Source organism: Alligator mississippiensis, chromosome 5 (assembly GCF_030867095.1).
Source record: "Alligator mississippiensis isolate rAllMis1 chromosome 5, rAllMis1, whole genome shotgun sequence".
Classification (NCBI taxonomy): Eukaryota; Metazoa; Chordata; order Crocodylia; family Alligatoridae; genus Alligator; species Alligator mississippiensis.
The window spans coordinates 182,314,938-182,891,653 of NC_081828.1; the positions used below are offsets into that span (position 1 = coordinate 182,314,938).

General features: G+C 43.0%; 3 protein-coding genes across 10 annotated transcripts; 2 read left to right on the plus strand and 1 right to left on the minus strand.

Moving 5' to 3' along the window:
• The first annotated feature begins 20,138 nt into the window (after positions 1–20,138).
• On the plus strand, positions 20,139–467,031 carry CACNB2 (calcium voltage-gated channel auxiliary subunit beta 2). 7 transcript variants are annotated; one of them, XM_059729059.1, is made up of 14 exons: positions 20,139–20,243; positions 41,766–41,858; positions 335,328–335,447; positions 401,220–401,342; positions 409,808–409,944; positions 413,194–413,270; positions 419,381–419,514; positions 423,048–423,128; positions 423,485–423,543; positions 427,403–427,512; positions 455,117–455,268; positions 456,294–456,389; positions 457,594–457,779; positions 465,183–467,031. In XM_059729059.1, the coding sequence occupies exons 1-14, from the start codon at positions 20,229–20,231 to the stop codon at positions 465,675–465,677; spliced, it is 1,878 nt and encodes a 625-aa protein (XP_059585042.1). In that variant the 5' UTR covers positions 20,139–20,228; the 3' UTR covers positions 465,678–467,031. The 7 variants fall into 7 exon arrangements, with proteins under 7 accessions (XP_059585042.1, XP_006271496.2, XP_006271495.2 ...); XM_006271434.4 differs by lacking the exons at positions 20,139–20,243; positions 419,381–419,514 and adding exons at positions 23,720–24,147; positions 419,660–419,679; XM_006271433.4 differs by lacking the exon at positions 20,139–20,243 and adding an exon at positions 23,721–24,147.
• Positions 467,032–472,412: 5,381 nt separating this feature from the next.
• NSUN6 (NOP2/Sun RNA methyltransferase 6) lies at positions 472,413–515,791 on the minus strand. Its single transcript, XM_006271435.4, has 12 exons — positions 515,464–515,791; positions 510,717–510,827; positions 508,421–508,576; positions 506,241–506,320; positions 505,171–505,280; positions 498,899–499,052; positions 493,559–493,640; positions 488,638–488,757; positions 483,298–483,442; positions 480,461–480,606; positions 478,312–478,437; positions 472,413–474,876 (listed from the first exon to the last, which is right to left on the minus strand). Exons 2-12 carry the CDS (start codon positions 510,789–510,791, stop codon positions 474,664–474,666), a joined length of 1,407 nt encoding a protein of 468 aa, XP_006271497.1. The 5' UTR covers positions 510,792–510,827; positions 515,464–515,791; the 3' UTR covers positions 472,413–474,663.
• A 49-nt stretch (positions 515,792–515,840) lies between these two features.
• On the plus strand, positions 515,841–533,178 carry ARL5B (ADP ribosylation factor like GTPase 5B). Of its 2 annotated transcripts, XM_019497563.2 has the most exons (7): positions 515,841–515,985; positions 519,556–519,636; positions 522,366–522,426; positions 525,186–525,333; positions 528,235–528,318; positions 529,883–530,034; positions 531,503–533,178. In XM_019497563.2, exons 1-7 carry the CDS (start codon positions 515,940–515,942, stop codon positions 531,549–531,551), a joined length of 621 nt encoding a protein of 206 aa, XP_019353108.1. In that variant the 5' UTR covers positions 515,841–515,939; the 3' UTR covers positions 531,552–533,178. The 2 variants fall into 2 exon arrangements, with proteins under 2 accessions (XP_019353108.1, XP_006271498.1); XM_006271436.4 differs by lacking the exon at positions 519,556–519,636 and having other exon boundaries at positions 515,845–515,985.
• The last annotated feature ends 43,538 nt before the right edge of the window (positions 533,179–576,716 follow it).

Here is a 576,716-nt window from a genome sequence, read left to right on the forward strand (position 1 = left end):
AGTTTGTGTGCTACAGCTGCGGTTCATTTACCCTTGACATCACTAATCTTCATGAATTGGCAACAATTTCTCTAAACTGCTCTAGAAAAAATACCTTAGACTTCCAACTTGCAGCAATTATCTCTCAATAACAGTAACTAATGGTCAACAAGCCACTGATTGAAAAGCACTTGGTAATTTACAATTTTTTTTTTTTTTGTATAAAGGAATGTGAATTGGGTACAGATGTGTATGCATGCATTATCCTAATCATGTCTATATGCTAAGAAAGTTTATGCAAATGTGGTGAACTGAGCGCTCATGAAATATACCTTACATACCAGCTTGAAAACTGAAGACAGATTTTTATACTGCTTGAGAATAGTTCTTAAAAACATGCTCTCCAAAGCGTGGTATTCGCATTAATAATATTAAGCTGCCAATTAAATTTAACAACTTGTTAGGTCAGATTCTTATGGACATTTTGAAAAGCTCAGAGATCAATTCATTTGTTCTCACTGTGTTTCCAATGAAATATCATGGAAATATATTTCTTCTGTTGGCCTCTCCTTCCCAGATGTTTTTGATAAACATGTGACTTGGGTTGAAAATACCTTATACCCCATGAAAAGCTCGTTTAATCGAATAACTTAATATTTGTAGCGATAAATGCAACACTTCTGGTCAAGAACTACCAATTCTCCAAAATAAAAATTTTCTAAATAAATTGATTGCTTTCTGCAAACAATATAATTTGATTGCAAGGTCAGTTTTCCCAACATACACCAGTTTCAACAGAAAAAAAACATTGCCAGGCTGTTAAGATCTAAAACTGAAAATGGGCAGAAAATGTAGATATCAGAATGAATTGTTTTATTTGTCAGAGAATGCAGTTTGTTAAAAAAAATATCAGCCTGGGGTCCCTCTTCACACAGAGTCATCACTGATGTCCTTAAATCCATTTGATACTATTGACCATAATAGTATTTTGATATAATTGTTTTCTATACTAGTGTTATTTGGAAAGATGTCAGGGTAGTTTTACTTCACATCTGTCTCCTGTATCTGTAATGACATTTATGATATTATTATTTTTGTTTTGCTTGTCAGTTTAGATTCATTTGTTCTGTTGGAAGGTAAATCACAGAATTTAATTTTTATAACCTTGCTTTTCTATGGGAATATATTACCATTTAGTTGTAAAAAGACACCTAGACATTTCTATTGAGAAGGTGTGCCCGCATCACTGCTGCTTTTCCTCATCTTCTGCTTGCTATTGCAGCATGGGAACAACTTCCAGCTGGTGGGTGGGGAACTGAGCTGGTGCTAGGCAGCTTCCACCCGCGCTCTTGCGACAGTGGGGTGTGGAGGAACAGGGAGTGTAGAGAAGGGGTGCTGGGAGAAGCAGCAGCAGTGTGGGTGCAGCTTCTAGCACAGCCCTGGCCAGATCCCTTCCAGCTAGAAGCTGTGCTTGCATCCCAGCCAGGGAGTCAGGGGTTGGGAAAAGCAGTATTGGCACAGCTCCCAGCTGCCTGGGCCCAGCACAGACTCAGGCAGCTCCCCCTTCCCTCCTCCACCTTCCTGCTGACAGGTTGCCAAAGCCATCTGGCTCATGCAAGACTGAAACCAGGTTGTTTAGGCCCATGTTTTAAAAATATTAAATTATAATAAAAGATATTAAGGTTAGATATTAGATATTTCTAACTATGAGGGCAGGTGAATACTAGAGTGGATGGTCTAAAGAGGCTGGATCGGTGGACATTTTAACAATGGATAGTCTTAGAGCAGGACAGGCAAACATTTGTCCAGATGGCTTGGGTAGGGATGATATTGCTCTGAGCAGATCTTGGACTAGATGGGCACTTCCTTCTCCAGCCTCATTTTTCTTTTCTTTTTTTTTTTTATATATATAAACTGGTCTTATACACACTTGTTGAATATGGCTCACCTTCTAAATCTTTTGTGCTTCTTATTAGGGATGTTTCTTGATCATTGTACATGAATTGCTAGACTGCTTCATTTACTCAATAAGATGGAGATGTTCAATAGTGCTTTCACCCTTGTATCAGTGTGTTGAAATGCATTATTTTTCATATCTTTTTGTCCAGAGATATTAAGAAATTTCAGGTGGGAACAATGGTGCTGCCAGTTTTTAATTGGATCCATGCTTTTGTTCCTATTGTAATTAATGAAACGTCTCCATTAGTTACCAGTCAAACTACATATACAGTTAAGTACTTCTTGCTTACTTATAATGGCAACATTCTTTGGCCATTCTACCTTTTGATTAGCTTTTCTTTGTGTCTACTTTTTTGCGATCTTCTTTTAATCTGAAGTCAATGGGGAAACTGCATGAAACGCCCCTCCCTCTGCCTGCAACCTCCACCCCCCCCCCCCCCCAACAACAACCAAAAATGTTACACATCTAAAACGGGGTCTAAGAGAACTTGGGTTCTGGAATTCAGAATTGTTTTTCTAAAAAAATCTTGCTGAAAACTCTTGCTTAACTGCCACCTACACCTAAAGGGAGTACATTACAAAGGGGCCTTATTTCTCACTGGTTTCCTATGTACCTACAAGTGTACTTCTGTATATACCCAAAAATGCTCCAGTGTTGGCAGGTGAGGCAGTCAGGTTCTAGAAGTTTTGCTCTACTTGCATTTCTTGAAAACACCTAATGCATGGTGACAGGATCAGATGCCCTGAAAAGTGTTTTGGCAGATTGTATTGCTTCCTTTTAAAATGAATGTTGTCCTATTTGTCATAGCCTACTGGTTGGAGAACTTGTCCAGGATGTGTCAGATCCAGATTTTATTTCCCCCCTCATCCAAACAGAGCTCAAACCTATACTCTAACTTCCCTGAAGACTGTCTTACTTCTAGGCTACTGGCTGTTATGGATAGTAGTACTCTATACCTCCAATTCCAGCTTTGCCACTGTGCAGGAAAACATCAAGATTCAAGGGAGTAAAGTGGCATGGCTCTTTCCCCTATTGATTAAGGCATTTGCATGAGGCAAGGGAATCCAGTGGTTTGGGTCTGGATCCCAGGACTGTTTCTGTATTTTAATTTGATAAAATTTAATTCAACCTAAGAAATAGCTAACTGTTTGGCATTTGCAATCTACAGATTTATATACAACTATTAATTAAACAAGCTGGTATAATACTTATTAAACTAAAGTTTCAACAGCAATTTGAGATCTTTGGAAGAAGGTGCTCTAGCAAGTGGAAAACATAGAAAAATGATCTTGACAACTTCAAAAAAAGAGAGAAACTGAAGCCTAATATACTGTCTGTCTAACTTGTGAATTCTTGCAAGCTATATATCAAATCAAATAACCCTGTGGTCAGTGAATGCCAGTGACTGGAAAGTGTAAGTCTAATGTTGAGACCAATAAAAATGTTTAGAAATGCTTTGTATATGGAAAAAACTACATGCTTATCTTTGAGTTTGCCTCCCTGTCACATCTAGTAATAATCTCAAATGCAGTTCAATGTAGCCAAATAAGCAAATCTAAATACTTTCATACAGCACAGCAGAAGATGGGCATAATGATCAAAATAGACTGTAAATAAACAGTATACCGGGCTGTGAAAAACACCTTCTTATAGTTTGCAGAAATACATGCACAATAAACATTTTACTTCACAATTCAAGGAAATTCAGGGTTGAGAGTCAGTCTACACACTTAGTCTTCTGCATACGTATAACAGCATGCCTTTTGATACCACTGGAAAACTGACTGCGTAACTTGAAAAACTCTTGTTTCTTACCACTGAAAGTAGTAGGGAGGAGGATAACAGTAGATTCATTTCTCCCTACTCTCCAGGTTCTCACTGACAGCTAACACGTTAGCAACTGGATGTAGTTGATATACCTCTGGAACAACAAAAGCAAATAAGACCATATACAATGACTTTGGGTTTGTCTAGAATCCTGCATCTGTGCATGGGCCTGGATTCCATTTATCCTTGATTTAGAGTCATAGAAAGTTAGGGTCGGAAGGGACTTCAGGAGATCATCTAGTCCAGTGGTCACCAACTGGTTGATCTTGATCAACCAGTCAATCTCAAAGCCTCTTGGAGTTGATCTGAGGCTTGCGGTGGGGGGGGCTTAGCAAATCTCTTCAAGAGAAATATAGAGGACATAAAGGCATCAGGTTTTATATCAATACAGAACAGAAGACAACCAGACTGTCCTTTATGATGGCCACCTTACTTCTGTGTCCCCTGCTCCACCCTGGCTCAATATGCTGCCATCCTAGGCACACGTGCAGATGCACATCCAGCAGGAATAAAATCTGGAGTGATGAGATCCAGAACTTATGGCTGCACATTAATAGGCATGTCTCCCCTCCCCATACTTTTAAGCATTGTTATGCTGGAGAAGTTTTTAATTGTAGGCTAGACCTTAAACTGTTATTGTTCAGGTCAATATTTTTAACTGTTTCATTATGAACAATTACATTCTGGTTTATTGAGGACAAATGGGTTTTGAATTTGGGGTAGGCAAAGACAGGACCTGTATCAATATTAAGCTAAAGAAAAAGACTTTTCAGAGGTAAAAATGGGAGTTAGGTGCCCTTCTTGCTATGGAGACTGGGTACCTCACTGCTGGGAGTCACTGGGCTTGCCAGGTCCCAGGCATGTCACTGTTTGGCTTAATTCCTGGTGTGCTGCGTGCATTACCATTAAGCTTCAGGAAACAACACAGTGCCTGTAGCTAGAGAGCCTTTAATCACTGTCAGCTGGCTGATCAGACCAGCTGATAGAGAGGAAATGCACAAGGGTTTACATATCTGAAGTGTATTAGAACAGGTGCATTTTATACCTTTGTTATATATTGAAAGATTGTGGAAACCAGTCGGATTCTAATGGTGGCATAAGAAAACTAAACATGATTTATCACAGACTCATGCAGGGTATCTGTTGCAGGGCACTAAGATGTGCCTGTTCCTTTAAGGGCAGAAACAGCCTAGCCAGGGAGTCCAGCAGGCTAAGCAGAGCTCCACAGCTGCACATTGCCTCAGCAACAAGCTAATGACATAATTAGCTGGCACCTGCAGGCAGTCAGATTACTGTAAGGAGGCAGGGCTCAGAGCTGGGGCTGGCAGAAGGGACTGTCTCTGGGGGCTGTTAGGGGGAAGGAGCCTCTGCCCAAGAGTTACTTAGAGGTGTTTGGTTGCCTGCGTTGCTGCCTACAAGAGCAGTAAGGCTCTAGGAGCTTGCAAGGTGCCCAGGGCTAGGAGACTGTCCTAGGGATAGAAGTTTGCCTTCTTAAAGTGACAAAGCACACAGTCTTCATTGTTGTTGTTAGGTTATAGCCCAGGAGCTTATGTTTGTGTTGTTTGTACTGGAGGGTTGGGATGGGGCTGTGAGGGGAGGTACGGAGGCCCCACATGATTCACTTGAGCCCTGTTAGGGGCAGGATTAGGGCTCGGGCAGTTAGAGCATGTAGTGAACAGAGAGGGAGCAAAGCACCGAGCCAGAGAGGGGCCAGGGGTCTGGCACCAGAGGGGCACAGCTGCTTGAGGGGCTGGGGGTGCGGCTAGACAGGGATCAGAGGGGCACAGTCAGACAGGAGCCCAGACAGTGGCTGGGGTCCAGTGACTCAGAGAGACTGATTGGAGCTAGTGCCTGAAAGCCAGGTCCGACACAGTGGGCCCAAGCTAGAAGGCCCAGCTAGATGAAAGAGGTGGGGGCTGAGGAGACCAAGGCCCCAGCAGGGGGAACAACATTCTCGTAACACCTGTGCGGCATGGCATGTGGTATAGGGGAGGTTTTGGAGCCAAGCAATTCGCCCATAAGGCTGAAGGTGCTTGGTGTGGCACAGTATTGAAATGAGGTCTGGCAGAGGGAAAAGGACCAGTGAGTTGTGGTAGGGTTCAGTGGACTGGGGCCATGCAAAAGCCCGTGGACAGTCTCCCAATTTTTATTTCACCAAGATGTGGCAGATAAGACGAGATGGTGCCCTAGGGGTGTAGCTGGTTCACTCAGCTGCCAGGGGCATCACGGTCATCCCTGGGGACCCTGACCCATGACAGTGCCCTATCTTACTATTTTAACATATGCACTAACTCATTATCCTTTCATTGTTAAACCTCCTTCTATTCTTGGAAAATGTCATTTGACTTCCAGGTATAATCTTCAAGGGCCTTAACTCCCTGCTCATTATATTTTTGGAAACAGAGTCTTGTCATCTTACAGGAAGGGAGATGGAAGGAGGCATCTTGTTTGAAAGCTCAGACCTAGTTAAACTGTGGAGAAGCAAAGCGGAGGAAGGGAGAGGGAGGCCTGCTAGAAGTTGAGGTTTGTTGAGCCAAAAGTTAAGGCATTAGCAAGATAATGTCAGGAGCACAGGTCCTCTACTTGCATTTTTTGCATTAGAAAAATCTCCCATTTTCTAGCAGTCATAAGACTATTTTGCTTACGAAGTAGGGCCTGCCTCCTAAAATAGACGCTTTATTGGGAAGGAGCTCTTGAAATTGATCCTTCTTTAAAAAAACAAAATCATTGTTTCATCACAAACTACTAGAAATTTTCTCGGCTTACCTGCTATTTTGGAGTGTACTGAGAACCTTACTCAGAGTTGTGAGTTTGAGCTGTAAGTGCATAACTAATGTATTTTCACCAGCTGAGCCCAATGGGCCACCAAGGTCAACTGGACCTTTGATATTTATGACTGCTTGGATATATGACATAAAAAAAAAAAGTGCTTTACTTTAAGATTGGCACACCTCCATACTAAGAGTATCCCGTGCCCAGAAGAGGCATCATGTTGACTTGACCTGACTCACCTAATATCTGTATAGATTGGGTGCTTCGGTGGGACATTTTGTCACTTATCTAACAGCTGATGCCTCTTCCAATCAAGTGCTTGGGTTATTATTTTTTTTCCACATATGTCAGCAGCTTATATATACCATATTTCCTGGAATCCAAGGTGACTTCCAATTTAAGAAGACCCTCTCCCCAGTACTTCAATTATATTGGAGAGTTGTCTTAAACTAATTGTGGGGGGATGGGCAGCTGACCCCCATACTCCTTGCCCCCCTAACACCAGTCCCCCCAGCCACTTGCCTCCCCCTGGTGCCCATGTCTCCAGCCACTTACCCACTCCTCTGCCCCACCCCACAGTCTCCTTGGTCTCACCCAGTCTCTCCACACTCCCTGCCATACAGTCTTCCCCACATCTCTGTTTGGTTCCCTTTGGGCCAGAACCACAGCAGCCACCTGCCCTAGGCTATTGCTAGAAACCAAAACAAGGGTATTTTTCCCCCAGATTGAAAGGGGGAAAAATCTCATCTTGGACTTGAGTAAGCATGGTATATATGTTCTAGTTTGCCATAGCAATCCTTGGAATGATTTATATTGTTCTACTATTTCACTGAAAAATGTAACAGTGTAGGTGTGTTTGTGTGGGGCAGGGGTGGAATTGTGTGATAGATGTCTTCAAAATGAAAATGAAGTTGATAGGGAGCAAAATGGGAACCTCTTATTCACATTAGTACTGTAATCAGTTGTGTGGTCCCTGTAAAAGCAACAGCACTACTTATATTAAATAGCTGCTCATAACTCTAAGAAGTTCACAATTTGGCATTAAATAATAAAGCAGCTCTTAAAGCCCCTCTGCCCTCAATTTGGCTATTAGACAAAATCTTTGTGTATAATTCACTGTTACTGTTTTCAATATTTTGAGGAAGCTCATATTAAAGAGATCTTTTTTTATTATATGGGTCCTTCATCATGTGTTAATTTGAATTGTATGAAGTGGTCCTTCAGGGATACATTAATTTAAATTTGCATTCAGAAGATCTCTTATTTGTTAATAAATGTTTGTAAAGTGCTTTGAGATCCTTGGATAAAAGTGCTATGAAAGTGAAAAATGCATTGTTGCAGGAAAGGAAATGGGTTTGGAATGTAAACTCTGAGCTACTGAGCTGAGGGATCATGATAGGAAGTTACCAGCTAAACCAAGTTCTGCTTACAAGTCCTACACTACACAGTTTGCCATTGTGCCAATGTTCTTACAGCAGCTCCCTTTTCCTGTTGGTAAATCTAGCAGAATCTACAAGAGTAAAGAGATGTCTAGGAACTGTAGGAATATACTTTCATACTTATTGCCCATATATCCAAATTGGACAGAGTCCAATGGAGGGCAATGAAAATAGTTAGGGGGCTGGGGCACATGACTTATGATGAGCAGGAAATGGGCCTATTTAGTCTGCAGAAAAGAAGACTGAGGGGGGATTTGATAGCAGACTTAAGCTACCTGAAGGGTGTTATAAAGAGCTAGACTGTTCTCAGTAGTGGCTAATGACAGAACAAGGAGCAATGGTCTCAAGTTGCAGCAAGGAAAGTTTTTAGGTTGGATATCAGGAAAAACTTTCTCACTAGGAGGGTGATGAAGCACTGAAATGGATTACTTAGATTGGTGGTGCAATCTCCATCCTTGGAGGCTTTTAAGGCCCAGCTTGACAAAGCTCTGGCTGGAATGATCTAGTTGGTGACGGTCTTGCTTTGAGGAAGGGGTTGGACTAGATGAACTCCTGAGGTCCCTTCCAACCCTAATTTTCTATAATTCTATGATTCAAATTAAAACAAAATAAAACAAAACAAAAAAAACCCCCACAACAGTAACAACAGAGTATTTGATAGTAATAAAAGTATTTGATAATTACTAGACAATAGGAATATTCTTAGTACTGATTTAGTTTGGACTTCATGCACTAATGCAGGAATAACAACATTGGGAAACAGCTTGTTGTATGCTCAATTAATAGAGAATGTCTGACAAAGTGTTTAATCCTGACTCCTTTGCACAAATCATGCAATGAACACCTCTTACTCAGACAGTATCATTGAAATAAGGAGAACTATTCAACAGTCATATCTTGGACTCCAGAATTAATCCTCTTCTTAGATAATCTAGTTTGTTCTTTACTTGTTTCCCTTCTCAATCTATGCATTTTAGAGGAAGGTAATCAGATGAAAAGAGGAGTTCACTGAGATGTCTTATTAGCTTTTCAGTGGAGTTTAAAGATTTTGCTTGAATTCACACATCATCAGGAATTTTTTAAATATGCCACTGAAGCTATTTTACTATTAACTTACATAATTATGTTGACATAATTTCAAGGTAATACTCAAGGACCTTAGGAATAAAGCAAGAGATTCCTTAAAATTGCCTTTGGTTAGTTAGAATAACCTCTGAATCCCTTGTTGAATACATCACTCTGAGGTCAGTTACATAATAATCATAGTTTGTGGAGGTGTCAAGTCTGATGACTGATCACTGCAGAGCCACTGGTGGGAATATTTGAACGCTCGTGGCGCACGGGCCAAGTCCCGGAGGACTGGAAAAGGGCCAATGTGGTCCCCATTTTCAAGAAGGGGAGGAAGGAGAACCCAGGCAACTATAGGCCAGTCAGTCTTGCCTCCATCCTTGGCAAAGTCTCTGAAAAAATTAAAAAGGCTCACATTTGCGAGAGCTCGGCAGAACAGATTATGCTGAGGGGAAACCAGCATGGGTTTGTAGCAGACAGATCATGCCTGACTAATCTGGTCTCTTTTTATGACCAGGTTACAAAACGCCTGGACACAGGAGTAGGGGTGGATGTCATTTACTTAGACTTCAGGAAGGTCTTCGATACAGTATCCCACCCCATACTGGTGAACAAGTTAAGAGGCTGTGACTTGGATGACTACACAGTCCAGTGGGTGGCAAATTGGCTAGAGGGTCGCACCCAGAGAGTCGTGGTGGATGGGTTGGTATCGACCTGGAAGGGTGTGGGCAGTGGGGTCCTGCAGGGCTCGGTCCTTGGACTGATACTCTTTAATGTCTTCATCAGCAACTTGGACGAGGGAGTGAAGTGTACTCTGTCCAAGTTTGCGGATGACACAAAACTGTGGGGAGAAGTGGACATGCTGGAGGGCAGGGAACAGCTGCAAGCAGACCTGGATAGGTTGAACATATGGGCAGAAAACAACAGAATGCAATTCAACAAGGAGAAATGCAAAGTGCTGCACCTAGGGAGGAAAAATGTCCGGCACACCTACTGCCTAGGAAATGACCTGCTTGGTGGAACGGAAGTGGAAAGGGATCTTGGAGTCCTAGTGGACTCCAAGATGAACATGAGTCAGCAGTGTGACGAAGCCATCAGAAAAGCCAATGGCACTTTATCATGCATCAGCAGATGCATGATGAATAGATCCAAAGAGGTGATACTTCCCCTCTACTGGGCGCTGGTCAGACCGCAGTTGGAGTACTGCGTGCAATTCTGGGCACCGCACTTCAAGAGGGATGTGGATAACCTGGAGAGGGTCCAGAGAAGGGCCACTCATATGGTTAAGGGCTTGCAGACCAAGCTCTGCGAGGAGAGACTAGAGAACCTGGACCTTTTCAGCCTCCGCAAGAGAAGGTTGAGAGGCGACCTTGTGGCTGCCTATAAGTTCATCATGGGGGCACAGAAGGGAATTGGTGAGGTTTTATTCACCAAGGCGCCCCTGGGGGTTACAAGAAATAATGGCCACAATCTATCAGAGAGCACATTTAGACTGGACATTAGGAAGAACTTCTTCACAGTTCGAGTAGCCAAGGTCTGGAACGGGCTCCCAAGGGAGGTGGTGCTCTCCCCTACCCTGGCAGTCTTCAAGAGGAGGTTGGATATGCATCTAGCTGGGGTCATCTGAACCCAGCACTCTTTCCTGCCTATGCAGGGGGTCGGACTCGATGATCTATTTAGGTCCCTTCCGACTCTAACATCTATGAATCTATGACTGTGTCATTTGGAAAGAGCAGATTAGTGACCACTGTTGGCAAGACTTTGATAACTGGGGATTGCAACTGATGATCCCTGAGGGTCCTTTAATCCTTATACTTCTATGACTGGAAAAAAAACACTTTTTCATCATAGCAAGTTTTATGTAGTGAAGGTCTCACAGTAAAAATTGTTAAAGTTTAGGCACAGTATAAAAAAGTCCATATTGCTGTTGATTGGTATTTAGATAACAAGTGTCCCTCTCATCCATTTTTAGTGAAAACTAAAAGAACAGTATGTGCTGGTTTAATAATAAATAACTTTTGAATAGGCTCCTTAGTGGTAATGCCTACCTTTTAGGACTTACAGGACCTATTAAATTGTGCAGTGATGATTCGATATGTACTGAAGGCCCTTATAATTCCTACTGAAATCAATGGGAGTCCAGCATGAATAGAGAATACAAGATGTGGCCCTGTATTTGTAAAAAGCACTCAATAGAAGTCATGCAATGTACAGAACAAGCACTAGAAGTTAATTTTGCTACTGTTCAGATTTTTTCTCCTCTGCGGGGGGGGGTGCGGGAAATGTATCTTGTCTGTTAATGCACGTTAATGGTTTGGTTTGTTTTCCCATTTTGTGCTGTAATGTCATAATAACGCTCTCTATCTACTCCAGAGAATTAAAGCTCTAAGAGTCTGTTGATTGGGTCATGTTGCTATGGAACTCTTGCTCTCTATTAGCCTCATACACCGCCCAGGGATAACTTTGCATCTCATACTGAAGTTTATCCAATTTGTCAGTATGCATGCACTTAAGTGATGCCATACACATGCATGCACATAATGGGAAAGAGTAGAGAGGAGTGGAAAGAATCCAGTAGAGAGTGTAAAAACTGACTAGAGGCCTGAGAAGCTGAAAGAACTAGGGTTAATTAATCTTGAGAGCAGATGACTGAAGGGGGATTTGATAACAGTCTTCTTCAAATATTGGAAGGACTATTATAGAGGATAGAGGTAGACTTTTCTCTGTGGCTGTGGGAGACAGGACTAGGAACAATGGCCTCAAGCTGGAGCAAAGGAAATGTTTTGGTTGGAGATTAGGAAGAACTTTCTGACTCTGAGGGTGGTTAAGAATTGGAACAGCCTACCTAGAAAAGTTGTGAAATCTCCATCCGTGGAAATCTTCAACAGCAGGTTAGACAGATGCTTGTTAGGGGTGTGCGAAACAGGCTGTATTTGATTCACTGTCCCAATATGGATATGGCCAACTTTGAATCTGAAGATTCAATGCTGATTTGGAAAATCGGTAATTTAGCCATAGACACAGCCTTAAATGTTTTTTCTACACATCATGTGGTACCAGGCACGCCTCATGAACGCTGTGATGCTGGGGCAAATGGAACATACTGTGGGGGGGAGAGGGGTCGGTGTTCTCGGCGGTGAACCCAGAAATAGACCAGATGTACTTCTGATCCACTTCCAGGTCTGCCATAGAGTGTGCAGGTCGTTTCCCCCCCCCCCCCCCCCAGCTCAACGATGGGCCATGGGGGGACCCTGAGTGCACCCCCCCCCCCCCAGACCCAGAAGGCACCAGTTACTGAGCTGGGAGACCCCTACGCACTCCCTGGTAGACCCAGAGGTGGACCAAAAGTGTTTCTGGTCCACTTTCAGGTCTGCTGCTGAGTGTCCTGGAGACCCCCATGCTTCTGTTGCACGGTCCATCTGCCCCAGCATCTTGGCACTTATGAGCTGCCTGGTACCTTGAGGTATGTAGAAAAAACATTTAAAACTATGTCTATGTCCGACTCATCGAATCTCTCCAAATTGATTTGGAGGGTTCCAATTCAATTTGGAGGGAGTAAAGGGTCTCCTGATTTGATTTGAATTTGGCCACAGAATTAGGCCAAATTTCTGCCGAATCGGATCAGTGACCGAAACTTTGCGTAGCCCTAGCGCTTGGGTGGGGTGGTTTAATCAGGGATGATTCTGTCATGGACTAGATGACCCTGTGATGTCCCTTCCAGGCTTACTTCTCTATGGATTATATGATATCAGACACAAATGTAAATAAAAACAAACCAAGTCCCTATCAAGAATTCCTATTAGTAATATACATCTTAATTTACGATATTATGTTTTTAGGTTGTTTTCCATTTCAATTGACCTGGGGAAAACTGCAATCTCAAGGCATTCTTCCATACTGAGAGTTAATGTATATCCTCCCCCTACCCCTTATTTTTATTTATTTAAATGTACCAGGGTTTATGATGAACTGTATCATGGTTTACAACACTGGCAGCAATTCCTGTGCTCCCCAGTAGGGGTAGCACTCTTATTTGTTTGACTACAGCTGGCATAGGAAGGCAGTATCTGCTTTAAAAAACAAAACAAGTATACATTTAAAAGAAAAACTGGCAATCCACAACACTGGTACACAAATAAGTTAATAAACCAGTGCTATATTTCAAGCTTTGTTAGGCAGGAAGGAAGAACATAATCTACAAAATGGAAAGGGGCATATTTGAAAGGCAAATACCTTTTGGAAACTTGAAGAAAAAAAATAAGTCTAATCCACTGAGAATTTAGAAACATTAGAAATTTATTTGCCAGGGCAATTATATATATCTTCTGTGTGCGTATTTATTGAAATAATAGTAATATCTTACTCTTGATGAAAACAATAATAATTGAAGGTTGTCTCATTTCACATGCCTATGTACATTCTGTACATCACTAACTGGTATGGGAATTCTCCATAGGGGATCGTATTTTAATGGAGGTAAGAGCTGAGTTCTCTCTTCAAGCCATTATTATGTCCTTTTTGGAAGGCAGAGTAATTGAGAACTACAAGTACCCCAACCAAACAAGTGTTTGTTTGTTTTTTCATGTAACATGTCAAGTATCACTTTCACTAAGATTAGTGGCATTTTACCATTGAGCTCAACAGGAAATGGAGAAGTCCTGTTGTTAGATCTATTGTGGGATCAACAGGCCACTGTCAAACCTTAACATTTCTAGTTTACTGTGGTAAAACCTCAGTCAGGCTTTATCATTAAAAAGGAGTAGGATTTTAGAATGATCAAGGGGAAACAATGAAATAGATCAGTGGCACTCAACCTGGTGTGCATGGGCTGGATTCAGCCCCCCAAAATGACTGGATTCAGACTGCAGCATGGCAGATCAGTGGAATCAGGAGTTTGGCCCAGTGCATTTCCTTCCGTGTGCTGCCAGCGTTCCCTACTTTCTCCTTCTCCACTACCCACAGCAGACGCTGCTTACCCTCTCCATCCCTTTCTTCCTTCCTATCTTTCCTAGGCAGGAGGTATTCTACTGGAGGTAGGCTTTCTCCCCTTTCCTCTTCCCTATGGCAGGCACTGTTTAAAAAGGAAAGCTCTCTTCTTCTTTCTCTCCCCTCCCTTTAATGGCGGTCAACTCCTTCCCCAACTGGATCCCATGGTGTAGCCTTATTACGAATACCCAACCTGCTGCTTTAAAAGTTGATCGCCACTGAAGTAGATCATGACTGAAGAGAGGGAGAAAAAAAGAATTATGTAAACTCTAAGGCAACGTTTCATGTATTCAGAAAGCCAAACTTGCCACTTTTTTCCTAGACTACTTTTTTTTTTTTCTTTCATTTTTTAAAGATGAGGAGTGGGGAGAGAGGTCTTTTGATAACATGTAAGTAAATTACTATTCTACATTTCGATTCTGAACTTGGTGCATGGTAGGAGAAGATATTGGCAATTCTCTTAGGTGCGGATAGTTGGGTGTCAATTTATTTTCTCTTTTTCTTTCTAGCCAATTTTATCTAGTATGTTTTTGAAGAAAATATCAAAACTATGGACAAAGTAGAGTAAGATGAAATCTGTCATCAAAATATCTCCTTCCAAGAAAATGGTTTTCTGACTGTAACAACCTGGAGGTTGGAATAAGTGTTCGGGGGGGGGGGGGGGGGGGTGATATGGAAAGCAATGTTACACATCTCTGATTTTATGACATGTCACAAGGAAATATGGGAAGATAGTGATATGTAGGGTTCCTGGTTATCTCTGATTTAAAAGAAATCCCCAATTTTTGGATTTAAAAAGTAACCTGAAATACATTTTTTTCTGTGATTTTTTTTTTTTCCAAATGAAACACCAATGATATATAGATATACATATAGTCATATTTCACTTTGGTCACAAAAAATGAGGATTTGGGATTTTTTTATATCCAAAAATTGGGGATTTTTTTTTTATTGGAGAAAACCAGGAACCCTGGTGATATGAGAGGTTTGCATAAAAGCAAAGAATTAATCGAGCTACTTTTACACTGAATCTAGCATACTTTAAAATAAAGCCCCAAGTTGTAGTAGTCAATATTCATGGACAGAGGTCTATGCAATAAATACTGACCAAATCTTGGCTTAAAAACCAACAACAAAAAAGGTTTTCTGGTCTTTGGCAAAGAATAGATGACCAAACCTGAAAAAAGTTCAGTTAATTTTTGGTTTTACAAAACTGGAAATGCTTAAAAAAAACAAATTTGGAAATATAAAAAACTTTGAAAACTGAACTCTTCACAGTACATTTTTTAAAACTGATTTTTTTTTTTTCAAAAGCTTCCACAGAGGGCAGGAAGGTAACCAGTGCAGATGTTTATGGATGTTCCTACACTGCAGTCTTCAGTGCTATATAGCTTGTATATCCCATTATATAGAAAACTTGCCATTCTTGTTGCACTCCAGTCTTTCCTGCACAAAATCAATCATGAGATTATCAAGCAAGGCTGGAATTCTTACTGTCTCACCAATGTTCTAAAGATTATCGTGGATACAGATATAGTAAACAACAGTTTAAAGTACAGATCATTTCATTAAAAGCAGGCTGTGCTGTTTTCAGTTTACAGTGTGATAACAGATTTATAAGAGAAGCTGCCTGTCTGTTTACAGGGAGTTTTTGTTCAGTCTTATAATAGGAAAGATAAAGTAAAAAGCTACAAAAATAAGGGAAGTCTCTTTATTTCTCACTTCCGTCAGTAAGTGACGGAATAGTCACCACACAATAGTCATCAAAAAAGAAAATGTACTATCTGAATTCTGAGACATGAAACCCAGGTGACTATCAGTGAATTCTTATTTTCCAATTTATTGCATTTAGTTGATACAAAATATTTCGGGAGGTAGGTGGCACATAGGATTAACAATTAACTCTTCTGCAGAGTGCCCCGAGGCACTGATCCAGAAAGGTTATTAACCACATTAGTAATTCTGTGTCACTTATATGACAATCAGTGTTTGTTGACTTGCATAAATAGTTACGTGCGTGTTTAATAATTATGAACTCGGACCCAAGTACTTGAATTCTTGACTTTATTCACACAGGAAAATGAGCTGGGTATTTACCTCCTAGTGTCCTTTTCTGCCTACTGAAAAGCAGTCTCATAAGGCTATGTCAGTCCTGCAATGACTGGAAACACTGGTGGGAGTTGTGTACACAAAGGATTAGAATACCAGGGTGGACAAAACAACATCCATTGGTAGCTTTTGTTGCATTCACTGGTATGATGCTGTTCACAAACTCCCAGCTGGGATAACATAGTGCCCCATGTCAGCCTGCTACTGAGGTAACCAATTAATGGTCAGGCTTTACCTACAACCATAGTAGTTGACATTTTTGTACCGTCCTTGTGTGCCACTGGTCTCTGCTCTCTAGCGGTAAACCTACTTAATTTGTACCCCAGGGCACCAGAGTAGAGACGGGCAGGCTAGAGTTACCAGCTCTAAGAATCGAGCAGGGGCAGACAACTGCTGCAAGAGGAGGTGTCACCATCAAGAGCCAGCTTAACCCTTTCCTAGCTCCACAACTAACAGTTTTATAGGGCAGGTGAGGATTCAAAGCTCTGAATAGTAGTAGTAGCTGCAAGGCCAGGGAGGAGTTAACCTGGCTTTTGGTGGTGACTTCTGACACCACCTCTTACATCAGAATCCTACCCCTACTTGATGCTGTGCTCCCTGCCTCCATTCTAGCACTTCCCTTTAATGAACATCTGGGCTAGGGACAGACATTACATACAAACTGGTTTAAGTGATCAGAAACCGGTTTAAACCTGTAACAGAACAGATGTTCAGTGCACATAAACCAGTTTGAAAATGGCTGAAACTGGTTGGAGATAAACCTGGTTGAATGTAGTATCAGACTTAACTGATTTGGGTCAAACTGGTTTATGCAATGTCTGTTCCAGACCCCTTCCTGGTTTAACTTAAACCAGACTCCCCCAGCATCCCGGCATGCTCTTTGGGCTGGGTTCTCTGCTTCACAGTGGAGCTGGCCCCTTCCCTCTGCTCCCTGGCTGAAGTTCCAACAGAGACTGCAAGTGTCTTCCTGGCTTACCCCTACTCCCCTCTCCACTCCCTGCTAAGCAGGGATTCCCCTCTTCTCCCTGTCTCTCACAGACACCTCTCAGCTAGTAGACCACATGCTGGCTACAGTCCAGCCTTTGCTGTGGGAGACTAAACAAAGGCAGACATGGCAGTGTCTGCTTAGGGCTGTTTGGAGCTAATCATGGTAGCTGATAACGTCCCTTGGTTCCTTCTTTGGAAAAAAGTTGTTTAAGAGTTTGAAGTAATGGAGAGAAGCTTTTGTTTTCTTAATTGGCTGATAATCACTGAGCTAAGGTTGATAAACTGTTACCAACTGCCTGCTGGGCTGGTCAGGAAAGGAGAACCCCTCCCTAATTTAAGCATCCTGCCAGGGCCTGGCCATGCCCCCCTCAGCTCAGCATTGTAGAAGGGAATGGAGGGCTGTTCTATCTCTTCCTGACTTCTAGCCTGAGCCACTGCAGGCATATGCCAGCACTTCTGGGATATCTGTGTGGTTACAAACCAGTTTAGCCTAGCCAGATTAGACTAACCTGCAAAGATTGAATCAATTCAGGCTCAGGCTTTTTGAATGGTCTGTCCCTAGCCCTGGGATTTGCATGCCACATAGCTTTCTGTGCTACTTGTAGCACATGTGCTATGGGTTGGCTACTCCTGGCCTACAGAATGGTAAAAAGGAAGATCTGGGCAGTCAGAAAGGAGTTCTGTGACTGAAAAGAGCTCCAGATTGAAAACCATGAAAGAGAAAAAGCTAGAAATTAATGTACATTGCAGTCAAGAATGCAGAGGTTGAAAGGTGAGCCCAAGTGAAACACTAATAGCAAGTCCAAGAGACAGGGAAGTCAGGAGTAAACTAGAGCCTGTTGGATTGAAAGGTGTTTGGAGTGGTAAAGCCTGGACAGGGAAAATATTATTGTCAGACAGCAGTTCTATTGCACTTGTCTGCCTATCAGTAACTGGAACAAGCACAGGATTTGCATCTAGGAATCTCCCTAACTCTGGCTTTCAGGCTGTAAGTTTTCAACCTCTCTGGATGACTGGTGCCACCTTAATCAGGAGGGTCACATGCCCTCTGGCCCCCCCCCCCCAACAACCAGTCAGAAACTGGAGAGGAGGGTCCTGCTGCAGCTAATCGTGCTGACTGGGAAGCGGCCGCGGTGCTTCTGGAAGTGGCTGCGGCACTTCATCCGGTGCTCCCACTCCCTGGCCAGCGCTTGCGGGGAGGGGGGGGGGGGCACCAGCGCTCCTGCTTCCCCCCCCACCCCCCGCCCATTGCCTAAGCGGGGAGTGTGGCCTATCGGGGAGTGTACTGGCGTTCTCAGGGCGTGCACGTGCACCCCTTTGCATCGCCACTGACCTCTCTCTCATACTATTAAGCATATAGTATAATTCAGTGCTTAGGTGCTAGTACTACAAATTCCTTACTTCTGTGAGCATCCAAATTTCTGATAATTTTATTTTTAAATGAGTAAAAGTAGCTTTGGTACTTGATTGAAAGAAACCAAGCCTCTCATGTCCCTGTCTTCCCACAGTTCCCTGTGACACAAAATTAGATGCGTCTATATACACTCGTATGCAGGTCGTAAATAGAGTAAAGAATGAAGCAGGAGTGCCTCTCTGCCAAACAGTGGCAGGAATATAATCCTAGAAAAAACTGTTCCAAACAGGAGATTTTACCACATCTCCAACTGTCCTATGAAATATGAACTTTCATTTCTACCTAAGAGAACTTTTACAATCTTTTTTCTTATGCCTGAAGAAGGATGCTTGTGCCCAAAAGCTTGCAAATAAAGATTTTTGCAGAAATCTAGTTGGTCTAATAAAAGATATCACCTCTACCATGAGTTCTGATTCCAGGATTCCCAAGAGGAAGTACTAGTGATGCAGGCTGGTACTTCCAGCCAGCTGTCTTTATCCTGGAATGGAGATGGTCACAAACAGCATTTGAGCAATCCCTTCATTCAGAAATCCTAGCCCTATGTACCTCATTGCATGGAAGCAGCAAGGCAGAAAAAAACAACCCTTGGGCTCATATTGCATGCTTTGCATAGAAAGTTGCATGCCTGAAACTACCAGAGTGTCTTCCAGAGGCTAACTGAACAAATGGTTACCCTAGGATGGACTCAACTAGGGGAGCAGGCAAACTAGCACACTAGTGAGGAGTTACTACGTCTTTCTGAGAAGCATCTTTCTCAAACACTGTCAGCAGAATGCTATGCATCATGTGTCCAGGCCACTTTTACTACAGAGTGGAGTCCTATTTACTCCAGAGCATGTCCATATTCTATCTTAATTGTAAATGGAATATTTTTGGATTCAAGTGATTTCTAAATTGTAAGAGTTGCTTAGTTGGTCTGACCATATACATAAAACACACACAGGAACAAAACCTACTTTCTAATACCTAGAGCTGGTAGCAAAAGAAGATACTGTATTGTGAGACTGACTAGAGGATTGATGCTAATAAATGCTTTCTGTCATCAGCTGTGTATTAGTGAGTTTGATAGATCCGGTTCCTATCGTCACTTCAATTAAGATGGCATCTTTGGTCAAGATTCCTTTCAAATTAATGAAATGGGGAGAGATGCAAGGCATGGAAAGGTGCCCGCTCAATTCTTCCTACTCTGAGGCTTGTGATTTTTATAGAATGTGCATGTTTTGAAGTATGGTTGCATAGGGTAGAAAATTTGCCAACTGCTTTTGGCGTAAGTCTAAACAGAGAAAGTAAGGCAGGATAGCACCTTACCTATTTGAAGATGCATGAGCTTTTGTAGGCTCACAGCCTACTTTGTCATTTGAAATAGTCTGCATGAAATAGTCTCTGAATAAACTGGTTGTCGCAGACCACTTAGGTGCCCTGCTCCTAAAGAGAGGAAACTGCTAGGGAAAGAGCCCTAGCAGGGAATAAGGAGCCCTGCTGTTGGTTGCCAGGGCAATGGGAGCTAACAAGCAATCACACCTGCCAGCGGTCAGCTGATTTAAGGGAGCCAGGCCCTGTCCCTTTCTAAACCTTAGGAGATGGAGCTGGAGGGAGTTCACTGCCAGCAGCCAAGGAGGAAGGAGCTCTCTGCCTTGGAAGAGAGGGAAAGCCTGACTGAAGGTGCAGCATCTGACATGGCTGAGGGATGGAGTATTCCCTGGTAGGCTGGACTATTGTTATGGCCAGGTGGCTTCCATTTATGTTATAGCCAAGTGGCTTACGTTTGTGTTGCTATTTGTAACCAGTGGTTTGGGTGAGGCTATTAGGGGTTGGAGGAGGCCTCATAGGGGACTCACACTGGAGTGGGGACCCCAGTGCCAGTGAGGGTGCAGCCTTCGGGATGCACAGACCCCAGCCCCAGAGAGGGGCAGTTGAGAAGCCCCAGAGAAGGGGGCATTGCTGGGAAGCCCCAGTGCGGGCGCAGTGAGCCCCGGAGAGGGGGCATTGCTGAGAAGCCCCAGTGGGGGCACGGTGAGCCCTGGAGAGAGGGCGGCATTACTGAGAAGACCCTGAGAGAAGGGCGGCATTACTGAGAAGCCCCAGTGCAGGCGTGGTAAGCCCAGAGAAGGGCAGTTGAGGAGCCCCAGAGAGGTGGCATTGCTGAGAAGCCCCAGTGCGGGTGCGGTGAGCCCGAGAAAAGGGGGCAGCATTACTGAGGAGGCCCCAGAGAAGAGGGCACATAATGAGATAGGGGCGGGGAGAGCCCTAGTGCTGGAGAGGGCACCTATAAAAGGAAGAAAGGCCCAGAGAGGACAAAAAGGGGCTAGATTGTAATAAGGCTAAGACATAATGTCTATTCCATTGGCGAGGCGTGGGCTGCGGTGTAGGGGAGGAAACAGAGCTGCAGATAGCGCCCCTGGCAGCGGGGTGGTACAAGGGCAGCCTCCCGCTAATTAACATCAATTAGTCAGTTAACAGCAAGGCATAGCAGACAAGAAGGTGGGCGGTTGCCCCAGGAACAGGTGTGCAGGCCACATTTGGATCAGCCCAGAGCAGATACCTGTTACACTGGTATAACATGCCACCCTGTCTTGCCTTCAGCCTAACTTCAGACTAACATGGTTAACTACCTCTGCCTGAAGAGATGGGCTGATCAAGAGATGACTGCCTGGGGGTGGGGGAAGGAAAATATGAGTCACTGACAGCAGTCAAGGTTATGCAGCCTGACAGTCTTGATGGAGCTGGCTTTTGCTGTTTGTGTGCTCACATGCACATGCACATGTATGCACCTACCTAAATATATAAAATGTGTATGTATGATGCTACCTTTCTCTCTTTTTGATGAATAGAACATAATGAGATTAGCAAAATTATTTCTAAAACTGATTTTTTTTTTTTCTTCTCCCAAACATGTAAAAGGTATTGGGAATTAAGGACTTAATCTGCATACTGCAGGCTTGCATCAACATTGGGAGATCAAGGTTTGAGTATTTGCTGGGTCAGCATTTTTGATTTTTAAACAAACTCCCGAACCCAGAACAAAACACCCCTCCAAACATGTTAGTGTTATCCAAGATACTCAAGAATTCTGACAATATCTTAAATAATAAAAACATCCATTTAAGCATGATTAGATGTTACAAAAGTGGCTTAGTTGTGATGGCTTGGAAAGGGGGCTTTAATCACTTCATGTACTGGTGCTTTGTTTTTTTCTCTTCTTCCAGGGGAAGAAAAGTCTTGGCCAAATTTCACATACATAAACCACAGGAATTTTTTTTATGGGAAATCTGATTCTGTTTCATTCGTCTGTTCAAACTACAAGTAATGTGTGTCCATTCATAATACAAAATATTCACATACATAAATGAGGAACATTCAAATGTTCACTTACCCTCTCCCCAAATGTGTGATGAGGGAAAGATGGCCTTGCAGTATGCCTAGACTAAGATGGGATATCACATGTCGAAGCCGAGTGCCCCTTGTGTATAACTGTCCTTCTAGGAACTCCAATTCATAGCAATAAGTATAACAGCCAACTATTTTTGTTAATCTCTTCCACAGAAAAATGGCTTAAGGATAGACGCAGTGTCTTAGCTATCCAGATTCCAGCAAACCTCTTGAAGGCTTTATATACTGAAGGCGGCTGGTTGTTTTCAGCCAAATACGTATGAGATACTCCACTTAAAAATAGCATGTGCCATTCTAGATACACTGCTCAAATGAGACCAGTTCTAGGCATCACTGCTGAAGTGAAATCTGGAAGTGACAAAGGAGTAAATAATTGGGATAAAGTCTGAAAGTCCATGATAAAGTAGATTTAGTGAGGACTTACCAGATATCCATCATTCAGAACAATCCTACACTGCAGAAACAATGATCCTGGCAAAGATATTTATCTACACTTTTTTTCCATAGGAAAAGCAATACAAGTGTAAATCTGAATGTCTTCAGGCAGGCAGTCCCAGCAAGATACTACAACGCTAGCACTGAACTACTGTAAAATCTATGAGCACCAAACTGAAAGAGTGTTCAGGGACCATTATGAAAAAGAGGACAAACTGATTCTTTGCTAGGCTGTATGGGGAGAGGTTGAAGGTATTCTTGGAAGATGGAGCTTTTTCACTTGTTTTCTGGTTTCTTGTATAGAATTGCTTCTTATGTTCTTGTGATCCCAAATTTAACCAAGGGTTAGGATGTTTGGAGTTCTTGTTTTCATCTCCAGTGCTGAGCCCTATCCCAGACAAAGTAGCTGACTGGAAGAGCAGCTTTATGCATTGTACCTTCTCTAAGGCTGTTGCCACTGCTATACTTCTCCCTTTACTAGGTGAGATAAGTAAATCTCCTTCTCAAAGGTGGTTGGTGCATTCCAGGGCCATTCCCATCACTGCTAACCAGCACTCCTAACCCTGAACCAGGGGTGCGCAGCATTGATTGCATTGGCCAGTGTGGCCAGTGGGGGCTAGTCTATAAGAGTTGTCATTTCCACAGGCAGGGAGAGCCTCCAGAGCGTGCCAGCTCTGGTGCTGCCTGAGCTATTTTAGTGAGAGACTTGATGGATTTCAAGTGTTGAAGGGCTAAATCTCTGCCTCTAGCCCAGAGGTAGGCAACCCCTGACACGGGTACCAGAGCGTGGCACACGAAGGCGTTTTGCTTGGCACTTGCACCTCAGGGCGGACGGTGGGGAAGGCGCCGGGGTTGTGCTGCCGCAACAAGGGTTGGCCCTTTACCATCTGCCCCTGCCGCGCTGAGTTTTCGGGTGTTTTGGCACTCGGTCCAAACACGTCGCCGACCCCTGCTCTAACCCGTGCAGGACCCTTTAGGATGCAAACAGGACCTCTTTCTCCTCTTCCTTTGCTCTCTGGGCACTGGGAGACGTGGCTGGAGCAGCCCCAGAAGCCCAGCAGGAAGGCAGTGCTGCGCTGCCCCCGCGCCCCACGAGCCACGGAGCGGGCTGGGGCGGGGGGAGACGGCGCCTGCCGCGGGACGGGAGCTGGCCCTGCTTTAAAAGTTTGCACGGGGTCGGGGTAGCCTCTGCCTTGGGGCGCGGGGAGCTTCGCCCTCGCCCAGCTGCCCCGGCGGCGCGGAGGCCCAGGGCACAGGCGCGCCCCGCCCGCGGCGGCAACAATAGTGATGCCCATAAAAGGAGCCCGCGGCAGCCGTGAGGTGCCGGCTCTGCCCGGGGCTTGGGGTGCTGCCCCGCGGGGAGCCGGGGCCGGTGGGGCGGGTCCCGTCCCGTCGGAGGAGACCCCAGCCCCGCGCGGCAGCAGGGCGATGGTCGCTGCCACTTTCTCCCGGCCCGACGCGCCTCCCCCTTGCCTCCGCCCCCGCCCCCGCCCGGCGACGCCGGTGCCCGCTCCCTTCGCTCCAGTCGCCGGCGCCGGAGCTGGACGCAGAAGCCCCGCGCGCGCCCGGATCGCCCCGCGCGCTGCCGGCCGCATGGCCCGGCGCTGAGGAGCCCGCGCCCGCGCCGCTGTGCCCGGCTTCTGGCAGCGGCTCCCCGGGACTCTTCTCCAATGGTCCAAAGCGACATGTCCAAATCGCCTCCCACCCCGGCAGCGGCGGCGGCGCAGGAGCTGCAGATGGAGCTGCTGGACAATCCCCTGCCCGCAGCGGCGGCCGCGCAGGTAGGCGCGGGGGAGGGGAAGGGGGTCCCCCACGGGCCGCGTGGTGTCCTCAGCCCGCGGGCGGCTCCCCGCGCCTCGCCCGGGGCAGGGCGCGGCTCTAACCCGCTCCCCGGCTCGCGCGGGTGCAGCCCCTCCGGCCAGGGGAGAGCCGGGCTCCCAAACTCGGCGCCCTTCCCCGTAGGCGTCTGCCGGCCGGGGCTCCCGCGCCCGCGCCCCGGGGCGCCCCAGGCTCGCCCGGCCGGGCAAGGGCGCGGGCCAGGCTCCCTCCCCTGGCCGCTTCCAGCCTCCCGGAGAAAAGGAGGAGCTCCCCGCGCAGGTTGCTCCAGCAGGGAAGTTGCTGAAGGGGGCTGGATATTGTGTGTGTGATGGAGGCTAACGCACCTCCTCAAGACCCCGTGTTTTGCCAGACGGGCTCGTGCGCGGTTGCGCTACATCTCTGCCAGCTTGACGCTGCTTTGCTGTTTAGCCTGAGGCTGCTATTTTTAAGCCCAGGCTGTGCGTGGTAAAAATCTGCCTGCGTGTTTCAGGAATGCTCTGGCTCTCGTTAAAAGATGGAGCGCCGGGTTCCCGCCCCCGTTTTGGGCTGTTGATGGCTTTTGGTCGCTTTCGCACCTATCTCTGATCCTTCATTTTAGTTGAAAAGGAAGCCCAGCTTGGCCACAGTGGGGTAGATTAGAAATGTTGCCACGTGGAAAGCGGGGGCAGACTGGCAGATAACCCTAGACTTCACCTTTTTTTTATCAGAGATGATTTAAATAGGTTGTTTCCTTTTCTTTTCTTATTTGGACATTAGCTTGTGATTTTAAAAGAGACCACGAGGGTGTTTGCTTTGCTTTGCTTCTGGAGCTACAGTCAGGAGCAACGCTGTAGGGCGCCAGGCTCTGCAAGCTTCTCCACAAGGCAGTGCCAAGGCACCTAATTTCTCATCTCTGCTCTTCTCATGTCTGTCCTGTCCTGAGCAGACAGACACTTCCAACAGATAATTACCAAATTTCATGGTGGTTTTGTGATATGAGCCCGTGTCCACTGCTGATCTTAACTACAACCCATCTACAAAAGTGAAAACTAACGGCCTTTATTTGTCTGTGAGGTCCCATGCTTGTATTCTCATTCATATTGTTGTTTTCTGAATGCATGAATCTCCATTTTTCATAATGGTGAATGATTCATAGATGTTAGAGGCTGGAAGGGACCTCACGACATCATTGGGTCCAGCTCCCATGCACTTGGGCAGGAAAGACTGCTGGGCTCAGATGACCCCAGCCAGGTGTGCATCAAATTGTTTTTTTTAAAGATCTCCAGGGTAGGTGATTGTACCACCTCTGAGGGGTGTGGTGGATAATACATCTTTTCATAAATACAGTCAAATTCCACTTCACTGGACCAAGGTCCATCAGGTGACAGAGTGGTCTTTTCTTCCTTAGCCTCCTTGCATGTCCTTAATCTTATGCAAACTTGTTTCATCAAGAGTTTCCAGGTTATTGGAAAAAATATTTGAATAATAAAGTTAAAGTAATTCTTTAGCATCTCACAATACTTGAAAGACCATTCTTTTGACTTCAAAATATTATCACTGGAAAAAAATGCCTAAAATGCATGCAATAAAAACTTGATATTACTAAAAATAGGGAGGCTGAATGCAGGATTTGTGATCTATTAACTGCAATATTTTAAAGGTATTCCAGAAATGCTCACCTTACCTTCATGTGTATAAGGTATGCATAGGGTTATCATGTCGTATGATCATTGTAAATATTTAAAAAAAATACTTCCTAAGAAATGTTCTCAGCAAAGATATTAGAGGGGGGGAAAGTTTATGGTATAACATCACTTCTTAATTAATCTTTCAGAAGTGCTGCTGCCAGGAATGATATCATTCCTGCTAGACAGGGATAGAACCAACTATATACTGTATTCTCTTGCATATATCACGCACCCCCAAACAAGACACGTAACTTGTTTTTGGGATGGCAAAATGAAGAACAAAAAAGATTTTTTCCAGTGATATGTCTGCATACAACAAGGACAGAGTCTGATCCTCAGCTCACCCTCACTCCCTTTGCTGCTCTTACAATTGCTCTGCAAGCAACTGAAGAACTTGCTGCAGAACTTACAGTTTTAACCCTGAAGTGTTGGCTGCTCTGCCGAAAGCTGAAACTGTAGCTGCTGCTGAAGCCTGGGGTCCGTGGGAGAACTAGGATTTCAAAAAAATCTAAAAATGGTTTTCAGGACTAAAGAGAAGAGTGACCAGGAGTGCAAATTCTGCAGTAAAATTTCATAAGAAAGGATCACTTGATTATTGGAACATGAAAGGGGAATGGGTGGTTAACACCTGTTGCATAGATAGCAATTACCAGATGCCAAGGCAGCTTCTGATGAGCCATGAAGTCTATTTGCTTTCTCAGCACTGCATGAATAGAAATGCCATTGCTGCTATTCTGGGCAGGAAATCAACTTCTCCATTTAAGGCAAGTTTTCCACAAACCCCAGTTTTGGAAAGCCAATTCTGAAGAGGAGAGTTTCATGTGGTATGTGAGGAAATATGGTATTAAGATGCATGCCAGCTAGCCAAGCTAAGTCATAGCTCTGTTGAGGAGCTAGTGTGATTGCTGATAGTTTGTGCTTTTCTGTTGCTATTGTTTCCAGTAGTATGGAAGATGATTTGTTGCATAGTGGTCTAATACTGTTTTCTAATATTTTGCAAGAAAATTAAATCCCTTTGAGGCACTGATCATGGAAGTCTAGCTGAAACTCTGCTAAAAAGCTTGTTGGAACAAAGACCATCTCTCTGTATAGTAAATAGTCATGTCTATTAGTGGCTAAAGAGGGATGCATGAAAGGAAGGATCCTGAAGCCCTGTAATAATCAACTATAGAATAACCTGCTAGGGGACAGAGGTGGAGGAGTATAATATCTAAAAAGAATGTTTACCCCTTTTCCTGTGGCTTCATTTTGCTTTTTTTCTTATTTCCTTATACAACTTCAACAATTTGGTTTCTAAAACTTAACTAATTGCAAATGAAAGCACATACCTGCTCATTTGGGATATTCCTTTTACTTCCAGTTATAACTTCTGAAAGCCTAGCCATATTCTGATGACTTTTTTTTGATAATAGGTTCTTGCTTCTTTCATGTCAAGGGGCTTCAGTGTTCCAGGGGAGCTTTCTTTCACTTCTCATGTGAATGTGCAGGCTCTGATCCAGTAAATAAATAATCAGGTATTTGGCTTTATATATGGTTGTCCTCAGGTTGAATGAGGTTGATTTCAGATCCACGCTCCGGTTCATTTCTGGTGGAGAGAAATTGAAGTCGTGAGGCATGGTACAATGTTTGTTTTGCTGTCTGTACATGTTGTTGACAATCTTCCTAAAGGGCTCAATACCCTTGTCTGGTTATAGAGATAGCTACATTAATTGCTGTTCTCCCAGGTCTCTCACTATCTTCCTAATTGCCACAGATCTTTTTCCCCCTTCTCACTGACTTATTTTCCTATAATGAGGAGCCTGAAGAGCAGCACCAGATTTATTACGTTGCCCTCTAGTACCCTGCTATAATGGAACTGATTTATGTTAACCAGATAAGTGCATAACTCACCTAACTGCATAACACAACACCAGTTTCAGTTTTGTTACTTCTTGCTTACATAGTGACAAGCATTAATAATCCATATACAGGTTACATTTATAGACTACTTGAGTGTATAAGCATCTGTCAGCACACTAATTCATAACCTCATTGTACTCCTGGTAGGGACTGAAAGGCTAGGGACAGAAGTTGCACACAAACCAGTTTAAGTGATCAGAAACTGGCTTAAACCTGTAACGGAACAGAAGATCAGTGCATATAAACCAGTTTCAAAATGGCCAAAACTAGTTTGAGATAAACCTGGTTGATTGTTGTATCAGACTTATCTTATTGAGGACAGATTGGTTTACGGCACTTCTGTCCCAGACCCCTTCTTGGTTTAAGGTAAATCGGAGTCCCCCCAGCATGCTTTGCAGCGCTGGGCTAGGCTGGGTTGGGCTGTCTATTCCAGCCAAGCAGGGTTAGCCTCACCCCTCTCTTCCCTAGCCAGAGCTCTGTCACTGCTCTGCGTGACTGCAAAAGAGGTGGGGGTGGGAACCCTGCTCTGGATTGCTGCCGGATCTGCCTGGCAAGGGGGCAGTAGCCCTTGCCAGGTATCCTCAGCCCCAAACCCCCCTCACTGTTCCAGTGGCAGGAGTGGGGGCACAACCAGACCCCAGCAGTCTGAGAGAAAGCAGGGGTTTAATCCCCGCATTGCAGGGGGAAGGGGGGCACAGGCACTGAAAGGCTATGCTTGTGCACCTGGGGCCACAGTAGCCAGACACCAGTAGCCTGAGGGTAAGTGGGGGGGTGTAATCCCCCCATTACAGGCAGCAGCAGTGCAGGCACCAACACAGCACTGGTTCCATCCCATGCTGAAGATCTCCTCCCGCAGGGCCTGCACTACAGTGACTGGGCTGAGTCCCTCAAAGGAGTGGCCAGCTGGCGGCAGGGAGGAGTGTGGAGATGTGACCTGGCTGCGGGGGGTGGGGAGCCAGGGCTAGTTATGGAGCCTGACTCTCTGCTGCCTTCCACTGCAGCAGCATGGCCCAGTTTGGAGTGGCTCTAGGGGGCAGGGGGCAACACCCGCTACCTCCTGTCTCTAGCCCTACACAGGGGCTGCAGTTTGCTCCCTGACCCCTCTTTCTCTCTCCCAGAGGCAGCAGCGGCAGAACAAACTATAGCGGTGGGCAGAGATGAAGCACCTATCATGTGCTGCTTGCTTGTGTAGTCGCTGGGTGCTTGGGGTGGGCCAGGGGCAGGGCAGTAGTGGGGAGACGCAATAGACTGCCACAGGAGTGCAGCCCAGTCCATTCCAGCCTGGCCCTGTGGCCCAGGGACGAAGGCAGTGCCTGGCCTGCAGCAGTTCCCCCTTCCACTCAGGCTACTGGCGTCTGGCCTCTGCAGCCCTGGGCATAGGGCCCTGGGTACATGAGCAGAGCCTATTGGTGCTTGCGCTGCCCCCGGTGCAATGCAGGGATTAAACATCCACTTCCCCCTCAGGCCACTGGCATCTGGTCCTGCCTCCACTCCTGCCACCAGCCAGCTCTTCCCTCAGCTTAGTTTCCCCCCAGCTGAGGGCTTGCTCTAGGGCCCTCCAGCTTCTGGCCTGATCCACTGCAGGCATGTGCCTGCATTTCCAGAGTCAAAAGTGAATGCCTTTACCCTTTAAAATTGGTTCAATCTACTCAGGTTAGCCTAACCTGCAAACATTGAATCAATTCATGCTCCAGCTTTTTGAATGTCTGTCCCTAGCCAAACTGTCTACTTTGTGTCTAATTGTACTTTTTTTTTTTTTTTTTAAGTGCCCTATAGTCCAGGAAAGGGAAGCAGATGTCAAAGGGCTTCTATGAAAAGCATGGAGAATGATGGGAGCCTAGGATCACTAATACTAGGCACCTACAGCTGTGAACAATGCAGCTTAAATGCAGGAATCTGTTTGTTCTGTGGTGTTGGCAACCCAGAAACTGATTAGCTCCTCTCATTTTCCAGGCTTTTAATAACTGCCTCTAAACCACCTATTAGACAGTGCAGTGTACTTAAAAAGCATTGTTTACATTGAGTTTAAGTGTATACTCTAGACAAGTGTTTAGCCTTTCTGCAGCCCTGAGGTTAGGTCCTGTACTCCATTTTGCCTGTTAAATGAAGATTTTGTAACAAAATATTTAAGTATCTGTACTAACTCAGAAGCTGACATTACAGTTCATAGACAGAGAACATGTTTCCCCCCCATTTAACTGATTACCAACAATGTTTTAACTGTATATTGAGTGTTTTATGCTAAGCTATCAGTCTCTAGATTACCAACTGCAAGATGGCAATGTTTTAAATAGGGCAGATTAACACAGAGAAGAGAGAACACCAGATTCCCCTTTTTCAATATGATTGCCTGTGGGATGTGGTGTTTTTTCTTAACCAAAACAGTGTTCCAGTCTTGCACTCCTATGTTGGGGAAAAAAAATCACAATAGCTTTTGAATATAAACCAGTGCTGTTTGCTTAACTTTATTTCTCTTGTTTTTTCTCCAACTTCTTGACAGGTCCAGTCTCCATAATCTTGGTTTTTATGTATATTAGGTTGGATCTATGTAATCAGTTTCTTCCAGAGGCATTTGTTTCTCACTTAGGTATTGCATGTTGTCAACTGTAGCCACACACAGTCTGCCTCCTCTGCCCCAGAGTGGGACAGGCCAGGCTCCTGGCAGCAGATGCTGCCATGATTCCACATCCCGCTCCCCAAAATCTCCTTCTGCAGGCCAACTGCTCTGTTACGCTGCTACACAGCCCAAGTTGTTGGCTCAATCTGAAGCAATCTGGTTTTACTTCCTTTTTTTTCCTTGAATCAGAAATTTGAACAGGATTTCACAGAGCTTCAGTGATTTTTGCCCTTTTTCCCCCCCCTCTCGGCAGAAAAGAAGACATTATGCTCCAGACTCTACCATTCCAGTTCCTCTACTCGGTGCTTTTCTGTGTCAACATAAGACCCAAGATTCCAAGTAACACATTCAATCAAAAGAAGTCTCACTGTCCCTGCAGGACTTCTCCTAGACCTTGTTTCCAGGGTTTTCCAGCCTCCTTGGCTAAGGGAGGCTTTTCTTGAGGTCTCTTTGTATCCAGTCTTCTGCCTCACTGAGGACAGTCCCCTTCTACATCTTTCTTTCTGCTCAAGTTTTCTATGTGACTTCTTCCAGGACATGAAAAAGAGTAGGTGTGTAGTCTACAGTATAAATGGAACACTGGAATAGGCTCATAGGCCTAAAAACCCAGGGATGCTTCTTTCACTGATACTGAATTCAGAGGTCCTGATGAATGGTGTGATTAATCTGTTTAGCCTTACACTGACTACTTATCTCTAGGGTAGCGTAGGATGGAAGGGCTAGGAGGGTTTCATGGCAGTTAGGAGGAGAGGTGGTCTGTGGGAGGAGGGCATACCATGTCCTACCTTCTCCTGGTCAATAGAGAATGGATGTTAGAAATGGAGAGTGTCTATATGGTGAGTCCTGACCCTCTGGAAACCTTACAGCCCAGATGCTTCTAATGGCAACAGCATATCATAGGCTGACACAGAAGGAGAAAAGATCTGTCCTGTACTGGATTGTGATTAGAGAGTTAGGATGGGTCTGCCAGGCACAGCAGAACAGGGGTGGGCAATTATTTGGGCCTGCAGGCCACATAGGAAGTTTTTGATAAGCTGTCACAGGTTAGGTCAGCACTGCTCCTGCCATGCAACAACTCGCCAAAACTCCCTGTGTGGGATGGGGCCATGGGGAGGTGGCAGGAGCAGTATTTGGAACCAGGATGGGTGGGCAAGACTGGTGACAGCATGGAGCTGGGGCCCGGGGCAGAGCTATGACGGGTGCACAGAACCTGTGATAGGCACAGGTTCTGCAGGCAGGGGCATGCAGGGAGTGGATTATGGCTCTGCCTCTGTGGGAGGGTCTACAGGGGGCATTTGTGTGTGGGGGGGGTGCGCGCGCACGGGGGGGGTAGGAGGCGGGAGTAGTTGCCTGGGCATTAGGTCCTGGGAGCCAGTTGGGGGTGAGGGGAGGGGGGGGACAGGGTGTGCATGCAATAGAGCTTGCCCAGGCAGTGCAGTCCACAGCTGCTACTGTGGTGCTCTGTGGGGCTGAGTCTTGCCTGCTCCTACCTTGGGCAACTCACACTTCGCTTCTGCCTGCACCCACTGACCTGGCCCCAGCTAGCATGCATGGCTTACTGATGGGGCTGCTCCTAATGCAGCTGCAGCTTCCCAGGTCCTGTTTGGCTCCCCACCACCTCCAGCAGCAGCTTCTCCTATTCCCGCCCCTGTTATGCTGCTCTGGGTGGGGGGGAGCTTCAGCTGGGTGACTCCTGCCCCACCATGTGGGGCTCTGGCTTCAGCTCCTGGCTGCTTTTTATCCCCTCTACCCACCTGCCTGCAGGTGGCTGCTCATCATGCTGGATGGGTGGAGTGGGTGGAAGGCATCCAGGAGCTGGAGCCCACACAGTGGGGCAGGAGCTACCCAGCTGAAGCTACTTCCCTACCTAGAGTGGCATTGCAGGGGAAGGAGGAGGAGCCACCACTGGAGGTGTGAGGAGCCAAGCAGCACTTGGGTAGCAGCCACACCAGTAGCAGCCTTGCCAGAAGCTGTGAACTCTGGCTGGGACCGGGGCCGGGGCCAGCGGACGCAGGCAGGAATGCAGCACTGGCTGCTCCAGGTGGAGCTTGGCCCTATGTGGAGCACTGCAGGGGCAGCTTTGGGCTGGATCCAATCGACTGGTAGGCACCTGCTATGGGTACTATGTCCTGGGAACTGGACTCATGGGCTGGATCCAATCAGTTGGTGGGCGGAATCCGGCCCATGGGCCATATTTTGCCCACCCCTGCAATAAAATGTCTGTAATGGAGACTGTGGGCTTCGGCTAGCAGCTTATGTAGCAAATGAATAGCTGTATATAGGGGCTGCCAGTGAAATGAGAGTGTCTTCTATGGCAAAAGGAGAAATTAGGATACTCATGACATTTTTCTATCTGTAAGCCTAATAAACAATTTTGAACACTTACTGTATATCATTAGGGGCAAGAATCTATGGAGTCTCATGGCTGAAGTGCTTGAAACACTTGCTTTTGAGATAAGATATGTCTGGCATTGGACCAAGTATAAAGATTTTAATGTACCTCGCCCTCACTAGATGAGGTTACTGACAGTGGAAATGCATTGTTCTGGAACTGAGTGGTCTGGTTAGATCTGCATGTCCTGCATTTCCCTAAAGCTCTGTTCTTTGTTATCCACTGTATGTATACTCATAAATTTCTTGGTGTTAAATCCTGCTGCAGAGGGAGGAAAAAAACAGCATTTTCTGTCTGTTCTACAGGAACATTCCCTACCTACTCTAGCAATTCTCTATTAAAATATTCCACAAATCTTTTAGGATAACACTTCTCCATTGTTGTAGAAACTATTTTGTTCTTGGTTAGTCCTTCATTCCAGACTCTAACATAATTTAATCTTCATTTCAGCTCTTTATTTTTGTTTTCTCTGTGCTTAATTCATCCCAGCTCCTTCCCTGCATCATCACTTTTGTCCACTTCAGTGACTCTGCTCTCTAAATACTCTACATCCATCTTCGGGTCTTTGAAGGAGGCCAACATGCCTGCTTTTATCATGTTAGCTCTGCCACTAACTTTTATATCAGTTTTAGTGCCTGGCACTGTTTTATCCATTATGTAGCAGTTTGGATTGGGAATCGGCTGCTACTGAATATACTAAATATGCTGACTTTTTCTGTTTTGATATAAGAACTAACACAAATTGCAGTGGTTATTCATTTAAAATCATTATCAACTGGTTTACTGATTGTAGAGTGCAAGTTATTTGAGGCCTTTTAGACTTGGTCTTCCAAATGTTACTTAGCATTGCATTTTGCCTATGGTGATCAGCCGGGATCCAGGTTTTCCATTTGCCGTGGAAAAACATGGAAAAACGTTTTTCTCCTTTATCTTCTAAAGGAGAAAAATGCAGATTTTTCTCTTAAACGAGAAAAACCCAAGAAACAGTAGGATCCCCTTGCAGGCTGACAGAGTTCCAGCCTGAAAGAGCCTGCTTGGGGCTGAGGAGGTGGGGAGCAGGGGGTGCCACATGCACATACATGCATGTGGCAGCTAGGCAATGTGGTGGAGAGCCACTCCTGCAGCTCACTCCAGGGAAGTCTTTGGGGCATAGGCAACTTGTGGAGGGGGGGGGGGTCACAGGCAATGCATTTTGGGGGGGGGGGGGAAGGGAGAGGCGTGTGGCCTGCCTACGATTTTTGTACCCATGGCAGGGCATGGGGCTGCAGCCAGGATGGACCAGCTCCGGGACCCAGTGCAGAAGGAAGCATTGTACTACCACTGCTGTACTTTACCTTGGTGTGGACATGGTGGCATGGTACTCCCTCTCGCACTGGGTCTCATCCACTGCACCACAGAGGCAGCTTTTGCCTAAAGGTGGATCAGCCTGGCTGCAGTCCTGTTCCCCACTGTGGGTGCAGAAATCGGGGGGGGGGTGGGGCGGGGCAGGCACGGCACATACACTGAGGGGGCTGGGGATGGGGGACAGCAGTTTGGGAGGGGGGGCACCAGCAGGACTGGGGGGACAGGGGGCTGTGGGTTGGGAGTGGGAGGCACTGGCAGGGGTAGGGGGGAAGTTGGTCAGGAGTGAGGGGCACTGGCAGGGTCAGGGGGATGTGGGTCAGGAGTGAGAGGCACTGCTAGGGCTGGGGGGTAGGGGACTGTGGGTTGGGAGTGAGGGGCAGGGACAGGGCACTGGCATATCAGAGCTACTCAAATGCCACAAAGCAGCAGAGGGAAGGGGTAGCCACAGCTGGGCCCCACGTCCTGGTGAGCAAAGGAGGCAGGGGGAGCTCTGATTTTCTGTGATAAAAAACCAAAACAAAACAAAATCAAATGCCAAAATACGTAAGTATTTAGAATTTATTTTATTATAATGATTGAGGCACTGGTAGGCTTCCAAACTGCTTTAAAATTGTAAGTATATCAATAAAACATTGAGTTCAATTGATAGCTAGACAGATAGTGGTGTTTCATTTAATTTGTGGAAAAACACAGATTTTTGGGTTCTTTAATCAGAGAATTTTGGATTTTTAAACATAGAAAACCAAGATCCCTGTGATCAGCCTGTATTCTGTTTATTTTGTATGTTGGAGAACGAAGCACTGATGAATGAATTAAGAATTGGTGATGCATGCTTTCTGTGTGTTAGGGCAGAATCTTGTTAAAATGGGTTTTTAATTGGGTAAAAGGAAAACTCATCTGTTTCTAATAACTTATAAATAATTAACTGGATATGAAACTATTAATATTCAGGGAACCCAGTATACATGTTTAACATAATAATATTATTTTCATTGCTTATTTGATTAGATGGATTCAATTAAAGAGTGACATTAACTTAAAAATAAGAAAAATCACATCTTTAATATTGTGTTGGGTGAACATTTTTTACAAAAGTTTTTTGCTAGATTTTTTTTAATGTTCTTATGTTGCCTGCCTGGTATTTTAGGAAGCAGCAGAATTTAAACGTGTGTGTTATGTTTTTTGTCTATGGCAACACAGCCCATTTTAAAAGAACTTCACACATCTGACTAATAAACCAAGCTGCAGTCTTGCTCTGGTAAACACTAAAGCACATGTATAGCTTTCCTTGCATAAGTAGTGTTGTAATGAAGTCAATGGAAGTGCTCTTGTGAGTGAAGTTATACCCATGCTTGAGTATTTGTTGGACTGGAATCTTTTTATTATGAACACAAGTAAAAATTATTTTACACCAGATTGTGGTTGTTCATGTGTAGACTTTCACCCAAAGAACAGATGAACGTTGTCTTTTCTTAACTAATGTAGGAGCCTATGCATTCTTTTGCCTACCTACCATGGAGTGGCCTGGTTTGTGATCAGCAGGTTGGAAAATTCTAGAGTGCAGGAATACATACAGTCCCAAAGTGCATTGGGTTCAAGAAAGACTGCCTAGCATAGCTATTTATTCAGTCCAATGACTACATGCCCACAATTCACCCCTTATTTCTAATTATTTAATTGTAGCAAACTGCTCTTTTTTTCTTGCAATAGCAGATAAAATACCTACTTTTAATATCATATTTCTTGCATACAGTGCACCCAATTAGCCCCCTCCCCACATCGGGATAAGCGTATTAAGCAAGGCTGATTTTCTGCCCCAAATAAAATCATCCTAATTTGATTTCTTATTCACAGTGCACTTCTTATCCACAGCTGCCTCAGTATTGTTCAGGCAGCTGAGTGAGTCAGTTGACTTAGGCTAGGGACAGACATTAAAAAAAGCCTGAGCCTGAATTGATTCAATCTTTGCAGGTTAAACTAAAAGCTTGAACTGATTTGGAGGTGGATAGACATTCCCTTTTCATTCCAGAAATGCAGGCAAATGCCTACAGTGACTCAGGCTAGAAGATGGGGGGCACTAGAGCAGCCCTCCGTTCCCTTCTACAGTACTGAGCTTGGGGGGTGGAGGTGGGGCATGGCCAGGCCCCAGCAGGATATTGATAATAATGTTTATCACCCCTAACTCAGTGTTTATCACTCCATTAAGAAAACACAGAGGGACATTACCAGCTACCTGTTGATTCTGCCTTTGTCAAAGCATGGACTGGAGCTAGCATGGGGTCTGGTCTGCTTGCTTATGTACAGATACCTCTCAGCAAGGTAGAGGTGTGGGGGAGGGAATCCCTGCTTAGCAGGGAGGGGGAGGAGGAAGGAGCCTGCAAGTCTCTGCCTGAACTGCATCCAGGGATTGGAGGGGAAGGGTCAGCTCTGCTGTGAAGCAGACAGCCCTGCCCAGCCCAGAGAGCGTGCGGGGATGCTGGGGGAGTCTGATTTATCTTAAACCAGCAAGTGGTCTGGTTACAGACATTGCATAAACTGGTTTGACCCAAATCTGTTAAGTCAGATACTACATTCAACCAGGTTCATCTCAAACTGGTTTCAACCATTTTCATACTGGTTTATGTGCACTGAATTTCTGTTCTGTTACAGGTTTAAACTAGTTTCTGGTCACTTAAACCAGTTTGTGTAACCTCTGTCCCTACCCTTAATGGCCAATTGTTCTTCACTGCACAAGTGTTAAGTCACCCCTCCTTTTCAATGGTCTTGATGTTCCACTAATCTTTCTTAAGGCAGTTTCACTGTGCTATCTGTTAGCCTAAGCAGGAAAAGGAGGGCGAGTCATCTGCTGAAGATTAGACTCTGTCCCTGTCTTATAAAGCCATAAACCTGGAATTTTTTTATCTTTAGTCTACCTTTCATAAACAAGGTACATATATTCTGGGGGCTGTTGTATGCAAGAAAATACAGTATACAAGATTGCGGTATAGGAGTAAGTTCATTTCAATATGTCTGTTCACTGTTTTTCTTTAAATTGTAAGTTCCTGTTCATAAGTTTGTGTGTACAAAGAGAGCTTTGTGTGAAAGATATGCTTAAAGAGTGGAATAATCATGCAAGAGCAAAATCATTAACCTTAACTTCTATAGTTTTATTGAGAGTTTGTATTTTCCTTTAAATCTATATATCTTGGAGCTAAGTGAGAATCTCAGCTATCCTTGAAAATTCAGCATATTCCTTATCTGCATCATTGTTAGAGAACAAGTAGATTACATGAAAGGGCTCAAACCAGAGGATGAGTAAGATTGATTTTTTTTTTTTTTTAAATTTTGCTACTTTAAAATAAGAATTTGAAAAGATTTTAATACTTTTGAATTTTTGGAGCTGGCAATATACAGGGAGTACTTGATGCAGTATGGAATCATCAAGAAGTGCCATCGTGCAGCTACCAGCTTGCCCCTGATTAGCAGAAGGAGCGAAGTTTAAGACTGCTTATTAGTATAATGAGAATAACCATTATCCTGTATCATGGGATTTTTTTTTTCTTTTAGTTATGCAGTCATCTGACCTGGAGAACACAAATAAGTTTGAGTATATAACATACAATTATATAGTGTGTGTATATACTATCATGCTGAACATCTCTAATGCATACATTTGCTGGTGCTCATATATAATTGTCAGTTTGCACTTGTAAAAAATGCAAACCCTACTGTGTAACAAAAATGAAGTGAAAGATTGAGTTTCATTTCAGTTAGATATTGATTTGGATTCTGATCACTCCTGGAGACAAGTCATGTTAATTTTGGTTGTAGAAATTAGATTACTATCCCTGCTTTTTTTTCTCCTAAAACAAAATGTTTGAACTGAGATCCCAACCAATAAAATGCAGTGGCAGATGTAGGCAGTCGCATTGCAAAATGTTCAACAAATAGTTCTTGTCATCTGGCATACTTTTAGGTCTCAATATAATGTTCAATGTATCGACTCTTTGCAGGTTGAGGAATTGGTCTTGTTAGTTAAACGCTACTTTAACCATATTTCTAACATCCTACTTTTTTAGCAGACATATAGCTGTTAATCCAATGAGTCCACCATAAACAGTGGGAACATCTGATTTTTATATACTTTGCTATATTCTTGTAATGGAAAAGCAGCCAAAAGTGATATAAAGAATAGAGAGGTAATATCAGGTATTACAAAACTGAACACCGTAACATTTTATAGATACATTTGGTAGATAGTAGGTACAAAATATGAAAAATATCATATCAGAGGAGAATTGAATGTATAAATTATTACGTAGATGTATCCCTATAAATTACTGGATCTGTTTTACTGATGGTATCAAATATTTGTCACTTACCTTAGCTAAAATTTTCTATCTTCTCTGGCTTCTGCCACAGGAATTTTACAGGCATAAAATATGCCATCTTAATTTTTTAATTTGCTTTCTATATGCTAAATTTTGGTACCTGTTAATGATAACTTGAGAAAAGGAATCACTCAGTAAACTGACAGATATTTGAGTCACTTTCCCTCTAATACAGTAGTTACTTTTCATTCTCACAACAAAATGCATACATTTGGTAAATCATTCTTACTATGTATTGATAAATGTGTTTGTTTATCTGCTATTTGAATATCAAATTAAACTGTTTTTTAATTTGACCTTGTATATTTTTTCCAAAGGTACTCTCTTCTCACTCCCCAGTTCCTCAGCAGTAACTGTGCAGTGACCTGTGGCAGTTTAAAATTCATGAAGTCACATTATTCTCTAAGAAGAGAAAATAGCTATTAAGCCAATTGAATAATTTGTTTAGCATTGTCTTAATGTAAATTAAGAGAAAAACCATAAAGTATTACGTTGGGTTTGCTGGTTGTTATATGTAAACTGACAGGACGCTTTTGGAGTTATACATTTGAAAGACAAGAGGGACGGACCACTGTGTTCACCTAATCTAACCTCCTATGTAGCATTTTCTGTAGGATTTTCCTGAATCAAACCCTGTAGCTGTTTGAAGCAGTACATTCTTTTTTGATTTTTTTTTTTTTTAAATAGTCTTGATTTAAAATTTTCCAGTAATGGAGAACCTGCAACAGCATTGATAAATTGTTCCCATGATTAATTTGCTCACTGTTTAAAAGTGAGCTTTAAAATGTGCACTTTTATTTTCAGTCTAAATTTGTCTAGCTTCAACTTCCAGCCACTGGCTCTTGTTATGTATTTGCCTGCTAAGTTGAATAATGTACTCTACACTGTATCCATTAAAAAGGATATACAAAATTGAATATGGTGAAGAAAGAGTCATAACAATTTCTGTTAAAACCCCCTAAAAATTCAAGGCCTGGGGAAAAATGCCTTTTATATGAGAGTTGTAAATTGGTCTGCAAGCCAAATCTGACCTGTGATGCCACTGGATTTAGCTTGTGGAACTGGTGTTCTGGCAGTGGAGGGTTTCACCCTTGCTGGGGTTGACTGGTGAGCAGCTGCACCTGTGCCAAGCTGGGAAAGGGGAAAAGTGGTAGGGAAAAACCATGGTGGCAGGGGCAGTGGCAGCTACTTTGGAATACCAGCTTGTGTCATACATTAACTTGGTTGTTCCAGCCTCTGGTTTAGTTGCTGGGTGCATCTACACATGGGTGACTGGTGCCTCCTGAGTCGGGGAGACACTCTCCCCACCCCCATGGCCAGTCCGCAGCCAGAGGGGAGGGGGTGCCCCAATCTTGCTGACTGGGGGTGGGGGGGAGGTCCCCCTTCCGGTCATATGTGCCAACCCAAAAGTGCCAGCGGCATGCCCAGAAGTGCCAACTTTCTTCTCCTGGTGCCCCCACTCCCCAGCTGGTGCTCTCAGGGGGGCACCAGTGCTCCTGCCTGTCACCTAAGCAGGGAATGCTGGTTGTCAGGGGGTGCATGTGTATTCCTGTGCACCCCTTACGCATCACCACGGCATCTACACATGCCCCTGATTGCACAGTTGGTATTTGTAAGCATTGAGCTGAAGCAAGTACCAAATGACTGCTCAGTACCCACCAGTACTGCACAGTTCTGGCAGTGCACGGGTTGTTTTTGACCCTAATGTGCAGTAACAATGAGATACTGTGCAGTTGTGGTGCCATCATGGTTAGTGCCTGCTGATGCTATGTCACCATAGTGACAAGCTACATCGCCATAGTTGGTCACTACAATGATGTAGCATCTTGTGTAGACAGGCCCAATGTGTACAATGAATACTAAAACACTCATCAACCTACCAGATAAAGGTATAGTGAGGACCAGTGGCTGCAAGCTGAAATAAGAGGAATTTTTCTGAAGACCCAGCACCATTCTTAAAAAGTGAGGTGATAACTATTTGTATATCTATCAGGAAAAGTGAGGGAATTTCTGTCTTTTGGTACTGACCCTGAATGCATGTCTGGAGGAAATACTATGGTCAAAGAAAAGTTATTGAGATTGGTGGCTGGGGAAATTGAGAGGTAGTTAACTACGCTAGTCTGAGTCAGAAGACAGGTACATGTACCTTTATAGACTAAGAAAATATAGAGTACAAGCTTTTGGGAATCCAAGATCACTGTGTCAGATGGGAAAAGTGGCCAGAATAGATGATCTTATTGCTGTTCTGGCTATGCTGAAGTTCTGCAATTCTGAGTCATCTCCAGTGTTCCAGAATTTGTTGGAAGTTAACTTCCAGAGATCTTCTTGTTCTGCTCTATTAAATTAGGAGATCCCAGGTAACGTAAATACAAATTTAAAAAAGGCTAACTAGCGAATAGTCTGAGTTGTAGATAATGGAAACATTACAGGCAAGAGCGATAGGCAGAGGGATGGTGTCAAGACAGGAAGGAAAAACATGTATTGCACAATTTTTTTTCTTCATTTCCCTTGATAAATCTGGCATATTGCTCTAGTAATGGAGCAGTACCTTTATCAGAATTTCTTTTGTTCTGGATATGCTTTTATATTGTTTAACTCATTTGACTCTGGGTACATATAACTGTGTCCTTTTGCTTTCCTTGTTGTTTGCAACAACTCACAGGTTCTAACTGAATTCAAGGGTATTTACTCCTTGCTTATTTCTATCTTTGAGGTTTTTCCTTTTTTGTTTTTACATTTGCTTTTTTCCCCACTAAGGTCAGATGTTTTTCTTTAAAAAAAGAAAAAGGTTTTTTGGGATCTGGTAAAAATATTCTTAATCCATTCCTAGTTAACACTTATTTTCAGATTTAATATTTTCTCCCAGCTGATTTTTCTCAGAACTGTGATGTAAAGGACACTTTTCTGGTATTTATGTTGCTAGCAAGCATTATTCAAGCAGCTATAAAAAACCAACCAACCAAAAAAAAAACCCCATACCAAAAAACATACTGTCTAATCCTTCTGATTTGTGAGAGTAGTATATAGCATTATTCTATAAAACCTCTGCTATAGACCTCATTGAAGAAAAATAAACCTGCAAGCCTTCCTCATGCATGGGACCTTATTCATACTTAGTTATACAAGTAGTCTCATCAATTACTTATGCGAGTGTTCATTAACTTGAGGAAGACTGCCCATTTGAGCTTCTAATAATCTAAGAAATCATTGTATATCAGCATTGTTTGTACTAGAAGTGTCTATGATAAAATAATTAATACTCTGCCTGGTTTTTTTGCTTTTGCTTTTGCAGTCATATGGAAAAGGGGCTCGAAGAAAAAATCGATTTAAAGGATCAGATGGGAGCACATCTTCGGATACTACCTCTAACAGTTTTGTACGCCAGGTCTGTTATACTTTTTTTAGTCTGTCCTTCAAACTCCAAAGAATTTTACAAATGTCTTGGTTTTCAGGGAGCCAGATGGTCCTTATTATATCAAGGCAAAGCATAGTGCTGCCAGACAGAAAATAGTGGACTTTTGTGGTATCATGGAGATTTTTGATTAATCATGTTTTTCCTGAGAGCAATATTCACTTTATAAATGAGTTATAAAACTATTGTCCTGCTTTTTTATTACTGAAATTTTTTGATGCGACTAAGAATGAAGTAGGTGGTAGCATAGCATGGCAGGAGGACCTGAAATGACAGCTTCCATCAAGGCATTAGGATTTTCTGCTTTAAACAGTGCTGCACGAAGGCAACATTAGCTTAGATCCTTTGCCTCCTTCATCCCAGTGTTACTTCAGGATCCCAGCTGGAGGAGAAATGCTTGGCAGCGTAGTCCCCTGTCAGACATTTCTGTAGATGGCAGAGAGGGCTGCAAAGCACACAGAGCTTATGCAGAGTTACTGAGTCTTTGTGAATTCTCTGAAGAGGTGTATTCTTTAGAATACAAATACTAATTTTTATGGAAAAATTCCAAGGAAGTTCTGAGAACATCTTTTTAGAGATTCCAAATTTGCATGTATTGCTGGATGGGAGTTGATTTGGCTAGCAGACATGGTGAGAAACTGCAATGATAAAGTATATGCAGAACTAAGTGTGTTCTGTGTAGAGTCATGCTGTAAAAACTCAGCTTTACATAAACAGCTACAAACAATTCGCTTTTAAAGAAAGTCCTGACCTTGACCATAAGTGTATGTAAAGTAGTTCAGTGAGAGCTGCTTATGTCTGAGACATCTGAGATGCATCGGAAACAAAATTGTCGCATGTACATTTCCACAGCAGTTTCAAGTGCAATTTTGCAAATTATTTGATACTTTCCCAAGAAACTTTGGAATTTATTTTCACTTGCTGTAGAACTGATCATTTTGTTCAGGCATGTAGTTTTCATTCTCTTTCCTTGTCAGGTTTCCTTACTTGTGTGTGTGTGTTTTTTTTTTTTTTTTTTTTTTGTTTTCCTTAAATTTAAAATCTTAATATGAAGAATTTAAAAGTAACTTCAGATACTTTTATATCAGTTTTATTAACACATCAGCATAGAGTATTGTACGTTCTATGCTTTGAGGAAGTTATTCTGCTTTAATACTTCCTGGTACTGATTGCAAGTTTGATGAATATGGATATTGTTTTTTTTAGTATTTGGTATAGATATAAGTGAAATCCAAAAGGGGGAGAGGGAGTATGTAATTGACAGTATGTTACACAGTATGAAGATAGAGCCTGTGGCATGCTTCAGTAAATACTTTGGTTATAAACATTTATTCTGTTTAAAAAATAACTAAACACATAAAACACTGTAACTTACCACATAGAAGAAAAAATACGTTGTTTGCAACAATGGGCTATAACCATCAGAAATTAGGGATGAAGACTGGGAGACCATCTGGAACAATTTTTCTTGACATCCATTTGCTTGACAATAAAAGGAAATTATTTTAAAATTCTATATTGATGGTATCTCACTGTATTTAAAATTAAATGCATCTATGGTACAGGCATGTGCAAGTGTTGGCAGGTAGTTTGAGAGGATTCTACCACATACAGTGGGCATGTCTCCACCCTTGTTCCAAAACAATTTGATTCCGGGACATGCTCAGGTAAATAACAGGATGCCTGCCATCAGATAATCCCTATGTGTTCTTATTGAATTTTCCTGAGAACTTTGCAGCATATTAGAGCCATAAGAGGTTGATAACTTGTCTTCTAGTGGATGCGAGGATTATAGTTGCAAAAACCTGGAACAGGGGAGAGGCCCAGAAAAGCACTAGGTGGTTCCAAAATGCTTCAGATGATGGAACAATTGTCTTGTCAAGTAATTGTCTATAGAGGCAAAGGAAAAAAAAAATCTTTCTTAAAAATCTTGGAATTTGCTGAAAAAGAATCTCCTGCCTTCAGAACATTTCAAAACATTTTTTTGAATATTGAAGGAGAGTAAAAGTTCTATGAGCTAACAGTTGAGAACAAATTTGGAATAAATTCAAAATCTAAAATCAGTGATGAGTAAAAGATAGTGAGCCTTGTAGTAAGTAGAACTCTGAGGAAAAAGAGGATGGGGGTGAATTAAGAAACAGAAGTTTGACATCAACTATTAAATGTCATAGAACTGTTAGAGGAAAAGAATGCAAGACTCTCTTCTGTAGACACTGACTTGAATTAATGGAGCACTGTTGATGGAATAAATGTGTCTTACATCCAACCCCCTGAGATTTATATAGCTGAAAATGTTCAACCTATTATTTGATAAGTTGTATTCATTAATAAATAACATTTAAAAAGATTAATCAGAGATAAGCACGTGAGGAGCAACGCTTCATGTTTAGCAATGAAATATAATCTTTCAGTTGAGCGGAAATATTTTATGATGGGATCTTTTTCAATAGTCACTTTCCAAATTGCTTGGTAGCTGCTCAGGGACTTTTGAGAACTGGGTACAGCAGGCGTGGATAGATCCAGGATATTGTGAAAGGGGACTGCAGGAGCAACTGTACTCCTACTCCCAGCTTCTCCCCTGTGGGATGGACATCAACCAGAGAGTTTTTGTAAATCCCTGAATCAGGTAAGAATCCTAACCTGGATCCTGCTCTCAGCACTCCCTTCTCTTCCCTCCATGCTCATCAGGTTGCCCCATCTCCTGCTCACCACAGCTGCTATCCTAGACTCCCCCAGGGTAGGGGGAAGTCAGAGCCACTCCTGTCCTGATCTAGTCAGAATGCATGGGGGGCTAAGGGCAGTGGCAGTGGTGGTAGCAGGTGAGGTCTCCCTGGCTAGAGACAAACATTCAAAAAGCCTGAGCCTGAATTGATTAAATCTTTGCAGGTTAGTCTAATCTGGCTAGGATGAAATGGTTTGTAATTGCACAGACATCCCAGGCTTGCAGGCACATGCTTGCAGTGGCTCAGGCTAGAAGTGTTGGGGGGGGGGGGGGCGCTAGAGCAGCCCTCCCTTCCTTCCACAGGGCTGAGCTGAAGGGGGTGTGGTCAGACCCTGGCAGGACACTCTGGTTAGCCCAGCAGGAAATTGATAACAGTGTTAATCACCCCCTAACTCAGTGTTTATCACCCCATTAAGAAAACAACAGAGGGACCTTACCAGCTACCTGTTGATTCTACCTGTTGATTGAGCATGGAACCTGGCCAGCATGTGGTCTGCTAGCTGATACCCAGACACCTCCTCAGTAAGACAGAGGGGAGGGGAGAATTCCTGCTTAGCAGGGAGTGGTGAGGGGAAGTGGGGGAGCAGCCCACAGTCTGTGCTGGAACTGCAGCCATGCAGCAGAAGGGCTGTGGATCAGAAGCCCCACCCAGCCCAGAGAGCATGCCAGGATACTGGGGGTTTCTGGTTTGTCTTAAACCAGCAAGGGATCTGCGACAGACATTAGATGAACCAGTTTGAGCCAAATCAGTTAAGTCTGATACTACATTCTACCAGGTCTGTCTCCAACCAGTTTCAGCCATTTTCAAACTGGTTTATGTGCACTGAATATCTGTTCTGTTACAGGTTTAAACCAGTTTCTGATCACTTAAGCCAATTAATGTGTAATGTTTGTCCCAAGCCTCTCTCTGTGCCTGCTACTGAGCTGGCTGGAAATACTTAGGGGGTTCAGGCAGGGAAGAAGGAACTGACTCATTGCTGAGCTAAGCATGGCTTCCCAGGTAGTCCAGCTGGAGCTGGACATGTGACTCTGGAGCTTTCCCCATTTCCAGAATACCTGGAGACAGCAGTGGACAGGGGTGCAGGGTGGGAATGGGAAGGGAGAGGAGGTGTTGCTGAGGATGGAGGGGAAGGGGGTGGGGGTGGTAATGGAAATTTCTTACCTGATTCAGGGACTCAAGTCCTTGCCTGATGTTCCCACAGTGTACCCGATTGCTGCCACCTGTCCTCCCCTTGCCTGTTCCCTCTACCCTCCTTCCCCTTACCTTCTGCTGAAGTTCTGCTCCAGCTCTGGAGTAATCTGCAGTGGCCCTGGCCCTACCAGCCAGACAGAAGCTGAAGCTGCAGCTTTGGGACCAGCTGGTTTGGGGCTGGAGTGGAGCAGGAGGTAAGCCAGGTGTGGGGGCTGATGGTATAGTCCCTGTTGTGCTTCACGTGAGGATCTCCTTTCCACGCACCCTGTGGTCTCACTGCAGAATCTCCTGCACACTCTTCCAGCTGCAAGCTTCCTCCTTTACCATGAGTCACCACAGCCCGGGACAGCTGGTGGCTCAACTCAGGCTTTAGTTCCAAGTCCGGGGCCAAAATTGGAACTGAGCTGCTACCTGCCCCAGGCCAGTACTCAAATCTGTGACAAGGCTTTCCCTTGCCATGTTGTTTGGGGGGGTGGGAGGGGGCGAGATGGATGACATGCCTCATCTTTGATTTGATTAGATACCCAATTCATTGCTCTCCCTCTAAAGTATCTGTCCCTTCCACTATCGAACAGGATAGTGGGATAGAAGGATCGTTGGTCTGACCCTGTATAGCACTTCTTATGTTCTCTTTTTCCATAGGGATAATAGAAGTCTATGTAAACATTAGCATATTTTTCTAAAAAAAAAAGTAGCCTTATTGTAACATGTGCGGGCCGGGAGCGATCTGGCCCCTTTTTCGCGCCGCGCGGGCTGTGGCCAGCAGCCCGGGCACGCTGGGTCGGAGAAAACAGGCGACATGCTAGAATTAGGCACGTATGCTTAGTGGTTCATTCAAGATTGTTTACTTACACCGAAGATGGTCGCGGTGTAGGCTGGACAGTTTCCCAGGCATAGCTCCGCTTAAATCCTCGTTTGAGGACTCAGACAATATTCGGCACTCCCACGGAGTTGTCGAGGCTCCGTGGATCCTTTTGCGTGCAGGGAGAGGGATACGTTGAGGATTGCAAATGGCGACGGGGAGAGGCTAGAGGCTGATCAGACCTCTGTTGCTTGCTTGAAATGCGCTGGGTCTGATAGGCTCCGCAGCGCTTGGAGATCTTCGCACAGCGTGAAGTCTCCTCCTCCTGGTGTGCGTGGAGTCCTCCAACTTGGGCGGAAACCACTCAAGCTTTTTATACGGCTAGCAAGCCAATCACTAGCCGCCACGTATGAATAATTTCACGCAAGCCAATAATGGGGCTCGAATTATAATACAAATGGCGGGAACTCTTTGCACCGTGCATCTCTGTGCTGCAAAGAAGAAATGCACAGTGCAAAGAAAGCTACAAATTGGTGGGAAAATAATTCAGTGGTGCCAAAGCGCACACAAAACAGAAATCACACCCTTGGGTTGTGACATAACACACAAGAGGAATTGTTTCAGTTGGATGACAGAAGTGTGTTTCTTTTTCTCAGTTTATCCACTATTAGGGTTATTATAGACTATAGCACTGCATCATGAGTAATCAATCCTGCTCTGACCCTTGTCTGGCTGGGACAGCTTGATACCCTCATCATAATTGGGAATCTCTATTGGCCTTGGTAGGGTAACATGCTAGATGCTCAGTAGATACTGGACATAAGTCACTGATAGTATTTATGAAGGAAGTGTAGCTGCTCTTCACTCATTAGTGTAGCCTTCGTAGAATAACACAAACGAATATTGTACAGGATCATTTTTTGTATTTGTATCTCTTTTGGATAACTTCCACTTTGCAGTAACCTGTTGTTTTCTCTTTTGCAATACTCATTTTTGGGCATCAGGGAGATTAATTATTCCCATTTTTTTCATGCAAAGTCCAATAATTTGTTCAAATGTACAAGATGAACAAAGGCCAAGAAGCCCAGGATTTGAAGGCAACAATTTTCTTAGCATCCATGATTCATGGTATGGAGCAATGACTTTTTAGGTAAAAGGGGTTGGGAGTTTACTGCATACTGCTTTTTTTTTTTTTTTGTGCCCATGTGTACACCATCTTGTTTAAGAGACTAAAGTACATTAAATCCCAATCTTCTTTTGTCACACAGTAACTAGTTTATCAATCCATGCTCTGAAGCTAATTTCAAGGTAACCTATCCATAAAATAAATTAACCTAAGTAAGGTTTAAAATCCTGTGTGAAAGTCCAGTGGCAAATAAAATATGCTGTAATGGCTAAATACATATGTGCTTGGAAAGAAATGACACTCATCCCTAACACTGAAAGAAAGCACATGTGTAAATAAAATACTAGCAGTATTGTGCAAGAACAGCTTAATTTTCTCTGAATTCCACAATATAAAAGCATCCTAATCTTCAGAAAGTTATGTGAACCCATAGATGCATGATCATGCAAATTCATACTTGAGCAGGTGAAAATGTTGATGTCTATTGTTTGCTTTTTATGACAAATTTACTGTGTCTTCATTTTACTGTTTCCTTAAGGGACATATGCGCCCTGGCTCTGATATGTATCTGGCAAGATTCCCAAGATGCATACCAAATGTTTTAGTAGTGAGGGGAATGCCAGCTTAGTTTATCTGAATGAAATAGCAGCACAGCAACATTTCATTCAAAGTATATGATAATCCCCTGGGTATATATGGAGATAAATTTTAGTCAGGTGAAATGTCTTCACAAAATGGTATGTGTTACCAAAACCTTTAATTTAGAGTACAGAAATAGAACAGTCTGTCTTGATGAACCTTCCAAGTCATTGTTTCACAGGATATTGCCCTTAATAGGTACAAAAGACCATGAAATTGAAGCAACAGTTTAAAAAAAAAAGTTTTAAAAGTCCCAGGTACACAGTAGGTCAGATCAACCAGATCAACTCGCCAAAAATATTGTGAATATCTATTGCTATTACTCAAGAAAAACTATTACCTTTTCCTCTTTTTTTTTTTTCTAATCTGTGAGCACAGGTGGAGTATTTTATTAATTTTTTCCTGGAATCTTTATTATTGGTAATCTCAGCTCAGAGATCCCAACTTGACTTTCTGATTGCACTATGGGCATGCAGAGCTAGCATCTGTGGAGTGCAGGATATCATATAAAGTGAACAAATATGATATGAAGTTTTATCTGCAATAAAGTTGGACCCCTGTAGTCCCAATTATTGTCATGTTTACAGTATCATATTTTTCTCTTTGCTACTGATCAACTGTCATGATTTTTCAGGAGCTAAGGAATGTGGTGACATAGTGTTCACCATTTTTTGATCTTTGTAGTGATAAGCAGCTCACTACAAAAGCTAACTATGAAGAACTTGGAAGGGAATCTAGTTTGTAATGAGCCACAGTTTGATGGATGTATAATAATAATTTTACTCTCAGTTTTTCAAAATGTGGATTAGGCAATTATATGAGCTAAATATTTAACAGAAAATGGTATGGCACTTTCCATTAATAATATTGTAAACAAACTCCATGTTCTTTTAGCACCATATATTTTGTGGTTGCACTTCTAGATCAGTCTTTGTTCAAATATTATTTTGAATCCTAATAATTAACCACAGAGACGGTCTAATTTAAAATATATATTGTAAAGACAGATTAAATTGTGAAATAGACTGGAGACTCCAGGCCTCCCTACTGATATATTCAAGCTTTTATTAATCTATGCTTTCAGCCTTTAAGTTCTGGCTTGATGCCTGTTACACTGTGTTCAGTTACAAACATAACCATAAATAATGATGTAGCAAATTTATTATCCTTCTGCTTTCCTGTAAATGCAAAAGGGACTCCTTATTGTGTAATTACCAACTAAATTTTATGAATGGTAAAGTGTTCTAAAACTTGAACACTTACAAAGTTATTTGTCCCCTGTAAGGATTTACTTGTTTTTCCTTATAAGCACAAGCCTCTTACCTTTAGGTACAGTAGAAAGTGTCAGAAATATTACTGTTCTTCAAATAAATGTTTGTATAGCCAATATATGTCTTTCCTTTCTGTGCATTCAGGGGAAAAAAGAAGAAAACTGCAGTACTCAGCTTTTACACTTTTATTCTTTCAAAGCCCACGAGGCTAATGGTGTCTGTTCATGTGGTGAGACTTACAGAGCCATTCTAGAGCAGTGTATAAATCGGAATGTCTAAATATGGACCCAACATTTACAGTTGCCCACTCAGACTGTTCATGCTACTTGAACAGGGTTGATAAACATTGTTGATCTTTTTCCTCAAAGGATTTTTATTTAAATATGTTTTTTACAATTTTAATCTCATATTTCACTTTGTCGATTTAAATTATATTTTCCTTTTAAAATTAAACTGAATTTAATACAAAATATATAAAGACCCAAACTATAAACTCTTACAAAATTTACATTAAACTAATTTCTCAATCTATGAGCCTTTTTATAAAAAAGAAACACAACCAAAAAATATTTTGCTTTTTTGTGCATATATGTTTGAGTTAGCTAATGCAGCTACTTGACACACATCATGACCAAAGGCTTAGCTAGTAAATAAGCAATATACCACTTTATAAAATAACAAAAATGTAAAATATAATAAGACTGAAAATGTTAAGCTATATAACTGCTTAAAAAAATATAAATCTTGCTATAGGTAGCATCCTGGGTAGCAAAATCTGGATGTGCCAAATCTGGCTTATTCTCATTGTTACCAATCATGTTTTAAGGGTTAAATCAACCACTTTAGAAAGCAATTTGAGAACAAATGAGAAAGCGGATTGATGCTGTCCACTTGATGATTTGAATAGCTCATCTAAACCATCTTGATTTCAGTCAGTTCACTTTGTCTCTGGAAAAATATATGTGGATGTGACAAAGATCACAATAGCTAGAAAACAGATGTAAAATAATGCTCATTTGCCAAAATAATGCCTTTTTTTGTTCACTTCAATCTTTGTTTCAGTGGATGTTTCACCAAAATATTGACCCATGCTAGTTGTCAACTGTTTCATACTTTTATTTTGTTACAGTTGTATAGAAAAAATTTCAGCATATAACCATCATGGGTAGGGCTTGTGGTATCACCAAATATTAAGGCTACTTAGCACTTCCTATTATCAGGTCCTGTGTTTGGCTGTTCATAAATTTTCTAAAACAAAAGTTTGTGGCTGAAATATTTCCCATGATAGATGTGTGCATCTGAGTGATTTCCCACTCCCCCTTGGAAAATTACTGTTGAAGTAGTTCAATAATTTTCAGAAGTGAAGCTATGGAAAATATGTTGCTTTTCAGTGTAAAAAACTAACAGAACAAACACTGCAAAAAAATCCTTGAAAGCCTTTTCTTTGAGATCTTTGAGAATTTTTTAACATGTGGGTAATTTCAAAGCAGGGGGATTGACACTTTGGTGAGCAAGCATACTGGGGTAGCATTTGTAAGTGATGTGCCTTGTGCTGTTCTGCTAGAATTGGACCAAATTACAAGCTTCCAAGGAACTTCTGCTGACCACATGGGAACAGAGAGTTCTGGAATGGCAGCTGCTAAAGTGTAAGAGGACTCCATCATCAGTGAGCATCTCTTTGTTCAAATCCTACTGCTGACTGGATAGCATGTGCACAATCCCCACAGGGCAGTTGAACATGGTCCTTCCTGCCTAGGACTAATTACAGACTCCCTCTCTATTTGCTGCTTTCAGAGTACAGTATCATAATTAAGAACTTGAAGCCTCTTTCTACTGTACTTCCCCCTCACCTCATTTCCTCTTAGGGCAAGGGGGGACTGGGTTTCTGAGCTAGAGAGAGGAATAGAAAATGAACTAGCAATCTGGCAATCAGCAAGATGAGAACACTGACCTGGTTGCACATCTGGGCTGTAGGGCTAGGGACAGACATTAAACATACTCTGGTTTAAGTGATCAGAAACTGGTTTAAACGTATAACAGAACAGACAGTCAGTGCACATAAACCAGTTTAAAAATGGCCAAGACTGGTTTGAGATAAACCTGGTTGAATGTATTATCAGACTTTAATTGTTTTGGGTCAAACCAGTTTATGCAGTGTTTGTCCCAGATGTCTTCTTGGTTTAACTTAAGCCAGAGTCCTCCAGCATTTCAGCATGCTCTCTGGGCTGGGCTCTCTGCTCCAGTCCAGCAGGGCTGACTCTGCCCCTCTGCTCTCTAGCCCCAGGGGCCAGGAGAGTGGGGAGGAGGAGTGGGAAGAGGAAGACAGGGAAGAATTTCCCCCCCCCCCAGCACTGAACAGAGCTCCCCTCCCCACCCTGTGTGGGGAGAAGTGAGGGGAGGAGCAGGGGAAGAGTCCCACTCTGGTGCTGAGCAGCCTTGCAGAGCCTCCCACCCCATAGTGGCAGGAGGGGTGGAGGAGGAGGAAGAGCCCCCCCCCCCCAGTGCTGACCAGAGCCCCTTTCCCCACCCTGCATTGGGGGGGGGGGGAAGGAGGAGGGGGAAGAGTTCCTTTCTTTGGCTGGGCAGTACTGTGTGCCGGGATTGCTCCTGGCTGTCAGGGAACTGCTGAGGCAGACAGCTCTTCCCTCTACCTCCTCCCCTGCCACAGTGGTCTGGCCAGGCTCCCTCTTCCCCTACCCTCAACACCCTGCAGGCCAAGGTTGGGGTTTACTTAGGCCTCCCCAGGCCTGGTTATGCCTACCTCCTCAGCTCAGCTTCCCTGTGGAAGGGAAGGGCTGCTCTAGCACCCCCAGGCTTCTCGACTGAGCCACTGCAGGCACGTATCGCAATTTCTGGAATGAAAAGAAAACATCTATCCACTTGCAAATGGGTTTACTCTCTATGGGTTAGACTAACTTGCAAAGATTGAATCAATTCGGGCTCAGGCTTTTTGAGTGTCTGTCCCTAGCTGGGGGAAGAGCTGTGGATGGCTGGCTAAAGAAACTGCTCAGTAAGGGTGAAGTGTGGGGATGACAGATAAACTTAGGGAGGGAAACTGAAACTATACAATGCATATAGAGGGAAGAGATGGATCAGATGAGCACAAAGGAGAGTGGGAATGGGAAGTAGAGCAAATCTGGGATCAGGTACAAGGGGTGGTGAGGAGGACTGAGCAAAGGACAAGTTGGAGAGGATAGTTCAGAGTATAGTCCAGATGTGTAATCCAAGATTTGTGGATCTCCTCATTCCTCTGCTGTCAGGAAATATTTGTAGACATCAGCAAATTGCATCTCATCCTCTTCTTGTGGTGGTTCACATTAGTTTACCAGACATGTACTTCTATTGGCCATTCAATTAGCTTAGGTGTCACAGGTCAATACAGTAGATATTAAGGTTCCAACATGTAGGGTGAACAGCCATCCCGAATTGGGTACGTGGGTATCTCAAGTCCCAGTCCCAGGCTGCATGACTCTGGGACAGCATTTGTCCTGGATTTGCAACCTCATGCAGGATCCAGGGGGAATGTCGGGTTTCCTCTTGCAGGCTGGCAGTGTTCCAGCCTGCACGGGGTTACCAGGAGTGGGACACAGGGGGCATCATGTGCATGCCTGCACAAATGCATGTGGCCAGGAACACAGCCAGGCAGTGTGGAGAGAGCAGCTCTCTGCAGGTAAGTCTGTGGGGGGAGGGGTGGCAGGTTGAGGCCCCCATGGTGAGGTGGGTAGGAACAATGTAGGGCACCCCAGTTTGTGTGTGGGGTAGGGGAGATGAGGGCTTCCCACTGCAGGTTTAGGGCTCCCCAACCTGCCATCCTGCCCCTGGGGCTCTGTACTAGCAGCACTGCTGTGGCAAGGGGCTCCCTTGCCTGCCCAGCAGCAGCGATGGCAGTAGCATTGTGGAGTTGCACCCTCTGCTGCTGCCAGGCGGGCATGGGGGTGCACAGCCAGCACAGGGCAACCAAGGAAAAGGCAGCATGGTGGGGAGTCTGCCCAGTGTTCCACACTCCGCTCCTCTTGGCTCTGGTCCAGCAGTGAGAGGGGAAGGTGGTTAGGTGTCCCACCTTCCCCTTTTGAAAAGGTAGTCACCCTACCAACATGTGGATGTCAATACGATGTCACATGATGCTTTTTTTTTTTCTTTTTTTTAAACAGGCCATTATATACAAAACGCTGTTAAAAATATTTATAAAGTCAAGCTCCTGGAAGTGAGAAAATGCCAAAATTCAGGTAGTGTGTACAACCTTAATTCAGATCTATATGTGCAAGTCTTATGAACACTCCCTGCCACCCTCCTCTTAAATGACCCATACTTCATTCCTCTTGGATGACCCCCTACCTCAGATGAATCAGCTGTAAAAATGAATCATTATTGTGTAGTTTTGGAGAATGGCATATATAGGTTTTTCGACTCTTTTGCTGCAGAATTTTGAAGGCATTTTATAAATGAGGCAGGAGACTGTGTGAAGACAAAGGATGGCTTCATGTTTAAGTCACTTTGTTCATCTCTCAGCACCCTCTGGTCCTATTCCTCTTATACTAGACATGTGAAATAGTAAAAAAACAAAAACAAAAAACCAACCCTGTCTTTAAATTTTCTGTGCATGCTTCATCTGACAGTAACACTGGGGAGACAGATATTAATGACTGAAGTCCTGAGAATATATAGCAATAAGCATCATAGGAAAAATGAGTAAATTATTAATTTCTGTATTTGGAAAGCAATGTGAATAGTGAGAAGTAAATGAGCCATGAGAGAAGATCCATTAACTCATGAGAAGAAATTAAATGTAGATTAGCTGCTCATTATGTGAGCCAGTGCACTGAATGATACAGGAGTCCAGAGGAAAATAGGTACAGGATCGTGCAATTGAAAACTGCTGAAGGTGGAAAAGGCAACGCCAGGCATTTCCTAATTTACAGCTGGCTAGCTTTACAAATACTGCTTCTAACAAAAGTGTGTGTGTGTATGCATATTGTTTGAGAAATTCAGAAGTCACTTTTTAGATTGATAGGATTTATTATTGAAAGTTGCTTCCTAACAGAAAACTGAGGGAGTTGGGAATTGAGTGTCCCTCCTACAGCAGGCAGTTGGTTAGCTACAGCCAGATAAAGGGTCTGCAGAGATTGCCTACTGCTCCAAAATGAAGATTATTGTTGTTAATTCTTCTCATTCATTGTGTGTGTGTGTGCTTACTGAAGTTGGTGATCACTAAAAGGTTGGACATAAAAAGACTCTTTTTTGTTGTTCTTGTTATTCCTTACAATTTTGGGGATGCTAGTGTCTAGGGGCTCAGATTGTAGAATAGGTCCACACTGTTAAGTCCTAACAAGCACTTAACAAAGATGTTGAAATTGTAAAAGCTAAAGGCATTTTTCCACCCTTAAGAACCTCATTCTTCACCTGTCAGAATGATGCCTGACTGTTTTTCAGAGACTGTTTGCACTCACTGATAACAACAAGGTAGTATATCACTTACTGCTTAGCTTGATTGTCTTCTGTTTTTGGTGTGCAGTCAAGCTACCACTGCTGCCCTGTAGTACTAGTCCAAATTAATTGCTTGGGCATGCAGGGCTGAAGTCAGGAAGGCCAAAGCACAATTGGAGTTGCAGCTAGCAAGGGATGTGAAGGATGAAGAGAAGGGTTTCTACAAGTATTGGTAGCAAGAAGAGGATCAGGGGAAGTGTGGGTCCCTTAATGAAAGGTGGAGGCAAGCTTGTGATAGAGGATGCAGAAAAGGCCTTCAATGTCTTCTTCATCTAAGTCTTCACAGGCAAGGTCAGCTCCCAGACTACTGCACTGGGTAGCAGTCTGGGAAGGTGGTAAACAGCCTTCAGTGGTGAAAGAACAGGTTAGGTACTACAGAAAAAAGCTGTACGTGTACAAATCCATGGGGCTGAATGTGATGCATTTGAGGGTGCTGAGGGAGATTGTAGATCCACTGGGCATAATCTTTGAAAACTCATGGCTATCAGAAGTCCTGGATGATTGGAGAAGGGCAAATATGGTGCCCATATATAAGAAAAAGGAGGATCCAGGGAACTACAGACCAATCAGCTTCACCTGAGTCCCTGGAAAATCATGGAGCAGATCCTCAAGGAATCCACTTCTAAGCACTTGGAGGAGGAGACGGTGATTAGGAACAGTCGGCATGGATTCACCGAGGGCAAGTCATGCCTGATTGCCTTCTATGATGAGGTGACTGCTCTGTGGATACAGAGCGACCAGGGGATGTGGTGTACCTTGATTTTTAGCAATCCTTTTGATACGGTCTCCCACACCATTCTTACAGGCAAGCTAAGGAAGTATGGTCCAGATGAATGGACTATAAAGGGATAGAAAACTGACTGTAGCATCAGGTTCAGAATGTAGTAATGGCTGGATGTCTAGTTGGCAGCCAGTATCAAGTGGAGTGTCCCAGGAATCAGTACCTGGGGCTGTTTTTGTTCAGTGTCTTCATCAGTGACCTGGAAGATGGCATAGAGTGTGCCTGTAGCAAGTTTTCAGATGACACCAAGGTGAGGGAGTAGTAGATATGCTGGAGGGAGGGCTGGGATTCAGAGTGACCTAGAAACGTTGGAAGGTTGGACTAAAAGAATTCACAAGGACATATGCAAAGTTCTGCATTTAGGATGGATGCATTTAGTATGGAGCAATCCCATGCACCAGTACAGGCTGGGAGCTGACTGGCTGGGCAGCAGCTCTGCAGAAAAGGACCTAGGGATTACAGTGGACAGTAAGCTAAATGAGCCAACAGTGTACTGTTGCAAAGAAGTGTAACAGCATATTGGGTTGCATTGGTAGGAGTGTTGCCAGCAGGTCAGGGGAAATTATTATTCCTTTCTATTCAGCACTGGTGAGGCCACATCTGGAGTACTGTGTTCAGTTTTGGGCCCCCCCACTACTGAAAGGATGTGGACAAATTGGAGGGAATCCAGCAGAGGGTGATGAAAATTGTGAGGGGTTTGTGGGGCATGACTTATGAGGAGAGATTGAGGGACCTGGGCTTGGGGTTTTAATAGTAGCCTTCAGCTATCTGAAGCGGGGTTCCAAAGAGGATGGAGCTAAACTGTTCTCATTGGTGGCAGATGACAGAACAAGGACCAATGGTTTGAAGTCGCAACAAGGGAAGTTTAGGTTGGATGTTGGGAAGAGTTTTCTCACTAGGAGGGTAGTAAAACACTGGAACAGGTTACTATGGAATCTCCATCCTTGGAGATTTTCAAGACCAGGCCAGACAAAGCTTTGCCTGGGATGACCTAGTTGGGGTTGGTCCTGCTTTGAGCCCAAGGTTGGACTAGATGACCTCCAGAGGTCCCTTCTAACCCTAATTTCCTATGATTCTATAATCTCTGGAGTGACTCTTTTCAGTGGAGTCACACCAGTGATGAATTTGGCCTATATGGCATATCAAATGGTACCTCCAAGTCTTATGTCTTTAATCAGATTTTCTAATATATCTTACCATATTTACCCGAGTGCAAGATGACTTCAAATTTAAGACAACTCACTAATTGGATTCTATACGTGAAAAATTATAAATGTTTCCAGTTTCCCATGTATAGAATCCAGTTAGTGGAAGGTCATTTTGAAATTTGTCGTCCCCCCCTACTGCTATAGCAGGAAACAGTGTTGGGGGAGGGGCAGATCCCTACTCTTTGCTCCCCTGCCCTCTGTCCCCCTGTGTCTGTGCCTTCCCCCATGCTATTTACCCTGCTGCCTTGTGTCCCCATGCTCCCTGCCCTTCTATGGCTCCCTTGCCCTCCATGTCTGTGCCTGCCCCAGCACTCCTTGCCTACCCACCCTGCTTTACCTTCTGTGTGTGTGCTCCTCTGGGGCAAGCAGCAGCAGCCTGGCCTCAGCCTAGCCCGATTGAGAAAAGTGGCAGCAGCTCCTGGCTGGTCTGGGTGGGGGCTGGAGCAGAAGTTAAAGGGGCAGGGAGAAACTGTGGGGAAGGGAACAGCAGGTGAGGGGGAAGATGCAGGTAAGAAGTGGTGGGGCAGGCTGTAGGTTTTCTCCCCTTACATACACATACCGTGAAGCCTTCCTCCCACCCTCTACCCCACAGTTACCTTATAGCCTCCCCTGCACTGTCCCTAGCTGCGGGCTGTCTCCCCAACCAGATGAGACATTCCAGCTCAGGGCATGCCATGGCTCAGCTCTGGTTTCAGTCCCAAGCCTGGGGCCAAAGCTGAAGTTGAGCTGCTACCTGCCCTGGGCCTCTACTTAAATCTAAGATGAGGCTTTCTTTTTTCCTATGCTGATGTAGGGGAACCTCATTCTGAATTTGAGTGAATACAGTATTTTAAGCCGATTACATCCTTTTTTTTTGTCTTTACTTTTGTATCTTCAAATCTCAGACTTTCTACCATTAGCAGTTTATTTGTCATGAAAATGTATTGCCTTAAAAAAACAAAAACAAAAAAAAGCTTAAATCAGGGTCCGTATACAGGCAATGATTCATGAATATGTAAATTCTAGTCTCATCATTTGGAGTGGCTAAACTTGTGGACTGATGGCAATGCATAGCCTTAAACCAGCTATGGAAGCAATGGAAGGTCTTGAATTCACACATTCCTTGTATCAAACATTTATTAAAGAGCTTTGGACTAATTTTAGTGGAGCTTTATGGGTGCATCCTGGTACTAGAAAATGTACCAAGGAGTACCACAATAAATTATGCAGACATTTTTAGTGTAGCAATAGAGTGGTGTGGTGGATGAATGTAAGAACTTCCTGAGTGTACCTCTCAGTTGAGCTGATGGCTTAATTTGTTAGATCACTTAATAAGTTAGATCACTTTGAACTTACTGGGTCTATAGAATGTCTGGCCAGTATGAAGGTTTTGTAATATTCCCTTTTGTCTGGAAGAAGTTTGTGGCACTGCCCATTCTGACCTTGTGAAGTATGAGTTGATTAGAGGGAAGAAGAGTGCTAAGGAAACCCGATGGAAAGGAAATCCAACTGGGAGTATCATTAATTCTTCTTTGATGTCTTTCCTGCATCAGAGGAGTTTTTAAAGATTTCTCAAATGCTTTCTTATGTTGCATATCAAAATTCCCTTCTCCAGCCTGTCATTCTGCTCTTATTTGCTTTCAACAGAGTATTAAAAAAAAATTGCAGCAATAAACTGATGAGAAGAAGCTACTGAATGCCTCAAAGTTTTGTGGGAGAGGCACTCTCCTTATGCCTCTTTATCCCCTAGGCTGGGGACAGACATTTAAAAAAACCTGAGACTGAATTGATTCAATATTTGCAGGTTAGTCTAACCTGGCTAGGCTAAACTGGTTTCTAACCACACAGACATCCCCTCTGGACTGAAAAAAATTGGGCACATGCCTGCAGTCGCTCAGGCTATAAGGTACTAGAGCAGCCCTCCCATCTTTTCCACAGTGCTGAGCTGGGGGTATGTGGCCAGGCCTCGGCATGATGCTCTGATTAGGGAGTGGTCCCCCCTCCCCCCCAGCAGGCCAGCAGGGAATGTTTATCACCCCTAACTCGGTGTTTATCAATCCATTAAGAAAACAAAGCCTCTCTCAATTAGTTCAAGCTCTTCTTAAACAGCTTTTCCAAGGAAGGACATTACCAACTACCTGTTGATTAGCTCTAAACAGCCTGTCTGCCTCTGTCCTCTTCCATAGCATGGACTGTAGCCAGTCTGTGGTCTGCTAACGCTAAGAGACGCTTAGCTAATGCTAAGAGGTGTCTTTTTAAAGCAGAGGGTTGGGGGGAATAATCCTGGTTTAGCAGAGAGAAGCCAGGGAGATGCCTGCAGTCTCTGCTGGAGCTCCAGTGAGGGAACAGAGGGGAGGGGCCAGAGAGTCCCGGCCAGCCCACAGAGCATGCTGGGATGCTGGGGAGTCTGGTTCATCTTAAACCAGCAAGGGATCTGGGACAGACATTTACATAAACTGGTTTGAGACAAATCAATTAAGTCTGATACTGCATTCAACCAGGTTTATCTCAAACCGGTTTCAGCCATTTTCAAACTGGATTATGTGCACTAAACATCTGTTGTGTTAAAAGTTTAAACCAGTTTCTGATCATTTAAATCGGTTTATGTGTAGTGTCTATCCCTAGCCCTGGAGTCTAGAACTACCTTTATAGCATCCAAGTTGCATGGCTCTGTGTAACACATTTAATGAGATAATTTTCATATTTGGAAATACATTGCATTCAGCTATACACTTAAGCTAAGGTTGGTATGGCCTGTTCCAAGTCATGGTGGGAGCAAGTGGGAATTGAACAAAATTCCATAGCTCTGGTTTGGTCAGTGCATGCTGGAGAGTTTCTGAAATTGCTTAGTAGATAGGTGGATGCTAGAGGATGTCTGTGAGGGCTTTGGGTTGTTTGGGAAGGAAATAAGCTGGAAGGTAGAAATGAGCTAGGGGGAAGGCAGGGAACTGGATCTCCTCACCCATCACTTGCTTCTGCTTATTGTTTCTGTCCATATTGCTACTTTATGGTGCTTATGTGCTCCTTCCTTTGGATCCAGCAGGAATAGATAAGATAAAAGCAACTGCTTGGTTTCCCTACTCAGCAGATACCATAGCAAACCCAAGATATGGTAGCATCATCAGGTCTTTATGCAACCAACATGGCTCAGTTGTAAGAATATGTAACAGGATACATTCATGTTTAGGGCCCTGAGAAAATGGTGATTTTTGCGGACTGTGTGGATACTGTGAAAGTAGCCCTACACTGCGATTTTTAAGGGTCGTGAGCCTGTGCCAGAAAAATGCATGAAAGTGCAGGTTTCCCTTTGCAGGCTAGCAGTGTTCCGGCCTGCAAGGAGAAATCCAGGCTTTCTCAGTTTTCCAGTCTGCAAGTGGCTGCTGGGGGTGTGGCCAGGATGCAGATAGGCAGCCAGATAAGTGTATAGGGAGCAGTGGGGGAAGGGAGTTTGGAGGGCTAGGGCTTGTGAACTGTTGGGGTGGGGAGTTAGTGTGTGTGTGTGTACCTGCCATAGGTAGTGGAAGGCCAGGGCTAACGGGCCTTAGCCCCACAAAAGTTTTTGCAGCAGCTGGTGACAGCAGCAGCACCATGATGCTGCAATCCCGCATCTCCCCAGTGGCACTCGGCATGCAGGCATTCAGTCACCACCGCTTGCAGTCAGAGCGTGCACCAGCCCTGCAATAGCTCTGAATGAGCAAGGGGTAGGGGCCAGGCAGGGCTTAGCCCCCCCCCCTCCTCCCCCCCCTTCCAATAATATTTTCCCCCCATCACTTATGGTGCCTGCTGCACATGTGGCACGTGTGCAGGTAAAGTATCATTTTTTTCACAGAATATTCACAGAACTATCGGGGACCCATTTGCCAAGATCAGTGGTAGTTCCGTGAATACTCCATGAAAAATGATACTTTACCTGTGCACATGCCATTGAGTTTCTACAAGAAATCCGCTATTTTCCAGGAGGCCCTTTTCATCCGTCATTTGAAATGTGTGGCCTTGGTGGTAGTTGCTGTTGAGCTCTGAATTTTGAGATAAGTTACAATGGGCAGAGGTTCTTTAAAACAATTACCCTAATTAATGGAAATGATGCATTTTGTTTGTTCTTTTGAGTATACAACAGGATCTTTAATCATCTCTTATGGTGCAGAGTGGGACCAATAGAGCTTTATTTACAGTGCTGGATACTGAGGTAGGGGAATGTCTGGACTTTGCAGTTCAGATCCTGTAGTTATTTTCAGAGCAGTTTTCTTAGCCTGGTTGACTTGCATCATGGGGCATTTTTACACATACACGGCCTGCTGAGGAGGAAGGAGAATAATCATAGTGTCTTGCTGGAGTCTGGCTACGCCCACCTCTGCTCAGCCCTGTGGAAAGCAAGGGAGGGTTGCTTTAGTGCCCCCCGACTTCTAGCCTGAGCTAGTGCAGGCATGTGCCTGCATTTCTGGGATGTCTGTCTGGTTACAAAACTGATTTAGCCTTGCCAGGTTAGACTAACCTGCAAAGATGAAATCAATTCAGGCTCAGGCTTTTTGAATGTCTGTCCCTAGACACTTCCAGACACTATTAGTACATTTAGAATTCTGATTTCAGACAGTTTGCAAATTTGAAGAAAGCTAAGCTACATAGATTTAATTAAAGCTAGTGCCAAAATTTTGCAGAAATAGATTTCTGAGTAATGTACTCTGGTAATGTTTTTCCCCCCTCAAATAGCTATTAAGCAGCAGTGTTTTTATACTGTTATATAAGGGTAGCCTAATAACAAAATCAACAAAAAAGAATATTAAAATGTGTTATTTGAAAAGTAAACAAAAAAGTTATATTTAAGTTCTTCAAGTTTTAACTAAATAAAATATAAACATACTTTCTATGTTCACATACAAATACACATTAAATATAACTAGTAACTTAGTTCCTTCTACAAAGATGTGAATCTGGAACTTTTTTCCCTTTTAGAGTTGGAGAAGTTTTATGAAAATGTTTATGATTTTCTAGGACATGCATCTATGTAAGTTTACTTTTGTTGCACTTTTTATACATGAAATATGTGGGTTTTTTTTTTAAAAAAAAAATCAGAATGACTCATTTCTGGAGTACAAGATCACAAACTACAGAAAAATGTGTCAGGTTGCTGATCTGAACAGCTTCACCCATGCATGGAGTCTAGCCCTTTTTGGTCATAGATACTATACTAGGAAAAATGAAAGTGCATTGCAATTGGCCAGATGAGTCTGACTCACTTCTGAACATCCCAGACAAATACACTCCAGTTCAAGTGACAAAGTGGGTGCTTTTAAACATCACATGTTCAAAATATGTGAAAATGTCATTTCTGCAAAATTAGTCGTGCCATTGCCAATTTAAACTTGCATCAGAGGCAGCTTTCTGATTTATTTTTCATCTGTTCTTTCTAACATCAGTGATTACATTTATGAAGACCCAACTGGTGGTTTTCTTCTAATGCCAGTAGATCTTTTTAACAATTTTTCATATTCTTTGAAAGCATTCTGGGTCTTGGTATTTCTAAAATAAATTACAAAGATTGTGACTACCAATACAGATCCTTACCCAATATTACTAAGCAAAGTAACATCACCACTAGGAATTAATATCTCCTAAAGTTTTAGAGAGAGATATAATGTGGAGGCTGTTAATTGTATATCAATGGCCCATTCTTTAGAGAGCTTTCTAGTGCCTGTGGAGCATATGCGTATATACACGTGTTGTTGTATGATTTTATGCCATACATTGCTTTATTTCTTAAACTGATGCTTGTGCTTTATCTAAAACTTTAAGTAGTCCATATAAGCAATTTAGGTTTACTTTCAACTACATTTGGGAGAGGAAATTGTGAACTAGTTATCAATAATGAATTTGGGATTTCTCTGTTGCAATTTGTACTGCATAGTGTTATGTAGTCTTATATTATCCAACTTTTTGTATTTAATTTAAAACTGCATGTGGTAGGCATAAAGCATTTTTGGACCTAGGAAAAAAATTAGAATGAGGAAACGTTTATAAAAAGAGGTGCATTTGTTAACTCTTCTGTCATATTTACTAAGAATTTCTTGTTCTGAATATATAGAGAGATGCTGCTATAAGCAGCATAAGGCCAGAATACAAAGCCACTAATGTACCTTTGAATAACAGAGTTAGAATAAATGGGATATAATCAAGGAGTATGTCATAAAGGCCACTTCACGTGCCATAAAGCATTCACATTGTAGTCCCTGTCAGATTAAAGTGAACCTCCTAAATTCTGCTAAACACCTTGAGGAGAAGAAGAATCAAGGACTATAAAAATTGCAAAAAAAAAAGATTTTATTATAAAAGTATTTAGGGTCAAATTGTGAGATTACATAAATTGTTTGTCCCACTGCCATCAAAATTATAGCTATTCATGAGAGTATAGTGAGCAATTAGCTAATAAATAATAATGGTTTGGTAGTTCGAATGAAGGGCAGTCTCTCTTGCCACCTTCTGTATATATGGTGGAATTTACTATTTGGTCCAGTGGAGCCAAAAGAACAGAGCTGTTTTGCTGTACCAGCAGCATGGGGTGGAATTGTGCCACAAAGACCAGTCAGTTGTGATCATTTTGTTTTTGTGCTCCATATACATATGTAGCTTTTGCTAGAACCACTCTGTTCAGAGAAATGTTAGACTTGCAGCTGGGTTTCTGTATTGATACATAGAAACAGACTGTCTTTCATTTTAAGTGTCATTGCTGATTTGTTATTTATGTATTTATTTGCCATGTGCCAAGTTGTGGTCACCTGATTTCATTGGTCTTGTCACATGAGGTGTGCACTACTATACTACTGTATATTTTGATTTTTGCATATCATTTCAGTTTTCATACCTCTAAACACCTTCTCACAAGGCACAATGCCTTCACCCCCAGGAAAGTAGTGTGTCCTTAGGACGATGTGGTAGCTCATGCTGGCCTGGTATGAGGTTGGGGGAGGGCCATGGCCGGGCATACTCTCCTGTTTTCACTCGTATGTCCTTGGAGAACAGCCCCTCTGGGTCCCTAATTACAGGAACTGCAGTTGTCTCAAGGCCTTGCCCCGAGGGAGGGGAAAATGGGCGAGTATCCTGTGAGCTGCTGCCTAGTTCTCAGAAACTAAGAGTCTGTCACAAGCTGGCTCTTCTTTCACAAATAAGAAAATCTTTTTATGTACTGTGGCACCTTAATTGGTTCCTGCTTAATGTGGAAGAGTTCATCTGGAATTGGATGTAATTATAATTAGGCTATAATTTATTAATCTGGTAGACCCCAGTTACTCCTCTGACATCTATTACTTTAATACATCTGTGTCTTGCAGCATATAATTTTCTCCTTTACTAGGTGTGGTTCTGCCAAGTTAAATAGGATCATCTATTAACATTGCTTTGAGGAAGTGTCTGAACAAACAACACTGTCTGCTTTCTCTCTGATCAGCTATAGAAGTCTTTTCCTAATTTGTATTGTGTGCATGTCACCATATTTCCAGATAGAAGTCTATCAAGAGGCTGCATATAGTGTGTCTAAAAGAACAAACAATTGTTCAAGTTGATGGTCTCCATAATTTTAATGTGATAACTAGCTAAATGTTTACTTAACTAATGATGCTTTAACTTTCTACTGTAACCCAGGTGGTACTCAGTTATGTACCCCTTCTCCAAATAAAATGATGTCAGTAGGTGCCAGGTGCGTTATGGGAGGTGTAGCTGCTTGGCTGTACACCACTCACCTCCTCTCCCTACAGAGCAGAGCCAGGTCATGTGATGGACCTTAACTATGTACAATTTTAATAAGATACAAAAGTCACAATATTAACATATATACATAAACTATATGAACTATGTGCAATTTCTATATATTTGCATGTAGACAGATAGGTACAGAGATATGCAAATACACTCTATTAGCCCCTCACCCACTCTAAGGGCTCCACCTCCCCACTCAGTGCCCTCCTGGCTCAGGAGGATAACATTGGGATTGGTTTAGGCAATGAATAGTAATAGGGCTAGCAGTGGCAAGTTGGTGATTAAATGCTCATAATAGGGTTCCTCAAACATATATATAAATACATAATATGGAGCAAGTTTTACAAATGTATAAGCGGGGGGTTTACAAATAAAGTGCAGGGTTTTATAAATAGTAAGGCGCAGGATCTTGGAGAAAAGCAAGGAAAAGCAGGCTGCATGGACGTAACAGCTGTGCCCCAGAAAGTAAAGATCAGTGGGGGAACAAAAAGAGAAGGAATACTCCGATACTTTAAGGGGCACCCTTTAACTGTGCTTAAATAGCCTGGTTGGCTGAGCTTCAACCTGGGAACTCTCTTCCCTCCAGATGCTTGCCACTGAACAGAGGGCCCTCCTCAGCTGTGGGAATCCCCTTCCCTAGCAACTTGTGACTCCTCTGGGGCCTGATGAGACTGCACTCGTCTCCTGGGGTGAGGCATCTCTTCCCTCTGCAGGGGGCCCTCCCTGCCTTTGGCGTGCTCTCAGCCCTATGCACTGTCCCATGCACTGATGGCCCCTCTCAGCACTGTCCCATGCACTGTAGTCCCTGCCTTGTGCAGAGGGTTGAGGATCTGCACTGCCCAGTATGGCACCTGAGGTACTGGTTCACTCCATGCACTGACCTGTGTACCACCTGCCCCACTTCATACAGGGGTTGGAGACCTGAGCTGCCTTATGCAGTGCTGGGGTGTTGGCCTGCTCCCAGACCTTCCATGCACTTATCTGTGCACTGCTTGCCCTGCCTTATGTAGGGGTTGGAGGTCCAAGCTGCCACGTGCAGTGCTGGGGTCCACTCCCAGACCCTTTGTGCACTGTTGCTGCGATCCCTTCATGGCAGGGCTGGGGATGCAGCTGTTTGCCGCTCCCTGTCTGGCAAGGCGTGTTCTGGGTGCTTCTGGGGTACTCACTCCACCAGGGTGGTCAGCTCAGCCAGCTCTTCTCTGCCCTTTTTGCTGTCCCTTGTCAAAGCCGCCCATGTACCGGGCACACTGTATTTTTATCCTCTTCGGAGGCTCTGTCCCCAGCTTGGAAATGGACCAATCAGAGAGAGAGAGAGAGGGTTAGTCCCCTCTCTGGTCCATCTTTTCACCTCGCCCATGGGTAGGGGCAAAACAAGCCTCTCTCCTTGACTTTCCTGATTGGTGGGGAATGCCCCACCAATCACTCTGAGTCCTTTTGAAGTCGGTGAGGCGGGCTGCTGCTGGCAAGCCTGCCACACTACCTTGAAGAATATTTTAAGGTTCTGTAAACCATATATTGACTTCAGAATATTTTCAGTTTATATTGAGAGAGAGAGAGAGGAAGTAGTAGAAACCGAGGTGAGATTCAGCTGATAAATAGCAATGTTGAAATGTGGTGTGTGCAGGGCTTTATAATTCTTTTGTTTTGTGAACACATGGCTCTGTAATACATGGTGTATATTTGAATATAATACTTACCTGTAAGTGAAGGGTGCATGGTATTCTGCCAGATATTATATTTTTCTTACATTGTCTCTTTCCACTAAATAGTATGTATTCATTTCTTTGAATTGTTAGTGGAATAACAATAGGTGCCTCATAGTTGATAGAAGCTTCTGTACCGAGCATTTTATTTACATGGTTATTGACAATATAGTTTTTGCATAAAAATTACATATTAAGTCTTTCTTTAACTGAATACATGCTTTAAAACAATGTGTAGTTTTTTGTAAAAAATATAGGATCCCAATTGTATGTGATGAGTGTTTGTGTAAACAAAAATATCAGTTGTAGTAGCACAAGAACACTTCAGAAAAACTGTCTGAAAATAACTTAATATACATGGCTGAAATGGGAGGTAGTAAAGATGCAGCATAATGAAACAGTTACGTTAAGCATTCTACTAAGTGAGTAGAATTATAACATATTGCTTCTTGTGCTCTGTTTATTAAACCACATCTCTTCATCTATAGCAGAAAACTCATGCATCTACTTTATTTACTTCACTTTCAATTGGTTCATCCAATCTATAAACATGGATGGCTACCTTGTGCTTTAGGCACTCCTTGACATTCTTTTAAAATGCAATTATATAATGGGACCACATCAGGAAACCCTGTTATCGTGTAACAGACTTAAATAATTTTTAACCAACTGCTTTGACCCGGTATGAACCATGTAGATTTCTTTATTAACTGATTGTGTAGGAAAATTTTAGCTGTTATTCACCACCCATGCAAGTAGATGCCTCAGTTGGAGTAATAGTAGAAGGTGCAGACAAGGGACATACATTTTTCTAGCTGTGTCATTTGACATGATGATTAGAAAATATTGATTTAAAACTGTTCACCTCTAAGTTACAGTTCCCACTGTTACTATCACCAGTGGATCTTTGCTACTGGTTAATTTGATTATGAAGTTTTCTACGTTAAATGATGCTACAGTAAAGTGTAGACAGTAGAGAAGTACAAGTGTAAAGTGTAAAATACGTGTACAATTTTCTAATACAGAGTACTTTAACAGCGAACCACTTTTCCATTATTTTGCTAGCTCTTTCCATGAACATAGCTGAACTTGGGCTAGCATTCTATTCTTTTGAAGTTTTACCATATTGTACTGGTAGAGCAGTATTGAACACAACGTGGCAAAATTAATCTTTTGGCCTTCAGTTTTTTGAACTTAGATGGGACTTACCTAGTATTTTGAAGGAAAATCCAAATTATCTTGTATAGACCTGGTTATACTTAGTTCAGTCTGGTACTTCCAAGTTTAAGCCATTTTCTGTCCAGAGCTGAGTTGTACTGAAAGTGTGGATTTCTTTCCTACAAATAAATAATTTTTAATCCTGCATTTATAATTACATTACTACCAATTGCTATATGTGAAGGACAAATATAACACAATTCTTAGGAAATGGATTCAAGAAAGCTATTTTTGCTCCCCATTTTGAATGATCACAAACAATGCTGTTTGGGAATTTTCCAGTGACTGACTGTTACATTAGCAGTGATCCAGGATTTCCATTTCCCATGGAAAAACTGAGTAAAACATGGATTTCTCATTTTATAAGAGAAACCTGTGGATTTTGCTGTTTTGCAATGAGCCCCCTGCAGGCTGGCAGAGTTCCAGCCTTCAGGCGGCTGGGATAAAGCAGGAGGAGGGTGCTCAGGCAGGGAGCACCAGACAGCCTGGAGGGCAGCTCTCACAGGTAACCTGGGGGAGGGGATTGAGGTCGCCATAGTTAAGGAGCATGGGAGTTGGGCAGGGCTGGGGCTATTGCCCTGCCAGGCGGTGTGTGGGGCTTGGGACGCGGAGCCACAATGTGCGTCCGCAGGGAACAAGCGGGGTGGGATGGGGGGGATACGTGGCTTGTTTGGGGGGTGGGGTTGAGGCTGGCTCCCTGCTTCCCCATGCACTCCTGGGGGGCAGGGGAGACCTGCACCCCCCAGATCTGTGCGTGGGGCAGGGAAGGCTGCCCACTGCGGGCTCAGGCTTCCACCCTGCTGCCTTCCCCTGGGGTCTCCATAGCATGGTGTGTGTGACCTGGAGTGGCAAGGAACAGTGGTGAAGCACAGGGATCTCCTTGTTGCTGTGAGCTTCATGCTGCCCTGACCACGCATCCTACTTGCATGGGGGCAGTGGGGGAATTGGCATGGGGCTGTGCCGCTCATGGCAGTCCCGTGCACAGATAATGCATTGCCAGGGCAGTGTGGAGCTTGCAGCAGCAAACGGCTTTCCTGCACAGCTCTGCTGTTCTCTGCAGCACCGAGTCGTATCCACCAGGCTGTAGAGGCCCTGGGGGAGGGCAGCAGGGCAGGAGCCTGAGCTCACAGCAGGTGGTACACAGCTGCCCCACCCCCACCCCATGCACAGATCTGGGAGGCATGGGTCTCCCCTGCCCTGGTGATGCCCTGGCAATGCATCCTCTATACTTGGGGCTTCAGTGAGTGGCACAACCCCATGCCACTACCCCAGCTGTCCCCACCTGTGGAGGTTGCATGGTCAGGGCAGCACAGAGCTTGCAGTGACAAGGAGATCCCTGCATGGCTCTGCTGTTCTCTGCTGCTCCAGGTTGTACATATTGGGCTGTGGAGGTCCTGAGGGAGGGCAGCAGGGTGGGAGCCTGAGTCCAGAGCAGGCAGCCTGCCCCCACCCCACACACGGATCTGGGGGGTGCGGGTCCCCTCTGCCCCATGGAAAGGTGCACAGCAGCAGGGAGTCAGCCATGTCTGAGCCCACAGTGAGCAGGCTGCAGTGGGGGGAGCAGGGCTTTGCTCCACTGCAGCAGCCAGCCTCCTGCCAGGGGCAGGGGGCTGTGGACCTGGAAGTTGGGGCCCCTTCTGGTAGGGCTGTGGTGGACAGGGGGCTGTTGGAGGGGAGTGAGGGGAACCAGCAGGGCCAGGGAACTGTGGGGCGTGGGGGGGGGTGGTGAGGGGCACCAGCAGGACCAGAAGACTGCGGGGGGAGTGAGGGACACTAGCAGGGCTGGGGGAGCTGGCGGGGTGTGGCTGCGGGGCAGAATTAGGGGCACTAGCACGGTTGTGGGGGCTGTGGGGGACTTCTTATTTTAATCACAGATTTGGGGGGCTTTATCATAGAATTTGTTTTTTTTTAATTTTTTTTAAACCGGGGAAAACCAGGATCCCTGCTCATTAGAAAATGTCAGACCCAGAATGTTCTAGAATGTTCTACCCAGTATTTCATTTGGGATTCAATTGACTTTCTTTTAATACATACTGCAGAAGAGTTCTGTTATACTGACTACTCCTCAGTTGGGGATCAGACGGTTCCAGGACAGACTCTAGGCAGATTGTTTCTGGGTTACAGACCTCCAGAATTCCAGGTTCTGAAGATTTTAAGGCAGCACACCAGTGCTTTTAGTTTTTCTGCTGTGGAGCTGGGGTCTAACCATGGCTCTGCTCTCAGCTCCATAGCTGGAAACATGAAAGACCCTAAAACTCTGATCAAGCCAAGGCTTTCTATGTTTCTAGGCTCCCTGCTATAGAACCGGAATCCAGAGCTTGAAAGTCCAAGGATGGGCTTTCAGGATCTGTGGCGCTTAGTTTTATAGTTGGTAGGTTCAGAAGGGACCTGAGCAATTCATCAAGTCCGACACCCTCCCATGGGCAGGAAGAATGCCGGGGTCAAGTGACCCTGGTTAGGTGATTATCTAGCCTCCTTTTGAAGACCCCCAGGGTAGGAGTGAGTACCACGTCCCTTGGAAGTTGGTTCCAGATGCTAGCTGCCCTAACTGTGAAGTAGTGCTTCCAGATGTCTAGCCTGAACCTACTCTCAGTCAACTTGTTGCCATTATTCCTAGTTACTCCTGATAGTGCTTGGGGGAACAGAGATTCTCCTGTTGCCCGGTAGTCTCCCGTGGTAAGTTTATAGATGGCCACCAGATCCCCTCTCAGCCTTCTCTTGTGGAGGTTGAACAGGTTCAGCTCCCGTAGCCTTTCCCTGTAGGGCCTGCCCTGCTGCCCCCTGACCATGTGAGTGGCCCTCCTTTGGACCCTCTCAATGCTGCCCACATCCCTCCTGAAGTGCGGCGCCCAGAACTGGACTTAGTATTCCAACTGCAGCCTGACCAGTGTTGCACAGAGGGGGGAGGATCACCTCCTTGGACCTGCTTGTGATGCATCTGTGGATGCGTGACAAGGTGCGGTTAGCCGTACTGACTGTGTCTATACATTGGCAGCCCATGTTCATCTTGGAATCAATAATGACTCCAAGACCCTTTTCTGCCTCTGTCCTGATGGGAAGGGAGTTCCCAAGGCTATAGGTATGCTGCTGGTTCTTCCTCCCTAGATGCAGTACCTTGCACTTGTCCGTATTGAAATCCATCCTATTCTCATTCTCCCACCTCTGTAACCTGTCCAGATGTAGTTGTAGCCTGTTCCTCTCCTCTAGCGTGCCCACTTCTCCCCACATCTTAGTGTTATCCGTGAATTTGAACAAGTTGCTTTTCACCCCGTCGTCCAAGTCGCTGATGAAGATGTTGAACAGCGTGGGCCTGAGGATCGAGCCCTGGGGAACCCTACTGCCCACGTCCCTCCAGGCTGAAAATGACTTGTCCACCACCACTCTCTGGGTGCGGCCCTCTAGCCAATTTGCAACCCATCTGACTGTGTAGGCATCAACAGCACAGTCACCTAATTTTTTAATGAGAATGGGATGAGAGACGGTGTCAAAGGCCTTTCTAAAGTCCAGAAACGCTACGTCAGCTACAACACCTGCATCTAAGGATTTTGTGACCTGGTGGTAGAAGGCCACCAGGTTGGTCTGACAGGACCTGCCTCAAATGAACCCATGCTGGTTGCCCCTAAGCATAATCTCTCCTGCTGGTCACTCGCAGATGTGCTCCTGGATAATTTTCTCAAAGAGCTGCCCCAGGTCCGAGGTAAGACTAACGAGCCTATAGTTTCCCGGGTTCTCCTTGCTCCCCTTTTTGAAAATGGGGACCACATTGTCCCTTTTCCAGTCCTCTGGCACCTGGCCAGAGCACCATGAGTGCTCATAAAGCTATGCCGGGGTCCCACAATGACCTTTGTCAATTCCCTCAGCATTCTGGGGTGGAGATTGTCAGGACCTGCTGATTTGAACACATCCAGCCCCACCAGAAGTTCTCTAACTAGGTCCTCATGCCACGTAGAGTCCTGCATCCCTGAGGTCCTGGAAGCTGGTTAGTGAAACTGACATTTTTTGCTGGGTTCATGGTGGCTTATCTAATGGCATTTATAAAGCTGATGAAAATCGCTATTTTACTGAGCCAGCTCCAGGGTCTGGAGAGAATTATTTTGTGTTGTGGTGGTTTCACAAAGCAGCATTATAAAAATTTAGTCTGTGGAAATTTCAAAAGTTCTGGTTTTAATACAGTTTGGAATAAAACAAGAAACTGGAATTTCCTTGGAACTGGAAGTCCTGTACTTCAGGCAAGTCTGTTTGCTATAGCAAGTCATATAACTGAACACTACTATACCCCTTGGGAATTATCAGTGTTGAAGAGAGAGAGCATGTTAATTTGTAAATAATTTTTTTTCTATAGAAATTTTACTACCAAAATATTTTGACCTAAACCCAAAATAAATTTATTGGAATTGCTGCACTGGTGTCTCAGTGGAAGTGTAGAATTGATGCAGTACGTGGCCAATTTTTTCTCTAGGCTAAATTCACTAATCTGATCATACTGAATCTCAGAAAAATTGGAAGTAAGCTTGGGAAATCATAGTCTTACCTTCCACTTGAAGCAAGAAAATCTCTGGTTTAAGCATCACAAATTAAAAGTTGGTTTAACCTGAACTTAAATTAGCAATGATGGATCTTCCACAACCTTTCTAGTAATGTACTCCAGTACTGAACCTACCACCCACTTTGAGGAGCTTTTTCTGAATATCTAATCCAAATCTATCTTCTTGCAATTTAAGGCCATTATTAATGTCCTGCCTTCTTTGGACACATGAGAAATTGATCTCCAACTCTTTATAAAAACTTTTTGGCATTTGAAGACTGTTTATCACTCTCCCTGCTCCTCCAGGTTTATTTTCTCCAGGCTACCAAATCCAAGTTCTTTCAAATGTCCTTGTGTATCGTGTTCTAGACATTGAATCATAATGCTGTCTTCTGGATTTATTCTAGTTTTTCCACATCTCTTGAAGTATGGTGCTCAAAAACTGGAAGCCTTCAAGGAAAGGCTTCCCCAGTGCTGAAGAACGGCAATAATTGTTTTCTGGGACTGGGATACACAAATCCTGTCAATACCTCTCAGTATTCTATTGGGTGGTTTTTATTTATTTATTTTTTAACAATATTATAGTGTTGGTCCATAGTTAGTTTGCAACCCACCTTTTCTGTAGTATTGCAATTCAGGTAATTGTTCCCTATTTTCCTGTGCATTTAATGCTTCTTCCTACGTGTAATACCATGCACTTCTTCCTGTTCAATTTCATTCTATTTCTTTCAGACTATATTTCTAATCTGTCAGGTGCATTTGAGTCCTAAAGTTGTCCTTTGCTATCCACCCAGATGGTTGGGTACCATCTGCAAATTTATTAATTTTAAATTCAGTTCCATCTTATAAGTTACTACTGAAGCTATTGAATAGCATTAGACCCAGAACAGACCAGTTGATATCTCTTCTGTGTTTGACAATGAACAATTGATAACTACTCTTTTGAAAGGCTATATTGTTTAGAGGTAACATATGTGGAGAAAAGTGGTTGCCATGGTAACACATGCTCATATTGAGAGTTAATAGCAATGAAAAATCCAGAGACCATTATATTTAATTCAGAATGAATGTATACACTGTTGTTTTTGAATCATAATCTTAATTCCTTTGCTGCAACTGTATTGTATATTTTCAAGTACTTAGGGTCTTGTATTCTATGGAAGCTTTTTTTTTTGGCTCTGATCAGCTTTATAGCAATGCACTGTGTAAAAGGGCCAACAGAAGTTATGAATCTGAAGTATATGAAAAATTGAAAAATGACTTTTCTTTTGAAAAGTCTTAGAGTCTAATATAGCTAAAAATTGAGAGTCAAGAATTTGTGAATTTTAATGGTCGCTGCATCACTTGCAGTTGTTATTAATGTTTAAGAAATGATTCAGCCTCCCTCTGGGGTCAGCACTATCATGTTTTAAACTTAGATCATTTAACTCTCCAAGGCTTGAGTATTTTCTTCCTTATTTTCCTCAAAACATTTTGAACACCTTTCAGATCCTATTGCCTTCATCTGTGTTTGCAGCTGTTCATCTTTTCTGGAAGTTAGGCCTACACTGACTTCCCAAGATCAGGAAGCCTGTGATGAGCTTTAGGTACTGCTTTTCTACAGCTTTCTCTCTCTGTGCAATACAAGAGATATTGCATGTCTTCAACTGTAATGCAACCATCTACAAGGTATAGAACAGAGCAGCATATTATGTGTTTTTGTTTTATTTTTATAATCTTTCTCAAATTATGAATGTGTGGGTAATTTGCTATTCTGGAGATTGATTTACTAACAATGTTGCCATATCTCATTAATTTAATATTATACATTCTGAAAAACATTCAGTGAAAGGGCCTGCTAATAGCATATTACTTAACTAATGAAGCTGCTGACCACATTGTAATAATTTTGGATATGACTTTCACATAGTAGAACACAAGATACAGGCACTTCATTACAGAATCAGATAAGTAGTCTCTGAGGTCTTAGACCTCAGGAAGACTTTAGGAGTTTTAAAAGGTTGCAACTTAATTTTTTTTAATTATGCCATAGTGCAGCTTGAGACTATTCTCAGTAATAACATATTCCTTAACTTTTTCAATATAAACCTTGGAAATTGGGCACAACCTGCTAATTGAGCAACAGATCATTTGGTCTGTGGATATTTTTTAAAGCTCTTATTTATGCAGTGCAATTCTGTTGCAAGATGAGGTGTAACATGAGAAAGAGCAAACTCATAATGAATTATTGAGTCCAGCTCTTACAATTCACTAATTCTCATTTAAGCAAAAAGTTTTAATTTTGCTGGACATCCAGTCCATAATTTTTTTAATTCAAAGGACTGGAGTAAATTATCTTTATGCTTCACTGTCCGTTTCTTTTCCATTTCTGATAGGAATTGGAACAAAACAGTGTCCATATAGTCTGCCTTGAAGTTAGAAAAATATCGTACTAATGTCTTCAAAGGGCGTGTCTACACATGCAAGCATGTGTCTTTACAGCAGCTCAACTAGAAGCAGTGCAAATTTGAGCCAGGGCTTTTTGCCTTGGTGTACACGCTCGGACATGCACTTTGTTGTGGAGCAAATCGTGTCACTTGGGGCAAAATAACACTGCCTGGCTCCTCCTGGATCTGCAGCCAGGGGGAGCTAGAGTCTGGGGCCAGCACCTGTGCTGTCCTCCCCAGCAGTATAAAAAGTTGCCCTGTCCTGGCCCCATTAGTACAAAAACCTGACCTGGCAAGCAGCTCAGGGCTGCTTGCTCTCAGGAGCCCCTGGGGCCTGGCCAGTTGGTATCTGGGGACACTACCCCTTGTGGCAGCTGGACTGCTCCAGTAGCATCCCAAATCCATTTTTAAAAATACCCCCAAATCCATGTTCTTCCATAACTAAAACAACACACGCACACACACACACACACACACACACCAGGGCCGGCAGGACCCAGCTGGACTCGGTGCGCGGTCCCTGCTGCCATGGGACCAGCCTGGCTGGGCAGCACGCACAGCCCCAGGGCCAGCAGGACCTGGGTGGGCCTGGTGTCCTGCCTCCAGTGGCAGCGCTGCCTGCCCTGCTGTGCCTGTGGGGAGGTGGCGTGCAGCTCACTAGTCCAGCTTTGCACCAGAGCAGGTCACATGGCTCTGGGAGGTGCGGTTCCTGTGCACGCCTCCCGGAGCCGTGTGACCCACTCCAGTGCAAAGCCGGACTAACGAGCCACACCAGACTGGACTGGGTCCTGCCACGTGGCTCCAGCTTCACCGTGGCTGCTCCGGCCACTCGCCCCACACAGCTCCGGGGACATGCCCCCCGCCACTCCCCACACCCCCTTGACATCCCTCTCCACTCCCCATAGCCCCCAACAGCCCCATTCACTCCTTACACCTCCCCAACATCTCTTACCACTCCCCATAGCTCCTGACACCCCTCACACCCATAAACCCCACCACCCTATGTCCCTAACTTACTTTTGACAGCACCCGGGCTGCAGGAGCTCCACAGAGACGCTCTGGCCAGAAACTAGAGCATATCTCCTGGAGGACTGACTCCCATGCTGGCTCCAAGTGATGGTTATTGATTAAAAAACAATATATGAAAAGTGAAAAACAAAATCTTTCCATCATGTTTTGGAAATATTACATGAGAGGTCTGAAGTAAGAATACTCTCTGGTTAATCATACGCACTTCCTCTCTAGGATAATAATATTAGAGCAGTCTTAGAAACTCACTGAATTTTCTTGATCCTGTGCAGCCTATGTCTAAGTGGGGAAAAAAAAGAAGGTGCTTTCTGGGTATCTCTTTCCATACTCTTCATATAATTTTGGAATTTGTCCCACACAGATGTAGAAATTGCAGTGTCTGAGTCGTAGATTAGTGTAGTAGCATACCACAGAAAAAGCTTTATCTTATAGGTAAATGTTGTGGATAGATTTCAGTTTAAGCCATGTAACTGTGATGCTATTTCCTAATAAATAGTGATGAACTCTTGAATTTTAACTTCAACTTTTCTGCAGATTCTGTTCTAGAATAATTTTGGTTATTACACTGTCATTTAATTTTTCTCTTTAATTATAGATTTTCCAACAATAAGAGTACCACAGTGAGGTGTATGTATAATGAAACAAATATACTTTTTAAGGTCATCTAAATATAAATTCTTTTCTGTAGATGTACAAACTGCTGCCTACAAAATTTCTGTTGCTTTACAAATTCTGTGCAGACTCAAGCTTGACACATGAACTCTTGAAGTAGAAAGATACAAACTACAACTGTTTGAATCCACATTGATTTTCATAGATTTCATAGACCTTAGGGGTGGAAGGGACCTCATAAGATCTTTGGGTCCAGCCCCCTGCCCAAGGGGCAGGAAGTCAGCTAGGGTCAAATGATCCCAGCAAGATAAGCATCCATATGTTTCTTAAAAGTGTCCAGAGTAGGTGCCTGCACCACCTCTGGGGGGAGTTTGTTCCAGGCCTTGGGTACTTGGACAGTAAAGAAATTTTTCCTTGTGTCCAGCCTAAAACAGTTTTGTAGGAGTTTGTGACCATTGGACTTTGTCATCCCCCAGGGTGCTTTGGTAAACAGGTGTTCCCCCAGATCCTGATGCATACCCCATATATACTTATAGGCTGCCATCAGGTCACCCCTGAGCCTGCGCTTCTCCAGGCTGAAGAGTCCCATAGCTCATAGCCTCTCTTCACAAGGCCTGTTCTGTTGCCCTCTGATCATGCATGTGGCTCTCCTCTGGACTCTCTCAAGTTTCTCCATGTCTTTCCTAAATTATGGAGCCCAGAATTGGATGCAGTAATCTAGCTACAGCCTCACCAAGGCTGAGTACAGTGGGAGAATGTCATCCTGGGTCTTGCTCAAGATGCATCGGTAGATGGAAGCCAGAGTTTTGTTCGCTTTGCCAAAGCACGTAGAATTGTACAGATTCTACGTATACCTAGCATATTGCAAATGTAAGATCAAGTACAGAAATTAGATCTTCAGTTATCTTTCAGAACTTCAAATTTAAACCAACTCTCTGCTCCCCCAACTACTTTTTTTGGTTTGAGGTTCAACAGTAGGTGCCACCTCTCTTCATGATCTGCATGACTTTTATGTAGGCTGGTTTTTAAGTTTCTCTCCTTCCAATTCATTGTCTGATACAAGTTACAATCAGTAGCTTTATTAATATTTCTAAGACTTACTGCATGTATACTCTTCACTAGTTCTGTGAATTAAAATAATAGCTCATTTGCCATATTATTTTTACCAAAAATAATTTTTCCTTTCAGATCTTTTTGCTTAATATAGTTCAATGCTTAGGTCTTAGTGGGCATGTCTACGTGAGATGCTTAATTCACAGTAGACTAATTCTAGTGCACAATAGAATTAGTCAACTGCACATTAAACATGTCAAAAAGACTGTGCGCCACTGCTACTGCACATTAGTGCCAGCTACTGCACATTTATGTAGTACCTCATATTAGAGATATTAAATGCACAGTAACAACAGTGCATTAATGCATGTGTATACATGCCCAGTGGGTGCATCTACATGTGAAATGAATGCATGCAGTAAACTCCAGAGCAGTTCAAGCCAGAGTCAGCTCCTCCTGGGGCACATCATCTACACGTGTTCCCAGGACCTCAGCAATATGAGCCATAGCAGAGGAGCCCCAAGCTGGCAGGAAACATGCGGAGGTCAGCCCTGGGCTTCAGGGGGTGGCATCAGGTCGCAGAGGGCCTGGTAGGAGCTGGGAGTGTGGCACCCAGCTGCCTGAGCTGACTAAGTTCAATTTTGCATCCAGCTGTCACAGTCTACATGTACTTTTAATTGCACTTAATGACTCTGCTGTAAGATAGTCCTGTCCCCAACACTACTATTTTATGATGGAGTTAATTATTTTACTGCACCCTAATACTAGTACATGTATAGATTATGATGCTTTACTGTTGAGCTAATTAGCCTACTCTGCAGTAAAGTGCACTTGTAGATGCAGCCGGTATTTACTGTAAATATGAAGGTATACAGGTGTGATTAACTGGGGATTTCATAGTGTAGCTGACAATTTGTTAATATGAATCTAAAGATATTAATTAATATCTGGTTTAGATTTCTGTAGCACCAAACTATCCTGAATATTTTCAGAAATCGCACATATTAATATGCAAATAATATATAAATTGCTACAACCCCATCACTTGACTGTGAAGTAAATGTACTCGGCTGTGAAGCAGTGTGTGACATTTGTCTCCATATCTGCACATCTGCATGTTTTAGAACAGGATATGAAAAAAACAACTGGATCTAGTGGACAATAAGGCAGACAGGATGCAATTCTGAATTATGCTGTCAGTTCCCTGGTCCAAATATCTGAGGATCAGAATTGATCTTGGATATATACAAGTGTTAAAAAGATGGAAAGAAGTTTCAGGAAACAGACTACTCATTTCTAAAAAGGAAGCAATGAGTGAAGAAAGTTTCTGGGAGCACAAGCAGATTGTGTTTAGGGAGAAGGAGGGGCAAAAATATTTCAACTCCTCATTCCTCATTGTCCCAGGACCTTTCCTTCCATGACTTGGAAAGAGGGAAGATCTGCAAATCTAGCAGTTCTTGCTCTTGCTCAGAGTGAAGCTTAGAAGTAGGAGAACAAAGATTATTCCAGTTTATCCTGCCAGTAAAACTGGCTTCTTAACCAATTAGTTTGGGGAAGTCTTACATAAGCATGAGTCCAAGATGGGTGGATAACAAGACATGACTAATTTGTGGGGTAAGAGGAGTGGAGGGGAGGTGGTAAGGGAGAGAAATGAGTATAAACAGGGGGTTACTTTGTATAACTAGTAAGTATTGGGAACATACTATACGTTCGAAGTAATTTTTGAATGTCGTACAGCATTCTGTGGGACCAGCTCAGTAAAGAACAGATGGTGAGTGGGAGTACGTGCAGTTAAAATGCATTATATTTTAATTTTTAATGTTAAAAATAAAATGCAATATTTGTATGTATCCTTAGTTGGTATTTGTATATCCTTTCATGGTGTGTTATTGGGCACTTATTTTTCTGAGTTATCAGACTGAGCTAACCTCTGTGGCCTATGTCAATAGGAGAACTCCTAACTATATTCAACTCAAATGGCTGCCTCATATTTGGCAAAAACTATGTGCTTCTTTGGAGGAGGAGAACATTTTTAAAATTTGTATCCCTTTTTCCACTACTAAGGAAGAGGGAGAAAAAAAGGAATAGAGGAATGTATAAGAGTTTCCAAGAAAGTTCCGTCTGTTCAGGAACCTGAGGATTTGGAAATGTAGTTTGGCACACATAGCTGTCTCCCATCATGAAATCCTCTGGAATGCATATCTGAGGAAAAGGAAAACGGTTGTGAGGGGACTCTTGAGGATGTATCTTTGATGTGTATATTCTATATTTTGTCACATACTTGTAGCAGAAGCTAAATTTTGTGAAAATAATTTCTAAAAAACAAAACAAAACTTCTCTAAGCTGTCTGCTTTCCTCAAACCTACCTTTTTGTTGCACAGAGGCTGGTATTCTATATTTTCCAATGGAGTGGAAATCTAATTTGAGCCATCTATAAACAAGTTTTTATAAAATTAAGAAAAAGTTGAAGATCAGCTTGAATAAGTCTAAGGAGCAGTGATGAAGGATTGACAGTGCTTGTCACAAGTTGATGTGATGAGTTATTTCTAGAAATACAAGAAACATTTTGTGCTTGAAATCACCAAAACAAGTTTTGATTATTTAATTTTGATGGATGAAGTTACTATCCCTTTCTGAAATATGCTTATCTGGGAACATGGATTGAGATTTTGTTTTTCTGTATTTTTCTGTGGGGCAGGAAGTAAATCAACAAGAACCTAGCATGAAATCTTGAATCGGTAAGCAAGGATTTATTAAGATTTGTGTTGGATACCTGGCTGTAGCAATATAAATGCTCCTTGCTTTGACCAGTTATTTTTAAGAGTATTCCTGAAGACAATTCCTGATACTGTACCTTTTTGATTGTATGTTTTCTTTGTCAAAGCAAACTGCTTTTGATATGACAACAGGTTCAGGTTTTCAATTAAGTGTTTCCGATCAGTTCAAGAATTGGACATCTTTTTTCCTTCAGGAAAGTCTTACTTAGTTGTACCTAGTCTTGTTTCTTTGGTAGTACCTCTACCAGAAACACTGGTTGCTGGTCTATTTAGTTTAAAATGCATACATTTGGTAGGTAGGCTCCTGTCATGCTGCTGTTAGGTGCTGAGTATTATGTATTATGGAATGCACTTTTGCCAGAAGGTAGCACTATGCTGTGCTGTTTGTCTCCTGTTGCTGCCAGCTGCTTTGCTTGAAAACATTCAGTTAAGCCCTTTTTGTTTGGTCTGATCTCATTGGGACAAATAAACCCTTCAGAGCACAAAAGCTATAAAAATGGAACTCTAAACGGAACAAAGTTTGGATAACCCTGATTTATATCATGGCGGTCCAACATTTGTCCCATTTGAGATTCTACTATAATTTCATCAAATTGAGGGGAGAGTTTGACTGAGATTTTTGTTCTCCTGCCAACCTCTTCATGTTGTTTCTTCTGCTGTTCTCAATTCTATCTTAGTTTTTCTCTGCACTTTGTCCCCTTTGGGGACTTCATAGCTAATCACCAACGACTAAGCCTTTTTTTGGTTTTATACAATCAAAACGGCTGCCCTGTTGCACTCCAATCTCACTAGGACAAACAAAAATCTGTATTATACTAATCAGATGGCAAGGATAGGATCCCAGTTACCAGGATATTTCCAGTGCTGCATCCTGAAATGTGAGTACCAAGTGCTGCAAAGAAGGGAGTCCTACATTGCCTGAAGAGCCCAGACCAGAGACTTTCCCACAGGATGATTAGTGTGGCTGCCCTCCATGGTGGGAACCTTGGGCCGCATTGAGGAATTAGATGTGGTCAGGCTGTCATCTTGGGACTTCTAGTTCGAGTGGTTAATTTTCTGTGTGAAAGTCAATCAGTTCATTGAGGCCAACCAGAAACGTACAGTCCTACTGATTCTCATTGGTTCACAGACTTCTGATATTGTTTGCTCATGTTACTCATGTCCCTGGCCAACTCCCATGACAAGTTTTAAAATACACTACTGAAAAATCACTTTGTGCTGACTCCATCTAGAATAGTGAGATGGTTCCAGTTCCAGTACAATCAGCATCCAGGTATAGGGACTGTAGCATACATAGCTGAGTTGTCTTCTGTCCAAGAATTGTAATTGTGGTACCAGCTTTGGGACCTTACTGAGCGATCAACTCATGGAGTTTGAGATGAAGTCTTACAACCCAGACTCCTTAAGCACAACTTAACATTCATCATGGGTCAAGAAAATGCACGTAGTCACAAGGCTGCATCTCTCTATTCACAGGAGATGCAAACATTGTCTGTGAAAATGATGTCAGCTGAAACTCACCAAGTATAATTCAAAGGGAATTCTCCAAGGAAATCACCAATGGTGCACAAGAGAAGTACATTTTTCATCCTAGGGAAGCTTCTCTAGCTGCAGTGGGAACCACAAACGCGTGCCATTTCTGTGATGCCAAATGCCATCACTGCAAGCACAAGACAGTTTGAACATGTACTTCATCAGAAATTCAAGCCAGCTGGAAAGAAAGTAATAAATGAGGGTATGCTTCTGGGTGCCATAAATACTGTTGGTACTCCAAGTAGAATTTCAGCACATGGATTGCTCAGAGGTGCCTGTGCTACTGGGCTTATCTACAGTGCTCCTACAAAAGATCTACACTAAAACTATACCTCCAGATATTCCATGTATCATGGAGGTAAACATAAGATCTAAGTTTGCCTTAATTTCAGAAGAGACATATGAATTGCTATGGCCTCAGAATCATCTTCCTCTTGTTCCACGCACTGCAAAATTTGTAGACCGTAACAAGCAGATGGTTGACTTGGAGAGACTGTTACACCAGTGATTACTAGAGCAGCAGCATTTTTCAACCTGTGGGTCATGGCCAAAAAGTGGGTCGCAAGAATATATGAAAGGGTCATGAACAAACTTAAAAAATGGATCAACAAGCTTTAAAAATGAATTCTCCTTTAAAGGAGAAAAATGTGGGGAAACTGTGGCGTTTCCCTTGCAGGCTGGAAGAGTTGCAGCCTGCAAGAGGCTGCTTGGGGGACCTCCCCCCACCAACATCCACCCCCCTGCTCCTCACAGTTGAGGGGCTGGGGGCGGCGGGCAGCAGGTTGGAAGTGAGAGGAACAAGCAGGGCCACAGGGCTGTTTTCTACTTAAACTATTCACTGGGTTGGGACTGGCCATTAATGTTTACAGATGGGTCCTGGTACAAAAAAGTTTGAGAATCACTATACTAGAGGAAAGATTGAGGGGTCTTCCATCTCATTTGCTGAAGAGCTGAACTTGCTGGTGGAGAAAGGCTCAAGCCACTGGCATCAAGTTGATAGGAATATACCATGTTGTGATAGACTCTGTTCTAAATATCCTAAAAGAAATCAGCAAAGTTCTTGAAGAAAGGCTACATATATACAAAGGACTATGAGTTTCATTTGTTGCAGCCAAGTGTGGCATTGATTATTTTGAATGAGGACTTGTCATATTCCATTTGCCTTCATCCAAAGATTGATACAGAGATTGGTTGCCTTTTAGAACAAGGAGTCCTTGAAGCTACAAGACTGCTGTCGTACCACACAAAGACTATAGAAGGCAAGACACTTTGCAGACATGTCAACCATGTGTGATATGTAAGTTTCAGATGATATACTGTCTCCAGATTCATAAAACATCACATTGCTAACAGGGCCAGTTCTTATGTCCCAATAGTTTAGATAGGTCTGGAACATTCTCCATCTGCCAAAGCAACTCCCAAAGAGCCAAAAGAGCCCACTGTGATTTTGTATGGAACAACTCCAACCCCTAACTTTGGTCATCCAAGGCAAATCACCATCCTGCTGAGTATTTAAAGGACTGTGTTACTGAAGGGCAAGGATGTCATACACTGAGTGTTTGTATGAGTTATCCACTTTTGCCAGGAGGTGGCATTATTCAGTATTGTATTTATCTCCTATTGCTGCTTGCTGTTTTGCATTAAAAACACGGTGCTGAGCCCTTTTTAATTTGGTATAAAAAGAGATGGTTGCCCTGTTGTTTCCAGTCTAACACTACAGGGACAAATATACCCTGCATTGCACAAAAGCTATAAGTTTTTAATGCAAGTCTAACCTGAACATAGCTTGGATGACCCTAATTAATAGTATAGTGGGACAATGTGCATGTCACTGAAATTATCATATTAGTACTGGTTTGTCTACAGCTCTTGCTAAAATGGTATAATAAGATGAATAATAAAAATATAATAACATCTATGTAATATACAGTTTTTGCTAAAAAGCACACAATAGGATAATCCATTCTACCAGTTAACAAAAAAAAAAATTAAAACAGAACATAGTATATGATAATACAAAAAAGCAGCAGAGAGAAGCCAAATTGTTTTCATTCATTAGCCCAGTATCTAAAATTTTCCATTAATGAAGAGATCCATTTGCCTCTTTCTTCAAATGACAAATAAGACCCCAAATCGTAATTTAAATCATACATCCCATTTTTTCCACAAGAACGTATTCTCAATGAATATGGGGTCTGAAACCACCTGCCCATGACAGCGGCAGATCTCATTAGAGTGAATCTCAGTCCAGTAATGGCCTCTCGTTGTTTGTAGTTTTCAGATAAATAGGTTGTTAGCCAAAGCAGTGCTTTATTTATCTGAAAAAGGGGAAGTTTGAGAGAGACTCACTGCCAGCATCTGAATCTGTTTGTGTGCTGGCATCTTTAACTATTAAATTTGTGTCTTAAATATGGGGGAAATATTGGGCGAGTGAGTGGGGAGTACATTTCCCAGGCTATTTGTCTGGAGGAGAATGCTTGTAGCAGAAGTTCTGCAATACAGTCATAATATAGAGAATAATTTAATTGAGGCAGTGCCTCCTAGATGGTGGAAAATCCAAGTATGGGGCAAAAGGGGTGTGTATCTTGAGTTTACTGCCTGGTCAGAGTGGGCTTGAGGTCTGATGGAGCAGTGAGCTCTGAGCTTACCACCTGATTGGGATAGGTGCTGGCCCCAGCTCCTGCTCTGGCATAGCTCTATAGCCTGTGGAGTAAAGATGCTGCTATTCACCCTTCCCCTCCCTGCTGAATTTGGTAGCAGGGGAAAGGAGGGGACAAGGGGCAGCAGCAGAGCTCACCCTCTGGGCTCCAGAGCTGTACAAAAGCAGAGACTCCAGGCAGATCCCGTATTGAGAACTCGCATGAGAACAGCCGAAGGAGCTGATGTTATTTAGCCATTCAAACAAGGATTTAATTGGAAAAGGAGTGCCTTTTCTGTGGCATAACTAGGGCAGGAAGAATGGAGAAACCACCCGTGGTGTGACTTTGGAGAAGGGGGATTAAAAAAAAAAAAGGCTGCTCTGGCAGCCATGCAATTGCCACTGCCCCTGTGCCCAGGGTACCCAGCTGCATCCCTATGCTACCAGGCTTCTGAATGCTGGAAGAACCATTTTTTCTGCCCATTTTATTGTAAGAGGAAAAAACACACATGGCTTATTTTCCTCTAGTGCTTTCATTTCAATGTGCTAATTCCAGCTTAGTTTTTTTGTGAAAATGGATTCCAAGGTATCTAAAAAAATGCAACCTCTAATTTCTTTTCCTGTTTAAAAAAAAAAAAGGAAAGAATGAAAAACCTCATTTCTTCTTTTCATTTCCAAAAACAAATACCTTGGATTTAACTGTGCTAACTTCCAAGCTATCAAAGGTACAGCACTTCTGAAAAGCAACTAATAACCTTTGGAGGCCTACTTGGGATTGTAACATTAATAATGAGTCATCTGCATAAAACAAGACAGGGACAGGCTTAATCAATATCGTGGGTGTGTGGAATTGATCCCCTATGAGCACCTGTTTTACCATTCAAGAATAACAAGGAAGCAGAGCAAGTAATTATCCTTGTCATATCCCTGTCTTAGCTGGCATAACTATTGAACAAGTTGCTACCAATCCTATGATGCATCCTTAATGCACCCTTGATGCTGTATTTCAGTAGTAAGTACTAATAAATAATATGAGAGCTTTATTTATTGATCCTGTTGTCAGTTCATTTCATAATTTTAATCTGTCTATGGAGTAAAAAGCTCCCTTTAGATCTATGAAGACTACACACAAATTATTGCTGCGGGGGCTTTTTTATTATTTAGATGCCGAATAGTGCAACAGTAAGTAATGTTCCATGGAAGAAAAGCCTTTTCTGAAACAGCCTACTCATCTCCCAAAATAGTATTTTCAGAATTCCATGTCTAAAGATAAAGTAAATGTGTGCCAAATATTTTGTCTGGAATAATCTCATTAAACTGAGGGTGAAATTTGGCCTATTCTCTTATCAACCTGTCTTTGTTTCTTTTTTTCCCCATATGTTAACCATTTTTTCTCTGCACTTTGTCTCTTTTATGGACTTCAAGGCTAGTCACCAAAGGTTAAAAAGGTTTAAGCACAGACATCAGAGCAAAGACATATTAGTATTCAGCCCATTTTTTCACCTGGTCATTTTAATTTTTAGTGCTTTCTTCTCATCGTACCTGCTGTACTGTTTCTGTCTTACTTGAAGTACAGTGGCCTTTAAATAGATCTGATTTAATTGTCAGAGAACCTAACCATTAATAAAATGTACTTCATGAGTAAAATGACAGGCTGCCTGTCAAAATTATATTTTAAAACATGTTACTTCTTTTTTTTTTGGTTTATTTACCTGTCAGGACCTGGGTTCAGGTTTCTATTTTTCCTGCAAGAGTTGATGCTATCAATAAAACCTAAAGTCTTGTAAGGAACACATCCCCTTGTGTAAGCGATGGAATCAACTCCTGCTGAAGAAACAGAAAAGCAGAATCCTAAACCTGAAAATGGGCAGGAATCGACTCCTGGAGAAACACCGGGTACTAAACCTGAGACTGGGCAAGAAATAACTCCTGCTGAAAGAACACAGGAATCTAAACCTAAGAGGGGGAAGGTAAAATAGCCAGGTGTTTCTCTTCACTTCTAAAGTTTGTTGGATTTTTTTTTAATTAAAATATAGCATTAATATTTTATTAGTAATACTAAAGCTTTAGAATAGTTCTTTTTTTAGGATGTACTTTTAGAGAACCATTTAGGTTTACTCTGTCCTACATTTGTAAAATTTATTTTCACAGGGTGACTATTTCCATAATGATTGTTTGAGGGTCCTACAGTAGATGCCATACAAACCCACATAGCCTTAAGGGGGAAAATTAGGCAGTGAGTATTTCTATATTCACCTATGATTAGCAGGAGAGAGGGGTGGGGAGCACAGAGGAGGGAGGTGTTGGATGGAATAAATGGAACTATTTTACACCAAAAGAGAAAAATGGCTTATTTGGTCTGGGCATTGCTCTATCACTGACATTTTCTCACAGGAGTGCATATTGATTTCTCTACAATAGTGTACATTTTCTATAGAGAGAAATGCCCTCCAGAGCACTAATGTGGCTCAGGAAGAAGGGAGGGAGAATATGTATGTCATAGCCCTCAAGTAGATCTGGATGTGAAACAGTTCTCCTATCCCATTAATTGTTTTGACATTTGAAAAAATGTCTGTGCTGCAGTGGGATGAACATCTAAGACCTTTTCAGGTTTCTCTTTCCTCCCCCATAACTCCTTCCTTCTGGAGATGCTCTACTTATTCATGCAAAAGGTACTTGAATCCACCGCTACTTGGTAGGAAAGTGTCCTAGCCACTGACCTAAGGTGTCTGTATATCTTTGTTCTGTATTAGGCAGAACACAGACTTGAAAAACAGGTCCCCTAAACTTGGCTAATTTGGATGGATACTTCTCTCTGATTTCATCCAGAAAAATTATCCTGGACCTGAGAAACCTTTCCTAAAGAAAATGTTGAACCTAGTCTTGTAAAAAAAAAAAAATGAAACCTGCCTTGTGTGTTGATGAGTTGACATTTTTTAGGGAAAAAAAGTCCTCTATCAAAAATTCCCTCAAGTGGTTGGTTGTAAAAGTGAGGCAGAGCTCCTTGTCCATAGAATAAAAGGATAACTAGGAGTCACTAGTGAAGGGAACATTTAAATAATACAACAAGAAACTTTAACAAGGAAATAAAAATTTCTGAAAGTAATAATGCAAAAGCTTTAGAGTTTTGTTCAGCAAATACTTTTAACCAGAAACCAGTAATATTTATGATGTACTTCTTTTTTCTTGTTAAGCTTTTGTCTTCACTATGGAGAGAGAAACAAAAGATGTGGTAGCAACTGTAAACACCAAGGACATTTGCAACTATCTTTAATTTGTAATTGAAAAACTAAGCAGCATTATATTAATGTCAAATTGTGAAGGGAAAGCTTTGTTTTAAATGAGGCTTTCATTTTCCAAAAATTCAAAAAATCACCTTGCAAATGCAAAGATGTTGATGTAAATCTTTTTTTTTTTTTTTTTGCTGTGTTTCCTGCTTGATAAATTGTAAATATTTTGATCAGATACTTGATGGTCACTATAATTTTAATCCTACATTTGAACTGTGAGGAAATACTATAATTTTTGTTTTAGCAATATATCTTTTCCTCGAGCTAATATTTCTTATGTTTTAAGATTTGACACGTACAGTACTTAATTATTATTATTTAGTCATTACTGTAACATTTTTGTCAACCAGTTTTCTTTATTTTAGTGTGCATAGCATTTAAAGCTTCCTCCAGCTCTGTAATGTGGACAGTTTCCACCCTAACTTCTCCTGCAGTAACCTCACAAATGCTTGTGCCAGTGTTAGCTCCTGGCTACAGTAGTTCATATGTACACCATGAAGCAGGATGCTATATATATAGTAGTGCTGAATCCAGTAGTATGCTTGATGAATGAGCAGCTGTGATCATGTTATGTGTATCCTATATTCTTTACGCTAGTTATTAAGTGGCAGTTGACATTGTGTTGGCCCTCTTGGACATTTAGGTTAAGTACAGACATTCAAACGATCCTGGCACTCCTAGAAATTGTGCTTTGCTCAAAGCACTGTAAGTTAGAGTGGGACCCAACTGAACAGATGTTGCTGTTGTGGGAGGGGAAGACTCGGAGTCTGGCCACACTGACTACTGGGGGGGACATCCTGCATGCCTTCTGGGAGGCTGCCAGAGCAGCCTCTCCCCAACCCAGCTTCCTGCCAGTTGGCAACTGTCAGTAGTGCCAGGGAGGAGGATGAAGGGGGGAATGGAGCCCCTTTGCTGCAGGGACCCCTCCATATCTTGCTGGCTGTGGTCTGGGAGGAAGCAGGCTTGGGTGGGAGAGGGGGGTTCCCTCCCCCTGCCAGCCTCTTGACAGATGCAGCACCAAGGAGCTGTCCGGACAGAAGTCCCATCCAGGCAACCCAGGGGCTAGTACACATCCAGGGTTAATGTAAAGCAGGTGCCACCATTTTCAAAGTGCTTTATGTGCCATGGGCACAGGTTATAGCTGTGTTGGTTTAAGGCCATAGGCAGAACAAGGTTCTTTGGGTAAATCTGATATTTTTTATTAGACCAACTCAAATAGTTGGAAAAATTCTTCTTTGGAAGCTTTTGGGTATAAACAGTAGGTTTTGGTAGCTGATTCGATTCAGAGGACATTCGGCCCAATTTGGGGACCGAATCTCTGAATCCAAATTGAATCAGGAAACCAATTAAAAGCTCCAAATCTATTCAAAGCATCAAATAGATTTGGAAAAGCTTCGGAAAAGATTTAGCCACTTCATAGATTCTGCCATAAACAGGCAGCTGACACAGCTGCCTTCAGCTGGTAAGTCTGTTGGGGTAGGGGGAGGGAAGGAGCATGGGATTGAGGCTGGGGCTGGGACAGACTGCTGGGGTGGGGAGAACATTACTTGGGGGTGGGGGAGGCAGGATGCAGGTGTGGCAGCACTGGGAGTGGGGGCTCTGCCACAAGTGCCCAGAAGCCCCAATCACTGCTGCTGCAGCTGCATCTAGTGAGTGTGGGGCTTTTTTTTTTTTTTTTTTTTTTAAGTGCCAGGACTAGGTTGGGGCTGGGTGGGGGCTGGGGCCAGTGGGCAGGGGAGCCATGGTGGCTACTCCTGCAGCTCCTCCTACCCAGGGAGAGGCAGGCACAGCCAGAGGAGCCACCAGAGACCCTGCAGCCTTCCAGCTATGCCTGCCTCTCTGTGGCCAGTCTGAATCGGCACCGACAGACAGGGGGGACAAGTCTGAACTCCTCAATGAGTTCTTTGCCTCAGTGTTCCTAAGCAAGGGGCAAGACAAGTCTCTCACTGGGATTGTAGAGAGGCAGCAGCAGGGAACCAGACTACCAAGTGTAGACCCTGAGATGGTGCAGAGGCACTTGGAGGAACTGGATACATTTAAGTCGGCAGGCCCGGATGAGCTCCATCCGAGGGTACTGAAGGCACTGGCTGACGTCATTGCACAGCCACTGGCAGGAATATTTGCACACTCATGGCAAATGGGCCAGGTCCTGGAGGACTGGAAAAGGGCCAATGTGGTCCCCATTTTCAAGAAGGGGAGGAACGAGGACCCAGGCAACTATACGCCAATCAGTCTCACCTCTATCCTTGGCAAAGTCTCTGAAAAAATTATCAAGGCTCACATTTGCGACAGCCCAGCAGGACAAATTATACTGAGGGGAAACCAGCACGGGTTCATAGCAGGCAGATCATGCCTGACTAATCTAGTCTCTTTTTATGACCAGGTTACAAAACACCTGGATGCAGGAGTAGGGGTTAACGTTGTTTACTTCGACTTCAGGAAGGCCTTCGACACTTTATCCCACCCCATACTAGTGAACAAGTTAAGAGGCTGTGACTTGGATGACTGCACAGTCCGGTGGGTGGCAAATTGGCTAGAGGGTTGTACCCAGAGAGTTGTAGTGGATGGGTCGGTATCGACCTGGAAGGGTGTGGGCAGTGGGGTCCTGCAGGGCTCGGTCCTTGGACCGATACTCTTCAATGTCTTCATCAGCGACTGGGATGAGGGAGTGAAGTATACTCTGTCCAAGTTTGTGAATGACACAAAACTGTGGGGAGAAGTGGACACACCGGAGGGCAGGGAATAACTACAAGCAGACCTTGACAGGTTGGACATATGGGCAGAAAACAACAGAATGCAATTCAACAACGCGCCCTTGTTGAAAACAAACCATGCGCCATGAGTGATCACCTAATAATAAAATTCTTCATAAAACGTCGAGTGGGTAAGGTAACTAATAGGGTGAAAGTGCTAGACTTTAGGAAAGCTGATTTAAATGAACTCAGGGGACTAGTCAAGGACACACTGCAGAGTAGCAGTTTTGAAGTGATGGGAGCCCAAGAAGGGTGGCTGTGCCTTAAGGAAATGATCCTTCGGGCACAAAGTGAGACAATCCCGATGCGAGGAAAAAGAGGGAAAGGGGCCAGGAGGCTTTCTTGGCTGACTAGAGAAATCCAGGGCAGCCTAAGGGTCAAAAGGGGAGCACATAAAAAGTGGAAACAGGGAGAGATCACCAAAGACGAATATACCTCCTCTGCTCGCGCTTGTAGGAAGGCAGTTAGACGGGCCAAAGCTACCATGGAGCTGAGGATGGCATCCCAAGTAAAGGACAACAAGAAATTGTTTTTTAGATATATAGGGAGCAAAAGGAAGGCCCAGGGAGGAATAGGACCCCTGCTAAATGGGCAGAAGCAATTGGTGACGGACAGGGGGACAAGGCTGAATTCCTCAATGAGTTCTTTGCCTCAGTTTTCCTAAGAGAGGGGCAGGACAAGTCTCTCACTGGGGTTGTAGAGAGGCAGCAGCAAGGCGCCAGACTACCATGCGTAGACTCTGAGATGGTGCAGGGTCACTTGGAAGAACTGGATGCCTTTAAGTCGGCAGGCCCAGATGAGCTCCATCCAAGGGTGCTGAAGGCACTGGATGACATCATTGCGCAGCCACTGGCGGGAATATTTGAACGCTCGTGGTGCATGGGCCAAGTCCTGGAGGACTGGAAAAGGGCCAATGTGGTCCCCATTTTCAAGAAGGGGAGGAAGGAGGACCCGGGCAACTATAGACCAGTCAGTCTCATCTCCATCCTTGGCAAAATCTTTGAAAAAATTAGCAAGGCTCACATTTGTGAGAGCCCGGCAGGACAAATTATGCTGAGGGGAAACCAGCACGGGTTCGTAGCAGGCAGATTGTGCCTGACTAATCTAGTCTCCTTTTATGACCAGGTTACGAAACGCCTGGTCACAGGAGTAGGGGTGGATGTCATATACTTAGACTTCAGGAAGGCCTTTGATACGGTATCCCACCCCATACTGGTGAACAAGTTAAGAGGCTGTGACTTGGATGACTACACAGTCCGGTGGGTGGCGAATTGGCTGGAGGGTCGCACCCAAAGAGTCGTGGTGGATGGGTCGGTATCGACCTGGAAGAGTGTGGGCAGTGGGGTCCCGCAGGGCTCGGTCCTTGGACTGATACTCTTCAGTATCTTCATCAGCGACTTGGACAAGGGAGTGAAACGTACTCTGTCCAAGTTTGCGGATGGCACAAAGCTATGGGGAGAAGTGGACACGCTGGAGGGCAGGGAACAGCTGCAGGCAGACCTGGACAGGTTGGACAAGTGGGCAGAAAACAACAGAATGCAGTTCAACAAGGAGAAATGCAAAGTGCTGCACCTAGGGAGTTAAAATGTCCAGCACACCTACAGCCGAGGGAGTGACCTGCTGGGTGGCACGGAAGTAGAAAGGGATCTTGGAGTCCTAATGGCCTCCAAGATGAACATGAGTCGGCAGTGTGACGAAGCCATCAGAAAAGCCAATGGCACTTTATTGTGCATCAGCAGATGCATTACGAATAGATCCAAGGAGGTGATACTTCCCCTCTATCAGGTGCTGGTCAGACCGCAGTTGGAGTACTGCGTGCAATTCTGGGCGCTGCAGTTCAAGAGGGATGCGGATAACCTGGAGAGAGTTCAGAGAAGGGCCACTTGTATGGTTAAGGGCTTGCAGACCACGCCCTACGAGGAGAGACTAGAGAACCTGGACCTTTTCAGCCTCCACAAGAGAAGGTTGAGAGGCGACCTTGTGGCTGCCTATAAGTTCATCATGGGGGCACAGAAGAGAATTGGTGAGGTTTTATTCACCAAGGCGTCCCCGGGTGTTACAAGAAATAATGGCCACAAGCTAGCAGAGAGCAGATTTAGACTGGACATTAGGTAGAACTTCTTCACAGTTCGAGTGGCCAAGGTCTGGAACAGGCTCCCAAGGGAGCTGGTGCTCTCCCCTACCCTGGGGGTCTTGAGGAGGAGGTTAGATAAGCATCTAGCTGGGGTCATCTAGACCCAGCACTCTTTCCTGCCTATGCAGGGGGTCAGACTCGATGATCTATTGAGGTCCCTTCCGACCCTAACATCTATGAATCTATAAGGATAAATGTAAAATGCTGCACCTAGGGAGGAAAAATGTGCAGCATACCTACAGCCTAGGAAATGACCTGCTTGGTGGCACAGAAGCGGAAAGGGATCTTGGAGTCCTAATGGACTCCAAGATGAACATGAGTCGTCAGTGTGACGAAGTCATCAGAAAAGCTAATGGCACTTTATCGTGCATCAGCAGATGCATGACGAACAGATCCAAGGAGATGATAATTCCCCTCTATCTGGCGCTGGTCAGACCGGAGTTGGAATACTGCATTCAGTTTTGGGCGCCGCACTTCAAGATGGATGTGGTTAACCTGGAGAGGGTCCAGAGAAGGGCCACTCATATGGTTATGGGCTTTCAGGCCAAGCCCTATGAGGAGAGACTAGGGCACCTGGACCCTTTCAGCCTCCGCAAGAGAAAGTTGAGAGGCGACCTTGTGGCTGCCTATCAGTTCATCATGGGAGCACAGAAGGGAATTGGTGAGGCTTTACTCACCAAGGTGCCCCTGGGGGTTACAAGAAATAATGGCCACAAGCTAGCAGAGAGCAGATTTGGACTGGACAGTAGGAGGAAGTTCTTCCAGTTCGAGTGGCCAGAGTCTGGAATGGGCTTCCAAGGGAGGTGGTGCTCTCCTCTACCCTGGAGGTCTTCAAGAGGAGGTTAGATAGGCATCTAGCTGGGGTCATCTAGGCCCAGCACTCTTTCCTGCCTATGCAGGGGGTCGGACTCAATGATCTATTGAGGTCTCTTCCAACCCTAACATCTATGAATCTTCTGAAGCTGATTTGGTCAGATTGGTTCAGGACAGTTATCTGAATCGAATCGCTCTCCTCTGAATCAGCTGATTTAGAGGACTGTACTCACTGCTGCACCCACATCCTGTGCCCTCCCCTTCAGTTGCCAAGTGGTGGCAGGGCAGAGCTCCTGTTTCCAGTGCTGATGTGGGTGCAGCAATGCTGGGAGTAGGAGTTATGCCCTGCTGCCACCTGGAGTGAGCAATGCCTTCATTGTGCTCCCTCTCCCTGCACTGGCTGGGCAAGTGGCAGCAGGGCATAGCCCCTGCGGCTCCCCCCACTAGGGCATAGGCAGGCAGAGCTGGAGGAGCTGCGGGAGAGCCACCATGGCTACCTTGCCTTGCCCCATCCCCTGTCCAGCTCCAGCCTCCTGGTATTTAAAAAAAACAAACAAAAAAAACAAAAAAAACTCCCACACTCACCAGGTCTGGCAGCAGTCATCAGGGACTCTGGGAGCTCATGGCAGATTCCCCTCTATGTAGAGGCGGCCTAGCCCTTCCTATTATCAGGCTATTGTAGCATAGCCCTTCGTGTTGTCAGGCTTAGGAGGCATCTGCAGTGTGCACATATAAAGATGTGTCATGAGCATCTGTTTTATTATGGCTGTAAAGCACTTTCTGCATGCTTAGACATTACACTTAATGTGATCTGTACCAACCCTCAATCTTTAACAGATCGGGACTTGGACTCTAAGACCTCCTGTATGAGTCTTGACATAGCTGCCTGCTTTGCTCTGACACTCCCCATTGCTATGCAAAAGTGACAGAACACTTACTTTGATGATCAGTGAGATACGCACATACTGCCTTAGAGTACTGACCTCTATATAGCACTTTTAACATCTAAATACTAGGTAACATTCTCTTTTTCTGATGTAAATTTTAGAATGTCCTTCTGTTATCACTGCATCTGTAACACCTCATTTACCCCACATGCTTATGTGTGTCATGGTTTTAAATAAAATTATGAATCAATGAAAAAATATTACTAACATGCCACAGCCTATATAAGAATTTCATTTTCTGCTCCTTGACTTTCTAAATCAGAATTATTTTGAATATTTAACTACCTTCAAAGCTATTTTTTGTTCTGACTGTTTCAAATTCATCCAAAGGGGAAATAAACAATTATTAATCCTATTTGAATTTTACTTAAAGTATAATTCTAAGAAGCTATTATAAAGATTGGGTATTTATTATTTAAATGTTTAATGTAAACATTCAAATTATTTGATGTAACAGTTAAATAAAAATATCTAAATCTTTGATACTTGTAACATTCTCAGAAAGCTTGTGTGATTCAATGGTACACCACGTGAATTCAGACCAAATAACAGATCTTAATGATCAATCAGAAGTATGAAAGTGGGAGATACTTAATTAGCCTGCTTTGTTTAAAAGGATTTTTTAAAAGTTTCCTTAATTTCTTTTCTTTCTCTTTTCTTTTTTTACTATCATTACATGCTGAACATCCCTAATGAAGAGGGACTATTAATAAAGTTTTGGGTACCAGCTGCTAAAAAATATAACTTGGAAAATTGCAGATGGTTACCGACATTAAAATTAGTTTCAAAACCATAGTAATGTTATTCGTCCTTGCCACTTACCTGTTAGCATGTTAGCAAGTTACTTTTGTTTCCATGGCAAAGTAGAGTTTTTGGTATTTCTTATATGCCAAAAATCTGGAATATTACAGAGACTTGGCCTGACCAATTACCACTTAGTATGAACAAAGAATAAAGAAAAATTAACTGAAAGTTATGTCCAGTACTCTGTCTCTTGGCATAAAGCAAATCAGGCAGTTGCAGTCTCAGTCTACAATTCAAAGAAATGTAGAGGCATTTTTATTAAAATGTTTAACCTAATTTAGTAGTTGATTAAATTGCTTGAACAAATCCTGAATATGTGTACAGATAGGGGAGAGGCAAGCATCTTTGTGGGTGATATCTCTTATTCAGCCAACAGCAAAGCTGTGATAAAGTTTAGACAAGCTTTTGAATGAAGACATTCTGCATCAGCATTGTAGATTCTTGTGCAACCCACTATTTTAAGGAAATTCAGGAATTGAACCCCTAAATCTAGATGATAGTTTAAGAAGTTAGGCATACATTGTAATGTCAAAACGTGTAATATACTATTCTTAAAAAGGAAAAAATCCTTCTTAAGAATTGGAAGGAGAATATAAAATAATTCTGTTACAGAGAAATAAGTGTTCCCAGCAGTTTCATTTTCCAGTAAAATTCATTTACTAATGACTGTATTTTCTGAAACAAGATGTTAGCTGTATTACTTTTCCAGGCTTGCTTAAATAAAGGGCAAGGTCTTCTGTTAGTGCTTGGTGTGACGTAAAAAAAAATTAGAGAGCCATTTATAAAGACTAAAGAATGCAATTAGTGTTAACAATGCCAAATGCTCATCCTATGCTTTTTAAGAATATTTCTGCCTTTTTAGGAATGTTAAGAGGCAAACATCCATTGTATTCTGGAAACTAAGCACTTGCAATGTATAATGATGTGTGTGTAGTTCTTGAACTTTTAAAATAATGTTTGGTTTATGAGCTTTTCAGCTTGAGGCAGAGCAGATTGTGCTTTATAATAGAAAAGTAAACAAGAGTTACAACCTGTGATTGCATTAGGCGTCTGCACTAACTACAAGTTTTTTCTGTCACATCAGTATGAATGACATTCATTTTTCAACATTAATATTCAAAGACATGCAATAGATTTATGGACAACAGTGTGTCTGTGTTTGGTGTCATTTTTGTAATGATTTAACTACCCCACTGCTTCATTTAAAAAAAATTTTAATCTGAATGTAACGCTTCTGAAAAATGTGAGATTAATTGCCTGAGAAACTGAAGTTTCATATCTATAGGACAGACCTAGTAAAGGCAGTGGCAATCCAAGGATTATGCAGATGATAGTGATTTGGATCACTAGGCTCCTGGTTTGTATTTGTACTCGGAGCCAAGAAAAGAGAGTGGCCAAAGATAAACAGCAGCCTCTACAGTAGGTACAGACAGTCAAGAAACCTGAGGCTGAATCGATTCAGTCTTTGCGGCTTAGTCTAAACTGCACGGATTAAATTGAAACAGGCGTGAGCAGACATTTAACTTTGATTCAGGAAATGCAGTCACATGCCTGCAGTGACTCAGACCAGAAGCCAGGGGGTGCTAGAGTGCTGTTCTCTGGTTGTGTGTTCACTTCCTCTTCCTCCTGTCCCCAAGGTCTCTAGGCTTTGCAGTCCAGAATTATAGCAGCAGGACTCTGCAGGGCTGTTTATTGTTCCCTCTTCCTGCTTCCAGGTGCCTCTGGGATTTGTAGTCTACAGTTGTAGCCAGCAGTAAGTTTGAGCAGGGAAAGGAGTGTTTCACTTCCCTCCCTGGCTCCAGACCAGGTTTGCCTGGGGGAGGCAGTCCCCCCTCTCCCATAGAGTGAGCTGCATCCCCAATTGGGCTTGTCCCCTGGTGCCTTCCCCCCCCAGTTCTCTTGCTAGCCAGCCCCCACTGCTCCAGCTAGGGAGCAGAGGGGCCAGGCCAGGCCTGCTCTTTGGAGCAGACAGCACAGCCCAGTCCAGGGCTAGAAAGCATGCTGGGATGCTGGGGGACTGTGATTTAACTTGAGCCAGCAAGGGGTCTGGGACAGAAGTTACCTAAACTGGTTTGACCCAAATCAATTAAGTCTGATACTACATTCAACCAGGCTTATCTTAAACCAGTTTTAGCCATTTTGAAACTTGTTTATGTGCCTTGAATTTATGTTCTATTACAGGTTTAAATCAGTTTCTGATCACTTAAACTGGTTTATGTGTAGTCTCTGTCCCTAGCCCTAGGGAAAGCACAAGGAATCGCTTTTCTCGTGGGCGTTCAAACTGGAAAAAAAAAAAAGATTTGGGCCATGATGGAAGGCCAATTCCTTCCTGTGATTGCCAGATCTAAAATGATATCTGAGGAAGGCCCCAGAAGAGACCTTTGTCCCCTGGCATATTGGCTGGTCTAGGCTTTTAGAGGACCTGCACATGCCACATTAAGGGTTAATGACATTTGTTTTCAGACTGAGAGCAAATGCATGTGCTGTATTTAGGGACAGTTACTCCCAAGGCAGTCCAGGGCAGTCCTCTGTCACCTTTCCCTCTCCCCACCCTCTCAGAGCAAATCCATGTGCTGTATTTAAGGACAATTGCTACTTCTGTTTCAGCCCCAAACAATCCAACATGACCTTTTGCCTATTTTTGTTGTGCGGCTGGTCCTATTTGTTACGTCTTAGGTGCTGGAAATCATCTGTGTCTGTTTAGTCCAGGAATGGAGCTATCTTACTACTATATGCTATTGAATGCAACTGGCCCTTTCTAGGCCCAGAGGTTTGACTTTGGCACTAGCTGGCTGTATTTCCCTAGATTCATAGATGTTAGGGTTGGAAGGGATCTCAATAGATTATCGAGTCTGATCCCCTGCATAGGCAGGAAAGAGTGCTGGGTCTAGATGACCCCAGCTAGATGCATATCCAACCTCCTCTTGAAGACCCCCAGGGTAGGGGAGAGCACCAGCTCCCTTGGGAGCCCGTTCCAGACCTTGGCCATTTGAACTGTGAAGAAGTTCTTCCTAATGTCCAATCTAAATCTGCTCTCTGTGAACTTGTGGCTATTGTTTCTTGTAACCCCTGGGGGTGCCTTGGTGAATAAAACCTCATCAATTCCCTTCTGTGCCCCCATGATGAACTTATAGGGAGCCACAAGGTCGCCTCTCAACCTTCTCTTGTGGAGGCTGAAAAGGTCCAAGTTCTCTAGTCTCTCTTCATAGGGCTTGGTCTGCAAGCCCTTAACCATACGAGTGGCCCTTCTCTGGACTCTCTCCAGGTTATCCGCATCCCTGTTAAAGTGCGGTGCCCAGAATTGCACGCAGTACTCCAGCTGCGGTTTGACCAGCGCCCGATAGAGGGGAACTATTACCTCTTTGGATCTATTCGTCATGCATCTGCTGATGCACGATAAAGTGCCGATGGCTTTTCTGATGGCTTCGTCACACTGCCGGCTCATGTTCATCTTGGAGTCCACTAGGACTCCAAGATCCCTTTCCACTTCCGTGCCACCCAGCAGGTCACTTCCTAGGCAGTAAGCGTGCTGGACATTTTTCCTCCCTAGGTGCAGCACTTTGCATTCCTCCTTGTTGAACTGCATTCTGTTGTTTTCTGCCCACTTGTCCAACCTGTCCAGGTCTGCTTGCAGCTGTTCCCTGCCCTCCGGCGTGTCCACTTCCCCCCATAGCTTTGTGTCATCTGCAAACTTGGACGGAGTACGTTTCACTCCCTTGTCCAAGTCGCTGATGAAGACATTAAAGAGTATCGGTCCAAGGACTGAGCCCTGTGGGACCCCACTGCCCACACCCTTCCAGGTTGAAACCGACCCATCCACCACGACTCTCTGGGTGCGACCCTCCAGCCAATTCGCCACCCACCGGACTGCGTAGTCATCCAAGTCACACTCTTAACTTGTTCACCAGTATGGGGTGGGATACCGTATCGAAGGCCTTCCTGAAGTCTTAGTATACGACATCCACCCCTCCTCCTGTGTCCAGGTGTTTTGTAACCTGGTCATAAAAAGAGACTAGATTGGTCAGGCACGATTTGCCTGCTACGAACCCGTGCTGGTTTCCCCTCAGCATAATTTGTCCTGTCGGGCTCTCGCAAATGTGAGCCTTGATAATTTTTTCAAAGACTTTGCCAAGGATGGAGGTGAGACTGACTGGTCTATAGTTACTCGGGTCCTCCTTCCTCCCCTTCTTGAAAATGGGGACCTCATTGGCCATTTTCCAGTCCTCCGGGACTTGGCCTGTGCACCACGAGCGTTCAAATATTACCGCCAGTGGCTGTGCAATGATGTTGGCCAGTGCCTTCAGCACCCTCGGATGGAGCTCATCCGGGCCTGCTGACTTAAAGGCATACTTTTCTTCCAAGTGACTCTGCACCATCTCAGGGTCTACGCATGGAAGTCTGGTGCTTTGCTGCTGCCTCTCTACAACCCCAGTGAGAGACTTGTTGTGCCCCTCTTTTAGGAAAACTGAGGCAAAGAACTCGTTGAGGAGTTCAGCCTTGTCCCCCCTGTCCGTCACCAATTGTTTCTGCCCATTTAGCAGGGGTCGTATTCCTCCCTGGGCTTTCCTTTTATTCCCTATATATCTAAAACACAATGTCCTTTACTTTGGTTGCCATCCTCAGCTCCATGGTAACTTTGGCCCATCTAACTGCCTTCCTACAAGCGCGAGCAGAGGAGGTATATTTGTCTTTGGTGATCTCTCCCTGTTTCCACTTTTTATGTGCTCCCCTTTTGACCCTTAGGCTGCCCTGGATTTCTCTGGTCAGCCAAGGAAGCCTCCTGGCCCCTTTCCCTCTTTTTCCTCGCATTGGGATCATTTCCTTAAGGCACAGCCACCCTTCTTTGGCTCCCATCACTTCAAAACTCCTACTCTGCAGTGCGTCCTTGACTAATCGCCTGAGTTTACTGAAATCAGCTTTCCTAAAGTCTAGCACTTTCACCCTACTAGTTACCTTACCCACTTGACATCTTATGAAGAAGACTGTCTGTTTTTCTTGGGCTTTATCTTTCTGCACCTCAGAAGGGCCTCGATAACCACTCTTTTACTAATCAACGTGAACAGATATTTTGCACTGAAGTAATTTGCTCCTCTTTGTGGCTGTACCTTATCCTGCAAAGTCCCCCCACCCCAGCAGCTGCCTGGATCCTGCCTTGCTTGCCCCCTCTGTTGTCTCAGGGTCTCATCCTGTTGTCTTGCCCATCATTCTTGGCATTATAATTGGACAGGGAGGATGCCCCTAGAGTGCAGCAGGGCTTCACTCAGGTCTTTGGTCCTTGTCTGGGCTGAGGACCCCTGGTTTTGGTTTGCTTAACTGTGGCTGGGCTCCTCTGCCTGAGGTCTACTGTTCCAGGATCCTAGGCTCCCAAGCCCTTTGGCCCCAGTCTTGCCTCTTGCGGATTCTGGGCTTGTGCCCTCAGTCTTTTCTGTCGCATACCACAGTCCTTCGGCTGACAGCAAAGCTTCCCCTTTTTTGAAGGATTTAGGATCTGAGGTGCCCCTGGAACCCTTCTCAGTGGTCTCTTTCTCTCCTCTAGCCACAACCTGGTCCTCCAGTCAACTTCAACTCAGATGAAAAATATGAGCATCTGCTCCCAAACTAATTTTTTCTCCAACATGGATTGACCTCACACTGTGGCAACAAGCTACAGCACAAGACCAAAATACTTGGTTCCTTCCAGCTTGTTCCTTCCAGCTCCCCATACTATGGTCTATTTGATGTGCCGAAAGATCATGGGCTTCGGCCCATAACAGATTGCTATAAGCCCTCCTTAATAAGGGAGGATGCTGGGGATTCATCAACTGACTCAGGGGGACAAATAAAGAGAAAAACAGGAAGGGAAGTGAGGTCATAGGTTAACAACACGGGATGCGGAAGGAGACAATGAGAAGAACATGTCAGCCAGCACCCATTGCCCTTTGAATGAGTTGAGGGAGCTTGAGGGCTGACCAGTGAAACTCTGCCTAGGGACGGGAGTGGAGGAGTGACAAGAAGATATTCCCACATTTGTCTTGGTTCCTCCTGGCCAGAGACTCCTTCCTGGCCTTGTAGACTCCTCACGGTCTGGAGTCCTTCCTCCTTTGCATGTCAGGCCCTTTTCTTGCCCAACCTCAGCCACAGTCTTAGTTTTATAAGGCCGCTAACCACACTGTCTGGGTCAACTGACCCACTACTTCTGCCCCAGGCCTCCTGAAAATAGGAGATCTCTTACTACTTTGTCTGTTCTAATTGAGTTTTACCCCAGTAATCCTATTTTCAGTTTCTTGTAAGTAAGCATTTGTGTTACTTAAGCCTCAGGTTGGCTGCTGGTATTGAGATCTAGACCATGCTAGTCAGTTTGTTGGCAGGGTCCTCCTGTTAGCTGTGTGTAAAGAGACTGCTGCTTGAATGGCAGGGTACCTGACCAATCATTTGTTGCTTCCTTCAGACTAGATTTTACCTTGTGTATGATGACACTTCAGCTCTCACTGAAAATGATCATGGGCAGCAGGGCCCTCAGCTGAAAAGATAATAATTAAAAAATCTTTTATTATATCTAGAATGTTGTGTTTTAAGCTCTGTGGGAGGGCCTGAGTAAGCAGCTAAGGAATTGTGAATCATCACTAATAATGAAAAGTCATAATTTAGGCATATTATGACTCAACAAACCCTTGCACAGTGAGTATGTAGGGAAAAGCAAACCAGTTTTTGAGAGACAGAAAGCAGAATGCCACAACAAGTTTCAACAAATTAAGAGACATGAGGTGGGATTATATAGCAGGAGATCCAAAAAGCAAACAACTAACCCCCCCGCCTCAACCCAGCATACTTTCATATTCTGATTGAAAATTTAGGTAGATTACATTTCTGTAAAGATCAAGCTTTTGGGACAAATGTTTGCGCAGTATACCATACTCAGACTTGTGGCAGTTGTTCTTGGAGTGGCTGACAGATGCAGGGCTGGAGAGCAGAAGTTTTGATGCCTCAGCTCTGTGACAGCCTGCGGGTGGGGTTAGCCTGGCACTTGACTAGAGCAGAAGAGCATGGGCCAAGGCTACCCCACCTGCCCTGTGTGGTGGGGAGCTGCAAAGCAGCCTGGGATGCCAGGGGCTGTGACCTAACTTGAGTAGGGAGGTGATCTGGAACAGAAATCTGATAGACTGGTCAAACTTAAACTGATCTGACCTAACCTGTATCTGACACTATATCTGTTCAGGTCTATTTTTAGACTAGGTTCTGCCATTTTTAAATTGGTCTGTGTAACAGAACTAAAGTTCCATGCACAGATTTAGACCAGTTTCCAGTCACTTATACCAGTTTATGTGTAATGTTTGTACCTAGCCTTATTAAGATAAGCTCATTTGAACAACATACATTTTAACAAAGCTAAGAGCAAGGAGTCATTATGGCATAATGCAGGCTGGAAAATTTGGCTTTGTTAAAATGTATGTTGTTCAACAGAGACAGTCTTAATAGTAGTGATCTAGATCAGGGGTTCCCAAAGTTTTTATAATGTGGCCCAGCAAACCGCGGCCCAGAAGTGGCTGCAGCCCAGCAAACCGTGGCCCAGCAGTCGCAGCCAACTGTGGCCAGAATTTCTGGCTGGCAGACGGGTAAGGATACCCCTACCCCGCCTGCGCTGCTGCTGGCCCTGTGAAAAACCATGGTCTCTCTGCCCAGGTCTGGGGAGGGAGAGGGGGTTGTGGTTTGCTGGTGCGCAGCCACTTCTGGTCTGGCAGCCAACCCAGAACCCCTGATCTAGATGATTCTGTGTAACTGACTTGCTTACTACTCTCATGTTGGTTATTCATTACCAGTTCACAGACTTTTGTGATTTTTTTTTTTTTTTTTTTTTTTGGTACATAGTTAAAGGTAAAGTTTAAAAAAAAAACCAAACAACTAATTCCATAGTATGCCCCTTGGTAATGAGGATTTAAAACACAAACAGTAGTCATGACTAGGAACATCAAGATACATTCAGCTATTTTGCTGGGGACAGGCATAGCACTCTGCCACTTCATATTGTATGGCAGCACTAGGAATTTCAGCAGGACGTGTGACTTCAGGATGACTTTGGAACTTGAGATGCTGCCCACATACTGCAAAGTTTATCAGGTAGATCTTGCATGCTTAGACAACTACTGAAACATTTATATCATTCTACGGTGAGGTGTAGATTTCTACTGATAGGCAGTTATTGCTGCCCAGCATAGTAATAACCAGTGGTACTGGGTTTTTCCTTTACTTCGTTGCTATGGGAAAATAAGAAGAGTTATGCACTTTGCAATTATGGACAATTTTGGAGCTAGACTTGCACAAGGTCCCAATGTTATAAAATGCACAGTGCAAAGGACAGTAACGGTCCCTTTTTATCTCTAGTCTTGCAACTATAGCAATTTTAGGTGGTGATAACTCTTAGCAATTGTATAATTTTAAAAAGTGCTTTGCATTTATTTTGACCCTTTCAAATACTCCAAGCAAATACATGGGTAAAAATATCTATGGAAGGAAAAGAGAGCAAAATAGTAAAGGATCTTTGGTCTTCCTTTGGTAGAGATTGTAAAGATGTTTCTGGTCAGATTATTTCTAGTTAATATTTAGAATGTTTTTATGGACATTGTATGGTTGAATAATAGTTTCATAACTTACATCATCATGCAGTATTTTCTGGACGTTAAGTCATGCTACAGCTGCATTCTAAAGATATTTCCCTTTAACCGCTGAATCTGCTCACCCAAAGCAGTCCAGTTATAAATATTTTTCTGGTGTCTGAGCACTATTCAAATAAACCTTCTAATAATGTTTGTAGAATTTGATGTAACAAAAGATTTGTTATTACAACATAAAGATGGGATTTGACAAGATTAAGATACTTAGGTCATATTCAATTTGAATCCCAAGAACAGAGTGAAATATTTAGATTTGTTTCTGTGTGTAGATAACTATTTGTCACTACATAAAGGATTACATTTTGTAGTAGATGATTTTTTGTAGTAGATGATACTTATTATTGAAATGCAAATAATTGTTAGTGAAAGTCTGTTTGTAATGCATTATTATATTGGACACTATGTAGCCCGTTTAGGGCTATGGAACATACTATTGGGTTGATTATAATATTTTGTTTTTTCCCCCATGACCCATTAGTTTACAATCACTTTCAATTTCTAATCTAGTGTATTTTTAATTTTCTTCAGAAAACAGTTACAGTTATGTTCACTATTGGCACACTAGGAAGGCCCTTAATTATAAGCCCTTTCTGAACCAGGGTTGTTCTGTTTATGATTGTTCAGTACACAGCTCAGTGTGTTGCTTATGACTAATAACAATGGCCAGTTGGGAGTCTGAGCTCATACTTTGCTAATTTACTTCAGTAACAAGTTTAGTTTCTTAGTTGTTTCCTTAGCCCTCAAATATATCTGTAAAAATACTGCTTGATTTTTCAGGGGCTTGTAAGAGAACTAATGCTTTTGTTAGTTCAGAACTGGAGATAAATGATCTTGAACTTCTGAAGGGAGGTATCCACTTCTTCCCATCGTGATTGCACTGGGTAAACTGAGTTTTCCTGTTTCTAAGAATTATAACTGTACTTCATTTCTAGAGCTTGGGTTAGGGGTGCTGATCACTAATAATCCAGTAGATAGTTCTGTATCTACTGGAAAATATGTCCCATGGCTGATTTACAGAATAGCTTGAAATTTCTTCTGTATCTCCAATACTGAGGATCTAAATTAGGGATAATTGCAGATGTTTGCAGGGGTTAGGAGGAGGTTAGATCACCTAAAAAATGGCCACCCAATATAACTTAGTTTGCCCAGAAGCAGACCTACACTCAGACCTGGTCTCAGTGATCAGTCCAAACCTATACCAGTACAGAAGCTCCATGCACATAGACCAGTCTAAAAATGGCAGAACCCAGTTTATGACAGACCTAGATTGATATACACTTAAACTTAAAACTAGGTTAGATCAGTGAATTGAACTTTTGTACAGTTACCAGCAGAGTCCCAGGGCTGGGAAAGCCCAGCCATTGGCTCTAGTTCTAGGGCTGCACTTTTCCGTCCCGCTTCCCTAGCATGGGACTATTTTTAGTCCCTTGGTCCCTCGCTCCCCTCCTCCCCGCCCCCCCCGCCTGAGCCCTCCCATCCTGCAAGTCGCTCCCAGTGCTGGTTTTATCAGCATTCACCAATGTTGGAAGTTGAGGAAGTAAGTATCAGTGGAGGGGAGGAATGGGGATATAGGTTTGTCAGGGCCAGGGTCAAGGAGCTAAAATAGCTTCCTGTCCCTCCCACCCTCCAAGTCTCACTACAGACCCCATATACCCCCCGAACCCTACTGCAGATCCCACCTTCCCCCCAGCCCCATGCAGATGCTGTCTACCTCCCCATCCCCTGATCACTCCTCTGGATCCTGACCACACAATGCCTCCCCCATCCTGATTTATCTTAGATTGGGTGGCCATTTTTAACATGATATAACCTCCCCCTTACACCCTGAACATCTGTACCTAGCCTAGGAATCTGAAGGTCAAGGTATTCAAAACTGGCTGTTGCATGTGATTTTGCAGAGGGAAAAGATCACTTAAATAGTTTATAGAATCATAGAAAAGTAGATCAGGAAAGGGCTTCCAGAGGTCACCTAGTCCAGCACCCTGTTCAAGGTAGGATTATCCCTTTTCAAATGATTCCATGCAAGTCCCAGTTTAACCTACAGATTTCCCTTAATTTATGTGGGTTCAATTTATGTGAATTTGCTCTTATGCGATGACCCTTTTCTACCCGAAATTATAGTTTCATAGTTCTGGGTTGGAAGGGACCTGAGCAGATCATCAAGTCCGACCCCTTGCCATGGGCAGGAAAGAATGCTGGGGTCAAACGACCCTGGCTAGGTGATTATCTAGCTTCCTTTTGAAGACCCCCAGGGAAGGAGCGAGCATCACTTCCCTTGGAAGTTGGTTCTAGATCCTAGCTGCCCTGACTGTGAAGTAGTGCCTCCTGATATCTAGCCTGAATCTACTGTTAGTTAACTTACGGCCGTTATTCCTCATTACTCCCAGTAGTGCTTGGGGGAACAGGGACTCTCCCATAGCGTGCTGGTCCCCCTTGGCCAGTTTGTAGACGGCCTCCAGATCCCCTCTCAGCCTTCTCTTGTGGAGGCTGAACAGGTTCAGGTCCCATAGCCTCCGCTCGTAGGGCCTGCCTTGCTGCCCCCTGATCATAGGAATGGCCCTCCTCTGGACCCTCTTGATGCTGGCCACATCCCTCCTGAAGTGTGGCCCCCAGAACTGGACACAGTACTCCAACTGCGGCCTGAGCAGTGTCGCATAGAGGGGGAGGATCACCTCCTTGGACCTGCTTGTGATGCATCTGTGGATGCATGACAAGGTGCGGTTAGCCTTCCTGACCGCGTCCCCACATTGGCGGCCCATGTTTATTTTGGAATCAATAATGAGACAAAGATCCTTTTCTTCCTCTGTGCTGACTAGAAGAGAGTTCCCCAGACTGTAGGTATGCTACTGGTTCTTCCTCCTTAGGTGTAGTACCTTGCACATGTCAGTATTGAATCCCATCCTGTTCTCATCCTCCCACCCCTGTAACCTGTCTAGATGAAGTTGCAGCCTGTCCCTCTTCTCCAGCGTGCCCACTTCTCGCCACATCTTAGTGTCATCTGCGCATTTGAACAAGGTGCTTTTCACCCCCTCGTCCAAGTCGCTGATGAAGACGTTGAACAGCGCAGGCCCGAGGACTGAGCCCTGTGGGACCCCACTGCCCACATCCCTCCAGGTCGAAAAAGACCTGTCCACCAACACTCTCTGGGAGCGGCCCTCCAGCCAATTGGCGACCCATCTGACTGTGTAGGCATCGACACCACAATCGCCTAATTTCTTAATGAGAATGGGGTGAGAGACAGTGTCGAAGGTATTCTTAAAGTCCAGAAAGACTACGTCCACTGCGACACCTGCGTCTAAGGATTTTGTGACCTGGTCGTAGAAGGCCACCAGATTGGTTTGACAGGACCTGCCTCGAATGAACCCATGTTGGTTGCCCCTAAGCATAATCACTCCTGCTGGTCACTCGCAGATGTGCTCCTGGATAATTTTCTCAAAGAGCTGCCCCAGGACCAAGGTAAGACTAACGGGCCTATAGTTTCCCAGGTTCTCCTTGCTGCCCTTTTTGAAAATGGGGGCCACATTGTCCCTTTTCCAGTCTTTCGGCACCTGGCCAGAGCACCATGAGTGCTCATAAAGCTGTGCCAGGGGTCCTGCAATGACCTCTTCTAATTCTCTCAGCACTCTGGGGTGGAGATTGTCAGGACCTGCTGATTTGAACATGTCTAGTCCCACCAAAAGTTCCCTGACTAGGCTCTTACTGACCCTGGGCCTGGCAGTGCCCCCCCCCCGGGTCCATCAGGGATCCCAGTGTGGGGGATGCCGCAGTCCCTGCTCAAAAAGATGGAGGCAAAGAAATTGTTGAAGAGGTTACCTTTGTTGTCTGGTGTGACCACTAGATTTCTTAGTGTATCCTGCAGAGTCCCTATGTTACCCAGTACCTTCTTTTTACTGCCTATGTATTTAAAAAAAGGACTTCTTGTTATCCTCGATCTGGGTTACTAGTCCCAGTTCCATCTCCACCTTATCATTCCTAACAGCCCCCCTACAGCCTTGAGCAATGAAGGTATAATCCTCCTTGGTGATGGCCCTCCCTTCTATTGGGTGTACACCTCCTTTTTCTGGCTTTGAGACATTCCTAGATGCTTTTTGTGAGCCATGGGGGCTTTTGAGCACTCTTGTCCCCTTTGATCCATGTTGGGATTGCCACCCTTTGGGCTTGAAGGACCGTCACCTTAAGGAACGACCACTCTTCCTGGACTTCCAACTCCCCTCCCCTCAGGGACCTCAGTGCCTCCCCAACTAGTCTCCTTACGTCATAGAAATCTGCCCTCCTGAAGTCTAGGGCTGTTGCCTTGCTGCAGGCCTTTGACACCCTGTGCTGGACAGTGAATTCCAGTAGGTGATGATCGCTCTCGCCCAGGTGGTCGAGAACCCACAGTCCCTTCACCAGATAGTTGCCCGTGGCCAGGACCAAGTCCAACAAGGCATTTCCCCAGAGAAGAGCCACGCGCATGATCAGAGGTGAGGAAAACAGACCTTACGATGACAGGCTGAGATCTATGAGGCTCTTTAGCCTGGAAAAGCGCAGGCTCATGGGTGATCTGATGGACACCTACAAGTTTATCGGGGTGACCATCAGTATCTGGTGGAATGTCTGTTCACCAGAGTGCCCCAACGGATGACTAGGTTGAATGGTCATAAACTACTGCAAGACCATTTCAGGCTGGACACAAGGAAGAATTTCTTTACTGTCTGAGCCCCCAAGGTCTGGAATAGCCTGCCATTGAAGGTGGTTCAAGCACCTACATTGAACACCTTCAGGAGTAAATTGGATGCTTATGTTGCTGGGATCCTATGACCCCAGCTGACTTCCTGCCCTTCAGGCGGGGGGCTGGACTCAGTGAACTTCCGAAGTCCCTTCCAGCCCAAATGTCTATGAAATCTATGACTGTGCACCTCCTGGGTTAGATGGAGGTCCTATAACTCAGCTAGGAACCTACATGAGTGGTCAGACCTGGCTGACTGCTCTTACCAGCAGATGTCTGAGTAGTTTAGGTCACCCATGATGACCACGTCCCTTGACTTAACTGCCTCCATGAGCTGACCTGAGAATTTCCGGTTCAGCTCTTCCCCCTGGTTGGGAGGCCTGTAGTAAACCCCTAACATTAAGTCCCTTTCCCCCCAACCCACTTGTATACGGACCCAGAGCACTTCTGTCTGCCCCTCCCCTAACCCAGTGCTGTTTGTTGAGGATGTGTATTGCTCTTTGACGTAGAGTACCACACCCCCACCTTTCTACCCTGTTCTATCCCTCCTGTACAGCTTATAGCCCTTGATATTTACCACCCAGTCATGCGTTGGATCCCTTCCAAGTTTCAGTGAGCCCCACTATGTCCGGGTTAGTGTTAGCTAGCAGGAGGGCAAGCTCCTCCTGCTTGTTCCCCATGCTACAAGCATTAGTGTAGAGGCATTTAAGGCCTTCTGGAAGTGTATGCACGACCCCCCCCTAATCCTAGGACTATATGGGCCCCTGTCTCTTACCTGGATATTTCTTGTGCTCGTTGCCTGTCTTAGCTGGGCTATTCTTGTTAGGTGGCTCTTGGTTCGGTGTTCCGTGGCTCCCTCCATCCTCATCTTCCCCCTCCCCCAACAAGCCTAGTTTAAAGCCCACCAGTGGAGATCAGCGAACCTGAAAGAGAACACACGCTTACCTTTGGGGGAGAGGTGAAGCCCATCCCACCCAAGCATGTCTCTTGTCCTGAAGTATGGGTTGTGGTTCAAAAAGCTGAAGCCTGCCTTGAGACACCATTTCCGAATCCGCAGGTTTACTTCCCTGATGCAGGTCTCTATTATATGCAAAGTAAATTTGCATATTCACACATATGTGATCGGCATAGGCCTGGAGAATGCCGTATAAATCGAATTTGCATAAACTGAACATACTTTATAATGTAAGAAAGAGGGATAGGTTCCCCTGTTGGCTGGTCCTGGGAATGGCTGGGATGAGTACAGACAAGTGGAGCCCCAGACAGTGTGGGGCGTGGCACTCATCCCAGCCCTGACTGCACTGGCCATTGGGCTGCACCATGCCCTGAACTTCCCAGTGCTCTGCTTGTCTCCACTCACCCCAGCTCCTGCTGCAGCTATCCCAGGAGTGGCCGATGCCAGCTCATTGTAGCCGCTGGGCTGCACCATGGCCTAGTGCAGGCAGCTGGCACCGACAGCTCCCGGGGCCACTGCAGCTGGGGCTGGGGTGGAGACAGGCAGAGCACCAGGAAGAGCCTGGAGCCCCTAAGTTTGCAGCAGATGCCAACCCCAGCCTGATCTTGTGTGTCTGCAGGCAGCTGCCTGCCACTGCTACAGCCCTGGGAGTGGTGGACACTGCCTGCTTGCAGCTGCTGGGCTCCGCTGTGCCAGGGGGTTTGGGGCATGGTGCCCTGGGGCAGGGTTGGCCATGGCGTAGCTCAGTGGCTGCAAGCAGGCAGTGTCCACTGCTCCCAGGGCTGCAGCAGGAGCAGGCAGCTGCCTGCAGCTGGACAAGAACAGGCTGGGGCCAGCGGCCACTGCAGACTTGGGCCACTGCAGACTTGGCCTGGCAGCTGCTGCAGACTTGGGCCAGTCCCAGCCTGCTCTTGTCCAGCTGCATGTGGGTGCCCGCCCCTGCTGCAGCCCTGGGACCAGTGGATGCTGCCTGCTTGCAGCCACTGGGCTATGCCATGCCCCAAACCCCCTGGGGCCCAGCCCAGAGAGCAGCAGCAGCAATGGCAATGGCACAAGCTGGGCAGGGGGTTTCCCCTTCCCTGCTTGTTCCCTCAGGACAGCACCAGGAGACTTCTGGGAATCACTGCCTCTATTACAGTTTATTGTAAGCCAGGGGGAGAACAGGAACGGGTGAGTGGGGATCTGGGATGCTGGGTCCATTTCAGGGGGGCAGGGGGCAACAGGTCAGTCAGGGTTGGTGGGGGTCAGGGGCAGTGACCTGATGGGAGTGGTGGGGGCAGTGGGCCTGACCCGGGCCAGCAGGGGAGTGGAGGCAGGTAGGTTGTTCACATTTAACATGTAGCTTAGCATAGCTACGTACTGGTGTAACATGAGCTGGGTAACACAGATCAGAGACAAACTGAGGCTGGAGTGGCATAACTTTAAGTCCTCTGAAGCAGGGGCAGGCAAAATACAGCCTGTGGGCTGCATCCAGCTCCCCAGGCAACTTCATCCAGCTTGCGGGCACTCACCAATTAATTGTACCCCACTGAGCCATGTGCCCTGCTCCCAACTTTGTGTGGAAGAGCCTGGCCCAGCCAGCATGCAGCTTTTGGGTGAGGCTGCTTCTGCTCGGCTTCTCTAGCCTCCAGCGGCTGTTCCTCATCAACCTGCTGCAGCGCTCGCGCTGGATAGCAGGTAGGAAAGTGGTGGGGGAGCTGCAACTGGGCAGGGAGCATGCGGTTGGGGCTTGTATGAGCATAGAGCCTGTGCCCAAGGGGGTGACAGGAGTGCAGTGCTCAGATGGGCAGACTCTAGGTGTGAGGGAGGATGTGGGGGTGTGGGGACCACCCTCGCACACACTGTCCCTCATGGGACACAGCCCCTGCCACTGGCTGCAGCAGCAGGCAATGGGCCCTCTGGGTCCGCACAGGTGCGGCCACCCAGTGGTGCATGGCTCCAGCCAGAACTGCACATGTCAGAAAGGAGCACAGCCAGGCTGGCTCAACTCTATCATGTGGTGCTCCCTGTAGCACATGCGCAGCTCCTGGCACTTGCAAGGCCCCATGGGGAAGTCCTGCAAGATGGAGCCAGCTGCCTTCCCTGCTCCCTGACACCATGTGCAGGTCCTGGGATTCTTACAGAAGTGGTAGGGAGCTCTGCCCCCTCCTTCTGTGTTGGGAGGGAATGGGAAGGGCAGCTGGCTTCATCACATGAGGCTTTCTCTTGGTGGCATGTGAGTGCTAGGATCTGCATGTGAGTCATGTGCAATAGAGGCAGACCAGCCTGGCTCTGCTTCTTTCTGCCATGTCCAGCTGTGGCTGGAGCTGTGCAGGAGTGCCTGTGCAGGCCACAAATACCTTGAGGGCCCATAGCATGATGCTGCTGATGGTGGGGGCTGTGTGCCATGGAGGAGTGGTGTAGGGGGTGTCCCTACACCCTCCTACCCTCTCACACCCCAAAAACCCCACACACTTGCACCATGCCCCCTCAACCCTCCACATACACACACCCCTGCAACATACCCTATGCTCCCCCACCCACACAGTCACACCCTCTCACAAACCCCCCACACCCCTGCCAAAACCCACCATGCACACACACATACCCCTCACAACCACACCCCAAACACTCTTCCACACACAATATACAAGAGTAAGATTTTATTTTTGAACTATTATGCAATCACTTCTGTAGAAAAGTGTATCCGGCAAACTACAGGCCCATCAGCCTGACCTCTATCCTGGGGAAGGTTTTAGAAAAGATTATAAAAGGGACCATTCTTAACATACTGGCTGATGGCAACATCCTGAAGGATAGCCAGGATGGGTTTGTTGTGGGGAGGTCTTGCTTGACCAATCTTATTTCCTTTAATGACTGGGTGACCTATCACCTTGACAAGGGAGAAGAGATTGATATCATACATCTTGACTTTAAAAAAGCCTTCCATCTGGTATCCCATGATCAGCTCTTAGCAAAACTGGCGAACTGTGGCCTCAGCTTCACCACAATCTGCTGGCTGGGGAATTGGCTCCATGGTAGGACCCAGAGGGTGGGAGTTGATGGAAGTCAATCGTCAAGGTGCACTATGACCAGTGGGGTCCCTGAAGGCTCTGTCCTAGGGCCTATCCTATTTACCATTTTCATTAATGATATAGACATTCATGTCAGAAGTGGACTGGCCATGTTTGCTGATGACCCCAAACTCTGGGGTAAAGCGTCCACACCTGAGGGCAGGAGGGTGATCCAGACAGACCTTGACAGGCTTAGGAAATGGGCGGATGAGAATCTGATGGTGTTTAATACTGGAAAGTGCAAGGTTCTCCACCTTGGGACGAAAAACCCACAGCATGCTTATGGGTTCAGCAGTGCTATGCTGGCTAGCACTATGATGAAGGGACTTAGGGGTCATGATTGACCACAAGATGAGCATGAGCCATCAATGTGATGCTGCAGCTAGTAAAGTGAGCAAAAAGCTGGTTTGCATCCATAGATGCTTCTTAAGCAAATCCCAGGACGTCATTCTCCTGTTGTACTCGGCCTTGGTGAGAGCGCAGCTGGAGTACTGCATCCAGTTTTGGGCTCTGCAATTCAAAAAGGATGTGGAGAAGCTTGAGAGAGTTCAGAGGAGAGCCACACCCATGATTAGAGGTCAGGAAAACAGACCTTTTGATGAGAGGCTGAGAGCTATGGGACTCTTCAGCCTGGAAAAACGCAGGCTCAGGGGTGATCTGGTGGCTGCCTATAAGTTTATCAGGGGGTGCTCACCAGGATCTGGGGGAACGTCTGTTCGCCAGAGTGCTCTAAGCGATGACAGGGTTGAATGGTTACAAACTCCTCCATGACCGTTTCAGGCTGGACATAAGAAAGAACTTCTTTACTGAACTAGCTCCCAAGGTCTGGAATAGACTGCTGCCAGAGGTGGTTCAAGCACCTACTTTGAAAGCCTTCAAGAGAAATGTGGATGTTTATCTTGCTGGGATCCTATGACCCCAGCTTATTTCCTGCCCCAGGGGTAGGGGGGCTGGACTTGAAGATCTTCCGAGGTCCCTTCCAGCCCTAATGTCTATGAAACAGTATAAACTATGAAATATACCACTACATACACAAACCATGAGAGAAACATTTTTTGTAATAAAATTATAACATGTTATAGTAGGTGTTTGACTTGTAGTATGTGGTTGGGTTTTTTTTCCCCTGTTTCCAAGACGTAAACACCCCGGAGTACTTTCAGGGGCAAGGGGAGGAACTTCCAGTGGCAAAGGTCATGGGTTAGGGATGGGACTTCTGATCCCAAGATGGCGACCAAGGGGTGGGACATGTGTCAAGGGGTGGGGCTACCCTTGTGGCCCTTGACAGCTCACCAAAACTCGTTGTGGCCCTGCAGCCAAAGTGTACTTTAAACTATTTTAATTATGTTAATGTGTGGACAATCCAGAGGTTAATTGCTTTAGGAGCTGCCCAAAATTAATGTGTAACAAGGCTTTTACGCTGCTGTGGACCTGAGAATCTGATTGTCTTGTCGTTCAGTGTGCATCAATGATAGGCTCTCTCATTTGAATACTTCATTTGTAGAAAGGTGGAAATGAACTTGGAATTTGGTATTGCCAACCTGGAGATAATAGATGTTATTTGCATATAGTCATAGAAAAATGGAGCAAATATTTTTAGAATTGCACATGCGGAGTTCTCTTTGCCTTGTTGTCAACACAAGTATTGGGTTTCTTTTCTTTTTGGGATTCAAGTCCTGTGCTTTCTGAGGGCAGGAGTCTGTTTTATTGCCCATTACTGCACTTGGTTAGCATTGGAGTGCACATGTTAAATATTTCTGAAGGCACAGCATTGTAGCAATGCTTATGTTCTTCCATCACATCACTGGCTTCAGTCCTCAGAACTTATTTATGTAACAGCTGCTACTTTGCTTCTTTTCATGTTTGCTATGAGGTTGAGTCAATATCTTGATGCAGCTAATGATGATAACATTATTGATTCAGGTTCTGTTAGTAATTAAATATTTTAGCTGGTGTCATTTCTTTCTTTGTTGCAACCAAAATCATGTATTATAGGGATATCTGAAAAGCAGCATGGAAGTTAAAATTACATGGTAGTTGGCTTATTACAGGAGAACTTCTAATACATGATAGAGTTTTCTGAATTGTAAACCAAGATGTTGTGAATGCGAACGCTTTGTAAATGTAAATTCAGTAGGTTACTACAATAGTTAGAACTTTGTGGATGACTTGTGGGTGTTACGCTTTAATCATTTTATAATTAAGGAGTTTGTCTATAGTAATCTGTCATGCATTCTCTTAGTTTCCTGGATTAATGTGCCATTTAAATCATATACACAATGTAATGGCAGTGAAATGGTTAATATTTCCAGAATTGTGTGGGGTTCTAAAAAAATGAAATCCTTGTTCTTTTTTTTTTTAAATGTCTGCTTTTTTTCCCGTGCTCCTTGAATTTTATATTTAGTCTGAAATATATGACGTGGATCCTAAGTTTACCTAAAACAAGCATTAATCTTGCCAGCCTTGACAGGGTTAGGAGCATTGTTCTGACCTTTTGTAATGCCATTTGAAATGACTCTGTTTTCATTGTGCAGTTTTCCAGATGTTAGAGAAGATGAAGAAAAAAATCTTGTCAGAATGCATTTTAGTTCTTCTGTAAGTTTCCCCATCCCAGGTTGTTTAAAAAAAAAAAAAAATAAGGGTTTTGTATTAATTCTGATAGATCAGACTCCAAACAAGCCTATCTGAACATTAAGTTTTTGGAATCGTCATGGATTATGATTTGTTTATGGATGGTGACATCTCTGCACAAACTAGTAGTATGTGCCTACAGTATAACTTCTGTTGAATCTTGTACCAGACTATTGGTTCTATTGGATACAGTAAACTGTGTAATAGAGGTAGTAATTCTCAAATAATAAGCAGTATCATATTTACTTTATTTTCTTCAGTTCCCTTTGATATGGGGAAGTAGATCTGTTTATTAATAATCTTTGAGGTTGTAGGAAACACTTAAATTTGTTTTAAAAAATCAGAAAAATATGTATTTAAAGTTTGATAACAAGTCTTTTATATAGACCAAAAACTGGTCTATTGCAACATGTCTTTACCAGAATTATGTGGACAGAAGTTAGTTCAAAAGTATTGTTTGGTTCTGATCCCCTGAGTGCCAAAAGATATACTGCCTACAGAGACCACAGCCTTCAGGGGTGGGCAAGCAGAAAGCCTCTGTGCCAGTTTCACTTCCCTGTTAGGGATTTTGGGCAGGGGTCCCAGGCTCATATGGTGGGTCTGGGAGAGGAAAAGAGTGTGTAGACAGGTGCTAGGGGGGTTCTATGGCCACCTGCTTGTGGTTCCCAAGGGGCTGGATGCTCTGGCCATTTCTATCCCAGCCTCCTGAACTCTGCTTTTTTGCCTACGCTGAAAAGCATTTTTGTAAATTTCACCTCCCTCCTATGGGTCCCAGGCTCATTTGGGGCATGGGTGGCAGTGGAGGGGCTTCCAGAGGCTGGGGGGATGGAGCCTGTGTGCCACCCCTCCTTGTGCTTGTGCCTGTCACAATAAACACATCAGTTTGCTGAGTGTTGGGTGGGGGGAAGGTGGAAACACAGGCATTACTCAATGGCTCTGGTAATAGAACAGAATGACTGTCAATTTCATGCTCTGTGTGAAGTGAATGAGTTCATTAATTGTTCATTGTTCCTCACCCTCTGTGCTGCCCTCTTGCAGCAAGCCCTGTCCTTCAGATTCTGAGCCTCTATGCAAGCAATGCAGGATACTTGAGAAGCTCTCTAGGTAAAGTCCTTTTTAAAGCTGCAGAATGAGGTGGAGACTATGGGAAGTCCCAGCACAACCAGCCACCAGAATGAAGTAGCAGGGGCCATCACCCCACCCTCCCCCATATGCATACATACACCTGGTCACCCCCAGTCTGGGTACTAGAGGTGCGCAAAGTGGGCCCTATTTGATTCAGATATGCATTTGGCCTGAATCAGGGACAGTGATTCGATTTGTTGATTTGGATCATTGTCCCTGATTCAGTTCAGCTGAATCTGAATCTGAAGATTCGATGCTGATTTGGAGAATCAGTGATTCGGACATAGACACAGCTTTAAAAGTTTTTTCTACTTATCTCTAGGTAGCAGGGGCTCATGATTGCTGCGATGCTGGGGCTCATGGAGCGTCTCATAGGAGTATGGGAGAGGGGGCCCTCCATGTGCTCGGCAGTGAACCTGGAAGTGGGCCGGAAGTACTTCCGGGTCTGCCAGGGGGTGTGCTGTGGGCCCACCCCACTCCTGTGATTGGCCGCAGGGGACCCCAGATGCGCCCCCAGACCCAGGAGGCACCAATCACCGAGCTTGTGGGGGGGGCATAAGGGGGCTCCCCAGCACGTTCCGTGGTGGACCCAGAAGTGGACCGGAAGTGCTTCTGGTCCACTTCCAGGTCTGCTGCCGACTGTACTGGGGAGCCCCCTGAACTTCTGTGGGATGCTCCATGCACCCCAGCATTGCAGTGTTTATGAGCCCCTGCTGCCTTGAGGTACATAGAAAAAACATTTAAATCTGTGTCTATCTTTCCGATTCAATTTGGAGAGATTAAAGGGTCCTCTGATTCAATTTGGATTTGAAGATTCGGCTGCTGAATTGGGCCGAATCTCCACTGAATCAGATCGGGGACCAAAGCTTTGCACATCCCTACTGGGTACCACCACAGAGTTCAGTAGCATGCAAGCAAGTACAGGCATGGGCTCTGCAGGTCAGGCAGTCAGGGAAACTAAGTCGTGGGTTGGGTGGAGAGCAACAGTGGCAGGCCAGAAGCCGGGAGCAAGAAAACCCCTCCCAGCACCAGCTTTCACCCCACTTCTGCTTCCCATTGAGCCCAGGGCCCTACTACCCAGGGTCTTTATATCAGGAGGTGAGATCGGTAAGGTGGTTTTCCAGGGCAGGGGGTGGAAAAGCTGGCGAGTTCTTGTCCCATCCCCACCCAGGTACTAAGAGCCCCTGTGAACTATAAGAAGGAGGCCAAATAGCCATTGCAAGCCCCTGGCAATGTTTCCACCCTCAACCATGCTGTTGTCTCAAATAAGTCTTGGATCCTACTGAGTAGAGTCCATTTCCTGTGATAGGGTCCAGGCTCCCCCCCCCCCCCCCCCCCCCCCAACACATTTGTGGGCCTCCCAAAACACCTATGTTTTGGTAAAGTGTAACAGTGTTCTTTATTAAACTCAGCCAGTCTTTTTTAACTCAGTGATTTTTTCAGAAAGGGGAGAGGCAAAAAAATGTAATGCAGTTATTGACATCTTTCTTTTTCTTGGTGTCCAAGCAATGTGGGGATTTCTCCCTTTCCTCTAGAGAAATCCTGAGGAAACTACAGGCGCTAGCAACTGGAAGGCATGATGTTTTGGGTAGTGTACCGCTCCCTGGTGACATTTCGGCAGCAGTGCAATCCGTAAAAGGTCAGTCTACGTGTACCCGGTAAGAGTTTGACTTAGAACTCTTACTGGGTACACGTAGACACTTCTGTCTAGGGGCATTTGTGAACTGGCTCCCAATCGGTGACATTCTTGGGATGGTTTGAGTAGTATGTCCTCTGCGCCCTTAGTATGAAGTTTGAATGCAGTGTCTGTGTGGGAAACTTTCTGTAACTGATTGTGATGCCCTTAGCCTTTTGCTGCCTCCTTATCCACCAGCCACACCAGTGCAGGGCTTCAAACAAGTTAATCAGCTCCAGCTGCTCATGACTACATGCAGGTTCTGGTTTAGGAGACAGTTCACTAGGAGAAGTATAATCTGGTGTGTGGCTGAGGGTTCTGTTGTGAATGCAGCAAATTTATCACATGGTGGGCACATCTACCCAGGCATTAATACACTGTAATTATGTCTCATTAAAGTTAGTACCTGTAATAACAGGTACTAACTTAATGTGCTGTAATTGGCGCTACTGTGCAGTAGCGCTGGTGCACGTCTTTTATGTGATGCTAATGTGCAGTAGACTAATTCCACTCTGTATTAGTGCATTAGCATGGCTTTTGCTGTGACACACTAATGTGCAATAGAATTAGTCTACTGTGCTTTTAATGTCTCATGTGGATGTGCCCAGGCTGTCCTAATTTTTTTTGATAACTGGAGCACACTTTTTTTTTTTCTGGTTTAAAATTGGTGGTGCATTCACACTTACACTCTTATTTTGAATATATACATACATACATACATACATACATATATGAATAATACACAAAACACAGTGGTTGACTATCAATATAATGTGTTTCTTTATTAATTTTGATTATTTAATTAATGATTCATGGCACCACAGTTGAAATTGCTGAAATGGACCTAAATTCAGAAAAGATATGGAGAGAGGCCTTGGGGCTAAAAAACTGAGAATCACTGATCTAGCTGCTGCCACTTAAGGGCTGACATTGATCTTCCAGGGTCTCATGTGCCAATGACCCTCCCCATGGCCCCCCCATCAGCACTGAGAGTGTGGGAGGAGTAGAAGGAACTAGCCAGGCTACAGAGTACAGTACCATGTATGAATCTGCTCACCTGTAGTAGAGCATGTTTCTGGGAGCATGGGGGGTGGGGCAGCACATGGGCTACCTGGAGTCATGGAATGACAGGGGAAGGTGGCAGCAGCAGTGGCAACAGTGCCCAGAGAAGCAGCTGTAGTTGTTGCTGGAGTAGATGGGACAACCACAGGGTGCCAGTCAGGGGAGGAGATCATTTACCTGCTCATTCAGGGGCTATGAGGCATGTCACCTCTAACAAGATCTTTTGGCACACTTCTGTTGCTCTTGCAGCACACCAGTGTTTCGCAGCACACACTCGGGGAATCACTGACTTGACTTTGCCCTAAAATATGAAAACCCAGACTCCATCACAAACAATGAATTGTCCTGATTTTGTTTTGACAAGTAAAAGTTTGGGTCATTTTATTGCAGACCTGCAGATGCTCAGGCTCACTGGAAAGTTTCAGAATTCTTTTACTGAGCTTTCCTTTAGATCTGAGTTTTGAATAGTGTTAATCTGCAGGTGCCTTCTGTAATGATGAGCACTGTTCTCTTAAAGTGACACCTTCTATGTTGAGTCGCGCTCTCTCCTATGGAGATTTTAGAAGCGTGTTGCCTATTGTTCTCAGGCTCACAAAAGCTTACACATGTCTGATTCAGTTAGTTTATAAGGCACATCTCTGCCCTGCCTTCTGCTTATTGTTCTAGCATTCCTTTTATTCCTGCTAGGTTTTTGCATTGGTTAGAGTTACAGTTTTTACTTCTGGCTGGCATCCAGCATCTCTCTGATCTCCACTTGGCCTTCCAGTTCTCTTGTGTTTTGTTTTTTCTTAAAAAGCTAAAAAGCTATTTTTGTATTTCTGGCATTGTTAGCAGATGTCTTTTGTTCAACAAGTGATCATCAGCACCTGACACATTTTCTCTAAATCTTAATGTGTGTACTCAAGCCAAGAGGGGAAAAATGTCAGTTTCATTAACTTTGGTTATGGTGTGGGCTTTGCTATGTCCTAAAAGCTTTCCAGTGGACAGTAAATAAAAATCCCCTCTCGTTATGCTTTCCTTTTATCTACCCATTGAGATCTGGATGTTGGTTTGTCTAGTTTCAAAGAAAGCTACAATGTGGATTTGGTCATAAGCTGTTTTCCTAAATTAAATTTAGCTCTCAGAATGTCTCTTCTAAAACAACCTGTGCCTTGATAACAAAAAGGGTTATATACCTTTTAGAATATCTGGTATAAATCTTTTTTTTGTTCTCTTTGCTACTATTGTATAAATTTGACATCCTTAATTCCTTTTATAGCTACCCAAAATGAGATTTGCATGTATATAGAGGTGCATTGATATATCAGTTCATGTTGTATCGGCATTGATGAAAGGAAAATTGACATTATTGGCAGTCAGCTTTTTTTGGCTGGTGTAGCCAATAATGTCACTGATAAATGCTGGTTGCATGTGTGCAGCTGTAGCATGAATGCAGCCTGTGACAGCTTGAGAGCAGCCTGTAAGTCTGTGGTGGGGAGGGGCATAGGGGGGAGATTGAGGCCCCCATGATGAGGGAAGGAATGGGGCTGGTGCAGGGGCAGAGCCAGGTGCTGCTCAGCTGGGGTGTCTGGGGCACAGATTGGAGCTATGGGCAACTCATCCAGGGGAGTAGGAAGGGGAGCAGCTCCCCATGACTGTATGAGCCCCCAGGGAGGCATGGAGGGCATATGCTCCCTAGATTTATATGTGGGGTGAGGGTAGGCTGCCCCAGCCTCTTCCCGGTGGGGAGTGGCAGCACTGGGAGGAGGATCTATGGGGTGGCTATAGCAAATTTTGGGTTGGCTGTACTCTACCCCGGCCGAGTCCCGCTGCCAGGAAGAGGCTGGCTAACCCTTTGGCCCTGAACCCACAGTGGGCAGCCCACCTTTGCCCTGAACACAGATTCATGGGGCACATGCTCCATGTGCCTTTCTGGGGGTGCATGCAGGAGAGCTGCCCTTCTCTCCACCCATTGGTGACATGTAGGGGGTGCATGTGGGTGCACATGTACCCCCTGTAGAAATGTGCTACCGACACTGCTGGCAGGGCCTGTGGGCGGTCACCGTTTGTTGCCTCCCCCCACCCCTCCCACAACTCTGGCATCATCTGCGGGTGGTCTGTGATCACCAGTGGCATCTGCGGGTGGCTGCCAACAGCTGGTTGATGCTCGCCACCCCCCTCCCCCGCCGCCGATAGCGCCACGGCTGCCTGTGGAAGCTCCCTGCTTGCTGCCACCATGCTCCCACTACTAACAGTGCTGCTGGTGCCTGCAGGAGCTGGCGTTCATGTCTCCACCCTCCACACCCTGAAAACGAGCCGCTTGCAGCTCCATCCCAGGCCCCGCACCGGCTGGGCAGTGCTTGCCCCTGCTCGAACATCACTCCCTCTCTCACTGTGGGAGCCTAAATCTGCCCCTCCTAGCCCTCTCCCCCCACCACAGACTTGCCAGCCGGACACTGCTCTCCAAGCTGCAGGCCTGTATATTGGCAATTGGATTGGTATCAGCTGATATGGCTGGTTAACAACTGGCCATTGATATTGGCCAAAAAAAATCTTTATTGGTTCACCCCTAAATTTTATATTTGTATACATATTCATTTTCATTATTTATTATTGAGACAAAAGGCAGGGTATGGATGCAACTTGAAGACTAACTGAATCAGGGATGAATAAGATTCCATGAGCAAGAGCTCACTTCATCAGATGCTAATTAAGAATTAAGTTTATGATGTGTTGGATAGTGCTCAAGATATGCATGATAGTTGTTCCTTCCTGAGAGTCGTCTTGTCCAAAGTGGGGATTTGCTTTTTGTGTAATTTTAATATGTGAAAAATAGTAATAAAAAATGCACAGAACTTATGTCTACTAATGGCCTTAATAGTTATTGTTTGGTAAGGGTTGTTATGTGCTTATGAAAGGTACAATGATTGTGATGGATTTTACATTGCAAATTTCAATCTCTTAAAAGACTGAGATGGATTCTTTGAAAATTAGCTACCAAAAATGGAGTTTTGTGCCCAAAGCCTAATTTGAACTTTTCAGTACCTAAGACAATAGAATGCCTACTCTCTGCTTCTGTTCAAATAACAAAATCTCTTCAGATGCTAATATCTTCCTTTTGATTACCCTACTATAATTCACGCTGTTCAGCATCCCACCAGCTGCCCACTTGTTCTTGTAAGTTTTTGGTAAACCTTATAACAGATGTCATTATTAATTTTAAGGTTTTTAGCTGTAAAGTTAAAAAAATTATATATATTTGTACTGTAGTCATCAGAATGGGGACTTCACTTTTACTGCCTGGTATTAGAAGCTACAGCTGGGGATGTTAGCATGAAAAACATTGTGGGTATAAGTGGATACCACCAAATGAAGTGGATCAGCTGTCCTGGCTGGAACGCATTCTGTCACAGCTGATCCTCTTCATAGGAATCAGAGAAGTAGGGTTGGAAGGGGCCTCTAGAGGTCATTTAGTCCAACCTGCTGCCTAAACCAGGATTAACCCTTTCCTAAACAAATTCTTAATCTAACTTCTTAGTAAAACTGCTGTCAACCCTGACATAACACACCACCCTAACCTGCCATAGGTAAACCTGGGGTACCACAGCAGCCAACATCCTACTTTGGGAAAAGGTTATTGATCTACACTGAATAGATTCCAGGAAGAGAGCCACACCCCTTACTACAGTGAAAGGCAACCCCCTCTCTCCCCACAGTCCAGACCAATCTGACCATGAGATAAAATTCCTTTATGACTCCAAATATGGTGATCAGTAGGAGGGGCAAGACCTTCTAGCCAGGAACCTCTGGCTTGAAGTCCCAGCAAGAGCACTGGCATACCCCAATCAAAGTCTCCAGCCTTGGCTATAGCCAACATCTAGTGCTTCTGAAGAAGGCATTAAAAAATGTAACATATGTAGTAGCAGGGGAGGAATTCCTTTCCAGCCCCATGCAGCAACCAGGAAAGCCCAGAGCATGGGAAATACCCTAAATGAACATAGGCATAGCTATGCCTAGATCATAGCTGACCAGAGGCTGTCCAACCTCTCCTTGAATACCTCGAGTGATGGAAAGTCCACAAGTTTCCTAGGTGGTCTATTCCACTGCCTTGCTGTTCTAACAATGAAGAAGATTTTTCTTGATATCTAATCTAAACCTACTTTTCTGTAACTTCAAGCCATTGGTTTGCATCCTACTCTCTGCAGCAAGATAGAAAAGGTGTTTTCCCTCTTCTTTATAGCAGCCCAAATGATCTTCAGTCATTTGAAGACTACGATCATGTTCCCTCTTAAGCCCCTTTCTTGGAAGCTGAATCTGCCTAGCTCCTTCAGCCTCTTTTTGTGTAACTTGCGTTCCAAACCCTTCATCATCTTTGTTACCTGCCTCTGAACCCTCTCTAACTTCTCCACATTCTTTTTAAAATATGGGGCCCAGAACTGCACACAGGACTAGGGCTGTGTGAAACAGTACTGTATTGTTTTGACTTCCATTTAAAAGGGACAGTTTTTTGTTTCATCATTTTGTTTCATTTCAAAGCATTGTTCTGTTTCGTTTCATCAAAGCTGTTTCGATGTTTCGCCTGTAGGCTATAATGGGGAATCATGAAAATGCCTATAACTTTGTCATTTCTTGCCTGATTTGGCCCTGATAATTGCAGGGATGGTAGCCCCTTCTGAGGGCATGAAGCCTGCCAAGTTTCAAGAAGATAGGGCAGGGGCTTCTTAGAATGTGCATCTCAAACTGCTGACAAACAAAACTTGTATTACTTGGTGACAGCGGCAGCATGCTGTTGTCCTGTGTGCAGATCTGGGGGCCCATGTCCCCCGGGAGGGCTGTGTGGCTGTGCTGGAGTCTTCCTGGGGGGAACGGGTTGCTGGATCTGTGTGCAGGATGATGGCACGCTGCCACTTCCAGCTGGGGCCAGTGCCAGCACTGGGTTCTTCCTGGCGCTCAGCACGGGCTGCGCCGGGCAGACTTGGGTGCTGGCCCCAGCTGGCAGCAGCAGCCTACTGTCATCTTGCACACAGATCTGGGGGCACCCCCCGGGAGGGCTATGGGTTTGTGCTAGACTCCTCCTGGGGGCATGGGCCCCTGGATCTGTGTGTGGAATGACAGCAGAATGCTGCTGCTGGCCTGGACCAGTGCTAGGTGCAGCTCGTGCTGAGCGCCAAAAGCCTGGTGCTGGTGCCGGCCCCAGCTGGCAGCAGCAGCCTGTTTTCATTACACACACAGATCCAGGGGCCTGCGTTGCAGCAAGCCCAGCTTCGAAACTCGAAACTTTTTGAGTGCCCTCATTTCATTTCAAACTTGCTTTGAAGCCTTTTGTTTAATTTTGATTTCACTGTTTCAAGCTTGGAACGCATCGAAGCAGCTTTGAAATGAAACGCCCGTTGAAATTTTGCACAGTCCTACACAGTACTCCAGATGGGCCCTAATATCAAGCAGAGAGGCATTATCACCTCTTACATCTTGCACCTAATGCTGCTATTGTTGCTTCTCAAAACTGCATTTGCCTTTTGTGCAGCTGCACCAAACTCCAGACGCATAGTAAGTCTATGACCTACCAAGACTTCTGTATCCTTCTCCATGTTGCTGCTATCCAGGCATGTCACCCATTTTGTATTTGTATTTTTGTTTATTCTTCCCAAGCTGTGGCACCTGGCAGTTGTCAGCATTGAACTTCATCCTGTTAACGTCAGCCCAGCTTTCCGGTTTGAATTGTACTCCTGTACTCCAGTGTATTCACAATCATTGCCAGCTTCTTTTCATCTGCAAACTTGCTCAGAAAGCTTTCTGTGCCAGTATTTAAATCATTAATAGGCACATTGAACAGCACTGGCCTCAGGACAGAATGCTGTGGAACTCTATTCAAAACATCCTGCCATTCTGACATGAATCCATTAATAATTACCCTTTGTTTGTAGCTATTGAGCCTCTTGTCTAGCCCCTGTGTAGTAGCTTTGTCTAGCCCACATGTTCTCATAAATAAATTGGAGAAATCATATGGGACCTTGTCAGAAGCCTTCTTCAAGTCCAGGTTCACTATATCCACAACATTTCCTTCATCTACCCAAGTAGTTAGTTTTTCAAAGAAGATCAAATTTGCTTAATATTATTTGTTTTTAGTAAATCCAGGGTGGCTGCATGCAGTCATCCTTTCCTCCTCCATATGCTTGTAAATGTCCTTTCTTAGGATGTGCTCCAGTAACTTCCTGGGTATTGAGGAGAGGCTAACTGGTCTCTAGTTCCCTGGGTCCTCCTTATTGCCCACCTTTTTTTAAAGGAGGGCACTGTGGTGGCTTTTTCCATTCCTCTGGCACCTGGCCCATCTCCCATGACTTCATGAAGAACATTTCCAAGGGCTCTGAGATCTTCTCTGCCAGATCTTTTAGTACATGGGATGAAGATCGTCAGGCCCTGCTAATTCCTCAGTTGGTCCCCTTCCTTATCCAAATAATCTTTTTTAGGTGTCTAGATAAAGCTTTAATTTTTTTGTGAAGACTGAGGCAAAGTAGGTGTTGAATAGTTCCACCTTCTTTACATCTTCTGTTAAGGGGTGTACCTAGTTAGTTAACAGTTGGCCCACAGCTCCCTTGTTTTTTCTTTTCTGGCCAATATACTTAGAACATCTTCTTGTTAGCTAGAGGAAGACATTCAGAAAGCTGGAGCCTGAATTGATTCAATCTTTGCAGGTTCATCTAACCTGCCTGGATTGAATCAGTTTGCAACTGTACAGACACTCCATCTGCACTGAGGAAATGCAGGCATGTGCCTGCAGTCACTCAGGTCAGGAGCCAGGGGTGGTAGAATAGCTCTCAGCTGAAGGGAAGCTGTGCATGCTCAGCCCTATCAGTAACTTGAAGTGAACTGGCCAGGAAGGGGGTTTAATTGTAGCCTCCTGTCCCATGAACATGGACCCAGGCTGGGGTCTGCCTGGTGCTTCTCCCTCACTGCTTCAGTAGTGGGACTGGGGGTGCAGTGAAATGCCAACTGGCAGGGCCCCTTAAGCATGGGGCAGGGAGCAGTGTTATTCCCTTCTCTGCCCCATGCAGGACTGCAGCAGGGTCTGTCTGCCCCAAATGCCACTGCTCACAGGGAGTGAGCTGCAGGGTAAGCCCCCTCTGCTGAACGCCGGAGGGATGGGGAAATAACCCTGCTCCCTGCCCGCTGCCTAAGGGGCCCTGCCTTCCAGGCTCTGGCCCTGCCCCTGCCCTGGAGTGGCAGGGAGGAGCAACCATGATGGGGGCAGCAGCCCTTATCATGGTGCCTCTGAACATGAGCCTCTTCCTGGGAGGAGAGGGGAGGGGACCATGCTGTGGGCAGGGGAAAAACTGCAGCAGACGAGTGGTGGCACTGGGGGGGCCTCCTCACGGCCCCCTCCCAGGAAGAGGCTCATGCTCCCTGGACACCAAGACAGGGGCTGCAGCCTCATCAGGGCCCTGCCCCTTTGCTGCTCCAGCAGCAGGGTCATGGGCCCAGCCAGAGCTTGTCCAACAGGGCCCCTTAGGCAAGGAGGCAGGAGGGGCCTTATTCTGTCACTTCCCCCACACATGGAATGAGTGTCAGTGGGATTGGGGGAGCAGACCCTGACTGCAGTCCCCCAGAAGCAGAGGGGGTAGAGGAGAGAATAATGCCCCCTCCCTATCCTCTGTGCCTCAGAGGATAAAGACTAAAGACTCCCTAAAGACTGTGCTCAGATGTTGGGGGACTGGTTGAAGTTAAAACAGGAAGAAGTCTGGGCCAAACGCTGCATAAACTGGTTTGAGCTCAATCTGTTAAATCTGATACAACATTCAGCCAGGTTTATCCAGTTTTGGCCATTTTGAAACTGGTTTATGTGCACTGAACTTCTGTTCTGTTACGGGTTTAAACCAGTATCTGATCTCCGGTTTATGTGTAATGTCTGTCCCTAGCTGCTGTCTTTAACCTGCCTTGCCAAATGCAGCTCATTCTTAACGGTGACAGGATTTTATTTTTATTTTTTAATACTTTTGATGGATAATATTGATTTTTGTTTTCAAACATTTATTTAGATTTTTATTGATTTAAAAATTTTCAGATTTGTGCAAAATTAGACACGCACACACAGACAGACCTGCACAGATACACACAGGCGTGTCTGCTTCCTCTTCCAGCTCAGCACACACCAGGCATGGGAGAAGTTGCTGTGCTGCTAGGCTGTGAGCCCCCCACCCAGCCCTATGCACAGTGCTACCGAGCTTATCACCTGCTTTCCTTTGTCCCAAAGTGGTCACTTCCCCCCACCAGTGCTCCCCGGCAAGGAAACCTGGCTAGTGCAGTGGCATCTGCCACCTGAAACCAGCAGTTCACTCTACCCACTGACTCCTGCCTGAGTTTGCAAGGGTGGGTCTGGCAGGCTAGCACCCTGCAGGCACTGAGTTGGGGAGCCAGGGTCACATACGCATGCCCATGCACGCATGCATGCACATGCATGTATGCAGTGCCCAGCCCTCCTGCCTGTTTCCTTACCTCCACTAGTTGATCAGCAGAAGCCTACCTGCGGCAGGACACTATTTTTACATCCTCTTTCTATAAATTTCAATTATTAATGGTGGACATTTTTTTTTTCATCAGTCTGTGTTTACCAATAAAAATCAAATCCTGCCAAGCCTACTTATTCTTAATTTTTGCCTTCCTGATTTTTGTCCCTCCATGTTCTTGCTATTTCATCATACACATCCTTGGTCACCTTCCCACTTTGCCATTGCCTGTTTGCTTTTTTTTTGGATCTGAGGCATCCTAGAAGCTCCTTGTGCAGCCACATGGATCTCATCATTCTTCTTGTTGGAACGGTTTCTTGTTGGGCTTCCAATACTAAGCCCTTAAAGGTGTCCAGGAGGGCTGGGAGCTTCTAATCTTTCACTCTTTCTCCATGACACCATGTCTGTTAACTCCTTGAGTTGGGTGAAATCTGCTTTTTTGAAATCCAGGGTCCAGAGTTTGCTTAACTCATCCTTTCCCTGTCTCAGATTCATTAAGTGAAATGCACATTGCCCATTGTCTGGTCCATTGATCTTGTGGGACAACTGGTGACCTGTTGCCTGATTATAGAGACATGCCTCCAGGGATCTCCTGGGCAAATCTTTGTAAGCTGGGTAAGTCCCACCTCCCTCCCCTCTTTCCCTCTTCCTTTCTACCTTTTTATTTAAATCACTCTTTCCAGTTTAAACACTGGTCTGTGAATATCTTTTCACAGTCTCTGATTAAATGAGCTCAATCTCATAAAAGCTTGTGGTGTATGTGTATATATTTATATATATAAATGTAGTTAGTCTATAAGGTGCAAATAATTTACTTAGACTAACTAAATTATACAATTACCTTCAGACCAGCCACACATGCAAAGTAGATTTCATGCCATAAAAAGTAGGGCTGTGCAAAGCTTCAATAGCTGATTTGATTCGGAGGAGATTCGGCCTAATTTGGGGACCGAATCTCTGAATCTGAATCAGATTGGGAGACCAATTAAAAGCCCCAAATCTAATCAGAAGCCTCCAAATTAACTTGGAAAAGATTCAGCCAATTCGGAGATTTGGCCATAGACTGCAGCCATAAACAGGCATCAGTCCTCACCATGCTTGATATAGCTGCTTCCAGCTGGTAAGTCTGTTGGGGTTGGGGAAGGGGGGAAGGAAGGGGCATGGGGGAGGTAGGGATTGGGGCTGGGGTGGAGACAAGCTGTCCAGCCAGGGCGGGTGATGCAGGAGTCAGGGAGAGGGGCAAGTGGGGGGGGATGTGAGCCTGGAAGCACAGCTGAAGTAGGGATTGGGGCTGGGGTGGGGACAAGCTGTCCAGCCAGGGCAGGCGGTGCTGAAGTCAGGGAGAGGGGCTGGGGGGGGGGGCGGGGGGATGTGGGCCTGGCAGCACAGCTGGGGCAGGGGGGAGAAGTTCACTGTGGGTGGAAGGGGGCAAGTGGCAGCAGGGCATAGCCCCCGATCCCAGCAATGCCGCAATGGCATCCCATGGCCCCCTGTGTTGGCTGGCAAGTGGTGGCAGTGCCCACCCTCCCATTCCAGCTGTGAAGGGACAGCACCGTATGCTCCCCTCCACCCCCGTCTGGCAACATGCAGCAGCACCTGCCCCCCTGCACCAGATGGGCAAGTGGTGGCAAGGCAGAACCCCCACTCCCAGTACTGATGCAGGCGTGGCAGCACTGGGAGTGGGAATTATGCCCTGCTGCCACTTGCCCAGCCGGGGCTGGGGGGTGCGCAATGCAGGTGCAGTTTGCTGTGGGTGGAAAGGGGCAAGCCGTAGCAGAGCATAGCCCCTACTCCCAGCACTGCTGCACTCGCATCCCGTGGCCACCCCCCCCACCCTGGCTGGGGAAGTGGCAGCAGAGCAATGGCCCTGCTCCCAGTGCTGCTATGCCCGCATCCTTCACCCACCTCCCTGTGTCCCATGCCCCGACTGGGCAGCTTGTTCCAGCCCCAGTCTCTCCCTCCCCTATGCCCCTTCCCCCCACTCTGCCAACCCCAACAGACTTTCCAGCTGGAGATAGCTGTATCCAGTGTGGTGAGAACTGCTGTCTGTTTAGTCTATGGCCAAAAGATATAATAGAAGACAGGATACCAGGGAAGAAAAAGAGGGGTTGACCAAGGAAGAGGTGGTTAGAAGACATGGAATACTGGACTGAACTATTTATAAATACAGTGGCTAAGCTGACAAACACAATGAGCTAAGCAGAGACCATTTGTCCACTGTGTTGCTAACCCTCTTGAAAAGGATGGCACTCGACTGATTATCACATAACGTACATGCATTATGATGCAGTCTTTAATTACCTGATCCCATACCAGTTTTATACAGGACTTCACACACGTTACTTACTTGTCCGGCACGTCAGTGGGTCGGAACTTCCTGTTGTGTTGAGAATGGTGCTTTGTGGAACATTATATAAAATTCTTGGACAGAAGTTTCCATTACTTTTTATATTAATCACATATATTGTAAATTGTCTGCTTTTAACTGTCATCAATTTTATATTCTAGAAATTGCTGTTTTTGGCAGTTGATTTTAAATCTAAGTAGTTTAAACAGCGAACAAATAACCTTAATTTGAATGATTTAATATGCACTTTTATAATTTTTTCCCCCTTGGTAAAATGACCTAGAGAAGGTTGTTTCTTGTTAGTTAATAGCCATTAAAATATATTGACTTTTCAGCTAAATACTTTCTTTGTGCTATACTTTGTACTACTTTTTATTATTTGGGAGGTTGTTATAAATACATTTAATCAATTGACTTTTAACTTGATACATATTTTGAATTTGAATACATAGTTTTCCAGAATCTGAACTTTTATAATTTTGTGTTAGAAAATTATTAATAAAATTTATTATTTACTAGGTGACTATTTTTATTCTGAATTTGTGTCAAGTTATTATTGTATGGAAATTACAGTTCACATGCCTTACACCAGCATTTTTTTTATTTGTTTAATAAAACTATGTTAAGCGTGATGGCTACATAAGGCATAAAATTAGTCGTCATAATTTGCATTAAAACTGATTGATTAAATAAAATCTGATATATAGTTAGAGAATGGAACTAATCATCTTTGGTCATCGTCCTACAAGAACCAGTAGATCTTAGCCTCACAGCTTGTTTCCTTCTTACAATCTATGACTAAAACCAAATTTTTCTGCTTTCTGGCTTTCAGTGAACTTCTTATACAACTGGACTAAACTGAAATGGAGAAAATACTGTCTGTATAGCTGTAGAAGACAATGCAGCTATCCAAAGTTGCTGTATTGCCTGAACCAACTCATACTATATCTGTATAGGGTATTGTATTAGTTCAGGGGTGTTCAGCTGGCAGCCTGTGGATTGCATGTAGCATCCTCAAGGGATTAACATACAGCTACTGGGCTTCAGGTCTGGGTATGTTCCCTTTCTGCTGCTGTCACTAGGGTCTTAAGGGTCTCTCTTCTTCCTCTTCGGCTTTTAGCCCCTACCTCTCTGAGCAGGCTGGGTGGTGTGGCCCATGGGGTTGAGGAAGCTCAAGGGGATCTGGGGATACTATGCTGCATGATGTGGCAGGGAAGGAAGTTGATACTATGGAAATGGAGGCCACTGGTGCAGCATAGCATGTGGCCCTTGTGGCATGTGCTCTAGAGTGGTGGTTCTCAACCTTTTTTGGACCCATTTGTAAACATTGAGGGCCAGTGCCCCCCATTCCCAACCCACTTCCCCCCACCCCCAGGGTCCAGACCTCCAGTGTGTGGGGCAGCAGGTGGGTGTGTGGGGCAGTGGCAGGGGCGGGGTTGTGGAGCATGGGAGGCTCCAAGTGGCCCCTTACAGGCTGGAATTCTGCCAACCTGTAAGGAAAAAGCCAGTTTCCTCTGTTTTTTCCTTTAAAGGAGGATCCATTTTAAAGCTTGGTTGCAACCCTTTCTTATATTCTTGCGATCCACTTTTGGCTTGTAACCCATGAGTTGAGAAATGCTGGTCTAAAGGATGCAGCATGCAGCTCCCAGCCACTAAGGGTACACACAGATGTTAAGGGAGGTTAAATTGTGCTAGAAATAGCCACCCAATCTAACTTAGTTTGGCCAGGGGTGTGTGTGTGTGTGTGTGTGTGTGTGTGTGTGTGTGTGTGAACTGTACAGAAGTTCAGGACAGTTAGATTGGTCTAAAAATGGCTGCCTCAATCTAAGTTAAGTATACCTCTGAGGTAGTCTACCTTAGTTTGGGTCTGGTGAGATCAATCTAGCTGAACTTATGTACAGTGCCCAGTGCAGCCCCATGGCTGGGAAAGCCCAGCCACTGGCCCCAGCATTCTGCTTCCACTACCTGCCACCTTGGCACCAGGCTATTTTTAGCCCCTTGCCCCCACACAGACCAGCCAAGCCTCCTGAGCCTGCCAAACCCTCAACATCCCTCAAACCACTTCTGTTTCCAATTTTACCAGCGTCCGTCAGTGTTGGGAGCTGAGGAAGTAAGTCAGGGTGGGGGGAGGGGTGGGCAGAAGCAGGGGGTAGGCTTACCCGGGGGAGGGGTTGTTTGTTTGGGGGCGGGGGGCTAAAAATAGCCCCTGGTCCCAGAGAGTGGGGGAGAGAGTGCCCCTTCCCCCCAACTGCCGTGCAGACTCTGCTAGCCCCCTTGAGCACACCAAACCCTCCTAGACCGTACCAACCCCCCTGTGGACCCCATCTGCCCCCCCAGCCCCACCATATTCTCCAATTCCCCCCTATGGACCCTACCTGCTTCCCAGTCCCCCTGCAGACCTCATTTGCCCCCAGTCCACGATTCTTGCCCAGAGCCTGTTTGCCTCCTCTCAGTCCCTGCAGTGGCTCCCCCTACAAGCCCCCCATCCCAAATTAGACGGGGTGGCCGTTTTTAACTCAAGCCAACCTCCTCCTAACCTCCTCAAATATCTTTGTATACCCTAAGAAGTGGGAAAACCCTGGAAAAGATGATTCTTGGGGCCCTTTTTTTACCTTATGCTCCCAGGTTTTTAGTCACTCAGTTAGCCTGTTTATGTTAATCTGACTTTCTTTAAAACTTACCAATACATACATTCTGCTTCAACATTTTTATACTTAATTTTAAATTATTTTACTTGATTACAGATATCTTAGACTTTAGCTTAAGAAAAACACTTAAAGTTCCACTGAAGCTCATCAGATTAGGGTCATGAATGCATGTTATGTAATCAGTGGCAAACCAGGGAATGATGTAGCTAGCATCATATTTGGCTGCTTTTTCACTTCCCTAGGCTGCCTGAGCATATGCCCATATACCACTGGATAGACTAGGAACAACCTTCTGTCTAAATCTGGTTTGAAACAAACCTGTCACATGATGTATAGTGAGATTTCTGAACCTCTCTGCCACAACAGTGCCTTTAGCTTTATCATAACCTGTCAAATTGCAGGTGTAACATTTTGAACACTTGTTTTTTAAGTGTATTTAATTTAAATAAAAAATCCAGTCATGATGAGTGTATATTTAAGAAATACTAACTTTTATTCTCCCTGAAGTAATAGCAGTTGGAATATCAAAGATCATATTGAAGTACTGAATTCATACTGTAATCCTAGAATACTTTACAGATGTATTAAAAAATGATTTCTGATGTTTCAACTAAGGGTTCACTACTTCCATGACTGGAGTAGATTGCACATCTGTCTGTGATGGGAAGCACAAGAAAGGATGGAGCAAGAGGGTCATCTGTAATGCATCTCTCCAAATACACTGATTTTTTTTTTTTTTCTTTTTCATGTAGGAGGTATACTGCTACATAACCCTTAAAGCTTAGATGTACAGAACCTTCAAGGTCCTTGGTTATGACTGCAGCCTAAATATGCATGTGCATCAAACACAATATACAGGGGTGGGTAAATTCTGCTATACATTTTAGATAGATTATTGCTAGTGGTCTTGGACTTGCTGGGAGACTAAGCTGCCTGGCTGAGTGTTGAACCCTTAATTATGTGTTCACACATCCTTCATAAAAAGATATATGATTTTAAATCGTTGATGACAAATTCGAAATAACTTATCTGTATTGAAATATCTCTTTTTGTTCAAGTTGGTTGTATTTTAATACAGGGCTATTTCACAAGACAGAATTAGAATTTGATTTAATTATCAAAATATATTAATAAGACTATGCAAACAAAACTTTATGGAATCACAGTCATAGGAAAGTAGTCTGGAAGAGATTTGATAAGGTCGTCTAATCCAACCCACTTCTCATAGCAGGATCATAGACTATCCCAGCTATCTGTCTAACTAGCTCTTGAAAATTCCCAAGGATTCCACTGTTTCTCTAAGTAGACTGTTCCAATGTTTGACCACTCCCATCATCAGAAAGTTCTTCGTAATCCCCAATTTGAATTTCTCCTGCTGTACCTTGAGGCCATTGCTATTGTCTTGTTCCCTACAGCCAAGAGAGAAGCCTATTTCTCTAAAACAGTCTTTCAGGTATTTGAAGACAATTATCAAATCCCACCTCTTCTCTTCTCTGGACTACATAATTCTAGTTCTTTCAGCCTTTCCTGATTAAGTCTTGCCTCCCAAGCCCTTAATCAATTTTGTTGCTTCTTTCCAAGCTGTCCAGATCCTTCTTGAAGTGTGCAGTCTAAAACTACAAGTACTTCAGGTGAGGCCTTGTTACTGAATAGAACAGAAGAAGCACTTCCCCTAGCTTGCGTTACTTTGTAGTATTAATTTTCGTTTACACAGCAATGATACTGAAAAAAATCTTTTGATGAATTCAGAAGCAATGTTACCGAGTCACAAACTTATTAAAATATTTTGCTTACATTTTGTTTGTTATAAAATGTCTTTTTTTGCTTTTGTTTTCTGGTACTAGAATTAATTTTAATACTCTAAACTAATGTTAGCAGAAGATTAAATGGTGTATTAAAACCTGTTAAAGGAGTTTCTATCAACAATTGCAGTTACTACATTACTGTTTTCCTGAGCTGATGTTACTGGCACTTTAATCTCTGTTGCTATCAAAGTTTAAAAATTTTGACTTTTGGAGAAAAGAGAGTAGGTTGCATTGCTGGTGTTAAATTAACCTGATAATTGTATATGGGTTTCATTAATGTAATGTTATTCTGTCCAGCATACTAAGTGAGCAGCACAACTATATCCTATTAATGGAAAAGCTCTTCAGTTAAAGTGTCTTTGTGATTTTTCTCATTTCCTGATATCTTTTGCTTCTGGGAATAAAGGAAAAATTATTGGTTGAACATTTATATTTTAGAAATAGTTGGTAAGCCATTAAAATCCTAACACTGTAAAATTAGTTATGAATCTTACAATAGTGAAAATATCACATCTGTTCCCACCTTGCAGTTTTTGAATGTTAGAAAAGAATTACCAGTTAATATATTAGCATATGATTTATACATAGTCAATGGAGTATTTATTTGGTAGCAGGTAAATATTTCAGGGGGGTGTGTGTGTGTTTATTCAGCAATGATGAATTTTACTAGTGATCAAATTGGCTAAAGAGGTTTTCTGTGAAGCATATGGAGAATAGGTAGAGATGTGACGTTACTTAAAAATCTAATTAAAATGTGATAATATCCAAGTCCAGTTTGAAGGTTCTGTATATTTTTACTATATGAATAGTCTTTCAGTGGACAAAATCACCTATTTTGTTTCTCTTTCTATGATTCCATTTGACTACAGATGGTCTGTGATAGTTGCTATAGCAACTAGGCCATTTTACTTCAATCTCTTCCTGTTGCTAGGGTGTGTTGCTGCTAAATGTAAAGTGCCATTTAGATTTTTCATGACAGCCAGTGTAATGGAGAATATTGATTGCAGGTTAACTAACAGCTGAGTATAATATGGCATGCTGATTACAGCGGTGTACCACTGACTGCTGGATATAACATCTGGGCAGAAATTAATTGCAAAGTTAGTATTTTGTAGTTCCAAAGATAGTGCTTTCTTTAAATGGTTGGTGTAAAAAAGATGTTAAAACCTTACCTCCCTAAAGGCCAAAATTATTTGTCTTGCCAGCCAATAATCTCTTATCCCTGCTGAGTAGATAGGCATTGTCTGAGAAACCTACCAGGAGACTGATGAGAGAATCCTCTTAAGCCACAGAAAGAAGCCACGTGATCACTTCAGGGTCACTACTGAAGTCTCTGTAGTAGCAGCTGTGGCTGATTGCTTTCCTCTGTGGATAGGTATATCTTGTAGATCCTACTGCTCATATCCTGACCCACTAACAAGTTTTACCATTCTTCTATAGATAAGTTGCTTTAGATAGTCATGCAAGACTTAGAGGTCACATCTCTTTTTTTTCTGCCTTCTGTTTCTTCTGTTCTTCCCATTTTGGGAGAGAATGTATGTTACCAGGGTTGCAATTACAGCTGTACTGAGGCATTATATTTTTGAATTTTGCAAAACGGTTTGGCCTGCTCGGTCATATACTAGATCTGAAAAATCAAATTGCCTTTGATAGGTTTTGGAACATGCCCTGTCTGCATAACAGGAATAGATGGTAAAATGTGGCTCCTTTCACCTCCATTTTCTACTGTCATTTTACTCCTCCCTCTCCGCTTCTCTGAGGTTTCATCAGTTCTTTTTCTAATTGTACTTCTGACTGAGCTTTTAGTTTTTGCCTTAGGTGCCATGTTGTCATAATTTACTGAAATTTTTCTGGTTGGGGATGGATTGGTGCACATAGGCCAGATTAGAGAACCTGAACTTTTAATTTTTTGTGTAATGATTTCGGTTGTTTTTGTTTAAACCATCCTGTTTTCAGTGCATATACATAGAAATGACACTTGCATGGGTTTAAATTTACACACTGGAAAAGATATGTTCACAAATAAAAAGCATGCTTATTCCAAATGAAAACAAGCTTTTGATCAGACGTTCTCTAGAATTTGAACAAATTCCTGTTTTATGCAAAATATGTTCTGTGACTTCTGCTTACAAAAAGTGGAAGAAATTATGTTGCTGGATTTTTGGTTGTAGCCATTTTGGTCTAAGGACATAGGCAGGAAGGTTCTTTGGGTGATATATTTTATTAGATCAACTGAGTAGCTGGAAAAAAAGTTTTAGGCAAACTTTTGGGCGTAGTCACCCTTCTTCAGGCATAGGAAATCTCTGCTGGCCTTAGACTCCAAGGAATGAGAGAAGTAAGTATGTTGGAATGTGATTGATTATATAATTCAACTAAAATTCCTTCATTTAATCCAAAGGCCAATAACAGTTATGCAGTCACTTTAAATGAATGTTCTAAAATGCTATAACAAAATACCAACTACAAAGTAGGTAGCATTCTTACACTACTTATTAATGACTGTACCCACACAGTAAGATTATTATAAGCATTGTTCAGACACTTACAATGTGGCGAAGCCCAGGGACTGGTGATAGCTCATGTTAGCTGGCTCCAACAGTTTCACTTGGCATTAGCCAAGAATCTATTTTTGTTGTTTCATATTTATTCCCCCAAGATTTGATTCTTAATTCACTTTCTTCTGAATTCTATAAAGTACTCAAAACTAGCCCTGAAACTTCACATACCTTTATCTTGTTTTCTCTAAAACAATGACATGTTTTTTGCTGATTTCTGATGAGTTTTACTGTAGAACTGCTAGGGCTAAGGACTGATATATCAGTCTTTCAATATCCTACCTATCATTCCCTTTGTATTAGCATACATATGACTCAGCACACTCCCTCTTGACAACATTACCACCTTGACTGTCTCTCTGACTAAAAATGGATGTCACATTTTTACCAAGAATGCACCATTTTACCCATGGAAAAAGTGCAGTCATTAAGACATCCATGTCCATTGTCCCTGGACAAACCCTAAAAAGGTTTGTGGGAGAAGTGCTAAGTTTGAGATGCTCCGGGACATCTTGTGGGATTTGATTTTTATGGGTTTTTATTTTTACTCAGTACATTTTTCTGCCTTTCTGTCAAATAACTTTTTTATAGCACCCGTTTGATTTCCAGTAGAAACACAAATATTATACTTTCTTTTTTCAAGTAGGAATGTGTTTGACCTACAAACTTCTATAAAATGGAAGGCTGTTCGAATCTAGTAGAATGATTCAGGTGCATCTCTTCTTCACTTTAATGTTTTTTACTCTCTTTATGGTATAATTTTTAAAATCATGCACAAAGCAGACACCATGTTGAGAAGATAAATGCAACAATAAGAAAAAGATAGCAGGGGTATAACAGAGTTACCTTGTGTTTCTTACTTTGATGATGAGCTTCTTAGGACAGCAACTGGGTTTTTTCTGTTGCGAGTGCTAAGTATAATGAAGCCTCAGATTCTGTTCTATCATTGCTGGAACAATACAAGTAAAACTAGATGCTGTGACTTCTTGCCTAATAGGTGTAAGGCCCACCAGAGGAATGCACATTGAACTACTTTAGGGTGGGGATTAGATTTCAGTTTGCAGCTCCTTAGATGAGGCCATTTTCTTTCCTCATTTTATGTGGTGCCTTTTGCTAAAAGATGTAATGTGTGTACCTTTGAGCTTCTAATGCTTATATTTGCTTAGAAACAGAGCCATCCTTTGTTGCAGGATTGAGACCTGAGATTTTTGTGAAATGGAGAATGGGAAATGGTTCCTATTTTAAAGTGTCAGATTGAGTTTTCCATTAACTTCTAGATAGGCAATTGAGAGTCATAAAAGAAAAATTCTTGCTACTGTGGTTACTTTTAACTGTCGTCAACTTTTATGGTGAATAGGTATATGATATATAGCAGTGGTCTCCTTATATATGCAGTAGGGAACTTGAGATAATTCAGTTGCTTATATTTGTATTGTAGTGACAGTCAGCAGGGCCCAGCTGGACTATAATATTCTGGACATTGGTCAGTGGTAATTTTGCATGTAGTTTGATATTTATTACTATACCTGATGTTATGTGAATATTATTGAATAATAATATTCACTTTTATAGGATGCCCCCTATGAATACTTTAATTTTATTTTCATATTATTTCATTATTATTTAAAAAAATTAAAAAATGCCTCTGACACATACTTCTATTATGACATTTAACTGAACTTCTTGTTTTCTATTTTCCTTCTGTAAAAAATGAAAGTACCTCTCTAACTTTTGTGGTGGTTGTGAAGATTAATTGTTTGGAAAGAACTGATTATTTCTTGGAAGTTACTATAGGAGTGCAAAATACTGCTACAGAATAAAAGCAAGATTGTGACATTTTTTGCTGTCTTTAGTTTCTTCTGAGATGGTTTTCTGGTTTTGTTTTGGGGGAATGAGACATCTAGTGTCTGTTTGCTGTTTCGCATGGAAACTGAACTTTTTAAAAAGGGAAAAAAAAGGTCTAAGCACATGAACATCTAAGGGATACAAATAGACAAATAAGGCCTACGTGAAATAGTTTGTTTCTGGTCAATTTGTGTCCACATCATGGGCCATGTTTTGCTGCTGTTACTGTTTTTAAGAGGCACTCCCTATTGATTTTTTTTTTTTTTTTTTTTTTTTTTTTTTTTTTTTAAGAATTGTATTGTCCAACTGTTAATCAAGAAGGAGGTCAGTTACAACCATCCTGCACTAGACTGATGCAATGATTGAATATCCTTTTATCTCAATATGGTATTCTCTCCAACAAAGTGCTTGCTTGTCCTGAAAAGAGGCTTTCTGGTGAAACTAAACTAGTGCAGCTTTGCTGAAAATACTCTGCAGACGACCTTATTTCTGGGGCAGTAATCTGACACCTTTCCAGAGCATGGAATCGAGTTTAATATTCCATCCATCTCATAAGTTTTAATCTAACTTTTACTGTTGTGTTCAATGCATCATGTTAACCAGCACATTTTCATTTTATAAGATATGACAATACCACTTAATGCTGTGACTTCTGTCTGCCTACCCATCCTCCATCTCCACTGTTATTTTCTGGTCATTTGTGCAAAAAATTGATCGCAAGCTCTTCTGAACGCACATTTTGTGTTATATTCTATGAAGTGCATGGGATAATAACGAGCAATGAAATGATGAAATAGTTCAAAATATTAATCTCAGTACACACAAATCTTTTACTTTTTCATTTTTTCCAGTATCTAGAATTTACAGTTAACTCGAGCTTTGGCTTGAAGGGAGAGAGAGGGCTGAAGAATTTTGAATGCAAGTACATTAGAAAATCCCAGTTTATGACTCATAAATATGCTGAATTAGGTTGCTTCCAAAATCTTTCAAATTTAGCCAGGTGTATATTTTATGCTCTTTTCTCTTTATAGTTGGACAGGAGTTGGGTGAGTGTGTATGTGTGTCTCTGGTGCTGTTCTGAAAGATCTGTTCTTCCATGATCACTTTTATATGTTGCCAATCATCTTTGCCCTATGTAGGAAAAATGTACTTTACCAGTTGAAAGGGAAAAGGAAGAAACATCTGCTTTCTAGCCTTAGGTGCAAAGTTAAATGCTCTTCTTGGGTGCCTGTACTCATGTGGGGAGGCTGCTCCAATACACAGCAATTACAGCATGTCAAAGCAGAGTCAGTTAATTGAGACTGCTGGAGCATGCGAATTTGTGCATACCAGCCAGCCTCCACATCCTGTATATTTGTGTCCCTCCTCTTTAAAATGGTGGCGGGGTTGCTTTAACTAAACTTGTTTGAATGAGCTTTAGTTAAAGTACATCCACTGCCATCTTGAAGCGCAGGGACACTGATACATGAAATGCTGCAGGTGCTTTAATTAGAGCAGCTCTCAGCGTTTCTAATTAGAGTTCCCCACTCCCACCCCTGGAGCACATGTAAAAATGGCCCTTGTGTCTAAAATGCTCAAGTTTCAGAACAAATGAGCCTTTCATTGAGTTGCAACCTTATGGCACCTGGCAGGTTATTTGATCCTTGTGATTAATGCAGCACTAGCAATGCAGTATAGTCTTTTTCAAATAATGTATATATGAACAAACAAGTTCAGCCACTTATTTCCCAATAGGAAATACCATACTGACAAAATGTGCATTTTCCCTTCCATGAGCTCTTTGAACCTGCCTACCACCTCCATAAAATCATTCTCCCTGCTTAGAGAAAAAAAGTTACCTGAAGGCAGAGATATGTATCATCTGCCAGGCACTCTGGAGGGAATCTGTTGCAAAGTTATTTTATCTTTAGGCTCTGCAAGTGGGGAAAGAAGATGTTTTGGGTACTTTTCCTCAATCCCACTTCAGCTCACCTGGCTTTTGGCCAGGCCGCATTAACCTTATAGTTTTTATCTTTTTTTCCTCTAGTCCTTCTTTTGCATTTATTATGTACAAAATAATTAGCGGAGTGCATATGGATATGTGAACTGAGAGAGAATATGCCTGTGAAAAGCAGCTTGTATTCACTTTGGATTTGGGTTCAGCCAATTTGGGGGACAGTAATTCAATTCGGTGATTCAAATCACTATCCCGAATCGATTCAGCCGAATCATCCAGGCTAGGCCCATCCCTGCCCACTCTCCCAGCCTGGCAGTGACAGCTCTGCCCACCCCAGCTCCCAGCACTTAGGGGAAAAAAAGACCTGACTCAGTGGGTGCTGCCAGGCAGGGGGCAATCCTTGCTGCCTCCCCACTGCCCTGGAGACCTCTGCATAAGCCCCCCAACCCCGCCCCCCCCACTTCCCCCCTGGCCCCACCTCCGGCCCTTTAAGGAAAAAAACAACAACCAAGAAAACACGCCCCCCCCAACTCACTGGTTCCTGCTGGCGGAGATCGATCCCCACTGCCCCCCGACTGCCCTGTGCCATGTGTGGGGCTCTGCATGAGCCCCCTGAGGCCACTGCAGGAACTGGTGAGCCCTGGAGTTTTTCTCTTTCTTTTTTTTTTTTCTTAAAGGGTTGGAGCTGGGGTGGGTGGGACAGCCATGGGGGAGTGGGGGAGGGTCAAGGGCTCATGGCAGAGCTTCCCAAGCAGCATGGGGCAGTGGGGATTGCCTCCCCCAGCAGCACCTGGTGAGTGGGGCTTTTTTTTAAAGCACCAGGAACTGGGGGGCAGACAGGGCACCCATGGGGGGCTGGGGGAGCGGGTGGGGGCTGGGGGAGCAGGCAGGGGATGAGGCCTGGCAGGGGTCCCCCCTGGGTCTCCTCCCCACTCTTCCAGCCCCTCCACGCGCTGCCCATACTTACCAGCTCTGGGTCTGGCTGCAGCTCCCTGCTGCAGCCACTGTGGACTGTCCAAATCATTGAAGCTCTCTGAATCTTTTCCAAAGATTTGGAGAGCTTTGAATTGATTCGGACCTCTTAATTGGCCCCCTGATTCAATTCGGATTTAGAGATTCGGCTGTTGAATCGGGCTGAATCTCCAGACTATCTGGACCCGTTTCTTACCTGGGCACTCCTTCCATGTGTCACCTGTCTTGCTTGGGTGGTGTCTCCTCATCTTCCTGCGGCCCCCTCCCCCAGCAAGGCTAGTTTAAACCCGCACTGTTCAACTTATTTATCAGCGATTTGGACGACAGGGTGAAAAGCAACCTGTTTAAATTTGCTGATGATACCAAAATTTGGCGTGAGGTGGGCACACTAGTAGGGAGGGAAAGACTGCAGCAAGACCTGGATAGGTTGCAGGGGTGGGCTAACAAAAACAGGATGCATTTCAGTACTGACAAGTGCAGGGTACTGCACTTGGGCAGTAGTAACTGGCAGCACACTTATAAGATGGGAAACTCCCTTCTTGAGAGCACGGAGGCAGAAAGGGATCTTGGAGTCATTATTGACTCCAAGGTGAACATGGGCCAACAATGCGAGGTCACGGTTGGCAGGGCCAACCGGACCCTATCATGCATCTACAGGTGCATCTCGATCAGGGCCAAGGAGGTGATCCTCCCCCTCTACGCAACACTGGTCAGGCCACAGCTGGAGTACTGTGTCCAGTTCTGGGTGCCTCACTTCAAGAGGGATGTGGACAAGGTTGAGAGGGTCCAGAGGAGGGCCACCCGCATGATCTGGGGACAGCAGGGCAGACCCTACACTGAGAGGCTACGGGACCTGAACCTGTTCAGCCTCCACAAGAGAAGGCTGAGGGGGGACCTGGTGACCGTCTATAAACTCACTAGGGGGGACCAGAAGGGTTTGGGGGAGACCTTGTTTCCTCTAGGGCCCCCCCCGGGATAACAAGGAATAACGGCCACAAGTTGTTGGAGAGTAGGTTTAGATTACACATCCAGAAGAACTACTTCACAGTTAGGGCGGCTAGGGTCTGGAACCAACTTCCAAGGGAAGTGGTGCCGGCTCCTAGCCTGGGGGTCTTTAAGAAGAGGCTTGATGCCTACCTGGCTGGGGTCATTTGAGCCCAGTTTTCCTCCTGCCCAGGCAGGGGGTCAGACTTGAAGATCTACAAGGTCCCTTCCGACCCTACTTCTATGATTCTTCTGAGTTGAATCAGCAACTGAAGCTTTGCACAGCCCTGTGAGAGAAGTTTCATGTTACTTACTAGTATTCCCTTACAGAATTATAGTTTTCTCTCTTTGGATAGTGGCCAAATTTCCTATAATACAGGGACTTTTAAAGTGAGACTTTTAAATTCAAGATTGCATCATAAGCAGTATTGTAGTAGGCTACAGCTCAGATGTGTGTACTACTAACATCAACTCTTGGGCAAAATATATGTCCAACTTCCTAAAAAGATGCATAGAGAAATACAAGATACGTATTGGTAATTGAGACCATTTTTTCTAAGTTGGATAAAGTACAGATTGAAATATCTATGAAAAAGCGGATTCTAGAATGTCTTTAAGAAGATATTATTTTTAAGCTTTGTAGTGCATGTGTTTTATCCCAGCATATGAACTGGATAATTGGCTGATAAAAAGAATCTTTTGGACTGGACATATGACCTGGAAGAACAAAGCAATGTTCATGATGCTGATTTTTTTTTTTTTGAGTGAGTGAATAAATGAATGAATAAATAAATAATATTGTAATTGGCTCAAAAACCTGCTTTTCAGTACATCATTGCGTATTGCAATTGATATCAAAGTCAAACATGATATAATTGTAATGTCTTCAGTGAAGAAGATAATAGGTTGGGAATGATCATTTTTTAAAATAAAAATTACCTAATTTTCCTAGAACATATTCCTAGAAAGAAATATTCCTACTTCCAAAAGACTTCAATATTATAGGCATGAATTGATTATCATCTTTCAATCTGTTTGAAAGGCCTGTGTTGCCAATACTAAGTGAGGAGTAATAACTTCTTGAACAATTAAAAGTGTTCTAAGATCCATTTAATAGCTTTCATAGAAATTAGGGCTGGAAGGGACCTCAGAAGATCTTCAAGTCCAGGCCCCTGCCCCAAGGGCAGGAAGTCAGCAGGGGTCATAGGATCCCAGCAAGATAAACATCCAAATGTCTCTTGAAGGCATTCAGAGTAGGTGCTTGAACCACCTCTGGCGGCAGTCTATTCCAGACCTTGGGGGCTTGGACAGTAAAGAAGTTCTTCCTTACGTCCAGCCTGAAACAGTCATGGAGGAGTTTGTGACCATTCAGTCTTGTCATCCCTTGGGATGCTCTGGTGAACAGATGTTCCCCCAGATCCTGGTGAGCACCCCTGATAAACTTGTAGGTGACCACCAGATCATCCCTGATCCTGTGCTTTTCCAGGCTGAAGAGTCCCATAGCTCTGAGCCTTTCATCAAAAGTTCTGTTTTCCTGACCTCTGATCATGTATGTGGCTCTCCTCTGCACTTTCTCAAGCTTCTCCACATCCTTTTTGAATTGCAGAGCCCAAAACTGGACGCAGTACTCCAGCTGCGGCCTCACCAAGGCTGAGTACAGCGGGAGAATGATGCCCCAGGATTTGCTTGAGAAGCATCTATGGATGCAAGCCAGCGTTTTGGTTGCTTTACTAGCCGCAGCATCATATTGAAGGTTCATGTTCATCTTGTGGTCAATCATGACCCTCAAGTCCTTTTTGTCCGTAGTGCTAGCCAGCATAGCACTGCCAAGCCTATAAGCATGCTGCAGGTTTTTCTTCCCAAGGTGGAGAACCTTGCACTTTCCAGTATTAAACACCATCAGATTCTCATCCGCCTATTTCCTGAACCTGTCAAGGCCTGATCACCCTTCTGTCCTCAGGTATGGATGCTTTACCCCAAAGTTTGGTGTCATCGGCAAACTTTGCCAGTCCGCTTCTGATACCAATGTCCACGTCATTAATGAAGATGTTGAATAGTATAGGCCCTAGGACAGAGCCTTGAGGAACCCCACTGGTCACAGTGCACCACGACGATTGACTTACATCAACCACCACCCTCTGGGTCCAACCACCATTTAGAATAATAAGGCAGACAGAGAAAGTAAACCTGAGAGCTCTATCAACATAAGTGTTAAAATAAAAGGGATAACACTGTGATGGGTGCAGCATAAATATGTATAATAGAAAAGGGATTACAGTGTGCTCTTCAGTGAAAGAAATTATACCTGTATATAAAGAAATGCAATTGCTGTATTAGTTACAGTTCAGATTCTGATACATGGTAGACAAATAGTAAGAGATCATTACCCAAATTAGTTACTATATTTTTTTTCTACATTCACTAATATAACACCCCCTGTGGCAGACATTATTTCCATTAAGAACAGCTAGTATCACTCAGTGGAAACTGTAACCTGCTTCATGTTCAAAGGACAAATTATGCAGTGGGGAAAAATGTCTTGGGAACTTTCTCTGCTAGTGTTCAGAAGCAAGGGGAGCAGGAGTGCTGCTGGCAGGGGCTGTCATCCCTCTCTTGAGCTGTTCTGGAAATGAGAAGTTATCTGGGCTCCCCTTGGATGGGAAAGGTTGCTCCCTCAACCCTTGTGCAGATCTAGGGAGACCCATGCAAAGTGTGGGGAAGGCAGGAGTGGAAGGGCTCAAATTTCCCAGGGATCTTACAAGGTGCTTTGTGTATGTGCTTGCCCTGCCCACAGGTTTCTGAACAAATTCCTTCTGCCATCTTTTCCTATCAGACAAGCACATCTTTGTCACTTGAGTATTTATTTACACTCTGGCTTTCACAAAGAGGTGTTCATGGCTTTTTAAAAAGCTTCCTTGAAGGCTTGTTGAAGAAGAGGTTTGTTCTGGACAGCAGTGGAGAGGGGCATGTTCCCCTTGCCTGGGCCTGCTCTAGGGCTGAAAGGGACACCCAGGGGACTGAGCATTGAAGAGGAACCCACTTGCTACTGTTCTCAGCTGAGCTTGGCCCCCATGCAGCAGGGCAGGAGCAGTTCTGGAGCTCCCCCTCTGGATCTCTCCCTGAATACAGCTGTTGTCTAAATATACTTGTGACTTAGGGAAGTGTTGTGATCCCATTTTACTGATGAGGAACTGAAACACCAAAACTAATACAAAATGTATGGTACAGCAAGTGTCCCAGGTCCAAAGGTAGTGCCCTAACTACTGAACCATGCTTTCATCTCTGCCTAGATACATTTATTGCTAAAACATTGGGCATTTACAGAAGTTACATTTTTTGCATGATGAGGCCCCTGAAAGTGCTCTACAGTTGCAATGTAATAAATGTTCATGGCTGCACAGTGCTTTTAAAATGTCTGATCATGCAAAAATGTAACCCTCATCTGCTGAATTATCAAACAGGCACTCTAAAGCAGAGCACCTTAGAGAACTTGTGTACAGGTTCCCTGAGAGTGTTAATGTCAGGTGATTCCACCTGGATCCCATCTGGCTTTGTGGGCTGGACTTGTACTTGCATGTGTGCACCAGCCCAGCATTGCCCCCAGGGCTATCGCAGAGAGAATCTCCTCCCTGCACAGTGGGCGAAGGAGGGGAAATGGGAGAAGGGAGACTGCCCCCCTCCCCATCATGTGTGCATCCTGCCCCCCTCCCCTTCCCCAGCTAACCCTGCTGTGGTCTTGGGGGGAGCTGGCCTAGGCCTGTGAGGTGGGGTAGGGGCTATGTTTCCCACCCCTGCATCTCGGCTCTGCAGAGCATAAGATAAGCGTAACTACAGTGCATCAGAGCAGATTTGATTAGTCGAGTCTGGAGCATGGTAATTACTGCATTCCAGCAGATTCCAGCACCATGTGTATCAGCATTCCTGCACTGAAAAATGGTGGTTGGGGCATTTTAACTAAAGCTTATCAAATGAGCTTTGGTTAGAGTGCTCCCACCACCATTTTTTAGCATGGGGACCCTGATGCACATGACGCTTCGGGCACTTTAATTAGAGTGGCTCTTGGAGCTGCTGTAATTAAACACTGTCCCCTGCCCCCCCCCCTTGGATCATGGGTATAAATGCTCATTGTGTCTAGCAGTGAAGCAATTGTGAAATGTTCAGTTCTTGTATTCTTTGTTTCTGTTTTCTTGTTCTGTCCCTGGAAAAGACTGTGTTTTGAATGTCCTTTTGGTGTGTTATCAAATCAACATAGAACCCAAACCTAGAAGACTAGATAAGTCAATCTTAAGTAACCCTACATGCAGTCTGTTTCAAGAGGCAAGAGCTTCCTGACATCATCATCAGGTCTAAAAGAAAATGGGACTGCAAAAGTTTGGAATGTTTTGATTTCTAACAGAGTGCTTTGGCACCATCTCAGTTCTTGCTGGCAAAGAATGGGAGGGAGGGTGAAAGAACCAGGGTCAGCAGGAAATAGGAAGTTAATTACTTAAAATGCCAGGGATGTCTTAGAGTTCATGGGAAGTGCCATCTGGATATTTCTATTTATCTGTGTACAGAAGAATTTCCATAGGGCCTTCTTTGGACACTCTGCAGAACATCAGTGTGCCCAGATTGAGCTTTTCAACAATTTTCAAAGCATATCAGGGGCAAGACTCATTTAATTTTGTTTAAAAATCTGCCTTCAGTGGAGCTTTCCCAAACTGTTTGCATGCTATGAAGTTGATCCATAGAATTTTTACAGCTATGCTTCTATGGACCATACTCTTCAGGCACTGCTACTTTTCTGAAAGTCACTTCTTCCCCACCGCAGTCTACTCTTAAATTTCCCAAGGTACATCAGTGTTCTTTTATGAGACACCTGTGCCCGGAACAGTTCTGTGCCCAAATAAACATACAGTATGTAATGCTGTTTGGCATTTTCAAAGGTACTCTGTGTACTTGGGTGCTCAATGTGAATATTCGTGGGTACAGCTGGTTGGGAATTTTTTAATGAGACAGGATTTTGTTGGAAAATGTGGACCAGAGAACTCGGTGGGCTTTCAGGCTCTCTGTCATGAAGCTGCCTCCTAGGATCCTGAAAGCCCATAAGCTCTAGCTCCATGGCATGGAGTCTAAATCTCTTAGAACTTGGTGTGAACTGGAGATTTTTCAGCTTCCATGATTCCTGCCACAACGCAGAGAGCCTGGAGGCCCTTTTTTTTTTTTTTTTTTTTTTTGTGTAATCTATTTTTTCATTCTGACTCGGAACAAGCTACTTTTAAATGTCAACATTGCAATGGAACAGAAATGCCAAGTTTCAACCTTTTCTCTTTATTTATGTAGATTGTCACTTTATATGTACCAATAAGGCTTAAGCAGGGCAATGAGTGAAATAAAAGAAGGGAAGTTCAATAGCTAGAGAAGAGGATAAACCCCTGGGACAACATATATTGGTTGCAGAAAGTGTGAAAGGTTCTGGAGGAAGTCTACTTATAGACTCATATATTGATACCATAATTGCAGAGGTAACATCTTGTTAGGGGTACAGTGCCAGGCAGGTGCTCATAAACCCACTTTATCATTCAAAGTTGAGTGGTCTAACATTGTAAAGCAGAAAAATGCTGTGGGGATGATGGTAGCTACAGCATGACCTGCAGTGTCTATCTCTCTCGGCTGTCAACACCATCTGTGTGTCACAGACAGCTATCAAGCACTCTACATGTGTGTTATCCAGTTTTGTAGGCTGGGTTTTAACCATCTCATGGTGAGGCGGGGGGGTGGGGGGGGTGAGAGTGCAAGAGATCTGTGATGCAAAGATGGGAATGAATCTAAATTCCTTGTGTTATTTGGTGTTAAATCACTTTGCTCATGGGACCCACTCTCAGCATTTAGAAAATCATGTAGGCCCAGAGATGCAGTGCAGAGGCAGTACATTGGATAATGTTGTCTGTAGTGTCATTGATGGTTTTGAAAGGATGCAGTGGCAAGGATGTTATCAAAGCATTATTACATAGTCACATCATTGTAATGTGTTGAGTATAGTGATAACCAGAGATCCGGGTTTTCTCTTTACCATGGAAAAACATGGCTCCCTCCCCTGCTGCCCTTGCAGTGCATCCTCTGTAGCCCAGCAGGTGGGACTTAGAATGGCAGGGTAGAGCAGGTCCTGGTCGGGAGGCTTGGTGCCACATCTGGGAGCCCTGTACCACCATGGCAAGGTGCCCCCTGCCCACCCAGTAGCAGCAGGGGGCACAACTCCATGCTGCCACCCCCTCTGCTGCTGGGCAGGCAGGGTGCACCTCATCATGGCAGTCAGTGGTGATGCATAGGGGGTACATGGGGGTGCACATGCACTGGTGCACCCCCTGACAGCCAGCATTCCCCACTTAGGCAATTGGCTTGGGGGGCAGGCAGGAGTGCTGGTACCCCTGAGAGTGTCAGCTGGGGAGTGGGGGTGCTAGGAGAAGCACCTCTGGCACTTCTGGGTCAGTGCAATTGGCTGCAGGGGGGGCCCCCCCCTCTGTTTGCTGACTGTCATGGGGGGGGAGCAAGTATCCCCCTGATTCAGGAGACACCAGTCATCCATGATGGCATGTGTGGGCCTCCTGGAGGTGGCACTAAGCCTCCCCACCTAGTCCCACTCTGTCTTGCTGTGTTGGGTCCTACCCACTGGGCCATGGAGGGCAGCATGGTGGGAAGCCCTGACCGGCATTCTGGTGAGTGAAAGGGGCAGGGAGGGCTCTGATTTTTCCATGATAAGAAAACTTAATTGCCCAAATCTATAGGTATTTAGAATGTATTTTATTATAGTGATTGAGGCATTGATAAGCTTCCAAATTGCTTAAACATTGCAAATATATCAATAAAACATTGTGTTCAACTGATACAAGTAGTGACATTTAATTTTAATTCTAAGCAATCTTTGATTTGGGGGTTTTTAATTAGACAACTTGTGAATTTTTATGAGAGAATTTGTGATTTTTAAACCAGGATCCCTGGTGATAACCCTGGCTTGAATCAAGAGGGGCCATGTTCTCTCTCAGCCTGTTTAATGTACAGTCAACCAAACTGTAAAAATAAGGGGGATTCCCCCATATGCCCCTTACTCCAGACCTGAAACTCCTTGTCCACCCTCCCTGTGCCCTCACTCCTGACCTGCACCCTCCTGCTCCCCCAACCCTGCCAGTGCCCCTCACTCCTTACCTACAGCCCCTTGTTTTTCACAACCCCACTGCCCACACAACTCACATGCACACACAGACACATACTCTCTCTGTTCCTGTTTCTCTGTGCGTCTCTCACTCTCTTAACTGCAAGTAGCTTCTGGGGCCCACCATTGCCTTGCCCCACTGCTCCCAGCCCCAAGCAACCAATCTGGAAGTGCCAGGGGGGAAAAAAAGAGGCAGAGCAAAAACCCAGACATTTGGTTGTATTTTAAAAACTCACCCAGACAGGAGGACAGGGGGCCAAAAAAGAGGACATGTCCAAGAAAACCCAGTTGTATGGTACCCGTACAGTTACAGCCAGCAGTAACTTTCATTAAGTTTAACAAGGCAGGAAAGCTCTGTACTTGGGGGAAGAGGGATTTAACTCCTCTCCCTGTCCTCAGGCTCCAGACCCCAGCCAGGGTTTGCCGGGAAGGGGGAGGAGGGGCAGTCCCTGCCCCCCACCCTCTCCAGCTCTTCTGTGCTGGAGCAATCAGCACAGCCCAGCCTAGGGCTGGAAAGCATGCTGGGATACTGGGGGACTCTGATTTAACTGAAACCAGGACGGGGTCTGGGACAGAAGTTTGATAAACAGGTTTGACCCAAATCAGTTAAGTCTGATACTACATTCAATCAGGTTTATCTTAAACCAGTTTCAGGCATTTTGAAACTGGTTTATATGAACTGAACTTATGCTCTGTTACAGGTTTAAATCGGTTTCTGATTACTTAAATTGGTTTATGTGTAACTTCTGTTCCTAACCCTTTAGAGTAGCTAGGTACTCTGAAAAGTATTCTTGCATGTTCTTTAAAATAAATAAGTCCTAGAGCACTGAAAATGTACACATCCTTTTCCATTCATTTCTTTCTCTTCTAGAAAATAATTTAATTTATGGGGCTGATGGAAAATATTTGGATGGAATAGTTATCCATTAGAAAATATGTCAAAATTGAAATGTTTTGGAGTATCACTTCTGATCACTTCAGGATTTGACCTTTTGATCACTCCTGGCAGTATCTAAAAGGATTTTACCACTACATCAGTATGATCCCCAATATATTGTCAGATATAAATCAGTTCTCACTCCAAGGTATCAATTTTTACCAGTTATTTCCAAATCCTGAATGCAAACTGCTTCAAAGGATGCATTTCAACATAATTAGTTCCATTTTTGTTCATCTAGGGACATCATTCTTTGATTCATCACTTGGAGAAAAACACCCGGAGCACATGTGCAGTGTTTAAATCGTCCCATCTTTCCACAATGGATGTGATCATAAGTATAACTGTCCTCATCTATCCTGAAAACAGGCCTTGTAAATAGAAAGTCCAGGCATTGTATAGAATCACAAAATGTTGCCTTTCTGGATTTTGACTTGTGTTATCAGAAATGAACAATTATATGCAGTTTAATTCCAACTTTCTACCCAGACTTGTCTGCTTCAGTCTTAATAGCTCTGGTACACTCGCCCGCACTGTAGGTGCTGTCTGTCTTGAGAACCCCTCCCACATTCAGGATGGGGTGATGAAATGAGCCTGTTGCCTGAGTCTGCTTATTGAACTTGGCAGAACCCACTCAACCCCATCCTAGCAATGTAACTACTTGCTAACAGGATAAGCTATTTCAGGCAAATGCTGTTGTCTTTTTAGTGACTGCAGTCATGGCAGACCTTTACTGGATTCAATTCTCTCTTCGGTCACTCAGTTTACTTCTACTTGGACAGTTAGCCAAATTTGGTGGATGGTACATGAGAGGTCCTGACTCCTTTTTTTCCTATTTGGGACAAGATACCTTCCTTGAAAATAGGTAAATGGCAGTCTCTGCACTCGTGGTCAGGAATGGATTTGTCTGTAGTTGTAAAATAGGCTATTCAAGAAGGGGAAGGCTCCTTACATTCTTTCCTCTTCTATGGACCTGTTTGATGCATGGCATAGTAGCAGAGTTTGAAGACCACATTGTATAGTGTATTTTGGGTCTCCTACTAAACATTGCATTATTACTTGCATTAGTATTGTTTTTGTTGCAGTTGCCCCACAGATGTGTCGGATTCAAGATGTATAGTGTGTGCGTTGTACAAGGGAGCTTTGAATTTAATTTAAAAGAGGATGCACCAAGTGAGAGGAGGGAGAAGTCAAAATGAGTCAGAACTTTAGTTTAGCTTCAAGTCACAGGTTTTGATTGTGTTGTGTTATTTAGAAGAAAAGAAAAATGCCTTTCAATATTTGCTGTGAGAAATAAAATGTTTTGTACCTAGCTAGAAGGCTAAAGAAAAACAATTCCACTAAAGACCAGCATCATCACGCTCTCACAGGAGAGCTGAGACTCCTTACCAGCTAAGAACTGTTGCCCAGAGGGTTTTTTCATCTGTTGACCCCTCTGTGAAATCCTGTGAAATATGAATTTTCATTTCTACCCAGGAGAACTTTTACAATCTTTTCTCTGGTGTCTGATGAAGGGTGTTTGTGCCTGAAACCTTGCAATTAAAGAAGTTTTTTTGCAAAAATACTGTTGGTCTAATAAAAGATATCACTTCTCTCCATGAACCCTGATTTGCTTTTGCCTCTAGATCAATACGGCTACAACCTGGATACTTACTAAAGACCAAGCACTTTAGGAACTGGCAGCTGTAATTTAGTCAATGTTGCCACCTAATGGCAAATCTCAATACAACAGTTCATCCCTTCATAAAAGCAAAGAGCAACAAGACAGAAAACCACTTTGTTAATACTTGCACCTCTCTTTATTGATTTTTTTTTTTTTTATTGCTCTCAGAAACATTAGAAAATTGTATTAATCCAATAATTTAGATTATCCTCTGCACATTTTACTTTGCAAGAATAGTGTGAGTTTTTGCATACAGAATACTAGACAGATGAAGCAGGGGTTTAGGTTGTAGCTGTGTTGGTCTAAGGACATAGGCAGACAAGGTTCCTTGGGTGAATTTGATATCTTTTATTAGGCTAACCTTGTCTGCCTAGACAGATGAAGGGTATTTGTGCCTGAAAGCTTGCAATTTAAGTTTTGGGTTTTTGTTTGTTTGTTTGTTTGTTCATTTGTTTTTTGCAAGTCTTGTTGGTCTAATAAAAGAGATCACCTCTGAATACTAGACAGTGAATTTTAAGGAACGAAGGCAATTCTTGTTTTGATATGAATATATGATACAGGAGATGGAATTGGAAATCAAAGGAAAATGTTTGAGCCCTTCTTAGAAAAAGCCAATAAAGGTGGTTAGAAACCATATTTTAAACAAGTTCACATCTACCAAAAACTGAACATTGTTTAGCATTCCTGTGATGTTTGTGTGGGAGGAGCATTCTCATATGGATCTAGTGCTTACCTTGTGTGGAAAATGGCGATTGGATGCATCTGCAGTATCATCCCTGCTTCCCTTGGTATCTTTAGGACAGGGGCAAGCAATTGTTTTGGGCAGAGGGCTGCTTACAGAGTCTTGGCAGGCCATCGAGGGCCACGTGACAGGCAGCCCAGGGCAGATAAATATTAATTTTCTAAATTTTTTTAGGTGCCCTGAAGGCTGGATAGAATGGCTTGGTGGGCCGCATCCGGCCCCTGGGCTGCATTTTGCCCACCCCTGCTTTAGGAGTATCTTTCATAATGTATTTAATTCACATGTGGGAGAATAAGTGAGTTAGGAAAAAAATGAAGGAAAGCTGGAGTAAATATTGTTTTCTTTTCCTCACCATTCTTACCAAGTCTGTCATAGACTCTGAGAAAAAGGGCATATAACATAATGTAGCATAGGTCGGGGGCCAGCAAGTTATGGCTTATAAAGCCACTGGATCTGACCCATAGAGCTGGGCCCTCAGTAATGTTCATTGGTGGGGGCATCAGCCACATTGGAGTTGGGAGATTTTCCATGCTCTGCTGCAGCTTGAGCATAGGGAAAAGCAGCAGTGATGGCCAGGTCCTAGCCCCAGTCTGACTCTTTTTTTCAGCCCCTGCTGGAAAATGTTTCTGATCACTGGTATATGCTGTAATGAGTTTTGTGGGGTGGTGCCTTTATTCCTGGAAAATCACATTTATTAGAAGTTCAGGGGAAGATGCCAACTCAGAATTTTCTGTCTCTATGACTATAAACAGAGTTAAATATCCCATGAGAAAAGGTTTAATGCAGAATGACAGGACTGCTATGTGAATAATTGGACTTCTCCCAGGGCAGCTGAAACAGCTGCTAGCTCCTCCTAGTGGAAAATGACTTTCTTAGCCCCTGCAGCAGAAAAGTATGGTTGAAATCTGAACAAGTGGACCCATACAAGAACTAGTCCACCAAGATCCCATTCCATGCCTGCTTTTACATGAGGTGTTTGCTGGAGTTGAGTTTAATTAGACTTCTCTTTTTCCATGTTTCTGTGCAGTGGCAATGAGTAGGGGGTGCACATGCACCCCCTGAGAGCACTGGTTCACCCCCTGTCAGGCCATGCCATGCTTAGGCGATGGGGAGGGGGGAGGCAGGCGAGAGCACTGGTGTCCCTCTGTAAGCACCAGCGGCCGGGGAGTTGGGAGCACTGGATGAAGCTCCCAGAAGTGAGTAGGATCGGCCAGAAGTGCTCCTGGAAGTGAGCTTCCGGAATTGAGCCTGGCTACTTTCAGGTGAGTGCAATCAGCTCCCCCCCCCCCCCGGTTACTGACTGGTTGCGCCCCCTGGCTAAGGTGGCACCAGTCACCCAAGTTTCTGTGGGTGGCAATCAATCAATCTAGAATTTGTCCATAGTGGAGAAAAAGCAAGTCTTTGTTCCTTTGGAATAGAGACTAGGAAGAAGTGATATCATCATTATGATGGCTATTTAGGCAGCAGTGGAGATGACCAGAAAATTGGGAGAAAAAAAAAGGACGTAACTGACTAAAGTAGTTGCAAGGTATAAATAATCTTTGAGTTTATAATGGACTGAAACTGTTTGTGTGTGGAGGTGTTACATTATCTGCCCAAATAACAGATGCAAGACCTGCCAGCATGTCCATTATCAGTCGGAATCTATGGATTCTATAGTTGCATATCACAAAATATGATGCACTTCATTCAGTACACCAAATGCCCACGTGTAAAACATCCATGTGAAATGAAATAAAACAATTATTCCAGAATGAACTCTCATGAAAGAAAGATGAAGGGCAGAAATACTCAATCATGACTGAGAGAATTTTTCACAGAATAACCATTTAATTCCTGACCTCTCTGTCCTTGTCCTTGAGAGAAACATACACAATATGTTCAAAAGACAAGCCTGAGAACAAAAACTTTTTTATTTCAACTGTAACTTACTTGGTCTGGAACTATTTCTGGTAACATTTTTCTTTGCTTCACAAGTTTTCTGATCACTTTCACTTTTAAAGTGTTAACTCTCTTGCACATAATTGTTTTAACTAGTATTTCGCTTAGGCTATATCTACTTCTTTCCCAATCCTGAGGAAGGACGTTTTGGGTTCAAAAGCTTGTTTAACATCTCTCCCAAATTTGAAGTCCAATACAAATATTACCAAATACATCTTGCTGCTTGCATTTTCCCTGGACCATTATTTTACAAGAAACAATGGCCACAAGCTAGCAGAGAGCAGATTTAGACTGGACATTAGGAAGAACTTCTTCACAGTTCGAGTGGCCAAGGTCTGGAACGGGCTCCCAAGGGAGGTGGTGCTCTCCCCTACCCTGGGGGTCTTCAAGAGGAGGTTAGATTAGTATCTAGCTGGGGTCATCTAGACCCAGCACTCTTTCCTGCTTATGCAGGGGGTCAGACTCGATGATCTATTGAGGTCCCTTCCGACCCTAACATCTATGAATCTATTATGTCTACAACAACAGTACTAAAACAAGAGTAAAAGATATGGCCTTGAGTCTGAAAATGTTTCTCATAGGAATGGGGAAAAACACAGTGATTATCAAACATTTATAAATTACTTTGACAGATTTCAAATGGACTACATCAAGGATGACTTCATCATTCTGTGGCAGATGCTCAAAACAGTTGGGGTTCAAATGATTGTCACTTGAACTTTTCCAATCCATACAAAAGGAGAAGGAATGTATGATGAAATAGTGAAAATATCTCAAAGTTTGATATTAGGAGGATTTTTTTTTTTTTTTTTTTTTTTTTTTTTGGAGTGTTCTGGTCTTGGGAAGCAGTTGTGCAAAAAGGGTTCTTTGATGGATCCACTCTAATGGAATGTTTGAAAGTAGGGGTGTCTACATGAGATGCTATGGTGCTGTAGCAATGAGCTATGGTGACATAGTTCATCACTATGGCAACATAGGGTCGGTGGGCACAAACCGTGATGCTAACACTATGCCACTGTAGCTAAAAGCTACGGCAATGTAGCTTGTAGCTATGGTGACATAGCATCTAAAAATAACCATGCATCACCAGGACTGTGCAGTACCAGCGGGTACCAAATGCACAGTCAGGGGCATGTGGAGTTGTGCCCAGTACAGTTGTCCAAAATTGAGACTTGTGTGCCTAATCAGAAAAGCTTTAAGATAAAGGAGATGGTTGGGGAAAAACTGGATTAGTCTTTTTTTCCTTGTTCCAATATAGGATATAAAAGGATATAAAAGATCCAGAGAGTAGGAAAGGTGGACAGCAAGGAGAAAGAGAATACTAATATTGATGAGAACAATACCCAGGGAAACTGAACCCAGGTGGGAATGAGAGAGAGAGAGAGACAGGGGGGAGGGTGTGGGGAGAGAGAATGAACTGAGACATTTGCATGCTAGTGCAAGGAGCTTGTACAACAAAATGGAAGTACTAAAACTACTGCAAAGAATGTGAAACTGGATTTACAGGGACAACACAAATATGATAGAATAGCAATCATGACTGGAATCGCAGGTGTTTGAAGGGCTGTTCAGTAGGGCTGTGAGAAACTTTGGGTGCCGATTAGATTTTTAGGAGATTTGATCCGATTTGGTGGCTTAATCTCTGAATCCAAATCGAAGTGGGAGACTAATTAAAAGGTTCGAATCAATTTGAAGCTCTCTGAATAGATCTGGAAAAGTTTCAGAGATTCGGGCAGTCCCCATTTGCTGCCGCAGGGAGCTGGACCTGGACTCTGTGCTGTCAGGTAGAGAGTGGGGAGGGCTGCAGGAAGGGGGAGAGGACCATGGGGGGGGACTCCCCCCTGATCCCTGCCCACTCTCTGAGCCATGTCAATGGCTGCCCTGCCCGGCCCCAGCTCCTGGTTCTCCCCCCCCCCCCCCCCCCCAAAAGCCTCACACTCACCGGCTGCTGCAGCAGCTGTTGGGGCTTCTGGGGGCTTTTGACTTAGCTCCCCATGCAGGGCGGGTCAGTAGGGGGCAGTGGGGATTGCCCTCCCCCTCCCTCCCACCTCCCAGGGGCCAGTGAATGCCGGGCACTTTTTTTTTTTTTTTTTTTTAATATAAGAACCAGGAGCTGGGGCCGGGTGGGGCAGCCATGGGGGGGAGAGGGCTGGGAGAGCAGGCAGGGGATGGGGGCTCATGGCAGAGCCCCCCACAGAGTGTGGGGCAGTGGGGTTCACCCCCTCCCCTCACCTAGGAGCAGCCAGTGAGTACAGGGCTCCCCCATAATTCTAACCTTGCTTTTTTCTGCAAATTTGCTCAAGGAGCTTTCTATGACAGAATCCGAAATCATTAATAAATATACTAAACTGCACTGGGCCCAGAAAAGACCCCTGTGGGTCTCCAGTTGCAAACTCTTGCCATTCTTGCATGGATCCATTAACAATTACACTTTGCTTGTGGCTATTGAGCCAATTTGCTATCCAGTTGATAGTAATTGTGTCCAACCTACACTTCTCCAATTTGCTCATGAGAAGGTCATACTGTCGTCTACAAAGGACCAACTCACAGGATCATAATGCATTCTAATTTATTGTACAGGATGTGAAGTTACCAGTAAACTCATAAATGCAGACTTTGAGTTATGAGGGGTACTGGTCACCTTAACACACACACACACACACATGCACTCAATCATTCGAGCCCATGCCATTAAAACCCATGTAGTATAGTGTATAGTAGATGCTGTAGTGATTTGTGAAAGCACTGGTGTCAGTATATCTACCTATCTGAGGCCCTGGAGTCTGCTGTTTGATAGTCACCTTCCTTCAAGGCAATGTCTTCTCCAGAAGGCAGTTGCTTGCTTGTTCTTCTGTCTTGATAGGTCAGATGCTGGATGACAGGGCGCCACTGACGGTCACACTTCATTACCTTTTATCCTTTTCTAGCAGGCATGTATGATCCCTCAGCATCATTTTGGCTGCTCCATCCGGAGGTCACTGTCCCATGTGGATCTTGAGTAGTGCATGAAAGCTATTAGTTACACGGGTCTTGCCTATCTGGTAGTGCAGTTTCAGGGGTCAGTTCATGAGTTTGATTAACAATGGTATTGTTGAGGGTTGCAGGAGTAGTAAGTAGGGTGGGTGCTCAGTCCCAGGAAACAGGTCTTTGGCTTGATTAGCCTAAAATGGCTTGTAGAGTAGAGTTTTGTAATGGTAAGTTGCTTTGGCTAGGCTATTGTCATTTAATTACCTACTGATCACCATACACTCGCATTCCCTCAAGGGGGCCCAGGCCAATATAGCAGATTTTATCACTTTACAATTACAGTTTCAATGTAGTTTTTAACAGTGGTCCAGGGTGTAACTTAATTCTATAGGGTGTACATTTCTTAAGGGTTTAAAAGTATAAAATAAAAAATACAAAATGCCATGGTAAAGATGATATCTTCCATGTTGCAAGGGTGTAGGTATAATAATCAGCAACACACGCCACCGTAACAACCTCTCTCTACCAGAAAAAGGCCATAGAATCTCTAAGATGTCACCACCAAATAGTAATAAAACCAGCACATAAAGGTGGAGCCATAGTCATCCTAAACCGTGCAGATTACATAAAGGAAGCCAACAGACAGCTCTCTGACACCACCTACTACAAAGAAGTACAAGAAGATCCTACTCCCCTTTTCACCAAAAAACTCAATAATACCATCAAATCATTTCCATCAAGACTACCAGAAAAACTGCAGACCTTGATCCCCCCCCACTACCTAACCCGGGGACTTTTTACATGCTCCCTAAAATCCACAAACAAGGAAAACCTGGCAGACCTATCATATGGTATATCATATCATGGGACCCTAACTGAGGAAATATCACGTTTTGTTGAATCAATCCTAAAACCGCTCGTCACCCACAGAGCAAGTTTTGTACAAGACATTACAGACTTTCTACGGAAACTTAAAAACATAGACCACCTTCCCAGCAACACACTCCTAGCCACCATGGATGTTCCCAGCCTATATACCAACATCCCACACCAGGATGGCATCCAAGCCATCCTTACATATCTACAGGAACAAGATTACAACTCAGAATACAGACCCAAAGATATTACTGACCTTATACACTTCATCCTCACACACAACAATTTCACTTTTAATAACCAACACTTCCTCCAGATGATGGGAACAGGTATGGGCACTAAAATGGCTCCACAAAATGCCAACCTTTTTATGAGCCACCTGGAAGAAGAATTCCTTAAGAACTGCACCATCAAACCCTTGCTATACTTAAGATATATCGATGACATCTTCATCATTTGGACTGAGAACCTGCAATCTCTGATTGAGTTCCATCAGAAATTCAACAATCGCCATCCCTCCATCCAGCTTTCTCTAGAATACTCCAGCACCAGCATCTCCTTTTTAGACATGATGATCAGTATCCAGAATGATAAAATCCAGACCACGTTATACAAGAAACCCACAGACCAACATACATATCTGCACAGAACCAGCAATCACCCTAAACGCACCAGAAAAGCTGTGATATACAGCCAAGCCCTCAGATACCACCCACCGCATTTGCACTGAAGAGAACACCGGGGATTGCCACCTCACCAATCTTAAAAAGGCTTTCACCCAACAGGGACACTTCTCCAGAGAGATGGATCGCACATTTGAAAGAGCCACCCGGATACCACGTGAAGAACTGCTGCAGTACAGAACCCCCCCCCCCCCCGCACCCCCCACCCCCCAAATCGCACACGGCTGGTTATGACATATCACCCCTCTCTTGAACCTGTACGAAAAATCCTCAAACAATTGCAACCCATACTAGAAAGAGATCCTATTCTTAAAAAGATCTTCCCAGAGCCACCCATCCTAGCCTTCAAACAAGCACTGAACCTCGCTAACCTCATCATCAGAAGCAAACTTCCTCAAGCCCAGAACACACCAAAAGGATCCAGACCGTGCCATCACAAGAAATGCAAAACCTGCCAACACATCTCCACCACCCCCACTATTACTACACCCCACAACGGAGCCATCAGCATTCCTGGATCTTACAGTTGCACCTCCAGAAATGTGATATATCTCATCCAATGCACCAAATGCCCTGATGGAAAATATGTAGGAGAGACCAAACAACAACTGTGCACCAGAATGAACACACACCGGAAATCTATCAAGGACAGAAATACCCAATTACCGATGGGGACACATTTCTCACAAGAAAACCACTCTCTCTCCAACCTCTCAGTCCTGATCCTCAAAGGAAACTTACAAAACACTTCCCAGAGACGAGCCTATGAACTCCATTTTTAGTAACCTCCTGGATACACAAGAAGGGAATTGGTGAGGATTTATTCACCAAGGCGCCCCCGGGGGTTACAAGAAACAATGGCCACAAGCTAGCAGAGAGCAGATTTAGACTGGACATTAGGAAGAACTTCTTCACAGTTCGAGTGGCCAAGGTCTGGAACGGGCTCCCAAGGGAGGTGGTGCTCTCCCCTACCCTGGGGGTCTTCAAGAGGAGGTTGGACGGGTATCTGGCTGGGGTCATTTAGACCCAGCACTCTTTCCTGCTTATGCGGGGGGTCGGACTTGATGATCTATTGAGGTCCCTTCCAACCCTAACATCTATGAATCTATACTAAAAATCATGGACTAAATATAGACATTGGATTTATGACACATTATAATCTGCCTGACAACTGACTCCCCAGCCCAGCCCAGCCCCTGGCTTGTTTACTTTTCATTCCACCCAGGAAGAGCACACACCAACTGCTGAAACTTCCTTAGCCTGACGAAGGGTTTTTGAACCCAAAAGCTTGCTTAATAACTATTCTCCAACTATTTGGGTTGGTCTAATAAAAGATATCAGATTCACCCAAGGAACCTGTCTGCCTATGGTAAAGATGAGACGGATGAAATCTAAAAATGCACTGTGAGAAATATATAAAAATGCAATGCAAGGTAGTGAGGATCAAGGGCTACCGGGGACAGTATGAGAGTTAGGTTAGCACCAGGATATATTTACAGTCTTTGAAGTGGATATTTATTTCTTTTGTTTTTTTTAGTGACACTGAGCTTAACTGACATGTAGATATAGTTTCTAGGTTTCTCCTACAAAAAGCTGCCACCTAAGCTTTCTGGGTTGCTCTGAGCCTTGCCACACCCATGCAATGAGTATGTTAGGTGTCTGCCAATACTGAGAAGGAAAAATAAATGCACAAAATGGGGGCGGGGGGTGCAGGCAAGAAGGGGCTTCTACTATACCAATGTCCAGAAGGGAAATGTACAAAAGGGGCTTTCTGCTACAATACAGGAGTTTGTCAAAAGCCTTCCTGAAATCCAGATATAGTTTCTCCTCAGCATTCCCTTCATTAATACTTCAGGTACATTTATTTGGTTTTGTTTAGCTGTAGCTATAATTTGGATTAACAGATTGTAAAATGATGGTTTTTTTTTTATCAATAATAGGTCTTAAGCAGCTTCTGATGTCAAGTCTTTAAGAAGAGAGAGTGACAGTTGTTTTGTATGGATTTAAAAGCATACAGCTAAACTAAGTGCATGTTGGTGAGATAGTGAGGACAAATTTATTTTTTTACATTTGTATATTAAACATCATATACTGTATACACTTGAATCCAAGATAAGACAGCCCTCCCCCCTCCCCCAGCTAACAGTATGGCGGGATAAAAAGCCTCATCTTGGATTTGAGTACGGGCCCAGGGCAGGTGGTGGTTCAACTCTATCTTTGGTAGGGGAGAGCACCACCTCCCTTGGGAGTCCATTCAAGAGCCTGACAGCCCTAACCATAAAGTAACGTCTCTGGATGTGCAGCCTGAACCTACTCTCAATCAATTTGTGGCCATTATTCCTTGTTATCTGAGGTGGTGCTCAGGTGAACAGAGCCTCACCTATTTTCTGTTGGTGCCCCCTGGTGAGTTTATAGACAGCCACCAGATCCCCTCTCAGTCTTCTCTTGTGGAGGTTGAATAGATTCAGGCCCTTTAGTCTATCTTCATAGGGCTTGGCCTGCTGCCCCCTGACCATGTAAGTGGCCCTCCTCTGGACCCTCTCAAGGTTAGCGACATCTATCTTGAAGTGCAGCACCCAGGACTGGAGGCACTACTCCAACAGCAGCCTGACCAGTGGTGCATAGAGGGGAAAGATATCCTCCCTGGGCCTGCTTGTGATGCATCTGTAGATGCAAGACAAGGTGCGGTTAGCCCTACTGACCACTTCCTCATATTGGTGGCTCGTGTCCATCCTGGAGTCAATAATGACTCCAAGATCCCTTTCAGCCACTGTGTTGTTGAGAAGGGTGTTCCCCAGCCTATAGGTATGTTGCAGGTTCCTTCTCCCTAGATGCAGCACCTGGCACTTGTCTGCATTTTTATACTTAAATACTTTGTATTCACTTTATACTTTTACCAGTATATTCAAATATAATTTAACTGTTGGGAATCTTAGCTTTAAGCATGATAAGAGGTCTTATGTTTAGGAGGGAAGGGCTTGTTCTCTTTGAGAATAACTTTTTTTCTGAAAACAATTCATAATCCAATATCTTATTCATAATAAATGAATCATCATCCAATATCAGGTCAGAATGTTTTGGTAAAATCTAGTTAGTGTGTCTAAGTATAGTAATGATAGTTAATTATCCATAAATGACTAATCTATAGTAGTCTGTCAGATGCATCTTGTTTGCCACGTCAAGATATAGCAAAGATAATTTGTGACACATATAATGAAGAATAAAATAAAATATAAAATTCCAAGTGAAAATTGTACGTGCTCTGTTTTGCTACGTGAAAATTGTATGATTCTAGAGATAAATGCTTAATGTACACTTTTCTTACTATAATAAACCAGTAAGACTTGTTCAGTATATAAGGATTACATGATTATGAAGGAGCAAAATAATCACTCAGAGGTTTTTGCTTTGTACTTTTATGTGCACTCATCACCAAAACAGAAGAAAATTCTGGAAAATGGAATAGCTTTGTCTGTCTGTCTTGTCAAGCCACAAGAAACTAAAGAGTACCCAATGCTTTGTGAACATCTTCTGTCCTGAGATGTATTATGGAGGGCATAGAGCCGCAGTTTTTAAAGATGACAAACTTTCAGCCAATTCCATTGTGATTCAGTGTGCATGTACATTGGAAATGCCTAATCAGCAGGGATCCTAGTTTCCAGGGCAAAAAAGCAAAGAAGTCTCCATTTAAAAAAAACAAACAAAAATCCATGTTTTTCCGTGACCTACTGAAAGCACGGTGGCGTCCTGCAGCAAGCAGTACCATTTCTGCTTTCTCATTTTATTTTTGCATGGTTTTTGTTTCTCAGTGCCTCTCCCCTGCTGCTGATTGGCTGAGAGGCAAAAACCACACAAAAATAAGAGAGAGTAGAAATGACATTGTTTGCTATGAAATGATGCCACACTTTCAGCAGGTCACAGAAAAGTGCAGATTCTTTGGTTTTCTGTGACAAATAGAAAACTATGGTCCCTGCTAATCAGACTTTGACAAATGGTGAATTAACCAAAGTGTCCTGTGTATAATTCAGTAGGACTCTGGTGGAGGTTCGGTGCACAGATCAAGAAGAACATAGTGATGTGTTATCTCAATGACTAAGAAACCAGTTTTCACTGTAGCTTGTTCATCTTCCTGAACATTCATCATATGTCATATAGTCTGCAGATTTTGTGTGGCTGACTTTGGGAAGTGAAAAATGGCCTTGCAGCTTCCAACACATACCTATCCCCTGTATGTTTGTGTATATATAATTTTCTCTTTACAATGATAGTGCATTTGTATAGTTGAGTAAGAAAATAATGTTTAACAAGTAAGACCCATGTATGCAGGCAAATTAGAAGCAAAAGGTGTTTTCATGTTTAAATATAATTTCATAGATTTCATAGACATTAGGGCTGGAAGGGACCTTGGAAGATCATCGAGTCCAGCCCCCTGCCCAAAGGGCAGGAAGTCAGCCGGGTTCATAGGATCCCAGCAAGATGAGCATCCAGTTTGCTCTTGAAGGTGTTCAATGTGGGCGCTTGAACCACCTCCGGTGGCAGGCTGTTCCAGACCTTGGGGGCTCAGACAGTAAAGAAATTCTTCCTTATGTCCAGCCTGAAACGGTCTTGTAGTAGTTTATGACCATTTGACCTAGTCGTCATCCCTTGGGGTACTCTGGTGAACAAACGTTCCCTCAGATACTGGTGGTCACCCCTGATAAACTTATAGGTGGCCATCAGATCACCCCTGAGCCTGCGCTTTTCCAGGCTAAAGAGCCCCAGGGCTCTCAGCCTGTCATCGTAGGGTCTGCTTCCCTGACCTCTGATCATGCGTGTGGCTCTTCTCTGGACTCTCTCAAGCTTCTCCACATCCTTTTTGAATTGTGGAGCCCAAAACTGGACGCAGTACTCCAGCTGCGGCCTCACTAAGGCCGAGTACAAGGGGAGAATGACGTCCCGGGATTTGCTTGAGAAGCATCTATGGATGCAAGCCAGCGTTTTGGTCTCTTTACTAGCTGCAGCATCGCACTGCAGGCTCATGTTCATCTTGTGGTCAATGATGACCCCCAAGTCTCTTTCTTGCATAGTGTTAGCCAACATAGCACTGCCGAGCCTATAAGGATGCTGTGGGTTTTTCTTCTCAAGGTGGAGAACCTTGCATTTATCGGCATTGAACACCATCAGATAACCATTCATGTTGATGAGTGATGATAATTGATAGACAACTGATTCATATACGACATATCTGTATGCATGTAAGTAGATCTGGTTTACATGTTTTGATGGAAGTTCCAGTGACATTTTAATGGTAAAGGAATTATTTCCTACTTTTATTTGATTATGAATTTATTATTTGACTGATCTGGTACAAGAACAAGTAGAACTTCAGTTAGCCTTGTGGTATGAGGGCATCTTACCAACCTAGTTAATCAATATCTAAGGTAGGCTCTTAACATCTACCCAAAGGTAAATATCTTAACCTGTAAAGTAATGAGCTGACCTTGTAAATATTGGTTTGTTCCTTTTGATTCAGTAGGCACAGTAGGGCTAAGTACAGACATTCAAAAAGCCAGAGTCTGAATTGTTTCAGTCTTTGCAGGTTGTTCTAAACTGGGTAGCTTGAAATGAGAAGCAAGTGAACAGACATCTACTTTCAAATACAGAAATGCGACCACATTCCTGCAGTGGCTCAGGCCAGAAACTGGGAGGGTGGTGGAGCCTGCCAGCCGCTGCCAAAGGGAAGGGACGGAAGCTCCAAGGCTTTTCCCCACTCCCTGCTGGAGTGGAGGGGGCATGGCCAGGTCTCAGCCTGGGTCCAGCATGCTGAGATGGGGGGAGGGGTGATTTAAGCCCCACTCTGTGGCTGAATGGAGCCCAGCCCAGGGCAGGTGGGGGGGGGGGGGAGGGGTACCAACCACAGGCTTATCCCCACCCCTGCTCTCCACTCCCTGCCTAGGCTACCATGCTGAGTGGAGAGGGGGTGGGGAGTTAAACCCCATCCCTGGGCCACAGGGAACCCCAGCCAGGATCTGTGTGGTGGCGGGGCACTCCCTGCCTGGCTCTTTCTCCCCTCCTCCATGCTGGGGAGGGGGGGGGTACTTCCTGCCATGCATTTGCCTCTACATCCCGCTCCCTGCTTGAGCAGACAGTAGGGGGAGTGGCCATGCCTCAGCCCAGGGCTGGGAGGCTGAGGGGATGGAGTGGGGTTTAAATCCCTTTGCCTGTGTGGGATCCTGGCCCAGGTCTGCCTGAGGGAGGCAGCCCCTGCCAGGCTTCTCCCCCCCTGTCCCATCCTGTGCCCAGGCAGACCCAGCTGGGGTCCAATGCAGGCATGTTAGGGGGTTTAAACCCCACTTTCCCCATTTCTCCAGTGTGCCAGCTTGGCTGGGGCATGGCCACCCCCCACTTCCACTCTCTGCTCGAATGGGGAAGAGACAAAAGTCTGGCAGGGGCTGCCTCCCCCTAGCAAACTCTAGCTGGGGCTCAGGGCCAGGAAAGGGTTTAAACCCCCCTCCCTCCACACCTCAGCATGTGAGCCCTGGTCAAGAGTATGGTCATACCCTCTACAGAATGCTGAGTTTATCTTCACCAGGTTTTGGGTGGTTTTGAAAGTGGTTTATGTACCCTGAGCTTCTGTTCTGTTACAGGTTTAAACCAGTTTCAGATCACTTAAACCAGTTTATGTGTAACTTCTATCCCTAGCCTAGGGGCCTGGTCATGGTTTAGTTATGATAACAATAAGTGATTCTCTCCTTAAATGATATATTTTAATATAGTAATAGACTAAGCTGGTCAAAATGTTGAGGAAATGTTCTTAATTAATTTCTTAAATACTTAGGTGGTTGTTTACCTACCTGTACCAGAAACGTTCCCATATTTGAAGAACTGTACTTTCTTTCACTTTTCTATAGACATATACATATTTGAAGCGCTAGAACAATGATTCTCAGGCTTATCCATGCTTGAATGATCTCCCGTCCCCCCTACCAGGCCCCTCTGCAAAGAAGTAGGCACTGTAATTATAAGTCAGTTTTTGAGACTGGTGCCACGTCATTTACAAAAGCTGTGGACAGGTGCCTCAAGTCCAAAAGATTGACATCTACTGCTCTAGAATTTGATACAAAAATTGAGTAACAAGACTTATCAACAACCAAATTATGTAATCCTCCCAGGCCTACTGAATTTACAACTGCCCTGGTCCCAGTACACCTTTTCTACAAAAAGCTTGTATATCCTAAACCAGAAGGTCAACAAAATTCAAAATCTTTTGACTCAGAGCTCACCAAAAACAGGAGCTTAACAGAGCTCTTAAGTTATACAAAAATGAGTTCCTGAGGTTCTGCAAACTCTATTTTCCAAATTATCCAGAAGGTCATACAACATGTGTCATTGTATATAGATAATTGTACATTTGTAGTTGCTTCTGAATGAAAGGACAGGCTGCAGCTCATGACAACACAGCAGCTGTTGTGCTGTAACTATTATGTATGAATGATCCTGTTGCGATGCAAGTGAGCTAAATCACCCCAAATTTGACTCTGGAGGGTTAAAATTAGAGTGCCACTGCAGGTTCATGCATAATGAACTGGTGCAGCCTAACAGCTGCTACCAGTTCCTGAAGAAAAGCTTCCCCTCCCCTTTTGAAGCAGATATCAGTGTACATTTATCCATACCCAGGACCACTGAAGCTTAGTCTTACTGAATAACACTACTGTATTCTTGAAGCTCTTATTTCTAGCAGTTTTCAGGAACTGTTTTCCAATCTAACCTTGTCATACTGTCATGTTTAAATATCTACTACCTGTCAAATCTGTAATTCAACTCCCTAGATCATCTTAAAGGTCCTGTAATACCTGGTGTCAGGGGCAATGGCAGTGTTAATTCCGGAAGCTGCTGGAGCTGCTGTTTCAGTTCACCTCCAGAATCCAGGGAGTTAATGTTGCTGCTGTTCAACTCTTTCCTCTTCCATACATTTTCCCTTGCTGTTGATTTTACTTGCAGTTGGAGCATGAACGACTGGTGCCTTCCAAGATTGGGGGGGGGGGGTGGTACCATTTGTAGGTGGTGGCGAGTAGGGACCATCCACAGATGCCGGTGGTGGTGTTGGCGACGTGGACGGGGGGTGGTTAGCAGAGACTGCCTGAAGATGGTGGTGGCAGCAGTGAAGGGGGGCGGGTGGTGAGCAGTGACCAGCCGCAGAAGCCAGTGATGGCTTCGGCAGTGGCCAACCTCAGGGAGGCACATGCCCCTCCCCTCCCGCCCCCCGTGCCCCACTTACGAGGTGGAGATTAGAAACCCTAGTTTTGGGAGCCAGTAAGGCAGAGACAGTTGAGCAGTATTAACTCCTTGTATTCTAGAGCTGCACCAAAACAGCTCTAGCAACCACAGGGATTAATACCACCACCACTGGGGCTCCAGTAGCACTGCAGTGAGGCCTACAGTGTAAATCCAGCCTGTGGAAGGACAGGTAATCCAGTCCTCAAAACCTCTGCAGGCCAGATGACCCAAATACGGTATGGTTAACACCTTTCTTGTAATAGATTTAGGTGTAGAGATATATCCCCCAAATATTAGGCCGAAAGGAACTGCATTTATGTAGGCCCCCCCCCCTTACCTTATACAAAGGAAACCAAAGATTTAACAGCCGATATTAATGAAGATGATACTGGATATGGAACTTAGTCTGGACTACTTCCTTGCCAGAATTTGTCACCCTATAGAGAGCCTTCATCAAACTTTAGATAAAGACTTAATTTATTTAGAATGAAATCAAAATAAGAAAATCAATATAATTGACTAAGTATATGGTAAAGGAGGGCAAGGAATACTTAATATATCAGAACGTAGCTTCTGTATGGAAAAATTATAAAACAGACATGAGTAAATTAAGCAAGTGGCTACCATGCTATAAACACCTTAGCTAAACAAAATGAATGACAGAATAAACTGAATTGACAAAGCTGCATAAAACATGGCCCTTCAAAAGATGTTGGAAAAGGATGGCATTTAGAAGAAAGGAAATTGAACTGGTTTCAAATAAACAGTGTCTATCCACCCAAGCTCTTCAAGCATGAGTACTTTGAATGCTAACTGAAAAACTATGATCATATATACAGGAAGGGGAAAACGAAGTCCAACACTTTAAGAAGAAAAAGTACTTTAGTGCAAAAAGAACAAGTCATTGTATTAATTAATTGAAGTTTAATTGAAAAAATTCTACAAGATATCAAGAAATATGCATTAATTTGATTGGTCACATTCACAATGGCTATGGCTGCATATGAATCCTGATAATTTGATTACAATTGTTATTTCATCTTGATATATGTAGAACTGTCTTGATTTTCAGTCTGGAATTCAAAGTCATCTGCAGTTGAAAGTACAAGATGATTTTGCATCGGTGAATGATAAGGCAGCCTCAGTACTCTGTTCATCATGGATTGACTTAAATCACACACTGAGTCTATCTGGTATGCAGATGCAGATATTATGGGTAGAAGACAACTGCTTTTGTGGTGCTGGTGAAAAGAGATTCATGTTGAGAAGAAGGAATCATAAATCTTAATATTAGTGTTAAGGGATGGTAATCCTGCAGGACTCAAAGGACACAATCTCTGCTCTGTCCATTGTCTTGTCTGTAAACTCAGAGCAAACAGTAATAATATTTACTGTATCAGTAAAAGCGTGGAGCCAAAGGCCTCTGGGAAAAATTGAGGTTGAGGGTCTTCCTTGGACAGTGATACTCACTGTGTGTATACTAGGGCTGTGCAAAGCTTCGGTCCCTGATTCAATTTGGCAGAGATTCAGCCTGATTTGGTGGCCAAATCTTCAAATTGAATCAGGAGACCCTTTAATCTTTCCAAATCAAAACCCTCCGAATCAATTTGGAGAGTTTTGGAAAGATTTGACAATTTGGACATAGACACAGCTTTAAATGTTTTTTTTCTACATACCTCAAAGTACCAGGTGGCTCGTGAATGCTGTGATGGAGGGGCAGATGGAGCGTCCCATGGGAGCGCGGGAGGGGGTCCCCAGTGCGCTCGGCAGCAGACCCAGAAGTGAATCAGAAGAACTTCCAGTCCAATTCTGGGTCCACTGAGAAGCACATGCCCCCCCAACCCCCCCCCCCATGTGCTCCTGGTTCAGTGACTGGTGCTTCCTGGGTCTGGGGGGGCATCCGGGGGTCCCCCCATGGCTGATCGCTGAGTGTACTTCTGGTCTACTTCTGGGTTTGTCACTGAGCACGTCCTTCCCCCCCCCCGGGCGCTCCTCTGGGACACATCAATCTCCCCAGCATCAGAGCGTTCATGAGCTGTGCTTGGTACCTTGAGGTGTGTAGAAAAAACATTTCAAGCTGTGTCTATGGCTGAATTGCTGATTCTCTGAATCAGCATTGAATCTTCAGGCTCAGCCAAATTGAATCAGGGACTGAGATCCGAATCAACTAATTGAATAACTGCCCCTGATTTAGGCTGAATCTGAATCGAATACAGTCTGTTTTGCACACCCCTAGTGTATATGCCTGTGTATGAATAGGGCCTGGCAGGGATGGGTCTTCAGATAAAATATCTGAAACTGTTGCTTGGCAATTGATACTTTAATAATGTTAGGTACCAAACTTGCCATTATAAAATGCCTTCCTGTTGTTCACTTTTTTTGTTTGACTATAATACTCTACACTTCTGTGCATGTGTATGTGTGCGTGTGTAAGTAACTAGGGGGTGTTGGTTGGTCTAATAAAAGCTATCACATTTACCCAAATAACCTTGTCTGCTTGTATGTAATTATTTATTTATAAAATACTTTATGCAGGGGTGTAGCTGATCCACCCACACACACACACACACACACACACACACACACACACACAGAGTAGCTAGCTCTGAACATTAAGCGCTGGTGTCAAGATATACCTATGTGCAAGCACTGGAGTCTGCCGTCGACAGCCAGTCAAGGCTTCTTTCAGTGCGATGTTGCTGTGGAAGGGGGTTGCTGGCTGGTCCTTCTGGCTGGACAGGCAGGGTGCTAGTCAGGTCAAAGAGGGTGCTATTGGGGGTCATTCTTCACTGCCTTTTATCCCTCTCTGGCAGACTTTGGTGACTCCCCAATTCTCGGGCTTACCCAATCCAGGGGTCATTGACCTCTAGGGATGTTCCTCCTGGTAGCTGCTGGATGGCAGCTGTCAGCCCCAGGGGTCACATCCGCAGGTACATGCAGTCTCAGGAGTCTGCTGATGAATTTTGATTGATTCACTGCCATGATGAATAGAGCTCTGGAAGTGGTTGATTAGGGGATATTTCAGACCCAAGTGTCTGTTTCCAGTGTTGATTAGTTCAGACCCGGGCTTCCACACCTTTAACAGTGAAGTTTCAGGGAGATCCTGGCTCTGTATTGATTCTTTCCTCTTCTTGGTCTGTAGTTTTGTAGTTGCTGCTTGTTAGCTTGTTTATCCAGACCAGCTACTGTGTTACACAATCAACCGTGATTCATTCAGGGACCCGCTCCATACAGAGATTCTTGCCCTTGCTAACATTGTTACATGGTACAACTTACAGTACATTTGTAAAAGCATCTACAAGCTCTATTTACACATTATATAAAAATAATAATAATATAATAAAAGAAAAAGATAGAGGAAGGAAGAAAAGGTATAAAAGAGAAAGCATCCGCAAAAGGGGGCAAATACTGCAAAAGGGGCTTTTGCCATATGGAGGAGCTTCACATGGGGGGGGGGGGGGTGTAGGCAAAAAGGTTTCTTGCTACAGTTCCATAAATTGGGATAACTTCTTCCAATCTGTTGGAGGATCACTTCTGAAAGTATCAAGGGTAAAACTTTACTGATGTAAATTGCATGAGTCCAGGTTGCATCAGTGTGCATCCATCCTGGGATAACTATTTTTAAGGACAAACAGGCCTGCTTCTTCACCACCTAGTGGTGACATGCAGTAATATGCCTATGGCATGCAACTATCCTAAGACAGCTGCATGTCTGTCCTTTCCTGATCCCAGTTATTCAGGTAAAAACAATATAAAATTCACTGGAATGTGTGTTTATAATGCAGAATCCAATAGCTACATTCAAACTAGTAGGACAAGAGAGGTCAGATTAGGGCAAAGTCAAGCTCTCACCTAGTTCCCAAATTCTTTGCCTTCTACCTTCTTTTCTTCACTGGTAGAGCTCGCTACCCCCAGTATATCTATGCTTTCTACAAGGGTGTTTCAAAAAATAATGGCAATTTTGAAATAAAACTATTTTGTGTATACTATTCACTTACTGGACTGCATCACTTTTCTATATAGTCATAAATGATGGGTGTGTTTAACAATGCCATCATCAATTTTCCGCGATGCTATGTAGTTTTCCACTTTGTTACGGACATACAGCATGGACAACCATTTTGCTATTAGTTTCAGAAACACCTTTGTAATTCTTTGGTACTGGGGTCCTAACAAGCTAGGACTGAGATTTGAAGATCAATGGGTTATGTGCGTAATTGGCTATCTTAGTCCTTATGCAAAAAGTCAGGCTTAATATGCAGTTGTACTAAAATTACTCTTTCATAGGAATCCAGAAGGCAGGATGGGATGATTACTCATTTTTCCAATAACTTTGTTGTATTGGGTTCAGCAGGATTTTGCTGAGTCACTCCATTCTTTTAGAATGTAGGTAAGGGCTTTAGGAGAAAATAATGAAGTACTGTGGGCTGCTGTGCCATAAGTATGCTGGCATCTATCTCTTTGAATCCATCTCATTAGACCTAGACAGGCATGCACAATCAACTTAGAATGTCTGGCCAGGACTGGCATTGGATAGCAGTGAGCCAGCTGAGTATTTACCCAGATAATGCTGACTGGCACAGGGGACCAGCCTGAAGAAATGGCACAGATAATAATGAATCCCCTGGTTGAATAGCTTAATTTCTAACTTTCTATATACCATATTTACTCAATTCCAGGGTGAGATTCTCCTCGCCCCCATTTAACAGGGTGGTGGGGGGAAGTTTCTCATCTTGGAAATTAGTATGGCAGTGTAGTGGGGGGGGGGGGGGGAGGAGTAGCTTGTTGTGGCTTCAGCTCCAGGCTCCACTTGGGAGGGGCAGAGGCAGCCGGAAGTGGCAGGCAGCAGGTGGGGCAAATGATGGGAGGGACAGGTGGTAAGGGAAAAACACCCACTGCCTGCCCCCACAATCTTCTCTACTGCTCCCCCGCTACACCCTTGCTTCCATACTGCCTGCCCCACAACTGCCTTCCCCCTGCCATTGCTTTCTCCACTGCAGTGTATGGGGTGGGGGGGGGGAGGGGCAGGGCAGTTGGATGTAAGTCGATCCTCCCATAATTTTCCATATATAGAATCTAATTATTGGGGATTCATCTTAAATTCAGGATTATCTTGAATTCAGGTAAATATGGTACAAAACTTATAAAATAAAAGAAATGAGAGGGAATACAGATAGATACATGTATATCTCCCATTCCATACCAAAATGCTGAATTCTACCTACCCCCTCACCCAGTGTACTAGAGTTTTCAAACTAAAGCTACATAAGCAGAGAACATTGGTTTGCATATATCAGTATAATAAATGTCACATTACAGAAAAAGATTTGTCCTTTGTTGGTTTGTTTACTCTTTCCATAAATGAGATTTACCATTTTTTTATTACCTATTTGGATTCCCATGCTGAGATAGGAAAAGTGCTTTTATTAAACCAAAGATGTTTGTTTTTGTTGTTTACTGTTGACATCACTAACAGTAATTCCTCTTCTTGCGTGGGGATTAAAACCATCTAGAAATTGTAATTAGAAACTGATATTCGTAGGACTGTTGGCATGTCAGAAGAGAAATAAAAATGTAATAAGTCTGTGCAGAAAAGCATAACAAAAAAGGCTGCCATAAATAAGAAGGAAAACACCTTTCTTTTGCTCCAGAATGTAGGCCATAGACCAAAGGCTTGAAGTTGTAGCAAAGTAGGTTTTGGTTGGATATCATGAAAAACTTCTTCACTGTTAGAACGGTGAGGCAGTGGGATAAACTCCCTAGGGAAGTTGTGGACTCTCCATCACTGGAAGTATTCAAGAAGAGGATGGATAGTCTCTGGTCAGGGATGATCTAGATATAGCTATGCCTATGTTCTGTGAGGGATACTTCTGGGTTTTGCTGGTTGCTGCATGGGGCTGGGAGAGAATTTTCTTTTTTTTTTTTTTTTTTTTTTTAAAGCCTTCCACAAAGGGATTGGGTGTTGGTTTCAGCCAGGGCTGGGTATTTTGACTGGGGTGTGCCAGTGCTCCTGCTGGGATTTAAAGCTGTAGGTTCCTGGTTAGAGGGTCTTGCCCCTCTTCTCTGGATCAGATTGATCACTATATTTGACATTAGGAAGGAACTTTACCCCATGGTCAGATCAGTACAGAGAGTGTGTGTGTGTGTGTGTGTGTGTGTGTGTGTTGGGGGCCGGGAAGGTTGCCTTCCTCTGTAGTGGGGAGCATAGTTCTCTTCCTGGGATCTCTTGAGCGTATATTACCAACCTTTCCAGAATTAGAATGTTGGCCACCATGGTTCCCTTGCTTTACTGGTGGCAGGTTAGGGTGTTAAGTCTTGTGTTGTGTCAGGGTTGACTGTGTAGTTTTGCTAAGAGGTTAGACAATGGGTCTGTATAGGATGGTTTGAACAGGGATGGTCCTGCCTTAGTCAGGAGGTTGGACTAGATGAGTTCCGGAAGTCCCTTCCAGTCCTACTTCTCTGTGATTCTTTGAAAAAGAAAACAGGCTGTTTCTGTAAAATTATTGGGTTTTATTTTGGTGATACTACAAGACGCCAAATTTATTCGGTAGCACTATTCAGTTAACATCAGTGGAGTTACACAAGAGATGAATTTGGTTTAGAGTTTCATGATCCTGGAAATTACTAAAAATCAGTGGTCTGGTAGAGGCCAGGAAAATGTATTCTACCCTTCCAACTCCAAGTTTGGAGTTGAAAGTTGTTTTGATAAAATTTTTGCAGTATAAGTGGAGAGAAACTCCTCTTAACATTCCAGTAGTGCTGAATATACAGATTATTGCTTCATTGTAAAACCCTTGATTATATGTGTAAATGCTTACTAATGAAAGTAAAGGTTGCAAAGCTGATCCTACACTAGGAACTGCACTATTATTTGTAGCGCTTTTGGGTTCTTTTCAGGGCTGGGTTTGCAGAAACGTAACTAATCTTCATCAAAAGCAGTTAAAAGTTCTTATTGAATTTGTTATTTTGCTAGTTTTCCATGGGACATATAATAATATTGTAAGACCGCTTATTTAATGGGTTTATTGTTGCATTGAAATTATTATTGGTTATGCTACATCCTTGTAAATTCCACTAGTTCATATTTTATTTAAACAAGTATTGCATGTGATATCAATGAAACACAACATTCATATAAGCCTTCACATATATACTCAGCAGCCAATAGAAGAAAACATACTAAGCAAAGAGAGATAAGGACAAGGAAGTGGTAACTTGTTTGTTTTTTGCATATTAGTATAAAACTGTCTAAATATTCTTTTCCAGATTTAAATGTTGAAATGTTTGAATAACTGACTGTATTCATTTTTTAAATTCTGTATTCAGAAATATGAACAATTTGATTTTTCACTTTGCATGTTATTACTACTATTGCTTCATTTGCTAGAGGTATGATCATAATTAGGGCTGACAAACAATTAAAAAAATAATCACTGTTAATAGCGAGATTTAAAAAAAACAGTTGCAATTAATCTCAATTTTAATTGCACCGTTAAACAATAGTCAGCACTCCTCCCCCCTCAACACCCTAGATCCCGTGTGCCCTGCAGCTTCTCCCCACCACCACCAACAGTGTACAGCCCCTGGCCTGCCTTGGACTCTCCCTGTCTGGAACAGACCAGCTGGAACCCGTGCAAACAGCCCTAACCCTGGCCTGCCCCACCTGCTCCAGACTCCCCTGCCCATGCTGAGCAGTGGCAGCAGCCAGGCAGACACTGCTTCTCAGCTCACAGGGCCCTTCCCCCTTATTGCTGCTGGGCCTGTCTTGCTGCAGCTACCCGGAGCCCACACCTGGGCTGCTCTGTGGCTCCTCTGCACTGCCACTGCTGCCCAACTGGGTTGGCAGTGGCAGCGGTCCCTCGAAGTTGAGGATGATGTCCTTCAGGCTTGATGGTCCCTCAGGTGACTGAGGAACCCAATTCTGGACGCATGTGTTCTTTGGCAGTGGGGGCATGTTGTTGCACGGGGGAGTGGGATTTGCAGCCCCTGGTTGGTCTCCTTCTCCTTCCTCCACCTTTGCCATTCCACCTCAGTTTTGAGTCATTGGGCCTCAAAGTGGTGTGCACCTTGGTGGACCAGGTGGTGCCATGCCAAAGAGCCAGTCCCTCTGCGTGGCCTGGAGGCAGCAGTCATGGCAACAGAGATGAGTCTCAGGGAAGCCTGGGCATGGGCCGGCTGCAGCAAAAGGGCCCAGCAGCGGTGAGGGGCTGCTTCTCCCTCCATGCTGAGTAGCAGCTTCTGCCCGGCTGTTGCTGCTGCTGCTCAGCATAGGCAGGTGTGTCTGGAGCAGGCATGAGGCGGGCCAGAGTTGGGGCTTTTCACACAGGTTCTGGCTGGTTTGGAGCTGGTCTACTCCGCTGGTCAAAATGATGTGGATGATTAAAAAAATGCGTTAATTTGCATTAATCACATAAATTAATTGTGATTGATTAACAGCCCTAATCCTGATAGCTTTAATGTACGAGTCAGCAACATAGTTTCATAGTTGGTAGGGTCAGAACGGACCTGAGCAGATCATCAATTATGACCCCCTGCCATGGCAGGAAAGAGTACTGGGGTCAAATGACCCTAGCAAGGTGTTCATCCAGCCTCCTTTTAAAGACCCCCAGGATGGGAGCCAGCACCACTTCTCTTGGAAGTTGGTTCCAGATCCTAGCCGCCCTGACAGTGAAGTAGTGCCTCCTGATGTCTAGCCTGAATCTACCCTCTGCCAGCCTGTGACCGTTATTTCTAGTCACTCCTGGCAGTGCTCGGGGGAACAGGGACTCCCCCAATGCCTGCTGGTCCCCCCTGGCTAGTTTGTAAATGGCCACTAGATCCCCCCCTCAGCCTTCTCTTGTGGAGGCTGAACAGGTTCAGGTCCCCAAGCCTCTACTCGTAGGGCCTGCCCTGCTGACTCCTGATCATGTGAGTGGCCCTCCTCTGGACCCTCTCCATGTTGTCCACATCCCTCCTGAAGTGCAGTACCCAGAACTGGACGCAGTACTCCAACTGTGGCCTGACCAGTGTCGCATAGAAGGGGAGGATCACCTCCTTTGACCTGCTCGAGATGCATCTGTGGATGCATGACAAGGTGTGGTTGGCCTTCCTGACCGCATCCCCACACTGTTGTCCCATGTTCATTTTGGCATCAGTAATGAACACCAAGATCCTTTTCTGCCTCTGCACCGACAAGAAGGGAGTTCCCCAGCCTGTAGGTATGCTGCTAGTTCTCCCCCCCCCCCCCCAGGTACAATACCTTGCACTTGTCAGTGTTGAATCCCATCCTGTTCTCATCCGCACACCCCTGTAACCTGTCTAGGTCTGATTGCAGCCTATTCCTCCCTTCTAGCATGCCCACTTCCCCCCACAACTTAGTGTCGTCTGCGAATTTGAACAGGGTGCTTTCTACACCCTCGTCCAAGTCGCTGATGAAGATGTTGAACAGTGCAGGCCTGAAGACCGAGCCCTGGGGGACCCCACTGCCCACATCTGTCCAAGTCAAATAAGACCCATCCACCACCACTCTCTGGGTGCAGCCCTCCAGCCAGTTAGTGACCCATCTGACTGTGTAGGTGTTGATGCCACAGTCCCCTTGTTTTTTAATGAGAATGGGGTGAGAGCCAGTGTCAAAGGCCTTCCTAAAGTCCAGAAAGACTATGTGCACTGCTACCCCTGCATCCAGTGATTTTGTACGCTGGTCATAGAAGGCCACCAGGTTGGTTTGACAGGACCTGCCTCTAATGAACCCATGTTGGTTGCCCCTAAGCATAACATGGTGCTTGTGGGACATCTGGCTCACGGAACCAGTTGATGTTGCCTGCAAACCTGGAGCTTTAGCAGCATTTCGCAGTAGGAAGATTCAGCAGGTTCTGTGTGTGCCACTGTGGAGAAAAGTGGTGGTGGTGGTCCTAGTGCCTACCGAACTGGGTTGGTCTGGCCTGCATCCTTAAATGGTTTCCAACTGCTGCTGTAGTCAGTCTCAGTCTAAGACAGATTGGTTTTGCCTTTAACCCAAACCCCCCTCTGTTTCCATGCAGCAGGTAAGAAATAGAAGGCCTGGGTGGATATCGTCTAACTCTGCTGACCCACTGTGAAATGTTTATAAAGAGCTGAATAACCATCTCTGTGAACTACCATGTTCTCTGATATTGTTCCAGAACACTCAAGGCATTTCCCACCACTTGCTAGGATATGAAATAAATTCAGCACAGAATTTTAGGTATCTGAAGCCAAGTACTTAAATCTGTATTTTCTTACTTCATGAAAACTGACCTCATTTTCAGTGATGCTGAGCAAGGACAGCTCCTCTTGATAGTAGTTATTCCCCCATGTAACTCAGCTAACATCAGTGGTGGCATGCCAAAGTAGCATTTGGCTTTGAGAGGGAAATAATCCCAATGATATCAATGATAACTGTAGATGCTCCAGAATTTTGGAAATTAGGCCACTTATATTTAGTTTCTTAAATTTAGATTGAGGCCCAGTTCCTCAGAGGGGTTTAGTTGCTTAACTTCTATTGCTTTCAAAATGTATAAAATACTTTAAAGAAAATTATTTGCGAATATTCTGCCTGAAATCTATGAGTGTTTAAAATCCCCCTTGGAAAATCTTGGCCCCACTTGTCAAATTTTATGTACCCAAGTTTGAAAATGTTTATCATCATCTTTTGGTTTCAGTACACACATTCAAAGGTAGAACTTTGTTACTGTGGGCAAATCTTCATTATTTCTAATGAGAACACTTTCCCCAAACCACTCCTACAATTTCTGATTCCTTTTGGTAGGCTTCTTAACCACTCTTATGCCCCTGGTGTCCACTTTTTGCAAGCTGGCCAGCTAGAGCAATCTGTGGGCCAGAGAATACTCCTTTTCCTTATCCTGTTGAAGCAGTTTAACCCTTTTGCTAATCACAACAACCAGACATTTGCGTGCTGTACAAGCTATTAGTTTTAAGTAATTTTTTAGTACTAGTGATCTTTACTGCAGTACTAAAAAGATAAACCTATATGTTATTTTAAAGTAATCTGAATTTTTCCTTCTTGTTTCCTCTTTTTGTGTTTCCTAGTTTTATTTTAAACTTACCTTATAGTCTAGATTTTAGCAAGGCATAAGTGTTGCAAGAGTTAAGTTTCCTATTGTGTTAGAAAAGGTATGCAGATCATGTGCTTATCTGTCAGAGATTACAGTACTAAAGGCAATTAAGACTTACAGGCTAGTGCTATAAAATACTGAAGAATTTAATTTTCAGATGTAACATGAATGTAAAGTCTTTTCAATATTAGAACATTCAATCTAACTCTGAGAAGAAGTGAGGACTGTCTGAAGATTCAGGATGACCATAGGCACTTAATTTAGTCTGACAAGACATCACAGATATCCCTTTCTGTTGATTTATAGATAATAACTTTATTATTTCTCTATTTTCAAAACTGGTATCAAAAGCTTGAGTAATAAATTGGTCAATCAACTCCAACAGTGCCTTGAGCAGTGAAAAGTGCTAGCAATAAAGTTACATTTATATACTGGGCTCAAGGTTTGCTAAAGTTCATTTTGTCATGATATCAACAGAGAGGAAGGACTGTGTAGCTGCAGTGTTTAAGTGAGTCAGGTAGTAAGGCCACTAAGCAATCCTGACTACGATTCATGTGAAACACGTATTGCAAGACAAAGCATCTGACAATTTTGGAGGGTGGTTCTATAGCTGAAAGAATCCAGAGTGAATTAAAGTCTAGACTTGGTAATTTTTCAGGCTGTAGGGGGAGGGATAAATAACAGAGCAGATATGCCTAACATGGTACAGCGGTAACATTGAATCAAGGATGCTCTTGCTACTTTGTGCATTGTGAGGAAGGTTATAATAGCAGCAGCAGCAATAACAGCAGCAGCAGCAGCAAGAGACGTTTGGCAAGCAGAGTATTGCAGTAGCCTGAGATAAAGATCTTATTATGTTTGTGTCTTTCCTGAGTTTGGATGGTTGACACAAATATGTCAGGGGTATTAAAATATATATATGTATATAGGTGTGTATTTTTAATCATTAGGTACTAAGGAAATAAGACATGCTTCTGTGAATGCACATTCATCTAAAACAGAAGGGATTGATTTATTCAGAGAAAGTTAAGTTTCATCTGTCTTAGGATAAGTTAAGAAACACAACTTGGGAGCTGGAGGCTGACTTTTTTTGTTGCTACCTGTTCCCCTACCTGGGACTGAAAAGTGAGGGGAAATGGACAGTGTCTCAGGAGACAACAAGACAGGCTGAAGCTTGGTGAAACCATTCACTGATTGTTTTCTGCTGTCCTCTACATGCAGTGCTGTGGGCTGGTACACCGGCGGCAAGTACGGGTTTCCTATGTAAGTTTCTGATTATTTTAGAATGATGATGACTGGCAGCTGAACATACTATTCGTGTATTTGATGGTGCAATTTATCTCATGTAGATATTTTAATGTATTGTCTGAAGGGCCAACCAGAATACTGATCATCTGTGCAATGAGTTTTCACAGCACAGATGCACAAGAACAATTCTAACAGGTACTCCTCCACCATTTATAAATTTATCAGGGCTACCTCATAGTGAAAATGTTGGAAATATCTTGCTGTGTTAAAAGGCTGGAAGTCTGACCTTTGTGAGATTTTTTTTTTTTTAATTGGGTTAACCAAAGCATATTTTCTTTTACTGTTGGCATCTCTGTGTGTATGGGCACATTAGAAAGTGATATCTATATCTACTCCTAAATATAATGATAATTGAAATTATATTAAGATTCTGAATAATTATAGACTAGTAAAAATCCAGTTTAAGCACGGGGGCTAGCAACAAAATCTTGGATGGATCTGCTTCTCAGCATTGTTCTATAGAACAAACAGTGGCAAAGTCTGTCACAACAGTTTAAACCATCTGTATTTTCCAGAAAAGAATATTGAAATAATCTTGTTTGACAAACCTGCACTGTATTGCAAAATGGCTGTCTGTATTAAATTCTACAAGGAAGATTAGCATCAAAGCTAAAGTATTGGTAATAAACAAGACGGAAATGTGTCTGGACTGCCTTTAGTTGACTTGATAGTCTCTTAAATAATGCATTTATGCTTTAACATTACTTTTCTATACTGCTATTCAGTTGTCAGAAAGAGATGTGATAAGAAGCAGGAGGTTTATGCAGTCTGGCCAAGCTGCAGTACTGAATTGCTTAACATTCTGAGCGAGCAGCTTGCATAGCTTGTTGCACAAGAAAATAGAAAACATATCAGGAGAAATAGTTCTGCTGTTTGTCAGTTGTGGGTCATGTGTTTTGTTATGGCATGAGAGGCTCTTATTTGAAATATTTTATTTATTTTCACAGTAAAAGCAAGGTCAAAGCCAGGTGTGATCTAAATCAAAGTTGGTATAGGGGACAGATAGAGAAAATAACAAGCACATAAAAATAACCCAAATCTATATCCAGTGCATATATACTACAGGGCTAGAGACAGACATTAAAAAAAAGTGTGAGCCTTAATTGATTCAATCTTTGCAGGTTAGTCTAACCTGGCTAGGCTGAATCAGTTTGTAACTAAACAGGCATCCCAGAAATGCAGGTACATGCCTGCAGTGTCTCAGGCTAGAAACTGGGGAGTGCTAGAGCAGCCCTCCCTTCCCTTCTAAAGTGCTGAGCTGAGGGAGACATGGCCAGGCCCCAGCAGGATGCTGTGATTAGGGAGGGGATCTCACCTCCCCCGCCCTTCTAACCAGCCCAGCAGGGAATTGATAACAGTGTTTATCACCCCATTAAGAAAATGTCAGAGGGACATTACCAGCTACTTGTTGATTATGCCCTTGTCCCGTCTGCTACAGTGCAGACCGTAGCCAGGATGTGGTTTGTTAAATAATGCTGAGAGGTGTCTGTGTAAGGCAGAGGGGGCGGGGGATCCTTGGTTAGCAGGGAGTGGGAAGAGGAGGCGGGGAGCAGGGGGAAGCCAGGCAGACGCCTGCAGTCTCTGCCAAACTCCAGCCACAGAGCAGAGAGGAAGGGGCCAGGTCTGCTATGGAGCAGAGAGGCTCACCCACCCCGAGAGCATGTTGGGTTACTAGGGGAGTCTGGTTTAACTTAAATTAGCAAGGGGTCTAGGACAGACATTGCATAAACTGGGTTGACCCAAATCAGTTAAGTCTGATACTACATTCACCCAGGTTTATCTTGAACCATTTTCAAACTGGTTTATGTGCACTGAACATCTGTTACAGATTTAAACCAGTTTCTGATCACTTAGCCTAGTTTGTGTAATGTCTGTTCCTAACCCAGATATACAAAAAATAGCAAATGTAAAAGCATTTATAGTTGTTTGCCAGAGTTGATTGGACTTCAGATTGTATTTTTTGGTCTCATTGGTGCAACAGTTGACATAATGAACTACTGTACTAATGGAAAAGCAGACAGAGCTCTAATGAAAGAGCAGACAGAGACATTACAGCACAGAGATTCTGACTAGTTCTTCTGCATTCAAAATGAGATGTAACAGTGCCATTTCTCTTCTTGGAGTAAAATCCTATGTGTACATTGTCTTAAACATCTCTTTAATATTATTTAACACGAAATATAAAAACACAATAGATGGACTCTTAAGCCTGTACTCAATGGATTATTTATCCCAATAATTATAAATAAATCAAATATGTTAAGTAAATTTTAAATAAAACAATCCCCAACATTGTGGAGTTGCTCCCCAGTTGTTAACTCTTTTATGCTTCTGGAGAGTTAAGGTTATGCAAAATCTCTCTCTAGATGCTCCTTTTTAAATATTGTTGTTATTTGCACTAGCCTTAATTGTTATGAATAACATGATTTGGACAGAAAACTAAGAGTTGTATATTGCATAAGTTGGATATTCATAGTTTCATAGTAGCTAGGGTCAGGAGGGACCTAAACAGATCATCTAGCCTGACCCCCTGCCACAGGCAGGAATGAATGCTGGGTTCACAAGACTCCAGACAGGTGATCGTCCAATCTCCTCTTGAATTTGCCCAAGGTAGGGGCGAGGACCACTTCCCTGGGAAGTTGGTTCCAGATTTTGGCCACCCGAACTGTAAAATATTGCCTTCTGATCTCCAACCTAAACCTATTCTCCATCAGCTTATGACCATTGTTCCTTGTCACCCCAGGTGGTGCTGGGGAGAAAAAAGCTCTGCCTATTTGCTGTTGATCCCCCTTGATGAGCTTGTAGGCAGCCACCTGGTCCCCTCTCAGCCTCTTCTTGCTGAGGCTGAACAGGTTCAGGTCCTTCAGTCTCTCTTTGTAGGTCCTGTCCTGCTGCCCTCTCACCAAGCGGGTGGCCCTCCTCTGAACCCTCTGCAGGCTGGCCACATCCCTTTTGAAGTGCGGTGCCCAGTACTGGATGCAGTATCAGTAACATAAATTCTGTATGTTTATTAACAAATAACAATGCTATTTAATTTTAGCATCAAACTTCTGATTTCTGGCAATCTTAATATGTTAATACATATAACATTCCATATATTCCTGTAGTTCTTTTAGAAGCTTGGAGGTTAAAGGGAAGGGCCTAGTCTGTTTGGCCTAATCCCATGGCACTTGTTAAAGGGCATGAGTTTGTTCATGTGTCTTCCACCAAAATATATGTGTTCAATATAGTGTGTGACTCCTGCACCAGCTGCCTACTGTCCCTCACTGCAGAGGTAGATGTATCTTTGTGGTATAGATTAAATTCAATTTGCCCTTGATAGAGCTTAAAAGACTGCTTATGTGAAAGAGGGTCACATCCCCAAAAGACTAGTAATTACATCAAATATTCTCTCAGTTATCTGAACCTTTGATTTATCTAAATCCTTGATCATCAATGTTGCGCCCCCCCTCCGCCCCATTTGTCCTTCATGGCACTGCAGTAATTGAGGTTGTACTAGATCCTTTGGGATGAAAGAAACTGAAATTAGAGTTAACTGAGATGACCCTTATTATTATTACCATGAAATGGAAAAAAAAGACTTTTATTCTGGGTTAGCAGTTTCCAGTTTTCACGGTTTATGAATTTAAGTGGTGGATGATCTAATTTTGAAATTTCTTTTTTAACTTTTCGGGTGAAGACACCATACAGTATGTACTGTAATATGTAGTCAAATCTCGCTGCCATTTGGCAGCTAATAGTCCTATTGAACACAGTGGCACTGGTGGCTTTATATACCTGTATCATTTTGGTCCTTGCTTTATAGGTTTTACAGGAGATGGGTTGTCTTGCTATGTAAGGATCCTCCATAATTACTCCTCTTACAGGAGCTGTGAAGTATAGTCTTCCCAGGTGGGTACTGCAGCTCTCTCTTTTCAGATGCAAGCTCTAAGAGCTGTGCAAGAGATGATAATCCCCTTACCTTGGCTCCAGTGGATGCTGTGCAGACAGATCAGAGTTGTTAGTTATGCAGTGCAATACTGTGACTGTTCAGCCACAGACCACTTTGGAGAAGCAGTCTGAGAGGGGTGAAGGTTTATGGTCTTACTTTTACCCTGTCTATCTTTAATGCATTAAACACAGGACACAAGGACTGAGTTGTGTACAGTTGAAGGGGGGGGGTCTAGATTTATTGCAGCCTCTCATTACACCCTCCACCGAAGCCAGCCATATGTCAGCAAATATCTTCACTGTCAAACCCAGTCTGCACATTGTGCACTCATCAGACTTGCTTTCTTTTTGGAGTTTGATTTTTATAACACAGAAATTAACAATAAGGTAAAGTTCAGTTTAGGCCTTCCCAGGACTGTCTGCTCACTTGAGTTCCTACCTCAGCATTGCCCTGTCTCAATCCTAGATCCGTCAATCATGCACTCTTTATCTCTCATCCTTCCTATTTTTTTTGTGTGTGTAGGTAAGATATAAGTATAATGTGGTTCTGCTGGTCCATTTATCTTTCTACAGCATTATCAACATCCCTGTAAGATGCTATGATGTTTCAGGCAAACACTGACAGTGTGGTACGTGCACTTTAATTTTCTTTTTCTAGCTTAAAATTTGCCTAAACTTAAAACTTGCCTAGCAGGGGCTTCTGGCCTGGCACCATGGGGATGTTCATGCCTCCCTGTGCCTGTGAAGGAAATTCAGGTAAGAACTGGTGGGGGCAGGGAGCCAGGGGAGGACCACGGGTGATTGCCCCAGTCCTCAGGGCCATGCTGGCTGTTGCTGAGTCACCTGGTCCAGCTACGCAGCTGGGAGCCACATGGTGCCAGAGCAGGCAGTGAGCAGGCAGCAAAGTGGGGAAAGCGGTGGCGGGGGGGCAGGGGACAGTGGAAGTGAGCAGGTGTGCAGAAGTGTGGGGCCTGTACCAGTGTCCCAGGGCCAGCACCAGTGGGGCCCAGAGTGGGATAGCAGGAGCATAGGGTGTGGGCTGACGGGTCTTTGGAGCCAGGCTGGGCTGTGCCAACAGAGGAAGAGGGGATCCTATCTGGCTTCATAGAGCCCCTGCTGGCTGGGACCTTGTGCTCCTGCCATCCTGCTCTGGGCCCTGCCAGGGCTGTCCTGTGTTTCTGCCACATCACTGCTACATCTGAACTGCCCTGTGGGGCTGCGGTGGCAGCAGAGAGCAGGCACAGGCAACCCCTTGTGGGTTGCGAGTGTTGGCCTCAGGAAGGAGAGGGGCCACATTTCTCCCATGCTGAGCACTGCCACTTGTGAGCTGCCCAGCATGGCTGCTCCACATGGTCACTACTGCCATGCTGGGCAGCATAGAAGTGGCAGTGAAGGAGCCACACTGCAGCCTAGCATGATGTGGGCTCCAGGTGGTCACAGCAAACACTGCCTTCCGGTCTCAAGATGGTGACCTTGCAGCCCTCAACAACTTGTCAAAACTTGGTAAATGGCCCTCTGCCTGAAATAGTTGCCCGACTCTGATCTAGATCTATTTAGCTGTCTATCTAGCTATCTTTCAGGACTGTGTGAAGCTTAGGCCGCTGATTTGATTTGTAGGAGATTCAGCCTGATACGGAGGCCGAATCTCTGAATCCAGATCAAATTGGGAGACCAATAAAAAGGTCTGAACTGATTCAGAGCTTCCAAATCAATTTGGAAAAGCTTCAGAGAAAGATTTGGAGATTTGGCAATTCAGGCAGTCCCTGCTCGCCACTGCAGGGAGCTGGTCTCAGGCTTTGTGCCAGGAAGTAGGGGCAGGGCAAGGGGGCTGGATGAAGGGAGAGGGGACTATGGAGGGACCCCTACCAGAACCCATCCCCTGCCTGCTCCCCCAGCTCCCCTGAGTGCTCCCTGACCCCCACCCGGTCTCCCAGCCTTGTCAATGACTGTCCCATCTGGCCCCAGTTTCCTGGCTCTTTAAACAACAACAAAAAAAAGCCCCACACTCACCAGTTCCTGCAAGGCAGGGGGGCAATCTCTGCTGCCCCCCACTGCCCTGTACTGCATGGGGGGGCTCTGCCTTGAGCCCTATCCCCCGCTTGCTCTCGCAGCCTCATCAACGGCTGCTCTGCCTGGTCCCAGTATGCTGGATCTTTTTTAAAATAAAAAGCCCTGTACTCACCAGATGCTGCAGTGGCCATCAAGGCTTCTGGGGGCTCATGGCAGAGCCCCCCATGCAGTGTGGGGCAGTAGGGACTGTCCCTCCCCCCCCCCCCCCCCTGCACCTGGCAGCAGGTGGTCAGTGCGGGCCTTTAATTAAAAAAAAAAAAAAAGAGCTGGGATGCTGGGGCTGGGTGGGGCGGCAATTGAAAGGGCTGGGATAGTATGTGGGGATGGAGCCTGTTTGATTTCAACTTGGCAGTGGCCAAATCTCCCAATCAGATTCAACCAAATCGATTCAGGACAGTGATTCGAATCACCAAGTTGAATCACTGTCTCCTAAATCAACTGAATCTGAAGGAAATACTAGCCTCTTTGCACAGGCCTTCTGTCTGTCTGTCTATGTGCACACACGCATGTGTGCACTTTGATAGCAAGTACATGGCTCCATTAAAGTATTTTTATAGCTTGTTTCTATAGAGTCTGATAGGATTAAAACCTTACCCTCCTCCCACGTGTAAGGATACTGTCCTTGTTACTCCCATGAGCAAGACGTTAATTCTAGGCCATGAAAGGGGCGACCTCAATATGTTATAATAGCTTAGCCCCTGATCTTGCAAAGGTTTCTTCTTATTTCATTTAACTTATTCCAAATAGTTCTTGCAGGGTCCAGGGTTTATGGATGGAACCATGACCCCACTGAAGTCACTGAGGAAAACTTTCATTGAGTTCAGTGAATCCAGATTGTTGCCTTGGGTGTGTCCAGGAAGCAGCCCCAAAGGCTGCCTAAAGGTCCAGGCTTCTGCCTATATCCATAGCATAGGCTGTGTTTTGACAGAGCATTTAGATGCGGAACATTTATTCTATTTGTGATTGCATTCATCACCAACTTATTATTGCAAGATCCAGTACGTTTCTTGTTTCTGATAGCATAACACAATGCTGTCCAACTGGTACCTTGGGAACCTCATGAGGCCTGCAAGGAATTAATGTGGGAACCCCTGCCTCCCACCCACCCACAGTTCCCCACAGTTCTGGCTGCAGCATCAGCAGCTGGGCTCTCTGGGCTTCCCCTCCCTCCTCCAGCTTCTGTTTCCTGTACCAGGATGGTGCAGTAGAGGAGTCCATAACCAGGGAGCTGAGGGGTGAGGTTTGGGCACTCCTGTGCATTGCAGTGGTGAGTGCCTGTGTGGTAGGCAGCATGAGAGGCCCGTGGCTTATGCTGGTGCAGTCCATGCAGCCTGTGGCCTAAGAGGCATGCAGCCCCTGAGCACTTAGAAGCCGCACAGCTCTGACACAACATTTCTGTGAAACCAGAGCAACTTATTATATGGAAAAGTAACCTTAGGAGAGAATGAACTTAACAGGTGGACACACCAGCTGACCACAGTTTGATTGCCATAAGCAGTAAGACATGTTTGCTTATCCGTGATGCTTTTAAAACATAAAGTTTGCTATTCTTCTCACGATTCTGGTTAGTATATGTTCCTCACTCCACTGCATATGTTTTTCTCTGTGCAGACCAAAAATGGCAAATGAAACCCAGTTTTTTTTTTCTTGTGTTGAAATTAACAAGAGAAATGTCTACTTTCTTAAAAAGTTACCGATCAATGTTGAACCAATTCTTAACGGAATTTCTGGGTTTATTAAACAATTTGACAAGGGATAGATGCGAGATATCTGGAGAGCAAACATTCATTTTAATGAGTATACTTTCTCAAAAGGATATTAAAGTGTTAAATAATTTAGGAACTTTAGAAAATACATCCTAAAGCAGTTTTTGCCCATCTGAGGACTGGTAGTGATTTAAAATATAATAATTTGAATTGCAAAGTCTAGTTTAGCTTAATTCAGTTAAGATCCTCAATATGGTTTTGCCTGAAACTGCTCCCTTACTAGCCAAAGTGACTGCAAGAGGGGAGCTTTGCCTACAGAATGGGATCCTTTGCCCACAGCTGGCACTCAGTGCTCGGGTCAAGAGGGTACCATGAGACCATTGTGGTAGTGGAAATGGAAAGACTGTGGTTGGGTTGTAGTTTCTCTGTTACTCAACCTTGCCCCCTCTCCTGTAATCTTATTCATCTGCAATAGGCAGACTACATCATAGCATCCATCTCCTTCAGCCTTTTCCCCACTGGCTCCATATCCCCTTTTGTCCTTACTTTAACCCTTGTACACTTCTTATCAGCTCTTCCTGCTCTTCTTCCTCTTTTTCTCCCCCAGTTTCTTCCTTTCCCATCTAGGTTCCTCAGATGCATCCTCCGTCTCACCTCTCTTGACATTGCAACTGTGCTTTCCACATCCCAAGCTTCTCTGCCTGCCAGAACTGTCCCTGTAATTACTCTCACTCCTGTAACATCACTCCTAAACTCACACTTCTCCCTTTCCTTCCCTTCCTCTTGCTCTCTGTGGAATTCCTATGCCACTGTCCAACCAACCACCACCACAGCCATCCACAACCTCTTCATTTTGTGTTCCTTTTAGCTCTGGCTCTTGCACAGAAACCTGGATCCCTTCTTTTGAAACTGCCTCTACAGCTTCACTTTCTTATGGGACATCTTTTTCTCACACTCTAGCCTTTGGAGCAGGTGATTTTTGTTTGTTTATGTGATTTATATACTATTGTTCCCAACAAAGGTTCAGGGTGGCTTACAGCAAGAATTTTCATTCAACTCTTTCTCTCATCAAAAGGGCTGTTCACTGAACTTGGTTTTCACCCAGCACTTGTCTCATTCTGAACTGTGTTGCTGAACTCATCCTCTGAGCATCTGATCATCATCTGGTCTCTTTGAATATTGTTCATTGAGCTGTACTGCATACTCTGTCATACCTTGCCTTGGTCCATTAGTTTAGATGACTTCCCATCTACTTCCTGGCCTCTTCTTCCTGCCACTGATACAGTGGTTGATTTGTTTTTTCCTTTCTTGACTCTTGTCCCTCCCTACTTACCTAGTCCTACCTACCCCTCACCCACTTACACAAAGCAACTCTGATGGAAATTCCATGGTAAAAAAAAAATCAAATTTTGCATGCCATCCTCATCTAACTCTTCTATTTCCCCAGTAAGCTAATTCTATTTCCTGCTCTGTCTTGTGCGCACTCTCATCACTGGTCATATCCCTTCAGAATGCTGTTTATAAAGATCATTTTCCTAGCCTATTGCTTTGACTCTATCAACTTTCACTCTGAATCTCTCCAATGACTTCGCATTCACCGTTGCAAAAAAACCCATAAGCTGTTTGTCTTCACTTACAAGGCTCTTCATAGCCTATCCCCGTGCCACCTATCTTATCTCATTCTCTTCCGAAATGTCAGCTTCTGCCTCTAGAGGCCAGTGATATCATCTGTCACCAACTACTTGGTATATTTCCTAGTAGAAATCTCTGTGTTTTTTCTCAAATTGACTGTCACCTTGGAGGAGTTCCTATAAACATTCTCAAAAAGTCCTTAGTAATATCAGACTCATCCTTAAGCCTCTCATTTGTTGTGATGCCATAAAAGATTCAACAACAGTTAGTCTGCTTATATGTGATGATGTCCTCCCGTATATCCAAGTGGCCCATATTGTTCCTTTCTTTACCTGCTTCTGGTCCCTTGTTCTGGTTAGTGTGAAATTATATCTTGTTCTACATATAGTTTTGGAGCAGGAGCTGTATTTTTATTCTGTGCTTATGCCCTATCAAGAACCATGGTGTCCTGGCCCAAGCCTGGGGCTCTTAGGCATTTTGGGTAATCCCACTTATAAATAATAAATTACTTTACATCTTGTTAAAGTCATCACTCTTTTCACACAAAACTTTCAGTTTAAAGGTTTAGCTACTTGAATAAGTTATTGCAATGTGGGGTGTGAAATTACAATGCATCAGCTGCTCTGTATCTTTGTGTTTGCTTTTATCCCACAATAAATGCAAGGTAACCTATTCCAATTCTGTTGAGGAGTAAGCAGCTTTTATTGTGGAGAAAGAGTGGGCACAGGGGTATTCTACCACAATGTGACTCATGCCTGATTTAAATTCACATCCTCACTTACATTGCAAGTGAGTGTGTCCTTACATTCATGTGTCCATACCCTAAGACTGCCCCTGATAATATATGATGTACATTGTCAGGATTTTCCATTTTTGCATATATTGCATGTATAACCCCCCCCCTCAAAACAAGAGATATTGGGTGAAGTGCAAATAAATCATACAGAAAAGAGTATAATTTATGACTTTAGAAATAAACTATGGTATGTGACCCTTTACTTTCCCTTGTGATTTTCCGTTAAAGCTGTAAATCACTTGTGTGTTCATATATAGAGAAAATATGACATTGGTTTCTTCTCATCTATAAGTTCTCTGGCCTAAAAGTACCCACATAGAAATGTTTTAGAAGGGGTTACACACCCTTGTTGTGTCCCTGGTCAGGGACAGCATTTTCAGTCAATGTGCTACTGTTTGCAGAAGTTGGGCATTTCTATCACTAATGTGAATGCTGGATTTCCTGATGCAATGGAGTGGAGTGGAGACTATTGTTAGTAGATCAACGATGATGGGTAGGATGGAAGCAACAGTATCCAATTTGATGATTACCCCCTGAAAGGAATTTTGGCTCAACTGGCCAGAATACTGCTTTGAATTTACAAATGTTTTGAAAACTATGGATTCATATTTGAAATCTCTGTGGGGTTTTGTGAATCATGTTTGTACACCTAAAATTACTAACATTGTGTGGCACCTCATAGCACCCTTGAAAGGGTTAGTAACTCATGTTAGGAAATGTCAGTGCCAGGGAGTCGTATCTGTTCTCATTTCTCTTGAGCACTAATTACATACAGATATCTGGGGAAATTAGGGGGAGGTTAGATTGAGTTAAAATTTGGTTACCTGATCTAAGGTAAATTGGGATGAGGGGGGAACTACTGGGGGAGGGGGGCTTTGAGGGTTCCAGGGGCAGGGAAGTTCTCGGGGGTCAGGGGAATGAGTGGGGTTCACAGGGGGGAATAGGGGAGCAGGCATGGTCCATGGGGGATTGGGGGTCTGACAGCATCTATGTGGGGATTGGGGTGGCAAGTGGGGCCTGCAGGGGATTAGGGGACAAGCAGGGTCTTTGTTTTTCCATGAGGTTGCTGGGGTTTAGAAGAGTTTGGCAGGCTCAGGGGGGCTGGTGGGGCCTATGGGGGGGGGGGGCTTGAGATGATGGGGGTGCTCTCCCCTCCAGGATCAGGGGCTATTTTAGCCCCCCAAAACCTCCCACCTCCAAATGGACAACCGCCCCATCCCACCTGCCCGCCCCTGCCTTGCTTTCTCATCTCCTGGCACCAGCAAATGTAGGTAATGCTGCCACCAGGGTGGCTTGCAGGATGGGAGAGTTTGGTGGGCTCAGTAGGGGGCCTGCTGGTCAGTCTGTGTGAGGGTGGTCCATCTGGGGGTGGAGGGAGGATTGGGGTGCTAAAAATTGCCTTATGCCAAGTGGCAGGAAGGGAAATAACAGTCCCAGGGCTGGGGCCAGCAGTTGGGGTTCCCCAGCTTTGGGATGGTACAGAAGTTAAGTTAGATCGGTCTTGTCTGACCCCATCTAAGTTAGACTACTGCGAAGGAACACTTAGGCTAAGTACAGCCATTCAAAAAGCCCGAGTCGGAATCAGTCAGACCTTTGCAGGTTTCTCTAAAATATGTAGGTTGGATTGGGAGTGAACAGAGCATACATTTATCCTGGGGGATGGGAGCATGTAGGTGCCTGCACTGGCCAAGGACAGCAGGCTGGATGTGCTCTCATAGGCTTCCCAGCATGCCAGAGACAGCCAAGGACAGCCAAATGCAGCTGAATGGCTGGCCATTCCCAACTGGCTGCCAGGCACATGCCCCCCACCCCTTGCTATGTGCCACAGGGAGTGGGGGAGCCAGCACAGAATCTTTCCCCAGCCCTGACTCCCCACCAGTGGCCAGCTGACTGGTGGTGGCAGAGGAAGAGAGGGGGGAAAGCGGATGCCTCCTCCCCAGCCCCTCTGTCAGCCAGCATGTGGGGTGGGGTGGCCTTTTGCCAGGGGCTTCCCTTTGTCCCTCACTGCATGGCCTGGCTGGCCAGAGCAGCTTTTCTTCTCAGCCCCACCTCCCGCCAGCCGTCAGTAGCAGCGGAAGAGGGGAAAAGTGGGGGTCCCTACCCCAGCCTCCCCATCCAACACAGTTGGGGGCGGGGGGCAGGGGGAAGCATGGTAGGGGCTTGCCCTCCTTTCCTGCCTGCTGGCCTGACTGGCAGGCACCAGGCAGAATGCATGGCTGGGGAGCAGAGGCTTTGCTGCCTCAGCTCTGTGACAGCCAAGGGAAGGGCCAGCCTGGTGCTCAGCCAGAGCAGACAAGGTAGGCTAGGGTTAACCCACCCACCTTGTGAGGTGGGGGTTAGCAGGATGAGCAAAGCAGTCTCGGATGCTGAGGAACTGCAATCTAACTTGAGTCAGGAGAGGCTCTGGTGCAGAATTTTGATAGACCAGTTGAACCTAAACCTATTTCATTTGATACTGTATCTGTCCATGTCTATCTTAAACCAGGTTTCACTACTTTTAAGCAGGTCTTTTAAGAAGTGCGCTGAGCTTCTGTTCTGTTACAGGTTTAGACCATTTTCTGATCACTTATACTGGTTTATTTGGAGTATCTATACCTAGCCTAAACTTTGATCAGATTGGCCATTTTTAAAGCAATCTGACTGTCCCGGACTTCTGTACAGTTCACACTTAGATCAACCTGACTAGGGATCTAAGTGTATAGTCTGCATCTGGGCAAACTAAGTTTAGTCTGGGTGGCCATTTTTTAACATGATCTAACGTCCCCAAAAGTCTACATGTACCTTAAATGTAATATATTTTTTACTTTAGCATAGCCATTGCAGGCATAACAACACTGGCTGAGGATTTGGTTCATTAGGGTATTCTGTATATTAGCCAGTATTATGTGCATCTTCAGGTATTACTGGGATCAAACTGTTAGAATTGCACCTTAGGGTATTTTAAAAGAAACCCAACGCTTTCTCAAGTTATTTTAATTCAACCAATACAAAGCTAATTTTTCATATTCTGGGATGACTGTAAGTTTGTAGTAAAGCTTACATATAGAGCTTTTAAAGATTACTTTTCATTTTAAAAGTTTTAAAATGGACTGCAAAGGTTTTGTAAAATACCAAGTCAAATTAAATCTCTTTCCTTTGTTCTTTTACTTCGTTTTTTTCCTGAAGTTTCTTTAGATGATACCTACTGAAAGATAATTTCCAAAACTGTTTTCAAGATCAAGCTAATTATATAAATAGTCGTTAAAATATTATGACACTTTATGCTAAGATAATCTGTGATCTTTATCTTTGAGTGTGGACAAGTGAACAATAATACTGCTTTACATTGTGATAGGAGGAGGGAATTTAGCACTCATGGGTATACCCCATGAGCAGGAATGTGCATTTCCTGGGGACAAGCAGCAGTGGTACAACATGCGGCACATTGCTCCAGGTGTGATTAGGGGAGGCTGCCTTACCTGGAGTCCTGGAGGTTTCTGGGGGCTGTAGCTATGGCAGTCCAGCAGCACAGATCCTGGCCAGTGGCCGGAGCTTTGCTTCGTCTGGTCAGGCTTTGGTTTCCCTCAGTGCATGATGCTGCCATGTGTGCTTCCCTGCCTTCTTCAGGTGCAGGTTTTCTTGACACTGGAATCTGCTGGTGTCAAACCCCTTCCCTGTGCTGGAAATTAGCAGCATGGGGAACGCCTGCATGTGTGGCATGCACAGTGCCACAGACGGTTTGCAGCTCTGCATACTGCACACCCGTGCTCATCTGGACTTGCCCTGCGAGTGCACTTCAATCAAGCACTGTTACTCTCATTTGTCCACTCCTATCCCACAGACGTTCAACTACAGTGAAGTTCAAATCTGAATGAAATATGTGCTAAGCTATAGTTTCTCTTGTATGTATTGATGAATGATTTACAGTGGTTTCATCTGCAACTAGGTAAATTTGCCCTCTCTCCCACCCCCAGCACTCTCAAAAGCAAATGGCATAATTGTTTCATCTGTCCATGTCCTTTCTGTAACTATATTAAAAATATATATTACAAAGACAAAGCCAGAGGCCTAAATCTTAAAGGTTTAAAAATCCAGGTTAGTAATACTGTTACAAATAAGTTCCTCTTGAGGGCATTGCTACATGAGCAGTATTGCACTAAAACGGGGAGCCTCAAATCAGAAGCCTAGAGGAACCTGCTGTGGGACAACTATGCACAAATGGATAATAGTTCCAGAAAAACACTGTCCTACTCTGGGATTGGAATTACCTCAGATTAGAATTAGAATAAGGGTGAAGTTACAAGTTGCACTTAGGCCATATTAAGGCCCTTAAAATACAAACATTCACATGTTAAAACTTGTTAACTCATGCTAAGTGCATCTCAAAGAGTTGCACTGTTTTAAGTGAAAGTTGATTCTGGGCCAGGCTACCTAGCTTATGTTAGGTAACGTCAGTCTTTTCTACAGAGATAAAACAAGCAATTTGCATTCCTCAAACATCCCAATTCACTGCTTTCAGGCCCCTTGCCCCTCTACCCAAAGCAGAGAGAGGACAAGTGTCCAGGCTCCTAGCCTCACCCCTGCTCACCAGCCCTCTAGTGGCATCAGAGCTGTGCAAGCAAGAAACTGTATTAACTGTTAATGTGTGGCTGCTCACACAACATTCTAACTAACACTACTTGGACTATATTTAATCTGTTGAATGTTAAGTGTAATGTGCAACTCCACACTAAAATTCCCAGGTTATGTCAGAGTTAACTCAAGAGGCTATGTTATATGGCTGAAGCTTTTTCTTTTTTCTCATCAAAGCAGCTGGAGTTTTCCTGGGAGATCCCATGCGTGTGTTCATGGTCTAAAACAGAGTATTTGAAAACTCCTTCTCCTGCCTTTTCCCAGTCCTTATCACCTAAAGGCTGAATTCACATTTCTGTTGGCAGATGTGGCAATATTATTAACTCTGAAATCAGATAATTTCTTACACTCCCTGCACTGCCTTAGTTAAAACTAGTGACATTAATTGCATCATTTTTGGAAAGGAAAACTCAGTTTTGAACTCAAATACCTTTTGGCAAATTTAAAAAGGAATTGATCTTCAAATTTGCCTGAAGCAATGTCATAATTTTGTAATAAGCTATGCACCTTCAACACTGTAATAAGGTAGTTGTAGCATTAAGGACATAGAAATTTGAGTCTTCACTTGAAAATTCTGTTTTCAAATCTGCCACCTACTCATTATTTGACCATTAATAAATCATAGTTTCTCTGAGTGATTTTTATCTTTTTGTAAAATGAGGAAAATACTTATTTCCCCAATCCCCGAAGTATGGATTTACACTTTGGTGTAGAGTGCCCAGGTCTATCATTCCATGGCATCCCGAAGTGTTTCATTATTGGTATTGGTTGCAAGTACTGTAAGGGCCATGTTGTCTCTACTTTGTAACCTTCATTTAACTGCATCAGTGTCAGGAGTGTTCCAGCCTGGAGATGCAAATGATGATGATGATAAATGCTTGTTTCTACACAATTTAACCAGAAATTACTTTGCCATCTTAAGAGTTGGATTCCAGAGAACACTTGTACTTTTGAAGTTCAGATGTCCTAGATAACAGGACAGTAGTATCTTGAGCACTTGGGAGGCTGTATCCACCCTTTATTAAAGAGCCATAACTACTCATCCATATAAAAAGGAGTAGATTTTATACTCCTACTTCTAGATGGAACCGTACTGCGGTTTCACTTGTTTTGACTCAACAGTACTACAGATCTTGCTTAATGGCTGTAATAATGCTAAATCTTGTGTATGCACAAACACCCATGGGTTCAATAAACAAACACAGATGCACACAAAGACAACATTTGGAAGAAGGCTTTTTAATTGTTGTTGAAAAAAGTATTTTGAGTATTATTTGGAACCTTGAATTACCATATTACTGGGAACATAAAGACTTTGGTGGAGCATTGTCATGTTGATTTCTTACAGCGATTAATACCTTCCTGGGTGTTTTGTTCTATCCTTCGTCCAAATGAAATGTCTCTGTGCTTTTTGCCTATGACTCTGTGTGTAGAAGCAGTAACAATGACTTTCTCCAAGTTCTATTATGTTTTTAATTGTAGTCTTCCCACTATAGTTTATTGAAGAAAATGCTGAGACCACCAGTTTATTAAGGTTAACATTTTGCTGCATTTGTTCTGTGAGTCTGATTTTTTTGCTGGCTTCACGTAACTATTTTAGTTAAAGTAGTTTTATTCTCTCAGTGCTAATATGTTGCCTAATACTAAACTACTCAGTAATTTTGAAATGGTATTCTCACAATCTTTCCTATCATTACCTGACTTTGAAATGGCTGGGATTATTTGACTCTCCGTTTACAAATGTTACATTAAATGTCTTGCTTAACATAGCTAGTAGGCTTCTTAAAATTTTTATACAATTAATATGGGAATCCAAGATACTTAGGCATTTTACATTTGCTAAGATAACAACTGTATCCAAGATTTCCTCAGCATAATTTGGCCTATGAAGGTGATTTATAAAAATCTGTCTGATAGAAATCTGTCTCGTACAAAGTGGAGGTAAAAAGAAAAAAAGATCTGTGCCATTACTTTTGCTGCTTCTTTTTTTAATCCTTTTTTCCAACCATGTAAATCATATTAAAATAATATTCTTTATTTCATAGATTTCGTAGACAGTAAGGCTGGAAGGGACGGACCTTGCAAAATCATTGTTTCCAGACCCCTGCTCAAGGGGCAGGAAGTCAGTTGGGGTCAAAGGATCCCATCAAGATAGGCATCCAAATGTTTCTTGAAAGTGTCCAGAGTAGGTGCCTGCATCACCGCTGTGGGGAGGCTATTCTAGGCCTTGGGGACTCGGACAGTAAAGAAGTTTTTCCTTATGTCCAGCCTAAAATGGTCTTCCAGGAGTTTGTGACCATTGGACCTTATCTTCCCTTGGGGTACTGTAGTGAACAGACATTCTCCCAGATCCTGATGTGCACCCGTTATGTATTTACAGGCTGCCACCAAGTCACCCCTGAGCCTACGCTTTTCCAGGCTGAAGAGTCCCATGGCTCTCAGCCTCTCTTCATAATTCCTGCTTTCTTGCCTTCTGATCATGTGCATGGCTCTCCTCTGGACTCTTTCAAGCTTCTCCACATCCTTTCTGAATTGCAGGGCCCAAAATTGCATGCAGTACTCTACCTGCGGCCTCACCAAGGCTGAGTACCGTGGAAGGATGGCTTCCTGGGTCTTGCTTGAGATGCATCAGTAGATGCAAGCCAGAGGTTTTTTTTGTTTGCTTTGCTGGCTGTGGTATCGCATTGGTGGCTCATGTTCATCTTGTAGTCAGTCATGACCAGCAAGTGTCTTTTAGTCATGATACTAGTGAGTGTAACATTGCTGAGGCTATAAGTGTGATGTCATTTTTTTCTCCTGAGGTGGAGCACCTTGTATTTCTCCATATTGAGTACCATCAGGTTTTCATCCTCCTACCTTGTGAGCCTGTCGAGGTCGGCCTGGATCACCAGCCTATCTTCAATGTGGACACTCTTTCCCTTAGTTTGGTATCATCGGCAAACTTAGTCAGTCCGCTTCTGACACCAGAGTCCTGATAATTTATAAATAAATTAAAGAATACAGGTCCGAGAATGGAGCCTTGGGGGGCACCACTGGTCACTATGTGCCATGTTGATTTGGTTCCATCAACTACCACACTCTGGGTCAGACCTCAGAGCCAGTTCCCCAGCCATCAGACTGTAGGTTTGTTGAGACCACAGTACCCCAATTTTGCCAAGAGTACATCATGGGACACCAGGTCAAAGGCTTTTTTTAAAGTCCAAATATATGATATTAACCTCTTCTCTGTTGTCCAGGTGATGCTTCACCTGCTCATAGAAGGAAATGAGATTGGTCAGGCAAGACCTACCCACAGGAAAGCTGTGTTGGCTATCCCTCAGAATGTTGCCTTCCGTTAGCCTGTCTTTAATGGTTTGTTTGATTTTTTTTTTTTTTTTTTTTTTTTTTTTTTTTTTCCCCCAAGATCTTTCCAGGGCTTGAGGTCAAACTGATAGGCCTGTAGTTTCCCAGATCTTCCTTCCTCCCTTTCTTGAAGATAAGCACCACATTGGCCCTCTTCCAATCTTCAGGTACCTTGTCTGAGCACCACGAGCTCTTCAACATCCTTGCCAGTGGCCGCACTATGATGTCAGCCAGTTCCTTTAGCACTTTTCAGTGCAGTCTATTCGGACCAGCTGATTTGTGGCTGTCCAGCCTCTCAAGGAGTTCCCTCAGAAGATCTACACCAATTATTTAAGAATATCCATAAATATGTGAAAGTGAAATGCTTCTTTTGTCTTTAGTGGTTAGTTCCTGAGGGGAATGACCAGTAACTATAATTCATTAAGGGCTCTGTGAGTTGATTAATGGTCCCTTTTTTGTTGTATGAACCAAAGGGAAATAAATTAGTAACACACTACTGTCCACTTAATGTTGTATCTTGACAAGATGGAATTAAATTAATAAATTACAATAGAAAATAAAAGTCCTAATCAACATGACAGAATATTTGTTGTCAGCACCTTTTGGCCATTCAGGTAAGACAATGCATGAGGCATGCCAAATCCATAACATTCAACTTGTCAAATCTTGTTGCAGATATTGAAAGAACTTATCCATGAAAATCAAAATACAAAACTGGAAATGAAAATATATATGTTTAGGCTCATGTGGAATAAAACAACAATCCAGAGGAAGAGAAGATTTAATCCCCAAAATGTCTACATTTCAGAATTGGATTAAATGATTCCTATATATTTTCATAATCTATACATAATAATGTAAGACATTTTCAGTTTGTAATGAAGAAACATCAAGCAAATCAACAAAGAGGCTATAGTGCTTTTTCCTCTGCAAAAAATCCTTAAGAGTAACATAAGTTGCCACTAAAATTAGCAAAGAAGTTTTGCATTGAGAAGGTCCTAAGGCATATATTTGCTGGCAAGGAAAGAGGTAAGACAAAAAACATATATGATCAATTATACAAAAAAGCCAGTTTATTGATTACAGTGAGAGAAAATAATTCAAGGACATTTCATCCAACTGTAAATGCATGTTCTATAAAACTACCAAGGTCAGAGAGACCCCAAATGATTTGCTGATTAAATGATGGATGCACATGTTAGTGTCTGTGAACTGTTTTTTTTACGTAGATACTCGCATCCTCTAAAATTAAAAGCCACGTTAAAGAATTACTTGTATAGAACTCTACTATGGGCTAGTTTCTTTATTTGCAGTTTTTACAAAGGGTATACCCTCTCATAACTGGAGTGTAATGCAAGAAAAAAAGAGGGTGAATTGTAACTTTGAAAAGTGAATTTATGTAAATTTGCCAATAAATTTCTCCAAGAATACCCATTATATATAGCATATGAAGGAGCAATGTTTTTCATCACTGGGTGCCCTCTGAGTTATGGATTCTGCCCAGAAAAAGAGATGCTTAACTCCTAATATATGGATGAAACAGAATAGAAGCCCAAAAGAAACTCTTACTTTGGTATCATTCAACTAATTTAGCTCTTCCCGCTTCCAGTGTTGTCTCTTCATAATACTTTTCAAACTGAAACAATGGCCTTGATTAATAGCCAACTGCAAGAACCTATCTAAATTTCTTTGGAATGATTTGACCAGTGAGGAGGACATCATTTGCCTCTGTAAAATCTAGGATCAAGTGGTAAATTAAGTTTAAGAATAACTTAGAATTCCCATTCAGAGACAGAGAGGAAAAAGTGGCAACTATTCACATCTTGGAAGAAGATACAGTAACAGCCAAAAAGTGTGCAAGATCAGTGCAGTAAGAGATCACTTGGGTTTCAAACCAAGTAACTAAGGCCTATTTGTTCATTCCGTTCCATTAGATGATTTTACAGAGGATGCTATTTGAAAGACGTTTACACAAACAAGTCTGTTGCGTTTGTGTGCAGAAAGTGTGCAAGGAGTTCCTCATAGCCTTCTCACATGACTCCAATCATATATAAAATATAAAAGCCACAAGGCCCCTCCTTTACCTCCAGAAGAAACAAAAATGTGTACTATAATCCATTCTGCCTAAATAAAATGTTGAGGCTATGTGTGCTGGTTCTTTGCTTTAGGATCAGGGTTAGTATAAAACAGGGGCGGGCAATTATTTCAGGCAGAGGGCCGCTTACTGAATTTTGGGAAGCCATCGAGGGCTGCATGACTGGCAGCCAGGGGCAGATAAATATTAATTTTCTAAACTTTTTGGTCCCCCGTGGGCTGTATAGAATGGCCTGGCAGGCCACATCTGGCCTGCAGGCCACATTTTACCCACCCCTGGTATAAAAGCTTTTTTATAATTCAGGCTGCTGTTTCTCTGACTCAAGCCTGAACCAACTACCACTCATGGGCTGAAAAGTACCCCTGCACTTACTTTCTGTCCTTTCCCTGCTTCCTGAATTTTGATTTAATGCAGCTTCTGGGAGAACAAAAGACTTGAAGGAAAAAGAGAGTCTGCTATAGTGCTTCCTTCTTTCACTGACGCAGGAGACTGGAAACAACAGAACTAGGACAAGGTGCTATATTCTCATATTGGCTTGCATAAGAGAGAAAGCAATGGTACCTTGCTATAACAGACGCTCAGAATTAAAATATGTTACAAGCCTAACATTAGGGAGCTGTTGTGTCCTAACATTAGAGAGATGACACGTCCACAAATGGTGTATTAGGAGTTCTGCAAAATGTGACTGTGACAATCTTGATCAAACTATGGACCACATAACAACCCTCTTCCCTTTGTACAAATTTGATGGTGACAGAAGAGCATTAGACTGGTTAAGTAACAAACTGGATTTATAATTGTTGTTCCAAGTCTGCCATATGAAAGAAGAAGAAGATGACATGTCCTTTTTAGTTTAACAAGGTTTCTGTTAAACCACCACAGCTGGACACATTCTGCAGAGAGGTATAAAATAGTACCTTATGGCACAAGACATTCTCATGCATCAAACTAAAGAGAAGTATTACCAGGCCAGCCCTACTGAAGGAACATTTAATTTAGCCCACAAAAAATGATGTCATTGGCAGCCCTTGTCCAGTTCAATACCCTTGATTAAATTGGATTGTATTTGGCAGCCCAACAATATACTCTTGGGCAGCTAAATACAATCCAATTTATATATATAATATATGTAATCTAAATGCATTGAACTTTCTAACTTAATGGATTTTTATTATTTTCAATTGCAATGCAACACTTCTTTTTCTCCTCACAACTTCTCTCACTGCCCTCATTTAACTAGACATTACAAAGCAGCAGTTCTCAAACTATGGTCTCCAGGGCACTTTTTATTGGTCTTTTTAGAACAAGTTTAATCTGGTTGACTGGCCATCCTAATATATACTCATTTTTTTCCTGTGTATATAGGTGCTATATCACAAGAAAATTATTTTTAAAAGTGTAGTATATAGTTTACTTCACCAAGTAACAAATAGTTGTTAGCACAGGAATAAGCGCAAATGGTGAAGTGGACTCACAAGACACCCTCTTTCTTATAATGATAGTCCACAATATTATCTGGACAGAACATCTGGCACTGGGTGCAGCTCAACATGAAGCAGCTTCGATCCAGAGGATGGAAACGAAGTGAGAAAGAAGAAAGCAGCATGATGTAAACTTGGACTTCAACTCGGACGCCATATGGATCTATGAAACTTGTAACAAGCTGTGTTGCTCTAGAATTCGGCTTTTCAGTGACAAACGGATTCACAAGGCATCTGACTAGACCTTGTACGTATACACCATGGTCCAGAGGATCAACAGTTGCCTATATAGTCCACTGATATGGAGGCTTGAGAATGTCTGTTGCCTCGCGTGTCCTGGTTTGTCATCCATGGAAAACATGTAAACATTGTAGGCCTGAATCTTATCTACCTGCAGTGGCTTTGCACTGATATGGCCCATTGATTGACAACAGTTTACGCTGGTAAGCCATATCATGGAATCGCACACAATTCTAGTGGTGACTTCATTAGTCAGCACACTAAGTCCCCCAAGCCTTTATATTTGCTCATTTGGATTTGAATTTGAATTATTCTCAGGTTGGGGTTCTGTAGTTAAAAGACACATCCGTATGAATACTGGCTAGCACTTGGATTTCATTCAGAAATAGTTGAATTCAGCCTGGGTTACCAAATTAGGTGTAGGAGAGGGAATAGGAAAGAAGGGATTTTTTTTTTTCTGGTGTATGAAATTTGGACTAGATCTTTCAAGATTTTATAGGCTCAGTTATTTCTGGAATAGTGGTTACTTGGACTCAACACACTGCAAGTATTGTTACAGGATGGTAGTAACTGCTCTCAAATGGCACCTATACATGAGTGCAGAGGCTGTTCCAACACGCTGAAATTCTAGCGCATTAGAGAAGACTCAATTTAATCGAGTTTGCTGGAGCATGGTAATTACTGCTCTCCAACAGCCTCCTGCATCTCGTGTATCAATGTCTGTATGCTTAAAAATGGTGGAGGGGGTACTTGAATGAAAGCTCATCAAATGAATTTCAGTTTAATCTCCCCTGCCATTTTAAGTGTTGGGACACTGATACATGAGACACTGCGGCGCTTCAAGTCAAGTGGCTCTCAGTGCTATTCAGATTAAAGCACTGCCCTCCTCAACCCGTGGAGCATGTGTAAAAGTGCCCAATATGTCTAGTTAGCCATAGTGATGAAGTAAATATGTGTATATATTTTTTCTCCATAAATTTCTAATAAAGTGTTTCTGGGTTCTTTTTTGTTTTGTTTGCAAATGAGTCATCCTGGTTTAAATTTTTCAAATTTTGGAATAACTATGAGATAAACAGTAACAGAAAAAATAAGGATTAGTATACAGTGTATAAGATATTATACTAGTATGTCCAAATTCATAGTAATCATACAACTTCAATACAAAACAATAAATACACAGAAAAGCATTCACCAAATTACTTTATAATTTAACAAATGTAAATATAATTATGATGTATTTTGTAAAAAAAAATAAAATTGGAAGCTTTTATAGTGCAGCTGGTTTTCTTTTCCTACACAAGTTCTAACATCTATATTCTGCTATCAGTCTTGTAATTAAAATTAATTTAAACTTTGTAGTATAAATTATTTTTTTAAAATTTTATCAACAACTTCCAAAATCATAGCCATTGCATTGACATAAAAGGCATTTGTAAGGTGAAGATGGCTGCTTCTAATATTTGCTATTTTTTTTATTTCTAGTGCTTTTTTTGCTTTTACAAGAAGGTCTAATAACAATGAGAGTTTCCATGGAGGTTCTGTCCATCTATAATCTTTTAAATACTTTTCCTTAGGTTCTTCAACTTTGCTTATTGTGACATTTTCTTACAGTCTCCTTACAGAAATATTAAGTATTTCTATTATTGTTTGTTAAAGATGTGATATTAAAATACCACTGAAATATTAAGGTAAATCAGCCTTTTTTTTTTTTTTTTTTACTTTGTACTGAAGCTATCTTTTTACAGAACATTCATTCATTCATTGAAGAGTCTTTCAATATTGACCTGACAATATTTTTTGAGGCTTCAGAAAGAAATTTTCATTTTCCTTATTGTGAGAAATAAGAATCTCTCATGTTTTTCAATTTTGTTCAATATCTGTTTTTGATTGTGTGTGTTGTTAAATAAGGGGAGTTGTGATTTGCCTCAGAGGTATTTAACTGTAGGAAACCACTGAAGATGACTTATTTCATGAAGAGACAATTCTTTTTTTGCTTATTTTGGGATAGTAGATATCTTCACTGTTTTAGGGACCATATTTACCTAAATCCAAAATGATTTTGAATTTAAAATGAACCCCCAATTATTAAATTCTCTATGTATAAAATTGATCAATTTGTACCAGTTTCCATGAATGCAGTCTAAATTATTGGAAGATGGTCTTATATTCACACACCTCTCCCCACCATGGCTGTGGACTCTAAGCCTAAGTTGGAGCAGGAGCTGAAAACACAGCAGCCATACGGTACTCAAATCCATGGTGAGTGGCTTGCTCTCCAACGTTGAATGGGGGAAAAAAATGCAACTTGTTTTGGATTTAAGTAAATGTGGTATTATTCTGTGAAAACTTGATCACTGTTGACGGCTGACGGGTGAACAGTTGCAGTTCAATAAGTACAAATGCAAGGTACTGCATTTAGGGAGACGGAATCATCAGCAGGCTTGCAGGCCAGGGGAGGACCCTGCACAGCAGCAGCACAGCAGCAGAAAGGGATCTTGGAGTTACTGTTGATAATAGGCAAATTTTTCGATACATAGTGATAACAGAAAAGAAGCATTACAAACAATCAAGCAATTCTATATATCTGCCAAATCCTAAGGCTGTCATCAGAGTCAAAGTACATCTGGCCAGGATGCAGTCCTGACTCTGAGGCTCTCATTCTTGGGTGTCAGCATGTTAGCAGTCTGCAGGGGGATGCTGAGGCCTGCTCCCTCCCCCCACAGAAGTGGGGTGTATGAGACGGGCTGGTCATGTGCCTTCTATGGTGGCCTTGGGATAGTTCCTGGAGGATGGGGATGGGGACCCCTCTCAGGGAGAAGGAGGAGAGACTGGGGCAGACAGGACAAGAGAAGGAATGGAAAGGAAGAAAAGGAGGGACCCTTTGTTACTCTCAAGTCTCTGTTTTTGTGTTCTCCTTCCCTCTTGATGAGTCCTGATGACTCTTTTATCAGTGGCTATCTCTAGTTGGTTCCTCTGTGTGGTCACCTTGTGCACATACTGTCTTGTCAACACATTCCAAGCTAATCACATACACACTTACTAATTTGGCCTTTCTGGGCCTTCTTCTAATTTGATCTGTTCCCCCACAACCGGGACTCTGGAGCTTTGCAGCTGGTGTCACTTTATCTCATGTAATGGGCAATGTGGTGTATACTCCCTTGGTTCCCAGGCTGTTTTCTAGACTGTGTCCTTGTTGTGTTAGACAACCTGTCTGCTTTGAAGGCTGTGATCTCATGTTATGGCATGCCCCCTCAATTTTTAGGCTATGTGTATATCCATTGGCCTTGTCATGTTAGACAGGCTGTCTGCTTCCAAGGCTCGGAGAAACTGTGACTGAGAGGCCCAAGCTCTTTAGAAATCAGTTAACTCCTGCTGTCCATATTAAACCATTCTAATGCATGTACATGTACCTATAAGTCAATCCCCAAAAAACAAAACTTTAAATACCATTTTTAAGCCAGCAACATTTGTTACTAAAGGAATTCCCTAAAACAAACCAAAGTAAATCAACATCATTAAAAATTCTTCTGTTGGCTACAAATGTCCAACTTGGGATCCTTAAAATTCTGGTTTATTAGGTGGATTGAAACACTGTAATGAGTCAAATCATAAACCTTGGAGCTGGTCCTAACACACACACACACACACACACACACACACACACACACACACAGAGTAGCAAGCTACAAGAGTCAGGTATACCTATCCCACAGGTGCTGGAGTCTGCCGTTGAGGCTTCTTTCAGCGTGGTGTTATCTTTCCGAAGGGGGTTGCCGGCTGGTCCTTCTGGCTGGACAGGTCGGGTGTTGGTCAAGTTGGAGATCAAGAGGGCGCCACTGAGGGTCACTTTTCACTGCTTTTTATCTGTCCTTGGCAGACTTTGGTGACTCCCCAGTTTTCAGGGTTGCCCGATCCAGGGGTCGTTGACCCTTGTGGGATTTCCCCCCTCGGTGGCTACTGGATGGCATCTGTCAGCCTCAGGGGTCGTCCACATGTACGTGCAGGTTTGGGAGTCCATTGATGAATTTTGAATAGGGCTCTGGGAGCGGTCGATCTAGAGATATTCAGCCCAAAAGTTGGTCCCCGGCGTTGATTAACTCAGGCCAGGGCTTCTAGCCCTTGATCAGTGATGGTTAGAGATTTCCCAGTTGTTACATTGTCTTCTATTGAGTTCTTCCGTTGGTTGATCTGCAGTTTCCTTAGGTATTAATTGCTGCCTGCTACCGTGTTACACATTCAATCACTGATTCACTCGCTCTTTCAGGGGCCAGCCTGATACAGGGAAGGGCAGTTTGATTCCTGCCCTTGTTAACATTGTTACAATGTATAATTCACTTATGAAACTGAACACATTTAATTGAAAGTTGAAAGGTGAGGAGTATAAAATATAAGCTACAAAAGTAATGCCATGACGCACACATAGATAAAAATACCAAAATACAAGGGGAGATACAAAATGCACACATACAATTTCAAAACACAATTCCTTATCTTAAAGTGAAAGAAAGAAGAAGGAAGAAAAGGTAGAAGAGGAAAAACATATCCAAGGAGGGGAGAGCAACTGCAGGCAAGAGGAAAAGGGGCTTTCTGCTACATGTCTACCAGTTCTTTCAAGAAGCATTAATGTTTCCGTGCTTTGGAATAGAACTTTAAGTGCCAGGATAACCACTGCTACAGAATGTCAGGGCTTGGCAATAGCCTGTGTAAATAAGGCACAGATGAAAGATTATATATATCCTGAAAAAGTTATATATTTCCAAATTACAGCTGAAGTTCTATGAGGCAGACTTTTAATGCATACAGGATATTTTATTTCTGTCCCTTTTATAAGCATCTGAGGGTAATAAGGTAGTTAGATTATTTATAAACTTTAGAGTAGCCACTAATGCCATGTTGTGTTAGGAAATTTAAGGACTCTTCTAGAACTTCAACACAATCATAAAACACACTAAAACTTTTCTCTAATGTCCCTTAGATGGAACTTGCCAAATGCACCAATCTCATTAGGTTTACCCAGTAATCAAATGTCAGCTGTCTCTGTCATTCAGGGAGACCAAGAGCCAAGTATGTATATGGATTTTTCACGATTGTGAAATAGCCTTGATTGTAAATGGCTTTTCTGGTTTGCGCACAGAAAAGTTAAAGATGAGGGCCCCTGCTGTAGCCAATTGTAAATTGGCTACAGCTAATTATAATTAACATCTAAATGTTCTAACGCGTATAGTTGGTTTGGCCATACTAGGAAAAAATACAAGTGCTCCTCACTTAACATCATCCCAATTAGCCTTGTTTCGTTATTACGTTGCTGATCTATTAGAGAACACATTTGTTTAAAGTCGTGCAATGTTTGGTTATAATTTTGTTTGGCCGCCACCTGCTAGTAGGTAACTACTGTGATGTATTTGGATTCACTTAACACCGTTTCACTTAAAGTTGCATTTTTCAAGAACGTAACTATGGTGTTATGCAATGAGTAGCTGTACTACATCTCTTATTTGTACTGGCACCGTGGAATCAATCTGTGCTCATGCACATGCATATGATATAGAAGGAAAATATTTCACTGAGTTGGTAAACAGTTTTTAGAATTTACCTGCACAAATACACCTTGTCAAAATATATAATAAGAAATGCCTTTGATTAATAAGGAATACATAATAATACTTATTATTAGGGGTACACCGATAGAGATAGTGGTTAAAACAATTAGTGGATTTTCATGGAAAAACCCATGCTAGGAGAAATGACTTTTGGGGCATAACTGAAAAGAAAGTGGTCCCTTTGCCTTTCCCTTCCCCTTTCCATGCTGTCTCCCTCTTTCCCTTTCCCTTCCCTCCCTCCTAGCCCCCTTCCACCCGCAAAACACATGCACATACACAGTTGTAACACATTGGAACAAGTCTGTATGGACAAATAGGAGCAATAGTAACAAGCTCCTACATGTTCATACAAAGCCTGAGCTTCTGCTTGTCAATAAGCACGTGGTAACCTTGTATGTGATGAAAAAAAATGGCTATCTTATACTGCCAGCAATTGATTCCACAATCAGCCTTAATGGCAAGAGTAATAACAAAAGTCTCTGGTTTATTTAAATGGAAACTGGGATGCACTACTGGTAAAAATCCATGCCAGAGTTTTCATGTTTAAAAGCTTTACTTTTTATAATAAAGTTAATTCATATGTCATGTGTAGACCAAGTTTGAGAAAAGACTTTCAAATACTTCTATATTCAAAATCAAGACCATGGGAGGAAAGAGGATGAATATAGCTCTGAGCTTCATTATGTTTCTTTGTCAAGTTACATAACTTACAGTAAGGGTAAGTACAGCCAGTCAAAAAGCCCGAGGCTGAATCGATTCAGTCTTCGCAGGGTAGTCTAAATTGCGTAGATTGAACTGATAACAGGCATTCGTTTTTTATTCTGAAAATGCACCCACATGCCTGCAGTGGCTCAGGCCAGGGGCATCAGAGTAGGCCTCCCTACTCAGCTGGAGCAGACTGCTTGGACTAAGGCTAGCCTGCTCATCCTGCAAGAGGAGGGTTTGCAGGGAGGTGCAAAGCATCCTGGGATGCTGGGGGACTGTGAGCTAAGTTGAATATGGAGGGGATCTGGGACAGAAGTTCAGTAAACCGATTTAACCTAAATCAGTTAAGTCTGATACTACATCCATCCAGATTTATCTTTAACTAGTTTTAGCCATTTTGAAAGTAGTTTATATGCACTGAACTTCACTTGTATTACAGATCTGAACCAGTTTCTAATCACTTATGCTGGTTTATGTGTAGTTTCCATCCCTACCCTTAGTGTCATTCCAGGCAAGTTTCACAAAGGCTTGGATTTTGTAGTTTTGATTGACGAGTTGTTGAGTTGTAACTCTGACAGTTCTGGCCTTACTACTTTTTCTTGAAAAAAGACTGTTTCTTGCTACATTCTTTCAAAAGTATGTTTCACAAAGGCAAACGTTGCTTACAGATACAGTATATTACCATCTTAGAGCTGCACTGAAGCAAGCTGCTTATATCATAAAGTACATATCTCTGAAACATGTAGTCTCACAACCAAATGTATAATATAGCAGTGTGACCCAAGTAATGTTGCATAGTAATAATTTTCTAAAAGTTAGAAATGTTTTTTTCTTATATTGTACAAATGACTGTATCATAATAATTATATTTTTCATGATGTGCTGTATTTCATGGTGTGTAAGTCTATATGGTATGTAAGTTGACTCTATAGTTCTGTTTTTAAAAAAGCTAGGAGTTTTGTAGATCTGGTGTTTAAATCCATCCATTTTCCATGTATGGTAAATATTCTTTTGTAGCAGGAAGAATTCAGAATGAACAACTGTTGCCATGACTATTTCTAACTATGGTCATGCTAACTACCACAAGCTGCGGGTTACATTAAACGAACAATTTCCCAAGCACAATTTAAAATCTCTCAGTCATTTTCATCATCAGAAGTATCGGCCTTAGGAAGTTCCATTCAGTCATCAAGATAATTAATTTGATTTTCATACAGATTCTCGACATCAGAAGTTTCAGTTTCAGTTTACATCAGAAGTTTCATGTAATTAGTGCGACCGAGCCTCATGCCTGTTTCAAAGACAAATTAACTTTGGAACAATTTTATTTCAAAGTATTGATATGGTGTACAAGTCAAGGTGGAAATTTAAAGGTAAATATTTTGGCTTCAAACTTTGACTTATACACTGTGAAATATGGTATTTGATAATATTTCCTCATGTGCATGGATGAGCTCTATCTGACTCAAGAAGTCTGTGGACCAATGAAAGGCAAAGCGCTGCTCGACCTGGTACTGGCAATGGGGGATGACTTAATCAGTGACCTAAGAATCGAAGGGAAGCTGGGAGACAGTGACCATGAGCTGATCACCTTCATCATCTGCTGTAAAGCTGGCAAGTCAGTCAGCAAAGCAGAAGTCCTCGACTTCAGGAAAGCTGACTTTGACAAGCTCAGGAGGCTTGTTGGTGAGGCCCTAAGGGACCACAACACAAAGGGGAGGGGAGTTCAGGAAGAGTGGTTGCTCCTCAAGGGAGCGATCCTGGAAGCTCAAGCAATGTCTACCCCATCTTGGAGGAAAGGCAGAAAAAAGGCACAGCAGCCCCCTTGGCTCTGCAGGGAACTAGTAGACCTCCTGTGTCTAAAAAGAAAGACCTATAAAGGATGGAAGACTGGATCCACCTCAAAGGAGGAGTACTCTGCGCTGGTTTGGACCTGTAGGGAGCAAACCAGGAAAGCCAAGGCTGTGACTGAACTCCAACTGGCTACATATATCAAGGACAATAAAAAGTCCTTTTTAGGTATGTGGGGAGCTGGAGGAAAAGCAAAGGTAACATTGGACCCCTGCTAAACCAGATGGGTCAACTGACAACCGACACCCAGGAAAAAGCCAACCTGCTTAATGGGTATTTTGCATCGTTTTTTTACCAGCCCCAAGGGACGGCCCTGTTCAATACCATATGGGACAGCCAGGGCAAAGGAGAATTGTTACCCTTCATCAGTGTTGACCATGTGAAGGAACACCTTAAGAGGCTGGACACCTTCAAGTCAGCTGGCCTAGATAGCTTACACCTCAGGGTACTTAAGGAGCTGGCAAGTATCATAGCTCAGCCCCTGGCATGGATCTTTGAGAACTCGTGGCACTCAGGCAAAGTGCCTGGAGATTGGAAGAAGGTCAATCTGGTGCCTGTCTTCAAGAAAGGGAGGAAAGTAGATCTGGGGGACTATAGACCCATCAGCCTAACCTCTATCCCGGGCAACATCTTGGAGAAAATCATCAAAGAAACTATTCTTGACAAACTGGCTGAAGGCAACATCCTGAGGGATAGCCAGCATGGGTTTGTTGTGGGTAGGTCTTGCCTGACCAATCTCATCTCCTTCTACGACCAGATGACATATCACCTGAGATTGACATCATATATCTTGATATTAAAAAAGCTTTCGTTCTGGTGTCCCATGATCATCTCATAGAAAAACTGGCCAACTGTGGCCTTGGCTACATCACAGTCTGCTGGCTGGGGAATTGGCTCCAAGGTCAGACCCGGAGAGTGGTAGTTGATGGAAATCAAACATCGTGGTGCGCTGTGACCAGTGGGGTTCCCCAAGGCTCCGTCCTTGGGCCTATTCTTTTCAACATCTTCATTAATGATGTGGACATTGGTGTCAGAAGCGGACTGGCCAAGTTTGCTGATGATAGCAAACTTTGGGGTAAAGCGTCCACACCTGAGGACAGGATAGTGATCCAGGCTGACCTCAAGAGGCTTGGAAAATGGGCAGATGAAAACCTGATGGCGTTCAACACCAAAAAATGCAAGGTACTCCACCTTGGGAAGACAAACCCGTAGCATGCTTATAGGCTCGGCAGTGCTATGCTTGCTAGCACCACGGCCGAAAGGGACTTGGGGGTCATGATTGACCACAGGATGAATATGAGTCACCAATGTGATGTTGCAGTCAGCGAAACGAGCAAAACTCTGGCTTGCATCCATAGATGCTTCTCTAGCAAATCCCAGGATGTCATCCTTCCACTGTACTCGGCCTTGGTGAGGCCGCAGCTGGAGTAGTGTATCCAATTCTGGGCTCTGCCATTTAAAAAGGATGTGGGGAAGCTTGAGAGAGTCCAAAGGAGAGCCACATGCATGATCAGAGGACAGGAAAACAGGCCTTACCATGAGAGGCTGAGAGCTATGGGACTCTTCAGCCTGGAAAAGTGCAGGCTCAGGGGGGGCCCCAGTGGCTGCCTATAAGTATATAAGGGGTGTACATCAGGATCTGGGGGAATGCCTGTTCACCAGAGCACCCCATGGGATGACAAGGTCAGACAGTCACAAACTTCTCCAAGACTGTTTCAGGCTGGACATAAGGAAGAACTTCTTTACAGTCTGAGCCCCCAAGGCCCGGAATAGACTGCCACCAGAGGTGGCGCAAGCACCTACTCTGGACTCCTTTAAGAGACATTTAGATGTTTATCTTGCTGGGACCCTGTGACCCCAGCTGACTTCCTGCCCCTGGGGCAGAGGGATGGACTTGATGATCTTCCGAGGTCCCTTCCAGCCCTAATGTACATGAATCGATGAATAATGGCATTACTGTTTAGTTGAGCCTAGGAGGATTACAGTTTTCCTGATCAAACTGGAAATAACCTATAGCTGAAAAAAAAATTTTCTCTGGTATCCCAGAAATGCAAAAGACTGCCCAGTACAGTGCATGCTGATAGACAATTTGGCCTAATCAGCTTCTAAAATTTTCCAGCTGTTAATTTCCTGGATCCAAATCAAAGTCTACAGATGCTGCTGGTTCAAGACTCTGAACTAATAATAGATTTTGAGGGCATAATTGTAGTATTAGCAATACTAAGGATGTCTCCATGAATCTCTTAATAATATTGACCCATCTTAAAAACATGTGAGGGTACAAGACAATATACTAGTATACACGTTCTGAATTACTCCGTCTTTTGACTAAAGTTTTACTGAAGTTCAACACCATGGTCACCTTATGCAGGGAGTTCATATTTACACTTATGTTCTGGATGATAGATCTCACCTTTTCTTGCTGACACAACCAGAATAGATCTTGTTTGTTAGATCTGCATTAATAACAAAAAAGGGATTAGGGAGGAAAAATGTCCGGCACACCTACAGCCTAGGGAATGACCTGCTGGGTGGCACGGAAGTGGAAAGGGACCTTGGAGTCCTAGTGGACTCCAAGATGAACATGAGTCGGCAGTGTGACGAAGCCATCAGAAAAGCCAATGGCACTTTATCGTGCATCAGCAGATGCATGACAGATAGATCCAAGGAGGTGATACTTCCCCTCTATCGGGTGCTGGTCAGACTGCAGTTGGAGTACTGTGTGCAATTCTGGGCGCCGCACTTCAAGAGGGATGTGGATAACCTGGAGAGAGTCCAGAGAAGGGCCACTCGTATGGTTAAGGGCTTGCAGACCAAGCCCTATGAGGAGAGACTAAAGAACCTGGACCTTTTCAGCCTCCACAAGAGAAGGTTGAGAGGCGAACTTGTGGCTGCCTATAAGTTCATCACGGGGGCACAGAAGGGAATAGGTGAGGATTTATTCACCAAGACGCCCCCAGGGGTTACAAGAAACAATGGCCACAAGCTAGCAGAGAGCAGATTTAGATTGGACATTAGGAAGAACTTCTTCACAGTTCGAGTGGCCAAGGTCTGGAACGGGCTCCCAAGGGAGGTGGTGCTCTCCCCTACCCTGGGGGTCTTCAAGAGGAGGTTAGATAGGCATCTAGCTGGGGTCATCTAGACCCAGCACTCTTTCCTGCCTATGCAGGGGGTCGGACTCGATGATCTATTGAGGTCCCTTCCGACCCTAACATTTATGAATCTATGATTCCATTGGCTTTCTGGTTAGACCTTAAAAATGCTGATCAACCAAAATGTGAAAGCATGGTATTTGCAGAAATTAAGAGAACTAGCTTAAAGCTGCATGCATTTTCATGATTAAATACTTCATGTGATCAAGATTGAGATTTATAATAGTATATACTAATGTGAAGATGTGATTTAGTAATCCTCTATAAATTCTATATGATGTACTTTACTTTTCCCATGTCATTCTCATCTCAATCATGGGTTTACTGGATGTACATCAGCTTAGTTTTGTGCTTGTTTTGATTCTGTCATCTTTCACCATCTCATCTTCCCTATGTTCCATTTCAGTAGTTTCCTTTGATACTTTACTTTGAACTCTGAAGTGGAAGAAAAAACAATTTCAAGAATTGATATGACACCATACTCTTATAATGTGAATTTCCCTTTTTACTTAATAATTTATTTTTTATTATTACAGGCAACCCCCATTTAATGTAGTTTTGCTTACCGTGGTTTTGCTATCGTGCTCATTAAAAATACCTACGTGGCTTCACTTAACACTCAGCGTGGGAGGTAGGGAGAAATAGTGGTGGCAGCAGCGGACATAGCAGTGTCGAATGAAGTGGTGAGTGGCAGCTGGTGGGGCCCAGGACAGGGTGGCAGGAACCCAGGATCCGCTCTGGCACATGGTGCTGGAGCAAGTGGGGAGAAGCGGTGGTGCGAAGGGGTGGCCAGGGGGCCGGGCAATGTAAGCATGGAGCCTGAGCCAGTGGGGCCCAGGGCGGAGCGGCAGGAGCCCGGGGTCCGTTCCGGCACATGATGCTGGAGCGGCCAGTGGGTGGGGAGGAGTTGCGGTGAGAAGTGGTGGCGGAGGGCATGAGCATGGGGCCTGGGCTGATACCCAGGGCCAGAGCTGGCAGAGTGGCAGGAGTGTGGGGCCCAAGGTAGGAGTGCAGGGCCTGGGCCAGTGTGAGCCAGTGCTCAAGGACATATGTGCAGTATCCCCCACCCCAGCCCACAGTGGGGCCAAGCCTTGGAGCCCCTTCATCCCTGGGCTGCAGCCCGTGACCCGTTATGGTCACGCACTCACCTGCCAGAGCCCCATTGCTCACCCTTATTCCCTGCTTTCTCGCTGTTAATCCCTGGGTCCGGAGGTCCCTGATTCAGGCCCTTCAGGTGGGGTGGCTGGGGCCATGCATCGGTGTGCTGGTGGCCAGTGGGTGTGGCCTGACAGGGAGGGGCCATCGCGCTGCGGAACAATGAGGCCGGGAGGAGCCAATGCCTTCCCTGGCGGAGCCTGCACAGTGCCTTGCTGGGAGTGGCAGGAGCACAGGAACCAATTCTATTTATTTACATTAAACCCTAATGGAAAATGGGTTTCGCTTAAAGCGGTTTTGCTTAGTGCTCGGTTTTTCTGGAACCAATTAAGAGTGCTAAGTGGGGGTTGCTTGTATTTTATATGTTCTATATTCTTTTTTTTTATAGAAGATAGTATACATTTGGATTCTAGTAAGGCTCAGTTTAGGCCAGGGATGGGCAAAATATGGCATGGGCCAGATCCAGCCCCCAGTAGATTTGATATGACCCATGGGTGGATGGCTACCAACTCACTGGATCTGGCCCATGGGCAGCTGGCAATTCTGGTCACTTTGTGGTACTAGGTTGGCAGGGGGCCTGATGTGGCCCAGCAGCATCAGGCATCAGCTGTAGACCTGGCAGGGCTTCCTCTGCATCATGCTGGTGGTGGCATTAGCTGTGGACACAGTAGGCAGGTTCAGGAGCCCGGATGCAGAACTTGCTGGTGGCATCCACAGCTGACCTGCTGCCCCCCTGACATGGTGGAAACTCCTGTCCAGGGTCCTGACCCAGAACCTGTTAGCAGTGTCAGCTGTGGACCCAGGCAGGAGCTGCTGCTGCATCAGACAAGCAGCAGCATCTGTCCCCCTTCCTCTCCCGTTTCCTCCTGCTCCCCCTCCCCCCCATTCCAGAACCTGGCCAAAGCTGATGCTGCCCACCCAGCACAGCAGCAGCTCCTGCCGGGGTCTACAGCTGAGCATAGGGACTCCTGGCAAACTACAGCTTTTGCCAGGTTTGGGAGGGAGGGAAGCAGGGGGAGGGGGAGGGGGAGGGAGAGGAGAGGGACAGACAGACAGAGATGGATGTGGCCCTTAACAAGGTCTCCAAAACTCATTATGTGGTCCTCCAGCTGAAATAATTGTCCACCCCTGGTTTGGGCTATTCAATAACATATTCAACTGTATTTAGGAATAAATACATATACATTCTTTTAGCTCTATATGTAGCTGTATATTGATATAAGCAACAAAGTACTGTACCTTTAATTATATGAAGGACAATGTTTACATCTTGCATTTAGATAATTTTGGTTCTGTATTCCTGTTTGAAAAGTAAAGATCAGAGTGTGTGGTGTGTGTATCTATCTATCTATCTATCTATCTATCTATCTATCTATCTATCTATCTATCTATCTATCTATCTATCTATCTATCTATCTATCTATCTATCTATCTATCTATCTATCTATCTATCTATCTATCTATCTATCTATCTATATAGTGTGTGTGTTATCTTCTCAATACTCTTGACATGTACTTTCTTATGATCCTCAAAAACTCCAGTAAAGTTTTCCATTTGGAAATGATTTGAAACATCCTGCTGTATATTCACGTGCCTATTCGAAAGAGGAATTGCTGATTGCTTTGCCTTCCTTTCTGAAAGAAAGTACAAACTTGTTTTCCCTGTAGTAGTATTCTTTTTAAAAAAGGACTGTTCCAAATGCTGCAATCTTGTGAAGTGAAGCATAAACAGTTTTCAAATGGTACTGGCCTGCTTACTAAGCGAGAAGGCAGAGGTCTTCCTGTTTAATCCGATTTCAATCAACTCACTCTAATCACTACTGATAGTTGCAAAATTTAGCCTGGATCTGCTTTGGTAATCTAGATTGACAGGAGGTAAAAGTAAAGGGACAGAAGGGCAGAGAAACAAAGGGAAACAAGCAGGGACTGATTTTCAGTTTTTGCTCTCCCTTCTGGGGCTCCTCTCTCTTCTTATCTTCTAAACAAATGTTATTGGTTGTTAGGTTGCCAGGCTTTCACTGTGGAGTCGCATCAACAACAGGTGCACTATGAGTCTCTGAAGCGGCAGGAGCAGTGCAGGCACTATGTAGGGAGAATGCGCAATAGGTAGCAACAGGTATATGCTGTACCTGTTGCCATACATTATTTATTGAAACTGAGATCTGAATTCTTTTTATCCTTCTGAAGAATCCTGCAGTTCTGAAATATTCAGGAATAGCAGCTCTTAAATTATTCCATCAGCAACCAACCGTCTTGTCAAGGTCCTCTGAATGCTAGTTGCTTCCAGTATTTGTCTTAATTCTCTTGTAAGCTTTAGCCTTAAAGCTTTTATTAAAGCTTGGTGAGTAATTGGTCACTGCATTTTCACAGAAGGATGTACGCATTTGTGATGGCAGATATTGGTGAATTTAGGTTATTACTTTTTTGAGAGAAAAGTCAACCCTGGATCTGGTGGATGTACAGAAATACAGATCTCTCTACAACTGAATTTACCTATTTCACAGAGATAGAAATCTTCCTGTCTGACTGGATGGCATGTTAAGAAGAAAAAATGGCTTTTTTTATTATTACTTTGCCATATGCTCAGTGTGGCTGCACTATCCAGGCGAAGGGACTCTATACATTTGGGTAACAAAGACTTTTGGAATACCCTACATCTGACTTTCCATGCTGGTGGGGCTGTTGTTGATCATCTCAGCACTGCATGTTGCCATGCTAAAAACACCCAAGGGTAAAAATGTGTCCTGGGTAAGTACAAATGAGGTCATTAAGATCTCTAAATATGTATTCAGGTAGACTGATAAAATGTAGACACAACTATATATATATTTGTAATTATATATTTTAACGCATTTTCTTTCTTTACCGAAGTTACATCTTTTTTCAACAGAAAATAACCTAACCTAATTCTGTTCTAAGAGGCTGGTGCTGTTTCTATTAAAATCAGTTGGATTCCTCTCAGAAAACTTGCATGACTTTCAGAAGGTATAGAATCCATTCCTAAAAATAAGGGTTTTTTGTAGAATAATAATTTTAGCTAATTGTTTTTTTCAGTTGTATTTCTGGTATATACATATCTAGTTTATAATTCTGGATCACCTTATATGTATTATAGAAACCATTAATTTAAAATGAGTTCTAAGACTTGATTCCATATACTCAAATAATCAGTATGTCATATATTGAAAGTCTAGGATAAAAGATTCTATTTTTCAGTATTTAAATTGTTTAATGTGATACAGTATTCAATATTTACTGAGAAAATAGAAATAATCTTTTCTTTTTACAAATGACATGTTTGCCTAATACAAGGAGTCCATATAGAAAAATATAACAAATATAATTCCAGAGTAAGGTAACAATGACCTTTTCTAACCCCAGTCACAAATGATTATATAATACTGTCAGCGCACAGCCTATCGTGCAGAATAAACAGCACATCACACTACTTGGTTTCATTCACATACCTACTCCTGTCAACTACTCTTCATTAGATGGTTGTTCTATAGAACATGAATAGTTAATATCAGTCCTACATTACTAAGTATTATGCTATTTAGAAATTAATAACATACAAAGATTATTCCTATTCTGCATTTAAATATAGCTCGTATACTTCATGTTTACTTCCCTGTTAAACATGCGCTTATAAAAAAACAAAAACCCAAAACTAAATACATAAGTTTATCTTTTATTCAGATACCTTATAACTGTGTTTGCAAGTCAGTCTGTCCCTCAGTGTTTTACGTGTTCAGAACACTTGCTTTTGCAAAAAAAAAAGAGCTCTCCAACTTAATCATTTGTCATATTTCTCTCCACTATCAGTCCCACAGCTTTTCATCTTCTCAGAATACAAAAAGAGAAAAATTATAAGAGATTATTTACCTATAGTTTTAGTTCTAATTTTACTGGACAATTTTGAGATTTAATTTTCCTACAACTTGACACTAAACATTGTAAGCAATCATTGTAAAAATATGAGAGCTTCATTACTCTTTTCAGTTTTATGATGGATGAACAGGTGTTTATCTTTTGGTATAAATCTAATCTGGAATGTAAAATATAGCAGCCTATATACTCATGATTAGAAGTGAAATCTGAGGAAAGATATGTAGTACCTGTTTAATTTTCTTTTAGAAAGTAAATATCTTTTAAAATGCTATTTAAAAGTGTGTGTGTGTGTGTGCGCACGCGTGCGTGCACACGTGTATGTGAAAGTGAGAAGGGCACAAAGGAGTAAAGCAAAAGATCCATAGTTATGAAAAGGTTTAATTGTTTAATCAGTTTACATAGCTCTGTCATTTGTTACCTCTTTTCTTTGTATCATGCACATTCCCTCTGCCCCGTAGATAAGAATAAAACTGTTACAGGGGTAAAATTAGTACACATAAGTTTGATAGGCAAAGAGGCAGAGGTGTCTCTGGATGTGTTATTTGGTATCAAAATAATTTTAAAACCAGTATTTTGAATTATGATAAATATGCAACTACAGCTACACTACAGTTAATACAAACCAATAATAAGGATTTTTCAGAGCAATTTTTGTAATATTTCTTTTTGCCTAAATCTTGTAATATCTTCAGTGTAAGAAGAAGACTCCTTGTCACATCAGACACTTGGGCAAAGTTTCTGTTGGCCTAATCCATGATAGGTATTTCATAGATGTTTCAACTTGTACAAAGTTTGAAATTTGGCTCAATAGGTAGTTTGGCTGTGTCTAATATTTTTTATATTTTGCATATTCAATCAGTAAATGCTTTAAGGCCCAGACATTTTAGATTTGAACCATGAATGAAGCATATGTAGAATTTTTGCCCTAGTCCAGACAAATCACCCAAAATTGTGCTGAAGCTTCAATCTACAGATTGTCCTGTATGCTGAAAAAAGGATTGTATGAATATGCAGTTTCTTGAATCAAGACCCTAACTGTGGGCTGTCCTATCACCATATATCTTGTTTCTGCTGTTTTCTCTCTGTACCTCTAGACCTTAAGCTCTTCAATGCAAAGATCTTTTTATGTTTTTACAGTGTCATATTTATTGATATCACTATAAAAATGATTACTATGTCTACATTTAATCTTTCCACTTTAAACCTTCAAATTGCTGAATCAGCTGCCAGTCCGAATAGCAAAACTTGCCTTCCTACATATGAACAAAAGTTAATTTCTGGGGACCAGTGTCAAAATGGAAGTCAGTTCTTTGTAGGTTTGGAAAGCTGAGAATTCAGTGTCTTTCCAGTAATGTTATAGCACATGTTTCTTGCTTAGTGGGCTTTGATACCGTTCCATAGAATTGCACAATTCTTATATACTTGTTTTCTTTATTACTCATCTGAATTCCAACTGTATTTTAGTGGATCATGCTTTAGGAAAAATTGAAATCTGCTGTGCTGTGTGGCCTCTGAAAATTGGAAACCCCACTCTAACAGTACAAAGAATGGGTCCATTACTAACTCTAGGGGCTTATAAAAATGGTGCTGGTATTGTAAACTGTGAAGCTGTTACATAAAATTGCAGCTGCCACAGGCAATACGAATGGAAAGCTTCACTGTCATCTAGATTATTAATGATTTCCTTAAGATGTTCATCACTAAGTTAAAGTATGCTTATGTTTAATTATTTCTGAAGAGCCATGCACTTGATTTTATTCCAGTGGACTTGCAGTTTGTATTTAGTGAAGTCTGTCTAACTTCCTTATTATTACTGTTCATTGCTTTCCATATATGAATATGATGGCTTTACAATCTGTGATAAATTTGTGGGTGGTGGGGGAGAAAGCAGAAGTAGGCACTTGCGAAGTCAGAGCATCCACAAAAAGGCAGTTCTGTTACCTCCATCAAAATAGGTTCTATAAGCAAGAAAACCTTAAAATGTTGCTAATATTTTTTGTATTTGCATTCCTGTGCTAATTCCAAAGGCAGTTAGATGACAATTATGGAACAAGATGTAGCAGAGGTTTTGGGGGGAGTTTTTTTGTACTTGAACTTTCTTAAAGAAATATATGATGTGTTTTACTTGAAGTCTATGTGTAGTGGTGTGACTGTATATTAATATTTTTTAAGTTTAAAGATACTGTTGAATTCTGAGTTCTGAAATTTTCTCAAAATATTATTAAAACCTAGTTTTAGAACCAAATAGTTTCAAAGCATTGGTGGTTCCATATTTGCCGTCTCCTCTTTCTGCAACTCCTCTAGCCTTCTGAGTTGCATGGATTCCAGAAAGTTGCAAATCTTGGTTCTGTGCCAGACCAACCTACTAAGCAGAAAGGTCAGTCTGCCACAGAAACCCAAAAATAAAATCCCAGTACCCTAGCTGAAAGCTGTGGGCATTCTCCTGCTACCCAGAAGTTGGGAACAACACCACCTAACAAATGTTAGTTAAAAGAAAAAGAAAAAAAAGCCCACTTCCAGCACAAGTAACCTTTTTTTTTTGGATTGGTGAAGGGAGGTGGAAATATCTGCTGCATGCTTATTTCCATAAATGCAATATGTCCTCACAGGACTGTTCAAGAATGCACATTAGTGTGTTTCTACTTTGATTAACATTTAAGTGTAATTCTCAACAGTGGACATTATAAAGACAAATGTTCTTCAGTAAAAATGGCACTTCTTACCTTCATCCTTTTTATTATTAGTGTTTATTATATATTTATCAGAACTCAGATTCAAATGAGTGGCATTTATAGTGGAAAAAGGCCACATTCTAGGGTAATTACATTATAGTTGCTGAAGGTGTGTACTGAAATAGTAAACTGAAATATTTCTACTGCTGGATGTTATTCAGTACTTACATTAGAATGTATGAGGTGTATGTATAATGCTCCACTAGAAAACGGGTAACAAATTTCCTACTTGAAGAACTTTAATGGCATGTAATGTGTGTGTTTGGGAGGGAGGGAGGTCTAATGACAGACTATATAGTAAGATATAGTAAATGCAGCCAGGATATTTGACAGAGCAGGTGGGGTTTTAAGAAGTCTTTGAAAGATGCAAGGAATAATTATTTATTTAGAAATTGTTAGAAATGTTTGAAACTGCTTGAATTTGTTAAAGGCAAAGGGAAAAGATGGAGGACATAAGGGAGAAGATGCTAAATACAGATGCAGTAAATAAATAGTTACAGAAAGCTTTGACAACGAAGAGGTTTAAATTTGTTGCTGAAGGAAAGGACGAGCAAATATAGAGATATAAGAAAAAAGGAGAGAGCAACCATGTCAGAATAGCAAGAAAAGAAGTTTATTTTATTCATATCATATTTGGATCAATTTGAGGACAGCATGATATATAAACAAACAGGATGATGCAACCAAGATAAGAAACTAACTGAGAGTGGACAAAGAGAAAATTGGAAAAGATGACTTTTGGAGATATTGTGGAAATAGCAGACATATGATTTGCTAGGGTCTTGGATCTGAGGGAAGAAGAGAGAAAATGAAACTTTCTCATTGTTACAAGTCTCTCTGGGGAACCTTAAACATGATGTGCTCTTGCCCTGATGAGAGGAATGCTATCTGCTTACTATGTAATGTTGTTACATTGGGATGAGACTGAACTGGGCTGAAGAGAAGGCCACTTATGGGCAAAGGGGTAGGGAAATAAAACAAAATATGAGAGTAAATCAGAAATGTCAACCACTCCAGAAAATTAGTAAGGTAGCTAGAGCTTTGCAAGGGATCCCAAACAGGTTCTTGCACATGGTATATTAGTTATTAAACTATATGTAAAAGTTGTTAGGAAGGACAGGGGATAAGCAGGGATCTGTTGATAAGTCCAGGTCGAGACTTTGTCTTAACTTCAGCAGTATCTGTGTGGACTTTGTCTTAATATGAAGATGTGGCAGTCCAATCATTGTAATGATGTGCATGAGCTTGTAACGCATGGCCCTGGAGCCTATAATTAATTTAATTTTGGCTTCTTTGGAGGGTTGAAAAACCACAGAACAGATGGTGCTTCAACAAAGTCAGAGTCTTTGGTGTTTAAGGCTTAGCATAGTTAAAGTGCTCATAGATATTTTTGGCTACATTAGGACTTCTTTACTTTTGCATGGTATGATGTATATTATTACAGCACTCAACTAGTCAAATGATTGATATTTAATTTGTAAAAATTGAATTAAAAGTTAGCCACCTGTACCTTCTCTTTATTAGCTACCCTCACAGTTTTCATCAACTTTTTGGTGGTAGTTGAGAGAACCTTCTTAGCTATGAATCGATCTTTGGTGACAAAAGTTCTCTCTCAAATACTCAGATTAAGAACTCCTTTCGGCATTCCAGTTTGATTTAATTTCTCTTACATTTTTAGAGAGAGACAGACAGAAAGAAGCCTAGGTTCCCTCTGTTTTTCAATTGCAAGTGTGTGGGAGCATTAGTAAAGCCAAGACTTTTGATTCTCATTGGCTGCATCCAGCAGGATGGAACCATGGGTGGCATGTCCAGGGGGCACTGGGAGAAGGAGGGGGCTGGCTCCCCACTGCTGTGTGCACTCCTGGGGAGCGAGGCATGGGAGAGCATGTGTGCCCCAGATTTGTGAATGGGGTGGGGTAGATGTGGGCTGCTCACTGCAGGCTTGGGGCTCCCTGCCCTGCTGCCCTCCCGCCTGCTGGGTCGCAGAGGCCCCCAGGGGGAGGACAGCAGGGCAGGGAGGCCTGAGCCTGTAGTGAGAAACCCACATCCTCTGCACTCCATGGGTTCTGCTCCATTTGTGCCGCCCATGGGAGGAAGGGTCATTGATCTTGTGTACATCATTTTGGGGTCACAAAAAATTTCCAGTGTTTATATGGGATTTTGCTGAGGAGAAGGCTGGGAAGCATTGGTCTAAATCATTCAATCTTGCCAGTGTCAGAAACAGGATACTGAGCTGAATGGGCCATTGTTCTGATCCGATATGGCACTCCCTGTGTTTTTATAAGTTACATCATGTATGTTCTACTTTTAATGGGAACTACATGCCCAAATATGGAGATAGGACTGGACCATTTTGGCATTCATTGGTTCAAGGAATTTTTAAAATGATTTGTTCTGGGGTGGAGCCCAGAGTGAATCCTGACCCAGCTGAAATTACTAGGAGTTTTGCCATTGACTTTAGTGTCATCTGCCATCCTCAGTTGTTTGGCAATGTTATCAAACTATATTTTGGATCAGTATTTTAAGTTACCAGTCCTTATGTAAGCCCCTAATCTTTCAAAGTCTGTGTAGAATCCATTTTCTAGTGGGCTCAGTGGAGCCAGCAGTAACATAATTATGGGTGGGTAAGCAGAGTACCAGCCCTGGACACCAAATTTGAAGAGGTGAATATTGTGGAGGTGGCTGAGCCAGTGTAGCAGGGGGAGACCATTTCACAGCTGCAGCAGCCCAAGACAGTGCTTGGACTGCTGTTGCTGTGTCAGTGGTGAAAGTGTGATGAAACCACCATTACAAGTAATACTATCCCCCTTCCACCTTTCCTTCCCAATTTCCACATTATTTGGTGCTTGACACACAATACTGCAGGGTGCCAAAACAGCTAGCTATTTTTCTGCATGGGGAGGCAGCAGCTATTGAAGGTACTTTTTAAGCTAGTACCCTCCCTCCCCCCCTTCCCGGACTTACCCCTTCGGGTGCTGAAATAGCTACTTACATCTCAAGAGTTGATGCTTGTGGAACAAATTGCTCAAAGTTTAAGACCAAGGCTTAAAAAAACCCACTTAATTAAACATTTTAATCTGATCCAGGTATGGCAAAAAGCTAACATTTTCTATTTTAAAGCATCTCAGTCTTGGTTGTAGCTACTAAATGCATCAAAATGGTCTCCTTACCAGCCCAAATAACAAATGAGGTTAAAGGCAAGTGATCCATAAGCATTGATTTCTTGTAATGATGAAGATAAGATAACCTTCTCAATGTATTTTTTTTTACTGTATAGTAATATATGGCAAACATGAAAGATTTGTCACAGGCATTTAATTGCTGCTTATAAACTCTAGACATTTTTATAACAATGGCATAAATAGAGGGGAAAGTAGGAGGAACATTTGTTCTCTTGTTAAGATGAAGTAATTGGTTTATTTTACAATTTATAGTATTAAAAAAGAACAGAAGGGTATGAATGTGTTCCTTGTTAAATATTTACCATTCAAGCCCAGTTGATAAGGATTTCAACTATCTTTAACCTAACAAAGGGAATTTTAAAGGCCATACGTTTGTTTAAGAGGGTTTTAGGTAGGTGAGCATTTAATTTTAAAGGTTTTTTTTTACCTTTGGAGCTAACTTTTGGTTAAGATAATGGAGAGTCGAAGCAAATTAAATCTGCATTTATCAGGATTACTTTACGCTGGCTATTTTACATCTGAACATGAGCATTTTGGTGGGAGAATACTTCTAAGAGAGTCCTTGGGAAGAGTTCTTGCTTTTCTGTTTTCTGTTCCCATCCCCATTTTCACATTATTTTGCTTAAACCACAGAAACTTTGGAGACAAGCAAATTTACAGGGGACTGAACTTTGAAGAACAGAGCTATATTGAAACCTGTCTATTTAATACATTAATGGAAATTCTGGGATGCATTGTGCATTTCTAGAGGGAGAAACGGGGTCATAGGGTTTAAATGGTTTAGTTTCCCATTGATGAATGCCGAATTTACACACATCATTTCATAAACATTTGCATGAGTTACTCACCCAAATCAGCTCTGCATTGATTTGAGAATTACATTCTTTAGAATACAGAGTGGGTTGCAGAGTAAAGTAACTCCCAGGGAAGTGGGGCTGATGGTATACGGGAACAATAAGAAACTTCTAAAAAAAGCAGACTGAAAATTTCTAACTCCTTCTCCTTTATTAGTGTTGGATGACTTCAAATGGGGAATGTACTGGATATGAGCTAAAATATCAATGAGGTAAAGCTTGTATCTTCTTGGAATATAGCGGCTCCAGAATACATTGCATTTTTGGTTTGGATGTATTCTTTCAAATGTTTCTTTTCCTCATACTAAATTTGAACATGAAGTGTATGCATGATCGGTTTGTATTTGTGCTCATTTTGATATTTTAGATAACCAAACAATCCTGCTATTCAGGAAAAGTGGGGTCATAGTAAAAAAGTAATATATATTGTAAGGGAGGTTTGTGCTAAATCCTCAGTAAATAGCTGCAAATTCAAGCCATAAGACTTCTAGTTGAATTTATGTTGGAAATTTGGGTGAGTTTAATCATTCTTTTATTTTTAGATACTTCTGTTGTGTTCATCAAGAGAGATTTCTACCTGTAATCACTATCAGTCTACTTTAATAGTATCAGAAAAGTATTATTAATCACAGTGAAACCTGTGCTGAATACCTCCTTCTGTAGCTAGTCTCATTTTTAAAAAATTATTTGGAAATGCATGGTTTCCAGTGTAATTTTATTTAATCTTTAAACTTCTTAGGATTTTTAAAGATATGACATGGACTCTCATGGAGAAAAGAAAGCCTACAAAAGTGCAGCAATACTGTTATTTGCTGTGATGAAATAAGACTATTACTATGCTTACATGATAATCATAAATATTCTTAAACAAATACCATAATTTTTTATTAGCTGTTTAAAAGATCTTTAGCAAAATTCCTATATGTAACATAACATATTTTATTTATGCATTTATTAAGACATTATTAACATTTGATTAGATCTTACTAAAGTCCTCAGATATCCTCCAATACGAGATGCAAATCAAGTATTTCCATGTAACCACACATTAGATGTCTTTTCAAATTCAAGTCTATTTGTATCACTTTTCATTTCCTAATACTGTATCTAGGCCATGACATATAAGGTATATCTTCAATGATACAGTTACCAAATATCTTTACTCCCATATGAGGGAACTCACAAAAATAGAAAATAGAAAGGATTATTGACTCTGAACCCCGAAAAAGTATGCGAACTATGATGTATGTCAAATTTGTCTATCTGTCAGAAAAAGTCTTTCTCTTATCTACATGAGTAAAAACCAAAATGTCTAGGTTCTGTATGCAAAAGACAGAGATTTAAAATAGTTATTCCCAAAATGAATTGGAAGAGAAAATGTAATTATAAAAAGCCTCAAGTTTCAGGAATTAAAAAATGCAGAGTTTGAGTCAAATCATACAGATTCTTCAGGAGTTGACTTTAGCTCCGTTGGTAAAGCTTTTTATTTCTTTTACTTCATAAATCCCTTTCACCAGGGTTTTAGAAAATGTAAATATGCCTGATTTTCTGGGAAATTCAATACGAGTTTCATCTTCAGCCCAGATGCTGTCTCTTCACTTCAGCAAATCCAAGGGCAATCTTCATAGCAAATTCCAGTCTGTATTTTGATAATACCATATTTTCTCACATACAATGCAACAAATAAACCAAGCACCTTGTTTTTATAAGGTAGAACGTAGAAAAAAGATTTTTTTCCAGAGTCATGGCCAGCTCTGTGACATACAATAAGTTCTGGGAATGCAGAGCATCCTGAAAGTGTGTCATGAGCCAGTTGCTGGTGCCAGCTGCCTCACCCAGACTGTCTGCTACGATGCCACCCTTCCTGGACACTCTTGTTCCAAGAGGACTTGCTCTGTGTCACACAGGCCTCAGATTCTTGCAAAGGATAATAGCAAAACTGTTAGCTCTTTACTGTAAGTAGTTCCTGTAAATAAAATTCCATAAATAACCTTTGGTAGGTAAAAGCCTACTACCTCAGATACTGTTAATAGACTCAGATACTGTTAATAGACTTGCAGAAAGCAGGAGTGCTAAACAGGAGGGAATTTACATGCAAAGGAAAGGGGGAGGAGCAGTGATCAGAGGCAGGAGGTTGTTTGAATAGGTCAAGAGACATAAAAAAAGGCACAAAGCCCATTGAGAGACATAGGGGTTATAAAAGCTGGTCCAGGTAATGGGATAAGAGTCCATAGTGTCTGCTGAGGCCATGCTTGACAGAATCCAGTCTGAATTTTCCCACCCTGCCCTGCCTTCTACCTGACTTTAGGCTAACAGAGCTACCTCTCCCCATAAAATAAACCAGTTGAGGCCATGAGAAATTCATTTTATCTAAGCCCTCAATGTTTATAATATTAGGTATTTGATATAATAATTGCAGGTAACATTTTCAGACGGAAGTGTGTTTTTGAATTGGGAGCCTCTTTAAAACAAGAAAGGTAGGTGTCATCATAACCAGCTAATTTAATCAATATTTTATACCCACTGGGAAAAGATTCTGTTGGGTTGTTTGTTGCATTAATAGACAGTAAAATCCAATTTTAGGAATTTAATTTCTTGCTTTGTATCATTGCTAACCACATTTCTCATTCTAAACTGTAGCTAACAAAGGCCTTATCATTACTGACTCTCCCTTGGGCTGACGAAATAATCCTTTTTAAGCAATGGATTCTTATTTTAGGGTAGTTGGAGTTCAACTTCATCCCCAAAGATTCAAGTGTTTTCAGAGCAAGCAAGATAAAAAAAGGCCTCACCAATCCAGGCCCTAAAGCATCAAGGTTACTGGCAGATCAGTGGTGTTTATTTCAGATCATGCGTAAATGGCCACTTGTCAGATCTTTAAAGCTATAAACAGATTTGGATTTTTTTCCCAGGACATAGCCTTTTCCCAGGGCATATCCTGGGATCCCACATATGTACAAGTCCATTGTCCCACTTTAAGTACATGTTAAGTATCCAAGATAAGATCACCCCTCCTTCCCCAGTGGTTAATTCAGGTTAACTACCATTCATTCCAGGGACAAGTTGGATGTGTAAATCGCTATGCCACTCCCAGTTTTTGACTCAGATCGATCAGAACTGACTCAAATGTAATGTCTTTTTTTACCCTAAATTTTTTGGATGAGTTAGATCTTCTGATTAAGAGCATTCTCTTTGTACTGCTCCACCATTACAATCTGGTTTTAGAGAGGAACTTAGCCCTGTTATTCTGAAGTCAGGCTGAAAGTAAGGTGGATGTATATCTTAATTGTCTCTGGGCATTTTATACATGTACTGTTGCAGCACTGGGTGCTTTGAAAAGCGCCTGGTGCTGCAACACATGCAGTTGCATAAGCAGCAAAATGTGCAGCAGCACTGAGAAAATGGCGGCAGCATGCTTTTAAACTAGAGCACCTCGGAGGTTCACCTTTAGTTCAAAAGCACGCTGCTGCCATTTTGTGCATGCTGATGCACATTTCACCACTTACAGAATTGCACACAGCACAGTGCAGTTTGCCTCAGCTTGCATGTGGAGCAGACTCAATGGTGCATCGCTGGAAAAATGGTATGTGTATAAATGCCCTGAGTGCACTTAAAACACTAGCAGAGACATATTCAAGCATTTTTGCATGTATGTTCAATCAGCTTAGAATGTATGAAAAATCTTCCTGGCAAGTTATTCCCTTTCAGGAAAGGGTTATCTCCTAGTTAAAGTTATTAGGTCTAACTTTACTAACTGTAATAGGTCAATGCACATTACACTTGGACCATACAATGGGCACTTAAAATGCAGATGTCATTAACTCATGATAAGTGTCCTCTGAGCATTTCAAAGCTATGCCACTGAAGTTAAGGGTTAACTCTGGGCTGTGCTGTCTAGCTCATGTTAGGGTAACTTCTGTCTGCTCCAAGGAGATAAAACAAACTATTTTTAGTCCTCCAGGACCCCAGGGTTCATTGCTTCCAAGCCCTGCCCCCCACATCCCCACCCAAAGCAGGGATAAAGCCCAGGTGTCCTGGCTCCTAGCCACTTCCCTATTCGCTAGCCCTCTACTGGCAAGTCAGAGTTGTGCAAGCAGGAAATGGTAGAAAGTGTTTTTTTTTTTATAGACTGTTACTTGGAATTCATTTCACAATCAGAAAAAAACCATGGAAGAACATATAAAGGGTCAAGCACTTATACCCATGAGCAAAGCCTTAATGTACAACTGCTCACAATACATTCTAACTTTAACAGTGCTTAACATTCCACAGATTGAGTATGGTCTGAGTGTAATGTGCAACTTCCCACTCAGTCAAGTCCAGTTCACCAGAAGATCCCAGCACAATGCTAATCTTAGCCTTTGCATCTTTAGTGTATCTTAGAGGACACATCAGTGAGTTCAGTGCAACCAGCCAGCGTAGACTAGCAGCAGAATCAGTGGGGTGCAAAACTGAGTTTTACAAAACTTTTCATAACGCCTTGCCTTAGACTCTGATAATTTGGCCTTTCAGATAGGGTCCTCTCTATCAGGTAGGTGATCAATTATTGTTCGTTGCTGGGTTGATAAACTGAAAACAGATTACCCTTCTATTTATAGTTTCACAGTGCTTAGGGTCAGAAGGGACCTAAACAGATCAGTATTTAACTTTTACTTCTGTTTCTATTTTAACTAACTCTACATTTCATTTATTGAACTATACCTTGTAACCAGCAATAACATTTGACTGGATCAGCTATTCCTAGTAACATTTCGTTGATTTACAGGCAATTGATAGAAAATAAGGGCTAATGATATGGAACATAGCTAAAGCATGAATTTAGTTCTCAGAGGCATGTCTATACGTTGCCCTGGCTAGGACAGACATTACACATATACAGGTGTAGGTGATCAGAAATTGGTTCAAACCTGTAATAGAACAGATGTTTATTGCACATAAACCGGTTTGAAAATGGCTGAAACCAGTTTGAGATAAACCTGGTTGATTGTAGTATCAGGCTTAACTAATTTGGGTCAAACTGGTTTATGCAATGTCTGTCCCAGACCCCTTGCTGGTTTAAGATAAATCAGTCATGCTTTCTGGGCTGTGCGGAGTTCTCTGCTTCACAGCTGGGCTGGCCCCTCCCCTCTGCTCCCTGGCTGCAGCTCTGGCAGAGACTTGTAGGCAGGCACAGCAATGTCTGCCTGGTTTCCTCCTGCTTTCCCCCTCCCCCTCTCACTCCCTGCTAAGGAGGGATCCCCCATCCCCTCTGCCTTACACAGACACCTCAGCATTAACTATCAGACCACATGCTGGCTATGGTCCATGCTGGGGCAGGCAGCAGTGTTAGCTTTAGGACTTTTTGGAGCTAATCAACCTCAGCTGGTAATGTCCCTCCATTTCTTCTTAGTTTAAAAAGAGTTTGAACTAATGAGAGAGGCTGTTTCTTTTCTGATAGAGTGATAATGCTGATAGCAGCTGATAAATGCTCTGCGGGTAAACAGATATTAATGCGATTCCAGTTTTAATGAGACAATATCCATCAAAACAATTCTAGGCACATTATGCAAACATTTGGATGGCATGGAGGAAGAAGGAGAATTTCATAGAAGATTGTTAAATATAGTCATAAATGTTACAAGATTCATCAATATTTGTAAATGAAGCAATATGATACAATAGTTGTAAATGATAGTCTACAAACTCAGAGCTCACTTTTACAATATGATACAATAGTCACTTTTACAAAATGATACAATAGTCATAAATGATACAATCACTTTAAATGCATCTGAACATTTTCAGCTTTATAAATCAGCATGTGCTGCTTACAACAGTACTCCAAAAGGAATTTGCTACTGAGAATACATGGATGTGATATTTACCAATCTGAGGAATATTTTACATAGCCTATGTATTGAACTACATACTCTATAATGCATCATGATTTTTATTCTCTTTAAAGGAGGGAGAGCAGTGTATGATGGGAGTCCTTGGTTATAGCACAACATGAATGATAGAGCCTAACCCACAGAGAATGGGAATATGAAGTAACTGAACTTTAACCATTAGACAATATCCAAGCTGATTTTTTTTTCTTTTTTTAATTTACTTTTTCCATACAAGGCAGACACTTTTACCAAGAAAAAAAGTGTTTAGTCAAACACTGAATTTTCCTTTGTATAACCCTATGTCCTAAGTTCAAGACCCATTTAGCACAAATTCTATAAGGTTTCTGTATTTTCCAAATATGAAAAGTATATTGAATAATTAAGGGAACATGAAATTTCATTCTAAGTTGGTCTTGGTTTCTCTGTTTAAGGCAGTGAAAATGTTTGCTGTATATAACAAAATAAGATGCTAAGTATGTGTAAAAAAAAAAAAAAAAAAGTACATTTCATTGGGTTGTTCAAGGTTTTGCACACAAATATGTTCTTTTTTTACTTTGTCACTAAGCAGCTCTAAATTCTTTACTTTTTCCATCTAGCTTGCAAGTGCATGTTCTAGCTTTATTTTCAGTGGTAAATATTCCCTCCTTATGATCTTATTGTAATGGTATATTCTTCATTATTTTTATCCATGTTCTGTCTCCGATACAGTGAAGTATATTGCAATGAAGTCATGAGCACAGCATGACTTTATGATAATGCTTCATTTTCATGCTTTAGAATACTTTTTCTCTGACTTTTCTTTCTTGAACTGACGTGGTAATTGGCTATTTCTGTTGTAATCCCTAAGGCAGTATGGCTGCCAGACTGAATGCTTGTATAAATGAGGAATAACTCTAAAGGCAGTTGAGTTACGTCAGTATAAAACCCATGTCAGAAGAAAATTGGACAATACAATATAAATTTACTGGCAAAAACATTTTGCAAACACTCAGAAGCATTGTGTGTGAAATTGTATTCCAGTTTCTAAATAGTAAGCCATATGTGCGTTATGTTGGTGGTGGCTAGAGAGAAGATATGTATTCCCCTAACCCAAAGCTGGTCCTGCCTCATATCTACTCTGCAACTGTCAATTCAGCATATATAATAGAATAACAGCTGTAGCCCATCTGTGTTAGTGACACAGGTTACTATGAACCCTGAATCCACATAAACCTGCTCCTGCAGACTCTCTTCTAAACCATCTTGGCATTGTTTACCCTTTATATAATAGGAATGGTGTTTTGGTCAAAACTCTTTCAGTGGTCAGAAAGTATGTCCATGCATGTTTGTATGTGTATATATGTGACTGCATTAGGCAATGGTGCCTACTCTCAGCCCTATAAAAAATTTAACTTTATTACTAGAAGGGATTATGTATGATGGTTGTGCATTATAGTAGCCTAAATAAGAGTCTGAACATTCACTAGAACCCTTTTTCAGGCACTTCCTGAAAAGATATTATGCTTGTTTTTGAGCAACAACCAGAATTTGGCCCTTAACATAAGGGGAAAAAAATATTCAAAGTAGCCCAGAAATTCATAGTTTAGCAGCATTCTTAAGATACCCACCTGTGCTGGGTTTGTGCAATTGCATGATTGTGTGTGTGCTTCATGTGAGAAAGCGGGGAGAGGAGAAAGGAGTCTGTGATTGCAGTCTTAATTGAAAATTTCCCTTAAATTCCTGGATTTAATGTGAATTAATAATAATTGGAGGTAATATATGTATTCTAATTTTTGGACCAGCTTCATTCTTTTAAGATACTCCTTTTGGAACTGGATTGCCCTCTGGTGTATGAATAAAAAAAAATTGAAGGTTGTGCATTTTGCCTTAAATCCTGAAAATTAGTAATCTAAACTTTAAATTATTAATTTTAACAAGCTACTTAACTTTCTCTATTTAAATGCTGAACAAAATTTGGCTAGTTAGTTAGGGAGAATTAAGAACATTTTTTTTTCTTTACAACAAGGACTTCCAGTTTCCACTTACATTCATTTATTTTGGTTTGTTGCTAAGGGAAATGCACATGTAATCCTGTGAGGAATGTGGTATGTTCCCACACTAATAGAAAATACTGTATTTCTGTAGTAGATGGTTTTTAAGGAACTCCGCTTATGCGTGCTTAGGTGATGAGTAATATGTGCACGAGCTCTGGAAACAAATGGTGTTTCAGTGATGTAAACTCTTCTTTGTAAGTACCATATTACTATTATTTCCTAATAAGTGATGAAGCGATTTAAAATCTGTCTATCCTATAAATATCAGCAGACAAGATATTCTTAATAGACTGTAGAGAGCTAATTCCTTTTTTATTAAAACAGATGTTTCTCAGCAGTCAATGTTATTGTAAAAACTTGTTTAACTGTTATGTGAGGATGTGTATTTTTGTAATTAATTACTAAAATATTGTCTAGACAATAGAGCTGTTCTCTAAAGAGTTATTGTGCTATGTCTACAAATTATATTCAGTTACTAAAATGTGAAACAGAGGGTCTTTGACTATGGAGTAACTAATAGCTCTACCTTAATACATACAAGTGACAATGTGAATGTTAGAAAATGTAATCTTTGCACTGTAAGTTGAATGAAAATGCTTGAGTCTCTGAAATTTATTTTTTTGTCTTTTTAGATTTCCAGCATTAACAAATTGTCTAAGGTTATTTGTTAACATTGCAATTTAGGTAGATCTATCAAAGTCACAGATATTTCCTCCCTTATAAACATAGATGACTCATAAGACATTAGAAGGGCAAAACTCTGTGCCACCACCATCACCACTGCTGCTGCCAGGCCCTGGCTCTGGCTGGGCTGCAACACTGCATCCTACCATCAGCACAGAAATTTGTGGGGAGCATGTGCCCCCTGTTCTCCCCACATGTATCACCTATGCTTATTAATACCAAAAACCTGCACCTGCAGGTCTTCAATGAAGTCAGTGTCTCTAGAAAATCAGGCTTAGAATAGTCACGCTCACAAATCTGCATTTGTATTTAATTTAATGCTTGTCATGTGGCTTTGAGATTTTGCTCCTCCAAAATATAAATAAGCCCCAAACCCCTGACAACTAGAGAGAATTCATGGCAGAAAAGTGAAGGGGCACTTGACAGAATCAAGGGTAACTTTAGGATGTGGGAAAAAACCCCTGAAGTTCTGCCTTTAGCCTTGTTAGAAAGTTGGCCAATCCCAAATTTGAGTAACATGAGCAGAAGGATGCTGGTGCCCTGATGATTGCATTACCAAAAGTTTAAACAAAGGAAATTTTGTGGTTTTGCTAAAGCAGCCTTTAATATCCCATCTCTATTAAGAAAAAAATATTTGGATTTAACAAATTCCTGTGAAATAAAAATGGCAGCAAACCATCTGGGTTCAAATGTACCAGGGTTTGATAGGCAGCTTTCTGCATAGTAAAAAAAAAAAAAAGATGTTACTAAAGTTAAAAATGAAAAATTTAACTTTAAATATTAGGATAATTTACATTAAATTGAGAACAAAAAATTATCTTGCCTATTTAGTAAAACATAATTATTTGCATCCATTTTATTGGCTCATTATACTTTTGTATCTTATGCATATTTTAAGTGGAGTATGTTAATTAATGAAAATTTGTATTTGTGACCAATAATGTATATTAAGGACGCAGTTAAAAAGAATCAATAAATGCTTGGTAGTGGTTAATCAACATTTATAATTAGGAATTTTTTTTTTTAATGGAGTCCAAGAACATGCTTACATCTTCTGGTGTGAGGGTCAGCAGCCTAGGGCTTGAAGGCATGGCATATGGAACCATTAGATTCAGTCTGTTGACATGGGGCTTCAGTGACATTCAGTGTTGGGGGGCCTCAGCTGCAGGCATTCTCCCTGTGCCACTGTGGAGACAAACAGCAGCAGTGGCCATATCCTACCACCCACCCACCTGCCTGTCTGTCTGACCTGGGGTGGGTCATTCTAGCAGGGAGTTAGAAAAGGTTGCCTACTAGGCCTGTGTGAAGTGGCTAGTATTTGCTTCAGATTCGGCTAATTCAGGGGACAGTGATTCGATTCAGTAATTTGAATCGCTGTCCCAAAGCGATTTGGCCAAATTTGATTTGGAGATGCAGCCACCGCTGAATTGGCTGAATCTCTGAATCAAACAGGCCCCATCCCACCCACCCCCACCCCCCATCCTGCTTTCCCAACCACGTCAATGGCTTCCCTGCCTGACCCCAGTGTCCTGACTCCTTTAAAAGAAAAGAAAAGCCTTGGACTCACCGGCTCCTGCCAGGCAGGGGATAATCCCCGCTGCCCCGCACTGCGTTGGGGGTCTGCCATGAGCCCCCATCCCCAGCCTGCTCTCCCAGCTGTGTCAATGGCTGTCCTGCCCAGCCCAGCTTCCTAGATTTAAACCCCCCCCAAAAAACTCCTGCACTCACCAGCTGCTGCCAGGTGGGGGGGGTGATCCCTGCTGCCCCCCACTGCCCCATGTTGCATAGGGGGACTCTGCCATGAGTCCCCAGAGGTCCCAATGGCTGCTGTAGCAGCCAGTGAGTGTGGGACTTTTTTTTTTTTTTTTTTTAAGTGCTGAGACTCTGGGGTTGGGTGGGGCAGCTGTTGATGGAGTTGGGAGAGTGGGTGGGGGATGGGACTCGTGACAGCCCCCCACACAGCATGGAGCAGTGGAAGGCAGTGGAGATCAACCCTCCCCTCCCACCTTGCAGGATCTGGTGAGTGTGGGGCATTTTTTTTTTTTTAATGAGCCAGGATGCTGGGGCTTGGTGGGGCAGTCATTGATGGAGATGGGAGAGTGGGTTGGGGGGGTCAGGGGAGCTCAGGCAGGGCTGGGGGTGCAGGCAGGGGATGTGGCCCCATGGGGGTCACCCCATGGTCCCCTCCTCCAGCCCCAACCCCCACCCCCTACTTACCAGCACGGAGTCTGGGTCCAGCTCCCTGTGGCAGCAAGCAGGGACTGCAAATCTCCAAAACTTTTCTGAATCACTTCAGAGGCTTTGAATTGATTCAAACCTTTTTAGTGGTATCCTGATTCAATTTGGATTTGAAGATTCAGCTGCTGAATCGGGCCGAATCTTCTCTGAGTTGAATTGGCACCCGAAGCTTCACGCAGCCCTATTGCTGACCATTCTTCTACTGAGTATAAATAACATAAATGGGTAAGTGTACTTGCTTCTAATATTTTAAATAAGTTAAACCCTTACTAAACTGTATGTAAATGCCCATGATATATAGAATGTGACCATTATTTTTATAAAGTGAACACTCAACATCTCTTAACTTTATTAGGACTGGGTTCCCACTCTGCTGGACACAATACAAACACGTAAGTAGCCCTGACTGGTACTGTGGGCCCTGGTGATTTTGCTAGAGGAGCACAAGTTGAGACAGAGATCAGAGATCAATTCTAGTGTCAGATAGGTGCAACATATCTGTATTGTTAAAACCAATTCTGTTTTTATTTTGTACTGTTAGAGCCACTCGTGTCATAATGTAGACTTGAAGGTGCTCATTCAGGCAATTCCACATTTAAATCATGATTACATATGTAAATTGTAATGGACAAATGCTTTTCTGCTCACATAACAGAGCATATACACATTATGGGTGCATCTACACATGCAAGCACGTGCGCTTGCAGCAGCTCAAATAGAAGCGGTGCAAATTTGAGCCGGGGCTTTTTGCCTTAGCGCACGTGCTCAGACATGCACTTTGTTGTGGAGCAAATTGTGCCACTTGGGGCAAAATAACTCTGTCTGGCTCCTCCCTAATCTGCAGCCAGGGGGAGCTAGAGCCTGGGGTCAGCACTTGTGCAGTCCCCAGCAGTATAAAAAGCTGCCCTGTCCTGGCCCCAGCAGTATAAAAAGCCACCCTGGCAAGTAGCTCAGGGCTACTAGCTCTCAGGAGCTTCTGGGGCCCAGCCAGTTGGTACCTGGGGACACTACCCCTTTTGCCAGCTGGACTGCTGAAGCAGCCCTGAGAGTTCCCTGCACCCTCTACCCACTGCAGCAGTCTGGCAGTGGGGGCTGCCGCCTGGCTGTGACTTGCAGCGCACCTGCCAGACTCAGACGGAGACTACAGAGCCAGTAGAGGCATCCGCCCCTCTGGGCCAGCTGCCAGTGGACTGTGGTTGCAAGGTTGGTCGTTGTGTAGCACTACTGCCATTTGTGCCCCCTGCCTGGCCATCTGGGCAGCTATCACATGGAAGATGTTCCAGGTGTTGTGGCCTGCTTTGAACTGTCAAAGCATGTCCTCCTGGCCCCATTGCCCAGGAGGTTAGCCACAGCCAGATGGGTCCAAGGTGCCAGCTCTGAGCAGGCAGGGTCCTGCCACTGGCCTCCCTAGCAGGAATTCTGGTGTTCCCTATTGGAAAACTGAAAAATCTCTGATAAAAAACCCCAAAGTCACTGTGTAAAATACTCCCAAATCCATGTTCCTCCACAAGAAAAACAAAAGACCACTATAAAGAGAGAGAGAGAGTGAGGCAGAGACAGCGATCAGTTGGACAGTGTTTTATTGATATATCTACAGTGTTAAAACAAGTCTCTTATTATAATAATAAAGTGAACTCTAAATACAGGTTTCATGAATTCATGAATACATATTTTGCAGCACTCCTACAGGGCTATGGGCCCCCAACAGGGGATTCAGCCCCCCAACAGAGGGTTCAGCCCCCACACAAAGGCTACACCCCCAGCAGGGGATTCAGCCCTTCAACAGGGGGTTCACCCCCCACACATAGGGTTTGGCCCCCCCAGCAGGGGGTTTGTCCCCCACACAAGGGGTACGGCCCCCCAATGGGGGCCAAAAAGCCCCTGCAGGGGCTACCACCCCCCCTGCAAGGCCCACATGCCTCACCCCCGCCCCCTGATTGCTGCCCCACGTGCCCCATCCCCCACCAGCTGCTGCAGCCCTCGCAATGGCTTCCCCACCCAGCCCCACCCCCCCAACTTGCACCTCCAGGCCCCTAAGGCTACCCCCACAACCCCAGGCACCATCACTTAAAAAAAACAAACCAGAAAAAGAACAGAAAAAAATGGAAAAAAAACCCCTCTGCTTACCTTAGAAGCAGGGTTAGGGGGCTCCAGGGCCTCCTGGCAGAGACCCCCAGGCAGCACAGGACAGCGGAGGGGCAGGAGGGCCTGGGATGGGGCTGCTGGGGCTGTCACCTTGCCCAGCACTGTGTGGGCGGGGCCTCAGGCAGCCACATGCTGGTAAGTGCTGTTTTTTGTTTTTAAGTATGGAGGGCAGCAATGGGGGGGTTGATGGGATGGGGCCAGCCCCATTAGGGTCGGGGGCCTGGGGGGCCTGGTGTGGGGAGGGGGGGCTGGAGGAGTGGGCAGGACCCACGGAGGTCCCCCCCACAGTCCCTTCCCCCCTCCTTCAGCCCCCTGACACCTTACTTACCAGCACTGGAGCCCTGGTGCTGAAACGCGCAGCCTGGCCGGCCGCGTGTTTCAGCACCAGGGCGAGGGGCAACCACAGAGATGCTCTGGTTGCCAGACCCAATATGGTACTTTGTGGTACCAGAGCATCTGGTTGCCAGAACATCTCTATGAAGGACCCAGGCTCTGGTTGCCTCAGGGTATGGTCCCTGCCCCACTTTCTTATACGTCACTTTTTTTGGATCCCTGGATATCCAGAGGTCACATTTCTTTGTTCCTGTACGTGCCTGTTGCTCTGCCTCAAAGGGGTTTGAGGCAGGACAAGAGGCACGTGCGCGCTTGTGTGGATGCGCCCTATATGTACAAATTTGACATAAAGTACCACAAGGTACTATATTGAAACTCTGTATAGCATACTCAACTTAATTCCTTTTCTCTCCCATACCCAGTCTGGTAAGCTCTTTCTTTTTTTTAACAAGCACATGGACATCCATCTTTGTAACTTAACCCATCTTGAAAATGAATGAAATGTAAACCCAGATGCAAACACACTTGAATACTTCCATACCTATTGGAGGATTTTAGGGAAACAGTGAGATATGTATATGGCTATATGCTGAAATTTATTTAAACATCTGAAACTTTGTTTTATGCAGTTTGAGGACAGCACTATATCAGAACTGTATTTTAATCTAGTTCTGCTTCCTAGCCGCAGACTACTTACTATATAGCATAGGCTTAAAGCATTTACCTTCCCTACTTTAACCTCTGTGGATTACACTAATGTCTCAGAATTACTTTCCTGTGATTTACAATTCATCTTTTTTTGCAAGACAGTAAACATGTACCCAAAGCTACAAGACAAAGTTACTAGACAGTGATTGACCCCAAACATTTTTAACCTTGCTTTTAAGTGTCAGAACTGATATCATTTCTATTTTTTGTGACATACCATCATAATCAGCAATTATGAAAATGTACCTGGAAACTCAAGGAATCAGTCTTCCAAAAACTTTCCCAACATCATAATTCATGTGTAAAAAATAGTGGGGAAAAAAGTGAAAAATTGTGATAATTGCAATTCTGGCTTGCATCTTTAAAGGCCATATTTTTAAATGGGACTCATGAAAAATAATCACAATTTTTTTTCAGTGGGATTTGAAGGAATACTTTTTATTTGATTATTTTTTCAAGTTGCTATCTAGACTTAGCTCCTTACAGTTCTAAAAGTCAAATCTAAGTGGTACTGTTCACCTTTTTTAGTTTGATTCTTAGTAGACAAGGATTTTATTTGCATTATTATGCCATTACACAGACCATAAATTATGACTCGGCTCCAAGTGTACACAGTACCCTTCCTGTTGTGAGTAGCTTATAGTCTAAATAAAGGCTGTACTATTTAAAGAGAATACTTTGACTGAGGTGTTTAAATGCTCTAGATTCAATATTACAAGAAAGAAAAGGTCATAAAAATGCTCTCCTTTATCCACTAACAAGACAGAAACATTTCAATGTTGTTTTAATCTATAGAAACTGTGACACTCAGAGACAAGGTTCCTAATTTTCCATGATTCTGCTTTTTATGTAATCACTTATACCACTGCAAAGAAAAGGTGGTGGTGGTTGGGGGGGGGGGGGGGGAGTTAAATGCTACAAAAGCTGAGTGGTAGAATTTCATACCTATATTGAACTTACTGTACAGGGATAGAAATGGCCATCCAAGAGGTAAGACATCATGGAATCCTTCCCAAGTTGTTTTAGGAGTAAAAGTTGTTCTTTAATGCTAGGTACATACATTACACTTGCTGCACATAAGTGCATAGAAAGTGCTTTACAGACATTCACATCACAGAAAGCACTTTAAAATTGGTCGATCCCACTCTAAATTAACTCTGGATGGATGCAATATCAGACTTTAGCAGATGGATGCACCAGGGCTCCAGTGCTGGTAAGTAAGGTGTCGGGGGGCTGGAGGAGGGGGGAAGGGACTGTGAGGGGGGGAACTCTGTGGGTCCTGCCCACTCTCCCAGCCCCCCCCCCCCAGGCTCCCGACCCTAATGGGGCTAGCCCCATCCCACCAACCCCCCGATTGCTGCCCCCCCATACTTAAAAAAACTTAGAGTGCTTTATCAAATGTCTGTACAACATCCCATCCCAAGACAGGGTAGGTCACATTCCCTCAGCATCCTGGGGACCCTTTGCTGGGTGGCTTGCTAGCCTTGACTGATGTTTTGTCTCTGGATGAGCACTGGTCAAGCCCTGTCCACAGACTATCACGGAGAGAAGACAGAAAAGGCTCTGATTCCTCTCTGCATGGCTGGGTGGGGATTGCGGAACAAAGCCTCTGTGTCACATGGATCCCCTGTGTTGCTGGGTTGGGCCTGGGTGGGGAGGGTTGGGTCTGAGCACCGGAGGGGATTCCTCCTCCCACTCCCAGTTCCTGGTATGGCCAGAAGCCATGCCAGGCAACCTTGTGATGAAGCTGCTAGCTGCAGATGTCTAGAGACTGGGGTGGGTGCAGATGTCAAGAAACTGTCATGTGGACCTGGCCCAACCTCCCCACCCCCCAAGACCCAACTCAGCAATCGGGGACGAGGGGGGCATGTGCAACGGGGGCTCTCTCGCCACCCTGTTCCAGCTTCTTGACAGCTGCAGCCAGCAACTGCAGCGTAAGACTGCCTGGCCTGACTTTTGGCTGCACCAAGACCTGGGGAGGGTCGGGGAGAGGGAGTTTCCCTGTTGCGCAGACCTGGCCCAGGCCCCACAAAACCTGACCCAGCAATCTAGGAGAAGCCATACAGCACCAAGGCTCTCTTCCCCCTTAGTTGCTGCTGAGTCACCAGCTGGCAGGGGGATGGGACTTGGGAGAGGACCCACTGTGGTAGCTTCCTGGAAGGTTGCAGGAACACCGCCAATCTGCTGGCCTTAGCTAGCACAGGCAGGCTCCAATCTCTGCCCCACTCCCCCACCCCCATTGAACAATGAACATCTCTTTGGTTTGCTCCTGCTTTAACTTATAGCGCTTCAAGTAATGTGTGACAGAGTGCTTCTGCCAGGGGCTTTTTGAATGTCTGTACTTGGCCCTAGATTTTAAACTATGTTAATACAATTAAATTACTTACTGAAAGAAATCGTGACTATTGTATGACCCTCAGAACTGCAAATGATTAAATTGACTTTAACCCATAGGCTAAAGGATGAATTCCCCATTCACCTTTGAATTTGGCCCTATGAGTTTAGCATCATTACTTTGTATGACTTCTTCAGTCTTTCAAGTCTTCAAGTAATTGTGCATTAGTGCTTTTTCTTGGTCCAAGGTCTTCCTTTGTAGAGCAGCAGCTCCAATCCTGCTTAATTTGTTCCCTATTTCCTTACTAGTATTTTTTTCAATTACACCGTATTAGGGTGCTGTTCAATTGCTCAGGGTAACGTTAGCTGTTGTTCCTTCCATTGATAGGCCATATCATCTCAAATTTTTAAACTTAAAAGTTAAAGTCTTTGGGCTGGTTTTTTTTTTGGTGTCAATAATACCTGGGCATAACTGTAAAATTTTGTATTACTCAGTATATTATTTGTATTACATTTATGCCATATTTTGTATTACATTTATGCCAAGTATTTAATGAATTTTGCATAATTGCAGCTAACTTGCATATAACCACACACTTCAGTTTAGAAAGCTGTGTAGATTTAGTGTGGTTGAAACGTGTCTGACAACTGTAATTGATAACAACTTCTGTTTATCTACAAGGCTGGCTTCCCACATGTTTTCTCCTGCCAAGATGTCTCAATCCTCATCTTGGTGGTTTTCTCATGGAAAGCTTGTTTATATGGCAAATTCATATCTTGTCCCTCCTGTTGAATCTGCTCAGTAGTGTAAAATATGATGGTGAGCATGTGATGTGGCAGCATTGTCATCGTTGTCATCTTCTTCTCATGTCCCTGCACCACATTTGATCATTTTGTTACACATGCTTGAACTCGTTTATTGTACTTTGTGAGGTCTTTCATTGTACATGTGCCTTCAAGCAGCAGGCATTGCAGCAGGTGTTGCATAGTTTGAGGCCCTGTGCCACAATCTCACAGGTACTTGAACCGATGATATAATTCCAATTCTTCATTAGTTTCTTGGAGTGTCTGACTCCCAATATGTAGGCAGTTAAGACATCGCCACCTTTGCCATGGTTTGTCAGCCCCTACTGGTGAGGACTCGGGTGCTGGAATGTCCATTTTTCTGCTGTTAGGTATTTCCTTCAGCTTGTTCCACATTTGTAGTTGTCATCTTGGGTGAGGCATCAAGAAGTTGGGTGTTGGTGAGGAAACTCCTGCATGACTTCAGATGTTTGTGCACTGTGGGATGGTTGTACAGCAGGTATATCACATCTTCAATTTTCCTTGATCATTCTATCCTGCTGGCATTTCCCAAATTATATGCTTACTTTGTGACCATAGCAATCTTTCAAGCATAATTCATTTTTAAATATTATGTATTTATTAAGATCCACATAGAGACATAGTCTACAGCTAAATTTGATCTAACATATTCAAGATCTTGTCTCCTTCATAAACCTGAAAATAGTTGTCAAGGATTAGAGCAGCGCCGGCAGCTGTTTTTTGACCCCCTCCCCCCCCCGAGCAGTAAAACTTTTATCTTGACAGGCGGGTAATTAATGGATGGAGTGGAATTAATCAGGCACAGACGCGTGTTGGTTATAGGAGATTGTTTATTTATGTCGCCCAGATAGTGACGTGCGATGCAGGCTGAGCCTTTGTTTTTGTTATAGTTGCTTTGGTTACAGTCAAGCGTACGGGTTTGGGTTATAGCCAATCAATTAATGACGAACGTGGCGCCGGAACGAGCTATCGTGCCTGCAGGGCTTTATTACGTCAAGATTTACGATGACGGGGAGTGATTGACAGGTGATTAGACCGCCAAGCCACTCTGGTGATGGACTCAGGTTTCTCCTCAGAGATTCCCCCAAATTCTCCGGCTTAGGCGGAAGTTGCTCAACTATTTATAGACAGAGGTAACTAACGGAGATATCCAATGATGAACTGTTAAGTGGAATCTTTAATTTTTTGGCAAGCAGCAGTTCTTTGTGTTATCAGGTTATAAGGTAGTGGGTTAGGTTTTTTGTCTGTTATGTATGAGGTTACGATGAGGGGCTTACGCTTGTTTTTTGAACAATTATATACAGTTCTCCCTCCGGGTTTTATTGCAGAGATTTATGGCAGGGCTATCCCCTTTTACTCTGGCCAATCATAAATCATGCTTAAGTTTCGTTTTTTGTTTGTAGGCTTAAGTTTTATTTTTTGGTTGTGACGTGGGCATAAATTTAAGTTTTTGGCAAGGATTTTTTTAAATCCTTAATTGACTACTGTGAGTGAAGTGAGGAGGATGGTCTGAATGGTATCTCTGGCTAGTGGCATGGGCACTGATTAATTGGGTTGTGACAATAGTATATGGAGATCCAAAGTGCTAGTATATAACATGTGCTTGTCATCTGTACGGAGACCTCCACAGTGTATGTAGGAGCAGGTGAGAGTTCAGCAGTCACAAGCAACAGTACACAAAGGCCATGTCACTTGTGGTTTCTACAGGAGGATGGTGATTCTTTCAGTAGAAATGCAATGCTTGCACACTCCTCCATGGCTTAACTCTTCCCAGGAATCAGGAGGAGTCACCCTGAGCTGAAAAAGGTGTGAGGGAAAGCTGCTCCTGCCCCTCCCTTAGACTGTAAGGGGAGGGGCTCCCTACCAGCTCTTCATACTGTGGGGTCCCCAGTTTGAGAAGCAGGTAGGGAGCTTGCAGTGCTGCCAGGATTACAAAGTCTGGGAACTGGGAATCAGGCTGGGGGGTGGCTGTGAGTTCAGTTCATCTCAGATTCAGGTCCTACATCATATGCTATCAGCTTCCCATTGCAGCTCCCAGCACCCAGGGAATTGCAAAGCCTGAAGACCAGGAACCAGGGCCAGAGAAGCTATCTATGGCCCAGTTCCTAGCTTTAAGTGCCGCCTCACCACCAAGAAGGGCAATGGAAGGTGAGGATTGCAAAGCCTAGGGACTAAGGAATAAGGTTCAGGGAGGATGTCCCAAAGCCTGGTTCTTGGCACCTGCCAGCTTTCCATTCCTGCCTTTGCTGTCCACTGAGGGCAGCAGGAATATCCTTTGGCAGCTCGGGCGGGGGCAAGCAGAGCAGCAGCCCCTTGGTTCTCCACACCTGCTCTGCAGTCCCCACTCTGAAGGGGAGGTGGTTGCTGAGTTGCTTCTGTGGGACCTGAGCAGAGAAGCAGACTTCCATTGCTTCCCGCCTGCTCCTCAGAAGTCCCTGGTGTGAGAAGCTGGTGGGGGGGCTTTGCTCTGCTGCTCCAGTCCTCCAGTTTCCCATGTTTTCCCCAGACTGGGATCACTCCAGTCTTGGGGAGGTACAAAGAGAAGTGGGGAGGTGTAAGTTGTAGGATGAAGGCTAGTACTGCTCCCTCTCCTGGAATTATTTCTGGTGGTGGAAATTTTCCACCACTAGAAATGAATGCTTGTATGCAGCCAAAGAACTACACTTCCTTTATTGGCTTATGAGTTGCACTAGGTGACTTTTTTCAGTGACATAAATTGATTTTTTTAATCAACCCAATAACATTTATCAAATTCAGCTTTAATTTGCAGAATTTCCAGATGAAAATAAAATTACTGGGCTTGATTCACTGTTTATGGAATCGTAGAATCTTAGAAAATTAGGGTTGGATGGTGTCTCAGTGTTAGTGGCTCTGGCATTGCAACATCATCCAGCCATTTCTCTGGGTCTCTTAATCCGCTGCCTCTCTCTTCCTGTCCCTCTTTCTAAGCAGACCTTCCCTAGCAAACTCTTAATTAAAGAAAAAAATTACCTTAAAGGCTCCCCTTTAAAGAGGGGGATGGCAAACTGAAGAGTTCAGACCTATGCATGACAGTACTCTGGGAATGCGAGCTATCACACCAAGTCTCTGTTACTCTAGTCGCATCATTCCTCTAGCTACCCAATAGCACAAAGATTAAGACACCTAAGATTTGGGTAATCTAGGATCAGTTCACTTCTCTGAAGAGATTAAATCACATATCCCATGAAAAAATCTTAACCTCCTGGCTATATGGTACTCTAGAGTGGTCTTTCTCGGTCTTTCCCATTGAAGCAGTTTACTTTTGTATGTTTAAATATTATTGGGCTAGCAAGATAGTGACAGTGATCCTGGTGGGACTTAAGCATAGAGGTTCCTGGCTAGAGGGTCTTGCTCTTCCACTTAGGTTCAGAGCAATTCACCATATTTGGGATTAGAAAGGAATTTTACCCCCATGGTCGTATTGGTCTTGACTGTAAGAGGTTTTTCATTCCTGTATAGCTAGCGGTGTGGCCCTCTTCTTTGGATCTCTTGAGTATATTTTAACAACATTTGCAGCAGCAGGATGTTGACTTCCTGTGGCAAATTGGACTGTTATGTCTTGTGGTTGTGTCAGGGTTTGTAATTTTGCTAATAGTTTAGACAATGGATTTGTATGTGTTGGTTTTGATACGGATGATTCTGCTTCAGGCAGGGACTAGATGACCTAGGTGGGCAGGCAGGTGGAATTCTGCTTCAGGCAGGGACTAGGTCAGGCAGGGACTAGGTGACTTTGAGGTCCCTTCCAGCTCTGCTTTTCTATAATTCTGTAACTCGGGGGTTAGAGCTCTCACTTGGTATGTGGTGGACCTGGCTTTAAATCCATATTGTCTGATTTGGAGCAGGGATTTCTGATCCCAAATGAAAATGTTTCAGCTCTGTATTTCCTTCCTTGGTGTCCCTGCCATTTGCTGTGTGCAGCTGAGGTACGCTGAGCTGCGTATTGAAGGTGCTATGGATCAAACAGATTATTTGTTTTGGGAATTGGGAAGGATGTTTAATGTTTCCATTGGGACAAATGATCAGAGGTGTAGGTTAAGGGGATAAGAAAAGGAATTTTGTTACAAAGTAAGAGAAGAATATTTACTATAGTTATTTGAATTGAAGATGACCCTGAATTTAGACTACCTCCCAATAATTAGGTTTTATACATAGAAATGTTATAATTTATACATTTGTTATAATTTTCCATGTAGAATCTAATTATTGGAGGGTTATCTTTCATTCATCTCCTCCCCCCTGCTCCCCCATTGCAGGGGGCAAGGCAGTTGTGGGGTACACGGTGTAGAGAGGTCAAGCAGCTTCCCCCTGCTTATTTCTTCCCTCTCACTTGCCCCCCCGCCCCCCCCCCCCCACAGCCTCAGGTCCCTCCTTCCTGCTCTGATCCTCCTCCTTTCTCCTCACCTCTGCCCCCCACTCCCCCCTACTCTTGTTCCTCACTGTAAGGCTCCGTCTGATTCTAGGTTAGGGCACTGAGCACAAGCCCAGCCCTGACCCATAACAGCCATGTGGGCTGTGCGCTGCTGCTATGGGGCCAGTCTGGGGCTGTGCTCAATGGTCCAGGTTGCAGCATGGATGGAATCTGCTGATGTGGAGCAAGGATAGGAGGAGGAGGGAAAGGGGCAGGCAGGAGAGCAGAGCCTGTGTAGGGGAGAGATGAGGGAATCGGGGGAGATGGCTGGGTGCAGAGGTAGTGGGGTGAGTGGTGCAGGCTGCTACAGGTAGGAGCTAGAGCCAAAGCCAAAACCAGTAGCTGTCTGCCCCACTACTGAACTTGTACTTGGTTCTACGATGAGGGGCTTTCTCCCCATGTTATATGGTGGGGAAAACATTGCCTTATAATCAAGTAAATATGGTAGTCCAGTGTGTTTTGTGAAGCTAAAGGTTAAAACAGCCAGCTCTGTATGGTAACCAAGACCTGCAATATAGCCTTTGGGCCTCTTTCTTATTCTTAAAGAGAAAAAAGAACCTGAAGTATAGTATTTGCAGACTGTGCTCCCCCTTGGGTATCCTCTTGTAGAGTGAAGGAAGATTCAGAAATGAACTGGGTGCTAGGGCCTTAGGCTACAGAATAAGTGCTTATGCAAGGGGATGTCTGTAACTCCACATTGGATCCAGTTAATGGTGGTTTTGTGAGAGAAGTTTGACAGCCACCCCTAATGTGTGAGGAGGGGTAGGTGAGAAAAGTAGTTAGCCATGTTAGTCTGAAGTCAGGCAGAAGGCAGGGCAGGCTGGCACCTTTATAGACTTACTAAATCAGAGAAATATTAGGTGTATTAGGTGCTTCAGAATGAGATTCAAGACAAATACACTGCTTAAATCAGCATACTCAGCATACAGCCAGGTTAGCCAGCCAGGAGGAAATGCTGAGGACAATGATATGTTTTATTTCCTTCACCTCTCTAACCTCCACCCTAATGGCTTCCCTGGGCGGAGTTGCTCTCAACCTCTCCTGTTGAGGTTGTGCGAGAATGAATTCAAGGAAGGTGTTCTTATTTCCATTGCTCCCAGGCTGTTCCTGTGTTTTATCCAATGACCACAGGTAAAACATAGAAGCAGTACTTAGAGCAAGGATCTGAACTCAGGACTCCCCTGAAAACCAGTGAGTGCCCTAAGTACTGTGCAACAGGCATGATCACTTTTGCTCTTCAGCTAAGATAATTAAAATCTATAGCGTGGTCCAACTATACCAGGAAGATTGAATCATAGGGAAGTAGGGCCAGAAGGGACCTCCAGGGGTCATCTAGTCCAAACTGAGACCTTGACTCAGAATAACTCATAGCCAGGTAGCAGAAGTGTAACTAAGGCAAGGCAAGCCATGCACTACCACAAGGTGTTGATTAAGAGCAAATGTCACAGCCCTGCTCTCCAGGACTCAACAAGATCTCTGCTTAGGGCGCAGAAATTGCCCGAGATGACAACTTGGGGTGCAGGGTTTCAAACCCCCTCCTCGAATCCCCCAACCACCATTGGCAGCAGCAAGATGGCAATTGCGCTGCTGGTATGATGATAACAGGATGTTACCACCATCCCTGTGGTCTGGGGTGCACAGCTGCATTACTATGTTGCTGCTGGCTTGTAGTGCCTCCAGTACCTGCAGAATTTTATCAAATTACACGAGCCAATATTCAGGCAGATAAGATGTAGTGATTGTTTCTTCATAATTTTACTTAGCACATAGTATCGGATAACGGTGTACAAATCTGAGCAATTTCAGCTGTAGCGAATAAAGATTACACAGTTCAGTTTACTGCTGCTCTCCATGGCTTATGCTTTTTTCAAGGTCAGTATAGTTCTGTCTGAAATTATTGTATAATAAAGAGTGGGATTATACTAAGCTTAAAATCATTCCATCATGTCTTTTAAATTGTGCAGCAAAGATTTCAGTTCATATGTAAAGTGTGTTTTTGGAGGTCACCACATTATAGCTACTTAACACACAGATTTGTAGTGTTCCCTTTTTGCTTATCACAAATGTTTAATGTCATTGAACAAGAGAAGAAATGTTATCTATTTTAAAGCAAAAGGGCATGTTTAAATGAAGTGGTACAATAAATACAGGGTAAAGAGAGGGAGAAAGCAGGTAGCAATGGAATTTTTAAGAGCATATAATCAGGTCCTAGATTCTTAAAAAAGATGTTCAGTAGTTTTCCAGCTTTCTATCTGACTGAGAAATCTGGGTCTCCCTTTGCACATTTTTGCCGGACACAAACCAGCAAAGCTACTTGATATTGTGTGTCCCCACTCCCTATTTCACTTTATGCAGCGGGATGAATAATTATTGCCTTGATCTGCTGGTTATTTCTGCTTGCTTATAATTGTTTGATTTTAGAAAGGTAAGTTATGATATCTAAGAATTGCTACCAGCAATTCAGGCTTTTATCCTTTGATATTATATACTGTTCTAGTTCCAAGAATACTGTCAAGTTAACTTATAAAAATACATAGCTTCATTTTTAATATATTTATATTTTAGTGTATTCATTATTTATTGGTAAATCTATAATTTATTTAGATTATTTAGACTTACTAATGAAAAATAATTAGAATCTTACTTTGAAGAAAAAATAATGAATCCCAAGGATACTCCATGGTCTTGAGTCACTCCAAAAAAAGCCTCCCATAGTCCACGGTTTTTAAACTCCATTTCTTTGTCTGTTTTACAAAGTCTGTTTACAAAATCCATTTTTCTCCCCTGCTGTGCACAATTTCTCTCTGCTTCCCTGTCATTTACTCTTGTGCAAGGATTATATTATACCATATGGTTCTAATAGGTTTAAAAATTATTTAATCTTCAGGAATGTTCCATGATATAATTCTTCAGTACTTAACTCTTAAAAACAGAACTGGATGAGGCCTTGTGGGCCATCAAGTCCAATCTGCTAAATTTGTGGGTAGCTATATACTTGAGTGATACCCAAAGTCTATTGTCAGTAGCATGTCAGAATTTAAATAACTTGATTCAATAGAATATATCAGGTAATTACTTTGGACAATAAAAAAAAGTGTTTTGTTTTTTGACAGAAAAAAAAATTGAGTATTGATAAAGTTTCACTGCTTTGCATTCAGGTGTATTAGTGTTTACATAGACATCTCTACAATTTAAGATTTTCATAAGGAAGTGCAAGTGCATGAGAGATGCTCACAAGGTGGCCTCAGTACCTCATTTCCAGGCTTAGCATGTGTGGAACAGGGATGGGTGAGTGGGGCATGCTTTCAGAAGCACTCTTGCAAGTCCCACAAAAGCACTATGGACTTGCTCATAGTCTCATGATGAACAAGGTAAGAAACTGACCTATCAGGAGTTTAATAAGTCAGAAAGTAAATTATGAGTATCCTTTTTACAAGACAGGACAGGTGGTAATCCTAATTATGTATGAGCTGTGTGGAAAGAAAAACTGTTTGTCTTCAGTTAACAATATTAAAACTAGAAAGAGGAAGTAATTGGCCTATATGTTATAAGCACAAGAATCTGATTTAACCAGAATGTGAATCTATATGAACTTTATAGACCTATATCGTTTGCCATCCTGGTTATGATCCCAAACAGAGGATTAAAACCCAGAGCCCCAGTATGGACAGCCTGAATTATAGGTGCTGAGGAGTTGGCTGCTCTCAGTTATTTCTGGGTGAATACCCAACCTAGGTTGCTGGACAGATGCAGGGAGCAGGTGATGCTAAAAGGAAGCTAAGAGGGAGAAGCGTGCTGGGCCAAACAAAGTGTTAACGCAGCTTTATTTCTGCAAAGAGCAAAGAGAAAGCAGGATCACTCTGGAGGTTACATGTGCTCTTCTCCTGATACAACACAGGATAGATTACAGATTTCCAGCCCATCTGTAAAGAACCATAGGATCAATCCTGCAGATAGTTTCAAGTCTCACTGAAGACAAGGAAGAAATACTATTTGTGGAATGGTTTTTAGAATTATATTTGAAATAATTCCTCAAAAGCTAGGTTCCTGTCTAAACTGCCAAGCACAAATCCAGAGCTGGTACAAAGAGCCCTCGGAGGGTCAGGTGCAAAAGATGGCCTTAAACCCTCTGCTAACCCCATGATGTAATTTAAAGTCTTTCAGTACTGCTCTGAACTGTACCAGCCACGTGTGGCAAGCCCCAGCCAGTTTCATCTGTAGGATTTAATGTGTTCCCATTTCTTACTCCCTTCATCTGCCACATACGCATTTTAAATAGGGTTGGATCAAGCTAAATACCTAATCATACAGATGTTCTTGGGGCTAAATTGGGCAAAAAATAGTGAGCCCAATCTAAGTTAGTTTACCTCCTGAAGTAAACTAACTTACGTGGGGAACTGGTTAGTCTGATTCGGCCCCAGGACAGTGTTATTCATACCCCTGGCCAGGCTATTTTTAGTCCCCTCAACCCTCCCACTCCTGAACAGACAACACACCTCATCACAAGCCTGCCAATCCAACCAAACCTCTCCCAGATCTACCAAACCCCACTGTGGATCCACCATCCTTCCCACCTGTCTCTCCCCTGAAGCTATAAAGAAACAGCAATGTTTGATTTATATTTTTTTGCAGAACTTCAGAGTTACATCATTTGCCTGAGCCTGTGATTCATTTGTGCTGTGCTGCAAAACTATAAATGTATAGTTAATAAATGCTAAGCATACTTTGTCATCATAAAGGATTTTCAGTATGTATTTCTTTATACATTAGTTCATTTATGATTTAAAGAAAGAGATAGAAGATGATAGAGTGAATATATCTAAGCATACATGGGTACCTGATATACATAGGCACTAAGAATATATAGTCATTATTCTTCAAACAGATCATATAAACAGAAGGTTCAAAAAGGATACTAATGGTCTGGTGATACATCAGCCAACAGGCTTGTGTTGCAATAAATCGAACTGCAGCAACTCCAAAATTTGGGATATTATTGGTAACTTGACTAGGCGTATACAATATGCATATGCTGCTGTTATGCCTCCTATTCCTGGAAAGCCAGAATTATTTTGTGGTGGTATTTCTAAAATTGTGGTGGTGGTGTTGTTATTAGTAGTAGTACTGCCATGTATAGAGCTAGTAAACCTCATATTATTTTGAAACAGTCCTGCATGTCAGTTGTAATTTGCTTTTCTATCCTTTTATTTTTAAAGCTCGGTGTAAATATCAGCTATTCTTCATAACAACTCTTGAGCTAATTAGCATTTATTCCTATTTTAAATGAAAAAATAACAACTCTGAAACGTTATCTTCAAGAAAAACTAGATCTATTGAATATTCAAAAAATTGTTACAAAAGAAAAATGTGATCAGTATATACTTACCAAGTTTTTAATTTTATTTATTCTATTTACATTTTCTTTACTATATATTTGTTCAATCTTTTTGCTATGTGGTAGACAATGCAAGCGTATCCAAATCACTGTTACTATTAATGTAGTTTTTTGGCTGTAGGTTTTCAAAAATGCATAGTACACTTAAATGGCCAACATGAGAAATTCTCCTAGTTGCCCATGCTCCCTTAGTATATGAAAAATGGTGCTGGCAGCTGTTTGTGTATGTTAAGAGAGGATGTCATTTATGTCTCTCTTATTAAATCCTTGATTGACGCAAACTGCTTAAATCTCCTTACAAAGAAACAATCATTGTGAAGCATGCTGGGAAGGGCAGGCAGGATGCAACTCAGCCTGTCCGGGAATGTTCCTAATATGTAGAAGAGTATCATTGCACATGAATGGCAGTTGCTCGTGTTTATCTGATCTTTTGCCCTCCTGGAAAGGAGAATAGCTATAATGTTAAATCAAGACATCATCATCCTCCTTTCCTTACGCACCCTTCCTTCCCCCCCTCTCCCCCCCCCCCCCCGACCAAATGCCAAGTAAATTTGATGATTCTTTGGGGTGTTCAAGGGCCTGATGAGTCCCTGCAGCGTGATTTTGTTGTTGTGCTTATGTTACATTCAATCAAAAAGATGAAGAGTAAGCTATGAACACTGCAATACAGTCCTCAGTGACCTGCTCCTAATAGGAGGGCCTTATGGAGGAATCAATAATTTGATCTCTGAATGGGTTTGGAATCATTTTGCAATGTTTATAATGGTAATCCACATGCAGAAAAGGGACAAAACAAATTAATCTGAAATGAAATTGCATTACTTAAACAACAAAACTTTGCTGCCTCCATTTAAGAAATGGTTAAACTTGATACTTCTGCAGAGATGGCATGACCTGTTTTGTTATCTGGCTTGGTTCTTCAGTGACAACTTGACAGCCGTAAGTTTTGTCAGTCTTTCATGCATTTTTTCTCACTAAAACTGACATACAAACCTGTCAGTAAATCAAAAACATGTAACAGAAAGGAGAAAAGTATTCTTTAGCAAGACCCTGTCAGAAAGACTTGCCATACAATATCCTGAAAATCAAATCAAAACCAAAGATTTCAGAGGAACGATGGACTGGGAACAACCTGATCTTTACAAGTGCTTGAATTATTAATACCAGTTCACCACTGCAAATGACAGAGCTAGTTTTCCACAGCTGATTTTTACTGCTGAACTCAATAATTTCACAAAAGAAAAATTTCCCCTGACCAAGTTTGCTGTGCTTCAAATTAAAAGAAAAAGTTTTTGTATTAAGAGAAGGCAGCAATATTACTTGACAAGTCTTGCATTAATGAAGAACCAGGAGAGAGAGAGAGAGAGAGGGAGAGAGAGGGAAAAGTAAAGAAAAAAGGTAACATCAGTGTGCAGTTGAAGCTTTGATGAAACACCAATGGAAATCATGCTAAATTCTCATGATTCCTGATTTACCGGGCATTTTTGAGAAAATGGGAATCTGTCTTCCAGGTATTGCAATGAAAGAAGAATAAAAAGAGGAAAATTAGAAGAATAGTGGAAACAAGGGATATTATCAAGGGGACTGTACTGCAAGTATGGTGGGAGAGAATGATGAACTGGCAAGGGGGAGGAGAGGAGGAAAGCAATACATAGAAATTATAGAGCCTATTAGAAAAAAAATGAAATGAGAGGAGGAGGAAGTGGGCACAGAGAGGAACAAGAACACAAAATAGGGAGGGAAGCTCTAAAATCAGCCCAAGAAACATCTGTGTAAGGATGGGGACAAGAATAGAAAGTCACAGATAGACAAGTAATTAATTGCAAAGTTCAGAGCAGAGAAAGAGAAAAGTTGATTATCGAAAGAAGCCGTATAGAACAGTTCAATTCCAAAAGCAAATTAGAATAATTTAGTTATTCTTTTAAAATGCATTGGACTTGAGAATATTCTTGTTAAGAGACCTTGGCAGTTATACTGGTGTTATGCTGTTGATTTTGGTAGGATCAAAATGTCACCACAAAACACAAGATTCCAAGTGAAAATGAGGTTGGTACGCTTAGCTTATTTCTCGTTTTCCCCTGTTGCTAAATGGGCATTATCGGAAGACCAAGAGATCGAGCAGAAGGGTGTAATATTCACGAGGTTTTACTGGCAAAATGCTCTCTAGTATTTAACCATTTGTAAATGTGACTATCTAGAAATGTTGGTTCTTTCAGCAGTGAAATGATATGCATAATTATTTTAGGTTCAGAGCAAGCTTTCAGTCTTCTTACTAACAACCTTACAAAACATCTTCAGCTTGTTTATTGTTTAAGGAAGGAGTAAAACCATATTCTGTAGAGAGAGATGATTTCTGTTTTTCACCACAATGCATAAGCTAACACGCACATTCTCCTTCCAATCTCAGTCATTGGGCTGTGGGGCAGAGGATTTTGAATGGATGTGGAAAGTAGAATGTAACAGACCATGGGGGGGAAAAGTAAGAGGATTTGTGAATGCTGCCATAACAAGAAGTGAACCCCTTGGGTTAGGGACAGACACTACACAGAAACCAGTTTAAGTGATCAGAATCTGATTTAAATCTGCAGCAGAACAGATGTTCAGTGCACATTAACCAGTTTAAAAATGTCTGAAACCAGTTTGAGATAAACCTGGTTGAGTGTAGCATCAGGCTTAACTCATTTGGGTCAAACCGGTTTATGCAATGTCTGTCCCAAACCCCTTGCTGGTTTAAGATAAATTAGACTTGACCACCATCCTGGCATGCTGTCTGGGCTGGGTGGGGCTCTCTGCTTCACAGCAGGGCTGGCCCCTTCCCTCTGCTCCCTGGGTGCAGCTGTGGCAGAGACTGCAGGTGTCTGCCTGGCTGCTGCTCCCCAGCCCACCTCTAAGCAGGGATTCTTTCGTGCTCTCTGCCTTACACAGACACACAGCATTAGTTAGCAGACCACATGCTGGCTACAGTCTGCTGGGGCAGACGGGACAAAAGCAGAATCAACAGGTAGCTGGTAGTGTCCCCCTGTTATTTTCTTAATGGGGTAATAAACACTGAGTTAGGGTTGATAAACACTGTTATCAGTTTCCTGCTAGGCATGTCAAGAGAGGGTGGGGGGACCCCTCCTTAATCAGAGCATCCTGCTGGGGCCTGGCTATGCCCCCCTCAGCTCAGCACTGTAGAAGGGAAGGGAGAGCTGCTCTAGTGCCCCCTGGCTTCTAGCCTGAGCCACTGCAGGCATGTGCCTGAATTCTCTCAGTCCAGAGGGGATGTCTGCATGTTTACTAACTGGTTTAGCCTAGCCAGGTTAGACTAACCTACAAAGATTGAATTAATCCAGGATTAGGCTTTTTGAATGTCTGTTCCAAGCCTTGGACTCTCTTCCCATCCTGCCCTCAATCTCACTGAAGTCAGTGAGTGGATTGTTTGTTTGTTTGTTTGATTGATTCTTTTGTGCATTTCCCCATCCCAGCAAAGACTCAGGGTGGTTTACAATAAGAAAACAGAATTACTTTATACAGTAGGAGAATGAGCAAGAGAACAAAACCACTTCCATGAAGAGCTAGGACAGAAGATTAGCTTTTAGTTCTTTCTTTTTAATTTAATTTTAATCAATATTTTGATTAACTGAATATGGAAACAGGCCCCATTTGAATCACCACTCTTTCTGCTCTTTATTTCACTTCCTTTTCCTTCCTGCTGCTTCATCTTTCCTGTGTATAGAATTTGTTTAATTGCACTTATAAGTCACATCTTTTCTTTTAGACTTAATGCAAGTCTCACCATCACAGATTAAATGTGTTCAAGGTCATATCTCTTATGTACTAGAAATGGTATATAGTCTTCTGGAATGTTCCTTCCAGCAATCTCTTGTCTAAATATTATGAACAATTCTAAGGCACTCATCAGATCTGGGACGCAAAGTTTTTCTCCTTATTCCTGGCTCTGATTATTTTCTGCCTCTTGCTGCTGGTGCACTTAGATTTGGTAGGCGTGGTTTATTTTGCCACTGAAACTTTTTATAAGAGCCAAGTATAAAACCACTTGTTTCTATGGTACATTTGTAGTTTGGTGGTCACAGATATGTTTGGTCAGTTTTTTTTAATTCTTTTCTCTGACTCACTAAAGCAATATGCTTGTCTATCATGTTTTCACTTTTCAAAGGCTGAGATGCAATGCATTGTAATTTTAAATCTGTTATGAAATTCCATAATTTAAAATTCTAAATATATGACTTAAGGCAAATATGTATATTTTACCTTATGTTACCTAATTGCTTTCTGAATAATCACAATGTAAAAAGGCAAATTTTAGCTTTAGAAAGAGGATGGGAAAGGAAGTAGAGTCACATGATGTCAGTAGGTGTTTTGGCTTTAAGGAGATTGCAGAAATAGCCCGAGTTAGAGGAAGATAATTTTTTATTTGCTTTCTTTATCCAAAGATTAATTAATGATAATCAGTGACAGAGACAAAGTATAAAGGTGGAATAAAATGAAAGTAGAGGAGAGGGGAAGTTCTGAATTTAGCAAGACCTCTTTATGCAATGCAATTTCTTAATCCTCATGAAGTCAACTAGTAATCTGAATAAGAACAAGTTATTTGGTATATTTTTTTCTTAACCCCTGGTTTCATATTCTGCCAAAGTTTATAAAAAAAAAGAAACCAAACTGATACAGGTGAACTAAAATGAAAAGGGGGAAATATTTAGAATGGAAAATGAGCAAACATTAATGATGCACACATTGATTAAAATACTTCAAGTGTATACATGTATAAAAGATACAGCATAACAATGCTTGGGTTAACTAGCAGACCTAATTTATAATATTCCATTGTATTGTTAGAATTGCATCAAACTATTAAGTAGGAGAATCTTACCTAAAAGATGCCACACTTTTATTATTCACTGACTTCATAATTCACTGACAAATTTAGTGGCAACAGGCATCTGGGCCCAGATTCCCTGCTCAGAACCTTTCAGAGCCTGGAATCAAAGTCTCTCTCTTGGTTTCAAAGAATATGATTACAGGTCCAAGTGAAACACTCCAGAGGGAAATGTGAGAATTAGGATTGCCTGGGCAAATTTAATTCACCCCACCTCATGTGGAAGTGCATTATAATATGTTTCATAAATTTCATAGACAGTAGGGTCTGGAAGGGACCTCATAAAATCAAGCCCAGTCCCCCTGTCAGAGGCAGGAAGTCTGCAGGGATCAGGATGTTTTTAAATTACAAGGTCACATAACATTTTTCCTGTCATTCTTGCCTTGTGCAGTGCACAGAATGGACTGACTCTGGAGATCATTCAGGATTGTGCCCATACAGATCCTGTTTCTTTTGTTGCATAAATGAGAAGTTGTGGAGTTTGAGGCAAGGAACTGAAACAGGAGAAAGAAGATTCTTCATTCTGAAACACTGAATGATGAGAGAAAATAAAATATTGAAGAATTTCCCATCACCTACCAATGCAGGGGTCTTGTGTTTAAAAAAAATAAAAATTGTATATGATCTTGGTCTTTCCTAACTTTTGAGTACCTAGCTTTGGATCTTTAATAGTATTCTTTTATGGAAGGCTTTTATTTGTATTATAGTATGTCTAAATTTGTTATGGTGTCTCATAATTTTGCCCATCCTTTTCCCACTTTATAGAAAAAAGTCATAAAACCCATCTGTGACAATATCTTAAAAAACAATAAGCTGTTAGATGGCAATATGCTATGTAGTCCATTTGCTATCAGTTGGGGCAGTTCCAAGGAGCAAGGGGGGAGATATGGTGGGGCGGGGGGTTCTTACATCACCACTGGCTGTGTGACACCTCTGCTCTCCATACAGCTCCTGCTGGAGCTCTGCCCATGAAGCGAGGTCTTTGAAGGCTCTAAATGAAGCCCCTTTCACACAGCTGCAGAGCCCAACAGATCGCTGTTGCTTGGCCCATCTTTTCATCCACTGTTAAATTCAGTGGGGAGGGAGGAAGGGGGTCTGAATGGCAGTGGTGTTCACTCCCTGGGCTCCGGAGCTGTGTGAAAGCAGGAGGTCCTGCCAGAGTTGTGCTGGCAGACTGGTGAGCTGGCGTACCACACAGTCAAAGGGGGTGTAACCACATCCCCCTCACTTCCCTGTAGGATCTTCCCATTCTTTTTTATGTTTAATGGGGGAATGAACATAGGCATGGGGCCTATAAACATAGGTAAGCAGTTTCAAATAGTGAATAGCAAAAAGTGACACCTTTCAAATTGATTTGAGGGAGTTATTTCAATACCGTCATAGCCGTGTGTTGTAAAAATGAGTTAGAATAGCCAGCTTGATTATTTCTACATGGCAAGGGGGTTTCATAACATTCTGTGATAAATTATTTTTTTCCAGCAAAGAATGTCAAATAGAACATAGACAACCATGTGACTAATCCATTTTTATAGCAAAGATGGAAGTAAGACGGAAAAATTATTTTTAAATAGCTTATTTTTAATCATTTTAGTGAGCTATTGTAGTGACCCATTTTTATATACTCTTGAAGGCTGTAATACAATGAGCCTTCTGTGATGGTATGGAAAAAGCAAGCCAATTCACACACTTGGAAGTAAAACGATTCTAACCACTTAATTCAACAAAACTTTTATTGGTAATGAAAGTAATTTCATTCTTTTTCACAAGCATTTAATGGTAATACTATTACTATATTCTTTTTTTGGAAATTGGTCTCCTTCTACTTGATATTTTCATTGCCAGTAAATACTTTCCTAACAACTTAAAAGCTAATTACAAATGTTCTCCTCTGCAGGGAAAAATCATGTTTAAGAAAAAGTAATAAGGTTGTTACAGTTCACTTTAGACTTCCAGTACTTTTACAGTCTCTTGCTTCAGGAATCCTTACTAATATATAGGCAAATTAGACATCCTTTCTTAGACCTCACTCAGGAGTAGAAATGATGAAATATGGAGAGAGACAGTGAAAATTACTTACCCCACTTAGATGTGAGCCATGTGACAGGTATTCATGCCTGGTTTTCTTTAGTATGGAAGTGCTGTCTTGTACTCTGCATGGGATAATTGTCTTAGCCAGGATTGCAGAGTACAGGACAATGTGCAGAAGGAGGGTATTCCTGAGTCCTAATCCTTATGGTAGCTTCACCCCCACACAATATTCACCTGCAGTGTTCTTCCACCAAACTGATATTGACACAATCTTCTCTGTATAGGGGAGTATTTTAAGCATCTCCCTGGTAAAATAATGTAATTTTCCATCTACCAAAGTTTAAAGTACATTGGGAAAATGACACAATAACAGAGTATGTTGCACAGGATTGCATTTTGGGGTTCAATTCTCTTCTGGAGAAATATGTATTTCCATTGTATATTAACAGAAAATTTGACCTCTGTGTATGTATGTATATGTGTACATATGTTTGTGTGTGTGTGTATATATATGTATATATGTGTGTGTGTGTGTGTGTGTGTGTGTGTGTATTTCATAGATTTCATAGATATTAGGGCTGGAAGGGACCTTGGAAGATCATCAAGTCCAGACCCCCAACCAAAGGGGAGGAAGTCAGATGGGGTCATAAGATCCCAGCAAGATAAGCATCCAATTTTCTCTTGAAGGTGTTCAATGTAGGTGCTTGAACCACCTCTGATGGCAGGCTATTCCCAACCTTGGGGGCTCGGACAGTGAAGAAATTCTTCCTTATGTCCAGCCTGAAACGGTCTTGCAGCAGTTTATAACTGTTTGACTTAGTCATCCCTTGGGGTGCTCTGGTGAACAAATGTTCCCCCAGATCCTGGTGAACACCCCTGATAAACTTATAGATGGCCACCAGATCACCCCTGAGCCTGTGCTTTTCCAGGCTAAAGAGCCCCATAGCTCTGTCTGTCATCGTAAGGTCTGTTTGCCTGACCTCTGATCATGTGCGTGGCTCTTCTCTGGACTCTCTCAAGCTTCTCCACATCTTTTTTGAATTGTGGAGCCCAAAACTGGACACAGTACTGCAGCTGCGGCCTCACTGAGTACAAGGGGAGAATGATGTCCTGGGATTTTCTTGAGAAGCATCTATGGATGCAAGCCAGTGTTTTGGTTGTTTTACTAGCCACAGCATATATGTGTGTGTGTGTGTGGGGGGGGGGGTGCACAGGAAGTCAGCTAGGGTCAAAGGATCCCAGCAAGATAAACATCCAAGCATTTCTTGAACAAATCCAGAGTAGGTGCCTGCACCACTTCTGGAGGGAGGCTATTCCAGGTCTTGGGGGCTTGGACAGTAAGTAGCCCCTCAGGCCCAGTGTCACAGCTCCATGCTCTGGATTGGTCCCGTGCGGCTATTCACAGGGTGAGAAATTTGGTGAGAGGAGTGGCAGCTGCCGTAGGTCTAGCAGCCACAGTAATTAATGCTGCCACTATCCACCCACTGTCAACTTTTGATCCTATGGGCCAGATGACATGGCTCCACGGGCTGTATTTTTGACATCTCTAGTAGAGAACAATCTCCTTGGAGGTGGCAAAACTGCTTTCAAATCCATAATCTGCATCTCATTGGGAGAAAGAGAAAGAAAGCAAAATATGGACTCATTTGATTAGAAAGAGCACTCCCAAAAGATGTCGGAGACCTGGGTTCAAGTTCGTATTCCAAATCAGGCATAGTGGGTATTTGAAAACACGTCTCCCAAAGTGCCTTGCTGTATGGTATATTGGATACATGCGTACCAGCAAATTCCAAAGTTGTCTTCTGATGCAGTTGGTGTGTTCTGAGAATACCTGCTGAATTATGTTTGGCAAGCAAGACAGCAGAATTTTGTGAATCTCATGGAGGTTTATACGCGAGTTAGTTGGGTGTTATCAGGACTTTCGAATTTTTATGCCTGCTTATTTATGGAAACTTAGTTGCATACTGGAGTAGTAAAAACCTAGGTACTTAAGACAATGTAGGTATGTACACGTTCAGGTGAGCAAGAGCTGTGTAGATCTCAGTTGCACCTAAATGTTAGACTTAAGAGCCTAACTATCACTTTAGGTGCTTAACTCCCTTTTGTGTTGATACTTACTGGTCATGTCTACATGTGCGCTTAACTGCAGAGTAATTAGCTGTGGAGTATAGTGTTGCCATCTGCATGAGTGACTCTGTTAGGCCACAGTAAATTAATGCTGTCATAAGATAATACTGTGCACAAATCCAATTGTGCCTGGTCAGCCCAGCCAGCAGGGAGCTAGATTTCTGCCTGCCACCTAGCCACATGGCTCTATTCTTTTAATACCCTCATGCCCCGGCTAGCCTTTCTGCTGTCCAATGCCACCCCCTGCCCCTCCAGGCCTGCCCCCGCACCAGACACTGGGCTACACCACTGCTGCCAACCACATACCTACACAGCTACCCACTCCTTGGGCCTGACCTCCCAAGCCTGCTGCCAGCTGCCACCCACTGGAGCCTGGCTGCTGCAGCAGGGCAGAACAGAGCAGGAGTGTCCTGGTGTAAATTGCTCTGCCCTGCCTCAAACTGCTGCTGTCCCTGGTGCACATATAGAAGCTGCACCTGGGAGTAATTTTCTCTGGGTCAAACAAGAGCTTATTGCTTTGAATTAATTGCATGTGTGGATGCACCCACTGCAAGCAATATGTCTGCTACACAGAATGCTTGAAACCCACAGCCTTATTTTAAGAGGATTGGCTCCAGACTTCTGAACACCTAAACACATAAGCACGCTCACATGTGAACAGTCTCAGTGGGTTTAACAGAACAACTAACATGTGCAAGTACTCACCCGCACGCGTATTTGTAGGGTTAGGGTCCTTGTTTGAATATATATATATTAAGTAGCTGTTAGTACAAATAAGATAGTGAGGTCAATACTTATTTTCTAAAATCAAATAACTTGAAAATGGCAAAACATAAATTTCTTTTTTTGAAGTGAAAATTTCAGTTTCAGATTTTTTTTTCTTCATTGATCAACTTCTAATAACTGCACAGAAATAAGAAAAAATAGTTAATAAAATGAATGTCTGATTGTCGTCTTATATATAGGAATGTTTTTCAAAGAAGGAATACTTTCCTTAAAGGAAAATAAGTTATTTTTGGCTGGATAGCCAATTGTTACATATTAGCAAGAGGTCAAAAAACAAGTCTATCATTATTTATCATCTGGAGCCATGCCTGCTGCAAGGCACACATATTTGATTAGTAAAAAATATGTTGTTCCAAGTAAGCAGGCTTCTTTCCTAAGATAGCTAATGTCATTGAGAATGGAGAGGACCTTCCCACTGTGACTTGTTAATTGATGTTGACGGGGCACTCCACTGAGCTGTAGCCTAACATAGGAACTGAATCAGATCAACAGCTGATCAAATCTTGGAAGAACAGTAAAACTCCATGAAGGCAAAATCTACATACTTCAGATCAGGCCATAGAAGGAAAAGTAACTCAGCTGATACTTGAGGCAGACTTCGTTGTCTTTTGTTATTACTGCTGTGTTGTTTTGCTTCTGAGTTTTTCTCCTGTAGTATTCTTGCTGGAGCGACTAGCCTATTTGGAACCAGTCTGGCATGCTTGACAGAATCCCGATGTCTTCACAAACTAAACACATTATTCCTGGGGTAAGCATATGTGGAGGGAGGGCAGACCAGATGCTCAGTGTGCCTTAACTTAAAAAATGAAATGTACAGTCCTGCTAACAAAATTAAGTGGATTGCAGTTAAAATCATTCAGTTCACGGTAATGATTGCTTTCGTTTAGCAAAACTAAAATCTTGGTTAGCAAAAGTGTCAGTCTTTTACTAGCATGTCTAACTCTTCTTTTAAAAATTACTTTGCTAGATGATGAGTCTGTCATTTTGAGAAACTGCCATGCTTGCTTGTGGCTGAGGGGAGGGGTAGAAGTTTACAGGTGCCCACTGCTGAGAACACTTTCCTTGGCAGCCTAAAGTATATTTATGAAGATTAAACCTATAATGTATTCTTTCTTTTTTGGAAACTACCCGTACTGAAATTGTTCACTTCAGGCTTTCTTCTCTGTGTGAGAGCACTGAGACTGGCAATCATTTGAAATACGCATTTGCTTTGCAAGCAAAAGTTTATACTTTTTGCCTTTTTAATTCAGATGAGATTATAATGGGATGGTTATTTATAGTTAGGGATGGCTTTATTCTAGAGTGGCACATTCAAGCCAGTGCCTTGCTTTGAAATAACAAGTGACAACAGATCAAATGATTTCACAAAATTGCCATCTGTTTCATATTGTGTTATCAAAAAATAGAAAAAGCATAGTGTGGACAGAGTTAAAAAAATACTCCAGGCATATAGTACAATCTAAGATTAAAAAACTGTCTCCACAAAAATGTTTTTCTGTGACATTTATTAGAGATTTAAATAATGTTCGTATGAAGAATGATAACATGAGCATGAGCGTAGCTTTTCACGCTTGAGAGGCTTTCAGATGAAGTACAGGGATGCACTGTCTTGTGTGATGGTTGCACTATGCCTGTCTCTCTTCGGAAAGCAGACTTGGATAATTGCTTTAGTGGATTATTTAAACGTCTGTTGTTAACTTTTTATACCATTTTCTTACTTTCCACTACTGTTCTTTACCAAAGACTGACTGTGTCCAGGTTACTGCTGGAAAGAGGAAAAAAGCACTGGTGCACTGTACTTAAGGGCTAAGTACAGACATTCAAAAGCCCGAGACAGATTCAGTCAAAGTGACATGGTTTTCTGTAAGCGGCGTAGTTTAGATTAATAGGGAGCAGAACATACATTTGCCCTTTGATGGTGGGGGACAAATCTTAGACCAGGTTCTGCCATTTTTATACCAGTCTGTGTGCGCTGAACTTCTTTTATATTATAGTGTAGCATGTCAGGGTCCCAGGGGTGCCATGACATCCTCTGGTGGTTCTGTGACAGCACCCCACTCTGCCCCTAGAGTGCCTTCCATTCTTCCCACAATAATAATGATAGGGAGGTTGCCCATGGCCCTTAGCATGGGCCTTAGTCCAACTAGACCCCCACTGGGATGCCCTGTCACCTTACTGGCTTCTGTAGTCCCAGGCCCATTGCTAGGCATCTGTAGTCAACCATGTTCTGCTGGGCCCCTTCAGTTGACTGTGCCCTGGGCACATAAAACCTTTGGGGCTAATTGCATAGCTTCAGTTCTCCCCGTACCATTCCCCAAGCCTTGTAGGTATTTCATAGACTTAATAGATTTCATAGACATTAAGGACTGCAAGGGACCTTGTGAGATTGAGTCCAGCCTCCCTGCCAGAGGCAGGACGTCTGCAGGAATCAGATGATCCCAGCAAGATAAACATCCAAATGCCTTTTGAATGAGTCCAGAGTAAGTGCTTGCACCACCTCTGGGGGGAGTCCATTCCAGACCCTGGACACTTGGACTGTAAAGTTTTTCCTTTTATTGAGTCTGAATTGTCCTTCTAGAAATTTGTGGCTGTTAGACCTAGGTATCCCTTGGGCAGCCCTGGTGAACATGTGTTCTCCCAGATCTTGGTGCACCCCCCTTGTATACTTGTAGACAGCTACAAAGTCCCCTGTGAGCCTTCTCTTTACCAGGCTGAAGAGTCCCACATCCCTCAGCCTCTCCTCGTAAGGCTTGCTCTCTTGACCTTTGATCATATGGGTGGCTCTCCTCTGGACTCTCTCAAGCTTATTCACATACCTCATGAAGTGGGGGACCCAAAATTGGACACAGTACTCTAGCTGCAGCCTCACTAAGACCGAGTAAAGCAGGAGGATGACGTCCCTGGTTTTGCTCAAGATGCATCAGTGGATGCATGCCAGAGTTTGGTTTGCTCTGCCAGCCATGGCATCGCATTTGTGGCTCATGTTCATCTTGTGGTTAGCCAAGACCCTCAAGTCCCTTTCAGTCTCAGTGCTAGCAAGCAAAACACCACTGAGCCTGTAAGTATGATGCTGGTTTTTTCTCCCGAAGTGGAGTACCCTGCATGTGTTATTGTAATGATCTCTCCTATATGGGCTTTGGCCTCCTTGGCCTTTGCCCCTTTACTATGGCTAGGCCTTCTATCCTGGGCCCACTTTACTAGACCTGGCTTTGAGGCACTGACTCTGGTCTAGCCCTTTCAGGCACCAGGGCCATAACCTCTGTTTGCTGAGTCTCTGGTCCCTGTCTAATCATGCTCCTCTCTGGCACTGGGCCCTTGGCTCCTGTCTGGCTCTGGCCTTACTCTCTGCCCACTCTGGGCTCAACAGTTCCTCGAGACTTGAGCTAACTCCTGGCAGGTCTCAAGGTGATCGTGTGCCCCTCAGGCACTAATGAGATCTCTATAAAGCACCTCTAGATTCCCAACCCAAATGACCAATGTAAATATAACATAAACATAAGCCCCTGGGCTATAACATAACACAAAGAGGAAGTAGACCTCTGCGCCTTTAAAAGACAGAACTTTCCCTCACCTCTCAATTAGGATAACCTGTCAGCCTGAGCTGTGTCCTAGGGAGCTCCCCTAGCCTCACCAGGGATCCAAACGCAGCACCACAGTCCCTTCAGGAGCCCTGCTTCTGGGAGCTGTTCACCCTGTGTTTGGCGGAGGAAGACTAACCTGCTAGCCCAAGCCTCAGGCTTATATCCTGTCTGGCACCTGTGCCCTTCCAGTCAGGAGACTGCCTGGGCTGCCTTCAGATGCCTAACCAGCCCAATTGCCCTATAGCCATGGAAATCTGCAGCTGCTGCACTCTGCCTGGCCTGCAGTGCCCCCTTGCTCAGCTGCTTCTTCCTTTAAAGGAACAGAGAACCCCAGGCTAGTCCCGATTGCTTAGACCAGTTTCTGATCACTTATACTGGTAGAAGTGTAATGTCTGTACCTGGCCAAAGAGATGTGATGTCAAGGGCATACACCCCTGACACTGCTTTAAACATAGATGTGAGTCAGTGAAGTATAGGTACACACAGAATAATAGAAAGTAAGGGTTGGAAGGGACCTCACGAGGCCATCTAGTCCAAACCCCTGCTCAAAGCAGGACCATCCCCAACTAGATCATCCCAGCCAAAGCTTTGTCTAGCTGAGTCTTGAAAACCTGTCAGGATGGACCTTCCACCACCTCTTTGGGTAACCTGTTCCAGTGTTTTACTACCCTCCTAGTGAGAAAACTCTTCCCATCATCCAACCTAAACTTCCCTTGCTGCAAGTTAAAACCATTGGTTCCTGTTCTGATATCTGCCACCACTGAGAACAGTCTAGCTTCATCCTTTTTGAAACCACCCTTCAGGTAGTTGAAGGCTACTACTAAGTCCCCTTTCAGTCTTCTCATCTCTAGACTTAAATACTCCCATTTCCCTCATCCTTTCTGTATAAGTCATGTCCCCCAACCCCCTCACCATTTTTGTTGCCTTCATCTGGACTCTCTTCAATTTATCCACATCCTTTCTGTAGTGGGGGGCCCAAAACTGAACACAGTACTCTAGATGTGGCCTCAGCAGTGCTGAACAGAGGGGAATAATCACCTCCCTGAACCTACTAGCAACACACCTACCAATGCAGCCCAGTATGCTGTTAGCCTTCTTGGCAACAAGGGCACACTGCTGGCTCATGTTCAGCTTCACTGTAACCCCCAGGACCTTTTCTGCAGAGCTGCTGCCCAGCCAGTTGGCCCCCAGCCTGTACTGGTGTATGGGATTCTTCCGTCCTAAGTGCAGGACTTTTCACTTGTCCTTGTTGAACCTCCATGAGATTCCTTTTGGTCTAATTCTCCAATTTGTCTAGGTTACTCTGAATCATAGTCCTACCCTCCAGCATATCTAGCACTCCCCCCAGCTTGGTGTCATCTGCAAACTTGCTGAAGGTGTACTCTATGCCATCTTCCAAGTCATTGATGAAGACATTGCACTCCACCTGATACTGGCTGCCAACTAGACATCAAGCCATTGATTACTAGTCTCTGAGCCCTATGCTCCAGCCAGTTTTCTATCCACCTTACAGTCCATTCATCCAGCCCATATTTCCTTAGCTTGCTTGCAAGAATGTTGTGGGAGATGATATCAAAAGCCTGGCTAAAATCAAGGTATACCACATCCAGTGGTCTCCCTGCATCTACAGAGCCAGTCATTTCATAGAAGACAATCAGGTTAGTCAGGCATGACTTGTCCCTGGTGAATCCATGCTGACTGTTCATAATCACCTTTTTCTCCTCCAAATGCTTCGAAATGGATTCCTTGAGGATCTGCTCCATGATTATTTTAGGGACTGAGGTGAGGCTGACTGGTCTGTAGTTCCCTGGATCCTCCTTTTTCCCTTTCTTAAATATAGGCCCTATGTTTGCCCTTTTCCCATCATCTGGGGCCTCTCTTGATTGCTGTGAGTTTTCAAAGATGATGGCCAATAGCTCTACAATCACATCAGCCAACTCCCTCAGCACCCTTGGGTGCATCCCATCTGGCCCCATGGACTTGTACATGTCCAGCTTTTCTAAGTCATCTCTAACCTGTTCTTTCCCTACTGATGGCTGCTCACCTCCTCCCCCAACTGTGCTGTCCAATGCAGTAGTCTGGGAGTTGACCTTGCCTGTGAAGACTGAGGTGAAGAAGGCATTAAGCACTTCAGTATCCTCTTTTGCATCCTCTGTCACAAAGTTGCCTCCCCCATTCAGTAAGGTACCCAAACTTTCCCTGATCCTCCTCTTGCTACCCACATACTTGTAGAAACCCTTCTTGTTACCCTTCACATCCCTTGCTAGTTGCAAGTCCAATTATGCTTTGGTGTTCCTGATTTGATCCCTGCATGCCCAAGCAATGCTTTTATATTCTTCCCTAGATATTTGTCCAAATTTCTACTTCTTATAGCTTCCTGTTTGTTATTTAGTTTACTGAAGAGTTTTCTGCTAAGCCAAGCTGATATTCTACCATTCTTGTTAGTCTTTCTGCACATTGGGATGGTTTGTTCCTAAATTCTCAGTAAGACTTCTTTAAGGTATAGCCAGCTCTCCTGGACTCCTCTCCCCCTCAGACTGGCTTCCAAGGGGATCCTGCCCATAAGTTCCCTTAGGGAGTCCAAGTCTGCTTTTCTGAAGTCCAGGGTCCTTACTCAGCTGCTCTTCATCCTTCTTTCCTAAGGATCCTGAACTCAATCATCTCGTGGTCACTGCTGCCCAAGTTGCCATCCACTAGTACATTTCCCACCAATTTTTCCCTGTTTGTGAGCAGCAGGTCAAGAAGAGCATGGTCCCTAGTTGGCCACTGCAGCAGTTGCACTAGGAAATTGTCCCCAGTACTCTCCAAAAGCTTTCTGGATTGCCTGCGCAATGCAGTATTGCCTTCCCAGCAGATGTCAGGGTGATTTGAAGTCTTCCATCAGAACTAGAGATTGTGACTGGGAAACTTCCACTAGCTGTTTGAAGAAAGTCTCATCCACCACTTACTCCTGAACTGGAGGTCTACAGCAGACCCCTGCCACAACATCACCCTTGTTGCTTTCCCCTCTGACCCTAACCCAGAGACTCTCAACAGGTCTATCTCCAGCTTCATACTGGAGCTCTGAGCAATCATATGGCTCTTTTACATACAGCGCAGCTCCTCCTCTTCTCCTCTGCCTGTCCTTCCTGACCAGTTTATACTCACCCATGACACTGCTGCAGTCATGCGAGCTATCCCACCAAGTCTCTGTTATTCCAGTCATGTCATAGTTCCATGACTGTGCAAGGACTTCCAATTCTTTCTGCTTGTTTCCCAGGCTCTGTGGATTTGTGTACAAGCACAAGTGACAATAAACTACCGTACTTCTAGTCTTAGCCCCCTGTGGAAAATGCACGCAAAATTTAGGAAGTTATTTAAAAGTTGTTACGTCTTGTTTGAGATGAAAACTTTGACAGAAAATAATTAATTTTCACGTGTTCTTAAATTGTGTGCTCATGAGACCTACTGGAGCCCGTGCCTAGACAATTTTTAGAAGTGCTGTAGGACCTTTCCATTTGGGCAGGTGTTCAGAAAACAAATGTAGGCTGGAGTATTGTTCAGTGGGTTTCTGCTTCATGTTTTATCCTGTTTTATAATCATTAATATTATATTCATAATTTATTCTGTTCTATTGTATAAACAAACAAACAAATAAATAAAAACAAATCCCATAGCAATATCGATATGGGTATAAATATTCAGCGCATATATCTATGCTGCTTTTTAGCTGGCTAGTGATGAACTGGTATTTCTGACACCTCAGATTTTTATTTTCTCTCGAACAAGGACAAAGTTGAAATTTTTCACAAAATGAAATTTTAAAACCATTTTTGGAAATATTTTAATAAGTTTAATAAAATGCTTCACTCTGCTACATTGTAATTTAGAATAACATTTTTTATTTATACTGTAAGAGTTTAAATAAAGGATTCTGGTAACTTTTCATCAAATGTCAATCGAATTATAATGTTTCTACCATGTCATAACATTATGGAATCAACTTCTTACAGAAACAGTTTTGTCAACAGTATTCAGTAAGCTCCAGTTGTAAAGTTTGCATATGAGCCTAACTTAGCTTCAGTGTGATTGACTGTGTATACCATGTAGGCCAGGGGTGGGCAAAATGCAGTCTGTGGGCCAGGTGCAGCCCGCCAGGCCATTTTATCCGGCCCGTGGGGCCCCTAAAAATTTTAGAAAATGGATATTTATCTGCCCATGGCTGCCCGTAATGAGGCCCTTGATGGCTTGCCAAAACTCAGTAATTAGCCCTCTGCCTGAAAGAATTGCCCATCCCTGATCTAGGCCAGTGCTTCCCAACCTTTTCCTCAGCATGACCCCATTTAAACATTGGCAATTTTTTGTGACCCTAAAACGATGCAGCTAAGATCAATGCCCCTTCCCTCATAGACAGCATGGCCAGAGTAGAGCCCATGGCAAGGGGAGGATGTGGGCTGCCTGCTGTGGGTTCAGGGCTCACTGGCCTGCTGCGCACCCCACGGGGTCCTTGGGGGCCCAGTGGGCAGGAGGGTAGCAGGGCAGGGAGCCCGAAGCCTGCAGCAAGCAGCTTGCATCCAACCGTGCCCTGTACAAGTCTGGGGTATATATGCCTCCCAATGCCTCTGTCTCTGGGAGCGTGCACAACAGTGAGGAACCAGCCCTCCCACTGCCCCACTGGATGAGCAATCCATGACTCCATCTTGCTCCCCCAGCCAGGCCCCACATTGCTGCCCTGGCCCGAGGCCCAATGCACTAAGCCAGCTGGGCAGTGCCTCTGGCCCTAGCCCTGCCCCACTGCCTGCCTCCCTCCCTCACTGTGGGGGCTTTGTGGCACTCCCTACCTGATTACCCTCCTCCTGCTTCTTCCACCCCCCAGCAGCCACTTACTGGCTTGAATTGTGCCAGTCTACAAGCGGAACCTGCCATTTCCCACTTTTTTCTGTGATTTTCATGGTAATCAGTCAACACTGTTAAGTGATTATCATTGTAACCCCAAGGTTGGGTACCTCTGATCTAGGCCATTCCTGAGCACACTCTGCCTGTGTATACCTGCATGCGTATCTAGTCCTTCGTCTCTGGTAAGTCTGAGAGCAGGTGCCAGAGGTGACCCTGGATCAGCCTCATAAGTATTTTTTTATATTTGGAGTGGCTGGGTGGGATGTGCTTGGGAATGGCCCAGCAGGGATGTGTTGCTGCCACAGTATGGTCTTGTTCTGAAGTATAAGATCAAATCTGTGCTTCTCAGTTGGACTGACCAAGAGAATCATTTTAAAATTTAAATACATAAAAAAAACCTTTCCAGTTCGCCCTAATACTGATTTGGTGTATTTCCATATCATGCTACTTTTGACATGATATATAATAGGAGAGCTTATTTCCCTGGCAGCGTCATTATACTACAGTAGCAAGCTTCCAGGGTTTCAAGCCCTAGATAGGTTTTTGGTTTGGTTTTGTTTTGTTACTGGCCATCTGCAATTTTTTTTACTGACATACGTTTTGTATAACATAAATTTAACCCTTCTGGCAGGCCCTGGATAAGGTCTGTGTTCAAATTTTAGGGGCTTAATATAAACTGTGGAAAAACGTTTGGTTGTAATTAAAAGGTTTGCAGATTTTCAGTAAAAAAAAAAAAAAATGGTTTGACAACTTTCCTTGATTGCAGCAGTGGTCCCCCATATTCTGATGCCCCCTGACTATACCGTGCATCATGCCATCCCTCTCCTAGCCCACCTCCCAGCCTTACTTCCACTGGCCCTGCTCCCCATGGCCTGGCATGGACTTCCAAAGAGGGATTACTGTCTGCCTACCTGAGACCCAGTAGTGTTACATGAAGAGACACAACAGCAGTACGTGGCTGGGAGGAGAGAGCTACAGAGCCTTCTGTGAGCCACAGTGTCCTGACAAGTTTCCTTCGAGGTGCTGTGGTCCTGCTCAGACACCAGGTTGTGGTGTTCTGTTCTGTCTGTCCTTCAGGACTGCCTCCTTTCTGAAAAGGGAGCTTCAATCAAGCTCTTGTTGCTTAGGTTTCTGGGTTGGGGGGTGTTTTTTTACAAAAGATGGCTCTGGTTTTTTACAGATTTTTACAAACAGTTGTTTTTAACTATGTTTTTTACAGTGTGTGTGTTAATTTATGGACAGCTAGCAACCCTGCAAAGTGCACATAGATAGTCTGTATCTACTTTCTATCTCGGACCACAGTATTTGAAATGTGCTTTGGATTTTACCATGATACTCGCATAAAATGCCTATTCATCCATAACACTTCTGAGGTAGTAAATAATTAGCCCTCTTGAGCTTAAGGGAACATAGATAGTAGGGCTGATCTATTGGATGAAAAGCTCCTTTTTTTAAATTACCTTAGTGCATTGAACCTGTTGAAGGTTGAGCAACATTTCTTGTGAGTCATGATAGATGTTTTATCTCCAAAACTCCAGCTAAAATATAGAAACGCTTGGTACCTCTCCCAGAGGTGCAGTGCATTACAATCTCAGTCAAAGGGGCCAGCCCTGAAGAGAGAACTTACATTGAGACATAAGTTTTGTTTTAAGTACTTGAGTTTCCAGTAATGCCAACATATAGGAACACATGTCAAGTCTGGATTTATACCCAGTGTTTGTATAGTCTGTTCAGAGCAGAGTGAAGCTGCCATTTATTTACAGACCTGAAGCCAAAAAATGTGGAATAATACTTGAAGATATGATCACAGTGTAAAAAAACAGTTGTACCCTGAAAAGCTGACTTTAAACAGAAAGCAAACCTTGCCTGTGACTGATTTTGAATAACAAGGAGGAGGGAAGAACTATATACAGTACCTAGGTTCTACTTTATATCTGAAACCTGTTGGAAACAATCTTGCTGCTTGGGTGAAAAAGAGAAAAATGCGTACAGGGGCCTTCACATTACTTCTTATCTTGTTTCTGCCCTAATTATTTATGGCATTCTAATAATTTTGGGGAAAATGTGATACACTTCCATATAATCCCATGTTATTTTTCTTCATATGAGCTGTCCAAGTGATTTGTACCATGCTGTGTTCATTCTGAACTTATTATGCATTGACTATAATATATCTGTTATACCACCTACTGTTTAATGCTATCATAAACTATTCCAGTTGGAAAATAAGTTTTGTTTCTTAGGAATGTTTTCAGAATAATGTACAAAGAATTTCCCTCCAAACTTGCATTGTTAACAAAACAGCTGGCTATTCATTGTGCTGAAAATGTATCTTCAGTGCCAGGTGGTACGCAGAGGAACAGACAGTGAAGGGGGCCATTTAAAAAACACATGCACTGCTCAAGTTCCACTTAATCCCTATTTTAAGGTCTGGAGTATGAACTAAATGGTACACAGCTCTCTCTGCTGAAGGATGAGTTCCAGCCAAAGCTCACATTGTGGCAAAGCTCCTTTAAAGGGATTTCCCCTGTTCCCCTGCCCCAACTCCTCCAAAAAAATGCCTGTCAGGTCAGTCAAGTTCACTCTATATTGTCAAATATAAGAACCCATTATTGATGGTTTTAAAGTGTACTAAGAAAGAAAAATGGGAAATCTGAAAATATGATAAAGGCCAAAGCGATCACAATATTTAGCGAGAATCACTAACAGCTACAGAGAGGATTTTCCAGAAACGTGGAATGCTATCTTGTGCTAAATATGCAAAATAAATGAATGCCAGAATTTCTCTTGGGATCTGCTGTCCTCGCCTTGCCCATCAGATAAGCTTTTGTTTCTGAACTGAGAACAGAAGGCAGTGTTTTTAAAAACAAAATATTTTAAAATCTAAGTTGAAATATGGTTGGACTTTTTACTTAGATCCTTACCTCGTTTTAAAAATAAAAACATTTTATAACGTCTGAAGTTTAAGATGATTTTCCTGTGAGAAAGTGGCCACGGCAATGGCAGGTTAATATCCCAGTTCTGAAGATATTTGAGAGTCTGGAGTGTTGTTTTGAGGAAATGGACAAAGGATTAAAATCATGGCTGTTCACGTGGGCTTCTGTTTACAGCAGAACTTCCAAGGAATGCCAGTACTTAATATGGAGTGATCTACCCTCAGAGATTGGGATCTGGGTGTTCTCATCAGAGTTCATGAATTTTAATATTTGGAAATTTTTGTGTATGAGTGGGTAGATGTGGATATGATTATACATCATTAGATAAACTACTCAGTGATAAATTTAATGCCAGTGTTGTTAATATGCTGCAGTTTCTTAGCATGCAACGATTCAGTAGTGATTAAGAGGGGGAAATGATCAGTTTTCAATGAGTAACTCTTAAGAAATTGACGTCTTCCACCACAAATGATTTTTCCTTTGATATTTTATTTTAATTTAAAGAGATTGGTGGTATTTGCAAAACTTGGTTTCAGTATTACAGCTTTTATAATCAGAAGTGTATGTATTTCTTTTTTTATATAAACTAAAAGTGGAAGGATAAACATTCTTTCTATACAGATCTTCCTAATGTTATTTCTTTGTCATGGGGACAGGGTGATGAAGGAAGAAAAGCAGCTTTACTCTGCTTTTGAACTCCTCTGTTTCAGGTCCTAGCAAGAGGTAGGGAACTTCCAGTGATGCTTCAGTTGACACTCAGCTACCTGTGATCACAGCTGAAAATACTGGGACATACTGGTACCTTGAGTTGTTCTTTTCTCAGTGGCCATCTTCTTTATTCTATGTTGCTGCATGTGTATGACATGAAGACACTTTTGTGGCTCTGTACCACAAAAGGACTTCGTTCAAAGATGGACAAATCCCCTATGCTGGATATATGGATTTCTAGCACCATTATGATGTGGAAAGGGCCGCAGCTAAAGAGGCAGCTTTGCCCACATCTTTGCAAAAATGCATCAAATCTTTGCTGTTTCTGATATGCATTGCATCTTGGATTGAATGTCCTAATATCTGACTCTAAGGAGAAAAGCAGACCTTTACAGTGTATTACTTCTGTGACACTGAGAACACATTCACGTTATCTTGTAATGCAGGGGGAGATAACACATGCACTCAATGCATGTATATTTTAAGCTGTGAAGTTTAGTCTCCATTTAGTCTTATCACTGAAGTATCCTGAAATAGAAAACTTCAGGCAGGTTGATTGTGTTAGTGAATGGCAACCATAATAACTAGTAACAATCTGTGAATGATAAGTAGTTTCAGCGTTTAAAAATAAAAGTTAAATAGCATTCCATTAATTCCTTAGGGATATTATTTAGGACCATTTTCTTCTATCATTTGCTGTTTAAAATCTATTCTCTGGTCTAGACATGATATTAACCATAAGTCTGTGTTATTTTTTTCTTTTAAAAATATTATACCCAATACATAAATAAATAAGTAAATGATGCATTTATTTTAATAACATACCATATTTACCTGAATCCAGGATGACTCTGAGTTTATGATGCCCCACCGAGTAATTAAATTCTATACATGGACCATTATACATTTTTTATAATGTTTCATGTATAGAATCTAACTATTGGAGGGTCATCTTAAATGTGCTCCTCTTTACCGCTGTGGCAGAAAAAGCAGTGACAGGTGTTGAAGGGCCAACCCCAACCCCTTGACCCCTTTCTCCTTGTCCCCCTGACTTCCACACCCACCCCTTGTTCTCCCTGTGCCTGCCCTTCTGCCACCTTTCCCCCCTGCCATTTGCCCTATGCCCACCTTTGCACTCCCACTGCCACCTGTCCCCGCCCCGCAGTGCTTGCCCTCCACCCCTGCCTCCTCTGCCAGTTGCCTTTGGGGTGGCTCTGGCTCCAGCTCCAGGGAAGAAAGCAGTATCCCTGGCCCAGCCTGGCCAGGTGGAAACAGCAGTGCAGCTCTGGGCCTAGAGCCAGAGCCTAAGGTAAGCAAGTGGCAGGCAGCAGGTGGGGGACAGTCTGTATGGTTTCCCCCATGCTCCCTCCACCCCTACTACAGAATCACTTTCCTGACCCCCACCCCCATTGGGTCTCCTCCATGCAATCCCCACCCCATGGGTCTTCCCACATGCCCCCCCCCACCATGGGTTCCCCCCATCTGTCCCCACCCCATCCTCACTTGCCCACTCTCTGCTTTGGGTCTCTCCTCTGTGCCTGCTACCCCCACTGAAGGCCTCCCCTGCGCAACTCCGTCCATTGTGGGTCTCCTTCATGTTCCCCTAATTGTGAGCCGCCTCCCCCACTGCATGAGCCACCCTGGCCTGGCCTAGGCAGTAGCTCAGTGTCAGCTTCAGCCCTGAGCTACTACATGATCCAGGCCAGTACTTAAGTCTAAGATGAGGCTCCCCACCCCAATCAACATGAGGCTTTCCCCCTCCCTTATGCTGACTGTGGGGGAAAAAAACCCTTCATCTTGGAATCAGGCAAGTATGGTATATCTCATCTATGAAAATGTTAGGTACCCTTCTCCTTCAATTCATACACTATTAGCCAAGGAAATGTACTAAAATATCTAATAGCACATAGACTTGTACAGAGAGCATTGCCTTCACACTAAAGGTCAGATATAAATCTAGTTCTATCCAAGTGGAAACATAAAAACTGCTTGGGAATCAGCATAGCACACTTACGAATCGGTTCCCTTTTTATACAGCAGATCTCCGCATGGTGCTGTTGGACAATTCCTTGAAGTTCAATACCTTGTCAGAGTGGAAAACTAGAAAAAAAAATTGTTCAACCTACCCAAACCAAAATCTTTTGGAACATCTGTAAGAAAAGCAAAGAAAACTAAGGCCTAGATTTATTTAAAAAATGGAGTAGGAGATGGTCTGTCTTCTCCTCTTATCCAGTGCCAAAGATACGGTGGACCCAGGTTCCGTTACTTTCCTTATGTGTGTACACATGCAAATGCTGCTGGATGGGTTTGCTCCAGAGTAATTTCTTCTACAGTAAACTCACATGTGTGCCCATTTGGGAGCAGATTTGCTGCTTCTGGCAGCAGTCTGCTCCTGCCTTGCACCAGCCCCCTCCAGCAACCAGGGGGAGCTTGAGGCTCCTGCTGGGTGCGAGCCTGTGGGCTATGAGGGAGCACAGGGTTAAGAGACACCTGTTTCCTGTCCAGGGGCTGACAGACTGCTCTCTGCTTCTGGGAGCTGTCTGATGCCAGGGCCTCAGCAACAGGGAGCTCCCAGCCCAGCTCCCTGATCAGGGGCAGGGGGCCTGGAAAGAGCTGTGGAGGAGGGCTAGGTTCCAGCCACCTGCTCCAATCCACCAGTCAACCATCTACATGTGTCTTACTGAGCAGTAATGAGTTTGCAGTAAATTTGCTACTTGTATTTGCAGGTAGTAAATTAACTGCTAAGTAGAGCAAATTATTGTGCAGTAAGGGTCTGCACATGTAGATGCAGACACTTACTATGCAGTAATTTGCTGTATTGCACAGTAAAGTCTTGTCTCAGGGGATCATGCTGTCTCAGGGGATCTGATGTCATTTAGCAGGAGAGGGGACTCAGCTGAGGGGCAGCAGGAGTCAGTGCTGAGGGGGACTAAGCACAATGGGCACTACTATATATCTTATTCATATAGGCTGCACCAACCTGCAATAAATCCTTCCTCACAGAGACCTGAACTGGCAAATAGCCCACCGAGCACTCCCAGTATGTGTGCTGAGGCAGCAGGAAGCCCTCATCCTCCCCCTGTCCCCTCCCCCCCACGGGTTCTGCTCCAGCCATGCCGCACACTGGGGGAGGGAGCATTGATCTTGTCTGAATCATTTTGGGGGTTGCAAACATTTTTCAATGGTTAAATGGGGTCATACTGAGGAAAAGGTTGAGAAACACTGCTATAGGGTATCCTAATTCTATTAATTCTACTTGCTGTGAATCTTTCCCCTCCAAATAGCAGATGGGAAGGTAGTGAATGGGCTGGAAGGTTGCAAAGGCCACTTTGCCAAAAGGAAACTCCCAGGCTCTTCAGGTCCCCATGTAAAGTGAGGGTCAGTTCTCTAAGTACACTAAAAGCTGTGTTAATCAGCATTCTGTTATCCAGAATACTCTATTAACCAGAATTTCTGGCCAGCCGACGCAGTGGGGAGGAACCTCACCTGTGGCCGCCACCACTGCCACCGCCCACCCCCCCAGCCCTGCTCCACATGCAGCCACTGCCACCCCTGCCCCGCACCTCCACCTTCCTCTGCAGGGGTTTTAAAAAAAGTTGGAAACCCCTGCCTCAGATAACTGGAATTTTTGGATACCCAGCACCCCCTTTACTCCACTCATGCCGGTAAACACAGCTTTTACTGTATCTTCTGCCCTTGATAAATGAAAAGAAGTCAGATTGAAAATAACAACGCACTAATGTACTATGCTTAAGAAGAATTAGAAAGGACATATGTTTACATGAAACAAATGCTGTTGCTAGCTGTGCAAGTGAAAGTTATGAACTGTTGACATTCTTCACTAATTTGAATCTGGTTTAGTTAATAGAGCTTCAATCACTTTCCATTCGGGTTTTTGAAGAAAAAAAAATAGCAAGTTACTCTTAGATGCAAGTTGACAGCTTCATGTTTATCAAAGAATGTCTGTTTAGTCTATTAACCTTGACAACCATGTCAGCATTTTTTTCTGTTTGTTTTCCAAAAGGCACTATGTTGAAATGTAATGATATACAAAGTTATTTATAGTGTGCAAGATTCATAGCTATGTTACGTAGACAATTGGCCAGGAATTAAATACCAGTTCTGCTAATCCATCTATACTACAAGAACATTCAGAAAGCCAACCTACTTAGTATTTGCAAATAAAATAGAGGCCTATACATGCACTGTTACCTCATTTTGAACCTACCGTATTTTCTTAAATTCGAGACAAAACTTTTTTTCCCAAGTCAGCCCAGGGGGAAAAACTCCTTGTCATATATACACATAGAAGGAAATCTCATTAAGTATATTGTCTGTCATTGAACTACTGCCAAAAGCAGCATGTGCTCAGTAATGGAAACTGTTAGGGTGACAATATTTGGATCTTAGGGAGCAGTGGATTTACAACTGAATGAAGGCTTTAATCTGTGGCCCAGGAAAAGCTGCTGACCACCAGGCAAAATGATATATTAAAAGTAACATTGCGAGATGCTTAGGCAAGTAGTTTTTTAACCATATAGTAGTGTTGTAAGATATATAGCTTTTATATATAAGGTTTTGCTTATGAATGCATATGATAAGCCATCCATTTGCATATGTTAAGTAACCATCTTAACTGTGTCAACCATTTTCAAGTAAGTCTGTGTGAGTCTGCGTGCTGTGAATGAGGTGAAGCCTTAGGAATGTGGAAGATGGTACAACATGGGACTGAAAAACAGACTGGAATGTGAAAGACAACATGTAACTGGTAACAGAATCCGAAATAAACATATGCAAAAAGGTGAATGGTGATTGGTGAAGAAGCCTCCAGAAGTTTTCAGGTTTTGGCCAAAGTCCGCCCATTGATTGAAGAAGTAAAGTCAAGGTCTTAGACATGGGCTCATAGCAAAAAGACATGTAAATGAGTGAAATGCATAGGCAATGCCATGTTAATGAAACAAACAGTAAACAGAGGTGGAGTTTGAGATGGGAGGAGAAATGGGTGGAACAGGAGGAGGAGCGAGGGTGGACTAAATGGTAATGAGCATGAACCAAAGTGCATACAATGTGAAAAAAAATATTGTTCAATGCAGGCCCTGGTTTGCTGGTTTTTTTGAGACCTGGCCCGAAGCAGTCTCCATTCTGAATAAAGCTTTTTCAAGCAATGTGTGCTGGTGTTTGCTCCCTGCTTACTCTAGTTAATGAGTAACAGGATTCATGAGCAATTCAACTGTCATCTCCCTAGTTGTTGGATGCCGCATGGAGTTGGGGTCTAACAGAAACCAACTATGAAGCTGATTAAATGTAGCCAACACTGAGCATGACTGTAAAACCCATACTGGGCAAATATGCTGATGGAAAACAACAAGAATGGGTTAGAGCAGCTTATATGAATAAGATCTAAAGTAGTGTCTATTGCACTCAGCACCAACTTTTTTGAAGTCATGGTGAGCCACTACATTGAATACATTTTTACTTCCTCTTTACTTCCACAGCTGAGCTGTGCCTTTCTTTCCCATTTCTAATGATTCCTGTTTCTTTATCAGCCTTAAATATCTGTCAGATACCCTCAACAAAGGATCCTTGTGCTAATTAGCCCTCTCAAGACTAGAACCAGTTGTTCTTGTCACAAGTCTTGGAATCCTCCAAAAATTTATATGCAGATGAGGTGCAGGGCAACCTGGTCTGACTCCACTTCATGGATGGTAGGGCCACACTAATTGTATATGACAGGCTGAGAGAGGGGTCGACAAAGGGATTTTTTGTTTTTTTTTAAAAATATATTGCACACATACTGAATAGTGTTGAGCTATGGGGTCACCATGGCTTGAAATGTTGTTGACTCTTCTGGGGCCCAGCCCAATGAAATGTATGGTAAATCATGAGCTTTTTTCTTTGGACTAATATCAAGCATAGTTTATACTATATTTAAGTGCTGCTTAAAAGTATGTTTATGGAGTATCTGTGATAAAACTTGCAGCAGTTTCAGAAAAGGTAAAATGCATCAATTCTATTTGATCTAAGTCTGTGGGTACTCATAGTACAAAGTCAGTGTTTCCAAATTTGTCCCTCACTTATATGTGCTTATGGAGAGCAGGTTCTGACAGTAAGGTGTGGGTGGGGAGAAGGGTTCCAGGGGAATAAGTTTGGGGGGCATGGGGTCCACCTGACCCCCCAAGATTTATTTTCCCTCCTATAGCAGTGAGAGAGGGAACAAATTTCAAGCAAATCTCTAATAATTAGATTCTATACCTGGAAATCATTGGGGATAATATTACTTAAATATTATCTTATATTCAAGTAAATATGGTAATGTTATTTTACTAGTATGTGACCATTCTTTTTTTTTTTTTATGAAGAGAAAATATACCGAAGCATAAGGAGAGGAAGCAAAGTGTGTGTGCACGCATATTTGTATGTGTGCCTTTGTGTGCCTGATGTGAATATGGACTTCTGCACCCTAAACAGACTAGTGACACTAACCTTCAAGTTCCAAGGCTGGATATGCCAAATGAGGTATTGTTCCATCCCCCAGGCATAGTGGGTAATTCTATGAGTGAATAAGAACAGGTGAAGAAGTAATAGTTTTATATTCAACCCCCCAAAAATTACAGGTGTTTAATTTTACATTTCCTTGCAAAACCATGATTTCTGATTTTTAGTCATCCTTCTGAGCCAGTAAGCAGCCATTTCCATAAAAACTGAACATTAATAGCCATGTTGGTCCAAGGACATAGGCAGGCAAGGTTCTTTGGGTAGATGTGATATCTTTTATTAAACCAACTGAGTAGTTGGAAAAAAGTTCTTTGCAAGCTTTCAGGCACAAGCACCTTTCTCCAGGCATAGTGAGACTCTGCTGTTCTTAGATCTCCAAGGAATGAAAAAAGCTAAAAGTGTGGCAGGATGTCAGTGAGAATGTAAATAGGTAGAAATTAGTAAAACAAAGGGTAAGGAAGGGAGGGGAGGAAATGAGGGAGAAATAATGCCAAAGGTAAGTAAAGGAGACTCTTTTGTACTTGAGTTCTTCAAGGTAGTAAAGAGGCAGTCTGTGAAAAAGTAAATACCTGGAAATTAGGAAGACAAAGGATAGAAAAGGAGGGGAGGGGACTAATTGTGGGCGGGGGGAAAGAAAAGTGTAAATCATAAGGTCAGGCCAGGTACCTGGTGAATTGGATGTCAGGTAGGTTGTAATGTGTCCTAAATCCGATGTCTATATTGAGTCCATGATTTTTTGTATCCGGTAGATTTATGAAGTGAAGTTCGTAGGCTCACTTGTGAAAGGTGTTTTGCAAGTTCCCTTTGAGGATTAGAACTGAGGGATCGGAGAGAGAGTGATTGTCTTATGAGAAGCGTACCCCATAAGTAATTGGATACTTTTGTCTTTGATGGATTTTCTGTGTGCATTCATTCTGGTGCACAATTGTTGTTTGGTTTCTCCTACATATTTTCCATCAGGGCATTTGGTCCACTGGATGAGATGTATAACATTTCTGGAGATGCGGGTGTAAGATTCAGGAATGATAATGGTTCTGTTGTGGGGTGTGGTTATTGTGGGAGTGGTGGAGATGGGTTGGCAGGTTTTGCATTTCTTGTCCTGGGATGGTCTGGATTCATTAGGAATTGTTTTGGTCATAGGGAGTTTGCTTTTGGTGACGAGGTTAGCGAGGTTTGGTGAAAAGTCTAAAAAACTAGAAATGCAAGGAAATATGCTTGAAATATTGCACTAATTTCTTCTGGCACTACTTTAATAATATTTTTCAGGAATACATTCAGGTGTTTCAATATGAGGTCTTCCTGTTTGTAACAATGTGCTAGCATCATGAAAGCACTATGCATTTTATATCATAACTCCTCAACCCTGCCAGCCAGTGCATGATTTTGCAACCCACTTAATAGATGCAAACACATCTTCATTGAGGTCTCTGAAAACATGGCAAGAAAAGACAAGGAGTTAAGTTGCTGTTGTTTCATGTCAAAATAAAACTGGACAGTTTAGATACCAAATGTTTCAAAAGAGTGTCAGTGAATTGCTTTACCAGTCTTTTTTTTCAGTCTTCTGCCTGTAGATTTAGTACTATCAAATGTGTTTGAAAACAAATATTCCATTATTTTTTGGCGATAATAGCTGAAGCCTTTGCCAAAATAAAGATGATGATTGCACCTTTTGGTATTTTATATTGGTGACCAGCTTTATAGATTGTTAGGGGCTGGAAAATCATCGGTCCACTAGGCAGGAAAAGACAACTGGGGTATAGATTCATAGATTGTTAGGGGCTGGAAGAGACCTTGTAGAAGATCCCTTTATTTATTACTTTTTCCTGTGGCTAGTAATAGAGGGAACTTGAAGCTTGATCCTGTGTGGTTTGAAGTATGTATCCTATAGTTCATCCCATAGTTGTTTTATTAAACATGGATCCACTGAATAAAAATTCCAAACATTACAACTTTTATGAAAGTTTTATTAAAAAATGTAAAATCTTAAATGTATCATTAGCGAGTTTTGTTGTCACTCTCTAAACTATGTCATTATAATTTTTCTTCATTTCATCATGATGATGTATTGAAGCATGTTTTATTCTAATGTAGGGATTCCACACTGGGAATTTTTCAGTATGATATGCAGCTGATTTCATGTGATGCAGTCAGTTTGTTTGGCAGGTTAAACAGCTGTGGTAAGCAAACTAGAATTGGGAGTACATCAAGAGAGGTAAAATGAGTGATTCCTGAACTATAATTTGTCTTTTTCCTTTCTATAAGTCCTTGAGCAATTTTTAACTCCTAGATTAATAAATGGTTTTCAAAAGAATTAGAAGTATAAGACAACTTGACCTTTTGCATTTATCTTATGTTTTAAAAGAATTATATTTTTAGCTAACCTCAGATGCCTTCAGAATGCTGTTCAAAATTTTCAGAAAACATAAAATCACATTATGTTCTTTTTGATCCTTCTGGTCAAGGAAAAGGGGCCCAGGCAGGAACGGGTGCATCCTGCAGATCAATGCCTGGCTGTGCAGGTGGTGTTGGGACCAGGGCTTTGGCTTCTTTGACTGTGGGATGATGTTCCAAGAAGGACTGCTAGGAAGAGATGGGATCTACCTGATGAAGAAAGGGAAGGGCATCTTCTCAGACAGGCTCGCTAGCCTAGTGAGGAGGGCTTAAACTAGGTTTGCTGGGGGATGGAGACCAAAGCCCTGAGGGAAGTGGGGAAGTTGGTGACTTGGAGGAAGAACAAACAGGAGGGGGCAACAAGGGAGGTGGTCTCAGTCTTCCTGAGAAATCAGGGCAAATTGACTAGTTACCTTAGGTGCCTGTACACAAATGCACAGAGCCTATGAAACAAGCAGGAAGAATTGGAAGTGCTTGCGCAGTCATAGAACAATGATGTGACTGGAATAACAGAAACTTGGTGGGATAGCTCACACATCTGGAGCGCTGTCATGGATGGATTTAAACTGTTCAGGATAGACAGGCAATTTCCTGGTACAAATGCTGGAGTGGCCAACTAGGGCTATGCTTTTCTTGACCTGCTGCTCACAAACAGGGAAAAAATTGGTGGGTAACATACTAGTACGTGGCAACTTGGGCAGCAGTGACCATGAGATGATTGAGTTCAGGATCCTGAGGAAAGGAAGGAAAGGGAGCAGCAAAGTAAGGACCCTGGACATCAGAAAAGCAGACTTCAATTTGCTCAGGGAACTCATGGGCAGGATCCCTTTGGAAGCCAGTCTGAGGGGAAGATGAGGTCAAGAGAGCTGGCTGTATGTGAAAGAAGCCTTACTGATTGTGCAGGAACAAACCATCCTGATGTGCAGGAAGACTAGCAAGTATGGCAGAAAACCAGCTTCACTTAGCAGGGAACTCTTCAGTAAACTAAATCACAAAAAAGAAGCTTATAAGAAGTGGAAACTTGGACAAACAACTAGAGAGGAGTATAAGAGTATTGCTTGTGCATGTAGGGATGAAGTCAGGAAGGACAAAGCGCAATAGGAGTTGCAGCTAGCAAGGGATGTGAAGGATAATAAGAAGGGTTTCTACCAGTATGTTGGTAGCAAAAGGAGGATCAGGTAAAGTGTGGGTTCCTTACTGAATGGGGGAGGCAATCTAGTGACAAAGGATGGAGAAAAGGCTGAAGTACTTGCTACCTTTTTCCATCTCAGTCTTCACAGGCAAGGTCAGCTACCAGACTACTGCACTGGGAAGCACAGTTTGGGGAGGAGGTGAGCATCCATCAGTTGCAGAGGAACAGGTTAGGGACTATTTAGGAAATCTGGATATATACAAGTCCATGGGGCTGAACAGGATGCACCCAAAGGTGCTCTGGAGGTTGGTGATGTGATTGCAGAACCACAGGCCATCATCTTTGAAAACTCAGTGGCAATCAGGAGATGTCCCAGATGATTGGAAAAGGGTAAGCATAGTGCCCATATTTAAGAAAGAGAAAAAGGAGGATCCAGAGAATTACAGACCAGGCAGCCTCACCTCAGTCCCTGGAAAAATCATGGAGCAGGTCCTCAAGGAATCATTTTCTAAGCACTTGGAGGAGAAGAAGGTGATTTGGAAGAGTCAGCATGGATTTACAACGGACAAGTCATGCTTGACCAACCTGATTGCTTTCTATGATGAGATGATTGGCTCTGTGGATGCAGGAAGACCAGGTGATGTGGTATACCTTGATTTTAACACATGACTTAGGAGGAGTAGCTGAGGGAACTGAGCTTATTTAGTCTAGAGACGAGATGACTGAGAGGGTTCCAAAGAGGATGGAGCTGGACTGTTCTCAGTAGTGGCAGATGACAGAACAAGGAGCAATCATCTCAAGTAGCTGCAAGAGAAGTTTCGGTTAGATATTAGGAAGAAGTTTATTACTGGGACGGTAGTAAAATACTGGAACAAGTTAGCCAGAGAACTTGTGGACTCTCCATCTTAAGAGGTTTTTAAGACCCAGTTAGGCAAAACTGTGGCCGGGATGATCTAATTAAGTTGGGGATGGTCCTGCTTTGAGCAGGGGTTTGACTAGATGACCTTCTGAAGTCCCTTTCAACCCAACTTTTTTTATTCTATGTATTTCCTGTATCAAATTTTGGAAATGCACTATAGTTTCTCAAGGGAATATGTGTGCTCTTTTTTGTAGTTATGGTACAGAGAAATGATGTAAAACTAAACTAAAACTTGCTAAACTGAGTGGGACAGGTTCCTGGGGCTATTTGTGTAGAATGAATAGGGTTTTCACTCTCTTACATACACTCAGATATGTGTCATGGTTATCACTTGCTTACTTTTGTGCAACAGCCTATACAATGGAACCTGCTTTGGTAGATGTTCGATGATTTGCTGCAAGGAAGCACTGTCTCCAAGAATTATGAATGCATAGAGCCAGCGCTTAAGAACAGTAGTTACCATTGGAAAACATTTCTGGATATCTTGTCTTCTATTTCTGAAAGATTTTTAAAAATAAGTTTGTTTTTTTTAAATCCTTGTTTTAACTTTAACTATGGTATGACTTCAATGGGTGAGGCTAAGTCCTTCCTTTTTTCTCCTCTTAGGTAGGGAAACTTCTCTTTAAAATAATTAGCATGTATTGAGTAAGAAGTGAAGGCATGGCCACAGACTTTGTCCCTATCAACAGTATCATCCCTATTTGCACACATTGACACAAGACACTGACTGTGTAGTTGCTGAATAATGCTGTACAATAGCACGTCACGGCACTAACAGTGCTACTACACTACTGCATAGTATCATTAGGCTACTGTGGAGTACTGCCACTTAAAATGTTTGCCGGCATTACTGCGCAGTAACTCTGGTTATTGTACATTTAATACTTGATTACACAAGTACTAAATAAATGTGCAGTGACTGACCACTGGGACAGTAAGTATGGTTTTTCTGTTTTCAAAATGCCTTCACATGATAAAGAGAAGCTTCATTGTTTCTTTTTACAAGCAGACCAGTCTGGTATCAACCTGTATATTGAAGAATGTGCTATTAGTACAAGTAAGTAAGTCATTTGTAGAAACTCCTGGTGTATGTATGAACAGTCCTGGGGTGAAATTGTCTTTTATATATGTAGTGCAGTGCTGTGGAAACTGGGCAAGGCTGAATTTACAATAACTTGGTTCATTCACAGGTTAAAAAGTGTTTCCTTTTTGGTCCTTTGAAGTTAAATTAGTTCTGCTCAGTCATGTTTGAGTTCTTCATCTAAGGACAGTACTTGTTCCAACTGTCTTTGTGATAAATGCAAACAAATTGAGTCTAAGAGTGTAAGAAGTTGGAACTCAAACTTTACCGATATTACTGAACTCTCTCAGCACAGCAGATAGGCCAGTAGAGTTCTAGCTGCTTTCCATTATACTGCCTGATCTTGTAGCCAATCAGTATAAGGCCAGCAACATGTGATTAAGAACATAACGGTGAATGAATACCCCAGCCCAGCCTCTGCTCCCCTCTGCTCTTTTGCTTATAGTAATGGATTAACACCACACGTCTTTGCTGCTGCTGCTTTCCTTTGTGGAATTTCTTACTGGTGCAGCTTGCCAGATCATCATTTCCTTAACTGCTTACAGTCAGAGGTCTTGTTTTTGTGTTTGAGAGCAATATTAAAGAAGCATCTTGAGCGTGGGAAACGAGCACTGGAACTGTATTCCAGCTGTAGAAGCTATATTGCTAAGATGCAGAAGTTTAAGATGCAGCTGAAGCTCTTACTTTAGGACATTTTGGATACACTGTAAGATCGTTAAGGTGCAGCTATGTACCTTTATGGCAGTGAGGATTATGAAGTGGTAAGAAGCAAGATAACTGTTATTTCTTGGGTTTGAGCTGCTTTCAAAGCTATTATGCAACTTTGAATGTGTGATCAATTTGGTTTCCTTTGTTGAGTAATTACTGTTCTGTTTTGTTTTTTAATAGTTCTTCCATGGTACTAAATTACGAAATTTAGTTTTGCCAGGTATATTGTAGTATGAATTGGTGGAAAAAAACCATTGTATTTCATCCGTTATTTACTGGTAATATAATTATGGTTGTCTTCATAATACAAATTTGGTTTTTTTAAATGCTGTGGGTCACATTTAGATACCTCAATAGAATTTTTTTCCACAAACAAACATAGCAGGGTTTAGTTAGTGCTGTAACTTTATGCAATACTTTAAAGTATATGTACTCGCACTGAGCTCTCAGTGTGGTGGTATACATATGGAAACTTTGGAAAACAGTTTATTTTTCTAGAAAAGTTCATAACATTCCAGCTTAATGTCTAGTTTAGATTTTAAAGAAGTTTATTTTAAAATTAGAATCTGATTTTGAACACTGTAACTAGATTTTTCTGTAAAATATAATTTAAAAAACAATGCTGATATAAGAGGAAATGGGAAGAAAAGTGGAAAGAATCACTGTTTATCTTATGGTGTTGGCAGCTGACATGCACATTTGCAAATTTTGTAGACTGGGTTTCCAGTGCTCCACTGCATTCTACACATATGGACCTCTGCACTGAAAATAGTTCATAGTGATATCACAATCAAACAGCTTTTTGGAAATGTTAATAAACCTAAGTCCTTTTAATGATCAATACAAGAAGCTATTCTGTAAAGCATCAAAATAGTGTTCTAATTTTTAGAAGTGGCATTTCTTTTATATGCAATTTTCCATACATATGTTTGTATTTTGGTTGTTGAAGTTATTTTTCTGAACCTGAAAGTGCCCTGTATAGTAATTGGAGCACTACAATACATTTCAGGGGATATTTAAAAAATGCATTAGTGTTTTGTTTTGATTTTAATTCTTAGTAGTTACTTTTCATGACTGATTAAAGATATTTTAAATTAATTTAATGAAGAGTTACAGGACAGTAGATGGGGGGAAAGTGTTTATAGCCAGGGGTTTGCATTTTAAATTATTTTATGTGTAATTAAATTACTGAGACTTCTATGAACTCTGCAGCATACAAATCAAATGCAGATGTAACTATACTTTTTCAGTGCATCATGTTGTTATTCCACATTCATTAAATTGTTAGTCTCCCAAAGATCTTTGAAATTTTGCACCAGTTAATTTTAGGACCTTTGTTATCAATTTGCTAATATCTTGCCGATTCTGTTAGTAAGCCTGTAGTATTTTAAAGTGACTGGTTTTCCACTCCCTTGAATTTTGTGTAGTTTTTTTTTATACTGGTATAAAATGTTGGTTTGGTTGGTCTTACACTCCCTCTGGGCTCTCATTGCATCTTATACATTCACATATAAATGAAACAGAGAATGAGACCCATGCAATGGGGTACCATGCAATATTAGTACTATTGGGTGTGCAGATATTCATAAGGTAAACCCAGAGATTTCAAATAGGAATCCATAGTGTCAAAGCCATCTGACCTGTTATATCCTTGTTGTTTTTTGTAACAGAAAAACTACTCTATTTTCTATAGTGAAGAAAAAAAGGGGAAAAAAACCCACAATAAAATGTAATAAAGAATAGTTTTTGTAACAGGGTGGGGTGCCTAGGGGTGGCCGTCTTACCCCCAGGTCCTTAACTGTGTCAGTCTTGCCCAAAAAGCACCCTTGTTCTCGCCCGCCACATCTTGTTGGTATGTTGAATATAGGGATGCTGCCCTTGGGCTTTAGGTTTAGACACAGTCTGGCTATATCCTAATAACCCTGTTGTCTCTAGACCCTTTGACGTCCTGCTTCACTGTGGATAGTTCCTGAGTCTCTCAGCCTTATGGGCCATATGTGTGGCTCCAACCACCCCTTTACCATGCCCCAAGCCTTGCAGATGATACTGGCGTTGTCTTGCCTAGGCCTCATTATAATTCGGCCCCTTGTCCTCGCCGGCCTCTCTGCAGCCCTGTCTCAGTGCCGGTGCCAGGGTCCCCACACTATACTGGGCTCCCAATGTGGCCTTTTCCTTCCCCAGATAGCCTCACCCAAACCACTGGTGTTATGAGACAGCACACAAATAATAGCCAACCACCACGAGTCCCTGGGCTGTAATGTAATGCAAAACTCGTGTCATGCTCTGCCCCTTTAAAAAAGTAAAACTCCCTCTCTGAGGCTCAGTGCCTAGCAGGCAAGGACACCTTATGGGCTTCTGGTGTCCCCTTTATTCTAAGGGTAGTGTATCTGCCAGCTACCACATCCCTGGGCCCTTCCTTCCCAGAGTCTCCTTCCCCTTCGGCTGCTGGTAGGGAACCAACTGCCGGGTTCCAGCCCTAGGGTTTATATGGGCCTAGGGCCCTGCCTCCCTCAGCCATCTGACCAGGTGCAGGTGCGGCCAATTCCCTCATTAACCAGTTGTCATGGCAACCTGCACCTGGATTTTCATCTGGCTCTTTGTGCTCTCTCCCTGGGCAATCTCTGCTCTAAGAGGAGCAGGCACCTTAGTGCCCTGCGACAGTTTTCTAAATTCGGTTCTGCTAAATTCAAAAAAGTTATGAAACAGTGTTTTGAGCCTAAAAAGGTTAAGAACCACTGCTTTAGGCTATTGGGCAAAAGGGGATCACAGCTTCCTTATCTAGAAGATTTGTGTGCATTTTATTATAAATAACCCAAAATGAAATATCTTGTTTCATGGCAAAAAAAATGTTGCATTATACCCAAAACATTTTTCCTTCTTTTCCCTTTTCCTTTCATTTTCCATAAAAATGAAAAAGTTCATTCTAATTTGAATAATTTGTTTTTGGTTTAACAGCCAAATAAGATGTGATAAAATTATTTATTCATACTATTCTATGTAGTGATATAGAAACAGAACTTCTTGGTTCTAAAATCTCAACAGGTATTCTGCTTAAAAATCAAATTGTAAGATATGACTTATGAAAAATTTAGGCAAGTATGGTGTATTTTTTTATATTAGTTTATTATTTCTTCTTTTCTTTTTCTTTTTTCACTGATCTGTAGTTTATAAAGCCATATGTTCTGAATCGAGGAAGAAGACGTTCATGTTGTTATCCCACACAAACAATTACCAATGAGTCACTGCATAACTGCGAATGCAGCCAAAAGAACGATAGCACACAATCTAAGGGTTCCCTTCTAAATTCAAATTCACTATTAATTTCTAATAATTTTAAGGTTAATTTGAAGCATTCTAGTATTGCATATTAAATTTGATTTTAGCCTACAAGACCTAGGAATAAAAATACATGTTGTCAAGAGGCCTGTATTTTCATAAGCTGTATCTTTATAATTAGGGACAGTGTAGTTGTCTAAAACCAATATACATGTCCAGATTTCGCTGTGATTAGTTTGTGGTGGTGTTAAATTTTCCTCAACATAAAAGAATGATCATAACCAGATTTGCAATGGTGTTAAACTGATGAATTTCAGCAAATGCTTTCACAATAAAATGAACCCTATAAATGTTGTATATATCTTCTACTTTGTGTACGTAGCATGTGTATGACTTTAAGATAACTTTACCTTAATTCACCATAGCTAAATATGTTCAGCTTATATCCACAGAACTGAACTTCTAGGATGAAATCCTGATCCTGCTGAAGTTAATGGCAAAATTCCCATACACTTCAATGCAACAGGATTTGCCTAGGGCAGTCTACTCTTTCCCACAGGGAAGAATAGAATTCTTGTTCTGTGGAGTACCAGAATCCTCATCTTTTTCTACCCTATTTCTGGACATCATTCTAAATTTCTGGTGTCTCTCTCTTCAGCCTTGCTTAGAGTCCTAATTTATTCTATGCAAAAAAGTCTCAGCATTTGACACCATCAGTAGAGATATTTTTGCTGCTCTCAGCAGACATGTTTCTCCAACTAGAAAGTCACAGTGATATTGCTCCAGGATCAGTTATCAAAAGAAAACCTTAGGATTATGGCTACTTTTCTGGAAAGGTAAATTTATCACTTTGTGATATGATGACAAATGATATATTATGAAAGTCTTCAATAAAGCCATTTCCTCTAATTTGTTCCAGTATGTCATAGAGAAATGCTGAGACTCAGTATAGTTAATCTATATGTGACTTCTTGCATTTTTACTCTTCTTCATCCATTGGGTATGTCTAGGCCAATATGATTCTGAAGTGCTGGTGGAACACAATGTACAAATTATATAGCACTGCAGCAATTATGGTAAAAGGCAAACGCAATTTTTATTCAAGAAACATGGAATTGTGAGATGTTTGAATGTGGCAAGCTATTCAAATTCCAACTTTCAGGAGCCCATGGAAAGCCCAAAGTACACAATCAATCCAGTACACGATGCTAGATTACTCGATAGGAAACTGGTTCTGGCACAGGAATATATTTATGACACTAAATGAAACTTGAAAAACTGAATCTGAAATTCAAGAGAATGGTATGACTACTTTTGATGAGTGTCTGACACTTGAATTTGTCTAACCTACTTACAATGACCAAACCCTATGCCTAGCAAAGTAAACAAAACCACTGGAAAAACTGTACTTTCAAAATGCAGCAGCTCATTTTTATAACAACAGGTTAAGCTGAGCGTATGTCTCCTTTTTCCTCTGGTCTGAAATGAAAAGACATCCAAGTTAATTATTATAACGCTAATTTTCAAAGCACTAAATAGAGGGGAGCCCAAGCCATTTAAAGACTACCTGTATTTTCATAACCAGGGACAGTGTAGTTCTCCTAAACCAATATAAGTCTCAAGAGTTTTTCTGTCATTCATTTGTACTAGGGTTAAATTTTACTCTACATATAAGAATGATCATAAGTAGGTCTTCAAGTCTAAATGCAAGTCTCTCTTACACTGTCTTAGCCTTCTGGAAAAAAGGCCCAAATAATTATGCCAAATTCTCTTTTCTGTCATTAGATAAAGCTTTTAAAGGAGAGACTTGTAGTGTATTGTGAATTGCTTCTTTCACATAAGGAAGGTATAATGAGTACAGAATAAATAGACATTGAACATTTTCCTGTACATATTATTATAATAAATGTTGTAGTGGGGTCTTGTATCTATTCCAGAATATCTTCAAGACTGTGTGGACTTTTAAGAAAAATCAGTGAGCTCTGTTCCCTATCACATTTTCTGTTAAAGACACATACTCTGCTCTTGTGGTTGGTTAGGGTGAGTTATATATGACAACTCCTTTGCCTCTAATTCTTCATTAATTTTAAACCAATTATGTGTACCAGTTCAGAAACAAACATGTAATTAAATGTAGTAATGTAACCCTCAAAACTTCATGTGATACCAGTTACCCTCTTAAAACTCCAATAATTGATATTAAATAATAAAAAGATTGATGATTGAATATTAAATATACTTGTCAGAAATATAAGTCTTCCTTTTACTACTGAATACTGGTCATCTCCATGAATCTCCATTTAGAAATAGGAGGTTACAGTTGCATATTTTTTATTTACAATATTTTTGCTCAACAAATATCAGTTATTTCCTTCTGGATATCTTAAATGATAGACTAAGTGTATTCTGTAGTGTGTGCACACTTGGAAGCTGACCTTCAGGCAATTGTTGGCGTTTTTGCTGAGGTATACAAGAAAATGGGACTGACACTTAAGATTCAGAAGACTAAGGTCCTCCATCACCAAGATCTTAATGAGCAGTCCCTAATTCTCGCAATTCAGGTTCATGGTGGGACTCTGGAGAACACTGAGTATTTCCTGTACCTTGGAAGCCATCTCTCACAGAAGGTTGACATCAAAGAAATCCAACATTGGCTCAAATGTGTGAGTGCAGCCTTTGGATGCCTGAGGGAATGGGTGTTTGAAGATTATAACATCAGATCCAAAACCAAGCTCATGGTTTATCAAGCAGTTGTGATCCCCACCTTACTGTGGGGAGCTGAGATGCGAACAATGTATCAGAGACACCTCAAGTCATGGGAGAAGTATTATCAGCGCTGCCTGCAGATGAACCTTCAAATCCAGTGGTTCATCTGATGTTAATGTCCTCTCCCAAGTAAACACCACCAATCACTGAGGAAGTGATCATCTGAAATCAACTTCACTGGGCCAGCCACATCATCCAGATGTCCGACATGATGCATGAACAAGTGTTGTTTTCTTAAGTCAGTCAAGGCATATGCTCAAGCGGAGGGCAGAGAAAATGCTTCAAGAACATCCCCAAGGCCAACTTGAAAAAATGCAACATTGACATTAACTTGTGGGAGACTTTCACACAGGACTGCCACAAATGGAGGAAGGCTCTCCTTGCTGCAAGGATCTCAGTACTTTGAAACCTTATGGTGACAACAGGAGACAGAAAAAGGGAGTGGTAAAAACAGCATGTCATGGACTGAACCAAGAATCCAGAGGTACCTACCTTGCAAAGACACATTTATCCCAGCTGCAGCTGAGTTTGTTGATCCCAGATTGTCTGAAGATGGCTGATGAAGCCTGACAGATAAGATAGTCGTGGAAGATAATCATCCTCACCCGCGAGGGATTGTTGATGATGGTGACTTTAAGAGAGCATCTGGCATACTCCATTGCCACCATGTTTCAATAGTGATTTGTGGCCAGGTTTATAGACCCTTAAAACAGACACTTCAAAATTTAAATGCCTAAAGTGAGGACTTTTTGGAATTCAGCTCCTTGAATCCAAAATTGTGATTCTGCAAATGTCTACTCTCCCTCTGTCTATATTACTATCCTTGGCCATTTTCAGAGGAGCTAAGCCCCATGCTGCAGAAGTATGATTAAAGCAGAGCGCTCCAACATCTGTTTTGACTGACCCTAAGAAGAATTTTGCAGATCTAACAGCTGGCATTTAAACAGAATGAGCAAGTTATTTAAGATGTCCATCTAAACAATTAATGGTATCTACAGTTTAGACCACGTAAAAGTACTAGAAGGAAACTGCCTTCAAGAAGGCTTTAAAGTAGGTAATCCAAACACATCATATTGTAGTTTTAGTATGAGAACGTTATCATAAGAAGTAACTTGCATATGAAATGTGGTTTGATCCATAAGAGGTGTACTTCTGTTAAGTTTCTTAGGGCATGTCCCCGTGAGCAGGAACATGTGTTTCCCACAAACAGGAACATGCGTGTATAAGGCTGGCCCCAGCAGCCTCACCTAGGGTCTTGGGGGCTCCAGGGGCTCCAGTCATTGTGATTTGGCAGCAGGGAGCCTGGCCAGCAGCTGGAGCTTGGATCTGGCTGGCTAGGCTCCTGTTTTGGGTGGCGAATACTGCTGCCATGTGCACCACCCCACTTCTTTCAGGAGGAGGGAGGGGTTGACACCAGGATCTCCTGGTGTCAAACTCCACCCCACAATGCTGCAAATTAGCAGCACAAGGAATGCCTCCATATGTGACGCATGCAGTGTGTGGCACTGTAGACAGGTCTGCGGTGCTGCATACTGCATGTGCAAGCTCATCCGGACATGTCCTTAGATAGGTTAATAGAACAAAAAGCAGGTCTATAGGAGAGTGAAAAATGAGAAGATGTTTGTTGGCATTAATATACAGATAAGCTTGACTAGAGAGTAATTGGGAGGGAAGTCCCAAGAAAGGACTGGCTGCTCATGTGATCCCTATGTGAACCCTCCACTACTAGATATTGGTAAGCATCTCTACAGATACAAGGCAGCAAGACAGCAATAATTGTACATCTTATACTTTGGGGTAAACAATAAAAGGTTAGATTGCAGACCTATCTTCTGCCTCTTTAAATGAATAGCAACCTATCAGTTCACTTATAATCTAGGTAACACCTAAATTTAGAGGCGCCTACACTCAGTATGTCTTTTTTTTTTTAACCTTAAATCCCCCAGTCATCTAAGGTCTTGCTTCTGTATGTGTTCAGAAATGTTTCTGTCGGAACAGTACTGAACCAATCTCAAAATAAAAGCCAGATTGAAATCCAAAAATTAACCATCCTTTTACCATTCTACCTGAGAGTTGAAGTTTTCTGCCCTTCTGAGTTGTGAATTCCAAGTGAAGGGAAGCATCTCCCAGTCATGCTAAGTAAGGCAACTAGTCCTGGAGAGGGGTAGGATTTAAGAAACCCCAAGATTTCTTTGGTGGCTAATTGTATGACCAGTTCCCTGCTCAATATACCTGTTGTTTTTAATCGTATTTTGAAACACTAACTTTCTCAAGGCTCCAAACTGAAGCCTGAGTCCCCCTCTGCATGTACAGATATAGTTGCAATCAGTTCTAATGCGTGATCCACACACTTGCACCTCCTGCCATGCCACATGTGCATAGCAAGAGGTGCAATTGTGGGTTCATGCATTAGATCCAATAGCACTTTACTGCTGTTGTAGAGAGAGCCTGATCCTGGGCTCCCTTAGCATTGGCATGAAGCAAGTTCCCATGGCAGGGAGCCCCCTTGGAACTGAGAGCCTCATCTCAGTCCTGGCTGTGTGTGTGGTGCAGTCAGGACTGAGAATCCTGCAGTCACAGGGGTATGTGGAGGATCTCATGGTTAGGAGATTGCAGTGGTTGTGAGACTGCAGCAGTTGCATTATCCAGGCTGCTGCCTGGAGCCCCCACTCCCCTGCATCTGGGAGACCACACTGACTGTGATCACTAGGCTCTCCAGTGGTTGGGAGAGCACAACAGCTGTGGCCTTACTGCTGCTGACTGCCTACACATGCAAATTAAAACTGGATAGAAATCAGCTATAAAGTTATTACACATTTTCAAGCAGTAACTTTATAGCTGGTTGGATCTTTTTAAGATACACTAGTTAATTTGCATGTGTAACAATCTAAATTTATTATGCAATTAATGAAGTAATTGCATAATAGATATAATGTGCAGAGGGGGCCTGAGTGTCTAACTCTGAATTCTGCTCTGAAGCCAAGATTTTAAAAGTCAGGGACTGCGATGTTCAGCATTTTTGGATCTAGGTTGTTTTTAGTTCTGAGTTGGATTCAAGTAAGCAGTAGCTAGAGATGGTTGAAAAATTGCTGATACAGTAGCTGTTTGTTGAAAAAAATCTTGATCAAATTAAATTGGAAATTTTTCACAGAAATGTTAGAATTTCATTGAAATGCCTGGGGAATTCCCAAAAGGTTTAATTTCTATAAGGATGAAGTATTTTGTTTTGACTTTAATGTTTCATACTATAAAATACCTGAAAAAGCCAGTCAGCCTCCTGACCTCTGACCTTTGAGTTTTATCCTGTTGTTCCATGTTTTTTCCCCTCTATGAAGCATTGGGGAGAGCACAGTTAGAGTAGTGCATGCAGTTTTGGGCACTGTACTTCAAGGGGGATGTGGACAACTTCAAGAGGGTTCAGGGGAGGGCCACTTGTATAGTTAGGGGCCTCCAGGCAAAGACCTACGAGGAGAGATTGAAGGACTTGCTTCAGCCTCCGCAAGAGAAGGCTTAGAGGTGATCTTGTGGCCACCTACATGTTCATCGGGGGGCGGGGGCGGGGAGGGGGCATCAAGGAATAGGAGATGCTCTGTTTACCCCAGGGTACCCTTTGGAGTAACTAGGAACAATGGCCACAAACTGACAGAGAGCAGATTTAGGTTGGACATCAGGAAGAACTGCTTTATGGTAAGGGTTGCCAGACTCTGGAATGGGCTCCCAAGGGAGGTGGTGCTCTCCCCTACCTTGGGGGTCTTTAAGAGAAGACTAGACATACACCTGGCTGGGGTCATCTAGTCCCAGTGCTCTTTCCTGCCCAGGGCAGGGGGTCGGACTCAGTGATCTACTGAGGTCCCTTCCGACCCAAATATCTGTGAATCTGTGTATGTTTTATGCAGTCTACTTTTCAGATATTCCAAGGGATCAGTTTTCTATCACTTCTCTTTGAAGGTGATTGTATAGACAACGGGATTTTGCTTGTTCTCAGGAAGTTGTATCTAATACTGAGTATAAATGTTCCTTTCTTTGTTTTCCCATTACTGTTAGTTTTGCTTACATTTGCTATGATAAATAATGTATTTTCCCCCTTTTTGGTATATATAACCTTTCAACATATAGCCAAATTATATCTATTTAACTCTCAATAATTCCTTGTAAGTTGATTGTGGTTTCCAAAATCATATATTATGGGCATGTCTACTTCAACTTCAGTCATATTGCTACTAAGCAGATATATATTATCTGCTTTGCTAGTGTGCATTTTGTAATTCTCCAAGGACAGGTGTAGCTGGAGTCTCTGTGGTTCTCAGAAACCTTTTAAAAGTCAGTATTAGTTAACTTTTGCAGTTCAAGACAGTAAATCATCCTCTTCCCCTGAATTTTCCTATCCATGAAATTTGCATGCATTTTTCCACCTATATAGCAGAGTTTCTCTGAAGAGCAGGCAAATCTTTCTGATGTATGCCAACTTCACTTGCATTAAGACATCATAAGGGGGTTGTCATTTTATGCAGCGTACAAAAGAAAGCAGTATAAATGAGAAGTTGTTTATTCTAGTCTTGCTATATTGACAGTTTTTATACCACTGCTTTTTGCCATGAGGAAAGGAAAGTTCAGATATATAGGGTTTATACAAATGTTATATTTCTGCTGGTGCAATCACAGCACGCTAGGGTACATGTACAGCTGGGTGTTGTCAGCAGCTCGGGTTGTCTGTGGTGGACCTAGCTTGGGCCCTGTAGTGCTTGTATGGTGCTTTATTGCTAGGTTTTTCTACCAGGAGAATAAGACCAATAGAGTTCTCTCAGATCTTTTGAATGTTTGTACATACCATAACAGAAACGTACTATTTAAAAGAGATGGTATAGCACTGGATACTTTCTGGTCTTCCTTTGAGACATCTGCTAATTAAACTAATTCATAAATTGAAAACTGGGTAAAAGAGTGAGAGAGAGAGAATCAGTGACTTGACAAAAATGCAAAGCAGAAAAGTTATATTCTGTTGAGCAGAATACAGTTTAATTTAGTTAGTTAATGCTTGAAATTACTTAGATGATACATATTCTGTAAGCAGCAGTTGCTAAATATTGTGATTTAGTAACTGTATTTTCAACGAAGAAAGATTTTAACTATGTGTACTGGAAATATATGTGTGGTATACCTACAACAGAAAGATTAAAGATAATGGAAGATACATTTTATGAAAAATGAATTCTTAACAAAAAATAAATTTTCATACAGAGGGATGATTCTAGGGGCATGTGAAATTATAGTCACCAGTGGTAACCACTTGCCTTTGATACTGCCTTGGCAGGAAAAGTACAGAGGTAGCATGGTTTTTCTTCCATATTTAAAAAATTGTGGGTTATTTTCTATGGCTAGATGCCTTTTCATCACCTAAAAAGGATTCCAGCAAATTCTTGTTTTTTGTAAGAACTGGAATTATTATCAGGTTAATGAAAACACTGCATTTGTTGTTACTTTACAGAGCAAGGACTTGTTGATTTTGCTTAAGAACTCATATGCCTGCATAACAGTTTTGGTTAGAAGGAATTTGTGATGATTCAAGCAATCAGTTTACGAATTTCAGTTTGATTTTTTTTTTTTTTAATTCATCTGCTTCTTTTTGGTCTTATGACTGTTTTTAACTGTGTTCTGCCTTATCCTTGTTATGCTAATAAGATGATGCTGAGGTGTCTGTCTTTGACTAGGCTGACTGCCAAAGACTATCAGTACTTGAATTCATCTTACTTTCAGAGACTACCTGCACCCGATAGCATGATGAGGGTGGGGTGAGCAAACAGGAGCTGCCATCAGAGTGCAGAGAGAGCCGGGGAAGGTGATACTCTTGTCTCTCCCCACTCCCTGCTCCTCAGCAATTGGTCTTCTGCCCAGGGTTGTGCAGAAGCTTACTACTCTGACTGAACTCCATATAAAATCAATTTTCTCTAAACCCCCTCTTTAGGGAAGACGACTAGAGTTTAGAGAATGGAAAACTCTTAAGAGAATAGAGATCTGTCTCGTGTACCACAGTTTGAGAACCCCTGGTCTACTCTCTTACACTGTAGGAGATCCAGCTTGCTAGATAAGGATAGGGCTGGAACAGAACCCAGAATGCCTACTCATCCTCAACGAGAAGCAGCAATTTCCCCTTCCCTCCTCTGCCACAACAGATGGGGGCTCATGCTGACATCTGCAGTCTGGTGGTGGTAAGAGTGGGCAGTACAGGCTCCGGTCCCTAGATGGCACGTGAAATAGCCACCTACCTGACTACCCTCAGCAGCACAGGAAAGATCTTGAGAAAGAAGGAAAAAGAGAAGAATACAGATACACTGCAGGCTTTCAGGAAGAGGGACCAGAGAAGTACGTGTAGCAGTGATTCAGTTCCTACTGTTTAATTTTACTGAGAGATAAGTGTGGATAACTTTTCCACTGGTCCTAGCACTATGAAAAACATATCCCATGCAGCAAAGTGAGCATTTCTACTGACAGTGTGGTGGTTTAAAGTATTATTTGACATTTTTGGAGATTCAGCTTTCCTGATTCCATTATTATTTTAAATCCCAGATATTACAGTGTGACTATTTGACATCACTTTATTAAAAGACAAAGAAACTTATGTAAAAATATAAATTGTTTCTGTAAGAAAACAGTCATGACAACAGGCAATAGCAGGAGAAACAAGAGAATTATGGTATTAACTTTTCTTGCACTAACTTGTTACTGAATGGAGGAAGTGTGTGCTCACTGTTACGCAGGAAGCTGTCACACTGAGGTAGGCAACATCAGCTATTGGTATTGATATCTGGAGCGCTGAGCAGTGGATATTTAACTGAGATATGTATAAGAGGAGACCCAGGAAAGCAGAAAGAGCTGGTACAGCTAACAAAACTAGAAAAAGATATTTAGGATGTGAATTTGGAAGAAAATTGGTCTATCACGACACTGTTAGGACTATTATACCTTTACATTTAACTGTGGAGAGAAATCAGTTAAAGAAAGCAAATGTTTTTTGTAAATTATGTAGGCACTCAATGCACATTATGGTCAGGCTGCTTTGCAGTGTTCTCATTTGTACATACTTCATTCCCTTCTGTGCCCTATCCAGTCTCTTGCTCTGCTCTCTCCACCCCTCTCCCTTTCAGTGTCCACACTGGAACACTGGAGATCAAAAAGTTTATCTGTGCACCCTGTCCTCCACCCAAGCTCTTCACTTAGTTCCTTGTATCCCATATCTTGTCTTTTTTTGCCTTTATCAAGAGTGGTTAGATTTTCAGCCTACTTGTCTCTGCTTCCTGTGTAGCTTTGGGCAAGTCATTTGCTCTCTCTGTTCTAGTTTTTCCATCTGAAAAAAAGGGTGATAGTTATAATCTGCCTCACTGGGGGCTGAAAAAAATAGCAGAATTATTCCAACTTGTAGAATTCTATAACAAGGTGCCTGCTGCTTATACTAGGGTTTGAATGATAGATGTAGACCTGTAACATTTATCTCTATGTTAAGACTGACTCAGAATTTGGCACAAATTAGATATTTCCACCATATTAAGAATGTAGACATACATATCTTTCAAGATCTTCTCAAGATCTTTCATGAGACTTCATCCTGTAAGACCTCATCATACATAGATTGAGGGGTATTTTTTCTGTAACACCACCACGAGCCAGGACCATATCATTTTGAATGAAATAAGACGTTACCATGCATCTGAAATGATGAAAAATACAATGCATTTATTTATTGTACAAAAAACATATTATAACATATTATAACATTCAACAAAGAAGAGCACTGTTTTACAATTAAACATGGGAGCAGCAAAATAGTATGTTGCATTTGTGTGAGTCAAGTCAGGTCAAGGTAGCCAAAGCAGAAATGATTGGAGTCTATATGAGAATTAAGTTTTCCTTGGAAAGTACAGTGATTTCCAAGATGACTATCGAGAAGAATGTGTTCAAGTTTGATTGAGTTGAGTTGACTTGTTTACAAAGTTTTATCTGTTCACAGTGCAATATGTGTTCTGTACAAAGTGAAAGATAGGCTTGTTGAAATCCTGTGGGTGTAAGGGTCAAGGGAGAGCAGCAGGGGGAAATATCATATCTTAGGCTACCAAACCATGAGGAAGAGGTAGACAAGGCCTTGTTTAAATAACTGAAAGAAGCTTCTAAATGTCAAGACCTGATTCTCATGGGAGACTTTAATTACTGAAACATCTGCTGGGAGGGAAACATAGCAGTGCACAAGCACACCAGGAAATTCTTGGAGTGTTCTGGGAACAATTTCTTGATGCAGATGGTAGAGAGTCTAACGGGGGGCAGGAGGGGGTAGAGTTCTGGATTTGCTGCTTACAAAAAGAGAGGAATTGATTGAGAATGTGAAGGTAGAAGGTAACTTGAGAGATGGAGACTGTGAAATAGGAGTTCAAAATCCTAAGGGGAGGAAGGAAGGAGAGCAGCAGAATAAGGACACTGAACTTTAGAAAAGCAGACTTTAAGAAGCTCATATAAAAGGAATCATATAAAAAGTGGAAAATGGGTCATATTACTAGAGAAGACCATAAGAGTATTTCATGGTTGTTCAGTGAGAAGATTAGAAAGGCTAAGGCTTGGTTTGACATGCAGTTGGCAGGGACATAAATGGTAATAAAAAAGGGATTCTGCAAGTATGTCAAGAGTAAGAAGAAGACCAAAGAAACCTCTTACAGAATGCAGAAGGCAGTCTAGTTTTGGATGATGTACAGAAGGCTGAAATATTTAATGCCTTGTTTACTTCAGTCTTCACAAATAGGGGAAGTGACCAGATACCACGTGCAGTTGGCAACAAAGATAGGGAAAGAAACAAATGGTCTGAAGCAGTTACAGAACAAGTTAGGGATTACTTAGAGAAGCTAAATGCTTTCAAGTCAGCAGGCATGGATGGGATGCATCCTAGGGTACTGAAGGAATTAGCTAAAGGAATTATCTATTGCAGGGGTGGGCAATTATTTCGGGTGGAGGGCCGCTTACTGAGTTTTGGCAAGCCATCAAGGGCCGCATGACAGGCAGTCCAGGGCAGATTAATATTAATCTTCTAAATTTTTTAGGGGCCCAACAGACCAGATAGAATGGCTTGGTGGGCTGCATCTAGTTTGTGGGCTGCATTTTGTCCACCCCTGATCTATTGTCTTTGAGAACTTGTGGAGTTTGAGTGAGGCCCTGGATAACTGAAAAAGGGGAAATAAAGTGCCCATCTTTAAGAAGGGGAAGGAGGAGGAACTGGGGAACTACAGACCAGTCAGCCTAACCTCAATACTCAAAAATATCATGGAGCAGGTCTTCAAGGAATCTATTGTTAAGCACCTAGAGGAGAACAAGGTGATCAGGAACAGCCAATATGGATTTGCCAAGAGCAATTCATGCCTGATCAACCTGGTTTTTCTTCTATTATAAGGTGATCCTTAAGATAAGGTGATCATTTGCATCTTTGTGCATTGGAGGGAGAGCACTGGAGGCGTTATACTTTGACTTTAGCAAGACTTTTGATATTGTCTCCCACAGTATTCTCATTAACAAGCTAAGGAAATACAGACTATATGAAACTACTGTAACATAAGCAATTGATTGGATCACTGCACTCAACAAGTAGTCATGGGTAGCTTAACGTTTAGTTGGGAAGGAGTATCAAGTGGGGTAACCCAGCAGTTTGTAGGTCTGGTATTGTTTAATATCTTCATTAATGATTTTCAAGATGGGATCAAGTACACACTTAACAGATTTTCAGAGGAGGCAGAGTTGAGTGGAGTTGTTGAATCTGGCTGTGTCTACACGAGACACTGACTGCATAGAAGCCTGTGACTATTGCAGAGTGGTGTCATGTTCCAGAAGGTGTGATGTGGCACTATTGCAGAGTAGTCTTGGGCTACTGCACAGTCAGCATCACAAAAAATCATCCAGTGATGCTACTGTGCAGTAACTCTGACTACTGCAAAATCATTAGTACTTGTATAAAGTACTAAATACAATTTTAATAGTGTATGAAGTACTAAAATACAATAAACAAGTATTTATTTATATAAGTACTAAATGACTGTGTAGTAACGACTGTGAAGTCAGCATCTCTGTAGACACAGCCTCTGGGGGAATTGGCTAGGATCCAGAGTGACCTGGATAGACTGGAAAAATGGTCCACAATTAACAAGATGAAATTCAACAAGAACAAGTACGAAGTCCTGCACTTGTGATAGAATCCATGCATGTACAAATACAGTCTGAGAAATGATGGGCTAGGCTGCAGTGCTGCAGAGAAGGGGTTACAGTAGATAAAAAACTAAATAGGAGCCAACAGTGTGTTCTTGTTACAAAAGAGGCTAACAGTACTGGGTTCTATTAAAATAAGTGTCACTTGCAAATTTATGGAAGTGAACTCTGTTCAGCACTGGTGAGGAATCACCTGGAGTACTGGGTGAAGTTTTGGGGCCCACTCTTCAAGAAGGATGTGGACAGAATAGATGAACAACAAAAAATGATTAGGGGCCTGAGAAGCAAGACTTATGAGAAAGACTAAAAGAGTTAGGGTTATTTAGTCTGAAGGAGAGAAGACTGTGGGGTGATTTGATGATAATCTTCAAATACCTGAAGGGGATTATGAAGAGGATGAAGATGGCCTCTTCTCTGTGACCAGAGGGGACAGGAGTTGGAGCTTCAGCAGAGGAAATGTAGGGTGGAGATTAGGAGGAACTGTCTAACTATGAGAATGGTCAAGCATTGGAACAAGTTACCTAGAAAAGTTTAGGATGCTTCATCCAGACAGTTGGCTAGGATGGTTTAGTCAGGGACATCCTGCCTTGAGCAGGTGACTGGACTCTGACCTTGTTAAGTCCTTTCCAGCCCTGCTTTCCTGTAATCCTAATGGCAGATGTCTTGTTAAGACATAATTATGCTGAATGATTTATTAAGTAATTTAAATTAATTCATTTTTAAAGGTCTGCGGATTACTAACCAATTCCTTTTACTGCCTGAACTAGTTCAGATATGTAAGAGGTAACCTGAACCTTTGTGTCAAAATAATTTGATATTCAAAAGTAAGATAGGGTTTTTTTCTTCCATTACCATACACGAATACAGAGATGCAAACCAGCTTGAGAACTGGTAATGGTCTAGCTGTGGTAGTAAGTTGCTCAGCGTGAGCTAATGTTACCTCCTCTTTGGCAGAGAATATATTCACTATGCTGTAGTACAGTGATTCTCAGCCAGGGTGCCAGAGTCTCTCAGGATGTGAAGAGATAAGCAGATAAGTAGATAAACCCAAGCTCAGTCTTGTCCCTGCCTGAACAATTCCCAGACCCCACTGCCCAGCCCCTCTGCAAGGATGTAACCATTGTAATATATAAATTAGTTTTTTGAAATTAAGTTCCACACAATTCACAAAAGTTATTGAGATGCTCCTCAAGACCAGTAAAGGATGCCTTGAGTCCAAAAAAGGCTGTGAACCACTGCTATAATATGTATCAGTTGCTTTTGAGTAGGAAATAATCACCTTATTCATCTCTCCATCACAAGTATGATTCCAATAATCGCCTCTTCCAGACTAAAGTTCTTCCTAGAGGAATTAGACATGACTGAAGGCAAATAACTAGAAGCTTGAGATCTTTAAAGAAGGAGTCTCAGGCCCCTATCAAATGTTAATTTAATGGTCTAATGGAATCTGAGGAATTTTATCCTGGAACCCAACATGTATAGGCCCTGCCATCCCAAATCTAATTTTCCTCTAAAATTACCAAAATTGAAATGCAGTAGAGGCTATATTTTTCTTATATAACTGGGGCATTTTAGGGAGCCTAGACTATTTTTAGTGAGACCTCAATTAGTCATATTTTGGGTTTTTTAAATAATATATGCATGTTTCTCCTTTATAAGAAAACTTCAAAATATAACTTTAAGTAATTGCTTTGGATATTTTAAGCTTGTCTCATCAATATCAAACAGGTCAAGTAGGAGGGTACTTATAAAGCAGGGGTCAGCAACCTTTTGCCTATGAAGGCCAAAGCCTATAACCCAACTGTGGCCATGGGCCGAATGTTCTCCCTACACCACCCCCAGCAGCCATCTGCCTGAATTCACTCTTACTGTGGATTTCCAACCTCCCTGCAGCAAGGGAAAAGCAGACACAACAGACCAGCAGGCTCCACAATGGAAGGGGCTGTTGTGGAAAGGAAGGGCAGCATTGAACAGCTTTGTGTCATTGATCCCCTGCATCAGATTGGACCTTCACAGGCCAGATTGGACCTCCTTGTGGGCTGGATACCGCCCACAGGCTGTAGGTTGCTGAAACTTTTCTCAAAGTACTTTAGGGAAATCACATTCTGTCTCCCTGGAGAATGTTTGGAAGTGCAATAAATCAGCTACAGGTACTAAAGAGTGGATAGCTGAGTATTATTAGTGTAAATAAAAAATATTTGAAATGGGTATTATTTACTGGCATAACTAATCTCAGAATTTTTTATGACATTTTCTTGAAAAACTGTACCTGTTTGGGTACATACCTAGAATATTAGTTGCCCCAACACTTGATCAGTTGACATATATATTTGATTGCATATTTTCATTGTGGTTCTTAAATAAATAATTAACTGTTGAATAATTACAAAAACTGAAATGTCTTGAACTTCAAAATAATACCCAAGGTAAAAGTTGATCTGAAAAGAAGCTAGAATAAAATATTATCACTTCCCTTCCAGGCACTTTGAATTTCAAGATAGCAGAGGGCTTGAGCCAGGTGCCTAAGTTGCAAGGAGAGAAGAAAATTGGACACAGTTGGTCTGCCATTTTCTATTGGTTAAGCAGGCCTCCCTGCTCAACACGTAGGTTGATCGTTTGGCAGCAGATAATTCTCTTTATTAAGTCTGGATCATAGGTGTTCTAACCCTGTAGATTTGAATAGTCTTGGGGAACATGTCTGTTTTTTAGGTATTGGAATATCTTAGTGGAGACACTTATGGAATTATCTGGATCTGACCTTTGTGCTTACCTCCCACTACCCCCCGTATCTTGCCTTGAATTTTTTTTCTTTGACTTCCTTTTGCTCTGGGATGGATGAGCTACTGATAGACATCTCTTCCTCTTCTGTTTTGTCTGTGGTTTTCTTTATCTTGTTTATTTTAACAATGGTGTTGAGGTCCATTTAATTTCAGTTGTGCATGACCTTGCCTGCTTCAGCTAAATAAAGCATAGCATGCTTAGAGATAAAAGAGAAGTAACACTGGGCTTTTTCTGTCTTAGTTTTAATTGCTTGGTATGACTTTTTTCATAAACGACAATTAACTCTGTTGTGAACTATTCCAGAGTTTGTGTCACATTCATTTCATGTGTAGAGGCACCCAGTATGCATCAAAAGAAGAGCATGCTCAAGACAATTCATGTAATGATCTGTATGTCTTCTATAGGTTTTTTTAATTTCTTTTTCACATTACAAACTTCCTTTTGAATATCAGTGTTTCTCCAGTTTCACAGTTAAACTTTTTTCACAGCCCATTTTCAAGCACCTCTCAGTCAGTGCTTTCAGTGGTTTTATTAAGAACTGGGCTCTCTCACTAGAAGAGAGTACAGAAATAGTATCAAGGTTATGTAAGAGGGATAAGACAATACTTTTATTTAGAAAAATGGGTTATGTTTCCAGGCTTTTATGAACTGATTATAACCTGGGACCTGGTTTTGTCTTCACAGACTTGCACTTAACTCTCTATACTTATATTCTTTGAATAAAGTGTAGAATGTAGTCTGTAGTCTCTGCATTTAACTCTGACACTTGCACTTAAATCTGTCTGGGTGAACTCTCTCTCTCTGGGTGAAGTTGCACTTAGACCATACTAACTCTGTGGAATGTTAAGCAGTGTTAAAGTTAAAATGTGCTGTGAGCAGTTGCATGCTAAGGGTTAACATCATTTGTTGCTGGTATAGCTTTGACTTGTTACGAGAGGCCTAGCAAGTACAGGTGTACCTAGAAGCTACCTGGGCTTTATCCTTGTGCTGGGTGTTTGGTTGGGGCTGGGGGAAGTGCCTCCTGGGATGCTGGAGGACTAAAAATTGCTTGTTTTATCTCCATGGAGCAGACTGAAGTTACTCTAACTCATGCTAGATAGCACAGCCCACAGTTACCCCTCACCTGAAGTGGCGTAACTTTGTGAGGCTCAGAGGGCACTTAGCCTGAGTTCATGAGCTTTAAAGTTTGGATTGCTCATATTTTAAATGGCATTAGTATGGTATAAATGTAACATGTAACATTTACCCAATATAGGAGGTGACCCTGTAATGCATGTCATGAATGTTTTGAATCATCAGTATGTAAGCTCTTAATGTGAACCTCTATAGATAAGTTATTCGCTGCACCCTGGCATTTGGTAAGAGGATTATGTAGTTTAAATCTCTCTCTCCTGTATCCGGCATTAAACCTTTACTGAGATTTCTTTTTTTGCCCCCTAAGATAAGCGATATTCTTTGGTCAAGAATCAAGACCTTATGATCCTATACAAAGATTTTTGCTATATATTTTTTTCAGAATAATGTCCAGTTGTCAAGGCAGGAAAAAAGGCTGAGTGTTAGAGACCCAAAGAGGGAGAGAGAGAGGCATTTTTTCCTTTAGTGACTAAGCACTGGAGTCTTAGTTGAAATATCTTCAAGAAGATGCTCTACTAGAACAGGACATATATATATTCTATGAATGAACAAGCTGTACTAGAAAATATGTTGATTCTGTCACTGATTTCTGTTCCACCATAAGACTGACATTCAGGGCCACAAAATCTGCACAACTTTTTATAGAGCTATCTTAATGATCTTTTTTTTTTTCATTTTTTAAAGAAGTGAAAAGTGCACTTGAATTCTGCAGAGTCAAGGCCATATAATTAGATTATGGTAAAACAACCAAAAGGATAGATGAATTATTTTTATAACTGTTTCAAAACTAGATTTCTCTTTAAAATTTCAGTATTAGGAAAATGTAAATGATGACTCCCTTGTTTGCTGCCTGCATGAAAGGCTAAAGTCAATTTCACTTTGAAAAAAAAATGTTCCAGGAGGGCAATCAGCAAAGCCAAAGTTTTCTTTCAGATTTCCTTAAATGGTACTTTTTTCTGGTAACTCTTTCCCACAAAAGGAATGCTGTCTCATTTTAGGATTAATTTTTAATCTGACTTTCTATGAGAAGGCATTAGAAATGAATTTGCAATATCTATAGTTTTATTGCAATCATAAACTATATTAAAGTTGTATTAATCTAGTTTATATACTTTAGCAAGGCCATCGGCATTGTTTCTTGTAAACTGTTCTTCTCTGTTGTAGATTTCAAACACTATGGGCTATGGATGTATACTTAGGCTTTAGAGATTGTCATGCACTCCTGACGTCTTAAGTTATTTACTTAAACTATATTACTTCCCAGATATAAGTACAACTTCCTGAAAATATGAAATATAAAAGGGATTGAGATGATTTCCCATAAGAATTATGAATTTTTCTTTAAGCAAAGCGCTTGTTTACATGGCAACTATTAATAGAGATCATGACACGTTAGATTTTTTTTAAATACATTCTTCACTAGATTAATGTTCTAATTGAGAGTTTGCAGGGAGAAAAATAAGAAAGTTTAGGTGTAGTGACTGGTGTAATTATAGGAACACAGGAACATGTAATTTTAGAAGTGTCTCAGTGAGAAACAAATGAAAGCCCCGAGAGGTTTCAGTTCTCATGTTGAATTGTTTGTACGCTGTCACTTACAACGCAACATGTTTCTGATTTGAATCTATACATTTTAATTGCTAATTTAGTATTGCATGAATGGTTAGCTTTGGAATTATTTGGTGTTTAAACTGCTAAAACCATCTATTGTTTTTATACCATACTATACAGATTATGGTTTGGTTTAGTATTATAACATTGTTAGGACAAATAGTTTTAATACCTATATTTCTCAATGATTTTCAACTTTTCCTATCAAGTTTTTTTTACATGTTTTGCTCGCTCTTCTCCCCCAAGTGCACTATTAATTCTTGATTTGACTGTATCGAAAAGAAATTGTTAGTTTAAAGTATTTATTTATGGGGAAAAAACACAATGAAATGAATCCCTGTTTAGGTACAGTGCTGAACTGGAGGACAGAGGCCTCAGATGGTTGCTTTGATGCAGGGCTGCTGAGCTAGTGGCCCATGGGTCACATGTGGCTGACAAGGATTTAAGTTGTGGCCTCCAAGTTCCTGCCTGGCACCCACTCCCCCAATTGCTTTGACTGCAACAGCAGCTGGAGTCTCTGGGTTCCCCCTCCATCCTCCAGATGCTGCTTCTTGCCTTCACCTCAGGGGCTGGGATGGTGTGGCATGCCACACCAGGAGCTGAGCATGAGTCCAGGGCCTTGTACAAGGGGGATTGTGCCTAAAGTGGGAGGTGGGTTCCCACATGCAGTGTAACAGCGGGGTGTGGGAAGCTTCTGTGTGGTACACAGCTCAGTGGTCCATGCCTCACCTGGTGCCATGCATTTCCCAGGTGGTGTAGCCCCTGAAGACTTAGAAGCTGGACAGCCCTGCTCTAATGTATTCAGCTTATCATTATGTGGCAGGTTTACCTCTATACATTTGGGAAAGCTTTAGGGCCTAAATAGATGACACACATCCGCACACATGCATGAGTGAAATCAGCCTTTACACACGCAAAAGAAAAGAGCAGACAAAAGATGCAAACCCTTATACTGGAGTGCCTTTGTCCAGTCTGGTGTAGAATTACCCTTCAAAGAATCAAAGTAAAAGTCCACTGAATAAGTTAAGTCAGTATAGGTGTCATCTCTCATCAGTTTATCTTGTGATAGGTGTGTGCTCAATGTAAATAAGCTACCATATTTTCCTGCATACCACACACCCCAAATAAGACACATACCTTGTTTTGGAAAATCAAAATGGAGAAAAAAAGATTTTTCCAGAATCACAGCTGAATTCTGTCTGCAGGGAATCCTGACTGCATGGTTGGATCCTGACTTGCACTGCTCAGACAAAGCTAGTGTTAACTCTCTCATAGCCACTGGCATATTGGCAAAAGCTACTGTCAATTCTACAGCAGCTTTGAAAGGCTAAACACTGTAGCTCTGCTCCCTCTGTTCCTGAGGTCACCATGGAGAGGAACTCGGCCGCCATTTTACTGTGTCTCCATGCTTCCATTCTTCTACATAAGCATAGTAAATTAAGCTCCCCGTGTAAGACAAATATCCCAATTTGGGTTGTTTTTTTTTTTAGAAAAAGGTGCATGTGATATGTGAGTAAATACAGTATTACCTTTCCCTCTTCACTTAGAGGTGAGGCATTGTAATACCTACCTACTGCGTGTAGCTGTGCTAGGATAGTCATATTCATCTGCTCCCAAATCCCTATGTAACTGATGTAAGTTATACTGGTAAAAATATGCCATTTGATCAGGTTTTCATTCTGTTCCTTATACTGCAGTCTTAGTAAAAAGCATTATTTCATTGTTCGTTATAATTCTCTTATTTATGTAACCCTTCTGCCAGGCATCAAATGGTAGCAACAAGGGCAGAGTTCACCCTAGGGGTTTTATACAAATTAATTATCTTTGTTCAAACCCCCACCCAGAAATCTGGGAAAAAAATTTCTTCCTGGGTTTTCCAATGTGAACAATCTTCCCCGCTCACAGGCAATAACAGGGTTTATTAATGGGGGAAAGGGAGATGGGATGAAAAACAGATTTATGAACCCTGTAATAATCAGTAGCCCACCTTAACCCACTGTTAACAGTTTAGCACAGTCAATAAATTCAGAGTCATCTCTTTGTCCCACAGAGGGTGTGCAGTGTAGTCAGTAGAGTTCGTGTAGCTCTTAGACCAAGGTTTGCCTTGCCTCACCACTGCTAGGGCACTGTTCCACCACTGCTATTGCCACTCCTTACTGCTGCTGCTGCTGGGGCTGCTGCTCCTTCTTGTTCCTCACCACTGCTGGTGCAGCACCTCATCACTCCTCACCACTTCCATTGCTGCTCCTTGCTGCTGCCGAGACACTACTTCTCTTCTGGTTTCAGAGGTAACTCAGCTCTTCTATATGTAATCTTAGCTCTTTCAGGACCTGGCAGGTACAGGCTTCTACCTGCTAGCCACCCTTCTTCAGCATTCCCTCACAGTCGGGGATGATTGTCTTCCATGATTGTCTTATCTGTGTGTCTGAAGATAGCTGATGAGGCCTACACAGGATCAACAGACTATTTTGCAGCTTGGACATGTGTTTCCATGTGGGGAGGGTAGTGCTGGATTCTTGATTTGGTCCACAACATCCTGTTTCTGCTGCTCCCACTTTTCTATCTCCTGTTATTGTCATGAGATTTCAAGTATTGAGATTCCTGCAGCAAACTCTTCCTCCATTTGGGACAGTCTTGGGCAACAATTTCCAATAACTTCCCATGATAATTTCCCATGCATTTTTTTAAGTTGACCTTGAGGACATCCCTGAAGTGCTTTCTCTGCCCTCCTTGAGTGTATGCCTTGGCTGATCTGGGATGATAAAAATTGCTTTGGGAGTACATCTGAATGATATGGCTGGCCCAACGAAGTTGATATCAGATGATCATTGGCTCAATATTTGTGGTGTTTTCTTGCAGGAGGACACTAATGTTGGTATGTTTGAAATCCCACTGGACTCAAAAGATCTTCTGCAGGCAGTGTTGATGGTACTTCTCCAGCATCTTTAGTTGTCTCCTATAGGTTGTCCATGTCTCAGCTCCATACAGCAAGGTGGGGATAATGACTGCTTGATACACCATGAGCTTGGTTTCAGATCTAATGTTGTGATCTTGAAACATCCATTTCTTCAGGTGTCCAAAGGCTGCACTTGCACATTTGATGTGATGTTAGATTTCTTCGTTGATGTCAGCCTTTTGCAAGAGATGGCTTCCGAGATATAGAAAATATTCAGTGCTCTCCAGAGTCTCACTGTGGATCTGGGTTACAGGAGCTATGGACTGTTTTTCTAGGAGCTTGTTGTTTGTGGACCTTAGTCTTCTGAATGTTAAGCATCAGTCACATTTTCTTGTATACCTTGGTAAAGACGTTGATGATTGCCTTGAAATTATGCTTCTGAGTGAGCACGTGCTACAGCATCATTGGAGCTCAATGACTGAGGTCAGGGTAGTCCTGGTTTTGGCTCAGATTTGGCTGAGGTTAAACAGCTTACCATCCATTGAGCAGTTGAGTAGTTAAGCTTCACTCCGGATGGATGTTTGTTGGTGGTCAGATATAGCATCGTGACAAAGAATATTGAGAAGAGTGTTTGAGCAATGGCACAGCTTTGCTTAACTCCTGTTGTAACCTCAGAAGTGATAGATCCACTACTGAGAACCATTGCTTGCATACCATCATGGAGCAGGCAGAGAATGGTGACAGGTTTTGGTGAGCATCCATACTTCAAAAGGATCCTCCACAACACTTCTCACTGACAGATTTGAAAGCTTCCATGAGGTCAGAGGCAGCCACGATGTAGAGCAGGGGTGGGCAAAATATGACCCGCAGCCAAATCTGGTCCACTGGGTCATTCTGTCTGGCCCATAGGGCCCCTAAAAATTTTAGAAAATTAATATTTACCTTCCCCTAGCTGCCTGTCAAAGATGACAGGAGCCAGGGGCAATAGGACTCAGGGGGAGCCAGCAGAAGAATGAAACAGCCACAGCAACAAGTCCAGCCTGCCCTGCCCCTCCCAAACCCTCCCACCCAAAGCCCCAGCCAGAAGTCTCTGCCTAGCAGGGGCTTCTGGAGGCTTCTGGCCTGGGACTGTTTCTGCCTCCCTGCACCAAAGGAAATACAGATAAGGAGAGGGGGAGGGAGGCAGGGAAGCACTGTGAGTGATTGCCTCAGTCCTCAGGGCTGGCCAGGCCAGCTTCTGCTGTCCTGGTGCTGCAGCCGGGAACTACATGGTGCCGGCTGGTGGGCAGGTGGGTGAAGGGGCAGGGAGTAGAGAAATGGATGTAGCAGGTTGGGGGAAGGGGTAGTGAGTGGGGACGTGGAGCACAGCAACAGTTAGGCAGGACTGCAGGGCCCATGCTGGTGCACTGGGGTCAGCATTGGCAGGGCCCAGAATGGGGTGGCAGGAGTGTGGGACCCGGGCTGGCAGGGGCTCTATGGAGCCGGGCTGGCTCCCTCTTCTCCCTGCTTGAGCAGAGCAGCCCAGCTCCATAAAACCCCTGGCAGACCCGAACCCTGTGCTCCTGCCTCCCAGCTCTGGGCCCTACCGGCGCTGGCCCCAGTGCACCAGTGCGGGCCCTGTGCTCTCACCTGGCTGTTGATGCACTCCACGTGTCTGCTTGCTGCCCCTTCCTCCTGCCTTCCACAGCCATTTCCCTGCTCACCACCCCCCACTATGCTCCAACATCACATGGTTCCAAGCTGCAGCTCCAGGACTGCAGGAGCAGCTGGGGCATGGTGCCGGAGTGGCCGGGGAGGGGGCGGGGGAAGGAGGAGAGGAGGAAAGCAGCAGGAGAAGGGCAGCAGTGGCAGATGGGGCAAGTGACAGTGAACAGGAGCACAGGGCCTGCGCCAGTGCCCTGGGGCCAGGAGCAGCAAGAGCACAGAGGCCGGGCTTGCAGGGGTGCTGGTGGCAGGCAAACCCTTCTCCTCCACAGAAGCCACAACCCTCCCTAGCTACCCTCCCCTCACACACTCACAGCCCCCCACAAAACCCATACCCACCCACAGCCTTACACCAATCCACCCCCTCACAAATTCCCCCCACCCAGACCCTCCCACCATATATAAGAGTAAGACTTCATTTTAAGTTATTATACTATCACCTCTATGTACATTACACAAACACATGTAAATCAGGACAAAAATATTTTTTGAAATTAAATTAATTAATGTTGTAGTACATGCTTGATTTTTAGAATATGTGGCAGCAAGGATCACATTGCCCACTGTAAAAAAGCTACAGGGACCCAGAAGAAGGGCCCCAAAGATTATAAAGAGTGTCGGAGAGGCTGCTCTGAACATGAACACTTCCCTTGGGAGAGACAAGAAGTGAAAGAACAAGACGCGGGAAGATCAAATGCAAGGAGGTTCATTAGCTCCTGTCAGTTCCACTTGGCTGGGTGCTGGATGAAGAACAGTTTAAAGAACTACACCCAGCAACAACCAGGAGGAGGAGGAGGGGAGAGAGACGAGAGAAGAAAGCAAACAGAGTAACGAGAGAGATGAAGATGGAGACAATGCCCCAGGAGGGGTAGAGGAGGAGAATAGGAAACTCTCTCCTCCTGAGGCTTGGAGGAGTCTCTATACTTACCTGCACTTAGAAATAAGAAAGCCCGATCAGCAGGAGCTGGGACAGCGATGGAGACTTCAGCTCGGGAATCTGCAAGGATCAAAAGCAACTAATAGTGAGTGGTGGTGTTTCAGGACTGGTGTACCCATGGAAAAGACCAGGGATTCACAGTCCTGCAGCCCACCAAAATTACTTATAAGGATAAACATTCCAAGGAATAAAATGTGAATAATTTACCAGCAGCCTAGGTATAAGAGCGCCTCCAAAAAGGTGGAGTAGAGTGCGGAAAAAATCCTAATTGACCCAAAGGTCAACAGCAGTTAACAGCAAGCCACCTTTTTTTTTCCTTTGATCCAACAAGTTATGGCAGGCAAGATGGGGCAGATGTGCTGACAAAAACCTTAATTAGAAGATCAGCTGGGACCTAGGAGCTAGCTCGCACCTTATGCAAACTATTAAGTAAGCAAATGGACTAATTCAGTTGCCCATCCTGCTTACAGAATATAATTTGGTATTTTTCTGGCAAAACCTCTTGCTGAAAGGAGTATTTCCAGGGAGCGAGGGAAGGGACTTCTGGTGGCAAAGTTCAGGGGTTAGGGGACAGGACTTTCAGTTCCAAGATGGTGACCAGAGGGTGGAGCACCTTTCAAGGTGAAGGGCTACATGGCGCTCGATGGCTTACCAAAAGTTGGTAAGCGGCCCTCCACCTGAAATAATTGCCCATCCCTGATATAGAGTCTTATGTTGTTCCTGGCATTTCTCCTGCAGCTGGCAAGCTGTGTAGATCATATTAGTTGTGCCTCTTGATGCCCTAAGCCCACACACAGATTCTGGGAGGAGCTCTTCAGCAAGTGAAAGGAAATGGTTTAGGAGGGTTCTGGCAATTATCTTTCCTGTGGTGGACAGCAAGGTGATTCCTCTGTAGTTTCTACAGTTAAACTTGGCTCTTTCCTTGAAGATTGTCATAATCGTGGCATCCTTGAGGTTGTCTGAGATTTCCTCATCCTTCCAGATCCTTAAGATGAGGGCATGAAGCTGTGATGTGAGCTCCTTTCCCCATTGCTTGAAGACTTTCATGGCATGGAAAGTAGACTTCAGGGCATGGAAAATTTTTCCACACAGAACAGGAGAGAGGGAGAAGGAGGGATACAATCCTGCATTGTAGGATACTGGAGGAATTCAATTTGAGCAGCACATCTGTGAAGAGTGGCCATACCTTAATGGAATAGGACCTGGGTCATGTGGATCTGAGATAATCCTGCCCTAGAGTAGTGTAACTTTGAGCTGAGTAACAAGTGCTTTAAGCTACTTTAAGGTGTTAATGTATGGACAAGCCAGGGGTTAAGAGTTCTAGAAGCCACCCAGAATTACCATGTAAGGAGGCCTGTAGTTAGCCATGTTGGTCTGAAGTCAGACAGAAGGCAGCAGGATAAATAAAGTTTACTTGCACTGAATTGTTTTTCTGCCCAGGCACTTATTAAAACCTGAGAAGTAAAGGGATTATACTTTCCCATTGTTACAGGGAAAGGAGAAGGCAGGACAGAAATGCATTTTATAGGCTACCAAATCAATGATGCATAAGCACAGCATCTGGTGATGAAGTGAGCTCTTACTCATGGAAGTTTATGCATTTCTGCTTCTGTTAGTCTATAACAGTGGTCATCAACCAGTCGGTTGCGATCAACTGGTCAATTACAGACTCTCTTCCAGTCAATCTGAGGCCACATGCACCCCTTTTCCCAGTCCAGCAGGTCAGTCTGTGGGGGAGGGAAGGGGCAGGGGCCAGATCAAGGCCCCCAGGGTGAGAGATGTGGCACAGGCAGGAGCAGGGGCTAAGGTGAATGGGGCCCTGGCCAGGCTGGGTGGTGGGAAGATTGGAGCCTAAGGGGCTCATCCAGGGTCACAGAGGGCTCCCAATGCTGTGCACACCCCACTGGAGACCCAGGCAGAATGTGCCCCCCTCATCTGTACGCAGGGCAGAGATGGTTGCTGCTATGCTTTGCACCCCGAGCCATGCTGCAGTTGCCCAGGAGCAGCGCAACACCATGTGTGTCCTGCCATTGGGCAGGCAGGGGGTGCAGCTCAGCTCAGTGGCTGTGAGGCTTGGGGTGCAAAGGCCAGCGTGCAGTGGCAGCCACCTGCACCCTGTGTACAGATTGGTGGGGGGGCCTGTGCCCCCCCCCCCTGACATGGAGCAGCACAGACGACTGCAGCAGGGGTGGAGAGGTGCCTACATGCAGCAGTAGGGGAGGGAGTGAAGCTAGGGCAGGCACTGCACAGCCAGGGCGAGGTGTGGGACAGCTGCTAGTGGCTCATCTGGGGGTCATGCAGCCTGGGAGGAAATGGGGGGGGTGTACCCCCAGATCTTTACATGGGGCAAGGGTGGGCTGCTGCTGCTGCAGGCTGGGGCCTACGTGACACTGGGTTCTTCCCAGCAGGGGTGTTGGGCCAGGCTGTGCTCAAAGCCCAGCATGCAGTGGCAGCTGCCTCCACTCTGTGCACTGATCAGGGGGGACATGTCCCCCCGGCCTCTACTTGTCACACCACCCAGCCCAGCTGGGGCCCCACTCACCCTATCCCCTGTTCCTGCCTGTGTCGCAATCCCTTCCTCACCACTGGGGCCTTGATCTGCCCCACCCTGACAGCCCTTTCCCCTCTCTCCACCTCTTCTCCTACAAACTTACCTGCTGGGGGTGCTTCCCCCCCAAATTTTTGTGTCTCCACCTCATTTTGCCCTCCCCCTTCCCTCCCCATAGACTGACATGCTAGGCAGAGGTGTATTGGGGGCAGGGAGGGGTGGCACGTGGTGGATCCTGGGTTGCTTTCTTTATTAAAAAGTGATTTCCTACTTAAAAAGGTTGGAGACCACTGGTCTATAAGGTATACATCTACCCTGCCTTCTCCTTTCCCTATAAAAATGAAAAACATAGCCCCTTTACTTTACTCCTAGATTTTGTAGAGATCTTGGGCAGAAAAATAAAATTCAGTTCAAGCAAATTATTGTCACAACAAATGGTGAAATAACAATGGAGAGCTCACAGCAATTACATTCACTCTGTTGATCGGGAAAGTATACTGTATTTTAAAATACATGATGTCTTTACCATAATATTAATGACCACAAATAACTAATAAAACCTGAGGCATTCTAAAAGAACTTACTTATTAGCTGGCTAATGTTAGCCGGAAAGTTTTCCTTCCTCTAAAAAAAGGGAAACAGGAAGATTAAATCATTATTTTTTCTCTTTACTCTCAGTATTTATTTTATTCTTCAATTAAAAGGCTAAGACAGTAAGGGTTAGTTTGTGGTTATAGTTTATGTGACCAATAATGAAAAACTATGTGATTGCTTTAAAAGCAGTTATGTATTTTTTCCAAATTTTCCTATTCCTTGCAATGTGTAGTAAATATTTATAACTGACAGTTTGGGAGGATCTCCTCATTACATTAGCTATAATACTGAGTGGATATAATACAAGTGGATGGTTGTTATGAAAATATATCAATATATTTTCTGTAAAAATGGACAAGTACCACTATTATAACTTAAATTATAATATGAGTCCTAGAAATACCATTAATACTGGTAATTTTCTGTTTTTCATTATTTTTATGTAATTTCTTGATTCCTACAAGGTCCCTTGATTCCTACTTTTGCAGTAAGCCATGATCTCCTTTGCTGTTAACTGTGGAAAATAGTGAAAAAAACATAAAAAGGCCAGGACCAGTTCTCTATCTTTATGCCCCTTGACCTCTATCAGATACATTTTTTTTCTCTATACATTAACTTTCTGCTTTTTGAAAACTTTTTCTGCCTTGGCTTTTGTGTGTCTTGATATTCCTGATTTCTTCTGCCTCTATAATCAATGTGTAATTTTACTTCTACTTCAGTGTGAGAGTTGGAGGATGCTAGTTGTCCTCCTTTTAGCTTTCTGTGAGTGTTCCACACTTCTCCATCCTTGGCTCTGTCTTCCACTCAGTGTAATTAAGAATTTAACTTACAATCACAACTTCAGATTTTTCTCTATACTAACAATTAGCAGATCTGCAGACTGTTTAACCAAGTTATAAAAGGTAAAAATTCATGGAGAATAGGTCCATTGGGAGTTCTTAAATAAAAAACAAACAAACCAGGGATGTATCCTCTGACATCCCTATACCAATGATGCTTGATGCCAGGGTGGGTCTGATGGGATGGATTGCTCTAGATATGCTCAATTTATATACTCTCTGTAAAGCATTTTGCACTTGCCACTGTCAGAGATGGGTTTCTGAGCTGGATGGATCATTGGTCTGATGCAGTAAAGTATTTTCTGTATCTGCCTCCTTGCTCTAGACCTGTCTCCTTCTGTTAAAACAATAATCAGAAGGTGGTCTGCTTAAACTCAGCAAAGCCCAAACAGATCATTAGTCTTTTCCTCAAGTAATCCCTCAACTTGTTTTGTCAGAAGGGATACAACCACAATTTTCATTTTCATTGAGACCTGATCTCAATGGTCTCTTTTTAACTGCATCTTTTCTCTAAAACAGTGATCTCCAACCCATGTTGCTCATGGCCATAGGAAATTTAAAAGTGAATGAGGTAGACAGGAAGAGCAAGGTATGATGTCTTCAACTGTATGTTGCTTGTTCAGTATTTTTTTCCTATGGGCCAGTGAAAGTTTGGGACTGTCGCTCTAGAGCTGGGCCTGCTATGGGTCAGGAAATTTGGCAGCAGGGGAGTGGTAGAAGCTCCATGTGGCTGGATCCAGCCCAGGCCATTGCTATGCAGTGTGAGATCAGGGCTGGGCCCATTCCCTGCCCATCTAGATATGGCTGGGCTGCCACCCTCCCCCACCCCTGCATGTCTGGAATGGGGCTGCTCCACTCCATGCCCCACAATGCACCTGGATCAGGGCCAAGCTGCTCCCCGCCCCCGTGCCACACTTGGATTGGTACCGCACTACCTGCTCCCCACAAGCATCCAGATCAGGGCAGGGCTGCTGCCCCCTGCCGCCCCCCCCCCCCAGGCAACCAGATAAGAGTTGGATTGCACACCCCTCCTCCTAGCCAGGTCAAGCCTCCACTGTCAGCCCTATACGCTGGATCTAGGCCATGGATGGAGCTGGGAACACCCATCTGGCCCATGGGGCAAAAAGGTTGGGCACCACTGCTCTACAGCAGTGTCTGGGTTCTATCTAATTCTTACTATTTCCCAGTGAGATCCAACCTTTCTTCATCATCCATACAGCAAAACCTCATGTCTTGTATGTCCATTATCTCATATATGAACTATTTCTCCCTACCTCTGAAACAGCAATTTGCTTCTGTCCCCCAACTTATATCCATTCAAAACACTGCTGGGTCATCATTTCACCTGGAAACCCCTCTCGTTTCCCTCCTCTGATTTCCTCCTTTTTCTACTGCATAAAACACAAGCTACTTATCCTTGCTTTGAAGGCTTTTTATACCCTATCCCCACTTTAACTGTTGTCTTTCATGTACTATTGAGATGTCATCAGCATCCTGTACTCTGTCAATCTCAGCCATTCATTTCCCTTTTGCTGTATTTTCACTCAAGTACTTCAAATTTTTTTCTCAAAACACCTCTCAAGAATGAAGGAGTTCAACACCAACACCAAACCACCTCATCATCCTCTTTCAAATCCCCTCTCTCCATGATGCCTACTAAAAAAAAATAATATTGACAGCGGTTAAACATTTTGTGTGCTAGGACTACAGCTTATCGTGATGTCTGATTTTGACTCATCATTACTTCCTGTGTCTGCTAACTGTTTGTATCCATCTTTTGTCTCTGAGTTTTAAGTTAAATTGCAAGCTTCCTCTGGAAGGGACTGTCTTTTCATCACTGTCCTTTTTTTATTCGGCTGTACAGGAATTTCAATATATATAGACACCGTTATAATGCAGATGCTAATATTGTCCCTTTTTGGAGCCTAGAGACCATTCTGCAGCAGAGCAGGGTGAATTCAGAGCTAAGTTTTCAAAGAAGGCACTTAAATATGCAGAAAAATCTAATTACGGATTCTGATTGACTTGAACCAAAATCCAAGATCCTGAAAATTCTAGGAAAGTTAGGATCTGAGTGTAGCTCTAAACTTTGATATTGGTGCTATAAAAGGATCTAAAATAGGGCTGTCCAGCTGGTGACCTGTGAGACATATGCAACCCCATGGAAATGTAATGTGTGGCCCTGGGCTCCTGGTGCAGGCACCAATTCCCTCTGTTCAGAGTGAGAAGGGGCTGATTGTATGACATGCCCACATAGGCTTGTGGTGTGTTGCTGCACATCTACACAGCACAGGGAGGCAAAGGGACATTTTGTGGTGCATTTTAGCATGTCTGCAAGGACAGAGGGGGACAGCTCTGTGGCAAGTCTGTGTGGTTCAGGGAGTGAGCTACATGGTGCATCTACAGGGAGGAAGGGAGGGGTGAAAGCTTGTGGTTTGGGCTATTTGTGCAGCATATCAGTAGCCTATGCACTGTGGCAGGGGGGAAGTGTGGGTGGTGTGCCTGGGTGATGTGTGGCCTGCATGGTTTGTGGCTAAGATTTTACGGTTCTATCATTTGTCATAGTTTTCATAGATTTTTAGGGTTGGAAGGGACCTCGGAAGATCATTGAGTCTAACCCCCTGCCCCTGGGCAGGAAAAAGTGCTGGTGTCAGATGACTCTAGCCAGGCGTTTGCCTAGTTTCCTCTTAAAGACCTCTAAGGTAGGGGAGAGCACCACTTCCCTTGGAAACCCATTCCAGATACTGATAAACCTTGCCATAAATCATTTCTTCCTAATGTCTAATCTGAATCTGCTGTCCATCAGTTTGTACCCATTGTTTCGTTACTCCAAGGGGCACCTTGGTAAACAGAGTATCTCCTATTCCTTGCTGCCCCTCCCCACCCCACAACGAATTTGTAGATGGCCACCAGATCCCCTCTTAGTCTTTTCTTATGGAGGCTGAAGAGATCCAGGTCCCACAATCTCTCCTCATAGGACCTTTCCTTCAGGCCCCTAACCATATGAGTGGCCCTCCTCTGGACCCTCTCAAAGTTATCTACATCCCCTTTGAAGTGCAGCGCCCAAAACTGGATGCAGTACTCCAGCTGTGGCCTGACCAATGCCACATAGAAGGGAAGTATCACCTCCTTAGACCCGTTTGTGATGCACCTGTTAATGCATGATAGAGTGCAGTTAGCTCTATTGATCACTTTGTCACATTGTCGACTCATATTCGTCTTTGAGTCAACTGTGACTCCAACATCCTTTTCTGGTGCTGTGCTGCTTAGAAGGGCATCCCCCAATCTGTATGTGTCTTGGTGATTCCTTCTCCCTAGGTGCAGCACTGTACACTTATCTTTGTTGAACTGCATCCTATTTTGTTCTGCCCACCTTTCCAGCCTGTCCAAATCTGCCTGGATCCATTCTCTACCCGCCAATGTGTCTACCTTGCCCCATACTTTGGTGTCATCCATGAATTTGGACAGTGTACTCTGCACACCCTCTTCCAAATCACTCATAAACATATTGATCAGCACTGGCCTAGGTACCGAGCCCTGGGGGACACCACTTCTTTCCACATCAATACCGACCCATCCACCACCACTCACTGCGTGCGTCCCATTAGCCAATTCGCCACCCACCTGTCCATATAATCTTCTAAGTTACAGCTGCTTAGGTTTTTTTGTTCTTTTTTTTTTAAAGAATGGATTGTGACACTTTATCAAAGGCTTTTTAAAAATCCAAATATATGACATCCACCTCGACTCCTGCATCTAAGCAGTTTGTGACCTGGTCATAAAAAGAAACAAAATTAGTCAGGCAGGATCTGCCTACTATGAATCCATGTTGGTTGCCCTTCAGCATTATTTTTCCTGCTGGGGTCCTGCAGATGTAATCTTTAACAATTTTTTCAAAGGTTTTCCCAAGGATAGAGGTGAGGCTAACTTGTTTATACTTGCCCAGTTCCTCCCTCTTCCCCTTCTTGAAAATAGGGACCACATTGGCCCTTTTCCAATCCTCTGGGACCTGACCTGTCCTGAGTGCCACAAGTGCTCAAACAGTCTTGCCAGTGGCTCTGCTATGATGCTGGCTAATTCCCTCAGCACCCTTGGATGAAGATCATCTGGGCCTGCTGACTTGAATACATCAAGCCCCTCTAAGTGTCCCTTCACTAGGTTGGCACTAACTATCGGTGGGCCGGTGACCCTCTTATGCCTGTCTACAGTCCAATTTGGAGATATGCCTATATCCATGTTCAGGAATACTGATGCAAAGAACTCTTTGAAGAGCTCAGCTTTGTTCCTCCTATCTGTCACTAATTGCCCTAGCCTGCCCTGTAGTGGTCCTATGTTACCGTGCACCTTCTTTTTCCTCTCTATTATACCTAAAAAAGACTTCTTGTTGTCTTCAGTATTTAATATTTGTCTTTTCTAATTTTCCTTCTCCTTTCCATACTGCTTCTGCGTTATCCTGTCTGGTGCATCCTTCTCATGCTTTCTTTTTTTGGTTGGGGTCCCTTGGAGTTCTGCCAGTGCCTCTTCCTGCCCTCTTCTTTCCCTACACCATCGTTTTGTGTGATTTCCTTCACATATATCTTTTACTATCACTTTTATACACAACTCACAAATCTACTTCTCTATTCTGGAAGCATTTCCCTCCAAATTGAAAATATTTTACTTCTGATATCTTCTTAGACATGTCTCATTATCAAAACCTAATATAGTCAGAACCAAACCTGGAATCTCTTCCCTCAAAGCATTCAGTTTGCTTTACCTTCCTCTATCTTAGTAGATACAACTAATATCTAAGCTGTTGCTTAAACCCGTAATCTTTATTTTAACGCTCTTTTCATCAGCATGTCATGGTTATGGCTCTATCTTGCTGTTTCTCTATACAACCTTTCCTTGATCAGACCATTTCTTCTGGTCTATATTTGATAAAATACTTGTCCTAGTTCTGATCAAGAGCTTTGATAACTGTAATGTGCTCCTTTCTGGCCCTGATGTCTGTAGGCTTATTCCTATCAAGTCTATTCAAAATGCAACCATTATAATCATTTTTTTTTGACTTGCTGCTCTATAATTTCTTCTCTTTAAGCCTTTTCATTTTTCCCTACTCAACTGCATCAAATAAACTTCTTGTTATTATTTTCAAAGCCCTCAGTATGAGTACAGGCAGTCCTCAACTTATGACTTTTTGCAACGAATGGCACTTACGATCTTTATAAATTTACACACTATTTTGAGGTTCCGATGTGGGTTTCAACTTTATGGTGCTTGACACAGCTGCCTCCAGCTGGTAAGTCTGTTGTGGTGGGGGAGGGAAGGGGCATGGGGGCACAGATTGACACCCCTGCAGCAAGGGAAGGATTGGGGCTGGGGCTGGGATAGGGGCTGGAGCAAGCACTGCCCAGCTGGGGCAGGAGGGTGCAGAAAGGAGAGTATCCCACCGCTGTGTGATGTCTAACATCTGTGCAGGAGGTGCTTGTCTGGTGGCTCATCCGGTGGCTCTCACCGCTGCTCCCAGTGCCAGTCTGGGAGAGTAAGGGGGGATGTGTGTCCCCAAATCTGCGTGGAGTGGGCGGGGCTGGAACTGCACCAGGCAGTACTCTGGGCAGGTGGCAGAAGGCACTGGGAGTCGGGGCTATGCCCTCCCACCACTTGCACAACTGGGGCAGGGTGGGCGCTGGACAAGTGGCATGCAGTGGCAGGAGCTGCCTTGGCCTCCCAGCACCTCCAAGACAAGCCATGGCTTCATCCCCTCCTCCCCCCCCCCCCGGTTGGGTGAGCGGCGACAGCAGCAGGCCTTGGGGGAGGGGGGGGGGGTGCCCCCAGATCAGGGTGAGGCAGGTGGGGCTAGGGCTGCATTGGGCTGTGCTCCAGGCAGGCAGCACGAGTTATAGGGGGGCAACAACAAATTTTAGGGTGGCCACAGCCCTCCTATAGCCCTTGCTCCACTGTCTGTTCCACCCCAGTCTGGGAGCACATGCCCCTCCCCATGCCCTGCCACTGCCGCTGCTCACCCAGCCAGGGCAAAGGGGGTGCGGGACAAAGCCATAGCTCATCTAGGAGGTGTGGGGAGGCTGGGATGGCTCCCACTGCTGTGTTCCACTTATCCAAAGGCAGTGCAGTGGTTCTGTCTAGTTCCCGCCCTGCCCTGGCTGGGCAAGTGGTGGGAGGGCATAGTCCCCACTCCCAGCACCTTCCGCTGCCCACCTGGAGCACAGCATGTTGCAGACCCAGCCCCACCCACCCCACACAGATCTGGGGGAACACGCCTGCCCCCCATGCCATCCTGGACCAGTGGCAGGAGCAGCAGCAAAAGCTGCCAGATGAGCCACCAAACAAGCAGCTCCTGGACTGGTGGGGCACAGCAGTGGCAGCCACCACACTCCTTCCCTGCACCCCTCTTCCCTGACTGGGCAGCACTTGCCTCAGTCCCTGTCCCAGCCCCATCCACAATCCCTCTCTCACTGTAGGGGCGTTGATCTGTCCCCTGCCCCACACCCCTTCCCTCCCCTTTTCCCACCACAAGGGACTTACCAGCTAGATGCATCTGTGTTGAGCATCATAAAGGAACCAATCTCCCTTTTATAACATTGTTCCTATGGGAAAATTGGTTTTGGCTTATAACATTTCGACTTAAGACATGGTTTTCAGGAACCAATTACGTTGTGACTAACTGTACGTTGTCTTATTTTCCTATTCAACTTGCTATCAGAATGCAAGCTCAGCACCTACCTTAATTCCAATAATGCCAGCACAATTGTATGATGTTGTTGCCATTGAATGCAGGGCACAGAATTCAGTGACCTAAGGAGTCCTTTCCAATCCCTTCTCTTATGCTCTAGATTTCTACACGTTCTATGATACCACATTTTAAGACTGGGAAAAGCTCTGAGTCAAAGTATGCAAAGCTCCCCAGTTATCTTCATTTATATTTATAGAGTCATAGAACCATAGAAAGTTAGGGTTGGATGGGACCTCAGGAGGCCCAACCGCCTGCTCAAAGCAGGAGCATCCCCAACTAGATCATCCCAGCCAAAGTTTTGTCTAGCTGGGTATTGAAAATCTCCAAGGATGGAGATTCCACAACCTCTCCGGGTAACCTGTTCCAGTGTTTTACTACCCACCTAGTGAGAAAATTCTTCCTAATATCTAGCCTAAACTTCCCTTGCTGTCACTTGAGACCCTTGCTCCTTGTTCTGTCACCTGCCATCACTGAGAACTGTCTGGCTCCATCCTCTTTCAAACCACCCTTCAGGCAGGGGAAGGAAGCTATTAAATCCCCCCCAGTCTTCTTCTATAGACTAAAGCCCAGTTCCCCTAGTTTTCCCTCAGAAGTCATGTCCCTCAGCCCCCTCACCATTTTTGTTGCCCTCAGCTGGACTCTCTCCAATTTGTCCAGATCCTTCTATAGTGGGGGGCCCAAAACTGAACACAGTACTTTAGATGTGACCTCAACAGTGCTGAATAGAGGGGAATAATCACTTCCCTTGACCTTCTGGCAACCCTCCTACCAATGCAGCCCAGTATGCCATTAGCCTTCAAGGGCAAACAAGGGCCCTTGCAACAAGGGCAAACTGCGCTCATTCAACTTATTGTCCACTGTAACTTTTCTGCAGAGCTGCTGCCCAGCCAGTCAGCCTCCAGCCTGTACTAGTGCATGGGATTGTTGAATCCTAAGTACAGGACTTTGCACTTGGCCCTTGTTGAACCTCATGAGATTTCTTTTAGTCTAATCCTCCGATTTGTCTAGGTCACTCTGAATCCTAGTTCTACCCTCCAGCATATCTACTACCCCCCCCCCCCCCCCCCAGCTTGGTGTCTTCTGCAAACCTGCCGAGGGTACACTCTATGCCATCTTCCAGGTCATTGATGAAGACATTGAACAAAACCTGCCCCAGGACTGACCCCTGGGGCACTCCACTTGATACCAGCTGCCAACTAAACATCAAGCCATTGATTAGTACTCTCTAAGCCTGATGCTCCACCCAGTTTTCTATCCACCTTACAGTCCATTCATACAGCCCATACTTCCTAAGCTTACCTGAGAGAATGCTGTGGAAGACTGTATCAAAAGCCTTGCTAAAATCAAGGTACACCATATCCACTGGTCTTCCTGCATCCACAGAGCCAGTCACTTTATCATAAGAAGGCAATCAGAGTAGTCAGGCATGACTTGTCCCTGGTGAATCCATGCCAACTGTCCCTAATCACCATTTTCTCCTCCAAGTGCTTAGAAATGGATTCTTTGAGGACCTGCTTCATGATATTTCCAGGGACTGAGGTGAGGCTGACTGGTCTGTAGTTCCCTGGATCCTCCTCTTTCTCTTTCTTAAATATGGGAACTGTGTTTGCCCTTTTTCCCATCATCTGGGACCTCTCCTGATTGCCATGAGTTTTCAAATGATGGCCAATGGCTCTGCAGTCACATCACCAAACTCCCAGAGCACCTTTGGGTTCATCACATCCGGCCCCATGGACTTGTTCATGTTCAGCTTTTCTCCTACTCTTGCTACCAGCATACTTGTAGAAACCTTTCTTACTACCCTTCACATCCCTTGCTAGCTGCAACTCCAATTATGCTTTTGCTTTCCTGACTTCATCCCTGCATGCCCCCTATAAACATCTCTGCCCTAAACTTACCACCCGTTTAAAAACTTGATCTTCTGGCAATTTATGGATGGAGAAATCAAAGTAGAAGGCAATTAGCTTTAAGAGACCTTCCTTTCTTCTCTTCCTTCTCTGCCTTCCTTCTCTTCCTTCCCTTCCTTCCTCCTCTTTCTTCCCTCCCTTTCTTCCTTCCTTCCTACAGATATGGAGTCCATTGACTGCATAGGAGTTGTTTACATTTCTTATATAGTCATTATGGGAAAACTCAGGTTTCTAGCCTTCAATTGTGTGTGTGTGGTGGGTGAATGGCCAAGCTACACAAGGTCACTGCCAAGAAACTTAGAGAGTATCATAAGTAGATATGGTAGTTGCCAAGATATATAACATCCATGATCATTACCCAAGGAAGAAAGAGTGTTTGATGAATAACTGTTTAATAAATATTTTTTTCTCTCTCCCATTTGTAGTCACTTCATCTTACTTCACAAATTCAAACCAAAATGGTATTATAGAATTTCTGGCCAATCATGTTGATCCCTGATTACCCAAGTTTTAATAAAAACATGATGTTTAATTTCATAATACTGTAATCTCATAAAGCAACAGCAACTGAGGTATTCCTTCAGTAGTTATTCAAAGCAGTTGCATCGCTTGATGTCGAGAAGAAAACTGCATAGATACAAAGTTTACATGTTTGTTTTCCAGTCTTTTTCACAAACTGTGGTGCTTATTGGCAACTTATTTTCAGTGGGCCTTTAGAAGTCTCTTATTTCCATGTAATAAATAGTGGAGTTATTACTCACATTTAGTAAAAAAAATATTGTATGGCTTATGTGCTGCAGTGTTTCATTTTAATTTGATTGGCCAGCACTGAATCCTGGCATATGTAATTAGAGATAGTCAAAACTCAGTACTCCTAGTTGGTGAGATGTTTCAACATTTTGAAATATATTTTCTTGCCCACATCAGAATAGATACAAATGTTCTTGAACTTCCCAGTGAAATGAATGCAGGGGTTTAGGCTGTAGCCATGTTGGTCTAAGGATATAGGCAGACAAGGTTCCTTGGGTGAATTTGATATCTTTTATTAGACCAACCCAAATGGTTGGAAAATAGTTATTAAGCAAGCTTTTGGGTTCAAAAACCCTTCGTCAGGCTAAGAACGCTGCAGCAGTTGCTGCGTGCTCTTCCTGGATGGAATGAAAAGTAAAGACGCCAGGGGCTGGGCTGGGCTGGGGAGTCAGTTGCCAGGCAGACTGTAATGTATCAAAAATCCAATGTCTATGTTTAGTCCCCGATCTCTAGTATCCAGCAGGTTGATGAAATGGAGCTCATAGGCTCGTCTCTGGGAAGTGTTGTGTAAGTTTCCCTTGAGGATCAGGACTGAGAGATTGGAGAGAGAGTGGCCCTCCTGTGAGAAATGTGCCCCCACCGGTAATTGGGTGTTTCTGTCTTTGATGGATTTCCGGTGTACGTTCATTCTGGTGTGCAGTTGTTGTCTGGTCTCTCCTACATATCTTCCATCAGGGCATTTGGTGCATTGGATGAGGTATACTACATTTCTGGAGGTGCAGCTGTAAGATCCTGGGATGCTGATGGCTCTGTTGTGAGGTGTAGTAATAGTGGAGGTGGTGGAGATGTGGGGGCAGGTTTTGCATTTCTTGTCATGGCACGGTCTGGATCCTTTTGGTGTGTTCTGGGGCTGAGAAAGTTTGCTTCTTGTGATGAGGTTGGCGAGGTTCGGTGCTTGTCTGAAGGCTAGGATGGGTGGCTCTGGGAAGATCTTTTTAAAAATAGGGTCTTTTTCTAATATGGGTTGCAATTTTTTGAGGATTTTCCGTATAGGTTCAAGGGATGGGTGATAGGTCATAACCAGCTGTGTGCGATTTGTGGGTGTTTTTCTTCTGTACTGCAGCAGTTCTTCACGTGGTATCCAGGTGGCTCTTTCAAACATGCGATCTACCTCTCTGGAGGAGTGTCCTTCCTGGGTGAAAGCCTTTTTAAGATTGGTGAGGTGGTGATCCCGGGTGCTCTCTTCAGTACAGATGCAGTGGTATCTGAGGGCTTGGCTGTATATCACAGCTTTTTTGGTGTGTTTCGGGTGATTGCTGGTTTTGTGCAGATATGTGTGTTGGTCTGTGGGTTTCTTGTATACTGTGGTCTGTATTTTACCGTTCTGGATACTGATCATTGTGTCTAAAAAGGGGATGTTGGTGCTGGAGTATTCTAAAGAAAGTCGGATGGAGGGATGGTGACTGTTGAATTTCTGGTGGAACTCAATTAGAGATTCCTGGTTCTCAGTCCAAATGATGAAGATGTCATTGATATATCGTAAGTACAGCAAGGGTTTGATGGTGCAGTTCTTGAGGAAGTCTTCTTCCAGGTGGCTCATAAAAAGGTTGGCATACTGTGGGGCCATTTTAGTGCCCATAGCTGTTCCCATCGTCTGGAGGACCTATCACCCATCCCTTGAACCTGTACGGAAAATCCTCAAAAAATTGCAACCCATATTAGAAAAAGACCCTATTCTTAAAAAAATCTTCCCAGAGCCACCCATCCTAGCCTTCAGACAAGCACCGAACCTCGCCAACCTCATCACAAGAAGCAAACTTCCTCAGCCCCAGAACACACCAAAAGGATCCAGACCGTGCCATGACAAGAGATGCAAAACCTGCCCCCACATCTCCACAACCTCCACTATTACTACACCCCACAACAGAGCCATCAGCATCCCAGGATCTTACAGCTGCGCCTCCAGAAATGTAATATACCTCATCCAATGCACCAAATGCCCTGATGGAAGATATGTAGGAGAGACCAGACAACAACTGTGCACCAGAATGAACGCACACCGGAAATCCATCAAAGACAGAAACACCCAATTACCAGTGGGGGCACATTTCTCACAGGAGGGCCACTCTCTCTCCAATCTCTCAGTCCTGATCCTCAAGGGAAATTTACACAACACATCCCAGAGACGAGCCTATGAACTCCATTTCATCAACCTCCTGGATACTAGAGATCAGGGACTAAACATAGACATTGGATTTTTGATACATTACAATCTGCCTGGCAACTGACTCCCCAGCCCAGCCCCTGGCTTGTTTACTTTTCACTCCATCCAGGAAGAGCACACACCAACTGCTGCAGCGTCCTTAGCCTGACGAAGGGTTTTTGAACCCGAAAGCTTGCTTAATAACTATTCTCCAACCATTTGGGTTCGTCTAATAAAAGATATCAAATTCACCCAAGGAACCTTGTCTGCCAGTGAAATGAAAGCATTTATGATATGATAGAATATCAGTGTGATAACATGACGTGTTACACAGTGTTTAGCCATAATATAGTATGGCATATATTATGGATTGGTTGATATCCTGAGTTTATTTCATTTTTAAAATGAAGGTGAGCTGCTAATTTGTAGTTATTGAAACATCTTGTCATGTCTTGATATGCCTCTGACACTTTGAACAAGATTAGAGGAGTAGCAGTTATCAATATCCATGAAGTAGTTGGGAATCATTTTACTAAAATATTGAAAACAGCTGCTTCTCTAGTTAATATTTTGAGTTCTTATCTTTTCTTATTCAAAGAGTCAGGCAACTGAGGACTTGAATAGAAGCATCCTTTTGATTCTAATGCTTTTTAGAATTAAATAAATGAAAAAGATGAGGTAACAAGGAAGCATACTACAAGAATGGCACTTTATAATGAATAGATGCGATTGTCTCTTTGTGTGTAGTTACGCAGTCTTCATTATTCATTAAAGAATAGCACCTTACTTTTTATTTCTTCATTCAGTGCTGAAATACAATAACTTAAATATAGAAATTCATGTATCAGGAAATTTGTTTGTGGTCTTTTTTAATAATAGGTTGTTTTGAAAGTTGCTCAGAAGTTAAGAAAGCTATTTGAGCTAATAGCATCAAATTGAAGAGGAGAGTACAGGAAAGGAAGAGATACATAAAGAGTATTTCATATGTCTTTCCAAAATGTATATTGTAAGGACTTCAGGATATGTCCCCCAAACAATATGGTAATGGCTATAACCACTCCTAAATGATTTTCTCTACTACACAAACTGCATGCTTAAAAGCCATATATGCAAATATAATGTACAATTTGTAGAGAACATACAATTTGTATGGATAAGGTCTCTGTGAGGTTAAACCCCAAATATAATCTCATTTTAAAAGAAATTCAATTGATATCCAAATTATTTTGAAGATAGCTTAATCATAGCTGTCTTATAGATTTGAAAAATAGCTTTACAAACTTTTTTCATTAAAGTTGATTGAAAAAAATGCATAGCAGATGTAAAATTGTTTCTGCAGATTATCAAATGAATGTATTAATTGTAGTTTTAAGTCACATGATGATGGTGTTATAATTTGAAAAATGTCATGGGATCACAGAGAAAGAGAATGAGAGAAAGAGAATGGCTGAAAAAGCTTTCTATGAATACTATAAATGAGCAAATAGCACATAGTATCAGCAGTTCATGAGTGAACTTGCATCATTAATAATTGATATAACATCCCCATTTTTATGAAAATCTGGTGGAAAATTGGCAAAGATAGGTTCAGCAAGTCAGTTTTATATTATTGTAACAGATATACATGTATATTGTAACAGATATACATCATATCATGTTTCCAACATGATATGATGTGTGCCTCAGACCACAAGTTTTTACCAATAAATTTTAAATGCCTCAAAAAGAAACATATAATACCAGCTATCTTACTCAGAGGAAAACGGTAGAGAGACCTAGAGGCAAGCAGTCATCTAATCAAACAGTTTATACCTATATGCACAGCAAACCTAAAAAAGATTCAGCAATAGTCGTTTCAAGATGAAATACTTCAAACACCAAAGAAGACAAGGGAATCTTTTTTTTTCAACCTAGCTAGCATGTGGAAAAGTACAATAGTTGGCTGTACAAACTACCTGATACCTAGCAATAATATCATAATAATGCTGCTAGCAATAATATCAGAGCAACCAAAGGGACCAGAATAACATCTACTACTAAAGCTTTTCCATCCTTCAAGTGAATGAAATGAAAACTGGCAGAACCAGACTACAACGTGTGTAGAGGCACTCCATAGGTGCTAGCTGTTATACCTGGCTCCCCAAACTGCTTGATGCCAAAGATAATGCACTCTTCTTATGAATGAGAATAGCCTGAAAAATTTAGAGCCCACTGGTTTCCTGTCCCTTATCCTCAGATCCTTTTAATCTACATGCGGGAAACAAAGCAATTGTTTTTCAGCGATTCAAATCCTGCCCTGCATCCTGTTCACAGCAAATGGCATCACTTCATACTTATAACTAGTGAAATAAATGAAATATCAGCTAGCTTTGTGTGATTTACAATACAAATCAAACTGGATCATTTTAATGTTTCCAAAGTATAGAGAGTCAGGACATGGCCAACACTTCACATGGACTTATTGGCCCAAAAGGAGAAATTTGGAAGTCTACGTTCAATTTTAGTAGCTACAACCTAGCTGAAAAGGCAGTCTCATTAGTGTGGCCTGAGGATTCTATTTCCCAGCCTTGTGACTTTTTCATGGCAAGCAAAGACCATGGCAGATATTTAGGCAGTGTTTATGCTGTACTAGTAGTAGCTAAAATGGGTATTTTTAAGAAAAAATCTAATTTAGAAAAGTGTTTTGACATGGTGTAGTTCCTCTGGTACTTTGCTATACACAAGACTATTTGAGATATTCAGAATAGAAATGTTCTTTTATTGCCTTTTATAGTTGCTATTCTGTTTGTTTTACTTAACTCAGTAGGCCAAGACTCTCCAACTAGCAGCCCATGGATGACATATAGTCCATAGGCCCTGGCAGCCACCATTCCCTCTGATTCATGGCAGAGCAGGGGTTGGGGGTCCATGCATCTCTTGAGCCGCTCACAGACAGTGGGGCCACGCGCTGCCAGCAGAGGGTGGAGGCTATTGTGCACTGGCAGATCTCATGCAGGGAGTGGAGGCTGGGGGTTTGAATGCTGGCAGCAGATCCCATGGTGGGAGGGTGCATGATACCGGCAGGGGGCCGAAGGGCCACCTACCACTGGTGGAGCTTGTGTGTGTGGAAGAGGGATATGTGCAGTACAGGGGCTGCAGGGTGCCACCTTAGCCATGTGTGGTCCCATGGGCTACACACCAGTGCCTCCTGTGGCCCCCTGATACAGCATGGTTAGACAGCCCTGTACTAGACGTTTTGGCTTTGCCTTTTATTTTCTTATTGTGAAGTACATGAATTAGGCAACCTAATATATGTATTTGCATTCATGGTAAACAGACTATTCCTTGGGGAGTTGTTTTCTTGTCAATTCAAAGACTGCTTTATTAGAATTCAAAATTGTAACTGGTATGGGCTCTAGGGGGAAAAAACCCAAAAGTTAAGAATTTCCCCTTTAATGGGTCAGCTTCTGCTGAATTGCACCAGCATAAATCAGGGTATTCTGCTAACTCCAATGGAGTTACTCCTTATTTACAAACATAAATGAGAAGAGAATTGGTCCTTCGCAGACATATAGATCTAACTTGATAAGAAATTCTAACTTATAATTCCATGTTTCTTTATGGCTGCGGCTCTCAGCTGGAATCTCCTATTATCTTGCATTTTTCATGTAGCTCTGAATTTGTATCAAAGGCAGGCACTTCAAAGTCAGCTAGAGTGAAATTTCCTTTAACACTTAGATTTTGCTTAGCTGCCTGTAAATGTGTCATGAATGTCCCAATTAAATATACAGAGAGATGTCATTCAAGTGTCATTTTGGGAAATGATATAGGTTGTGACTAACTACAAAAGCAGAAGTAAAGTTTAGTGTTTTTTAATGTTTTTAGCCCCTTTGAATGTTTTGTGTATGTGTTGCAGTTATTAATTGCTTCTCTTATCTACCTCTTCCTCCTATCAAAAATTATATATATTTATAATGATTAATTGGTCAATGCCTTCCACACCAGAGTAAATAGAGTTAATTGACTTTGTTCTGGATTTACAGTGCAAATGAGATCTGATTCTGGATCAGCATTTTAAATTTAGGGATGAGGAACAATGTAGTTTGTGACAGATATATGACAAAAATAAGACAGTTTCCCAGCTATTCCAGATTTGCAGGGACCTTGCTGTTTTCCAGCTGTTTACCCTTGAAATGTAAAATGGGAATTTGACACAAACCAACAACAGTGTGATGTGAGCATCTGCGTAAAAGGCTGTTCATATGGAGCATGCCCAGTGATGTAAAAAGCCTGTTACCCCACCCCCATCCAATCTAGGAAGAGATGAAATGAACTTTGCACTTGCAAATGTCACTGAATACATTTTGCACAGGATTTTAAAAGGTTCTCCTATATAAGCACTATTTTTAACAGCCAAAAAAAAATCCAACACAGACATTTTCCTGTGCTCAGTCTGCTCAATTTAATGAGTTGAACCGTCTCTTACAAAATACCTGAAGTCTGGTTTATTTATTTTTTATTATGAGATCCTTTTTTCCCACTGGCATGGGAAAATTTAATCATTAGAATACTTCATAACAGGGAGACTGAAAGAGTGAAAGGCAGAGAGAAGAGAAGGAAGGAGCTTGCAGCAGAGTATGGATAGGAAAGGAGCTGTGATTCTGCAGTGCTCAGTGTGCACATGTTTTATGAGAGCCAGTGCCGGGCGCTGCAGCTGCGGACAATAACTGAGCTGTCTGGCTAATGAAGGCCACCTGGATCAGGCTTCTGAAAAGAGCCAAAGGAGGACGGCTGAAGAATTCTGATATCTGTGTAAGCCCTATGTTTTCATTGTTGGCATATATATGTGTGTATGTTACAGTGACGGGAAGAAAATTGCTTTCCTTCTGATTGAATTAGCAGAACCCCTTTTTTTTGATTGCAAGGAGAGACAGAAAAATCAGAGCTGTCATTATTTACAGAGCTGTTTTGGTATTGTGACTAGTTTAATTGCAGCAGGGCTTGGACATGTGTGGAGTGGAGACCTATTTTAGTTGGAACTTGATTTGTGGTCATTTACGTGTTTTTCCTGAAGGGCTGAAATTGATTTGAGCCATGTTTATTTCTGATGGGGAGAGTGTGTCAGGTGAAAAGGTGCCCTGAAATAAAAATGGAGGGCATGGATTAAATCTGTCTGCAGTGATATGGTGTAACGGTAATTGTAAATACGGAGTCTGAATTTTTCTATTGAATATGGTTTTTTTACTAGTAATAAAATGCTCTTGTTAAAGGTTTTGATTTTTATGGAGCTATCCTTGAAACTGGTATGTCCTTCAACCCTGCACTGCACCAGTCCTGTAACTCTGCACAGAAACTAGCTGTGCTTACTAAAAAGCATTCTTATCAGAATGGGGGGATATGGCAGGAAATAAAGCACCAAAGAGCCACCTGCCCTTTTGGATGATCTCCAAAGCAAAATAGCAACTTGCTCAATATTTTTTTTCCTGCTTCTCTCTTGTGTACAATTCTGTTTCTTGTAAAAGATTTTATCAAAGTATGCTCAAAGGCAAGCCAGAGGAACCTTTCTCATTTTTATTGCAAACACTGCAACACCTCGTAATATTATTTCTCCTTTTCCTGTTCAGGGTTCGGCGGACTCCTACACCAGCCGTCCATCTGATTCAGATGTATCTCTGGAGGAAGACAGGGAGGCAGTGCGGAGAGAGGCAGAGCGACAGGCCCAGGCACAGCTGGAAAAGGCGAAGGTAAGGCGCTTCTTCAGATACCGGGGGCATAAATATGTTCCTTTTTTAAAAGTTTGTTTCAGTCAGTTAGTTTTTAGAAATGCAGTACGTGATCTTGTGTAGATTTTTCAGCCGTCTTTACAAAATATTCTTATTAAAAAAAACCCGAAACAAAACGCTGAAGTAAGAATTTGCCACTGAAGACACTACAAACTGATTTGTATGTTTTGGAAGAACCAGGGTGCCTTGCAAACAGATCTGTACTAGATTTTGTATATAAACTCATTGACATGAATTGCCAGTAAATAATGAAAGATCTTGGAGTTAAAGTCAGCAGTAAGATTTTTGTTGGGGGAAGATTTGGTCCCATAATTCAAGTGTACCTACAAACCTAGAAATAAGATGTCAGATCTCCAAGTAATTACCCCTTGATGCAGGATTGTTCCCCACATGGTGTGTGCATGCGAAAAGTCTGTTTACAGAGATCAGTTTTTTTCAGATTATTTCACTGGTCTCATTTATACGTACTAATATAGGATCAGCTAGGATTTAGAAGTCCATGGTGAGGAATAAGTTTGAGAACCCTGTGAACATTATGCTGTCTGCTCCTGGCAGGCAGTGGCAAAGTAATAAACTAATTGAGGTTCAGATCCCACCGTATGCTCTTTTAACTAAGAGATGTGAGGTTATGTTACAGATGCGTGCACACTGTTGAATTTCACCTGTCTCTTCACTGTATTTTGCCATATGTATTATACAAATACAAAAAAATTATCTCGTTAATTAATATATTAAAATCACTTCACTTCATTTTTTCTTTCTTTGTGTTATATACCAGATCTTGGATCATCAAGGTCTATTTTTCTTCACTTTTATATTTTCTATCTTATTCAAATACGGGTCTAAAATGTCTCCAGGCATATAATCTTTTTTTTTTTCCCTGTGTGCTAGCTCTCCTTCTCACTTGGTTTTTCACTGTCTTCCATTTTTCTGTGTTTCTTCTTTCTCATTAGCTCTATGTTCCATCTGTCTCCTCTCCTACTTTCTCTTTCCATTCATCTTTGTCTGTTCATTTAGTTTTACAAAGGAATCTAGGATTCAGATAATTGAGATTCACTTTCTTACGATGAACAGATTAGTGTGGTAATGAGGTCTTACCAAGGTGCACAAAGGAACAGCCAGCTTCCTACGTGCACCTTGGTAAGACCTCATTACCACACTAATGGAAGGGAAACTTCACCAGCAGAACCTACAAGGATCCTATGTGTGCACCTCAGTCAATGAAAAAAGTAAGAAGGGTTATCAAGTGTTAGAGAAATATAATTAATGTTAAAAGATACCTCACCTAAGCTCCTAAACCACTCTTTCTGCTGTTACCTAACATACAGGGGGATACCAAACTTCTCTCCCCCACCCAAAACTTGCTGTCCTTGTAGGATCTGCTGGTGAAGTTTCCCTTCCATAGGAAAAGCATTACAGAAGCTGTCTAGGGATGTTGCTGATCTTTGGATAATAGGAAGAATGGTTAACCAGAGTTTAGAATGTCAGGGCTGCTCAGTGCTAGTTTAATATTAGTTTGTTTTAAGAGACAGTAGATGATTTTTGCTGGAAAATAAAAGTAAATATTTTATCAGGGTTATCAGTAAACAAAAAACAACCCTAATGTTTAAAGGAAGAGATCAAGTAATAACATCTAGAAAAATAAGACTAGTATTATAGCACTCACAGCTGAGCTGATGCATCTCTTAGTGATGAGTAAATCTATGTGAGTGTTGCTATGGGAATTTGGCTTAGCGATGCTGGCTTGAATGCATGGACAGTCCTTATGTAATATTCATGACCTCTAGCACAGCTGCCATAGCAGCTTACAGAGAAACTGCCAGCAGACCTTGACTTTTTAAAACTGTATTTCCATACATCAAAACAAAGTTCTCACTTCAGTTGGCAGAGGAATAGTCCCCAGGTCTGACACTGTCTCTAACTGTGAGACAGTTTACAAACAAAAGAAGTAGTGAAGGAATTACCACAGTCAAACTCATATAACAATGTGGTTTTAGTCGTATGAAAAACATACAAAGTAATGTTTTAAATAATTTCTGCATTAAAATGCATTAAGACAAGCACAGGAGAAGCAGTGTGTTGCTTGAGCCAAAGGGTTTTAAAAATAACAGTTGCAGTGGTGATGGGATGAAGGACAGAAATGATTTTAGGTGTGTGTTGGCTGATATTTAAATTAATCTAGATTACATAATATGTGTTGCTTGCTTTTTACAAGCTATTTCCAGAGACAGTTACAGATTAAACTTAATTTGAATTCACTGCCTCTGAAATATAGGATATATTTTGCTACTTTCATTTATGGATCAATTGTTCACCTTAGTGATACATAATAAAATTAGTGAAACAGTACCATGGGTTCACAGGATTTCACTCTTCACTGCACCAAACTGCAAACGGTGGATTGTTTTCTAGTCTCTGTGTCTGTCTCCCTTTTGTCTTAATATGCCATCAGTCAGAACCAAGTGTCACAGCTGCATTTAACTTTTTCCTCTCTTTTTTAATATGCGAGTGAAAACGTTGATCCTAAATAAAATAATGAGAATTATATTTGCCGTACGTATTAGTGAAGATGACTTACATGAATAATTCAGAGGCTGACAGAAAATGACAGGCTGAAGAGTAGACATAAAAGCATAGAACTATTTCATGCACTTAGTGGAAACAGTTTGATGTCTATTTTCCTTTTTTGCTGTTCAGGAAAACACCTTAAAACTGGAGAAGGAGGTGTATCCACAAGATATATGGTGGCACATAGCAGCTTTGGATTTTGAATTAGGTAGATTGAGACTGTGTGCTGGTTAAATTGAATCTAATATGGCAGATTGCAAACTGAAATAGTGTCAAAAAGGGGAAATGTAACAAGCTAATAGTTTTGCCTTAAACATCCAATCTATTAACAAGGATTAGTACTTCTGGGAAATGGTTAAGTTCATTATGCTGAGTCACTGTGGGTGCATCTACACATGCAAGTAATGCTATGTGATAAACTCTGGCACAGCCCATGCCAGAGAAGACTGCTCCTGGGCGCAGTGTTTACACATGTACCTGGGACTGCAGCACCCTAAACTAGGGTGGAGCATCCCAGGCTGGCAGAGGCCACGGGGAGTCAGCCCCGGGCTCTGGGTGGCAGTGGAGGACTGCAGAGGGGCTGACTAGGGCACAAGGGTGGTACAGTGCACGGCTAGGCGGCAGATAGCCCCCAGACTGTAGCACCCTCATGCCCGACCCAGCCCCTGTCACCATCTACACATTCATTTCAGTGCATGTAATGACTCCTTGTGGCATGTTTGATTAACCTGACTTTGATGGAAGGTGAGGCCATGGCCATACAAACAGAGGGTATGTGCAGATGTTACACTTAGATTGATCTAACTAGGGTTAAGTCAGTCTAAGTGCCAATCTGTACATACATTCAGGGAGGTTAGATCAGGAAAAAAAAATTACCAGCCTGATCTAATTTAGCTCACCTGAGACAGAGGCGACTGCTAGGGGAGGAGTGGGGGGGCACGTTCCACACCCCCCCCCCCCCCCCCCCGAGATTGGCCCTTGACTCAGCATCACTCAGAACAGGGCAGTGTTTTTGCTGCATGGACCGGCAGCATGTTGGCGAGGGAGCACTAAGCTGCGACACAAAAGTATAGGAGTGGATATGGAGCTTTTGGCCCACCCAAAAATTGTGCCCCCCCCAGACTCAGGAGGCACCAGTCACCCCTGACCTGAGAGGTGCACTAATGTAGATTGGGAAGCAGCCACTTTTCCTAGCTCTAGGTCTGCACTTTTCCTATCCACCCTCCCCCTGTTGAGCCCCAGCTCAAGTCTGGGATCATGCCCGGTATGCAAAGGCCAATAAAGATACCAGGGGTGAAAGTACAAAGAAGGTTTATTGCTAGCAGTAAAAGGTGCGAGCGGAATAATTTCACGTAACAAGCACCCCGATCACTATATCTAAGCATCTTTTATACAGAAGTTTTCACCAGCGTGCTTGTTTGCTGATTGGTTGTAAGGAGTGACGCAAGGAGTTCTTTACTGAGCATGTCTCTATACCTGTGTTTTAGCCATGTATCTCATTTACATACATGTGTTTCATTAGCATACTTCTTCCCCACCTAGGGGTGTGATTTTTAGTATTTTAATGAGCCCTTTAACCCAGTACTCTGCTTCTGCTTTTGTTTTCAAGCCCCCTTTATCTAGGACTGTCTCCTCCTTATCATTGCAGATGGGCATTTTTCACATAGCATTCTCTTCTGCTTTGTCTTTGAGTAGAGGCTTCTAGGTCACTCCTTACACCCCCAACTCCAACCAGGCTATTGTTAGCCCCCTGACTTCTCTCCACCCTGAGACAGATGACTCACCACCCCCCCTCCCCATGAACACTCCCCATGGACCTGCCCACCCTTCCCCCACCCCACCTTATTCAGTGTTCCCAGTATGGCTTCTGGCACCAGCAAAGCTGTGCACAACTGGGACCCAAACTATGATCACATGCATGATCATAGATCAGGTCCCAGGAATGTCTGCACGTGGCCAGTGTTACTTCAAGACAGAGAAACTCAATGCATAAGCCCTCAAGCTTTGGAGCACCAACTTGCAACAGAGTCAGAGGAAGAAATTACCGTGTTCTGTGAAAAAACCCTGAATTGAAACTGGGGTAGATTTTCTTGGGTTTGATAGAGTTACCTTAGTTGAAGGAGTTGCACCAGATTCTAGAATCATAGAAGTAGGGTCGGAAGGGACCTTGTAGATCTTCAAGTCCAACCCCCTGCCTGGGCAGGAGGAAAACTGGGCTCAATTGACCCCAGTCAGGTAGGCATCAAGCCGCTTCTTAAAGACCCCCAGGGTAGGTGGATCGCTATCACCCAGATGATTGCAACTGTTTTGTTTTCTTAGGGCACTGGGGTTTTCTAGGCTAGCCTGTCCACAGTCTGAAAGTTACGAAGGTGAGAGATGGCCTGGCATGTTCCCTGAGCAATCCTGAGTCAGGAACCCTAATAGTAACCAAGATGGAGTAAAGGTATTGACCTGATCTTTATTTCTGTTTTCTTACTTGCTTAAAAATGTGAGCCTTAAGGACTCAAAAGCCAGAAATAAAATATCCTCCACATTTATTATTTTTTTTAAATCTCATGTTTTTCAATTTACAATGATCACAGAATGACTTAGAATTTTTGAAGCCTGGAGGTTGGCAGCATTTACAAAAATAAAATGTAGTGAATAAATAAAGACAGGTCATAGAGTCATAGCTAAGTAAGGCAGGAAGAAAACTCAAGAAGTCATCTAATCCAAACCCCTGCCTGAGGCAGGATCATCCTCCTCCAAATTATCCCATACAACCATAATCTAAACTCTGCATAAAACTACCTTTAATCCTGACACAGAATAAACTTAACAACTTAACCTGCCATGGGTAAAGCAGGGGTACCATGGCAGCCAATGTTCTACTTCTATAAAATTATGTCAATATACAACTTTTTAAATAATAACAGCTCAAGAGGTCCCAGGTAGAAGGTCATGCCCCTCACTACAGAAGAAGGCAAAAACTCCCATAGTCCATACCAATTTGCTGTGAGGTAAAATTCCTTCCTGACTCCAAATATAGTAATTATCATAGAATCATAATAGCATAGGAAATTATGGTCGGAAGGGACCTCAGGAGGTCATCTAGTCCAATCCCCTGCTCAAAGCAGGACTATCCCCAACCAGATCATTCCAGCCAGGGCTTTGTCGGGCCAGGCCTTAGAAACCTCCCAAGTTGGAGATTCCATCACTTCTCTAGATAACCTGTTCCAGTCCTTCACCACCCTCCTAGTGAGAGAGTTTTTCCTAATATCCAACTTAAACTTCCCTTGCTGCAACTTGAGACTATGGGTCTGACCCTGCGCAGAGAGGCAAGACCCTCTAACGAAGAACCTCTGGCTTTTGCTACTAGCAGGAGAATCGGCACACCCCAGTTGAAGTCCCCAGCCTTAGCTGTAGCCAACAACCAATGCCTCTGGGGAGGCTTAAAAACACCCTGGCACATATAACAAAAAAAATGTTATGGAGGAGGCATGAGGCAGGAACAACAACCAAAGCCTAGAATAATGGGAAATATCCATGGTAGAAAATAGGCATAGCTACACACAGTTCATCCCTGACCAATGGCTGTCCAACCTCTTCTTGAACACTTCCAGTGATGGAGAGTCCACAACTTCCCTAAGCAGTCTATTCCACTGCCTCGCTATTCTCACAACGAAGTTTTTCCAGATATCCAATCCAAACTTACTTTGCTGCAACTTCAAGCCACTGGTCCTTGCTCTTTTCCTTGCCGCAAGAGAGAAAGGATGTTTTGCCTCTTCTTTACAGCAACTCTTCAAGTATTTGGTGTTTGCTGTCATATCCTCTCTTAAGCGTCTTTTCTGCAAGCTGGACATGTCTAGCTCCTTCAGCCTCTCCTCATATGACTTGCCTGCTGAGCTCTTGATCATCTTTGTTGCCTGCCTCTGGACCCTCTCTAACTTCTCCATATCCTTTTTAAAATGTGGAACCCAGAACTGCACACAGTGCTTCAGATGAGGCCTAACCAGTGATGAGTAGGTAAGTAGGCCTGTGCAAAGTGGCTAGTATTCAATTTGGATCCGTCCAATTTGGAGGGCAGTGATTTGATTCGGTGATTCAAATCACTGTCCTGAATTGATTCAGCCAAATCTGATTTGGAGATTCAGCTGCTGTCAAATCTCCAAATCACCCAGTCCCATCTCCCGCCTTCTTTCCCAGCTGAGCAATGGCTGCCCCACCCACCCCAGCTCCTGGCTCTTTGGAAAAAAAAAAAGCCCCAACTCACCGAGTGCTGCCAGGTGGGGAGGCAATCCCCACTGCTCCCCATTGTCCCACGCTGTGTGGGGTCTCTTCACGAGTCCCCTGACCCCCCCCCTCCACTGTCCCAGCCCCCCCATAGCTACCTTGCTTGCCCAGCCCTGGCCCTTTAAGAAAAGCAAACCAAAACCCCCTAACTCACTGGTTCCTGCCTGGCAGAGGGGTGATCCCCGCTGCCCCCCATCACATGGGAGGCTCTTCCATGAGCCCCGCAAGGCCACTGCAGGAGCTGGTGAGTTCGAGGGGTATTTTTGCGGGGGGGGTTCTTAAAGGGCCGGAGCTGGGGCAGGCGGGCAGCCGTGAAGGGGCTGGGGGAGCGGGGGGAGGGTTGAGGGGGCTCATGACTGAGCCCCCTGATGCAGCATGGGGCAGTGGGGGGCAGCAGGAATCATCCCCCTGCCCAGCAGCACCCAGTGAGTTGGGGCTTATTTTTAAAGGGCTGGGAGCTGGAGCAGGTGGGGAGGCTGGGGGAGTGGGCAGGGGTCGTGGGGCTGGGGGAGCAGGCAGGGGATGGGAGCTGGCAGGGGTCCCCCCATGGTCCCCTTTTCTCCTTCAGCCCCCCCTCCCCTGCCCTCCACTTACCAGCATGGAGTCTGGCTGCAGCTTCCTGCTGCAGTGGTTGGGGACTGCCCAAATCATCGAAGCTCTCCGAATCTTTTCCAAAGATTTGGGGAGCTTTGAATCTATTTGGACCGTTTTATTGGTCCCCTGATTTGATTCGGATTTGGATCAAATCAGCACCCAAATCTTCGCACAGCCCTACTAAATAGGCACTATCCCCTCCCATGTTTTGCACCTAATGGTTCTATTTATGCATCCCAAAACCACATTTGTCTTTTGTGCTAATGTATCCCACTGCAGAATCTTATACAGTCTGTGGTCTACCAAGACTCCCAAGTCCTTTTCCATTGAGATGCCATCCAACTATGTGTCACTCATTGTGTATTTGTGTTTTTAATTATTCCTCCCAAGGTATAGCATCTTGCATTTCTCTCCACTGAATGTCATGCTATTAGATCTAGCCCAACTTTCTGATCTGTTGAGATCCTTATCAACTGTGCTTGCATCCTCTAACATGTTCACAGTTCTTCCCAGTTTTGTGTTGTCCACAAACTTTCTCAAGAAGCTTTCTATGCCAGCATCTAAATTGTTAATAAACCAGTTGAAAAGCACCAGGCTGAGGACAGACCCCTGTGGGACTTCACTCAAAGCCTCCTGCCATGCTGACATGGACCTCTTAATAATAAAGGTAATTTTGTTTGTTCCCTTGCCAATATAAAACTATTTTCCCGATAGCATACAGAAAGTGATTATGAAGTGATGGAGGAGGAGAAAACTATTTGAGGTCAAAATGGATGAGGGACATTTGATATGAATGTCATGTGGACCAAGGTACTTTTGAAAAAAGAAACTCAAAATTTTGCCTCTGACACTTCATCAGTGCCAATAATGTTCCTTTTTATGTTTCTCCCATAAGTGTTTTTGGGATTCATCTTTCATTAATCATTCACCATCTGGAATACTCGCACTGAGCTAGTCCCTAAAGCCACTATCTTCTTTCATTTATCTTCAGTGTTCAACTTTAAATTTTGGCTTCATTGTTCAATTTTCTAGGTTTTGCCTTTTAGATTATAAGCTTCTTGGGGGAGGCACTGCATCCTTTAAATATATCTGTAAAGTACCCAGCATATGCTAAGTATTATGTCACTTTAAATAATTAAGTATAATTATTTGTAAAATATTAGTGACTAAAAGGGTTAGTTAGTGATTCTCAGCTGCGGTGCAGCAGCATCCTCAGGTGCTGCAAGCTCCTTTTAAGGGTTATATGGTGGCTGGCCCCTGTGCAAGGAGGTAATCACTCTCCTCCACCCAGCTAGTGCCCCAAACCTACCCCAGGATCCTGCATCCTGCAGACAAACCACACCTGAACCTCCTGTTGCTATCTGCTATCTCTGGGAGCTCCTGCTGCTATCCACTCCCCCACCTGCAGCAGCCTTTTTGCTGGCTGCCCCCAGGCAGCATACTCTGCCATGGGTGAGTGACCAGATAGGCAAACATGGAGCCTCAGAGCTACACATTTCAGCAAAGTTCACTCCCCCACTCCCTTTGCTTCTTCTACAAGCTCAGGGCCAGAGGGAGGGGCTACAAATGTAGGTGACTCCTGAGAGGAACGATCCCAATTGTAGTGCTCAGGGTGCAGACTGGGGATGGGGAGAGGGAAGACGGTGGAAAGAACAAGGCACAATAGGGTGGGAGCCTGCCTCCACTGCCCTTACCTGGCATTTGCTAGATTCTAACTCAGTGGACACCTCTACATGAGATGTTTATTATGGGGCTGACTAATTAGTTCTGCAGTAAATATCTCAGCATCTACACGTGCGGACCTATTAAGCTTCAGTTAACTAATAAGCTCCACCAAGTTTATTATTTGCAAGTACTTTCCCAAAACAGAGTTCTTTAGCGTGCAGCAAGACACGTGTAGAAGCTGACAGGGCTAGCTGGAGCACGAGGGTGCTTCAATGTGGGGGCTGCCTGCTGGCTAGCTCTGCACTGGAGCACCCTTATGCTCCAGCCAGCCCTCTGGAGCATGTTGCTTTGATCTGGGTCAGAGCAGCCCCAGGCTGACAGGCTGACCCCCCAGGCCTCCTGCCAGCCAGGGCTGCTCTGACCCAGATCAACATGCTACTGTCCCTGATGCATGTTCAAACATGGCACCTGGGAGCCTTGAACTCCCATAAGATATGCACCAAAGTTTATTGCTTTGCATTTATTTCATGTGTAGATGTGCCCAGTGATTCTTAATTGGGGTTGCAAACCATCTGTGAACCAGGGGCTCAACCCCTGGCCCATGGGCCAGATCCAGCTTGCTGTGATCCAATCTGCAGGGCTCCTCAAGGGTCTGAAAAATTGGCAGTGGGGGGGTCAGTGGCAATTAACACTGTCACTATGGCCCCCTTATTAAATTTCAAAGGCTCATAGATGGCTCCGTGCACAGGATCTGGCTGGCACATGTGGGACTGGGTCTGGAACAGTGGGTGTGATCTCAGGTGGATGGGGCTGGGGCATTGGACCTGTTCCAGTGCATGCAGCAGACCCACTTTGGTGCATATGGGGCGGGAAGGCAGGCCCATAGTCTGACCCACACCACTCATCTGGCCTGTGGGGATGAAAGGTTGAGCACCACTTCTCTATAGCTTCCAATATTTGCTACTTTTGGAAACAGATTACAGGGCAAGAGTATTAGTATTTTTTATATATAAGGGACTGCCTTCTCCCTTATGCCCCATAGCTATCCCTAAGGTCAGCTGGGGCAACCACTAGTGCCATCAGAACACCAAGTTGACTTGACAAAGCTCATGGGAAGGTTGTTACTTTGTAGTTACCCATCAGCTTTGGAATACCCTCCCCCTTTGGCCCACTACAGTCTGAGTGTTGACATCTTCCAGAAATGCTCTAAGACATTCCTATTTGGCAGGAGTTTATCAAGCCAAGCTAGGCTGGAGCACTGTTGAAGGAGATTTTATTTACTATGTTATTCATTGGCCTTTGTATGTTGTTTGTCTCTTACTATAAGCTGCCCTGAGTCTGTTGGGAGAGGCGGCATATAAATCTAATAACATATTTTTATGTAACATGGTATAAACCTATTTCAACATGGAAACCCACAGTATGGGAACACAAACAATCTTACCTGTGGCTTGTAGCGTCACTGTAAAGGAAAAATTATGGAAAAGCTTATCTGTTTCTAAAATCCTGTAAAATCTAATGTGGGACTCCAAATATCAAAATAACTTATGTCTACTTATATGCTTATTGCATGGCATCACTGTAGGGCATGCTTATGTTTGTTTGGGTATTAGTTAGTAGTTCTATATTTTACCTTAATTTGGAGTTTCCCACATTTGTAATGTCTGTTTACTTTCCTATTTACTTTCTGCATTTGGAAGTTAGGGATTTGGAATGAAGGTCCATATCTCACACTTGAGGTGAGGTGTTTGCCTTGTACAGCAGAAATCCTTCTGCATGTATGGAAGGGGGATGCTCTGGAGCTAGAGTACCTTCCCAGAAAACACAGAAGTGTTGTCAGACAGAGAAGTTGTCTTATAAATGGAGCTGATAGTAGGCAGCAATAGAATGTTTAAAAATGGTAACGTGCTTAGGTTAAGTCATCTACTACTGAGAACACTTGATACAGTCCCTCGCATCCAACTGATTCATTTTGGAGCAACAAAATTGTAAAACGCAAGTTAGCAGCAGAGGAAGAATGAGGATTATTTGAGTTATTGCTGTCATTGTTGCCCAGTATTTAAGTGAGATGAGCTGTTGTCTCGCTTCAGCCACAGTCAATAACCTTAATAATCATTAATATTTTCATTAGCCAAAAAAAGAACATGGATCTATGTAAAAGTATTTTGAAAACATTTTTGGATTCTAGAAAGAAGGATTTTTGTATGCTTGAAATATTTCAGTAGGTTTTTAAAGTAACTATTCATTTAGGAATACGGGATTTTTCTCCCCCTTTTCCCTCACTTCTTTTTTTCCTTTTTCCTTCTTAGTTTTACTCCTTGGAAAAAGGCGGGGGGGGGGGGGGGGATAACAGGGTTCCCTGGGAAAGCAAGGACCTAGTTCTCTTTATTACATTAGCTTATTAGCAACTTATTTTTTTCCAACGTAACCTATGCACAGTATATCAGTGAGTTTAAACTACGTGTAAAGTTTGAACAATCTGTTCCGTAATTAAAACGATTCAGAGCAAAAATGGACTGACATTAGGTGTTAATCAAAAATTGGATCTTTCAAGATACTTCAGAGTAAGTTCTTAAGCCATTTAGTGGACTTTATAAACTCTCAGAACATAAATTCTGTGGCCAAAGGAACAGAATGGTTCCGTAATTTGGGGAATGCGTTGTATTTTCTTCATGTAACAGAGGTTGAATCCTTGTCTTATACATAAAACAGGTTTGTCTCTGAGTTGTGACAAGGGCCTCCATACTGTACAGTATGGAGATGCATCTTTTAAATTTATGATGATTCAAAGAATTCCCAGTGGAGTTTTTGACATGTTCTTTCAGAAATATGCTTCTTATTCTCAACTTCACAAAAATATGATGTGCAATATAAATCGATAAATACATGCAACTACTACTTTCTACCTAAAATGTAGACACTATGGTAAAGTTAATGCACCAAGTATGATCTACCAAATCTAAATTGAAATCTACACAATTATCCACAAAGTTGTCCTACTGATTAAGAAAAATACTTCTTTTAAGATCAGCATAAGCATTTAGTCAGTTGCATAAACCTTGGTTAAGTGAATCTTGCTGATAAATTTTATTCGTACTATGCTGTTCCTCTTTGATGAGTGTCCTGGACTGTTATTGGGAGTAAAAGTGGCTGGCTGTCTTATATGGAGTAGTTAATGTAGAAGCCTAACTCCATGGTATCTCACTGTGATATGATGAATTTATCATAGATGCAGCCCAAATACATCAATTGATGCAAGAGCCATTGAAAATTTCACAGTCCCATTTTGCAGAACTCAAGGGCTAGGGACAGACATTCAAAAAGCCTGAGCCTGAATTGATTCAATTCTTGCAGGTTAGTTTAACCTGGCTAGGCTAAATCAGTTTTGTAATTGGACAGCCATCCCAAAAATGCAGGCACATGCCTGCACTGGCTCAGGCTAGAAGCCCGGGGGCGCACTAGAGTAGCCCGCCCTTCCTTCCACAGGGCTGAGCTGAGGGGGGCATGGCCAGACCCCAGCAGGACACTTTGATTAGCCCAGCAGGGAATTGATAACACTGTTTATCACCCTGTAACTCAGTGTTTATCACCCCATCAAGAAAAACACACGGGGACATTACCAGCTATCTGTTGATTCTGCCTGGGGATTTCCTGCTTAGCAGGGAGTGGTGAGGGGGAAGTGGGGAGCAGCCTGCAGTCTCTTGAGCAGCAGCCAGGCAGCAGAGGGGAGGGGCTGGGGACAGGGAGGGGTTCTGTTACAGGTTTAAACCAGTTTCTGATCACTTAAACAAGTTTATGTGTAATGCCTGTCCCTAGCCAGGCTGATATGGGCTTGTGAAAACACCTTTAGGCAAGTATATGCCCTCCAATTTGGATTTTCCTTGTGAGCATTTTGTTTCTACCACTGAATATCAAATAATAACTTCAGAATGCTGTGATAAGGATTAATTAGTTTTAGTTTGTGCAGGACTTTGAAGATATAATGTGGCTAAAGCCCCTATCACCTATGAAACTATGAAAAGGCAATAGAATCGGCATTTTTTACATACAACTTTGCAGTGTTTAAGCAACCACATGCTCTTAAAGCTGTTCAGAAACATGAGACATTCCTAGCAGTCCTGTATCTTCAAAGTGTAATAAAGGCAAAGGAGGAAGCATCTCTAAAAGCAAGTCTAAGACTTTTACCCAAGCTACTTAGATTATTTTGACTAGAGATGTCAGAATGTTCAATTGGAAGATAAGTTTCCCTTGCCTCCGTATGATTCCATCCATTCACCATATATTCATTGATGTATTTGAAAATGGAAATTTTTAATATATTAGAATTTTCAGGTTCAGTTGAAGATAAAAGGTTGTTAATGCAAAACACAATGGGCTGAGTGTAGTTTGCTTTCACCTCTTGCTTTTTCTCAAGGGTTTTTACTTAGGTTTTCCAGTTAAACTAAAAATGAAAAGAAACATTTACAGATCTGTCATCTTAGAACTCAACTGCACATATTGAGAGAGAGCAAATGCACTAATAAAAGAGTACTGTAAAGGATCAATGTTGTCATGTTATAGAGTCAATTGTGAGTATCAATTCTTAGAGGAATTTTATAGTAAAAAAAAATAAATGAATCCTGATTCTTTCTTTATTTTGACACCCTACTCAACAAACTTGCACGGTTTCGTTTTCGTGTACTTTACTCCAGTGCCCCATACTGAGCCACCTCACACTGTGGAACCAGACTACCACATGTAAGAGAACTTTTGCCTTCTTTTGATTTTTTCTTCTTTGAAATCTAAATTCAACCCCACATAATATATTTATTCCCATCTGATTTCATGTTTTAGAGTAATATCTTCAAATTGATACTAAGTCTAGAACTCCCATAATGGAAGAGTAGTTCATGCCGCTATTTGTAAGGAACCCAAAATTTGTTGTGTTGGTTCATACAGCTGCATTCTGTCTTTCAGTTTAAGGATTGGTGGGCGAGTCGGGGGAGGTAGTTTTGTGAATGTAGACCAGTTTCTCTGTTTGGATGACAGTTCTGTGATATGTATGAGGTAGAAGTGTCACAGTTTAGACCTTTCTGCTCCTTTTGATCCACTCAGCATCTCTGCAAACCCTTCCCACAAAACATCCAGCTGACAGATGCTTTTTCATCTCTGGAACATAGTTCTATGATTTTCTCACCACTGAGACTAGTCTTAATTTCGTTGAGGGATTATGGAAAAAATATTCATCTTTTTTCAATGGAAAAACTTCTGCACACAGTAGAAAATTATAAATGCACATTTTTTCAGGGTGGGAACCACTTAAAAATTACTCTCTTCCTCTATTTCATTTCCTTCCTTCACTTTTCTTGCTTTTGGCTTCTTTATATTTCACATACAGTATTCCAGGAATAGGTTACTCTTGGGTATCTGTCAACCTGTAAAACAAAGCTGTGTGAATAACTGATTTCTTAGTTTGTGAGCAGTTTCCCTCTTTCTTCCCCTCACAAAACACATTTCATTGCAGGTTAACCAGCAAGTTGTTGTTGTTATTTTTTTAAGTTTTGTTTCAAAATAAGTATTTTGCTTCATGCATTAATTTAAAGAAAGACAAAGGGACCTACATGGATTTGCATGAAAATTTCCCTGGGAATTCTGTACTGTTTTTATTAAAATCTTACAAGCATCTCTCAGTAGAATTTCCTAATGATATTGTGTAAGATGGTAGGAAACTAAATTGATTGATTGCATCTGTTATTTTTGTAGCAATTCATACATTAATTTGATTTTGACATGTCTTGAAATGTTGAGATCGATACCAAAAAACAAACAAAATGTTTGTAATTTAAACAGGAAAATGTTTTTATTGCAGATTATTTTATCATAGCGCAGATTTTTTTAATTTAGTAGAGTAGTTTAAATCTTAGTTGCACAGTAGATTTTGCTTCTTTTTTAACTTTTCATAATAAACTGTTGTAATTATTATCTTCCCTTCTAAAGAAATGTCATGTTTTCCATAGCTTGCAGTGTTCACATGGTATAAAACACTTGAGATGTTTAGCATGCTTCATCTCAGGTACAGAATTTGCTGAAGACCCCAGAAAACTAAGTGCATTTTGTTTGTTAGCAACAGGTATGTTGCTATAGGATAGGTCTATTAAAGGCTTTTATGGATATTGAACTTGCAGCATGAATTCTTTATGCAACCTTGTGCTTAGTTATTGTGTTTAGTCTAGTTTAAATTGGAAGCTGGGCAGAGATACAAAATTTAAATACTAGCATCTGTTGTTTCTGGTTAAGGGGTTTGTGTGTGGGGGTTAATTCAACAACTCCAAATACTTTGCAGTGTCAATCAAACAGACTTTTAAACCAAATTTGTATCTAAGATGCTTATGTAATTGATAATGCAGAGGTTGTGATTGCTGCATTGACACAAAATCTGATCTGAGAAACGGAACGTTTGTTTGTTAATGGCTAGCAATTTCTGCACATATGTGATTAATGAAATTCATTCCACACTGTGGGAGAGGTGGTTAGCTGTGTTAGTCTGAAGTCAGGTAGAAGATAGGGTAGGGTGTACTAACTGCATGATTAGTCTCTAAGTTGCCACTCTGCCCTACCATCTGCCACTCTCCTTTGTTTAAATCAAAATTTAATTTCTTGAAGAATTTCTATAACATAGAATGCATTTGTTTTACAAAGCAATGCAAATCAGAAAGGATATTTTAAAACTGCTTAAGAGCCAAGAGAAGAACAATAATAGAAAAGTAACAGATTCAAAATATATTAGTCATAATTTTAAAATAAATGTTATGAGTTATTCACAAGTATCTTACCATTTATTAGAGTTCATCTTTATCTTTCATCTTTATTTACATCGTGTTTAGAGATTGTTCATTGGCATTGCCAGTTTAAACTGTAAAATGTACAGAACATTTCTGCTATGAAATAGCATTATTTTCATTACTTACCTAAAGTACCAGCTTTTACTCATGGGCCAGGTACGGACATTGCACATAAACCAGCATAAGTAATTGGAAACTGATCTATGCCCGTAATGGAACAGAAGTTTAATGCACATAGACCTGTTTAAAAATGGTAGAACCCACTCCAAGATAGACCTGGATAGATGTAATATTAGACTTAAGTGACTTAGGTTAGTCTGGTCTACTGAACTTCTGTACCAGACCCCTAGTGCCTCAAGTTAGATCACAATCCCCTGGCATCCCAGGCTGCTTTGCAGGCCCCCAGTAATCCCCCTCTAGGTCCACACTCATCTGCTCCAGCTGAGTGAGTTCTTACAGAGCCGGCTTCAGGCAGGAGGAAGAGCTGGGGGCCCTGCCAGCTGCCCATGGTGATTGGGTGGCAAAGGAGGGAGGGCCAGTCCCTGCCCCGGCCCCAACCCAAGCCCGAGCCAGGACAGATGGAGCTACATCCTCCCGCATGTAGCTGTCAGCTGGGCCAGGTGGTAGAAGTGGTTGTGGCTTGGAAGAGGGGTCTCAATGGCCAATCAGACTGGGCTCAGCATTCTCGAGCAGCCTGCTGGGAAGCATATAGGAGTACCCGTAATTTGCTGGCCTCAGCCAGTCCAGGCAGCCTGCATGCTCCCATCTCCCCTCCTCCCCCTGCAAAAGAAGAATGTCTGTTTTGTTCATTCCTAGCCTAACCTTATGGCACTTAAAGTGTAAAACTTAGATCGCTTCCACCTCGGCTTTTTGAACAACTGTACTTAGCTATGTTTCCAATTTATCTGGATAATGCTCAGACGATATTCTATACGCCATTCATCTCAATTATTCACGTTTTGTCCCATGTGCCTTTTAAACTTCAAAATCCCTAGTATAGTTAGAAAGAAGCTGCCAGACTCAATTTTCTAAAATGAGCGGATTGTCTAGAGTTTATTACAAGAGTGAGAAGAAGAACCACATTGAGATTCAGGGGATATTTTGGGAGAGATGACTACAATACTTCTGTGTTTTGGAACTAGAGATTCCTCCATAATATTTTTGCACAGGGTGAAAATTATAAATGCATATTTTTAAGGGTGGGAACCAGTTCAGGACTACTGTTCTGTGTTTTCCTCTCTTCTGTTTCCTCCCCTCTACTTTCTCACTTGTGGCTTAAAAGTTGTTTACATGACATTTTTCATCTTCCTACCAGTTTATTCTCCAAATTAGCTTCTCTTTCTCTGTCCTACTTCTTCTGTACAACAATTTATCTTCTATTCTCTTCTGTACCAGATCCCCCTTCATGATGCTAGTTACCAGGTGATACCACATCCTCAGCACACCTGTCTTTCTTTTTGTCCATTCTCCCAGTCCTCTCACCCCCTTCCAGTTCTTTTTTCCTCTCATTAAAATTACTCTTCAGCACTCAGGATTCAGAGTTTTTTGCTGAGCTATCCCTTCTCCCTGGAAGGCCTGTTCTGTTACTCCTTTGCCCAGGTTTCTGAGCTCAGCTCCTTCTAGCTCGGCTGTCTGTCTCCATGGTAACAGACAGGCAGCAGTACAGAGAGAAAGGCAGGAGGGAGTTGCTGTATACTGAGCCTGCCAAGCATAAGACGCAGGAGTGAGCATGGTAGGGAGTGGACCTACTATGTGAAAGGCCCAAGAGCTGCCCTTTGCTGTTGGTCAAAGTGGGGAAACTATGTGAGGAAAGGAGTTGGGGCACCACCTATAACAGAGGTGGGCAAAATGTGGCCTGGGGGCCAGATGCAGCCCATCAGGCCAGTCTATCTGACCCGCGGGGCCCCTAAAAAATTTAGAAAATTAATATTAATCTGCCCTGGGCTGCCTGTCATGAAGCCCTCAATGGCTTGCCGAAACTCAGTAAGCAGCCCTCTGCTCAAACTAATTGCCCGCCTCTGACCTATAGACCTTGAGTAGCAAGTAACCTGAGTAGCAGAGACCCCAGCAATGCAAATAGGTAGCTGCTTTCAAGTTTTGGAAGTCCACACGCTTAATGTACAGACTACAGACTTTTAAAGTTAGCCTCCAATCCCTTTACCGCAGTCCAGCCAGTGTGTTCCAGATTAACTCGCTTCTTCCCCCAATGTGTCAATATTTTAGCAGAATGTCACTTTTTAAGTATTACCTTCCTTTTTGAGTTGAGATGGAACCGGAACCTTCTTTTCACAGAGCACTGAAAATATGGCAAAAGGGTTGTGGGATGCCATGAAATGTGTAGTCTTTTTTATTACAGTTTTTCATACCTTGGTAGTGCTATTCATTATTTCTTATTAGGCTTATTGGGTTTTCTAATTTGTTTTTAGCTATCTGTTTTTATTAGGGTTGTTGGGGGGTTTTCTTATTTTGAGTTTCACTTTGTACCCATTCAGTGCAATCTTTTTTATACAGGTTGTCTTTTTAATCATATAAGGCCGTGTCTACACGCGCAAATTAGCGTGACTAAATTTTGTGATTTTTGGTAGGTGTCTACACGTGCAGTGATTTAGGACTAAAGTTAGTCCCAAGTGCCTCTGGTGCTGCCATGTGCCTCTGTGGCCAGCAGGGGGAGCTCCAGCCTCTAGCCACATGGCTGCCAGCCCAAGGCTGCTTGCTCCCCCATCTCAAGGTACCCTGTGCCCCAGGGAGCAGCTGGCTGAGGCGTAGGGTGCTTCAGCGCAGGGGATCTTCAGTTTGCGGAGACAGGGAGCAGGCAGCCCTGGGCATTTGACCCTGCACATGCCCCTTTGTTGTGCTTTGTGCCACTTTTTTTTTCTATGGGTTATTTTTTTTCAATGGTGTTTGGGTTTTTTTGCTACTGGGAAATACTGGTAGCAAATTTTGCCCCGGTACTGCAAATTAGCAGTGCCATGCACAGTTTAATGTGCAACAAATGCAGGTTGTGGTGCCATAAAGAGGTTTACAGCACCAGAAATCACACATGCCTGGGTGTCTGGATCCAGCTGGTGAGGCTACATCTGGAGTATAGTGTCCAGTTTTGGTGTGCTGTCCCCTCACTACAGAATTATGTGGACAAATTTGAGAAAGTTCAGCAGAGGTCAGCAGAAATGGTTCAGGGGCTGGGGCACATGACTTATGAGGAGAAACTGTGGGAACTGGGCTTATTTAGTCTGGAAAAGAGAAGACTGAGAAGGGATTTAATAGCAACCTTCAACTCCCTGAAGAGTGGTACCAAAGAGGATGGAGCTGGACTGTTCTCAGTGATGGCAGATGACAGAACAAGGAGCAATGGTCTCAAGGTGCAGCAAGAGAAGTGTAAGTTAAAAATTAGGAAAATCTTTCTCACTAGGAGGGTAGTAAAGCACTGGAACAGGTTACCCAGAGACACTGTGGGATCTCTGTCCTTGGAGGTTTTTAAGACTGGGCTAGACAAAGCCTTGGCTGGGATGATCTCGTTGGGGCAGTGGGGCTGATCCTACTTTAAGCAGGGGGTTGGACTAGATGATTTTTTGAGGTCCCTTCCCACTCTTATTTTCTCTTTCTGTGATTCTGTGAAATTATTGAAGTTTAAGGTTTCTACAAATTCATGGAGTTTATGAAGATACTAAATGACATAAAGGGCAATCACAGTAAGGATGATACTTGGTTCCATTTTATGGTAAGGGCTATAAATAGTTGTGGGGGGGGGGTTATGAAGGCAATTCATATCTCCTTAAAGGTGTTGTACAGATCACATGAAGTGAGTGTGGACAGCAGTCATGCACTTGAATTAATATTTCTCTGACTTAAATGGAAGGCACGATGTTTTCAGTGGTGGATTTTAATTCCAGGTTTGCTGACATTGCAGAACGTTTCAAGGTCCATCTACTTTCTCCGGTTTTCCTCTGAGTGAACAGGCTAATTATGACATGCGTTTCAGGGAAAATCTTTTTTGTGTTCTTGTTTGGGGACCTCTTGAATACATTGTTGAAAATATTGTATACATTTTTATTTTAAAAATTCACAAGTAGCTATAGCTTTTGATAAGAGAGAGTTTCTTCCCATTAACACTAACAAATATATGAATATTTAGGGAAAACATGCCCAAAATTTACGCTTCATATCTTCACCCACAACTACAAGGAACAATATTCAGAACACCAGGACCATCATATAACATGTCACAGGTAAAAGTAGGAGAGACAAGGGCATTGATAATGCCCTGCTAATGCAGTGACAGATAAGTAGTTGGTTGATGCATGCTCGGAAGATTCTAGGAAAAAGACTATGCCCCAGGCCATAGAGATAGAGGAAACCCACACAGTCTGACATAGGGGAAAACTTCCTAGATCCTCTGCTTATTTTTAATGGCTGGTCTGAAAATCCTTTTCTTCCATGCAGGTATGTCTCCCTTCCTCTCCCAGGTTTTCCCATCTTGCTTGGGTTTCAAGCCATCAGCAGTAATTGTACTTTTGCCTTAAAGATATTTCCAGTGTATTTCCATATCCAGTTCTCCTACATCTCAAATCCAGATGATCCCCTTAACTGGATGCCTTAGTTTCTTAAAGATAGCCCTTCTAAAGTCCAGGATCCTTGTTCTAGAACTATTCTTCTCCTTCCTAGGGTGTGTCTAGATGAGCCCACATGTGCTTCTTGCAGCATCACAGACCCCTTTGAAACACTGCAAGAGTCATGTGCAGGAACGAGAAAATGTTCCCCACACTGCAAGTTTGCAGCACGGGGGCAAAACTAGATCCCTGGATATCCAGGAGTAAAAAAAACCCACACAGAAAAAAAGTGGGGTAGGCAACCAGAGGCTGGGTCATCCATAGAGATGCTCTGACTTCCAGAGCATTTCTATGGTTAGCCCTCACCCTGGTGCTGAAGCATGCTGCCTGCCCATGAGGGCAGGCAGCATGCCAGCAGCAAGTAGCTTACCCACTGCCAGTAAGTAAGGGGTTGGGGGGCTGGAGGAGGAGGGTGGGGACCATGGGGGGACCCCCGCCTGCCCCCCGATCCCTTCCCTTCCCTTTCCTTCCCTGCCCGGCCCCACCCCCCACCTGCCACCTGAGCCCCCTGAGCCCTTCCCCACCTGGCCCCAGCCCCGACCGCCCTCTAATCCCTTTCCTGCCTGGCCCCATCCCCCCCCCAGCCCCCTGAGCCCCCTCACTCCTACCCCCGCCACCCCAGCATCGGTGGGAAAACTAACAAGCAAACAAACCCACCCCCCAGCACTTAGCAGCAGTATGAGCTGCTGTCCAGGTGATTAGGGCCCCACTTGCACAGTACAGAGCTGGGTGACAGCCCCAGCGGCCCCAGCCTGGGCCCTGCTGGCCCCCGTTGCCTAGGGGGGTTCTCTTGGGAGGCTCGGAGCCCCTACAGCCCCTGCTTGGTGAGTAGAGGCTTTTTTTTTTTGTTTAAGTGCCGGAGGCTGGTGTTGGGGGGGCAGCCATGGAGGGTCTCGGGAAGCAGGGGGTAGGGGCTGGAGGGGCAGCCATTGGGGCTACAGGAGCCGATGGGGGATGAGGCCAGGCAGGGCAGCAATCCAGGGGGCTGGGGGACCAAGCGGGGGTGGGGTGGGGCATGTGGGCCCTGCAGGGGGGGCCATAGCCCCTGTTGGAGAGCCATAGCCCCTGTTGTGGGGGCCATAGCCCCTGAAGGGGGGTGTAGCCCCTGTGGTCGGGAGCAAAATATATGTTTATGTATTCATGAATTCATGAAATGTTTAGCATTCACTTAAGTATTATGATAGTGACACTGGTAGTTTTCCAAATTGCTTTAACTCTGTAGATATAGCAATAAAACATTGCCCCACTGATCACTGTCTCTGTCTCTCTCTCTCTTTATAGTCTTTTGTTTTAATTGTTGAGGAACATGGATTTTGGGGTATTTTACAGAGTGACTTTGGGATTTTTTTATCAAGGATTTTTCAGTTTGCCAATAGGGAACACCAGAATTCCTGCTAGGGAGGCCAGTGGCAGGACCCTGCCTGCTCAGAGCTGGCACCCTGGCCATCTGGCTGTGGATGACCTCCTGTCTAGTTGGGGCCAGGAGGGCATGCTTTGAACATTCAAAGCCGGCCACAACACCCGGAACATCTTCCAGGCTATAGCTACCCAGATGGCCGGGCAGGGAGCATACATGACAGTAGTGCCGCACAAAGGCCAACTCTGCAGCCACAGCCTGCTGGCAGCTGGCCCAGAGGAGCAGATGCCTCATCCAGCTCTGGCAGGTGCATAGCAGGTCACAGCCAGGCAGCAGCCCCCACTGCCAGACTGCTGCAGTCAACATATTGCTGGGGGCAGCACAGGTACTGGCTCTGGGCTCTAACTCCCCCTGGCTGCAGATCCAAGAGGAGCCAGGCAAGGTTATTTTTCCCTAAGTGGCACAATTTGCTCCACAACAAAGTGCATGTCCAAGCACGTGCGCTGAGGCAAAAAGCCCCAACTCAAATTTGCACCGCTTCTATTTGAGCTGCTGCAAGAGCACGTGCTTGCATGTGTGGACACGCCCCTATAGTCTAGTCTATACTGAATTAATTCACAACCACTTGATCCTAGATTATTTCCCACAACTAATTATTTTACAGGGTATTCATTCGGAGGTAAAACTAGTAGGTTTTTTTTTGGGGGGTGGGGGGTGGTAGAGTTGGTACAGTGACCATTAGATAGAGAAAACTATCAGCTAAATTACGTGGAAATATCTGCACCTTTCAGTTTTGTTATCCAGTCTGTATCAAAAAATGGAAGTGATGCGTAATTACTCAATTTCTGAAGTCTCACCGGACTTTGTTGAGATCACTATCTATTTCGACTCTTTCACAATGGAAGATTTTTTTCAGAGGAATACTATTGTTTTATGCCATGTGATGATGTAGAGCAGTAGAATATGTTAATAGATTTTTTTTGTGTAGAATCTTATACAAGCATAATACAGTGCTCAGATTTGATCATTACTACAGCTTCTTTATATTATGTTTATATAAGGGCTATTGTAGAAGGACAAGCAGTGTCCTTAAAGTCATACTGTAATAATGGTTGTGGACAAGAGGACAATCGGAAAAGACTGTTTGCATGTCTTGTGGCTGTGATTTGAATAAGTATTTGAAAGGCATAGATAGCATTCTTGCATTTGTGCAGTGGTTTGGACCAGATGTACCACATTATGGAATGTAGTATCTGTGGCACAGCAGCTTTCACTGTGAACAGGGGGGGCTGATAAAGTCATAAATAAATGCAAGTGGCTACTGTGCTTTGTTATTTTGACTTCTCACATCTCTCACTTTCTCCAATTTATCTGCATACTTCTGTAGTGGGGGGGAGGGGGACACCAAAACTGGACACTATACTCCAGATGTAGCCTCACCAGCTGGATCCAGAGACACAGGCATGTGTGGTTTCTGTTGCTGAAAACCTCTTTGTGGCACCACAAACTGCACTTGTTGCACATTAAACTGTGCATGGCACTACTAATTTGCAGTGCTGGGGCAAAATTTGCCATCTTTCCATGATAAGATGTTTAAAACAGTCTACCATTCTCCTCTTTCAAAGAAGATATTTTTTATCTCTCCTTGGAAATCTCTTCTTTAAATAGGTTAAATAGGTCAAATCTGAAAAAAATAATTACTAAAAAAAAATCCAAAGTATTCCTCCACGTCTGATATAGCACTGTATTTTGTTGTGCCTCTGGTGATGCATTTGTGCTCATATTAGTCTGAGAATCTGGTATTAACATGTTTTTCCTTTCTAAGGAAAGGAAATTCCGTTACCTTATCTCCTTCTGAGAATATGTGTGCACAGGATTCTCACTCATTGACTTTCCCTTTGGGATCTGGCCTTTGACCTGTTTTTGCATTTCACAGAATCAAAGAAACATTGGGTTGGAAGCGACATCAAGGGTCATGTGATCCAACCCTCAGCATGAACAAAGTACTTTGACAAAATAACTACTTGGGTGTATGAGTGGAATACTGTGGATATAGTTGACCTCTGCAAGGCTTTTGACAAGGCCTGCATAACTGTCTCATGAACAAATTTGAAAAGTATGAGCTGGACAGAACTACTATAATGTAGATATACAACTGGCTCAATAACCACAAGCAAAGAGTAATTATAAATAGATTCATATCAGAATGCCTGGAAGCTCCAGAGTGCCGCCAGCCAGCCAGGTGTCACCAATTTTGTATTTTTGTTTTTGGCTATTCTTCCTGAAGTGTAGCACCTTGCATTTATCAGCATTGAACTTAATTGTATTATCTTCAGCCCAGCTTTTCAATTTCCAATGTGTCGAGATACTTCTGAATTGCTCTCTCATCCTCCAATGTGTTTGCAACTCTTTTTCATTTCATGTCATCTGCAAACTTGCTCAAGATGCTTTCCATGCCAGCATCTAAATTATTAATAAACACATTGAACATCACTCAGTTCAGGACAGGTCCCTGTGGGATTCCACTCAAAACTTTCAGCCATTCTGACATGGATCCATTTATAATTTCCCTTTCATTGAGGTTATTCTCCCTCTTCTTCATGGCAGCCTTTTAGTATTTGAAAACTTCTAGCATACTTCCCTGCCTCACCCCCCAACCCTGACCAATTTCCTTTTTAAAATGTGGAATCCAGGACAATACACAGTTCTCTAGGTGAGGCCTAACCAGCACCAAATGGAGCGGCACTATCACCTTCTCTGGTTAAGACTGTATTTACCCAAATCTAAGATGGCCCCCCATAATTAGATTCTATACATGGAAAATGTATAGATTTCTTATCATTTCCAGTTACTGGGGGGGGTCATCTTAGTAGCATGGGGAGACGGACAGGCAATGAGGTGGGCACTATGGCAAAGATGGTGGGGGGGATGGACAGTGATTCAGTTTGTCCCCTACCATTTTTCCCTCAACTTACCCTCCTCTGTGCCTACCATCCACAGCCTCAGCCCCCTAACCCCCTTTCCCCACCCCACTTCCTCTCTCCACACTACTTCTGCCACCCACAGCCTTGGGTCCCTTCCCCCTCTTCCCCTCATCTCCCCCACCCCAAAGTTTCTACCCCTTTCCTGCTCCTCTACCCTCCTTTACCTTTGCTATGGTGCTGGCAGGCTCCATCCCTGCTGAAGATTAGGGTACAAAGCATGGCTCCAGCCCAGCCCCATAGCAGCAGCACGGAGCTGGTACTGCTGCTACAGGACTGGGTTGAGACCATGCTCCTGCTGGCATTGAAACAAATGTAAGGGGGAATGCAATGAGGGGCAGGGGACAGAAGTGGCACAGGGGGGAGACTTAGTGCATGGGGAGCCCAAAGCTGCAGGAAAAGGGCAGTGGAGTGTGCAGAGGCAGTGAGGGGCAGACAGCTGGTGCAGCTCTAGCCCTGAACTAGGGTTGTGGTTGGAGCTGGAGCTGCAGCAGCTGCTTGTACTCCACCACTTCATACTCAGTTCTAAGACAAAGGCCTCCGCCCCTCCCCATATTAAATTGGAGGGGGGAGGAGATATCATCTTTCAATCAAGTAAATATAGTATTCCCTTTGACTCAGGCCAAAATTAGTTGATTTTTTTCATGACTGTGTCACACTGCTGACTCATTCTGAATCCGTGATCCCACAAACCCCCAGATCCTTCTCAACAACACTACATCCAGCTATATTCTATTCTGTATTGGTGCATTTGGTTATTCTTGATGTGTAGAATCTCACATTTATCTGCATCGATTTTTATTTTGTTGCCTATTCCCAAGCTCTCCAATCTATCAAAATCCTTTTGAACTCTATTCCTGTCCTCCAGACCAGAGGTGCTCAACCCTTGGCCCACAGGCCAGGTCCAGCTTGCAGAGCTGTGTGATCTAGCTTGTGGGGCTTCCTAGGGATCTGGAAATGTAGTCGGGAGCCATGACAATTAAGATACCATTGTTCCCCCACCACCAGATTTCCAAGTCCCGTGGGACAGATTACACGACCATGTGCACAGGATTCCACTGGCACATGTGGGGCTCCATGTGGGGCAAGGTGACAGGACTCAATGCAGGGCTGGGGGTGCATGGTGGGGCCCAATTCGGTGAGTGCAGGGCTGAGACTGGGCCAGCAGGAACTAATCCAGTGCATATGGGGCTAGGTCTGGAGCAGTTGGCCAGATTTGGTGCAGGGTCACAGTCACAATATGGTATGCTGGAGAAGGGCAAGATCTGATATGCAGCAGATTGGGTCAAGGCCCTGTTCATGCTGGATCCAGCTCATGGCCTAGATCTGGCCTGTGTACCACTCATCTGGCCCACAGGGCCAAAAGTTTGGGCTCCATTGCTCCAGACAGTCTACAGTCCTTCCCAGTTTCTTGTCATCTGCAGACATAACCCAGAAACTCTATTCTTTAATCCAAAACCTAAATACACATGATAAACAGCACTAGAGCCAGCACTGGTAATGTAACTATGGGTAGATGAGAGGGGCAGCCACCCTGGACACCAAGTTAGGGGGGCACTGAAATCACCCCCACCTCTGTGGACTCCACAGCCTGGCAGCATCGCTGGCAACCTGAAAACAATTCCTGGCTGCTGTTGTTTTAAGATCAACAGAGCTGGGACACGCATGGTAGCACCTCAGCGGTACTGACTGAGCTTGTTATGCCACTGTCCTGGACAGATCCCTGTGGAAGCCCACACAAAATCTCTTGCCATTCTGACATTGATCCATGTATAATTGTCCGTTGCTTAAGGTTAATGAGCCAATGGGACATGCCCTTACAGTACTTTTATGTAGCTCATATTTCTCCATTTAAAACTTGGTAAATTAATTATCCCATATGTTTCATTATATAAACCCAGCCAAAATGATGATTTGAGGTCATCTACAGTCTCCTAGTACTGGATGTTAATAAGAAAATTAATTTATGACTATTGTATTATAGTGTAAATCCTTTGTAATGATCAGGCTTAATCATGCTAATTATGAAGTTATTAATGAAGGCTACTGGCCTTTAATTGAAGGCAGGGATGGAATTGATTCTATTGACATAAACTTGACCGGATAAAACAGCAAACTGAGTAAGCAGTGTTACTAAATATGTTATATTGCCTTAAAGATTGCTAATAATGCCTTAACAGGAGACAAATAGACACATTTTGTTTTGAATTCTTAATTTATTTTCTTTTCTTATATATATACATATATATATATATATATATATATATATAACCTCTTTTCACCTTACTATCAAATCTACTTACAGTGTATTTGTGAATTATTTTAAAAATGAAAATTAGTCATTAACCACGCTATTCTTAAATAAGAGCTTTAGAGAATGCTTTCACTATAGATTATTCAATTTTAATGATTTGTGCTTTCTGTTCCCAATGTCCTTAGAATTTTCTAATTCACTCTGCATAGTTTCTGCCAAAGTACATGCCAAGTAAAAATACATAAGACAGAATAACTGATAGCATGGAGAGGTTCTTTTATTTTTACTTGTTCACCTTTTTCCATTCTTCTCTCTTTCTGAAAGATAACGTTTAATCAAGCACAAGTTACTGGGTTCAAACGGTAGTGATAGTATGAACTTTTAGGGCCAGTGGCATACAGAAGTTCCAATTAGATGATCTCATGGTGACTACATATATATTTATTTGTGTGTGGGTGTATAAAGACAGCTTATATTACACACACACATATATGTGTGAAAATACTAACAGATTTTATATATGTGTGTGTGTATGTATGGTGAAAAGAGATTATATATGTGTGTGTGATATACACACACATATATATACTTTTTATATTTTATATATATGAGTATTTTCATATATGTGTATATGTGTGTGTGTGTGTGTGTGTGTGTGTGCATGCATGTGTGAAAATGTCACATATATATGAAAATATTCATAGATTATGGTTACATAAATAGAACCTAAGAGTATTTTCATCTTTATCTAACTTTTCCAACAGGGATTTTTCTATAAAATCTGATGACTGAAGTGGGCATCATGGTTTTGTTTTGGGTTTTTTTCCCCTTACCAAAAGTATTACCCTGTTCATCAAAAATAGTTCAGATTATCTCCAGTATTCATAGTGTTTCATAATATACCAAGTACTGTATAAAAATAATTGCAAAGAAACCAAAGGGCCCATAGGCTGTCGGTTAAAACAACCTGTCTAAACTTAAACTGGGTGCAGCGAATATTCGTCCGTACCCTTAGTTGTCATTGACTTGACTCAATAACATATAATGGTGGATGTATTTTAGACTGTAGGGCTGAGGTAGATATTTTAAATTTGCTTTGTAGTGTGTATAAATCAAAGGAGGTTGACCCATAGCCTGAAAACCAGATGTGGACTGTGAAGCTGTTTGATGCAGCTCAGAAAAGCCCACTGAAGCCACAGGTTAAATTTGTAGTTTGGCACTGACAGTTTAGGCACTGATCCTAAAATGTGTCTGAAGTAATTAAGGTAGCTGTCTGCATATGAATGGCCATGATATAGTGCAGAGCTGTTCTCAGGTGGAGAGCCTTAGAATTTCCTGCTAGAAATAGAGTGCCAGAGACATATTCCTTGGGGTGGGCTATAGTGTGTAACAAAAGGAACCAAGAAAGATTTTGGGAGTGGTGAGGATGCTAGAACTGAGAGGCCTGTTGTGATATGTTTGGGAGTTCTAAGATACAAGATCCACCAGCAAAAATCCTACATAAACAGTACTTGAAGAAGCTTGCCCATTTGACCTTTATCTGCATGGGGCACTGCCCACCCCATGTGACAAATTGCACTTTACTGCATTATTGGATTTGCAAAATCTTAACCTTTATTATCAAAGGGGTAACAATTAAATGTGGTGCTCCAAACAAAACTTCCCCGGGGCGGGGGCGGGGGGTGCGAAATGCTGCAGAGCAGGGGGAGGCAGAAGGGGAAGGAGGTTGGTCAGTCTTTTTACCTGTCCCAGGGACTCAAACACCCCTCACAGTTCTTGCCATGTCCAGTTGGCATGGAGATGCTTCTGGTATGGCATATACCCCAGGGGGTGGAGGTAGGGTGGAGGAGCACCATTGTGGTGCCCTCTCTAAGTTGGCACCCAGGTCTGATATCCTTCTCATTCCACCCCTCCTTCCCCAGTTATGCTACTGTTTGTTCACAGTGATGAAGGCAAAAACTTACCAGATTTTTGCCATTTTGACCAATAGGAAAAATCTTTTTTGATTTGAAAACAGGTGATCAGTCAGATTAACAGCATCCTGATCACATGGCTTGTGACTGGTGCTACAGGGAGGGAAAGTAGCACAGTTGAAAAAGTGAAACAGCTCCAGCAGCCTGAAGAAAAGCTTTTAAAAATTATTAGGGTATAGTGAATAGTGAGAGATAATCCAATACTAAAGTCCACCTCGGGTTAGCCAGTGGGACATTGTGAACCTGAACAAGGGCCTGTCTTTCATTCCCTCTTCCCTTTTTCTGCCTCTTCTTAATGCATAATTTTTTTTTAGTGTGAACATTCTCCTGACCCAGTGCTTCAAGGGGGAGGTCATATTCTGGAAACAGGTTCATTCTATATCCTCCCATTTCCCTTCCCTGGACAACCTGCTTGCAGTCAAACCAAATGTCTCCCTCGGAAAGGAGAGATATTTCTTTCCACTTCTTCTGTTGAAGAGCTACATTGCCCCTGTGTAGAAGAAATAACATTTATGATGGGGCCTGGGCCATATGCTAGTGCTACTCTGACTCCCTTTTAAGCTGACCCTGAAATTGCCACAGGAGTAGATTTTATTACTTGTTAGAATGGATTGAGATAAGGTAAAATGGCCTGAGACTGTTTGACAGGAGTGTTTTGCAGATAGAAATCTATTTCAACTCTTTAAGTGGTCAGGCAATCATATTTATTGTACACCATCAGTTTATATAAGCACCAATTTCTAGATGCTTTAACATAATTCTCTACTGGATCTAGATATCAGGAACAAAGGAAAGGAATAAGTGCCTTATAAAAGCACTAAGTAAGCACTAACATATTATTACTCTTAAACTCTGACTGGTTAGCCTTGTCTTGAGGTGTATACAGATGTTTGGGGAGGTTTTGGGGTGGGGGGGAATTACATCATGTTAAAAATGGGCACCTGGTTTAACTTAGTTTGCCCAGGTATGGACCTTACACGTAGATCCCTAGTTAAGTTGATCTAAGTGCGAACTGTACAGAAGAACCAGGAAGGTTAGATTTGTCTAAAAATAACCAACCCAATCTAAGTAACTCTACCTCCAAAGTTGTCTAACTTAGATCAGGTTGGCCGTTTTTAGACCAGTTGAACTGTCCTGAATTTTTTTTACAATTCCAAGTACAGCCGCAGGACTGAGAGAGCCCAGCGGCTGGCCTCAGTCCTAGGGTTGCACTTTTCCTACCCCTTTTGCTACCCATCTCTGGCACCAGGCTATTTTTACACCCCCCAGCTTCTCACTCCACCCCTCCATCATCAGTAAATTGGGGCGGAGGGAAGGACAGGTGTGATAGGTATGCTGAGAGGGGGTGTTGTTCATCTGAGGGGAGGGGTTGGGGGGCTAAAACTAGCCTTTGGTCCCCAGAGGGTGGGGGGGAGAGACCCCCATGGATCCTTCAAGCCTCCCAGACCCCTCCCCCCAATGGACCCTGTCTGCCTCTCCAATCCCTCCCTGCAAGCCCCACCTGTTGCCCCGCTCCCCCATGGACCCTACCTGGCCCTCTGAACCACCCTGCAAACCCCACCTGTATCCCACAATCTCTCCAATCCCCCCTGAAGCCTGCTCCCTCCCCGATTTCCCCCCATTTGCCCCCCCATCCTAATTTACCTTAGATTGGATGGCTTTAGATTGATCTAAATTCCCCCTAACCTCCCCAAATGTCTGTACATCTGGATACAAATGCATAAAAAAGAAAAAGAAAATTAAACTGTGGTTGTTTTGTTTTCTGCTCAGTAATAAATGGTTAGTAAAAAAGGCTAAAAAAGCTTCTAGTAATGTGACAGGCACAAATTATACCAGGTTGGACTACAATGGAGGTGAGAAAATAAGATTAAAGGGGTTACTTTTTTCCAAAAAAGAGAATGTTCAGTGTAAGTATTTGCTTTGGAGGCAGTAGATGAAGTAAGAATGAAGAGGGAGAAGTGAATTTTATGATCAGAAAAATGAGGCAGGTTTGAGGATTTCATTTTTGCTTTGACATACTCAGAACTTCATAGCTGTGAATAGAGAGTCTACAGAAAAGATGCCAATTTTGCTTTTGTATGTGCTACCATAGGCTCCAGGAGCCATATTGAGTCCCATTCAATGAAATGTGTGCCTCAGTTAAGTGTTGCAATCTATGCTAACTGAAATTTAGGGTGGTATAATCCAGCAAAGGGGTGACAAGGGTATGTATTACTGAAGCTAATGTCTGCAAAGCTGGCAGTGAGTGACATTTCATTTTAACATTATGAGCAATTAACAGTTGGGAGAATAACCTCCTTTTCCCTTCTTTGTGACCCATGCCTCATTGGCACCCTTGCCCCTCTAAGGAGAAGCCAGTCCTGCAGAACCTGGTGGGGTTGGGGTCTCTATGGATTAAAGAGACAGACACTTCTCCATATCCTTGTCATAAATTATGACAAGGTAGAAAAATGGCAAATACACAGGAAATGTGGTAATAGAGGGGAGGAAAAGGTGAGGTCAAATAAACAAGCATGTTTTGAACAATAAGATCTAGTCCCTTTTTATCACCTGTCAAGCTGACTTGTGGTAAATCAGAGGTAAATCTTAAGCCCAAATGACCTAGTGTCATTTATTATAATGGGTTTTAAAATTGGATGCCTACTTCTCTTCCAAAATATTTCCATTTATAATTTCTAAATGGTGCCAAGATGCACTCTAGAGTCCTTTGTAGTGATGTGACATTTAAACTCTTCCTTTATACCTGATTTCCTCTTATATATATCTTTTAAAAATGTTTATACAGAATGTATTTAACAAATTGTACAGTACAAAGAATTCACCATGGGAGAACTGAGAAAAAAAAGCAATATTACATACATGTTGGCAAACATGTAAAATAAAATTTATAATTTTTTTTTAATTCAGCAGTCTGCTTCCTCAGTTTTGTTTTGTTTTTTTTTAATATAACTACTGTTGTTTTAGTAATGCTTACATAGTTTGCATGGTCAGAGCTTGCAGCTTTTATTCCATTTCAGGGCATGTGGGTATATATGTGTGCTTATGTAATACACAGATTTTACAGTTTGTAGGGGTGGTTTTTTATATGGAAAGCAAATTGATAGTGAGGATTTCCTATAGATGAATGGCTACAGCAATTGATATGACAGCAACTTTCAAACATCTACAGATTCAAAAACCATTTTGTGTTGAACATTTAATATTGATGTGAATGTGAATATAAAATAAACTTGTTTAAATTGGAAATGATTACAACTTACACTTACTCTATTAAGTAAAACAGAGGACTGAAATCAGAAAATTCTCTGTGGAAGGTTGTCAGCCACCTGAAAGGCTGATCTTGGTTTGTCACATTCAGAGTATATGCAAGACTACATGTCTTACTATGTTAAAAACAGTACATAATCAACCTAAAATGATCCTTCAGAAATTGCCACAAAGGATGTATATGGTCATGAGTGGATCTGAGATTTCAGGTAGGGGTGTAACAATTTCGGGCTGGGATGATCTAGTTGGGGATGGTCCCACTCTGAGCAGGGGGTTGGACTAGATGACCTCCTGAGGTTCCTTCCAAACCTAATTTTATATGATTCTATTATTCTAATCCGATAGAAACTGGCATGAGAAGCAAGAGGACATTCCCATTTTTATATAGAAAATCCTAGGGGGTTAGTGTCACAAGCCAATGGGCCAACTGGAGGGAACAGGTCAAAGGAAAAGAAATGTCAGCACTGTGGTAACATATACTCAGCACCTTAATCCCTCCCCCCCACCCCCCGCTCCAGAGGTGTCCCTGTTGGCTACAAATGTCCAACTCGGGATCCTTAAAATTTTGGTTTATTAGGCGGATTGAAACACTATAATGAGTTAAATCATAAACCTTGGGGCTGGTCCTTACACACACACACACACACACACACACACACACACACACACACACACACACACACAGAGTAGTGAGCTACAAGAGTCAGGTATACCTATCCCACAGGCGCTGGAGTCTGTCGTTGAGGCTTTTTTCAGTGTGGTGTTATCTTCCAGAAGGGGGTCGCTGGCTGGTCCTTCTGGCTGGACAGGTCGGGTGCTGGTCAAGTTGGAGATCAAGAGGGCGCCACTGAGGGTCACTTTTCACTGCTTTTTATCTGTCCTTGGCAGACTTTGGTGACTTCCCAGTTTTCAGGTTTGCCCAATCCAGGGGTCATTGACCCTCATGGGACTTCCCCCCTTGGTGGCTACTGGAGGGCATCTGTCAGCCCCAGGGGTCATCCGCATGTACGTGCAAGTTTGGGAGTCTGTTGATGAATTTTGAATAGGGCTCTGGGAGCAGTCGATCTGGAGATATTCAGCCCAAAAGTTGGTCCCCGGCGTTGATTAACTCAGGCCAGGGCTTCTAGCTCTTGATCAGTGAGGTTTAGAGATTTCCTGGTTGTTACATTGTCTTCTATTGAGTTCTTCCGTTGGTTGATCTGCAGTTTTCTTAGGTGTTAATTGCTGCCTGCTACCATGTTACACATTCAATCACTGATTCACTCGCTCTTTCAGGGGCCAGCCTGATACAGGGAAGGGCAGTTTGATTCCTGCCCTTGTTAACATTGTTACAATGTATAATTCACTTATGAAACTGAACACATTTAGTTGAAAGGTGAGGAGTATAAAATATAAGCTACAAAAGTAATGCCATGACGCACACATAGATAAAAATACCAAAATACAAGGGGAGATACAAAATGCACACATACAATTTCAAAACACAATTCCTTATCTTAAAGTGAAAGAAAGAAGAAGGAAGAAAAGGTAGAAGAGGAAAAACATATCCAAGGAGGGGAGAGCGACTGCAGGCAAGAGGAAAAGGGGCTTTCTGCTACATCCCCAAACAACCCTTAAGTCCCTAGGGGCATTTATACACATACATTTGTCTGCTATGATGCACCGGAAATCCAGTGTGTTGGAGAAGACTCAATTAATCGAGTCTGCTCTGTACGCAAGCTGGTGTGCCTGGCACTGGATTACATGCATTTGTATAAATGGCGAAATGCATGTCAGTGTTGAGAAAATGGTGGCAGTGTGCTTTTGAACTGAAACACCTTTGATGTGTTTTAGTTCAGAAGTGTGCCATCACCACTTTCTCAGCACTGACACGCATTTCACTGTTTATAAAAATGTATGTGCTGCAGTGACAAGCACTTTTAAAACTCTGGCACTGCTGCACAAGCATGTGTACAAATACCTTGGAGCACTCAGAGTAGCACATACAGAAGCCTGCAGCTTTTTCTTGTTACTCCAGCATCATGCTTCCATTTTTACCTTTCTTTTCTGCTTCTTTATTACCTTGCCCCCCAGCTCCTGGGGGTTTCTGGGAGTTACAGTCCAAATTAAAAGGCATCACAGCTATGCAGACTGCTCCCTAGTTCCCCTTGCTGTTGCACACATTACATTCACACTACAGGGGGTTGTGGGAGCAGTGACCTGTGCTGCAGGGGCAACTGTATCCTGGCTCCCAGTCTCCACCCCCAACACCAGAGAAGCAGGCCGCACTGCAGGACCAGCAGCATGGGTTTGTTTGTTTTTTAAGTCCCTTAAAAAGGTAAGAATTGTCCATCCTGCCTCCCTTCCTGTCTGTGCTCAGCTGCACATTTCAGCTCCTCCCCTCCTATTTCCCCTTTCCTCCACCCACAGGTGCTACTGTCACTATCATTGTCCCCAGCTGAGTTGGAGTGGAGCAGCTCCAGAACAGCTCCTGCTCAACTGCAATCAGGCTGCACATGAAGCCAGGCTCAGCTAGAGACAGCAGTGGTGGCACTGGGCAGGTTCCCTTCCCCCATGCCTGCTCACAGACTGGCAGGGAGCATCAAGGGGACCACACAGAAATGAAGGATCCATCCACTGCCACCACTGTCCCTGGCTGAGCCCAGATCCACACAGCCAAGATGGATTGGGAAGGAGTATCTTTGTATCCTCTCCCCCCCCCCCCCCTTTCAGGTGAGCCAAAGACAGAAGCAGGGGAAGAGGACGGACAAGAAAAGGAGGGGAGGTGCCACTGAGCATGATGGGGAAGGGAGGGGGGATTTATATTTGCTTTGAGGACTTAAAAAAAGTCTCTGGCTGCTTCTCCCATGGAGCAGTCAAATGAAAGGGGGGGTGTCCACATTACTGCACCCCTTCTGCATATGGTCCAAATTCAACTGCAGTCTTGCTTCTATGAATCCTTCTATGTAGCACCTATATGCCATGATACTAAACACATTTAAAAAGGATATGCAACTGTGCAGTATATATATTCATTTGCTTTGGAAACAAAAAGGCATAGTTAATGCACAAATGTTTCTGTGTTCAAAAAGAATCTTAGTATTTGATACACAAAAGAACAGAAATTATCTGACAGGCTGCGGTCTTTAAAATCCAGTGTAAACTTGATTGATCAAGAGGTACTAATTCAGATAACTGAACAGAGATATGGGTGAGTGTTTTGTGAGTGAAAAATTCAGTGTAGTCTATCTTTAAGATAGCTCAAGCTTCCTTTAGGTTTTCTTTTTCTCTACTTTTTTAAACTGAAGATTCAAGCAGTTTTAAGTACAACACTTCTGGTACAATTAAAATGGCAAAAATATTTGAGGCCATGAATTAAATATGATGATAACCTGAACTCTTCTATAAGCTATGAAAGTAATTTAACCAAATAAAGAAATGCTGCATCGATGAACCTTCATCAAATTTTAATTAATTAAAGGTACCATATTTTTAATTGCATATAAAATAAGGGACAGAAAATATGTAACTTTTTTGGCTAACTCAGTTGTTATAAATATAAATATGTAACAGTGTCATGTACTGCAGTCAGTAACTATATTACTTTAAGTCTTTGCAATGGAGTAAATGCCTTTATTCACATTTTTCCAAATATAAGTACTTTCAGTTTCTTTTGTTCAGAAGATATTTTTCTTAAATATCTTTGGTTTTACTTTGGTCAACAGGCCTGTTTTGTTTTGTTTTTGTTTCTGTTTTTGAGTTTTGAATTAGAGTTTCTAGGCCTAACTTATGCTTTCATTTATTTATTAATGAATGCTGCCATAGTTCCTCGCCACTGATTTTCCAGATCCATGGGGGGACTGCAGATCAGATGTTGAACATGATTGTTAAAGTATCTTTAGGATAGAAATGGCAGAGGTCATGACTGGCCTTTGCCTGGCATGTAGCTCCCAACCACTATCAGTTATTGCTGTGTTATGAAAACAGAGAAGAGAGAGGCCTTCAACCCATGCTATGAAAATAGGACATCACAGTTTTCATGCCCATGTATTAGTGTTCTCTAGGTTAGTGTGTGTGTATGTGTCAGGGATTTTGGGGAGTGACATTTTTTATTGAACTATCTGTGTCAGATTCATGATTAAGCGTTCCTGTAATGTTCCTGTAACATCAAGTTAGATGGAAAGCAAAGGCTAAGACTCATTTTATAAATGATGATGTCTCTTGCAATGCATTTTTTTTCAGGTAGGGTGTTCTTAGTTCCTGACAGCTAAATATGCTTGTGAATCCTAACCCATTTTCTCATTTTTCATAAGATTATTCTTAATGCCATACTGAAAGGTTTAAACAAGATTTCAAATTAATATCATTGGTCTGACTTTGACTCTAGTTTAATACTGTTAATTAAACACATAAGTACATTACTTTTATTAAAACAGAATTGTTATTTGTGCTGTGTTCAAATTATCTTAATGCTTTATTAAAACCTCTTATTTATCTATCTGAAGTTCTAGCATCATTGTTTCTTCATTCAGCATATTATTGTAGCCATGTGTATTATGTCATAAAAGCCTAAAAGATGGTTTAAAATCTTACTGTCCAACTGCTAAATGTTCAGAAAAACCTGAAGCTCTGAACCTTGGAAGGAAGCCATGGACTTTGTATAATAATTGCAGAGCCAGAGGGAATATAAAAAAAGTTGTCAGTCCTTTAAAATGCTTTCAAACATAGTTTGTTTTAGGTCTTTATTAATGATTTTTTCTGCTGTTCATTAATCTTTTGCTAGGCAGCTATTTGTAAGGGACTAGATTTGTAGTCATATGTGTGCTCTGGGTAATAAGTAGATATGTCAGGGCACATCTACACGAGATGCTTAACTTTGTATTAGCATAGTTTACTGTGAAATAAGCATGCATGTCTACATGTGCACATGCTTACTATACAGTAAACCTCCCTAATCTTGAGTAAATTTGCTACCTGCAAATACAAGTAGCAAATTTACTCAAGATTAGTAATGGTACCTTAGTACTCATGTAGATGCCTGACCAGGAGCAAAATGTGGGAGATAGCTCCCTACCCGCTGGAGCTGCCTGCTGCTGGGGTGGGCTCCACCACAAGAGTTCCAGCAGGGACTATGCCCCCCTACCCCAGCAGCAGGGAGCTCCAACCCCCCTGCTCCCAGATCACAATTGGGGAGTGGGGGCTGAGAGATTCTTATCTCCCAGCCCCTGCTCCACCATCGCAATCAGGGGGATGGGAGACCCTTCTCTCCCAGCACTGGCTCCATGCTTATCTCCCAGCAGCGACTCCGTGGTTGCGAAGCCAATGCTGGGAGCTCCCTGTTGGCATGGGCTGGGGAGCCTGTTCTCCACCCAGTTCCATGAGCATGGAGCTGGGAGGGAACAGACTCCCCAGCCAGTTCCCCACTCCTTATTCTGGAATAGTTTATACAAGAGTAAATTTAAGCCAGAGTAAAGGCATGTGTAGATGTGCCCTCAAAGAAGAATATTGAGATTAATATCCTGAATAGTGTAAATGGGTGTCAGATCGCTAATGTCGCTTTGTCTCTGCAAATGCACCCATGCCCAGCAGTAGAAAATTTGGTCCATTGAGTGATTTTGGTGGTGTAAGTCTTTTGTCCATATTTTGATTTCTATATATTTTTTTCTAATGCAAATAAATGTAGATTCACGACATCATATCCCTTGCTATTATAATAATTCTTGTTGAATAAAGCATAGAATTAAATTTTAGTGATGATACTACTGAATGACTAACAGTGTAGCAGCTACATAACATATTCTTTAAAGATAGCATAATTACAGGATTTTCATTCTTGAATCTCATCCTCCCAGCATGAAATCTGCTGTGTCCTGTGCTTAGAAGAAGGGATCTAAAAGTGACATTTATACAAGGTCGCAAGTGTAAATAATTGTCCTTTTTATCAATGCTATAAAAATAGTATTTTAGTTCTCTAAGGTGAGAGAGACAGGAGAGGACACTCCATAGATTTCAAGGGTCCAGATCAGTGGTGTAATTAGAGATAGTAAGTGAGGCACCAGCCCCAGGGGCCAATTTTGATGGGACACAAGGATGGCAGCTGCCAGCACTGCCATGCTGTCAAGGGCTCAGAAACTGTTTGTTGCTTCTCTGGTCCAGATCATGAACTGCACTTGACATGCAATTCAGGAGGAAGGTGGTCAAAAATGTGACTGCCATTTTTTCATCTGCTTGTCCTCTAAGTAACCCAGCTGGTTCCTGGCTTATGCCATGTACCCCTGAAGCTCCTTTATCCTAATTCTAGTTTCCCAAGGGACTTTTTGGCAACCAGGGACTGTGAGAACATGTAGCCAATTGATCATGGGCCAGCTTTCTGTTATGCAACAGAGAGAACAAGAACAGCTATCAAGGTCTTAGACCAACCGAAGCCCTCTTCCAAAATATAAAGATGTATTTGAATTACTGTAATCTTATAGACTGGGTTACTCAGATTGCCTGTTGTTCCTCAGTGCTTCCCATTATGGAATCTTGTTTCAATTTGTGCTGAACTTTGACCCTTTCAGCTGAAATTTTAAATATTAGTTATCAGCTTCTGGTTAAATTTTCTTGAAAAAAAATTCAAACAAAGTGATATGGCCATTTATGAGAATAAAAATTTCCTTTTTCAATATTACAAAATCTTGTCACTTTTCTTTTAAACAGTCATAGCTCCCCAAGTCTTACCATTCCTCTGCCATCGTCAAATGTTTTGAGGAACCTGTTTAAAAAATGTGTCTTAGTCCCATCTTGGTCCACATAAGGAGAAACCACTAACTATTGCTCAATGACTCCATTAGCTTACATTAAAGAAGTCTGTGCATTAATTTTAAAAGAACCCTGCTGATGATGCCTATAAATATCAATATGATGTCATATGATAGTATATTACAGTTTGTTTGCTTGTTTCAGGTTTTTCTTCAAAACTTAGGAAATTACACACATGAAGACACATGTGTGTGCAAGTACACACGCACACATGGGCGTGCGTACACACACCCCTATATTAAAAGAACATTATTAAGCATTCAGAATCAAGCATCCTGAAGTCAGAAAATGGCAGAATTTAGATTATCTGTTGCCTTAATTTGGACCCCTTGTGCCATATCATGAACATGGACTATCTTTTCCATAAGCCCTCTGCTGCACACCACACAGAGCTCACTAAATTAGCAGCTATTCAGTACTTTGTTCCGTGCTCCTGGTTGTGTCCCCATACCTTATTTATTGTACACTTCATAAAATTTCCTGTGAAATTATTAATTTTCTCCCTGACTTTTATGTGATGCTCCTCACAGAAGCATTTTGTAAGGAGCTTCACCAATCCAAATTTATCTTTAGAGTACCCTGATGCAAAAATGAGGCACATGCTGATTAAGGTTGAAAAATTATACTTATTCTGTGCGCCCAGTATGAGAGGCCTAGTTTTTCATCATTTATAAAACTTAATATGTCTATAATTGGAGCATCGTTCTGGCCATATCACTTACTTCTCATGCTGAGGTTAAAGAAACTGGAGCCCTGCCCTAGTGGTTCTGAATGGCCTGTAAATGGAACACCTTTACTTTTAACTTAACATGTCTAAAGTACTGCTCTCCCTGACTTCAGTTGCATTTTGGAAGATCAGGTTTCTCAGTCTTTGTCACCCTTTGGATAGGTACAGGTATTACTGGTATAAGTGTTTAGAAACTGGGCTAAATGTATAAGACTGGGGACAGACAGTACACATAAACCAGTTTAAGTAATCAGAAACTGGTTTAAACCTGTAACAGAACACATGTTCAGTGCACATAAGCCAATTTGAAAATGGCTGAAACCGGTTTGAGAGAAACCTGGTTGAATGTAGTATCAGACTTAACTGATTTGGGTCAAACCAGTTTATGCAATGTCTGTCCCAGACTCCTCCCTGGTTTAAGTTAAATCAGACTCCCCCAGCATCCCAGCATATTCTTTGGGCTAGGAGGGGCTCTCTGCTCCACAGCAGGGCAGGCCCCTCCCCTCTGCTCCCTGGCTGCAGCTCCAGCAGAGACTTGCAGGCACAGCAACATCTGCCTGCTTTCCCCCTGCTTACCCCCTCCCATCTCCACTCCCTGCTAAGCAAGGATCCCCCGTCCCCTCTGCCTTACACAGACACCTGAGCATTAGCTAGCAGACCACATGCTGCCTACCGTCCATGCTGTGGCAGACACTAGTGTTGGCTTAGAGCTTTTTGGAGCTAATCAAAGCTCAGCTGGTAATGTCCCTCCATTTCGTCTTTGTTTTTAGATTTCATAGATTTCATAGACATTAGGGCTGGAAGGGACCTCGGAAGATCATCGAGTCCAGCCCCCCGCCCAAAGGCAAGAAGTCAGCTGGGGTCATAGGATCCCAGCTAGATAAGCATCCAACTTTTTCTTGAAGGTGTTCAATGTAGGTGCTTGAACCACCTCTGATGGCAGGCTGTTCCAGACCTTGGGGGCTCGGACAGTAAAGATATTCTTCCTTATGTCCAGCCTGAAATGGTCTTGCAGTAGTTTATAACTGTTCAACCTCATCATCCTTTGGGGTGCTCTGGTGAACAAATGTTCCCCCAGATACTGGTGGTCACCCCTGATAAACTTATAGGGGGTCATCAGATCACCCCTGAACCTGCACTTTTCCAGGCTAAACAGCCCCATAGCTCTCAGCCTGTCATCGTAAGGTCTGTTTTCCTGACCTCTGATCATGCATGTGGCTCACCTCTGGACTCTCAAGCTTCTTCACGTCCTGTTTGAATTGTGGAGCCCAAAACTGGACGCAGTACATCTTGTGGTCAATCACGACCCCCAAGTCCCTTTCACCCATAGTGCTAGCCAGTGTAGCACTACCGAGCCTATAAGAATGCTGCAGGTTTTCCTCCCAAGGTGGAGAACCTTGCATTTTTCAGTGCTAAACACCATCAGGTTCTCATCTACCCATTTGCTGAGCCTGTCCAGGTCAGCCTGGATCGTCCTCCTGTCTTCAGGTATGGATGCTTTGTCCCAAAGTTTGGTGTCATAGGCAAACATGGCCAGTCCACTTCTGACTCCAATGTCCACATCATTAATGAAGATGTTGAACAATATGGTTCCAAGGACAGAGCCTTGTGGGACCCTACTGGTCACAGAGCACCATGATGATTGACTTCCAACAATTACCACCCTCTGGGTCTGACCATGGAGCCAATTTCCCAGCCTATGGATTGTGGTGGACCCAAGGCCACAACTGGCCAGTTTTGCCAAGAGGTGATCATGGGATACCAGATCAAAGGCTTTTTTGAAGTCAAGATATATGACATCAATCTCTTCTCCCTTGTCCAGGTGATAGGTCACCTGGCCGTAGAAGGAAATGAGTTTGGTCAAGCAAGACCTACCCACAACAAACCCGTGATGGCTATCCCTCAGGATGTTGTTGTCGGCCAGTCCATTAAGGATGGCCTCTTTAATAAACTTTTCTAAGATCTTCTGCGGGATAGAGGCCAGGCTGATGGGCCTATAGTTTGCCGGATCCACTTTTCCTCCCTTTCTCAAAGATAGGCACCACACTGGCCTTCTTCCAGTCTTCGGGCACTATACCAGAGCGCCAGGAGTTCTCAAAGATCCGTGCCAGAGCCTGGGTGATGCTCACCAGCTCCTTGAGTACCCTGGGGTGTAGATTGTCAGGGCCTGCTGACTTGAAGGTATCCAGCTTCTCAAGGTGTTCCTTCACAAGGTCATCATTGATGGAGGGCAGGGAATCTCCCTCACCCAGACCTCCCTATCCCGTAGTGGGCATGGGGGTCCCATGGGACTGGTGAAAGACCAACGCAAAGTACCCATTTAATAGGTTGGCCTTTTCCTGGGTGTCAGTTATCAGATGTCCCATCTGGTTTAGCAGGGGTCCAATGTTGCCCTTGATTTTCCTCCAGCTCCCCACATATCTGAAAAAGGACTTTTTGTTGTCCTTGATACTCAATGCTAGTTGGAGTTCAGTTGCAGCCTTGGCTTTCCTGGTTTGCTACGTGCAGGACCAGACCAGTGCAGAATATTCCTTCTTGGAGGTGAATCCCATCCTCCATCCTTTGTAGGCCTTTCTTTTTAGCCTCAGGAGGTCTGCTAGGTCCCTGGAGAGCCAGGGGGGCTGCTGTGCCCTCTTTCTGCCTTTCCTTTGAGATGGAATAGAATTAGCTTGTGCATTGAGGATCACGCCCTTGAGGAGCAACCACTCTTCCTAATCTCCCCTCCTCCTGGGGTCGTGGTCCCTTAGGGCCTCACTGACAAGCCTCCTGAGCTTGTCAAAGTCAGCTTTCCTGAAGTCAAGGACTTCAGTGTTGCTGACTGACTTGCCAGCTTTATGGCGGATGGTGAAGGTTTAGTAGGGCTTACAGAAACATGGTGGGATTCATCCTATGACTGGGCAGTTAGCATTAGGGGCTATAGGCTCTACAGGCAAGATAGAGAAGGAAGAAAGGGAGGAGGTGTGGTGCTCTATGTCAAAGAGCAATACACATCCTCTGCCAGCAAAATGGGGTCGGAGGAGAGGCAAGATGAAGTGCTCTGCGTCAAGATACAAGGGGGTCATGGGGAGAGAGATTTAACAGTGGGGGTCTACTACAGACCCCCCCAGCCAAGGGGAGGAGCTGGACTTCTCTCACAAGAGAAGGCTGAGGGGGGACCTTGTGACCATCTATAAACTCTCTTTGGGGGACCAGAAGAGTTTGGGGGAGACCTTGTTTCCCCTAGCGCCCCCCAGGATAACAAGGAATAACGGCCACAAGTTGTTGGAGAGTAGGTTTAGATTACACATCCATAAGAACTACTTCACAGTTAGGGCGGCTAGGGTCTGGAACCAACTTCCAAGGGAAGTGGTGCTGGCTCCTAGCCTGGGGGTCTTTAAGAAGCGGCTCGATGCCTACCAGGCTGGGGTCATTTGAGCCCAGTTTTCCTCCTGCCCAGGCAGGGGGTCGGACTTGAAGATCTACAAGGTCCCTTCCGACCCTACTTCTATGATTCTATGAAGAAGAGATGAACTAATGAGAGAGGCTGTTGTTTCCTGATGGGGTGGGGTGATAAATGCTGGTAACAGAGCTGATAAATGCTCTGTTATCATTCAAGGAGGTGGGGAAATCCCTCCCTAATCCTGCTAGGGCCTGGCCACACCCCTCTTAGCTCAGCCCTGTGCGAGGGAAAGGAGGGCTGCTCTAGCCCCCTCCCCCTCTCGCCCCCTCCCAGCTTCTAGCCTGAGGCACTGCAGGCATGTGCTTTCATTTCTATGATGTCTGTGCAGTCATAAAGTGATTCAGCCTAGCCAGGTTAGACTGACCGGCAAAGATTGAATCAATTCAGGCTCAGACTTTTTGAATATCTGTCCCTAACCTAAGAGAACAGAAGTTCAGCACATATAGAGTGGTTTTACAATGGCATAACCTGATCTAAGATAGACCAAGATTAATGTAGTATCAGACTTAATCATTTTAGGTAAGACTGGTCTATTTGATCTTCTTTACTAGATCCCCTCCCAGCTCTACTTAGGTCACAGTTTCCTGGCATCCCAGGTGCCTTTGAAAGGTCTCCTCCACTCTCCCCACTCACAGGACCATGCACTAGCCTTGGCTGTGCTAGTCTGCTGCTGTGGAGCACGGGGCCTACCCTGCTTCTGAGCAAACACAGCTTGGGGGGACGGGGGGGGTGGACGGCTGCTTGCCCCCCTGCTGCTGACAGGTGGCCATTGCAGAGGGATAGGGCTAGGGAGAGAGGCCGCACTGGGAGGCATGTGAGAGCACCCACCTGCCTTCTGGCCACAGCGAGTGCAGGCATCTGTGTGCCTCTCTCCATTGAAGGGTGAAAGTCTGTTCCATTCATTCCTGATCCAATCTACATTACTTAGAGGAACTTACATAGGTTCAATCAGTTCCACCTTAGGCTTATTGAATGTCTGTACCTAGCCTTAATGTTTGTTCCTCATGTTGTATGTCTGTGCCCAAAATCAGTGTGTCCTAGCCAGGATGTTCAACAGATAACAGATTCCTTCATTACCCAACTCTGATTAATCCCCAGAGCAGGATTTATCCTGTGAACAAAATGAGACGGGAATCCTGCAGAAAAAGAATTGTCCCCCTGTAATTAAAGACTATTATAATGCACATAGGAAAGGGGGCTGAATTAAGGCTGTATACAGCCCCTTAATTTAGGCAATTCCCAACTTTCACTTTTCAGCCTTAATAAATATTCTTTTAATAAAGTTTTGTGCATAATACCATAGACTAGCAGTGTAATTTAGGGCAAGGACCATATATTCCTTACGTTTCTGAAAGCACCAGACATACTGTGTGACCTCCCATAACAAATAAATTAATAATATTATATTGCTAGTTTGATTTTAGGATGCCACGTGTTTGCCAGTACACAGTCATCTACTGCAAAAAAAAAAAGAAAAAAACAAGATGTGAATACTTTGAACAAGATATAGAATTTAGCCTTTTCCCAAATAATGTTCCATTTCCTGCTCAACCTTTTAGACTCGGAGATCATTTAATGTCTACATTTTGAAAGTCTAAAATCTTAATCTGTTTTCTTTAAAAATAAATATATTTGCTTAACATCTGCTAACTGGTAGCATTCTCTAGCTGCCAAATTTAAAACTTTTACCACGCAAGGATTTTTGAGACATGGAATTAATCTATTGTGCTTCTTTATAACTATTTTTAAACAACAGCAACATTTTAAGTATTTAAAAAGATATGAAAAATTGTAAGAAAATTAACCTTTGATTCTAGCTGCTATATAGTCCTGGCTGAATTAATTACCAAAAATGTAATCAGAAAACTGTTCTATTTATGGAACCAAAAATAAGATTTTTTACTGGCATCAGACCTGATTCATATAACTAGCTATTGTAACAGACTTCAGGAGCTATTGCTAATTGTATCTCCTTATATCTTCCCTTCTATGAAAACCTACTATTAGCATCACTCTCTGGTGTTTGGAGTTTTAGATTTATGTCCTTTCTGCAGAATTTTTTCTGCCATGAAAAATCTAAAAATGTAACTCTCCTTTCTGTGAACCTCCTTTTTAGCAAAGAGTTATGAACCAATGAAATGCTGTCTCAGAAGCACAAAATGTCCTCGCTTGTGACATTGAAAAGTGAACTTGAAATCCCAGCAGATTATTTTTATTGCCAATGACAGCTTTCATCTGCTGTTTTTTGCTGCCAGAAATAAGCATGTTTTCAGTAAGCGCAACCAGACTTTAAAAGAGTGCTTTATTCTTTAGCTTTGCTGTTTCAAATAGTTCCCTCTAATTCTCCAAGTGATTTGATATAGGAAGATGCGCCTTTCTAGAATACTTGCATATAAACAGTATACTGCTGCAGATGAGTATTGACTGATGGTATTATACTCTAATAAAAGCCAGACCCTACTTGTATGAAAATGTTCTGTGTGCGTCACTAAAGCTATTTCAGTCCTTGCTGCCTCCTGAGCTGAATGTAAACTGACATTGGTGACTATATTCAAATACAGTTTTGTAAAAGGAAGTAGGAAACATAACTTTCAAGCTGTGTGTGAAAACAAGTTAAGATTGTTAGAAAAGTATCTCTTGAGTATGAAAGGAAAATCACCTTTACCTATTGTTATCTCAGTACAGAGCCATCAGACCTTTTTCTGAGCACATTGATATACTGGATTTTCCCTCCCTTTTTCAGCATATGAAGCTGGTATTATTGCAGGGACTAGAATTAGGTATTAAATAACTGCAGAGTTGCAGTATGAGCACTGGTAGATAAAACTTCCTCATGCTATTACACAAATGCTTTGGGAAAATCAGACTTAGTTTTGATGATACAAAAATCTAGAGCTCTCAGATGGTCTAATAAAAGGTATCATTTTGGAACCAAGAGTTCTAGATTTTTGTATTTCTTTTTGTCCCAGACCAACACGACTACCAAGTACATCCCTGACACATGGAAGATGCTGAATTTTAGCCGATTTTGGAGTTAAAACTTCATTGCAGAAGAAGAAAGATTTTCAACCTCCCTGCCTGCCATCTGACTCCTCCAGGGAAGGACTTCTACCTGATCTACACATCAAAGAGCTACTCAACACAGCTCACAAAGACACTCTCGTGGACCCAGAGGGACAGCTTTCCATCTCTAGCTCCCTCTGTGCAAAAATGAAGTTTATTTCCTACCTATGGAGACTTCTTACCATCTATATTTTTTCCAGAGCCTGACAAAGGGCCGTTGAGCCCAAAAGCTTGCAGAAAAGAATAATTTTTTATCAGTTGGTCTAATAAAAGGTATCATTATGGAACCAAGAGTTCTAGATATTTGTATTTCTTTTTGTCTCAGACCAACATGCCTACCAAGTACATCCCTTATACTTTTGGAAACATTTGCTTTTGGTTCTGCTGCTGTAGGGCAGATACTACTGCTTATTACAGCATAACCTCATATATCCAACATGTTCGGGGCTGAACAACTGCTGGAAATTTGAAAATTCTGGATTTTTCAAACAGGAGCAGCAGCCAGTCACGGAGCAGGGGCAGAAGAGGGGGATGGGGCAGCACCGGGTTGTCCCGGAGCAGCAGCCGCATGTGGAGTGGCAGTGCCAGTGCCAGGTGATGGATGGTGGTGACAGCTGCCATGTACAAGCTTCCCCTTCTGCTGCTCCAGGACCGGCCACTGTTACTCCCCGATGTAGTGTATTTTTAAAAAGTGCTGGATTTTTGAGAATTCTGGATTTTTGATATCTGGGTTTATGAGTATCAGGAATCCTGGTTTTCCCTGATAAAAACCTCAAATTCTCTGATAAAAGAAAAAAATCGCAAATTCTCTGACAGAACCCCAAAATCCATGATTAAAGGGCCCCCACAACTCCCACAGCCCTGCTCGTGCCCTGCCCCAGCCCTGCCGGGTGACCTCCCAGCTGCCAGGGCTATGGGGCCAGGGACCTGGGTCTGCAGCCCGCTGCCTCCAACAGAAGGCAGTGGCTGCTGCAGCAGAGCAAAGCCCACCTCCCCCTTTGCCTGCCTGCTGTGGGCTCAGGTGGGAGAGGGGGTGGCTCACTGCCACTGTACACATTTCTGGGGGCCAGGGGGAACCTGTACCCCCCCCCCGATCTGTGCACGGGGTGGGTGCATGCTGCAGGCTTGGGTCCCTGCTGCTGCCCTTCCCCAGGGCCTCTGTAGCCCCGTGGATGTAACCTGGCATTGCAGGGAATGGCAGAGCCATGCATGGACCTCATTGCCACTGTGAGCTCCACGCTGTGCTGGTGATGCATCCTCTACATGTGTGGGACTGTAGGGAGGGGCACAACCCACACCACTGCCCCCACTGCTGCTGTGTGCACAGGGGATGCATCACCAGTGCAGCACAGAGTTCACAGTGACAAACAGCTTTCCTGAATGGCCCCACTATGCCCTGCAGTGCTGGGTTGCACTTGCTGGGCTGCAGAGACCCCAAGGGAAGGCAGCAGGGCAGGGAGCCCAAGCCCACAGTATGCACCCGCACTTGCCCGTCACACAGATCTGGGGGGCACATTCCCCTCCTGTGCGCTGGGAGTGCGTGCAATTGTGGGGAGGCAGCTGCACCCCCACCCCTGGACAAGCTGCCCTCAGCCCCATATCGCTTCCCATCAGAGCCTTGCAGCCATGCATTGCAGTCCCAGGCCTCAAGCCCCATGCACCACCTAGCTGGGCAGCATCCCCAGCCCTGCCCAACCCCTTCCCTCCTTCCCTATGGGGGCCTCAATCCCCCCCCACACACATACACACTCACTTACCTGTGGGAGCTGCTCTCGAGGCTGCATGGGGCCCCCTGCCTCAACACCCTCCTCCCACTCCCTCGCAGCCCCTTGAAGGCTGGAACTCTGCCAACCTGCAGCAAGCTAATTGCAAAACTGCAACATCTACAGGTGTCTCTGCTAAAATGAGAAATCCATGTTTTACTCCGGTAAGGGGGGAAATCTGCATTTTACTCCATTTTTCCATGGAAAACAGAAAACCCAGAGCTCTGCTTATTATACTAAATATGACTCTTTCTCTGGCCTTTTTTTTTTTTTGTCCTTCCTACTGGATGTTTTTTTCATACAGCTGTTTCCCTTTGCCAAAACACACTTTAGTACAGGTATAGTATTGGGCCATTTGTTCTAGACTGGAAACCTAGGAACTATTGCAATTACAACATAAATAACTATAGAGGTAGTGGTAGCCGCATCATAATTGAAGACATCCAACTACTTTGTTATGCTTGAAGAATGGAGTGCATTTTCCAGAAAAATTATAGCAGTCATTCAGAATAATGTTCTCCTACAGAGAAGATCATAAAGATTTGTTTGTCTTTTTAAATGTTTGGCTTGGGTTTTGACATTATAAAATATCTTAAAAAATCAATTGAATTTAATTTGGAACCAGAAAGACTAATCATAATTATGTGGTACTGAATGATGTCAGGAAGAACAGAGTTGTTTGGGTTGCCCAACCTGTACCTCTTCCATATCTTAATGAATGTAGATTGATTTTGTTTTACCCATCATGCTTAATTTCCTCAATCTATAATGTTTGTTCCAGGGCTCATTACAACATCCCTGTAATTACTTATCCTAAATTACTGATACATAATTTCCCAGTGAATCTGAATCTGGTTTCGCTGCTGAAGTAAGGGGGTAAAGACTTGCCACTTCTTGGCTGACTAGATACGAGCCTTCAGTGGGATGCTGCAGCTAGTAAAGTGAGCAAAATGCTGGCTTGCATCCATAGATGCTTCTGAAGCAGATCCCAGGACATCATTCTCCCGCTGTGCTCAGCCTTGGTGAGGCCGCAGCTGGAGTACTGAGTCCAGTTTTGGGCTCCACAATTCAAAAAAGATGTGGAGAAGCTTGAGAGAGTGCAGAGGAAAGCCACATACATGATCAAGGGTCAGGAAAACAGACCTTATGATGAGAGGCTGAGAGCTATGGGACTCTTCAGCCTGGAATAGCACAGGCTCAGGGGTGATCTGATGACCCCCTATAAGTTTATCAGGGGTGACCACCAGTATCTGGGGGAACGTTTGTTCACCAGAGCACCCCAAAGGATGATGAGGTTGAACAGTTATAAACTACTGCAAGACCATTTGCAAGACCTCACTCATCTCCTCCCAAGCTCTCGCAGAGATGAGCCAGAAAAGACGCTGTCCCCAGCCCTACCTACTGTCTGTGGCAGTCAGGAACAAGTGGGAAGTGTGCTGGCTTGGGTCTGGGTGGGCTGAGACTTCGTGGTGGGAGGCCTCAGCTCCCCTGTCCCCACTGCCTGGTTACCTGTGACAGCCACACATGAAAATGCCCATATCATGTATGGAGGGCATTTTCATGTGTAAGTAGCTATTCTAATTGATGCTTAACCTGTGTTTTAGCATTCTTGTGTGGTAGATTACTAGGGAAAATGGACACCCTGCTTATACCACTTTTCCCACTTTTTTCCAGCCATGTCAGAATTAGGGGCCATGAGGTGTAGCGATCATAGGATTTGCTCGGGCATGTAAATCACAAGAAAATCTATCTCTGCAGGTAGGATTCTCAAAAGACTGGATCTTATGGCACAGCAGGAAGCAGGATCAGGGGCAGCACTCAGCTGCATCAGCCCAGCTCTGCTCCTAGCAGACACTGACAGAAGTTAATGAAGGCACTCCGTTTTGGAGCACTTTCATCTGAAGCCTTGTGAAATGCGGGTTTAGCGTGTTGCACGATTGGGCACTTTTAAAGCATCCTGCAGCTGTGCACTTCTGTCAGGGCATGGTTGTAGAACACTGCAGGCAGCTGATCATGCAACAAAATGTCACGTCTGTCCGCGCCCTGTAAATCATTTTGACTCGTGTGTGTGTGTGTGTGTGTGTGTGTGTGTGTGTGTGTGTGTGAGAGAGAGAGAGAGAGATGGGAATAAAATGAGACACAGCAGGAAAAATTACCAATAATAATATTTTTTTCAATTCAGCTCTAATTTCAACCCATTTTAACAATCCTGGAGTCAAGTTCAGTTCTGGTGGAAATAAAAGAAACACCATTGATATTTATAGGAATTTACTTTGTTTATCTCAGAGGCTGAAGTTATCTTTCAAAGAATACCAGAATATATTACCTACTGGTCTTGATGCAAATTACATGATTTTTTTTATTTAAGCCTGTTGTCTCATAATGGTTTACCAAATTATCTGATTATTTTTTGCACAGAAGTCTGTCTTTAAAAACGTGACTTAGTAGCATTTTCTGCGGTGATCTTTTTAAATTAAAAACATTGATTCCAGAGATAAGGTGGGTACATTTTCAGATTAAAGTAGTTCTCTTCAAAAGATAAGATGTAAAACTGGCTAACATCTGGGAGCATTTGTCCTTGTCCACACTGTGGATTATCTGAGTGCTGAACTGTCATCACATTTTCAGAGATTTAGAAAATGAACAGAAAGTACTTAACTTCTTTGACCCGTTCTAATTTTAGAATTGTGAAATGCACAGAAAAATGTTAGTTTTAGAATGGTATATCTACTTAAAAATGTGTGTTTTAAAATGTAAAAAACAGTTTTTTGGCATTTTCTGCTGTAAAATCTACACTGTAGGCAATTTTGTGAAAGCTTGGTGTATTTTATTTTAGTACTGAAATTTGTTATAAGCAATAAAATACCTTAGCTGTATTGTTCAAATATTTTATCTATGCATAAGGAATCAGAACTCATGGTAGAGTTTATATCTTGTATCTATGCATAGAAACTAATAATTGATATTTGAAAATTATTTAGAGACTTGAATTTTGATCATATCAAATATCCAAGTAGATGGATTTCTGTCATCTAATGTCATGGGAATTCAGTCTCCCTCTTCTTAATGTAATATTTAATGTGGGGTGCTTCTTTTCTGTATAGATCAGCAACCCAATGCATCTGAATGCCTGTTTCATTTTCATACTCAGACTTCCATAGCTATTATCTTGATGGAGAAATATACTAATGAGGATTGCTGGCTTCTCTTTGTTTTTCGTATCAGAAATACTTAGAAATGCCTTTTTCATTTTTCATCTTTCTGAGTAGTGAGGTATTGCCTTTTAATAAGAATTTTTTGTAATATGTCAAAACATTTTTAGAAGTATATCAAGGACAGTGACTTATTGATAATTCCTATTTATTGCCAGTTTGGATTATAAAGTGGTGGCTAGTCAATCCAAAGTACTTCTTCCACTACTGCAATTATAAATGAGCTAGAACACTATTAAGAAATTTTTCAAATCCAAGGGTAAAAATATTTTCAAATTGATAGACATGCATGGTATCTCTTATGTCAGTGTTTGGTTTGGATTGCTTCTTAATATTTGCATGCTTGCTCTAACAGTGACTGTTCAGTATTCTTTTTTAAAGTAAATTAATTCTTAATAGCAGTGAATGACATATTGTGTGCTGTGCTAGTTAATGATGATTTATTACTCACGGGATTTGACAGTTTTAGCAAACTGATTTCTCTACTTTCTCTTGTGAAATGGATAACAGCATATGAAAGACGTTGTCTCAGTTACTCTGGGCGCTTCTCCACAAGACGCTACATCGCCATAGCGATGAGCTATAGAGATATAGCTCGTCACTACAGCAATGTAGTGTCGGCAGGCACTTACCATGATGCCACCACAACTGAGCAGTAGCAATGAAACTACTGCACAGTAGCTCATTGCTACTATGCAGTAGTGTTGAAAGCGACCCATGCGCCACCAGGACTTCGCAGCACCGGTGGATACTGCGCACTTGCACAGTCATTTAGTACGTACTGCGCAGTCAGCGGCACATGTAGATGCACCCACTATGTAGCTACTCTACATATTTAGACCCTTTATAAATTATTTTTAACACAAAATCTTTTTTTTGTTAAACAGTAGTAATTTATAATTTATAGTAAAAGCAGTATTTTACTAATTTTAGATATTTTTCAATAGCCATTCAATGTTTTGAAACATGGAATTCATTTCATATGATAGTATTTTTTTTCTTTAAGTTGTTATTTCTGTGGAATATAATGTCAGTTTTTCAGCAGTTTAGATGAAAATATTCATTATAATTAAGAGGGTATTGAGAAGAATTGTATCAAATAACATTGTTTGGCCTCTTGGATTAGGACACATCAGTGTAACAAAAATGAACACCCACACATTCACACTGTTTGTTATGCTAAAAAATGGCCAATAAAAATACTGTAATGGTGGATTCAGTTCAGAAAAGTTACTGTTTTGAACAGCAACTTCTTTATTGCTGGAAGTTTTTCCACCACAAATTTTAAGGTGGGTGCAAGTCTGAGAGACCCCCACTATCCCACAGTGCACTACTCTCCCTCACCACCCTGCTTCCAATGGAGGTGGGAGGGATGGAAAGCAGCTGGTTCCCTGATAGCCTACCTAGCCAGTGAGCTGTCACCCTTGCTGCCACAGGGGGCTTGTAAGCAACTCCAGGTCTTCTTGCCATAAAAGCACTGCAAAGCAGCAAGAGGGACAGGGTTGCCTGAGTGTCAGGACCTTTAAAGTTCCAGGACTTTAAATGAAGCAGCTCACAGACAGCCCCAGACTAGAAACTACCTCCTGCTGTAGCCCTTGCTTATTTCTGCCTGATTAACCGTTGTCCGTGCCCTTGTCCCAACCAGTAGTTTGCATGCAGACCAAACAGCCTCTGATGTGGCAGCAAACACTGATCAGGCAGGCCTCACATTGAACCTGTCCCTCTTACCTGTAGGCTTTACAGGGGATTGTGGAAAAGGAGTTAAGGATGGATTCCTTGGATGGAAATTATGCCTTTTTTGCAACTTTGTCACACTCCAGCGAGGGGGCTGTGCATTAGGCTTGTGCGAATAGGGAACTATTTGATTCAGATTCAGCCAATTCGGATGCTAGTGATTCGATTTGGAGATTTGGATTGCTTTGCTGATTCGATTCGACCAAATCAGATTTGGAGCTGATTCGGAGATTCAGCTGTAGAATATAATGGGGAAACAATGAAATATCTACAACTTTGTTGTTTTTTGGATGATTCAGATGAAACTTGCTGGGGTGCTAGCCTCAGCTAGGAGCATGAAGCCTGACAAGTTTCAAGATGATAGGTGCAGGGGTTTCTGGGAAACTGCACCTCAAAGTTGTGAAAGCAAAACTCATGTCAAGTGTGTTACACCACAGCAGGGTGAAAACTTGTGACATGGGTGCTTGTGCAATTGTGTCTGTCTTGGGACATAGTGGGGGTGAAAACTACTGCAGGCCTGGCTGTGAGGTCCTGCTGCGGTCACGAGGCCTGCCAGCTGTCAAGGAGATAGGTGCAGGGGGGTTCTGGGGCACTGCATGTCTGACTGGTAACAGGTAAAACTCATGACATGGGTGCTTGTGCAAGTGTCGGTCTGGGGGCACAGGGGGGTGAAAACTGCAGGCCTGCTAGGCCCTGGTGTGGCCATGAAGCCTGCCATCTATGTCTGTCTTAGGGCACAGGGGGTGAAAAAAACTACTGCAGGCCTGCCAGGCCCTGCTGTGGCCACAAAGACTGCCAGCTGTCAAGGAAATAAGTACAGGGGGAGTCTGGGTTCTGGGGCTCTGCACCTTTGGCTGCAGGCAAACAAAACTCATGACATGGGTGGGTGACACGGTGTATGTGTTCAGGTGCATCCTTCCTGGCACTGGGGCCTCTGCACAACATGGCAGTGTACCCCAGTGAGACCTTCTCCTCCTCCCCTACAACCTCAGTCTGGACCACCACTGTAAATGGCGGCACGTAAAAATAACTTAGGTGGCTCAGCACCAGCAGCATCTAAGGTAGTCATACTGAACTGTCAGGCCCTTCTTTCCTGTCAAGTAATGTAATGTTTAAATAATTACTCATTTTTTTTCTCTCAGCTGACTGAAATAGCTGATTTTAAAAACTTTGGTCTTGGTGCACATCTAGATCTTGTTACACAGTCATGTTTCTAAGTTTGGGGGGAAATGTGTGAAGAAATAATTAAGGGCCAGATTTTGTAACCCTGAATCATGCTAAGTGCTATTTATCATTCAGACAGCCACATAGTTATCATTTTACTTGCCAGCTTGAGTGTGTACTTACTTAAGTGGTATCAATTTCAACCTTCAGAACCTTCCCACACTCAGCCACCAACTCCATTCTTAATCATGATTTTCCTATTTCTTTCAGAGTTACCATGAGAAATAAGAGATTGATGGTCTTTTTAAGCTTCATTGTGCACAGATTTTGCCTTGATTATTCATAACTTTATTATTAACCCTTAGTATAGTTAAGCTTTATATACACATCACACATATCCCATTCTGTAACACTCATACTATATTCAGCTCCAGTGAAATTCCCTATTTCATCACGATGGTAGGAACCTTCCTGACCCACAGAAATAAAATAGTCTCCTTCCCAGGTTGAATGTTTTGGTAAATCTGGATTTGATTGCAATATCACATTCAAGTACAAGTGTTTATTTTTCTTTTAAAAGTTACATTTCAAAACTTATATTACTGCAGTTATAAGATTTTAGGTGATAAATGTACAATTCATGAATTTGAAAATTTCACAAAAATCAGCCACTTTGAACATTTATACTTAAAGGAATAAATAATCATTGTATGCATTAAAAAATATAGTAAAGCTTTCCTAACTCTCAGTTTGATGATGTGTGAATCTGTAATTCTGACAAAAAGGAATGAATCTTACTCCATGTGTCAAAAAAAGACTTGATAAAAGACTGAAGTTATCATCATATGGAAAGCTCAATAATCTTCTGAGATGAGTATTATAGGTCACACCTCATTTTGTCAGACATCCTACTTACACCCTGAAAGCTATTTTAGCAGCCCTAAATTCAAAGAAATCTGTGGCACAAAGAGAACGGAGAGCTTCCCTTAAGAGATATGTTGGGAGTTCCTCTTAGCATCGTACATTTCTAGATTGGTCAAAAACTTGGAGCTCCTGCTACCATAAAAGGAGGCAGGCTGCAGGTGCAGCAGCAAGTCAATTAGTGACCATGCCTGGAAAGCATCCTGCAGGCATGGCCAGGGCTGATTGTAGAGTCATCTGACCCAGGAGGAGGGCTGGGCTTAGACTGGAAAGAAACCCAGGCCCTGAGCTGAGTCAGCAGCAAGATCCTAGAGGCTGCTGAGTGAACGTCTCCCAAGTAGGATGGCTGTAGCTCCTGAGTGCCAGCACAGAGAGAACAGCCTGCAGCAATCTGGAGATTTAGGGAAGGACTGTGGGGAGAAGGAGTTCCCTGGGGGCCAAGTAAAGGGGTCCAGGAGCCCTGGAGATGATGCTGTAACAGGCAGGAGAAGAGGTCAGGTCCAAGAACACAGTATTTCCCTTGGCCAGCAGAGTATACCTTAGTAGTTTGTTCTAAGCCACATAGTTCAAGTTGTTCTAAATTATTCTAGGGCCCTATTAGATCCTTAGTAGGGTCAGATATCTGGAAGGTTTACTATAGGAATTGCATCAAGCATGGATTTTTTGGCATTTGTTGGCTGTTTACAAAATCTGCCACCTGGTTTAGGGGTCCTCATCATCGGTGTGTGAGTGAGGCTTTGTCACATATATAGTGGCCTAAATCAAGCCACTTTGCAGACAGCTATGGGGCACTTAATGTGCATGAAGATAATTTCATAACTGGCAATCATGTTTTTTTCCCTTTGACACGACAAAGATATTAGATAAAATACATAGATAGCAACGGGGACTGGTGCAGGAATTAAAACCCAGAGCATTCTCCCTTTCATGATAGTGCCCAACTCATTGAGCTGTAGAGCCAGCTTCCCTGGCCTGCTCACCCCACACATCTTCCTTGTCTTTCCAGTGAATTTCACCAGGAAGGGCAGAGAGTACTCTTAGACCTCTCTCCCCCTTACCTCATGGTTAGGGCACCTTGCAGAGAAGTGGAAGACAGTTCAGGTTGACGAGGGGCTGGAATCTAAGCCTTCCACTTCTTGGGCAAGTGCCTTTACTATGGGGCTATTGGGACAAAATGTGGGAGGCCCCTTCTTTTGCCACAAACAATTTTAGTTGTGTTTTTTCTGTGACTAGTGTTTTTGTGGACACAAGATTATGGGCAGATAATTTTTCCTGGGCAGATTAGGATCTCAACAGAGCGTTAGCAGCAACAGCATATTCTGCACACTCAGAAGGACAAGTTGAGTTGCATGGGGAGAGTTGGATGAGGTCATGTGAGTACTACTTACCTGTCTAAGAGGGAGTTGGATTTGGGCCACTGTCTCTAAGCTAGCCTAGCTTTCTTCTAATGTCATGATGATTTAAATAAATTGTGTACTTTAAAGGTGCATTTACACAGGTTGTCTTGTGCTTGTTTTTTCTATAGGCAAAACAAAACAAAACAAAAACACATTGTTTTTTAGTCTTACAATCCTACTAACCCTGAAGTATGATTTTATCCTGGGAAGTAGCTGCATAATATTGTCATCTTACTCAACAGATCTATTCTGTCATCTCAATCCCTATGCCCTTGAAGTCGCATTTTGTCCAACCCCCCCCACCTCAAGACAGGCTCATCCCTGCCTACACCATCTCATCCAAGCATCTGTCTAGCAATGTTGTGTCCCCATGTACTGATCTGTGCTAGCTGAAGTGTAGCACAGCTCAGGAGTAAGCCCAAGTGCTTTTACCTAGGTTCTAAGTAGGATCAAGTTAAAATTAATCATTTAGAAAGAAACATCTAATTAGATAAATCATTATGTTACATGCAGTTGCCCACTATACAAATGGTTATGCCCTCTGGGTTATGTGGCAGTCACTACTGTTTCCTTGGCTGCGCAGTAAGTCCTTCGCTATTGAATGATAAATGCTACATTTAAAAGTAGACAAGGTTCCTTGGGTGAATTTGATATCTTTTATTAGACCAACCCAAATGGTTGGAGAATAGTTATTAAGCAAGCTTTCGGGTTCAAAAACCCTTCATCAGGCTAAGGAAGCTTCAGCAGTTGGTGTGTGCTCTTCCTGGATGGAATGCACATACATTTAAAAGTATGCACAAGTGCAAATACCTATCTTGATAAATATGGCAAAGGCATGAAGTTGTAGCAAACCAGATTTAAATTGGATCTCAGGGGAGCTGTTCTTACTGTCAGAGCAGTGTGGCAGGGGAACAGGCTGCTTAGGATGCTGTAGAAACCCCTTCACTACAGGTTTTCAAGAGGAGGATGGATACAGTTGGTCAGGGGTAGTTTAAGAACAGTATTCCTGTGCTCATGGAGGGGGGCTGGACCAGATGCTCCCATGGGTCTATGCAGTTTTATGTGCTGAAATGATTTAATTGAAGATAAAGAAACGTTGGTGATAGAGAACGTATATCAGAAGTGGTACAGTCGTCCATCCTGGCAATCTTAAAAAAAACAACTTGATGCCCATCTTGCTGGGGTCACTTAATCCCAGCAGTCTTTCCTGCCCAAGTGCAGGGGGGCTGGACCTGATGATCTATAAGGTTCCTTCCAGCCCCTATGAAACAACGAAACTACGAAATGAGTGCATCAGCAAGCTTTTTATGTATATGCAAGTGCACCTCTTAAAAATACTTTAATACATGCAAACATGATGCAAAGAAGTGTAGAATATGGATCTGCTTATTTTAAAATAAATTTTCTCTACTATTCCCTCCTTCTCCCTCCCTTACTGTCCCCTTTCCCCCACCCCCCTCCCCGTGCTGCAATGTTATTTCAGTTATTGCAGAGTGTGCCCGCCTCTGCTCGACTAGGCACTCTCGAGCTGCCTTCGCTCGAGTGGCTGTTCTAGCTTGCCCCGAGCCTTCTAGAGGGCCCCGGAAGGTACCTCGGGTGGTGTCAGGAGGCCCCCTAACCTCACCTGCCACAACTTCGGATGGAACCTCAGTGGTGGGGGTCTCCGTTAACGCTGCCTCCAGGGTCGTCACGCCTTCGGCGGGCACTCACGGGGCTCCAACCTCCCCTACACCCCAGCCAATCGCCAGCTGCTGCTGCGGGTCTCCCTGTGGCCTTCCTTTGGCAATCCCGCTGTGTTTTCGTTCCTGTGCCTCCCAGTGGTCCCCACTCCGGAGACCCAAGCTTCCCAGACTGCAATCCGCCTTGAGGGTCTCACACCCCCTGATTCCCTGCTGCCCCTAGCCTACACTGACTCGAGGCCACCGCAACACAAAATGAGAGAGCCTAAAGGAAAGCGAACAACAAAACAGAAAGTCAAGCCCTTCTATCATGCCTGGCCCGGGATCTGATCCGGGTGCCTAAGCCCCGATAGACAGGCTGCCCTGGCTCAAAGTCTGTTGGGTGGCTTAAGGCCACCGACTCCCCCGGGTGTCTACCCCCCAGGACCATGGCTCCCGCTCTCTGGGAGTCTCGTATCCGGTGTTCACTCCCTCGCCAGTTCCGCTGCCGGTACCTCCGCCAGTCCGTCTGTTGGCTCTCTCACCAGGTCCACTGCCGGTTCCTCCGCTGGTCCGTCTGTCGGCTCTCTTACCAGGTCCGCTGCCAGTTTCATCACTGGCTACGCCGCCCGCTCCCTTACCAGAACCGTAGCCGATTCCTTCTTTAGTCTTGCTGCCGACGTTGTCTCCACCTTCTCCGTCGGCTCCCTTAAGAATGCAGCTCTCGCCGCTGTAGCTGCCAGCGCTGCTGCCACTGCCATTCTCACCGCCGCTGCCGATGCTGCTGCCACGGCTTCCCCCATCAGGCTGGGTACACGGGCCCCGCAGGCGCAGGTCCTGCTCTCAGGGTTCCCTGCGGGCTTTCCCCACTTCCGGCCCTGCTGCGCTCCTGGGGCCACCTTTTATTCCTGCCAGGTGGCGTCTCCTGCTGACGTCACCCGGCCCCAGCTGGATATAAGCGCGGCTTACAAATCGCGCCGGAGGTTTTCCCACGCGTGTGTCCCTGCTCCCTCCGGCTTCTGCGTGGGGTAAGTAAGTGTTTACTTCCCCCCTGGTTTTGCCCTGGGGTTTCCTTCTAACCCCGGCGTCCCTGGGACATAACCCCCCCCCCCCCCAGATGCCTTGGGGCGCTGCTTCAGTCCCATTTCGGGTCGTACCTGTCAGGCTGGCCCGTCTGTCTGTCTGGTCACCTCAGTCCCCGGTCTGGTCTTCCCCGTCACACCTGGATAGGAAGTCCGCAACTGCGTTATCTTTCCCCGGTCGGTGTACTATGTAAAACTCATAAGGTTGGAGTGCCAAGGCCCACCGGGTAATTCGGGCATTATCTGTCTTGGCCGTGCTCAGCCACCTTAGTGGGGCATGATCCGTTATCAGTTTGAATTCTCTGCCCATCAGGTAGTACCTATAGTGGTCTACCGCCCACGGTATGGCTAAGCATTCCCGTTCTATAGTTGAGTACCTTCTTTCCACCGGTAGCAGTTTGCGGCTGGCATACACCACGGGCCTCTCACTGCCCCTGTCCTCCTGGGTTAGGATGGCCCCCACTGCGGTCTCCGAGGCATCCGTCTGTAAAATGAAGGGTTTCCTGAAGTCAGGAGTGTGTATTACCACCTCCTCGCAGAGTGCTTGTTTCAGCATTTTAAAACTTCGCGTCATCTCCTCCGTCCACCTGACTGCCCCCGTTTTCCGCCCTTTGAGTGCCTCCGACAAAGGTGCTGACAACACTGAGAAGTGAGGTACAAACCGCCTATAATAATTGGTGATCCCTAAGAATGATCGAAGCTGGCGGCAGTTTTGAGGAGCCATGAAATTGCGGATAATTTCTACCTTGTCAGCAAAGGGTTTGATCATGCCCCTGCCAAACAGAAACCCTAGATATTTTGTTTCCTTCTGAGCTAGGGCACATTTTCGAGGGTTGGCCATTAGCCCTGCCCGTCTCAATTCCATCAGGATGGCCCGGAGGGCTCTCTTGTGCTGTGCCCATGTCTGGGTATATATGACGATATTGTCTATGTAGGCTGTGGCATATTCGGCACGTGGGGCCAGTATCTGATCCATCAGGCGCTGAAACATTGCGGCAGCACCATGTAAACCAAAGGGCATCCTGACAAACTCGTATAGCCCCCATGGGGTGCCAAACACTGTCTTTGGCTGGTCTTCCTTGGCCACCGGGATCTTCAAATACCCCTTTGCAAGGTCGAGGGTTGATATATACTGGGCATCCCCTATTCTTTCAACCAGCTCTGCTACATGGGGCATTGGGAATGCATCAAACATCGCCAAGGCATTTAATTGCCTGTAGTCGACGCAAAGCCTCAAAGATCCATCGGGCTTATGCACCGGCACCAGTGGGCTCCTCCAGGGGCTCCTCGACAGCTGAATGACTCCTAACTTCAGCATAGAGTCTACCTCTCTCCGAATGGCTTCCAAGAGGTGGTGTGGGATGGGTCGCCACCTTTCCCTTACTATCGCTCCGGGGGGGTTTATAGCATGAAATGAGTCCTGGATCCACCCGGGTTCCTCACGGAATACCTCCCGGAATTCCTCTATCAAATTTTGGGCCTCTTGCCTCTGCTCGGGGACCAACTCCTCCCCGTTCCGGACCAAGGTTTCTTCCTTGGTGGGTACGGCTTCTCTCCCCAACCCCTGGGGTCCTAGGTCCTCGTTATCTGTTTCAGAAAAGGCTACCCACCCTTCGGGCTCCCTCCATTCTCGTAGGAGATTTATGTGGTAAATTTGTTTCTCCCGAAGGTGACTGGGCTTGTGTACCTCGTAGTCTACCGGTCCAACTCAACGGAGGATCTCGAACGGCCCCTGCCATTGGGTCAGGAGCTTGCTGGTGGATGTCGGGAGCAGTACCAAAACCCTCTGGCCAGGTTCGAATTCCCGTTCTCAGGCGTGGCGGTCATATTTCTCCTTTTGACAGGCCTGGGCCTCCCTCGTGTTCTCATGAGCAAGGTCCTGGGCCACCTTGATCCTCTGTTGTAACTCTCTCTGGTATGTCTTCGGCTCTTGAGAGGGACCTGTCTCCTGCTCCCAACCTTCTCTCAAGACCTGCAACAGACCCCGCGGCTGGTGCCCTAACACCAGTTCAAACGGAGAGAATTTCATCATGTCTTGAGGGGCGTCTCTAAGAGTAAACAATACTAAAGGGAGGAGGAGATCCCACTTCCGGGGGTCCCCCTGAATGCAACATCACAATACCTGCTTTATCGTCCCGTTGAGGCACTCCACCAGACCATTGGTCTGGGGATGGTAGACCGAGGTGCAGAGTTGTTTTATCTGTAATGTCCGGCACACCACCCTCAAGACCCCGAACATGAAATTCCTCCCTTGGTCCATTAATATCTCTTGCAGGATCCCCATCCTGGCGATCCATTTTATTAACTCCTCTGCAATACGCGGGGCGGTCACCGCTCGCAAGGGGATGGTCTCTGTGTACCGGGTGGCGTAATCCACTATAACCAATATATATTGGTTGCCCGAGCTACTACGGGGAAGGGGTCCAATGACATCTAGGGCTATCCGCGAGAATGGGGTGTCTATGATGGGCATAGGCTGGAGGGGTGCCTGTGCCGGACGCTCAGCTCTTGTCTTCTGGCACTCGGGACAGGCTGCACACTGACGGGCCACTTCCTCCCCCATCCCAGGCCAAAAGAACCACTGGCTTATCCTCGCAAGGGTCTTGTCTCGTGCTAGATGTCCCCCCGTAGGGCTCGCATGTGCCAACCGCCAAATAGTCTGGTGGAATCGGGCGGGTACCACTAACTGTGAGCCCAAGGTCTCCCCCCGCCGGTCCCCCTGTACGCGGTAGAGGAGGCGGTTCCTTACCTCGAAGCAGGGAGGCCCTTCAGGCAGTGGTACTGGGATGTCTTGGGGACCTCAGGCATGCTCTTGCAGCTCTCGGATCTCATGATCCTCCGCTTGTGCCTCCCGGAACTGCAGACAGCTGGTAAAGTTGTTGAGGTCTAGCTCGTTCGTCTCGTCCGTCGATTCCTCATTCTCTTGTGTCTTGCCCAGCCAACCTTCGCAGTCCTGGATCCTCCTACGGGCGACTTCTGTGTCTCTTACCCTATCCAGGACATCATACACTGGCACCCAATCTCGCCCTAATAACAACTCGCAAGATAATTGCAGCATGACCCCGACCAGGAGTTCTCCTTGATGTTCCATCACCCTTAGGCGTACCCTCAGGCACTCAACTAGCTTGGTCTCCCCATGGAGGCAGGCTACTCTTACGGGGCAAGCCCCACGCTGGCCCTGTGCCCCTACCAGATCTGATCTCACCAGCAACTGGGCGCACGCTGAGTCCAGGGTCGCTTGCACAAGGCGACCCTCCACCCAGGCCTTCACTACTGGGCGGCTCCAGGCCACATTCTCCTTCCCAACTGCATAACTGCAGTCCATCGGCTTGCCAGATTCCGGACCCCTTCGTCTTTCTGCCTGGGCTCTTGACCTGTCGGTGAGGATCCAGTGCTCCACCACTTGGTTTGGGCATTCCCTGGAAAAATGGCCGTTCTGCCTGCACTGGAAGCACACGGTCTCCCTGGTAGCCCCCCGGCCTGGCAGGCGCCGGCGTTCCGGCTCTTTGGGGTTCACCGGGGAGTATCCTGGGCTCTTTCTTTCTCGAGGGTAGCTGGCCTCCGAGGCCGTGAACGCCTCCGCCAGCTTTAGGGCTTCCTCGCAGGTCCGTGGGGTGTGTTGCCGGACCCAGCGTTGTGTCCGTTCTTCCAGATCGTTTTGGAATTGTTCGAGAACAATTTGGTCTGCCAGGGCTTCTCGATCCTGTCCGGCTGGGTTTACCCACTTATCTAGCAGATCCCTCAATAACTGTAGCAGCACTCTGGGTCGCCTCTTGTCAGGCCCTTTCTTGGCCCGGAACAAGCGACGGTAGTGCTCTGGGTTGATTTCCAGCCTATATAGGATGGTTTGCTTCACTAGCTCATAGTCCCGGGCATCCTCCCTCGAGAGGGCCCGATAGGCAGCCTGGGCCTTGCCAACGACTAGGGCTCCCAACTGGCTAGCCCAATAGCCCTGGTCTAGCCCCGTCATGAGGGCGTGCCACTCAAACACTTCGATGTAAGCCTCCGGGTCATTGTCCTTGGTCATTTTGGGCATCTTGAAGGATGCTAGGCTGTGTCGGAGCCAGTCTTGTTGCCTGTCCATCGTTTGCTGCTGGGAGTCCAGGATCTGGGTTAGAACCTGTAGGTTCTGTCCCAGGACATCGGCGGGGCCCATAGCCGCGGGTTGCATGTTGGCATAAGGTGCCAAGTCGGGGTCCTCCATGTTCCCAGCCAGTGCACCACGTTGTGCCCGCCTCTGCTCGACTAGGCACTCTTGAGCTGCCTTCGCTCGGGTGGCTGTTCTAGCTTGCCCCGAGCCTGCAAGAGGGCCCCGGAAGGTACCTTGGGTGGTGTCGGGAGGCTCCCTAACCTCACCTGCCACGACTTCGGATGGAACCTCAGTGGTGGGGGTCTCCGTTAACGCTGCCTCCAGGGTCATCATGCCTTTGGTGGGCACTCATGGGGCTCCAACCTCCCCTACACCCCGGCCAATCGCCACCTGCTGCTGCGGGTCTCCCTGTGGCCTTCCTTTGGCAATCCCGCCGTGTTTTCGTTCCTGTGCCTCCCAGTGGTCCCCACTCCGGAGACCCAAGCTTCCCAGACTGCAATCCGCCTTGAGGGTCTCACACCCCCTGATTCCCTGCTGCCCCTAGCCTACACTGACTCGAGGCCACCGCAACACAAAATGAGAGAGCCTAAAGGAAAGCGAACAACAAAACAGAAAGTCAAGCCCTTCTATCACGCCTGGCCCGGGATCTGACCCGGGTGCCTAAGCCCCGATAGACAGGCTGCCCTGGCTCAAAGTCTGTCGGGTGGCTTAAGGCCACCAACTCCCTTGGGTGTCTACCCTCCGGGACCGTGGCTCCCGCTCTCTGGGAGTCTCGTATCTGGCGTTCACTCCCTCGCCGGTTCCTCCGCCTGTCCGTCTGTCGGCTCTCTCACCGGGTCTGCTGCCGTTTTCCTCACCGGCTACGCCACCCGCTCCCTTACCGGAACCGTAGCCGATTCCTTCTTTAGTCTTGCTGCCGACGTTGTCTCCACCTTCTCCGTCAGCTCCCTTAACGCAGCTCTCGCTGCTGTAGCTGCCAGCGCTGCTGCCACTGCCGTTCTCACCGCTGCTGCCAACGCCACTGCTGCTGCCACGGCTTCCCCCGTCAGGCTGGGTACACGGGCCCCGCAGGCACAGGTCCTGCTCTCGGGGTTCCCTGCGGGCTTTCCCCACTTCCGGCCCTGCTCCGCTCCCGGGGCCGCCTTTTATTCCTGCCGGGTGGCGTCACCCGGCCCCAGTTGGATATAAGCGCGGCTTACAAATCGCGCCGGCGGTTTTCCCGCGCGTGTGTCCCTGCTCCCTCCGGCTTCTGCGTGGGGTAAGTAAGTGTTTACTTCCCCCCTGGTTTTGCCCCGGGGTTTCCTTCTAACCCCGGCGTCCCTGGGACAAAGAGTTTCAATTTTATGGTCAGATAATTGCATTGTGAATCTCCACTGTAACTAAACGTAGGACATGGACTGCAGAATGTTTTTATGGGTTTTAGCACATTAGCTAGATGCCTACAATCCAAATTAGAGATTCTGAGGTAATAACTCTGATTGCTGCTATTGAATAGGGGAAAAATATTTTTATTCATAAAATTGAGAACACCTTCCATAAAGTTTTAAACAAATATTTTGCAGTATCAAAACATACCTTATAACAAAAAAACAAACAAAACAAAACAACCTCCCCTGCCCCAGTGCTGGGCATTTTAACTTGTGCTGAGCAGGTCTTGGGACCTCCTTGTTTCCATTCTGATTCAGAGATGTTGACTATTAAAACATAAAGAGCAGCAAGTGCTTTAGACTGATACATTGTTCTAAGTGTTTGGGTACTTCATTTTTTGTGCCCAAAATCACAAACTGTTTTTTAAAAAATGTTGACCTGAAGATTTGAATCACATGTATATGCCAGGCTTATTAATGATTTTGAAGTATTGAGATTAAACGTTAGTTGCTCTTCTAAAGTGAAAATTCACATTGTGAACTAAAATATTTTGAGTAAAATATATTAAGTTTTACAGCATGTGCTTTTGTTGTATTACTTGTGAAAACATTGTAAATTAACTTGATACAAAGGTCAGGTACAGGCATTGCACTTTTACTGATAAGTGATCGGAAACTGGTCTATACCTGCAACAGAACAGAAATTTGGCACAGAAAACTGGTCTACATCCATAACAGAACAGAGTTTGGTGCACACAGACTGATTTAAAAATAATGTAACCTGGTCTAAGATTTGACTTCACCCACCAAAGGATGAATGTGTGTTCTGTTTGCTCCCAGTCTAAACTATGCCGCTTACAAAAACTGCATAACTTAGATCGATTCCACCTTAGACTTTTTGAACGTCTGTAACTAGCCAAAGTGTTTATCATTTAGAGACACATATATTCATATTCTGCTTATCTTTTATTCTGCAGACAAAGCCTGTTGCATTTGCGGTTCGGACAAATGTTGGTTACAGCGCAGCTCATGATGATGATGTCCCAGTCCCAGGCATGGCTATATCATTTGAAGCAAAAGATTTTCTTCATGTTAAAGAAGTAAGTAATGCTTGCTTTTAAAAGCTGTAGTGACTTTTACATGTTGAATAATAATATTTAATACAAATACACCACAGCATCTTCAAAGCACTGTACAGACTTTATGAGGCTATAACATTAGTATGAGGGTTTTTAAATTATTTGCATATAATGAGGATTACATTTCATCACCTGCATATTCTACTTTCAAATACATAACCTGTGTAAAGAGTAAGATTAGATTCCGTAGTGATTGTTACTTTTGACAGCCTTAAAATAAATCTAGTTATGCAAGTTTGGCAATGTGACATCTTCAGGGATTTGTTGTTCTTGTGACTTAACGTCAAAATATTCTTTTTTCCCCTACATTAACTCAATATATTTAAATCCATTATATTACACAATATACATATATATACAGTTATAAAGATTATACATTGAATAAACAATATTATAACTATCAAAATATAGAGACTAGTTTTCCAAAAGATCACAAATCTACCTTATTATTATTCTATCCTTTCCTATCACTTTCCTTGGAAAATTTTCAACAGGCACAAAGAAAATTCCATGCTCATTTATATCCCTTCTTTCTCCCCCATTTGCAAGAAAAAATGTGCAAGGTTAAGGTCCAAAGTAAATAATTTTTAAAAATTTTCTCAGGGAAGCCTGGTGGGACTGTCTCCTGTCTCTCTTCTGTATCACATTTCTCATGTTGTGTAAAACTTCAGCCCTTGATAAAGAATCTCATGATCTTTTGTCATAAGGTGATCCAAGAGCACTCAGAAATGAAGACCTATAGAAGGACACAAGAACTCCACTCACTCTTTGATGCAATAGTTTTATTAAGCAAATTCCAATTTACTGGGGCTGCAGGACTGACAAGCCTTAATAATTCTGTAGTATTGAGATTAAAGGTTAGTTATTTTTCTAAAGTGAAAAATTCACATTGTGAACTAAAATATAAGTGAAAGATGTAATATGTGGTGGCCAAACTGTGGCATGCATGCTGCAAGTGTCACAGGCAGCCTTTATGTGTAGCATGTTGTAGATCAGGGAGGGGTCAGGCAGCACAGTGGCAGAAAGGTCAGGAAGTAGAAAAAAGACTAACAGCTCAGGCAGGGAGCACAGGGCAGGAAACAGAATGCAGAGCAACAGATTGGGCAGGGGAAGGAGATCAGAGTGATACTCGGGGAAAGTACTGGGCTAGTTCATGGCATGGCTGCCAAAACGGTCAGCCCCCACTGATGTAGTGTATTGTTGCTATTATCTAATTAATTTGTCTGTTCAGGCAATATTTGCAGAATAGTTTCTGCAGACTCATGGTCAACTGTTTAACTGATCTGCCTCTTGTGCAGTTTTTCATGAACTACGAGTGAGGCAGATGGGTTAGGAAGTCAGCATAAGAAGATTAGAGCAGCACATCTAAATTATTGTAAAAACATCCATACCCTCTTTTAGATGATCCAGATTTTGGCCTCTGTAGAAACAAGGAACTCAGTTGTTGTTAATGATAGGACCCATGATGTGGGTGGGTGCTTTCCAGACATCAAGGGACATTCATGCCCCAAGAACTCAAAATATAGGGGTAGACAAACAGGTATGGAGTTTATAGGAAGGGGACCAAGACCAGGAATTGTTGGTCCATTTTACATTGGTGATTAGAAACTGAGATTTCTATGCAAATGAACTTCACAGAAAAAAGAATAATTTGGATTCATATTGTACGGAGTAAATAAAAAAAACATTCTTGCCTGAATATCTGGGGGGATTCTATATCCTATTTCAGGTGATACATGAGACTTGTATTAAGAATTTTGAGAAACAGAATAATAACAATTCTAGTCTATCAGTATTCTTCATATGCATTTAGCAATTGGTTGCTCAAGTAAAGAGTGTAGAACAGTATTTCAAATCCAGTTTTAATTGATTTTGGGTAAATCTGGAAAGGCTTAAAAGTTTGATAAGCTAGACATTGGTTGCATTTCTATCCTGTCTGCAACAGCTGGTATATCAGTGCAATGAAGTCACCAGCAGGGCAAACAGAACTCTGGCGTGCATCAGCCGATGTGTTGCCAGTAGATCCAGGGAGGTGCTTCTCCCCCTCTATTCGGCATTAGTGAGACCACAGCTGGAGTATGTGTCCAGTTCTGGGCACTGCACTTCAAGAAGGATGTGGATAAGCTAGGAAAGGTAAAGAGAAGGGCCATCCATATGATCAGGGGCCTGGAGGATAGGAGGCCCTCCTATCCTCCAGGCTCCTGATCCTCCAGGCCTCCTATCCTCCAGCCTCTCTTGAGGAGAGACTCCGGGAACTGGGTTTCTTCAGTCTGAGTAAGAAAAGTTTGAGAGGTGACTTGATAACCACCTACAAGTATGTCAGGGGTGAACACCAAGATCTAGGGGAGCAACTCTTCAGAAAGGCGCCCCTGGGGAGGATGAGGTCCAATGGGCACAAGCTAGTTTAGAAAAAATTTAGACTGGACATAAGGAGAAAATTCTTTTCCGTAAGAGTATCTAGAATCTGAAACACACTCCCAGTAGAGGTAGTGCAGTCGCTATCCCTGGACGTGTTCAAGAGGAGGCTGGACAAATACCTCATTGAGCTCCTTTGACTCCAACTAACTCCTGCCCGTGACAGGGGACTGGAGTTGATGATCTTACAGGTCCCTTCCAGTCCTACTATTTTATGATTGTATGATCTTACAGAAGAATGCTGCGTAATGAGATATCCTGTCCCTCCCACTGAAAGTTGTGTCAGAAACACAAGGAATGACTAGTGTTTTTTAGTGTGCTTGGCTTATCACTTTTAGTCCTTGCGTAGCTTTAGGTGCAAAGATACATGAAGATGGAGTCATAACTGTAGGTGTGGTGAGTCTATACAATAAGCTGCTCAGGCAAGTTGTGGATTGTCTTTCACTGGAGCTTTTCAAGGAGAGGCTGGATAGGAATTTACCTGGGTTGGGTATACTGCATCTTGCATTTGTGCAGACTATCAGACCATGGGACCCTGGATTCTAGTATTTCCCACTGGTGATTCTATGTCCAACTTCTGGACAGCTGAGGACTGGATGCAGCATAGGCCACAAGCCTCAGTGACTGTCCTCCACACTCACTCACTCACTCACTCACTCACTCACTCACTCACTCACTCACTCACTCACTCACTCACTCACTCACTCACTCACTCACTCACTCACTCACTCTCTCTCTCTCTCTCTCTCTCTCTCTCTCTCTCTCTCTCTCTCTCATCTGCAGTCCAACTGCTCGCTGCCATGTACACAATGTAAGCTCCCTCCTGCCATGCATACAGCATCTCCACCCTCCTCTCAGTTGTGTATGTCATGCAGGCAGTGCATCTGCAGTCTACAACGTGGGCAGCCCAGCTCCTCCCCTGCAGCACACACAGCACAGACACCCCACACTGCTGTACTGACCCACCCCCAGGAGCAGGGGCAGGAGTCAGAATCCAGAGGAGGGAGAGAGAACTGGGAGACCTCAGCCACCTCCCCACAAGAGCAGTGGCCAGTGTGGCAGTCAGGCAGGACCCCATTGGCCACATGTTAACCCCTCAAGGCGCTGCATGCTGTCAGTGGGTCACCAGTTGGACTGCCCTGATACAAGACAAAAGATAATGGGTAGAGAAACGTTTCTGAACATATCCCCAAATATGAGTTTAGCCTGGAACGCTCAATTCACTCGTCATTTTCTCTGCAAACCTGTGTAGCACTGAGGAGGTAAAAAAATGATATAATGAAGTTTATGCAACTTGAGACGTAATGGAATACATACTGACAGCTGGTCATCTTTAAAAGCGTTCCAGTTTTGTCTTAATAAGTCAGATAATGTTCCCTCAGCATTTGTGGTGTTTCCTAGTCTTAAAAGAAGAAATACTTACAAAATTAAATTATAATGATTTTATCTTGCGAAAGTAAAATGTGGTAATTGTGTGTGACATTTGGTAATGTATTCATTGCTATGTTAAGCTAAGAAAAAATAAAACCTTTGAAGAGAGAATATTTAAACAAGTATAAAAGTTAGTCCCCAATAACATTTATGTAGAAAATGTAGCCAGACTGCGTCAGATTATACACCCTTTCATTCTGGCATCTTGTCTCTGGACTACTTATTTCTAGTGCTACTAAGAAAGGAAATGCTAAATCCCAAATCAGCTTGGTCAGTGGTATAATACTCTACATTGATTTGATAGATGTATTTGTTACTAAAATCAAGTGGAATTCAGTAAAACTAGCACAAGGAGGACTTTGATCAACCTAAAGCAGGCAGGACCTTCCTTATGCTGCACAGCCCTTCCTAGTCTAACCCCTCCTATGCTCCGTCTTGAAGACAGATGCACTGGTGAAATTGCCCCATGTGCCTGTTTCCAGGAGGTGTGTGGGAGGGTAAGACCAGAAGGGGCTCCTCCCTGCTTTAGGCTGATCACTGCCCTAATGCAATAGGAGTGTGCGCAGGGCATTTTTACCTGGCTGCTACTACCATAGCAGCAGTACCTGCATCACAACACTCCTGATGGAGGCTCACAGCACCTCAGTCGATAACTACTGACATACACAAAAGCACTTCAGAGATGTTCCAGGAGAGTCTGAGCCCTGATGCTCCTGTCTTTCTTCACATTTTTGCACCACCGCAGTTACTAAAGCCCTCTGTCAGTTTTTATAGCAGTGAGATGAGTTGAGTCATAAATTTATCCTACACTTTTTTTTTTACTCCTGTAGCATATTTACTTTAATATTTTGTGACAGTGAGTACCATAGGGTAAGGTGTAGCCAGCAGCCTGCTGTATTACAAGAGCATAATATTGTGTTTATTTTATACCACTGTTCTTGTTATTTAAATGTCATCTTAACATTTGCCTAAAGCATAACCCCCACCAACAACTCACAGAAGTGACCAGAACTGAAAGTAGTATGACAAGTGAAGTTGTTTGTCATTGACCTATTGTCATTCTATTCTGAATTTACTTTTAAAAATATTCAGACAACATACTTATTTTTCCAATTGCTTTACATTGAATAACAATACATTAAACAGAACTAAATGCTGTTGGAGGCCCATGCAAAATTTTAAGATGATCAAAATATGTTTCTGATATATTTATTTTTACATATATGTATGAGGAATAATCTAGCTTATTGGAATGACTTGTATATGTATATAGTTGCAGCCCATGAACTCAAACAGGCATTCCACAATGTTTCTCAATTGTCTACTCCTGGGGGTATGTTACAATAGCTTGTAATATGATCTATGGATAGCATGGGTAACTGGCAAATCAGGAATAAGGAGGGGAAAAGGAACCAAATTTTAGAGCATAATATTGAGGGAAGGGAGACTGAGGAGTTTGTTGAGTTTTTATTATAAACTCACTGAAACACTATACCCCTTCCAAAATGTCTGTTCCTTAAAAGCAGTGAAATTACCCACAGGCTCAGATAATCCACACCATTTTTAAAACAGTGTTCTTGCAAATGGCTCTGTATCTCCCTTGTTCCACAGTTTCAATCCCTTGTTCCACAATGAGAAAATTTCAACTTCATAAACTTCCATTGTATTACCTACACACCAGTATTATCACTACTGCTGCTGAATTTTAGACTTGTAGGGTGCATCCAGATGAGCGCACACATGCCTCTTGCCCCCTCTCAAACTCCTGCACACACAGGAACAAAAAAGTGTTCCCCACACTGCAAGATATCCAGGGGTCTAAAAAAATGAAGTTAAAAAAAGGACCATGCCCTGAGGCAACCAGAGGCTGGGTCCTCCATGGAGATGCTCTGGCTGCCAGAGCATCTCTATGGTTGGCCCTTGCCTTGGTGCTGAACACACAGCCCCAGGCTGTGTGTTCAGTACCAGGGCTCCAGTGCCATGAGTAAGGGGTCGGGGAGGCTGGAGGAGGGGGGAGGGAACTATGGGGGGTCCCCCACTAGCCCCCCCCACCCCGACCCCTGCTCTGCACATGCGCTGAGACAAAAAGCCCTGGCTCAAATTTGCATCAGTTCTATTTGAGCGGCTGCAAGCGCACGTGGCTGCATGTACGGACATTCCTATAGGGTGCGTTTACACATGGCTGTGCTTTAGTACTTCCTTTTGGAAGTACTGAAGCACGGCACATAACCGCTCGTACTGCACTGTGCACATGGTCCACGGTTAGATTTCACTACTATGTCACCATAGCAGCATGCTACAATGGGGGAGTGTGCCACTATGGTGACATAGCTGCTGATCATGTGTTGACCCATGCAATCACTATGTCACTGTAGCATGCTGCTACGTCACCTTAGGGTGACATGTAGACATGCCCATAGAGAAGTAGGGCTGGAAGGGACCTCCAGAGGTCATTTAATCCAACCCTCTACCTGAGGCAGGATCATCCATATCCAAACCATCCCATACAACCATAAGCTAAACTCTACATAAGACTACCCTCAACCCTGACGCAACATAGACCTAACACCCTAACCTACCATAGGTAAAGCAGGAGGACCACAACAGCCAATGTCCTGTTTCTATAAAATGTTTTCTCTATATGATCAACAGGTCCCAGGTAGAGAGCCCACCCCTCCTACCCCCCACAGAGGAAGGTAAAGCCCCCCACAGCCCATACCAATTTGATCATGAGATAAAATTCTTTCCTGACCCCAAATATGGTGATTGGTGTGACCCTGAGCAGAGAGGCAAGACTCTGTAGCCAAGAACCTCTGAGTTTTGCTCCTAGCAGGAGAATCAGCACACCCCAATTGAAGTCCCCAGCCCTAGCTGTAGCTAATACCCAATGCCTTTGGGGAGGCTTAAAACACCCTGACACCTATATAGGCCTGGTAGAATTTAATTTTTTTTATACCATTTTAATGGCTAAAATTAATGCTCATTTTTAAGCATTTATTTCAATTTTTATTGATTTAAATTAAATGAATAACATAAAGATCTTCCACCCCCAGATGCAAACCCCCCCCCCCCCCAAAAAGGCAAAGAAAACACCAAAACTTGTATCCTTCCTAATTGGAGTCTTTCTCGCTATGTAGCAGTATCACCAGTAGGTGGCTTCACATCTTTTTACAATCTCTCTGCAGCTGAGTTGACCCACTCAGGTGTCTGGAACTCCCCGGCACTACTTTGCACACCTTCCTCCACAGCTGCTGCTTCCCGTCTGGCTCAGATATTGTACCTCCCCCTTCTTCCCCTCTGAGCTTCCAGTAGGGGTTTAAGTACCCTGTTATCTCCCTCTGGCCCACTTCTCAGCACCTGTGGATGAGCAGCTAATTTCTTAATTAACGAGTCATTGGGCTGCCCACTATTTTTCTCTTTAAAGAGACTGGGCCCTCTATACTCCAGTCTGACTCCCTTCTGTTTTTCTCTTCTCTTTTTGATTATTAAAGATGGAAATATTTTTTTCATGTGTCTGTGAGTGTGAGGTGAAAACAACATTTATCAGTCTTTACCGATTAAAAAATCAAATCCTGCCAACCCTACACACACAGCAGAAAAAAAAGGAGGGAGGCAGCAGGAGCAACCAGTAAAGCTCAGAAGCATGGGAAATACTCATTGTAGAAAATAGGTATAGCTATGCCTAGAACATCCCCAACCAGTGGCTGTCCAACTTCTTCTTGAACACCAGTTCACAACATCCCCAGGCAATCTGTTCCACTGCCTCACTATTCTCACAATGAATAAGTTTTTCTGGTTATCCAATCTAAATTTACTTTGCTACAACTGAAACCACTGACCCGCATCCTCCTCTCTGCAGCAAAAAAGAAAAGGTACTTTTCCTTTTCTATATGGAATCCCTTCAAGTATTTGAAGACTGCTATCCTGTGCCCTCTTCAGTACCTTTCTGCAAGCTGAAAATGCTTAGGTCCTTCACCCTCTCCTTAGATGACTTGCCTTTCAAGCCCTTGATCATTTTGGTAAATTAAATTAAAGTTTCTTGACAGATAACTTGCACATTAAAATGTGAAAATATGGTTATTATATTTTATGTAAAGACTTCAGTCTTATGAGTACATAAAATTCATGGCAGCTGCTTGAGACCGGCTTTGCAAATTGTTACAGGTGATTGGGATAGAAATATGGAAGAAGTATCTAGTGTCCACCATTGAGAAACCAAGGTGCAGGGAAAAAGAAGGAACACTGCCATTTGAAGAGTTAGAGAGAGCAGTATGTAAAATAAAGGGATAAAGCTGGTGTGGTGGAGGTTTAAGAAGAGTGATGAAGATTAGAAAGGCAAGTTTGTGATTTAGTACAATAACATTTAATCATTTGCAAGTTATAATTATTTTTTAAAATGTGCTTCTGCAAATTACCAGGATTCTTCATTACTATTACATGATAATGTAATACAGTGACTAAGAGCAGAGAGAATTATTAAAAAAAGAATTGACTGAAAATTTAAAAATGAGAACAAAATTAATTTATAATGTAATTGATTTTTTAATAAATGTATTTTTTGTTTCTTTTTTCTTTTTTAGAAATTCAACAATGACTGGTGGATAGGCCGGTTGGTAAAAGAAGGCTGTGAAATAGGATTCATACCAAGTCCAGTCAAATTAGAAAACATGAGGCTACAGCATGAACAAAGAGCAAAGCAAGGAAAATTCTACTCCAGGTACTTAAAATAAAGATATTTATTATGTATATATGTATTATCCTTGTGACAGCTTAGAAATCAGAAACAGAGAGTCTAAGTATCCAGTATTTCTGTATTTTACTCTTTAATAAATATAATTATCACCAGGGATCTGGGTTTTCCATTTCCCATGGAAAAAAAAGCCCAGGGATTTTCTTTTTTAACCAAGAAAAATGTGGATTTTTCATTTTAACAGAGGAACATGGATTTTCCACTTTTGCAAAGAGCTCTCTGCAGGCTGGCAGAGTTCCAGCCTGCAAGGGGCTGGGGGAGTAGGAGAAGGGGGTCAGGCAGGGGGCGCCATTCATGTGTGTGTACTCACACATGCACATGGCCACCAGGCAGCCTGGAGAGCAGCACCTACAGGTAAGTCTGGCAGAGGTCAAGGGGGGATTGAGGCCCCATTGGAAGGAGGGAGTTGGGAAGGGCTGGGGCTGCTGTCACTGCCCAGCTTGGGGTAGTGCATGGGGCTTGGGGCCCCAGGCTGGACTGCAAAGCTGTAGGTCCCAGGTGGGGAGCAGGATAGGGCTGTGTGGGCAGCTTGTGCAGGGGGTATGGAGCTGGCTCCCTGCAACTGTATGCACTTGCAGGGCAGCAAGGGGGCACAGGCCCCCCAGATCTATGTGCTGGGCTTGACTGGGGGTGGGTGCGGGCTGCCAGCTGTGAGCTTGTCCCCCCCTGGAGCCTCTGCAGCCCAGTGGGTGAGAACCAGTGCAGCAGGGCAGAGCGAGGTGGGGACAACTGTTGCTACTGAAAGCCTTGCACTACCCTGGTAAGGTGCTCCCTGCCTCCCAGGCAGCAGTGGGGGCAGTGGCACAGAGTTGTACCCCTGGCTGCTGCTGGACGGAGAGGAGGCAGCTTGCCATAGTGCCATGGGGCTCCCAATAGCAATGAGCTTCTTTGTCCAGCCCCGCTCTGCCCTGCCATGCAGGGTCCCACCTGCTGGGCCCTGGAGGCCCTGGGGAGGGGGCAGCAGGGAGGGGAGTCTGAACCTGTAGCGACCAGCCCACATCTGACCCCCCAAGATGGGATCTGCTTCAGCTGTGCCACTTGGGGGGGGGGGGGGGCACAGCTGGGCTCTGTGCTCTGCTGTCCTGCAGCAGCTGCTGCCTCCCACAGGCGGCAGCCAGGATTCAGGTGTTGCTGCCAGGGGGTGGGAGGGGGCTGCGGCTGCAGACCCGGGTCCTTGGCCCCATAGCTCTGGCAGTTGAGGGGCCCCTCTAACAGAGATGCGGGGGACAGAGGCTGTGGGTGGGGAGTGAAGGTGCCAGGATGGGTGGGGGGCTGTGTGTGGGGAGTGAGAGACACGAGCAAGGCTGGAGGGCTCTGGCTTGGGAGTGAGGGACCTGGACCTATGTTTTTGTGAGCAAAGGGGGCAGAGGGAGCTCTGATTTTCCATGATAAAAAAAACCCAGAATCAAATACCAAAGTTTATAGGTACTTAGAATTTATTTTATTATAGTGATTGAGGCACCAGTAGGCTTCCAAATTGCTTTAAAATTGTAAACATATCAATAAAACATGGTGTTCAATTGATATATATTAGTGGCATTTCATTTTAATCTCAGTTTTGGAGTTTTTTAATGGAGAACTTGTAAATTTTTTTTTTAAATCAGAGAACTTGCAATATTTAAACAGAGAAAATCAGGATCCCTGATTATCACCTCGAGATACTTTAAATTAAGTAAGGAAAACATGTTGGAGCTTAACCTGTATAGTGATTGATTTCTTTTATTCTGTTGAGAAAATTATCAGGTAGCCTAGACTGAGATAAAGATGATTGGGTCACTCATTTCATAACAATAATGTGCGTTCGTCACGCTCTAATTTTAACTCGTTTGTGTCAGCATTTATGTTTTGAATTCTTACTTTTTAGGAACTTTTGAAGTCACATAAAGAACAAATGGAAATTATATAGGGCAGCTGTTCCTCTTAAATACCACAGAAGATCCCCATGCTCTAGTGCAGGGCTGTCAAACTGGTTTGGCCTCCTGGATTGCCTCCTTGTGGCCGAGGTCTGGACCTTTCTCTGGCAGTTGGGCAAGCAGTGGTCAAGTGAGTGGCATTAAGGATCCATGGGGTTTAACACTGCCATTTTTTGCCTCCTTCAATGGGGCTTGGTACTAACGGTTTCAGCAGTGGGCCCCGTACCTGCTCACCCCAGCTTCCCTATGATTTACAGCTTAACCAGTCATTTATTGTACAGATATTAGCCTCATGTCCATCCTGTCAGTTTCCATGTACATCTTTCCCTATTGTATGAGTCAAAGTCCTTTCATACAAGGTTGACTCTGAAAGATTCTTAGATATTTATCTAGAGAATACTGAAGTCCTAGGAAAATGTAGGCAATTTTTCAAATACATAGAAATATAAGAATTATCTCAGACCATGGATCAATCCAAACACACATGCTATCTCTTACTCTAACTAGCACTGAAGCTTCAGGAGAAGATGCAGCCAAACTCTCATTAAACATTTCTTGCATAAACTATTGATTTCTTATTTACTCCTGTCCAATAATTAATTGCTATGTGTTCTGATGAGTTAACCAGTTTATTATTCAATTCTTCTAGGTACATATGTCATTTTTGATATTGCTACTTAATGATGTAGTTCTTCTATAAGCAAATATTTGCTTCTTTTAATAGTAAACTAGTTTTCTGGATACTCCATTTGTTGGAGATCCAACAAATCTTTATACTTTCTTTCTGTATATTGTGGCTGTGTTATAATTCACATTTATTTGGAGAAAAAGAAAATGTATTACCTGTAATTCTTCTTTTCTGCTTGTTTTGAGATACTACCCTCACTTGATTTCTTTCCATCAGAATTGTTGGTAATTTTGTTTTGATTAATGGTGTATTAGATCAATTTGAAAAGAACTGAGACTTACCAGATACTGACCACAGGGAATGCCTCAGCAAATGTTGTACAAGGTGTAGAGCTTCTTGTTGGTAGTCATTTCTATTTAGCACTTTGATGTGTGACTATTCCAGTCCTGCATGTCATTACCTGGGTAGCCACAGCTGCCAGCAGAATAAGCTGATACAACGAGGCATTAAAGGATGCACATATTTTGCCAAGTTATAAATTCTTATCATGATCAGAAATACTGCCTGTCTCTTTGCTAGTGACTCATTTGAAAGAAAGTTAGTAAATACATTCTAGATTGCATGCCTAATAAGACCATGAGTTTTGACTAAAAACTAATTTTTGTTTCACTCCAGTAAATCAGGAGGAAACTCATCATCCAGTTTGGGTGATATAGTACCTAGCTCCAGAAAATCAACGCCTCCATCATCTGGTAAGTAGGTCATTAACCTTTAGAATCCTCTGTTTACAAAATGAAAGAATTTTTCCTACTATTTGAGTTGGTCTAATAAAAGATATCAGATTTACCCAAAAACTTTTGTTTACAAACTGGTCCATTTACTCCTTTATGACTTACAGTGTATTGCATTATATGTTTTAAAATGAGATTAATTAATTTTCTCATTTTCATTGTTCATTGGCACAGTATCAGGCAGTTGTGTGACCACATGACATTGGTTTGTCTGTGTGTTGTAGGAATAAGGGAATTAGCATATTTCTATGGGCTAGTTCACACAACAAATGGTCATTACTGAATCTTTTTTAACTATTGCCTTGATTTTACTAGGCTGTCACGTTATTATGGTGAAATTAGGAGAAAAGGACATGAGGATAGGCAGAAAAATAATGAAATTGATTGCTTTTCAATCTTTTGCGGGGGTTTTGTGCAACAAAGTTGTCCTTCATCTGTTGCTGTCTTAACTAAGACAGTCAAAGGTTTTTTTCCTAACCAATTTCTGTTAAATATGGATAATGTTCTAATATAGGAAAATAGGAGATGCTGAGTTGAAATAAAAAGTCCTGTGTGGTTACCTCATTAGCACCAGGAGAAGCATGATTTCATAACCAAGAGCGTAATTTTACACAGCAGATCTGGACTAAATCCTAGCAATCAGTTGCCTTACCTTTTTGTGATAATTCTTTTTCATAAGTGCTGCTTGAATTTAAAGTATTACCAAACAAATTTGAGCTTAATTTAGGTTATGTCCAAGAAATATTAAGCTAGTGCACTTTGAGTTGCACTAGCATACTAACAATAATTACTCAATTAAAGAAAACTAGGACACTTCATCTTTTTTAAAAGTGTTCCAAAAAGATACCCTAGGCATCTGCATGTAACAAAATAATTCTCACTGTCATCTTAATTAGTAAAAACTTTTTCTTGGATTTAAAGATCGATACTCCAATTAAATCAGTGATTCAGCTGCTGTATTACTGTATGTTTCATCTTTTGGCTGAGGGAAAACAGAAGGCTTTAGTCCATGAAGTTAATAAAGATCAATGAAAATGACTACTGCTATTAAAAAACCTTTTTTTTGCAGAGGTGAAAAAGTGTGGTTATCAAAAGCATAGGTAGAGTCTAGGCTAAATTACAGCTCAATCAAATGATCTTAACATTTTTAAATTGTCTGCAGGTATGTCTACATGAAATGAAGCAGTGCCCAAGCTGGCTGTTGACATACTAGTTAATATACTTGCACAAGGCAGCACTGTGCAGGGATATCTAAAACCAGAAGCAGCATAGGTGCTTTAATGTTGTGCTATACCTAGACTAAAGATGAGTAGTCTGGGTGCAGGGTGGCACTCATGCCAATTACATTACTTCCAGTGCTGGAGCTAACGCTAATTTCCACTTAAGTTCCCTGTCTGACTCTGTTTGTTAGTTAAAAAATATATGTATTTCTTCAGTTGCCAATATGCAGCCAGTTTGGTTATTGTGCTGTAGCTCATGAGTAGGTAGGTATTTGGTTGTATTAGGGCTCTGTAGTGTAATGTTTATTGTTGAGGTTTCTGCTTTGCAGTCATAGCATTTTGGTGGTGGACTATAAGATGTGCATGTGTGTATTTTTATGCCAGCTAGACTTCGTCTACGGTGTTATGTAATTCTTCAGATGAAAACTGTCATCCACTGTATACTAAGGAGATTTGTGCAGCAGGTCAGCAAATTGATTTCCATTTATCTGAAATACCTTAAGTAATGCTCACAGAATATTATATAGAATTCAGTGGTATAGTGGCTTTACTTGCATTTCATTTTTTCTTATTTGAAGTTTGGGAGAAATAGTCATGAATAATGTATATTTGCTTGCTGGAAATCTTAAGATTTTATTTTGAGAGGGTTTTTTTTTTCTAAAATATACTGAAGAGAGGAATTGATAATATTGGGCCTCTAACGCATAGTTTTGGTCACACAGCCTATATACTGTCTCAGCTAGGTCTTCTTGGACACCTCAGTTCTGACTTGTAGTACTCCTGCTTTTTAAAGTCTTCTGCCCAGGATAGAGTTAAAATGATGTATGTTAGTTCCCTTTGATGTGGAGAAATGGGAACTAGAAAGAGTTAATCTCACTTTTCAATTTTGAATGTGCATACACTGGGCGCAACTACACAGTGACACTATGTAGCCGTAGCAATATGCTACGGCAATGTAGCGCCTGCGGGGAAAAACCATGACACCACCTCTATGTCACCGTAGTAACACTCTCCCTTGATATAGCACATCACTGTGGTGACATAGTAGCCAAAAATAATTGTGCGCCATCAGCACAGAGCAGTATGGTCTGTTATTGCACCATCATTTTGTAGATGTGCCCACATATACACACACACATATATATATAATTATATGTAAAATTAAACTGACCAACCTAAAGCAGAAGTTAAAAATCAAACAAGCTGAATGAAAACAAAGAAATGAAAAATGATAAAACTGTGTCCCTCTGGAGCTGCCATCCTAATCAATTCATGCAGATCTCATAGGCTATGAAAGAAAACAACTGATACCAGAGAGTGATGACCAGACAATAATAACTGGGTACAGAGAACAGCAAAGAACACTGAAGAAGGTGACATAATATGAAGAAGATCAGAAATGAAAAATGAGAACTAAAAAATGGAGGTGGAAAATAAAACCCCAAAATAATAAATGAAAAACTAACAAGCAGTTTTTTTCTATTTTTTTTTAACAATTAATTAAGAAGATTTTAAAATGTCAAGTCCTGTTTGCAAAAGTTTTCATTTTAAGAAAAAAAAATTAATTTATTGGGGTAGGAAGAAGGTTAGCCTGAAATTTCACACATCTCTGGTAAAGTCTTTGCTTTTTTGAAAATTGGACTTTGACATTGTTCCTAGGCTTGAGACAGCCATTCCATATATATTCACAGCTAGGCATATATGTTACTGTCTGCCTAATAGCTGCTCAATTGCTGCAAGCCCCTTGTTTTATAGAAAAGTTATGTTATTTTTTTGCTAAAATTGTTCTAAAGATTGTGCAAGTGATTTAGTTCAACACACACATTTTATTCTGATTTATTTTAGTGGTGCCTTTAGACTGTATTTTGCAAACATTTTCTGTTTATTCATATGAGGGGGGAAGTTGTGGGTGGGGGTCACTGTGGCAAAAAAGAGTGTTACATGATTTCTGCATGTCTGGCAAAATTATATGAAACATGAGCATTCAGGAATATAATCTTCTAAAAGCCTATCAGGATCCTGGCATGGCATCCGTAAATAATTCAAATGGGAATATGTGTGTTACACTAACAGAAGATCTCTCTTCTCTGGCCCAGGTAACTCTGAAATCAGAAGTGGCACATAGTAATCTAGGCATCTGTTACTAGATAACACTCTTACTCATATTGATGTATTTTCACTTATAAGACAGTTGTATACAGCTTACCAGGGTAAATGTATTATGGTCAATGCTATTGTTTATGGTTATGCCAGGGATGTCCAATGTGTTTGTCCCTGTGGTCTGGATCCAGACGCAAGGGGGGTTTGTGGGCCTAATGACTTGCCTCTGGAGGTGGGGCATTGGCTGGTGGGTACATTTGCTGGAGCCGCTGCATGGGCTCAGCTCCAAAAAGCAGGTGGAAACCAGCCATCGTTCACCCCCACACCTTTTCCCCTCCCACTTATTTTAGTCGCCAGTGGCAGCCAAAACCCCAGAGTTCAGCAGTAGACAAGCGGGTGAGGGGGCAAGCACTGGCCTGCACCCCCTCTGTTCCAGAGCTACAACAATGCAGCAACTCCAGCAGCTGTGCCAGCAAGCCCTGTAGACTGCAATTTAACAACTCCAGGTCACATGAGAACCCCAGGGTGCTAGCTGGACAGTCCTGGTTTAAGCTAAAGACTACATTCCTTACACAAAAAGTGAGTGTAAGCTGTTTGTAGCACTACAAAAAAGGCAAAAGGGCTACAAAATAGTACCTCTTTGAAAGAGGAACTTGGTTTTTTAGCACTCTATAATGCCTATAAAGCAGCATATAGTGCTACAGGGTTCTACAGGAACTCCAGCATCCCACAGTCCTCTTTTCTTTCTCTGTACCCCCTTCAAAGGGGAAGAAAGGCGCTTTGAGAGCCCATCCAGTAATGAGAGACCATGCTAGGACCCTGCTACCACCACCACTTCAAGAGACCTGGCAACAATTCCCACAAAGGGTACTCTGTCACAGGTGCCGCTCTTGGTACTCTATCTGCTGGCTGTGGAGGCTGTGTGACTGCTCAGTGCTACTAAGGCTAGGGACAGAAATTACACATAAACCAACTGAAGTGATCGGAAACCAGTTCAAACTTGTAACACAACAGAAGTTCAGTGCGCATAAACCACTTGCAAAATGGCTGAAACTGGTTTAAGATAAACCCTGATGGATGTGGTATCAGACTTAAATGTATTGAACTTCTGTCCCAGATCCCCTCCAGATTCAAGTTGTCTGCTCCAGCCAAGCAGGGAGGCATGCTCTAGCACCCCTGGCTTCTGGCCTGGGCCGCTGCAAGCATGTAGCCGCATTTCCAGAATCAAAAGTGAACGTCTGTTCACTTGCTTGTTGATTCAATCTATACAGCTTAGACTAACCTGTAAAGACTGAATCACTTCAACTTCAGACTTTTTGATTGTTTGTACTTAGCCTAAGAGACCACTTGTCCTTGACCTCTCCCCGCTACAGGTAACAAGGGGCTGTCTAGCAGCTGTTGCTTTTCAGGGGACAGAGCTGGCTGCCAGTAACCAAGCAGGAATGCTCTGCCTTTTGAGGCAACTTCTGTAGCTCTCCAGCCAGGGGCTGGAATGCCTGTATGCTTCCTTAACGCTATATTTCTCTAGCACACCAAAGTGCTAATGTGTTGCTCAGTATTAAAAATAAATGCCTGTGTGTACCCATAAGGTGTTGGTAGACTGATCCTCTGTGTCCATTTAGCATAATCTTAGGATGGTCACTGAAGACAAATTTAATATAATAGCCATGCTCATAATAGACTACAGTATATAAGAGGGATTTTGCGAAGGTCCTCTGGTTCCTCTCCTTACAATTTACAATTTCTGCTGGAATTGGCAGACATCTGCTATGCTCTACAATGCAAACTTGACTTTTCTTTCTCTTTTTGCATTCTGAAAACCATTTACATCTGATTCTATAACTTTTTATTGTTTACATTATCTCCACTTACTAACTTGCTGTGGGATGCATCAGATATTTCTGTTCAAAGCTGTTTATGATGTACATGATTTTGTTTTGTGGGGAGGGGTGGAGGAGCAATGGTTTATTGTTTCTGATTCCATCTTACCCTCACCAGATCTTTACTAGGTCTTTTAATCAGAATTCCGTATGCTTCTGTGATAACTGAGCTAGCTTTTCTTCCTTCCCCTTGCTATTTGCGTAAGTGTTCATTATCAGTAGTTGTGTTTTTATTATTTCCAGTGATTGTATCTTGTGCCTACTGTACATTTTTAGCTAAATCAAGACTTTGAAAAGTCACTACCAATTATATTCTTCTCTTAGATAATTGTGAATAAGTCTTTAAGTATGTTAGGACGATATTGATTGGTTCATGGAATTTAAAAAATCCAGAAGGGGAAAAAAATCTGTCCTTCATGTCCTAAGTGCCCAATATTAAAATCTTAATGTTAAGCTCAAGATGACACATTTTGATTTAATTCAGTTCTGCAGATGATCCATATATTGTAGGCCAAATTCTGTTATCTTCCATTGGTGTGAATCTGGAGTTACTTTGGAAATATGCTATGAAAAAAAGAGCAGAACTTGGCCTTTTTATCAGTTTGGGAAGAATAGATCTGTTGATGTCTGATTTTTAGTGCTGTAAAAGGAAATTTGAAGAAAATGTTACAGTAGTTGTTACAGATATCATCATGTGTTTTCTAACCCTAATGTACTGTACCTTTAAATTTTTCCCTTTAAGTTTTGTGTTCTGAACTCACGGTTGATTTTTGACTTTGGACAATTTCATGTTCTTTACTTTTATTTCCTTTTTAACCTCTTACTCCTCTCCCTGCCATCTGATAATTTTGAATTGTTTATCTGTATATAGCTATAGACATAGATGCCACTGGCTTAGATGCAGAAGAAAATGATATTCCAGCAAACCATCGCTCCCCCAAACCCAGTGCAAACAGTGTAACATCACCCCACTCCAAAGAGAAAAGAATGCCCTTCTTTAAGAAGGTAACACCAACTTGCAAGCTCCCATCTGTCCACCTGCTCACCTGCACTGCGTCACATTTCTAGTCCTGTTAGCTGTCTGTGTCCTTTGACAAGCCAATAACATGCATGCTTTGTTATTCTTTGTTTCTTTTCCATGCTGCTGTAGCTAAACAGAAGCAGAAATCGGTAAGTTTACGTTGACACAACCTGCGTTTATCCTGCCACTGGCATCATTAGCATTATTACCCACAGTCTAAACAGTACAATCATTTCAGAATTAAGGAAGAAACCTAGCTGATAGGCTGCTGATACTTGATTCCATACATTAAGACTAGCATACTAGGTTCAGTTAGTGACTCAGTGAAATGACTCTTACAGTACTTATCCTTTTTGATGGAATAATACGCCACTGGGAATTTCTTTAAACATTCAAGGAAGTAAAATGCTGACAAATCCATATAATGCACCTCTCTAGTGCATGCTTATTTTATCTGTCTTTGTCTCTTTTTTCAAGTTTTTTAACTTATAATTCAGTCTTTTAAAATCATTATTGGACTCTAATCAGATTGTACTTAAAAACAAGCAAACAAACAAACAAAAAACCTTCAATTTTTAATTTAGTCAGTATTTAAACTTCTAATCCACTAGGTGCAAAATCTGCAGATGAGCAAGACCATGGAAAACTGCAGACTTGTTTTGGCGGTCTACTGTGAGTTTTTCCTATTGTCATATATAAATTTTTCCCAAATGTTCTTGCCTTCTCCTCCATCAGTCAGACTATAGCATCTGAACTATTGGAAATACGATTGGCGGTCCCCTACACAGCCAAGGTTTCTTCATAAATTGGCCAGCAAAGGTGCTACAGAACTATTATAGGCACCCTTTTATTGGGGACTGCAAGACACACATCTTTGATTGGGTATGTTGTTTATCAGGAAAATATCTAGCAACAGCAATATCAAGCCAAATACTTTCTTTTTCTTTTCTCCTTCCTTCCTTCCTTCCTTCCTTCCTTCCTTCCTTCCTTCCTTCCTTCCTTCCTCAAATTCCCTTGGGTTTTCTTCATTTTGTTTTTAACTACATACATACATCCACACTTAACAGACAGTCAGTACTGTATGTAATGCTGATGAAGCAGTGTCAGCAGCTCTGTGGATACATCTAGACACACTAATGCAAAACTTCTCTATCTTACTCATTTATGCTTCCTCAAAGAATATTAGATTCTTCCTGCCTGAAGAAGGTTCCATTGCTTGTTTCAGTGAACTCCTTTCCTAAACAACACACTTATTATTCCCACTTCTTTACAGAACTGAATGGCAGTTTCTTTGTTCTGAACAAATCTTTTAATCAATCATAATTTAGCTATCAAACTTGCATATGATAAGCAAAATTAAGACTGACATCTCTTTTGGATACTATCAAGGCAAGCCTCTAAACTTTATCTCCAAAAGGACAACCATAGAGGCAGGAGTGTAGCTGATTCTATACTTCTGTTCATTTTTTGCTTTCACTGATAATCCCAAAATCATTACAAGCGGTGGTGGTGATTTTTAAAATATGTGGCCTATGGTCCTAGTAACTATATGGACACCTACAATTCACTTCATACAGTGAAGTCACTGAACAGACATCAGATAATAAAACTTCTGCCACTTCTGCTGTGGAGCATGTTCGCAACAGGGATCTGACAAGTGAAAGTTCTGTAGTTGTTACCATGAATATAACATTAAAAATACCAGGAAACAAAAAACACCTTCCCAAAGAAACCCTCTGAGTTGCTGCAGAATAGGTTTAAAAAAATAAAGCACCCATATTCCATCAAATAAGGTAATTTCTGTATCTTCCCTAATTTTCAAGCACATTAACTACTAGCATGAGTGTAGTTTCATTGATAGCCACCTTATACAAAAGATCTTTTGCATCAGAGCATTGACCCCATAAGCACTTATGGCCTGTAATGCACTTTTCTAAGGGGCATGTCTCAAATGCATGCAAGTATCAAATTATCTACATTCCTGGTAACAAAAGTTGACAGGTTATATCTTCATGCTTATACATCATAGTTACAAGCTTATACTTTGAAACATTTTAAGTTAAATCCTGCACCATGAAAAAATAAATTCATTTCATGTGCTTATGATGCCTTGGGCACAGGTATTCATTCTTATTATATTATCAATTATGTGATGAAGCTACAAGTAAAAAAAAAAAGAAAAAACAAAAAAAGAAAATTGGTCACAAGATTTTTTTTTCATGTCTTAGACTGCTTTAGACTGCTGCTTGTATAGCATTTTGTGCTGTCACTGTATTAATGTTTGTCTTTGTTTTTTGTGTTTGGAAATGTTGGAAGAAATTGTTTTACCTTTTGTGATTAATTCTGGGACATGTTGAGTACTGTAATAATGAACATAACAGTATTTTTGGTGTTGACTGATGTATTTGTACTATGTAGGCCTTTGAAAAATATATCTGGCATACCTCCTTTTAAGATTTTTCCAGGTTGGTGGTTTTGAATTTGAAACATTTTTCCCTAAAGAAAAAGCAAAAAGAACTGAAAAAAGATTAATGCTTTTTTTTTTTTTTTATAAGCCAGGTTTGATATAGTCTTGGTAATGTTTTGTGAAAAACAGTTTGATACAAAACTGTTTGATTCTTTTCCTCTACCATATTTGGTTTTAAATTTACAAGATTTTGGCAGTCTTTTGAAAGATGCAATGTTCTCACCCATGTGTTTAAAATACATTACCCAAACATTCATAAATTGTGCATGATACATCAGTGAATTGACCCTTTTGGGTATCAATAAGAATCACTTGTATTAAAAACTCTATTTATACAAACACTCTGTAAATACTAACATCTATCATTGTTTTGATTTCATTTCCTAGCAATGATTACATTTAGTTTAGAATTTATAGGTATGAATATGGTAATGTATATTATAAGCACTTCTATGGGAATTTACAGTGGTGTCACTATGGTTTATTAAGTGAGGCAGAAATACATAAAAGAGAAATTGCTATACTCCTATTTGCTCTCTCCTTCCCTTACTGTCCTTTGTATAATAGCCATTATAGAATATCATAATGCAGTGATAAGATTTTGATAGGAAACTTCTGTGATCAACTCAGATGTCCCAACCCTTCAGTCAGGCAGACCAAGTAAATAGTCAGAAATAGTCCCTTCCATTAACCACACAGAAGTTATGGCAGAGAGAAGTTGCTTTGTGGAAAAACTTTCACAACTACACCGGGAGAACCAGAAGGGAGAGCAATGAAAGCAAAATTTAGGAGGAGTCTTTTGCAAAAAATAAAATGTGCATTCCCCACTCCCCTCTCCTCCTCCTTTTCCATCCTCCCAACCCCAATTAGTAGCACACTCTTCGGGTAATATCTGCCCATTTTTAAGAAGAAGAAAGAAAAAATCTACATCTGCTTATTCCCATGTTAGTGACATCACTGGAAATTCAGAGTTACTCACAATGTAACTGAAGCATTACTGATATTGCAAATGTTGTGCTGAGATTCTGAAAGTCTTTTCTTTTTATGTAGACCGAGCACATCCCTCCTTATGATGTAGTGCCTTCTATGAGACCAGTAGTTTTAGTGGGGCCTTCCTTGAAGGGATATGAGGTAAGTGATTACTACTGATTTTTTTCATTTTGTCCAAGAAATGAACAGTATTTGTTTTAATGGTTTTAAGATGAATAAGAAACAGCATCAATTAATGCCACAAGAAAATCAGGCAAAAATGTAAGGCAATACAGGGCAATTTTTTTAAATGATCTTTTTACTTGTTCTTGGAATTCAAACAGGAGAAGCTAAAGTGTTCAGACTGTATATTTGTGTGTTACATGTTCATACCATGCCATCAGGAAACATGAGTTTGAAATAAACTTTGAACTACTTATTAGCTATATTTTTACAGTGATTTTTTGTAATATTTATTTCACGTGCAGAATTTTAATCCATTGTTTGTTTACTTTCAGGTGACAGATATGATGCAAAAAGCATTATTTGATTTTTTAAAACATAGATTTGAAGGGCGGTAAGTACTTTGTAATCTAGATTACTTGAAGATAGTTCTTATTTTGAATTGTCACATCACCAAAAAATAATGACTTTCACACCAGGATGCTGATGGAAGAGTATTTTGAACTTAAAGTGCAATTCAATGGTAGACAAATTCTTGCAGTCAGTTGGGGTAGGTAGTCAAAGCTTCACTAGCAGAGAAAATAATAAGGATGGGAAGACTCTAAGAAGAAAAGGATGGCTGCTTTCCTAAAGGTGGTAACTGGAATCCCAAGTGGATAGCCCTTGACCCATTGTTTTTGTGTAAGTGTGGCAAAGGCATAAGCTGACAGAAAGGGTTGTTTTGTTAATCTCATATGATTTAAATGCATATTTCATTTGTAATAGTTTCTGTACATGAATAGAGTCTCCACGTTGGCTCAGAGTGGCACTGCATGTTCTCGGTTTCCAAACATGGAGAGCCTCAGGGCACATCCAGGATTGCTCCAGACTACTCATCCCTTCCTCAAGCCATCTCCTCTGCTTAATTTCCAGACTTGGGCACAAACAGAATAGGCATGAATGCATGAAGTTTATTTCTTGGTAGCCATCATAGGCTCACTGTGGAGGCTGTATGGATGCAGCTATGTATGCTCTTCACAATTAAGAATGGATGAGGTGAATGACATCAAAATCTGACATCATTTATAGTTATATTGGGAATAATAAAGGGTAGAAATCATTCTATCTAGCATGTAAGAAAGAAACTGGCAAAAACTTGAAAATGGAAATCTTGTTTTGTAAGGTATAAATCTGTTGGCAGATGGGCATAACAAACCCAGTAGTCCAAATTAGAGTTTGGATTTCCATGATTTTATGGAACAATCTGTTAATGCTATGACAACAGTCACAGTATTTGACTCCATATATAGCTGTAGTCAGACCATGGCTAAATTGTAAAATTATATTGCTAATCTGCACTGTAAAATAATTTTGTTTTCATCTATTAACTACATTGCATACTGAAGGATTTTACACAAAATATATTCACTTACTTTTCTCAATCAGAGTATTGAGACTTGATTGTGTTTTAACTGAATTGCATCCAATGTACTTCTAGAGAGTACAGCTTTTAATTCTTATGACAGCCATTTCCTTCTTTTTACAAGGCAAATAAAATTATACAAGGAGGAAAGGGGAATGGGAAAGCCTGATTTAACTCTTCTGTTTGGAAGAATGTGACCTCTCTTCAGGCCTGAGAGGCCAAAACATTTTGAGAAGGAACTAAGCCAAGGGGTGCAACTTGGCTCTAGATACCAAAACAAGCTGAGCTAACTGTTTTCATAGGGAAAAAACACATATGAAAGATTATGTAGCAAGTCACTGGGAGCAACTGGAAGTAAACATTTGGTTCATCCTCACTTGCAAACACAAAGTTGAGCCTGTGAGGCACTTGGCCCCTGGCCTTCACTGTCTTGTTTGCTCATACTTTTACTTTAATGTTCAGTAGTATGAAACATTTAGTGTATTAATGAATCTTTTTTGGCAGTTAAATATAAACATTGGTCCCTGTTACAACTTCCACTGACAATGTGATGGCTAAATCATAGCCATGTAGCTGTACCGCAGCATACGTCTGGGTACAAAGCATTGTCTTTAGCTTGCTTACTCAGTGCATATCACTGTGAATGCTGTACCCGAGTTCTGATACCCTAATCAAGATTAGGAGAGAGGGGCAAAAGGTTATTTCTTATAGGACAAATTGTACATTTTCCTGGCAGATATATGTAGAAGGCAGCTTGAGGGGCTGTAAAGCACTGCAAAGTTAGCCTTGCCATGTTTCTTTTTAGTCATCCTAGTAGCAGGTATAGAGAAAGCAGGTGGGGTCACCTTCTAAATACATAAGCCCGAGGAGTCCAAAGGGAAGACAAGTTCATATTCCACAGAGCTCTGCATTCCATTCACCTTGACAGTGTGGCTCTTGAAGTCAATAGATAAGTTGTCATAAGATATTGTGCAAAAGGGGAGAGATTTGCACGTATAGAAGCACATATAGGCTAAATTCAGATAGTCAAAAAGCCCAAGGCTGAATTGATTCAGACTTTGCAAGTTTCTCAAAGCTGCATAGATTGAACCGATAAGCAAGTGAACTGACATTCACTTTTCAAACAGGAAAGGTAGCCAGACCCCTGCAGTGGCCCATACCAGTACTTGGGGGGGCACTAGAGCACACCTCCCAGCCTCCTGGCCATGGCAGAGAGCCAGAAGCTGGATGATTCCCCCAATCATGCCCCTTCCTCAGCCTCTAGGTGGTTGAGGAAAGGGTAGCAGGGAACCCACCCCTCGAGTCCGGTACTGGATCCCTCAGCCGGGAGCAGCCCAGCATGGGGGGTTGCGGGGAAGAGCCTCAACCAAGGGCTTTATTCTGCCTGCCTGGAGTTGAGAGAGGGGCTGGAGTCCCTTAGCCACAGCTTCTTCTTGGCCTTCAAGCTGGGTAAGAGGGAGGGGGTAAGAGCCTGACTCCTGGCTCTGGGAATGGAGTCAAGCCTCATTGTGAGCTTCTATCCCGCCCCTGCCCCCCAGCTGGCCTGGAGGGTGGGAAGAAGCGGGTGTAGCTCCCAGCTCTGAGGGCAGAGTCTAGCCCCCCGCTGCTGGCTTCTCCCCCCACAAACATTGCAGGCATGTCTCCCACCTCCTGGCTCGGGGGGGGGGGGGGCAGAGTCAAGCCCCCATTGCAGGCTCTCACCCCAATTCCCTGTGCTGGCAGCACCTGGCTGGGGTCTGGTTCTGCCCCCCACCCCTGGTGGAAGCATCTGGTCTGGGGTCTTGTGCCAGGCTGGAAGGGTGGGTTTTACCAGTGGAGCTGGCTCTGCCTCCCCCCCCCGCCCCCCCCCGCCAACTTCCTCAGCCAGCTAAAGGAGTAATAGTGCTCTGACTGGGGAGCAGAGGGGTGGGGCAGAGCAGAGGGGTGGCTGCAAAGTATCCTGGGATACTGGGGAATTGTGAGTTAATTTGAACTGGGAGGGGATCTGGGAGAAAAGTTCCATAAACCAGGTGACCTAAATCAGTTAAGTCTGGTACTACATCCAACCAGGTTTATCTTAAACCAGTTTCAGCTATTTTGAAAGTGTGTTGAACTTCTGTTACAGGTTTAAATTGGTTTCTGATCACTTAAACTAGTTTATGTGTATATTCTATCCCTAGCTATAGTGCTTATCGTAGCATTGACTAAGATCTAAGTATCTGCTTTAACTTTCTTCCTGCAGAGAGAACAGCATCACCCAGGGCATGTCTATATAGGACCAGGCGATGCCATATCAAGACATGCTGCTTCTCTGCTGAGATACGCTACACCCTGGGTGCATCTACAGGTGTGCTTTAATGCGCACTAGCCTATTTTAATGTGCATTAAAGCAGCAGTAAAAAACATGCTATTTAGTTCATGCGCATTAAGACAGGCTAATGAGTATTTTCTTATCACCTCACAATGGTACTAAACTGAATGCACATTAACTAAAGCACATAAATGCATGTGCAGACACACCCCTTGTGTAGCGTACCTGTGTACTAGCTCCAGAACTGGAAGCAGAGTAGCCGCTTTGGGGAGGTGCTGTGTATGTTTCATTAAGCCGTGTGTGTGCTGTGTCAGGTAAGAGGCAGTTAAGAAGCTTACTGATTCACATGCAGCACCTCAACACCTGGCTATATTGCTTCCAGCTCAGCAGTTGGCATACGCAGAGTAGGTATAGTATGTTTCAGTTTAGTACGGTTTTGTGTCACAAGGAGAATGCACCTCCTTGTGGTCCTTTCAGCCTTTTACTATTAACTGACTGCCTTTTATCTTTGCTTTCCTCCATGATAAATGACATGCCATTTTCTTCAATTATGTTTTACAGTATATCAATCACACGGGTTACAGCAGACATCTCGCTTGCCAAACGCTCAGTATTAAACAATCCTAGTAAGCATGCGATAATAGAACGATCTAACACAAAATCAAGCTTGGGTGAGTATATGCTGTATGATGATAACCAGTAATTGGCACTCAAATACAATCCCCTCAGTTTATATCTAGAACACAGGGTAATCCATTTTCTCTGCTGTGAAAAGAGTAATCATTGCAGCCATGGTATCAACAAATCAGAGATGCTAACAAGAGAAGTATTTCTAAGAGAAAGTAAGTGTAAGTACTGATTTGGGGTTGTCCTGTACCTGTTAAGGTTTAGCATTAGATTTGTTATTTCTAGGTCATAATGTAAATGGGAATATACCTTTGGATAAGTAAAGCTGAAATTTTTAAACAGCTGCTTAGGTGGGTTCCTTAAAGTTGGGGAAAGGGAACCTGACCTTTACTAGAGTACCCATTATATTTACTGGTATTTTTTAAATTTATTTTTCAACATTGGGTGCTCTGAAGAATTTATGAAAGTGTGTGCGTGTGTCTGTGTTTGCATGTAATGTTAATCTTTAAGTAATGTTAAGGGTTATACAAAAACCTAAAAAAGCCTATATTCACATTCTGCCAGGTTCTCAGCATACATATTGGTAGTTGACTATTTTAAATTGAGTCTCCCTAGTTGGAGCTTTGTATAAAGGCGTAAATATTCATTGGGCCAGACAAGGAAACCAATTCAGTACCCTTTGTGTTAAGGACACTCAAATGAGATATAGTACACCCACGGTCAAGTCGCTGCTCCAGATCTTCAAGAGCAAGGACTTGAACCTAGATATATTACATCCAGGTGAGCATCCAAACCACTGCATAGTGGCAGTTCACTTGTTTGCTTCTTTGCCTGTCTCTTGTTCTTTGTGAAAAACTTTAAGAAGTCTCATTTTTGCTCTAATGAAGAATTTAAAAATATTTTGAAATAATAGGATCATAAGATCATAGGTAAGTAGGGATGGAAATTATAATGAGGTAATTTATTCCAGCCTTCTGCTCAAGACCACGATTATCCCTGGTTAAATCATGAAAACTTTTGTGAGATAGTAACGTTGTTTCTCATTCCACTCTATTGAATATGGTTTTAATGAATCTGTGTTTTCATTTGTATTTTTACCATTTACCAGTGTGTAATTTTTGCTTTTCTTAGACTGGACTACTGTAAATTTTAAATGTATATTTGATTTTCTTATAATCTTGCTTTAGAAAACTCATGCATGAGATGTTGGCTAGCAAATGGAATTGTATATTGAGAAAATGTATTTATATAAATATCTGATGATTGCTAAATAAATTTCATTTTGACTGTTTTTATTTGCTCTTTGATAAATTTTGTTCATATGAACATTCATGTAACTGAATTTAGGCTGGTGGCCAAAGTTTATTTAATCATTTAATTAAAACATGAAGGACAATTTGTTTTGAGCAAAAGTGAAATTTGATTATAAAAGGGAGGCCATCCAGTCATGGAACAAAAACATGATCATAGTGATCCATTTGATAAATATATTGAGTCATGAATATCTAATACTAGATGAATGATCATAGCAGCAAGAAAATCATCTATCTGTTGCACAGGCTAAAAATAATTTCATACCTATCAATCTATCACCGGCATTTATCTTTCAGAAAATTCCATGTTCATCCATTAATATGCAAAAAAAAAAAAAAAAAAAAATTTTAATCTGTTGTTCACTGAATTGTTCACCCAGGTACAATGGCAAACTTCAGCCATTACAACTGCAACATCTTTCCTTGGGACATATAATCTTTTCAGTAGAGGTACTTAAAATGCAACTGCTACCATTATCTCAGTTGCTACAATACCAAAAAGTGTGTGTGAGTGTGTGTGCTGTGTGTGTGTGTGTGTGTGTAACAGGTAGGACCTGTTATGAAGGTTGGCTGTTGTAGACGTTTGTTTTCAGTTGCTGATAACTGCCAATTTTTTACTGTAATTTTAGAAATTTTATATGCCCCAAGTTGATTTCTCCTGGAAATTTCAGGTACAGCAGTTTAACTCTTTCCAGGAATGAGGCTAAGGAGAAATATATTTTACTCTTATTTTTAAAAGGCTAATAATAGTTTAGCTTGTAAATGCCAATGGCCGTCCTGTGTTTGATATCATTGATATGCTTCTTGACATCCTTACAAAAAAACCCCAAAATGTGGTCAAATTATAAGCCTATGAAAAATTGCAATGGGCATATGCTATATAGAGTCTCAATAATGTTTAACAGATAAATCCTCTAAAGATGCCCAGAATGAGCATGCTCCAACGTGGGGCTGAGTAGGACTTTTCCTGGAATTACACGTGTGTTGCTCTGGACTGGGTCAAGTCACGGCTAACACTAGAACAAAGACCAGGGAGTCTCTGCTCTCCATCCTCCCTCCCTGTTCTCTGAGTGCTAACTTAATGACTCCAGACAAAACAGAGGGGCTGGAAGATTTGAATGAAGCTAGACTGGAAGACTCAGGAGTAGCTTGAGACTAGTGGCATTATGGGGGTTAGAAGGAAATTAGTACTAGGATATGAGGTAGAGGAAGGTTGGGACTGGCTGTGTGAGGATATTGGCACATGGCTGGGAACTGAGACTGGAGCTATGGAGAGATTGGGCCTGGTTAGGCAAGGACATTGGGAGCCAGGGATGGAAATGGTGTAAAGAACTTAGGGTTATAGAGTCAGGGAAAGATTTAAATCAGATGAAGAGCTGGTGGGGGAAGGTTGGACTGGCTGGGTATGGGAAATGAAAGCCAGTGGGGCAAGAAAAGAGGTGGCTAAATTATTATCTATGTTGTGGGAGATCCAAATTCAAATCTCTGCTCTGCCTAATTTAGGCCAGGGATTTGAACATCTGCCACTTATCACTGGTGTACTTTGACCATTGTTCTGTAGAATCGGTCTTTCTCCGGCACAATGCATATTAATTTCTTTATAGAAAGAGGAACTGCTCAAGCAAAAAAGATGGAGGGAGCCCCATCCTAGACCATCCTACAAGCTAGTAGTTAGGGCTTTCACCTGGGATGTAGTAAATGGAAGTTTAAATCAAACTGAATCAGGCAGAACAAGTTCTTGAACACTGGTCTCTGACATCTCTGGTGGGTACCCTAACTTTTGCCTATTCCAGGGCGGGCTCCCTGTGGCTTTCCATGAAAAACCTCCAAAAGTCTTATATTCTTCAAAATCTAGAAAATTGTCATGGGATGGGAAGATTGTTTTCTCCTCACTGTCCCATGACAGTTAAATTCTGTCCTGCAGAATGGGATTCTCCACATAGTTCCCATGCTGGTCAGGACCAGAATTTTCACAGAGGATGACAAAGTTGGGGTTCCTCATCTTCTCTATGCCTGATTTAAAACCCTGGGATGCCTTTTTCACCTCAGTCTTCACAGGCAAGGTCAGCTCCCAAACTATTGCACCTGGCAGCACAAGTTTGGGGAGGAGGTGAGCAGCCAACAGTGGTGAAAGAACAGGTAGGGACTATTTAGAAAAGCTGGACATGTACAAGTTCAACAAGCTGGATGGGATGCACCCAAGGGTGCTCAGGTAGTTGGCTGATGAGATTTCAGAGCCACTGGCCATCATCTTTGAAAATTTATGGTGATCAGGAGAGGTCCCGAATGGCTGGGAAGGGGCAAACACAGTGCCCGTATTTAAGAAAAGGAAAAATCTTTCCCTGGAAAAAACCTTTCTGTCCCTGGAAAAATCGTGGAGCAGATCCTCAAGAAATCCACTTCTAAGCACTTGGAGAAGAAGGTGATTAGGAACAACAAGTATGGATTCACCAAAGAGAAGTCATGCCTCACTAACCTGATTGCCTTCTAGGACTAAGTGACTGGTTCTGTGGATGTGGGGAGACCAATGGATGTGGTATATCTTGATTTTTAGCAAGGCTTTTGATATGGTCTTCCACAACATTCTTACAGGCAAGCTAAGGAAGTATGGGCTGGATGAGGAGACAGATTGGAGGATTGGGGCAAAAGTAATCTCATGTGGTTCAACAAGGACAAATGCAAAGTCCTGCACTTAGGACAGAACAATCCCATGCACCGGTACAGGCTAGGGACTGACTGGCTGGGCAGCAACTCTGCAGAAAAAGACCTGGGGGTTACAGTGGACAAGATGCTGAATATGAGCCAGCAGCGTGCCATTGTTGCAAAGAAGGCTAACGGCATACTGGGCTGCATTGGTAGGAGTGTTGCCAGCAGGTCAGGGGAAGTGATTATTCCCCTCTATTCAGTACTGCTGAGGCCACATCTGGAGTACTGTGTTCAGTTTTGGACCCCCCATACAGAAAGGATGTGGACAAACTGGAGAGAGTCCAAAAGAGGGCATGAAAATGGTGAGGGGGCTGGGGCACATGATTTGTGAGGAGAGGCTGAGGGAAGTGGGTTTATTTAGTCTGGAGCAGAGAAGACTGAGGAGATTTAATAGCAGCCTTCAACTGTCTGAAGTAGGGTTCGAAAGAGGATGGAGCTCAACTGTTCTCAGTGGTGGCAGATGACAGAACAAGGAACAAGGGACTCAAATTTGCAGCAAGGAAAGATTAGGTTAGATATTAGGAAGAATTTTCTCACTAGGAGGGTATTCAAACACTGGAACAGGTTATCCAGAGAGGTTGTGGAATCTCCATCCTTGGAGGTTTTTAAGACCTGGCTAGACAAAGCTTTGGCTGGGATGATCTAATTGTGGGTGGCCATGCTTTGAGCAGGGGGTTGGACTAGATGATCTCCTGAGGTCCCTTCCAACCCTAATTGTATATGATTCTGTGGTCCCAGCTGCAGAAGTGTGAAGCAATATGCAGCTGGGAGCTAATGAGTGCTGTGCATTGGAACTGATCGAAAAGGATTTTCTGTCCAAAAATGAGGATTTACTGAATCAGAAAGTGCCATAGAAACTTACTGATTTTAATAAAAATCTGATGGAATCCTTGTAGTTTTTACCTTGTAGGACTCTGACAGAAGTCTGTATAGCTACCTGGCAGTTTGCCTACTCAGCCCTCATCATTTCAGGTCTCCAACTTCTTAAAAACACATCTTGTGTGTTCCCTCCTGTCATCAGCTCTGTTGGTCTTATTCCTTACTCCCATACTTTGTGGGAAGGGAGTTCCCTCCCCTGCCTTCCTCCTATTATCAGTGGATTTCCTTTGCTATGAAGCAGCACTTAGAAATAGGGAAACCAGAAATTGATGGAGACTCTGGCATGATCCTGAATTGGAATATTCTTACACTTCAAAAAAGAAAATTCCAAGATACAAGATTTTATCCTGTTTTAGGGCTAAACAAAATCATACATATTCAGAATTGCCCATGGGACTGCAGAAACTCCAGTAGGAAATGTTCAAAGCAGGCACCTAAAATTAGTGGGAAATCTTTTTACTTTAATATCTCTGTTGTTATCACTTGTAAAAGGGGACGCCTCTCCTGTTAGATGCTATGAGAACTCCTTATGAAAACTACTGTGTAAGAGTTAAGTATTCTTATTATCATACCTATAGATTAGTAAATATACCTTTATTAAACTGTCAATAGAAGTCAAGATAATGTATTGTCTTTTGGTCCTAACTTCCTAGCCCAAGATCTCATAAACTTGATGGGTGCATTCCCACGAACATGCACATGCAGGGGCACACATTTCCCGTGGGACAAATAGCAGCGGCACATATTTGTGCCACTGTTATTTGGCCCTGGGCATACCCCTGCATGCGCATGGCAAAGGGACCCAGGTGGGCTTAGGGGAGGCTGGGGTCAGCACCTGTATTAGGCCCAGCAGCCTTACTTGGGATCCTGGGGGCCTCCCAGGGCAGCAGTGGTGTCAAGCCAGCTGCTCGGAGCCTGGCTGGCAGCCAGAGCTTAAACCCTTGCTGGCCTGTTTCTGCTAGCGCACACTGCTGCCAGGTGTGCTACACCATTTTTTCTAATGGTGGGTTTTTTTTTACCACCGGAATTTCCCAGTGTCAAAAGAACCTCGCCATGCTGCAAATGGCTTGGAGGAGCCACAAACCAGTCATGCAGATGTACCTGATACCTCCCCTCCTCCCCCTTTTATTTAGATGCCTTCTCTTACTATTCCCTTGCCTCATCTTAGTTGTTCTGCTGTCACTACGCAATATTTTGCAATACTGCAATAACAACAAAATCATACTAGTCATGGAATCCATCACCTTTCTTAAGCAGATCTATAATTACTTGGTCTTGGTCATACTGAAGGCATATAGGAATTTCTCTCATTTGACTTAACCATAGTGAAGTTTGGTATTTTTTTAAATGAAAGGAAAACATTTTAACTTAAAAAACAAACTTCATTGGAACTTAACAGCATTTTTATTTTAAATCGTTTTTATTTTTAATATAATCAAGATAGCAAGCATCATTAGAATGAGTAAGAGTACATTCAGGGTTGAATTTAATTTTTAGGGCAAAAGTCCATTTTAACAGGTTTATTTGCATAAACAAGATTTGCAACCACAGTTGGCACCCAAAAAAACTGCATTTCAAGTTTACAGCCAGGATTGGTTTTTGCAAATAAGTGCTTTACTGACAAATAGCAGTTTTGGAGTGGCCAACGCACATTTCATCACTTTTCAGCTAGATTTCATCAAATAGTTCCACAAAAACAATTTTAAAATGGCAAAAAGTTTAGAAATCATTGAAATACTTCATTTTGGTTCAAACATACCTTTCAGAAATGTAGGAACATTTCATTTTGGGCATGTACTAAAAAGCAAGAAATGTTTAGATTCACAAAGTGATGCTGGTGGTATTCCTTTTACCTGCTAACTCAAGAGGTTAGAGCATTCACCATACTGTAGGATTCAGCCCCACTTTTTTTACAAAACTACCTCTCCTGTTAAGTGGCACCTATCAGTGTTAATTAGAGTGTTATTTTACATGAAATACCAGTGAACTCAGTCCACCTCCCATGTGAATTCTGGCCTCCCATTCTTCCGGTGTCTCAGTGAAAATTCAAGTATTTTATAGAAAGAAGAACAATGCAAATAGGAGTGATAAAGGGGGACCCACCTAGAACATCTTTTAACCAGGAGTTAGTATACTCATCTTGGTGGAGACCCCAATTCAAAATCAGTCCATACCTGGCTTAAAGCAGAGATCTGAATGGGTCTTCCATTTCCCAGGAACCACTTGGTTTAGGATATTCTGGACTGAGTTGTTGTCCATGTCTCCTATTGCTACTATTCCAAGTTACATAAAATACTTGAATAGTAGTCCAGTAATACTTAAATAGTATTTAATAATAATTCACTGACAAAGGGACTGGGACCCATGTATTTGTTTCAACATTTCGTAAATAGTTTGATTGAAAATGAAATGTTTTGAAGATCCCGCCTTGAGTAGGAGGCTGGACTAGATGACCTCACGAGGTCCTATTTTTCTGTTGTTCTGTGATTTTTTTTTCATTTCAGTGGGAAAGTCCAAAAAATGTTTTGGGAGGTTTAGATGGCAGGGTTTCTTTTTTCTTGTTTCAGTGTTATAAAACTCATTTATGCCTACAGCCCCAGGCAAGAGTAAATCAAATACCTCATGGTCAGAAGACTGATTCTGACCACATTCTCTCCTGCACACACATGTTCTGCCTGTCCCATGTGAGGCTGGTCCTCAACCCTTTGAAAATGAATCACTATTTTTTTTACCTTAAATAGTATTGTCAGGCTTTTCCTTTTATTTATCTCATAGTCTCTTAAGAGGAAGGACAGAAAATTAATAACATGGCTAAAAAGCTGTTCTACATACATGCTCAGTAAAGTCCAATTTCACTGGGAACATAAGCCAAACTCTTTAGACAATAATTTTTACCATGCCACCTAGCACATGGCTTTATGGCATATAAATGTATTGCAGAAGGAATGAACTGAGCTATAGGGACCAGGACTGATTGAACTGGTAGAGCAGAGCAACCTTCAAGAAGACATATACAGAAATAGACAGCAATAGACAGAAAGCACAGCCAGAGTAAAGAACTGTACTTGAGCAATCAGATATTCCTTATGAGTCTAGCATTATACTCCTGTTCCATCTGAACTGGAAGTTTGTCTGAATAAGGACTGGGTAAAAATAGACTTGAGGATCTGACTCATCAAACACTAAGGCTATGACTTAATATTTCTCAGTTTCTGAGAATTTTAATTCAAGATTAATCTGTGTAAGAATTATATCAAAATCCTGCCTAGATCAAAAATTATTTTTACACGTTGTTTCCAAAAGACAAGAAAGTTATAATAATCTCTTTCGAAAACTGGTTTTGGACATGAATACAATTGCATGCCTAAGGGACATGTTTGCTTGTCACTAATGTCTGTAAGTTTAATATATGAAATATCAATATTTAAAGGGAAAAATATATGCAAGGGAAGGGGCAGTACATTTTCCAATTGCTTGAAAATGAGTCTGTTATTTTGAGAAAAGGCTCTTTTCTCAAAAAATGTCACAGTATGTGTTTAAAAGTTACTGACCTGAAAATCAGTCTTAAATTGGCATATACATGGCTATTTATGTTCCACTGTGTGCACGTCATTTGCAAGAAGCTGCCAAACCAGCTTTGTTTTCTGTTATGTTTTTTAGTATTCATGACCCAAATCTCTTTTCTTGTTCGTTCCTGTGTATGTTACATTTGTTAATACCTTATCTCATTCTGTGTACATTGTATAAGAACCTGATTGTCTTGGCTTTTTCCATTTTTGCTTCATTAATGCCCTCCCTTTCCAGATGTTTTGGGTATGTATATAAGCTTGCAAATTATTTTTTTTGTTGCTGTTTTGTGTTTAGTGCTGTATTGTACTTAGCCTAATAACTGGTTTTAGACCAATAAGCACAAGCGAATGCTATACTATGTACTGATTTGTTTCCTATCAAATATTACCTTTTTCTTAATTTATTTTAAAAATAGTAAACATAGGGTTCAGATTGACAAGTACATTTTAAGAAATTTTCAAATATAATTGTCTAAACTATGTACAAAACTGCATGCACATGTGTGCATGTGCTTGCACATGCGCACGCGCACACACATACACACACACACAAGTGAATGTTCACAGAAAAGATGCTGTTTTTTGTATTAGTTAATCACATGGCCAGATGACTGTAAATCCAGTTATCTGCTTTGCACGCTTACCTATACCTCCATATGCACCAACCTGTCTGTGGTTATAAGCACATATTTTGCATATATCATAGGAACATATGACTGGAAGGGGGTCCTCAGGCCGATGAATCCAAGCCCTTGTACTTACAGACAATTGCTATCTGGAAGGAATCCTCAAAATCACCACTTTAAACCCAAAATACAAGGAATTGTATCTGAAACCTCACCAGCTCCCTGTAATGAGCTAGAGGTAAGAAGGAGAGAGAAGGGCCCTGCAGTTGATTAGCATATGCTCAAAAATCCTAGGAAAAGGTTCATGCCCCATACTAGAGAAAGGCAACACTTCCCCTCCTGCCTTCCCCAGTTCCTGCCAGTCTGTTCCAAGGATAAAATACCATCCTGATTGGTATGATTCTGAGTGGGAGAGAGGGACCCTCCATAGCCAGGAACCTCTAAATTTTCTAATGAACAGTAGAAGAATCAGCACACCCCAGCCAAGATCCTCCATTCTTAGCTATAACAAATATCCCAAGGTCTCAGAGTAAGGCAAAAATAAAAAACCTCTCAGAAGCCAGTAAAATTCATGAAAGGAGAAAATTCCTTCTTGGCCCCAAGTGAATAAACCCTGAAGCATGGGATTACTACATGCCTTCCACATTACAATAGCTACCTTTATATTCCAGCTTGGGGGCCACAAAAGCACGGCTCAGCATCACACAAACTGACTGCTGTGCTCTGTGGTCAGAGCTCCCTCTCCTGTCACACCATCCCTTCCATAAACATATGTGGTTGAATCTTAAAGTGATTCAGGCTCTTTGCTCTGACCACTTTGTCTAGAAGAGCTTTCTAAGACTTCAGTCCTCTGATGATTAAAAAACTTCTAATTTCCAGTTGGAATTTATCTGTAGCCAGTTTGTAGCCATTTGATCATGCACCAGTGTTTTTTTCAGCCAGAAAAGATTTTCTTCCTCCCTGCTATTCACTTCATGAATCTTGTCATCAAAGGATATTAAATTAGTCTGACACAATCTGCCTCTGATTAAACCCAGGTTAGGTCCTATTCTGTGTTTAGTTTTATTTCTTTAATTGCCTTTTACTGTTGAAGTCAGGCTAGTTGGTTTGTAATTGCCTGGATCATTCTTGCTTTTTTTTTTCAAATGGGCATTCCATTTGTTGTTTCCCAGTCATAGGGTACTACCCCGAGCTGACAGATTTAATGATAGAGGACTTGGTATTTCATGTACCAGTTTATTCATTTTTCTAAGATGGAGGTTATCCAGGTGCCATGATTTGGTAATAGCAAGCAGTCTAGGTTTTGCTTCCACTTCCTTACTGCCCTGTGGTATACCACCAATATTCTCAATTAATTTACCATGGCTTGTAGATCATCTTCTTATTTTTAATGACTGGTTTGAAGTTCCTTTTTCTCCAGGTAGATCTGTAGCCCTGCCCCTCCCAATATTTTCCTCTCGATTAGAATGCAAGCCCTCAGCAATTTGTACCTTTTCCTTAAAAGTAGGTCCATAGTACTTTAACATCCAGTTTTCATAGATCTAGAGCTCAGAACTCATTGTTACCTAATGGTCCTGCTTCAGGACAATTGCATGCCAGAAGAGCTTCAGAATTAGCTCTTCTGAAGTCCAAGACCCCTGTTCTCAACCTCTTACAACCCCTGTTCTGGTTTCTCTTACAGTTCAGTTTATCCTGGATGCTTGATTCCAGATTATATCCCACATCCACTTCTTATACAAGAACCTCAGTGCCCGTTGAAAATAGATCTAAGGTAGCTTTGCTGCTTTTTGCTACAGTGACCATTTGATAGAGAAATCTATCAGCTAACTTGTCCAGAAGGTATAGCACTGCTCACTACACTCTACTATTATGTTTAGTGTTCATTTCCCAGTCTGTATTGAAAATGATTCTAATATGATAAAAGCTTTAGTCTGTTTATCAGAGTGCTCCAAGAGCGTGTGGAACAGAAGGCGGTAGCAGTGGCAGGCCAGCATGATGGCAGCGACAGAGCAGATGGAATGGGGGCTGCGGCTTGCCTTGCTTCTTCTCCCCCCCCAGCCTGAGACGGCAGCAATGGAGCAGATGGAGCAGGGTTGAATGTAGCAGCAGCTTGGGGTGCTGGCCAAGGGGGGCGGAGAGGACATCAGGGCAAGCTTCTCCCCACTCCTGGGAGATTGGTGGTGGTACAGGGTGGTAAGTGGCTGTGCTCCATCCCCCTTGCCACCGCCCCCCTTCATTCATGGGGAGGGGAGGCAGGCAGCCCAGGTGAAACTGGAGTGTGTGAGGGGAGAATGGTGCCAGACCTGAAGGGGAGGGAAGCGGGCCTGGCCCCGAAGCGGCTGAGAGGAGGGGCAGCAGGGGGGGAATGGGGCTGGATGTGGGGCTCTGTCCTCACCACAGCCCCATGATGATGGGGACTGAGGGGCTATAGCGGGTGGGCAAGGCCAGTGGTGCTGGCCTCATGCTCCTGCTCTGGTGCATGGGGCTGGATGCAGGGGGTCAGAGAGGGCACACAGGCCCAGAGGTGGAACTAGCCATGCCACCGCATACAACAGCACCCCACACTGCTGCAACCTCCAAAGAAGCAGCAGTGGCACTGGGTGCTGGCAGCACAGCTCTGGCCTTGCCCCCCAACTCTGGCATACGAGGCTGGACGCGGGGAGTGAGGGGTGGCGCATGGGGCCAGAGGCGAAACGACAGCACCGCAGGGTGCTGGGTGGTGGTGCTCCATCCCTGCATGCCCCCCCCTTCCCCCCATCAGTCATGATGGGCAATGCTGGGAATGGACTGGGACAGTAGCATGGGGTGGTGGGTGGCAGCACTCTGACCTCACCCGGCAATCCCCCCATCATTCTTGATGGCCAATTGGCTAGTTAAGTATATATCTATGTAGCAATCCATCCCTAAAAGAAATGTGGTGGTCCCTAGTGTCCCAATTTAAATAGTATTGGGGAGATTCCAATATTAATGTTGACTTGTACCTCGATCAGCAAACAATCCCAATCAAATTAATGAGAGTGTTTTTGGATTAAGGCGTTACTGAAGGTGGATAAGAAAACTATTTTCTGACACATAATGGATAATCTATAGAAACTTTCTCACTTCCCTTATTACCTTGAGGTAATATGCTTTGTCACTTTGTTGAAACAGTGTTGGTATTTCTGAGTCCTAAATGAAATTTGTAGTGATGCGGTAATTATTTTAAAGGTTATGGCTACTTACAGTAAATAAGGGGCTGAGCAGTGGATGTACCTTTATTCAATGGATCAGGCATTTATGGTGTGACGGGCCAGTAGGGGGCGCTCCTACATTGAGCCACCCACCCCACTGCGCCCGATCACCTTCCAGGCTCCTAGTGCCTCCCTGGGGGCACCTCACGTGTGGCTGACCCCCTTCCTGGAGCACACCCGCTAGCCTGGGGGTTCCACTGCCACCACCCAGGGCTCTGGACTAATTCTGGCTCTGCGCACCCTGGGAAACACAGGCCTAGTAGCCCTCAACGGTACTTGATTCACTTCAAGAAGTTGGGATGCTTCCCTCAGTCAGAAGGACAAGTAGTGGCCTCCCTTAGTCAGCCAAACCAAGGGGAACCCCAAGGCATAATCTAGACCCACTCCCAATAAGTCTCCCACGCTAGGTACAAAGGAAAACTTTATTGGTTACAAGGGGTAGGGTTAGAATAAGGTACAGGGTAGAGCAATATCACAGAAAACCCATAGAGCAAACTCCCCTGGCTGGGTAGCCTTTGATCACACATCTGAGTTACTGCAAGCTAAATATCTAGTTAGAGCTCAGGTAGCTTACTCACAAGTATCAATCAGAGGCAGTTGTAGATCCCCTCTGGAGACAGGCAGTTCCTTGATCATGAGTCTTGAAAGAGAGAGCAAGTTTCAGATGGTACAGTTCTTCTTTGTTCCTGAGTATCCCTCATGGCTGCTGCCCCCTCCTCCTGGGCAGTCCTTAACTTATATAGCCCTTGTGACCTCATTTACCTGGTCCAATGGAGGCCAGCACCTGTTGGCTGCCAGCCAACTGATTTGAAATACATCACTAGTTGCCGGGCAGGCTGGCAGTCTCTAGCCCACCAGGGAGGAAGCCCCTCACCCAAGTATGTGATACTAGTCACATAGGCAGAGGGAGCAGGTTTCCCCCCTCCCTCAGGAATATATCCAGCTCAGGTTACCCAAAGGGATAGGGGAAAGGTGTGTCTCCTCTGCTGGGCCCATCCTAATCGAATTGTCACAGAGCAGAGTTTTTGGGAAGAAACAAAAGTGGCCTTCTGCCACACATGGTTTTGCACAAGATGTGGGAAACCCAAGTTTTTCTTTCCTGAGATGTGGAAAATGAAGGTTCAGATCCTCTCGGGCAGAAAGTGCCTGAGAGGTGGAATCACCATTGTAAAAGGTATGTTATGGTGGGGTGTTTTCAGTCGCTTTTGATGATCTATTTTGCATAAACACCTCAGCATTCCCTGAAGCAGGGGCAGGAATTCAGATATCCTACCCCCTGAGTTTCTCTAAGTACCAGGATGTAGAGTCTTCCTTTACATATTTAAATTAGTATTTTAGTATTTTATAAGAAGTGGAACAAATTCAAACAAGGTAGATGGGATACCCAGTGGCAAGGTGGGCATTTCTGGGTGGTGAGGAACTCCAGGTTCAAATGCTGCCTCTGAAATTGTTTTGTGAAAAAATGCATTTCCTTTTCTCACACCTCCCAGCCCCTCCAAAGGAAAAAAATATATATTTTCATAGACCTACTGGTCACTTAGTGCCTAATTATGGATTTATGAGATTAATTATAGGTGTCTATTTTTGCATTTCACTCCACTGTTTCCAAGATTTGCAATTATCAAACTATGCACATTCATTTAGGATTAAAATGTGACATAGAAAGGAAAGTCTCACTAAAAGAGTGAGGTTTTTTGATATTTTAAAAAAGGATATTTTTATGTAGTATTTAAACATTTTAACTGAATGTTAGATGTTTATTAATTATAGTATGCTAAATGCTTCCTGTTGTCTACATTCCTGCCTGCATTCCAGCTATAGAAGTTATTCTGTTATAATCAGGTCTTTCATTGTGTTTTTTCAATTTTAAACACCCAAAATGTGCTTCTAGATATTAATGGATTATACCCAGCAACACTTGGATATTACTTTACATTTGATAAAACATATTTAGAGGTGATGGTTGGTTGAAATTACAATTTGTCAAGATTACAGATTTTTCTTTAGTCAGCAAATATTTTGAACAGAAGTCAAATAGTTTTCCTTTCCTCTGCTTTCCTTGTATAGCAGTGGTTGGTAACTTATGGCCCATGGGCTGGATCTGGCTATGGGTTACCAACCAGCTCATGGAGGTCTGATCCAGCAGGAGGGATCAGTCTCACAGAACTGAGCTACGACATCCCTGCACTCTGCAGCACTCCCCACTGTGGCAGGGCCCACTGCTGCTCAGTGTCTGAGCTTATCCTTGCTGCAGAAAATCTGGGAATATAGAAGCCTACTACTCAGGGTTGAAGGGGTAGCGAGGGGGGTGGGGGTAGAAGGTAGAGACTTCTGGACTGTAACAACAGTCAGGTCAGAAGCTCCAGTCCTCACTGGCAGAAGGCAGCCGACCCCTACCATATAGCTCTTTACGCTTCTCAATAGGTTCTGCCTTTTTGATGCAATAGCTCTTTAATAACACATGCTGGTTAGACCTAGCCATGAGTGTTTCTTTTGCCTAAACGTTTTGACCCTTCCATAGCATCTGTAGCCTCGAGTCTCATCCCTGTCATACGGGTGTAAGGCAAAGAGTAACCTTTTTTAAGTCAGTACAAAACCAGAGTGAGAAAAGAATAGAACTGCCAGTGTATCCACTCCATGAGTCAATTTGTAAAATATTATTTCTGACAGTTACTTGTGCAAAGTGTTGCTGATCATTTTAGCATGACAAATGTGTGGGGAGAGGTATGCATCTGTTCATACAGTTTATCTTGAAAAGTAATGCCTGTTGGTTTTCAGGAAAAATGAGGTTTGTTTGTTTGTTTGTGTAGCTGATGCAATACAGACCTAATGCAAATAGTAGTAAGTTTGAGGTCTAATGCTTCTGAAAGAGTACATTTGGTGCCAGTAGAAGACAAAAAGGGTGAAAAAATAATATTCATTGACACATAGCAAATCGGAAACTATAAATAGTAGGTTTGTAAGATAAAGATCACATTCAGTAATGTGTTGAGATGATGGATAATTTATGGTTGGTTAAAGTAGACTGGCATTTAAACACTCCCTTCCTCTCTATAGAAAGATCAAACTGGACTTATACCTTTAGTCATCAGTTAATTCTTGATAATACATGCTCCTTAGCAGTTGCCTCTGAAAATCAAAATATTTTTGTTTCATCTGAATGGCATTTTGGGTTTTGTGATACAGAATGTATTCCCTGAATCTCCACAGAAGTAAGGCCACTTTGTGCTGACTTCCCTGCATGAAGGAACATTAAAGCTGTTTGTGTCATGTCTAGCAGGGGCGCACAACTCAAGGAGGCTCTTCCTGAAGCTTACTACCAATGTAGCCACTTCTATGGTAATTCCCCCTCTGGCTAGTGCAGGGTAGGCAGGGGAAGGGGAAATTGTCAGAAGATGTAAAACAGTTCTTGGCACCCAATGTCCACAAATATTCATGGCGGCCTTACTTTTGCCTTTAATTACTCCCCTCCCCCCGATTTTTTTTTTTTTTTTTACCATGTTTTCAACTTTATTTCAGTATGTTAATAAAAATGGCTCCATTGCTTTTTTGTTACTTCTGACTTAAACCAAATTTATATTTTATGAAATTTAAGGGCTTTTCTACCATTTTCATATTAACATGCAAAACTCATTGAATTACAACGGAAAGACAAAGAGTTTATATTCTGCGGAAATTTAGACTTCTGCATAAATGTGTAACCTTGCATAATTAAGCCTATTGTGAAATCCCCCATTTAAAATTTAAGGCCATATTCAAATGTGGATTTTTAAATGGAAGGATTTATCCCTTTTTTGGGCCCCCCTCTACACATGCAGGAAAAGGTGTGATGGGATATGATTCACACAATCACACTTCCTGCCATGCCACATGTGCATGGCAAGAGGTGTGATTGTGGAATCATGCATTAGATTCTAGTGCATCTTATTGCCAGTGGGGGCAAGCCTAATCCCAGGCTCCCCTTGCACTGACAAGAAGCAAGCTTCGGCAGCTGGGAGCCCCATGCACCCCAGTTGAGGGGTTCCCAGCTTTGGGGGTGCCCCATGTACTCCTGGGGCAGGGGAATGGCAATCCCCCTACCCCAGGAGTATGTGAAACATCCAGGGTAGGAGGATCACTGCTGAAGTAGTCTCTCTGCCCTAGGGATGTGGGCTGAAGGATAGCTTGGGGCTGGAGGATTGCCACAGGGGCAATCTTCCTCGCCCTGGTGTTGTCTCCAAAGGACAGTGTGAGTTCGTGCCCGGTGCGCTTTTGCCAATAAACACACAGGGGTGGAGGATCCAACTTAATCTTTATTGTTTCAAGCCTGCGCAGAGAGGGGTGCTTGGCGATCGTTCCCAAAGCAAGCACCACCCCCTTTGGCTTGCTTCAGCCTTATATAGCGTTCTCCCACTTAACACGCTGTACCGTTACTATTGGCTGCCTTCTCTTAGCCCATGCTCATATTACCTTAGCCACAGAACATGTCTGTACTTGTCTGGGCTTGCCTATGTGGCATTTCTTTCCCAGCGGGCAAGCATTCCTTAACATACATATACCACACCCCTCCCAGCACCAGCAAGCCAGTGGTAGCCTCATAAAGAACCTTGGCTATTAGTCCAAAGTTGGGGATCCAGATTTGGCAGAATCCTGTCATTCCCAAGAAGCCTCTTAACTGTCTCTTAGTCTGTGGAACCGCCATTCGGCAGATAGCCTCTTTTCTCTCAGGGCCCAGTGCTCTCTGGCCTTGCAAGATATCAGATCCCAGGTACCGTACCTTCTCCTGCTCTATCTGGGCCTTCTTCCGGGATACTTGGTACCCCACTTGTCCCAGGAAGTTCAGCAAGCTCATGGTCAATTGATGGCACTCTTGTTTGGTGGCAGCTGTGATTAACAAGTTGTCGACGTACTGTAACAAGGTCCCCGATGGTCCCTTGTCCCACTTCTAGAGGTCAGTACTTAAGGCTGTACTAAAGATGGTGGGGCTGTTTTTGAAACCTTGTGGTAAGACAGTCCAGCACAATTGTGTTTTTCTCCTAGTATTCGGGTCTTCCCACTCAAATGCGAAGATTTTCTGGCTGTTCTCTTCAAGTCGGATGCAGAAAAAGGCATCTTTTAGATCCAAGACTGTGAACCATCTGTCTGTTGCAGACAACGTAGCCAGCAAGGTATAAGGATTTGGTACCACCGGGTGAAGGGTCACCGTCGCCTTATTTACAGCCCTCAGGTCCTGCACAAAACGGTACTCGTTACTGTGGGGCTTCTGAACAGGCAAAATGGGGGTATTAAAGGACGATTGGCACTCCCGGAACAAGCCATGTTCGAGGAATCGCTTTATAAGCGGTTCCAAACCTTTCCAAGCTTCCAATTTTAATCGATACTGTGGTACCCTGGGTGGATTAACCCCAGATTTCAAGTCAACTCTGACGTGGGTGGCCAGCTTTGCTCTCCCTGGCTTTTCTCCCGCCCATACCCAGGGTACTACAGCGTCTTCTGCTTCGGGGGGAATTTTCCCTTCCTCCCCTATCTCTCGCAGAAGACACATTTGAGCCTTCCAGGCCTCTTCTGTTGGTATTTTCATGATAATCTTTTCATCTGAAAAGGTTAGTTGAGCCTGCAGCTTGCACAGCAAGTCCCTTCCAAACAAGGGCAGGGGACACTCGGGCATATACAGGAACTGGTGATATACTTTGTTTCCTTCCAATTTACACTCCATGGGGGGTACAAAAGGACGATGGGTCCGTTGACCTGTTGCTCCCACTATGGGGATCTTGGTTTTTGACAGGGGTCCTTTAAAATTTGTCACAACTGAATGAGTGGCTCCACTGTCCACTAAAAAATCAATGAGTTCTCCCCCCACTTGCATTCTAACCAGGGGCTCATCAGGGGAGACGGGAATCACTTCGATGTTTGCCTCCGGTCCCCGTCACTCTTGGTCAGAATCCTCTAGCATCATTACTCTCTCTTCTCCATCACGTTTCTTCTCCCCCCTTTGGGGGCACTAATTCTTCCAATGCCCAATCTGTTTGCAGATGGCGCACTGGTCAGCCCCCAATCTGGGGCCTTGTCCACATCCTCCCGGGGCATAACTGGCGCCTCCCCTCCCTCTACTTCCTCTATTTCCTCTCCCATGTCCTCTTCCCCTCTGGTCTACAATTGCTGCCGCCAATAATGACGCCTGCGCCTTCATTCTTTTGTCTTCCTTTTTCTCTTTAACCTGATCTCTGTTCGAGTATACCCTATAGGCGATCTCAATAACTTGGCTGATACCCATTCTGGCAGCCCCCTCTGCTTTCTGCAACTTTTTCCGGATATCTGGGGCCGACTGTCCTATAAACAGCGTATTAAACATCTTGGCATTTTCCTGCAATTCCGGATCCAAATCTGTCCACTGCTTCGCCGCCTCACACAACCTCCCATAGAAGCTAGACGGGTCTTCCTCTGGACCCTGACGCACCTCATACAATTTAGACAAATTTTTCTGCTTAGGAATGGCCTCCTGAAGGGCTGCCAACACCAGTTCTTGATACAGTTCCAGGCTCAGCAGTTCCCCCTGGGCATTGGGGTCCCAACCCGGATTTGTCTTGGGGCAGAGTTCATCTACAACACCATTTGGGTGGCGCTGTTGAGCCACCGCACGTGCCTTTTCTAAGACCAACCTCTTTTCTTCCAGAGTTAGAAGGGCGGCTAGTAAAGCCTGAATGTCCTGCCAATTTGGCTGGTGGGTAAGAAAAATGGTAGTAAACAGCTGCACCATTGCCTCGGGGTTCTGGCGGTACGGGCCTGTTGATCAGTTCCAGTTCCAGTTGATCAGGTCAGCCGTGCTGAACGGCACGTGAACAAAAACGGGCCTACCCTTGGGGCCCACTGCCTGATGCAAAGGAGCCTGAATTACTGGTTTGGCCGATCTTAAGTGGTCTGCTATTGGACTGAATGTCTCACTGCCCATAGCCCCTCCTACCGCCAAATCGCTTCTGCCTGCATCTGCTGAACCCGGGGACAGCACCCCAGGGCTACTGGGGGTAGTGGTAGATGATGAGCTAGGTGAGCTGGTCGAGAACCCATGACTAGCAATTGCGGGTGCCATGGAAGCCCCCTGTGGCGACGCATGGGGCACAGAAGGTAGCGGGGGAGCCATGGGAGCAGCCAGCAGCTGCGTATCCTCCTCCGGCTCCTCCAGACCCACGGCCTCAATTTTTCGCAAAGCCATTACTCCACTCCCCCCAGGTATCCCACAGGACCTCTGAGTAGTCCTATCTCCATACAAAGACATATATGCATCCACATAAAGCATTTCATCCCATTTCCCCTGGCTCCGACAAAACAATTGCAATTGCAAAACAGTGTTATAATCTAAAGACCCATTCTTCGGCCAGATCACACCATCCTCGAGTTTGTACTGTGGCCACCATTTATTGCAATATCGAATCATTCTCTTTTTCGTCATTGGGTTGCCTCCAAACTTTGACCAATTTTTCAAAATGCATCCCAGGGGACTGCAGGTCGGAATCCTGGACTGGTTATTCCCCATTTATTAAACAATGGACGGTGACTGCCGCTCAGCTTCAAAACCAAACTGATTAAAGGGAGTTCACGGGACTGCCACCCGATCTTACTCTCCTAGGGCGTCTACGCGGTCGGAACTTTTAAAGCCGCCTCTCTTACCCAACCTATCCGTAAATCAAAAGAGACACTCGCCAGTTCATTGAGACCTCCCTCGTCCCGTCGGATTAAGTTGTTCCTCCGAGCGTTGCGCTGTTGTGCCCCTCCACGGCTCCGTCAAACAACCAGGAGACGGTCAGACCTCCGACGAAAAGAGCCGGTGGCGCCTGGTCCTCGTGCCGTCCACAGCCGTTGCCGGAGCCAAGGAGGTGGACCGGGCAAGGCGGTCAATGGGGTCCCATCTGGGTCGCCAAATTGTTGTCCCCAAAGGACAGTGTGAGTTCGTGCCCGGTGCGCTTTTGCCAATAAACACACAGGGGTGGAGGATCCAACTTAATCTTTATTGTTTCAAGTCTGCACAGAGAGGGGTGCTTGGCAATCATTTGCAAAGCAAGCACCACCCCCTTTGGCTTGCTTCAGCCTTATATAGCTTTCTCCCACTTAACACACTGTACCGTTACTATTGGCTGCCTTCTCTTAGCCCATGCTCATATTACTTTAGCCACAGAACATGTCCGTACTTGTCTGGGCTTGCCTACATAGCATTTCTTTCCCAGCGGGCAAGCATTCCTTAACATACATATACCACACCCCTCCCAGCACCAGCAAGCTGCCTTAAGTATTCAATTAGATATAATTTGCAAAAGCTAGATATACCATAAAAAAGACTACATCACTGGGCGTGCAGGAAATCCTCAGGGTGGGAGGATCGTCACAGTCATAGGCGATGCTTAGGGGAGACGGGCGGGGTGGTGGGGGTACATGCCCCACCTGAGATTGGCTGCTGCCGAAGCCACCACTGGTTTCTGCTAGCAGCTGCTGCTTTCCACCCCCCCTGACACCACCACTGATGTCTGCAGGTGGTACCTGCTTGCCACCAATGCTGTTGCCTGCAAGTGGTACACCCCCCAAGCTTGGGAGGCACCAGTCATTCATGGTCACAGAGGTGATCCTTTGGCTCCAGGAGATTCCCACACCCCTGGGCAAGGGGGATTGCCCTGCAGTGATCCTCCAGCCCCAGGGGTTTCGCACACTCCCAGGGTGAGGGAATGGCAGTGGCAATCCTTCCATCCTGGGAGTTTGTCAGGAGGCATGCTGCAGGGAGCCAGCATCCACAGCTGAGAGACACTGGGTCCCAGAAACTGCAGGATGCTACCAGGGCACAGAATCTGCAGCTGCTGTGGCTGAAAGTCCCCAGCAGTTATTGAACTCCCAGCCCCAGCTAGGAAAGGTGCACCCCTGTGTTTGCAGGGGAGTGCAGGTTGCAGGGGAGACCCTGTTACTCTTGCTAATTACTACCTTTATAGCTGGTGCAGTAGCCATCAGCTATAAAGGTAGTACACATTTTCAAAGTCTAACTTTACAGCTTGTTTGAACTTTTTATTGTGTGATCACTACTTTGCATGTGCAGCTGGTCACAAGATAATTACACAATTAACTAGTTAATTGCAGAATACCTATAACATGTAAAGGGGGCCTTAGACACACAAATAATTGCAGAGCTTCGGCTCATGTAAATCTGTAGCCATTGACATCCTCAAGGTTTAGTTTGGTTTGTTTTTGTTGGATTTTTTTGAGCTGCTTGTTGAGCTGTTTGGATGTTAAAGTATTTTGATTTAACTATCAGTGGGCATGCCTACATGTGCATTAATGTGCCATAATTCTGCTATAAAAACAGGTACTAAACTTAATGACCCATAATTGGCGCTACTGTGCATTAGCACAGGTGCGCATTTTTTTGCTAATGTGCAGTAGGCTAATTCTACTGCTTATTAGCACAGCTTTTGCCGTGATGTGCTAATGCACAGTAGAATTAATCTACTGCACTTCTAGCATCTCATGTAGATGTTCCCACTATTTCTTAAATAGTTTGCTGGCTTGGGAAGCCTTGAATTCATTCCACTATACAGTAGCTGTTTTCCTTCCCTTGAGGTCTTTTTTTTTTTTTTTTTTTTGAAGCAACTTAAGTTAGGAATTGAAGTAGATGTCAAAATATGTTTTATGTCTTAATTCATTGAAATTCAATTTAATAAACTAGGGACCTTGTTGCACCTTCCACTGTGAGCCACACAAAAGTTGACTGGTGTTAGTGCTAGCACATTTCAAACCAACAGAAGCCTGGAGCCCTGCCCCCTGGACTTCCGCCTAGTGCCCCTTGGAATTCCCTGTTGTCCCCCACTTCCACCCCTGCCCAAACACCACTTACTTGTGACTGCCTGCAGCATTTATTCCAGGGGAGCATGCAGGGAAGGGTTAACCTACCTGCCCAGCTGCCTCCACTGCTGCTCTCTGGGCTCAGAAATTATCTAGTGGTCTTTTTGGTTTTCGGTTTTTTTAATCTGTTACTCCTTTATAAATTATTGTTTATAATTTGAGATTTATCAAAGAAATCCTGAGAAGTATCCTGACTACATAGTATATAAAAGGGTCTAATTCCTTGTCAGGTGCACATAGTAATAAATTAATTTCTTATGGTATAATTCACTTTAAATGTGCCAGCTAACACTACAAATTACTTTCTTTGCTCTGGAACTGGTATGTGACACTTGAGCTAACCTAAGTGTGTGTGGTGAGACTGAATGTTAATACCTTTTACATAATATGTCCATCTTGGGTGCACTTTATGGGTTGTTGAACATATTTTCAATGTGTCTTCCATAGTTTTGTTGTTTAGTCATTTTCCTGGTGTTGTTGGTGCATATTTTGCATAACACCAGGATAAATGTACAAGAACATTATGTGCTTAAATGAACAGTGAGATATAAAGATTTCCTGCTGCCTTCAACATTAAAGAAATGAGTATTTTCTTTCAGTAATCAAAGGAAGGCTCAGTTGGAGAACTACAATCAGTTTGTTCCTTTATCCAAACCCTGCATCTTTTTATGGCCAGGCAGCTCCAAACAGCCACACACACATGCACAAAAAGCATTTCCACTGTCTAAGAGAAACAAAGAGACTGTGCAGGAATTTTTGTAACATCTTGTAGGATAAGTGGGTTTCACTATGGCATGTGGAGGAGGATGGTGTCATAGATGGATGTGGAAAAGTGGTATTTATTTGTTAGATGTATATTCCAGGTAGTTTACAATAAAAGATAACAAAAAATCATAGAAACAAAATAAGATATTACAATAAAGTATAAACAACCCCCCTGCAACACCTAAATTTCAAAAGCAATCCACATCCCTTTCCACTCCCCTGCCTCTAACTCTAAGGAGCAGAAATGAAGTATGAATCACTGCAATTTACCTCCATGTAGATTGGATGCAACAGGTCCCACATTTTATTTTAGATCATGGTTTGTACTGTTACTGTGGAAATTAATATTTACCATACTATGCATGAAGATGAATCCTCCACATCAACACCTATATTGCTATCCCAAACCAAACCATATGATTTAGCACTAAAGACCACCGATTCTGTCATGATTCATTTGATTGACTTCCTGATGCAAGGAAGGAAAAGCTTAGCCCAGGGGTGGGCAAAATGCAGCCCGCAGGCCAGATGTGGCCCACCAGGCCATTCTATCCAGCCTGCAGGGCCCCTAAAAAATTTAGAAAATTAATATCCATCTGCCCTTGGCTGCCCGTCATGCAGCCCTTGATGGCTTCCCAAAACTCAGTAAGCGGCCCTATGCCTGAAATAATTGCCCACCCCTGGCTTAGCCCATACAGCAGTGGCTGCCCTATCCTTGCCCACTCCAGACTAGATTATACAGCTCTAACTTCTAGTGCTGCTTGAAGTCTACTTAGAAGGTCTGTGGGGCAGAGTTGTACTACTACCTAGCGCATCTACAGGTGATGGATACTGGAATGACCTTCAGGGAAAGTTAGCTTTGAATAAGCAAGGTTAACTCTGATATAAGCAGTCACGGATCAAACAGTGGCAGCATCACCAGGATGTGGTGAGAACAGCAGATGGCAATGATTTCCATCCTGAAAAGCCCCATATATCCTTTGATGATGCTGTGACATGGTGAGTACAGGTCGCCACTATTATAAGCCTGCCCCCAGCCATGGGACTGCAAGTCCTCAACGGCAGAACAGAAGGGAGAAATTGTTAGAATCTCAGTGACTGTGAAGGTGGATGAAGGCTGCAGTAGAACGAGATCTCCAGTTGTCTTTGTTTCCTTGCCATTGGATCAAGGTCCGGTTTTGTCAAGAGCTGTGTGAAAGCTGATGTGCAGTAATTTCTCCACAATAGAAGAAGTCACACACAGGTGTCTTCCATGACAACAGCTTTTCTAGGCCATTCCTCAAGCCCTTTTGCTACTAGCTAATGGTGACAGGAGCAGGATTGTGAAGTCTGGAAGCTCCTGGTCATGAACTGGCATGAAGGCAGCAGTTACAAGAAGGTCATCTAGCACTTGGATGAGACAGGAGTGCTATTCAGCAGCTGTATCTGTGACTGAGCAGCCCTCTTCAGGATCTGCTCTGCTCACCCCACATGGGAAGGGGGCTAGAAAAGGTGCTTTAAACAAAACCTGTCGAATACAGTATTCTGTATTTCTTTCTGACTGGATAATTGCATCCAGTGGGATCATCTTTACTGCAGTCAAAAATACCAACAAAGACACGCCATCATTTTCAGGATCTGGAACATCAGGACCTTCATGTGCAATGCTAATATTGAATGCCCAGAGCGCCACACTGCAATTGTGACCTGAAAACTCAGGCAACACAACATCAATGTAGTTGCACTGAGCAAGACCCGGCAAGCAGCAGATGGGGCAGCTCAAAGAACATGCAGGCAGCTATACCATCTTTTGGAAGGGTAAAGAGGAAGGAGAATGCCGACTTCACAGAGTTGGTTTTGCCATTAAGGATGAACTCATAAACTAACTCAGTGAGTTCCATATTGGAAACTGGCGGGGAGCCAATATGCTATGTCATAGATTCATAGATTCATAGATGTTAGGGTCGGAAGGGACCTCAATAGATCATCGAGTCCGACCCCCTGCATAGGCAGGAAAGAGTGCTGGGTCTAGGTGACCCCACCTAGATGCTTATCTAACCTCCTCTTGAAGACCCCCAGGGTAGGGGAGAGCACCACCTCCTTTGGGAGCCCGTTCCAGACCTTGGCCACTCGAACTGTGAATAAGTTCTTCCTAATGTCCAATCTAAATCTGCTCTCTGCTAGCTTGTGGCCATTATTTCTTGTAACCCCCGGGGGCGCCTTGGTGAATAAAAACTCACCAATTCCCTTCTGTGCCCCCGTGATGAATTTATAGGCAGCCACAAGGTCGCCTCTCAACCTTCTCTTGCGGAGGCTGAAAAGGTCCAGGTTCTCTAGTCTCTCCTCGTAGGGCTTGGTCTGCAGGCCCTTAACCATACGATCTGCAGGCCCTTAACCATACAAACCATGTCATCAGTGCATATGCCCTGACTCTTGATGCTGCCGATGGAAATCGAGAAGGAATTCTACACCAGCTTGACCAAGTCGTTTCTGACATTACAATGGGAGACAGACTTATTCTTCTTGGTGATTTCAATGCCAGAGTTGGAAGGGACTCTAACCTCTGGAACACAATCATCAGCAAGGAGGAAGTAGAAAAGGTCAACTCCAGTGGCGTCCTTCCCTTGACTGAATGCACAGAACGTGGACTTACCATCACTAATACTCTGTTCTGCCAGAAAAACAGGCACAAGACATCATGGCAACACCCATGCTCTAATCACCCATGATGTCCATGGACAATGTACAGGAGAAATTTGAAGTTGTTGGAGAAGTACCATCAATGTTGCCTGCAGAAGATCTTCCAAATCCAGTGGGAAGACAGATGCACCCACATTAGCTTCCTCCTGCCAGCAAACTCCATGAGTATTGAGGTGATGATCATTTGACATTAATTTCATTGGGCCAGCCATGTCATCTTGATAGCAGACTCCAGACTCCTGAAGCAAGTTGTATTCTCCCAGCTCAGCCAAGATGTACTCTCAAGAGAAGCGCCGAGAAAGCACTTTAGGGATGTCCTTAAGGTCAACTTAAAAAAAAAATACAACATCAATATCAGCTCTTGGGAGACTATTGCCCAGGACCACCCCAAATGAAGGAAGAGTATGCTGCAGGGATCTTGGTACTTTGAAACCCCTCAACAACAACAGGAGATAGAAAAGCAGGAGCAGCAGAAACAGCATGTCATGGACCAAATCAAGAATCCAGTGGCACCCACCCCACACAGAAACACATCTGAGCTGCGGTAGAGTCTGTCAATCCCAGATAGACCTCATCAGCCATCTTTGGACACACAGATAAGACAATCATGAAAGACAATCATCTTTAACTGCAAAAGATTGCCGAAGAAGAAGACTTGGAAGGTCCCCTTGGTAGAAAAACAGATGCCCGCCTCCGGAATTAGACAAGCCATTTGATATGTGTTCAGGTTTATGCACTGGATTTTTATTCATTTCTGGTGCTTAATGTGAATGCATATCTAGGAGTAAGTCTAACTGAATATTCTGTCAGAGTGGTTAAAATTGACTGTGAGACTTTGTGCTGTTCAGTTCTGAGAGCTGATCACCCCAGAATGGGGACAAGATGTTTGAGGGTTTCCATCTTTGAAATCTGCTGTCTTCCTCAGTTTCACTGTCCATGAAATGGGGGTAAAATTAAGAGCTGAGCAAACAAAGGCAATTCCATTTCAGGGAGGCAAATATTTTTTAAAATCCTTTGCAAAAAGGGATGAAGTCCCAGCTTCAGGGCAAATCATGAAGTGAGTTCTTCTGGAAGTACTGATTCTGGAAGCCCAGAGTCAATTAGGCAGTGCCAGGCAGGTTGTTAGAAGAGCCAGGTAGATTTATTGACAGGGAACAAGGTAGGTTTCTGTTGATAACTCACTTGGTTTCCAAGCAAACATCACTGTATTTGGACAGCCTCCATGGATTTTTTCACTATTGAAAAATTGATAAATTTTGACAGACAACTCCTTATCAGAATGTATTAAATCTCCAACAGTAAACCTTACATGCCTCCTGCTCCAATTGGAAGAAGTATTAGCACTACTTAGAAGGTTTTGTTGTCAATGCATTTTACAAACATTGACCAACGTTTTCAGGTTTGGTGCCCTAGTGGGTTACATCTATAAACAACAGCCTGTTTTTCAGAAGTCCTAAGCATCAAAAATTCACATTGAAACAAATGGAAGTTTTTGGGTGGTGAATGTGTTTCTGAAAAACAAGCGTCTTTTACACAGATGATTTAGTATAGTTTTAATGCCTAACTTCAGGCACTTCAGTGTGAAAAAATGTGGTTATTAAGTATAATAATAGTCAGCATTGCAATAATTTGCCAGTAGGGAATCAATGGAGATTGTGTAGAAACACTGGGAGATTGGCATGTTAACCAGGAGACCATAATTCTGCAAACATTGTTTTGCTTATACACATAGGGCTTGGGTTGTATAGGAAGGTATTAGGAATGTCTCTGCATGTTAACAGTTCACAAAGCCATCAAGGTGGGAAAGTGGTGAGTACCACCTTCAGAGAACACAATTGTGGGCGGAATGTTCTTGCTGAAGATGTGTTGGTTTCACTAGATTGCCACTGACAGTAGCAAATAACAGCTGCTGCCAATCTTCTCATCTCTGGTGGGAGCCCCACGCTGATCTACCACATTTTTGACATTTGTTAGAATTAATTGCTAGCTATTATTTGTATAACTCTAATTTTCTACTTATCTACAGCTGAAGTTCAGAGTGAAATTGAACGGATATTTGAATTAGCAAGGACGTTGCAGCTGGTAGTACTTGATGCCGATACCATTAATCACCCAGCTCAACTTAGTAAAACCTCTCTGGCTCCCATTATAGTCTACGTAAAGATTTCATCTCCCAAGGTAAATATTTTACTGATGTTAGTTGTGTTGTGGTCCATCCATTCTTTGAAATTAGCCATGGGTACAAAAAGCACATGTTCTCATTAGAACCCAAAAAGGTTGGTTCCTTGAAATTTTGAAGGACAAGACTCTGGGTGCAGAAATAACATTATTGAAAGGATATTAAGAGTTACAAAAGCACTTTTGCAAATTAAAGATAGCTGTAGTTCCAATGTTGAAGGGCAAACTGAAGCCCTCTTGATTGTTTATTACTACATATATAATATTATTTTACAGAGTCCCTAAAGTTTCTTAACTATGAAGATGAGATCCTTACCCCAAAACCAAGGAGACAGTATAAAAATGAAGGGTATCAGCATAAAGAACAGCAGAATAAGTGGTGAAGTTTAGCAGTCCCTGTGTTCTGTTCTGTAATTTTTGTATAGTTTTTTTTTTTTTTTTAATTTGGGGTCATTTAATTTGCCATTTCACTGTCTAAGGCTGCTGTGGGCTTCTCCAGGAAAATGCATTCTTAGAAGACTTGTGAAGGAGGTGGAGATGGTAGAAGCACAGTAAATTGGGTCTATGGGGGCATTCTTGGCATAGATTGTCTCAATTTAGGGGATTGTGGGGAAAATAGCTCAAATATAATTATCAAAGGAGGAAGACATGAAAGGGTAGGTTGTGCTGGAAAAATGGAGTTAAGAAGACCTCCCTTCTAAACTCCATTTTTCCAGCAAAGGAATGAGAGCAGAAAGGGAGACAGGATCAAGGTTGTTTTGGGGGAGAGAAAGCAAGGAAAAGGCTTTTGAAGCTCCTGAAATAGCATTAGGTGTGTTAACATTCAAAATTGTACAATTTGAGGTTTTCAAGTGTTCTATCTGAAAATCGTTCGAACACATTGGACCTGATCCTACTCACATTCCTGCCACTGATGAATCTCCCGTTGAATGAATGGAAGCAGGATCAAACCCATTATCTAACTTTTTGCCTCTGAATTCTTTCTTTTTCACCACCTATTTTCACAAGTCTCTTATTTTCCACAGGTTTTACAGAGGCTAATAAAATCTCGAGGGAAATCTCAGGCTAAACACCTTAATGTTCAAATGGTGGCAGCTGACAAACTCGCTCAATGTCCTCCAGTGAGTTACTGTTGATTTATAATTCACTCATGTGGAAAGGCAGAAGAATCCTGTTTAAAGGGACTGTTCTATACTTTGTTTTGAAGCAAGGTGTTAATTTTGTAGCATTTATTAGTGTTTGTCACCTTCTGGGCACATTTCACTTGTAATTTTGCACAAAGCCCTCCTGAGATCTGTGGATTGTGCGTGGCATAAAGGTAACATATATCTCTTCCATCAATACAATTGGCTCTGAGATATGAAAGTATTGAACCACCAGCATTTTTATATGACTGATGGCTGAGAAATGAAATTATTTGTATATTTTTTTCTAGCTAATTCATCTAAACTGAACTGACCAAATGTCAGCGCTGTCTAAAACAAGTCAGTGGTCCATACAAATGGGGATGCATCATTGGAATTGGCTTTTCTTGTCATCCTTCTTAATAATTTCTACAAGGATGCATAAGGTGTAATGTAACTGAGATGAAAGTTCTCCTGAGTTATGCAAACACTTTCAATTTCTCCATCTTGAAAGGGTAAATGGTGATTCCTTAACTATTCACAAAATAATAATTATTTCCTGTATACCACTGTACAAGTGTGCTGAACAGAGACCTAGAAAGACAAGGTCGTTACCCCGAGAAGCTAAGAATCGAGTCCAGTGCCTGATGAAGCCAGTAAAACTCTTTCCACAGATGGGTTCAAATTATAAAGAAGATTAGCTAGCTTATGTCTGTACACCACTGAAGTGAAAAATCATTCTAGAAGTGGTACATAGTTTTACTTCTGTTTCTTGTTGTTAGTTTTGTCTCAAATGATTTTAGATATGGGAATTCCATAACTTTCCCTAGTAGTCTTTCATTTTCTTCTGTATTTTTAAGAAGAATGTTGCTACTAATTTAACTTCTATTTCCTTATGTTCTATATGTTATTTTACTTTCACTGATTACTTGTACTTCATCAAGTGGTGATTATTGGAAATTACTTTAAGAAGTATCATATTGGTCATAGCTGTTGGTGGTAGGTTTTTTCAAGCCCACTGTTTCAGAGGGGAGGAGAAAGACGGAGTTCTGCTACAATGGGACCTTAGTATTTGGTAGAATGTTACTATAGTTCACTTGATATGTTAGAAAATGTTTTTTCAAGTGTGTCTGTTATCAATATCTGCTCTAGTTTATTTTGGCTGAGAAAGTGGTTGTTCTCATTATGTCTCCTTTAACAGGAAATGTTTGATGTAATTCTGGATGAGAACCAACTTGAAGATGCCTGTGAGCACCTGGCTGACTATCTGGAAGCCTATTGGAAGGCCACACATCCTCCCAGCAGCAGTCCTCCCAACCAACTCCTCACTCGCACGCTTGCAACAGCCACCCTTCCTGTCAGCCCAGGTCCAAATGCTAATTCACAGGTACAGGTTTTTTTTATTTCCCTCCCTTGCTAAGTTTCTGGAAACTGAGAGAGGTATCAGGGCACAGAGTGGGTAACAAAAATGTGCTAAACATTTAGTTGAAAACACAAGAACTAGGAAAAGTATTTGCCCTTCTTAATGTTCACCAGTGAAGATGGACACATGATTGTTATCTTCATGGTATTCACAGTAGTATTTCTTTACTTACTTGCTGACCAGCAAGACGTTTTTTGGATCGCAAAGGCTGAAACAGCCTGATTGGAAACACCTGGTACTGTAGAAGATAAGGCAGGTAGTATCTTGTAGACTAATGCACAGACTACAGCCTACTTCATCATGTACTGTGAATGGATGTGAAATGGAATACTTCTGATTCCATCGGGCCCAGAACAACCCAACCTCTGCTGTAGTAACACAATTACCAGCCATTAGCACTTCTGTAAGTCCCCATATATGATTCAACTGTAGGTATAATATGGGGTTAACAGCCTCTGATAACTTTTCAAGGGAGCTTCAGAGCTGGCCCTGCCACAGTAGATAGATGGAACTGCCCAGCATGCCTTTATTTCCAGGAGGGGCATGGTGGGCAGACTGGGAAGCAGCTTCAGCAGGAGCCCCTCTGTTGCAGCCTTTCCCAGACTATCCAGCATGAACCCTCTTGAAAACAGAGGCATTGGGGACAGTTCTTCGAGGTCACAGCTGGGCAATGGGTACAAAAGCTGCATGCACTGACCATGGGGAGGGCACTGGAATGGAAGTATGGGGATGCCAGTGACAGCGGCAGGGCGTGTGCTCAGCAGGGCCTCATGCAGAGGCTGTTAGCTGGCAGGCAGGTGGGCTGCTGGGCCAAGATTCTCCTCCAAGCCTGGCTCCTCCTCCCCATTGCTACTTTGTTAACCCCTTCACAGCCACAGACACATTAAAGCTTTTATAGCCACAATCTACATACAGATCACTGGCACCTGAGAGAGGGCTAACAGAGAAAAGGGTAAGGGTGACAAGGGGAGCTGTGTCTTGGATCCCCACTGCAAGCCTTCAGCCTTGGGGTAAACCCACGCTGTGGTAGGTAAGACTCTGCTGGTCCCCCCGTTCTCTTTCTGCTCTCAGCTCAACTGCCTCCGCCCCCCTCCCCCCCCCCCCTTGTCTATGGCACAGAAATAACCAGTCATGCTTCAGGACCACAGATCTCAATTGGGGTGTTGCCAAATTCAGAAAACTTAAGGGAAGGATTTCTCAAGTCTAAAAATGTTGAAAACTACTGCCTTAATCCAAAAGCCATGCCTGAGAAACTGTATTATGCGGGAATTCAACAGTAATTGAAAGGGTGGAGGGGCAAAGCCATCACTACTGACACAGGCTTGTAAAGGAGTCACTTTATAATGACTACATTACTGTAGTCTTAAGGCTTGTCCATGGTTCCTGTATTCTCTTATCCACTGGCCATTGCCCTACAGAATATATACGTCACTCACGTTAACCTCTTTATACTCTGGAGTACCGCTGCATGCCAGGCGGAGAGAATTCGAGAAGCAATATGGTCTAACAGCTGGGATACTGGGTTGGTATTAAGAAACATGGATTTTATGGCTATCTTTGTCACTAATTTGCTACATGATTTTGAGTATATTACTTCAGTACTATGCTCCCCATCCTGTGTCCATTTGGTATAATTAAACTGTAAATTTTTGAGGGCAGGGATGTTCTTTTCCCCTGTGCTGCATTTAGCACAACAGGACTCCTATTTTGATAGAGGTTTTAGATGCTGTGCAACAGAAATATGTGGCATCCTAAAATCCTGCCAAGTGAAATTACTCTAGTTACAAATTTGTCCCAACGGAAATAACTAATTGTTCCATCCCAGTTTCTAAGATACACTTAAGATCAGAGTCCATCACTAGTCTGAGAGAAACAGCTTCTTTAGAAAAATGAATATCCCTATTTACATTTTGAACTGCTGAGGCATTTTGTTTTATGTGGATCTTAGAAAAAAATACTTAATTTAAAAGATTTTTTTTCCTGCAGAATTAGAGTTGGCAAGTTCTTTCTGAAAGGAAAATCACTTTAGTGTAGTCTGCAGGGTCCTTATTTCTTCCATAAGCAATCTGAGAAAAAGAGCATATGCCTCACTTTGCTATTATCTTTGATTGTCTCAGGCTCAAACATAAAGCTTAAACATACTCTGAAATAATCATAATCTGGAAGAGCAATCTAAGTGTGAAGTTAAAGTACAGTTGTGTATAATAAATATGCTAGATCTAGTTATTGTTTTGCTCAAGTGGAGTTTTTTTATGTCCTTGAGTATGGATTTATATATTTTACCATTAGTGCATGTTGATTTTAACCATATTTGTCACAGGGACCATGATGTTTTTATGCTGTAATCTCTTACCAATTCACAGGTTTTTATTTAACATTAAAATTGGCATATTTATAGTTCAGTTTTGTTTGATGGTTTGTTAATCCTGAAATGCTGAGCAAAGGTGGGTCCATTTGAAATCTAGTACCTTATCCTTTTGTTTCATTTTATGAGGATACTTTTTCAGCAGATGGGACAAAGATGTATCCTCCCAATCTGAGTAAAAAGGAATGGAATCGACTTGCTTTCCACCTCCAGATCTGATTCCACCTTTATAGTTTGGGCTCTGCAACAAATCCTAGACTAGGGGTATATTAACACTACCTCCAAAATGAGATGGGGCATGCTGCTAAGAAATAAGCCTCATCCACTTGTAGTCAGGTGACATGCCTGGTCTTGCTGAGAAGGAAATGCAGACTTAAAAGGCCCTGTTGTCTTTATCCTTCCTTGATTCAGCTCAGATATAATACAGGTGCACTGATACATCGATCCATTATTGGATCGGCACTGATATAAAGAAAATGGACTGTATCGAAAATCAGCTTTTCTTGCCTAACACGGCTGATAATGTGGCCGACAAATACCCCGTGCATGCGTGCAGCCATGGTGTGGTACATAGGCGGGGAGGAGCACAGTCCGGCAGCATGGAGAGCTGCATGCAGCTGGTAAGTCTGTTGTGGTGGAAGGGGAGGGGGCAAGGAAGGGATGGGGATGCAGATCAAGGCCTCTGCAGTGAGGGAGGGAGTGGGGCTGGGACAGGCACTGCCCAACTAGGGTGGGGCAGGGTGTGGGATGGAGCTGTGGCTTGTCCAGGGGCTGTAGGGAGGGGGGCTGGCTCCTGCTGCTTGCATCCTGGGAGGTCTTGAGAGGGGGGCGCCCCCAGATCTGCGTGGGGCAGGGCAGGCTGCAGCACTGGGGCCAGGGCTGTGCTGGGCTGTGCTTGGAGCAGGTGGCAGTGGAACCAGGAGGGGGGCTACAGAGTGGGGACTGCAGCCACCCCAAAATTCACTGTAGCCCCCCAAGCCTTCCCTCCCAGTGCTGCTAGTCACCCTGCCCTCAGCACAGCCCAACCCAGCCCCCACCAGGAAGAGCCCAGTGCTGCAGCCTGCTCCACCCAGCCCCGCACAGATCTAGGGACACACCCTCCCCTCCATGCCCTCCTGGGGTGTGTGCAAGGCAGGAGCTGCCACCCCCCCCCCCCCCCGGTGCCACCCAGATGAGCTGTGCCTCTGTCCGACACTCCACTTCAGCTGGGGGCTGCACCTACCCCAGCCCCACTCACTGCCTCACTGCAGGGGTCTCAATCTGCCCCCCTGCTTGCCTCCCCCTTCCCTTTCCACCACAACAGACTTTAAGGTGCCAGGCTACGTATCAGAAATCAGATCAGTATTGGCTGATACGCTTCTTTAAAAATCAGCTATCGGTATTGGCCCCAAAAATCTTTTTCAGTGCACCCCTAATAATAGAATTGCTGTTTCTTTGACAGTACAGCACAAACTCTGTGAAAAGGGCTGATCTCATAATGTTTCCATGTTAGAACACTTATGATTTAATTGCATAACAGTCTACATGTTTGGTGGTATGTTATGATTAAGTTTTGTAATAGTGTACACGTCCAGAGGCATATTTCCATTTAAATGACATTTTACATAGCAAACTAAAACATATCCCATGTATTTTAGTTTTCTATGTAACAAATTACAGTGATATGCCTCATGTGTACAAAGGCCATATCCAGAGAAGGTGGCAGGGATGGTGCATGGGGTGCTAGAAGCCCAGGCGTGCTCAGAGAAGCTCGGGCTTGGTGGGCTTCCAGTGCCCCGTGCACCATCCCTGCCACCTTGTCTGGCTGCCAGCACACCCAGAACCCTCCTGCCATGTTCCTGAGGCAGTCAGCCTGTTCCCAGGTGGTCCTGGGTGGTGAAAAGGTGGCAGGGATGGTGCGTGGGGCACTGGAAGCTTGCCAAGCCCAAGCTTCCCCGAGCACACCTAGGCTTCCAGTGCCCCATGCACCATTAGTTCTGGCAGGTGCTGCCTGCAAGCTGGGGCTGCATCCATGCAGCTAGCACCCCACCCAAGGGGCACCGCCACCACAGAGGGAAGCAACGTCCCCTCCCCGCAGTTCAGGGGCTGTGCGACCTGGTGGCAGCTCCAGGCAGGCTCCACTGTGGGGGGGGAAAAAAAAAAGCTGTGAGGGGCCAGATTCCTCCCCCACCCTGGAGCCTGCCTGCATCTCCCATGGCCAGGGAGTGAACTGCCAGCATGTCACACAGCCCCTGAGCTGCAGTGACCCCTGTGCTTCCCTCTGGCGGCAGCACCCAATTGCTGGCCCCCTTCCTGTGTGGTCCTGGGGAATGCTGCCACCATGGATGGAAGCCCTGGGGCCCCCCACAGCTCAGGGCAGCTCACCCCCTGGCTGCAGGAGAGGCAGGCAGGCTCCAGGAAGATGAAAAAAAAGGATCAGGCCCCTCATCGCTTCCCCTCTGCCCCCCCCCCTCAGTTGGCAGAGCCTGCCCACTCTGCGGGGGGTGGGGGGCATGGTTCATTCTAGCTCTGACTTGCCTGCTTATCTGTTTGAAATGCCTCAGGATCTTCTATAATAATAACATGCTTATTCTGTCTGTCCGGAGCACTCTGATTGATTGGTTGTTTCATTAAGTATTGTGATTGGCTGCCGAAACAATCAATTAGAGTGCTTCGGACAGACAGAATACGCCTATTACTATCATAGACTGGAGAAAGAGGAATGATTTTGCTTTGTTCCCTAGTCAAAGCAACAAAAAAAAATGAGCTTGAAAAACCGCATTATTTTCTTCAGGGCAGCTAAGTAGTTCTGCATATGAACTACGGGGAGTCTTGGCTTCCAGGGTCCACGGATCTATGGCCAACTCTACCATGCGCATTACTTAAGAGGTCCTGGAGTCCCAGTCAGGACCCCAGGGTGTCCATGCTATCTGTTACCATGCTTGGAGTCTGGAAGCCTTAGTTCCTAGGCATAAAGGCTCTTAGCTCAACCTGATTCCAAAAACTTCTAAGCTCCTGGTTACTCTGGGAGGCTAAAAGACCAGGAGTTATGGCTGAACCCAGAGCCCTGAGGTTTTTCCGAATTTTCACAACGAACTGTTTTGATTATTCCTATTTTGTTTTCAGATTTCCCCCTCTACAGGACATTTCTGTGCTTCTATTTTTGTTCCAAAAGTCAATTCTTTTTTTCAGAATTTTGGAATTCCTCAGAACAGAGTATCTGATTTTTGACCAAGTGTAACCTCAGGTTAATGTACTTCTCCACCCTTTTCCATTACAGATGATACAAAATTAAATCATGTCCTAGCCACAGGTGGTATGGATTATTCTTTTGGCAGAAACTTTTTTTTTTAATTCTAAAATTGAATTCTAACAATCTCTTTAGCGATAATTTGGGAACAAATGGAGATTAACATACTGGAACCCCAACATGGAGATAACTAATCGTAACTGTTCATTTTGCAGTGATTTCCAAGCCTTAGGCTGTGGAAGATTAGTTTGACTTTACTTGGTAATTTTAGTTCAATCTTTAGATAGCGGCACCATTAGGAGATTCATAGATTCATAGATGTTAAGGTCGGAAGGGACCTCAATAGATCATCGAGTCCGACCCCCTGCATAGGCAGGAAAGAGTGCTGTGTTTAGATGACGCCACCTAGATGCCTATGTAACTTCTTCTTGAAGACCCCCAGGGTAGGGGAGAGCACCACCTCCCTTGGGAGCCCATTCCAGACCTTGGCCACTTGAACTGTGAAGAAGTTCTGTGAAGAGATTGTTTAGCTGATAATATGATTGCTCCCCCTGCTTTCCTTGGCAATGATCAGCATTCCTGAATGATTGAATAGTGACATACAAGTCTGTTTTACCACAATGAGAAGGAATTATTATTCAGAATAACACAGGTGCAATGATATTTTTGGTATTCTAATGCAATTTTAATTAATACCAGATTAAGTCTTTACTTGTATTCTTAAAAAAAACAGACCAAAATCCAGTCTACCTCTTTTCACCCATTGATCCTTCTCTGTTGTCTTTTAAAGACCCTGTCCAGAACTATGTGTCCTCAAATAAGTTTCTGCACTAAATATTTCTGGCCTCTTAGGATGTGATGTATCCTCTGTGTTTTCTGCAACCTCCATGTTATGTCTGAGTTGTGCTGGCAGATGTTAATTGGAATGTGCAGGAACCTGATGTTGATCCATTACTTATGGCTTCCCCATCCTAATTGTGACAGAATGGCACACTTGCAGTAAAATACATTTTCTTTAAAAGTTTAAATTTAATGTTTTCCTGATTTGATTCAGAATGCTTTCTTGCATACTTAGGCTGCTTGCACATGTCACGGGGGTTTAATTTGGTTTAGTTCTTCCTAAATAGAAACGGTGGGTTTTTAAAAACACTGCTTCAATTTAGGGAGAATTAAACCAAACTGAATCCCCGTGGTGTATACACAAGGTTGGGGTGAGCTGCTGGCAGGCTGAGCAGTCCCTGAGCTGTGCAGGAGCCCCCCAGGTGGCACCCAGCCGGGGTGGTCCCAAGGGGCACCGCAGCCATGGAGGGAAGCACCAGGTCCCTGCACAGCTCAGGCAGGCAGGCTCTGGGAAGAAAAAAAAATAGGTCCAGCTTGCCGCTTTTTTTTCTGCAGTGGAGCCTGCCTGCATGGGTTGCTGCCAGTTCCCACAGCTCCTGAGCTGCACGGGGCTCAACAAGCCTTGAGCACATCAGCTTCCAGTGCCCCATGCACTGTGGCACTTTGTTAGGTAGCAAACTAAAGCACTTCATAGGTGTTTTATCTTGCTATATACCAAAATCATTTAAAGCAGAATACACCACTGAGCATGCAGACAGCAACACCATTAAAGGGCATTTAAGTCGCTTTAAAGGCCAGTTTTGTGGCGTGTACACCGGCCCTTAAATTCTTAACTTTTCCTATGTACTTTCTCATTTAATTTTGTAATAAGGATATGTCTTTACATCTGTACTCGATGCATATGAACTTACTGCCTGTTGTGACACTAACTAGGGCTCTCAAGGAGACCAGAGGAATGACCATTCAGCCCTTGAAAGAACCAGTTCACAAGTAGAAGAGGAAGCACGGGTTGAACCCACCAAGAAATTGCAACATCGTTCTTCTTCCTCAGCACAGCATCATAACCATCGTAGTAGTGTCAGTCGAGGCCTGTCTAGACAAGAAACGTTTGACTCAGAAACACAAGAGAGCAGAGATTCAGCTTATGTAGAGCCAAAGGAGGACTACTCACATGAGCATGGTGATCACTATGATTCTCACAGGGATCACAATCATAGAGATGAATCACATGGGAGCAGCGATCACAGACACAGGGAATCAAGACATCGCTCAAGGGAAAGGGACCGAGAGCAGGACCACAATGAATGCAACAAACAGCGTAGTCGTCATAAATCAAGGGACCAATATTGTGACAAGGATGGGGAAGTGGTATCTAAAAAACGTAATGACACGGGAGAATGGAACAGGGATGTTTACATCCGTCAGTAACTTTTGCCTCTGGCAGTCTGGTGTTTCTTTGAAGTCTTGTATAACAACACCCCTTGAAAATATCTTTGGGTTCTTCATCGCAGAACATATGGTATCCTTCTGTATGCTGATTTGTATTGCTGTTGCTTGCATAGCAATAGCATGAAATAGAATATCCATATACTTTTTTTTGTTTGGTTTTTTTTGTTAGTGCTATTACAAATTGGCATAGTACAACTGCAGGGGTCCTGATGGTGTACTGTGCATTTTTTTTCCAAGCTGTTTTTGGTAGCTGCCACTTGAACAATATCTGTTGCCATCAAGGTGTTGTTAGTGTTTTAAAACAAGGTACAGTTGATGTTTAATAACTTCCCGTGTATTCAGCAAGCCAGAATCAGCACATACAAAACTAAAACTGTCGTCTATTCTGATTTTTAAGTTGTATGCACTTGATTTGCATATTAATTTAAGAGCCACTGTCTGTTGCTTGTACCTCTAGTGGACTCCATTCGGGGACAGAATTCAGTCTTGCCTTACACACAGGGGATCATAAAGTCAAAATCTATTTTCTATGTATTGGTACTGTGTACTGTATATACAGTTTATAAATGTTATTTCTGAAAACACCTTCTTACTATATAAGTTTGACCACACTGTTTTAAGAGTCCTAATGCCAAGCCAGCAGATTTTCTTTTGAATTACTGGCAACTGGAACTAGCCTCATTCAGGAAATTTGTAACAGTGTTTGATCTAGACACCTTTTCATCTGTAGCATAAAGCTGATAATTACTGTAAATGTGAATGGATGCTTGAGATAAAAGGTTCAGTTCTTATATTTTTTGTTGTCCTTACAGACTTTAAATTTAAAATTTATGGTCAAGATAGAAAACCTAGCACTATAAATTGTTCTTCTCTATGTAATTCTCACACATTGCAATGGGCACAGTCTAATTTTTGCCTCATTGTCAAAAAGGCAGAGCATACATGACTAGGAATGGCAAAAAGAGAGAATGCATTTGTATATGAGGGAACAGAAGTTTAGAATGTAGACGAGAATCTATTGAACAAAATATAGATTACTCAAAATCCCAGCAAGTGAGTTTCTTTATTTTATCTCTTAATTTAACTTTAAGATCCCAATTCACATGAGTGAAGGAGCATGAGGAAGTTTACTGCTGCAGGTAATTGGGAAAGCATAAATCTGCTGGCTCTTTGTTGAGACTCCAGGAGAGTAAAACACAGGCAAATGTTACTGTGAGTGTTTCACTGGAAATGTAAAATCTTTGTGTTTTAGAGTATTTGTTTTAGTAAGAAAAAGTTTACACAGCTTGTGGAGAGTTATTTTGTTGGAAAATAAATTTTTGTAGCTTCTCCACTTTTTCTATACTTGCCAATTCCTCTGCATTCCCACTGCCATCAATTCTTTCCTTTTCCTTCATGTAATCCCTTGTGGTGCCTGTAAGCACCTAGAAAAATTATTGTTTCCTGACCAAAAGTTCTGTCTTCTATGCGCTAGCTAAAGAAGAATGGAGCTGGGTTTGTTGAGCACCTGATGTACTGGTAAGTGAAATGAAATGCGTTACTTTTTTGGCTATAGGTTTGCTTCTGCCTAATTTATAAATTATTCTGAGTCACAGATAGTGATATCATTTTAATTATTAATTACAGTTTGTGTTTGTAAGTGGCACCTTATGCAAGTAACAGAGTTGGGAAAACACTATATGATAAGTATATATGTGTGTTTCCTGGCAAATAGTTGCTACCAGAATTGCCTGACTTCAAGGATCATTCCAGCAAAAGGAAATAGATGACATTCATTTTTTTCCCACTCTCTTATTTCAGGGTCTAGGCAACTATATTTCCACACTTTTGGAGAAGTTTCTCTCTCCCCACTTAAAGAAAGTCTTGAAGCATTTTTTATAAATATCCAGAGGGAAATTCTGCTGCCAGATATCTCAGCATAACTCCTAGTGTACTTACAGGTGGTTATCCACTGTTTGGCTCAAAGCATGTGCTGTGGAAAACACCAATGAAAAGGATCTCTTCCTACAAAAAATGATATGCTTAATTAAAATTGTATGCTTAATTAACTCCTTTCTAGAAAAAAGAAGCTAGGTAAGGAGACCTACTATACCATTAAATGCATTATTTTTGCTATAAAAATTAAGGCTTTATGATCCATTAGTTTTAGTTTCCAAGTATGTCTACTGTTTGGAGCATTTCTTATCAATTTTAAACTGAGAAAGGTTGCTATAGTCCCTTCTCTTCTATGCATCTACTTTAGCTATTTTACTAGCTTCAGAACATTAAGGTTATTGAACTGAGAATGGTAATTCTCAAATCTACTGCAACTCTTATGCCACTTATTTCCTCCAGAGAATCTATCTATGTATTCCACAGTTGGCCATCTGAACCTGGCTTTTTAATTTTATCTTCAGTCCATGAAGGTTTTTGTCCAACTGAAAATAGTGTGTAAGGAATATCTGGAAGAATTTCAAGTTTTTGAGCAACTATAAATGGAAACTGGACAGTGCATACCATATAAAGAGATGAATAAATCAGGATACAAAAAGCATAATCCTAACTCTGGCAATGTGGGTTATCTGTTGGTTCCTGGAATGTACACGCTTTTCACAAAGGGAAGCATTTGCCTGAAACCGGCTCAGTGACAGCATAACATTTTGTGCAGTGCAACTCTATGCAAGCTCTATACTTTGAATGTATTCTTAGTTAAACAGTATTCTTTGGCTTAGCAATTTAATCATGTTTTTTATAAACCCACCCCTGTCATTTCCCTCCTCCCTCCATAGCTGTTATAAAAGCAAGACTCTGACTGTAGCAGTGCCTTCTGCTATACATTTTCCATAACACCGTACAATCCAATCTGCTTTCTGTCCACTATTGTTGAAATAGCACTTGGCTCTTGAGGAGTTGGTTGAACAACAAACTTTAAAATGCTCTAACATATGAAAGGTTATTGTGGTGAAGCATGTCTTCTCAATGCCTTTCAACTGGAAAGCTTACTGTCTGTATTGTGGTAATGCCAGAGCACCAGGGCCTTCATTGGGCAGATGTTGCCGCACAAGACCATGGTAAGAAACACTCCCATGTTATGTTGCTGAACTAAAAAGACAATATCAAATGAAGAGAGAAAACATCTAAGTGTTGTGGACAGTGATACATGGGTCTTGATAGTTCCTCATTTTTGCCCTGAAGAGAGGATACATTCTAATATTTCCAATATGTATGTAGACATTTTATTACATTGTTTTTGTTTGTCTGTCTTTTTATATTAATGCACATTAATGTACTATCTACCACACCTAGGCATTATCACTTGTTTGATTTCTTACAGACATCATAGAAGGTCTTGAGGAATCAGGCGGTGAGGATAGATGAGTAAATGACAACAGTATGGAAGAAAAAGAAGAGAGATTTATATACAAGGCTAACATCAGTAGGGGTGGGGAGGGTTTGTGGGGAGAGGGAGAAGAAAGCTCTAAAGGACAGAGAAGTTATTTTGAAGTCCATTGATAAACTGACTCTAACAAAAATGAAGAAAAATACTATTGTATTTACAACAGAGAACAAGGGTCATGCTCCCCCTGAGAGACTGAAGGATTCAAATAGTGTCCATATAGCATGGAGCTTGGAATTGAAAACTAGTTTTTAAACCTTTATGTCCATTAAGCTACTGTAAGTTTCATTTCATCATTTAGTCCTAACTGACCAAAGCAATCTGGAGCAGTGGTTGCTTGAAAAAAAGAATTGAAGGTGGCTCCAATTAGGTGCTAGTTGAGTTTGCTTTTTCAGCACAAATTTGCAGAAATGAGTAGGTGAAACTCATTCACCAACACAAAGGCAGATCATTTGGCCCTTCAGAAGATGAAGTGTGGGGAACGAAATCTCACCTCAAAGTGCAGTAACCTCTGCCTCCGCATACAAACACCCGTCCAACAAAGCCTGTATCTCCTGTATGAGAGGTTTAATTGGCATGAAGTTTTTCCCAACCCATGACCTGGAGGTGAATTGTTGAATAGTTATGGTATCTTATGGACTTTGCTACTATTTAGCATTTTTAAGCTCTGGAGGTTTAGTAGTCAATGGGCATGTGTACACATGCATTAATATGCGATTGTTACTGTACATTTAGTACCTGTGGGTGCCTATACACCAACGTGGAGGCTGCTCCAACACACCATAATTACTTGAGTCTGCTGCAGCGTGTTAATTACCGCGCTCCAGCCACCCTCCACATCTTGTGCAACAGCATCCCCGCACTTCAAAATGGCGACAGGGGTGCTTTATCTAAAGCTTGTCGAATGAGCTATAAAGTGCCTCTGCTAATACATGAGGCGCTCTGGGCACTTTAATTAGAGTGGCTCTTGGAGCTGCTCCAATTAAAGTGCTTCACCTCCCCCCCCGCCAACACATGTATAGACACCCTGTGATAACCAGTATTATTAACTCAGTGCACAGTAACGGACGTTACTGTGCAGTTGCACCAGAACAGTCTTTTAGTAATGGTAATGTGCAGTACATCAGTTCTACTGTGCATTAGCACCGCTTTAGCCATGATGCATTAATGTGCAGTAGAATTAGTCTACTGCACATTTAGCATCTCATGTACATGTCCACTGAAAGCCTCCTCCAGGGTACGCAGCTCCTCCTCTGTTAGTAGAATTTAAACCACAGAATAATCTGATTACATTTTAATGCATTTTCTGTTAACTCTTTAAAAAAATATTTCTCATTATTTCAACCCGTCTCTTCTCAGTTGGAAGGATATAGCATATTTACATTTTGACTTTTCTGTAAATTTTCTTGTGAATATATTCAACTCTGAAAATCTCAAGTGCTTGCAAGCAGATTCCAGGACATTTTTTCTGAGTTAATTTCTAGTTCCTATATATATATATATATATATATATATATATATATATATATATATATATATATATATATGAAAAACATTGCACAGGAAGTGGAGGTACAAGGAAGTGGAGGTAGCTTCATAGTCACTGCTTTTATTTAGAGCATTCTAATGGTGTATTTTAGGTGGCAAAAAAATATTTTAAGACACAAGTCAATGAATTACACATGATGAAATGTTAGATCAGAATGGGATTCTTTTACCCAAACTATATTTTCTTTCTTACTGTAACCTGATCACCTTTGTTGTTTAATTTATACCAACCTTGCAACAAATTCTAAGTATGATACTTAAGTCAATGCTAAATTAATTAATATTTTAGAAAAGTTCTAGTGGGATTTTTTAAAGTATTTTTTCTAGGAGTTTCAAACCCCAATACATTAACATGTATAATACTGATAGTAAAAATGGCGGGGGTGACAGGAGGGAACAGAATGACAGAATAATTTATGTTTTTTAACTGTAAGTGACCACTTTAAGATTATTTTTGTTGCTGGTCAGTATGGTTCCCCATTTCTCATTAATATCTTTAGGTACTCCTTACTTGCTTTAAGAACACATCAAGTACTGCACTCTAATGCGTAACTGCCTTAATTAAAAGGAAGCTTATATTATACTACCATGCTGCATTAGACTGCTGCTTTTTAAGTATTTACCTTTACACTGATCAAAATCAATATCTAGCATTGACCCCATTATAAGCAGGGTCCCCCCCCCACCCCATTATCTCTAATGATTCTCACACACAAATAAAACAACTTGTGAGACTTTAAGTTGTTTTTAAGGGATAATGTAACATAGTGTAGGGATATAAGCTAGGGTTTGTAGAGGTAACTTTTATCACACCAACATTTCAGGCATAAACCTTTCCAAGTGGTAGATGTACTCTAACATTCTGCTTCAGTATCTGCAATTCAGCACAGTTGTAGATTTTAAGACATAAGGGAAGGGAAGAAAAGCTACGCTAAACAGGCTGATCTAATGTTACCACCCATTGTGGATGTTTCCAAATGACAGCTTACTTAAATAGCTATCGCATATGTCATTTATAATGTATACTGATATTTGTGAAAAAAGATTCTTAAAGTTCCTGTAGCTTTAATTTATAATGATAAGACTGGAAAACCAATGTGTTAAATACGATTGTGGTCCTAACACTGTCTCTTGATAAGAGGTTTGTTTTTTTCAAGAGAAACTGTTCCCATAAGTGTCAAGTGGGATCAGTTTCTGAATAACCTGTTTCTTGCTTTGTGAGACGTTGGGGGGGGTTGTTTTTTTTGTTTCTTTTTTCATTTGTTTTTAAATCTCCATATCCAGGAAGGTCACGTCAGGCATGACAAATGCAAACTGAAAGCAACCACTAAGAAACTTCTCAATGTATCTAAGTGTAAGTGTCTCATTATGACCCACTAAATCCTAACTGTTCTTTACAGGACTTCTTTCCCAACATTCTGCAAAGAGAAAATGGTATGGAGAAACCCTTATGTCCCAACATGCAGCTGCAATAGCAAAGTGATGAACCTTGTTACCAAGCAGTTATTTCTCTGTCTAGCTTAGAATACAGGCTATATTTTATGATGGGTTGGCTATCGCATTTTAATTACCTTGATTTTGAACAGAACTTTGCACCTACTACAGTTAAGGCAAATAGTGTCTAAAATAACTGTTTTAGCTAGTTGTGGTTAACTCTCCAGGGAGTCATTAAAACCAGAGAAAAGCTTTTAAACTGATTTCTTCCTTGTGTAATGATAGGCTGGCCCTTACAGAGGATGACAGAGATAATAAGCATATACTACAATCAGCTTTAGTTAAAGGCTAAAAAATAGAAGATACATTTGTTTTATTTAAGAACAACAGCAAACATATTGTATCAACATATTTATAGCAGGGCATTTATACACAAATACAAATGACTGTGTAAAAGAATTAGATTGTTTTAACTGCAAACAAAGCCGCAGAATCTCTAGCAGGAAGCAGAGACTGAAGTGAACTGCAATTATTTCATTTTAGTCATTCTGTCATTTTATTCAACCAAGCTAAATATACTGACTAGTTTTGCATGTGCTACTTGTACACAGAAACTGTTAAACAAAAGAAAAATATCCTGAATTTAGGCTTAGTAGATGCAGATGGAAATTATATTTGTCATGTGATCAACCCCCTGAAAGTGCTCTATAGCTATGCCATGACACATGCGCATGGCTGCAGAGCACTTTAAAAGTGACTGTTTGTGTGACAAATGAATCCTCATCTAATGAAGGATCAGATGAAGCTGCTCCACCTTGGAGTGCCTTAGAGAACTTCTGTTCTCTAGGGTCAGTCCATCAGCAATCAGGGCTGGACTGATGCAGCTGGCCCCAGTGCTGTCTTCAGGAAGGGAGGAGGAGAAGGGAGGAGGAGCGAGCTGTGGGCTTGGGTTTGCCCAGCCTGAGCTCGAGAGGGCTGTGTGGATAGGAGCCTGGCCTCACAGGGCCCCCACCCAGCCCCCTCCCCTCTAGCTACGGCCAGGCAAACCACAGCCTGCAGCTCAATCCTCCTCCCTTCTTCCCCTTCCCTTCCTGTAGACAGTACCAGAGCTGGAAGGGAAAAGCAGGGCTAGAGGAGAAGAGAGGCTGCAGGCAGGCTCCTCTGCTCAATTCCTGGGTGCCCCTTCCCCCACAAAGCAACAGGCAAATGTCTGTTGGGCCAAGGGACCAGTGTAACTCATGGCGCTTTATGTAAAGTGTCATGAGTTAGTGGGGGTGCTGCATGTCTGTCAGCACCCTTTGAAGTATACCTAGTTTATCCTGGTTTTAGAGTTACTACCAGTTGCAGTGACATTCTTCAAATTGAAAAAAGGGGTTTAAATTGAACCCGTAATATTTCTAGAACCAACCTCTTCAAATATACCAAATGTATTTATGAGTCCATGATTGGTAAACATACCTGGTGCTGTATTACAGTTAATCTGTTCTGATTAGCACATTCCCTCCCACATCTCAGTTTGGGCCTAATTCTTGCAATTAGTACCTCTAACCACTTAGAAGTTAATGCTTTGAGTCATTTGAAAGGTGCCCTGCAGTGTGTCAGGGGACATTGAGCCCTGGTTCCTAGGAGTTCTTGATATATTAATCAGAACAATCAGGTTTGAACAGAGTTGAGAGAAAGAGCACAGCAAGCTATTATGTGATCTGGGATCTCATACTCTGTCAGAAAAAGTAAGGAATGTTATATGCAATGCCCCAGGGAAGCTGAGATTCTAATCTTCCCCATGGCATTTGGTATTCAATTGTAGCCCTCACTCTTGCAAGCAATATTTGTCTTGAAAAAAAGTCACTGGTCAATCAGCCCAATGTGGTATCTTGGAACTGATCCAATTTTACACAGGGGAAGGTTGTCCTTGAAACACAAATTGGTTCCATTCCCTTAAGGGGGTTATAATTATATATTCATCTATACGTGCTGCTATAGAGGAGGTGATACAAAGTCAAATAGTATTTTGTGTGTATATATGTAAAAAGATTCTTGCTTGTATTGAAATAAAGGAGAAAAGAGGTTTTAAGTATTGATTAAGAAAACAGCTCTTTGTGAAATGTGACACTTTTACTTAGCAATATTTAATGACATATCAGTTTACAAACTCCTGCAGAAACCACCATTTCTGCAAAATCTGATTTACTATTTTCAATGTATTAACTTATTAATTTTTTGCAATTTATAAAATAACTTAAATACCCATAATAAAACAAGCAAAAGCTTGTTCCTATGTGTTTGTAATACTGTACAATGAAATCACCCTGACAAAACAAAGCAAGCAGCAATCTGAATGCATTTACTCCTCTTTCCTACACTGCCCTGCTGCAAATTAAAAAGCAAATGGAGACTTTGAAATGAAAATACCCCTCCCCCAACTGTGACTTTCTTTCTCCAACCTGTGGGTCTCTTCCAGCAGAACAGCTGGCAGATTTTACTGCTTCCATAGCAACCATGTCATCATCCCGTTGGCCTGACAACATTGCAGTAGTAAGACATTTGGTTAACATTTGAACCATTCTTAACCTACAAAGGTATTTTTGGGGTTGTGTTGCAAAATACCTATTTAACATTCAATTTAATAAATTTTGCTATAAAAAATCCTATACAGTCCTTATTTGCCAGAGGAATCAGATCATCTTCCTTGGCTTTCAGCAAGGAGTTAATATCCATTCTCTGTAAAGTGACATTGGAGGGATCAAACCTCTGCAGCAGCTTCAACTTATCCAGTGACAGTCTAGCTCCCATCATGCCTTCTCCTCCAATATGTGGTTCCTTTGGGAGAAATAAATAATGTGCTTTATTTTCTCTTCCTCTGAACTTACTGTTTTGAGCAAGTAAAAAATGCAAGAAATTTGTTGTGTGATCATTTCTAGCATATTGGTAGAATAATTCTAACTAGACATCTTTGCTCTATTTAAGGACTAGATTCACACGGGGGCCTTCGGTGCTCGACCCCAAAACCTAGATACTTACAATAACCAGCTATTCCTGGAGGCACTTGAATTCCCTTGGTACCGAAGCTTTCACCAGTAAAAGCCACGAGGTTCCCAAATATCTTCTGAGGTGCATATGCAGAAATGCCTAAATCTTGACCTAGAGCAGCTCATAAGCTTTACAGGAGTTCACAAAACTAGGTGTCCTTTGCATATCCAATCTGCAGGTCCTGATTTAGAAGATGTGCGCTAGGCACAGCTGCTGGCACATATATATGACGAGGACGAGGCTGCGTCACTTCCCCTCTCTGTCTAATGCAGCACTGTTCCTGTGTGCAAGGGCTGCAGGATTCTAATCCCTGCCTTCCTGTAAGAACTAGCAAATTGCCTGTCAAGAATGATGGGGGGGGGGGGGGGGAGGGAGAGCAGGACAGGTGGGAACGGAGCCCCATGTCTGCCCCCACTCTTGTCTGGGCTCATTCCCCCACTTCCCTCTCTCTGCCCCCACCACTTGGGGTTTGGTCCTGCTCCACCCCCTCCCCTGCCACACTCCATGCCCCCCTCCCCCCCCCGCCCACTCCTCCCCTCCCCTCCCCCCCGACCGTGTCAGGCCCAGGCCTGCTCCTCCCTCCCCCCCCCCCCACCGCATCAGGCTCAGGGCCACTCCTCCCCTTCTTGCTGCATAGGGTTCGGGCCCACTCCACCTGCCGCTGTTGCCTTCCAAGAAGTGGGGGGGGTGGGCAGGCCAGCGCTATCACTGCTGCCTCCAGGGAGCAGGGCTGGAGTGGGGAGGGGGGCAAGGCCAGTGGTGCTGGCCTCTCTTCCCTGCTCTGTCCCCAACCATCTCCTGTCCAGAATGCTCTTGGAGTACTGCACTCTTACCAGGAAGCGCTTTTCTTTCTTCCACTAAATAAAATTAATCTAAAATATGGTAGATGCTACCTGAAAACTCCCATGAAATAAATGCCAAAGGAGAGCTGTATTCATATCAAGAAACAAAGGGACTCTGAAGTGATAATCATCAACAAAAGCCTCAGCGCTGTTAAATGTTTGGTTACACTTCTATTTCTTCCTACTGTGACTATAACCAAGTACTGTTGTTATCACAACACTATATTTTCTCACTTTTATTTCAATATATCAGTAATATTTAATATTTCTCATAGATTCTAAGATTGTAGAGTCGGAAGGGACCACAATGGATCACCGTGTCCGACCCCCTGCCCCTGGCAGGGAAGAGGACCAGGGTCAGATGACCCCAGCCAGGTGACTATCTAGCCTCCTCTTGAAGACCTCCAAGCTAGGTGATAGCACCACCTATCTTGGAAACCCATTCCCAGATCCTGGCCACCCTTACTATGAACAACTTCTTCCTAATATCTAACCTAAATCCCCTCTCAACTAGTTTACACCTGTTATTCCTAGTCACTCCCTGGGGCGCCTTAGTAAACAGCGCTTCCCCTATTCCCCATTCACCTCTCCTAATAAATTTATAGGTGGCCACAAGATCTCCCCTCAGCCATCTCTTGTGAAGGCTGAAGAGATTCAGCTCTCAACCTCCCCCTGTAGGGTCTATCACGAAAGCCACTAATCATGTGAGTGGCCCTCCTCTGGACCCTCTTGAGATTCCCCGCATCCCTTTTGAAGTGTGGCACCCAAAACTGGACACAGTAGTCCAACTGCGGCCTGACCAGTGCCGCATAGAGGGGAAGCATCACCTCCTTTGTTCTCTTAGCAAATGCACGACAAGGTGCGATTGGCCTTGTTGATGGCCTCGTTACACTGCTGGCTCATGTTCATCTTGGAGTCAATTATGACTCCAACATCCCCCTCTGCCTCCGAGCTGCTGAGAAGGATACTCCCTAACCTATAAGTGTGCTGGGGGTTCCTCCTTCCCAGGTGGAGTACCTTACATTTATCTTTATTAAACTGCATCCTATTTCTCTCTGCCCATTGATCCAACCTGGCCAGGTCAGCCTGAATCTGCTGAATCCTCATTTGTATACAAGATTGTAACTTTTAAAATTATTTCTAATTAAACCTATATCAAATTAAGTCTTTTCCTCAAGCATTCAATCAATTGTAAAATTTACAATTACTACCTTATCCTTTCACCTCTGAAAAAACTCGGAAAAGTACTATAGTGTAAGAATAAAATATCCCAAAGTACCAGTGTTTGTTTTTTGTTGAGATGCGTTAAAGATTACACAAGTTCCATATGCCACCACCCCCTACAAACACTGGCTGTAAAATTAATTAAATCTGAACGTGTCGATTTCTTCTCAAGTGGCTGTGAATCTGCAAATCCATGTCAAGCACCTGTGCTACTTTGACAATACCTTTGGCTAATGTCTCCCATTTCCCTCCCCACAAGCAGCACGGTTTTTAAAATATTTTATTCTCATTCTACACATGACCCTTTATACTTATTTCAACAGCATTAATAACATCTATTGGACTCTTCTGTGAATGTACTTTGAAATACAAGAACAAAAATAACAACAACATGTATTAAGGACAAAGCTGCCAGAAAAACACTAGCTGTCTTGAACTATCTATTATCCCTCTAAGTTTCAAATGACTAAGTGGTGTGCAAATACAAGAAAGCACTGCAATCTACAGAGGGAAGTCATAATGTGAAGCCACTTAAGCACCTTTCAGTGAACCATAATCAGACCTCTGTTAATCTACTGTGAAAATTGCCATATGTCCACCAGCCTTCACTCTCATGTGTTATCCAAGGTGAAATAGTTTAGTCATTACAAAATGCACTCCTGCTTCAGTTAAAGGCATGTGGGATGCTAACATGGGACTTCAGGACTTCCTGGTGATAGGATACTCCTGATCCTCAAAGGCTTTTATTCTCACCTCAGCTTTTAAACATTTATAAATGTGATTGTCCAAGGTGTGTCTACCTTTTCAACTGGGTATGTTTAAGACTCTCTTAAATAATAACACTCCATTCTTCTGAGGCACCAAAGAGGGCTTTAAGTGTCATGGTACAGTCATTGCTGGTACAGAGCACATAGAAGAGCATAGAGAATATTTTTTTCATCCATCTGCAACAGCTAACAATAAGGGAGACTGGCCTATGTAATCACATACATCACTTCTTCACTCTTTCCAGAGTGGGGTTCTTGAACTGTTTCACTGCCTGACAGGAAGGATATCATTTAACACACAGCTGGTGAAACATGTGCCCTAGATTTGCATCAAGTAAACTGAAACTCTTCTTACCCTAGGTTTGCATTGAGTAAACTGAAACTCTTCTTACCTGGGACTGAAGCTGGAGGCAGGGAAAATTTTCCAGAGCCCAAGCAACCTGCTCCTCATTTTCAGCTAGTGTAATTGTACATGTGCTGTACACCAAAATACCCCCTGGCTTCAACAGTTTCACTGCCTAGAGAGAGAGAGAGAAAGACTGTGCTTTGGCTTCTGTGTTATGATCATGTTAAATGAGGAATTTCTTTGAATACGTGTGAATACATTAAATCTAGTTACAGGTAAATTATGAATTGCATAATTAACTGTAACTTAGATGTATGAAACTGCCGTAGTGCAATCGGTAAATAATAGAACACTTATGTAGGCAATGATGTTTCTATCAAGGACTTGGGCATTGTGCTAATCATACAACACATTACTCCCTTTTGAAAGACACAGTGAAAGATCTAATATTTCCAAGTTCACTCAAGGAAAAAGGCTCAGGATTTGTATTACACAAGACTAAAGATGAGAAAGGAGTTTCTTGTCCTACAAGCATATTAGCTCATGCAGCCTCCTGGGCTGTGGGAGGCGACATGTACCCCCAACTGCTGTATAGCAGCCATCTAGCAGGTTCTGCATAACTCATCCAGACACAGGCTGGATCTGGTTTCATCAGCTGATGCCAATTATGGATGTTAAGTTATTTGATCAATGACTGATAGGAGATGTTTGTTCTTCCTACATACATATGGAGATTATTGCTGATGTCCTCTGTTGGAACTGGCAGAAATAAAAGTGAAACATAGTTTCTCTTTACTGTGCTTCAGTTTTACCGATACAAAGATCCAATAGAGATTTTCGGGGCTGGAAGCACCTTCTGTTACTGGATTCCTGACATTGTCTCCTTCTAGAAAAGTAGAAATTTCATGAAAGAATGGACACAAAGGGACTATGGTTTATACAACTTTGAAAGGCCCTAGGCATTTAACTTCCTTCTCCCTCCTCGATTCAGTCAACTGAGTCAAAATGACTGTTGCTGTTCTCTATCTGATCAACATAGTATACAATAGAGGATACTAAAATAAGATGTCTTGAAAGTAAGACTCCAAACCACAACAACGCTTCTTAGTTTGAAGTCTTTATCAGTGTTTTGCACTTGCTTATCATAGGGTTAATATTTCTACTCCAAGTGTCACCTCTTTAAGAACAGGTGTTCTGGGATTTGTAGTTCCCTAATGACCATGCAGCATTACTTTAAGAAAAGGCCTGGTGGGGAAAGGGGTGGGTGATATTTAAGCAGCAGTTTTTCCAAATAAAGGGTGGCTATACATATGCTCTGATGCATTCTAAGTAGAATGCATTCTAATTAGTTTAATCAAGTCTGATACAGCATTCTAATTAGAACGCTCCAGCGTGCTGCTGTGTCAAGTATATTCAGCATTCCACACTTCAAAATGGAAGCATGGGTGTTTTAACTAAAATTCATCAAATGAGCTTTAGTTAAAGTGCCCCCACAGCCATTTTGAAATGTGGGATGCTGAATACACATGACACTAGGGCGTTTTAATTGAGTGGCTGTCCAGGAGTCACTCCTGCCCTTTGCCCTGGAGCAAGTGTATAGACATCCAAAGACACTAGAGGTAAGCTAGGTGTAACAGAAAGGTACTAGTTTGCTTGTAGTTAGAAGGGGATGTGGGGCAAAAAAAATCCTGCGAGTGAATCTGGAAGGAGGTTTACATAAAAGATGAAAGAATACTTTGGAGGATGAGGGTAACATGGTTGCACATGGTGTTGGGACCTCTTGTTTAGAGGCCTAGGCTTGGCTTACAGAGAAGGTAAAATTTCCCTGACCTTTCATTCTTTATATAAGGATAAATAAAGATCAGGACACATTCTGAAGAAAAAAAAAAGGCCTGCAGAAGGTAAACGCGTATTGGTGGCACTTTTATCCATGGCAGAAAGAATGTAACCCCAGGAGGGCAAAGAAATACTTAGAAAGGGTAAAGAATTGTCTTATGAGATGATAACTGCCCTGAATGAAGAGAGATTCTTGATTTGTCCTCCTTGCCATTTATAACACAAAACATCCAACTAGCCAGTGCCAGAGCCAAAGAAAGCAAAGTATGACTACTTGAACAAGGCAAGCTAATCTTGCACCATCTCTGACTGCAAAACTACTTACATTCAACTTTTTTTAGTCGACAATTAATACATACCACAGTGAAAAGCTTCCGTTGTAAGGGCTGGTAAGAGGTCACTTCCTTTAGAGTCCAGGAATAAGCCATATTGGGTCTCTGTCCCATCCCACTACAGGGAGCATCAAGAAGAATTCGATCAAATGACTCTGCCAAGAATGGAGGTCCTGTGGCAAAAGGCAACTGGCATGTTTAAAAGCTACAGAAGAATATGTTTGTTATATTAAACAGCCTTTACTTATTTTCTTGAGACTACCATGGATCATGGGAAGCTGTCACTGCCTGCCTAACACTAAATGCTTCCAGGTTTGTATACTGTATTCTATCACTACAAAAGTAACTTCATCTGCAGACAAGCAAAACAAGGCAGAGCACTCTGGTAATGACTATGGATTTCATCCCAAAAAGAACAATGCATTTTATTTCAATGCTATATTTACACGATGGTGAACCTGTCCAAGATTATGCTAGATTAACATATGTCAAACATAATTTAAAATTTTGAAAGCACCATGTAAAAAGTGCCAGAGACACAGGATTTTGGTTTCAGTGTGTGGGATATATAACTGTACTACATAGAGCTGCAATGAGCAACTATTGTTCATACCTGCGCCAAAATAAATACGTATATGGTAAATAAAAAAGCCTACAATTAAGTTTATCATGCATTTCAAGTACTTACTTAAATGGCTCAATACATGCTAATGCTTAGTCTTCATGTTGCATTTTCATATGTATATTTCAAAACATTTATAAAGGAAGGATATCTTACAAGCTCTGGTATGTGATATGCTGGCTGCCCCACAGCAGGCTAACTGGTTTAAAAAAATGTAGTATAAACACTGCTGAGAGTTACTTGCAAGCAGGAAAGGAATTTGAAACTCCCTATCCTGAATCAGTCTCTTCCCTGAATCCTGCTGGGCTACAGAAAGCCAAAACTGCTACAGCCCTTTGCTCAGAAGGCTCTTTAGCAGAGGACTCCAGAGGAAGCAAACTGCTGGTTCTTCACCATCTATCTGGGAGTAGAGAGTACAGAGGAAAGTTGTATTACACACCTCCCCAGTTCATCTTATATTGCAGATGGAAATGAGCTTTGGGCTTCACTTTAGTGCTATCCAGATTTATGTCACTACACCCAAACGATTCTAAACTACATGGCAGCAGTTGGCAACCTCCGGCATCCATGTCAGAGCATGGCATACAGGGCCATTTTGCTGGCACTTCACAGCCAGCACAGGCTCTGGGCAGTTGCTGCCAGCCACAGAGCCTGAGCTGCTCACAGCAGGTGGCCAGGAAGATGCAAGCCCTGCTACAAGCTGCCCAGGCCAGCTGTGGCAGGCAGCTGGGAGGCTGCAAACAGCTGCATGGGGGTCTGGAACCCTGGCACCACCTATGTGGCAGCGGTGGCTACATGCACACCTCAGGGAGCAAAGTGGGGGGGCTCCGTGGCTTGTGGCAGGGGCCTGCCCAGAGCCCAGGCTGGCTGTTGCAGGGAAGCTGCAAGCTGCTGCACCAAGGTTTGTGGAGCCCCTGCCCAGATCCTTGCTAGCGGCAGCTGCACGCACATCTCTGGGCAGACAGCAGGGAGGGCCCAGGTCAGCGCAACCCCAAGGTGCACATGAAACTGCCACTGACCTCAGAGCTGGGGTGCAGTTGCTTGCAGTGCAGTTCCTTGCAGCCTGTACAGTCGTTCCAACTGTAATGTAGTTGCTTGCAGGCTGCCCATGGCTTGCTATGATCTGCCTAGTTTCCATGGCTAGTGGTGGTTGCACGCAAGTCTCGGGGCATGGCGGGGAATTGCTTGGAAGCTCCCCCACCATCTGCCCCTGGCACACTCGTCACCAAGTCAAGGTTGGGGTGTTTTGACACTCTGGCCAAAACCCTTGCTGACCCCTGCTTTATGGCATGACCAATAGACTTTGCCTGAGAGAGGCTCTAAACTGGACTGCAGACCAGGCTGTACCTTTTGACTTACTTGCAGAGATATGTGGGATAGCCTGTTCAGTCTCTACCTGTTCTATATCAAATTTGAGCTCTTACTACATATTACTCACTTGCATAAGCGTTAAATACCACCACATTTGACCTTAGAAGACAATCTAACTATAAGGCATAGGGGCATTGATATGCACTGCCTACACATGCAAGATGGGTAACATATGCACTCAAATCCCTACTTTAGTTATCTACTGAGCTGTGCTAAAATAGCAAAGAAACTTGCTATTTCTTTCTGTAGCAAACTAGAAAGAATCAAAGGCAACAGATACCAATGAAATATTTTCATCATGGGAACAGAACCAGAGTCATAAATACAGCATATCAGAAAAGCAAATGAAATGAACCTAAAATAAAAATAATACTCTGGGCTTTCACAGCCCTTCCCATCCATGTGTCTGAAACAGCTGTACAAACAATAAATAAACTTCATAGTGCTCCTGGGAGTTAGGGATTAGTAACCCCATTCTACAGAGGGAGATTCTAAGGCACAGAGAAGCTTTTCTTCCAAACCTACTGATTTCTCATCACTGAAAACTGCGAAACCATTCGGAGCATGGGGTTAAACGCCATCATAAAGACTTATTATCCAACTCCCTCTGATATTATCTGCGGTAGGAATAAATACCTCAAGCACATTAGGTTGTGATTAGGACAGACAATTAAGACTTCTGCACTTGAGAAGCTGATAATTGCAGAATAGTAGAAACTAAAAGAATATCCAGTGTTAGAGCACTCTGGGTATCTGCCAAGATTTAAAGGACTTGGGGATATTGTGGTAGGTTTAAAAGCACTTGCACAAATCTGATTATCATTTTCTTCCAAAAGCTACTATCCAAAGCTTTTACAATCATTTACTTTACCTTGTGTGTCCTCTGTCTTTCTAACTGCAAATGCCTTAGTTCCATCACAGCAAAATGCCTTAATACAATTCAGCTGCAATAACGCAGCATTCTGTGTAATTTTTTTGACCTTGCTAGCAATCTTATCCATGGCTATGACTTCACCCTGAAAAAAAGGCAAAGATCACACAAAATGTTGTGTTTACATAGATGAGCAGCTGCTAAAAACAGGTACAATACCTCTCACCTTTTATTGAGATGGGTAAATTATGCAGGATGGGTAAATTAGGCACTCAAATCCTTATTTAGCTAGTTACTGACCTGTATTGAAATAGCAACAAAAGATTTCTTTAGCAAACTGAAAAGAATCAAAGGCAATGGACACTATTGAATTATTTCCATCTTGGGAACAGAACAAGAGTCTTAACTACAGCATGTCTGAAGAGCAAATGAAATGGACCTACAATTAAAAATAATACTCCTGGCTTTCCCATTACAGTAGTGGGAAATCAGTTTACTCCTCTAACAAATACTGTAAATAATGGAAAAAATACTGTAAATAATGGAAAAAATCACAATTTCACCACTTTGATTTTATGCAAGGAGCAAATTGTATCTTTCTACCTTGCAAGCCTGCAGGACAAATTACAGGAAGAACTAGGATAATATAAATGTGATCTACAAACACAATGAAGAAAACCCACATTAATGACATGGGGTACATCCTCTAGAAAAGTAATAGCACTGGCAAAAGTTAATGTCGGAAGTTTTGCTGAGAATGTCTTCTAGTGACTAGGAACTGAAGACCCAAGGTAATGCTGCCCCTTGCTATGTAGAGGTGGTATTTTTGATCCCAGTGGAAAGGCAATGGGATAGACAGGGGTTGTGGAAAGGGAATTAGGGCAACACTGGAGCATTTGAAGAGCAGTAATTGTGTTAGACAAATGAAGAGTATAGCTCTAGAGCTAAGAGAGAAGGGCAAGATTTGTCATGCTATGGGCTAGCACATTATTGATAAAATCGGGTTCTTCCATGATTATGTCCTTCAAATTATGTATTCTGAACAGGTGAAATGTCTCATGAATAAAAACGTTCCAGTTTTAAAAAGTACTGCTTCTCATTAAAAAGGCTTGTCCTCTAAAGCTGTAACTAAGAGGATTTGTCTGTCTAAATATATCTGTATATCTACACAGGCAAACCACTTCTTTATTCTAGGTACAGCTTATATGAGTAGAAGAATGCTAAAAGAAAGGAAGTTATACCAACAAAAACACTATCTGCTGGCAGGACTGCATTAGGCTATTTGTCAGTATAAAGCTTACCTTTAAAAACCCCTTATGCCACTATTCTGGCAAAATTTTAGCTGTATGCCCTCAGAAATTATATAAGCCAGAGCCTGATCCCAAAGCTGGAAAGATGCAAAACTCAGTGGACTAATTGTGAATAAGACCTTAAATGTCACAGTGAAATATGCTGTACCTGTAAATGGCTATAACTGACATACTAAAAGTATTTTTAAAGTGGAAATCATACTCTTTAGATCATTAGGTACACAGTTGTAATTATGGGAATAAACTCTCAGGAACTACTAATATTTTAAGTTAAACTCTCCATAAATGCATTCAGCTTATCACTAAACTGACTAACTTTTTGATTTTTTTTAATGAGGTAACTGTTTAAGGCAGGATTTATCTTCATCTATTTCTCAGCTCCCCGAACTAAAAGACTAAAGACTAAAAGACTTTGCTATTATTAACAATTGAAACAAAAAAAATTCTGATAAAAATGTTGTTTTAAAAGGGTAGAGGGAAAATAATTTCCTAAACGCTTCTATTTTCTGACTACTTCTATTAGTGTTCAGAAAATGTTGAGTACTTGACTAAAAATGGGGAATTTCACATTTTTCAACTACCTTCATATTTTAAGTAAGTTATAGAATATATTTCGTATTATGTTATATAATAAAGTAATGTCACAGATATATATCATAAGACTACTTACACCTTTGGGAAAAATAAATTACCTACAAAATGGTATACAGAGAGTAGATAAGAAATATATGGGAACAGGACTTAAGAATCAGAAAGCAAGGCAGACAAATCAGAGAAGCACATTTTATGGTTTTAATTTACATACATTTGCAAGGTATGTTGATATTAATCCTTATATTCTCTTGAAGCGTTACTTAGTGATTGGATGCTAGGATGGTACAGATTACAGCTACAGATAGGATAAATGTCTTTTCTGTATGGACAATTTAAATATTTGTGGCGTTTAAAGAAAGTGCTGAGGTACCAAACCATGAAAAATGCATATACATGCTAAAACTATACGTGGAAGTAAACTGATGACAAAAGCATATTCCTGCATAAAACTCTTCTTTACCAGATTGAAGCTGTTGTAAGCTTTATGGCTCTACCCACTGAATGCCTAATGCATGTTTGTAATTCTACCATATTGAAGGGCTGAACACTTCAGTAAGCACTAGGATGATTATGTCAGAGCAGACTGTCACAAGCATTAGAACCTTTCTAAGTATACACATGACTAGTCATTGCAAAGCCTTCCTGTTAACAAAGAGACAACTGTTAAAGTGCATTATGTTACAATCTGTACTATCTAAATCACCTGACGTTTTGTCCATAACCTCATTTCACTTCATTTTAATGATAAGTTTTAAAATCTACTTTTCCTCTTTGTTATGAAAGAAAACCCTATCTCTCTGGTGGGAAGATGACTTGGTATCTTCCCCTCTTAATTCATGTAGCTGAATAGACTCCAGCGTGGTTTGTGCTGGAGTTTGTTGCTCCCGAGTGCTGCTTTTGCACATGCACCTGGGACTGCATCCCCTTGAGCTGGGGATGAACATCACTGCCCTGGGACTGCTCCAACCTGGCTCATCATGCTGCAAAGGGGCTGGCTGGGGCATGAGGGTGCTACAGTATGGAGCTAGCGGGCAGGCAGCCCCCACACTGAAGCACACTCATACCACAGCCAGCCCTATCAGCATCAACACATGGATTACAGTGGAGTGAATAACTCTGCCATAGGACAGTACTTGTGTCTAGCAGTACTATCCAACAGTGAAGTAAATTAGTTTACTCCACCCTAATAGCACTGCACACATAGACACTGATGTTTTACTGTGGAGCTAATTAGTCAGCTCCACAGTAAACATCTCGTGTAGACACACCCAGTGACAGGGAAACAGAGTTGGATTTTTGTGGACAGAGTGGCAAAACTCCAGATTAGTAAGCAGCCACAGGAGTGCAAAGACAAGAGACATAAGGCTGCAGGTGGATACTTGTGAGTAACAGGAACCCCACCAAAGCAGTTAAATAGAGCCTGCAGAGTAACCAGGTAGATAGCAGGGGGTGACAGGAATGGGAGCAAGCTTGTGAACTGATTGACAGGTGACTGGAACGGGTGGAGTCCAGCAGTAGATAAGCCCAGTTCTGGGACCAGAGCAGGCAGACGTGCCCTGGTACTGGACAGAGAGGAGCTCCAGCCAGTGAAACCCCTATGGAAGGGAAACCACAGACTTGGGAAGGTACCCAAAAGGCTGAACAGGACCCAGCAGGTTAGGATAGGTTTTTACAGCAGTAAGTGATCCAAGGTAGGGTTTGAGTTAGGAACTAGCTGGTTTGTGCTTTGGTTTGATCAGAGGCCTGGGAGTAGATGCTGGAGGCCACAGATGGTGCCCAGGTTAGCCGTACAAGGGTCAGGGACCTAGTGGGCTGAAGGAAGTATATGACCAAAGGGCCTTGTAAATGGAGTTAGGAGTACAGCACATAAGACGTGTGTGGCTACAGGGGAGGTTGGAGCCTAGATTAGTGCCCCTAAAGCACAATTAGGAACAGTAGGGCCACAATCAATGCTCAGGGGGTACCCTCAACAAAGCCCTAGCTGTATTATTGTATCTTCCTTTCTTCTATCCTCCTTTCCACTGTTTCTGATAGCATATGCTATGGTTCTTTCCACTGAAGCAATCTAAGAGTTTCCCAGTCTACTGGATCAGCTGTTGGAGGGAATTGTGGGAAAGCACTGAAAGACTATCAGCATTCCACTGATATTTGTTGCCATCCTTACTGCAGAGCAGGCAGTTGCCAGGCCACTAACTCATTCTTCCTACATATTTTCGGCTTCAAGACCCTAGTACGCTCCTCAACAATTTGCCTTACATATGTCAGTATTTCTATTCAACCAAGGGAGAAAACTTTCTTTTTTTTCTTTTTTCTTTTTTTTATAGATTCATAGGCACTAGGGCTGGAAGGGACCACAGAAGATCATCGAGTCCAGCCCCCTGCCCCCAGGGCAGGAAGTCAGCAGGGATCATAGGATCCCAGCAACATAAGCATCCAAATGTCAAAGTAGGTGCTTGAACTACCTCTGGCAACAGTCTATTCCAAACTTGGGGGACTCGGACAATAAAGAAGTTCTTCCTTATGTCCATGGCTGAAAAGGTCATGGAGGAGTTTGTGACCGTTCAGCCTTGTCCTCCCTTGGGATGCTCTGGTGAACAGATGTTCCCCCAGATCCTGGTGAACACCCCTTATCAACTTATAGGTGGCCACCAGATCACCCCTGAGCCTGCGCTTTTCCAGGCTGAAGAGAGCCATGGCTCTCAGCCTCTCATCATAAGGTCTGTTTTCCTGACCTTTGATCATACACATGGCTCTCCTCTGCACTCTCTCAAGCTTCTCCACATCCTTTTTGAATTGTGGAGCCCAAAACTGGACACAGTACTCCAGCTGCAGCCTCACCAAGGCTGAGTACAAGGGGAGAATGATGTCCTGGGATTTGCTTGAGAAGCATCTAGGGATGCAAGCCAGCGTTTTGCTTGCTTTACTAGCTGCAGCATCACACTGAAGGCTCATGTTCATCTTGTGGTCAATCATAACCCTCAAGTCCCTTTCGCCCATAGTGCTAGCCAGCATAGCACTGCCGAGCCTATAAGCATGCTACAGGTTTGTCTTCCCAAGGTGGAGAACCTTGCATTTTTCGGTGTTAAACACTATCAGGTTCTCGTCTGCACATTTCCTGAGCCTTTCAAGGTCAGCCTGGATCACCCTCCTGTCCTCAAGTGTGGATGCTTTTAGAGACTCCTGACTTATATGTCCAACAAAATCAGATCAATTTGCAGAAACTGATTTCTGTTTGTGATAGATGACTATTTAATACAGGAAGTCTGTAATTCTGATGTGCTTTAAAGTAAACCAGTAAAAAGCATCTTCAAATATTAATGATTTGCTATTCTGAGTTATCTGTGGATCTTGATAGATCAGTGAAGTAAGCCATGCTAATGAAATGCAGGTCAGGCTTTCCTCCTTGAGAAAGAAGATGCTCAATGACTTCTCTTACCTGATCATGCATTAATGTTGCAAGATGGGTTGTTTTTCCCCCTGGTGCAGCGCACATGTCCAAAATTCTCTCTCCTGGTTGAGGGTTTAGAACGTGGCTCACAACTGCAGAGGGTAAGTTCTAGTACAAACCAATGATTTAGAATATGAGGGACAACAAACAATAAATATGTTCTGAAAATACTAAATAGTGAAGCCACTTATATTTTCAGTTATCTCCATAACAGAATGAAAAATGTTATTCATATCACATTAAGTATATAGTTATCTTTTGCTTTAAGTCTGTGGCAGCTTTTCCTCAGAACTTAAGCAACAACAATTGAGGTTGTCACATCTGTCACAGCAACCATCATGCACAAATCAAAGAGAAGGATGCTGTGGCAGACCTGAAGCCCTCTATAACTTACATATATCAAATGTTAACCAACTTATTAGAATGCTTTCTCTGTAAATAACACTGGCTTAATTTAATAGCAGGTTGTAAACTGGACAAACAAAAAATGACTACATGGGGCTAGAGATAAGCTCCCCATCAGCAATCGCTTGAAGGCTGTTATGGGACTAGCTGGAGTGTCCAGGCTTGCCTTGGTTACCATCACAAGATGTTGATAAATATTCTTGTCTATTTCACCTGTAGGTCTGTCTGTTTTCAAAACCTTTTTCTCTAAATGCCTTATTATTACTGCTAATATCAACAATATTCTGGTTTTAAGAAGACTAATGATCACTTTGTACATTGCTGATCACAGATTAACGAAATTATGAACCCAGCTGTTAGAGCCAGCAAATCCAACTGGGATGATGTGATAGATGCACGTCTTTACCACGTCTGTGTAGGAGCAGGGGAACTACAGCATTTGACCTGAGACACAAAACACAAAGCCTGATATCTGATGCCCTGGCTCAGAGACCAGAAAGCAGAGAGAGAAAAATGTAGCTACTCTAAAAAAGTTAATTACTTACAGCATATTAATTAGATTATTTGATCGAATCTGAATATTAGTGACAAAAATCTTAAAACCTGATTTTAAGATACTGACAAGCTGGTTTGTAGCGCTTATAGAACAGATGTCCTTGGAAGTAATAATGTGCTGTCTTTAAACTATATGCAAATACTTTCACATATCTGTCTGAGTTGGAAAAGAGAATTTTTAAAAGTATCTTAATTGGAAGCTTCTTTTCTGTTTTATAAATGATATGCTAATTTTAGATCCTATTCAGCAGAAGTCAAAAAATGAAAAGATAGTTTCTATTACAGGTGCATCAATATACCAGTTGCACATCAGATCAACACCGATAAAAAGAAAATTAAGATTACTGGCTATCAACTTTTTTTGGCCAGTGTAGCTGATAATGTCACAATATGCCTTCTGCCCGGGACCTTAAATGTTGCATGCATACACACAGCTGCATGCAGGAATGAAGCTGGGCAGCATTGAAAGCAGCGCCATGAAGGTAAGCCTGTGCGGAGGAAGGGGTGTGAGGGAGGGAAGAAGGTCCCCCAGTGAAGGAGAAAGTAGGGCAAGGGCTGGGGATGCTGCCCAGCCAGGGCAGTGAATGGGACCCAGGGCAGGGAGCAGGACAGAGCAACAGGTGGCTTGTCCAAGGGGCATGGGAAGAGTGGGAAGCGGGGTGACTCTTTGCTCCTGTGTGCACCCCCAGGAGGAGGCATGGCGGGGGCATGTGTCCCACCAGATTTGTGCGCGGGGCAGATGTGGGCTGCTCACTGTGGGCATGGGGCTCTCTGCTCTGCTGCCTTTCCCACAGGAGCCCCATGCTTACTACACATCCCCTGCCTGCCTGGCAATGGTTGGGGCAGCAAGTTGTGCTGGGCAGGCAGGAGATGTGGCTGCTGTGGGGCTCCCGAGGGAAAGGCAACAGAGTGGACAGCCCCAAGCTTACAGTGGGCAGCCCACATCCGCCTTTGCCCGGCTGAGCTCCGCTCTGGTTAAGTGTCCCTGCACTTAAAAACAGTAGTGGCGGTGCTTGAACTAAAGCTTATTTGATGAGCTTTAGTTCAAGTGCTGCCACCACCATTTTTAAGCAACAGGAAGCAGATCCCCTGGATGAGCTGCCCGTGGCTCTGTCCTGCTCCCTGCATGGGCCCCGGATCCCATTTATCACCCTCGCTGGGCAGCACCCCCAGCCCCAGCCCCACTCCCTCCCTCACCGTGGGGGCCTCAATCTTCCCCCACCCCATGCCTCTTTCCTCCCTCATGCCCCTTCCCCTCCACTCACTTACCTGCAGGGAGCTGCTCTCCATGTTGCCTGGTTGCATTCCTCTAAATCAGTTATCAGATCAGTAACAGCCAATATCACTGGTTATTAATTGGCTATTGGTATCAGTCAAGAAAATCCATGAACCCCTAGTTTCTATCATTTTAAAATTCCATTGCATGTCAGCCATATGCCCTAAGTTTAAATATTTTAAATTTTGGTCACAAAAAATATAGGTGGTGATCAGCAAATGATACACATCCAGATTAAGATTCTTTTGAAATATAAATAATTTAAATTAAGTTAGTGTAACTAAAATACTATACTGACACCTTTGTTAACAAAAATTATAAGAGCATTGATAGATGTGTTAATCACACAATAAATTATAACCTATGACACATTCAGCCAATTTATGTGATAAAATGGCAAACCAGCCACAAAGATGTTCCATCTTAAATGTAGAACATCTTTGTGGCTGATTTGCATCATATTTTAATTTGACGGTATGGCATTTTTGGCACTGGCTGTCTAGAGGATTTAGTTGCTGACAGGTGTGGAGCTGGGCATTGGGATGAGTCTCTGATGATGCACTTCCTACAGTGCCCTTTGAACTTACTGGTATGTGGGGGGCCCATAGGGCCTACATTGGGCTGCACTGTGAGACTTTAAGCACCATCATGCTGGAAGCTAATCTGCTGATGGGTCCCTGTTCACCAGTAACTTGAAAGCCACACAGAGCAGCCCAGCATCTCTGCAGGGCTACATTGCACAACTACACCACATGGCTTTCAGCTTGCTTGCATGCAGGGGGGTCATCAGTACAGAAGCATGATATCAGGATCTGTCCCAATGTCTTGGTCCCTATACCTGCAGTTGCATTATTTGGTTCTAACAAATTTTATCCCAGATCCCAGAACTCATGTGTCCTGGCAGGATGCATGATTTTTGGAATCCAGGAAAAATGTGTCATTTCCTATCACACAACTAAAAAGTCTACCAGGGGCCCTAAGACATGACACTGCATTGCACTGCACTGCACTGCGTCATACTATAGACAAACCTATCAGAGGAAGTTGTGAACTGTTTCCCAACCTTTCAAGAATTATACAAGCGAAACCAGAAAATTAATTTTTAGAAAGAATTTGTGTCTGAAAGGCAGCACAACTACAAACAATGGCTTATTTGAACTGACATTTAAATTAGAATTGTTACTCAGACATACTGGGAACTAATGTTATCTTTGTTTTCAAAAACTAAGACTTTGCACCTAATCTTGATTTGTGCTGTAAAATAAGAGAGCGCTCCAGCCTGGTAGCAGTGGGGGCAGTAGCAGTGATGGTGGCAGCCCCAGCCCCTGACCTGAGTTGAGCCTGGATGTGGAGCCAGAGCTACAATAGCTCTCCTACTGTCACAGATTCCCTTACATGCTTTCCCCCACACCTCGCAGTCTCCCCATTCTCCCTCACCATATGTAATCTCCCAGACTGCATAGCCACCTCGGCCACAACCAGGCAGCAGCAGTGGTAGCATCTCTGGCCCTTGTACATCCCTGTACTTGAATCTACATCAAGATTTTCCCTGTCTTCCCTCCCTCCCCCCCCTCCCCCCCAATTAAATGAGGGGAAAAGAAACTTGTTTTGGCTTTGAGTAAATATGGCAGATCTCTCCAGCCCCTGGCAGATGCTTATATAATCATGTGATGGGATCTGAAGCAGTTTATCCTGGATCCCATTCAAGGTCTGGCATGGCAGAACATGCAAATTGTTAGAATCAGGGATAAAAAATATTCAGGTCCCATCATGCATCTGCTTGGGGTATGCAGCTGTACATGCACTAAGGCATGGGGAGCTGTGATCCCCAGCTTGCCTGTAGCCTGTTATATGCATTGCAGAACATGAATTCCTGGAAACTGGAGAGATCGCCAATCCCCAGTTGCCTATGCTGTGTTTCTGTCAACACAGCACTGTGGAACATTTTGATGGCAAGTGCGGAACTTGCCATTTAATCATGCAATAAATGCAATGCCTGCCAAGACCCACTATGTCCACAGCTATTCCATTTCAGTACAGATGTGTTAGATGCCTTTATTCCAGGGGTTTTCAACCTTTTTTAGTCTAAAAAAGTACCCCAAGTGGCCAGATGCTGAGTGGGGGGAGGGGAGGGGAGGGGAGGGAGGCAGTATGTGCAGCTGGAATCCGGGAGCGGGGGAGTAGTGCACAGCCAGACGCCAAGCAGGAGGGGAGGAGTAGCACATGGCTGGACATGGAGCAGGTAGGCAGGGACAGTGCATGGGTGGGCAGGGATGGAGCACTGCTGTCTCCCAGGAGCAGGGCCAGGGTGGGGCAGAGAAGCTCACTGGGCTGGTGTGTGCTGGTGGCAGCCACCATGTGCAAGCTTCCTTGCCTCACAGAGGGGTGTCACAGCCCTTGCCCAGCCCTGGCCCTGCTCCTAGGACGTGGCAGTGCTCCCTCCCCGCCTGCCCACACATATCCACTAGGACCAGTCCAAGTACCCCCAGGGGTACGCGTACCCCTGGTTGACAACCCCTACTTTATTTTATCTATAACCACTTAAGTGGAGAAACTACTGATTTATGTGCTATGGCTCCTATTTGAAAATGAAAAATGTAGACTCCTAATGATTCATTTTTAGGATATTAATTCTTCTGAAAATTGTACTGACCTACTTAGTAATATACTTACCTGTAAAAACAAATAACTGGATAACACATTGTCAAATGAAGGACTAAGATAGACTGGGTCTGTCATTCTTACGCCCATCCCTCTGAAAAGCACAAAATACATATTAATCTGACTGATTCAACCAAATTATCTGTGCTGCCTATACTTTTAAAACTACCTTCTGCCATGGAAATAGTCTTTGTCTTCATAATAACTGACTTTCAACAGCATTGAGGGGCTCAAATAATACTGATTTGGCCATGATGCTCTTTTTTTCCCAACGTTATTCCATGTAAGTCATTAGGGTTACTTTTATGTAATGGTGAGTAGAATCATATAGGTAAAAGCATTTATAAATAACTCAATGTTTATAGTGTTATAACCCACCCTACATATTTTCTAAACTGTTGCCACCACATGGGGTAAACTGCAAAGAAAATATTGCTCAGTTTCCTACATGAAAATGTTTTCAAAAATAGTTTCCTCATGTATAAAACTTGCAAAAAACTGATGCACCTACTTCATAATTTGGAAAATCTGATCAATTCATTGAAAATGTGAGGTGCTGTATAAATATTAGGTTTTACAATTTCCTTTTAATAAGACACAGAAATCTATGAAACTAGAAAATAGAAGGAACAGAAATCCAGCTCCAGTTTATGTGCTACTGAGGGCCCCTCTAGACGTTCAGGTAAAAGGCATGATAGAATCGGATGCACGATAGTGGGATCCAGTCTCAGATCCAATTGCACCTTATTGCTGGTACAGGGAGAGCTCAGGATGATCAACCAGCAGGTAGGAAGTTTCTGCAGCTGCAAGTTTTGCAGCTGACAGGACTAGCAGCTGTGGCAGCACCCCACATGCTGCCACGGCTGAGGATCCTGCAGCTGTTGGGACTGTTAGTTGCAGCAGTGCTCCATACCTGCAGCAGCTGACAGTCCCATGACCTGCGGGACACCCAGGCACAGCAGCACATGATGAAGCCCTGTGACTGGGAGCCCCCAGCCATAGGAGAATAGCAACCTTGCTACATGTGCATATTAAAACTGCATAAAAGCAGATATATTTTTATTACACGTTTTCCAGTTCTAATTTTATAGCTAGATGGATCTTTTTATGGCATGACAGTTACAGTCCAAATTAATTGTGCAATTAACCAGTTAACTGCATTACATGTAGCACATAAAGGGGGCCTGACAAAAGACAGGGTTCTAAAACTTAAAACCATCCATTTTCAATGTCTTCATAAGAGCATTTATTAGCATGGAAAAGCAAAAGGCTTACCTCTAACATCAATCTGAGATTTTTTTTTTTTAATATACAGTTAATTCTATGTAATCTGCCTTAGATTTTAACAGGCTGAGATGAAACATTACAAAGTAAATGAAACAAAAAAAGAAATAGTTTGCATGAACTTCTTTACTATTCATTCCATCCAGGAAGAGCACACACCAAGTACAGATGATTCCTCAGCCTGAAAAAGAGTATTTATACCCAAAAGGTTGCAAAGAAGAATTTTTCCAACTATTTGAGTTGGTTTAATAAAAGATATCAGATTTACCTAAAGAGCAGTCTCCTACACAATAAGAAAAGTAAATATGGCAGACTCAACTTCTAGGGGTTTATATTCAACTACTTTCATGCCAGCACCTAAGGTAGATTTATGACATGTCTTCTGCTTCTATATTTAATAAAATGGTCTGCATAGGGTGCCTTTCTTTCACATAGAAAAATTATTATTTGTTTTATATGTCTCAGACATGCAAGAAGCAGCTCTTATTTTGACATGATACAGAACACACCACTTCACATGCTCTCTGTGCGTGTTGGGAGAAGTAAAGCAAATTAATTTTCTCTGGCAGAAAATAATCTTAAATTGGATAACTTCTTTGGCAACCAGTTCTAAAACAGATTGTGGTAGAGACAAAACCTAAAATACAGCCTCTTAAACCAAAACACTGTGTTTTGGGAGACTGGGTAAAGGGAGAAGGGTAAGGCTTAAACCTATCCAAACTGGATCAAATCATTAGGAACAGAAGAACAGCCACCAAGGAGGAGTCCTGCAAAGTGTGGAGGCTTATTAACTTAGCAAAATCAAACAGAATGCATTCTTGTGAAGCTAAAGAAAAAATATCTGCTGAGTTAATCAGAATGGGTGCATCCACACATGCAGGCACATGCGCTTACAGCAGCTCAAATAAGAGCAGCACAAATCTGTGCCAGAGATTTGTGCCTCAGCACATGTGCTTGAACATGCACTTTGGTGTGGGGCAAGTTGTGCCACTTGGGGCAAACTGACCCTGCCTAGCTCTTCCTGGATCTGCAGCCAGTGGGTGCTGGATGCTGGCTGGCCCCAGTAGTATAAAAAGCTCAAGGGTACTTGCTTTCAGGAGCTTCTGAGGCCCAACCAGTTGACGTATGGGGACACTACCTCCCTGTGCCAGCTACACTGCTGCAGCAGCCCTACCTAAAGTGGACCCTGCACCTTCTACCCACTGCAGCGGTCTGGCAGTGAGGGCTCCTGCCTCACTATGACCTGCAGCCACCTGCAACAGCATCCACCCCATTCATGTCTGCATGCCTGCCAGACCTGGATGGGGACTGCCTGGCCACCTGGGCTGTGGCATGGGCACTGCAGTAGAGCTTCCTGCACCTCTGTGCCCGTTGCCAGTGGGCTGTGGCTACACAGTTGGCCTTCATGCAACACTGCTGCCATGTCTGTCCCCACCTTGCCATCTGGGTGGCTATCACCTGAAAGATGTGCTGTGTGGTGGCCTGCTTTGAACTGTCAAAGTATGTCCTCCTGGCCCCAAATGGTCAGGAAGTCAGCCACCTCATTTGCCCTCCAGCTGGGTCCCCAGTGCCAAGCCCTGGGCAGGTTCCTCTGCCTGGGTCCTGCCCCTTGCCTCACTAGCAGGAATCCTGGTGCTCCCTGTTTAAAAATTGCAAATTCTCTGATAAAAAATCCCAAATTCACTCTTTAAAATACCCAAAAATCCATGTTCTTCCACAATTATATACAGTGGTGCCAGGCGGCATATATATAGTGGCACCCAGGAAGTACCCATCCAGATCTGGCAGGCGTGCAGACATGAACGGGGTGGATGCTGGGGGTGGATATATATATGTAGTGACATTTCATTTTAATCATGGAGGAATATGGATTTTGGGGTATTTTAAAGTGTGAATTTGGGATTTTTTATCAGAGATTATGCAATTTTTAAGCAGGGAGCACCAGGATATATATCTAGAAAGAGATTGATTAATCAGTTGGGCAATGTTTTATTGATATAGTTACAATTTTAAAACAATTTGGAAGCCTACCAGTGCCTCTACCATCATAATAAAATAAATTATAAATATTTATATGCTTTGGTGTTTGCTTTTGGTTTTTTTTATCACAAAAAAATCAGAGCTCCCCCTGACCCCTTTGTCGCAGGGCACTAAGGTGTCTGCTCCTTTAAGAGCAGAAACTGCTTACGGAGAGGGCCCTAAGAGCCAGATAGAAATCCCACAGGTACAGGTTGCTATGGCAGCAGGCTAACAAGGGAATTAGCCTGCACCTGCACCTGATCAGCTGACTGGAAGAAGGCAGGGCCCTGGGTGCACATAAACCCCAGGGCTGAGACCAGTAGGGGTTAGTTCTCTAGCAGCAGCCAGGGGAAGGATCCTCCAGGGAAGAATTGCCCAGAGATGCTTTGGCTTCCTGATATGCTGCATATAGGGCTAATGGGGCTCCTGAAGCTCATCAGGTACCCTGGCCTATGAGGCACTTAGTGCAGGGGGGAAGTCTGACTCTTTTAAAGGGACAGAGCGCACCCTGAACTGCTTGTGTTATGTTATAACCCAGAGGCTCATATTTTGGTTGCTGTTTATAAATCGGTGGATCGGACTGAGGCTATTAGGGAAGGAGGAGGCCTCATTGGAGGCCTACTAGTGTGGAGACCCCAGTGCCGGGGGTACGGTGACAAAGGGGGTGGGCAGACCCCAGCGCCAGTGTGGGTGCGGAGATAGGGCTACGGAGAGCCCTGCACCCAACCTGGCCCAGCCCACTAGCGCACAGCTTTGGACAGGACTGGGAAGGCTGTGAGCTAGTGCGGTGGGCTGAGCCAGGCCCCCAAGCCATGTCAGGTCTGTTCAGCACAGAGCCTGCGTCAGGCAGTGTCATGCTGCCGTAGGCTGTGTCTGCAGCTGGGCCATGGCCCTGACAGCCCAGCTGCCTGCTGCTGCCAGTGCCAAGAAGGCAGGTGGGGGAGGGCAGGCATGTAGCAACCCCTGCTCAACCCCCCCCCCCCCCCCACAAACCCCACACTCACAAACCCCATACCCCCCATATCCCGCTGCCATACTACCCACACCCATAACCCCTCCACCCCCACATCCCTGCTAACTTACCTGGGGCAGTGCTCAGGTCCAGGCCATGCCACAGCCTTGCCCCACTCCTGTTTGCCCCGGCACATTAAGGGAGCATGCTGGGGCAGCAGACGCTCCATAGAGACACTCTGGCCAGATACCAAAGTGTTTCTCTGGAGAAGCCAGCCTCCAGGTTGCCTCAGGGCATGTTCCTGGACCGTGCCCTGCCCCACTTTTTTTTTCTGCAAGTTTTTCTTTTGTTACTTGGATTTCCAGGTATCAAATGTAGAGTCCGCGCTGCAAATATGCAGCATAGGGAACATTTTTCCATTCCCAGCATGCCTCTTACAGTGTCTCAAACTGCTTTGAGATACTGAAGTAGGCACATTCACTCTCATCTGGCTGTGCCCAATTTGTCCTTGAGCACATGCCTCCGATGCAAGGTCTCAACTAAAGCCACAATGGGCGTGTCCAAATGAGCAGGCATGGGTGGTATGTGGTGCCACACATGCCACACATGCAGGCTTTCCCTGCACTGCAAATTTGCAGCACAGAGGGGAGGAGGGGATTTGACACTGGGGGATCCCAGTTTAAAAAAAAAAACACCCCTAAAAAAAAGTGGGTGGCACATGTGGCAGCAGTATGCACTGCCTGAAACTCGAGTGTGGCCAGCCAGGCTCCCTGCTGCCAGATTGCCATGGCTGGAGTCCCCAGGACTACAGGTAGGGCTGCTGGGGCCAGCCCAGGTGCTGGCCCCAGCCTCCCCTACCCAACCTGGGCCAACATGCCACATGCCAGAGTGTACGTGCACAGGTGTTCCCCGGGGACAAGCAGCAGTGGTACATATTGTGACACTGGTGTTTGTCCCTGGGGAAATGCACATTCCTGCTTGTAGGGAGATGCCCAATCTGGTTTCTTTTGGGTTGCACAGTATTTCAAATTCCTTTTTTCGTCCTTCAAACAAAAAGTACACTTTCTCAATCATCAGTGCAGTTGGTATAGACTTACTTCAGTGGGCCACTTGGACTGAAAATTTCATTGCGACTTAGTTCAGAAATCCCATTTCCAAGAAAAACTTTTGTTCCCAGGAATTCTTTGGCTCCTCTTTTACACTTCCCTTCAATATCAGAGTATACAGAGACCATATCTCCAGCTTTCATAACTAGGGAAAGAAGAAAAGAGAGGTTTTTGGGAGGGCTTTTTCGGGAAAGAGAGTAGTAACCGAAGTAATTCAGGATGTTCAGTGGCTTTTATACTCCAGCTTCTTATACTATGATAAGAATGATTTCAGTTTAGCTCACCTTTTGAATGTCTCTACTATTGCTTACTTCATAAACTCACTGGTAAGTTTTTCCATTTCCTTTTTTAGAAAAAACAAACAAACAACTTACCTAACGTTTAACCTGAAAAAATGAAGCTCTAGTGTTCGGCTGGAGAGACTAAAGGTGGGGAGGTAGACTGGAAGGATGGGGAGAAGACTACCTAACTGGAGATGCAAAGACATATTGAGAAACAGGTCACATTATACCTTCAACATCTTCTTTTGTTTAAGCTACAAAAGCTAGATTGGCCCAACTTCTTACTATTCTAGTTTTCACAGAATCCATGATTCTTAAGCTTGATCTTTCAGTGCTTGTATTTTCTCCAGGAACATGATCTACTGAAACTCCACTGATTCAGAATTAGAACCTATTATTTTTTCAAAATAGTAATAATGGGGGTCTGTTCTTACAATAGCGAGATTGAGCGGATTTTCATCAGTCCCATTTACTGACTGATGCTTTGATACAAATGGCCATAAACTGCTGTACTGTGAGTTCTTCCTTGGTTATATATCTCTCAGTCTAAATCTACATAAGTGGGAGATCCTCACAAGTTCCATTGCTGTTGTGTTCTTCATATTTTCTTCTTTCCTTTGTATCAGGCAGTATATCTAATGATTGTGCTGTCAAATCATTTAGCCATCTTTTTATGGCAAAGTCAAATCAGCAGCTGTATTTTACAGAATGTGGCAATAGTCTTTCTGGACAGGATGCACCTTATTTAACATTCTAAAAGGATGAGAATAAGATCCTGTTTCACAAATGTGGCTCCCTTACTAATTCTAATTTTTTAAAATCTATTGTTAATTACCCTAATACAAATTAAACTGCCTACATGTCCTTTATTTTCATCCCATTTTGTGGTCATATTGGCTCTAACAAAATCTGGCCAGTTGAGGAGGCTGGCAGGGGCAAACCAAGTAAACTACAGATGTAAAAATAACTTTGGAAGTGGGAATGAGTACAGTCACTTGAAACTCCTGAGAAAGGTTGAAGATTGTATAATGGGATCTTCTTCTCTTTGTCAAGGAACTGCACTGACGTGCTGGGGGGCTAACCTTGTAATATGGAAAAATGTTCTTACAACTTTTAAAAAAGATTATATTTACAACCAATTCCTGTATCTAGAAGTCACTTCTACACTAGATAATTTTCTGCTTGGGCTGCTATTAATACCAAGACACTATGTACACCCCATGGAATTATGCGCAGAAACATTCAAAATTATGCACTTAAAAATTTGAAATAATGCAAAGTTAAATAATTTTTTTTTTAATTAAACTACACATAACAGCATTTGAACCTGGGGTGTAACTATGTGACACCATGTTATTAGCATCTATTTGGTCTCTGTAAATCTAAAATTGGAAAATATGCTTAATTTTTTGTTGTACTTTCAGTATTCGTGTTGTACTTTCAGTATTTGTGTTTTCTTATCCATTAGGCAGTTACACTGGCTACCTATTAGCCGAAAGTTTAACTTCTAATTTAAGAACTTCTTTTGTTAAACTAAACTTTGATCACTGCTCTTTCCTTATCTATGCAACTTTATTAATGATCAAATACTGGTCCACAAATTATTCCCCACCCTCCCCTAATTATACCTTCTATACTAAGTACCATTTCTAGGTACAAGGCTTTACTGTATGTGGCCTCAAGCATGCCCTCTAATTGCATTCTCTTTTTGTGCAATATTTGTTAAGTCTTATTCAACATATTTTCCCCTGTTTTTATGTGACGTTATTTATTAATAAGCAGCAATGATTATGAATCACTAGCTCAGAAGGTATTTTTTGCATATTCCTGAGTAATGTGTTTGTACAAAAAGCAGTTTAAAAAAATGTTGAAGCTATTTATTTGAGTCCTCATAAGTCTGGATTCAGAAAAGCAGTCTGAGTCAATGTGATTTATGCACACGTTTTAAGTTAAGCATCTGTTTATCTGCTTTCTTGAGTGGGGATCGGTTTGAGCATAGGCATAATAGCTTTCATAATTTGGGACTAAAATTTGCTTGTTTACATTTTTTAACAAATCTCTCTTCAGTTAACAGATCAACAGTCACTACCATGATGATAACAAGGTGAATCATCCAAAATTATATGACAAAAATAATTTGAACTTTAAAGAAAACATAAATATTATAAAGTGTTTCAATATGCAAGTGAATACTAAGCACTCTCCAGTATATAAAGTAGGAGTTGTTATTTTCTAAAAGATAGAAGACTTTTTTTCTTCTCAAGACGAAAAAGTCTTTTCTGCTTTACCTCTGATTTTTTAGGATTTTAAGAAATCATGAATCAGTAGCTAGGTACAGACATTCAAAAAGCCTGAGGTAGAATCGTTCTAAGTTGCACAGTTTTCTGCAAGCAGTGTAGTTTAGATGGCTAGCAAACAGAACATGCATTTGACCTTTGGTGGGTGGGGGAATATTAGACTGGGTTATGCCATTTTTAAACCAGTCTATGTATGCCAAACCTCTGTTCTGTTACAGGTATCGGCTGGTTTCTGATCACTTATACTGGTAAAAGTGTAATGTCTGTACCTGGCAATGGGTCTGTATTTGCCAGCATATCAGACAATAACACCTGATAACACTGGTGGTTGTTAAAGAGTAAAAAAGTTCACTGGGGGATGGAGACAAAAGGCTAAAGGTAAGTACAGAGCCTGGAGACTTTAGTAAGGGGAAGCAATAATAGAAATCTTAGCATTGTCTGTAGGGAGAGGACAGTACAGTCAGTTAGACACTTCAAATGTTTACAAACTAATATGAGAAGTATAGGGAATGAACAGGAAGAATTGAAGGTCCTAGTACAATCAAAGAATTATGATGTAACTGGGATTATGGAGATGTGATGGGATAGTTCACATTATGGTCATAGATAGGTGTAGCTTGTTCAGGAAAGACAGAGAGGTAAAAAGTGAGGAGGTGTTTCTTTATATATAAGGGTGATGTATACATGTCCAGAGGTACAGTATGAAATGGAAGGTAGGTCTGTTAAAAGCCTCTGGGTAAAGGCCAGAGGGGACAGCAGCAGGGGGAATGTCATAGTGTGTATCTGCTACAGGTCTCTAAACTAGGAGAAGGTGGATGAGGCATTCTTTCAACAAGTGGCAGAAGCTTCCAAATTGCAGGACATGGTTCTGATGGGGGGCTTTAATAATCGGGACATCTGCTGGGAGGGAAACACAGCAGTGCACAAACAGTCCAGCAAGTTCTTGGAGTGGGGTGGGGATAACTTTTTGGTTCAGATAATAGCGGCCAATGAGGGGAGAAGCTCTTTTCGACTACCTGCTCACAAACAAGGAGGAACTGACTGATAATGTAAAGGTGGAAGGTAACTTGGCTGATAGTGACTACAAAATGACAGAGTTCAAGATCCTAAAGGGAGGAAGGATGGATAGAACCAGAATAAGGACATTGGATTTAAGAAAAGCAAACTTTAACAAACTCAGGAATCTGTGGGTGGGATCCCCTGGGTGGCAAGTCTGAGAGGGAAAAGCATCCAGGAGAGTTGGCTGCACTTTAGGGAGGCTCTCTCAAGGACACTGGACCAAGCTATCCTGATGCAACAGAAGAACAGGAAGTACAACAAGTGATCAATCTGGCTAGATAATGATCAATTCAAGGAACTGAAACTCAAAAAAGAATACTATAAAAAGTGGAAACTTGGTCACGGTACTAGGAAAAAGTATAAGTGCATGCAGGGATAAAATTAGGAAGCCACAATTTGAGACGCAGTTGGCAAGGGACGTAAAAGGCAATACACTGGGATTCTATAGGTATATCAAAAGTAAGAGGAAAACCAGGGATTCCATGGGCCCCTTATGGAATGCAGGAGGCAAACTGCTCACAGACAATACCAGGAAGGCTGAAGTATTTAATGCTTTTTTACTTCAGTTTTCACAAACAGGAACAGCTACTAGATGAATGCAGTTGACATCAGAGATATGGAAGTAGACAAACAACGTAGAGTAGTCACAGGACATGCCAGGGATTAGACAAATTAGATGCTTTCAAGTCAGCAGGGCCAGATGGTATGTACCCAAGGATACTGAAGGTTCCAGATGTCTGGAAAAAGGCGAATGTAGTGCCCATCTTTGAGAATGGGTACAAAGATTTGGGGAGCTACAGACCAGTCAACCTGACCTTGATACCTGGAAAAATCATAGAGCAGGTTCTCAAGGAATCCATTGAGAAGCACCTAGAGGAGAACAAGGTGATCAGGAACAGTCAGCATGGACTCACCAAGAACAAGCCATGCCTGACCAATCTGATTTCCTCTTAAAATAAAATGACAGGCCCTGTCAATGAGGGGAGAGCAGTGAACATGGTATACCTTGACTTTAGCAAGGCTTTTGACACTGTCTCCCACAATATTCTATTAACAAGAAAATACAGACTAGATGAAAGTACTGTCTGATACCTAACTGGCTGGATCACGATATTCAGCAAGTAGTCCTCAATAGCTGGGAAGAGGTATCAAATGAGGTTCCCTAGGGTTCTGTCCTGGGTCCAGTATTGCTCAACATCTTCATTAATTATTTGGATGATGGACCTGAATGCAAGTTTAGCAAATTGGTGGATGACCATGTTGGGTGAAATCGAAGGCGCTGCAGAGGGCAGGGCTAGGATCTGGAATTATCTGAATAGACTGGAGAAATGGTCTTCAATCAATGAGATGAGATTCAACAGGGATAAGAGCAAAGTCTTGTACTTGGGATGGAATAACTGTATGCACAAATACAGACAGGGGAACACCTGGTTGGGCTGCAGTACTGCAGAGAAGGACACTAGGTTACAGTGGACCATAAGCTGCATATGAGCCAACGGTGTGGCCATGCTGCAAAAAAGACAACAGCATCCTGGGTTATAGTAACAGGAGTGTCGCTTACAAATCAAGGGAAGTGATTCTTCTCTATTCAGTGCTAGTGAAGCCTCATCTGAAGTTCTGTGTCTAGTTCTGGGCCACACACTTTAAGAAGGATGTGGACAGTTTGGAAGGAGTCTAGCACAAGGCAACAAAAATGATGAAGCGCCTAGGAGACAAGATGTACAAAGAAAGGCTGAAAGACGTAGGATTATTTAGCCTGGATAAGATAAGACTGAGAGGCATTTAAATAACAACCTTCAAATACCTGAAGAGTGATTATAGAGAGGATGGAAATGGCCTTTCCTCTGCAACTATGAACACTGTCTAGGACAAGTGGAGGGCAAGATTAGGAGCAATGGACTCAAGCTTCATCAAGGAAAATTTAGACTGGAGATTAGGGGGAACTTTCTGACTGTGAGGCTGGTCACGCATTGGAACAGGCTACCTAGAGACGTTGTGAAATCTCCATTCTTGGAAACTTTCAAAAACAGGTTTGACAGACACTTGGCTGGGATGGTTTCATCAGGGATGATCCTGCCTTCAGCAGTGGGCTGAAATAGATGACCATATGAGGTCCCTTTAGGCCCTAATGTCCTATGATCCAGATAACAGAGTTATCTGTTATGCCACCACATTTTCCTCCATGTAGAGTGAAAAATGACAATCCTCAGCACTGCCAAATATACAATTATCCAAGATAAGGATTTACTTTACTAGTCACTATTCTAGCTTATAACAAAATCTACAGAAGTATTACCTTTGATATAAAGCAAAACTATAATTCTTCTCAGATCTGTCAAATTAGTTCTCACTTTAAAAACATGCCCTTAAAAAATTAAGTCAAAACAGGAAAAATGTAGAAATATGTTAGTGTGCGCTAATTCTTTCACTTAGAAATGGAAGACACTAAAAAATATAGCAAATTCAAAGCAGAGCTAAAGCGAACTAATATTCATGATTTTATGTGCCTTGTAAAATGAAAAAAACCCTTAAGTTTCAATCAAAAACATGGTAAACTAGATATAAACTTTCAGCAATAATGGATGTCTTTTTTTCCCCTTCTCTATACTGGAATAATCATGCGTACATTTTGAAGCAGAGATGATTCCAGGGACGTAGACATGGGCACCACGGAGAACTGCACTCCCACACTGGGCTCCAACAATGACCTCAGATAACTGCTGTTGTAGATCCTTTCTGCAGACATAAAAGGTAATTTATTTACAAAAACTTACTAAAGTCAGTCTATTTCAGAAGTTTAAAACCCCAACCCTTCAGTCCATAAGTGTTGTTTCTATTGCAGGGTGGTATATCTGTATACTGTATATTACATTTCTAAGATATGTTCAGTACTGATAAACACAAATATAACACCAATAAGTACGCCTTTCCTTGAAAAAGTGCGGCTGCCACCAATACAACATGCAAATGCAAAATCTAGTTATACATGAATGCAGAAATAATCCCTACCCTTTTCTCTGTTAGTAGTCACTTCATATTCAATCAGATCATCACAAAAAATGACTTTTTAAAATTTAGTATATGCAATGTGTTTTTACTTCAGTAAACAGTTTAACAGGTTGCAAGGAACCTTTTTTGTCAGCAACTATTAAAAGTTTGCTAATGGGAGAGCATGCTCAGGCTTATTAGCAATTATAAATAGTACATTTAGAAACAATATTGTAGAGAATTATTTAATATTAGTAGAGGACAACAAGCAAAGTAGAAGTACATGTTAAAGAGAAATAGTAAATACTATAGTATAATGCATAGCATGTACACACTATAATTACTTAATGTCCAGCTGGATTACAAGACCTCTTGACACAATCTTAGTAAGATCATAGTTTGGGGAGTGGATATAGTTATGAAATGTTGTTACTAAGAAGACAATGTAAACTAGCCCTCAACAGTAATGTCAGTTAAGCAACAGAAAAACTATTCCATGGGAATAGAAATATAAATGAAAAAGTCTGCGTTCATAGATGGAGAAAGAACTCCCTCCAATGAGTGTGGCATCTTTTAAAAATCAAATATGCGTGGCGTCTAAGACAAGTAGCAGGCCTTGTATCTTAATCTGTATAGTAAGTGATCAGAAATAAAGTCTTCATTGCAACTCAGTAATACAAACTGGTTGTCATTCAAAAATTACGTTACCTGGGTCCAATGACAGGAATTAGTAAAATGTCCTGGAGTTCTGGATGCTCAAGGATTGGAACATTAAGACCTTTAAACTGCTGTTAAATTTAAAACAAAAAACAAAAAAACTTGTTAGACCACAGGTAGTAGGTTTTAAACAAAGTACTATACTACATTCAGAAGTCAGTTGACTCTTCATATTTTATACCTACAAATGGCAGAACAATCACTTTAAGTGAGAGAAGCTGGGAAATGAGCATTCATGTATCCATAAAATCTGCTTTTTGGGAACAGGCTTGTGCTATGCCATCATCAGGTAGATATGTTAACATATTACTTAATGTATTCATGTGCACTTCCTCCCTATTTGACATCTCTGTGGATAGTGATTTCAAGTTAGAAGGACCTGTGAAGATGCTGGCTGCTATGGGAATCAGTTGTGCAAATATATTCAAAAGAGCTGACTTCTGGCTTGCCATTTTAGAATTGATCCTAGACTTTTAGAAGGTCCTTTATTTTTTTTTCCACCTCACATAACTAGAAGCCTGTCTGCATTTCCTACGGGGTTTCTCCTTTCTAAATAGATCTGTAAATTTTTGTGATGCCAGCCCAATCACGGGAGTACTGACTTGTATTACAGACTGTTTGGGCTCCTGTCATGCAATAGCTCTTTGTATGCCCTCTCACATCAATAATTTATAAAAGAACTGGATCTGTGCAGAAAAATTACAGAGATATACTAGCGTTTTTAAACAATCTATTCTTCATACCTTCGGGCTTCCAATTAATTTTCTGTCAGATAATGGTAGTCATTAGATAAACAAAAGCAAGCAAAAAATTCCTAAATTGACTATATATCAAAATATTTTTGAACATTACACCATCAGTGGGAAACCACCCAATCTATTTGAAACCACAGGTTCTTTCTATTTTCTACAAGGTTTCTGGAAAAAACCCCATAGAAACAGCTTTTTCCTGTCACCTTTTGCACATACCTTCTCAGACTATTTGTTTCAGTATATAGCTGCTATGACATCTAGACCATCAGTACCCAACCTTTTGCCCTGTGGGCCAGATGCCTGATGTGGGATCTGGTCCATGGCCCCAATTTTGGCATGTGTTGGTGGTCCATTGCTTGGCCCCAACCCCGTGCACTGGATCAGGCCCTGAAGACCAGGCCCTGCATACAGTTATGTCATCTGGCAGTGGGGGAGCAGTGGCAGCATTAATTTCCAGCACACTTCCACCCCAAATTTCAGACCTGTGGGGAAACCCTGCAGGTCACAGGACATGGCTCTGCAAGCCAGAGATTGAGCAACACTGGTCTAGACTACAGTTCCTTCTTTCTGTATTTGTACGTTAGTACGTAGGTACCCCAAATCCTGGGGATTCTAGGTGCTGCTAAATACTAAGAATAATAATCTAAGAGAACTTGGATTGCATTAATAGATTTAAAATCTTTGAAAGAAGGTATGGTATTACAACTCACAAGAAGTAATGGTTCTCTGTGATCCAATCACACACATTTTTCTACAAGTTAGTTTCATTCTTCAGATCTTTCTGAAAAAAGGTGTCTTTTTTTCTTCTACAAAATTGGCCTGGTACACTGTGCCTTCCTTTCATGCATCAGATATTGACCACTGTTACACTTGATGGACTTTGACACTATCAACAGGATTTTAGTCTCTAAATTATATTGGAAAGTGAACAAGTTGTAGCCATGTTGGTCTAAGGACATAGGCAGCTAAGGTTCTTTGGGTGAATCTGATATCTTTTTTATTACAGGGGTTTTCAATCTTTTTTGGTTGGTGCACCCCCCGGCAGCCAGTCATGAAACAGGGAGTCCCCCTGCCAATCAATGAGCAGGGTGGAGGTCCTGCTGCAAGCGATAGGCAAGTACAGCTGGCGAAACCGGAAGTGTACCCCTTTCTCCTCACTGCTGCCGCATACCCCGAGGCCTTCCCAATTACCCCCAGGGGTACACATAGCCCTGGTTGACAACCCCTGTTTTATTAGACCAGCTTAAACATTTAAGTTGGTCTAATAAAAAATATCAGATTAATCCAAAGAACCTTGTCTGTCATTGGAAAGAGAAGACACCCATAATGCGTGCGTGCATGCATGTATGTGATTTAACTGCTAAAAACCCATAAATCCTTGTAGTTATCCTGGAAACCAGGGTATAAACCTGCACAAACCTTTTCGATCTCTTCAAACAACAGATTTTTCACATGTTTAACTGAGGTTAAGTGAGTGTTAACTCTAACAGTTGTGAAGGCTGGTGGATGAGGCAGATGACTTAACAGACATTTATACTTTTTCTCTGCTTCCTGTGAGTCCAAAGCAGTTACAAGCTAAAAGAAGAGGGGAAAACTATTTTAAAGTAATAATAAAATGCATTGTACAGTTGTATTTGTAGACAAAAATGATAAAACAAACATTATGCTGAGCTGAAGGAACATACTCATGCATGCTGCGTAATAGGCCCTCAAATGTACCTGCAACCCCCAGTAACTTTAGAGAAAAACACAGACACAGACTTAAGGACTGATTTTGTTCCCTCAACAGACCAGTCTTACTGAGCAAGAGTATTTGAACTTGCAGCAGAATACATGGCAGAACGAATCTGTTAATTTAGGTGTAGGTATTATATTTCTACTACAAGAATGGCCACTCTCCTGATAAAAACCACAAGCAAAGAGGCTTTCATCAAGTTTCACCTGCAAGAAAAATCCTTTATTTATAAGAGAACTGGATCTTTCCAGAAAGAGTAGAGATACACTCCCTAGGCAGACAGGCTTTCTAGGAGAAAGATCTTCCTCTTTCAACAAGATCTCTCTTGTGCAAGACTCTCTTGCAAGAAAGATTGCCTCTGTTATTCCCTGCCACTTGACTCCTTCGGGGGGCTGGAAGGAGAGGGGAGAAGCAGACACCTGCTCCCCAGACTTTCTGTGCCTTCCCCATGCTGGGGTGACTGTAGGCAATGGGTTTACCTCCACTGCTCCCTCTTTTCTGCTCTTGAACAGTGGGGGCAGAGTGGAGGAGCAGCTGCTCACTGCACCTCGCCCACTCCCCAGACTGGGGACTGGAGGTTGGTGGGGGGAGGAAAAGGGGCTTTGCCTCTTTCCCAAACTGAGGGCTGCCTGGCTTGGGGAAGGGGCTCTGGGAACAAGCCTGAAGAGCTTCTCCCTCCCTATTCCCGAGGGTTGGCAGGGGAAGGCGGAGAGAGTCTTTCCCCAGGGCTCCACTGCTCCCCATGAGGTACAGAGAGGAGGCGCAGGCTGACCTCCTGTACACTGCCTCTCCAGAAAGATTTCTAGCAGTGGAAATTTCTCAGAAGTGTCTACTCCTAGAAATGAATGCCTGTTCATGGCATTGATATCACCCTATTAAATGGAGGACTGATTTGACTATACAGAGGCTCAAGAGAGACAAATATGGACTTAAACTTGAAGATGTGGTGAGCTGGTCTGATGGATTGAGGAGGACACAAAGCATGTTGTTTCTGCCTGTAGTCCCATAAGAAATTCAAGTATAATTTACCCAATTTTATTTTGTATTTGGTGGGGATGGGGAAGAAAGAAGGACAATTTCCTGGAAGAATTTATGGATGACCACAGAAGTAGGATTATGGCATCTCAGAATCCACTTTGTTGGTACTTGCCAATCTGAGGGAAACTTGTACAGACTGCTAAAAAAACCTCTCCAAGTCTCTTTTTTTTTTTTGGTTCAATATTCCTAGCCCTTAAAGCCTGAGAACTTCCGATTAACTTTCGCAGGCCCTCCAAAGCATCTCAAGAAAAAGTAGGAAGCATCATATTAGAGTCCTGGTATTTCTAACAGGTTGGGATGGAAGGAATATTTTTGAAAAAACGTTAGAAAGGCCAGAAATAAAATTTTAAAAGTCTATTTTTCCTTTACAAGCTGTCTTTAAAAAAAAATTAACCTTACACGCCATGATCAGAAAAAGGCTATAAATGAAGCATTTATGCTATATAAATATTTGAAATACATAAATAGTTGCTGAGCTTCTGCATTTCTAAATATCATTATTGCTAATACAAATTTATCTGACCACTGAAACACCACAATTAATTTTCCATTTAAATCTGATGGCTAACTGTAGTTGACAGCACTTCAATATTAATTTACCATCATTTTAAAAAGTCTAAAAATGTACATATATAAATGGTTGTACTTTTGACAACTGGATATTTCATAGCTTCTAGATTAAATTAATAATCCTGGGCCATGATTCCCAGTCCTGGAAGCAGATGGGACTCGATGCAAAAGCAGAGCCTTAGGTTACGAAGATCTCCCTATGCCTGAATATTAAATACATGCTACTTTATTTTGAGAGGCATTTTTCAGTAACTGCGCACAAATAAATGAAGTTAGAAGAATGCTGATGGCTGAATAGTTCAATGTTCAGTCAGGAAAAGGCAAATCTAAGGTTGTGCAGGTTAATTATTAACAGTTACTTCTTGAACCTACCTCCTGATTTCTAAATACATTGTTGAGGTATCCTTCAACTTCAGGCAGCAATAATATTTTGGGGAAAAAAGACATTTTCCTTTATAGAGCTATGATCTTCACAGTGAACAACTGCAATAAAACACACTTTAAGGTTTTGTTGGATGAACACGCTTAATTGACAACATTCATCAATATATTAAAAATGCTGGAGCTGCAAATAATGCATTGTGTACAATACCATAAGAAAAAAGATATCTTTTCATAATAACCAATATTAGTGTATTTTCAGGCAAAACAGTAATTTTAGTGAATGGAGTTGCAGAAAGGCATTAAAAATCTAACATAACTTCGTAGAAGTCTTACTGGTTGTTCTAGTGGTACTGGCTAGAACATTACAATTTTACCGTTGTTTAAAATTGCATATATACCTAAGGATGTGTCTATAGCACAACTTCTAATGATATTTTAATATGGATTAATTAACTTAGTTAGTAATTGCAATGGAGACAAAACCTTAATTCTAACAATCTCACTACTCCATGTATGAATCACACCTCACCAAAAGGAGACTAACAATTTAAAAACAACAAAGCTTTCACTTCACGTATATATTTTTATTCAAATGTACAAAGATAAATATTGTAATTTGGTGGCAGTGGCCAGAGGATTAGTAAAGTGACTAAGATATCAATATTATGCAATATTTGTTTCTGTCTAATTATACTTTTAAATGCCTTGTCAATTCAAATAAATATACATAAAGACCCAAATAGATTCCTATATATCTAGAATACTTTATTCCCAATTCTTTGGAGTTTTCCATTCCTTGCCACTGTAATGAGGCCACATCAGAACCCAGCCTTCCTAATCAGAAGTTAAAGGGAATTCATCCCCTGAGGTAGCTGGTAAACAGGCAAGCCCAGAAGAGTCCCCTGGGCTCAGCTGGTCCAAATGAGATAATCAGGGCAGCCAAAAGCCTGAGGCCACAGGCAACCAACCCCCGCCTCTCCCCCCACCAGCTCTAGCCCTTATAAGCCAGGCCTAGCTCACTGCATTCCTGTCCAGGAAGACTGAGGTACTTACTCCTGATCTCTTTATGTTTCTGGCTTTCTTTTACTGGCTCTCTGGTTTTGATTGCGACTCCTAGTATATCTTGACTCTTGCTTTGGTTCCCGGTTCTGGTTTGACTCTGGGCTACTCCTGGTTCTGGCTTTGGTTCCTGATCTTGCTTCGGGTCCTGGTATATCCTTATTTCAGCTAATTCCAATCCAATATTCCTGATTCCAATTTTGATGTTGGACACCTTCAGACCCCCTTCTCCTTGAGAGCTTTGCCTGGCCTTCACCAGTACATTAGGTGAATAACAACTCGGCCAGAAAACTCCTGCCTTTCCCTAACAGCCTTATTTTTCTCTTGGATAATTGGGGCAGGCTATTCTGTCTCCCCCAAAATAAAGATGGGGTGGAATAGTTGAAATGCTAGTACTAGGCTGTATATAAAAGCAATGGTGTAGAAGTCATATTTAGGTAACGATCACACGCACTTAGCCATTGAACGCCACTTAAAACATGAAGACTTCCTGATGAATATGTATGATGTGTTCCTGATTTTTCAAGTATCTTCTCTCCTTGTAGAACTTGCAAGTGGAGAGCAACTCTACCCATCTTGCTGTGCTAGCTGAACAATTAGTTGAAGCCTCCTCAGCTTCTATACTTGTGCTTTCAATTTTAGTGGAAATCCTGTCCCCCGACACCCTTTTAAAAGATACTGGGGGATAAATGAATTCAGTCATGTACTATGTAATAATCCTGTCAGCATTTTTATTTATCTTTCTTCAGAATGTAGACTACAAAATAATACTAGGACCTCTCTTTACAAATTTTCTGCTAGGTCCTTATATTAGTCTTATCGCTTAACCAGAGGCTGTCCTCTAACTTTTCCGGGCAAAGAGGTGAACTTAGAATTACAGGGTTTCTCCAAAAATTCAATGGCCAAGCTTTTTTTTTCTCTTCAGGAACCCCCATACAAGAGACTTGCTTGAATCGCACCAAAACATGATGGATGTTGGGACACAATTTACATTCTCGCTGACTGCTGTTCTATTAATGGTTGTAAGGAATGGAATACACCAACACCACTATTCTGTCAAGGTAAATAGTTGACTTACCCCCAGCATTCAACTACACTGTTCCACCATCCCAAGAGACTGTATGTGCTAAGTTGTCAAGTGCTTTGTGGATCTTGTCAAAATCTTTTGACCCATCCTGTCAAATCCTTTGTGTGTTGTGTGTCAATACTGCCCCCCACAACATAAGCATTAGCAATGGTGCCCAATTTAAAAGGGACTTTGAAGTGTAGGTGGGGCAAGAGAGGTAAGCCTTTTTCAAATCTGCAAATGGTCAATGTATAATTTACCACTCGAATGGTTTCCCCTCCTTCTCTATCCTGAAGGTAACTATGCTATTTTGGGTTACAGAAAGTCTTGCAATATACACAAACCTGTAAGTAAACCTGTAACCTGAAATAACCAGAATGTAACTATGCTATCTTCTAAAGCTGTGGCTGGCCTGTGGGTCTCCCCATGGGCCTGGAAATTTTGTGGCAGGGGATCAATGCCAGCACTTATTGTTGCTCCAATGCTACTAGATGCTTGTGATACTTTCTTCTAATCAACCTCATACTTGATGCTTCTTCTTATGACCAATTTTTTTTTTTTCACAGTTCAAGTAGTTCACTGAACTGCTTCCCTTAAGTTTTGCATACTTGCCTATTTTTCTTGCTTTACAAACTGAACTTGCCACTCTAAGTACTTGAAAATATCACCAACCAGATTAAACCTTCTCCATCAGACATATTAGACAGAGTTATTCTTAAAGGCTTTCTATGCTATCTGAGCTGAAGCAATTTGACCTCTCCTTTCTTTCTGTGGGTTACAAATCAAGTAGAAAACTTATCTGACCTCTACTAGGCTTTCTAGTTTGAATATTTTTTAATTTTCCTTCTTCAGGTGATTTTTCTTAAATCCCTGCAGCAAGTTCATCTCTGTTAAACTTGCCCAAAACTGTCTTGGTTTCTCCAAATGAATCTGATCCACAATTGCGTACCTGGTCACCTCTGATCCATCATATTATTCCAAAATATGTTTCCTATACATTTTGTTGCTCCAACAAAGACTTTCTCTGTCTACCCCCATATCTATGTCAAGCCATATGGACATATACTTGTGTCCACATGTTCCAGCTCCCCTTTTTTACTTTATCTTTTTATTTTGCTCCACTTTGTTATACTATAGTATAGCATTTCCTGCACTGTTCTCCTGATACACACAGAATTTTCCCAAAATCATAGCTAATGGAAACCCTTTCACCCACATATGGCTTGTATAAGTTTGTTTTAGGCAGCAATGTGTACTTTCGTTTATGGCAAAGGCTGAACTTTTATGAAGTAAAAGTTAAAGGAAACCATTAAGCTTGGCCTCAAATGAAAGAACGGGAGGAACTGCATCCTCTAATGCTAATGAGACTTAATTCAAGTCCCAATAGTATTGCCTTTCAAACCTGTACTTCAAGTTTAACATTTTCAATGTACTAGACATCACTATCAATCAGTAACTGTACCACAGAAAAATGTACCTTTGGGAAGTTTTGTAAAGGATGTCTGTGCCTTGTACATTAGGAAAGTAAGTGGAAAAAGAGGCTGTTTTCTGGACACAGTTACAGCTTCGGGTTTGGAAAGGTGACAGTCTGGCAGCACCTCTCCGTAACTCCCCCTTTGGAGCCTGGGCAGAGCATGGGGCAAGTGCACAGGCCAGATCAGGCCCCAGTGGCCCTGTGCTGCCTCTACCCCTGCCTGGCAGGGATCCAGCTGTAGGGCCCCACACCATCCTTTAGCCAATCTAGCATCCAGAGCCATAGCCCACAGGTTGGATGACATGACACTGGTGGCCAGATCTGCTTGCAGGCCTGGGGCTGAGCACCCCTGCTATGTGAGGGTTGGGCAGAAGGGACTATGGCACCTTAAAAACTAATTTGTTCAGAAAAGCATGAGCATTTGTAAGTGACAGCCTGTTTTGTCAGTGCTCCGTGAGGGAGGACTAGCTCATGTCTTAACCTAGCAACACTTAATGAGAAAAAAAGAGCTGCTTTGTTGCACTGGGTTCTATATTTAGCATCATCTTCAGTCAGCAGATGGCACTCGTTTCTTTCATGGTTGCCTCATAGAAATATAAGGAGTGCTTCCGGATGACACCTTGAATTTGCACACTGAAGCCCAGAGAAAGGGTGTGGGGTAGGCATGCTGTATGGCTTCCCTTGAGCAGGCCTGCTAGAGGCTTTGCTTTGAAAGAAAAATACCCAAGTGTACTTCAAAAACCTTTGGATCCTCCAGCACCTACTACACTTTGCTATATTAGAGACAGGGGGCTACTGCCTCAATGAATTCAAACCAGGCACTGTGCAAAATATTATTGCAAGATAAAACCGTCCAGCTAGAGCCCCCCAAGCCGCCAACCTGCAGCAGCTCCACAGCTGGTTTCTCTGCAGCTTTCCTTGGAAGGGGCGGCAGGGCGCTGACCACCCCCGGGGCAGGCACGGGTGACGTCACACGCGCCCAGCTCTCCCGGAAGCGGGTGGCTGGGCTGTGGGATGACGTCAGTGCGCAGCCCTAACGCGGCCCCGGGCAACCCCGCGGGGAAAGGTGGGGACCCGCCGCCGCCGCCGCCGCCGCCCGGCCCCCCCCCCCCCCGTGCTGGCGGCCCGCTCCCTACCTGCCGCCGGAGCAGCGACCGCCGGGGAGAGGCGGAGAAGCTCCGCCCCGGGCCTCGCCGGGGATTGGGCGGCTGCACACGTCATCCGACGGCCTGTTACCTAGGGGACCAGCCACGCCGAGGCGGGGGGCAGCGAATAACGGCTCCGCCAGCGCCGTGACCGCCCCGCCTGGGCCCAGGGAGCGACGCCCCCCGCAGGGACCCGCCTCCTGCCCGCGCTCGCTGTCCCAGGCTGGGCGGGAGCACTAGGGAGCCCCTCCGGGGCCCCGCAGCCGGCACCCACGGTTACTACCGGCCCCGTGCGGGGGAAGGGCCTAAACGGAACTGGGGGCGGGGCTGCCCCCGCCTGGCGTCACGTCACGTACGCGGTGACGCACCGGCCGGAGTGCGCGGGGCGGGGCTTGGGGGCGGGTCCGCTCGGCGGCTGAAGCCGTGGGACCGGAGCGCGGCACTGTCTTGGCCGGGCCCGCCCGGGGATGGGCCTGATCTTCGCCAAGCTGTGGAGCTTCTTCTGCAACCAGGGTGAGCGCGGGGGCGGCGTGGGGGCTCTTGTCCCGCCCGCCTGCCTGCCTGCCTGCCTGCCGTGTCCAGGCTGGGCTCAGCCCAGCGGGATCGAGCCGCCGGCCCGTGCAGCCCAGGGACGGGGGGAGGCGCTGAGGCCGGGTCGAGCCGAGCCAGGCAGTCTCCCCTGCAGCCTCGCCGTGGAGCTCAGGAGCCGCCGCCCGCTGGGCCGGGGCAGGCCCGTCTCCCCCGCGTCCCCGGGCGAGGGTCCCGCTGGGCAGGTCCGCAGGACTTCGCCGGCGGCTCCGTGGCGGGCCGGGCCCAGGGGCGCGACCCTGGCACGGGTCCGCCCTCTCCCTGGTCCTTGCCCATTGCCCACCTCGAGTGGCCCGGGTCGCAGCCGCTTCCAGCCTCCTCCCGAGCCTCCTGCTGAGGTGGCGGCTGCACTTCTCCCTGCACCTTCTTTGTTAGGAAGTCCCAGAGCCCCCTGGGCCTCCTGGCCAGCCTCCATCCCAGCTTTGGCCAAGCTGGGCATCTGCAAGGCCAGGGAGGAGGCTCTGGCCGGGAGGAACCTGAGTAAGGATTGAGCTGCCTTTCTCTAGCTTCCCTGATCATGGGTCCAAGCAGTCTCACTGGTCTGGTCACATCCACAGGCTCCCTGCGCTTGGGGAGCTGTGGGCTCTGGCCAGCGTGCTCTGCTGTGTCCCTTGTTACTAACCTTTGACCTCACTCCCCTTCCTGTTTTCCCTTTATTTGTTCCCCCAGAATCAGTTGACACATCCCCAGCAGCCTGGGAGGTTCACAGTATTCTGTGATGGGCCAAACCCCAGGATGAGGGCCCTACCAAACTCACAGCCGAAGTGGGGTGCACTGCGGCTCCTTTAATTTTGCAGGTTCCCCTGTATGTCCCTCTGCCACTGATTACTGGAGGGGCCCTATTTGCTGCCCTCTCCTGACTCTCAGGGAACTGAAAACCATGGTTTTAAATGTGGTGACTTTTTTTGCCTCCCTGCTGTTGAGCAGCAAGCAAGCAGCAGGCCCCTTGACCAGTCAGCGGTAGGAGGCAAAAATGGCACTATATTTAAAACCACTATATTTAAAACGAAGTAGAGCCCCTCCACCAGCGGGGAGGGGGAGATGCATGGGAAGAGCTGCAGTGCACCCCAGTTCTGCCATTCGGTCGGGCCCTACTCATGATCTTTCAGCACATCAAACAGGCCTGTGTCATGCAGAAGCAGCGAGTGGATGCTGGAAAGGAGAATGAGCCCAGGATTTTTCCACTATTCCTCTCTCACTTGCAGCCTCCAGCATTTATGGTCTTCTAGGAAGTTCTGATTCAGAAGCTATATCCCTAACTCCTGTGCTCAATAGCTACAGATGCTATTGACACTAGTCAATAGCTAGTGGTGCCCCTTTCATCCAAGAACTTGTCCAGTCCCTTTATTTGATTCTACCTAAACTGTCAGCTTCTACAACATCTGGTGGCGATGGGTTCCACGCTTCAGTAACACACTATGTGAAAAAGAACTTCCTTTTTTAATTCTTTTTCTAAAGCTTACCAAGCCCTGTTTGTCTTCACCTGTGCTGCGCTTATCACTTCCCACCTGCAGCACTAGGATCTTCAAGGAGAGTGTCACTGGTTTCTCGGTGTTGCATGGGAACAGAGAGCCCTCTTAGGAGTTGGTTGTTGTAAAGCAACTTCCTTCCTTTAACAGCTTCACTGGCTGAAGTTCCTTTTGGCCAGCTCTTGCATGTGGCTTTGACCCAACATAGTCTCAGTTTTGAGCATTGATAGAAGCGGTCAGATCCATGATGGAACTCTTCTTGAATGTGGCCCAGCTGGTCTTGATACATGGTGGTCATTCACAGAGATGCTGAAGTGCAAGCATAGTGGACATGTGGGGCATAGAGGAAGCATGCCAGACAGCTTTGGAAGATATGCAAATGCAGTGACTATCCTCCTATTTCCTGTAGCATGGGTGGCTGTCATACCATTTTGTAGATGTGGTCTAGTTGCTCCAGAACTTCCTCATGAAGAAACTGACCTGAGGAAGGATCTTTTCCCTAACCCCCTGGGACTTGATAACGCATAATTGGGAGAGCCTGTCATAGTATGAAGGATATTATAAGCAACACATACAGTAGGAGCAAGGCACTTCATATGGTCATGGGTCGTGAAGTCCCCAGGCAGTATACAAAGCTGCAGCAAACAGCTGTGAGAGTGTTGTGGTGCTCTGGTCTTTTGCTGCAGGGTGTTGCTTCTCCAATCAGCTGTATGGGACCCCGATGAGCTCCAACTTAGTGCAGTGCCCTTTGAAGTGAAGAAAAAAAAAAAAGCAGTAACCTGCTGGGCAGCTTCTTAATTCTGAAGCAAGCTGGTGGTAGACCACCCAAATATAAATGATTTAGATTTTACTTCTACAGGAAAGTCTCCTGAAAATGTTTTGTTTTATTTGCACTTTAGTTTTCCATATTGTGCTTATTGTACTCCTCCAAATTGTATGTGTACACTTCAAATCTGATACATAGTAATATAATACGTTCTGTTTTCTTTTGCTAACTACAGAAAAACAAGGGATTACTCATTTAAAATTACTTCTGTGATGGATGTGAGCACAAACAGCATCCCTGATTTTCCTTGCCTCTTTGTTAAGGAGTCCACTCATTTCTAATTTTATAGAGGCTGCAAGAGACTACAATTATATGTACAGTATTTGAAATATTGTCATGCAAACAGTTGTGGAGGCAGTACTGTCTGGCCTTTGATGTTCCATATGCACATTTTACTTTCATGCTGCCAGTGTAGGCTGCCCTTTGCAACCTGGCCCCAGCCACTGGCTTTAGGTCCCCATTCCCTGGCCTAGCAAGTTACCTGCACTTAACCACACTAGAGCAAGTACAGCTCCATACTACCGATTTCTCTCGAAGCCAAATTGGTCTTCTTTGCAGTCTGGATCCAGCCAGTAGACCGTAGGTTGCCAACACCTATCTTGGAGTGTAATTGAATGTACTGCACAGTCTTGTGATGTCTGGACAAGGCTAATAAGCCCTGACAGGAGGGAGTGGAAAGATCTGCCAAAATCACAGTGAGTGCCCATATGTTACTGATAAACATAAGATTAATTATGGAACCAAGGTCTCTTTGCAAGAGAATGCTGTTTTTGCTACAGCAGAGCCATGCAAACTCTTTTTATGCTTACTTTGAGGTGTCTTTGAACAGACATCTTTCCTTTCTCTACAGTGGCCCAACTTCAATGTGGAGGATGGATATTGATCCACAGCTGGGTCCAGCCTCTAGCATGGTGGTTAAAGCATTCTCTGGGGAAGTGGGAACTGTAGGCTTAAAGCTTCCCAGCCTAAAAGCCAGGAATGTTGCTTAGTAAATGCTCTGATCCCTAGGGCACTATATAAAGAAGTGGTATCAAACTGCCTAGATCTGGATTGCAGGACCTCCTCTTGGGCCAGCGCAGTGGTTGTCAACCTCTTTTCATTTGCGGATCCCTAAAAAATGTCAAATGGAGGTGTAGACACTTCTGAATTGTAAGTGTGGTTATTGGCATACTTTTGATTGATCATAGTCATCTTTTGCAGACCCCTTAGATGTAGTCTGCAGCCCCCCAGGAGTCTGCAGACCATGGGCTGAAAACCATCGGTCTAGGGTCAGGCTGCAGGGTGAGTCTGGAACTGGGCAGCAGTGGTCATGTCTACTGCAGGTCCAGGGACCCTGAATTCTGCAACGGGGCACACTGTACACAACTTCTGGTAGCTACCGAACTACAGGTGGGCCAGATGGAATGGCTCAGCAGGCTGGATGCTTGATACCCCTGATATACCTGTGTATTATGTCTTTCTGTGTGTGCTATGGTTTGGAATGGCTCAGCAGGCTGGATGCTTGATACCCCTGATATACCTGAGTATTATGTCTTTCTGTGTGTGCTATGATTTGTCTTGAGTTCAATGCTTCCAATTTTTGTGAGGTATGTTCAGAACATACTTATAAGTAGGGACTTTGATAGAACAGGGGATACCTAATTTGTGAATCCCAAACACGCTGAGGCAGGCATCTAAATGCTCAGCTCTGAAGCCAAGCACAGTAGCTGGCCTTTTTTGGCATGTAAGTAGCATTATTGGTGGGAAACCTGGGTACCTGCAGACTCTTAGTCATCTAAATAGCTAGGCAGAGTTGCTGACTCTCTTTAGATGCCTAGCGGAGTGTTTGAAAATTACTCATTTGGAATTGGCATGTAAATGCTTTTTTGATCATGTCCTTTAGGAAGTTGGATGAGATGTTGCCTTTCGAACTAACCTGACTAACTGACTATAAGTCCTGCTACGTAACAAACTTAACCATTGTATACCAATAATAGGGAACTATCTGGAAGGATATTGTTAATAGGGCACTGAAGTAAATGCTGTCTTATAGCTGGAGACAACCGTAGCAGGGTGTGGGGCCCAGGGCAAATCAGCCTGTGCAGGGCCTAGATGCGGTGTGGGGGGAAGGGAGGTGGCAGCAGTGAGCAGCCAGACACGAAGCCAGCCCAGCTCCACAGGACCAGGGGCAGTTGCCCCAATTCGCCCCTCTCCAGGCACAGCCCTGCTTATAGCCATTGGAGTTATGCCCTCCCACCCCCCTCCAAAGAAAGAAGCCATATGAAAGGGATGACATGAAATAAATGTTTGGTCATTGAAATAATCAGTAATTTGTCTCAGCAATGTAATCCCCCAATAAGACCTTTGCCAAAAACAATGGCCACCAAATCCATCCATGACTGAGACAGTTTCCATCTAGTGTAGACAGCACTGACTGTGAATTGACTTCCGATAACTTTTAACACATGTAAGTATTGTCCCTCCCACCCCAAAGAGGACATACAGTTTGTAGGCCAGATCACAACTTTTTTTATTTTTATTTTGTTAAACTATATGAACAGACCATGCCAGTGCATTAGGAAAGAAACAACTTTGATCTTTTGTAATATTTTCTGAGACGCATGCAACCATGTAATCATAATTGGAATCAATCTAGCAGTGGATATCTTGCGGGCAACCATGGTGCTAGAGCACTTGCCTGGATAGAGGAAAAGAGCAGCCATTCCCTCTCATGGATTGCACTCCAGGGAGCCCCAGATATTCATTAAAGGTGAATTCTTTGGGCATCTTATGAGAAAATCCCTCGCCAGTTCTACCAAAACTTCTTTCAAAATACTAAAACCTATGATGAGCAGCACTACTGGGCAGAGGCTCTAGTTTCTCCTCCTCTATGGAGCTCTACCTTTTGAGCTTAATACTAAAAATGATTTTTTAAGAATTTTTTCCAGGGCATTCAGTAGAACTACTGAGGGATATTGCTACAGCTAGCAATTCGATAATTATAATCATATCCTGAGAGTCCTTGGGTCCTTTGGTACAGGTGTTGGACTCAGACTCTGTGCTGAGCCTTAGTCCTGTGAATGCCCAGTTCAGCAAGCTGGCCCAAAATCCCATGCATCATATGCATATTACTGCAGCAGACACCATCCAAATATCCCCCAAGTTGAGTATGCTTGTCTGGCCAGCTGGCTGCCTGTTGAGAGCATGTACATGGGTGGATAGAGTCATTGTTAACTGACAGTCTGAAGCTGGTAGGTATTGTGCTTACCTGGAGCAGTCCCTGAGGAAATTGAATGGTTAAATACGATTTAATGTCTGGAAGCTGGATGGTACCTTAATGTAAAGGGGGGCAGGCATTCAAATGGACCACAAGATGTAGCCTGGCACACTCCAGCTATGAGTTTGCCAGGGTCTCCCTTAGCCTACATGAAGTGCAGATGTGAGTGGGATCTGTTAATCACACCACCCTTGTGCCTGTCCTGAAAGCTTCATGCAGGAGCTGTTAGCCTGTATCCCCAGTAGGTCACAAGACTAAGGTGGAGTACGGACTGGCCCAGCAGGGCTTCTTGTCCTGAGAAAATGTGTTGGTCTACTAAGTTTAAATGTACTGCCTGTGACCAGGAATAAGGCAGTGCAGTTTTCTGATGTGTGCATACAGCTGCACTTAACGTTAACATTGCTCCTTAAGTATATAGTGCTGTCAGCACTGTGGTATTAGCAACCCTGAAACTAGCTATCTTCCCCTTGTTTTCAAAGCTTCTAATAGTTGGTTTGGGGGCTGCTCTATTAGAAGCCCTGAAAGTAAGGGCTAGTAAGTTTAAAGGTGCTATATTAACAAGAGCTTGAAAATTAAGGGGAGATAGTAGCCATGAAATTGTATAGCTCCCCTAATTTTCAAGGCTACTAATAGCAGCCCTTTGACAGCTGCTTCCTCTTCACTCTTTCTGCTGCTGTTAAAGGGAGTATTAGTTCAGGAAATATGGCTAATGGTTGATTATTGATAGCTATTGCCTCTCTCATTTCTTATGCAGAACACAAAGTAATAATAGTGGGACTTGACAATGCTGGAAAGACTACCATTCTTTACCAGTTGTAAGTATATGAACTATTAAACTTTTGTTATATGAACTATTAAACTTTGTTTATGTTGAATATATTGTGTTTTACAAGTCATTTGTAATTTTGCTTGAAAGAGCTTGAAAATGCTGGGGAACCTAGAACATGGGCTCAGTCATCATGTAATACTTACATTTATGTTAAACAGTAGACACAGATACTGAGAAGAGTCGAGTTGCATGTTAATTAAGCACTCTTAAGAATTACAAGTGTGAATGAATAATTCTGCTATTGAGACCTTTGGTAACTGATGAGAGGTAAAATTGCCTTGGTGGCCAACAGCAAAAGCATCACAAAAACTGTTTTGCCATGTGCATGGGAATTTTAGTCTGTTTATGAAATCCACGCATAGATCATGATTATTTTCAAAGGAAAGGCTTTGATATCCCTCCTCAACCAAAGGTCAGGCACTGGTGAATCTAACAATTCCTTCACAGTAATATTGGACTTCTGTTGTGCCGCCATGGTCTTACAGTAATGCCTCTGATCTTGCTGTAGTTGATATCAAAACAAAAGAAAACTATTCGCTGTCTTTTACACCTAGGGATGCACAAAAGAAATCAACAAATACTTACAAGACTATTACCATGAGAGAAATGGTCCCTATGTAAATTTGAAGATGGTGAAGAATATCTTCCTTCAGTGTACACGTCCCAGGCAAAAAATATCTCTATTCTAGTCTTGTTTTAAAGATGATGCTGAAGAAGTATTTTCAGTAAAGGATACAAAACGTTTTTCAGAATCTAGTCTGAAATTGGTTAAGTGTTATATGTTACAGAACCTGAACATTGTGTTTTTAGATAGTTTTATCTGGTCCAAAAGTGTCATTTTATTATTGGATCGTTACAGCTCTTGTTTTGAAATTAGTATGTTAATGGGTCTATTAATTTGAGTGAAGCTTCACTCTAAAGATACGAAAGCCAGTGGCAGTTTGTATTTTAGACATTTATATTTGTGCTTAATTGTTTACATCTACAATACCTGGTTCCACAGAGAGTACCTCACTGATTTTATCACATAAAATACATGTATGTGATGTCTTTTATTAGACCAGCTATATAGTTGGGAAAGCTGTTGAACAAGCCTTTTGGCATCTGGTGCCCTTTCTTCAGGTGACTTGATGCCCAAAACTTTGTCCAGCAGTTCTCTGAGCTATACACTTGGTCCAATAAAAAGACCTTTCCTCTCAACTTTTTTTTGGACCATCATGGCTACAATGCAGCTGCCATCCAAACCTGCTATGAACCTTAGTAAATTTTTTTCGAAGTTAAAAGCTATGATATACAAGGTCTGTTCAAAAAGTATCGAGACTGAATGTGTATTTTGGTACAAAGTATTGGGTTGGGGGGGCATGGCTTTGCTGGACATTTCTGGGCATGTTGGGACTCCTCTGGACAGGTCTGCAGCTCATGGCATTTCCCCAGTTTTCTGTGGCCAGCGGTTGAAGTAAGATTGTTTGTGTCTCGTGTCCCCTTCTGTTATATCACTGTGTCCAGAACAACGCATGTGCATTAAATTTTGTATGAAAATCAGGGAAAACGGCAAGTGAAATATTTGAGTTACTCATAGTGTCATCACCAAATGCTATTTTGAGCCATGCAAGAGTTTTTGAATGGTATCGTCAGCGTAAAGAAGGACAATAATCGGGCGAAAATGATGAGCGTGCCGAACACACTTAAACGTCACGAATGATGAAATGTGGCAGCAGTTCGCAGTTTGGTTTGAAATGATAGGCGATTGACTGTCCGAGAGACAGCAGAAGAAGTTGGAGTTTCTGTTGGTTCATGTCACTCAATTATGTTTCATTCCCAAATCACCGGTTTGGGAATGAAACAACCAGAAAAGTGGGTGTCTGACTCTTGGATGCTTCACCATGACAACATGCCTGCCCACTCAGCATAGCTTGTGAAGCAATTTTTAACCAAATTTTAGCCAAACATTGTATCCCACGAGTGCTGCATATTCACCTGATATGGTTCCATGCGACTTCTTTGTCTTCCCTCAACTAAAAACCTTGAAAGGAAGAAGATTTTGTGGTGTGGAAAACATAAAACAAAATGCAACTGAGCAGCTTTTAGCGATTCCACAAATTACTTATCAGAGGTGCTTCCAACAATGGCAGAAACGTTGGGAGAAGTGTGTGGCTGAAGGAGCATACTTCGAAGGAGATTAAGCCGAAACCCCTGTAAATAATTTTTTTTGGTTCCAACAGCAATAGTCTTGATACTTTTTGAACAACCCTTATAGAGAGAGAGAGAGAGAAAGAAAGATTATAGTTTTTAACTTTAGACAGGTAGATAGACATATCATAGCTTTTAACTTTAGGCTGTCTCTCTCTCTCTCTCTCTCTCTCTCTCTCTCTCTCTCTCTCTGTGCTTGTGTGTGTAAAATCTCTTAGCTTTTAACTTTTGACAAATTATAGTTTTATAGTTTACAGGCTTATAGTAGGTTTGGATGGTAGCTGTGTTGTAGTTGTGATGGTCCAAATAGTTGAAAGGCAAGGCCTTTTTATAAAACACGCTCTCACACAAGTACACACGTTTGCGAGATTTATTTTTTCTACAAAAATTAAGGTGAATGAACCTTTTCCAGAAGCTATTTTGTCATTGTTTTTCAAAGTACTAAAATGGTTTGTCTTTATTATGACAAGACTTTCAATTTAAAGAACTAATGCATCAGAAAGTGTTCAAGTTTTTGTTGAAAGCTCCTCTAAAATGTTACATTGTTTTCCTTAGCTTAATGAATGAAGTGGTCCATACCTCTCCAACAATAGGAAGCAATGTTGAAGAAATAGTAGTAAAAAACACCCATTTTCTAATGTGGGACATTGGAGGGCAAGAGTCATTACGCTCATCATGGAATACTTATTACTCAAATACAGAGGTATGTTATACTGCTTCCAAACTACAATTAAGTTGTTTTTTTTTAAATTAAGTCCTGGTAGCTTGGGTTGAAATTACACTTGTTGGAGAGAGTATGGTCTTATGACAAAAATTAGCTGGTGTTTATGGAGAAAATGTACAGATCATTGTCCATTTTAAGAAAGTGCAGCTATGCCACAGTGCACAGAGAGTTAGAGAAGTTGAACATGTGGCAAGGTATTGTAAGTAGTTGCAGAAGCCTCTGTCCCCAGGGGAGCCGCCACAATGCATTGTTTTGTTTTAAGTTGAGCTAGAACCCTTTTCCAAGTATATATTGAATATAGCTTATGGTAAAGATGACAATATATAATAGAAGGTTTCCAGTTGTAATGGGAAGGAGTTAATGGGTAGCAAGAAACAGTTTGTAAGGGCTTCTTTTTTTTGTAAAAGACCTGTGTAGAGACAGTTCAGACTGATGTCTACAAATATTAATTCATTTATCAAACAGGCCTACATGTTACACTCATTTTGTGATAGTTTTAAGCCAGTCTCAAGCCTTCATTTATGGGTTGTTGTTTGTTTTGTTTTTTTAATTTTTTAGAGTTGTCAGTGCTGTGATTTGTCATCTGTTCTTCTGGATAAATTTAAAAAGAATGTTCTGAGTTGATTCAATTTTTGCAGGTTAGTCTAACATGCAAAGATTGAACTGATTTGCAAGAGCAAAGACATTCACATTGCATGCTGGAAATGCAGAGACATGCTAGCAGTGGTTCAGGCTAGAAGCCAGGAGGCACTAGAGCAGCCCTCCTTCCCTTTGCAGCAACTGCAAGGCTGGAGGGAAGCTGACCTGGAGGGGCATGGCCAGGCCCTGACAGGCCACCAAGTATGATTGTAGAGCAGTTTAAACCCCCACCCTGGCTTGTAAGGACCCCAGCCAGGCTGTGCTTGGAGGAGTAGGGGGGAAGCAGCCCTTGCCAGGCTTGTCCCCAAGACCAGACATTGGCCGGGACCATACCTCATGAAGGGGAGCAGTGGATAGTGATTCAACTCCATGTTTCTGGGCATGGGACCCCAGTCAGGGTCTACTCAGTTTTCCTTCCTGCTCTTGCTCTGGAGGCCTGGCCAGAGCCGGCCGGCATGGCCCTGCTATCCACCCAGGGCTGGAGCTGCAGCTGGGGCTGAGCCCAGCTGACCTGCGGGTGTTACTGGAGGTGGAGGCAGAGGGGCAGCCTGGGCTGAGGCCGCAGGGGCTGCATGGCCAGATTGCTTCCAGCTCCGTGTCCAAGCTGGGCTGGGCTGCCATGGAGCCCCAGTGGGCTGGGTAGGACCCCGCAGGCCTGCCCATGGGGTCAGGGCCCTTCCCAGCCTGCTGCAGCTGCATGACAGGCCAGCTCAGCAGCACAAACTGGGTCAGCCTAGGGATTGGGCTCCCTGGGCCAGCTCGGAGGTGCTGGAGGGCCCCAAGCCCAGCAACCACCACTGCACACCCTGCCCTGTGCAGCACCCTGGGCTGCAGCTGCACAACCAGCAGCTGGGGGGGGCTGTTCTGCCCCACTCAGCTCTAGCGGCCACTGCGACCACTGCACCACACTGCTCTGGGAGGGGGAGAGGGGAGTGGGAAGCTTCAGTCCCGCAGCTTCTGCCTAGTGTGTGGCACTCCGGCTCCAGCTCCCGGATACCTTGGAAGGTGGAAGGCATCTGGGGGTTGCAGCCAGAGCTCCATGTGTGGGGGCTGAAGCTTTCCCCCCCTCCACCTCTCAGAGCTGTGCAGCAGCAGCAGCAGGAATGGTTGGGGGAGTAGCTGCTGGAAGCGAGGGGATGCTGGCTTGACTTGGCCTGGCAGGGCTGTTTTTTTTCCTCACCTCCAGGTGTGGATCCTGGTCCTGTCACACCACGCAGCGCCGCTCAGGGTGGGGGAGCTTCCTTTAGCCCAGCCGCTTCAGTCCAGCTCAGGTTGAAGCAGCTGGGCTGAAGGAACTTCCTCCCGCCCCCCACATTTCTGCTGCTGTGCTGCTGTGGGCAGGGGGGTGGACGATGCTTCAGCCCAGCAGCTTCTGCCCACCACATGGAGCTCTGGCTGCAGCTCCCAGACACTTTCCAAGGCATCTGGGAGCTGGAGTCGGAGCTCCACTCACTGGGTAGAAACCACAGGGCTGAAGCTTAGTCCCCCTCGTCCTCCCTCCCACCCCTCCCAAGCAGTGGAGGACAGCCCCCGCAGGCTCGGCCTGTCCACTGCTGGTTGTATGGGTACAGCCCCTGGTGTTGCATAGAGTATGGGGTGCAGCGGTAGCTGCTGGGCTCGGGTTTCTGATCACTTAAACTAGTTTATGTGCATCTTCTGTCCCTAGCCTAGAAGTCCATGATCATAAGTGCTGCAAAAATATGTGGCTGTGGTCCCCAACATACACCAACTTTTTATCATGTAAGGAAAGGAATTCTAAATTCTGCTAATGGCAGGTAAAAGTGAATTCCTAAAATGGGAATCTTACTCTAGTCTCATAGAAGAAAAATATAATAAATCACTAGTTTGTGAAATTGTAATACTTTTACATGAGACTGTCACTGGCAAACTTCCAACATTAATTGCTGAAAACGTGCAGTCTGGAATTTGCATATCTTTGTGGAAGATTGCAAGCAGCTTAGCCCTGCAATAACACCAGTCTTGGGACTAAAACTACAATTGTAGCTCTGCAGTTTTTGTGTGAACAGTATTTACATGTGAAATGCCTGTGGATAATGTACCTTGTCTTTAGGTTAAGAGATTCTGTTCATTTAGTGGGTTTGGATAGTCTGATTCTGTTGTGCATAGAAGAGCTCTTGCTTACCAACACTTCTCCGGCAGATTTATTTTTAGTTTGCCCTACAAAGAAACATACTTATTTTAAGATCATCTGAGTTAAGCTTTTACTCTTGTTTTCTCTAGTTCATCATTCTTGTTATTGACAGCATTGACAGAGAGCGGCTTTCTATCACAAAAGAAGAACTTTACAGAATGTTGGCCCATGAGGTACGTTGGAATCCCAGGTTTTTAATGTATGTGACGTGTAAACTTCCTAAGGCACATTTTATTGTAGGAATATAGCGTTTTCCTCTATAAAGGCTACCTAGAGTATAAACATGCTTTACATTTTTTTGGTTTTTTTTGTGGGTGTGGCATTCTTTTTTCTCTTTTTATTAACTTTTTAAGTAGATAAATTTTAGCATATACAGGAAAACCTCGCTATTCACGGTTTCAAATATTCATGAATGCTGAACCCACATTTTAAATGCACTTTATACGCTTACAGGAGCTCCTCGGGAGCTCCACGCTTGCTGCTGCTGAGCTCCACGCTTGCTGCCACTGGGCTTCCGCTGCTGGAGCCGTGGCCACCCCCCTCTCCCCCCCAGCTGCTGGGGGCACTGCATTCAAGAATGTAGTGCCTTATTTGTGGATTTCACCATTTGCGGGGGATACAAGAACGTATCAGAAGTAAAGGGGTTTAATGCAGTACCAATAATTCATTTTAAAAGTTAGTCTGGAATAGTTTTCCTAACTTTTTACTTGGGAAAAAAGTGTACCTTGTAATGAATTGAGCCAGTTCTTAAGGTCAGTTTTGCTCTAATGTCAAGTAAGTAGTTTGCCAAGCGGATGGCAAGAAGTCTCACTTTTCCCCTCATGCATGTGTACAACATTCCTTCATAACTTCAGCATGCCTAGCATTGCTAACATGTATGCATGTAGTCTTAATTAATATGATTTAGTATGCTGACTAATATTCAAATACCACTTGCCCATAGGTAAGGGCTGTTTGTGTATTGGTAGCATTAGCACCTCCAGGTTATTGGTGGAGTTTTTCTCCCCTCCCTTCTTAAAGTACCCAGATGCAGCAACTGCCATAACTATTAAAATATTTTTGATTTTGTATTCACCTTCTTAAAGTTAACCTAATAATTTCGTCTTTATAAATTTTATTTTGATCTCTTCCTCACTTCTACCCTTCAAATTGTTTCAGTCAACAGTTGAAACTTTTGTTTCAACACCTGTCTGTTCATCTGTAACTGCTAAAACACTGGTAATTGGAGCTTCTGTTAAGAGAGAAGATGTAAATCTTGCAGGATATCATGCGCTTCTGTCAAATTATGATGCAGAGATTTTCTTCTTTTCCTGTACTAACAAATGAACTTCTCGTTTTTGTATTTGAGAGAATTTTTGGAATTGAAAATGAATGCAGTGAAATGATGGCTTGTTACAGCTTCCATTCTGATCTCATTTATTTCAGAATGTCCATTCACTAGTAATCCAGTATACTGAGCTGCATCATACCATATTTTTTACTTGTCAGTTCTTTATTAGGAGTCACATGACTCTTCATCACCTCCAAAAAAGGGGTGGGGGGCAGGATTTGGTCTTCCACTTTAATTCATGTTATGATGTTAATAAGCTACTCAAAATTAAATGTTACTGTATAATTTTAATGTAAAATAACTTGAATGCAATTGTCTGGAAAATGTAGCTGCCACTATAACCGTTTTTGTTCTTTGTCATAACATTAGCATCCTAAATGCTATACATATTTCTGTGTTGCTTGCAGGATTTGCGAAAGGCTTCAGTTCTTATCTTTGCAAATAAGCAAGACATGAAAGGTTGTATGACAGCAGCTGAAATATCTAAATACCTCACCCTTAGTTCCATAAAGGATCATCCATGGCACATACAGTCCTGCTGTGCTCTTACAGGAGAAGGGTAGGTATCCAGGAATGTTTGTATGTGTTCATCCACTTGCAATATATGGAATACTGATGGCAGAAGCTTGCTCACCAGTAGTCTGAGTTTTCAGAAGAAAATTTGCTTGTAGTGTTTTGCAATAGTGTTTCTCCTCTGGAACCCTCCAGTACCTTGGATGAAACATCTTGGTTTGCTTCATATACAGGCCTGTTTCCTCTCTGCTTGCTATCACCCTTTCAAGATGTACCTGCCTAAATTCTCTGTAAACTTGGTCATCTTTTGATATGAATGTAGAATAAAGAATCTGATCCTAAATGGAAGCATGCCCTTTAGCGTAACTGTAAGAGTCACTAGTAAACACACTTTTTCTTGGATAAGGCCATTATATGTTCTGATATTTCTGGAAATCTCCAGTAGATTTTCATCCTTTTTGTTTTTCTTTTAACAGAGACTACCCCCTTTGCTCACCAGGATGCAGGTCCAGCTGCAGCTGTCCCACCCCCCCCCTCCCCCGCCACAGCTTTGTGGTGCTGAGCAGCCCTGATATGCTGGTGCCCTGCCCATGCAATTTGCCCCTCGCTCCCTACCCAGAGCTCCCCCCTCCCCTGCTGGTGCCCCTCACTCTTCACCCCCAGCCCTGCCAGAGGGGGTCCCCAGCTGCCAAAGCTATGGGGTCAGGGACCTGGGTCTGCAGCCCCATGTACCCCTGAAGCAGTGTGTGAGCTGCAGCTACTGCCCACGGGAGATGGTGACTGCTACAGCAGAGCAGAGTACGAGCCCAGCTCCCTCAGCCCCATGGGCCAGAGTGGAGACCATGGTGGGGGGTGGGGAGGAGGTGGATGTGGGCTGGCTGCTGTGGGCTTGGGGCTCCCTGCCCTCTCCCAGGGGCCCTTACAGCCGAGTGGGTGGGACCAGGCACAGCAAGGCAGAGCAGGACCAGACTGGGAAGCTCGATGCTGCCGCCAGGAGCCCCACACTGTCATGGTGAGGCACTCCTGTGGCAAGGCACCACCTTCCTGCCAGCCTGGGAGCAACAAGGGGCACAACTGATCTTAAAATGAGAAAATCTGGGTTTTGCCACATTTTTCTGTGGCCAATGGAAAACCTGAATCCCTAGTTATAATGATGTAGCATTTGAAAAATGATGTTTGCAGTATAGCATGGTGATAAGCCATTGGCCTTGTCAAATGGAAAAACTCAAGTAAGTATTTATCTTGAATTTTGTTTCCCTGGAAAAAATAAATATATAAGATGCATGTTTTAACTCTGAAATAATGTCCAGCTGCAGTCAACAGCATGCCAGATATATCCAGATGATTAGCGCAAGTACAGTTTTAAAAGAAATATATCCAGGCTTTGTACTTGGAATTAATGATGAAACAGGATTCTCTTGTAAAGATGTATTGCACAGAAGTAAATGTTTAAGATTTATAAGGTTTTGGAGTACAGTAGTAGTAGCATAATAACATCTCTCATTGCTTTTCAGGTTATGTCAGGGTCTGGAATGGATAACCTCCCGTATTGGAGTCAGATGACTTTTTTTGACAAAAGACTGCTTTATTTATTTTGTGAACATGTACATTTTTCTGGTACTTTTAGCTGCTAAGGCAGCAACCAGGTTTAATTTATAAAGGAAATCTCCAAGCAGCACTTGAATCAAGTGCAGCTGAACTGAAACACAAAGTATTTTCTTAACGTTTTTAAATGTGCTAATTCACAACTGGATGAACACGTGAATCTGCATTTCAGCATCAAAATTCTTCTGATTGTTATTTTTCAATGATCAACTTTTAAAATTAGTTTTGTCATTGATAATGTTTCATACTTGCCCTTTGTAATGATGTAAACAATTCTTGTAACTTACTAACAGGCCCAAAGGTGGTTTATCTAACAGTGGAAAAATTAGTGAGTAGATGGGTCTTACCCTAGCATAGTTTTTAATGATCTCAAACAATAGTCCAATTGATAATGGTGATAAGACCATCTCAAAACACAGTGCAGGATATAGGAATTTGAAGAGTGGAATACAGGCTCTGTAGCATTGAAGGTTATATGGCTGATTTGGGGATTTTTTTTATATGTATAACTTCTTCCATAAGAAAAAATTCCTGCCCTTTTACTTTATTTCCATTTTTCTAGTAAGTATTTCTAAATAGTGATTTTTTTTAACCTGAAAACAGCTTTTCAGGGTGGATAAAAATTGGTAAAAATAATTTTAATGTGTTTTATTTTAATTGAATTTTTATTCAAATAAAGTTTTCTGTTTTAAAAAAAAAAGTTTAAATTTAAAATCATATCGGCTTCTAAGGTTATCATAATCTATTAAAATAATTTAAATAATTTGCACTAAAAAGCCCTCTTCAATTTTTTAAGCAATTAAAAGGTCCTTCTTTACTTGTATACAGAGTTGGGATAAAAGTCTATGCATTCAAGGTCAAATCAAGCTTTATAAGTGTAATGCTTCATACCTTTATTTTTTGTCTTTGCAGTGGAGAGAATGCCTATATTTACATTTTTTCCTATGTATTTTCCATTTCTGTTGTGCCGAAAAGATTTATTTGCCTTAATTTTTGTTTCAATTTAGCTAGAATTTTTCCCCCAGTTACAGTAATTAAAAATTCCAGTGATTTGTGGGGGAGGGGATAGAATGGAAAGGGATGGGACGAGGTAGGACAGGACAGGGCAGGACTTCCAGCCCAGACAAAACAAAACAGTTTCTTCTTTCAGGTAATGAAGTCAAGTCAAGAAAAGGATTAGATTATCTAACTTGAAAGATGTAGAGGTAGGTTTTTATACATATTTAGGCACCTGAAGATGAAAATAACTGCCCAACTTTTTTAGGCACTTCTGAAAGATTTCCCTAGGTAGATGACTCCCACTGAAATCCATTTTCAGTGGTAATTAGGTGCCTAATATGCCTAAGGCCAGTAGAATTTTTCAAAAGTTCCTATTTCAGTTGTGGACACCTAAATACCACTAAAAATCTTGCCTAAAGTAACTAGAAAGAATCTATTAATTCACTAACAGTTAATGTTTTCTTTTTAATAAATTAATTTTAAATGCCTAGCATGTTTTAGTAATCTTTTTTTCTCTGTCATGAATCTAGCACGCTTTAAGGGGTTTTTTGTTTTGATTAATAAAAACTTTTTTGTACACCTTTAATTTATGATTTAAGGAGTTTTTCATCTGAATGCAATTTAATCAGTTATTCACCGTTCCTTAGCAAGTGTTAAAACTAAGAATCTAAATAAGTGTATATTAAGCTATAGAGTTGGTTTGTTTTAAAAAAATGTGTAGATACTTCGTAACTTTCTGGTTAGCCAAAGGAGCCAAGCTGGTGTGAAAACTATATTTGGTTGCCAGTCAACATGTTTTAATGGCTGCACCAACCAATGCACATCACCTTTTCTTTAGGAGGAAAAATCCTTTAAAAAAAAAAAAAATTACAGTTGTTTATTTAAATAAAGGTTTCCTGCTTGGTGATTTTATTATTATTATTATTATTATTAAGAATCATGAATTACAACTAGGGTTGGGTATTTGACTGTTCAAATAATGTTTGGTTAATTGACCAGTCAAGTATCAATCAAAAAGTGTTTAAAAAACCTTGCCAATAGGTCCAAATAATAAACTGAAAAAGCACAAATTTTCCATTAATAAATGTGACAAAAATCATATTTCTGTCGAGAAAAGTACAAAAAAAGTAGGTTTTTTGTAAAAATGCTATAATCTTTGCCTGGTGAAAAAATATGCAGTCAATTGACAATACTGTAAAATCTCTGTTATCTGGTACTTCACCAACCGGAATACTGTAATTGTAACTGGAAAATGTAACTGTAATTGTAACTGGAAAATGTAACTGGAATTTCAGTGCTGCGCTGCACCGAAAGCGGCAGGATGTACGTGGCACCACATCATGTCGCTTTGCCTCCCACTGTACTACTGAAAGCGGTGGGACGCACATGGCACCGTGCTGCTTTGCTTCCTGCTGTGTGGAGGGGCAGGAAGCTCACATGCAGCTGCCACCGTCACCCACCACCCTGCGCTGATGCCGCTTTGCAGCTGCCACCACCCCCTTCCCCGCCTCTTGCCCCAGCGCCATGTCTGGCTGAAAACCCTGTGCCTCAGGTAACTTGCACGTTTAGCTTACTGGCACCTCACCATTCCCCACTCCTGCCGGATAACAGGGATTTTATGTATTTGGCTGGTCAGTTGACTGGCTTGCCAATCCTAATTAAAACTAGTGATTTAAATCAATCTGATTTTTAAATCAATCCACCTGGCAGCTTTGTAAATTATAGTAAAACTAGAGTGAATATGTTCACTAGAGCAAAATACCTGTGAACAGTACTGATTGGTAGCACTCTTTTAACAATGTTAATTAAAGGGGGGGGAAAAAACATAATATAGGTCCAGTATATTTTTATAAAACTAACAATCCTAATAATCTGACCACTAAATATAATCAAACTCTGTCTACATATAACTTTAAATTAAAAAAAAAAATTGACTTTGTAGAAGACTTGGAATGAAATATAAAAATGAAGGGTTTTGTTTGTTTGTTTTTAAAAACAGACTTTTTACCACTACTATAAGCTAAAATTAACTCTTCTGGTAGAGAACAGTAGTAGAAAGCTTTCTTGACAAAAGGTATGTTGTAAAATTGGCAACTGCTGCATTTTCTAGAACAATTTTCATTTTGCCTTTATGATATGCCTTTGCACCCTCAATGTTTAGAAATGAAAAGCTTGGTCTGACAAAAAACGCATGCATAGGGCTTTACTACTTAAGTAGTCCATTAAACCTTTTTAATTCAATTGCAATCTGTTTTGATATGGTGCTCTAGAACACTGTAGCTGTTTTCAATTCATGCTGTTTATAATGCTAATATTTAGTAAATTCAATTCACTTGTTTATGGTTACTATATTGGTGTTAATGTTTTGCAATTTAAAAACACTTGTTATGTATTATCTATAAAATGTTCTTAATCACCCTTTCAGTGGAGTACAGAATTACGAATATTTTAAGAAAGAATATGAGCTACATTAATACTTATTTTAGCTAAAATGGATTATCTGTGTAAAGAGTAAAGTACAGTGTTTTATAACAGAATACATTAGGTGCATGCTATAATATTTAGTTTTCCCACAACGAAACACATTATTTAACAAATAACTGCTCTGATTTTTTTCAGAGATGCATTAGTACTGCTTCGTTACCAGCAGGTGTAAATGTGTTCACGTAAAATGCATGTGCACAATAATAGGTCTGAAATCAGCTCCATATTTAAAATTAAACTTTAAGTTTTTACTTGATATGTAAATTGAAACTAATCTGGTAACACTTGCTTAACACACTGGCCTCCATTCTGAGTGTTTTCCAAGCTTTTTACTATATAGCAGTTATTATTCAATCTATCCCCTAATATTTTTTTTAATTGTCCACCATTAAAACTGTTTCTCTTAAATATTTCAAGAATAAATAATCTATCAGAAAAATAAAATGACATAAATACTCCTCTCTTCCATAGTTATTGTTTACACATCATTCATTTAGTAATGAATGATGAACGTAGAGGCAGCAAGGGAAAACATTTAGCCTCTCACTGCCCTGTTACCTCCTTGCCTCTCCCTCCTCAGCGCCCTCAGCATATATATGGTTATATTAAACCATTATTAAACCAATCTGCAACCTAATTATGTAAATTAGTTGCAACACACTTGTACTTTCACCTACTGGTTCTTTAATTCATAAGTTCAGAGGAGGCAGTAAGGAGTCATCTGACTTTCATATTAGCAGTCTAATATCCGAACTGAACAAACTTCCTTTTTCATTCACTTTAAATGTCTAAACCTAGAATAACTGTTCTGTCTTCAAAAGGAAGTTTGAGCAGATACAACCTGATGAAAGCCACAGTTTTTGGGGTTTTTTTAAACATTGTATTACTACTGGCTCCAGAAATCCTTTTGGAGTTCCAGCCCATATATGTCAGAATTTGATAAGGAGGCTAATGGCCTGAGTTGGTTGATGAAGTTGAGTTGGGACTTAATGAAACCGCATTCAAAAGCCCTACTTATGAAGACTAAATACAACAAATAATTATTGTCATCCCTTTCACTTGGTCTGCTTTTTAAGTTTGCTTGCCTTTTTAGTCAGAGGTTAGAGTGCAAAACATAACTTTGGACTTCAGGTAACCAACTTTATGTGGTATATTCTTCACTGGAAATGCAATCTAACAAAAATTGGCTTGTCAGAGAATTCTGTAGTTCAGGGCTGTCCAGCTGGCAGCCTGTGGGCCCTGGTTGCCACTTGCCTAACTGCCACGGGGCAAGAGAGAGCCCTGATGTATACGTTCTGCCTGCATTGCTTGCTCAGCAGAGGGCAAGGGTTGCGTGCCCTTAGTTTATCCCCTGTGGTGGTGGAAGTTACTGAGGAGGACATTGGTGGGGTTGGCCACCCCAGCAGTGTGCAGCTAATGGCATGCAATCTAGAGGCTGCCTGTAAGCATAGGCAACAGGTAGAGGGGACGCGGGGGGACGTTCCCCCCCTGAGGTTGGCCACCGCTGCTGGCTTCTGTGGGCAGTCACCGCTCACACCTGCTCGCCACCAGCACGGCCAGCCTCTGTTCGCTAACACCAGCGGATGCGGGCAGTCCCCACTCACCACCTCTGATGCTGGCAGCTGTGGGTGGTCCCTGCTCACCATCATGGTGCCCCCCCCAGTCTCAGCAGACACCAGTCATTCATGCCTGTAAGTGTCACATGCAGCTTCTGGCCACACCAAAGTTGAACAGCCCTGCTCTATTCAGTATCCTCTAGTATCTTGGGCAGGACTCCATCTCCACATACTTAAATATTGTCTCAGTAAGGAAGAGCAAATTCCAAAATACATGAGCTGAATCTATTTAATAATTTCTGCAATTCAATGTTCTTAAAGGCTAGGTCTTGATAGGTAGCACATCACTGTGGCAGTGTAGTAATCTGGGAGTGTATGGCAGCAATCTTGAATTACAGAAAGAAAATTAAAAAAACTATACTTGTGATTCGGGTTGGGGCTGGGGAATGTATAGTTGTCCAGATGAGCAACCAGGTAGTAACTCAGCCTAGTTCACAGGATTCCATACTGCTTAGAAGCTTAGTATGATGGTTTACAGTAATTAGTGGTCCTGGAGAAGAGAAATAATATACTAAGCTCTTTTGCCTTAGAAATGGAGAACTTCAGATTGGTTTCTGATTAAATCCTTAATATGTACTTCCCCAACCCCTTTTGTCATCTTCTTAAACTTGTGTCAGGCTTGTCGCTGATAAGTAACTCAGGTAAGACAAAGCCTGTGAGGAGGCTTGAAGCATGTTAAGTATATAGTTGACAAAATCTTTAAGAAAAAATAGGGGGTGGGGAGTAGAAAAGTCATCCTCTCATTGCACTTCATAAGGTAATAAATGACATAAGTGATTTTTTGCAGCCATCGTAAATGGTTTAATTGTGTGTCTTACCCTAGCATAGTTTTTAATGATTTTAATGTATTTAATCTTTGTTTGACAGGGATAGCTGTTGTTTCTCACACTTTACTTCCCAAGGTTCTCTACAAGGGTCAGCATGAAGGCCAGTCATGCAGGCTGCTGACCAACGTGAGGGAAAAAAAAAACACACATACTTTACCGGAAGCAGCAGTGCCCTACTTTTACCTGGCTTTGCAGTGTCTGTATAGGTCGGATGCTTCAGAGTGTTTTTTGGTGCTTTTTAACTAAAGCCGATTCAATCAGCTATAGGATAAAAGTGCCAAAAAAGACCACCAACCGGGTACTCCCTATTCATTCAGCTTTTCATGTACGTGTGTGAGAGAGGGCTTGATGAAGCACCCCTGGACTTTCACTTAATTTTAACCAGGGAACAGCTTTGTATGTTTTGAAAAAGTATTTTATCTAACCAAGGGCATAGAGTAGGTTGTTTAGGCTGGGGGAGATTGCTTGTTGCTTAGTTGCTTAATTGCTGGCCTCGCTAGCAGGAAAGCTGTATCAACAAAGTCCGGAGCTGGAAGAGGGGTTACTTGGGGGGGAGCTGGAAGGGGGGTTACTTGCTGGGCTTGCTATACATTTCATCACATCAGCAAGTTTAACCTGTTACGTAGCTATATAAGGCAGACACCCACTGGGGTGTGGGTGCTTGCTTTGCGAACGATTGCCAAGCACCACTTTCTGCGCAGAAATAAAGATTAAGTTGGATCCTTCACCCCTGTGTGTTTATTGGCACAAGCGCACCGGGCACAAACTCACTGTCCTTTGGGGACAACAGGCTCTCCTACATGTTCAAATTAAAGTTGGATAGAAACCAGGTATGAAGCTGTTGCACGTTTTCAAGCTCTAACTTTCCAGCTGGTTAGCTGGATAGTAGGGGTGCACCAATAGAGATTTTTGGGGCCAATACCGATAGCCAATTTTTAAGGAGGCATATTAGCCGATACTGATCCAATTTCTGATACGCAGCCTGGCCACTTGAAGAGCAGTGTCCGGTTGGTAAGTCTGTTGTGGTGGAAGGGGGAGAGAAGGGGTGTGTGGGGGGTAGCAGATTGAGGCCCCTGAGGTGAGGAAGGGAGTGGGGCTGGGGCCAGGGGCTGCCCAGCTGGGGCAGGGTGCAGGATGGAACTGTGGCTCATCCAGGGGGCATAGGGAGGGGGGGCTCCTGCCTTGCACCCAACCTAAGAGGGCATGGGGGGGTGCCCCTGAATCTGCACAGGGCAGGCCAGGCTGCAGCTTTGGGGTGGGGTCAGTGGCAGTGCCAGGCTCTTCCTGGTGGGGGCTAGGCTGGGCTGTGCTCAGTGTGGGGCAGACTGCAGCACTGGGAGAGGGGATTGGGGGGGCTACTGTGAATTTTGGGATGGCTGCAGCCGCCTCCTATAGTCCCCTTCCCAGCGCCAGCACCACCTCCCCCAAGTGCAGCCCAGGCTCCAGCCTGCAGCTGCAGCCCACCCTGTCCCATGCAGATGCAGAGGCACCTGCCTGGGGTGCGCACAGCAGCGGGAGCCACCCCCTACACAAGCCACAGCTCCATCCTGCACCCTGCCCTTGCTGGGCAGTCCCTGCTCCCACCCCACTCTCTCCTTCAGCGCAGGGGCCTTGATCTTTGGTCTCTATCCATACAAGAGATGAATTTTAGTGCACACAGCTACAGATATATTTTAGTTCAAGACCTGAAATAGGCTTTGGCACTTATAATTATGTTTGTGATGGGATTTTTACTGATATAAAAATGGGGGCAGGGGATAATGCTCCAAAATAGCACAGGTCTGTCCATAAAATTAAGTGTGTACTAGACTATTGCTTGCTTTGGGAAAGAGTTGAGCTCTCCTGAGTCTGGCTTCCTTTAATTATTTCTATATAAATAGAAATTTTGTTTGGCATCCAGAATTCCTTCCCAAGGTGATCAAAGATTTCCACATTGGTAAGCAAGTAATTCTCCACAGCTTCAATTTAAATTCTCTTCTGCCTGAACACAGTCTATCAATGTGAGTACAACTGATCAGAATGTTTTTAAATAAGATTTTTCTTGGAATAATAAGCTGTTGAAGTGTCTAAGGGCTGTTTTCATACATTTCCACAAATTCAGACTGCTCTCTCTGTGATCTGTTTGGTTAGGTCAAATGTCTGCAGTTTGAAAAACTTAATACAGGTAAAATCCAGCAGAACAGGGACTTGAACTTATTTCATGAATCCAAATCAAGCAAAACAGGGTTCTGGGTTTGTCCTATTCCTGAGATGATTTGGGAATTGCCCGAGGCCACGTGGACTCTGACCCACTCCAATTTCTTCCAAAACTACTCTTCCTAAAAGTTCTAATTTCAGTCTGAAAATAGAATTTTTTTTTACATAATTCTATTTTTATGAGACTCTTCAGAAGATTTGTTTAGGTATGGAACAAAAGTTGTGAATGGACTTTTTACTCTCACCAGGCCTCAGAGAGTTGTTTTTGGGGAGCTGATGCTCTTTTTGGTCCAGTGAAAGAACTGCCTACACTGAAGATCAAAATGACTGGGTAAAAATGAGTCTATATTGTATGCTGAAATGGAGATAAACCACCTTTGTTGGCACTCAAGGATTGTTCACCAGATGCCTTACCCAGTTGAGTGGGGCTGTATTCATCAATCTTCAGGGCTCTTGCCTGATCTTTGCTTCACACCTCCATTCACTGCCACCAAATGGCTTTATTCTACACAGCAGTGGATGTGACCCAAGACACTCCAGTCTATGCAGGAACGCATCATCCTTAGTAGGGTAACTGTTTGTTTTTTTTTCATATTTGCTGCTGGTCATACAGCAGAATTGGGAGTAAAGAAGAATGTTTGACCAATGGAACGTACTCACCAGTGAAGGAAATCTCGCATTCCTCCTGTTCTTTGCTTTTTCCCATTAGGATTTCTGATGCCAAGTCTGGGCAAAGAGTACACCCAGTTCTTGGACTCTCCTTGGTTTCTTTGCCTCCTTGCTTGCTGGTAGATAACATAAAACTAGCTGTTGTTTGGGTTTCTGGCAGCCTCCTTTGATTGAGCCATGTGCATCATCTCTACCACATGTTATTTTGAAATCTTCAGTACAGCACTTCTGCATTCTTCTGGCTGGAAAAATATTTTTTTCCCAAAGTTGGTATGTAGAGGAGAGCATTCAAAGGCTTATGTTAACAGCCCTACTACAGTGATATCATTGAGAGTGAATGGCAGATTTCCCCTCTCTCCCCACCTGCCTGTTTTTGGGGGGGGGGGGGGGTTAGCTAGGGAGTACCATAGTCAACACAAGTTTAGAGGCAAGTAGTATTGGTGTTCAAAGCACAGGCTCTGCAGAGTCCAGCCTTGGGTGACACTGGAGCAGAATTCTCAACAAATATTGGCAAAAATAAATATGTACAGCAGGTTAACTGTGATAGAGAGAGTAGTTCCCTGTTCGATGTCTAAAAGGTAGTCCAATGGAGAGAGTATGATGAACCTGTAAAGCTGTTCAGGTCTAGTACCTGGGCTGTGACTGAATTCCTGATGGAAGAGGGTAATTAAGTTTTGGACTGTAGATCAGAGCCATTGCCTATGGTCCTGCTTTACCTCCGCCATAGCAACTGCCAGTGCCTGATGTGTTCTGCTCACTCCTTGCCAGTTACAACTTCCTTCTCTGCTCAGCTCTCAATTTATCAACCAGACTTCTCTTCGCTGTTGGGCTTTCTGCTGCTCCTGCTTCTCCAATATAATATTGGAAAAGTAATCCAAGGGCAAAACCCAGGGATATGGTTGTTTATGGTTTTTATTTTGTGTATGACACGGCCCTTTGTATATGGCAAGTTTCAATCTTTCCCCTTATATAGACAGGCTCTTCCAGCTTTTGGTTTTATGGATCTTTCCTATAGGAATGGTAATAGAAAAACACTTATGAAGAATGTCACTGTAAAATGTAACAAAATTGGCTGGGGGTCTTGAGGGCTGTCGTGGAGGACCTGAAGCAAGTTTTAACTTTTTATCCCAATTGACTCGATACATTTATTGGTCTCCCTTTGATACCATGTATTTTTATTGCTTTACTCTAAGGCAAAAAAGAAAGGGGTAGTAGACTGAAAGTTGTTTTTAGTCTACTTGTTGAACACTAAGAAATGTAGGTTAGTCAGGGCTGACTTTAAGGAGGTAGTAGGTCATATCATCACTAAAGTACTGCGTGCAATTCTGGGTGCCGCAATTCAAGAGGGATGCGGATAACCTGGAGAGGGTCCAGAGAAGGGCCACTCGTATGGTCAAGGGCCTGCAGACCAAGCCCTATGAGGGAGAGACTAGAGAAACTGGACCTTTTCAGCCTCCGCAAGAGAAGGTTGAGAGGCGACCTTGTGGCCGCCTATAAGTTCATCACAGGGGCACAGAAGGGAATTGGTGAGTATTTATTCACCAAGGCGCCCCTGGGGGTTACAAGAAATAATGGCCACAAGCTAGCAGAGAGCAGATTTAGATTGGACATTAGGAAGAACTTATTCACAGTTCGAGTGGCCAAGGTCTGGAACGGGCTCCCAAGGGAGATGGTGCATTTACTGTGTCTGCACACAGGTTTATTTTAGTTTCACAAATGAGGTTTAAATGTCACGATAACATTTTTTCTTGCATGGTACTTTATACATACTATACAGAGGTAATCCTTACTCTTCTAGTCAGTGTGTAGCCTCTAGATGGCAATAAAGGACTTGGTTTTATACTGTAAATGCTGCATTGAGCCAAGATTGTATAGCACCAGTATTAGGGAAACATTTTTGTTACTAGCTTAATAGGGGATGAGGAAAGTTTTCTTTATTTGAACAATTAATCAGATTGGTAAATGCTGCTAATCCAACATGCAGTGTCCTTTCATATTTGTTCCTAATGAAAGGGCCAAAGGGAAGAGAAGTGTGAAAAAGTAAGCTTATGAAGAGCAGGGGTCAAAGAGGCGGGGAGGGAAAAGGCTGGGCAAACAAGATATCAAAGGAGGGACTTGATTCATAATAAGAAAAAAAAATTCCTGCTCTACTTTGGAGATCATACAAAAAAAAAGTAACGTTTTCAGTAAGTATGATTATCCTCTGGATCTCTTCATCTCTCTGTGGCAGTGGTTTTCAACCATTTTTAGACATAAGGCACACTTCGGCAAATGCCAGTTGTTTGCTTACCTTCATTTCTCGTCTACCAAAAAAAATAAATCATAGAGCAGTTTTTCTGTTGCAAAGAACTCAAGGACCACAATGGGTCAGAATGTTTGATGCTATGGATTCCTGTTTGAAATCTCTGGTTTTATCTTGTGAATCATGTGTGTCTGTACACCCAGGCTAGGTCAAAAAGCCTAAGGGGGAATTGATCTGAATTGTAGAGTTTTCTGTAAGCAACGTAGTTTAGATTGGTAGCGCACAGAACATATTCATTTACCCTTTGTGCACGTGTGTGTGGGGTCAGGGGGCAAATCTTAGATTGGGTTCCACCATTTTTACACCAGTCTATGCGTGCCAAACTTCTGTTCGGTAGTGGGTATAGATCAGTTTCTGATAACTTATACTGGTAAAAGTGGTCATGTCTGTATCTGGCCCTAATAATGTTGCTTGGCACCCAGGAACACCTTTCAAAGGATCTCATGGCACCACAAAGTGCTGCAGCATCCTTGTTAAGAATCACTGGTATGTGGGATGCCAAAAATGAACAGAGTTTTCAAGATAGGCATGCGTGGCTGATTTGTGTGATGACCACATATTGGTCTTAATATTGTTTGGGGGCAGGGGCAGATTGCTTTTGACTACTTCTTTCCTAGCCAACTGCTCCTAATTTTTTCTAATTTTAAATAAAAAACCTTGTGTTGAGCCTAACCTGCCTAATAAAAGTTCCTTCCAGGTTTCCAAAAACAACTGCTCTTCTAATAGGTATTAGAAATTCAACATGACATGCTTTTGGCTCAGTAGCCTTTAATGTGGTCCAAAACTCTATCAACACTGCAATCCTACTACAGAAATGAGAAGGTAACCATACCTTCCACTATTTACTCTTGCTGATGGTAGTCTGCAGAACATGCTATTAGTTTTTTGTGTGTGAGGTTAACATGGTGCTATACTGTACAACTAACTTGATAAAAAAAATTCTTCTAGTAATTGCCTGGGATAGCACACATTCCAATGTGCAGTATCAGTTCTATCTGTTGTCTTAATTTTTACTGCAGTTCTTACAACACATTTTTCTATGTATGTTTACATTGTTAATTCTGTATATAATATACTATTCGTGTGAAGCGCTAATTTATCATTGTTTTTATATATTATGAATATATATTTTCATATTTTATATATAATATGAACACCATATTCATCTCTAATGTGTGCAATTCTGAGTGTACTCAGAATTGTACCTCAAATGTTCCATGGCTCATGAACATAATTACAGGATCAGGAGCCCAGTAGTTTCTAAAGAGAGAGGTGTTCTCTCACAAATTCAGGTAATTAAGCACTGCTGAGATGGGATAGAGTGGGGAAAAAAAATCGTTTCTGTGGTAGTATACAGCCTTTTTTCCCCAGGAATGTCTTTAGTACCAGGACAGGATCTTGAATGCCATGGCATGATATGCTGGAGTTTTGGTAGCAGCCATATCATCTTCTACAAAATGCAGGTTTTGCTTTTAAGAAAGGAGGGGTGGGGAGCCCTTCAAGCCTTTCAGGTTTCATAACTGATGTGTATAAATAAGTATGAAATGATGCAGTGCTGTCATGTGACAGATGAAGAAAAAATACAGATTTGAACTATTCATGTTCATTTAAATGGGAGACCAACTTGTACACATGGGCATTTTGCTGCTGATCATTTTAACAGAAATGTTCTGGAGCTGTACTTAGAACCTGGAGGGTCATGCTCACCCTCATCTTAGCCAAAAGGAATGGGGATCTTCAACTTTTCTTGTGTTGTAGCATGAGACTGTGCTGGAAAAAGGTAACATGTTTGACCTGCCTGTGGCCTGATAGTTGTATGAAGTACCTGCAATAAAATATTGTAATATATTACTATCTACAAAAAAATGTTCATGGGCCTGACCAGTCTTATAGATTCAAAATATTTGTGGTCAGGTAAATCAATGAGTAAAGCCAGCCAGCCAGCCATTTTAAGGACATGGTGAAGGCATCAGTACCCATTTTTGCTAGGTACCTTTTGAAATGTTTGCCATGACCAATCCTAAAGAAGCTTAAAGACTGATTTCATGATACAGGAAGGAAATTGTTTTAGTGACAAAATGATAAAAAGGAAGAATTAAGAAGGAAGAAAATTAAAGGGATAACCAGGGGGTGAGAGGCAGAGGAAGAGAGGAACATATACTGAAATGTGTTTCAGTTTCACTATCCCCTCCCCTCCTGTGGGGGAAGAGTGGAAAATGCATGTACATGCACATACACACACATGCACACACTATTCGGAAGAAGATAAAGATAGTTTTCCCCCCTCACCACACTCCTACACCACTCTCAGTTAGAGTCTACTATTTGACAGGAAACCAAGTTAGAAACTTAATTACCTTGTCCAAAGATACCTAGTCACTGTCAGATGCATGAATTGGACCTCTTAAATTCCTGAATTACACTCTTTTGTTTAGCTAGGACCTTCTCTTCAGTTTTAAATTGTGGCAGAAATGAAGGTCCTAAACCCTCAGATTCTTGGGTTTACTTAAGCTGTAGGTATGATGTAACTGGAAAAGTTAGCAAATAAATCTTCCGTAAGTGACATAATTGAAGTTTGGCATAGCTTTCAGCTAAAACTAGTGCCCCTAGCAGAGATCTGTCACTTTATTATAGAAAAGAAATTGAATATAGCCCAAAGGAGCCAATTAAGCAAGTACACAAAACAGCAAATATCTAAAGGAAAAATAAAGACAAATAACTTTAAAATATTATAGTTTCATTCTGTCATGAAGTGAAAATTTATTATAGTTTCACTGTGGTATGAAGAGAAGAAATGTTCCTGGTGTGTGTTCTTGTATCCCCAAGGAACAATAAGCTGATGGAATTGTGTAGCTAGGTTGATCCAAACGGAGTACTAAAACCTGGTGATAGCCTCTGCTACCAGTGGGATGTGCAGGCTCGCACTTTCAGAAATGAATGCCAGTTCTCAAAACCTTTTCCCCCTTAGCTCATCCTAAACAAGTTGTGAGATGGCAGCTACTTAAGTGTCAATTTTATTTTTAGCAAGGTGCATAATCTGCTTCTGTCCTGGAGGGAAATTTAGTACCATCCAATCTTATTGCCTCTGCTGGAGTAAGTACAGCATGAGCATTAAGAATGTTTTGGGATCCTGTGTAGGATTCAGACACTATCCAAACTCATTCTTTCCTGATTCCATCTAATTGGGACTAAACGGGTTGGCTGGTGGCCCTGCACATTTATTTTCTGTGTGCTTCATAAAGTTTCCTCTTGTCTTTTCCAAATTAATTTCCCTCTGAGACATATTTCTTTCCTTCCTTTGACTTGAGCTGGATGGAAAATGGCTTATTATTTTGACATGAGTTATATGAATAAGCTCCCTCCAGAGGTGGTGCAATTGCCTACCCTGGAAATCTTCAAGAGGAGACTAGACAGTCACCTTGCTGGGGTCACCTGACCCCCCAGTTATCTTTCCTGCTTGGTGTAAGGGGGCTGGACCCAATGATCTTCCAAAGTCCCTTCCAGCCTTTATAATCTATGAATATAGGTCAGGATAATAAACAATTCAGATACATTATGCTTAATTCAACTTCTGCTTAAATCTTGTACTGAGTTAGAAATCAATTTATACTGGTCTGATTTATAGATTTGGATAAAGGGAGGGGAGGAGGAACCACCTTTTTTTCTGAGATCCTCTGTGTGTAATCTGCATTTGACCTGCACTTTGCATCTAACTTGGGCCCCTTTACACGTTACATTTATGTTGTGATTAATGTGGCAAGGGTGCACCCAATTTAAGGAACCATAAAATGTAAAACTAGTTATAAAAATGTTCCACTAATAATGTAGAACATTTTATGTCTGATTTGTATGGTGCCTTGAATTCAACATGTGGCACATCCATGCACCTGGACTCTCAAATGCTGTTGGATTCAGCCCTGATCTTTACCTAGCCTGCCAACAATATTGTTTGCACTAATCTAGAGCAGAACTGGTCCCTAAGGGGTTGGTTGTCAATGATCTGATTGTCAGTACCAGCCCCCAGGACAGTCCTGGCTCTCCAGCTAGGCTTAGGGTACCCTGCTGGGGGTGAGTGGAGGGATCAGAGGCTGTGAGTGGGGGTAGCCAAATAACTTCTTCCTCCAGGGGCTTGAAACCCATGCACCCAGCACTACTGGCGGGGTTGCCTGGAGCCTCTGATCCCCTGTGCCTCCCAGCCCCATCAGAGTTGCCAGGGATGGGCAGGTTTAAAGTCTCCACTGGGGAAGCCCTTGGATCAGCCCTTGAACCTATCCAACAATCAACTCAAACCAGACCCAGGGTTGTCTGGGCCAGGGCTGGTTGGTGTGCCCAGACAACCCCAGGAAAACTGGACTTGGGACTGGGGTTGAGGTCCACTATCAACTGATTGTTGGTCCAATGTGCAAGGCTACAGGAACTTGCTTTCAGCTTGTTGGTGCAACAGTAGCCCAGGATTGTGGGTTCCCCCAACACTGGCAAATAGCAATGGTGTGATTTGGGGTTTCTGATACCAAAATTGCATCTCCTCCCATGCATGTGTGTCATGGCAAGAAGTGCTATTGCTGTGTTCAGGGATCAGATACTAGTGTACCATTAAATGAACAAGTGCCAGGGGCCCTAGGATTAGATTCTAGGATCACTAGAGAGAGGTACTGAGAACTTGTAAGTGACATCCACTTCTCTGCAAATCAATAAAATTCTATTTTTATTTGTATTACAGGAGCCCACTGTACCCTGAGCTTACACTATAACCTCTTTCTAGCATTTGGCCCATTGACTTCATTGGCAGTTGAGAGCTCTCAACATTTACCTTGACTGAATTTAGAACCTGTACAGTTTGGGGGCATGTTTTTCTCTCTTACCACAGCAAAGCCTATGTGGATGGAACATTAAAAAACACAACATGAGGCTGTCTTGATTTGTTTTCACTTCATCAAAATAGGTATCTTGGGAAACTTAGGCCCAGGATCCATAGGAATCTCTCCAGGTGTCTTCAAGCTAATTACACAAGTATGGAAAAAAAGATTTTTCTATTTTATCTCCAGTGTGAGATATAAACCTATCTGGTAAATCTACAAATCTTTCTCTTTATTTGTTAGTATACATATGAATACAAGCTATGGAAAGGTAATGAATAAGATTGAAGCATTGTTGAATATTTTTAGTTAAATCTCACTTTTTTACTTTATTTTTAAAGCTTAATATTGCAATTAAGCATTAAAATGGAGTAAGAGTCAATGTTTAAGAGTGGAGAGACTGTTTAACTGTATCAAGGCACTGGAACTCCAGATAAAACAATTCCTCAGTTAGGTTAATATGTGTGTTTTTGCTCTGAAGGAAAAAGCAATAAAACTCTTGAAGCAGGCATTATCACGAGGTAATTGACTGCATCTATGACTTAAATGTTCCAAGAAAAAAAGATGTTTCCAGCTGACAAGGTCAATAATCACCTTGCTGTGTCCTCTTTGGTGGGTGGTATCATCACTTCGAATAGTTTTCAACAGACAAGTTTGTTAAAGAAAGCATTCAGGGGAGATTTTAAGCTTTTTTTTTTTTTAATTTTGGACTTTTTAAAGTGTGCAGCTTTTAATAAATTTCCATTTGAGTAATATGCAGAATCAGTATTAACCTGCTATACAGTATATATACACTGCCTTTTATTTCTAAACACTATTTGAATATGTAATAACAATTTTTGGATGAAATTATAACTAATTTTTAGTTCTATTTTGACCATAAAATTATGTTAGTCAGTGGAATAGTGAAATGTTTATACAATACTGTACTTGCTGATCAACACTGGCTTTGATTAGAATTGCAGATGGGATTTCTATGGAGCAGATGCAAATAAAATGTACATGGGATCAATCTTATAGTACAAAACTCAAATAGAAACAAAATGTACCTGTTGTCAAAGGATCTGACAGGCTAGTGCAAGCAGAAATCAAAATCAAAGTGTCCGATGGAGACCAGCTTCATTCAGTATCAAAGTTGGAACTGATCAGCACTGTGTACTGTAGTATAAGCTAATGGAGCCAGTTGCACAACCCCCTAACTCAGGGGTGCTTAACCCATGGCCCATGGGCTAGATACAAACACCAGAACTATTTTATCTGGCCTGCAGGGATCACCGCAGCCCAGGTCCAAAAACTTGGGAGAGCGGTGACACCATTTATTGCAGTTACCTTGCTGCCAAATTTTCAGACCTGCAAGGAGCCCTGTGGCCTAGATAGCATGACTCTGCAACCTAGACAAGGTACACAGGGCCTGATTCAGCACATAAAATCAGGCAGAGGCAGCACAGAGCCTCATCTATCTGGGTGTGTAGGTAGGGTGACCATATTATGTTTAAGGGATTTGGGATGGGGTAAAGGAATCGGGTGGGGGCACTGCCATCACGCACACATGCAAGCACGCGCACACACACACACACACACACACACTTCCCTCTTTCTTCCCCCTGCCCCCAGCTCCCAGGAGCTCTGATCGTGGGGCAGGGTGAGACAGTACAGAGGCCTGTAGCTGGGCTCCATCCCCTGCAAGCAGAGGCTGGAGCTGGCTGGGAACACTCCCCTCATCTCACCACTGGCAGCTGCCTGGAGCTGCCACATGCAGCCCAGGTCTTAAGAGCCACCTCAGCAGCAGGTCATGAGACTGCTAGTGTTGGGCTTGCCCTGTGTAGATGCCTAAGCCTTGGCCCTGGCCTTGACCTGACCTTCCCTGACTGATCTTCCAGAGAGGAAGAGTGGTACCCAGCCTGCCCCCCTGCCTCTAGCCGCTGCTCAGCAGGAGCCAGGCCAGGCTCTGTAGGCAGAAGCAGGCTCTGCCACTGTCTGCAGCAGCCAAATCCAGGACTTTTGCTTCAATTTACACCAACTGGCCAGGATGCCGGATCAGCCTGTGAAATGCACAACTGTCCCACTCAATTTGGGACATATCGTCACCATATGCATAGAGCCAGGCAAGGGCAGCACAGAGCCCAAGGGCTGTGCAGGGTCCAACTGGGGTGTGTGGAGCTAGGCAGGTGCTGCACAGGGGCAGCACAGGACTCGATCAGTGAGTGTGGGAGTGGTGCAGGCCCTGATTCTGGGGTGTGAAGCCAAAAGGTTGAGCATCTCTGCTTTAATTGGTTCTCTCATCTTCCTTTCCAGTCAAACATAATTGAAAAAGCAACACTAACGTAATAGAGAGATGTTAAATACTTATAACTACTAACTAGAGCTCAGTAGTAATGTTCAGTTAATCCCTGAGGTGACCTGCAAGTCAGTTTCCTGAGCTAACATGGTACTGTCCATCAGAAGGCAGTAATGCTACTAGCTATGCTTGCACCTCGTGCTGTCCCAGGTTGCTGCACTTGTTCTTCACTTTTAATCCTGAATGAACCAGCAGTAAAGTGCAGTAAAGCTTAAGCTTATTTGAATTATTCTTGGTTTGTTCAGTAACAATTAGAAGGAAGATACCAGCTGCTGCCCTTTTGAAAGGGCCCCAAGCATTCTTCTATCCACATCGGGGGGGGGGGGGGGGGGGCGGTGTTTAATTCATCATGCATCAACAAACACTTAGAGCCAAGGACTCTGTTCCACCAACCATGTTAGAAGAAATTTCTGCAGAGGAAAGAGCAAACTCCATGGGTTTCTATGTCCAGCTCATTCAGAGTTGTTCACTTACCAGAAGCAGCGAAACCCCATTAGCGCACAGAGGTGTAGATAGCTGTGTTAGTCTTAGGTTCAGCAGAAGGCAGTCACTGCCTTTTGCCCATTAGTTCAGTTCTCAGCCAGGCTGCTCAGACTCTTCCATCATGCTATGCTGTGCTGTGGTTTCATTATGCTCTGCTGCTTCTGGCACCTCAGCTAGCTCAGACATCTCTGCATGACACTGCATTGTGCTGTGGAAACCTACCCCAAAAGCCAAGGGCAGTGCCTGACAAAGGTCTGCTTCATGCATTGTCTGAGTTTTAGCTAGTTATTGCTACATGACATTGAACCACTGCAAACCCTAACAGAATGCAACAGGATCACACCAGAGCTTCTTAACAGGACAGCCCCAGTGCCCTGTCCTCCCCAAGCCAAAACTGCTGGGAAGGTGCAAAGTGCCTTCTACTTGCAGTCATCTTGCCTCTCTGGAGTGATTTTGTATCTTGTTCCATAAATCATTTACCATTAGGGGATTCGAAAAGTGGGTCCAATAGGGTTGCCCCCATTTATAACACTTAGCTAGATCTTAGGACTGCTAAAATTCTGTGATATAGTTCTGTGGTTCAGTAATCCCAGGGGACTGGGTTTATGTATGTACTCCAACGAGAGTCACGGGAATTGTAGGGATAAATATGTGCAAATCAAGATAAAATTGTAATCTACTAAAGATACTCAAAATTGGGGGGGGGGGGGGGAAAGAATCTTCTAAAAAAATGTTAATGTTGCACAATTATCTTTTAAAAAATGTTAGAGAAATGTATGGAATGAGGTCTGAGCAATGCCCATTGGTCACTTCGGTAGTTAGTAGTTTAAATGCAAGTATTTTGTAATTCACTTCAATACTACATGCTTGAGTTTTCGTTTCTCTTCCAAGACAGCTTACTTGCTTACTCAGTGCTGAATGAGCACACGTTGGGCCCTTTGTGGTTCTCTGTTCCCTCTGCTTCTATTGCCCTCAAGAGGACCGGATGGTTCCAAGAACCGTCTAGAACGATTGTCCCCTATCTTGTAGCATTATTGCTGCCACTGCTAAGTGCCTTCCCATCAATTCTGACAACTGTATCTATGGCATTCAATTGAGAGAGACCTCATTTCTTGGCAACAGAGACAGCTCACCTAGTAACCCTGTCATAGAAGCATACAGGATGAGAAGCCTTCACCGGATGAGAATTCTTTCTTGGGAGAAATTAAAGAGCAACTGTGACAACCCCCCTTGCTCGTCTCTCTCCCCCCCCCCCCCCCCCCCCCCAGTTTCCCTACCCTCATCCCAAATATCAGAACCGATCCTACACGGAAAACGTTAAAAAAAGAGAGAGAAAAGCACTCTGTTATTACAGGTAACTTGAGGCTATGGTTCTTTCCCCCTACCTTGGATGGGGTCTCAGAATGATTAACCTACAGGTCTGGAGCTGATATGGGCATTTGTGAGAGAAATGGATTTAATCTTTGTATGAAATGTTTGATATGTACAAGAAAATAAACTCTATTTCTGATATGGCTGAGCTTTTTTCAGTTTCGTTTCAGACTAATACTAAACTCGAGGTGGTCAGCGCGCTCACTTTATTTAACGCCTAGGCCATGTTTGTGTGTCAGGGACTGCAGCAGTCAGGTGTACCACACCTGCTCCATCTGCTCTGTGTCCTAAATTGGAAGTAATTTAGCCCAGGAAGGGGCTAAATTTTTAATGATAAGCTAACAGCTGTTGGCCAAGCTGTCAAGGAGCAAGCTGCTTTTCCTCACTTCCCCTGGGAGTGCAAGAGGGAGAGCAGGAAGCTGAGGGATGCTGGGGGCTCAAGAACCCCCTGATGTGCGTCTGGTGACTATACAGACATTGCACATAGCACCACAAAATGTGGCCCTACCAAGAAGTTCCTCTATGAAAGAGGTAATATTTTGGAGCACTTTCACCCTCTTGTAGTGCTACAAATAGCTTGAATGGCTACACGCCTTTGGCAACGCTACAAATGTAATGTCTGTTCATGACCTTAGTCACTGAAAAACTTTTTATCTTAGTATTTAAGAGCTTTTTAGCTGCTAACAGAGGGTTGAGGGATGAATTTGGAGCTGTAAACAAATCTGTTTGTTTGATCTCATAGTACCTCAGTGTGATACCATGTGTAAACCATCTTGGCTGTAACTTGAGTGGGTCGTCTTTGACGTATGCAGATGGGTAATAAGGATGATGGAATGTCGAGGTTCAGCAATTATACTTTGAGTTCATCCAACCATCTCTTTGACAAATTTTTTTTCTTGTTATTTATAACCATGCATTTTGCTTTTAACAAGGCTGTTACAACTAAAGAGAATGTACTCCTAGTTAACAGGAAAGACTTTATATTGGGGATAGAGGAAGACCATATGAAGAAGTCTGACAGAAGCAAGTTCTCTATATGTGGAGTATAAGAACTTTACATTTAATCATTTAACACTTCCTCTACTCTTCAGTTTTTTTAAAGCCTCTAATTTTTTTCCCCTTTGATTTTAATAAACTTCTGTGGTTCGATTTGGGGTTTTCCTCTCTCTTTGCTCTTCTACCTCTCACCCATCTCCCCTTCCCAAGCCTTTCAATAGAACATAAATCAATAATTTCATTATCTTTTCAAGCCCACCTCTTTTCATCTCCATCAGGAATGGCCCTCATCTCCTCTGGCCTCAGCTCTTTTTACATGCCATGGTGGACACAGGTCCAGTTCACAACTGATCTCAATGTTACTGTATTTACCTGAATTTAAGATGACCTCCCCAATAATTAGCTTCTATAAATGGAAAACAATACATTTGTTATAATTTTCCATGTATAGGATCTAATTAGTGTAAGGTCACCTTAAATTCATTCCCTACTCCTACTGCTATGGTGAAGGAAGCAATGGTGGGGCATAAAGGGCCAGACCCTTGCTTCCATGTCTGTTTCTGATCCCCACCCCACCATGCCTGACCCCCCTGCTGCCTGCCCCCTGGCCATGTGCTACCCTGCCATCCCCACCCCAGGCACAGGGAACAAGGGGAGGGGCAGGCTGTGGTCTCCCCTGTGCTCCCCTGACTATAAGCCCCCTCCCATGCCAAATTAGGTATTCTGGCCCAGGGTAGGCAGTGATGCAGCTCCAGCTTCAGCCCTGAGCCTGGTGTCAAAGCTGAAGCACCTGTCCCAAGCCAGTACTCAAATGTAACACAAGGCTTTTTTTCCCCATGCTAATTGGGGAGGGAAATAACTCATCTTGGATTTGAATAAATTGATTGCTGATTTGCATTTCATTGATGTTGCTTTACTCTTCTGTTTAGACAAAACCCAATTCATCCCAATTCATTCATGTTGCTTTACTCTTTTGTTAGACAAAACCCAATTCATGGTGCATCAGCGATCATGTTCCACCACCTAACAATTTTGTTAGGTCTTTGGGCACGTCTAGTCTTGTATTCAATTTGTTCTTTAATGAAGATATGCTAAAATAAGAGCCCTGTGTAACAGAGCACTGTGATGTGCCTTCTCCTCTAAGGGCACAAGCAGCCTGTGAGGCCTTTGTTTATATTAAGCCCCTAGAGGGTTTGAGGCATCTGCCACAGGGCTGAGATGCTTTGGGTGGTAGGCTTAAGGCCTATTTAAAGAGCCAGTAATCCAGGTGCCCTCAGACTGGGAGTGGGGCCCAGTAAGTGGTTCAGCAGTTTAGGAAAGGCTGAGATCTGGACCAGAGGGTCCACATGCCGGAGTAGAGGGTCCAACAGCCCAGTAGAGGTATTGCATGAAGACAATGTGTGGGGGACCAGGGGTTCAAGAGCTCAAAGAGAGACTACATAGGGGTCAGTGGGTTTGAGGGACCAAGTGAACCAAGTATACAGATAATTAACATAGCAGAGAAAGAACACCTGTGAGGCTTGGGGTGTGGTGTAGGGGAGGAGACGGAGCCATGCATCAAGCCCTTAAAGCTACAGGTGCTCTGGAGAGGCATAGATATGGATATAGCCCTTAAAGCTACAGGGGCCCAGGCCAGCTAGGAGGGGCTATTGAGCTTAAGGGTCAAATCAAGGTGGCTGAGGGTCCAGGAGGAACCTAGAGGCCCTACAAGTGAACTAAGGCTCATTCGAAGGTCTGGGGGCAGCCTCCCTTATTTAACTTATAGTAAGAACAAGTCATGGTGGGTGAGCAATTGAGAGGGGTTGTAATAGAGACTGAGCTGGGTAGGGGTCACATGGCCACCCCTGCAGCATGAACCTGTCACACCCTGCTACTGTTGGCAAGTATTGGCACATGTGTTACATGTGTGTACTGGAGGGGAAAAAATTAATTCTAACTCTTGGGTCTTAAATGGAGCATAGCTGGTAACAGTATTCTCTGTGTATGTGTTTGGCAGTAAATGGTTATAGTATGATGGATACCTTTATTTACTAACCTGCTCCAGACCTTTTGTGAAATATAATGTTGATAAAATTAATCATTATGAAGCTCTTATTGGAAAACTTAGGTTTCTTTTATCAGTCAGTCATGAAAATAGACTCAGAGGATGAAAGATATTATCAGCTTAATTGAAGAATCAGCTTGAAATTTAGTTGGCATTGGATAGTTGTTTAACCAACAGGTTTATGACAGTAAAATATGCTTTGAAGTCCTGCAAGGCACAACATGCACTTCCCAGAGAGATAGAGAGAGCACTTGGGCCTCAAGGCATTTCTGAAGAAACCTCCAGTGAGAAATACAGGTTTTTCTGCCTGTTACTGATCTCTGGTCTTCCATGATGCTGTATTCCATTGCCTGCCAAACAATTTTTAATGCAAAACAGGTAACTCACTAAATATCCATATGTCTTATTTAGATATCTTAGCAGTGTTTAATGTTTCCTTTAAAAATGTTCTTTGTTAATGGAGCAAAATGCCAATTGTATAAATTTATACTTCCATAGCACCTTTTTTGTATTGCATGTAAAAATTTAGGTCACACTTTTTTGATAACCAACAATTAATGAGAACATTTATTATATTAATAATCATATCTTCAATATACTTCACTGGGTTAGAAAAGGGAACATCAAGCTTCATATAAGTTATCTGGTACTTATGTTTGGAGTAGTTGACCTAGTATAGGTCAGTCAGTCAGTAATACAGGAGTCCTCAACTTCAGGACAGCTGACTTTGACAAGCTCAGGAGGCTCATCAGTGAGGCCCTAAAGGGCCACAACCCAAAGGGGAGGGGAGTTCAAGATGAGTGGTTGCTCCTCAAGGGAGAAATCCTGGATGCACAAGCAAAGTCTATCTCATCTCAGAGGAAAGTCAGCAAAAGGGCACAGCAGCCCCCTTGGCGCTCCAGAGAAATAGCAGACCTCCTGTGTCTTAAAAGGAAGACCTACAAAGGATGGAGGACTGGAACCACCACCGAGGAGGAATACTCTGCTGTGGTCTGGACCTGCAGAGAGCAAACCAGGAAAGCCAAGGCTGTGATGGAACTTCAGCTTGCTACAAGTATCAAGGACAATAAAAAGTCCTTTCTTAGATATGTGGGGAGCCGGAGGAAAAACAAGGGCAACATTGGACCCCTGCTAAACCAAATGGGACAACTGACAACCGAGGCCCATGAAAAAGCAAACTGGCTTAATTGGGTACTTTGCATCAGTTTTTCACCAGTCCCATGGAACGCCCCTGTCCACTGTGGGTCAGGGAGGTCCGGGTGAGGGAGATTCCTTACCCTCCATCAAAGCTGACCTCGTGAAGGAACACCTTGACAGGCTGGATACTTTCAAGTCAGCTGGCTCTGATGGTTTACACCCCAGAGTACTCAAGGAGGTGGCAAGCATCATAGCTCAGCCCCTGACATGGATCTTTGAGAACTCCTGGTGCTCTTGTGAAGTGCCTGAAGATTGGAAGAAGGCCAGTGTGGCGCCTAGCTTCAAGAAAGGGAGGAAAGTAGATCCGGCAAACTACAGGCCCATCAGCCTGACCTCTATCCCAGGAAGGTCTTGGAAAAAATTATCAAATAGGCCATCCTTAACAGACTAGCTGAAGGCAATATTTTGAGGGATACCCAGCATGGGTTTGTTGTGGGTAGGTCTTGCTTGACCAATCTCATTTCCTTTTACAACCAAGTGACCTATCACCTGGACAAGGGGGAAGTGATTGATGTCATATATCTTGACTTTAAAAAAGCCTTCCATCTGGTATCCCATAATCACCTCTTGGCAAAACTGGCTAGCTGCAGCCTTGACCTCACCACAATTTGCTGGCTGGGGAATTGGCTCCATAGTAGGACCCAGAGGGTGGTGGTTGATGGAAGTCAATCATTGTGGTGCGCTGTGACCAGTGGAATCCCTCAATGCTCTGTCCTAGGGCCTATAATGTTTAACATCTTCATCAATGATGTAGACATTGGTGTTAGAGCGGGCTGGACAAGTTTGCTGACGACACCAAATTCTGGGGTAAAGCGTCCACACCTGAGGACAGGAGGGTGATCCAGGCAGATCTTGACAGGCTGATGAAATGAGCAGATAAGAACCTGATGGTGTTTAACACCAAAAAATGTTCTTCACCTTGAGAGGAAAAACCAGCAGCATAGTTATAGACTCACCACAGGTGAAAGGGACTTAGGGGTAATGATTGACCACAAGATGAACATGAGCCTTCAATGTGATGCTGCAGCTAGTAAAGTGAGCAAAACGCTGGCTTGCATCTATAGATGCTTCTCAAGCAAATCCTGGGACATCATTCTTCTGTTGTATTTGGCCTTGGTGAGGCTACAGCTGGAGTACTGTGTCCAGTTTTGGGCTCCACAATTCAAAAAGGATGTGGAGAAGCTTGAGAGAGTGCAGAGGAGAGCCACGCTCATGATCAGAGGTCAAGAAAACAGACCTTATGATGAAAGGCTAAGAGCCATGGGACACTTCAGCCTGGAAAAGTGCAGACTCGGGCGATCTGGTGGCCACCTATAAGTTTATCAGGGGTGCTCACCAGGATCTGGGGGAACATCTGTTCACCAGAGCACCCCAAGTGATGACAAGATCAAACAGTCACAAACTTCTCCATGACTGTTTCAGGCTGGACATAAGGAAGAACTTCTTTACTGTCCGAGCCCCCAAGGTTTGGAATAGACTGCCACCGGAGGTGGTTCAAGCACCCACTTTGAATGCCTTCAAGATGCATTTGGATGTTTATTTTGCTGGGATCCTATGATCCCTGCTGACTTCCTGCCCCTGGGGCAGGGGGCTGGACTCAATGATCCTTTGGGGTCCCTTCCAGCCCAAATATCTATGAAATCTATGAAATGGATTCTGAGGTTCATTTAAAAACTGACCAAAACTAGCTTTGTGATTTGTCCAGGATAGCAAAAATACCACTGATAAGTTTTGTTTGTTTGTTTTTAATTAAAATTAACTAGCCAATTGCCCATCAAGAATAATGGGGGGTGGGGGAAGCGGGCGGGGACAGAGGCCTGCCCCCCCACCTCCCCATCTGGGCCTGCTCCCCCTTCCCTCCTGCTGTGTGGGGTCCGGACCCTCTCCCCCCATCCCTGCCATGGTGGAGGGGGGAAGCGAGGAGTGGGCCTGGGCCCTATGTGGGGGGAGGACCAGGCCCGAGGGTGGAGAGGAGCCGGGCCACCCTGGTGGGGGGGTGGGTGGGGAGCAGTGGGCCTGGGCTGACCTGGCGGTGGCGAGGCAACAGGAGGACTGGGTTTGGGGCTGACACAGTCGAGCAGGGGTGAGGGAGGAGTGGGCCCAGGCCTGATGGGAGGGGGAGGCTCACTCCACCCCCCCACAGCCGCTGTATTGGGTGATGGGCCGGCTTTTCCCCTGGTTTGGGCTCACTCCTCCCCTCTCCTGTGTCAGGCCCTGGCCCAGTCCTTCCATGGCCCTACCATCACTGCTGATGCCACAGCACGCCCACTCCCCCCACCTCCCTGGGTCGGGCTCACTTGGGGACGGGAGGAGCAGTCTTAGGGCCAATGTAGGGGAGGGGGGTAGAGGAGGAGGCCTGCTCCTTCCTTCCCCCAGCTGCTGCTACAGCCACATCAGGCCGGGCCCACTGTTTGCTCTTCCCCCCCCAGGTCCACTCCCCTTCTGCCCACTCTGTTGCCACCCTGCTCCATCCCCTGTGTCCCTACCATCATGACAGCAGGCTGCCTTCTGTCAGAACTCTTCTTTGTGCTCTGATTGGCTGTTTGGCCTAGGACCACTCCCCTCCCGTCCATGTTGGGCCCGAGCCCAACAGCCAATTGGAGCATGAATAAAATGTTACAGACTGACAGATGGACAGACAGACTTAGGCTTTTATAATATTAGAATTGGTAAAGATTTTTTAATATCCATATTTAAACACACATTATATGTTAAATAATGAAAGGGTTTCCAGTGCTGGTTTGTCTTACATATTCTCTAATATTTGTGGGGAATACCTCTGAAGTGTTTCTGAGTGTAGGGATTTGGGGATTTTGTGTGTGTGTTGAAGGAAGGGTGTTTTTGTTTAAGTTTCCAGTGAACCATGTGCAGTTCCGGCTTCCATAGGAAGGTAAGTGTGTTTGTATAATATTTATCTTTTAAATATATGCAATAGATTCCAGTCAATTCACAGCTTCAAGGGGATGATAAATAATGGCAAGTTATCTGGAATTGGGGCAACGGAGGCACTGACAGGGAACTGGAACAATAGCAAATTAAACCAGAGCAGCAAATTACCTTAAATTACCTATAGCTCCCTGTATGTAACAAATAGGGAGGGGCAGCTCTGAGAGTGAATTTCTTCTCCCCTTTTTAAAAGGAAATACAATAATACATACATGCTTTTTCATCTAACCAAAACCATGTGTGGACAGTTCTTAAGGCGTTACACAGTAACTTGTTTACTAGCACATTTGTCACTTTTGAGTCTGGAGGAACAGTTCCTCCAGAAAAAAAAAAGCTAAGATGCAGTCCCTGCTCCAAATAAAGCAATCTCAATTTAAACATTGCATGATAAATTGATGTTCAATACCAGGATGGGATGGAGACAGATATGGTTGACAATAATATATTTCTTATTCAGAAAGTCGCATGAACATGTTGATGGTTTGGTTCTATCTTTTTCTCCCACACTGCTTCCTTATTCTCCCCTTTACTTCTCATAGTGAATGTTCATTCAACCATTTCTTTATACAAGTGAATATTTTCTAAACGAATATGAAGCAGGGGGGCCTGGAGAGAGATCTCAATGTGTAACTTATGCGTCAAAAAGCTTTAAAGCAGTTAGGAGTTATTTGTAAACGCAACTCCCAAAGGCTTAGAAGACCCTAGTGATAAAATTAAAACAAGTTTTCTTGTGGAAAATGGAGCAGAATGTAAATTTAAGAAGCCTCATCAGGGCTTCTTAGGTTGATATTTTCCTGTACCATTTGCATTCAAATCTGACTTGAAATGCAAGGAAAAATGAATTTGTCTATTTATCCTCAGCAGACATTTGTCTATATGTCAGAGCCTTCTTGCAGTTTGGCACATGAACTTTGTGAAAAAACTCTCCATTGTGATGGCTTACCTTGTGTCTGGTCTTAGTTGTCATCTGCACTTAAAGTTAGGCAATTAAAAAAAGGAACTGTTTAGTCTGTAAGGGTCTATGATACCTAATCTGTAAGGTCCTAAATGGCAGAACACTTTAACTTCCTGGACATTCCATCACTGACCTCAGGTAGCTGTTCTTAGGCAGCAAAATGTAAAAAAACCCAGCTTGAATGGGAAACTGCAGAACAAGTAATCATCCACAGACTAAATTGCTAAATATGGTTTAAAGAGGGACTGTGGATTCTAATCCCATTACCTGGATTCACTTTTGATACCCTGTCCCCTCCTTCCACACACACCCTGTTTCTATGGGTTAATGGCTTATTTGTTTCTCCCAGCACTGCCCTCCTCCCCCATCCACCCTCCTTTTTGTATTCAAATCACTCTCCCCATTTTATATACTGCTCTGTGCATATCCTTTCATGAGTTTATACTATATATATATAGTATAAGCTTTCATCAGCTCAAGTTCACTTCATCAGCTGCTGTAAAAGGGCATGTATAGAACAGTGTATAAAATGGGGAAAGCAATCTAAATACAAAAGGGAAGAGGGTGAGGGCAGTGCTGGGAGACGCAAAGGGTCTGTAACCTGGGAAACAGCTTTTGGTAGGTAAATTTACACCTTATAGACTAAGTCAGATATATCTATATATATTTTTATCATAGAAAATTCGGGTTGGAAGGGACCTCAGGAAGTCATCTAGTCCAACCCCATGCTCAAAGCAGAACCGTTCCCAACTAGATCATTAAAAACTTCCAAGAATGAAAAGTCCACCATCTCTTCAGGTAACCTGTTCCAGTGTTTAACTACCCTCCTAGTGAGAAAGTTCTTTCTAATATCTAACCTAAACTTCCCTTGCTGCAACTTGAGCGATTTTTCCTTGTTCTGTCATTTGCCACCACTGAAAGCAGTCTAGCTCCATCTTTATATCTCTATGTATCTGATTTAGCTAGTCTGTGAGGCACAAATCTACCCTGCCAAAAGCCCTTTGCCAGGTCACAGACCCTCTTCCAATTCTTTTCTTAAAGAAGTCAAAATCCTGTGGCTTTATTCACAGGGTCCTATATAGTGAGGTGTTCCCAACATAGCATAACATAATTTCTGGCTCCTGACACAACTGTTTTATTTTTAATAAATTCAATTAATTTTTCAATTATCTTGAATGAGTGAAAATAAGAGAATGGAGGCAGGGGATTGGGGACATGCTGGTTTCCAAAAGTGGAGCATACTGTCACTTTTTAATTGGTATTGGGTACCTTTAGGGAAAGGCTGCCTCTGAGATGCTTTCATAAACTGGTGTAGTTTATGCTAAAAAGCTGCTTGTCATGCAGATAATCATAATAAATACAGGTAGACCTGTTGGATTCTTTTCAGATTACAGAAGAGCAATGAAAGAGAGTTGCTAAATGAACAAGTTCTTGGCTGACTAACTTTGCTCCCACTAGCAGGTGGTAAGAGCATTTGGAAATGAGGCATGGGGGATTAAAACAGGAAAATATTATAATTATATGGGGAGATGAGGGAAGAAGAAATGGCTAGTAAATGAATTGTTTAAATTTTTCTAAAGAGATGAGAAGTAGCAAGTTGAAAATACCTCAGAGAGCAAGAGTTTAGTAATTACAATTTCTTGAAGTTTAAAACTTAAATGTTTTTTAATAGTCTATGTGAAACTATCATAGTTGAAGATTTCTGCAGTAAAACTGTATTCAGAGGGGCTCACTGGCTGAGCAGAGAGCAGTGGACTACATTGTGAGTGAGTGGAGTAAATGACTTGGAATTCACTCCTTCTGCTTGACTAGTCCTCTGTTGCTATTAATGTACATTATTATTCATTGGTTAGCACTGTTGGGGTGCTCTATGCTCTAGGAAATAAAACTGAAGACAGATTTGGCTCTGAAAAGACTTCTGACAAATGCAAAATTCGCTGGGAGTCCCAGAAGGTATGTCAGTTTAAAAAAATGTTTTAATATAAAGGGGAGTAATTGATGGATGCGAGTCTGTGAACTGTGCAGAAGCGCTGAGTCTGTTATCTGAATGAGGGAAGGAGCCAGGTGCATTGGGAGAGGTAGATCACTCTATGAATAAACATTGAGGACCTGGGTGGAGGAGGGGCCTCTCGGGTCTCAAAGGCCAATTTTTGTTCTGTCAAATTACCGCCTTGCCTGTTCACAGGGCTGATGCTTCTGTGGCTCTCTTGCCAGAGTCCTGTAGCAGTGACACAGAATATGAAGGGTTTTTTTCTGCTACCTTTGTTAGACCACCTCCTGGGTATAATGGATGCTAGAGTAGCAGAAGTGCTTTTGCAGAATACCTGCATCTAGAGCATGGTTTTGCCAGTATACCTATGGTGCCTAAGGGACCTGATCTTTTCACACGGAGGTGATATTGTGCTGCTGGCAGAACATTGTAATGATGACCAAATTAGCTTCTCTAGCCATTTTCCTTGAGAGAGCTCTGAAAAAATAAAATCATGTACTTGGGCTGCTGGTGTTAAAAGAAACAAGCAGCTGGGTCCCACTTCTGCAGCAGAATTCTGGGGAATCACAAAGATTTCCTCTGTCCTCCTCACACACCCTAGTACTTGCCTATTGGTTTAGATTTCAAATGCCAAGAAGTGCTGAGCTCTAATGTGGCAATATGATAAGAAAAGACCCTAAACCTCTCTCTTCCCAGTTCTGGGCTGTAGCTATTAAACCATACATCCCATAGTTGACCTTCTCTCTCTGCAATTGCTTGCATGTTTGACATCAGTAAAAGCTTTGCCACTAACTGAGGACAGGGTATAGGTTAATGCATTTGCTGTGATTCCAAGATTATATTAACCCTGTAAATTAAACTGATATCCACAAGTCTTTTATTCATGTTGTGCTTTGTAGTTTAAGGCATGAATTTAAATCACTTGAGATTACTGTTACTGCTGCTCCAGTTGTTTTACAAATTAGAATGCACGGTGAGATGAAATGTTATTTCTTAACATGTTGCATTAGAGATTTTATCTGTATTTTTTAATGTTCTAAGAAATTGTTGTTGCTGGGAATGAAGAATAGCTATTGAGGCAGCAGAGATAAAGCAGATTTTCTTTTTCCTTCTCTTCCCCTAGGCTGGAGAGTCACTTCTTCAGAGCAAGTGAATATTTAAGATTAATGCTTTTTAAAGCTGCAAACCATTGCTTGACCACTTCTGAAGAGTGAGGATAATTAGAAACAGATTCATGGTAGTGGCTGAATTTAAAATCCTTTTTATTTAACAGGCTCTATTCCCAGTACTGCTGCTGACTGCTTTGTGAATGTTGCTACACTGCTCTGGCCCTGTTTCTTCACTTAAAAAATAGGGAAGAATGATGCTTGCTTTCTTCCTAAAATGCTGAGAGAGCTATGGGTGAAAACCTCCAAAGTGCTCAGTATGTTTTAATTTTTTATCTGGATACTCCTTCCTCAGACAACACCACCTTAGGAGATCTCAGCTATACGTGCCAGTTGCCATTGTTCACTATATTGTATTCCAAGCTGATTATTTTGCCAGCAAGTGTAGAATAGTGGGGAGAGAGCTGTGTGAATAATGGATTTTTCAGTTCATTGGCTGAAAAACAAAGTTCTGATTGAAAATGAAATGCTTTTTTGTCAAAATTTAAATACTTCTTTTAACCCCAATTGTGTGTTACGTTTTAGAGTTATTTCACCCTTAAAAAAAATTAATAGTTCACTTTCAAAACAAATATAATTTGGAATGAAAGTTGGAATTATTCATTTTGAAAATGTCAAAATGAAAGCTTTAGATCTTTTCTGAAACCCCCTTGCCTACTTTTCAGGTGAAATTAGTCACCAAATTCAATCCAAAGCAAAAAATCTCATTTCATTTAATTTTACTTTTTTTTCTTTATGTATCTCTGAATAGTACGTCTGTCTTTGAGTTCCAGGGTCTGACAGGGGACATAAACTGAAGTCCTAAAGGGGTTTCTCTTATGTCCATGCTTTGGAAAGTGAAGTCAATGTGAAACTTGCTTGAGTAGAGCTACATTAAAACTTGCAGGGACTATTGGTCCCAATTCAAGGATAATTCACAGAGGTCATGGAAATGGAGTCCTGCTGTGGTACTTCCTGTGAATTTCCCTAGCAGTGCACAGTGACATCCCAATTTTCTCACCTTCTAATAAAAAGAAGATTAGTTTCCAGGACCTGTACATAGTTCTCTTGCCTCCACATCAAGAATAATTACTGCTTTAACTTCTTAAATGAAGACAATAAAAATGAAAAGGCAATTCATTGCTCACTGAGAACTTTACTATCCTTGAATAGAAATGGTGGTATAGGGGTTTATTTAATGGACTCAAAGCATTAGAAACAATTGCAGCTTGGCAAAGATTACATATATTTAATATAGTAATAATTCCTTTCAAAGACTTTAATCACAGAACTTAACAAGATAAGTCAGTTTGCTCTCCTATAGCAAATATGATCACTGAGTTTCAGTGTTAACATTTTTTGGCAGCTCATAATTTTCTGAACAGACTAGTAGAGATTGAGGATAAATTTTATTTGCACACAAAAGTGGACAAATGTAACAATTACAGTGAAATCACAAATGGTCTATTCAGTCTTTAAAAGTTTTGACAGGGGGGCAGTTTTTACAGCTGTTTTGGGATTCTCTTCTGTAGCCGTTATCTTCCCAATAGGTTTTACAGGACCTGACTCTTTCATGGCCCTAGAGTTGATTTTGTTGGGTTTTCTGTCCCTCTTAAAATCTAAAGTATCAAGATCTTCTTTCTTTCTTTGAGAGATGTCAGTAGTAGCCCTTTTTCATGTACCTTTTCAAAGGGTCACATTGGCTGGTTGAAGTTAAATCAGACTTCCCCAGCATCCCTGCATGCTCTCTGGGCTAGGTGGAGCTCTGCTCCAGTGAGCTGGGCTGGCCTCTCCCCTCTACTCTCTAGCCAGAGCAGGGGCAGGGTGTAGCCAACTGCTGGCCTGCCATGGCCCCTGGGGCAAATTCCTCCCTTCTTCCCCTCTTCCCCTGCTGGCAAACCCTGGGGACCACAGCTGGGGCTTGCCAGCTCCAGCCACATCTCCATAGCTAGCCTGCAGCCAGACAGGGATGGAATGAATTCCTTCCTCCATCTCCTCTCTCTCCCCCAGAGACCCTGGGGGTTTGTCTGCAGTCTCTGCAGCTTCCCTGTAGCCAGGCAGGGATGCAGCTGTGAGCCCAGAGCTAAGATGTGCAGGACTAGACTGAGAAGTGGTAAGTGTTGGCAAAGACCTGGCAATCATCACACATGCTGGAAGGGAAGTTAAGGGAAGTTACAGACAGCTTCACCAAAGAATGCAGAGAGATACATTTGTATTATAAAGCAGAATGTGTAAAAGCTGGGAATACCTAAACAAAACCTTTCTGAATACCTGGCTGTAAGGAGACACTCTGCCCTCAGGATTAGTAAGACCAATTCTTGTCTTCCTGGTTTACATTCTAAGTTAGACTAAGTTGTGTATGCTGTTTTTTACTGGGCTGTATCTTATCTTAGGTAAAGTTTTTTAGTAGTTCCCTGCTTTATGCTTTCCAAATTGCTGTGATCAGTACATGCTTGTTTCAGAGGGGACTTTTTCCCCACATCCCCACTCCTCAGTCTGGTAGCAGCTCCCACCCCTCCACCCCAGGCTGGTGGTTGGCATTTCGTGTGTCGTACTAGCCCTGGCTAGTGCCTGGCCATGCCCCCTCCACTCCAGCAGGGAGGGGTGAGAACCTTGGAGGGTGTCTCTTTTCCCTCCCCTTTGGCACTGACTTTCAGGCATGCTCTAGTGCCCCCCAGCTTCTGGCTTGAGCAACTTGCAGGCATGTGGCTGCGTTTCCTGATTTAACAGAGAATGTCTGTCCAGTTATTAATCAGTTTCAGATGAGCAGCTTAGACTAACCTGCAAAGAGTGAATCAATTCAGGTTCGGGCTTTTTGAATGTCTGTCCCTAGCCATGGACAGTAAAGCTATATGTTTTGTTCTAGGAGCCAGCAACTCGTATCCTGCTAGCTTACTTCTTTCCCTAATATCCCTCTTCTGGTGTGACTATCTGTGTTTTATAGCAAAGTGAACTCTCCTCTTATAGGAAAAGACAGCAATGCAAGTTCTTTAATACTGTCTCTGCCACAAGCTTGTCAGGTTTCTCAGTTCTGAAGGTGTCTATGGTGGCTTTGACCTTTTAAAAAAAGATGTATTAACCACCTCCAGTAAAACCATACCTTTGCTACAGTATTAAAGCTCATTGCTTTTAAACAGGGCCTTAGGAATGTCTATATCAAATCCACTGTTAAATCAGACATTTCTAATCTATACAATTTCTAATCTATACAATCTATGCCCATAATTTCAGTATAGACTTTGATAGTATGTTAAATAGTACAAGTAAACTAAAGTCATAAATGTCTTATTGTGGAAGCTCAGTTGTGCGAGCTGGAAAAGGAGGATGTGCCAGATTGTCTTATTTCCTGTGGAAAAAATACTAGTTGACTCCCTTTTAAAAACAAGCTTTTCTTTTAGTGAGGCATGTTTCTAAACCAGGCTTTATATTTATCCAGAAGCAGTGAAGGCTCTCTTTGCTGTATCCAAACCTAAGCTCTGGGGCCTTCATCTGTCCCAACTCAAATGCATCTTTTTAACATTAGAGGTAGGTTAAAATCCTAATTATCTTGAAGTCAAGGAGACCTATGATGTGTGGAGTAGGATTGGACCCAATATTTGTATGTTACATCTTTCTAATTCACAGCATTATGATGAGTATCAAAAGTAGGGCTCAATAACAGTATGTGCAGAGGAACAAGGCAGAGGGAAGAGGCAGGGATAACTTTCATTTATTGTGTAAAGTAGAACCTAAATGGGACAGCATACCCTTGAGTGAAACTGTGCTAAATTCCTCTGGTTTACTTTGCACTTATCATGGGGTACATTAACTTGTTAGCGCAGAACAGCTGATGTGACGTAAATTCTGCCTCTTCCTTTGCCTTTGGGTTATTACTGCTTTGTAATTTTTTCTGTCAATATTCTTTAATATTCCAGTGGCACAAACTACAAAATGACCAATTTCAGGGTTATTATTGCCAAAGTTTGCCATCTATTCTATTTTTAATTAAGCTGTGAGTGAATGAAAATGCCTTAACTGGTTTAACAAACTGTTAGAAAGCTTCAATTTACACCACTCAAAATAACTTATCTTGTTGATTGGAACATAATTCTAAATACCATGCTGCTGCTCTAGCTGATTGCATCTCTAACTTACACTACATATACCCTTCTAAAAATAACATTAGCAATATATCATGGGAAAGATAGAGTACCTTGAATTTAATAAAACACAAGAATTTTAATGTAACTTATCAAGTTTCAGCTTTCCTGCCCAAAAGGCCATTTTTAATGGATATTATTGTCTGAGATGATTCAGAGGCATCACTGAAAATGCAGCTTGCAGAAATGGGTTTTCAGGTTCCTGTTCTAGGACACTATAAAGATTTTGTAAACTAATGTAGGTAAAAATAAAACAACAAAATCATAGAATCATAGAAGTAGGGTCAGAAGGGACCTTGTAGATCTTCAAGTCCGACCCCCTGCCTGGGCAGGAGGGAAACTGGGCTCAAATGACCCCAGCCAGGTAGGCATCAAGCCACTTCTTAAAGACCCCCAGGCTAGGAACCAGCACCACTTCCCTTGGAAGTTGGTTCCAGATCCTAGCCGCCCTGACTGTGAAGTAGTTCTTACGGATGTCTAATCTAAACCTACTCTCCAACAACTTGTGGCTGTTATTCCTTGTTATACTGGGGGGTGCTAGGGGAAACAAGGTCTCCCCCAAACCCTTCTGGTCCCCCTTAGTGAGTTTATAGATGGTCACAAGGTCCCCCCTCAGCCTTCTCTTGTGAAGGCTGAACAGGTTCATGTCCCATAGCCTCTCATTGTAGGGTCTGCCCTGCTGTCCCCGGATCATGCGGGTGGCTCTTCTCTGGACCCTCTCAATGTTGTCCACATCCCTCTTGAAGTGGGGTGCCCAGAACTGGACACAGTACTCCAGCTGTGGCCTGACCAGTGTTGTGTAGAGGGGGAGGATCACTCCTTTGGCCCTACTTGAGATGCACCTGTGGATGAACGATAAGGTCCGGTTAGCCCTGCCGACCATGACCTCGCATTGTCAGCCCATGTTCATCTTGGAGTCAGTAATGACTCCAAGATCCCTTTCTGCCTCCGTGCTCTCAAGAAAGCAAATCAAAGCTTGGTAAACTTTCTGGAAGCTAGGAAGGAAAAAATTAGCTGAAGGTTCTTTAGTTATTCATGCTAATACCACTCTATTAAATGACAAAAAAAAGCAACAAAAAATAGGTGATGCTAATGTGTTCCTCATACGTTATTCCAATTAGACTACTTTTTGCTTCCTTGATTATGAGGGATGTCACAGTCTGAATATAAAGAAAAGGATTATGCTTATGAGGTAGCAGTAGTAAATGCATATATGTAGCTGTTCAAGAATGTTAGGCTAATGCGATGCATGTATTTAACTTCATAGAATTTATTATTTAGCTAGTATACATCCCATTATTTTTAAAGTTAATAAGAAGGAAACGTGCTTGGAATTTTCCAGACGTGATTTACTAATTTTTATTTTTAGGTTGAAAAGTGACAGTCTCAAACAATCCAGCTGGGCTCTTTCTTTTGCTCATTTATTGTCATCTTCTTGGCGGTTCATCACAGATGCAGATATTAGGAAGGTAACTGCCCACACCGGTTGCAGTCCTACTGGTGACTAATCAATCCAACTGCAGAGAGGCAAATCTTGCTGCAACAGTTGCTTGTGTATGGTTGATTGCTACTAAATGAGGGTGTATCTTTCCTCCGTCTATTCTCCTCGATGCTGGCTCTGTGCTGACATTCAAAGAGGGCTGTTGCCTTTTTGAATTGGAGCCACCAGGCATCATGATCTGCAGCCTGTTGTAATATACAATCATATCACAGTGATTCCGGAATCTCTCAGGTGTGTAGGTTGCCTTCCCCAAGATGCTAGGCCCCATGGATTATACTACTATATGGTTGTACAAGAGGGTATGTTACTGTATATTACTACATATATTGTTCAATAAAAACATTTATTAATTATCCTTAATTAGCTTGGAGGAAAGAGACATAGTACTAAGTGCTGCCCAAGCGTATAATAGGGAAGAGACTGTACCTGCTCTGAAAAGCTTACTATGGTAAGTTAACTATATGTTCATCTAACACTTTCTGTGGGACTGATCATATGGATGCCACCCACTTAAGCTACCCATATAAAGTACAAGATTCATATTTTAGAAGTTAGGGTCTAAAATGCTTTCCACCGGGGGGGAGGGATAGCTCTTATGCAGAAAATACTGATTTTTAAGAACTTTCAAACTGGTAGTTATTTCATCATGATCCCCTATGCTATCCATAGCATATCTACCAGAGGAAGCAATGAGAAGTTTCTACAAACACCAAGGTAATTTATAGCCCTATGTAGTAAAAACAAACTTTTATAATGATAAAATTTGTTGTAACATTTAGAATCCATCAACTGGTAAACAAATTATCAAGGTACTAGATATTATTGTTTTTTATTCCTGCTTATTTGGGTCTTTTCTTACTTGAATTGTTCATTTGATTGAGGTAATCATACAAATGAGCTGTAAATTACTTGAAAATCTCTTTGCAGTATTATCTTTGGGTTTAAATGATTCAGATCTAGTCAGTCTCAAAAAGTAAGTTGCAGTAATTTTAAATATCCCAATTAGGTCCTTCTGCTGATTTTTGTGAATTTTTACAATTATTTTTCATATTAAGCTCTGGGAATGTCTACACTATTATCCTCAGGATCACCCTCACCTATCTGAACCTATATGTACCCATCTTTATCTTACTTTGCATCTGCTGCATGTTGTATTTCCTATTCATTCAACTGAACCCTTCAACCAATTGGTCTTCCTTTTATTTGTGTTTCTGGCTCTGCTTAACTCTAATGATGGGGCTGAAGAACAGCCAGAAGTCAAGGCAAGAAATTGTGGGATTGCATGCCCAGGTAAATGCTGAGCACCTTGCGGGCAGGGGCAGGGGCAGGATTAGGAGAAAGCTGAATTTCAGATCATAAAACTCAGCAAAGCTTCTGGGGTTGGTCTAGACTGCAGCTGGGATCAAGCTTAAGGTTATGTCTAGTTGGTTGGCATATGTGGATGCCATCCAGCTAATAAGGTAAGTAGGCTGTATACACATAGACTAATATCTTCTCTCTTCCTTATTACTGTGTGATGAAAGACTTGCATAAATATCCACTTGTACAACATATCCATTCAGAGGTGGAGCCAATGAGGTGCAGTGGTGCAGTCACATCCCCCCTTTGATAATTGGTCCACCGAAAGTTTAAAATGAGCTGCCTGGTAGTGGCTGCAGCAGTGAGGGGAGGGTACTTGACTTCACAGCTCATAATAATGTGCCTGATTTCTTTTAAACTATTCATTCCATAGGTGTTAACACCTCCCTATGCCTTTTTAATAGTCTTAATGTTCCACTATTCTTTCTTTTGCTGCCTGCAAGTTGCTCCTAGTAATGTAGCTGTTATTTCATAGTCCTGCAAACTGTTTTTAACTCTAACTTTAAATTTAACTCAGGTATAAAGATACTTTCATTGAATGGATGTACTGAGCTTGTGCATTGGATATATAAACTCTAGAAGGCTTGATTTTGTTTTATGAATCTGAAAGAGATGTACATTTAATTCTAATAACTACTTATAGCAAATAAATGCATTTTACAATTAAGTTATACTGTATTTATTTTTGCTTTGATATTAAACTGAATAATATGGCCCTCAGCCCCTAGCATATTAGTAAAACTTCTAGTTTCTTTTTGCCTGGGAAAAATGTGTTGTTTTTATATATAATGATATACCTCACTAGCTTCACTCCTCTTTTCAGAGTCTTAGGATTTGTCCTTGTGCCCATATATGAACTGCTGCTACCTGTACAAAATAAGCTGCAGGGTGAGGGCTAGCTGTTCCATTGTCATCTTTAATAAAAGTAGATGCTTGTAGCAATACTGCTGAGTTCACTTACATACGCAATAACTTTCATTAACAAATCCAACCTCTTAATTTAAAAAAAAGTCATGCTATCCTTTTAAGAGGTAGCACCCAATTTAGATGGCCCTGCACAATTCATATCTTTAAGGTGGCTGTAAGATGCTGTCTGAGAACTCCAGACCACAAAATTTACATTGTTTTCATCATCCAATTTATACTGAAAATGAAGGAGTGAGGAATAGACAAGTGTGTGTGCGTGTGCATGTGTGTGAAGTATAAATTTGGAAGCAGTTTAAACTTCTAGGCTAAGTACAAACAGTCAAGCCTGAGGCTGAATCAAGTCAATCTTCGCAGGTTTTTCTAAGCTGCATAGATTGAACTGATAATGAAATGAATTGATATGCACTTCTGAATCTGAAAAGGCAGCCAAATGCCTGCAGTGGCCCAGATTAGAAGTTGGGGAACACTACAGCTCACTTTCCAGCTCACTGGCCATTACTGAGGTTGGCATCAGAATGAAGGCAAAAGGGGGCCATCCCTGATTGGCTGCCTAGCACGTGCCCCCCCCCCCCCCATTGTGTGCTGTCCCCCATGCTAGGGGGAAGGGAGGGGAGAGAACAGACTCTCCAGCCTGGACCCTAGCTGGCACAGGGCATCAGCCACACATCAGCAGGGGTTCCCCTGCCCTGAGCTGGGGTCTCCAGCCCTGTTGCCAAGGCAAAGTAAGAATTCCTCCCTCTCATCCCTCAGCATGGTCCAGTGCCAGCTTGGCTCAGACAGGGGGAACTGTTCCCCTTGCTGCTTCTGTGGGGGCAAGGTTAAGCCATTGCCAGACTGTGGAGGAATGGGAGGGGAAGTTACTTCTCTGCACCAGTGGTTGGGCTTACAGAACCTTGCCTGGCATGGGGGAATCCTGTGCTGAGGTGTGGGGCTTTCCTCATGTGGGCTGATGCAGGGAGCTGGCTTGACCCTGGGCTGGAGGGACTGTTTCCCTTGCATTTGCAGGGACAGGGCTAAGCCAGTGCTGGACCTTGCTGAGGAGTGAGAGTGGGAAATTCCTCACTGCACCAGCAGGAGGGTTTGGGGAATCCCCACTGAGGCATGGGGACCTGGGCTGGAGGGACTGTATCCTCCCTCCTCCTCCCCACCTGCATGTCAGTGACTGGTGCAGGCTTAGGCATAGATGCCCACTTTTATGTTTGCCAGGGGGGTCCTAAGATGATAGACATGAGTGCCCTGCCCCCAGCCCCTCTGTGTGGGGAACAGTGTGGGTGTGTAGGGAAGGAGGAATGTGGGCACAGGTAATGTGTGGATGGGCAGGAGGGGCACAGGTGTTATGGCAGGGCTTGGGGGGGCATGTGCCCCCCCATCAAGATTTCTGTGCCCACATTGGGGTGTGGGGCTGCAGCAGGTCTGGACCAGCTCTGAGCAGGGGTTGCTTCCATGGCTTAGCTGGAGGGAGGAAGGAGTGATGTGCCACCATGGCCACCAAGATGAGGTGCACACCCTGCCTGCCTAGCAGCAGCAGGCGCACAACTCTACTTTGCCACCATTGTTGTGCTTCACCTTGGTGCATATGGTGTTGCAACACTCCCATCCACATCAGGTCCCACCTGCTGGGCCACAAAGGTAGCTCCTGCCCAAAACTTGTCTGGCCTGGCTGCAGCCCTGTGCCCTTCTGTGGATGCGGAAATCTTGGGTGGGGAGGGGATGGGAGACGTATGCCTCCCTGATGCACTGCCTTGCCCCCTCTGCCATATCATCTGTACCCCCCCCAACCCTTCCTAACACTTTGCCTGTTCACCTCTGCCTCTGTCCCTGTGCCTCCCCCAGCCCCCCATAGGATTACCTGGAGGGAGCTGCTCTCCAATGCTGCTTAGGTGCCATGTGAATGTATATGCACACATACGTGTAGTGCCCCCTGCCTCCAGACTCTGCCAGCCTACAAGGGGGAATCTGTGTTTTTCTCTGTTAAAAGAGAAAATCCTTGTTTTTCCACAGTGAATGGAAAACTGGGATCCTTGCCCTCAGTCATCATTCTTAAGAAATATTACATAGTTTTCCAGGTTTGGGCCCTGACAGCCCTCTTCCTGAGGGGGGCCAGGGCCCTTGGGCCCCCATGTACTCAGTAACTATGAGCCCAGGGGAGACACCTGCACTTCAGGGATTGGTCAGGGGTGAGGGGATGGGGTGTTGTTCCCCTGCCTCCCCCTCCCCTGCCCCACTGGCCTGACAGGTGCAGGCAGGACCAGGGCTACAGAACAGAGGCTTTGCTGCCTCAAAACTGTAGACAGTGATGATGATGTTGAAGATAGAAAGTCAGAATCCTGTATGTTAAAAATGGATCCTCCTGAACAACCTTCTAGAAGAATGTTTCAGATTGGATATAGAGAAACATTTCTTCATGGCTCCTGTGACCAGACTCTGGAATAGACTCCCACTGAGGGTGATGCTGGTACCTATCCTGGAAATCTGTGAAAGGACACTTACCTTGCTGCGGTTATTTGACCCCCGCAGTCTTTCCTGCCCAGAGCAGAGGGGCTGGACTTGATGATCTCATCAGGTTGCTTCCAGCCCTAAACTTCTGTGAATCTGTGAACTGTGACAGCCTGGGGGTAGGGCTGGGCCTGCTTGGCTGGAGCAGATGGCATGGGCCAAGGCTAGCCTGGCCACCCTGCACAGTGGGGTTTGTGAAGGAGGTGTAAAGCATCCTGGGATACTGAGAAGCTGTGAGTTAACTTGAGTCAGGAGTGGATCTGGGACAGCAGTGCAATAGACTGGTTAGACCTAAATCAGTTAAATTTGATATTAAATTCATTCAGGTCTATCTTGAAGTGGTTTCAGCCATTTTGAAACTGGTTTATGTGCACTGAACTTCTGTTCAGTTACAGGTTTGAACTGATTTATGTGTAATATCTGTCCCTAGCCTTAGAGTCAGCAGCCATTTCACAGCACTGTACCATATTCTAAGTAATAACGGATAGGTCATCCACTGATGCCCCTTTTAAAATGATCAGAAATTAAATTGCTGTCACTTTAATGTTTTGTTTCTAAGTTTCAGAATCAACATCCCAGTGAAATGAATGTAAATGGTATATACTTTGGGGTTATTGTTCTGGTCACCTTTAGACACTCTTTCTGGCCATCTTAGCAGACTCGCCAGGTCGAAGTACTTAGGTCATCGGTTTACAAGCTAAAAATATTAAGTTGTCTAGGAGAATACAATGATCATTTAGGAATCAGAAGGTCTGGGACAAATTCATTAAATTTGTTCCCCATCTATGAAATGTGAGAGAATACTTTTTTACCTTTCAGGTGGGATGCCTGGAAAAAAAATGTTACTATTTGTAAGCTGCTTAGCTGCTACAGTGAGGAGTACTATGGAAAAACCAGATCATTACATAAATGCAACTAAAAAGTCTAAATAATGATTTAAAAATGAAAATCTACAATATGAAGCCAGATTATAGTAGGGTCAGACTAGTGACTAATTTTCCAGCTAAGGTTCTATGTATTATGCATGTGCCTGCTTTAGAGGCTAATTCTAAGTTTTGTTCAGAAACAAACATTTTTAATTAATCCTTTTTTTCACTACTTAAGGAACAAGTAATAGTTTAAGAAAAAGCTTAATAATTTGTTTTGTGAATCTGTTATATGCGATAAGAAAATAAATGTAACAGGCACATTTTCATACCTGAAAATTTATAGCAACAACAACAATAATAAATAATAAATCAAAAGGGAATTCTCCTTGATTTCTCTCACAGTACTCAGTGGCTGTCAATTTCAGAGGTAAAGCAAGCTCTCTTTTAAATTTGCAATAACTTCTCAGCCATCATTAGGGCCTTTGTGAGTTGCTTGCTTGATCTATTAAGTTAACCAGTCACCCATTCCAACTGCCATACGTTAGGCCACCTTACTGCTTGCTACCAATAAAAGGAAAGAATGAGCCAAAACTGCGTCAACTGTTTTAGATCTGAGGTAAATTATAATATATATATAAAAACTCCATGCCTTTTTGATAAACTACTGAAATGAGTCTGAAATTACCTAAATGCAAAAATCTCCAAGCATGGGGGGAACTGTATATCTGCAGTCACACCTTTTGAGGTGCTGTCTAGTACAAGCAAACTACAATGTTTTGAAACACATAGCTAACTGGCAAGAGGAGGGAACATTCAGTTGGAAATCACTCGGATATTAAATCAAAGGCTAGTAAATTTTAGGACCAAAAGATATAGCTTTTGTGAAAAATATAAATGTTTCAAAATATGCATCCCCCCAATGGGGGTATAAGAGGCATTCTGTTTGCCATGCCACAAAACATGCATAAACGCGGACACGATGGACTCAGAGATGACTCAAGCAGGGTGTGGGGCCCAGGGCCTGGGGCAAATCAGCCTGTGTGGAGCCCTGCCCCCAAACACAAGGAAGCTGGCGGTGGATTCGGTGGCAGCAGGGGCAGGTGCCAAGCAGCCAGACACTCTGTATTCGGCAGCATGGGTGGGGGGTGCTGAGCGAGCAGACGTGAAGCTGACACCAGCATGGAGTCACTGCGGCTGCTCCGCCCAGCTCTGTGGTGCCCCCCAAAGCATGGGGCCAGGGGCATTTGCCCCAATTGGCCCCCCGTAGGGACAGCACTGTGTGGACTGCATGCTTTATTGTAATATTTCTGTTAACTGTATTCACATTGTTGTTATAATATTGTGTGACATGGGTTATCTTTACTGGAGAGACTATCTACTATGTTACTTGGAGTTGTGGGTTGCACTGGGTCACCCAGTGCCAGATTTAGGCTTTAGTTACTTAAGCTACATTTTAGGGTCTCACAATGTATTGGTCCTCTAAATAAGAAAAAAATTGACTTAATATCAAGTTTTATAATAATCAGTTGGTAAATACAAGAGAGAGAGGAAAACTACTCTCTAAATATGGGTGTTTTTGTTCTAATATGACAAAAATATACATGCATTGGATTATTTTTATTGTATGAGGCCTCTTAAACTGGACATAGTTTAGGGCCTCAGCATGTCATAATCCAGCACTGGGGTCACCTCAAGAGATGAAGTCCCTCTCTCAGGAGCGGAGCTGAATGCTGGTTCTTTGAATTACAGCCACGAAGAACATGGGAGGCAGAGATATTGAAAGACCAGGCTCTTGGAGTAGGAAGAGGCTTGGGCTCCTCCCTTGCTCTAGAAACCAAATCTGGTCTGTCTTCAAGGGGTACTGGCACAGACTAGATAAAACCACAGTGGTCCAAAGGAAGCACCCCCCTGAAAGCACCCCGTGACAGTAGGTCTCTCTAAACATCTATAATTTTCATAGAGCAATGAAGATTAGGCAAACCAGAAAAAAGAACTGCAAGTTATTTGTCCTTCCTGTCATAATTTTTTACAGTAATGCCAGCACTAATTATTGAAAGGTTTGAATTAAAATTAACATCTATGTGGGTAAATGATTGGCTTTCTTGTGATCTAGATTTGTTGGTTGCCATGTAATGTATTTGACTGTTACCAAACTTGGTGAACTCTCTTGCTAATTTACAGATCATTCCCCCACCCTCTTGCCTGCTGCAGTGATATGGTTTGACCTTTTTCCATGTTTCTTTTATTTGAACTTCTTGTCTTGTAAATAACCTCTGTGGCTTTTTTTGTATAGATATATATTTGAATAGCATACTATTTTAACTCAGTATCTTTTTCTTCTTGCTAGTCTGACACATTCATATTATTTTTTTTTTTATCTAATTCCCATCATTTTCTTAATCTTGGATGCTTCTGCTT

Bases quoted from the DNA above. Each gene is read 5' to 3' on its own strand.
- CACNB2 (XM_006271433.4), top strand. From the start codon at position 24,037: ATGGTCCAAAGCGACATGTCCAAATCGCCTCCCACCCCGGCAGCGGCG. The intron at 423,129-423,484 runs GTAAGTGATTAC...GTTTACTTTCAG, and splicing joins CTTCCTTGAAGGGATATGAG to GTGACAGATATGATGCAAAA. The intron at 427,513-455,116 runs GTGAGTATATGC...ACTTATCTACAG, and splicing joins TAACACAAAATCAAGCTTGG to CTGAAGTTCAGAGTGAAATT.
- ARL5B (XM_019497563.2), top strand. From the start codon at position 515,940: ATGGGCCTGATCTTCGCCAAGCTGTGGAGCTTCTTCTGCAACCAGG. The intron at 519,637-522,365 runs GTGAGTCTGGAA...TTTCTTATGCAG, and splicing joins GTCTAGGGTCAGGCTGCAGG to AACACAAAGTAATAATAGTG. The intron at 528,319-529,882 runs GTACGTTGGAAT...TGTTGCTTGCAG, and splicing joins ACAGAATGTTGGCCCATGAG to GATTTGCGAAAGGCTTCAGT.
- NSUN6 (XM_006271435.4), bottom strand. From the start codon at position 510,791: ATGTCTTTTTTCCCCAAAATATTATTGCTGCCTGAAGTTGAAGGATAC. The intron at 488,758-493,558 runs GTAAGTATATTA...GGTTTGTACTAG, and splicing joins CCAGTTATTTGTTTTTACAG to AACTTACCCTCTGCAGTTGT. The intron at 474,877-478,311 runs GTAAGAAGAGTT...TTTCTCCCAAAG, and splicing joins GCCTCCAGCTTCAGTCCCAG to GAACCACATATTGGAGGAGA.